Source organism: Chiloscyllium plagiosum, unplaced genomic scaffold (genome assembly GCF_037043375.1).
Source record: "Chiloscyllium plagiosum isolate Xiang-an unplaced genomic scaffold, Cpla_swu_hap1 HiC_scaffold_28, whole genome shotgun sequence".
NCBI lineage: Eukaryota > Metazoa > Chordata > Chondrichthyes > Orectolobiformes > Hemiscylliidae > Chiloscyllium > Chiloscyllium plagiosum.
This window is the reverse complement of record NW_028270166.1, coordinates 41,026,432-41,603,147: the sequence shown is the minus strand read 5'-3', so window position 1 is coordinate 41,603,147 and position 576,716 is coordinate 41,026,432. Positions and strand designations below refer to the sequence as shown.

The window sequence follows — 576,716 nt, the reverse complement described above, 5'->3', positions numbered from 1 at the left end:
GGATGGCAACTGGTGACTAATGGTGTTCCTCAAGGCTCAGTGTTGGGACTACAACTTTCTACTTTATACATTAATAATCTAGATGAAGGAACTGAAGGCATTCTGACTACATTGGCAGATTAAACAAAGATAAGTGGAGGGACAAGTAGTATTGGCGAAGTAGGGAGGCTGCAGAAAGATTTAGACAGGTTAGGAGAGTGGGCAAAGAAGTGGCAGATGAAATGCAATGTGGGGAAGTGTGAAGCCATGCACTTTGGTAGGAAGAATAGAGGGACAACTATTTTCTAAATGGGGATAAAATTCTGAAATCTGAAGTGGGAAGCGACTTGGGAGTCCTAGTCCAGGATTCTCTTAAGATTAACTTGCATGTTGCGATGGTAGTTAGGAAGGCAAATACAATGTTGACATTTATTTCGAGAAGACTTGAATATAAAAGCAGGGATGTACTTCTGAGGCTTTCTCAGGCACTGGTCAGACCACCTTTAGAATATTGTGATCAATTTTGGGCCACATATCTCAATCAGGATGTACTGGTCCTGGAGCAGGTCCAGAGGAGGTTCATGAGAATGATACCAGGAAGGAAAAGCTTATCATATGAGAAACATTTGAGGACTCTGGGTTTATACTTGATGGAGGATAGAAGAATGAGGGGGAGATCTAATTGAAACTTACAGAATACTGAAAGGCCTGGATAGAATGGACATTGGGAAGATGCTTCCATTAGTAGGAGAGACTAGGACCCTAGGGTACATCCCATATAGTAAAGAGAAAACTCTTTGGAACAGAGATGAGGAGAAACTTCTTCAGCCAGAGAGTGGTGAATCTAAGGAATTCATTGCCACAGAAGGCTGTGGAGGCCCGGTGATTGAGTATATCTAAGACAGAGATAGATAGGTTCTTGACTGTTAAAGGTTAAGGGGAGAAAGGGCAAGAATGGGGTTGAGAAATCTATCAGCCATGATTGAACGGTGAAGCAGTCTCACTGGGCCGAATGCCCTAATTTCTGCTCCTATGATTTATGGTCTTATCGTCTTATGACTAGCAGCAAGGCTAAAGGTCAAAGAAAGACAGAAGTACTATGAGTCTTTAAGTTATGAATGAGGGGAAAATGGATGTTGTGAAACTTGAAAGTGTTTAGAAAAGATTTACGAGGATTTTTCCAGAACTCGAGGGACCAGAACTAGAGGCCATAGGTTTATGGTGAGAGGGGACAGATTTAAAAGAGACCTAAGGGGCAACTTTTCAACGCATAGGGTGGTGCGTGTACGGAATGAGCTGCCAGAGAAAGCAATGGAGGCTGGTACAATTACATTTAAAAGCATCTGCATGGGTTTAGAGGGATATAGGCCAAGTGCTGGCAAATGGGACTAGATTAGGTTAGGATATCTGGTCAGCATGAACACGTTGGATCAAACAGTCTGTTTCCGTGCTGTACATCTTTATGACTCTATAACAGGGCAAAGCAAGGCAGAGATGCTGTGATCATCCAAATAGATGCAAAGTTAGTGAGTGCTAAGAGATGAAGTGAGAAGTCTTGAGATACACCCTGGCCCAATCCATGAGATGGCTGCCTGACTATGCATGCAAAGTGTCCCAGCAGCAGCATTCCAATGATGGGGGTCAACACACTTCAAAGTGTAGCATTGAGCTACAGAACCATTTGATAACTGGGTTGGAGGTGTACCAAGAGGGTTTGATGCCAAAGAATGCAAATACACCTCTCACTGCTCACTATGAGAGTTCCAATTCATAATTTTGCACTTGGTTAGTCAACATTGAGAATCTCCTGAAAGCTGGTCTACTCTATTTTCCCACTTTCTCACCAAATCGCACATTGTTCAGTGGCTGTGAAGATTCTGTCCTTTGTCTCTTTCCATTATCGAGAGGGTCAGCTAATATGGTATCATTTTTGCCTTCTAGAGTTAACAAAGTCGTTTTGCTGAGACATGCATCAGTTCATTGGAACTAGAATCCACCAGATGATTGGGTTGTCTTTTTGTGGAAAATAGAATGAAATCATTTAAGCAATTATTCTTTGTTCGGTTTGATTAGAACTAAGAATCTGATGTTATGTGCCACTGCTTTGAAGAGCTAAATGATAATTGTCTCTCTCGATAGGACTATGACAGCTGGCATCCTGTTACTGTCTCTGCTTTGGGATTCTGTGATGCTACTAATTTGCTGATGAGTACATCTGTTATGGAACGCAACTGAGTTGTTGTCCTCTTGCTGTACACCTCTTTGATCAGCTTAGCAATACTACCATTATTCTTTCACAGTGCTGGGACTTGGCAGGGCTTGCTTTGCGAATATGTGTTGAGCCTCAACATATTCCCTATCCTGCTGCTGCACAGGTCTGTTGTATGTTGCTTGTTCAGAATAGCTATTCACTAACTTGTCTTGTTTGGTGGAGTTTTCTTTGGCAACGATCAAACCCAGAAGAGATGTAACAAATGTGTAATTGAAAATATTCACCGATTAGGAATGTGTGGGAATAAGAGACCGCAGACAGAAAATGGGTTTGGGTTTCCTGTTCTCAAATTGTTTAGTGGAAACATTCACTTATCAGGTATTCACTTGAGTGGAATCAGCCGTAAGTGACCTCCCCGAAGGCAAAAACACACACACAGACAGTGCTGGCTGTATATAAGCACAGCATGCTCCCAGATCCCATATGTTCCTCAATGATTGACTAAATGCCATTGTAAGATGTGATGTGTGCAAATCGTGTTAGCCTTTAAGTTCATTGTGCTCTCTTGGATCACATCCCATGTTCCTTCTCTGAAAAAAGATAAGCGCTTAGTGAAGGGAGCCTCTGTAATTTGCACAGTGAAATGCAAGTCTCTTTATTAGTTCCACACTGGTCTCACTATTCCACAAAGTCTTGATTATGTTTCATATTTCTCATTGCAACTGACAGACTCCTTTCTGAGATGCCTGGGATTCTGAACAATCATTTGTGCCAGTAATATATAGTTTAGCAGGGTTCTAATTGCTGGGAAAATAGAATTGTAAATTTTCATTGAAAACTGAAACCACACACAGGCAAATCTCAACAATACAAATCCATTCAGGTTCAGTAAAGCGTGGTTTACACATTTTAGTCTCTGTACTGGACTTGTTGCCACACTGGCAAAGGAAGTGAAACAGAGAAGATAATTCTAAAACAGTCAGGATAGGCCTTTGTTATTATGTAAAGACCTTAACATCGAAACCTAATAAAATTAGATAAACATCACTGTCAGATTTAAAAAGAAAGTAGTACAATAACTGTGAATGCGTGGGGAAGGGCAAGGAATTGCAATTATTCTTCCCTCATCAGGCCCATTATCTCTTCTGAGGGGTACTGTGCATTGCTGTGATATTAGATTTTTGGCATCTTGCCCAAATGTGTCTTTCTGTGTGAGACTAATAGTCCACAAGACACTGGAAAAGTATTCTAGTCTGTGGTCATGATCATGCCTGTGGTGTATTTTCAGAGAAACATTTTCTGGGGATGATGGCTACCCAACTTCCATTGGTGGTTAACCAAGTGTCAAACAAACTGAGAATGCTGGAATAACTCAGCAGGTCTGGCAGCATCGAAAGCAAGAGAAATAGAATTAACATTTTAAGTCCGGTGTGACTTTGCTTCAGAATTGAATGGTGTTGGCAAGTTTTAAAATATATTTTTGAGATATGAGGAGGAGTAAGGAGCAGATTGTGGAGAGGCCAAATGCAATAGACAAAGGTGTTGTTAATGGTGGTGAAAGAGAAAATGGTGTAAAATGGGTCTAGATTAAAGTGTCAAAAGGGAGAGAATGGGCCCACTCAGCTAAGAGCAAAGTAAAAAAGACACAAACAAGATAAGAATGAGGGAGTGGTGGGGGGGGGGGGGCGCGGGGGGAGGGGAAGCAGTTGTAAGATAAATGGAGAACAGACACAATGCAGTCAGTTTCTGAAGTTATTCAATTCAATGTTGAGGCCTCGAGTATGTAAAGTGCCTCACCAAAAATAAGATGTTCCATGAGCTTGTGTTGTACTTCGCATCAGAACATTGCTGCAGGACAGTAAAGTTAACATGACAGCATGATACTTTATTGGAATGGCAAGAAACTGGGAGGTCAGGGTTATTCCTACGGACAGAGTGGAGATGTTCCCCAAAGCAGTCACCGAGTCTACAAATAACCTCACCAGGAGACTGCATTGTGAGCAACAATTGAGGGCACGCTACTGTCATCTTAAAAAGGCTCTCCAGATGTTGCTGCAGCCTATTGTTCCAATGCTGGCTGCCTTCTGGAGACGTCTCACTGCAATAATGACCTGGCAGCTGTGCCCACTGTTTATTTTACTGAATTCTTCCTAGGATTGCTTATGAAGCCTCTTTCGAAAGTTGATTGGAGGCAGATGTTCGCAGGCAAAGGGAGGGCTGGAAACTGGGAAGCCTTCAGAAATGAGATAACAAGAATCCAGAGAAAGTATATTCCTGTCAGGGTGAAAGGGAAGGCTGGTAGGTATAGGGAATGCTGGATGACTAAAGAAATTGAGGGTTTGGTTAAGAAAAAGAAGGAAGCATATGTCAGGTATAGACAGGATAGATCGAGTGAATCTTTAGAAGAGTATAAAGGAAGTAGGACTATACTTAAGAGGGAAATCAGGAGGGCAAAATGGGGAGATAGCTTTGGCAAATAGAAGTAAGGAGAATCCAAAGGGTTTTTACAAATATATTAAGGACAAAAGGGTAACTAGGGAGAGAATAGGGCCCCTCAAAGACGAGCAAGGCGGTCTTTGTGTGGAGCCACAGAAAATGGGGGAGATACTAAATGAATATATTGCATCAGTATTTACTGTGGAAAAGGATATGGAAGACGTAAACTGTAGGGAAATAGATGGTGACATCTTGCAAAATGTCCAGATTACAGAGGAGGAAGTGTTGGATGTCTTGAAATGGTTAAAGGTGGATAAATCCCCAGGACCTGATCAGGTGTACCCAAGAACTCTGTGGGAAGCTAGAGAAGTGATTGCTGGGCCACTTGCTGAGATATTTGTATCATCGATCGTCACAGGTGAGGTGCCGGAAGACTGGAGGTTGGCTAACGTGGTGCCACTGTTTAAGAAGGGCGGTAAAGACAAGCCAGGGAACTATAGACCAGTGAGCCTGACCTCGGTGGTGGGCAAGTTGTTGGAGGGAATCCTGAGGGACAGGATGTACATGTATTTGGAAAGGCAAGGACTGATTCGGGATAGTCAACATGGCTTTGTGCGTGGGAAATCATGCTTCACAGACTTGACCAAGTTTTTTGAAGAAGTAACAAAGAAGATTGATGAGAGCAGAGCAGTAGATGTGATCTATATGGACTTCAGTAAGGCTTTCGTCAAGGTTCCCCATGGGAAACTGATTAGCAAGGTTAGGTCTCATGGAATACAGGGAGAACTAGCCATTTGGATACAGAACTGGCTCAAAGGTAGAAGACAGAGGGTGGTGGTGGAGAGTTGTTTTTCAGACTGGAGGCCTGTGACCAGTGGAGTGCCACAATGATCAGTGCTCGGCCCTCTACTTTTTGTCATTAACAGAAATGATTTGGATGCGAACATAAGAGGTACAGTTAGTAAGTTTGCAGATGACACCAAAATTGGAGGTGTAGTGGACAGCAAAGAGGGTTACTTCAGATTACAACACGATCTGGACCAGATGGGCCAATGGGCTGAGAAGTGGCAGATGCAGTTTAATTTAGATAAATGCGAGGCGCTGCATTTTGGGAAAGCAAATCTTAGCCGGACTTATACACTTAATGGTAAGGTTCTTGGGACTGTTGCTGAACAAAGAGACCTTGGAGTGCAGGTCCAAAGTCCTTGAAAGTGGAGTCGCAGGTAGATAGGATAGTGAAAAAGGTGTTTGGTATGCTTTCCTTTATTGGTCAGAGTATTGAGTACAGGAGTTGGGAGGTCATGTTGCGGCTGTACAGGACATTGGTTAGGCCACTGTTGGAATATTGCGTGCAATTCTTGTCTCCTTCCTATCGGAAAGATGTTGTGAAACTTGAAAGGGTTCAGAAAAGACTTACAAGGATGTTGCCAGGGTTGGAGGATTTGAGATATCAGGAGAGGTTGAATAGGCTGGGGCTGTTTTCCCTGGAGCCTTGAAAAGGCTGAGGGGTGACCTTATAGAAGTTTATAAAATCGTGAGGGTTATGGATAGGATAAATAGACAAAGTCTTTTCCCTGGGGGAGTCCAGAACTAGAGGGCATAGGTTTAGGGTGAGAGAGAAGAGATATAAATGAGACCTAAGGGACAACATTTTCACGCAGAGGGTGGTATGTGTATGGAATGAGCTGCCAGAGGAAGAGGTGGAGGCTGGGACAATTGTAAAAGGCATTTGGATGGGTATATGAATAGGAAGGGTTTGGAGGGATATGGGCCGGATGCTGGCAGGTGATTCTAGATTGGGTTGGGCTATCTGGTCGGCATGGACAGGTTGGACCGAAGGGTCTGTTTTCGTGCTGTACATCTCTATGACTCTATAACCACCTGGTGAAGGAGCAGTGCTTCCAAATATACCTGTTGGACTATTAGATTAGATTACTTACAGTGTGGAAACAGGCCCTTCAGCCCAACAAGTCCACACTGACCCTCCGAAGAACAACCCACCCAGACCCATTCCCTACATTTACCCCTTCACCTAACACTACAGGCAATTTAGTATGGCCAATTCACCTAACCTGCACATTTTTGGACTGTGGGAGGAAACCGGAGCACCCAGAGGGTACCCATGCAGACACAGGGAGAATGTGCAAACTCCACACAGACAATTGCCTGAGGCAGGAATTGAACCCAGGTTTCTGGCGCTGTGAGGCAGCAGTGCTAACCACTGTGCCACCATGCTGACTATAACCTGGTGTTGTGTGATTTTTAACCTTGCAGTGAAATGTTAGCCATGTCGTCAATGTGCCCTGAGAAGCCGATCTTTTTGGTTCCTCTCTCACTCCATGAAGGGCAACAAATGTCTGCCAATGCATGGCTGGGCTTCAAAAATGGAGCCAGCTTCAGAAATCCAGGAGTTCCCAGCAGGTGCAAGTACTGTATTTTCATCTCTGGCAAGATTAGATTCCCTACAGTGTGGAAACAGGCCCTTCGGCCCAACCAGTCCACACCAAGAGGGGCACAGGATGAGTGGGGCACCAGAGACATGTGTATAGCTAAAGAGACGAATGTGGAGAATACAATAAGAAATCTCACTTGGGCTCATGGATAGAAACCTCAATGAAGCTCATAATATTGACACTGAGGTGCTTTGTTAGAAACTTCAGCCCAGTGAATTTAAGAGTCAAAATACGTTTGGTTTTTAAAGGCACCTTTCCATTTGGTGGTCAAAATATTTTCCTTTGTGGTCAAATACATTTTAATCAAAGTGAATAAGTAGTGGACTGAAGCTTTCTAATCATCTACAGTCTGTTCTATTAACTTCAATTGAGAGAAAAAACACACTTAATGGATATATCAACATTCCTGGCTATCCAATTCAGTGTAATGTAATTAGTTTCAGCTCTGATATAGTGTTCAACAATTTCAGATCTTAATCACCACTCCCATTTTTCTCAATTAGCAGACGCTGGCACCGGTTCGAATGTTGCTATTTACACCTCCTCTAGCTCTATTATCTTGCTTTATATTGTTCCATTAGATTCTGTATTGTTCCATTTGCTGTGCACTGTCATCCCTTTTGTAATTTAACTAGTCCTGGGCTCCACCCTCACAGACATTGCCTTTTGTTCATTCCCTTCATCATCTTGTCACCTCTCCTGCCTTTTGTACTTACTGATAAGTGACTAAATATTTTGCTTCTTCCAGTCTAATGGAAGGTCATCAATATTAAATGTTAGCTCTGTTTCTCTCCTGAAAGTTGTTGCCTGCCAAGGTGCAGTGAGGAAAGGCAGTGGTCTGAGGTTTTCCTGCTGAAGGTAAATGGGTCCTCCGTCCAGTTATCTGACCCTTTTAGTGCCTCAAATATTAGTATTATTTGTGTAAGAGAGGTCTTTGATTTTTTTTTGGATAGAGACAAAATCCAAAGTTTTGTTTATTTACTTGATATGCAACTACAGAGCCAAACTGCTTTTGCAACAATGTACACATAAAAGACTTTAAAAAGAAGTTGCCTGGCCTGCTAAGTGCCTGCACCCTTTTCTCTTTTTATTTTAGATTTCAGACGTCTGCAATATTTCACTTTTGCTTAATTAGTATTTGAATATAAGAAATTGCTACTTTCTCCTGCACAAACTCCCTGCCATGCTCCAATTTGAACCCCAGTAAGAAAAAGACAGATTTATTGTTATCTTGGTACAAAACAGCAATTTTGTGGATGCTGGAAGCCCAAAATAAAACTTATTGATACTGGAAATGCTGAGCAGGTCATTTTAAGAATAGCCCTTGAGTGAGGCAATGACACAGGAACAAATTGCTACGTGGACTAGCCTGACATTTATGTACCTTTTCACATGAAAGATGCCTGCTTGAGTGAGGCAACTATGAAAATGTATATCCCAGTGTTACTCAGCACATCCAGCAAGAATTGGGGGTTAGGGACAGGGAAAGAAAGAGGGAAAAGCTTCTGAGGCACATTGTTCCATTTCCAAAGTAACATAAGAGCTGCGTTCACATCTCACTTTCTCATTGCAGGGTAGGAGAGCCTTCGGGGAATAAACAGCTGTAGAGAAATAAAACCAAAAGATGCTGTAAATCAGAAACAAAAACAGAAGTTGATGGGAAAGCAACTCAGCAGGTCTTGTTGCAACTTGTGAAGAGAAATCAAAGTTAACATTTCAGATCCAGTGAATCTTCCTCAGAACTGATGGTAGCTAGGAAAATGTTGGTTTATATGCAGGAGATAGGATGGGGGAGGGGGTAAGGAGTAAACAATGGGTGGGAATACAGCCCAAAGAGACAGAAAAGTTGGACTGCTGTTTACTTTCCTAGTCAGGGTAACAATCTGGCTAGGAAAGTGAGTGGATGTTAATGGAAACTGTGAGTGGCTAACAAAATGTACTGTGTAATGGCTGACTAAGTATGTGATAACAAGGCCTGCTGTATGGGGTAGGGGGGTTCAGACATGGGAGAGTTCAGGCCCTAAAATTATTGAACTCAATATTGAGCCCGGGGGGCTGCAGGGTCCCCAAACGGAAAATGAGGTGCTGTTCTTCCAGATTGTGCTCTGCTTCACTGGAACACTGCAACAAGCCTGAGTCAGAGATATTGGCCGGGGAACAAGGGGGTCTGTTAATGTGGCAGGCAATTGGATGCTCAGGGTCTTTTGTGCAGGCAGAGCATAGATGTTCTGCAAAGCGGTCAAGCAGTCCATGCTTCATTTCCCCAATGCCATTTCCACCACCACCAGTGAGATGCCACCACCAAGCATAATTCCCTCCCTTCCCTCCCTTGTCTGCCTTCCATAGGGACAGTTCCCTCCTGGACACCATGATCCATTGTTCCTTCACTCCCAATACCCTTGAACAGCCCCACAGCACCTTCCCGTGCCACTGCCAAAGGTGTAACACCTACCTGTTTAACTCCTACCTTCTCAGTATCCAAGGACCCAAACATGCTTCCCAGGTGAAGCAGCACTTTACCTGCACTTCTCACATTCCTGATAAAGAGCTTATGCTCGAAACATCGTCTCTCCTGCTCCTCAGATGCTGCCTGACCGGCAGTACTTTTCCAGCACCATACCTTTTCACTCTGACCTCCAGCATCTGCAGTCCTCACTTTGTCCTTCTCACAATCTAATCTACTGCTTTTGCTATAATGTGGTCTCGTCTACTCGGGGGAAATGAAGCGTAGACTGGGTGACCGCTTTGAAGAACATCTACATTTTGCCTGCAAAAGAGACCCTGACCTTCCAGCTGCCTGCCACTTTAACACACCACCGTGTTCCCTGGTCAACATCTCTGTTAGGTTTGTTGCAGTCTTCCAGTAAAGCACAATGCAGTCTGGTAGAACAGCACCTCATTTTCTGCTTAGGGACCGTGTAGCCCTCCAGACTCAATATTGAATTCAATAGTTTTAGGGCCTGAACCCCCATATATCTTAGCCCCCTACCACACACACCAGACCTTGTTACCACATAGTCTGCCATTACACACTACCTATTGTTAGCCACTAACAGTCTCCATTAACAAGTATTCACCCACCCAGCCAAATTGTTATCGACTCCTTTGTCTGTCAAACTATTCTTCTAGGAGTTAATGAAAACTGCAAATGCCAGAGAATCAGAGTAGACAGGGTGCGGCGCCGGAAAAAGCAGAGCAGGTCAGGCAGCATTTGAGGAGCAGGAGAGTCGACATTTTGGACAGGACTCTTCATCAACTGTTCTCTCTCTTTGGGCAATATCCCTTCCTAACGTTTGCTCCTTGCCCCCTCCCCCTATCTTCTGCATATAAACCAACATTTTCTGAGCTACCATCAGTTCTGAGGAAGGATCACTGGATCTGAAATGTTAACTTTGTTTTCTGTACACAGATGCTGCCAGAGCTGCTGAGCTTTTCTGGCAACTTCTGTTTTTGTAGAGAAGTGAGGTTATACTGTTAAAATTCAAAACATTTTAGACGGCCTATTGTATATGAAATAAAACAAAACCATCGACTATACTCAAGTACAGAGACACCTTCAAAATATTCTAAGAAGGCAGCCTTGACCCTAACTGTTTATTTTAAAGGCAGATGTGAAGTGGATATTCCAGATATGATACAGCTGGTCAAATCACTCAGCTTTAAGCAAGACAGAATTTATTTAAACACTACAGTTGAAACAAAAACAAAAGACAATGGAATTTAGAAAAACTTAACTATTGGAAAACATTGGGGCTAGATTAGAGTAGTGCTGGAAAAGCACAGCTGGTCAGGCAGCATCCAAGGAGCAGGAAAATCGACATTTTGGGCAAAAGCCCTTATTCCTGATGAAGGGCTTTTGCCTGAAACGTTGATTTTTCTGTTCCTCGGATGCTGCCTGACCTGCTGTGCTTTTCCAGCACCACTCTAATCTAGAGTCTGGTTTCCAGCATCTGCACTCCTTGTTTTTACTTATTGGAAAACATAACTGACCTGATACAGACACTTAACGAAAAATTTGTTCCAAACCAGTAACATTCCATAATCACACCCCTTGGCAAAAAGATAAATTGAAAAGCTGATTCTTAGAGGCAGGAGGGAACAACATCCAAAGAAATTTCAGAGAGAAAGTCAGTCAGGAATCATCTGCTGAAGCTCAACCTTACATGGACTCCAGCACTTTGTGACTTCCCTTAAATCAAACTAGAAAAAACCTGAACTGGGAGAACTGTCTGCTCCCCTGCCATTGTTAAACTAGGTTCTTTCTCGACCCCTGGGCACCTCTGCCCTTACGACCTCTCTTAAAAACAACCCCAAGGACAAAATAACCTTGTTAAAGTGACAGCATCATCACAACAGTAAGTTTAAGATTAGATAGAAGCATGCTTGATGTACATAAATTAACCAGATTACTGCTTTCCTTGAAACATCAGGTTGAACAAGAATCCATGTATTTTGGGGGAAACTATTGTAATCATGTGTGCTATTAAATATTTTTCACTCCCAACTAAGGACAGACCTGGAACATTAGGCTTTACAAAGGCACTATTTACAGGATTTAGCTGTCATTTCTTGCAGTGCAGCTGGCTCAAATAAATTACCAAGCAATGTTTTAACCATAACAATAAGAAACAGATGATAAAGGTTAGTATATTTAAGAAGAGCATTATTTGTCTAATAATAAAAAAATGACGTAATTGTGGGAGTTTAGTTTCTCTATGAGATGCTGAGATCAGGATTTCTATAAAATGGAAGCAAATGGTGAACGATTTGACGTGAACCTGAAAATGTGAGGAATTTTAAAGTTGCGATTATTCTCTGGTGTTGATAACAAACATGCTAGCATGCCTGTTATTATTTTCTTCTGTATTCTGGGTTAACTAATTCATCATTAATTTAAATCAAACCCTTAACAACTGTTTTGAAATTGTGGAGAAAGAAATAATAAAAATATCTCGATGTCCTGTTCCATCAGCAATGTCACTGCTATATTCCAAAGGCTCAATATGAGGATCATTGAACAAATATTAGTATCTTTTGTGAAGCCAATTCACAAGCTTTCGGCCAAAACTCATGCAAATTTGATAGATCGGACACTCATCTGGATGGCTGCAAACAATCTTCCCTTACCAGGACCTATTCTCTCAACTTTCAAATGATAAATGTTCTAGGGGAGAATGCAGAAAATGCTTCAAAGACACTTTGAAATGTATCTTGAGTAACACTAATCTTAATGACGGGGAGAACCATAATACCAACCAATCACAATGTGATAACTTGTTCATCAAGCTGCACAATGCTTGAGCTCAGAAGTTTTAATAATGAGCAGAGCAGCAGTAGAGAAGGAAAGAAAAAGAAGCACATCCTTCAGTCTGGATCCCTTACCTTGCTATATGTCCCATCCAACGTAGGTCAGAAATTGCCACTATTCAGTTGCCTGATGGGCCAAAGGGCCTCTGCATTGTATGATGTGCCATTACAGAATCATGGGATGCTGAGTCGCGGTCATCCACAAATTGAGGGATAGCCACTACCACTAAGATTTTTTTAACAGTAATTTCAAAGTCTTTGGGAAGTTTAATTCTTATTTTAATTAAACTCCTTGTGTTTATAACTTGTACTTTTGTGCTTTGAAATTTCCCATTCAGTGACTACCATCAGATGGGAAACAAATTCACTTCATTCAGTTCGCATGAATAGAAATTGATAGTAGAAAAAAATGGATAGGTACTATTCATCTGAATGCAGATTTCTCCACCTTCCTCATTTCCCCTCCCCCCATCTTTTCTCAGTCCCAAGCCTCGGACTCAGCACCACCTTCTTGACCTGCAATCTTCTTCCTGATCTCTCCGCCCCCACCCCCTCTTCCAGCCTATCACCCTCACCTTAACCTCCTTCCACCTATCGCATTCCCAACGCCCCTCCCCCAAGTCCCTCCTCCCTACCTTTTATCTTAGCCTGCTTGGCACTCCCTCCTCATTCCTGAAGAAGGGCTTATGCCCGAAATGTCGATTCTCCTGCTCCTTGGATGCTGCCTGACCTGCTATGCTTTTCCAGCAACACATTTTTCAGCTCGGATCTCCAGCATCTGCAGTCCTCACTTTCTCCCACTATTCAAACTTAAGCTGTTATTAAAATTTTATATCATTTTAAATGTAAAACATGTTTTAACAAGAGAAAATAAAGCTGCATGTTACATGCGTACCCTTGACTGTTTGGGAATTAAAAGTCCTTTACCTTTCTGTACAAGGATAAACTTTAATGTGTTTGCAAATGGTGAACACTGTTCTTACATAACAAATCTATTGGAATGTTTGGAAAGTAAGTAAATGTTTGAAAGTTGGTGTGGATGTGTGGTTAGAGAATGGGTTAGCTGGTGGCCATGACACTAAAGGATGAGAGATGTGAGGACAGATTTTGGCTCAGAAAATTAAGAAATAGATTCTGTTATGGGTGGAGATAAGACATAATCACGGGCAATGAAAAATATTGGAAGTAGTTTAAAGCCCTGCGGCATTGCAAGATAGAAAATGATTTGGAGATGCCGGTGTTGGACTGGGGTGTACAAAGTTAAAAATCACACATCACCAGGTTATAGTCCAACAGGTTTAATTGGAAGCACAGTAGCTTTCGGAGCGACGCTCCTTCATCAGGTGATTGTGGAGGGCTTGATTGTAATACAGAATTTATAGCAAAAATTTGCAGTGTGATGTAACTGAAATTATACATTGAAAAGATAGAAAAGATATTTTAGCTTTATCATGGATGAAAGGTTTTTATTGATCTTACAGGAAAAGCATATAAAATTGGAAGCTTTGTTTCTGAGAAAAGATTAGTTTAAATATCATTTGTTTTGTTTTTATCATTTGCTTTATTGCTATAATGAAGCAATCAAAGTGATATTGGGCAACAATTGGAAGACACAGTAAGGAGTTATGAAACAGGATTTCTTTGGTGTTGTGTAAGGTCAATAGAATTAGACGTATATCAGATGTGATCTAATTGAATATCTGCACAGGATTGAGGGACTGAATGGCTAACAATAACAGAGGAAAAGTAATTTGCTGCCAGGATTGGTGTTGGAAATAAGTTTGGGAAATGATAATGAAAGGCAGAAATCAAATCCCACTGTTATTCAAATTCACCACAGGGTTGTTGTTCCTGTAACACGTTGAGCTGAGACACCTGTGAAGCAAAGTGAATCAGGATAAAAATAACTCAGGCATCTGCTTACTGTATGAGGCATGAAACAAGAATAAGTTTCATATGCGATGCTTTTAAAGAGATCATGAAAGCGTTATCACTTCTGCGATTAGCATTATATTATGTATGAAAGAGTTTGCACATTCTCCCCATGTCTAAATGTGTTTCGTCCAGGTGCTCCGGTTTCTTCTCACTGTCCAAAGATGTGCAGATTATGTGAATTAGCCATGCTCAATTGCCCATAGTGTCCAGGGATGTATAGGTTAGGTGTATTACTCAGGGGAAATGTAGAGTATTAGTGTACGGGAATGGGTCTGGTTGGCTTAATCTTCAGAGGGTCGTTTTCAGACTGTAGGGATTCTATGATCAATAACCTGCTGGAAATAATGTATGCATTTTTTTTCTGAATGTGTTTTGCTCACTAAAATTCAAAAATAAATGTTACATTTGCTTTCGCACTTCCATAAGACTGATGGGATGTGTTAGGGAATATAAATAAAATGTTAATGAGATATAAAACAGATATGCAAACTCTATACAAATTAGATCACTTACACCTGATTTGATGCCACGAGGATAGATAGAAAGCATAGGTGGAAAAGAGGCCACAAATAAAATACTGAGGAATTACAACTGTTTTCAGCAAAACCCACTTTACAAAATGACACTATAGGATCATGAACTCCTAATCACAACAAAGTAGATACTATTGGTCTTCTTCCAGCATTCTCCCTTTACTAAACTGTTCTAGTCCTGCTCCTCCAGCAGACTGGATGAGTGCTGAAAATGTGTTGCTGGAACAGCGCAGCAGGTCAGGCAGCATCCAGGGATCAGGAGAATCCACGTTTCGGGCATAAGCCTTTCTTCAGTTTGAGGATGAGTGGCTTGCTGCCAGAAAACACTTGGGTACATATTTCTCTAATCAGCCTGTTCAGTGATGTATTCACGTAAGTTCTCTCTTTTTAACTTTTCTTGACTTCTATTTGGACAAGACATGCAAATTAATGGCACAAGTAAAGATAAGTTGGGTTAGTCTCGTAGCCAGTTTGGAGGCACAATAGCATGGTGACCAAAATTAGGAACTAAATACGCAAGGTTATTTGACACTTTGAAACAACAGAAAATATGAAAGATGGAGTCGATGTGTGAGTAGGGAGTGGGGTAGTTGTTGGCCATGACACTAAAGGATGATAAAGGACTGTTGTAAGGGGAGATTCTGGCTCAGAAAATCAGGAAATGGATTCGTTATGGGTGAAGACAAGAAATAATATGGTGCAATGAAAAATATAGGAAGTAGTTTATAGTCCCACAACTGTGACTTTGTTGCTGGACAGAATATTAGTCAAAAGGAGGAGCTTATATCAAAGATAATATAATAATTATGGCCTATATTCTTCATAGAGTGGATAAATCAGTTTACAAGTATATAAAAAGAATACCAGCTACAAAAGTACACACTGGGTCCCCTACCACCCAGTGGCCCTAACTTCAGTGGTCATGAAGTGCTTTGAAATGCTGGTCATGGCATTAATCAACTCCAGCTTCCCCACTACTCTTGACCGACTTCAATTTGCCTATCGGACCAACAGATCCATGTCAGATGCCATATCACTTGCCCTCACCCCTCCCTAGAACACGTTGACACCAAGAACTGCTACGTAAGAATCCTACTCATTGACTACAGTTCAGCCTTTAACATTATTATCCCCTCGAGACTGATTACTAAACTTAGTGATCTCGTACCAAGCGCCACTCTCTGCAACTGGATCCTGTTTCCTGATCCACAGGCAACAATCAGAGAAGTTTGAGGACAATATTTCATCCTCATTAACACTCAACACTGGGACCGCCCAGGGGTGTGTACTCAGCCCCGTCCTGTTCTCACTGTATACCCATGACTGCATCACCAAATACCAGACTAATGCCATTTGCAAGTTCGCTGATGACACCACCATAGTTGGTTGAATCTCAGATGGCGATAAAACAGACTACAGACAGGAGGTGCAAGACCAGGAAAAATGGTGCACTGAGAACAACCTAGCTCTCAATGCTGGCAAAACCAAGGAACTCATTATTGACTTTCGGTGGGATGTTACTCATGCCCCCCTACACATTAACAGCAGAGGTGGAACACATGGAGAGTGTCAAGCTCCTGGGAGTGGTCATCCACAACAAGCTTTCTTGGACTGTTCATGTGGACGCACTGGTTACAAAGGCCCAACAACACCTCTTCTTCCTCAGGCAGCTGCGGAAAATTGGCATGACAGTGAATACCCTTGCAACTTTTATAGGTGCTCCATCAAGAGCATTCTGTCTGGATGTATCACTACGTGGTATGGCAACTGTACCATTCAAGATCGCAGACGGATACAGAGAGTGGTGAACTCGGCCCGGACAATCACAAAGGCCAACCTCCCATCTATAGAATCCACCCACCAGGCCTGCTGTCAAGGAAAGGCTGCCAGCATTCTCAAAGATCCATCCCACCCTGTCAATGGTTTTCTACGGCTTCTACCGTTGGGGAGAAGGTACAGAGGCCTGAACACATGCACCAGCCAGTTTCAAAATAGTGTGTACCCTACTGTTGTTAGAATACTGAATGGACTCACAAACTCTCAACATTCGCCTGTACCTGTGTTTTGTTTTTGCCACTGTTTACCTATTATTTACTTATCTATGCTACTTAACTCTGTGATCTGCCTGCATTGCTCGCAAGACAAAGCTTTTCACTGTGCCTCGCTACACATGACAATAAATTCAATTCAATTCTAAAGGGCAAATGATAATGAGATAAAGAAAATGGTAGTGATATTAAACAAATCATTAAATCAAATCACTGGGGCTTCACAGTGGAAGACCCACGAAACATACTATGGAAGAACTTTGAACCAAGCTTGAAGGGTAGGCTGAAAGGTTGTTGATGGTCAAATAAAGCAGGCCCCTCCGAGAGACTAATCTGCCAATGAGTCTCAGTTTATACCACATGTTCTTACTTTTGGAGAAAAAATGCAACAGGCAAAGCAAACATCTACCATCAAGCATTATAACTTTATTTATTTTATGGACATGCAGTGAACTATTAATTAATTACAAATATAGATAAGGAAGAAACAGTAATAGTTTGCAGCAGATTTTTAATCCACAAGACTGCTGGATACGCTTAGTATCCACTAATACAATGGCCAACACCCATGCAACTACAGTTCAGGAAATGTCAACAATCTTAGGAGAGGAAGATAGCAACATGGTGGTAGCAAAAAAAAATGCAAAGACCATATGAAATACAACAGTACGGAGTGGGATTTTCATCAACTGAAAATGTGTAATTGTTACATGTTTCTTGTAGCCCTAATCTTTACATTTATTTTCAATCATGATTAACATTAAGTAAACTCATCACATTGCAGGTTAATTATTTTTAGTTATGTTTAATTATTTGTAGGGAGAGAGGATTTTCACTTTTCACTTGAACACATATAATGAGAAACTTTCTGTAATTATATATGTTGCAAAAAGGTATCGGTTTGTCAAATTGCTAGACACTAACAATATTTGTGCAAAAATGTGTGGGATTGTACCATATCAATTTGTAAATGAATGTATCTGAGTTAAGATCAGTTCAATATGATTCTTCATTAACTGGACTTCCAAGCAAAACAGTTGTTACAATAATGAGATTTGGATGATCATTATATTTTGGAACTTTTAATTTAAGGGTGTCAAGTACTTATTCTGAAGTCTGTCAGACAGAACGTGGTTTGATTTCTAGAAATTAAGGGGAGTCCAAATTATTTTCCTAGGAAGGAAGTCCAAGTGCAGAATGTCTACAACACCTGCAAACAATAGCAGCCTGTGTCTTAAAAGTACATTGACTGTGTCCCCAAAGTTGAAAAAAATTATTAGGTTGAAAACAATTGTTCTTCTATTTAGTTCCAAAATGAAAGCGAGCTGAAGTTTCAAGCATGACTAATTAGCATCACTACCTGGATACAAGGCTCATTTGATTCACATTGTCATTGTGATGGCCTTTGAAATGGGAAGGGTACAGAGGAAGCCTTTGTGAAATTGGGTGACAGGCTTTCCTAAAATATCGCTGAGCATCTCAGACAGTTTTGAATGTCAAGGTCTGGGAGAGAGAGAGAGCAGTTAGAGGCTAGATGGTTCACTATAGTGTAATGCTCATAGAATCATAGAATCCCTACAGTGTGGAAACAGGCCATTTGGCCCAACAAGTCCACATCGACCCTCTGAAGAGAACCTACCCAGACCCATACCCCTACCCTATTACTCTACATTTCCCCTAACTAATGCATCTAAACTACATATCCCAGTAGCCACACACGCAGATGACAAACAACATGAGTTTGACTGGGACAACACTACTATTATAGGACAAGCCAAACAGAGAACAGCCAGGGAATTCCTAGAGGCATGGCACTCATCCACTGATTCAATCAACAAGCACATTGACCTGGACCCAATAAACCGGCAACTGCAGCAGACAGCTGGAACTGACAACCGGAAGTGGCAGATTCAAACCACTACAAATGCCGGAGGAAAGATCACAGAAGCGCTTCACAGGTGGGTCCCAAGCACTGAAGATGTCACCTAGACAGAGGACGAAACATCTGCAACACAAGTTCCCAGCTCGGCGAACAGAACCACAACAACGTGCACCTGAGCTACAAATCTTCGCACAAACTTTGAATATCCCTGAACACTGTGGGCGACTGAGCATGGCCAATTCACCTATCCTGCACATCTGTGGATTGTGGAAGGAAACCTGGAGCACCCAGAGGAAACCCACACAGACACTGGGAGAATCTGCAAACTTCACACAGACAGTTGCCTGAGGCTGGAATCAAACCCGGGTCCCTGATGCTGTGAGCCAACAATGCTAACCACTGAGCCACCATCCCAGTACTGGGATTGGAAAAAGTTTTATGAGAATTAAAATGGTGCTGGAAGATTTGTCTAGCTTGAACTAGGGAAACTACTTTCACCGTAAAGGACAATTCTATGTTAAGAAGTTACCAGGTTGATAAAAGAAAACAAAACAAGTGAACCTTCAGAAGCTAAGAATAACTAACTGATTTTGGGACAATTGATTGTAACTGAAAGAACAATAACATATACTTGCAAACAGTGATTTTAGTTGCGTTAAGAATAAGGAAGGAGTACTATGTTCTATGCTTTAAAGTATAAATTGCCAAGAAGTCAAGCTTCAGTGCTTATAGTCTTTTGTTAAGGTAAATGTCTTGTCGTGCCATTTTTTCAATTGTAAACTGGAAGTCTGAATTTCTTTTCAGAAGTTGTCAGTCTTTATAGAGATCTTAATATACTTAACTGTGATTTCCATTTATATATTACTTTTAGAATTAAAAAGAGTCCCCATGGGACTTAAAGAGTTGTCTGGATAATGGATGCCACACCAATAAAATTGAGGTGAGAAATATGGAGAATTTAATTTTATGGTGTCTTTTATAGAAAAAAAGATGTGTCAAAGAAGAGGATTTTAGGAAAGAAAGTTGAGAGAAAAGGACCCAGACAACTGAAAACTCCCACTATTCGTGTAGTACAGAGGAGAATACACAAGAGGGTGAATCAAAGGAATGGAGAGTTTTGGAAGGAGAATGGGTTATTTGTGTGAGGAACTAGAGGAGATTGTGGAGTTAGAGTGGAGCTGAAACAAAGGTAGCATTTTAAAATTGAATTAATTGGAGTTAAGATAGCAAGAACGTGGGAGCTGGGAAAATTTGGTAAGGATTCTATTATGTGCAAAAGAGATTTGAAACAAAGAATGTCGGGAAAATAAATGATCAGTATGAAATACAATTGATTGGTTGAGCTTGGAGATGACAAAGCCATATAAATGATTTTTAGCTGTAGAATGACATAGTTAGGACCAGAGACATACTACAGTGGCATCTAAAACAAACAAAACCAGAAATTGCTGGAGAAACTCAGCAGCTCTGGCAGCATCTTTGCAGAGAAAACAGTGTTAACATTTTGAGTCCACTGACTTTCTTCAGAACTGATTGCACCTTGGAAAAAGTGGTATTTATCTTGATGACAGTGGGAGGGAGGTCATGAAGGAGTGAGTAGGTAGCTAGTGATGGAACTCAAAGAGACAGAGGGCAGAAAGTTAGGCAGACAAAAGGATTTTGCACTGGACTGGAGGGATGAAGATAAACTATATAGGTGATAAAATGGGCTATGAGTACAAGGAAAATTGACAGGGCACTGAAAGCAACATATTTTATAAAGTCATAGAGTTGTCCAGCATGGAAACAGACCCTTTGGTCCAACACGTCCATGCCAACCAGATATCTCAAACCAAATCTAGTCCCAGCTGCCAGCACCCAGCCCATATCTCTGCAAAACTTTCCTATTCATATACCCATCCAGATGCCTTTTAAATGTTGCAATTGTACCAGCCTCCACTACTTTCTCTGGCAGCTCATTTCATACTTGCACCACCCCCATGTGTGAAAAAGTTGCCCCTTAAGTCTCTTTTATATCTTTCCCCTCTCACCCTAAATCTATGCTCTTTAGTTGTGGACTCCCCCATCGCAGGGAAAAAACCTTGTCTATTTACCCAATACGTGTCTCTCGTGATTTTATAAACCTCTATAAGGTCACTCCTCAGCCTCCGATGCTCCAGGGAAAACAACCTTAATCTATTCAACCTCTCCCGATACCTCAAATCCTCCAACCCTGGTAACATCCTTGTAAATCTTTTCTGAACCCTTTCAAGTTTCACGACATCCTTCTGATTGGAAGGAGACCAGAATTGCCCACAATATTCCAAAACTGGGCGAACAAATGTCTTGTACAGCCGCAACATTAACCTCCCAACTTCTTTACTCAATGCTCTGACCAATAAAGGAAAGTTTACCAAACACCTTCTTCACTATCCTATCTACCTGAGACTCAACTTTCAAGGAGCTATGAACCTGCACTCAAAGTCTCATTGTTCAGCAACACTCCCTTGAACCTTACCATTAAGTGTATAAGCCCTGCTAAGATTTGCTTTCCCAAACTGCAGCATCTTGCATTTATCTAAATTACACTCCATCTGCCACTCCTCAGCCCATTGGGCCATCTGATCAAGATCTGATTATAAACTGAGATAACCTTCTTTGCTGTCTACTACACCTCCAATTTTGGTGTCACCAGCAAACTTACTAGCTATACCTCTTATGCTCACATCCAAATCATTTATATAAATGACGAAAAGTAGTGGACCCAGCACCAATCCTTGTGGCACTCCACTGGTCACAGGCATCCATTCTGAAAAACAACCCTCCACTACCACTTTCTGTCTCCTACCATTCAGCCAGTTCTGTATCCAAATGGCTAGTTCTCCTTGCATTCCATGAGATCTAATCTTGCTAACCAGTCTCCCAGGGGGAATCTTGTCGAATGCCTTACTGAAGTCCATATAGATCATGTCCACCACTCTGCCCTCATCAATCCTGTTTGATACTTTTTCAAAAATCTCAATCAAGTTTGTGAGACATGATTTCCCATGCACAAAGCCATTTGACTATCCCTAATCAGTCCTTGCCTTTCCAAATACATGTACATCCTGTCCCTCAGGATTCCCTCCAACAACTTGTCCACCACTGACATCAGGCTCACTGGTCTATAGTTCCCTGGCTTGTCCTTACCACCTTTCTTAAATAGTGGCACCACATTAGGCAACCTCCAGTCTTTTGGCATCTCACCTGTGACTATTAATGATACAAATATCTCAGCAAGGGGCCCAGCAATCACTTCTCTAGCCTCCCACAGAATTCTAGGGTACACCTGATCAGGTCCTGGGAATTATCCACTTTTATGTGTTTCAAGACATCCAGAACTTCCTCCTCTTTAATATGGACATTTTTCAAGATGTCACCATCTATTTCCTCACATTCTATATCTTCCATGATCTTTTCCACAGTAAGCACTGCTGCAAAATACTCATTAGTATCTCCCCCATCTCCTATGGCTTCACACAAAGGCCACCTTGCTGATCTTTGAGGGGCCCTATTCTTTCCATGGTTACCCTTTTGTTCTTAATGTATTTCTAAAAACCCTTTAAATTCTCCTTAACTCTATTTGCCAAAGCTATATCGTGTCCTGTTTTTGCCCTCCCGATTTCCTTCTTAAGAATACTCCTACTGCTTTTATACTCTTCTCAGGATTCACTCAATCTATCCTATCTATACCTGACATATGCTTCCTTCTTTTTCTTAACCAAACCCTCAATTTCTTTATTCAGCCAGCATTTCCTATACCTATTAGCCTTTCTTTTCACCCTAACAGGAATGTACTGTTGCTCAGTACTTATCTCATTTCTGAAGGCTTCCCATTTTCCCTCTGTCCCTTTACTTGTGAACATCTGCCTCCTGTCAGCTTTTGAAAGTTCCTGCCTAATACCATCAAAATTGGCCTTTCTCCAATTTTGAACTTCAACTTTTATATCTGGTCTATCCTTTCCATCACTAAGGTAGCTGGCCCCAAAGTGCTCCCACACTGACAGTCACCTGCCCAGCCTCATTTCCCAAGAGTAGGTCAAGTTTTGCACCTTCTCGAGCAGGTACATCCACATATTGAATCAGAACATTTTCTTGTACACTCTGTCCATATAAACCCTTAACGCTACGGCAGTCCTAGTCTATGTTTGGAAAGTTAAAATCTCTACCATAACCACCCTAATATAACAGATAACTGAGATCTCCTTACAAATTTGTTTCTCAATTTCCTGTTGACTGTTAGGGGGTCTATAATACAATCCCAACAAGGTGATCATCCATTTCTTATTTGTCAGTTCCATCCAAATAATTCCCTGATGTATTTCTGGGAATATCCTCCCTCAGTACAGCTGTAATGCTGTCCCTAATCAAAAATGCCACTCCCCCTCCTCTCTTGCCTCCCTTTCTGTCCTTCCTGTAGCATTTATATCCTGGAACATTAAGCTGCCAGTCCTGTCCATCTCTGAGCCACGTTTCTGTAATTGCTATGATATCCCAGTCCTTTGTTCCTAACCATGCCCTGAGTTCATCTGCCTTCCCTTTTAGGCCTCTTGCATTGAAATTAATTTATCAGTCCTACCTTGTTCTCTGCTTTGTCCCTGCTTGTCCTGACAGTTTGACTCACTTCTTTTCTCACCTATACCAGTCTCAGATTCATCTCTTTCCTTAGCATCTCCCTGGATCCCACCCCCGCTCCTTACTAGTTTAAATCTTGTTGTGGTTCTGTTCGCCGAGCTGGGAATTTATGTTGCAAACGTTTCGTCCCCTGTCTAGGTGACATCCTCAGTGCTTGGGAGCTTCCTGTGAAGCGCTTCTGTGATGTTTCCTCCAGCATTTATAGTGATTTGTATCTGCCGCTTCCGGTTGTGAGTTCCTGCTGTCCGCTGCAGTGGTCGGTATATTGGGTCCATGTCAATGTGCTTATTGATTGAATCAGTGGATGAATGCCATGCCTCTAGGAATTCCCTGGCTGTTCTCTGTTTGGCTTGTCCTATAATAGTAGTGTTGTCCCAGTCGAACTCATGTTACTTGACATCTGAGTGTGTGGCTACTAAGGATAGCTGGTCATGTCGTTTCGTGGCTAGTTGGTGTTCATGGATGCGGATCGTTAGCTGTCTTCTTGTTTGTCCTATGTAGTGTTTTGTGCAGTCCTTGCATGGGATTTTGTACACTACATGTAGTGTGCACTACATGTACACTACATGCAAGGACTGCACAGGGGACGAAACAGGGGACGAAACGTCTGCAACACAAATTCCCAGCTCAGTGAACAGAACCACAACAACGACCACCCGAGCTACAAATCTTCTCACAAACTTTGAAGTTTAAATCTTCCTGAGCAGCTCGAGCAAATCTCCCTGCCAGAATATTCGTCCCCTTCCAATTCAGGTTCAATCCGTCCTTCCTGTACAGGTCACTTTTACACCAGAAGAGATTCCAAAGATCCAAAAATGTGAATCCTTCGCCCATGCGCCAGCTCCTCAGCCAAGCATTTATCTGCCCTATCCTCTTATTCCTACCCTCACTAGCTCGCAACATTGGGAGTAATCCAGATATTACTACCCTCAAGGACTGCCTTTTAAAATTCCTCCCTAACTCTATATATTGTCCATTTAGAATCTCATCCTTTTCCCTTCCTGTGTCATTGGTTCCAATGTGTACAATGACTTCCTGCTGAGCCCTCTCCCCCTGAGAACATTCTGCACCCTCTTTGAGACATATTTTATCCTGGCACCAGGGAGGCAACACACCAATCTGATTTTTCGCTGCTGGGCACAGAAATGTCTGACTGTGCCTTGGACCACAGAGTCTCCTAACACAATTGATCTCTTGGAAACCGACGTACCCCTCATTACATTAGAGCCAGTCTCGATACCAGACACTTGGCTGTTCATGCAACATTCCTCTGAGAATCCATCGCCCCCTACATTTTCCAAAACAGCATACTTGTTTGAAATGGGGATAGCCACAGAAGACTACTGCACTACTTGCCTACCTCTCTTACCTTTCCTGGAGTTAACCCATCTATGTGACTGTATCTGCAACTTTTCTCCCTTCCTATAACTGCCATCCATCACACCCCCTTGCTCTTGTAAATTCCTCATTGCCTCTAACTGTCTCTCCAACCAATCCATTTGATCTGATAGGATTCGCAACTAACGGCATGTGCTGCCTTTGTCTGTTCCTCTCCCTTTTAACAGAGTGTGGGGGTGAATAATAGACATGGAAGGGGGTGGTCATGCTCTAAAATTGTTAAACTCAATATTGAGTCTTGAGTGCTGTAATGTCCCCAAGCAGAAGTTGACGTGTTGTTTTTCCAGCTTATGTTGAGCTTCACTGGACCACTGCATTAGGCCAGAGACAAAAATATTGGCCAAGTAACATGGTGGCTGTTGAAGTGACAAGCAACTGGAACTTGAGGTCACCTTTTTAAGGTTCAGAATGTAGTTGTTCTACAAAGCGGTCATACAGTCTGTGTTTTGTCTCCCCAGTGTTGAGATCACATTGTGAGCAGTGAATATAGTAGACTTATGCCTGAAACATTAACTCTTATGCTCCTCAGATGCTGCCTGACCTGCTGTACCTTTCCAGTGCCACCTTTGTTGACCTAGTTTGAATGAAGTTTGGATAAATTGCTGCTTCACCTGGAAGGTGTGTCTGGGCCTTGGGTAGTGAGGAGGTAAACAGGCAAGTATTGCAACTTCTGCAGTTGCAATGGGGAAGGTGCCATGGGGGTGTGGAATAGTGTTGTGAGTGGAGGAGGAGAGGACTAGGATGTCCCACATAGAATGGCCTTGTGGAATGCTGACAAGGGTAGAGAGGGGAATACATGTTGGTGATGGCATCCTGTTAGAGGTGGTGTAACTAGAGGCTTATGATCTGAAGTGGAGTCTAAAACTTAGCTCAGAATCAATAAAGGAGAAAGTGAGGACTGCAGATGCTGGAGATCAGAGTTGACAGTGTGCTGCTGGAAAAGCACAGCAGGTCAGGCAGAATCTGAGGAGCAGGAGAATCGACAATTCGGGCAAAAACCCTTCATGAGAAACGTCAATTCTTCTGCTCCTCAGATGCTGCCTGACTTGCTGTGCTTTTCCAGCACCACACTCTTGACTAAGAATCAATACATCTGAGGGGATAGAATTAGTGACAATATATTGTAGTTTTTGGTCAGAGTGAAATGTAGATAATGGCATCTTTCCAATGTTGAACTTAAGGGACATCATGCAATCACTCAAGGCTGGATGTATGACCAGTAGTTAATTGAGGAATTCTGAGGTGATGGAGACACAGTACTAGATGTCGTTAGTGTATATGTGCAAGTGACCCCATATCTACACATGATAGCAACCGTACATATGTTCACATAAGTTGTGAAACAGTTAACAGACAGTGGAACAAAAAGAGCCTTAAATCTTTTACTGAAATGAAACAGTTAAAGGAAATAAAACATCATGCTAAATGATCTCAGTTTGAAACATATACACCTTCATGGATAAATTAAATATCCTTCCACTAAAGAAAACCCCTTGTTTCTCTGCACTCAGTATGCAGTTCTAATCCCGTGTGAAGCTATGTTCCTAAACAATATTATCACACAATATGATATCTATTACTATGTTTACTGGTACAGATCAGTAGCCCTTTACGAAAAAGGATGTAATCATACTGGCAGTGAGTCACTTGGAAGCTGATACTGGATACCTTCATGAAGAATGAATCTGTAAAAGTGAGAAAATCAGCCATGTTTTCCCAATTGACTGAGTCAGAGCATTAGTTGTAAATAAGTCATGTTACCTTTGTGCGAAGATTCGGATAAAATCATTCTTTTTCAACAATAAAGTTTTATTTCAAACAGGGATATAAAAGGCATAAATGAAAGGAATTAGATGACTGCAAATTAGTCATCTGGGAAGTCTGAAGTCCAAGAATATCTTCAAAAGGAAATGTAAGCTACTCATTAGTCCTAAGCTACATACATAAAATAGAGGTGCAGAGAAAGGCTTCAAAACTTCCTGCTTTTTTTGTAATGACTCTTCACGCACTTTTCTCCTTCAATAGTCTGCCAGTGCTGTATACCATCTGGTCTGAGACACCATGTGGGCTAATGTGCCTTGCAGTGACCACCAGTGCCACCCTACTGGAAAATGGCCATTAGAAAATATACCATTGGAGGTACAGTTACTCTTTTTTCCCCCTCTTTGTGCTTTCCCAATGCAAAGTGTCTGTTGTCTACCAATTGCAGAGATGAGATCCCAAATTCAGCTTGTGGGTAATCATAGATGTAAACTCATGCCTTAGCCTTTCCAAGACACTGTTAAGTAAACTTATAGCCACTGCAGTGTGTATGTACTTACGGATCCTCCTTATTCTTACAATGTGCAATTTAAATTTCTACCATTGTGATTGTAATCTTTGGTAATAATACTCATATTGAATTTATACAGTTATGACCAGGCAAAGTGGGGGAGACTTGGGGGAGGTGGGGGGGGGGGGGGTGGAAATCTGCTCTCCTCTTTTTAACTTCCTCAGTTGGTTGCAATAAATACTTTAAATTCTTTTAGCATGTTGCCATTCCATGCTTCAATTAAAACAATGTACTGGTCAAACTTAAGGAGCCAATTACAATGTTTTCTTGGGTTATACTTTAATTATTAACTCGGTTAAATTCGGTTCTTGATAAATTAATGTTTCTCTGATTTGTTGTGTCATTGGTGCAGACTTTCAAGATGCTAAGAAGAAAATAATGAGGAAGGGAATTTTTCAGTGACTGCTATTACCAATCCATGTTCATTCTCTCACCTGCCAAAAGCTGTATTTTTTAAAAATACATTGTCCACTTGTGTATTCTCATATCTGGTGTGATTGGTTCTTCCTAAACTGGATAACCTACAGGCAACCTTTATTCCAGTATATGAAACCTTCAGAAAGATGTAAATCAAAAATAGGAAACAAGGGTTTGTTCGTACCTGAATGAGTTTTTGTGCCTTTTCATAAAATGTTAATTTTGGCTAGGCTGTCTTGTTTATCTCATATTGGCTTCATGAAGTTGACTCAATCTGTTCATGAGACTTATATGGCCATCACAAATCCATCTTTCATGTTTCTTAAAACAATTTTAGTGTACAAAGGTGGCAGGCATTAAAATTAGATGGAGAAAGTGCGGACTGCAGATGCTGGAGATGAATGTGGTGCTGGAAAAGCACAGAAGGTCAGGCAACATCTGAGGAGCAGGAGAATTGATGTTTAAAGCATTAGCCTTCATCAGGAATGAAGTTTGTGGGCCATGGGACTGAGAGATAAATGGGAGGGGAGTGGGGCTGGGGGGAAGGTAACTGAGAATGCAATGGGTAGGCGAAGGTGGGGGAGAAAGTCAGACAGGAGAGGAGGGTGGAGTGGATAAATGGGAAAGATGATGGACAGGTCAATAGAGCGATGCTGTGTTTGAGGCTTGGGACTGGGGTAAGGTGGTGGGAGGGGAAATGAGGAAACTGGTGAAATCCACATTACTCCCATGTGGTTGCAGGGTCCCAAGGCAGAAGATGAGGTGTTCTTTCTCCAGGCATCAGGTGGTTAGGGTTTGGTGATGGAGGACGCCCAGGACCTGCATGTCCTTGGTGGACGGGGAGGAGAGTTGAAGTGTTCAGCCATGGGGTGGTGGGGCTGGTTGGTGCGGGTGTCCCAGAGATGTTCTTTGAAATGATCTGCAAGTTGGTGTCCTGTATCCCTGATGTAGAGGAGACCACATCGGGTGCAACGGATACAGTAGATGACATTTGTGGAAGTACAGGTAAATTTCTGTCAGATATGGAAGTTTCCTTTAGGGTCTTGGATGGAGGTGAGGGGGGAGGTGTGGGTGCAGGGTTTGCACTTCCTGTGGTGGCAGAGGAAGGTGCCGGGCATGGGGTCAGTTCTGGTGGGGGGCATGAATCTGACAAGGGAGTCGCAGATGTAATGGTCTCTCTGGAATGCTGATGGGGTGAGATGGGGAATATATCCCCTAGTGGTAGGGTCTGTTTGTAGTTGGTAGAAGCGGCAGAGGATAATGTGATGTATACAGAGGTTGGTGAGGTGGAAGGTGTGGATCTTGTCAGATCCATGCCTCCCCGAACAGCCCTCACCCCACGCCCAGCACCTTCCCTTGCCACTGCAGGAAGTGCAAAAGCTGCACCCACACCTCCCCCTCACCTCCATCCAAGACCCCAAAGGAAACTTCCACATCTGACAGAAATTTACCTGTACCTCAACAAACATCATCTACGGCATCTATTGCACCGATATGGTCTCCTCTGCACCAGGGAGATAGGACGCCAACTTGCAGATCGTTTCAGAGAACATCTCTGAGATACATGCACCAACTATTCCCACTGCCCTGTGGCTGAACACTTCAACTCCCCCTCCCACTCCACCAAGGACATGCAGGTCTTGGGCCTCTACCATCACCAAAACCTAACCACCTGATGTCTGGAGGAAGAATGCCTCATCTTCTGCCTTGGGACCCTGCAACTACACGGGATTAATGTGGATATCACCATTTTCCTCATTTCCCCTCCCCCTTTCTTATCCCAGACCCAAGCCTTCAACTTGACACTGCTGTATTGAACTGTCCATCATCTTTTCCATTTATCCGCTCCACCCTCCTCTCTGATTTACCACCTTCTTCCCCACCTTCACCTTTCTATTGCATTCTCAATTACCTTTCCCGAGCACCACACCCCTCCCATTTATCTCTCAGCTCCCCCTGCCCACAAGCTTCATTCCTGATGAAGGACTTATGCGTGAAATATTGATTCTCCTGCTCCTCAGATGCCACCTGATCTGCTGTGCTTTTTCAGCACCACACTCTTAATTATAATTAGATGCTAGACATTGAAAATTAATAGTCCATACTTTATCACTATTGTGACATTATCCATTTGTAATGCAATGACTATCATGCAATTTACTACATTTAAGTTTGTTGTCCAATGTCATCACATGTCAAACTGCTATGTTGTCATCAATCTACAATACCTGTGCTCTGTTGTCATATGCCTATTATGATAGTGTTGTGTATCTGTCCTGTATGAGCTGTCCTTAATTTTTTGAAGAAAGTAGATGAGGATAGTACAGTAGATGTTGTCTACATGGACTTTAGCAAGGCCTTTGACAAGGTACCTTATGGTATGTTGTTGAGTAAAGTTAAATCTGGCAGGATTCAGGTAGATCTAGCCAATTGGATACCAACTTTGGCTTGAAAGTAAAGGACAGAGCATGGTGGCAGAGGGTTGTTTTTCAAACTGGATGCCCATGACCAGCAGTGTGTCACAGGGATTGGTACTGGGTTCACTGTTATTCATCATTTATATAAATTATTTGGATGATTATTTAGGAGGTATTATTAGTAAGTTTGCGAAGGACATTAAGATTGGTGGGAAAGTGGACAGTGAAGAAGGTTATCTTGGAAAACAGTGAGATCTTGATCAACTGGGCCAGTGGGCTGAGGAATCGCAGATGGAGTGTAATTTAGATAAATGCGAGGTGTTGCATTTTGGTAGGACAGTCAATGGTAGGGCCCTGGTGAATGTCATAAAACAAAGAGATCTAGGGGTACAGGTTCATAGATGCTTGAAAGTGGAGTTACAGGTAGATAGGGTGGTGAAAAGGTTTTTTGCATGCTTGGTTTCATTGGTCAGAGCACAGCATACTATAGAAAGGATACTGTTTAATTAGAAAGAGTTACTAAGATACTACCTGAACTGGAAGGTTTGAGTTATAATGAGAGGTTGGATAAGCTGGAAACTTTTTTCCCTGGAGAGTAGGAGACTGAGGGGTGACCTTATAGAGGTTGATAAAACTATGAGAAGCATAGATAGATCGTAGACAGCTTTTCCCCACAATAGGGGCATTAAAAACTAGGTGGCATAGGTTCAAGGTGAGAGGGGAGAGATACAAAAGGGTCCAGGTGGCAATGTTTTCACACAGAGGGTGATGGGTATCTGGAATGGGCTGCCAGAGGTAGTGGTGGAGGCAAGTACAATTTCGTTATTTAAGAAAACATTTGGACAAGTACATGGATAGGATAGGTATGCAAAGATGTGGACCAAACACAGGCAATGGTACTAGTTTAATTGTGAAAAGTGGGCAGCATAAATAAGTTGGACTGAAGGGCCTTTTTCCATTCCGTAAACCTTTATGACTCTATGATCTTGTAATCTGTGTTATCACAGTGGGATCTTTCGTGAAATTTCCTCCCTTTCAATAAATAAATACTTAAACCTTTCTCTTTATAAACTGTTTATTTGTTACCTTCAATATTCACCAATGATATACTCAAAATCCTTATCTCCAATTATAGTAACTGTCAAACATATAGATTTTAAAAGGAAGAAAGACAGACAAAGGCAGCAAGCACATGGTCTGTAAGGGAGAGAGAGAAAGAAACACATACTGCTAACTGACATAACAGTGAATCTGCGCAGTTACTGCCCTTGCCGTTTGAATCCATGTATCGCGTGACATCAGAGTGTATCTAGGAAAACTTAACAAATAGTGAAATTCACAACTGATCTTGGAGGAACCTGTTTGGGACAGGTCACAGCACAGAAACAGATAAGTGAATAGTTTTAATTATAGCCTTGCTGTAAATCTACAATAGTGAGTAGAGTGTATTCTTTCTTGATTATATGTTTTTATTGGGATTTGTCTCTTGATTACATTTTAAAAATATAAGCCATAAGTATTAAGTTAACCAGGAGCAATGTTTTGTAGAGGAATAAGGCAGTGCTATTTTCTGAGTCTGTAGATTAAAAAAAAACAAAAATAGCCTTTAGTAGAGAGATATGCTCTTTTTGGATATGGGAGTTTAGGGAGAGTTTACATGTTACTGAGGATTATATCTGTAATAAATGCCGTAGGTTGCGAATCCTATCAGATCGAATGGATTGGTTGGCGAGACAGTTAGAGGCAATGAGGAATTTACAAGAGCAAGGGGGTGTGATGGATGGTAGTAATATGAAGGGAGAAAAGCCGTATATATAGTCAGGTAGATGGGTTAACTCCAAGAAAGGTAGGAAAGGTAGTACAGGAGTCTTCTGTGGCTATCCCCATTTCAAAAAAGTATGCTGTTTTGGAAAATATAGGGGATGATGGACTTTCAGAGGAATGTAGCATGAACAGCCAAGTTTCTGGTATCAGGACTGGCTCTAATATAATGAGGGGTACATCGGATTCCAAGTAATCAATTGTGTTGGGGGACTCTCTAGTTGGGATCCAGCAGCGAAAAATCAGAATGGTGTGTTGCCTCCCTGGTGGCAGGATCAGGGATGTCTCAGAGAGGGTGCAGAATGTTCTCAAAGGGGAGAGGGACCAGCAGGAGGTCATTGTACACATTGGCACCAACGACATAGGAAGGGAAAAAGATGAGATTCTGAAGGGAGAATATAGAAAGCTAGGCAGGAATTTAAAAAGGAGGTCCTCAAAGTTGGTAATATTTGGACACATCATCGTGAATGATTATGATGTTGTAGGCATCACAAAGACATAATCGCTGGTGGTTCAGGACTGGCAGTTAAACATCCAACGATTTATGACTTATTGAAAAGACAGGGAGGTGGGCAGAGGGGGCGGGGTTGCCTTGTTAGTTAAGAATGAAATTAAATCTATGGCACTGAATGACATAGAGTCAGATGATGTGGGGTCTGTGTGGGTGGAGTTGAGGGACCACAAAGGCAAAAAACCATAATGGGAGTTATGTACAGACCCCCTAACAGTGGTCAGGACCAGAGGCGCAAGATGTACCGGGAAGTAGAATAGGGCATGTCAGAAAGGCAAGGTCATGGTGAACATGGGGGACTTCAATATCCATGTGGACTGGGTGAATAATGTTGCTGGTGGATCCAAAGAAAGGGAATTCATGGAATGCTTACAGGATGGCTTTTTGGAACAGCTTGTGATGGAGCCCACAAGAGAGCAGGCTATTCTGAACTTAGTACTATGAAATGAGCCCGACTTTATAAAAGATCATAAAGTAAGGGAACACTTTGGAGGCAGCAATCATAATAGGATAGAGTTCAGTCTGCAGTTTGAAAGAGAGAAGGCAAAATTGGATGTAATGGTGTTATAGTTAAGTAAAGGTAATTACAGGGGCATGAGAGAGGAACTGATGAAAATCGACCGGAAGCAGAGTCTGGTGGGGAAGACAGTAGAGAAACAATAGCAGGAGTTTCTCGCTGTAATTAAGGATACAGAACAGAGGTTCATCCCAAAGAAAAGAAAGATAATTCAGGTGGAGTTGGGGGGGGGGGGGGGGGGGGGGTAGGGGGATTAGACAGCCATAGCTGACAAAGGAAGTCAGGAAATGTCTCAAAATAAAAGAGAGAGCCTATAAATTGGCTAAGAGTACTGGGAAATCAGAAGATTGGGAAGACTACAAAAACAAACAGAGGATAACAAAGAGAGAGATAAGGAAGGAGAGGATCAAATATGAAGGTAAGCTAGCTAGTAATATTAGAAATGATAGTAAAAGTTTCTTTCAATACATAAAAAAACAAATAAGAGACGAAAGTAAACATTGGGCCACTCCAAACTGATGCTGGAAGGCTAGTGCTGGGAGATAAAGAAATAGCTGAAGAACTTAATAAGTACTTTGCGTTAGTCTTCACAGTGGAAGACATGAGTAATAGCCCAACAATTAAGGAGAGTCAGGCGGCAGAGTTGAGTCTGGTAGCCATTACAAAAAAGAAAGTGCTAGAAAAGCTAAAAGGTTTAAAAATTGATAAATCTCCTGGCCCCAATGGGCTACATCCTAGAGTTCTTTGGGAGGAGGCTGAGGAAATAGCAGAGGTATTGGTTGTGATCTTTCAAAAATCACTGGAGTCAGGCAAAGTCCCAGATGATTGGAAAATTGCTGTTGTAACTCCCTTGTATTAAGAAAGGATCAAGACAAAAGATGGAAGATTATAGCCTAGACTCGGTTATTGGTAAAATTCTAGAATCCATCATTAAGGATGAGACTTCTAAATTCTTGGAAGCGCAGGGTCAGATTAGAACAAGTTGGCATGGATTTAGTAAGGGGAGGTCATGCCTGACAAACATGTTAGAACCCTTTGAAGTGGTAACAAGTAGGTTAGACCAGGGAAAGCCAATGGATGTTACCTATCTACACTTCTAAAAGGCCTTCGATAAGGTGCTGAGTAAGGAGAGGGCCCATGGTGTACTAGGTGAGCTACTGGCATGGATTGAGGATTGGCTGTCTGACAGAAAGCAGAGAGTTGGGATAAAAGGTTCTTTTTCAGAATGGTAGCTAGTGACAAGTGGTGTCCTGCAAGGTTCAGTGTTGAGGCCGCAGATGTCGTTTTATATATTAATGATCTGGATGAAGGGACTGGGGGCATTCTGGCAAAGTTTGCCAATGATGCAAAGTTAGTTGGACAGGCAGGTAGTACTGAGGAGGTGGGGAGGCTGCAGAAAGATTTAGACAGTTTCGGAGCGTGGTCCAGGACATAGCTGATGAAATTCAGTGTAAGGAAATACGAGGTCTTGCACTTTGCATAGACTATTCTCTAAACGGTGAGAAAGTTCATAAAGCCAAAGTACAAAGGGATCTGGGAGTGCTAGTCCAGGATTCTCTAAAGGTTAACTTGCAGGTTGAGTCCGTGACTAAGAAAGCAAATGTAGTCATTTATCTCAAGAGCATTGGAATATAAAAGCAGCGATGTGCTTCTGAGACTTTATAAAGCTCTAGTTAGGCTTCATTTAGAATATTGTGTCCAATTTTGGGCCCCACACCTCAGGAAGGACAAACTGGCACTGGAGCATGTCCAGTGGAGATTCACACGGATGATCCCTGGAATGGAAGGCCTCACATACGATGAAAGGCTAAGGATCCTGAAATTGTATTAATTAGAGTTTAGAAGGTTGAGGGGAGAACTAATAGAAACTTACCAGATAACGCATGGCTTAGAAAGGGTGGATGCTGGGCTTTAGGCGGGGAGACTAGGACCTGTGGGCACAGCCTTAGTATTAGAGGGGGTGAATTTTGAATGGAAATGAGAAGATATTTGTTCAGCCAGAGAGTGGTGGGCCTATGGAATTCATTGCCACTTAACACAGTGGAGGTCAGGACGTTAAATGTTTTCAAGGCAGAGATTTATAAATTCTTGATCTTACAAGGCGGCAAGAGCCACGGGCAGAGTGCGGGTAAGCGGAGTTGAAATGTCCATCAGCTATGATTCCTGAAGAAGGGCTTATGCCCGAAACGTCGATTCTCCTGTTCCCTGGATGCTGCCTGACCTGCTGCGCTTTTCCAGCAACACATTTCCAGCTCTGATCTTCAGCATCTGCAGACCTCACTTTCTCCTCAATGATTAAATGGTGGACTACACTCGATGGGCCAAATGGCCTTATTTCCACTCCTATGTCTTGTGGTCTTACTCCCGGTGCTACGAGCTAGTGAGGGTAGGAATAGGAGGATAGAGCAGGTGAATGTGTGGATGAAGAGCTGGTGTATGTGAAAGGGATTCAAATTTCTGGATCATTGAAATTTCTTCCGGGGTAGAGTGACCTGTATAAGAAGGACGGATTGCACCGAAATTGGAAGTGGACTAACATACTGGCAGGGAGATGCCCGAGAGCTGCTCAGGAGGATTTAAACTAATAAGAGGGGGTGGGGAGGGTGGGGGGCCCAGGGAGATGGGGAGCGTGGGGGACCCAGGGAGATACTGAGGAAAGAGATCAATCTGAGACTGGTACAGTTGAGAAAAGAAGGAAGTCAAACAGTTAGGGCAGACAGGAACAAAACAGAACAAGGTAGGACTGATAAATTAAACAGCATTTATTTCAATGCAAGAGACCTAACAGGGAAGGCAGATGAAATCAGGGCATGGTTAGAAACATGGGACTGGGATATCATTGCAATTACAGAAACATGGCTCAGGGATGGACAGGACTGGCAGCTTAAAGTTCCAGAATACAAATATTATTGGAAGGATAGAAAGGGAGGCAAGAGAGGAGGGGGAGTGGCATTTTTGATTTGGGACAGCATTACAGCTGTACTGAGGGATGATATTCCCGGAAATACATCCATGGATGTTATTTGGGTGGAACTGAGAAATAAGAAAGGGATGATCACCCGATTGGGATTGTACTGTAAAACCCCTAAAAACCAGCAGGAAATTGAGAAACAAATTTGTAAGGAGGTCTCAGTTATCCGTTATAATAGGGTGGTTATGGTAGAGATTTTAACTTTCCAAACATAGACTGGGACTGCCGTAGCGTTAAGGGTTTATATGGACAGAGTGTACAAGAACATTTTCTGACTCAATATGTGGGTGCACCTGCTCGAGAGTGTGCAAAACTTGACCTACTCTTGGGAAATAAGGCAGGACAGGTGACTGAGGTGTCAGTGGGGGAGCACTTTGGGGCTGGCGACCATAATTCTATTAATTTTAAAATAGTAATGGAAAAGGCGAGACCAGATATAAAAGTTGAAGTTCTAAATTGGAGGAAGGCTAATTTTCATGGTATTAAGCAAGAACTTTCAAAAACTAATTGGGTGCAGATGATCGCAGGTAAAGGGATGGCTGGAAAATGGGAAGCCTTCAGAAATGAGATAACGAGAGTCCAGAGACAGTATATTCCTATTAGGGTGAAAAGGAAGGCTGGTAGGTGTTGGGAATGCTAGAGACATTGAAGGTTTGGTTAAGAAAGAGAAGGAAGCATATGTTAGCAGAGATCGAGTGAATCGTTTGATGAGTGTAAAGGCAGTTGGAGCATACTTAACCAGGAAATCAGGAGGGCAAAAAGGGGACATGAGATATTTTGGCAAATAGAGTTAAGAAGAATCCAAAAGGATTTTACAAATACATTAAGGACAAAAGGTGAACTCGGGAGAGAATAGGGCCCCTTAAAGATCAGCAAGGCAGCCTCCGTGTGGAGCTGCAGGAGATACTAAATGAATATTTTGCATCAGTGTTTACTGTGGAGATGGACATGGAAGATATAGAATGTGGGGAAATAGATGGTGACATCTTGAAAAATGTCCATATTACAGAGGAGGAATTGCTGGATGTCTTGAAACGCATGAAGGTGGATAAATTCCCAGGCTGGATGTCTAAAGAAATTGAGGGTTTGGTAAGAAAAAGAAGGAAGTATATGTCAGGTATAGACAGGATAGATTGAGTAAATTCTTAGAAGACTATAAAGGCAGTAGGAGTATACTTAAGAGAGAAATCAGGAGGGCAAAAAGGGGACATGAGATAGCTTTGGCAAATAGAATTAAGGAGAATCCAAAGGGTTTTTACAAATACATTAAGGACAAAAGGGTAACAAGGGAGAGAATAGGGCCCCTCAAAGATCAACGAGGTAAAAACAATGACTGCAGATGCTGGAAACCAGATTCTGGATCAGTGGTGCTGGAAGAGCACAGCAGTTCAGGCAGCATCCAACGAGCAGCGAAATCGACGTTTCGGACAAAAAGCCCTTCATCAGGAATAAAGGCAGTGAGCCTGAAGCGTGGAGAGATAAGCTAGGGGAGGGTGGGGTTGGGGAGAGAGTAGCATAGAGTACAATGGGTGAGTGGGGGAGGAGATGAAGATGATAGGTCAAGGAGGAGAGGATGGAGTGGATAGGTGGAAAAGGAGCTAGGCAGGTCGGACAAGTCTGGACAAGTCATGGGGACAGTGCTGAGCTGGAAGTTTGAAACTAGGATGAGGTGGGGGAAGGGGAAATGAGGAAGCTGTTGAAGTCCACATTGATGCCCTGGGGTTGAAGTGTTCCGAGGCGGAAGATGAGGTGTTCTTCCTCCAGGCGTCTGGTGGTGAGGGAGCGGCGGTGAAGGAGGCCCAGGACCTCCATGTCCTCGGCAGAGTGGGAGGAGGAATTGAAATGTTGTGCCATGGGGCGGTTTGGTTGATTGGTGCGGGTGTCTCGGAGATGTTCCCTAAAGCGCTCTGCTAGGAGGAGCCCAGTCTCCCCAATGTAGAGGAGACCTCATCGGGAGCAACGGATACAATAAATGATATTAGTGGATGTGCAGGTAAAACTTTGATGGATGTGGAAGGCTCCTTTAGGGCCTTGGATAGAGGTGAGGGAGGAGGTGTGGGCGCAGGTTTTACAGTTCCTGCGGTGGCAGGGGAAAGTGCCAGGATGGGAGGGTGGGTCGTAGGGGGGCGTGGACCTGACCAGGTAGTCACGGAGGGAACGGTCTTTGCGGAAGGCGGAAAGGGGTGGGGAGGGAAATATATCCCTGGTGGTGGGGTCTTTTTGGAGGTAGCGGAAATGTCGGTGGATGATTTGGTTTATGCGAAGGTTTGTAGGGTGGAAGGTGAGCTGGGCCCCTTGCTGAGATATTTGTATCATCGATAGTCACAGGTGAGATGCCAAAAGACTGGAGGTTGGCTAACGTGGTGCCACTGTTTAAGAAAGGTGGTAAGGACAAGTCAGGGAACCATAGACCAGTGAGCCTGATGTCGGTGGTGGGCAAGGTGTTGGAGGGAATCCTGAGGACAGGATGTACATGTATTTGGAAAGGCAAGGACTGATTAGGAATAGACAACATGGCTTTATGCGTGGGAAATCATGTCTCATAAACTTGATTGAGTTTTTTGAAGAAGTAACAAAGAGGATTGATGAGGACAGAGCAGTAGATGTGATCTATATGGACTTCAGTAAGGCATTTTGACAAGGTTCCCCATGGCAGAATGGTGAGCAAGGTTAGATTTCATGGAATACAAGAAGAATTCGCCATTTGGATACAGAACTGGCTCAAAGAGTGAAGACAGAAGGTGGTGGTGGAAAGTTGTTTTTCAGAGTGGAGCATTGTGACCAGTGTAATGCCACAAGGGTTGGTGCTGGGTCCACTACATTTCATCATTTATATAAATGATTTGGATGTGAGCATAAGAGGTATAGTTAGTAAGTTTGCTGATGACACCAACATTGGAGGTGTAGTGGAGAGCGAACAGGGTGACCTCAGATTACAACAGGATCTTGATCAGATGGGCCAATGGGCTGAGAAGTGGCAGATGGAGTTTAATTTAGATAAATGTGAGGTTCTGCATTTTGGGAAAGCAAATCTTAGCAGGACTTATACACTTAATGGTAAGGTTCAAGGGAGTGTTGCTGAACAAAGAGACCTTGGAGTGCTGGTTCATAGCTCCTTGAAGGTGGAGTCAAAGGTATATAGGATAGTGAAGGCAGCGTTTGGCATGCTTTCTTTTATTGGAGTATTGAGTACAGGAATTGGGAGATCATGTTGCGGCTGTACAGGGTACTGGTTAGGCCACTGTTGGAATATTGCGTGCAATTCTGGTCTCCTTCCTATTGGAAATGTGTTGTGAAATTTGAAAGGGTTCAGAAAAGATTTACAAGGATGTTGCCAGAGTTGGAGGATTTATGCTATAGGGAGAGGTTGAATAGGCTCGGGCTGTTTTCTCTGGAGCGTTGGAGGCTGAGGGGTGACCTTATAGAATCATGAGGGGCATGGATAGGATAAATAGACAAAGTTTTTTCCCTGGGGTGGGGAAGTCCAGAACTAGAGGGCATAGGTTTAGGGTGAGAGGAGAAAGATATAAAAGGTACCTAAGCGGCAACGGTTTCATACAGAGGGTGGTGCGTGTATGGAATGAGCTGCCAGAGGAAGTGGCAGAGGCTGGTACAATTGCAACATTTAAACGGCATCTGGATGGGTATGTGAACAGGAAGGGTTTAGTGGGAAATGCGCCAAGTGCTGGCAAATGGGACTAGATTAGGTTGGGATATCTGGTCGGCATGGACAAGTTGGACCGAAGGGTCTGTTTCCATGTTGAACATCTCTATGACTCTATTAGAACCACTAAGATTTACCATACATACTCGTGTATAGGTCGAATTTTGAAGACTTTTTTAAACTGAAATTAGGAGGTCGATTTGTACACAAGATATTGTTTTTAAGGGGATGAAATTCAAAAAACGGACAAACAAGGGCCAGATCTCTATATAAAATAATAAACAACAAATGGAAAAAGAATTATGGCCATTATTGAATATTTATCTACTAAATAATTGTCTCCATTCTGCCTGCTACGGTAGAACAGTACTGTCGTACTGTATTCCAGTTACCAATAAAATGCATGTAGGTCTACACGTATGTATAAAAGTTAATAGGCATACCAGCAGGTGGTCAGGCCAGTTAGTAGGGGTATTTGTACAACACACAATTCATGAAATAAAAACAGAGGAGCAATAAAAACAAATAAAAAAGACTGATAGTATTTTATTAAAACCGACCGCATGAAACTGTTAATATACGATAACCACTTTATATCAAAAAACTGATATTCACAGCAAAAACACCCTTCTCATCATTTATCACAAATGTTATGGGATAGCTGCTTAAAATGAAAATTACTCATACATGAAAAAGTCCATTAGAATCCTTCAATTCCACTGTCCTCATCAATTGCACCACTGAATAATTAATTCCAGTTGTCTGGGTCAAGCATATCATTGTATGGATCATCTTCATCTGCAGTCTCAAGGGGATCATCAATTGATTTGTCATCACTTCCATCTGACTATAAATAGTCATTTTCTGTACCATCTAAAGCATTAGAAATTCCACATTTTATGAAGGCTTTCACAATAATTTCAACTTTTATCTCCTTCCAGGTCTCAACAATTCACTCACATACAGCTGCAAGTAATGGAGCACGTTTGTTGTCACCCTTTGTGAAGCTTTTTTCCCCTTCTTGCATCCAATCTCTGATTTCTTCTGTCCTAAGTCCTTAAAAGGTTTATTGATGCTGCCATCCAATGGCTGCACCATGTTCGTAAGGCCTCCAGGAATTATTGCAATGTTAGTACTGTTAGCTCAAAGTTCACTGATAACTCTTCACTCTGTATGATGTGAACATATCCCAAACCAGTAAGCCTTTTCCCTTTCTAAATCCTCCTGTTCGCATTTTCCAGACCTCCTTAATCCAAGCCTTGCAGCCACCTTCATCCATTCACCCTTTATTTGTGGATGAGAAGGACAACAATGCCTTTTGGAAATTTCTGTTTGGGCAGAGTTTTCCACTTAAAATTAACACAGGCTTTAACTTTGGTCCATCTGCCATACAAGCAAGTATCACAGTGAATCGACTCATTTCATGGCCAGTAGTCTTAACCAAAACTGTTAACCTTGTCCACTGTTCTGTTCCATGGCATATCAAAGTTCATTCAGGTGTCGTCCATATTGCCAATGCATGAGAGCCTGTACCCATTTTTCGTTCGACTTCTGATTATAAAACGAGGATGGAACCCAATTAACTTGTCATTAAGTTTTGCCAGCAGTCGTTGAACAATCTTGGTTTTCTGTCTAAGCACTAAATCATACCTTTTCATAAACCCACTGCACCATCCAGCACTGGCTTTGGAATCACTGAGTCCATCTTTTTTTGCTTCGTTTTTGGGATGTATTCTTATAAATTGTCGAGTCACTATGCTTCCATTCTGACGACACTGTATTACCCAGTCAGCAATCTTTTCTTCTAGTTGTGGCCACTTGTTCAGCTTTCCTCAGTTGACATACTTCTGTTTTGGCATAGCTTTTAACTGTGTGGCTTTTTTTCTCAAATCTCAAATAGGTTTTTCAGAGACACAGAACTCCCTTGCAGCTATGCTATTGTTGTTCTTCACTCCACCTTCAATAACTTTGAGTTTAAACTGTGCTGCATATGTGTTTCTTCGTGATGCCATTTTGTCAGAAAAATGTGGGGGTGTTTTACAATAAGTTCAGAGCACAACTGTACACGACACCTTCTTCTAAGAAACTTAGGTAAGAGTGGGAAGATAAGGTCGAGGGCCATAAGGCACCGCAGTTATTTGCATGCATTGTAATATATGCATGTAAGCATTACATAAATAAATTATTATATATATGGTTACCAACATTCAATTTAACGATTTAAAAATTGCATTGCGTAATTATATACTGGTGTGCGTGACATATGATGAAGCAGGTATTGCATTTGAATCAAAAATGCACACCCTTTAAGGTTGCATTTATGATCAGGAAAAGACACCTGAAAAATTAGGATCGATAATACACGAGATACATGGAAAATACCAGGTTTCTTGGCCAAAAAATAAGGGGTCAACATATACATGAGAATGACTTATACACAAGTATACGTGGTAACTTGTTGAAAGAAGCAATTTGGCCAAAGGTGTGACTAGTGATGTGCTAGAAGGATCGGTGCTGGGTCCATGATTTTAGTCATTTATATAAATGACTTGGATGTGAACATAGAAGGTATGGTTAGTAACTTTACAGATAACACCAAAATTGGAGGTGTAGTGGACAGTGCAGGTTATCTCAGAGTACAACAGGACTGTGATCAGATGGACCTTTGGGCTGAGGAGGGGCAGACGGGGTTTGATAGAAATAAATGTGCGGTGCTGCATTTTAGAAAGGCAAATTAGGGCAGGGTCTATACACTTAATGGTAAGATCCTGGTGAGTGCCGCTGAACAAAGAGACCTTGGAGTGCAGGTTCATGGTTCCTTGAAATTGGAGTAGCAGGTAGATAGGATTGTAAGGCGTTTGGTACGCTTTCCTTTATTGGTCAGAGCATTGAGTATAGGAGTTGGGAGGTCATGTTGTGGCTCTAAAGGATATTGGTGAGACCACTTTTGGAATGTTGTGTGCAATTCTGATCTTCCTTGTACAGGATGTTGTGAAACTTGAAAGGGTTCAGAAAAGATTTACAAGAGTGTTACCAGCGTTGATGGGTTTGAGGTAGAGGGAGAGGCTTAATAGGTTGGGCCCGTTTTCCCTGGAGCGTCAGAGGCTGAGGGGTGACCTTATAGAGGTTTTATAAAATCATGAGGGGCATGGAGAGGTGAAATAGACTTCCTGAAGAAGGGCCTGTGCCCGAAACGTCGAATCTCCTGTTCCCTGGATGCTGCCTGACCTGCTGTGCTGTTCCACCAATAAAGTTTCAACTTTGATCTCCAGCATCTGCAGACCTCACTTTCTCCTTTTCCCTGAGGTGGCAAGTCCAGAACTAGAAGGCATAAGTTTAGGGTGAGAGGGGAAATATTTAAAAAGGGACCTAAGGGGTAACTTTTTCACGTACAGGGGAGTGCGTGTATGGAATGAACTTCCAGATGTGGTGGAGGCTGGTACAATTGCAATATTTAAAAGGAATCTGGATGGATATATGTATTGGAAGGGTTTAGAAGGATATGGGCCAAATGCTGGCAAATGGGACTAGATTAATTTGACATCAATTTAGATTAAATCTGGTAGGCATGGATAAGTTCGACCGAAGTGTCTGTTTCTGTGCTGTACATCTCTATGACCGTCTTCTTACAATGCTTAGCATTCCTCCCGACTGCTGAGAATGCTTTGACCAGGCTGGCAACCTCAGATTATGCTTGTATTGTCTTGTGTGCTGGTCCTTGAGGAGGAATAAGTCTCACATTGAAACTACCCTGGATTGATACCCTCTATCATGTCTGGGGCAAATTTCAGCTTTGGTGCAGGGCAGCTTCAGATTGACAGTACTTATGTGGGTGAAGGGATGGCACTGAATATCCACTCTGCCGAGTTGTCCATGGAACAGTAAGTGGTAACTGAGGCAGTACCTGGACATGACAGACACCATGGAAGTGTGATAGCTCATTAAAAAGGCAAGATTAGAGTGGTCCTGGAAAAGCACAGCAGAACAGGCAGCATCTGAGGAGCAGGAAAATTGACGTTTCGGGCAAAAGCCCTTCATCAGGAATCTGATTGTAAGAAGATGGTCTTCCTGATGAAGGGCTTTTGCCCGAAACATCAATTTTCCTGCTCCTTGGATGCTGCCTGCTCTGCTGTGCTTTTCCAGCACCACTCTCATCTTGACTCTGATCTCCAGCATCTGCAGTCCTCACTTTCATCATTAATGAGGCAAGTTTGGTAAGTTTTGACAAGAGAACTTGTTGGGCCTTGCAAAAAAAATCCTTCAAATTCAGACTTAGCCAGAATAGCTCAACATTGTCAATAAGTTTTAAAAAAAATTAATTTAAAAACACTACTTGATTTATACAACTGGGAAGAAGCTTATTGCTGTCGACATTGTCCTCTACTACCTAGAAAGGCAGCAGATTCATGGGAACATTAAGTTCTCCAGACACCCAGCTTCCCAAGTCACACAGCACACCAACTTGGAATATATTGCCATTCTGTTGCTGTGCTGGTCAAAATCCTGCAACTCCCTGTCTAATAGCAGAGGATATGCCGACAACACACTCACCTTCTAAAGGGAAAATATAGAAATGGACAATACATGCTAGCTACACAATAAATATTATTTGAGTGTCATAGATATAAGAGATGTGAAGGATCTATGAGAAATAAGTAACTATAGATCAAAATTGCATAGAAACATCTGAGTTGTACAACTCAATACTTTTGAAGTTCAATGTGACTATTGTCTACACTAACCACCTGACATTTCAGAATATTCCTCAGTGAATCTCAAGTCTGAAATCACAGCTTACAAGTGAGGCATGGTGAAAAGTAGCCACATTCTTGCATTGCATTGCTTTTCATGCTTAAGTCCAGGCTCACTTACTAACCTTGGTAGTTGCCTCATGTTTGCATGAATTTCCTTTGTCTCTCTATTGTGGGTGTGAACAGCCCTCTGCTATTCCTGCATATCCTACTGCCTCATTTCACCTTTTCAAAGATTTTTCCTACAATTAATCTTAGAGTCATAGAAATGTACAGCACAGAAACAAACCATTTGGCCCAAGTCGTCCATGCCGACCAGATATCCGAAATTAATCTAGTCCCATTTGCCAGCACTTGACCCATATCCCACTAAACACTTCCTATTCATGAACCTAAAAAGATGCTTTTCCAATTTAGAAAGTTGTAGCTTAAAAATATGCTCTGATCTTGTGAGGATGTTGATCTTTGCTGGGTTAATAAGCTACTTCGACGGTATAAAATGCGTTTATGCCAAAATTGCATTTTCTATTTATTGTAACTTCAGGGTACGTAGATCCCATAATCTGAGAGGAATATATGCACGACTGCAAACTGAAAATCTTGAGCTCAAAATCGGATACAAAACCACTAGCAGAAGAGCGAGAAAATAAGAAAAATAAGTTTGGACATGATAATTTGTGTAACTAAATTGTCGTGAGTCAATGGAGCGGAATTACGACCGCTTGCCAGAGGCATGTCGCCAAAGTTAACGGTGAGGATCGTTGCTGTGCTGTTTTCTCAATGACACATACTGTACAATGTTCCGCAATAGAATATTTGTGGTTTATGTTAGAGGAGTGGCTCCATTTCTGACTCACTGGGATCAGGCATTTCCCGCCAAGCAAACAAAAACCACCTGAGATTTTGGCGCCAAAGCGTGTGCTGATAAAGAATGGGGGCATCTACTTTTTTTTTCCCTCTGACATGTTTCACGCGTGGCGTTGTTTTGTGAAGGTTTTCGTCCTTCCTTCACCACCTTTCGGCCTCCCTCTCTTGGCCACCTTTTTTTTGCCTCTCAGACAGCTCAGCGCTTCTCCTCAGGTGGCCAACCCAACACGATCCTCATAACCTCGCGCGATTTGCTTCGCGCCGCCGAGTTGCCCCTCAAAGGGCGAGGCAACAGCGGGGACCGCCCGACGCAGTGAGGTCATTGGTCGGGCGCGCTGACGTTCTTGGAGTGGGCGGTGCGGCGCCCGGGCTCGCAGTCCAATCGGAGCAGGGCGGCTATGCGCGCGCTGCAATAGGCGGGAGAGCGCGGGTTTGAATTGGATGCTGCGCGCGCGGAGCAGATCCGTTGGGTTCAAGGAGAAGGGGGGGAAGATTTAAAAAAAAACAATTGAATTCGCGGGAAAGCTTCCCATCCCCCTGTCACTGAGAAGGAGATTGGGGGTAGTAAAAAAAAAAGGCATCAGCGCGTCCGAAGTGATTATCATTCTTCGCTTTTGTTGAAGTGAGTGTGATTGAAGATGTGGATCCAGGTGCGAACCATGGACGGCAGGGAGACGCGGCACATTGACGGGCTCTCCAAACTGACCCCGGTGCAGGAGCTGAGGGAAAAGATCCGGGAAGCGTTCGGGGTGGAGGCGGATCGGCAGCGACTCTTCTATCGGGGAAAGCAGGTATTCTACATAAGAGGGTTGTACGTAGGAAGTTAACAGGAGGGCGCCCAATTTGAATGGGATGACTGAAGAGGGAACAAAAGGCTGTCCACATAAGCAAGTATTTAGCAACGAGCAACTCAAGCTGGCACTAGAGGGTTAAAAATATCCACCGCTACGCGCGGGAGAAGAGGATTCGCCTCCCCCGTTAAGTAATCGACAGAGCGGGGCTTCCCTGAGGATACCACTGTCAAAATAACATTCGTCCGTGAATAGATCTATAAAGATCTACTCTTATCTCTTTGGACTTTGACCATCCGCTCCCTGCTATTCTAATTCCGTGTTAAATCTACTTTTAAATGGTTTAAAAACTTCATGGCTTTCCAACTGCACCCAGAGGCGGGCTGTTTACACAGCAACCTAGCCTAATGACTGTCGCGCTACTATTGGCCCTGTCTCCTGCTCCGCTGTATCTGATTGGCCCGTTCACCTGTCAGTCAGCGGTTGGCCCACCTTCCTCCCCCAGTGTTTGGTTGCGCGGGAGGTCTGAGGTGCTAAAAAGGCGCTAAATGCCCGATCACCCGTTTGTCGATTTATTCTCAATAATTCACCGGGATAAAATTTCACCGCAATGGGGGCGAAATGTGCCCTCTCCTGCACGTTTTGCCGAACTTTTCATCATAATCATTTTATCCTGGTTGAAATAGTGATAAAAAAAATTTCATTCAAATACACAGGTACCGGGAAAACTAAGTATTAGTTGGCGCCACTCAGGCAATTTCTTATTTACGTACAGGATCGAATTGAACTAGTGTATTTCTTCAGAGTAACATTGCTGCAGACAGCATTTTCACCATTACAGCAACTGATGCACTGACAGGGAAGTATGCTGTTAATATGTATTGCGGTTGGGGCAGACTAGTGATAGTTTTTTTTATTGCTCCAGGCTTTTAACTGTAGAAAGCATCTTTGAGCGCCACCTATGGAGTCCTGCTTTAAAATGTGACGTTCGTCCTCAGGAGCAAAGTTAAAAATTACACAACAACAGGTTATAGCCCAACAGGACTAATTGGAAGCACTAGCTTTCTGAGCACTGCTCCTCCATCAGGTGGTTGTGATGAGGCAACCACCTGATGAAGGAGCTGTGCTCCGAAAGCTAGTGCTTCCAATTAATCCTGTTGGACTATAACCTGTTGTTGTGATTTTTAACTTTGTACACCCCAGTCCAACACCTGCAACTCCAAATCGTGTCTTCAGGAACAGCTGGTGCTTCATGACAGTGGGTCACATATTTGCATGTGTGCCGGATCTCTCCAAACCAGTTTCTTGATTGTTAAAGTGTTCATCTTAGAATTGAGAAGTAGATTCCATCTCTTTAGCATTTTGTTTCACGCAAGTTGGTGTCCACATTTCCTACATTACAATCATGAGTACACTTAAATTATTTTGGTTTTAAAACTCTTTGGAACAACCTGATATGTTTTGTTGACAGCATGGAAAAATGTTTTGATTTGTTACGTCAGCCATAGAACTTCTCAGATGGCACCAAATTTGGCGAACCTTCTTGACATCGGCAATGGGCTGCGTTATTTATTAAGGGGAGGTGGTGGCCTAGTGCTATTATCGCTGGACTATTAATCCAGAAACCGAGAACGATGTTCTGGGGACCTGGGTTCGAATCCTGCCACTGCAGTTTGGTGGACTTTGAATTTGATTTACAATAAATCTTGGGTTAAGAGTTGAATGAAGAAGCCATTGTCAATCGTCAGGAAAAACCCATCTGGTTCACTCATTATCCTTTATCTGCAAACCATAGCTGGTCTCGCCTACGTGCCACTCTAGAGCCACAGCAATGTGGTTGACTGAACTGCCCTCTGAAATGGCCGAGCAAGCCACTCAGTTATTTCAATTGCTAGAAAGTCACAACAAGGAAATGAGGCTGGATGGACCACTTGGCATTGAACTTGGAACCAGAAAAGACAACGGCAAAAACACAAACAGCCCTGCTGACCATGCAAAGTCTTCCTTACCAGCATCTGAGGGCTAGAGCCAAAATTTGGAGAGCTGTCTCACCGTCAAGCAATAGATTGACATAGTCATTCTTATGCAATCATACCTTACATATAACACCACCATTACCATCCCTGGATATATCCTGTTCCACCGGCAGGACCGACCCAACAAATGTGGTGGCATAGTGGTTTATAGTCGGGAGGGAGTTATCCTGGGAATCTAGATTAAAGTGGTCTTAGAAAAGCACAGTAGGTCAGGCAGCATCCGAGGAGCAGGAAGATCGACATTTCGGGCAAAACCCCTTCGTCAGGAATGAGGTAGGGAGCCTCCGGGGTGGGGTTGGGGAGAAGGTACCCTAGAGTACGATAGGTGGTTGGAGGTGGGGATGAAGGTGAGAGCTTAGAAAGGAAGGTTGGCAGGTTCCCACCTATCCGCTCCACCTTCCTCTCTAATCTTCAGCTGCTTCATCAATGACCTTCCCTCTATCATAAGATCAGAAATGGGGATGTTTGACAATGATTGCACAGCATTCAGCACCATTTGCGACTTCTCAGATATTGAAGCAGTCTGTGGTCAAATGCAACAAGATCGGGACAATATCTAGTCTTGGGCCGACAAGTGGTAACATTTGCGCCCCACAAATGCCAGACAATGACCATCACCAATAAGAGACACACTAACCACCGCCCCTTGACATTCAGCAGTATTACTGTCACTGTTGACATCCTTGGGGTTACCAATGACCAGAAACTCAACTGGGCTCACCACATAAACACAGTGGCTGCAACAGCAGGCCAGAGACTAGGGATACCGTGGCGTGTAATTCACTTCCTGACATCCCAAAGTCTATCCACCATCTACAAGGTACAAGTCAGGAGTGTGATGGAACACTTCCCACTTACCTGGATGGGTGCAGCTCCAACAATGCTCAAGAAACTTGACACCATCCTGGACAAACCAGCCTGCTTGATTGGCACCACATCTACAAACATTCTGCAGTGTACCTTGTGGATAGTATACACTGCTGCTTCATTCGATCCCACTACCATTGGCACTCAGTAGTAGTCTTCGAGGAGAAAGTGGGGGCTGCAGATGCTGGAGATCAGAGCTGAAAATGTATTGCTGGAAAAGCGCAGCAGGTCAGGCAGCATTCAAGGAACTGGAGAATCGACGTTTTGGGCTAAAGCCTGAGCATTCCTGAAGAAGGGCTTATGCCCGAAACGTTGATTCTCCTGCTCAGTAGGAGTGTCTGCAATCTACAAGATGTATGACAGAAATTCACCAAAGATCCTTAGACAGCACATTCCAAACCCATGACCACTTCCACCTAGAAGGACAAGGGCAGCAGGCACTTGGAAATGCCACCACCTGCAAGTTACCCTCCAGGCCACTCACCTCTCTCCTTGAATTCCCTCCCTACCGGCATTGTGGGTCAAATCACAGCAAGTGGTTTGATTCAAGAAGACAGCTCATCACCACTTGAAGGGCAAATAAGGATGGATTATCAATGCTGGCCAACCAGCGATGTCCAAGTCCTACAAAGTGAATTTTAAAAAATTTACAACTGATAGAGCTAATAATCATTCGATAAGCTTGACTTCTGAGGTATTTTCATTTCTTTTGAAGTTTGTTCTCTTTAAATAAGAATGGATGGTTTCAAATAATGGTAATGGTAGTTCTTACAGCTTTGAGGAAAGTTTTAAATCTTTGTGATAACGTAAAAAGAAATTTTGAGCAGTTGCTTTCTTCCAATCATACTTCAATGGTCATGTATTGAATTGTTGGATCTACGGTGTAATCTATCCTTTAAATTTCAAGTAGGTCGAGGATGCCATATTTATTGTTGGCCAGTTCTGTGTACAGCTGCAGTAGAATGGATGTTTATGTTTATACACGTGGTTCCTCATTTCGGTTATTTTATTTTTAATAAATCTAACTCCACGAGCTCTGTTCAGCTCAAATCATTGCTGTTGTTTTCTTCCTCATGGATATGTGTTCCAAATTTAATCTTAAAACTTCTAGTGAGAGAGCCAAGTTGACATAAGTAATTGTTGCTAATGCATCCTTGTGCACGATGTGCCTCAACAATCTCACATTGACTTGGCATAGCACCTAACTCATTGCTCTCCCATGTTTTGCTGATGTGTATTATATAAAAAAATCACTTTCAATGTCATAGAGTCATCGAGATGTACAGCATGGAAACAGACCCTTTGGTCCAACCCGTCCATGCCGACCAGATATCCCAACCCAAACTAGTCCCACCTGCCAGCACCCGACCCATAACCCTCCAAACCCCTCCTATTCATATACCCATCCAAATGCCTCTTAAATGTTCCAATTGTACCAGCCTCCACCACATCCTCTGGTAGCTCATTCCATACACGTACCACCCTCTGCGTGAAAAAGTTGCCTCTTAGGTCTCTTTTATATCTTTCCCCTCTCACTCTAAACCAATGCCCTCTAGTTTTGGACTCCCTGACCCCACGGGAAAGACTTTGTCTATTTATCCTATCCATGCCCCTCATAATTTTGTAAACCTCTATAAGGTCACCCCTCAGCATTCGACGCTCCAGGGAAAACAGCCCCAGCCTGTTCAGCCTCTCCCTGTAGCTCAGATCCTCCAACCCTGGCAACATCCTTGTAAATCTTTTCTGAACCCTGTCAAGTTTCACAACATCTTTCCAATAGGAAGGAGACCAGAATTGCACGCAATATTCCAACAGTGGCCTAACCAATGTCCTGTACAGCCGCAACATGACCTCCCAACTCCTGTACTCAATACTCTGACCAATAAAGGAAAACATACCAATCGCCTTCTTCACTATCCTATCTACCTGCGACTCCACTTTCAAGGAGCTATGAACCTGCACTCCAAGATCTCTTTGTTCAGCAACACTCTCTAGGACCTTACCATTAAGTGTACAAGTCCTGCTAAGATTTGCTTTCCCAAAATGCAGCACCTTGCGTTTATTTGAATTAAACTCCATCTGCCACTTCTCAACCCATTGGCCCATCTGGTCCAGATCCTGTTGTAATCTGAGGTAACCCTCTTCGCTGTCCACTACACCTCCAATTTTGGTGTCATCTGCAAACTTACTAACTGTACCTCTTATGCTTGCATCCAAATCATTTATGTAAATGACAAAAAGTAGAGGGCCCGATCCTTGTGGCACTCCACTGGTCACAGGCCTCCACTCTGAAAAACAACCCGCCACCACCACCCTCTGTCTTCTACCTTTGGGCCAGTTCTGTATCCAAATGGCTAGTTCTACCTGTGTTCTTTGAGATGTAACCTTGATAACCAGTCTCCCATGGGGAACCTTGTCGAACGCCTTGCTGAAGTCCATAAAAACTTACTGCTCTGCCCTCATCAATCCTCTTTGTTACTTCTTCAAACAACTCAATCAATGTGTTCTGACATTTTCAATGTTCAATATCTGTTTCAACAACTGGTAAGTAGTGACATGCTGATTCACTTGTGGATTGTAGATAGTGCTCAAAATCTGGGTAAATGTTTAATTTGACTTAATTTCAACATTTAAGTTTAAATTTGCACCTTTATAGATTATTTAAAATAATGGTGAAAGATTGCAGGGTGTTTGCTTGTTTTTTTTCTTGGCTTTCTCACTCATGCAAACAATTTGACTACCCATATGGCTATTGCTTCTCCGATTTCAGCATTGTCTGACAAGTGACCATTTAGTTGGGCATAGTGAAGCAACCTAATTGTGATAAGATGTAAAAAGAAAATTTGAACTGTGGCTTAGCAGCATTACTTCCTATCATACTTCAACAGTCATGTATCGAATTGTTGGATCTACGGTGTAATCAACTCTTTACTATTGCTTCAGTGCAGCACTTGTGCTTTTTTTCTCTCCTGAGAGAACAGAACTGTGGCGTATTGATGATCTGTGCTTGCAGCTTCTGTTTGTAATTCATTGGAATTGGTGAAAGCTTGAGAATGAATTAGCTGCCCTTTATGTGGACAGAGCATAGATATGAAGAGTTAAATAATTGCACTTGTAGCACCCATTTGTTTAATGTTTCATATACCAGAACGAAGAGTGAGAGGCTAGATTCTTGCCACAGGATGGTGCTGTCATAAATTAAATTTCTTTCCTACAATAGTGGAATCTGCTTTTGAATTGATGATGACTGCAATCATAAGAATATTAGTATATTTAAACAACTTATATTCATTTTCTATTGGCTGTAATGATAGTGTTAATGCCGGAGATATGCTGATTCTTTTTTTACTTACCCCAAAGTCTCAGTTCACTAATTTCAAAGCCAGATCAGAGGATGACAGTCCTGTCTTTCATGATTGTTGGAAGTAGTATTCTGCACATAATGCCGTTCAAAGAAGATATTTTTAAAATTAGCTGGCAAGAGCTCTGGCTTCTCTGATGTACTTGACATTGTCAATCCATCAACCAACATCAGATCGCTGTTTGTGGGATCATGCTATTCAGAAATTATCTGCCATGTGCCCTCCTTTACAACAGTGATGGCACTTCAAATGTCCTTTTGTTGGTTGTGAAATGCTTTGGGACATACCAAGGTTATACATGGTACAGAAGGAGACGGAAGGCATCAGTTATGAAGAGAAGAACTAGGAACAGGAATAGGCAATTCAGACCCTTAAGCCTGCTCCACCATTTGATGAGCTCATGGTTGATCTCCTCTTAACCTCAACTCCACATTTTTGCCTAGTCTCCATAACGTTTCAACTTGTTACTAATTAAAAATTATCCACATCTCAAACTTTGTGTCCAAAAATCCATTGTACTCTAGGAATGAATGCCAGGGATTCATGAGACTTTGAGAGAAATAACTTCTCCTTGTCTTTATCTTAAATCTGCTACCACAACCTTAAAACTTGACCACTATAGGAAGTGGGGCAGCTGCTAACAACCAGGAGGTCCTTCAATTATAAAGCCTCCACTTCAGAGCTGAACTGATTACAGATGTTGGAATGCCAGTGGATGATTTTGAATTAATAAAGATCAATTGTTTTGAATGGCACAAAGATTAGTAATCAGCCAACACAGATTTTGAGTGATTGTCAAAAAGAGATGACAAGAGGAACCTTTTATCTTAAAGATAATGGACGGTGAGTTGTGAGCTGACATCAGTTTTCTGAAAGGTGGCAGAACAGGATCCAAAATAATTTTCGGAAGACAATTGAACAAATAGAAAAGAAAAGGTTATATTTAAATAGTGCCCACTGGATATCTTGAAGCACTTTGCAACAAATGAAGAATTATTTTTAAAAATGTAGTCATTGTATAGTTTAAAGGAGGTGCAACACAAATAGTCATAATGAGCAGGTAATTTGTTTTTGTGATGTTGATTGAGGGATAAGTATAGGCCAGGATGTCAGGGAGCACGTCTGTGTTCTTCTTCAAAATAGTGGCATGAGGTCTTTTATGCCCACTAGAGGGGGAAAATAAGGCTTCGTCTCATCTTAATTAAGTATGGCACTTCTGAAAATACTGCATCCCCAGAGTGCTGCACTGTCATGCCAGCCTTTTCCTTGAGTCTTAGAATAGGACCCAATCCAGATCTTTGTAACTCAGCAGTCAGAGCTGGTGATGGGCAAAATGATCTCCTGTGGTGTATTCCCCAACGATTTTAAAAGGCACAAAAGCAAAATGTGTCTGATTTTGGAAATCTGGTGTTAAAGCCGAAAATTAAGGCAATACTCGGCACAGTAGGTAGCACCACTGGAGGGAGGAACCCAGTCAGTGTTTCAGGCTGATCTTTTAGCAACACAAGATAGGAGTGATAAACAACCTTTTTAAGTAAATACATCCTCCACCATTTAAAACATGCATGTTTAAGGTAAAGACTAGATTACAAAACCATACAACTCTGGAATAGACATTTCAGCCCATTGTGTCTAACCTGTCTCTTTGAACGATTTGTATCGATCAACATAATTTACCTTTGTGCATTAATGTTGATTTTAAAGCTGCTATTTGTTTTATTTCATGCCATGCTGTGATATGACTGACAAGGGCAGAATTTACTGCCAATGCCAAATTGTCCTTGAACTGAATGACTTGTTCGGTCATTTCAGAGGGCAGTTAAGAGTCAGCCAGACCAGGGGAGGCTGGCAGTTTCCTTTCCTAAAGAGTAAGTGAAGTCTCCTCATGAGTGAATAGAATGGTTGTTAATAGTTTGAGATTACCTTCATTTCCAGGTCTACTAATTAACATGGTGAGATGTTGTCCTGTATCTCTAGAGCATTGGCCATAACCTCTGGATTCTGGATCAGTGGTGCTGGAAGAGCACAGCAGTTCAGGCATCATCCAACGAGCAGCGAAGTTGACATTTCGGGCAAAAGCCCTTCATCAGGAATAAAGCTCTGGATACTAATCCAGTATTATTACCACTCCACCATTGTGTCCCTCAGCTGTTTTCAGTATTTTGTTCATTGTTCCCAAAGTAGCTGTGTTTCCTTTCCTTTCATATTTTAGAGATGTATCTAAATTCAAGAATAAACATCTAAATAAAACAAAAGTGAAGTACCAAAGGAATTGGAGATCTGAAATAAAATGGAAATGCTGGAAATACTCAGCAGGTCTGGTAACATCTGTGAAGAAACAACAAGAGTTTTCATTTCAGATTGTTAACCTTTCATCAGGATGAGAAAAAAAAACTCATTTAAAATTAAATTGTGGGGTTACAATCCAGTTCTGAAGAAAATTTTTAATGGACTTAAACCACCACAGATACTGCCAGAACTGCTCAGTTTCTCCAGCACTTCCTGTGTTTGTGTGGGTTTACAGTTTGTTCCCAATAACATGACTAGAAACAGGAAAGTAATGTCATTCAAAGCCATATTGACATCCTGAACAAAGTCACTGAAGTACTGATGATGAACCAGTGTGACAGTAGCTTGTCTGTGCTTGTGACTCACTGCAAGGTATTTAAAAGTGACCTGAGGGGCAACTTTATCACACAGAGGTGGCTCATGTGTGGAATGAACTGTCAGAGGAAGAGGTCGAGACAAGTACAATTACAAGATTTAAAAGACATTTGGATGGTGTTACAAAGTCAAAAGCATGTATGTTCACTTTAAAATAGAAAGTGTTTTCTGAGTTTTGAAGTAAGCTTAAAGTGCAGGTTCAGCTGCCCGAACGGAAAGGCTGGGAGATGAGCTGTATGAAAATAGATATGTGTAGCAGATGGCTGGTAAATGGATACCTGAATTTTGGTTGCTGTTTTGACAACAATTCGAATATAACCAATTAGTTTACATCAGGTCGAGGATACTAAAACTCAATCGAATTTGAATTTATTGTGTTGACAACTTTGGACCAATGAGCCGGTACAATCTTGGAGGATATTAAACCAAAAAGTGGGCATTTTGAAAATTGGTCAGAGAGCAACTGCCAACGATCAGGCGAGCAACTGCTGTAGAGCCGGAGAGCTAACTGCCCATTTAAAATCTTTCTCTAAAAGGAATTAGAAGACACTATCAATCAAAGGTACCTTTTCATGTAAAACATACTTCATTAAAAAGGAAGGAAAAAAAACCCAAGGAGATCAGCAGATGGAAGATTGAAGACAGCGGAGAAAACAGTGGCTTGAGATTAAGTTAATGTAATGTTAATAATTGTATTGGAACAGCATTTTTGATAGAGTTGGGGTCAGATAGTAAGTACTTAAGAAAAGTGGGGCTTGGATTTTGTGAATAGTTTTTGTTTAATGTTCACTATTGGAGTTAGGAAAAATTAATTTTTTTTCTTTAAATAGTGGAAATTGGGAGACCTCTGTCACTCTCCTAACAGATTACGAGGTGAACTTTTCTGGGCGTTTGGTTTTAATTAACAGGGATTTGACTTCCATGTCATAACAGGCTGGTACACGAATAGGAAAGGTTTAGAGGGATATGAGTCAAGCGCAGGCAAATGGGGCTAATTTAGTATGGAAAACACGGTTGGCAAGTGCTGTTCAAAGGTTTCTTGGTTGCATTGTTTTTAACCCATCCTTCATCTTGGTAGTAGAAGAGTTGGTAATGTGGATAAAATCATAATATTTTTGAGGTACTTATGACCTGCTTTATTAAAAACAATTCTGGATTTTCCTCTTAAAAAAGCAGGGGCATTGTTCTGCAATGTAAATTATTTTCACATAATAACTGCCTTTTCTACTAACGACAGTAATACTTGTTTTGGTAGCTAAGAAAATTACATCTTTTTCCTTACCCTCCCTTTTTAAAAAATTTCTGGCTGTAATTTGATGAAATTGAACACAAAATTTCCATGGGATGTCGCTATTACATATGAAAAATGATTAGAGAGCCTCAATTCAGAAAGTTTCTTAGTAATGTCTAACTTTTTTTCCTTTATCTCTTTAGATGGAGGATGCTCATTCGCTTTTTGACTACAATGTGGGACTTAATGACATTATCCAGCTGCTAATTCGTCAGGTTGATCAAGTTGTATCGAAAGGCACCGCGAGAAAAGAAAAAGATGCAGAGCTCTCTGACACAGACTCTGGATGTGGTTCTGCACAAAGTGAATCAGATAAGAACTCTAATAGTGGTGAAGCTGCTATGGACTTGGATGGACAAGCAGGAACGTCCAGTCAGTCAGATCTCATTGACCCAGGGTTTGGTTTATATAAGGTAAGCAAACTGTACATATCAATGTACAGTTCTACTAAGTAATTTTATATCTTTTTAAAGAAACTGAATTTTCTATTTTAAGATGCTAACTGGGAAAACTGATGGTATTGCAATAAATAAAGCGTTTTTTTTTCGGTTCTTGGAGTCTGATGTTTCCCCATCTCAAACTACTATAACTGCAGATTTAATCTTGCATTTGTCATGTTAATGCTTTAATATACAAGAGTATTGTCTTTAATATTTTAGAGATCGATACAAATATATTAACATGCCAAGGAGTGTTCTGAAGACCTATCTCCAGAGTTAGCTATATCTGTAGTCAAGTTGATATGTTCAACTGCAACAGTGATATCTGCCCAACTTCCTTTAAGTATGACTCATGCAAATCAAATCTGATGAAGGGCTTTTGCCTGAAATATCAATTTTCCTGCTCCTTGGATGCTGCCTGAGCTGCTGTGCTTTTCCAGCAACAATCTAATCTAGACTCTGATCTCCAGCATCTGCCAAATCAAATCTGGTCAATTATAGCTCCATTAGATTACACCCTCATTAGCATTTAAGTGACAATGTCATTGATGCTGTCAAATGGAATTTATAATGTGCGTGAGCCTGGATGTTGACTTGTTATGCATTCAGGACCAAGATGTTTCATGAGTTGTGAATTGAACTAAACACTGCAATCAAAGAACATCTCCATTTCCAGTTTTATAGTTGAGGAAAGTCATTGTCAAAGCAACTGAAAAATACTGGTCTGAGCAGGACACTGCCCTTAGAACTCCAGCTGAGATGATTGGCCCCTGGATAACTGCTAATTTCTTACTCTGTTCTCACGAAACGTCCAAGAGCAGCAATATTACTACCGTTTTCCTCACCACAAATGTTGCCGGATTGTCGAGAATTTCCAACATTTTCTGATTTCCCTCTTCCTTTATGTATTGTTATAATAAGTGCCCAAGCTCCCCCCCACACACACACACACCCATCACCACCACCACCACTGTCGCCGCCACCACCACCACCACCATCAATGCTTTACTGCCACGATAGTCAAATGTTGCCTCGACCTGCCCTAATCTCACCTCTGATATTCAAGTCTTTTGATTACTTTTATGTCGATGCAATAAGATCTCGAGTTATGTGGTTCTGGCAGAAATCAATAGTGTGGGTCTTCGACTAAACAGAATTCAATAAATTATTGACATACTTGGATGTTCGCATGTAGCTTCTGGAGGAAAAAGCATTAGTGAATGCCGGGGAAAGCTTTGTGTTCGTCTAGTGAATTTGCAGTTTTACTGAGTGGTAAAGTCATGAACCAGAATATAGGGCATTTTGGTGTTTAGACCCAGAGCTCCACATTAGTCATAAATATGATTTTACAACAACTGGTATCGTATGTAAATTATTCTTCTAGCCTTCACCTCTGAACCTTGTCTGTACTTTGGATGTTTATGTTTTGGCAAAGTTAGGATTCACAGTTCGTGATATCTTCTGAAGTAATATAATGCTGCAAAACATTTTTCTGATTGGTCTATGGAAATGATTAGGAGCAAACTCAGTTGCAGAAACCTATACAAACCAGACAGCACTAACTTGGAAATTATTTATTCTTGTATAGAATATGCAGACTTCATGGTTTAAATGTAAGATTTGGCAGTGTAGGTATGTTAGGTGGTTTTAGTAATGGCAAGTGTGCCCTTTTGCTTTATGTTGTTGCCTTAAAAGTTTTGTCTTACGTAGTGGGTTAAGTAATTTCTCCTTACAGGGAACCTAGTAATGTGCGATTGCAGAGCAATTTGAGATTTTGAATTTGTGCTTTTTTTTTTTAGATAAATGAATTGATCGATGCTCGAGACATGCACATGGGTGCTTGGTTTGAAGCTGTTGTCATTAATGTGACACAGGATGAAATTGCAACTAAAACCAGTAATGGAGAGTCTGCACATTCAAGCAAAACTACAGAATCAAAGATTGCTGCTGAAGATGTGATTTATCACATTAAATATGAAGAGTATGTTAAAATGACATAATAAAATGAACACTTTTAATTGCTTCTATTGCTTTTTTCATAATTGCTGGGAATAGGACAACTTTCTCCAATTTCTCCCATCTATTTTTCTAGCTCCGATTCATATTCCCTATCTGATGAAGATGTTTAACTTATAAACGTGATTTCATGTGAGGTATTAAAAATAATGCAAATAGCATTAGTAGGGTGGACTTTAGTGCTGAGGTTGGTTTGGAGGCAGGAGATATTTAATCAGGCAATGGTTGCTGAGTAAAGATGCAAATACTTTCTAGTTTCTGCTCTGTCTAAATCCTGATGATTGATGGCATTAATCAGGCAATTAATGCTTCAATTGTTGGATTTGGAACAATAGTAGGCAGGTTAATTGTCGTATGGGAAGCTTGAAAAGCAAACCCTGGTGGAGCTGCTTGAATGCTCCTCGAAACGGGTCTCTGTCCCTCATTCATAAAATCCTGACAGTGCAGATAGCAGCCATTCAGTCTATAGAATCTGCACCAATTCTGAAGAGCACCACCCCCCCCATATGCCTCTAACCCCACATTTACCACATAGTCCACCTAACCTACACATATTTTGACTATGGAAGGAAACCGGAATATTTGGGAGAAACGCACACAGACACGGTGAGGACATGCAAACTCCCCACAGTCACCCAAGCCTGGAAACTAACCTGGGTCCCTGACGGAGGCAGTGATGCTAACCATTGTGCCACCAGCAGCGGCAGTGCTTGTTGATGGGACTGGTATTGGGAAGTATTGGAACTTGACTGCTGAGAAACATCCGGCACTTTGTTTTTTCTGTCTACCCTAAAAAAAAACAAAAAACAAGTCCTGCTGTTGCTTATCTGTATTTTGCATATATTGCTGGCAGATGCCACTGTTCCAGTGACGCCCCTACAACAGAGAGGTACTGTCCTTTGGCTGGCAGTTTTCGGGGATAGATTTTTCACTCTCTCTTGTCATCCTTAATCCTGAGAAGGCCCACTGCTGACCACTGGAAGCCTGAGTGGCAATTTCTAATGTTGGGCCTTCTCTGAGTGAACTGACTCCAGGCTGTTTCTGCTCCCCAAATAACTGCTGAAATCCCCACTGCATTAAATACTACCCAACTTGTTCATCTATGATGATACCATTTTATTTTTGTCTTGACGATTGAGTATCATCTTCAAGAATTAAGATTGACTCAAAATCTCATTAATACTTTTGCTGCACTCTACATGGTTATGTATATCAACATAATATGAAAGTTCTGAAGCTAAAATTATTTATTTACATCTATGAAGTTACCCAGAAAATGGAATTGTGCAGCTGAGATTGAAAGATATTCGACCGCGAGCGAGGGTGGTCTTGCAGTGGCACCAACTTCATGTTGGACATGTGGTGATGGTGAACTACAACCCAGATGAACCTAAAGAGCGAGGATACTGGTATGATGCAGAAATTCTACGGAAGAGGGAGACTAGGACTACAAAAGAGATCTATGCAAAAATTCTTCTAGGGTAAGGATGTTAAATGTTTTACTCTTAAGCTTTTGGACTTTTGTTTCTGCAGTACTTGTATTAAGCTGTTGATGAATTATGAATTATTTAGTTTCTTAAATGGAGTGGGTTGTCTCACTCAGTGGTCTGATTTGAATAGATTTTTGTGTGTGTTTTTAAGAACTGTTAGAGGCTTCAACAACTTTATTACGTCAAACATTGGGAAGTCCACCACCTTTATCTTTAGTTTGCAAACTCCATGTCTTTGCCCATGTTCATTCAACTTCTTTTTGGAATAGTCTGTTGTGACAGTATTTTAAACTCTTACTCATTTGTTTCACAAAGCAGACAAAGTAGCAGTTATTGAGGTAGCCTGCGAATTATTGAATAGTCTTCATGAAAGACAAATTGGAATTGAGAAACATATGAAAGACGTGTACCATTGCACTATCCAATCTCAATACCATCTGTGTTGGGTCTGTTTGTTTCTGACCTTTAAATTCTGCAGTATGTTCCATTAGGGGATACACACATGCAAATCGGTAACCTGTTTGGTCTAGCCCACAACTGACACAGTATATCCTTATTATAAAGCACTGTACATTCTAATGTGACTTGAGGAAAATCACTAAACATTTCTAAATATTGACTAAAATCTTTTAGAATGCTATGATTTGCTATAACTTTTGCAGAAAAAAATTGCATTGTTGTAATGTCAAAGTTTTATTTCTCCCATCTATGTGTCCCACGAATGTGTACTGGAATCCAGCTGAAAGCAGGTAATAGCCAGACATATTGCCTTTAGGCATTTTGTGTACATAATCTTTTTTGATTTTTGACACAGAGATGCTGGTGATTCTTTGAATGATTGTAGAATCTCACTGGTGGATGAAATCTACAAGATTGAGGAGCCAGGAAGCATTGGAATCAATGGATCTGAAAGTCCTGTGAAAAGTAAGGTTGCTGAGGATTGTTGGCATGTCACATACAAATTCCTTGCGACTTTGGACTGAATGGGTATTCTTCTCACACATCTTAATTTGAATTTGGCACCAGAGTTTGTATCGGTGAAAGTTTGTTGCTTTGGTTTATTACATAAAACTTGGATCTAAGAGAAAGCACAAATGAATCACATTTGTGGGGTGTTGGAGATCAATGTCACTTCTTTTAACAAAGACAAAAATGTCACTATGCCTGGTTGTAGAAATTATTCTTTTAATGTATAGTGTGTGTACATCTGCATTTTGTTTTGAAGATGTATTCTCACAGTATTGATATTACTGTCAGTAGTGCGTTGACAGTTAAGACTGTCAAATCACTGATACCAGATTAAATAGGGATAGCAAGAACATGAAACAGTTTGATTTCAATGAAAACCTGAATTTTTTTTGTGTGATGCTCTTCCTAAATTGCTACTTTTAAAAATTCACATTTTAATTTGGTGCGATTTGAATTTGAGTTCTGAATTTCTAGTCCTGCAGGTGGGTATGGTTGGGTATATGAATAGGAAGGGTTTAGAGGGATATGGGTCAAATGCTGGCAAATGAGACTAGACTAATTTTGGATATCTGGTTGGCATGGACGAGTTGGATGGAAGGGTCTGTTTCCATGCTAGACATCTCTGACACTGTGACGACTGCCCTGCCCCTAATTGGAATAGCTGATGGATGTATTAAGTCTTCAGCACATAATTGGGTCCTTTGATTGAAGTTATAACTTGAATTGTTCAATTTACTTGTTTTGTTTAGTGAATATTAGGCTGGATTTTTGTACTGGGACCAGATGTTCTTGTTTCTCCAAGCAGCCATGTAATATAATAGCTTTCTGAACTCAGCTGACTGCCTTTGTGGAGTTTGTACGTTTTCCCCATGCCTGTGTGGGTTTCTACTGAGTGCTCTGGTTTCCTCCCATAGTCAAAGAATGTGCAGGTTAGGTGAATTGGCCATACTTGAACTATAATATTATAGTTGGGGAAATTCCAGAAGGTCAAGCAAATGGAACATTTGATGGATGCCTATTGTACTTTGCTGACTTGTTTCCTTCCCAAGAAATTGAAAGGTATGTAGTATCTCAGTACTTTTTTCTGTTTTATACCTTTTTGCCTGTAGGGCAGAATGGACCTGAATGCAAGCATTGCAAAGATAACCCTAACAAGGACTGCAAACAATGTGCCTGTCACATATGTGGTGGAAAGGGTGACCCAGGGAAGCAATTGTTGTGTGATGAGTGTGATATGGCCTATCATACCTACTGCCTCAATCCTCCTCTCACTAGTATTCCAGAAGTTGAAGACTGGTATGTTGGCCTCAGCTCTTGCATTTGTTTTGCTTTGGTTGAGGAAAGAAAAGAACATGAGTAATGTCTGAACTTTTTCTAGTATGTTGAATAAGCTTTAATGCTGCTTGCATTGTTAGTTCCTCAGGTAGCTCACATTCCACTGAGAACATGTGTGAGAGTATTGCTGATAATTTGTTTTATTAGCCTGGATCTTTTGCATGCAGTTGAAGTGCGTACCTGACTATGCCTGAACATGATTATAAAGCTATCTTGTCTTTGTGAAATATCCTACCTGTGGGAATAGCAATAGAGAACAGAACTGACCTGACCCTTTAAATGACATTTCTGCTATAGCTGAAGAACTGAGTTATCTCTGTACAACCCCATAAGATTTTAGACAAGAGCCAAAGTACTTGGTAGGATGCAGTCATAATTATATGAACAAATTTGATGGATTCATTTACAGATTACAAAAGTTCCATAATCAGTGCTCCCAAGAGTACATGGTGGAACCAATTTGCAGTTTTTTTTCTAATTGTAAGCATTAGAAGCCCTTGGACTACTTTGTCGCCATGATCAAGGCTGTTGATCAGTCAGCCCTTCCACTTTCTTTCCTTCCCTCCCATTTGCTGTTCCAGCCAAACTTTTTCTAAAGCTGCCCTTCCCTAGCTCAGAAACCACAGCTTTCTCCAAATTACTTTCTATTTCTTCTCATATAAACACATAGCTCATCTTGCCCACGAGACGCATTGTTTGCTTCCTCAATCTGCTAACCCACCAACTTCCCTTCCAGATCCAGATATTGTTGATCACGCCTTTAAATCTGCCATCTCTGCTCCTTTACTGATGAGACCGACTCTCCCACCATTCTTACTATCTTTTCTTTTCAAAACGCCTTGTTGCTGGCTGTTTTCAAATCTGTGCCCAGCTTTCCTCGAACTCCATAATTGAATCCTTCCAATCAGGTTTCAGTCCTTTCTTCAGTTCCAAAGTAGACCTCTGGTAGGAACTTCAAATCATGTCTTTTCACCTCCAGACTTGATTATTGCGCTGTACTCCTGTTTGGTTCTTTGTGCAATCTTCCTTTTAAATTCTGTTGTCCATTTCTTCGGTTAATTGGATTTAGTCCCAAGCTATCACCCTTCTGTTCCCTGTCTTACATTCACCATCTCAACTTTAAAATTCTCATGTTTGTTTTTAATTCTCTTCATGACTTGTACCTTACCATCCCATCCCTGTAATATCTTACAGCAACCCTCCCCACCCCACCATATCCCTTAATTGTCTTAATTCTGGCTGTTTCCATTTTTCATTGCTACAGTATTAGTGTGTATCTTAAGATATCTACATTCTAAGTTCTAGGAACACCTCTGTGCTCTCTACATCTTTCCTCCTTCAAGTCTGGCCTAGTGGTATTATTGCTGGACTGTTAATCCAGACACTCATGTAATGTTCTGAGGTACTGGATTCAAATCCCATCATTGCTAGATAGTGGAATTTGAGTTGAATAAAAATCTGGAGTTAAGAGTCTAATGATGACCATGGATCCATTATTGACTGTCAGAAAAACCCATCCGGTTCACTCGTGTCCTTTAGAGAAGTGACTCCAGACCCCTAGCAATGTGGTTGTCTCTTTACTGCCCTCTGGTATGGGCGATAAATGCTGGTCTAGTCAGTGATGCCTTCATCCTGTGAATTTTGAAAAACGCTCTTAAAACCCACATCTTTGGCTGATTCATTTCTTTTGAAATAGCCTGCTGGTCTACGGACATTCCTTAGGCAATGGAAAGTGTCAGTCAAAGAAAAGCATTTAATTGTGACGTTCAAAAAATGCACATATACACCTTCTACTGATGTTGAGGATTTTAGCCGACTGAAAGATTTTCTTTTGCCACGTTTGTGAAGCTTTGTTGCAGATTGTAACTAACCTCGTTAGCCAACTCAAAGTGTGCCTGATCACAGGTATTGCCCTCTATGCAAGAATGATGCTAATGAAGTGGTGCTTGCTGGTGAGAAGTTGAAAGAAAGCAAAAAGAAGGCTAAGATGGCTTCTGCTAACTCTGCCTGCCAGAGAGACTGGGGCAAGGTGAGTAAAATTTAAAGTGAGGTGTGATGGTGCCAGAAGTTTGAAGCAGCTATATTTCAAACATAGATTGAAGCTTTAATGAAGGCAGAAATTAAATAAAAGCAATCCACTCCTAGGATATTTAAAGTGAGATTTTGATAATATAGCTAACTGAAGAATTTACCTTAAATAATCCATAATCATTTTCATTCCTAAACCTGTGACTTTCTCCAGGATTAAGTAATTTTAATGAACACTTAACTGTAAACTACCTGAAGTTGACAATGCTTCAAATTAGCCTCTATAGTAAAACTTAAAAAGTGTGAGCAGCATGAATAGTTATAATAATGTACATAGAGTTATGCTTATTACCCTGATTTTCTGTTATAATGTATCACTTTCATCTACACCTAACAATAAATCTGCAGTCAGGACCTTGCTATGCGCTCAGACGTTTTTTGTAAGTAATTAATATGGTTTATTCCAGGGTATGGCCTGTGTGGGCCGCACAAAAGAATGTACAATTGTTCCTTCTAACCACTATGGGCCTATTCCTGGTGTTCCAGTAGGCACCCAATGGAAATTCAGAGTCCAGGTATGCTTGCTTTTCGTGTGAGGTTTTGGATACATGAAGTAAGCTGGAGATATTTCATTAAATGATATTTTAGTCAATCTATTTAACTTCAGTCAATTTATTTCAACAGCTCTACTTTATATAAATCAAAAGATAAAGGTTAAAAATGTGCTTCAGTGACTGAGAGCAGTGGTTGTTTATACCAATATGGAGAGATCATTGACAATCTTAATCGATTTTAAATTTACATTATATGAGGGGTGATAAATTATGTGAAATGTACCTTTTCAAAAAAAAATCATTCATGCAATGTGAGCATCGCTATCCATTAATTGGTCATTCCTAATCACCCTGAGGGCATTTGAGAGTCAATGACATTGCTGTGGATCTGGAATCATGTATTGGTCAGATATCGCAACTTTCTTCCCTAAAGGACATCAGCTAACCAGATTTTATTTCCCTTAAAATGATTTCATTGTCGTCATTGGACACTTAATTCAAGTGTTTTGAAAAATTGAATTCAAATTCGATCATCTGCCATGCTCTGATTCAAACCAGTGTCCCTGCAACTGGGTCTCTGATTAATCATTTTGCAATAATGTCAGAAGGCCATCACTTCTGAAGCCTCAGTATGTACTTGATCTCTAAAGTCAACCTAATGAGAGAGGTTAGATTCCTTGGGTTTTATACCCACGTTGCTATCCAGCAATATTTACAGAAGTCCTTGAATGTTGATGCTACACAGGAATAGGATTGGAGCTCAGTTCTTAGTCCCACTACCTCTTCGCAGTAGTCAAAAAATGTACCATTGCAAACTGTGAATAGCACATACCTTTGTGCAATGATCTCAAGGTGAGTATAAAAAGTGATACCTGAAATGATTTCTAGTCTGCTTAGATTACACTGCTATGAACATGAAGGATTAGATTGTTTTCTTCTATTCTAAATTTTCTTTTGATAACTGTGAATTAGGCTGGTAAGTAATCCATTACAAATCCAAATCCCCATGAATGACACTGAATTAGAATTAGGTTTCATTATCATGCTTACTCAAATATAGTGTTATAAAGCCGAAGTTGACCCTTCTCTGGGGACTAAAAGCGAAACACTAATGAGGAGCACCTCGCCCTTTAATCTGTAAAAGGAGTGTGAAAAGTGGTGTAACCTGCTTTTCAGTAACACCTTGTGGTTAAATAAAATTAATTCCTGACACTCACTTTAAAATCAACAAGTAATAATTTATTTATCTAACAGTGAATAAATTAACTAAACTATTAACAAACTGAATAAATCTCTTTTAACTCCTAACTACAAAGAAAAATTCTAATGGTATGCTGTTCCAATAAATCTAAATCCCACTCATTTTTAAAAAAGAAAATTAGAATTTAGTCTCTCGAAGTTACAACTGGGTTATGTGTTTTCCGGAATACTCGTCCCTTCCCTGTTGATTTTTCTGTCAGGAATATTAACTAGTTGAGCCATTGGTACCACTGTTATTTAGATGGTGCTTTCTGTAAGACATAGAGGAGACTTTGAGACCCTGCAATTCTCTCTCGAGTGCCAAGGGCCGTTAACTCTGGCAGATTGCAGGTAGCTCCAGGTTCTTTGTCCAACTGCCCCTTCTTTTTATACCCTTGCAGACTTATCAATATTTCTTGCAATAGGATTGGCCCTATGTTGTCAAAGCCATCATACTTATATTTAATAGATTTTTGGTATCTAAGTGCCTGGTTGTAATTGGTTGGCTAAATTCAAAAGTCTGTTGTCTTGGTTTAAAAAAAAACTGCTGCTTGGCCTGCTAACTGTACGAGCTTTTGATACAAATGTTTCAATTTGGGTGTACTTGCCAACTTTCAAGCTGCTGCTCATAGATGTCCATTTTAACTCTCTAAGCACAGAAAAATCATGTGATCTTTTAAAGGGACCAAGCAATGCTTTCACCCCAGCACTTTGCAAGTACCAAATTCTAACTTTCTGCCTCCCAATCTATAAGTACTGTACTCAACTTGGCAACAATATGAATACATGAGTAAAGTGAAAAGTGTATAAAGTCGCCATTTTCTGCTGCTGGCTTGGTTACAAAACCAGAATTTAGAAAAACAACAATAGCAGAAATAAAAGAAAGCCAAAAGTTAAGAAAAATATCCAGATTTTAAAGTCTGAGTCTTATCTCCATAACAAGTGGGCAAAGAAGTGGCAGATGGAAAACAATGTGGACAAGTGTGATGTTATGCACTTTGACAAGAAGAATAGAGGCACAGACTGTGTTTTTTTTTAAATGAGAAAAGGCTTTGGAAACCAAAAAGTACATTCTGTTCTGATATAACGTGATAGTTCAGTTTTTGTGCGATCTCTCATGTTTTACGGTGATCACGCGATAGCCGTGTCATTTAAACTAATGGGGCCTGAAATCGTGTTATAGCCAATACAGATAATGAAAATTTATGTTATACAAATAACAGTTTAAATTCTTCAATTGCCTTAAAGCCAATTTGCATTGAAGAAACAAATGTTATAGCAGAACTGACTGTACAAAAGATTTTGGGTACAAGTCTTAGTTCAAGATTCTCTTGGGGGAGGCAATAGTGTAGTGGTATTACTGCTAGACTATTAATCCAGAAACTCAGCTAATGTTCTGAAGACCTGAGTTCGAATACAACAATGGCAGATGGTGGAATTTGAATTCAGTAAACAATCTGGCTTTAAGACTCTAATGATGACCCCGACGCCATTGTCGATTGTCAGAAAAACCCAATGGGTTCAGTAACACTCAGTAGGGAAGGAAATCTGTCATCCTCACCTGGTCTGGCCTACATATGACTCCAGACCCACAGCAATGTGGTTGACTCTTAACTGCCCTCTACAATTAGGGTTGGACAATAAATGGTGGCCCATCCAGACGCGCCCATATCCCTGAGTGAATTTTAAAAGAATGGCAGTTAGGAAGGCAAATTCAGTGTTAGCATTCAATTCAAGAGCAGAGATGTACTGCTGAGGCTGTATAAGGCTATGGTCAGATCACATTTGTGATATTATGACAGTTTCATGGCCTTTATCTGGCATTGGAGGCATCCACAGGAGGTTTACAAGAATGATTCAGGAGATGAAGTGCTTGTCATATGAGGAGCATTTGAGAACGCTGAGTCTAATGGAGTTTGGAAGGATGATGGAGGATCTGATTGAAACTTATAGAATAATGTGAGGCCTGGATAGAGCAGATAAGGAGAAGATTTCTACTAGTAGGAGAGACGAGGACCCAAGGGCAGAGCCTAAGAGTGAAGACGTGACCCTTTAGAAATGTGATGAGGAGGAATTTCTTCAGCCAAAGAGTGGTTCACATCTGGCACTCATTGCCCACAGGAGGCAATGGAGGCCAAGACATTGAAAGTATTTAAGAGAGAGAGAGGAAAAAAAAAGAAAAAATTGGTATATTCTCTTACCATAATGTGTTGTATGAGATGATATAAGAATTAAACTTAGGGTTCTGCAGTATGTAAAGAATCCAATTTTAACAGAACTTCTCGGCAGAGGTTGACACTTGTGCTATAGAATGGTTTTAGTAAAGCTCAGGTGCAGGTTGTTAGCCCACCTGCCCTCTTGGCAGACTTGCTGTGTTACATTGTGGGGAAGGAATTTGGTTAAGCTTGTTTTGTTTTATTGTTTGCACTATGGTTATCTTGTTGTTAATCTTTTCACTTGTTTTCTCAACTTGAAGGTGAGTGAATCTGGGGTTCACCGACCACATGTGGCAGGAATTCATGGTCGAAGTAATGATGGAGCATATTCCCTTGTGCTTGCAGGTGGCTATGAAGATGATGTGGTGAGTGAAATGCATTATTGTTTAAGCTAGTGATCTGAATTTTCTTATTTTCCAAATTGTGCTAATATTTTTCTGTCAAAATATCCACTTGGAACCTTAGGAATGGCAACAGGCCATTTGGTCCATTGTGCTTTTGCTGACGTTTTGGTATTCCCGGTGGTTGGGAGCCTCAGCATTTGCAATTGTCCAACTGATTTGAGGTTCTTTCAGCTTGATTGGAGAGAGTGAGTATTGTAGGCTGGTTGAACGAACTAACCATGACACCATTGTCATGGCGGGATGGTGGAAATTATTCAGTTAAAAAGAATGTAGTGGTAAAAGGAGACAATGTAGCGTGGGGGATTAACTCTATTTTCTATACCAAAGAGTAAGAGTTCAGAAGTCAGCGTAGCTTGTCTGGTGGTAGAGTTCTAGCTATCTGCTCAGGGTTGCAGAGGACCTTACAGGGGGAGATGTAGGATCTAGTCATCATGATTCATGGTCTATTGGTACCAGAGATGGGCAGGACCAGGCAAGTTATTCTGTGTAGCCAGCATGAGTAGCTGGGCAGTAAAAGCTAAAACCGTACTATGTGCAAATTGACGTAGACCCAGTGAGATTAGAAAAATTAATATCTCAGACTGCCACTAATACAGTGGAAAGTGGATCTGTACTGTTGGGATGGACTACATCTGAAGAAGGGCTCATGCCTGAAACGTCAATTCTACTGCTCCTTCGATGCTGCCTGACCTGCACTTTTCCAGCAACACACTTTCAGCTTACACCTGAAATGTGTTTGGGTCAGTGTGTTTCAAGCCACATAACTTGGGGGGGTGTCTCTCAGCTCTGCACTCGGTCAATAAACACTGGCACAGTGAGGAAATTAAAAGTGCTATTAAATGGACAGTGAAGTTGGATTCAACAAATGGAAAATGGTGCTGTAAAGTGAAACATGTAGATCACAAAGAAGTGGGAGATTCCACCTTCAAATCTTAACAACTATCCTGAAAAACAATGCAAACATCTTAGAACACTTTGACAAATTGGCATTCCCCCCATCAAGGATGAAACTGAGAATGATTGATTGTCTATTCTGGCATCTAATAAGCTCTGCCAAAGAGGTTTACGGCAGCTCAACTAGTGAATGTTCCTATCTCTCGTCCTGTGCTGCAGGAATGGGGTGTTATCCTAGGGAAAAGAAATGGGCCACCATGCATTTTCTTGTGAAGGATGCCTAAACTTAGCTATTCAAGATGGAACAAGGCATTGTCTTCCTTGCAAGCAATGAGAACCAGGAAGAGGCCTACTAATCAGATGACTTGGCTCTTTCTGCTTGCCTGGAAAGGCTAGCAGAGAAATTCCTGCAAATTTCCCCACAGTTCAACTGATTGTGATTTGACAGTAATAGATATCCAGGCCTTGCGTGATAGATGATCACCATGACTTTTGGTTATAATTTTTGGTGTCAATCTAATCAGTAGAAAATCGCAAATACATTCAGCACATTCAGAACTTTGCTGCAAAGGTGGAGATGATTGTTGAACCCTTTCTTTCTCAGGATCATGGCAGTGACTTCACCTATACAGGAAGTGGCGGACGTGATCTTTCTGGAAACAAACGTACAGCAGAACAGTCTTGTGATCAGAAACTGACCAATATGAACAGGTTGGTTCTTCTTTATAATATCTAATTAGTTTTAATCTTGCCTTTGTTTAGTAAAGAAAATGCTGAACAGAGCTTTTTTTTGGTTATATATTTGTGCGCTTATGTTGCTAGTTTGCTGATTGTTGATTTTAAAACAGAATATCAGATTTTAATCTAATTCTGGTGGATGGGTCAGACTATCAATCTGATTTACATCATCGTGTATACATAGGAGTTGGTTCAGAGATAAATGCCTATTACTAGAGAATATGGTTTGCTTTCTTTTTAAGTGATAATATTCACTTGTGACTTTTTGACATTGAAGCCTTTTTTCTTTTTCTTAAAATCACATTTAGTTTAGTACATGCCTTGATATTCATTTTCCATCCCAACTTCTCACAAATTGCAGATCGATTTAAAAGGTAAAATAGTGAATTTCCCCATCAGAAACTATGGTCTTTTTACCAAATATCTAATAGATATCATGTATCTTGCAATTACACATTATGGTCAAACACTGTCTTGTGTGTAAATGTACACTTTGCTTTAATACATAATTGAGATAAACTTTTTATTTTGAAGGGCTCTAGCTCTTAACTGTAATGCTCCCATTAATGATAAGGTGGGAGCCGATGCTAAAGATTGGAGAGCTGGAAAATCAGTCAGGGTTGTGAGAAGTGCCAAAGGCCGTAAACACAGCAAGTATGCACCAGAAGAAGGGAACCGTTATGATGGTATTTATAAGGTGTGTATCAGTTAATTTAAAAGATTTTAATTTGTGAACTTCCTTTATCTTTTGTAACCCCTTGGGTTTTAATATCACTAATGCTCGGAATTTCATTTTTTGTCAAGAATGGTAGGTCATGGAAAGTGTTTTCTTGAATCAATGAACTTAACTTCTCTATTCATTGGTACTAAGTCAAACTGATGTTTGTTGCTTGCATTTTAATTTCGACATTTACTTTTACAAATTTATTTATTCATAGGTAGGCCTGTAGTATCAATCTATTAACACAAATAATAGAATCAGACAATTCCTACACTATGGAAACAGGCCCTTTGGCCCAACAAGTCCATGCTGACCTGCTGAAGAGTAACCCACCCAGATTTATTCCCCATCTCTAATATCCTATTATAGGATAATAAATCCTATTTTTGCCCCTGACCAATGCACCTAACCTACACTCCCTGAACACTATGGGCAATTTAGGATGGCCGATTCAACCTAACCTGAATATCTTTAGACTGTGGGAGGAAACCTACGCAGACACAGGGAGAATGTGCAAACTCCACACAGACAGTTGCTCGAGGCTAGAATCGAACCCAGGTCCCTGGCGCTGTGAGGCAGCAGTGTTAACCACTGAGTCACTGTGCTGTCCCACTGTAGGACTGACTACTTATCAGTTACGTCTAAATAATTTCTGAGTGGAAGTTGTAATCTATAACTGGTTTATGTTACAATGAAGATCAATAAACCAAAGGAGTCAGATTTACTGAGTGACATCAATGAAAATCCAACAGATAACATTTCACCACTTGATAATCTTCAAAAATAAAGCAAAATTAAACTCTCATTAACAAGCAATATTATGATAAATATAAATTGCAAGAAAAATGCAGATACACTAAAGATAGATCTCTCTGATTTCTTTGAGATACAGGCTTTGCCTGTGTGACACCAATTTTATTTGGAGTGCTTCAGAACTGACTTTCCTTATAATTAGCTAGTAACATTCGAGCCGACAAGTGCTAAGCAATGACCATCATTGTGGAAAGAGAATCTGACCATCTCATGATGATGGTTAATGGCTCTAACATCACATCATTCTCTATTATCAATAAATTGGGGTCAGAATTGACCAGAAATCCAACTGGACTAACCATATAAATATTGTAGCTACAAGAGCAGAGTGAAGACTAGGAATTCTGAGTCAATTAACTCACTTTGGGGATTCATGAGAAGAGCAGAGTGAAGACTAGGAATTCTGAGTCAATTAACTCACCTCATGAATCCCCAAAGCCTCTCCATCATCTGGAAGACACTAGTCAGGAGTGTGATAAGATGACGTCCTCTTCTCTGGATGAATGCAGCTGCAACACCGCTCTGGAGACTATTTATTTTTTTCCTTTTTTTTCTAATCAGCCTGTTTAGAGATTAGATTAGATTCCCTACAGTGTAGAAACAGGCCCTTCGGCCCAACAAGTCCACACCAACCCTCCAGAGAGTAACCCACCTCCATCTGACTAATGCTCCTAACAACTATGGACAATTTAGCATGGCCAATTCAACTGACCTGCACGTCTTTGGACTGTGGGAGGAAATCGGAGCACCCAGAGGAAACCTACGCAGACACTGGGAGAATGTGCAAACTCCACACAGACAGTTGCCCGAGGGTGGAATCGAACCTGGGACCCTGGCGCTGTGAGGCAGCAGTGCTAACCACTCAGCCATCGTGCTGCCCCTACATATCTCTGGAACAGGCGGGAGTTGAACCTGGGCCTCCTGGTCCAGGGGTATGGACATTACCACTGCATTACAAGATGGTCCATTAGGTGACTTGAGTGTAAATCCACCACCTGGCATCCCAATGACAGCCAGGACTAAGCAGTCCTCTTGTTATCAATAATCCATCACCTTCAACAGTCACTTTCTCCACCACGGACACACAGTGGCAGCATTGTATACTTTTTAACAGATCATCGCAGCACCTCACCATGGTTCCTTTGACAAGACCTTCCAACCCATGATTTCTAATATGTATGTGAAGGGCGGTAGACACATGGGAACAAGTTTCTCTCTAAGTGGCACACTAATGTGATCTGCAAACATTTGCCAGTCCTCTGTCATTGGGTCAATATCCTTGAACTTTCTTCCTAACAGCATAGTATCTAGCGAGTTTTGAAAAGATTTGTAGCTCAGGTTGAGTTTCTGGATGTGAGGTTTGCTTGCTGAGCTGGAAGGTATGGTTTCAGATGTTTCATTACCATACTAGGTGACATCATCAGTGAACCTCTGGTGAAGTGCCGGTATCATGCCCCGCTTCATGTGTTTTAGGTTTTTTTTGGGTTGGTAATGTCACTTCTGGTTCTTGTTTTCAGAGTATGGTAGGTGGGGTCCAAATTGATGCGATGGTTGATAGAGTTTCGGTTGGAATGCCATTCTTCTACGAATTCTCATGCGTGCGTGTCTGTTTGGCTTGTCCTAGTCAAAGTGGTATCCTTCCTCATCTGTATGGAAGGATACTAGTGATAGTGCGTCATATCTTTTTGTGGCTAGTTGATGTTCATGTATACTGGTGGCTAGTTTTCTGCCTGTTTGTCAGATGTAATGTTTATTACAGCCCTTGCAAGATATTTTGTAAATGACGTTTGTTTTGGTTGTTGCCTGGATAGGGTCTTTAAAGTTCATTAGCTGCTGTTTAAGTGTGTTGGTTGGTTTGTGGGCTACCATGATGCCAAGATGTCTGAGTAGTCTGGCAGCCATTTCAGAGATGTTGTTGATGTAGGATAAAGTGGCTAAGGTTTCTGGGCACATTTTGTCTGCTTGTTTGGGTTTGTTGCTGAGAAATCGATGGACTGTTTTTTGGGTACCTGTTCTTCTTGATGACGCAGCATAGGTAATTTTCTTCTGCTCTTCGTAGTTACTTGGTGTTGCAGTGAAATACTGTCCTAATGCAGATTTGTTTGTGGGTGTTGGGATGATTTGCTTCTGTAGTTAAGTATTTGGTCCATATGTATTGTTTTCTTGTAGACATTGGTTTGAAGTTGCCCGTTGACTGTTAGCTCTACTGTGACATCTGGGAATGGTAGTTTGTTGTTGTTTTCCTTCTCTTTAGTGAATTTTGTGCCAATACAGGTATTATTGATGGTCTTGAAGGTTTCCTCTAATTTGTTTCATTTAGTGATGACAAAGGTGTTATCCATGTAGCAGATCCAAAGTTTGGGTTGGGTGGTTGGGAGTGCTGTTTGTTTGAGTTTCTGCATTTCTACTTCTGCTAGGAGTCCTGATATCAGCGATCCAATGGGTGTTTCGTTGATTTGCTTGTAGGTTTTCTGAAGTGAAGTGGGTGGTGAGGCATAGGTTCACTAGCTTGTACCTACTCCTTACAAACTACAGTTGTTTAAGAAGAAAGCTTGCTATCACCTCATCAAGTACAATTGGGCTTTGGGGAAAACAAATGCTGGCTGAGTCAGTCTCTGTTCTGTGAACATATAAGATGAGGCAGCATTCTGGTTCCTTTTCTTAGAGTATTTAGTTACTGACTATGGTATTAGCCCATAGTGTAGATGGTGATAGAACTTAAATAAAGGGGATTCCATGTGAAGTGACTTTTGTTAAGTGGAGATCATAATTCTGGCATGCCTATCCTTGTGTTTCTGAAATAGGTGGTGAAATACTGGCCTGAGAAGGGAAAGTCTGGATTTTTGGTGTGGAGATACCTGTTGAAAAGGGATGATGAAGAACCAGCTCCGTGGACCAAAGATGGGAAGGAGAGGATGAAAAAGCTAGGTTTAACTATGCAGGTTGTCCAATATTTTTTCACTTCGACAGCAAATTGTGATTTAGAGTAGTTTTGGTTGTGGAATGTGTTGCATTAATAAGTTTTATCTGACAGTACCCTGAAGGTTACCTTGATTCACTTGCCAATAAAGAAAAAGAGAACAAAAAGCGAGATGATGATCCTGAGCCAACACCGAGCAAAAGGAAAAGAAAATCTGATACAGGTTTGTAGCTTTGATTTCTAAAGTTGGAGTACTCCAAGCTGTTGCTGTGTTTTCACTTGGCAAATATCCTACTGTTCAGCCTGGTGGAGCACTTCTGTTAATATATGTCCACAAAATGTAGACTTTGTTTTGCGTAGATTCTGACCTTAATTAAGGTGCTCTTGACCACCCTAGACCAAGTGTAATTGCAATGGCTCTGCATATTTAACTGCCTGTGGTTATTTATAATCATTTAGCAAATCTTGCTAAAATTGAAGGACTGTATTGAGAAAACCTTTTTCTAAAGTTGAAGTTGGGGATGTCTTCAATGTTCGGTTTTATAAGTTTTTTAATGCAATAATAGAATGACACCTGAAATTTCAGATCACTGTTTTGGCACTTAAAGAAAAGTCGCTCAATTTTAAATTCACACTTTATAAAAAGGTATTTCTATGGAAGATTCGTTTTCAGACGTTTCGTCACCATACTAGGCAACATCGTCAGTGAGCTCCGTGAAAGGACTGTTACAATGACCCGCTTTCTATTTCTCTGTTACGGATTTCAATTAAATTGCTCTGCTGGCTCCAGAGGAATTACGACTTCAGATTGAGAAGGACAAGAAGGAAAAGTGCATTTATTATGCACTGTCCCTCATTGCATTTTCAAGAATTATTTTCCATTGAAGGGATAGTAAATGAAAGCTGCAGTGGTGTTTAAATTTCTTGATTCATAATCCAGATGCCTAAACTAATCATTTTGATTGCATAGGTGGCAACTGTTACCACCTTGTTTTTACATGAACATACACAATTAGCCTAAATGGTTGATAGTGCAGAAAAATATTCCAGAATCAATGCTTTTATATACCTCCATCCGTAATATTCTGGATGAGCATGCTGCATACACATGACATTTGTAGTCTCCCAATGGCATTCTGAATAGTACAGGGATTTTAAATCCATACTAACCCCTGGAGGAATACAATTCTGAGAAATAACCATGTGTTGCAAAGGATTTAGAATGAAAATTAATAAGATTTTATTACATAATAAAGATTGATACTTAAAACATTTCACTAGTTAAGGTATGACAGGTTAAACCTGTTAAAACTGTCTTTCCCATGGATTCCAGAACTTATGAAGTCTTATTTTCTAGGTTCCTTGAACAGTCACAATTCACCACATCCTTGCACTTTGTTTAACCATCTTAACTCACTAACTATAACCTACATATAAATTCATTTGCAGTTTTAAGATTTTATTCATTTGCAGTTTTAACATCCCTTTATGTCATGTCTATAGTGGATCAACTGATCTCTAATTGCATCTTGTATTGGCTTCTTACTGCAACTCCTCAACTCATGACAACTGACTGGCAATACCTTATGCAAATGCTAACTTACTAGCAAGTGTTTTAGATTAATCTAAAACACTTGCTAGTAAGTTAGCATTTGCATAAGGTATTGCCAGTCAGTTGTCATGAGTTGAGGAGTTGCAGTAAGAAGCCAATACAAGATGCAATTAGAGATCAGTTGATCCACTATAGACATGACATAAAGGGATGTTAAAACTGCAAATGAATAAAATCTTAAAACTGCAAATGAATTTATATGTAGGTTATAGTTAGTGAGTTAAGATGGTTAAACAAAGTGCAAGGATGTGGTGAATTGTGACTGTTCAAGGAACCTAGAAAATAAGACTTCGTAAGTTCTGGAATCCATGGGCAAATGCTAACTTACTAGCAAGTGTTTTGTTCATCTAATTCTATTGATAGGTGCATCTCAGCAAATGTCACAAGACAAATGCAAAAACTTCATTTTTGCGTTCTTTTTATACACGCTTTGCAGGTAGCTTTAAAATATTTAGCTCAATTTGTGTAACCTTGTCAACACAGCAGACTTCTAGTCACATGTTTGTTACTCTTCACCAATTGAAGAGTGCTCCTTCTTCTGTAAACAATCTGAGCTTAATATGTATTTCCTATTAGGAGATCCTAAACACATCTGCTTCCTCATAACTAGACCTAAGGCTATTCTTATACCCAGTTCGATTTGCTGCATCTGCATCCCCTCCAACTATTAGCTATATTCTAATTAATATGTTCAGATGTTATTACACATCTCTGAAGCAGGTGGGACTTGAACCAAGGTTTTGGTCCTATTGCTGTGCCACAACAGTCCATCTCTTCTAACTACTGAGATTTTCCTAATCAACCTGTTCAAAGATGATGTTGCATACTGTTGGTGCAGATGGAACCTGACCTTGGGCGTCCTGGCTCGGAGGTAGAGATATTACCACTGCGCCACAAAACCCCATCCTTCCAACTGATAATTTTTAAAATCTAGCTTTTTTTTCTAATCAATCTGTTGAGATATTTTATTACACACCTGGAACAAATGGGAATTGAACCTGGGTCTCCTGGTCCAGGGCTTGGGTCATAATCAATATGCCATGAGTCGGTCTTTAACTGCTTGTTTAAAATTTAACTTTATTTTTCTAACCAATCCGTTTAGAGATGTTATTATGCACCTTTGTATCAGATAGGACTTTCGGTTCTGGGGTAGGGACACCACCAATTCACCACAATTCACCTAACCGTTAAAATTATAAACTTGTATCATTGACAGGTGTTCCTAGTACATCAAGTTATCAGGTCCCCTTCACCAATCAGCATTTAGCTTGTATTCTCCTTTCAGTTAAATAAAACACGGTGGAGCTAAAGTGTGCAAATATGTTTCTGCCTTCATTTCAAGTGTCATTATTGAAACTACATAATAGTATTTGGTAATTAAAAATATACCAGACTTCTCATCACCTTATTCACCTTATTAATTAGACAAATATGCTAATGAGGTAAAAACTGCCTGCAGGTAATCACTCCAAGAACTACTTTTGTTTATACTTGAAAACAAACTCACTAAGATGGGTAGTTTGTGTTAACAGAATCCAAGCTGGGTGGTGATATAGAAACAGAAGCACATAGACTTTCTTTGTGGAGAGAGTTTATTAAATCTCCTCAGTCTTGCAAATCTCATAACTTCCCCAGTACTACAGCTATTTCCTAATTATGTATGTTCAAAGTCAATTGCTATCCACCCCTTATTTCATTTAGCCTTAACAATATTACCAAACCATATCAATGTGATTGACAAGACCTTAACAATTGAACATGAATAATCATGAGTATGAATTTGATTTACACCTTGTAGAATGTTGGAATTGTAATGTTCCTCATTGCTATTGTAGTTCTCTGTTTGGTTTGTTTCACAACCCTCCCTAATTTCAGCATGATAGTAAATCATTTAAAATAATTAGGGTAGCACGGTGGCTCAGTGGTTAGCACTGCTGTCTCACAGCACCAGAGTCCCAGGTTCAATTCCAGCTTTGGGGGACTGTCTGTGTGAGGTTTGCACATAGTTCCAGTGTCTGCATGGGTTTTCTCTGGGTGCTCTGGTTTCCTCCCACAGTCCAAAGATGTGCGGGTCAGGTGAATTGGCCACGGTAAATTGCCCACAGTGTTAGGTGCATTAGTCAGAGGGAAATGGGTCTGGGTGGGTTACTCTTCGGAGGGTCGGTGTGGACTGGTTGGGCTGAAGGGCCTGTTTGGGAATCTAATCTAAATTACACAAATTCAGATTGATAAATTAGTAAGAGTGCCACAAGGATAAGTAATATGAATTTTGAGAAACGGTTTTTCAGTTGCAAGTTTTTGCCTACAAACAAAGTTTTAAAAGATTGGTGTAATTACTTATCTAAGAGTTGTGGTGAGGTTTATAGAATTTTTAGACTGAGAATTAACTTCCATGTTAGCATTGGATATATAGGTGAAAAATTGCAAGTTACTCAGCTGCTAAAACCCAAGTGAAAGCAAAGAATAGGAACTCCCAACAACCCCAATACCCTCTGCATGTGAGTGCACATGCCACCAAATTCTTTCTGGAAACATGACACATTTGGATGACCTTTTTTATTATCAAAATCCATGCAATGTCTTCTGGTCTGATTCTTATATTTTTATATCTATCTTGGGAAATGCTTTTTCAGATGTGGACAGGTTTTCGTCAACCCCGTCACCAAAAGGCACTCCCAAGAAGCTGAAGGTGGAAGCATTCAAGTTGACAGCAGAGCAGAAAAAACTCATAAAAGATGATCAAGTTAACAAGAAAGTGTGGGATGAAGCACTGCTATCCCTTAAGGATGGCCCAGTAAGGATTGCATTCTGTTTCAAATTTTGTAATATAAGACTGGAATAATAGTGCAAACTTTCCCTTGACCTGGGGTCTTTTGATTACTGAATGTTTATCTTAAAGGTGCTTTTTACAGTGTTCCAGATGAAATGGTCATAAGCAAGTGAAAGTAAATTTAACTTGTTTAAATTGCACCAGAGTTCATATACATTTTAAGGAGCTGTAGGAGAAAATACTGAACAATTAACTTCATGAATATGTGATATTTGTGAGACAATGTGGATACGATCTGTCAATATTCCATGACAGTTAATCATTTGAAATGTGTTTTTTTTCCAGAAATTTCTATCAAAATTGGAAGAAACATTCTTGTGCATTTGTTGCCAGGAGGTAGTATTCCAGCCAATTACAACAGACTGTCAACACAATGTCTGTAAAGTAAGTACTCTAATTATTAAATGAAGGTCACTTAACAAAACTAATTTCAGATCATTTTGACTGCTGAATTAGGTTTAGTCAACAGAGACCTGTAAAACATTTGATCAAATTGGTATCTTTTAGTGCAGCAGTACTATTTTCAATTCAAAATTTATAGCTATTCATTCACAAAGGGCTTTTAATAAAACTAAAACTACTCACATAAAGAAAGCTATGATAAGCTGTCCCAAGAATAATATTAGACCCAGGAATTGAATGCAAGTTTTGTCAAGTATTTTGTTTTGTGACTATATGAAAGTTGAATTGGATACTGTTGTACAATTCTTGAGTTGAAAAGACAGACATTTGTCATTGAATGTGTCAGTATTATTTGAGGAATAAACATATACTTTCTTTTCTATTTTTCTAAAACTGCAGATTATAATTTTAGCATCTGAAATGATTTCCAAATGACCAATTTTCGTAGAGTCATGGAAGGGATAGATTTTAGCTTGGTCTTCTGCTTCCAGCTTAGTCCTAATCTCCGTATTTTCCTAAAAGCCTTGAATTGCTTTTTTTTCCTTCATGAAATTTTTATTTAAAAATTCATACTCGAAATGAGGGCGACACTGGCTGGTTCCTAATTGCTCAGCGCAAATAAGAGCCAACATTACTGTGGGTCTGGATGAAATGTAAGCCAGACCAGATAAGGATGGCAATTCCTTAGACTCGTAATTGCATCTGTCATCGTGGGATATGAACCCAGGTCCCCAGAATATTACCTCAGTCTCTGGATTAATAGTCTATTGATAATGCCACTAGGTCATTATCTCCCTGGCTTTATGTTTTGTAGCAATATTATAATTGATCTTTACTTGAGTCTACGTTTGAACAGTGACATCCCCATTGTAGATGTAGATTTTGTAGAAACTTTGTGGAGGGTATAGATCATTATCATCATTGTTTTGAGTGGAAGCTGAAAATCTTTCATTAGTGTTGACTGTATCTTTCATTTGCTTTCATAAACACTAGTTTTTTGAAAAATTAGTTGGAACAAGTAATTCCCACCATTTTGCTGCATCTGAGTAATTTTGCCATCATTTCACACTTCCCTACAACATGCCACCTTTTTCCTCCATTATTAGCTACAATTCATTCTTCCATTTGTCCCAAGGAAGCCGTATCTCAAGTCAACGTATGGGAGTTGGACTCCCTTATCTTTTGCAGTTTATTTTCTTCCATCTTCCCAGTGACCCCACTGTCAACTATTGACAGCAACACATACATCACTTGCTGCAGTCCTCCACATTCACAGTGTGCTTTTATATACACCAAGAATTGCCCAGAAGATAAATTTGTCAACAGACTCTCCCTTGAACTGACTGATCAAAGCAGTCCAGATAACCAAAAGCTTGCGTGTAATAAATTTGGGTTCTGCAGAGCTGAAACTTGAACATATCCATTTATTGCCTTGTCACAAGTGACATTCTGGTTGTGCATTGCTTTTTTGTGAAACCTGTTCTCCAAAACTGGGGTGCTGGGAGCAGTCTGCGAACATTGACTCAAGCAGGATACTTTATGAAATCAATTCATACAAACAGGAGCATTTAGAGTGTAAATGTAGGAATAATTATTGGTAAAAGAGTACAGTTGACCAATACTGCACAAGGAAGGCCCAAGTCTGATCCAGCTTGTTAATAGAGAGTTGAAATCAAGATAGAAACATAGGAGTAACAATAAAAGTGGGATAAGAAACTGCTGATGGCGATAATGCGTGGACACTTGTGTCATTCAGCTCAAACTCACCAACCTCTCTCAACCACCTCTACTTTTTCTATTATCTTGTCAATCTTTCAGCATCCAGTAGTGGCTGAGCAAAACTTTCTAGCTCTGCTTGGAAATACTGAAAACGTTGCTTCCCAGATTAGCATCACAATTAGTTTTGAGTTGTATTTTTAGGATTGAAATTGTCTTTTATCCAGCCCTCCTGACCTAAGTAATTCCTCCGAAACCTTAAAAGTGTATGAAATCTGATCATTATGTGCTTTGAAAGGACTTCTGTTGAAGTGCATTGGTGATTTGGTTGACAATGATTTGCGAATTTGTTTATGGAATCTTACTTTTCCCTTAGAGCTGCTTACAACGTTCCTTCAAGGCTGATGTGTACACCTGTCCTGCTTGCCGCTATGACATTGGCAAAAATTGCAACATGTCAGTGAACAAATGTCTGCAGACTCTTCTTACCCAACTATTTCCAGGATATGGTAATGGACGGTGATGCCTTTGTTTTCAGATTATTTCTTGCCTTTTTGTTGCTGATTATTTTTTACAAGCATGGGTATTCTGGCCTGTGTAATTTGACTGGAGGAAAGATTGACTAATGAATCCAGGGTAACTGACTTTCTATTCTGCAATCTTTCTGTAAAGCACATATGAACTTCAAAATCTTTGTGCTTTTTTTGTTTTTAGTCTAGGAGCTTGTCTAGATGTGCAGACCGATATTATTGGTGTAACAAAAAAAACTTTTAAAAATTACTACCTCAAAGTGGTGATAATTTTCTGGGATTTTCTTTGGCCAGTGTAGGTTCAGCTGAACATTGCCTATCTAGTCAGCCTTGATTCTCTTTGCTTAATACATTAAGCCATCACTTAAGTGCCTTAGGCCTGTTGAAGGCTGGGCTGTGATTGACTTCCTAGCACTGATTTTGTTTTAAACTGCAAATAGCACATTTGTTGACAAACTTAGTTGTGCAAGTCAAAATTATTTTAACAGGGAACATACAGGTTTTTTGCTGTTTTTTTTTATATAGAACAGTAACCTCTTATTTGTGGTCTTCATCATTTATTGATACTTTTTGAATTGTTAATGGTCTTTTTTACACCCTGGTTAACTGTGAAAAGCAATCCTTTATTAATTGAAATTTGTGAAAGGGGGATGTAACCTGGGCAAAAGAGGACCTGCAACATATATGTTTGTACTTGTAAATTTATTTTTCATACAGGCACCCTCTTTCTCCAATGGCAATACCAAAGGATGCAGTATGGTACCTCAACATTGCATAGACATCATTGCATATGTGATTTAGGCTTTTATGGAGTTAGACCATACATAATCGAATTTGTTAATTCTTTTTATAAAATGTTGTTTAAGGGTGCTAAATCAATACTAAAAGGCTGTGGAACCTTGTGAATTTTCACAGATTTTTTTTTCACTTGGTATATACTGTGTCTATATGCTGCCTTAAAATAAAGTTTCTTGCTTTTCACTCATGGTTTTATTTGTGTGAATCTCTGAAGTGCCAGCCTTGTGGATACTAGTATCAAATATATCCTAGCCTGCACTGAAAATTGGATGAGTTTTGTGATCTTGACCTTATTTTGTTTTGGATATTTAAGGTTTAATTATCCTCTTCTGACTCTGGATAAAGAATTTATGCAATATAAAGATGGCCATTACTTTGAAGCCATCTAGGAGGGCATGTTGTTTTTTGAGCTATCATTGGGTAATGCACAAATCTTGCCAGGGTAATATGTGCTTTGCTGCAATTGTAGTACCTATCATCTACTTCTCATTGCACCAGAGCTGGAACATGCTGGGATATAGTTCCTGCATTGTCCCACAATATATAAGGTTAGTGCACAATGTGCACTATTTCTTATAAGATATCAAGTAGTCCTCCATTTTCATTTCTTTTTTTAAAAGTTTCGAAGCAAGTATTACAGTACTTATTTCACCTCTCCCTATAGCTCAAATCCTCCAACCCTGGTAGTAGAAGCTTGCCTTCTACTTCCTTTCTAAAATCCACAAGCAGGACTGCCTTGGGCAGACCTGTTGTTTCTCTTGGTTCCAGCCCCACACAACTCACCTCTTCCTACCTTGACTCGATCTTTTCTCCTCGGTGCAGTCCTGCCCAGTTACAACTGCAATTCCTCTGACACTTTATGCCAATTTCAGAATTTCCAGTTTGTGGGCTCCGGCCACCTACTCTTTACCATGGATGTGCAATCGCTTTATACATCCATCACCCACCAGGATAATTTCAGGGCTCTCTGCTTCTTCCTGGAACAAAGCCCTGAATCGTCCCCATCCACCACCAACTTCCTCTACCTGGCCAAGCTTGTCCTCACCCTGAGCAACGTTTCTTTGAATTCCTCTCATTTCCTTCGTGTTAGAGGGGTGGTGAAGGGTACCTGTATGGATGCCAGTTATGCTGGTCTCTGTGGGGTATGTGGAACGTTTCTTCTAGTCCTACTTCAGCTCCCACTCATTCTTTCTCCAGTGTGTTGATAATATCATTCAGTGCTGCTTCCTTTTCCCGTTTTAAGTTGGAAATGTTTATTTATTTTTGCTTCCAATTTCCACCCTGCTCTCACCTTCATCTGGTCTGTTTCTGACTCCACCTTACCTTCCTGTTTCCACTTCAGGGATAGGCTGGCCACCTATATCCACTATAAACTTACCGACTCCCACAGTTACCTTGAGTACACTTTCTCACACCCTCCTTCTTATAAAGACTCTATTCCATTCTTTATGTTTCTCCATCCCCCTTGCATCTGTTCCAATGATGCCAACTTCAACAATGGAGCCTTCAAAATGCCCACCTTCTTCCTCAACCAAAGATTCCTCAGCATCATTGTTGGCAGGGCCCTCAGTTGGGTCTGACCCTTTTCTCACACTTCAGCTCCCATGCCCTCTCCCTCCTGCAACAGCGATAAAGTCCCCTTTGTCCTTACCTACCATACCTCCAGCATCTACATCCAGAAGATTATTAGCCGCCATTTCCACCACCACTGGCGAGATGCTTCCACCAGACATGCATTCTCCTCCTCTCCCTTGTCAGGCTCCTGCAGGGACCATTCCATCTGGGACCCTTTTCCTCTACCTAATGCATACCCTTGACCCTCACAGCCTCATAGTACCTTCCCTTGCAACCATAGAATGTGTAACACCTTCTGTTTATTTCATCCCTCCTACATTCTCATAAAATCATTTATATGAGTGAAAAACAAAAGTGGACCCAGCACCAATCTCTGGAAAACTGCTGGTCACAGCTTCCAATCCAATTAACAACCCTCTACCACCTACCTGTCTCCTACCATCAAGCTAATTTTGTATCCAGTTGGCAAGCTCTCCCTGAATCATTTCTTCAGCCAGAGAAGTGGTGTTGAATTCATTGCCACGGAGCGCAGTGGAGGCCAGGATGTTAAATGTCTTCAAGGCAGAGATTGATAAATTCTTAATCTCAACAAGGAAGTAAGGGATACGGGTAAGTGGCGTTGAAATGTCCATTAGCCATGATTGAATGGCGGAGTGAACTTGATGGGACGAATGGCCTTACTTCCACTCCTATGCCTTGTGGTCTTACTAATCAGTCTAACATGCAGAACCTCGTCAAAGGCTTTACTAAAGTTCATGTAGATAACATCAACTGCTTTGCTCTTGTCAATCCTTCTGGTTACTTCCTCAAAAAACTTGGATTGGTGTGTGAGATACTATTTCCCTCACACAAAGCCATTTGGGAAATTATGTTTCTAACCTTAATTCGAATGTTTGACAAACATTAGAAGCAACTAATAAGTGGAAACTGATGTTATAGGATTGGGTTTCCAAAAAATGTTTGGGGGACAAAAAAATTTCAGATTCTCAACTGCAACATGCAGAGTGCCACAAAGATCAGTCCTGGGGTTTCAACATTCTAAAATAATGACTTTGATGAATGGACTTGGTACATGTAGCCAAGTTTGCTGATAACAAGTGGAGATGAAAGTTTAAGACACAGAATCTGCAAGGGGATTGTAGGCTAAGTGGGAAATATAATGTGGGAAAATGAGTGATTATTCACTTTGTAGGAAAAATGGAAAAGCAGAATAGTGAAAGGCTATAAGGGGGATCTGGGTGTTCTCACGTGAATCAAGTTAATATCAAGGTATAGCAAGTAATTTGAAAGACAAGTCGAAGGTTGGTATTTGCAAGGGAATTGAAATATAATACATGATAGTCTCACAGCTATAGGAGGGATTGGTGAGATTGCATTTGAGTGTTGTGGACAAAGTGAGGACTGCAAATGCTGGAAATCAGAGTCTAGAGTATAGTGCTGGAAAAGCACAGCATGTCAGGTAGCATTCGAGGAGCAGGAGAATCGACGTTTCGGCATAAGCCCTTCCTGATGAAGGGATTATGCCTGAAACATCGATTCTCCCTATCCTCATGCTGCCTGGCCTGCTGCACTTTTCCAGCACTATACTCAACTTTAAGAGTATTCTGCATGGTTTTATTCTTGGTGAACTGTATACTTATATTGGTTTAGAGAAAACGTACTAAGCTCATTGATAGAATAAAGGGGTTATCTTATGAGGCAGGATTGAGTAATTTGTACCTATTCTCATTGGAGTTTAGAAGAACAAGAAATGATCTTATTGAAGCATAAGATTCTTTTGCCTATAGATGGCAACAAGTGGCCATGAGTATAAAAAAATGTGCACAAAGAAGTCTACATCCTGGATGGCTCAAGGGAAGCTGCCTCCAGTGTCAAAACGACTAAAGATATTCTACACTCAGTTTACTCAGTGCTTCATGCCATGATGAGTGTGAGTATTGTAAGATTGCTGCCACTAAATTGGATTGCAGTGGTTGGGAAGTCAGCTGCTAGGCATCTCTATCACATATACATTAGAGTCATAGAGATGTACAGCAAGGAAACAGACCCTTCGATCCAACCTGTCCATGCCGACTAGATATCCCAACCCAATCTAGTCCCACCTGCCAGCACCCGGCCCATATCCCTCCAAACCCTTCCTATTCATATACCCATCCAGATGCCTCTTAAATGTTGCAATTGTACCAGCCTCCACCACATCCTCTGGCAGCTCATTCAGCTCAACTGAAAAAGTTGCCCTTTAGGTCCCTTTTATATCTTTACCCTCTCACCCTAAACCTATGCTCTCTAGTTCTGGACTCCCCCATCCCAGGGAAAAGACTTTGCCTATTTATCCTATCCATGCCCCTCATAATTTTGTAAACCTCTATAAGGTCACTTCTCCGCTCCAGGGAAAACAGCCCCAGCCTGTTCAGCCTCTCCCCATAGCTCAAATCCTCCAACCCTGGCAACATCCTTGTAAATCTTTTCTGAACCCTTTCAAGTTTCACAACATCTTTCTGATAGGAAGGAGACCAGAATTGCACGCAATATTCCAACAGTGGCCTAACCAATGCCCTGTACAGCTGCAACATGACCTCCCAACTCCTGTACTCAATACTCTGACCAATAAAAGAAAACATACCAAACGCTGCCTTCACTATCCTATCTACCTGCGACTCCACTTCCAAGGAGCTATGAACCTGCACTCCAAAGTCTCATTGTTCAGCAACACTCTCTAGGACCTTACCGTAAAGTATACAAGTCCTGCTAAGATTTGCTTTCCCAAAATGCAGCACCTTGCATTTATCTGAATTAAACTCCATCTGCCACTTCTCGGCCCATTGGCCCATCTGATCAAGATCCTGTTGTAATCTGAGGTAACCTTCTTCGTTTTCCACTACATCTCTAATTTTGGTGTCATCTGCAAACTTACTAACTGTACCTCTTATGCTCGCATCCAAATCATATATGTTGCAAAACTGACACCACAGCTTTCAGACATCTGCCAAGGTTCACACTTGAACATAAAAGGAACTATAACAGTCAGTTGCTTGGCCAGCATAAGTCACTGACCTTTCATCACAACTTTTCACCAAGGTTTGTATAGGACAAGGTCACAAATGTAAAATATCACCTTTTGAGTCCAGCCTGTGTGATATACTTGCTTGGCAGGTTTGTTGGCCCAATCAGGTTTCAACATTAACATTCCTTGTGCTTGATTATGAAGGGGCTTAGTAACGAAAGAAGTTTGCATTCACTTGAGATTGAAGGAAGAAATGTGCCATGCCAGGTTTACACTTGGGGAGGGACTGTCACTTAGCTCAATTGGCTGGATGGCTGGTTTATGATGCAGAGTGACTCTAATAGTGTGGGTTCATCTCCTTCATTGGCTGAAGTTATCATTAAGGACTGTCCTTCTCAACTTTCCTGATGTGAGATGATCAGGTTAAACCACCACTAGTTATCTCTCTCTAATGGGGGAGTACCCGATGGTTTGGTAGGACTGCAGTAACTTTATCTATACATTTTTACACTTCATATGTACAGGGAAACCTCTATTATCCGAACTAGATGGGCTGGCACTTTTTCGTTTGGATAATTGATTATTTGGTTAATCGATTAAATGACTTTCCACTGGGGCTTGGAGTTTTAAAAATCTGCTCCCCGTTCAGAAGATTGCAGCAGCACACAGCGAGTGAGCCCCCGCCCCTGAAGCCCCCTACACTGCACCCCCACCCCCAACCCCATGCAACACCTCCCCCCACCCCCAATACCTCCTTCTGCCCCCAACCCCTGTGCAACACCTCCCCCCGCCCCCAACCCTGTGCAACACCTCTTCCCCACCTCCCCCCCCACCCCCAACACCTCCCCCCACACTGCCTTTTTGGGGTGAGTTGCCAAATAGCACGCACAGCCACACACAAATTTTTACTGCAACTTTTTGACAGGTTCCACATTGCCCTGTATAGGATAATGTTGGAGAGATTATGTGGGGAAGGGGGCTTTAGGGTATACCCCCCTGTAGAATTCCAGGGAAAGTGTGGGGAGAGAGAGAGGGTGGGAGATCAGTCATTTGGAGATGGTACCTGTTTAATCACTGTAAATAAAAGTCGCGATCACTGTTGGAAACACCTCTTTGATGTAATGTTTCTATTGGGACTTCGAGATCTTCGGATTATCCGATTTTCGGATGATTGAGGTTCCTCTGTATTCATGACATGCTAATACATCACAGATCTACTTGACAAGTTTTGAGAACTTTTAAGTTTAACCAGATGCTTCCAGTCCAATTAAGTTTGTTTGCCCATCCTGATAAAAGTCCTGAGCAGGCCTAAAAAATTCCACCCCAGTTTATGTTTGAACAGTGTTTAGATGCAGTGGATGTTGGAATCCCTTAAGATTTCAGTGGAACTTGAGAACTTGTTGCCCATAAAATTTGATGTTTTATAACCACATGCATATGTTGGCTGTAAGTACTGGGATGGGAAAGGAATTAGTACAGGGACCTGAACTATTTAGTGTTGAATGGAGGGTCGTATGTATCCAAATTAGCTGATGCTACAAAGCAAATTGTAGAAGGATCTAAAAAGGTTTGCAAAGGGATACCATGTACATAGGCTGAGTGAAAAGGTTAATAGCAATTGGTAAATGAATTACATTGTGAAAAAATGAAGTCCACATGGTTGGAAGAACAGATTATTTATAAGGAAAGATACTACAGAATGTTATTGTACAGAGGAACCCAGTTTGCATGCGAGGGCTGTGAGAATGTTGGAATATTGGCTTTTATTTCAAGAGGATGGAATATAAAATAGGCAAGTCTTGCTATTGTACATGGCAAGGACTTTCTAAATAAAATACATGCAGAAGTTCTATACTAATGATCTTAATCTTTAGGATTCTCTAACCCACAGATTGGTGGAGTGATTATTATGTACATTGAAAGCAGAAATTAGGCAGAATTTTGATCTATGAAGGAGTCAAAGGATTATGGGAATAGATGGAGCAGACGCTGGCTGAATAGTGTATTTCTACTCCTATTGTATTCCTATTGTTTCTCAGAATAAGACCATAATCTGTAGGAGCAAAGTTAAGCCATTTGGCTCTTGAGTCTGTTCTGCCATTTGAACATGACTGACATGTTTCTTAACACCGTTCTCCTGTCTTCTCTCTGTATCCCCTAATCAAGAACCTAGCTTGGCCTCCAAGCCCTTTGTGGCAAGGGGTTTCATAGATTCATCACCCTCTGGCTGCAGAAATTCCTTATCTCAGTTCTAAAGGATTGTTCCTTCACTCTGAGGCTGTGCCCTCAGGTTCTAGTCTCTCCTAGAGTCACAGAGTCTGAGTCATACTGCACAGAAATAGTCTAACCTATCCATGTTGTACTAGTGGAAACATCTCCATGTCCACTCTATCCAGGCCTGTCAGTATCCTTCTAAAGTTAATCAAGTACAGACTAAGAGCTTAGTCGTTCCTCACAACAAGCTGGTGTCATTCTTGTGAACGTCCATTGGACCCCCTTCAAGGCCAGTGCATTCTTCCTTTAGAGTCAAAAGAAAGTGTGGTGCTGGAAAAGCATAGCCAGTCAGGCAGTATCTGAGGTGCAGAAGAATCGACATTCTGAGCATAAGCTCTTCATCAGAAACATTCTGACTGCCTGCACCAGACCCCAGTTCTGCTTCAAACCTCCAGTCCCAGCTGCTTCAAGTTTTGTATCCTTTGATACAGGACCCAAAACTGCTCACAATATTCCAAATGTGGTCTGACCAAAGTCTTACACAGCTTCAGCAGTACATCCTTGCTTTTGTACTCTAGCCCTCTTAAAATGAATGCTAACATTGCATTTGATTTTTTAAATTGCCAACTTAATGTAAATCTTGGAGGAGAAAGTGAGGGCTGCAGATGCTGGAGATCAGAGCTGAAAATGTGTTGCTGGAAAAGCGCAACAGATCAGGCAGCATCCAAGGAACAGGAGAATCGACGTTTCGGGCATAAACCCTTCTTCAGTAATGAGGAAAGTGTGTCCAGCAGGCTAAGATAAAAGGTAGGGAGGAGGGACTTGGGGGAGGGGTGTTGGAATTGCGATAGGTGGAGGGAGGTCAAGGTGAGGGTGATAGGCCGGTGTGGGGTGGGGGCGGAGAGGTCAAGAAGAAGATTGCAGGTTAGGAAGGCGGTGCTGAGTTCGAGGGATTTGACTGAGACAAGGTGGGGGGAGGGGAAATGAGGAAATTGGAGAAATCTGAGTTCATCCTTTGTGGTTGGAGGGTTCCCAGACAGAAGATGAGGCACTCTTCCTCCAACCGTCGTGTAAATGTTAACCTTGAGAGAATCCTGAACTGGGACTCCTAAGTCCCTTTGTTCTTTGATTTCTGAAGCTTTTTCACATTTAGAAAATCGTCTATGCCTCTATCCTTCCTTCCAAAGTGCACTTTCCCATATTGTATTCTATCTATCATTTTGCCCACTCTCCTGGCCTGTCCAAATCCTTCTGCAGCCTCTTTCTGCTTCCTCAACACTACTTGTCCTTTCATCTATCCTTGTATCATAGGCAAACTTGGCAACAATGCCTTCAGTTCTTTCGTCTAGATAGTTAATGTACAACATGAATAGATGTAGTCCAACACTGACCCCTGCAGAACTCCAGTAGTTACCGGCTGCCATCCCGATAAAGACGCCTTTACCTAGTCAACAAATCGTCTATTCCTGCCAGTGCCTAACACCATGCAATTTTAACCTATTCAGCAGCCTCCTGTGCGAGACCTTGTTGAAGACGTTCTGGAAATCCTAATGAATCACGTTCACTGGCTCTCCCTTGTCTAACTTATTCATTACATACTTAAAGAATACAAACAGATTTATCAGGCATGATCTCTCCTTAACAAAGCAGTGCTGACTCAGCCCTATTTTAAGTACTTCAATCTCATCCTTCATAATGGACTCTAAAACCGTACCAATGTCTAAGGTCAGGTCAGCTGGCCGATCATTTCCTGTCTCCTGCCTCGCTCCCTTCTTAAATAGGGGTATTACATTAGCCATTTTCTGGGACCCTTCCTGACTCCAGCGATTCTTGAAAGATCACCAGTAATGCCTCCACAACCTCCTCAGCTATCTCCTTCAGAAACCTAGCTATTGCCTATTTGGTACAGATGATTTATCATCTTTAGACTTTGCCAGTATCGTCTGCTTAATGATGGCATTACACTCCTCTCTGACCTCTAACTTTGTTGAAATTCTGGTATGTTGCTGGTGTACTCCACTGTGAAGACTGATGCAATGGATTTCTCAGTTCCTCTGCCTTTTTTTTTTGTTTAATTTTCCATCCTTATTTTTCCAGAGGTCCAATGTCCATGCTAGCCCCTCTTAATTTTTATTTATCTTTTTAAAAAAATCTTGCAAACTTGTTATATAACTAGCTAGCTTACTCTCATGTTTCATCTTCTCCTCCTTATTGCTTTTGATATTTGTCCTCTGTTGTTTTTTAAAGGCTTCTCCGTCTTCTGGCTTCCCACTAATCTTCACCATATTGTATGCTTTTTCTTTTGCTTTTGCTTTTATGTTGTTCCTGACTTCCCTTTGTCAGATCCACCTTGTCTTCCCCTTACTGTGTTTCTTCTTCCTTGTGATGAATTTCTGCTGTTCCTCCTGAAACCCCTGCCATTGCTGCTCCAAAGTCTTCCCTGCTAGGCTGCTCTTCAAATCAACTCTGGCTAGTTCCTCCCTCATGTCTTTATAGTTAGTTACCTTTACTCAATTGTCATACCATTACATCTGACTCCAGTTTCTTGTTCTCAAACAGCAGGGTAAATTCTATAATAAATTGGTCCCCCTCCCCATACCCATGGGGGATACATTCCTAAACCTACCGCAGAACCTGAAACCACGGATAGGAGTAAACGCATTTGTGGATTAGATTAGATTAGATTACTAACAGTGTGGAAACAGGCCCTTTGGCCCAACAAGTCCACACCGACCCGCCGAAGCGCAACCCACCCAGACCCGTTCCCCTACATTTACTCCTTCACCTAACACTACGGGCAATTTAGCATAGCCAATTCACCTAACCTGTACATTTGTGGACTGTGGGAGGAAACCAGAGCACCCAGAGGAAACCCACGCAGACATGGGGAGAATGTGCAAACTCCACACAGTCAGTCGCCTGAGGCGGGAATTGAACCCGGGTCTCTGGCGCTGTGAGGCAGCAGTGCTAACCACTGAGCCACTGTGCCGGGAAATTTACCTTCCCGGCAGCCCCTGTCTCCTGGTTCCGGAATGTACCCTATAATCATAGAATAGAATCCCTACAGTGTGGAAACAGACCCTTTGGCCTAACAAGTCCATACTGACCCTCTTGAAGAGTAACCACTCAGACCCATTCCCCTACTATCCTATATTTATCCATGACTAATGCCCCAAATCTACAAATCCCTGAACACCATGGGTAATTTAGATGGGCAATTCACCTAACCTGCACATCTTTGGACTATACGACAATAACCCACGCAGACATGGGGTGAATGTGCAAACTTCACACAGACAGTCGCCCAAAACTAGGATCGAACCAAGGTCGCTGGTGCTGTAAGGCAGCAGTGCTAACCACTGGGCCAGCGTGCTGCCTGTGGGTAACTGAAACCGCGGAAAACGATTACGCGGATACGGGGGTCGCCCTGTATTATGGTCACTGTCCTCTAGAGGTTCTTTCATCCTCAGTTTCCTAATCTCATCTGCCTTCTACATCACCAAATACAGAATTGCCTGTTCCTTTGTGGCCTCTACCACAAGCTGATCCAAAAAAGCCATCATCTTTACCTTCCATAAATTTCATTTCTTGGGATCAATTATCAACTTGATTTTCTAAGTCAACCTGCATTTTGAAGTCTTTCATAATTATTATAATAGTATCTTTCTTACATGCCTTTTGTATACGATTTATTTTCTGCCACAAATCTTGACGACTGCTCAGAGGCCTGTACACACTCCCAAAAGGAGGTTTTTCCCTTTAAAAACCGAGACACCTGATGAAGGAGCGTCGCTCCGAAAGCTAGTGTGCTTCCAATTAAACCTGTTTGACTATAACCTGGTGTTGTGTGATTTTTAACCTTGAGACAACTGCGGACACCGTAAATCAGAAACAAAAACAGAACTCAGAACCTCAGAGGCCTAACGGCCACGAGACCCCAAACATTAACTATGATTTCTCTCCACAGATGCTGCCAGACCTGCTGAGCTTTTCCAGTAATTTGTTTTTGTGTCTTCCCTGTGCTGGACTTCAATTTTCCCCACACAAATGCTCTGCCTTATACCCTATATCATTTCTTGCTATCCATTAAATTCACTTCTTACGTGTATCCTTGGATATTTAGTTCCCAGCCACAATTTTTGCTGCCACATCTCTGTGATGCCCACAATACCGTATCTGCCAATTTTAGGCTTGAGTACTGCAGTATTTAAGTATATACTCCAGTCTTGTATTGACTACTCCTTGTCTTAGTTGCCCCCTTATCTCCTGTGCCTAAGTTAGACTTTTAACCCTTTCCATAGTCTGTGCTATTATTTGTTCCGGAAACTTGAATAATCTCACGAGCCTGACTGCAAAACATTTGTAAGATATGGGTAATTTTCATACAGAAACTTTTTATTTATCCAGTTGTCGCTGCAGAAAGAACGTTTTGCATAGGAATACCGTCGACTTTAAAGCAAGAGATAGTGATGCACATTTGCGAAGCATACGCAAATAACACGCCAGGGTTAATGATGGAGGTTGCATGTGTGTCTTCCTCCAAGCTGCCTCCCACTGGCTCCCTTAACCAATCAAGAGCAGAAGGTGGTTTACACGGTGGGTGGTGGAAAGAGCCGATTACCTTCCGCTCGCCAGCAAACTACCTTCCTCAATGTTGCCAAGGTCTCCCCTCCACCAATGGCAGCAGCCGGGAGGCGGGGCTTTACTCATATCGGCGAAATAATATTTTGCCGTAATGTAGGTGGTGCTCCTTTACTCTGTGTGACAAGACGAGGCATTTCCCAGGAAAGCAAACAAGGACACTTGGAAAATTCCGTAATTAGATAAAGGTTCCGCGCTTGTGGTTTTTGCAGGTGTTTGAACGCACCTATCGGGGGGTGGTAAATTGCGGCACTACTTTCACAGGGCGCACTGGTTTGTCAGCCGCGCAGGGACCGCTTTTATCACGTAGGCGCCGCGCTTCGCAACCAAGCCTGATAAGCGGAAGCGCCTCCGCAGGGGGCGGGTACGCCCTGTTTATGGTTGACGTGACGCCTACCCAATCGTCAGCGGTCACTCTCCACCAATCACTCAACACAACCAATAGGAGAAGGCGACATGGCGGGTGTTTGTCATTAGGTTAGGTTGTCTCTGAGTTTTTTTTCCCCTTCCCCCGTTTATTATCTTTTGCGCTTCAGTGAATCTATTCCTTACCCCGACCTCCAACCCCCCCCCCCCCACCTACTCGTTGTTCCCTAAAATCTTTATCTTTCAGCCGGGTGAGCAGTTTGCTGTCGGAGTGAGTGGTCAGCTGGCCCCCTTTTGCTGGTGAGTAACGGCCGGGAGCGGCCTTTCGAGTTGTGGGCACCCGGTTAGTTGTCGGGGCGGCGAAGGGTCAAGGCCCAGGCCCAGGCCCAGGCCCAGGCCCAGGCCCAGGCCCAGGCCGAGGGGGAGTCACTCAGAGGCAGTGTCACTGACTGTCAGGGGGATGGGGGTATGCTGCTTTTATTTTGTACACCCCGCATTATGTCTTTTAATCATCAGCGTCTTATTTAATAGAGGAAATGGGGGTAGGTTTGATGAAGGGTGTCTCTCTGCCTCCCTCACTATCCTCTCCACAAGAGGAGGTGCTATATCAAATAGGAATCTGGGGCAACAAACAGAAAACGCGGATTAGTTGGCATGGCCAGTCCATTGAGGGTCTGTGCTTAACCAAAAGGATAAGCTTCCCTCAGCCTTTCAGATTTTTTTTATATCTCCACCCTGGAGGCTCCCTTCCTCCATTCCTGATGAAGGGCTTTTGCCCGAAACGTCGATTTTCCTGCTTCTCGGATGCTGCCTGACTTACTGTGCTTTTCCAGCACCACTCTGATCTAAACTTTCAGATTGTGGGCGAAGGGTGCACATCAAACACTCTAAATGGTCCTTTTTTTCAAATTTTAGCCATCAGTTTGTTTTTTGAATGTTTTTTGATCGTGTAAGTTTCCCAGTTAAATCTTTTGTCTTTTAACTTCTCTGGTGTAATTGGCTGTCATGCTCCCAGCGAGGAAGGGTGATCAGAAAGAATCATCCAGGTTTTATATCATTATCGCTTGCATAAGCCAAAGCTGTTACACCCCAAATTGTTGTTTTTTTCTGTCTTATGTTATTTGATGAAGCTGATGGCAGTCCAACATTGGCTCCTGCCTGAAATACTAATCAGAGTGAAATAAAGACAAGTGGGTAGGAGAGAGATTGTGGTGGCATGGTAACCCGAATTTAGGAAGATCTTTGAATAAAGATAACAAACTGAGAAATGGAAGTCCCAAGTGCCTATATTTGTTAACTGAACAGCTTACATAAAATGAGAGGTATGGATGCGTAATACATGTAAATGTCAGTTCTAAACTTGTGAAATTGGTATGCATGTAAATTGCATGTCTCTTATTCCTACTGATAAGTTTATTCCTGATCAAAGATCCAAGTGCAGATGTGCTCTGCTAGAGTTCTGAGAATTTGTAGATGTGATGTTGGATTGTAATTGTTTGAAATGGGACGTGGGTTAGTTTCTGCATAAAATGTGAGCTGAATATGGTTAGGAGCAAATTGCAGCTTTCACAATTTTATAGTTTAAATTGCATCTGCTGTAATGTGGAAATTAGTGTTAAATGTGAAAGTTAGTGCAAATTGTCACTAACTGTTGCTAAAAGATTATAGTACAGAGAAGGAGAAAGTGAGGTCTGCAGATGCTGGAGATCAGAGATGGAAATGTGTTGCTGGAAAAGCGCAGCAGGTCAGGCAGCATCTAGGGAACAGGAGAATCGACGTTTCGGGCATTAGCCCTTCTTCAGGAATGAGCATTCCTGAAGAAGGGCTAATGCCCGAAACGTCGATTCTCCTGTTCCCTAGATGCTGCCTGACCTGCTGCGCTTTTCCAGCAACACATTTCCATCTATAGTACAGAGAAGGCCATTCAGTGTATATGCTGGCTCCCTGCGAGAGCTCGTCCGACTCTTCTGCCTTTTCTCCAAAGCTGTGCAAACATTCCCATTTTTGTTTGAAAGGCTACCATTGAAATTGATTCCTGTGCATTAATGACAGATTTTAGTCACCTGTATAAAGTTATTTTTTCCTTTGTGTTATCTTTAATTCTTTTGCCATTTAACTTAAATTGGTGTCCTTCAGCCATCTGCTAGTGGGAACAGTTTTCCCTATTTACTGTCTAGAAACATATTGATGTGGTGTCTGTTAAATGCATCCTTTCTTGTCTGTTTTGCTTTACTCTCTCCCTTTTGTCTTATGGGAAGCTCTGGCTTTGTTTGTCCTATCTTTGCCCCTCATGGGAATGTAACTCAACTGTTCCTGAACCAACTCTTCAGAAACAACCTTAACAGTTCTGTCCCCTAATCTTTGCTGAACATTTTTTGTTTGGGAATATTTAATAGTCTTACTCTTTTTTTCTGAACTAGGATTCCATTATTGCCACAACATATTCCCACCTGACTATGCATAGTTGGAACTCAGCAGCCTTATTCACTACACTCTTTATTCACATACGTGCACTGTTAACCTAATTAAACTATTTTGCACTTGCTTTTCTCCTAGCAATCTTAGTATTACTTACTCTAGTGTTATTTGTCTCTTCCAATTCATTGTAAACATTGAGGAAAGCAAGGTCAAGTTCTCATCCCCCTTCCCCAATTAAGTTAGTTTAAACCCTTACTATTAATACTGCCCGAAAAGCCTTTGGTTCTGACTGTGTTCTGGTTGAATCTGTCTAGCCTCAACCAGCTTCAGCACCCTTTGAAATGGTTCCAATGTCCCAGGAATTGAAAAGCTCTCCTAGCATGTTGTCTTAAAACGTGCAGTAATTTGCTCTGTCGTCCTGTCTTTCTGCTTCTGACCGTGCAGTACCAAGAGTCATTCAGACATAAACGTAGTATATACTGCTTATGGTGCTACTTAAAATCTGCGTGCAGGATCCCATGCTTCACTCCATCTATGCTGTTGGTTTTTTGAGCACTCCTGTTCACCACTTTTTCCCTTCCTCCTTAAGACTTGAATGCTCTGCAATCTAGTTATGTCCTTGACCCTGGCACCCGTGAGTCGACAGTGTGGTGCTGGAAAAGCACAGCAGGTCAGGCAGCATCCAAGAGGCAGGAGTATCAATGTTTCTGGTGTAAGCCCTTCATCGGGAACCTGGCACCAGTGAACCAATGTACCATCCTGAATTTGCTGCAGAAATGCCTTTAGTTCCCCTAATTGTAGATTTTGCAATTGCTGTTGCTTTTCCAATCTTCCTGCTGTTTCCCTGTACGGTTGAGCGATTTGGGATCGTTGTTGTCACTGGGGTTTCTGTTCAGTGTAATTATGACCTTTTGAGACATTTTATGCTGTGAAATTTGAGCTGTGAGCAAATGCCCGACAATGCAATTATACATTTTATCTTCATGTGCTTCGAACCTTTTTAGTGCTGAGTTGGGTAGTGACGAGAGCAACATATGCAATGACTTGTGCAATAAAAGGTGGGTGTTATCACATTAATGTACATTTGACTAAACTTAGATTTTATTCCCCATGCAATATTAGTGGTAATATGTTCAATATGTATGGCATGAACACTTGAGCTAATACCCCTGTGAATAGTGTGCCAGTGGGATTTAAAACTCAGATTTACAAACAGTAGTGGGATTCTAAATTTGTAATCTCTCCCTAATCTGTTATTAGGAAATTGCCATGCAGCAGCCAATGAAAGGCAATTGGGTTATTCCAGTGTTGCATTGATGTTAAAAATGCTAACCAGTGTCAAAGTGCCTATTTTTCCTCTCTGAATATTATTAGAAACTCTATGGAAGGAAAGTTCGTTGTAGGGCTATTAGTGGTGATGTGGGTGGGCACTGCTTGTGCCAAAGCATTTTTATATGGCCACTTATTCAGGTAATTGCTATATTTTGTTGCCCTTTTCCATCCTAGCATCTGAGCAGCTGTTATGAACATGCTGGTAATTGGGTAGATTTCCAAGTATTACGAGTTGAAAACAGAAAATGCTTGAAGTCACAGCAGGTCAGACAGCATGCATAGAAAGAGACCAAGCTAACCTTTTGAGGCTAATGACTCTTTCAGAGCTGACATGATGTGTGTATGGGGGGGGTGACATTTATGCAATAATGGGGGGGAAATTGTGGTTGGAATTCCATTCCTTCAGCCTTTCAGCTTTACCTTGTGTTCTCTGTCACCATGTCCTATTCTGCCCTCTTCACACCCCCAATTCCTCTCTGGCTGTCTGTCTGATCTTTCCAGTTTAGAGATGAAAAGTACTGCAGATGCTGGAATCCAAAATAGACAGACAGGAGGTTGGAAGAACACAGCAAGCCAGGCAGCATCAGGAGGTGGCGAAGTCTAAGTTTCAGGCGTAACCCTTCTTCAGGGCTCGGTAGGTGTAGAGGGAGTTGCAGATAAACGGGGTGATAGCAGCAGGGTGGTGGATAGGTGAAGACAGAGGATATGACCTGGCTGGTTAATGGAAGGAATCTTCTGCTTGGGCAGCCTACAGCTGGAGGACTCAACATTGAGTTCTCCAATTTCTAATAACCTCCCTTCCACTCCTCCTTGCCATCAACCGGATTCATTCCTCCCCTTGACCAACCTTGCTGTATCCTCTACCTGTCTTCACTTATCCCCACTTCACCACCCTGCTTCCACCACCCCCTTTATCTGCAGGTCCTCCTACCCCCCCCCCCCCCCCCCCAGGTCCTGAAGAAGGGTTACACCCAAATGTCCACTTCTCCACTTTCTGATGCTGCCTTGCTTGCTGTGTTCTTCCAGCCTCCTGCCTGATCTTTCCAGTTTGGCAGTTAGACGTGCCATTGTTCTGCCATTCTCACATTATGATTAGTTAATTGCACTATCAACACCCTTTCTCCACCATCAATCTGCTTCCTCCACCATAAATGTTGTTCCACACTTCACTCCAGCTCTGAAGACTCATCTAAACTCAATGCTTGCTCTTTCCTTGGATGCTGCCTGACCCACTGATTTCCAGCATTTTCAATTTTTAGTACGGATTCCGGCATCTGCAGAAATATGCTCCTTTGATTTTAGCTGGAAATGTGTTGCTGGAAAAGCGCAGCAGGTCAGGCAGCATCCAGGGAACAGGAGAATCGACGTTTCGGGCATAAGCCCTTCTTCAGGAAGAAGGCTTTTCCTGAAGAAGGGCTTATGCCCGAAATGTCGATTCTCCTGTTCCCTGGATGCTGCCTGACCTGCGCTTTTCCAGCAACACATTTGCAGCTCTGATCTCCAGCATCTGCAGACCTCACTTTCTCCTTTGATTTTAGTTTGGCTGATTAACAATTTTTTTGAGAACGTTTTATAATGGAAACAGGCCGATCGGCCCAACAAGTCAGCACCGACCCTTTGAAGAGCAACCCACCCAGACCCGTTTTCCCCACCCCTATATTTACCCCGACTAATGCATCTAATACTATAGGCAATTTAGCATGGCCAATTCACTTAACCTGCACATCTTTTGGATTATGGGAAGAAACCAGAGCACCCAGAGGAAACCCACGTAGACAGGGGGAGAATGTGCAAACTCCACATAGACAGTCGCCTGAGGCTGAAATTGAACTCGGGTCCCCGATGCTGTGAGGCAGCAGTGCTAACCACTGAGCTACTGTGCCACCCCTTTAAATTTATCTAGAGACTATCAGAAATTATAAATTAATCTGAAAATGTGACTTATAATGTGAGATAAGGTCTGTACTCCATTAACACTTCACAATGAAAGCGAATCATTGGACGGCTGGCACTCGGGCACAGTGGGAAAGGATAACGTTAAGCTGGACCTTAGTGATAAGAGGCTTGATAGGGGGACAGACAGGAGATTCTGGGCCATAAATGGGAATCCAAAATGGTGCATTGCCTCCCGGATGCCAGGTTCCAGGATGTCTCGGAGTGGCTGCAGAACGTTCTCGAGGGGAAGTCAAAGAGTGTTGTGCTGGAAAAGCCCAGTCAGGTAACATCAGAGTTGACATTTCAGATGTAAGCCCTTAGGAATGAGGAATTTCCCTTTATTCCTGGTGAACGGTTTCATCAGCACGACACGCTTCGATTATGATCTCCAGCATCTGTAGTCCTCACTTTCTCCTAGTTTTTAAGGGGGAGGGTGAGCAGCCAGAAGTCATTGTGTGTTGGCACAAATGACATAGGGGTGGGGACCTGTGGAGTGGTGATAGAGAGCTACAAAAGATGTTTAAAGTCCAGGACCCCCACAGTGGTAATTTCCATATACTTCCAGTGCCATGTGCAAGTGACGGTAAGAACAGTAGGATATGGTAGATGAATGTGCAGCTAAAGAATTGGCACAGGGGACAGTTATTCGGATTTTTAGAACATTTGGATCTTTTCTGGGGCAGAGCTGACCTGTACAAGAGGGACGGATTACATCTGAGTTGGAGGGAGTCCAATATCTTGGTGGCCAGGCTTGCTAATGCTAATTAATCGGAAAATGTGACTTATAATGTGAGATAAGTTGCTGTACTCCAGAGACGGTTTAATCTAATTACAGGGTGGTGGGTCGATCGTCAGCATGGAGGCAAGTGCGATGTTGGAAGGAGATGCCGTAATCAGAAATAGTAAAGTGAAGGTCAGGCTGGAACGTGACAGGGAGCAAGGAATGCCTGTTGGATTAAATTGCATCTATTTTAATGCAAGAGGTCTGACAGGTAAGGCTGATGAGCTCAGGCTATGGATAGGTATGCAGGACTGGGATATTATAGCTGGAAATGTGTTGCTGGAAAAGCGCAGCAGGTCAGGCAGCATCCAGGGAACAGGAGAATCGACATTTCGGGCATAAGCTATCACATTTCCGACACCCCTCCCCCAAGTCCCTCCTCCCTACATTTTATATTAGCCTGCTGGACAAACCTTCCTCATTCCTGAAGAAGGGCTTATGCCCGAAACGTCGATTCTCCTGTTCCCTGGATGTTGCCTGACCTGCTGCGCTTTTCCAGCAACACATTTCCAGCTCTGATCTCCAGCATCTGCAGACCTCACTTTCTCCACTGGGATATTATAGCCAATACAGAAACCTGGCTAAGGGAGGTACAGGTGCTTTAGGCAGGACAGAGTTGGTCGAAAGAAGGAAGAGGGAGTAAGTTTTTGATTAAGATGACTATTACAGTAATAATCAAATGAAGTAACTGTAGAATTATCTAGTGAGACTTTGTAGGTGGAGCTAACAAATAAGGGGATGGGGTTGTACAATAGGCCCCCAAATAGTCAACGGGAGTTAGTGAAACAAATATGCACGGAGTTTGGGGAGAGTTGTAGGATCAATGGGGTTGTCGTAGTAGGGGTTTTTAATTTTTCTAACATAGACTGGGACTACCAAAGCATTAAAGACTTGGATGGGGTGGAATTTAAGTGTGTTCAGGAAAGTTTCCTCAAGCAGTATGTAGAGGGTCTTGCTTGAAGAGGGGCAAAACTCTAACTACTCTTGGGAAATAGGGCAGGACAAGTGACTGAGGTGACAGTGGGGAAGCACTTTGGCACCAATGACCATAGTTCTATTAATTTTAAAATAGTTATGGAAAGGGACAAAATTGGGCCACAGGTTCGCGTTCTAAACTGGAGCAAGACAAATTTTGATGGAATAAGACAGGACCTTGCAGGGTTGATTAGAGTAGTTTGTTGGCAAAGGTATATCTGACAAGTTGAAGGTCTTTAAAAGGGAGATAGCTAAAGTTTAAGGTTTATATGTTCCTGTGAGGGTGAAAGGCAAGATTGACAGAAATAGGAACCATGATTGAGAGATATTGAGGCTTTAACCAGAAAAAAGGAGATATGGCTCAAATACAGGCAGCTGGGATCAAATTAATCCCTGGAGGTATGTAGGTATACAGGAGTTTACTGAAGAAACCCTGTACCATGCTGTACTGTTCTATGTTTGAAGGAAATCAGGAGGATGGAAAGGGGGCATGAGATAGCCTTGCCTGAGAAGATTAGGGTGAATCCAAAGAGGTATTTTAAAAGGAAAAAGAATAACTAGAGAGAGAACAGGAGCTGAGAATGTGCTTGCTTCGGCAACACATATGCTAAAATTGGAACGATACAGAGAAGATTAGCATGGCCCCTGTGCAAGGATGTCATGCAAATTTGTGAAGCGTTCCATATTGGGGGGGCACGGTGGCTCAGTGATTAGCACTGCTGCCTCACAGCGCCAGGGACCTGGGTTCAATTCCCGCCTCGGGCAACCGTCTGTGTGGAGTTTGCACATTCTCCCCGTGTCTGCGTAGGTTTCCTCTGGGTGCTCCGGTTTCCTCCCACAGTCCAAAAATGTGCAGGTTAGGTGAATTGGCCATGCTAAATTGCCCGTAGTGTTAGGCGCATTGGTCAAGGGTAAATGTAGGGGAATGGGTCTGGGTGGGTTGTTCTTTGGAAGGTTGGTGTGGATTTGTTGGGCCAAAGGGCCTGTTTCCACACTATAGTGAATCTAATCTAATTTTAAAAAAAAGTGCTGGAAAAGCACAGCAAATCAGGCAGCATCCAAGGAGAAGAAGAATCAATGTTTCTGGCAACTTATGCCAGAAATGTCGATTTTCCTACTCCTCGGATGCTGCCTGACCGGCTGTGCTTTTCCAGCACCACACTTGTGACTCTACCTCCAGCTTCTGCAATCCTCACTTTCTCCTAGAGAATAGGACCTCTCAAGGACTGAGGTGGGTATGTATGTGTCGAACCAAAGGAGGTGGGCAAGGTTCTCGATGAATATTTCTCCTGTGTTTTCTGTGGAAAAAGACATGAAGTCTTAAGAACTTGGGGGAAGTTAGTGGTCGTATCTTGGGGACAGTCTATCTCATAGTAGAAATGGTGTTGGATTTATTAGAATATATGAAGGTGGGTTAACTTCCTGGTCCTGGCCAGATATATCCAAGAGGCTAGGGAAGAAATTGTGGGGGCCCTGGCTGATATGTTTGCATCATTGTCACCCATGGGTGAGGTCCCAGAAGACTGAAGGGTAGTGAATCTTTCAAGCCCTTATTCAAGAAGGGCTGCAAAGAAAAAGCAGGGAACTAAATACCGGGAAGCCAAACATCCTGATACGTATGTTATCCCTACAGTGTGGAAACAAGCCATTTGGCCCAACATGTCCACACCGACCCTCCAGAGTAACCCACCCAGACCCATTCCCCTACCCTATTATCCTATATTTACCCCTGACTAATGCACCTACACATCCCTGAACACTGTGGGCATCTGATAGTCATAGAGGAATACAGCACGGAATAGACCCGTCGGTCTATCCCGTCCAGATATTCTAACCTAATCGAGTCCCATTTGCCAGCACTTAGCCCATAACCTTCTAACCCTTTTGTATGCGTATACCCTTCCAGATGTCTTTTAAATGCTGCAATTGTACCATCCTCCTCCACTTCCTCTGGCAGCTCATTCTGTACAAGCACCACCCTCGGTGTGCACAGTTGCCCCTTAGGTCCCTTTTGTAACTTTCCCCTGTCACCCTTAACCTATACCCTCTAATTCTCGACGACGATTCCTCCCTCCATCCCATGGAAAAGACCTTGTCTATTTACCTATCCATGCCCCTCATGATTTTATAAACCTCCATAAGGTCACCCCCTCCGCCTCTAACGCTCCAGGGAAAACAGTCCCAGCCTATTCAGGTTCTCTCTTTGTCTCAAATCCTCCAACTGGCAACATTCTTGTAAATCTTTTCAAGTTTCACAACATCCTTCTGATAGGAAGGAGACCAGAATTGTGCACAATATTCCAGAAGCGGCCTAACCAATGTCCTGTACAGCTGCACTGGGCATGGCCAATTCATCTAACCTGCACGTCTTTGAATTGTGGGAGCACCTGGCGGAAATCCACGCAGACATTGGGAGAATCTGCAACCTTCGCACAGACAGCCACCTGAGACTGGAATTGAATCTGGGTCCCTGGTGCTGGAATGTAGCAGTGCCAGTCACAGCCATCATGCTGCCCCAAGTTACTTGAGAAGATTCTGAGAGATAAGATATACTTGCTGTTGTGGTTCTATACGCTGAGCTGGGAATTTGTGTTGCAGACATTTCATCCCCTGTCTAGGTGACATCCTCAGTGCTTGGGAGCCTCCTGTGAAGCGCTTCTGTGATGTTTCCTCCGGCGTTGATAGTGGTTTGTCTCTGCCGCTTCCGGTTGTCAGTTCTAGCTGTCTGCTGCAGTGGCCGGTATATTGGGTCCAGGTCGATGTGTTTGTTGATTGAATCTGTGGATGAGTGCCATGCCTCTAGGAATTCCCTGACTGTTCTGTTTGGCTTGTCCTATAATAGTAATGTTGTCCCAGTCGAATTCGTGTTGCTTGTCATCTGCGTGTGTGGCTACTAAGGGTAACTGGTCTTGTCGTTTCGTGGCTAGTTGGCATTCGTGGATACGGATCGTTAGCTGTCTTCCTGTTTGTCCTATGTAGTGTTTTGTGCAGCCCTTGCATGGGATTTTGTACACTACGTTGGTTTTGCTCATGCTGGTTAACGGGTCCTTTGTCCTGGTGAGTTGTCTGAGAGTCGCTGTTGGTTTGTGTGCTGTTGAGTCCTAGTGGTGGTCGTAGTCTGGCTGTCAGTTCAGAAATGTTCTTGATGTATGGTAACGTGGCTAGTCCTTTGGGTTGTGGCATGTCCTCATTCCGTTGTCTTTCTCTTAGGCATCTGTTGATGAGATTGCGGGGGTATCCGTTTTTGGCGAATACATTGTAGAGGAGGTGTTCTTCCTCTTTTTGCAGTTCTGGTGTGCTGCAGTGTGTTGTGGCCCTTTTTGAACTGTGTCTTGATGCAACTTCTTTTGTGTGTGTTGGGATGGTTGCTTTCGTAGTTTAGGACTTGGTCTGTGTGTGTGGCTTTCCTGTATACCTTTGTGGTGAATTCTCCGTTCAGTGTTCTCTGTACCATCACGTCTAGGAATGGGAGTTGGTTGTCCTTTTCTTCCTCTCTAGTGAATCTGATTCCTGTGAGTGTGGCGTTGATGATCTGGTATGTGTTTTCTATTTGTGTTTTTAATGATTACAAAGGTGTCATCTACATATCTGACCCAGAGTTTGGGTTGAATAAACCACTATAAATACTGGAGGAAACATCACAGAAGCGCTTCACAGGAGGCTCCCAAACACTGAGGATGTCACCTAGACGGGGGAACGAAACGTCTGCAACACAAATTCCCAGCTCGGCGAACAGAACCACAACAGCGAGCACCCGAGCTACAAATCTTCTCACAAACTTTGAAGATATACTTCCATTTGGGAAGACAGCATTTGATTAGGAATAGTCAGCATCATTTTGTGTGTGGATGATCATGCCTCACAAGTTTGGTAGAGTTCTTTTGAAGTGACCAAGAAGGTTGATGAGGGCACGGCAGTTGATTTAGTCTACATAGATATCAGTAAGGCTTTTGATTAAGTTCCACATGATAGGCTGCTCTGGAAGGTTAGATTGCATGGCATCCAGGGGGAATTGGAAACACAATTGGCTTGATGGTAGGAAAGAGATGGTAATAGTGGAAGGATAATTGTTGGACTGGAGACCTGTGACTAGTGGTTCAGTGCTTCAGGGATCAGTGCTGGCCCATTACTGTTCGTTACGTATATCTGTGATTTGGATGAGAATGTACAAGGCATGATTAGGATGTTTGCTGATGGCACTAAAATAGGCAGTGTCGTAAACTGTGAGGAAGGTTATCAGAAATTGCAGCAGGACCTTGATCAGTTGGGGAGGTGGGCTGGAAAATGCAAATGGAGTTTAATATAGACAAGTGTGAGGTCTTGCATTTTGGAAAGTCAAATCAAGGTTGGAATTTCATGGTGAATGGTAGGGCCTTAAGGAGTGTAGTGGAACAGAGGGACCTTTGTGTTCAAGTGCAAGTGGAGTCACAGACAGGGCATTGAAGAAGCCCTTTGGCACACTGACCACCTTCAGTCAGGGCTTGGAGTATAGAAGTTGGGAAGTTATATTGCAGTTGTACTGGATGTTGGAGAGGCCACACTTGGAGTGTGGGTTTGGTTTTTGGTCACCTTGCTACAGGAAGGACATTATTAAATTGGAAGTAATTTACAAGGATGTTTCCAGGACTCAAGGGTCTGAGTTATAGGAAGAGGTTGGATAAGCGAGAACTTTTTTTCCTTTAGAACATAGGAGACTGGGGGAGGGATCTTGTAGAAGATCATGAAAGGTGTGGATAGGGTAAATGCACTCAGTCTTTTTCCCCCAGGGTTAGGGAAATGCAGTCTAGAGGACTTCAGTTTAAGGTTAGATGGAAAGAATAAAAGAGAACCGGAGGGGCAACTTTTTATTTTTAGAGGGCGGTACACAAATGAAATGAGTTGGGTACATTAACAACATTTTTGAAAGGCATTTGGATAAACACATGGATAGAAAAGGTTTAGGAGGATAATGGGCCAAGTGCAGGGAAATGGAGTTAGCGTTGATGGACATCTTGGTAGGCATGGACCAGTTTGGGCCAAAGGGTCTGTCTCTCTGCTGTAGGACTTTGTGTCTCTGGAACTTTTGTTCAGCTCTGGTTTTGAGTTTGCACAGGAGATGAAAATGATAACTATAGAAATATTTTACACAATATGGTAAAATTCTATACAATACAACTCTGTTCTTGTTCATGGCAGGTGTCCTTTATTCTTTGCTCTTTGTACAATAACACTATCACTTTGAATGAAAGATTTTATTGAAGCTCAGCCTTGATTCCTATTTGAAACTGCTGCTAACACAATATGTGGCTATGTAACATGTGGTACACCATCATACAGACCTGAAAGGTGACAGGTTTAACCCTTTTCAGTTAGTGGTAGGGCTGATTTTACATCTAAGGGCTAGTGAAAAGAAAAATCAACAGGTCTTATTTCTGATTGACAGATCCAAAGCTTCAGCAAGTGTCATTGGTTAACAATGTTAGGGGAAGGCCTGTGCTTAATTTAGGGTAGCATTATGCTTTATAAATTACTTAGTTTTACAGCACCTTTTAAATGTGGGAAATCATTGTAGGGTACACCATCACTGTAATTAGACTAACATTGACCTTCCCGTAGTGGTCTGAGGAGAGAAGATAAATTTGCTTGGTGATCCGTTTTAAGCTGTACTTGGGGGGGGGGTGGGGGAGAAGAGAGCAGCTAGTTTTAGGCTCAAAGCTCTGGAATTCTCTCCCTATGTGCTTGAAAGCCCAATTGGCTGTAGGGTGGGCAACAGGGGAAGCTGAACTTTTGGAAGGTTGTAGAGCTTGAAGTTGAAGTTTGGGAAGGGAGAGACAATAAAAATGTTTGAACTCAGGCAATAGAACTTTAAAATAAAATGTTCAAGGAGCAGGGGCCAATGTAAGACCACAAACACAAGAATGATTGGTGAACAGAAGTTTGTACAAGGATATAAAAATGCATTCAGAATGAGCTTAAGTTTATGGAGGCTGACCAGGAAAGCATTAGGATAGTTGAGTAGAGAGTGATAGTTGAACGTTTCATCAGAAATTGACTTAAGGCAGACTGTGTATCTTGGTGGAAGCAGACAGTCCTTGAGATAAAGAAGTTATTTTGAAAGCTCAGCTGAGGTTGAGAATGATTGATTGATTAATTCTTGTTGCAACAGTACCATCAAACCCATCCCATTCTCTGTTCAAAGGAACTCAGTTGTGACGGGGGAGGGGGTGGTAAATAGTAAAGTCGCCATAGGTTTATCAGATCAGAGGACTTGAGTCACCCGAGCCATCTTCCATTTCATCTGGAAGCCTAAGATGGATTGGGTCTGCAGGGACTTCATGTCCAAAACTCTGGTTATGTTGTTCCTTCACTTATCCAATGTTGCCCTCATCCTGATGGCCACCTTTCTGTGTGGCTACAACAAGCTGTGTGCAGACCCTCCATGTGCAAACACCAAGTGTCACTACGTGCTGAGGTTCTACCTGTCCCTGGTGTTTGGAAGGATGGGACTGTCCTCGCTGCCACAGAACACTCCCAGTGGTTCGACAGTTCCGTTTCACCTGGCCTTCACTGAAATTTGCAAAGAGAAATACCTTTTGGTCACCAGTCCATCAGGAAGTGGTCAGTGCACAGTGTTGTTGAGACCCTGAGGGAATAGGCGAGGGTGGATCCTGTTGAGTGGTTTCCTGAGCAGACTGTCTGTCATTTGACAGAAAATGACTGGGGGTTGGTGAGGTTGTTGAGACTGTCACACATCTCCCTTTTGGAATGTGCCTCAGCAAAGGAATTCTGGAGTAAGATGCAATGTTTTGTCAAAGTTCATCACCAGCAGCACTGTGACGTAGGTCTCTGTGCTCTACAGTCAATGCGCATCCTGGGGAACAGAGACAAAAATCAGCTGTGCCAAGAGGGCCATCAAGCTAGTGAATGATGGTCTTTGGTTTGTCTGAAACATGTTGGTCTTCCAGAACAAGGAGTTGACCCTGATTGCTGCACATTGCAAGGTCCAGGATTACGTGGTGAGGGATGTACTAAAACTTGGGGCAGTTGCTGTCAAGGCACAGTAGAGAAAAGACCACTGTCTCAGGTCTCCCTACTGAAGGTAATGAGTCAGGTCAGTTCTCAGACCAAAAATTCCTGATGAAGATCTTATGCTCGAAATGTTGACTCTCCTGCTCCTCGGATGCTGCCTAACCGGCTGTGCTTTTCCAGTGCCACACTTTTTGACTCTGATCTCCAGCATCTGCAGACATCACTTTCTCTGTTATTGGACTCTCTAGCATCTCAAATATATGTAAATATTTGTAGGAGAGGTTTTTGGTTTTCTTGGGTACAGTCAATGCTTTGTTTATTCACTTGACGTGCAATTGTACATAACCAAACTATGGTATTAGTCTTTCAATTACAAAATTGGAATAAGTTATAACTGCTGCTGTTCATGTTAATCAGCTTTCTTACAAATTGGATATCTTTGTTTTAATTCCTTGGCAGAGGCTGGGGAGAAGATATTTTAAACGTTGACACAACATTCGAGGGACCTTAGCCATGTGGCTAGATTGGAGAAGTTTGGATTGATCTCTTCAGAGAAGGTTGAAGAGATCAATCCAAACTTCTCCAATCTAGCCACGTAGCTAAGGTCCCTTGTCCCTGACCGTGCTCACACAGCCATTCCTGTAAATCTTTTCTGCCTCTTTTTCTGCCATCTCGATTTCTCCTTATGTAACTTGGTATTTTACACTTACTTTCAGAACCCTGCTGTGAAAGGCCTTGGAATGTTGCATTATGTTCATTCATAAAGTCAGGAAGTATGGGATACAGGGAGATTTGGCTATCTGGATTCAGAATTGGCTGGCTGACAGAAGGCAGAGAGTGGTTGTAGATGGAAAGTATTCTGCCTGGAGGACAGTGTTGAGTGGGGTCACGCAGGGCTCTGTTCTTGGGCCTCTGCTCTTTGTTGTTTGTATAAATGACTTGGATGAGGAGGTTGAGTGGTGGGTTAGTAAATTTGCAGATGACACAAAAGTTGGAGGTGTCGTCTATAATATAGAGGACTGCTGCAGCGCGACATAGGGTGCAAAGCTGGGCTGAGAAATGGCAAATGGAGTTCAACCTGGATAAATGCGAAGTGATGCATTTTGGAAGATTGAACTCGAATGCTGAATACAGGATTAAAGGCAGGATTCTTGGCAGTGTGGAGGAACAGAGGGATCTTGGTGTTCAAGTACATAGATCGCTCAAAGTTGCCACCCAAGTGGACAGGGTTGTTAAGAACGCATATGGTGTTTTGGCTTTCATTAACAGGGGCATCGAGTTTAAGAGCTGCGAGGTTTTGCTCCAGGGCTATATTTCCCTTTTGAAACCACATTTGGAATATTGTGTTCAGTTCTGGTATCTGGAAAGATACAGGGGCTTTGGAGAGGGTGCAAAGAAGGTTTACCAGGATGCTGCCTGGACTGGAGGGCTTGCCTTATAAAGAAAGGTTGAATAAGCTCTGACTTTTCTCTCTGGAGAGAAGGAGGGAGAGAAGACCTGATCGAGGTGTACAAAATAATGAGAGGAATAGATATTCAGTAGCCAGAGATTTTTCCCCAGGGCGAAATTAGTTAAGTTTTTCACTCTGTTCTCTTTGATCCTTTGTCTAGCAGTAGCCTTGCGCTGTATGTTAGTGATCTGTTTGTAGAAGAAGATGGGTCTGCTTAAGGAAAATGTGAAATTTTTTGCATTGATAGAGTTTAATGACTATCAATGCTTTAAGCGTGCGTCAGTGCTACCAAGTCAAAATTGTGGAGCCCCTCCCTAATGGATTGCAGCAATTCAAGAAGGTGGCTTGCCACCACCACCTTGAGTGCAATTAGGTATGGGCAATAAACACTAACCAAGCCAGTGACTTCCGCCTCCCATGAATGAAATAAAAAATGAGTTGGTGAGGAACAATAATCTTTTCAAGATGGTCATTAAAAAATATTGTCACAGGTGGCTTAGAACTAAAGCCCTCACTCAGGATCCTTGCTGAATTAGTGATCCAAGTGTGAGTAGCAGTTGGGATGGAGTTGCTAGCTGCAATATCCTCTTGTTTTTACAAGCTACTGTTTCATCTCCAATCTCCCTCTTATCTATCAATTCCTTGAATGAGTTGTTGCCTTACAAATCTTTGCTCAACTTCCTGGAACTCCATGTTTGAATCGCTGCAAACAGGTTTCCCACTTTTGAGACCATACCAAAACAACAGTTCTTAATGTTTAAAAACAACATTCCAGTTGATTGTGACACAAGTAAACTCCTTGTCCTTCCTGACTTGTCAGGAGCATTGGATACGATTATTCACATCTCCCTTCTCCAGTATTCTTTATTCACTGTCTACCTGGGTTAGACATTCACTTGCCAGTTCCATTCTTAGCCAGAGAACGACCAAACTATAATTGCTGTCTTCCCACTTGTGTGTCATCACTACCTCTACATGCTGTCCCTTAGTGGTATCATCTAAGAATCCAGCATTACTTTCCACAATTGGACTGGCAGCACTCCGCTCTAGATCACATCCATCAGTTTGCTTGCTTCTAATTTGTCATACTGCACATTTAACATAGGATTCTGGATAAATAGCTATTTCTTCGGTTTGAAAGACCAAAGCCAGCATCTTTTGTCCCTGCTGCTAACTCCATTCTGTAGCCACTGTTCTCTCTGGCAATTGGCATAAGTGGAACCCAACAGCTTGAAACCTTTGTGTTCATTTGAACCAAGTGTCTAGGGTGGTAATGGTAGGGGATTTTAACTTTCCAAACACAGACTGGGACTGCCATAGTGTTGAGGGTTTAGATGGAGAGGAATTTGTTAAAATTTTCTCATTCAGTATGTGGATGTACCTACTAGGGAGGGTGCAAAACTTGACCTACTCTTGGGAAATAAGGCAGGGCAGGTGACTGAGGTGTCAGTGGGGGACACTTTTGGCCCCAGCAACCATAATTCTATTAGTTTTAAAATAGTGATGGAAAAGGATAGACCAGATCTAAAAGTTGAAGTTCTAAATTGGAGAAAGGCCAATTTTGATGGTGTTAGGCAAGAACTTTCAAAAGCTGATTGGGGACAGATGCTTGCAGGTAAAGGGACAGCTGGAAAATGTGAAGCCTTCAGAAATGAGATAATGAGAGTTCAGAGTATATTCTTGTTAGGGTGTAAGGAAAGGCTGGTGGGTGTAGGGAAAGCTGGATGACTGGAGAAATTGAGGTTTTGTTTAAGAAAAAGAAGGAAGCATACGTCAGATGTAGACAGCAGAGATCGAGAGAATTATTAAAGTATAAAGGCAGTAGGAGTATACTTAGGAGAGAAATCAGGAGGGCAAAAAAGGGGACATTAACCCTATTTGCCAATGCTGTCTAAGGAGAATCCAAAGGGATTTTATAAACACGTTAAGGACAAAAGGGTAACCCTCGAGAGAACAGGGCCCCTCAAAGGTCAGCGAGGCAGCCTATGTGGGGAGCTGCAAAAGATGGGAGCGATACTAAATGAGTACTTTGCATCAGTTTACACTGTGGAGCAGGACGTGGAGGATATAGAATGTAGGGAAATAGGTGGTGACATCTTGAAAAATGCCCAGAGGCGGAAGTGCTGGATATCTTGAAATTCATTAAAGTGGGTCTATCCCCAGGACCTGATAGGTCTGCCCTGGAACACTCTGGGAAGCTAGGGCAGTGATTGCTGGGCCCCTTGCTGAGATATTTGTATCATCAGTAGTCACAGGTGAGGAGCTGGAAATCTGGAGGCTGACTAATGTCGTGCCACTAAGAAAGGTAGTAAGGGAAAGCTAGAGAACTATAGGCCAGCGAGCCTGACGTCGCTGTGGGCAATTTGTTGGCGGGAATACTGAGGGACAGGATTTGTGCGTATTTGGAAAGGCAAGGGCTGATTAGGGATAGTCAGCATGGCTTTGTGTGTGGGTAATCAAGAAGTAACAAAGAGGATTGATGTAGGCAGAGTGGTGGATGTGATCTACATGGATCTCAGTAAGGTGTTTGACCAGGTTCCCCATTGGAGACTGATTAGCAAGGTTAGATCTCATGGAATACAGGGAGAACTAGCCATTTGGATACAGAACTGGCTCAAAGGTAGAAGACAGAAGGTGGGTGGAGGGTTGTTTTTCAGACTGGAGGCCTGTGACCAGTGGAGTGCCACAAGGGTCGGTGCTAGGTCTATGGCTTTTTGTCACTTTTATATAAATGATTTGTGCATGAATGTGGGAGGTATAGTTAGTATGTTTGCAGGTGATACCAAAATTGGACAGCGAAGAGGGTTACCTCAGATTACAACAGGATCTGGACCAGATGGGCCAATGGACTGAGAAGTGGCAGATGGAGTTTAATTCAGATAAATGAGAGGTGCTACATTTTGGAAAAGCAAATCGGAGCAGGACTTTTATACACTTAATGGTAAGATCCTAGGGAGTGTAGCTGAACAAGGAGACCTTGGAGTGCAGGCTCATAGCTCCTTGAAAGTAGAGTCGCAGGTAGATAGGATAGTGAAGAAGGCGTTTGGTACGCTTTCCTTTATCAGTTAGAGCATTGAGTACAGGAGTTGGGCGATCATGTTGTGGCTGTACAGGACATTGGTTAGGCCACTTTTGGAATATTGCATGTAGTTCTGGTCTCCTTCCTTTTGGAAGGATGTTGTGAAACTTGAAAGGGTTCAGAAAAGATTTACAAGGATGTTGCCAAGATTGGACGATTTGAGCTATAGGGAGAGGCTGAATAGGCTGGGGCTGTTTTCTCTGGAGTGTTGGAGGCTGAGGCTGACCTTTTATAGAGGTTTATAAAATCATGAGAGGCATGGTTAGAGTAAATAGACAAGGTCTTTTCCCTGGGGTCGGGGAGTCCAGAACGAGGGGGCATAGGTTTGAGGTGAGCGGGGAAAGATTTAGAAGACAACTAAGGGGCAGCATATTTAAACAGAGGGTGGTGTGTGTGTGTATATAGAATAGTTGCCAGAGGATGTGGTGGAGGCTAGTACAATTGCAGCATTTAAGAGGCATTTGGAAGGGTATATGAATAGGAATGGTTTGGAGGGATATGGACCAAATGCTGACAAATAGGACAAGATTAAGTGAAGTTATCTGGTTGGAATGGACAAGTTGGACCAGAGAGTCTCTTTCTGTGCTGTACATCTCTAATTCTATTTGACTCTCTTCTCCACTGTGTAGAACTTCACAACAAGCACCACCCTTAACCTCTATTCAATAGCCACAGGTTTGTTCTTGCACATTTGTAAGAACTTTACTAGAACTGGTCATTAGAAAGTGACTCACAAACGTAAGAATATTTGCATTTTTGAATAAGATCTTTGCAACATAATTAAACTGAAGACGGCTGAAATACTTTCAGAAATATTGTATGATCCATCCGATTAGTACATATACTTGTGTATAACCCATAATATATATCTGAGGTGACTTCTTTTTTCCATGTTTTTATACCTGCGAATGTGAATTCAAAGTTTTGAAGGATCAAACCACATTGTAGTTTATTAATTACTGACATTGCTGTGATTCATTCATTTAGAGGCATCTGTGAGAATGTTGACATTTACCTCTGCCACTTCTGACCAATTGACAAGATTATGTGCCATGTGATCTAACGGGATGCTTTTAAGAGAGAATAAAACCAATATGTATTTCAATGTAGACTTGCTTAAACATGGCAGAAAAGATTAATGAACATTAGCAAAATTGCTGTATTATTATCCATGTAGCCATCCAATTGAATGGCAACCAAAGTCAATAAAGAGGGTATTTCAAAACTTTCAAAGCAAGATTGAAGTCTCATTTAGGAAAAATTCACACTGCCACCTGAACTCAATGATAAAGCCATGAAAGTCCACTTTCTTCACCTGACATAGAGGGAAGAATGTGTATCAATTGGCATACATTGGAAGTATGAATGGAACTCAGTTTGACATGCCAGCCAACATGATGATACCAATATTGGGGAAATAACCATGCATGTGAAGAAGACTGATCGTGTGATCTGATTCTGTCTGTATGGTAGATGATTCAGAATTAAGTGGTGATATTCGAACACAAGGCTGTCTCCAAAAGGGAATTTCAGAAGTTGTTGCGAGTAGTGTATCTAAGATGTTGGCATGAAATGAATCCAAAAAAAGTGTTGTATTTGAGACTAGAAGATTACTTGATGGAAAATGTTTACTCATCTGGAGCATGCTTGATCCCCAGTTTGTTTATGATGTGGTCTGTGTGTAATGAACCAGTAATGTGGCAGTTATTCTTGGCCATCTTAGTGCTGTTCAAGTGTAGAATGTGTATAAATAAACCTGTAAGTTTTTATTTTAAAAATTTGATATACAACTTGCCTCTTGGGACAAATTGATTCAGGATTTCACTGTGGAGTGCTGTGATTTAATTCCCATGTTGGATAAAATGCATGTTTTATTTTCAATCTACTGGTTTTGTCCCCTTTTTTATTTTGTGAACTGTCGTCTTTGGACTCAAGCATGCATATTAATCCCTCAAAAATATTACCTTTGTGTGACTCGATGTCCATGCTTTGTGAAGTGCTTTGGGGTATTTTGTTAAATTAAGAGGTACTGCTGTATATAAATCTAAGGTGTTAATCACATGAATAGGAGGAGGAGGCCTGACTTTAATGCCTTGCCTAAAAGACTGCACTCCAGAGAATTTGGCACTAATTGGATTGTATGTCTGTCACTTGAATGGGCCTTAAATCCAGAGTCGGGGGCTGAGAGGTCTAACACTAAACCAACAGTGGCATGTGATTTGGAAACCAAAGCTCTTTTGTGTTAAAATTGGAAAAATACCCAAGTATTTAACCAAATGGGAAGATTAGTTTTTATTTTGCAACAACAATTTATCCATGGGTTTCAGGAGGCAGGCATGGCTTTCGTGCACGCTTTTATATAGTTTGGGCTGCGTGGTCAGGAAGGAGTGCTAAATTATGATTAAAAATGCACTAATCTAAATTGTCACAACTTAGATCTGTGATGTTATGCATTCCTAGTTCAATAGTGGAAAGTAAATTTTCAACAATAGATTTGTTAGTTTACAAAGTTTAGAAAGCACACAACACCAGGTTATAGTCCAACAGGTTTATTTGGAAGCACTAGCTTTTGGAGTTCTGCAAAAGCTAGTGCTTCCAAATAAACCTGTTGGTCTGTAAGCTGGTGTTGCGAGATTTTTAACTTTTGTACACTCCAGTCCAACACGGGCACCTCCAAATCATTTATTTGTTTTGTGATGCTGAGGTTGGGAGGGGGTACCACATTTAATGACCAGAAGACTTTAAAGGCTGGCTCCAGCAAGAGGAAAACCTTTTATTAAAGAATGGTTTGTCTGTCCGTCCGTCCACCCATCTTGGCTAATAGGCAGACAGTCTTCTCTGAAATCTGGCATACTTGATAATACAGGGACATTGCATTGAATAGGCTGGCTAAATTACATGTTCCCTCCTTGTTTGCTAAGTAGTGCTATCGATTAAACTTAACTATTAAGTAATCACTTCAGCTTTAAGAATCTAATCAGATTATGTACAAAATTGTCTTCCATGTTTCTTGTAGACTGAAATTGTTGCTCACTTTCACTGAGGGTTCATCAAATGCATATTATCCATTTTATCTAAGGTTAGCATAATTTGATTCTGTAAGACAGACATCTTACAGAATCAAAGATGTTCATTTTAAAGAATGAATTCTAGGCTCCCCGATGATTCAGTGTCATCCATGAGAAAGCAATACCGTTACTCATCAAACACATTCATTGATTGGCATACTTGGTGTTTGAGAGGGGGAAGCACTTCAGTCGATGAACTGTACTTTAATTTGCCTGCAGTTGTTTAGAAAGCATTTAATCTTTCTCCACCAGTGAAATATAAGCATGTACTGTATGGCTCCAAAGTCCTTAGTTTTAATTACTTACCATTTGAAAATGTAGTCACATTCTGCGTCACATTCTACATGGCTCACGGCAAAGCTTCTCAAATTTCCACTGCAGTGCTGCTTTCTTTAGGCAAACAAGCATCAGATCGCATGCAATCTCAGTGGGATAATTTTGCCTAGAGAGAATGATTCTTTGCCATGACACTGAATTCCATTCATATTCTGATTTGTCATATTGTATAAGTTGAGATTTTGTTGTGACTACACAAGGCATCTCCATAACATACTTGAGAAGAATGAATTACTTGAAGGTTTTGCCCAGGCACAATAATGCTGTGCAAAGCAAAATGAACATGAATTATTTTCAGAAGCTTAATATATCTTAGATTTATGATGAGCAAACTTCTAATTACTACACATTCTAACTTTTTTGGCAGCTGCATATAATGATGCTGTAATATGTAGTCAGAATGGAGATGCAAATTTTGCATAGGGCTGTTGTGAATGACTAGGTTTGTTCTTGCACATTTGTAATATATTGTGTCGCTATCCTTCTTTCACTGCATTTTGTTGCAGAAGTCAACTCGTTTGGAATTAGGGAGGTGGTACGGGAATGAGCTGAATTCTGTTTACTGCACAAGTTTCAAGAGTTTTTCAAATTTTAAAACGGTTACTGTAGATTGGAAAATAACAAACCCATAGTGCTAACATGCAGTAAAGGAACTATATAGCAATCCACCTAATGTCAGTTATGGACAAATGTTAGAATCTATTGTTAGCAACAAGGTAAAAGGACACTTGAAATTTGATAATGGCACAGGTCTTCAGGACATTAAGATTTCTGTGACAAGCCTTTGTACAATTTTTTTTAAGCTGATCTCCACAAAGGGAGTGGTGAATTTCTAAGCCAGGTTGATGTTAAAAAGAAATGGGTGTTGTGCATCTTAAAGTATTATGGTAGATAAATCCATGGGTCCTGACGGCATCTGTTCCAGAATATTGAGGGAGGCAAAAGAAGATTGCTGGAGCATTAACAAACATTTTTGTACTCTTTGGCCACAGGTGAAGTCCCAGAGGACTGGAGAATAGCCAATGCTGTCCCACTGTTTAAGAAGGGTAGCAGAGATAATCCAGGAAATTACAGGCCTGTGAGCCTAATGTTAGTGGTAGGGAAATTATTGGAAAAGATTCTCGGGGACAAGCTGTATATGCATTTAGAAGCAAATGGACTCATTAGCAATACCATTTGTGTGGCGGAGGTTGTGCATCACCAACTTGATCAAGGTTTTTGAGGAAGTGACGAAGTTGATTGAGGGAAAACAGGTTGATGTCTATTTTTCTATGCGATTTATGCTGCCCTGTGTATGGCTGTGTACTGTCATGTATGTGTTCATATAGCACCTTGGTCCTGGAGGAACGCTGTCTTGTTTTTATTGTACCAGCTGTATGTGGTAGAAATGACAAAGTTACTCCACTCTATATGGACTTCAGTAAAGTTTTTGACAAGGTCCCTCATGGCAGACTGGTACAAAAGGTGAGGTCACATGATATCGAGTGATCTGGCAAGTTGGATATAGAACTGACTTAGTCATAGAAACAGAGGGTAGTGGTGGAAGGATGCTTTTTGGAATGGAGGGTTGGGACTAGTGTTCACAGGGATCAGTGCTGAGCCCTCTACTGTTTGTGGTTGACGTAAACAATTTGGAGGAAAACATTGTTTGTCAAATTAGTACGTTTGTGGACGAAACAAAGTTTGGAGTTGCGGACAATAAGGATTGTCTGAGGATACAGCAGAATATAGATCAGTTAGAGGCATGGGCAGAATATTGGCTGGCGGAGTTTAATCCAGACAAATGTAAGGTGATGCATTTTGCAAGGTCAAGTACAGGTGGAAATTATACAGTAAATGGCAAACCTTTGGGAGTATTGATATGCAGAGGGATCAGGTGTGCAGGTCCACAGATCACTGAAGGTGACAGTGTGGGTAGATAAGGCAGTAAAAAAACTCCTATGGCATGCTCCCCTTCATTGGAAGGGGCATTGCGTAGAAGGATAGACAAGTTATGCTACAGCTTTATAGAACTTCAGTTAGGCCACACGTGAAATATTGGGACAGTTCTGGTCACCACATTAACAGAAGGATGTGGATGTTTTGGAGAGGGTACAGAAAAAGTTTACCAGGATGTTGCCTGGTATGGGGTATTTTAGCGATTAAAGAAAGATCGGATAGAGTGGGTCTGTTTTCATGAGAACGCAGGAGGCTGAGAAGTGACCTGATAGCAGTTTATAAGATTGTGAATGGCATGAATAGAGTGGAAAATGAGGCTTTTTTCCAGAGTAGTGGGGTCAATTACTAGGGGGTATAGGTTCATGATGCTGGGGGGGGGGGGCAGGAAGTGAACAGGAAATTGAAGCACACAAAATATCAACATTCAACACTACTGCAGTTAGGTGGTAGTGTGGGGGTAATTTTAAAAAAAATAAACAAGTGTCAGCCATCCTGTTCACTGAGAGCTGGCTCTGAGGGACCTGGACCAGTGTGCGTGTGTAGAAGAAAAAAAACACCTGAGCCATAAGTTACATCCATATGAAGGCAATAGAGTGATACGGGTTCTGCAAGTGAAGACAGTTTTAGTAACGAAAGGCAAAATGTCTGTTCAATCTTGGAGGGCCGAAGGGCCTGTTTCTGTGCTATTGTCCAACTCCAGCTGCTGCATCATTGGGTTGGTACAGCTTTGCCTGAGACCATTAGGCTCCAAAGAAGAGATGGAATGGAGGACATCCTGTTTTCATGAGTGTCTACTATATTCTGGTAAACTGTAAGAGAGCAGGTTATTGAATCGATGAAATGAGTGGTATGGATTGTCACAATGACTTAAATGTGGACTTGTTGATTATTGAATGTGTTTGTCCAAGTTAATAACTGGTATTTCCATGGGTTGAAATGGTTTTTATTAAGGGACCAAAAAGAGACTTGAATGGTCAAATTGATCATCTGACTAGGTTTGGCCAAGTATAAGAAAATCAACTTGGATTACATGAGATTGCCCTACGGAAATTTTCATTTCAGCTCAGCTATGCAACAACCCAACAAGTTTCTGAGAAGGTGTAAAAAGACCCTCTTCTATTTAGATTTAGATCTTTAGGAATGTTCACATGTTGGCAATAAAACTTGTCTACAATTAATAAGCTTAATAACACCTTCCACAGACATGGAATGTATAAAACATCTACTATCTCGAACAGCTGACAGAAACATGAATTGAAACTAAGGATGTGTTCAGCGTACAAGCTGAGGATTTTTTTTTACTTGCAAGTAGCAAAAATGCCTGATGACAATCTTGATTGGGAAGAATCATCAGAACATCAAGAATTCAAAGGAAAATTGGAATTTTTATTACAGGTTCACGACACCAACTAATGAACCTTGGTCTCGGGTTAAAACATGCCTCAAGGATGCCCTCAGGACTCTAAACTGTATGTTCCTTCTCATGTGAAGCTAACCCCCTCTAGCTTTATAAGTGTGTATGTTTGTGAGGGAAGGACATGATTTCATAAAGACCATATGTTTGACATTCTCTTTTAATCAAATTTGACTTATCAAGTAGTAAAATCCCTGTTCACTTGGGGAAATCCTTTAAAAGGCTCCTTTATTTATCCTCGGGATATATATACACTGATTTTAATTGGGGAAAGGTGTAACCCCTTGTGGAAAAACAAACCAGTTTCCCCCCTTGCCAGATCATACCAGGATGTGTGGATAATTGGGTGGGGAGGAGTGGTGGTGTGTAGGTTTTGAGTTGGTCATTTGTCAGGTGTGTTTGATTGAGTTATGCTGGCTAAAATAGATCAGATATTAATGAGTGGTTATATGTCCCAAGTTTAGGGCATTGAGCTCTGTGTCCTGGATAGTAAAAAATCAATCCATGAAAGATTTAATCTTCAGAGGCAACTTCAACGTATGTGTTTTGAGACTTCATGCATGGTTGCAATGCACAACTTCCAATCTCTCATCTGGGTACCAAAATGTTTGGGCCAGTATTGTTAGAAACAAAATCGGTATGATCATCAATAGAAATCATAGTTTAAAAAATCTGTTAGTTTGAAGTTATAACTGAAAGGTTAGATAAGGAAACCAACTGTTATAATATATTTAAAAGATGTAGGAACTTGGTGAACAAAATTGGAACTTGTGGGGTGGAGATTATATTTGCCCAGAATGAGAATTAATCCATGGATTATAATAAGAATTAGTGCTTGGGCCTCAGCCACCTACATAACCATTGGAGGAGAGAGGTATTTTTGTTTGTTCGTTCATATGCTTGCAAGGCCAGCATTTATTGTCCATTCTTGATTCCCCTTAACTGCATATCTTGTTAAATGTTTCAGAAGGCAATTAAGAGTTGACCACCTAGCTTGGGTCTGAATTTACAGGTAGGTCAAAGGAAGTAAGATTGGCAGATTCCTTTCCTTGAAGAACATTAGTGAACCTGATGAGTATTTATGACCATCTACAATGGTTACAAAGTCACTGATAGATGAGCATTTAACTCCAGATTTTTATTGAATTCAGATTTGGATTAGATTAGATTAGATTAGATTAGATTACATTACAGTGTGGAACAGGCCCTTCGGCCCAACAAGTCCACACCGACCCGCCGAAGCGCAACCCACCCATACGTTTACCTCTCACCTAACACTACGGGGAATTTAGCATGGCCAATTCACCTGACCTGCACATCTTTGGACTGTGGGAGGAAACCGGAGCACTCGGAGGAAACCCACACAGACACGGGGAGAACGTGCAAACTCCACACAGTCAGTCACCTGAGGCAGGAATTGGGGCGGCACGGTGGCACAGTGGTTAGCACTGCTGCCTCACAGCGCCAGAGACCCGGGTTCAATTCCCGCCTCAGGCGACTGACTGTGTGGAGTTTGCACGTTCTCCCCGTGTCTGCGTGGGTTTCCTCCGGGTGCTCCGGTTTCCTCCCACAGTCCAAAGATGTGCAGGGTCAGGTGAATTGGCCATACTAAATTGCCTGTAGTGTTGGGTAAGGGGTAAATGTAGGGGTATGGGTGGGTTTCACTTCGGCGGGTCGGTGTGGACTTGTTGGGCTGAAGGGCCTGTTTCCACACTGTAATCTAATCTAATCTTTACTTGTGAATCCGGGTCTACTGGCGCTGTGAGGCAGCAGTGCTAACCACCGTGCCGCTGATTTAATCATCTATCATGGTGGGTTTTGAGCCATGTCACCAGAACATTGGTCTGGGATTCTGGATTGTCACTCCAAAGTGATTTACCTCCAATGCTTGCTGAAGATATAAACCTACATGGGAAAGTAAGTTGTGAGAAGGATGTAAAGAGGCTGCCGAGTTGTATAGTATGGTTAATTTATTGGACAAAATGTGACAGAAGAAGTGAGTGGTGAGAAATTGGAAAAAATGGTGAATATACATTTTTATCCAAAAGTAAGGTGATTGATTGATTATTGTTCTGAAGGATTTGGGTGTCCTTTTGTGTGTGAATCACAAAATTAGTATGCAATTACAGAAAACAATTAAAAGTAAGTTTGCAAGCAGTTTGGAGTGTAAAAGTAAAGAATTACTGCTGAAATCCGGTTTGGTGAGACCACAAAGTTGGGATACTTTATACCTAATACTAGAGATACACTTGAGGTTGTGCCACAGGAATTATTAATTTGGTAATTTTGCTGCCAAGTAGAGGTTCTCACCACCTCCATATTAGGCTACTATCTGAGACATCGGTTTTGCCTAGAATTTTGGGAAAGTTCACGATTTACTGGAAATGTGGCTATTTTTGTATTTTTCAGTTTTTGTTTTCATAAATTGAGACAATCAACCTTCTTTCATTGGTGTGTGACTGCAGCTTGTGTTGAAATCCTCCAATAAGATGTACAAAACAAAGTAGAACTAAAATGCTTTCATGCTCTCTCACTACTCAAGGGCAATTAATTAATGCATTCCAAACTTAATTTGGGTTTCAAGGAAGGCTTACTAATAATTTGGCTTCAATTTAATGTTAAACTGCAATTCAGCATCTTGATTCAGCAGTTGATTTCTTCACAATTGAAAGCCCATTTTCAGTGTCTAATCAGCTGGAGAAATCGGTGTACAAGGATAATTAGGAGATCGAGAGAATTCAAAGGCTAGATAAACTGGTTGGTTAACATTTGCACTTCAGTAATTTTTAAAATATTTGATCATTGAGGATGTTATTGGCTAGGCCATCATCCATTGTTCATCGGAAGGTGATGAGTGCTATCTTGAATTGCTGCAGCCCTTAGGATATTGGTGAGCTCGCAGAAGGACTTTGACCCACTAATAATGAAGGAACAGTGGTAGAGTTTCAAGTCAGGATGGCATATGGTTGGAGGGGAACATGCAGGTAGTGGTATTCCCATGCATTTGTTGCTCCTATCCTTCTGTGTGGTAGATGTTGTCGCAACCATAACAATGTGGTTGACACTCAGATTCTCTCTGAAATCGGTGGAGATGGGTACTGCAGATGCTGAAGATTAGAGTCAAGATTAGAGTAGTGCTGGAAAAGCACAGCAGGTCAGGCAGCATCCGAGGAGCAGGAAAATCGACATTTCAGGCAAAAGCCCTTCATCAAGAATGATCAAGGGCTTTTGCCTGAAATGTCAATTTTCCTGCTCCTCGGATGTTGCCTGACCTGTGCTTTTCCAGCACCACTCTAATCTTGAGACTGCCCTCTGAAATAGCAATTAATACTACTGAATGACTTGCTAGGCTGTGAAGCCAGACACAACGCTGTCATTGATCTAGGCATCAGAAATGACAGGCAAAAAGCAGCCTTGTTGACCCTACAAAATGCTCCTTTTTAAAATCTGGGGACTCGTACCAAATTTGGGACCTATCTCAATATTTAAACAGCAGTCTGAAATAGTCCTACTCACAGAATTATGCTTATAGACAATGCCCCAGACATCACCATCCCCGTCCCTGGATATGTCCTGTCCTGCCGGTAGGACACACCCAGCAAAGGTGGTGGAACAATGGTATGTAGTTGGGAGGGAGTTATCCAGATAGTCCTTAACATTGACTTTGGATCCCATGATGTCTCATGGTAGCAGGTCAAATGTGGGCAAGGAAGCCTCCTGATTACCAGGTGCCATCCTCCCTCACCTCATGAATCAATACTTCACTGTGTTGAACAACACTTGGAGGATGCACTGAGCATGGCAAGGCCATTCTGGGTGGGCACTTCATTGTTCACCACCAAGAATGGCTTGGCAGCAGCACTACAAGTTGGTCAGGTCCTAAAGGGGACACCTGCTCGACTGCGTCTGTGGCAACTCGTGGGAGAACCAACAAGGGGGAAATTCTATACTTGACCTCATCCTCAACAATCTACCTGTGGCAGATGCATTTGATTTATTGTTGACATAAGTACAGTGACAAGCTTTTTGTTTTGCAAACAGTACAGGCAGATCATAAAGTGTTTGGACAGAGTGAGGCATACGAGGTTATGGCTGTCACAGGTGGTACAAGAGCAAGATCAACGTTAGATTTGAAATTGGAGAAGTCCATTCAGCAGTCTAATAACAGTACGGGAGAAGTTGTTCTTGAACCCGATGGTACTTATGTTCAAGCTTCTGTATTTTTTGCCTGATGGAAGAAGTCAGAAGAGTGTGTTACAGGGGTAGGAGGAGTGTTTGGCAGCCTTTTCTCAGCAACGAGAAGTGTAAATGGAGTCCATGGCTGGGAGGTTGGCTTTCGTGATTGTTTGGGCTGTGTACACAACTTGCTGCAGTTTCTAATGGTCCTGGGCAGAGCAATTGGTATATCAAGCCGTTACGCACCCTGATAGAATGCTTTCTATAATGCATCTGTAAAAGTTGGTGAGACTATTGCACAATCCTCACAGACAAAATCCTGCCTTCATATTGAGAATGTCCTCAATCATGTTGTGTGGCACTATCACTGTGTGAAATGGGACACATTTTGCAGCAATGTCTGTTTCTGTTCAGAAACTCAGCAGGTCTGCCAGCACCTCCGGACAGAAATAAGACTTAACATTTTGAGACTGGTAACTCTTCAGAAGTGGATAACAGACTGTCAATTTTACTTTCTCTCTATAGATGCTGCTTGCTGAGTTCCTCCAGCAATTTCTGTTTTAGTTTCAGATTTCTAGCATCTGCGGTTTTAGATTGGACTTCCAACTGATCTAGCAACTCCAGATTGGGCATTTATGAGCTGCAGTGTGCCATCCACAACAGCAGAATCCTACTCCAATACAATCTACGATCTCCTAGCCGAGCACATCCCTGACTTGACTATAACCATCAAAGCTCGGGGATCAACCTTTCTTCAATGAAGAATGGAGGAGGGCATACCTGGAGCAGCACCAGGCATACCTAAAAATGACATGTCAACTTGGTGAACTACCAAACAGGACTATTATTTATGCCAAGCAGCATGTGATTGACAGAGCTAAGTCATCCTGCAACCAACGGATAAGATGTTAAGCTCGGCAATCATGCCACATCCAGTTGTGAATGGAGTGGACAATTTTAAACAGCTCACTGGAGGAAGAGGCTCTACAAATATCTCCATCCTCATTGACAGAACTGAGCACATCATAGCAAAAGATGAGACTGAAGTGTTCGCAGCAGAGTGAATGCTCCATCTCAGCCTCCTTCAGTGGTTCCCAGCATCACAGATGCCAGATTTTAGTCAATTTGGTTCACTGATTTCAAGAAACAGTTGGAGACCTTGAATAATGCAAAGGATATAGGCCCTGACAACATTCCAGCGATAGTTCTGAAGACCTGTGCTGCTGGATTTTCTGCACCCCAGCCAAACTGTTCCAGTACAGCTACAATAGTGACATCTACCCAACAAGGTGGAAAATTGCTGAGGTATGCCCTGTACACAACAGGACAAGTCCAATCCAGCCAATTACTCTTGATTATCAATAAAGTGATTGAAGGTGTCATCAATACTGCTGTCAAGCAGCACCTGCTTGCTGATATCCAGTTTGGGTTCTGCCAGAGCCACATTGCTCCTGATCTCCATTACAGCCTTGTTTCAAAAAAATGAATAAAAGAAAATTCAAGAAGTGAAGTGAGAGTGACAGCCTTTGACATCAAAGCATTTGATCTAGGAATCATAGAAAAACTGGAATCAATGAGAATTGGGAAAAACCCTCTGGTTGGAGTCATAACCTGGCACACCAGATGCTCATGTGGTTGTTGGAGGTCAGTCATCTTGGCTCCAGGGCATCTCTGCACAGTTCCCCAGGATAGGGCACAGGCTTGACCACCTTCAGCTGCTTCATCAGTGACCTTCCCTCCAAAGTTCAGACATTTGTGCATGATTACAGAACAGTGGTAACTCCTCAGGTACCAAAGCAGTCAATGTTCAAATGCAACAAGACCTGGATAATATCCAGTCTTGGGTTGACACGTGTCAAATAATGCTCATAATCCACTAATGCCAGACAATGACAATTTCCAATAGGAATCAATCTAATCACCATCTCTTGACATTGTGGCATTGCCAGCACCTGAGTACCCCACTATCCATATTCTAGGTGTTACTTTTGATCAGAAACTCAACAGGACTTGCCACATAAACACGGTGACTGCTTAGTCAGGTTAGAGGCTGGGGTTATTGCAGTGATTAGCTCATCACTGTGAGTAGTCCCCAGGCTGTGTACCATCCGCAAGCCAAAGAGAGTGCGATGGAACATTCCCAACTTGCAGTTCCAATAACATTCAAGATGCTTCACGCTATCCAGGACACATCAGCTTGATTTAGTACTCTATCCACAAACATTCACTCTCTCCATCGCTGCTCAGTAGCAGCAGTGTTTACTATTTACAAGATGCAATTTTGAAATTCAATGAAGATCCTTCGACAACACCTTCTGACCACTACCATTTCCATGTAGTTGCTCAAGGACAGCATATACATGGGGACATCGCCATTGTAACTCCCTCTACAAGCCATTTACCATTGTGACTTGGAAATATGTTGTCATTCCTTCAGTGCTGCTGGGTCAGAGTCCTGGAATTTCCCCCTCTGGCATTGTGGATATACCTGTAGCACTTGGACTTCAGTGATTCAAGAAGTCAGCTCGCTAGCACTTTCTGAAGGACAACTAGGGACAAGCAATAAATACTAGCCTGATTGGTGATGCCCACATTCTATGAGAGAGTAAAAAAAAAAGGCAGATGCTATTGAAGCGTTGGTAAGTTGCTGTAGTGTATCCAGTAGTTGGTGCACTGTACTGTCTCAGTCCATTGGTGGAGGAAATAGAAGTTGAAGTTGATAGATGGAATGCCAGTTAAGTGGGTTGCTTTATTCTGATATCGAGCCGGAGTTTGGTTGAAGCATTTCAATTTGAGAATATTCCACCATTAGCCAATGTTTTCATCTCCAGCCACTTTTTTTAAGACTCTCTAGCATGTAGATCATTGGACATATGGGATTTGTTGGCTATTAGTTCTCAATATATTCACCAATACTGATTTTGTTTTGTTACTCACTATCATTAGACGCATGATTCTCCACTAATTTTTAGTATATTTTTGTGCCTTCTTGTAAGATAGATCCAAAATATTAGCACTTTCTTTTGATTTAATTAATCACTATCATTTTGTTTAGTCTCTTGCCTTTTAAGGAACTCCTGTTTACTTTCCCAATCTCTTCCTTTGTTTTACCGCATACTTGTGGCAACTTCTTCCTCTTTTTTTGTAGTTTTAATGCAAAGTCTTTTTAAAAAATCAGCTATCTTCAGGTTTACTATTTTTGGCAATATTTTTAGCACCGTCATCTAGTCTCATCCTTATTTCTCCAGCTAGCCATGTAACTTTTTGCATGTAACATTTATTTCTCAATGGGACACAGTGATCATGAAGATTAAAATTCCAAGTGATTACCCTTATTGCATGCTTCACCAAAATGCAAACTACTAGTTGTGTTGTCATTATTGGCCTGTGAAATAGGTTTAATCAAATGGTAGATGTAGAAAGTGCTTAGGGTGTTGATACTAAGAAAATTTAAGCAATTTAAAAATGAGAAACAAAGTTGGCTATGGCTAGTATGTGGCTCAGTAATGTCAACAGCATAATTTTGATTCTTTTCCAACTGAAATCTTGGGACTTGTTTCCTGTGCCTTTTCTTAAGAGTGGAAGACTAAAACAAGCCACCTAACAATAAGTGAGGGGGACACCTATCTCTGGCTGATACTTTGCCAACATTGTGATACAACTTCAATCTCCTGTCCTATTGGATTTAAATTGGTTTTTGCATTTGTGTAGCAAGTATTGTTGTACTGTAATCTTCACAAAGAATCTAGTGATGCAGTGGGTAGCACCCCTCCCTCAGAAACAGCAGTTCTAGTTAAAGCCCACTCCATTCCTTGATGGCCAAGGAAGGGGCATTCATTATCCACTGAAGAAGAGCTTATGCCTGAAACGTCGATTTTCCTGCTCCCTTGATGCTGCCTGACATCTGCGTTTTTCTAGCAACACATTTTTCACCTCTGATCTCCATCATCTGCAGTCCTCACTTTCTCCTAGCATTCATCATCCAGCCAAACAACTTGAGTGTCAACTTCTAAATCCTTGCAACATATGTCAATGGTAGGCTCAGGCATGTAATTTGAAAAAATATTGAAGTCGCAACCATTAGTTTCCACAGGTCTAGACTAAACATTCACGTAAAAATGTATGTCGCAACAGCAACTTTGACTCCTTGGGTGATCAGCATTGTTGGCTGGCTGGTATGAAGCAAATCAGTACCCTCAGCAAGGGATTTAATTCCGGATCTGTGGTGGAGATTGTAGTGTTGTCAGACCTGTGGGTGGCACAGTGGTTAGCACTGCTGCCAGAGGGTTCAATTCCTGCCTCAGGCGACTATGCAAACTCCACACAGATATTCTCCCGTGTCTGCGTGGGTTTACTCTGGGTGCTCCGGTTTCCTCTCGCAATCCAAAAATGTGCAGGTTAGGAGAATTGGCCATGCTAAATTGCCCGTAGTGTTAGATGAAGGGCTAAATGTAGGGGAATGGGTCTGGGTGGGTTGCTCTTCGGTGGGTCGGTGTGGACTTGTTGGGCCGAAGGTCCTGTTTCCACACTAAGTAATCTAATCTACCTTCAGGTAAGGCTGGAAAAGAGCCTCATAAAATTCCAAGAGACTGCCTGGGGAAATGAAATAGTTCAGTGCAAAGTTACCTTCCCTTGAATTATTTTTAGAAGAAATGCACTTTGAAGAAGTAACTTCAGCTTAGTAATTTTGAGACAACAAATGAGTTCTACTACATAACTTTCTAATCTGTCAATGCTAATTTGAATATCCAGCTTATTAAATAGATGATCAGTGGTCCCTAAATGAATTCAATTGAAGATTCCCAATTGCCTGCATTTAGTATTACAGTAATAGATTATACCTGACATTTTAAATGGATTTCTCTATTGCTTTCATGAAACATTTGCAACATTTATCACGTTAAGGTTTTCATTTTGATGTGTTATCGTGATGAGAATGCTCTGCTCTGTTTTGCCTCAATCCAGTCAGCTGGTTCCATCAGATCACTGTCAAAGAAGAATGAACAATTGGCTTGGTTCAGAAGATGAGGAATATTGAATCTGTGGACCATTGCCCCTTTGTTTTGTCTCTTTACTAGCTACTAAAACTAAGCATGTGGTAAAACTTGAATGATGGAACTGGCAAGTTATTTTTCATACTTTACCTGAATGCTTGGAGAGATTTTTGGAACTTCTTCAATGCCTCAGTTGGTTAATTCAGTGTGGAAAAATAAACCTGAGCATAGACTTAAAGGATCCCAATTTTGATCTTTAATTAGTCCTGAATTAGCAAATCTTAATTGAGGTTTTGCTTGATTGTCGTGTCTCACTGAACCCCACTGGGCTGTGGCAATGACACATCAACTAATTTTTGCTGGGGCATAAGTATGCGTGAACGTTCGCTGATAGCGTGCAAAACATTTTCATTGCTTAACATATTAAGACTAGATTATTGAGCGGGGCATTAGAGGGAAAGATGCTGAGACTTGTGAACTTACGTTTGTGCATTTTGAGAGGCAAGTACAGAGGAACCTCGATTATCCAAAGGACACAGGCAGGTGTATTTCGTTCAGATAATCGAATGCTGGATGACAAAGTCGGCCAAGCATTGTGACCGTGCGATCTTGTTCAGATAATCTGAAATTCGGTTAATCAAATGCCAGATAATCGAGGTTTCTCTGTATCGGAGGGGTTTTGTGAAGAAGTAATCCAAAACAACATGACTAGAAGCAGTTTTGAACAGATATTAGTTTGACAATTTAGCATTTGAAAAAGAGGAAGACTACTTGTTCATGTGAAAGATGTTCAGGAAGATGGTTTAAAAAGTTGATGTTAAAAATCTGTGCAGCTGTATGAGAGCTCATGAGAGGTTAAGATAAAATTAAGAAAGTGACGCCTGGGTGAATAACTTGGGTCAGAACCCATTTGAAGCAACTACAATTTGCTGATAAGTAAAATTTAAATGCAAAACAAATGAGATTGTCCACTACTACAAAAGGAAGTGTGAAAGTGTGCAACGGAAAGGTTATGACAGTTTGCTTCCTTCTGCTTACCAACTGAATCGCTCAAGTTGCTTTTCATTAGGTGTTAGAATCTGAAACAGCTGATTTCACTGAAGCCAGCCATGTGTTCCAACAGCCAGTTAAACAAATGAATAGGCCTCTCTTTCTAATGATTCATTTTTGAATGTGAAGGGAATTTACTGAAATAGGAACTGAAACCCTGTTTAATTCATAGTTTGTATTAATTGCGATTTATGTTGGAACAAAAAGCTTTTTCAATGAAAAGGAGAAAGTGAGGACTGCAGATGCTGGAGATCCGAGCTGAAAAATGTGTTGCTGACAAAGCACAGCAGGTCAGGCAGCATCCAAGGAGCAGGAGAATCGACGTTTCGGGCATAAGCCTTTCAGGAATGAGGAAGGTGTGCCGAGCAGGTTAAGATAAAAGGTAGGGAGTCCCCCCACCCTACCTTTTATCTTAGCCTGCTTGGCACACCTTCCTTTCTGAAGAAGGGCTTATGCCTGAAATGTCGATTCTCCTGCTTGGATGCTGCCTGACCTGCTGTGCTTTTCCAGCAACACATTATTCAATGAATAGGAATAAAATATACCTATGTGTCCTTTGGAATGGATGAAAAATTAATTTGTTTCTTTGTTGAAGTGGTAATCTAGTTTTAAAGTGGTATGATTATAACTACTTATTTGCAAAGAGGATCTCTTGAAATTCAGTGGGTAATGTTTTGGCCATTCCTTGTGTCGTCTTACCCAATATTCCCTGTAATGTATTTGGAAACCCAGCTCTGCAGTAACCTTGTGCATTAGTGTAAGAAGGTTGCCTACAGCACAAAGTGATAGTCTGAGGTGAACATTGTCTCCTGTTTTTGCCTTTAGAATTCAAATGAGGTAAGGGGATTGGGGTAGGAGTTATATTAAGCTATTTTCGGCTTGGACTGGGCAGGCAAATTACCAGGATCTGTGTGGAAGGGGTGAGGAGTATGGCAACAGTATCATTCAGTGTGAGATGAGATGTCATAGCATGGTTTAGAGGATTGACAATGAGTACAGAGGGCGTCCCAAATCAGCATCAGGTAGACCTAAAAATTAGATGGCAAAATACAACAACAGAATTATGAATAGACTAAGCAATAGAAACTGTATACAATGTCAGACAAAGCTCTGGATCCAAGCTCTACAATCTGACTACGGGGCAGCATGGTGACTCAGTGTTAGCACTGCTGCCTCACCGCACCAGGGACCCAAGTTCGATTCCACCCACAGGCGACTGTGTGGAGTTTGCACATTCTACTGTGTGTCTATGTGGGTTTCCTCTGGGTGTTCTGTTTTCCTCCCATAGTCCAAAGGTGTGCTGGTTAGATGAATTGGCCTTGCTAAATTGCCCTGAGGTGTACAGGGATGTGCTGGCTACTTGGTTTAGCCATGGTATATGGAAGGTTATAGAGGTGGGTCTGGGTGTACTGCTCTTCTATAGGCTCAGAATGGACTCTATGGGCTGAATGGCCTGCTTCTAACTGTAGGGATTTTATTCTATCAGGTTGTCAGTAGTCTTTGGTTGCTCTTTAATTTTGGATGATACCTACGTGGTTGCAAGCTTCTGCCTTTGGGTTTTTGTGGCTTAACCGGTCGATTCATGACTCACTGGTTAAGTGGCACAAGGTAGTGGGATCGGGTGTGGTGAATTTCTTTAACTCTGTGGCCGCTTTACGTAGTCATTCAGGAGTTTGGCCTTGGCCTGGTGCCCCCTAACAGACAAGTCTCCATTTTGAACAATTGCTGACAAGCTGCACCTGGTCACTAAAGTCAAAGCTGCCATATTTGAAGGGGAGGTTGTGTCTTGAAAGCAATTTGCTCCAGCGTCCCTCTCACCCCCTCCTCAAAATGCTGTCTGTTTGAGAGTTTAGAAAGCATGACCTAATGGAGGAATCTTTTAGAGACATTTGGAGACAAGTCTGTCAGAGCTGATTTTTCAGGGGTTTTGTCTGAATGCTTGTGGAGCTGACTCCTAGAAAGACACACCGATTTGTTTGTTTGATGGCTCATTCATTAAATACAGCTGGTGAAAAAGGGATTAACCCATGGAATTTCTCCAATTTTGTATGCAGTCTTATACAGTGCAGGTCTCAGTACAAGAACATGATGATGACAGCAGGTCTAGTTGCAAGTCAACAAAAGTTCTAGTGGAGGTCTTTTTTTTGACTAATGTCAATAACTGCTTGCCAAAGAATCCTAGCAAAATTGAAGAAATTGGGGTCAGGAAAACTCTCCTAGCACACAGCAAATGTTTTATGGTTTTTAAGAGGTCGGTTCACCTCAGCCTAAGGGTGTCACTGCAGGAGTTTCTTGAGATAATGTCCTAGGTTCATCCACAGTCAGCTACTTAATCAACAGCTGTACCATCACACTTCATACAGCCAGAAGTGTGGATGCATTTGATTGCACTGTACTTAGTATACCGAAATAGTCCAATTCTGCATGTAGAAAACTTGAAAAGTTTTCAGGTTTGAACTAAGTGATCTGCAATGTTTACATTATGTAATTACTAAGCAATGATCCTGTGTGAACAATAGAAAATATAACTTTTTTTTCCCCTTTTGATGTTCAATGCCTTTACCATTGCTGAATAGAGCGCCATTAAAATCTGGAGGTTGTCATTGACCAGAAATTTTACCAGACTGGACAGATAGCTGCTCTGGTATGATAGCAGGTTGGGATTTTTTTGTAAGAAGTAACTCCTGGCATATTTTATGACTCCCTAAAGCTCGTCCATATCTATTAGACACAGATCAGGGGATGGATTTCTCTACTTGCCTGGACAACTCTTAACAGCACTTAAGCTTGACACCACCTGGCAAAGGCAATCCATTTGATCAGTACCCTATCCACCATCTTATACTTTTAGTGGCAATAACTGATGTTAAAGTAACAGCAGTGTGTCCCATATACAAGATCCACTGCAACATTAACAAAAAGGCTGTTTCGACAGCATCTTTCAAACCTGTGACTTCCACTAACTAGAGAACAAGTCAGCAGAAGCATGGGAACATAAGCTGTAAGTTCCTCTCCAAGCCACAGACCATCCTTGCAACTGTATTGCCACTCTTTACTATTGTTCAGTTAAAATCTTGGAACATTATTCCTAATAGCACTGTAGATGTACCGTATGCCTTATGGATAGCAGTGGATCACAAAGATTGCTCATCACCACTTTAAAGGGGGAAAAAAAGCATGGGCAACAAATTATGGCTTTGCCAACAATGCATAAATCTTGTGAAAGAATAAGAAGTGCAAGGGAAAGACTGACACTTATCCACGAGTCAATTACAAGATGCCAAACTCAACATGAACATCAATAGCTTTATTTAACATGTCCATACATCATAAAGGACTTCAGCAATGTTAGCAAACAAAATTTGGCAGATAGTAAAAGGGAAGTTGTGCCAAAATTGAGTGTGTCCCACACACAAGTCAAACAACAGCATGAAACACTCACATACTAAATCATACAAATTTCAACATCCTAGATTCTTCCGTCTTTCCATTTGTCCAATTGCACCAGAGATGGTAGCACTGCAACATATATTTGGGAGGCATTGCTTCTGTTAGTGGTTCATAGCATTGACTCTAGACCCCTGTGAAGTTTGATGACATCAAGTCAAATATAGGAAGGTAACCTGCTGCTTGCAGCCCTGTTTTAGCTGATAAGTTTGTGCTCTTTTATGTTAAATGCAACTTAGAAGTACTGAGGTTAGCAAGAACAGTGTGTAATCTGAGCAGTGGACTTAATTGGCCTTCAGAAGAATGACTTGATACTACCGCTACTGATCAAGCTGGCTACGTATTTTCCACATTGAGCATGTGGCAGGGAGTGCTATAAATGAGGAGGACTTTACAGTTGGACAGCATGTGCTATTATCCTGTCTAGTACCTAGCTTGATGTGGGTAGTATCTCTAGGTTTTAGTTTTTTAAAAAACTTTTCTGTAGCAGTTTGATTAATTTGCGTGAGCATCACCCCATATTGCTATAGATCCAGAGTCAGACTGGATGGGTTTGACAGATTTCCCTCCCTAAAGGACATTAGTGAGGCAGATAGGTTTTTTTCGACAATGCAGTTCAGTACTTGAGTTAATTAAATAACTCTAAAGTAAATTAGCTGCTGTGGTAATTTTGAACCTTTGTTGCCAGCGCATTAATCTGAGACATCATAAAATCCAAAATGCTGGAAATGCTCAATAGGTTGGGCAGCATCTATGGAGAGAAGCACCTGAAATATTAACTTCTGGTTCTCTCCACGGTTGCTGCCTGACCTGAGTATTTTCAGCAGTTTTGGTTTTTATTTCTGAATTCGAGCAACACATTTTTGTTTTTGCATTAATCTGAGCTTCTGGGTTACAAGTCCAACAGCATAGCTTCGCACTTATATTTACAGTCACTAAAATACAGGTAATTAAACTTTTAAGTCTTCATTCATTGGCTTTTTACCCAAACTAAACCAAATGTGGAAAGAATCTCTGCCCATCTCTCTCATAGTTGTTAATTAGAGTATCCATCTTTTTCCAAATGCCAGTGTGACAGGAGTTAGAGACTGCTTGTTTGAAAGCAGAATGACATTGCAATGAGAAGATGATTTTCTCTCATGTAAACCCTTAACCCAACCCTGTGTGTTTCTCTTGTCCCTTTCTCAACTTAATACGTTTCTGAAAGTTATGACACAGACTAGATTTAAAGTGCTGTCAGCTTTTTTTGACGTGTGCAACCTCTGCATTTAATAAATTACAACTTTTGTCAGATTTGAAATTTTAGCTACTGTTTTCTGAGCAGAAACAAATAAAAAAATCTTACTTGTATTAGATTATGTAATTTTTTTCTTAATTCTTTCATGGGCTGTCATTGCTGGTTAGGCTAATTGGAAGCAAGTCTGTGCAGGATAGTATCATGGAGCTGCACAGCACAGAAACAGACTGTTCGGTCGAACTCTTCCATGCCGACTAGATATCCTAGCCTAATCCAGTCCCATTTGCCAGTACTTGGCCCATATCCCTCGTAAACCCTTCCTATTCGTGTATCCATCCAGATGCCCTTTAAATGTTGTAATTGTACCAGCCTCCACCACTTCCTATGGCAAATTTGGTTTGATTTTTTTTTCAAAGACTTCATTCAAACCCATGTTTTGAATGTTGATTTTAAAATAAATTCTTATAAGAAGATAATTGTACAGTGAAGTGATTTGTTGAAATTTAGTGGCCAGATAATATTTCATTTAAAAGTATTAAACCTCATGCTAGCTCACCTGCTGGTGTAAATTAACTACTCCTGATCCTCATCCTTTCCTTTTGACTCTCCAAATATTTGTATTCTGGTGCTCATCAATCGACTTCTTGGAACCCGATATACCCCTCATTGCATTAGAGTCTGGCTCGATACCAGAAACTTGACTGTTTGTGCTAGATTCCCCAAAGAATCCATCTCCCCTACATTTTCCAAAACAGCATACAGTACTTGTTCGAAATGGGGATAGCCATAGAAGACTCCTACACTACCTGATTGCCCCTCTTACCTTTCCTGGAGTTAACCCAGCTATGTGACTGTATCTGCGACTTTTCTCCCTTCCTATAACTGCCGTCCAGCATATCTCCTTGCTCTTGTAAATTCCTCATTGCCTCTAACTGTCACTCCAACTGTTCCATTTGATAATTGTTGCTGAAATAGTTCCCCTGCAGTTCAGGATAATTGGAAGAAGTCAAACCATGTCCCTTTTGCAGCTGTCGATGTGCCATGTTCTGAGATTTAAATGTCCAGCAGCAAAACCAGACACACTGACAACGTTGGGTATATCTGCATTGCAAATATGGGGCTGAGGTGGCAGATGGTTAAAGCGTGAGAATGTAGGTTGGCAGGGTTCAAAGCAAGTGATTACCTACTTAAGGTAGGTCCGCAACATGGGTGACGTGATGTGGGGGCCAATGTTGGGGTCTGGATGTATGTCTAGGCAGAAGTAGGAGGTCATGTAGGGTCTAATGGCATGTGCAGTGGGCTTCAGGTCAGCTGCTAGGAATTGGTTTAAATTGGGGGCGGGGATAGAGCGGATCTGTTTGGGATAGAGGTGGCTGTCAGGGCTCCTGGGATGTGTAAGGGGTTAGGGGAGATGTAGTTAACTCTGCTTGATGATCGTGAACTCTCTGAAATCTCCAAAAAAGTAGGTGTTTTTTGGATGGCTGTAGATGTAAGAGAATTGCCCAGTGTAATCTCTAGGTCCATGGAGTCTGCTGTTTTTGGCATTACACATCTATAGTCTATGCTGCTCCAAAGAACGTTTAGCCATCAGGATAGCTGGGCCAGGTTTCTTAAACATGTTATCTGTTAAGGAAAACCCAGATTTGTGAATGAATTAATTCTGTCAGATTATTGTTTTCTAAAACTTTTTTTTCCACTGCTGTACTTGCCTATTTGTTATGACTTCATGCTTTTTTTTAACGAAACTGGCGTTTGCAGGGTCCTCTGTCATCTCCCCTGTATTTATTGAGGATTGGAAGATTTCATTCGCTATTTGTCCTGGGATGCAGCCATTCGGTCTAGATGACTTTTAAAAGGCAGGCAGCCTTTCTACTAATTCTTCCTTTTATCAATTTGTAGCTCATCCACTGTCTTGTCTCCTTTTTCACTTAGGTAGCGTCTCCTTCCTTAGTCGACAGATATCATGTTTGATTAGTATTTTAGCTGTGACCTCTGCTTGTATGTGTAGATTCCCCCTTTTTTTTTTGTTCCTAATTGGTCCCATCCTATATACCCTTATTATTTAAATGCCCTTATTATTTAAATGCCTCAAAGATTTTGTCACAAATGTTTGCTGCTAAACTTTCCCTTTCCTTGCCTCTGTTATTTGCTTTTCACTTCTTCTGTAAACTTTTAATGTTTAGTGTGATGCTTACCTGTATTATCATCCAGAAGTCTGCCATGATACTTTTTTTTGCATCATCTTATTCCAGGGAAGCTCTAGCTTCACTTGTCCTACTCTTTCCCTTGAAAACATACCTCAACAGTCCTTTAAATCCTTTTCAATGGTAGTTCATTGACAGGTAGAATACAGTGGAACAGTCTGTGAGTTCTGTTTACTGGATGGGTGTTCTCCTTACTGCCATTGGCCCTCCAATTAAGTATTATGACTTCAGATTATTGTTTGCCTTTTTCAATAGCTAATCTAAACATTTATGATAGGATGATCGCTATTCTCTCAATCTTCCCCCACTAATGCATCCACATTGAGCTGGGAGCATACTGATCAATAAAATTATTTTGAACACCCCACAAAAACTCTTCTGCCTCTTATGTTTAAATTCCAACTCCCTGTGAACTGGTTCTAATGCCCCAGGAATCTAAAGCCCTCCCCTCCTGCACTACCTGTTTGTTCAGTCATTGTCAGTACTAAATTTATTCTTAACTACAAAGACAGATATAATCTTCCAGTTATAGAAATAGAGAAATACAGTTGGTATGTACACAGGTTTCTTTGCAGTGCTGGCTGAGGATGTAACGTATGCAAAGTTGAGGGATTGTAACATCACTGGTAGGAAGGTGTAATTACAGTTACAAATTTACATGATAAACTTTTATTTAGACCTAACAAGGGAAATGTTTTCATTATATTTAGTGTTAAAACACTGAGGGCAGTTTTTTGAAAATTTCCAGTGATGCAAAATGCTGGGTTGCTGTAATAAAGTAAGCCTTTTACTTCTCTTCATAATGTATATTGTTGTGTTTCACCTACGTAGAGTTTATTTTGCTAACAAAGTAGGCAAAATGCAGTAAATAATTACGTGACCTGATGTGTTGCCATAGCCCAATGTTAAGGTGTTTGAATCAGAAATCCATTGGTGACACCCCCTGCAGCTTTGAATCCTGCTGACTTTAGTCAAAGTGTCTTGTGGCGCTGTGGTGATGTCCCTAACTTTTCAGGTCACAAAGTCCAAATCCTACCAAGAATAGATAGGATAGTGAAGAAGGCATTTGGAATGCTTTGCTTTATTGGTCAGAGCATTGAGTGTAAGAGTTGGGAGATCGAGTTGTGGCTGTACAGGACATTGGTTAGGGCACTTTTGGAATATTGTGTGCAATTCTAGTCTCCCTCCTATACGAAGATTGTTGTAAAACTTGAAAGGGTTCAGCAAACCTTGCTGAGGATGTTGCCAGGGTTGGACGGTTTGAGCTGCAGGGAGAGGCTGAATAGTCTGGGAATGTTTCCTGTGGATTGTTGGAGGCTGAGGGGTGACCTTATAGAGGTTTATAAAATCACGAGGGGCATAAATAGACAAAGTATTTTCCCCGGGGTGGGGAGGTCCAGAGCTAGAAGACACCTGTTTAGGGTAAGAGGGGACAGATTTAGAAGGGACCTAAGGGGCAATGTTTTCACATAGGTATGGTGTATGGAATGAGCTGCCATGGGAAGTGGTGGAGGCTGCTGCAATTACGTTATTGGATGGGGATATAAACAAGAAGGGCTTAGAAGAATATGGGTCAGCTGCTGGCAAATGGGACTAGACTAATTTAGGTTATCTGGTTGGTATGGATGAGTTGGACAAAAGGATCTGTTTCTTTGCTGTCCACCTCTAAGATACTGACTCTCTCAACATGTCCAAGCATGCTGGTTCAAAGAAAAAGGCCACAATCTGTTCCTTCGATAACAAAGAGGGTGAAGACCAGAGTAGGTGGAGGAGTGCTTCCGTTCAGTATCTGCAACACTTGAGAGCTTTCTCCTAAGAGATTTGCTTGCAAAACAACCTTTTCCCTGTTGGCTTTTTGTGTATCACGTTGATTACAGTATGTTAGTCAATATTTTCCACTTGTTGGTATGTTGATTAGTAATTTGTGATTGTGAATTTATGCTGAACACAGTGAATGTAATTTTGACTATTCCCTTTCAGATCCTGATGTACAAAGCAAGACTGTTTACCTTTGAGGTTTCACCTGCCATCTCAATAGGCATGTTATGTGCACTAATTACTCATTTGCTTGCCAGTTTAGGATATAAATGGTATCACAAAGGTCTTACACAATACTTCACATGCAAGGTTACCTGGACTAATTGAGAACTGGTTTGCTTCAACCTAGTATGCAATAAACACAAACCATGCCTGATTATGCACTACTTTGCAAAATATCAATAAAATTGGGATGTCATGCTGTCTTTGTGGCTGGAATTACAACAATGACCACAGGAAAGGTCCACATGGACAAAGCGGGGGCTATGAAAATGTAGTGACTTGAGTGAGATACCTGTAAGTTTTTGCAAGGTGTATGTATGGTTTAGGGAAAGGTGACATTTGAGTAATGGACCAATTAGAGCTTTGGAAACCAGCAAATTAGTGCAAAAACAACTTTTGAAAGGACCAATACTTTAGTTTCCAACTTGTTAAACGTGAACTAATGCAAAGAGGGTTCCAAATGATTGATTGTGATACGGGACTCTCTCTCTAGTCAGAGGCACAGACGTTTCTGTGGCCAGCGGTGAAAAATGAGAATGGTGTTGCTTTCCTCCTACCAGGATCAAGGAGGTCTCAGAAGGTGCAGAATGTTCTCAAAGGGGAGAGAGACCAGCAGGAGATCATTGTACACATTGGAACCAATGACATAGGAAGGGGAAAGGATGAGATTCTGAGGAGAGAATATGGAAAGTCAGGAATTTAAAAAGGAGGTCCTCGAGGTTAATAATATTTGGATTATTTCTGGTGCTATGCGCTAGTGAGGGTAGGAATAGGAAGCTGGAGCAGATGGAATGCATGGCTGAGGAGCTAGTGCAGGGGAGAATGGTTCACTCCTCTTTTTTTGGATCATTGGAATCTCTTCTGGGGTAGAAGTGACCTGTACAAGGAGGACAGATTGTACCTGAATTGGAATGGGACTAATATACTGATGGTCAGATTTGCTAGAACCTACTCTGAGCGCTTTAGAGAACATCTCTGGGACACCCGCACAAATCAACCTCGCTGCCCTGTGGCTGAATTTTCAACTCCCTCCTACTCTGCCGAGGACATGCAGGTTCTGGGCCGCCTCCATCGCCACTCCTTCACCACCTGACATCTGGAGGAAGAACATCTCATCTTCTGCCTCGGAACCTTTCAACTCCATGGCATCAGTGTGGACTTCACCAGTTTCCTCCTTTCCCCTTCCCCTACCTTTTTATTCCAGTTCCAATCATCTTCCAGCTCAGCACCATCCTCATGACCTGTCCCATCTGTCAATCTTCCTTCCCCACCCATCTGCTCCACCCTCCTCCCCAACCTATTACCTTCACCCCCACCTCCATCCACCTATTGTGCTCCCACCTACCTCCCACCCTCCTCCCATTTATCTGTCCATCACCGAGGCTCCCAGCCTCATTCCTGATGAAGGGCTTTTGCCAGAAACGTTTCCTGCTGCTCGGGTGCTGCCTGACCTGCTGTGCTCTTCCAGGGTGACTCTAATCTTGACCTAATCTCCAGCATCTGCAGTATCCACTTTTGCCATAGGAGTTGGGCGGTCATGTTACGGCAGTACAGGTCATTGATTCGGCCACTTTTGGAGTAACGCGTGCACTTCTAAGCTCTTTCCAATCGGAAGGATGTTGTGAAACTTGAAAGGGTTCAGAAAAGATTTTACAAAGATGTTGCCAGGGTTGGAGAATTTGAGATACAGGGAGAAGCTGAATAGGCTGGAGCTACTTTCCCTGGAGGGTCGAAGGCTGAGAGGCGACCTTAGAGGCATATAAAATCATAAGACATGGATAGAATAAATAGACAAGGTTTTTTCCTGGGGGTGAGGAAATCCAGAGCTAGAGGGCATTGGTTTAGGGTGAGAGGGGAAAGATATATAAAATGGGCAACATTTTCAGAGGGTGGTGCATGTATGGAATGAGCTGCCAGAGGAAGCGGTGGAGGCTGGTACAGTTGCAACATTTAAAAGACATTTGGATGGGAATATGAATAGGAAGGGTTTAGAGGGATATGGGCCAAGTGCTGGCAAATGGGACTAAATTAGTTTAGGATATCTGGTTGGCATGGATGAGTTGGGCCGAAGGGTCTGTTTCCGTGCTGTACGTATGTGTCTCTAAGTCTCTGTTATGTAAATTTGAGCACAAGCCTCTAAAGTGACATTCCATGCTGTGCTGAGAGAAAGCTGTACTACTCAGAGGTGTGTGGTCTGTTGAATGTGATGTTAAAGAGAAGCCATATTTGTTTTCTCAAATGGATGTAACACATTCTGTGCCAATATTTGGAAAAGGAGGGAATTATCCCAGTCATCTAGGCTAATGTTTAACTATGTCAACAGATCATCTCCATTTATGTTCCGAAAAAAGCTTGTTTAGTTACTATCATATTGTTTGTGGGAGTTTGCGAATTGGCTGCTTTATTTTCTGCATTACAAAAATTATACTTTAGAATCAATTGGCTGACTGTTATAAAAGAAAATCCATCTGGTTCAGTAATGTCTCAGAAAATCTACTGTCCATTCTTGCCTGCATGTGATTGCTGATCCATAGCAATGTATTGGCTCTCAAATGTCTTCTGAAATCGTCTAACACGTTACCCAGCATGAACTAAATATTGTTCACTTGTGTTACATCATGATGGTAAACCCTTCTGCTAATTAAACCAAACACCCAAAAACTCACCTCGCCTTGTAATCTGATAAAGTATGAACGACAGAGAGCTACCCAAATTCCAGTATTTATCAAAAATATCAGTTTTGTTCTTTATCGCTAAAAGTGAGTTAAACATCAACTATTTGCAACTCTCAGCCTCCTTTCTACCTTTTTATCTACCTCCTACTCTATAACAATATACTGGATCCAATGAAGCCCGTATTCAGTTTAGAGCAATTTAATTTTCAAAGCCCAGCAGCAGCTGTTGTCTCTGGTGTTGATCTTTCTCTGGTAGATCTCCCTGAGTCATCTTCTGTCTTCTGCTGCAAAGATGTTTCATATGAGGAAAGGTACCTTTGACAGAGTATGATGAATAGCTGTCTTTCAATGGTAGTTGATGCTCTTTATGGCTAACTGTCAAAAATGTCTGCTTTTTTTAATACTCCAAACATTGGATCGTCTCATTGGTTTGATGTTGTCAAAACAGTAAAATTTCAATTTTGATTGGGTTTTAGAATCTTGGGGCATAATTTAAACTGGTTAAATTTGAACAGCTGTGAAAACAACTGAGGTATCTAGGTTACAACTAAATGATTATTTATTGTCAGTATTCACACTGGAAAAAGACAATGTTGTCGAGGAGAGTACTGAAAAACAGGCTGAGACGAGATGGAATTGAGGTTCCCAAAGAGGTGGTGTTAGAAATTTTGGAAAGTGTAAAAATAGATAAATCTCCTGGGCCGAATGGGATTTATCTTGGGATTCTGTGGGAAGCCAGGGAGGAGATTGACGAGCCTTTGGCTTTGACCTTTGTGTCATCATTGTCTACAGGAATAGTACCAGATGACTCGAGGATAGCAAATGTTGTTCCCTTGTTCAAGAAAGCGAGTAGAGACAACCCTGGAAATTATAGACCTGTGAGCCTTACTTTGGTTGTGGGTGAAGTGATGGAAAGGGTTATACGAGAGAGGATTTATCATCTAGAGAGGAATGAGTTGATTAGGAATAGTCAGCATGGTTTTGTGAAGGGCAGGTTGTGCCTCCAACCTTTGGTCACCTTCTCAAAGAACTAACAGGTAGATGAGGGTACAGCCATTGAGGTGTATGTGGATTTCAGTAAGGTGTTTTGATAAGGTTTCCCATGTTAGGCTACTGCGCAAAATATGGAGACATGGGATTGAGGGTGATTTAGCAGTTTGGATCAGAAATTGGCTAGTTGAAAAAAGACAGAGGGTGGTGGTTGATAGGAAATGTTCATCCTGGAATTCAGTTACTAGTGTACTGCAAGGATCTGTTTTGGGTCCACTGCTGTTTGTCATTTTTATAAACTACGCAGATGAAGACATAGAAGGATGGGTTAGTAAATTTGCAGACAACATCAAGATCGGTGCCATGATGGATAATGCTGAAGGATGTTGTAGGTTACAGAGGGACGTAGATAAGTTGCAGAGTTGGGCTGAGAGGTGACAAATGGAGTTGAATGCGGAAAAGTGAGAGGTGATTCACTTTGGAAGGAGTAACAGGGATGTAGAGTATTGGGCTAATGGCAAGATTCTTGGTAGTGTAGATGAGCAGAGAGATCTCTGACCATGTACATAGATCCCTGAAAGTTGCCACCCAGGTTAATAGCGCTGTTGAGAAGACATACGGTGTGTTAGCTTTTATTGGTAGAGTGATTGAGTTTCTGAACCATGAGGTCATACTGCATCTGTACAAAGCTCTGGTGCGGCCGCACTTGGTCCATTACATGCAGTTCTGGTCACTGCATTATAGAAAGCATGTGGAAGCTTTGGATAGGGTTCCGAGGAGATTTACTAGGATGTTGCCTGGTATGGAGGAAAAGTCTTACAAGGAAAGATTGAGAAACTCTAGGCTGTTTTCATTAGAGAAGGAGGTTGAGAGGTGGCCTAATTGAGACTCATTAAGATAATAGGGTTAGATTGGGTGGACAATGAAAGCATTTTTCCTTGGGTGGTGATGGTTAGCATGAGGGGGCATAGCTTCAAATTGAGGGTGATAGATGTAGGACAGATATCAGGTAGTTTCTTTACTCAGTAGTAGGGGCGTGGAATGCACTACTTGCAACAGTTGTAGACTCGCCAACTTTACAGGCATTTTAAGTTGTCATTGGATAGGCATCTGGGCGAAAATGGAATGGTGTAGGTTAGATGGGCTTTGGATTGGTGTTGCAGGTCAGTGCAACATTGAGGGCCAAAGGGCCTGTACTGCTCTGTTATGTTCTAGCTTTCCATTTTCCAGTGCATTTTCCAGTGCACTCTGTGATTGCTCGTCAGTCACATAACAGGTGCTTGCCAGCTTTCAGCTTTCATTCTCTGTTCAAGGTACTGTGCACACCTTCAACTTCATAACACTTGGGCTCTTTTGAGAATATATTTTAAACAGAACAACTTGTACAATACCTGGAGTGAATAAAACACACTAGATTCTTCGCAGGGTAACTGTAAAATAAAGTTTAATATTGAGCCACACAAGGAAATATTAGACCAGATCTTCAAAAGCTTGTTCAAACATTTAAGGTTTTAAATATAAAAACATTTTTAAAAGTGGGGATTAACTAACCTAGGATCATTTAATGGTCAATCAGGAGGTGAAAAGTAAGTTTATTTCAAAGTAAATTATTTGCTAATAGTAGAATGTATTCAAAAGAAGTACTAAAGGTAATGTCCATTTCATCATAAAAGAAATGTCTTGACTGAGTTTGGAACAGTGTACTGCCTTTCTTTAATTCCACTATTCCATGGGTCATAACACAAATTTTACCAAGTTCTCAATGGTGTTTTCTCAATATTAAACTTAAGATTTATTACCCTGGTTTCTTTAAGAAGTACAACTATTTTATTACAAAGAAAGCTCAATAACGATGTAGAACTGGTTGCCACACTTAATTTATATTTTCATGTTGCAAACGTTTTTTTCCCTTGCTCATTTTTAGCTTTTATGGGAAAAGAAAAAGCATACTTGACCAGTAAGCCTTGGTTCTTGAAAGCAAAAACGATCAGGTTTGATCTCTTCCAGATTGTTAGCTTGTCATTTTGGCACATATAGATGGGTATTACCAAATGTGTGGACTGTTGTCTCCAGGACCTTGGCAGATGCAGTTTGTTCAAGAAGCACAGTATCAAGAAGTCTTCAAGTCACTCATAAAAAAAAAATCAATCAATTTCTACACTGAATTTTCCCTAAAGGTGCTTTACAAACAGGAGATAAGCTGAGCAGCTTGTTCTCTTGCAGACATTTCCCACCTACCTCCCCGCCTCAAATCCAAGGCTATCTTCAACCCTGGAAAAGATTGTTCACACATTGGCCATCAAACCCAGTAATGTGTTTTCCCTAAAATGGGTTCAAGACAACCAAGATCAGCAATTATTTGGGACCATGTGCTTTCCAAGAAATGTCTTGTTTACAGAATATTCCAATCTGTCTTTGCATTGACTTTATTTTTGAAAAGATATAAGCCATGTTTCTCCATAATCCATCAAACTCCAGTCCACAAAAGTATGAAGCCATCATAACAAGCGGGTAAACAAGCCTAAGATGTAATTTTAGATTCTGCTTTACAAGAGTAAGATAAACTGGCTGATATGTTATCTCTATTTCTAAACACAGAAACTACTAAGAGGAGAGAGCAGATTTGCAAGATTTTCATTACAATAAGATTAGATCAAGGCTCCCTGATTAGGGGTTGAGATCCTGAAGTGGGGTCACAAGCTGAAAATTCGGGATCAAGAATTCTGGTTGCTGGGTTATTACAGTGGTGTACTCACTTCAATTCCTGCTCTTCAAATTTTGTATTTAATGCTACTTTCTTTTTAATTCTGGTGAAGGCACATAAAAGCTGAGATTAGTGCAAAACCTCAGATTTCATGGTCCAAGTCTGTCTTCAATAAGTTAGTTTTCTGTTGAACTGTGCTTAACTACGTACGCTGTACATTAAAAGGAATTAATGTCCACAGGTCAAGAAGAGGGTATTCCTAAATTGTTTTGTTTACAACTATATTTTCTTACTTAAATTTTCTTAATAATGAACACCTTCCTGGACTGATTGTATGGGTGACACTGATGAAATGATGCCAGTTGACCAGACTTCATGCAAGGTTCTAATCAGTAACATGAAGACAGATACTTGCATCATTTCCTTGGAGTGAAATGCTGCATGCATATGAACAATCTTGCCAGCCTGCTCAAAGGATTAGTAGATGAGATGTCTAGATCAGTCAGTCTCGACATGGGGGGCCATCAGATCCTGTTTGTTGACTTGTTGCTCATCTTGAAGCTGATGGTCACCTGGTACAAACCATTGGTTTCTGACAAGGAAACGTCAGAAGCATTTTGTTAACTGCGTATGTACACAAGAAATCCAGCCACATAATTAAAATTTGTTTGAATCATATTTGATTTATAAAGTTTTGTTCATCAGTCTGTTTGTAATGCCAGAAGAGAACACATTATTGATAAGCCTGAAGAGGTTTCTAATTTCAATATATCTCACACCTCTATTCTACAAAGAACCTATATATATCACCTGCAAAGTGAACCAACTCCCAGATTGTACCTGCTGCACTTTCATCAGCAATTTGATTATGTCAGAGTTCCTGTGAAAGGCATTACTATTCACAACTAAGAGAACCTCACTAGGTTATTGATTACTGGACTCTCTTTCATTTAAATAAACTAGCTTTGATGTATTTTGCTTTGAAGTAACCTAACTTTTCACCTTTCCTTTCCCTTTTGTTTTCTGGGTTAGGTGCGGGGAAAGATGTTGTGAAACTTGAAAGGGTTCAGAAAAGATTTACAAGGATGTTGCCAGGGTTAGAGGGTTTGAGCTATAGGGAGAGGTTGAACAGGCTGTGGCTGTTTTTCCCTGGAGCGTTGGAGGCTGAGGAGTAACCTTACAGAAGTTTATAAAATCATGACGGGCATGGATGGGATAAATAAACAAAGTCTTTACCCTGGTGTAGGGGAATCCAGAACTGGCGGACATAGGTTTAGGGTGAGAGGGGAAAGATGTAAAAGAGATCAAAGGGGCAAATTTTTAACGCAGAGGGTGGTACGTGTATGGAATGAGCTGCCAGAGGAAGTGGTGGAGGCTGGTACAATTGCAACATTTAAGAGGCATTTGGATGGGTTTATAAATAGGAAGAGTTTGGAGGGATATGGGCCAGGTGCTGGCAGGTGGGACTAGATTGGGTTGGGGTATCTGGTCGGCATGGACAGGTTGGACTGAATGGTCTGTTTCCATGCTTTCCATCTAAATGACTGTGTCATGAACCATTTTGTTGGGTGACATAAAGAATTTTTTGAGTCATTTTAAATTGGACTTCACAAACCTGTTTAGGGCAAAACACCACTCTCTATTTTTAAAAGAGAATAAGAAAATAATTAAATATAAACTTCTCTTACAGGCAGGAGAGGAGAACAGTAAAAAATGTACTTCACCACTTTCTCTTTGATGCAACTCCTGTTTTGTGCACTGTCATGACCATTTTGTGATTTTAATCACATTGTTCTGGGGAATTTCTGTACTGAGACAGTGATTTCAGTTCCCTTAGTTTCTCTTGTGTGACTGTTACCAAGTATCATTAGTGTAACTGAGCAGAATGCCATTCCATCCTCTTGGCTAAGATGTATGACATGTGAAATAGATTAAAAGCAAAGCTCACTACACCTTATCCTGATAGACAATAGGTGCAGGAGTAGGCCATTCTGCCCTTTGAACCTGCACCACCATTCAATATGATCATGGCTGATGGTATAGCTTCTGGGGAAATGATGGCTTACTCCTGCCTTATTCTTGAGAAAGAATGATTGTAGCTAGGAAATGTACTGGAAATCACTTTAATTTGATCAGTAAAGCTGTGTGTGCTGCATTTAAATGTTAGAAGCTGTGTTTTCCTCCTATGTATTTTTAATAGGGCCCAGTTTATAAAGACAAAAGGGATTCAAATGCACATTGCCATATTTTACATTGAGGGATGAGAGGGGTTGTGGCAGCTGTCGATCTCTGCGTTCTTTCCAATAGCCTGATCAACCAACATTGACCAGCTTAATCTGAGAACAGAGGTTGACAGTTAACTGTTCCTTCTGTATCTCCAAGCCAATTGACCCAACCAATCAGTAATCCCTTCTCATGCTCTATAAATTGGTGCCACTTTTTTTCAAGTCAATTTTTCTGTGTCTTAAGGCCCAATGAGTCCAGGATGAAAAGTTTTGATTCCTTTTCTCCTTTTAGCAGTGGTTATATTCTGGACTATAAAGTGAAAAACTTTCATTGACTTAGCAGGAAATGATGTTCGTAGTGCTATCAACAGGGGTTAGGGACCCTTCCTGCAAATAACCAAAGGAAAAGTGACTACCCCTTGTACTATGCACTCAAACTGGACAAATTGATGAGAGAAACAATGGAGTCTGGGGCTGACTTTTCAAGTAGGCAAACTGAAAGGTAGTGAATAGCCATAACAAGGAGTGATTGTACAATCAGGGATGTGTATGAGGTCAAAGAACACATGGGCTTGAGGTTTATAGTGGTGGAAAAGGCAAGAGTTTGGGAGTATTGAAATGGTTTAAGCAAATTGGAACTAAGAATTTTAAAACTAGGAGCTGCCAATCAGAGTGATGAGTGAACTGGGCTTTGTTTTAGAACATGGAAAGAGCATTTCTGATCACCTGTTTACGGACCATGAAATATGGGCGATTGGTGAGGAGAGCTAATAGGAAGTTGAGGTTGGAGGTAATAGAGGCAAGTGTGAAGATGTCAACAGTGGGGATTGTGTGTGGATGTATTGGGGTTGGTGTGCTCTGCACCGAGTCCAATGGTGCATTGCTTCAGTTGTCTTAGTATTTGGAAGATATTTATGAACTCCGCTAGGTTACTTCTCTGTTACTAACTTTATAAAAATAATAGAATACAAATTAGTCGATGCATTGTGACCTTTGTAATTTAACTTTGATTAGCTGAGCTATTCTCTTCTCTTCTGAATTTGTGCTCTCTACACCACCACCTGTGACAACAGGGGTTTGGTGTCCAAAACTGAGACTGCACACCAGATCAGTTCTGACCAAACTCTGTGACCTTGAGATAAAAGCCAACATTTTATTGCCTTTTTTTTTGTTCCAGAAATTTTGTGCAGTATCTCTCTTGCATGGTTTTTGATTATTTTTCTGCAAATTGCAAATTGCATTAACAGAAAATGTTCATGCAGCTTTACAAAGACAGTTAGGAATTAACAAATAAACAAATTCAGAAAAACTCTGTTTAAAATGTTAATTTCTCTTTGTGAAATAGTTGCTGCTATTTCTAACTTAAACTATTATTTTGCATGGTATTAACAAAACAAGGTGACGTTGTAATGAAGGACACACCTATAATGTGTTTTTGCAATTTATGTCACAGTGCTGAGAGGAATATTGATCATATAGCTGCATTGATTCTAATACTTCCCAGGTGTTTGTGTGGTTTTCTCTTGTATCATTCGCTATCATGTATTTTTTTCTTTATAGGCCATTTGCCAGGTGTACAAAGGCAGTGTCAAGGCGTCTTGCTGAAATTCTTCACAGAATGGCATGCGTCCTGGCCACTGTTCTTTCTGTTTAGATATGTTCTGCTAAGTGTGGTGCATTTGACATTTAGCGTGTTGTGGTTGTTTGGTTTCACTGTAGATGAGAACGCAAGTTTCCTTTAACTGCAGCTGCTGAAGGTATTGTCATAACTTGGCAATAGAAATATTACTACCTTGGCATAGTAATTTAGGAAGGAGTGTGATCAAGCAATAGTTCTTCATGAAGTAAGTTATGAAATCCACTCCATATAATACTAATGATTCTGTGCATCAAGGTATTAGCTCAATTTTTAGACAGTAGCTAATATGGCTGCTAGACTATTGGATTATATTTCCTTCAAGGACTTTGACTATATTCATAGGGTACGCTCATAAACCTACAAAAATTCTAACTGGACTCGACAATGAAAACACAGGATGTTCCCATTGACTGGGGAGTCCAGATTCATAGTTTTGGGCATTGAAAATGAATACTGTTATTTTTACTGTCATACAAATTGAGACATGGAATTGAACTCTGCTCTTCTAATTGTGTAACTCAATTTGCCAAGTGAGCTATCCAAGGGAGTGAAAAAGGGTAGGTTTCAACTCCAGGCTAATTGTGTGTTTGGGTGAGTACGTCAGCAGTAGAAACTGGTGTGAAGCTGCTGGACCTGGTCTGGGGTGAACAAGGTCAGAAGTCAAACAACACCAGGTGATTCTGATGAGCTTTTGCCCGAAACATCGATTTTGCTGAAGCTCCTCGATGCTGCCTGAAATGCTGTGCTCTTCCAGCACCATTGATCCAGAACACCAGGTTATAGTCCAACAGGTTTATTTGAAATTACAAGTTTTCAGAGTGCTGCTCCTCCTTAAGGTGAAATGAAGCTAAGTGCACATAATTTATAAGCAGGGAAATCAAAATATCGTACAAATAGTGAGTAAAGTGTCAACAGCTGAATAGCAAGTGAAGGAATGACCTATGATCTGATTAATTGAGACATATTTGTTTTAATTTTTTGTAATTATATATGATGCTGGAGGCAAACTAAATGTCTGGAATAACCTGATAGGTAAAAGAGTTGAATGCTGAGGGTTGAGCCAAAGTAACAAGTAATCCAAAACTCTGTACATGGAGGTAGAGGTCATAAATTATCAAGGTGATGGTGTCGAAACAGGACAGTAGGAAGATATTACAGAAACAGAACAGTATGGTGGGGTCATATGTATTGCAGTCTGAGCCCAAGGTCCTGGTTGAAGCCATTTTCATAGGTGTGGAGCCTGGCTATCAGCTAGGTGATTTCTGCATTGTTGTGTATCTCCAAGGCCACCTTGGAAGACGCTTACCTGAAAATCGGAGGCTGAATGTCCTTGACTGCTGAAGTGTTCCCCAACTGGGAGGGAATATTCCTGTCTAGTGATTTGTTGCGCGGTGTCAATTCATCTGTTCAAGACTAGAGCAGTGCTGGAAAAGCGCAGTAGCTCAGGCAGCATCCGAGGAGCAGGAAAATCAACGCTTTGGGCAAAAGCCCTTCTGGTGAAGGGCTTTTGCCCAAAGTGTCGATTTTCCTGCTCCTTGGATATTGCCTGAGCTGCTGTGCTTTTCCAGCACTGCTCTAGTCTAGAATCTGGTTTCTAGCATCTGCAGTCCTTTGTTTTTTACCTCAATTTATCCGTTGTCATAATGTGTGCTGGATGTTCCCAAGTGTGATGGTAGTATCCATGTTGATGATCTGGCATGTCTTGCAGAGATTGTCAGGGTTTTGTGGTATTGCGGTCAATATCCTGAAGGCTGGGTAGTTTGCTGCAAATGTTGGTGTGCTTAAGGTTTGGCGGTTGTTTTAAGGAGAGAAGTGGGCCATAGGGGATGATCTTGGTGGGATGTTCATCATTGACATTGGAAGAACATGATGTTGTTTCTCTGCTCTGGGGAAGCACTGGATAGTGAAGGGTGCTCTATCGGTCATGTCCTGTATCTGTTTTCTGAGGAGGCTGTTGCAGTTTCTCACTGGGATGTCTGAATTTGTGATCAATGAATTGAGCATCCTATCCTGTTCTGATGGAATCTTTCAGCAATTTTAGGTGTCCATCGAGTTTCTCCTCATCTGAACAGATGTGTATAAGCAGGATTTGTCCATAGGGGTTAACTGCTTTTCCATGTTTGGGATGGAAGCTAGAGCAGTGCAGCAACGTGAGGGTATCGTTGGGCTTGTGGTAGAATGAGGTACTGAGATGCCTGTACTTGATGCAGTAGAAACTAGTAACTCTGAGTAAGTGCCTCGTTAATGTAAAATGGATATCTGAAAAAAGTTAGCTGTTAGTTGTAAGCTGTTTGTAGGATAGAAATTAGAGAAAGGAATAAATTTATTTGTTGTTTTCCTCCTGTTTATTGGTTTGGAAACAAAAAATCCGGTTGACCAAAAGACACATTTGCCATGGGGATATCTATATGCCTCAGAATATGTGCAGTGTTTGTGTCCAGAATTTGTTGTTGAGACACACTAGTATTACCTAAACAGTGGTCCAGAAAAGCAAGTTGTTAGAGGGAGTCCTGAGGGACAGGATTTGTATTTGGAAAGGCAAGGCCTGATTAGAAATAATCAGCATGGCTTTGTGTGTGGGAAGTCATGTCTCGCAAACTTGATTTGAGTTTCTGAAGAAGTAACAAAGAGGATTGATGAGGGCAGAGCGGTAGGTGTGATCTATATGGACTTCAGTAAGGCATTTGACAAGGTTCCCCATGGAAGATTGGTTAGCAAGGTGAGATCTCACTGAATACAGGGAGAACTAGCCGTTTGGATACAGAACTGGCTCCGAGGTAGATGACAGAGGGTGGTGATAGAGCGTTGCTTTTCAGACTGGAGGCCTGTGACCCGTGGAGTGCCACAAGGATCGTTGCTGGATGTGAATATAGGAGGTATAGTTAGTAAGTTGGCAGATGGCATTAAAGTTGGCGAAGGTTGTCTCAGATTACAACAGGATCTTGCTTGGATGGGCCAATGGGCTGAGGAGTGGCAGATGGAGTTTAATTTTAGGTAATTGTGAGGCGCAGCATTTTGGGAAAGCAAATCTTAACAGGACCTATCCACCTTAATGGTAAGGTCCTAGGGAGTGTGGCTGAACAGAGACCTTGGAACACCAGTTCATAGTTCCTTGAAAGTAGAGTCACAGGTAGATAGGATGGTGAAAAAGGTGTTTGGTATGCTTTCCTTTATCGGTCAGAGCATTGAGTTCTAGGAGTTGGGAGATCATGTTGTGGCTGTAACAGGACATTGGTTTGGCCACTTTTGGAATATTGCGTGCAGTCCTGGTCTCCTTCCCATCAGAAGAAAGTTGAGAGACTTGAAAGGGTTCAGAAAAGATTGGCAAAGATGTTGTCATGGTTGGACGATTTGAGGTATAGGGAGAGGCTGAATAGGCTAGGGCTGTTTTCCCTGGAGCGTCTGATGCTGAGAGGTGACCTTGTAGAGCTTTTTAAAATCCTGAGGGGTGTGGATAGGATAAATAGACAGATCTTTTCCCGCGGGTGGATGGAGTCCAGAACTCGAGGGAAAAGATAGAAGTGGGATCTAAGGGGCAACGTTTTCGTACAGAGGGTGATGCGTGTATGGAATAAGCTGCTGGGGGGGACGGGGGGGGAGATGGGGACTGGTGGAGGCTGGTACAATTGCAACATTTAAAAGGCTTCTGAATGCATATATGAATAGGAAGGGTTGAGTTATATGGGCCAAATGCTGGCAAATGAGACTAGATTAGGTTAGGAAAGGCATGAGGGATTAAGTAACCTATTCCTTTTCATATATTTTCTATTCTCCTTTAATTTTCCATCCTCACCATTGTGCTACGATTGCCTGTCTGGTTTTGGGCTCTTGTACCTTTTTACCAACTCTGATAAATTAAAGGCAGTTGACTCTTGAGGTGCAATGTGTGAAATAAACTGGAGTGTGCCTTCAGGAGCAGAATATGCAGTTAATAGATTGTCATTACCTTTTAAGTGTGCATACAGCAGACTTGGTTTGCAGAACAAGTTGGATTGCAAAATGTTTTGCAGCTGGTTCATTAGCTGCTAGAGCAAGGAAATTGAGCTTCATTGCTGAAGATTTACGGCATAAGATCGGTTTAAAAAAGTTTACACGGTTTTTTAAAAAATGTATATATTTTGATTCATGGGCAGAATATGGTGACGTGATTGCCACTGTTTGGCAAAAAATCAACATTTCTTTTAGACAATAATAGTGTGGAAAGATGATGGACCACAATCCATATTTAAGCCAAACAATGTTAATGTTTTGCAGGTAATGCACTCCTACGTAATTGTGCCTTTGTGCAGCCTTTGCACTATTTGACTTCTTTAAATCTTTGAGGTATTCTGTTAAGTTTCTTCTTTTGTAGACTTGTACTGGGTATAGTTTTGACTGAGTCAGCAAGTGGTAGCTATGTTTTTGTTTCCTTAGCCTAAAGGTGTTGAATTTAAATAACCTATAAATGTGTATGTTATGTAAATGGTTTGTTGATTTCAGTGTTCAATTTCTTTCATTGTATTTTAGGGTTAGGTATCTGGGTTATAACTCTACCGTCCCCTTGAATTTCACTTGTGAATTATAATAAGTAGAAAATTTTACTCTCTGCCATAATGTTCAGTTTTAGTCTTTTTGATCTGTGACTTCACAGTATTAACAAAGAGCGACTATCAGGAGATAATGTGATAGTAGAAATGTAATTATGCAGCTGAACCTCGTTTAAGAGCAGTTTTAGAAGTGGACAATACTGTGACACTCATTACATGCGAGAAAAAGATAACATCAACTGTGGCAGTTGTGCATCTTCATACATTTGTGAAATATGTGCTGCTTTTTAGGTTTTTGTGGGCTAAAAGCACCTTGCATTTCTAACACGTACCTAGCTCTCTGGCACTGACCTCAGTCATTTTATTTGCAGATGCTGTCTTTTGTATTTGGCTCAGTGGTTTGCTTGATAGCAAGTGAGTGTTAACTGGTGTGACTAGAGAAAGATAAAATAACAAGGCAATGAAGCTTGGGCACAAAATGTCAGAGCTGTTAAGCTTAATTCATCCTTTGTTTGTATCCCCCTTAAAACTCCAATGTGTTTTCTGGAATAAGTCTTGAGTGGACCATTTACATTTTTTGAAAGAAAACTGTCATCAGAGTTAAAAATTTTCAGGTGCTATTCTCAATTTGAATTTCAGTCTTGACTGACCCTTAAACATTTGGTTTTGTGTTTTGGCCTCTTTCTTATTTTCCGTGGGCATTAATGCATTTCTAAAATATGAAGCAAATGTCTCCATACACTTGCTTGTCTGCTAGTATCTTTGACTCTATAACAATTTTTTTATTCGTTCAATTATCAGACATCAAGTAAAGTGAAAGCTCCCTGTAATCAAAGGTTTGTTGGAGTAAGCCATTCTAATGCATTTCCTGACAGAAACACTCTGCCTTGTTTCTGATTTCATTGTTTTTCCTACCTTGTTGGAGACTGAAATCAAAATTTCTGCAATCTTCAATACTATTTGATATTCAGCTGAGTGTCAAACTCCTATATTGCCTGCCATCAGAACATGTTAGCTGCCACTAATGTCATATCAATAGTCCTTGTTCTTACTCATCACCTTTCAAACTATTATTTCATTCTTTTCAGTTTGATTCTCATTAACAGTTTGGTTAGCATGTTCCTTTGCAGCCTCCTGTGTTCCGTTTTTGTAAGGAATCCAACTCTGTCTATGCTATTCATAAGGTGTTTTGTTCTTCATCTCTGTTGCAAGGTTCCCTTAGTTTTCTGTCCCCAATATGTTGATTCCAAACTGTTAGGAAATTTCTCCCCAGTTTCACTGTTATCTTTTATAGCTCCCCAGCTGTGTTCCACAGTTGTTTGACTAGAATTATTTTCATTCCTTGCTCCATTTATTATTGATAGTCTTGATAGTTTTACTGAAAGAGCCAAGACAACTATCTTTTTCACTACTTGTCAACTCCTGTATTTCACAGCTTGGTGTCTTCTACTCTTTGGAGTATTAAGGGATGATTACCACAGAAGTGTCGTGTTAAGACAAAGTATTGTTACTCTTGGGATTTGTAAATGTAGTCTACCAGTTTCCCTGTAAGGGGAGGAATTGTTTGATATGGGGATAGGCCCTTTGAGGGAGATGCCTCTGCTTCCTGACTGGGCATCATGATCTGCTGGGTTTCCCCCATTGCGCTTGAACTCCAGCCAGTCTCCCCCAAAAATGGAGACAAGCTCAACCACCCCCATTCTCGCCCAGCTCCATAAAGTTAAGCACACTGGGAAGGCACTCAGTGAATCTGATGGACCTCCCTGCCTCCAAACCTGTGAACAAGCGATTGTAATATTTGTCCTATGCCTTTTGAAAAGGTATTCTTCCCAGTCAGTCATAGGAAAAAGGTCAGAATCTATTATACTGTAATGGATACAATCTGCAATATTGAGGAACAGAATTAATCTGTGTTTGGAGAGGCAGTGATTAATCAAGAACAGTCAGCATAGTTTTGCTAAGGGGAGGTCATGTTTGTCCAACTTAATTGAAAAATTCAGAAATGAGCAGGTGTGTCGATGAAGGCAATTCTTTGTGTATTCTGCTCAGACTTCGGGAAGGCTTTTGATAAAGTCCCTCATTAGAATCTGATAGCAAATGCCAGAACTCAGGATCCAAGGAAACTTGGTAAATTGGATCCACAGTTGAGTGAGTGGGAAGAAACAGAGGGTGAGGTATGAGGGGTGTTTTTCTAACTCTGTTGTGTTCAGTAGGGTTCACCAGGGTTAGTGTTGGGGCCCTTGCTGTTTGCCATTTATATAAATACTTTGGACTTGAATGTAGGAGAGTTGATCAGATAATACAAAAGTTGGTAAGGTGGTAAATAATGAGAAGGGTGCGTGCAGATGGAGTTTAATTTAGATAGATATGAATTGCTGCATTTTAGAAAGGCAAATCAGGGCAGGAATTATACACTTAATGGTAAGGTCCTGGGGAGTGTTGTTGGACAAAGATCTTGGAGTGCAGGTTAAAGTTCCTTGATAGTGAAGGAAGGCGTTTAGAATGCTTACCTGTTTTGGTCAGTGCATTGAGTATAAGAGGTCATGTTGCAGCTGTACAGGACATTGGTTAGGCCACTTTTGGAATATTGTATGCAATTCTGGTCTCCCTCCTATAGGAAGGATGTTGTGAAACTTGAAAAGGTTCAGAAAAGATTGACAAGGATGTTGCCAGGGTTGGGGGATTTAAGCTATAGGGAGAGATTGAATAGGCTGGGGCTGTTTTCTCTGGAGTGTTGGAGGTTGAGGGGTGACCGTATAGAGGTTTACAAAATTGAGGGGCATGGGTAGGATAAATAGACAGTCTTTTCACTGGGGTGGGGGAGTCCAGAACTAGAGGGCATAGGTTTAGGGTGAGAGGGGAACGATATAGAAGAGACCTAAGGGGCAACCTTTTCACGCAGAGGGTGGTACGTGTATGGAATGAGCTGCCAGAGGATGTGGTGGAGGCTAGTACAATTGCAACATTTTAAGAGGCATTTGGATGGGTATATGAATAGGAAGGGCTTGGAGGAATATGTAGGAAATACCGGCAGGTGGGACTAGATTGTGTTGGGATAACTGGTCGGCATGGAAGGGTTGGACTGAAGGGTCTGTTTTCATGCTGTGCATATCTGACTCTGACTCTAAAGGTGACATATTGCACTTGAGCAGGGGAGCAAGGCAAGGAAATGCACAATGGTAGGACCCTTGGAAGCACCAAGAATCGAGGGACCTTGGCCCTTAAGCTATTAAGACAGGTGGATAAGTGGTTAAGATAGCATGTAGGATGCTTACCCTTTATTAGGTGAGGCATAAAGTTTAAAAGCAGAGGTTTTGTTTGAAAACTATAATATATTGTTTAGGCTGCAATTGATGACTTGTGTTCAGGTCTGGAATGTTCTAAGGAGGATGTAACCGCATTCCATACAGCGCAGAGGAGATTTACCAGGATGTTCCCTGGTTTGGAGAGTATTTGGGGAGACAATAAGAAATACTTCCGTTTGAAAGGATAAATGACCAGCGGATATAGATTTACAAGAAGTGGCAGAAGGCTTGGAGTTGTTGTGATGAATGACACTTTTACCCAGAGGCTGGTGGGAATTGGGCTCAATTCCCCAACTGGCTGAAGTTACTGTGAAGAATTCTCCTCCTTGACTACTCCCCTTGCTGAGGCATGGTGACCCTCGGGATAAACCACAACCAGATGTGTATCTACTGAGAGAGTAGCCGTATGATCCTGTCAGAGTATTGTGACTTTACTGATGGGAATTTGGAGCTCACTGTGATAATATTTAAGTATTTAGATGTATATTTGCAATGTATAGATATGCAAGGTTGTGGGGCAAGTGCTGAAAAATGGCATTAGAATCAAAGCGTCAAAGGTCCTTTTTTCTGTACTGCAGACCTCTGATTAAGATTCTATAACTGGACACTGAGAAATAATAATTTGATTGGGCAGAGTCAACAGCCGTTTCTGGAAAGGAAGGTTTGTTTAACAAACCTTTTTGACCAGTATATATCGCACTTCCCGTCTCTACTGTGATACTTGCCTGGTCCGGGATACTGAGACCTTAGAATCTGGGGGCTACCTGTATCTTGGCTTTTGCTGGGGCTACAAAGTTGCCAGCCAAACAGATTGGCCAACAGTTCTGTCAGGTGGGATTTTTGCCTGAGGAATGGAAGTCCCATCATCAACCACCCAACACTGTAAATGCATGGATGCAATCTCTACTGTCGCTTCTGGTGGCTCGTCACAACTGTTATTAGAACAATCCTACCCATTGTTAACTTCCTGCTGCATTAATATTGGTGTGACATACATGCTGAGAGCTTTATAAAAGATATTCAAGACATAAATATCCCTCTCCTTTGTATAATACAGAACTGTTGTTTCCACTCATTCTTACTGAGATATTCCTGAAAGGCCTGCCAGAAGTATTAAAAAAAAACCATTCTGAGTTTGTGTAGTTTACAAGGTGTAGCAGAGGTTTGGGTGACCAGTAATTGGAGTTGTTTGTTTGTGTAGTTATTAACACAAATCTTGTTCTAGCTCATCACTCATTAGCTTGACTATGCTTTTCAATAGCATTCTTCAAACAGAGAACAGGACTAAAATCAGCTGTAAATTAGGAAAGGTATTAGGAAATACATTTGTGAACAGTTTGTTTTACTAGCAATGATTTAAGTGACCTTCTGAAGTTGGAGTGCAAAAACATATTTTAGCTGTTTTGTGTTCGACCATGTTGTTTGTGATAGAGCAATGATCTGCTTTGTTTTACAACCAATAAATGTCCTGCATTCACTACTATATTTCATTGATTACCAAAGCAGAACCAAGACTCAACTGAGGTGACCCTGTTAAGAAGAGCCATGCAGCTGATATCCATGAACAAATAAAATATTTCCAGTGTTCTCCTTTTCTTAATTGTAAAGCCTTAATCTGAATTGTTGTATGTGGGTGTAGATGAATAAATATTTAATATAACAAAATGGTACATTTTGGGGAACATAATAAAGTTCTTATCTAAGTGTGATAAGAGGAAAAGTGTATTAGATTAGGATCTCAAACGCACGACAAAGGTCATAGATGTGGGGTTCCACAAGGCTCTGCTGGCATCCTTATTATTTGTGATGGATTTGTTTAATTATTTGGACTTAAATGTAAGGAGTATGATCAAAACATGCACGGATGACACGAAAATTGGAAGAATGGTAAGTAGTGAGGATAGCCGTAAACAGTAGGAGGATATCAACAAACTGTTTTTCCCATCTGAGCAGTAGCAAATGGAATTCAGCTAAGAAAGTGTGAGGTAATGGACTTGCAGAAGATAATGGATAAGATAATGGATAGTAGTATCTTGGAAAGTACTGAAGATCAGAAGGACCTTGGTGTGTGTATCCACAGATCCCTGAAGATAATTGGGCAGAAGGATAAGGTGGTTAAGAAGTTATATTGGATATTTGCCTTTATTAGCCAAGGAATACAATAGAAGAGCAAGAGCATTATGCTGGAACACTATGAAATGCTGGTTAGGCTTTTCAGAGTGCTGTGCTCCATTCTGGTCACCATGTTATTGGAATGATGTGGTTGCACTAAAAAGAGTACAGCGGAGAGTTATCAGGATACTGCCGGGGTTGGAGGATGTGAGTTATGATGAGAGAATGGATCGGCTAGGCTTGCTTTCCTTGGAGCAACAAAGATTGAGAGGGGATCTGACGTAAGTGTATGAGTTTAAGGGGATAGATTGGATGGATAGGAGTGCACTCTCTCCTCTCTCTCTCTGATCTTAAATCAGAATTATTGACCAATCTGCTGGTGGAGAGTTGAAGATAAATTTTTTCCACGAAGTGTGGTGGGAGCCTGGACATTTCTTTAATGGCTGGTTGAGTCAGAGATGCTCATAATATTTAGAGTTTAAGCATTCACTTATGTTGCCATGGAATGCCCTGCCAGTAGCAGTGGTGGACTCTCCCTCTTTATGGGCATTTAAGCGGGCTTTGGATAGCATATGGAGGATGGTGGGCTTGGATCGGCGCAACATCGAGGGCCAAAGGGCCTGTACTGTGCTGTATTCTTCTATGTTCTAACCTCCAGCAATATGGGCCTCCTGCTGGAAAATGTAATTAGTGTAGTGAGATCCTTGACCAGTATGCATGTGATGGGGCAGGAGGCCACCTCCTGTACTGCAGTAACCATCAATGAGTTTTGTATGCAACTGTGAGTAGCACATCGATATGCGTCTATACTTGGACAGCCTACAGCAGGCACCTCTGAGCACTTGAGAAGCACCAGCTTACCTTCTCCAAGACTCTCCAGATTTCATCATAAGAAAGCATCTGATCCAAAAGCAGCAAAAAAACTGTCAACTGTACCAAGAATTAGCTCTGCTGTGAAAGATGTACATGATATCAGCCTCCTGAAATATCTGTTGTACATAGTCTCCTGCTGCAACAGTAGTACTTTCAGGAAGACCGTATTTAGGGATGTCCTGAAAGCATCCTGGAAGAGTTCATATATACCCTTGATTTATGGAGGTCCTTTGCTTGTGACCGACCAAATAGAGAAGATTCATTTTGGCAAGACATTTTATCAGGAATATGCAGAGGTGAAGTTGAAGCACTGAGAGAAAGTGCATGAATTTGCAAACAATTAATTTGCCTGATCATTGTCTGATTCATATATGGCAGAGTCTGCAGTTGTACATTTCGCTTGTCATTGAACTATCAAGCTGCAGTGGAAGCAGATCAAACAACAGACAATTACATGATCCACTCAATCGCCTTCTCAATTTAAAAGATCACCACTGAACTTGGGCTGCAGTTTCCCTGAGACTAAGAATCTGTCTATCCCAGCATCAAATGATGAAGCATCCATAACAATCTAGAGAATTCCAAAGGTGTACAACTCTTTACTTAAGTAATTTTTCTTCATCTTAGAACTAAATGACTGTTCCCTTGTTTTGAGACACTACCATCCCCAATCCCAAAGACCTTCCCCGTAAGGGAGAAGATTACATCTGTGAATAGACTTCAAAACATTTATTGGCTATAAAGCACTTTGAACAGGTGGTGATTGTGTCAACTTCATAATTAGAAATTATTTCTTTTCATTGTTTTGAATCTTGCCTTTTATTAAATTTTGTACTTATGATACCAGTTCATGTTATTGCTGAACAAGTCCAATCTTGAATTTTGTATTTCACAAAATGTCTTTCAGTGAAAGACAAGCATGTAGAGCACAGATCAGATTTTAACAAATAAACAAGTGTATTGTGCAGAGAAGACAGTAAAATAGATTAAACCAAACCATTTATATGTACAATTTGAAAGATTTAGAAATGCTAGTAAAAAGACAATATTCTGTCTATCCCAATAGCATTCCTTTAAAACCACTCAAATGCCAGAGAGAATTCCTTTCTTTATCATGTCTATAGATTTGACTTAACTATTGCTTTCAATTCCCTGTCTAGAGAGTTTGATAGCCAGTTCTTTGAATTTTCACACAACTGCATTTAAGATTATTTGAAACTGAGAAAACCTTTTCAGGTTTCTAACCAAGCACTTCCTGGTCTGGAATTTTAAACTAAGGTAACCTATCTCCTAATGAACTAATTGAATTGAATTAGCTTTACTGTCATACACTCGCATGATGACGGTGAAAAGTTTACAAGTCGCCACTTTCAGTGCCATCTTAGATAACAACAAGGTACTGAGGACAGATTCTGGAGTGCACATTCTTAGGGGAAAATATTTTAAAAACTCAAATTAAATATCTAGTATTGCAGACCTTAAAACATACAAAGTAATCTTAAATTAGAAAAATAAAGAAATAAAAAGTTCAAAACTGTCAGAGTCATAGAGATGTACAGCAAGGAAACAGACCCTTTGGTCCAGGCCGTCCAGATATCCCAACCCAATCTCGTCCCACCTACCAGCACCCGGACCATATCCCTCCGAACCCTTCCTATTCATATACCCATCCAAATGCCTCTTAAATGTTGCAATTGTACCAGCCTCCACCGCATCTTCTGGCAAGTCATTCCATACACGTATCACCCTCTGCGTGAAAAAGTTGCCCCTTTAGGTCTCTTTTATATCTTTCCCCTCTCACCCTAAACCTATGCCCTCTAGTTCTGGGCTCCCCGATCCCAGGGAAAAGACTTTGTCTATTTATCCTACCCGTGCCCCTCATAATTTTGTTAGCCTCTATAAGGTCACCCCTCAGCCTCTATAAGGTCACCCCTCAGCCTCCGACACTCCAGGGAAAACAGCCCCAGCCTGTTCAGCGCCCGTCTATAGCTCAAATCCTTCAACCCTGGCAACATCTTTGTAAATCTTTTCTGAACCTTTTCAAGTTTCACAACATCTTTCCAATAGGAGACCAGAATTGCACACGATATTCCAACAGTAGCCTAACCAATGTCCTGTACAGTCCCAACTCCTGTACTCAATACTCTGACCGATAAAGGAAAGCATACCAAATGCCTTCTGTCCTAACATGATATAATAAAGGAATAAGAAGATATTTTTAATTAAAAAAGAGAATTTTTAAGACAAAGTCCTCCTACTTGAGGACCCAACCCCCTTTTGGAATCCCAGGCCGGACCCCCATGATGCTGAAGAGAATGCCGTGTAGGGTCATGGACTGACTGAAGCCTCCGGAAGGACACCCATATTGATGCTGACACAAACAGCCACTGAAGCAGCAGAAAGGAGTCCAAGGCTGGGCCAGACCAACCATGTCAGCATGATGATGCTGCAGAAGCCTTGAGGAAAACTCAGACCATTGGAATTCCAGGCCCAGGCCCACCTTTTTCTTCAGCTGCCATCAAAGGCAGTCTAGTCAAAGGACCCACCAGGACGCAGCCATGAGGAATGGCCAGATCCACATTGCGTTCTCTACTGCAGCAGCCTCTCATAACCTCGTTCCTCACCTAAAGATGAACTTGATGTTAGGAAAAAAATGTAAACAATGAAAAAGAAAGAAGGGTGTGGCAGTCCGAGTGATAAGAAACAGATGGGCCAGGAGCCTGAAAACTTTCTCAACTACTACCAAAATCTTTCCAAGCTATGGATTTCTTAAGCAAAAAAAACTCCTGTTATTTACAGATGAAAGCAGACTAATGCTCTTCAATATTTATTCTGTCCATAAAGCACTCAATACAAAAAGAACCCCATTACTATGTAGGTGGGGGAGGAAAAACCAATTAAGATAAATTAGAAGCCAAGAGTGTATTATCTGATGTATGTTTGTGTAACTTCAGTGATAGTTAGATTTTAGATTACTTACTGAAACAGGCCCTGCGGCCCAACAAGTCCACACCAACCCGCCGAAGCGCAACCCATCCAGACCCATTCCCCTGCACCTAACACTACGGGCAATTTAGCATGGCCAATTCACCTAACCTGCACATTTTTGGACTCTGGGAGGAAACCGGAGCACCTGGAGGACACCCACGTAGACACTGGGAGAATGTGCAAACTCCACACAGTTAGTCGCCTGAGGTGGGAATTGAACCCGTGTCTCTAGCGCTGAGAGGCAGCAGTGCTAACCACTGTGCCACCGTGCTGCCCATTCCATTCTGATCATTCCAGTATTGTGTCAAAAGGTATAAAAGCAACATGAGTGAAATCTCCTCCAGAATTTCTTGGCATTTCTCTTCTGCCTTAGCTCCCTGTTTTCATGAAGGCTTTGATGGGGTATAGCAATTCTCCCCGATCATTCTATACATTTGAGTCCACAGAATGCCGATAGGGATTTGCAGAGAGCATTATATCCCATACTTACCTTGGTCTCATCTGACGTTCACATTCTACCAGTAAAGTAATTTTAATAGGAAGACTTGGCTACTTTCTTTAACTCAGCAGTAATTCTAGGAGCAATGAGGTAAATTGTAGTTAAGTTGCAGCTCTGTGATGAATCCATGTGGTGAATCAGGAGAAAATGGAGACACAATCCAACACTAAAAATGATATTTTAGTATCACGTGAGAATTGTGTAGTTGTGGTGTTATTCTCTGTTCCAGTTTGATCTGTTACTGACTCATTTGATTGGTGCAGTATGATCAGTTAAGACCAAGGGAACATAATTATGTGGGATGTGGATCTTTGAACAACTAGTTTAACCATCTATTACCAGACTAATACCATTAAACCATCTCCTTGTGCATTTTCTTGTGGTAAAACAAATCCGTTGATGAATTGTAACGGCCAATCTAATTTTTGAGATTCCCTTTCTCCTTTCTGCACCCCTTTGATTGCAAATCATGTAACTGCATGTAATTTTCAAATGGATATCACAAATGTTCTCTCCCTCCCCCCCCCCCCCCCCACAACAGCTTGTGTTGGAGTGGCCATCTGTTGTAACAGTAAACAAAACGTCCAAAACCTTTTGCCGAGTAAGTTGCTATCAGTGAGACCATAAATTGGATTGTCAAAGTTGGTCCCAGGGGCCTGCTAAGGAACATCAACTCAACCAGGGTTTTTGCACTTGATCTCTGTCCAATGGCCTTTTACTCAAAAGGTTGAGATTGGGAAACAGTTGAGGTCGTTTATTAGTGATGCAGTTGAAAGTCTGCCGAGATGTGTTGTTCAAGAACTAATGTGAAGAATATCTGAAGTACAGGAGTGCTGCCCAATGAAGGTCAAAGAGTTTAGAAGAAGTAATCAGTAAGTTGGAAAAAATATGGTCTTTCAAAGCCAGTGCGCTGAGTTGATTTTTTAAAATGATGGGAAAACCTGTCCTGCAGTTTATCCAATTTAACAGTCTGATAATACCCTGTAATTTACACCTCTATTCTTAATTGCAGGTGCAAACAACCAGTTTATCTGCTTTGTCTTGTATGAGAATACCAAACATCATCTAATTATAAGGTAAGTAAACTACAACCTATTGCAGAACTCTGAAAGAAACAGATGGTCAGGGATGCACTTTAGAGCTCCTTAGAGATTTTGATATCCACCTGCTGTCCCTCAATCTGTTTGTTATATTCAATGTGTTTTGAATGTTTATTGACTTTTATGTAGTCTTGCAATATTTAAGTTGTCATAGTCTGCATGAAGGAACCAAATAAGTGTGTTATCTGGCAGGTTAGGCTGTTTGTGATTCATTAGGTAAAAACAATGACTGCAGATGCTGGAAACCAGATTCTGGATTAGTGGTGCTGGAAGAGCACAGTAGTTCAGGCAGCTTTTGCCCGAAACGTCGATTTCAAAGCTCCTTGGATGCTGCCTGAACTGCTATGCTCTTCCAGCACCACTAATCCAGAAAATGTTTGTGATTCATACGAAGGCCAGATGAACACCACTAATTCCCAAATTACACAGTTATTTATGCATAGCCATTCAATATGTCCACTTACACACGCATCTCCATCCCTTTCGGAAGCATTTCAAGTTGTGCTCCTGCATGTAAAATCGTGAAATCAGAATGGCTAATCTGTTAACCACTTTGACAGTTGTCAGTGCATCTTGTGGCTTCAACTATCAGAACTACTATAAAACTACTGAAAAATGCTGCCACTGATCATGCCTGTGCATCATCTACTTAAAGCTAATGGAAAACTCTGTTTTTGGCACAATATGCTTTGTGCGCATGTGTGGTGAATGTAACATTATATAATTCCTGAATGAAGAAAAGAAAAAATATTTGCAATCTCCATTGTTAAGCCCTAATTTGCATTGATTCCTAGTCCAAGTGCTGATGTTGCTTTGCCTGGTAAAGCCTCACTCTGGTGTCAAGCAGGGACATGAGAGTCAGGGACAGCTTGTAAAGATTGGCAGTTTACTGCTTGTGGACTAGGTATGGTTGTTATTTGATAGACTGCTGGATAGGATTAAATTTACCTCAGGAGAGCTTTGATGGGGCAATACATTTTGGAGCCAATTGTTTTAGGAAACTGTGAACTTGAGAATATCAACTGACGTCTTTGCACCTTTTGAAATTTTAATATGTTGCAGTTGAAGTTATCAAACTTCAATATTTTAACTTGGGAATTCAATATTTACAATGTAGATTGAGGAAATGTATTCACCTCTGGTTCAAATGTGTTTAGCAACTGTTCTATTTCATTGTGTGCTCTCACTTTGACAAGCTCTTACTTCATAACTGTTGCTCAGTTGAAAATTAGTCTGAAATGTTGATATTTTGTTAATTCTGTGGGATAGTCTTGACAGTATTTTAGCTCTTCTATTGCCACCTAGTGGTCATCTACTCTTCAACCAGCTTGCATTATATTTTAATGAATGCATTATTCTGGGAAGGAAGACGACTAATTTTATCATACAGTACGTGCTGTAAAACATCCTAACACCATGTAATCCTATTACACCTTCTAAGGGGATTTTATATTCATGGAGGTCACAAGTCCTGAGGTACAGTGCATTGAGTGTCTTAACATAAGGACACTCGCATTACATTTCTTTTAGATCTTTGTGTTGTGCAGTTAAGCATAGTATTTGAGACTCTTTGCTACTAACTAATCGGTCTAAATGTAATTTTACTCAGAGGAGAGAGCGTGATCACTTTTATTCTTTGCTTATGAATGTACTTCGCTGTTCACCTTGATGAGAAAAGTATTCTTATTCGAGAGTTGAGCTGTTTCTTGTTTCAGGCATTCAAGTGTTGGCATTAAGATCTCCAAGTCAACATTTAGATGGATTAGATCTAGTGTAGGGTTCCTGTTACTATTTAAAAAAAAACATGCAGGACCCCTCGCTAAGTTGTGCAGCGCAAACACAAAACTAGCTATGTGGAAAATTGCCCTGTATGCAAAAGATGACAAATCAAATCTAGCCAGTTATCCTTGCATTTGTCTGCTCTTGGTTATCACTGAAGTAATGGAAGGGCTCATTGACAGTGCTATCAAGCAGCACTTTCTTTATATCAACCTGCTCACTGATGCACCCCTGCAGGACCACTGACCTCATCACAGCCTTGGTTCAAGCCTTGGAGCAAATGGCTGAACTCCAGATGGGAGGTGAGAGTAACTGTCCTTCCTATAATGACATAAGATAAAACAAAAGATCAGGAGTAGGGCCTTCAGCCCTTCAAACCTGGTTTGTAATTTCACAAGATCATGGCTGATTTGTCCCAGGCCTCAACTTGTCTTTTGTGCCAGCTCCTCATAGGCCTCACTTGTCAATCTTTCAAAAATCTATCCAATGCTTCTTAAATACTTTGTAATCTAGCCTCTACAACTCTATGGGCTAGAGAATAACAGGCATTGCATATAGGAGAAGAAATTCCTTAACATCTCAGATTTAAATGCATGTCCCTTATTTAGTAACAATGTGCCCCAGTTTGAGGCCCCTGTCAGTAGTTGGTACTCACTACTACTGCTTTGATTTAGTGAGTGAGTTTCACAGTTATTGAAAGGTTATCAGTCAAGTGGGCTCCTTCGTCCAGCTGGTGTCAAACTTCTTCAGCTGCACCACTCCAAGAAATGGAGAGTAGTCCATTACACTAGTGACTTATCTTGTAGGTGGAAGAGAGGTTTTAGGAAGCTAGTGAGTGAGTTATTTGCCATTGAATTCCAAGCAACTGACCTATAGTAGCCACAATATTTTTGATTGACCTGGTCAATGGTAATCTCCAGGATGTTAATGGGAGATTCAGCAATGGTAATGCCATTGAATATTGAGAGTTAATCACCTGTCTTGTTTAATTCTCTCATTGGAGATGCTTATTGCTGGACACATGTGGAGCAAGAATGTTATTTGCCACTTCTCACCCTAAACTTGGATGCTATTCATGTCTTTCTGTGTATGGACATGGCTTTTTTTCACCCTTTTGAGGTGAATGTTGTGCAATCACCAGCAAACATACCCACTTCTGACCTCATGTTGGAGTGAAGATCATTGATGAAGCCGCTGATGAAGCCAAGGACACTATCAAGAGGAACTTTCACGGAGATGTGCTGGCAAATTGGACTAGATTGGTTTCGGATATCTGGTCGGCATGGACAGGTTGGACCGAAGGGTCTGTTTCCGTGCTTACATCTTTATGACGGAAATGATTGACCTCCAACAATGGCAGTTATTTTCCTTTTTGTGCTAGTTGTGATTCTAACATGCAGAACTTTTACCCTTATCCTGCCGTGATTCCAGTTTTGCTTGATTATTTAAAATATCCTTGATATCTTAATTTTGAGGGCAGTGCCTCTTGCCTCCCTTCTGGGCTTCAGCTCTTTTGCCAATGCTTAACCCAAGGCTAAAAGGGCTGTGGTGCACACTGGGTTAATGAGTACTGCTTGAGAGCAATCTCAATGACCCCTTCTATTGATTTGCTGATGATAGAGAAACATTTGATAGGTCTGTAAATGGTTGCATTGGATTTGTCCTGCTTTTTTTTTTTGCAGATAGGACATATTTGGATGATCATCTACATTGCTAGATAGATGCCATCATCTGCAAGTTCCCCTCCAAGTGATATATAAATATATTGTCATTCCTTCAGTGTTTCTGGGTCAAAATCCTTGATTCCCTCCCTCCCTAATGACATTTGTGGGTGTATCTGCAACACATGACTGCAGCCATGGGGAGAATATGCAAACTCCACACAGTCGCCCGAGGCAGGAATTGAACCGGGGTCCCTAGTGCTGTGAGGCAGCAGTGCTAACCCATGGTGGGGCTATCCTGGTGTAATATTAATAAAGTTAGTGTGCAGGCACTTCAACAGGCTTAATTTGTTCTTTACACTTAGTAAAAACAAAATCAGAAGTTTGCAGACAATATAATCAGTTCTATCTAAGCTTATCACTGAACTAGTTATTTACAAACGAGCAGTTAACCCGTTGCCAAAATCCCATGTTGACTATAATGCCTTGGTCACCACCCCTATGTTTGCTGACTTGTATTGGCTCCTGGTTAGCAACGTCATGACTTTGAAATTTTTGTTTTAGTTTTCAAATCTGTCTGTGGGAACAGTCTGCCTACTTTGTAATTTCCTTCAGTGTGGTGAATCACGGTGGTATGTCCTATCAGTACTGTCAAGCAGCATTTGGACAGTCATAACCTGCTCACTGCTAATTTTGGGATCCACCAGGGCTGCTTGGTTTCTGATTTCATTCCTGTCTTACTCCAAGCATTGGCTACCAAATAAGCAGCAAGATCTGGACATCTTTTAGACTTGCTCTGACAGGTGACAAATACCATTTGTACACATTGGTAACCATCTGCAAAAGATGATACTCGAACCACTGTCCTTGCCATTCAGTGGTTTTACCATTAGTGAATTCCCTATTATGAATATTTTGGGGTTACTGTTGACCAGAAGTTGATTTGAAGTCTTTAGATGAGCATTTGAAACCTCATAGTGCACAAGGCTATGGGCCAAGTACTAGAAATTAAGATTAGGATAGATAGAGCACAGAACATTACAGAGCAATACCGGCCCTTCAGCCCTTGATGTTGCGGCGACCAGTGAAAATAATCTGATGCCCATGTAACCTATGCCGTTCCATTATTATTCATATGTATGTCCAAGGCCCATTTAATTGCCCTTAAAGTTAGTGAGTCTACTACTGTTGCAGGCAGGCCGTGCCATACCCCTACTACTCTCTCTGAGTAAGGAAACTACCCCTAATATCTGTCCTAAATCTCTCCCCCCTTAATTTAAAGCTATGTCCTGTCATGTTAGCTTTCACCATTCGAGGTAAAAGACTGTCACCGTCCACCCGATCTAACCCTCTGATTATCTTATGTCTCGATTAAGTTACCTCTCAATCTTCTTCTTCTCCAACGAAAACAGACTTTATTGGTAAGACCTTCCTTCCATACTAGGCAACATCCTAGTAAATATCCTCTGACCCCTTCAAAGCTTCCACATCCTTCCTATAATGTGGTGACCAGAGCTGCATGCAATATTCCAGGTGCAGCCTTACCAGTGTCTTGTACAGCTGAAGCATGTCCTCGTGGCTCCGAAAATCAATCCCCCTATCAATAAATGCCAAACACCATGTGCCTGTCAACCTGGGCGGCAACTTTCAGGGATTTATGCACCTGGACACACATCTCTTTGTTCATCCACACTACCAAGAAGTTTACCATGAGCTTAGTACTCCGCATTCCTGTTACGACTTCTGAAGTGAAGTACCTCACACTTTTCGCATTAAACTCCATTTGTCACTTCTCCACCAGCTCTGCAGCTTATCTATGTCCCTCTGTAACCCACAACATCCTTTGGCACTATCCACAACTCTCCCTACCTTAGTGTTATCTGCAAATTTCCTAACCCATCCTTCTATGCCCACCTCCAGATCGTTTATAAAAATGACAAACCATGATTAGAAAGTATAGATGCTTGTTGACCAGTGTGTACAAGATGGAGCCAAAGGGCTTTTTTCTATGCTGTTAAAAACTGAATCTGTGGACCAGCTGTGTACATTCTGTGCTAATAAAAGCAAGTTAATAAGCGGTTGGAAATTCAATAGCGAGTAACTTGCTTCCTGACTCCGATCCATTGTTGCAAAAGATGGGACTGAACATTTACCAAAATTTTCAGAAGCGTTGAGTGGATTATGTGTCTTGCTCATTCCACATGTCCCCAGCATCACACATGTCAGTTTTCATCCAATTTGTGGGATAAAACTCCCTTTCCAGTCATACTGTTGGTGTGTTGGACACCACTCATTTAAAAGAGGATCACTGCTATCTTCAAGGCAGTTGTGTGGATAGCAACAAATGCTGGCCTTGCCAGCAATACCCGTGTCCCATGAAAGGATAAAAAAATTGCAGAATGCATTCTCTGGTCATCGGGAGATTGATCTAACATCATTTAAAGGGACCATGCTTGTTAATTTGAACTATTATTCTGGAAATTGAAGGGAATTGATCTTATTGTCAGAATTCCATTGTTGCAGAACAGTTGAAAATTATCGGCACTTTTGCCCAGAGATGGTGTCATCAACTGAAGCCACACTGTTCTCCCACTTTCTTTCTAAATATAAAGGGAGTAGCTATTTAGTTGTTTTTCTGGTCTCCAATCCCATTGTTTGCCTCCACATCTGGGCCTAATAAACGTGCTGTATACCTGTGGTATGGTGCAATATTTGTTTTGTTACCTGAGCACTAACAGCAACATGCAAAAACAACTTCAATCATTATTCCATTTTTCTTTACAGGGACTCTGGATTGTTTTATTCATTTTTATAATGTAGTGAGTAACTCCTATGTAGTTGACACTTTCTTTTATTTGGACTATTAAAGCTGGAAATCAAATGTAATCAAGAATGCTCTAGAACTATAAACTGTTTTTGTTGGTAGAGTACAGTTATGTTGCCTTGTTGATTTGCATAACTGCAAAATGACTTCTGCTTTCTGACACACAAATGGCTATAATTGACTTTGAAGTGTAGCAGTGCGAGACACCTATGGGAAGCCATCTCACTCCACTCAGGCTTGTTTCCAATGCGGCATCAAACCAGATTTTAAATGTTTTCATGTGGCCCACTTGCTCTACTTTGTATTTTGTAAATTATTTTAAAATATGAAAAGAAAATTCGCAAGGGAGCAGAGTTGCAGCCATGTTTATCAACATGCTTGTACAGTTATCTGGTTATTGCACTCTACACCTACTGTTTTCAGCTACAAAGTACAATGTGTGGCACAGATCAACAATTAAAGGTCTAGAGTCAGTGAGCGTTGGGCAGTACTGCATAGTAAGTTAAAGGGTAAGGCCAGCAGAAATAGAGAAAGACCACTACCTGAAAGTTCCGCTCCAAAATTGTACTTTTCTGATTTAGAAACATTATAATTCCTTTATGTATCAAACTCTGGGATTCTCTTGTGTAATATGCAATGTGGGAATACTTTCTCCACATGATTACAATTTGTGACAGCTGGGGGATGCAAATTTTATGGATTTGGAGGGTTTCCACTGCTCTTTGATTTTATTCTCCAGAGATCATTCAATATGTTTGCCTACTTCGTAATGTTTTCAAGTCTTTTTAGAATGGATGTTAGATTGATCTAAAATTATCAGTAGTTGAATGACCTTCCCCCTAATGACACAACCTGCTCTGACACTTCACTGATCACAGTCTAGCAAAGAATACATGCTCTCTGGAAAAACTGGGTTGGTTGATGATGGAATTGAGACTTGATTTTAAGTATGCAGATCAGTGTGTTCGCAATTGTAGTAACAGATGGGTTACATGTCTACATTTCTTCAGAATAAGGGATGTTCTCAGCAGTAGGTTTGAATTAGATTGTGATAGGAATTAGGAGCAGGAGTATGTCATTCAGTCCCTTGAATCTAACCTGCCAGTCTAAATAATGACTGATGATCCATGTCATCAACATATTCTGTACCATCTCCATATTGTGAGAGTTTAGTAACGAGAAAATTGGTTTGATTTATTGTTATCACGCATACTGAAATGCAGTGAAAAGTATTGTTTTGCGTGCTCTACAGGCAGATCATACCATAAAAAGTGCATCAGGTTGCAGAACAGAGTGCAGTATTATAGCCACGTAGGGTGCAGAGAGAGAGATCAATATGAATATTTGAGAGGTTCGTTCAAAAGGAGAAAGTGATGCTGGAGAGTTAGAATTAATAAGTGTGGTGCTGGAAAAGCACAGCTGGCTAGGCAGCAGGAGAGTCTGTGTTTTGGGCATAAGCCCACGTTCCTGTTGAAGGATTTACACCTGAAATGTTGACACTCCTTGTCTGATGTTGCCTGACCTGCTGTGCTTTTCCAGCTGCACAATTTTCGACTCCGGTCTGTTCAAAGGTCTGATAACAGTTGGGAAGAAACGGCTTTTGAATCTGTTTGTATGCATATTCGAACTTTTATCTTCTGCCTAAATGAAGAGAGGTTGGAAGAGATTCTAACCACGGTGGGGAGGGTCTTTGATTATATTGGCTGCTTTCCCAAGGCAGCAGGAAGTTTATATGGAGTTAATAGTTGGAACACTGATTTGTGTGATGGATTGGGCTGTATTCACAACTTTCTCTAATTTCTTGTGGTATTGGGAAGAGCAGTTGTCTTCCCACAGCCTGATGCATCCAGATAGGATATTTTCTATGATACGTCTGTAAAAGTTGGTAAGAGGCTTTGTGGACATGCTGAATGTCCTTAGCCTTTTGAGGAAGTAGGGGTGTGTTGTGCTTGCTTGACTGTCACTTTGAGGGTGGATCAGGGCAGTTTGTGGGAAACCATCACTCCTACGGACTTAATGCTGTCGACCATCTCCACCTCAGCCCCATTGATGCAGAAGGAGGGTGTGCTGTCCACTCCGCTTCCTGAAGTCAATAATCACCTTCCCTTGTCATCGCAAGAAGTGTAAACCCTGCACCCACACCTCCCCCTCAACTCCATCCAAGGCCCCAAAGGATCCTTTCACATCTGGCAGAGATTTTCCTGCACATCCAAACACCATCTCTCCTTTGTCTGTTGCTCTCGATGTGGTCTCCTCTGCATCAGGGTGATGGGACGCCAATTTATAGAACGCTTCAGAGAACATCTCTGGGACACATGCACTAAACAACCCTGCCACCCTGTGGCCGAATACTTCAACTTCCCCTCCCATTCCACCAAGGACCTACAAGTCTTGGGCCACCTGCCAACGGAGGAAGAACACCTCATCTTCTGCCTTGGGACGCTGCAACCACACAGCGTCAATATCTATTTCACCAATTGCCACCTCTCCACTCCCCTCACCTTATCCCAGATCCAACTCTCTAACTTGGCACTGCCCTTTTGAACTGTCCAACTTGTCCATCTTCGTTCCCACCTATCCGCTCTGACCTATGACCACCACACCCCACTTCCATCTACCTGTTGCATTCCTAGCTACCTTCTCCCACAGCCCCTACCTATTTATCACTCAGCCCTCTTATGCACGCACATGTGTGCACGCACACATTTGTGATGAAAGGCTTATGCTGGAAATGTCGACTTTCCTATTGCCTGACCGGCTGTGCATTTTCCAGCTCCACACTTTGACTCTGATCTCCAGCATCTGCAGTCCTCCCTCTCCTAGCTCCTTTGTTTTGCTGACTGGTGGAGTGATTATTACTATTACACCATACCGCTAGCCACTCAATCTCTTTCTTGTATTCTGTCTCATCGTTGTTTGAGATCCAACCTACAACAGTAGTGCTGTCAGCAAACTTGCCAATAGAGTTGGAGTGGAATTTGACCATGCAATTGAATGTCTAAAGAGGATAGTTCTCCAAGAATGCCATGGTTGTGTTCCCATGTGGTGCTGTGTTATTGCATGATTTTCTATAGAAATAGTGAAGCCTATGTGTGGGCCACCAAGAACGCCAGTAAAAATAGAAACAAAAATAGTAGTTAGACTGTGGTATTGTTTGTGTTAGGCTCAGTAAAGTTTGCATGGTACTGTATAGTGCAAGTCATCAGAATCTTCAATTGATTACTCGTGATTGACATCTATACCAGCTAGTTGCGCTATATTCTAGCCAGTCTTCAAGGGCTGAATCTTAATTTTTTTCGCTAAGTGTCAGTTTTGTCAAGCTTTTTGGAGGATTTCACATTGTGATGCTTTGGGACATGTATCACCTTATTTTACAAAATCTGCCTGATTTATTACCTACCCCACCCCCGGCCCACATTCCAGCACCATTTTACCTTGTGCCATTTCCAAAACCACTCACCACTTCCCAGATATCCCAGAATTGACCAACATCCTTGGTGCAGCACCATCTTTTAAAAAGATAGTGTACTAGACTGGAACTGTCAGTCTGGAGCTGCCCTGCATGGTTCCTGACATTGACCCTAGATGTGGCAGACAATGGAAATCTGGTGCCTCTCTTTGTGGACAGGGACGTGGAGATGCTACTGATGGGGACGGGGTGGTGCTCCCAAGCCAACAATGGACACCATTGTACTGGGACCGTGCCAACCTGGACCAGCGTTGCCATCCAGGCCTGTGCAGTCTCAACCATCTGAAGCAATGCACACTGTAGGAGGAAGATCAACAACTTTCTCCACTCTGCCAGTGAACATGCCACCATCTTCATCTTGCCTTACACTCATTGTACCTCTGCTACTGTACCCATCATTTCCTGCAACATCTTCCCCACGCTCATTCATTCTCACTAACATCTGACCCTGACTAACCCTGAATCTCTTCTGCACAGCTCATTAGTTTCCTCAGGGCACCTACACATGCACCAAAATTAATGTGCCATCACCTTTCTCTCTGTCACCCACTTATATGCAGAGTTTCCTCACTCTGACCCCCTGAGCAGCTAAATTCCTGTCCCTGGACTAGTATTTTTTTCAGATACCATAATGATTAGTCACTGAAACAGATTCAGGGTCTGAAGATATTTTTTAACATCCGCACATTTTTTAACAAAATGAGAGAGACAAAAAGCTCTTAATACGTAATAAAACCAAGTTTTAAACTGCTCCTCAACACTGTCCTTTTACTGTTAGTCAATTCCAGTGAAATTTCACTCTTATCTCAATTCTTTAAACTTTTTAACTAACAGATTGCACTCAGCTTCTTGTCCTCAGACTGTAAAAACATTTTCACAGTGCTTTTCCAAGTCCACTAGCACAACCATTTCACAATCTTTCCTGAAGCTCTTCTCGAGAAAGTATATGAACTGACTGATCACATGGTCCAATCCTCTGCTCACCCTTTGCTGGGGGGATGAGAATTGTGTAACAGTGAATGGGAGTTAGCTTTATTAAAAAAGTTGCTAATTCAAATCGAATTACAGATAAATCAAGTTTAATAAGTGAGCATTATAGGATAACTGCCTGTAGGGGGCTGAGTATGCAGACTTGGGGGCTTCCAGTGTTGAGGATTATGGTGGAGGAGGTGTTACCGCCTATTCTCCCTGACTTGGACCACAATCAGGGTGAAGATCCAGTTATGGAGGGGGTGCCGAGACCTCGGCCTCTATGTTTGAGCATGAGTTTATTTGAAATTATAGTGGTGAAGGTGGAGATATAATCAACAGGTAGGAGTTTGATGTTCTAGGGATGAGTGTAAGGTGAGGGAGATAGTGTCTGGTTGGTGAACTGCAAAGGATCAAGGTTGGATAGCTGGAGTTGAAGTGAGTCATAACTAACCTCTTGAAGCACTTCATAATTATGGAGGTCAGAGCCACTGGGCGGTAGTCGTTGAGGCACACTGCATGATTTTTCTTTGGCAGTGGGGTGGTGTTCATCTTTTTGAAGCAGGTTGGAACTTCAGATTGAAATAAGGAGCGGTTAAAGATGCCGGTGAATACTGTTGCCAGCTGGTCTGCACAGGATGCGAGTGCATGACCGGGAACTCTGTCTGGGCCAGTTGCTTTCCGTGGGTTTGCTCTTAACAAAGCCGATTTAATGTCTGCAGCGGTGACCATAGGTAGACGTCTATGTGAGGCTGTTGGGATCGGTGACGTTGTTTTACTAACCTCCCTATTCCAAGTGAGTGCAGAATGCATTGAGCTCATCAGGTTGCCCACAATTGTGTTCGACTTCACTTTATAGTCCGTTATGTCATGTAAGACTTGCCACAAATGATGGGGGTGCGTGTGGTTAGTCTGGGTGTCGAGCTTAGTTTGGTGTTGCCGTTTGGAATCATTGATGAGGGCAGAGTGGTGGACGTGATCCATATGGGCTTCAGTAAGGCGTTAGACAAGGTTACTCATGATAGACTGGTCAGCAAGGTTAGATCTCATGGAATGCAGGGAGAACTAGCCATTTGGATACAGAACTGGCTCGTAGATAGGGTGGTGGTGGAGGGTTACCTTTCAGACTAGAGGCCTGTGACCAATGTGTGCCACAAGGATTGGTGCTGGGTTCACTGCTTTTCTTCATTTATATAAATGATTTGGATGTGTACATAGGAGGTATAGTCAGTAAGTTTGCAGATGACACCAAAATTGGAGGTGTAGTGGACAGCAAAGAAAGTTACCTCTATGTGCAACAGGATCTTGATTAGATGGGCCAATGGGCCGAGGAGTGACAGATGGAGTTTAATTTAGATTAATGTGAGGTGCTGCATTTTGGAAAGACCAACCAGGGCAGGGCTGAAACACTTAAGATCCTGGGGAATGTTGCTGAACAAAGAGACCTTGGAGTGCAAGTTCATGGTTCCTTGAAAGTGGAGTCGTGGGTAGATAGAAGGCATTAGTATGCTTTCCTTTATTGGTCAGAGTATTGAATATAGGAGTTGGGAGGTCATGTTGCGGCTATACAGGACATTGGTTAAGCCACTTTTGGAATACTGTGTGCAATTATGGTTGGAAGGAACCTAAAGGAAGGGTGTTGTGAAACTTGAAAGGTTTCAGAAAAGATTTTAAAGGATGTTGCTGCGGTTGGAGAGTTTAATGCTAAAGGGAGAGGCTGAATAGGCTGGGGCTGTTTTCCATGGACCATCTGAGGCTGAGATGACTTTTATAGAGGCTTATAAAATCTTGAGCGGCATGCATAGGGTAAATAGACAAGGTCTTATCCCTGGAGTGGGGGACTCCAGAGTCAGAGGGCAAAGATTTAGGGTGAGAAGGGAAATATTTAAAATTGACCTCTGGGGCAACTTTTTCCATGCAAAGGATGGTGCACTTATGGAGTGAGTTGCCAGAGGAAGTGATGAGGCTGGTACAATTACAACAGTTAAAAGGCAATCTAGATAGGTAAATGAATAGGAATTGTTTAGAGGTATATGGGCCAAGTGCTGACAAATGGGACAAGATTAATTCAGGATATCTGGTCAGCATGGACAAGTTGGACCAAAGGGTCTGTTTCTGTGCTACACATCTTTGACTCTCTGGCCTTGTGCAATGTCGTTCCTGGATTTCCTGTATCGGTCAGGGTTGCCCAATCTGAATGCTTCAGACCTGGACTTAAGTAAAGAGTGGATCTCCCAGTTCACCCATGGTTTTGATTTGGGGAGCATTTCGGTTAATGTCTTCGGCATGCAGTCTGTTCTCCTCTTACTAATGCAGTCTGTTTTGAACTTCCTTAATGATTGAATTTCAACAGCCCCGGGAATAGAGAATTCCAAAGATTGACTGACTCTAATAAAGAGGTTACTCCTCATCTCAAACTTTAACTGACTTCTGAATGAGGATGCTGAAAATGTGTTGCTGGAAAAGCGCAGCAGGTTAGGCAGCATCCAAGGAACAGGAGAATCGATGTTTCGGGCATTAGCCCTTCAGGAATCTGAATGAGGATCCCAAGGTTTCTTTTGGATATTGATGCTTTCTGTTCTCTCTCCCCATTTCAAGAACAACAACTCTTATCAAACCTCACCTATCTGCATTTTATTCTAGCTGTTGCCTACTTACTCACTTGCCCGCCCATTCAGCCTGTCCAACTTTCCTTGCAGCCTCTTTGCATCCTCCCAATTTTTATATCATCTGCAAATGTAGAACTTTTACAATTGGCCATCATTCAAATTTTTGAAGCAAATTGTAGTCTGGGGCCCAAGCACTGATCTTTGGGCACATCTGAAAATAGCCTATTAATTCCCACACTCTGCTTGCTTTCTGTTAATGAATCCATAATCCATACCAGTGAATTACCCACAATCCTATTCACTTGAATGTTGTTTATTAAACTTCTGTGTGGGATTTTATGAAAGTCTTTGAAAATCCAAATTCATCGCATCACAGGTTCCCCCTTATGAACTCTGCTTATAACATCAAAAAGCTCTATAAAGTTTATGAAACATGAATTCCCCTCATAAATCCACGTTGTCTCTGGATCTTAATTGTTTCAGGGAGATGTGTTGTGTATTGCTCTTAGAAGACATGTCATTGTTATTTAGCTGCTTGCCTTTTTTCTACATCTTGTTAAAAAATTTTCCAGTCACTGCTTGTAATGGGCCCACGTTTGTCTTGTTTGTTATATAGAAGTTTCTATAGACCATTTTTATCTTTCCTGCCATTTTTCATTCTATTCTATTCTATTCCATTCACTCTTGGCCCTCCTCGGCAGAATTCTGGTTCTGTACTCTGAGTTTAGAAGGATGATTTGAGATACTGAATGGCTTGGACAATGTAGGTATTGGGAAGATGCCTCCATTGGTAGGAGAGACTCGGACCCAAGGGCTCGGCCTTAGAGCAAAGGGAAGACCTTTTTAGAACTAATTCAGCCAGTGAGTGATGAATCTTTGGACCTCTTTTGCCACAGAAGGCTGTGGAGGCCAGATTCTTGGGTATCAAGGGAGAAAGAGGAAAAATAGTGTTGAGAAACTATCAGCCATGATTGAATGACAGAATAGACTCGATGGGCTGAATGACCTAATTTCTGCTGTAGTGTCTTATGGCCTTTCTAATCCTCAGACTCGGAGCTTTGTTTTTGGAAACTCTAAAAGCTGCATCTTTGATTTAATGCTATCTTTAACTTTCCTTGTTGGCACTTTTCGTATTGCATGTTTTTGCCTTAAAGGAATGTCTTTTGAAAACCAAGCATTAATTCTTTAAATACTAGCCGTTGATTCGCCATCCAAACCTCTAATGCATTTTTCCAATCTGCCATAGACAAATGCCTGTTCATGCTTTTATAGTTGTCCTTTTTTTGATTTAAGAATCTTGTTTCAGATCGAAGTACATTTTATCAACTTCCTTGGAAAATTCTATTCTCCTACGGTCACGAAAGATACGTTTACAACATTATTGATTAGCCCATTATCATTGCATTATACGGAATTTAAAATAGTTTATACCTTTAGAAGTTCTGAGACAGCTCACAAATGTCACAGAAGAGCAATCGTTCTGAAGGGCCACAGGACCTGGAATGTTGCCTCTATTTTCTGTTTACAGATGCTGCCAGACCTGCTGAGTTTCTTTAATTTCTTTTTCTGTACTTTAGTTGGTTCAGCTATAATTCTCTTTTGAAAAGAAAGTGGGGGAAATGGAGGAGAACATCCAAATGTCTCTTAAATGTTGTAACTGTGCCCACATTCACCACTTTCACGTGAGCCTCCCTTTGTGTTTTTTAAAAAAATTGTCTTTTTTTTAAATCTCTCTCCTCTCGCTTCTCACCTCCATTGGTGGAAACTTGCCAAGCTTATAAATTTGAGATGGCGTCGTGGTCACTTATTTTGATTGGGGCCAGGCAGCATTCAGCACAATTTTGTTTTGAAATAAGCATGAAAGATTTCAGTAACACTGCTGGATATTTGTGCTTGAAACTTCTGAATATTTTGCACTAATTGGACCAATTGTAAGCGAATTGTGCTGTCTGGTTTTACAAATGCAATTTAGCACTAATTACTGTCATCAACACCCCTCCCAACCCATCCCCCAAGTTTCCAAACACTGCCAGTCTTTGACTGAAACAAACAACTAAAAGATGCATGTGAATTAATCAGATTCCTCTGTCTTTCCACATTGAGGTGTTTATTGTTGTGGGTTGGACAACTTATAGCCAAATGTTCAAGCTCAACCCAGTGTTCTTCAGTTCATGTTAAAAGTTGCAAATTGATTTTCCTTTCTATATCTTGGAGGAGAATGCTGCCTGACCTGCTGTGCTGTTCCAGCAATAAAGTTTCAACTTTCTATATCTTGCCCAGCTATCATAAATTATTTATCCATTCATCTGAGGGCAATATAAGATGCAGTTCGAGTTCCAGTGTTTAGCACAATTTTGTCTGAACCCGAACCATCGGGGAGTGTTGGATATCTCTGTATTGATAACTTTTGTTACATTTCATGGCTGATGAAATGTGTGATCTAGTCAATTTTGAACTCCTGTTATACGTAACATTTATTTATGATTTGTGTCAGGAAGATTGAAAAGTATTTTTGTTCAGGTTAAAGAAAACCAAATCTATTTAAAATTAATTCTGTTGGATGAAGACACCTGGAATTTGATCATTTTTACATTTCTCGTATAAAGCAGATTACATTTTCAAAAGTTCTGTCTGAGACTGAAGATGACAACTTTCCTTTATTAAGAAAGGGAACAAGATGGCATTCTTATGTTCCTATTTCTTTATGGTCTTTTATCCTGGTGATTTGCGATCCGACTGGGTGGATAGCTGCCTTTATGTGGAAGGCTCTTCAATCTGTTTACCAAGGCATTTCACTGACCTCTAGTGGTAATAAGACACAATAGCTTTTTGGGAACTTGGGTTGTTCTTGGATTTTGGATGAACAAGCACAACTGAAGTGGAGGTTCACAAGTAATGATTGTAGCTTTTCTGGAAATGCTCAGAATCCGTTTACTTGGCTGCATTCTTGGAATTTGACAGGGATAGATAGAGGAAAAAATAAAATTTAGTTATAACACAGGGAACATATTTTCTTTCAAGAGACAACGAAAGGCATATTCAACTCCTTTGTTGCATTCATTTAAGACCTAATCTTTATTAAATTTCCACTGTACCGTATGATGTTAAACTCCACCCAATCTAATGACTTAGATGGGGAAAGGCAGAAAGGTAGGATCTCAAAGAGCAATGACCTATTATCCTAGTTTTCCCATACCCTAGTTTTCCCTTCCTGAAGAAGGGCTTATGCCCAAAACGTCGATTCTCCTGTTCCCTGGATGCTGCCTGACCTGTGCTTTTCCAGCAACACTTTTTCAGCTCTGATCTCCAGCATCTGCAGACCTCACTTTCTCCTCATAGTTTTCCCATACTCTTATTAACAATTTCTACCTTATTAATGTACCTTGTACCTGATTGCTGTCATGCAATAACTATACTTTTTAAGACAAGAGCCTTTTCTTGTTGGACTGCTTTGTGGTTTTTCATCAATACTTCAGATCACATAGGTGGTTTGGATGCTATCAGAAAATGAGGATGGTGGCAGCTATCTATACAGTCAGTGATTTTCAGTGGTTAGCATACCAGATTCATATGGCAATCGTCATAAAGAAGGTCTGGATGTAGGTTTGCTTGCTGAGCTGGAAGGTTCATCTCCACAGCACAGATGATGCAATGTAGTTCCTAACTATGAGCTGTTTCTTTTTTTAAAAAAAAACTTTTCCTCATGTTACCATTACTTTGTTTCTGTCAATTAGCCTAAATTTTTGTTGTCTGGTTCTTTCCATAACTACTACGTAGAAACTCATGATGATTTTTTAACACTTGCGTGAAATTTGTTTTTAACTTTTTCGCTCCCACTCAGAGTTGAAGCTCTTCAACTCTGGTACCATTTTAAAGTGCAGTGCCCAGAATTGCACACAATGAACCACTGTTTTACACCAGTTCAACAGAAGTTCCTTATTGATATAGCGGTATGCTTATCAACCATGCTGTCAAATTGTTCTGCCCCTTTCTGTGATTGTTGTGTGCAGGTCCATCTGCTCCTATTAATATTTGGAAACTTTGGTTCCAAAGTGGACAGAACCATGTATAGCTTTGTTAGGTTTTTATTTCTCTATTGTATCCGTAAACAAGAACGTTATGGTTGCAGTTTGAATTCTGAGTGTGGTGCTGGCTTGTCTGGAGTTTGTGATATGCATTTAGGTGAGACCTTTAAGAAACCTTTGTATATAGTTTGGTGCTTCTGAAACAAGAGTCCAAGAAAGAAAAGGCAATTTGATTGTTGTCTAACAGCAAGGTGTCCTGTGACACCGAGGCAAAACAAACAATTTCCCTTTAGAGATAGAGAACCATCCAGAAAAAAGTGAGCGTGGAGAATTCTTCGAGAGAAAAGACCAATATTAATGTCCAGAACAATCAGGGTATGAACAAGAAATTCTGAGAGACTCTCTCAACAGAAAGATCTGAAAGACTAATTTAAGGAACTTGTGTTAAAAAATGTGAGCTGTGTTAGCAGTTTAAGAGTCTCATGAAGAGACATTAACTACTGGCAGCCTGTGAATGCAGAAGCTTGTGAGAAGGAAACCAAGTACTGCCATGCCAACTGAACTAGTAACTTTAAAGTAGAAACAAGGTGACCTTTTGATGTTTGAGCATTTGTAAAGTAGTTAGATTAGATTCCCTACAGTGTGGAAACAGGCCCTTCGGCCCAACTAGTCCACACCGACCCTTCGAACAGCAACCCACCCAACCCATTCCCCTACATTTTACCCCTTCACCTAACACTACGGGCAATTTAGCATAACCTGCACATTTTTGGACTGTGGGAGGAAACCGGAGCACCCGGAGGAAACCCACGCAGACACTGGGAGAATGTGCAAACCACACAGACAGTTGCCTGAGGCGGGAATTGAACCCAGGTCTCTGGCACTGAGGGGCAACAGTGCTAACCACTGTGCCACCGTGCCGTGTTGAGAGGAAAAGGGTTAAATGTTTAGGGTTAAATGTAAAGCAAGGTTTTCAAATAATAGTTAGTGACTTTTTTTTTTGGTTAAAAGTATATTGGTGGTCTCTTGTGAACACGTTCAGTGATGGACCATAATTGTAACCAAATTGTAAAGAGAAAACTTAACTTATCAAGCCAAATATCATTCTGCTACATAATTTTGTCTCCGTACTGTCATCAACTCCAAATGATAACTCCAACTCCAGTGTGGGCGGCACGATGGCATAGTGGTTAGCACTGTTGCCTCACAGCGCCAGGGACCCGGGTTCAATTCCCGCCTCAGGCAACTGACTGTGTGGAGTTTGCACGTTCTCCCCGTGTCTGCGTGGGTTTCCTCCGGGTGCTCCGGTTTCCTCCCACAGTCCAAAGATGTGCAGGGTCAGGTGAATTGGCCATACTAAATTGCCCGTAGTGTTAGGTAAGGGGTAAATGTGGGGTATGGGTGGTTTCGCTTCGGCGGGTCGGTGTGGACTTGTTGGGCCGAAGGGCCTGTTTCTACACTGTAATGTAATCTGTAAAAATAAAAAATCTATAACATCATTGTTTATTTTGTATAGTCTGTGTTCTTTCTACTGGAAGAAATCACTTCACTTCAGTGCACAAAACTTAGCCTCCCAATTGTCTGCTCATTCCATCATCCCATTTACTTCTTACAATTCACAATACTTTAAAATTTTGCTTTGTCTGCCAATTTTGAAATTGTGCTCTCCATGTAAAGTCTAGGTCATTGATACATAGGAAAATCAAGCACTGACTTTTATGGAACTTGAGTATAAATCTTCCTCCAGTCCAAAGAAGTTACTGCTAACTGCAACCCCCTGATACCAGTGGGTTGGCTGATTTCTTATCCATGTCGTGACTGTCCTTTTTAGTCCATGAGCTCAAACTTTATTCAGTAGTGTGTTGTGAAGCTTTTTATCAAATCACGCATGTTTCCTTTGTTCATAAGTTTTATTGTTGGTCGATTCAGGATTATTTAATTAATTTCCTCTTGTTACAGAAATTAGCTTAACCATGGCAACGGAAAATCCAGGTCCTCCTAATCCAAACTGCAAGATCATGACGTTCCGTCCAACGCTGGAAGAGTTCAAAGATTTCGGGAAGTATATTGTGTACATTGAATCCCAGGGAGCCCATAGAGCAGGACTGGCGAAGGTAACACACTATAAAAGTTTTGGAATGACCATTTAAGTACTTGGTCCAATGCATAATTTATCTGGTAATTGGTGATTTTGGAGCCACCAAGTAATATATTGAAATTATCCTTCCCTTTCCTGAAATGTACAATTAGCATGAAAGACATTTGCAGCATGATTTATCAACAGTAGATGACCTCAAATGATTTCAACGGAGTTTCTAATTTGAAAGTCCACTGCGATTTCTAAATGACATTTCTTTGTGTGCCTGCAGTAATTCATGATAACATTATAGCTGACATTTACATTGCCAGTCCCTCCTTGGCCCTTTTACTGTTTGTTCTTTCACTGTTTTCAAATCTTGGGAAAATCTGCAACTTGAGATTTATGTTGGTCTTAAAATAAATTCCTTCTTTGTATGGCAAAGAGCAAAGTGGAAATCATCATCAGCTATCTTTCCAGTCTGGTTAGTTCACAGGAGGTGTTGTCTGAGCTAACATTTGTCTCAGAAGACAATTCCCTTTTCACTATGGGGCATGTGTATGGTAATCCGGAATAATCGCAAAATTACCTGGGGGATAAAATGACTTTACAGCCCTTCATGTGCATCACTGTACTCTAATATATGTATAAAATGAATTTACTTGTTTGCAAATTTATACAATTTTTAAAAATGGTAATGTCAGTTAGTATTTAAATTAATGGCAAGACAATAATTTATCAGTGAGTGTATGTAAGAGGTAATATGATTTGACTGTGAGAAATGGATGGTGCCTGTGTGTTGGTTACCCCCTCTGGTGGCTGTCAGAGTTGTAGAGTCATAGCACAGAAATCTTTCTATCCTTTTGGTTCAATTCGTCCATGCTCACCATGTTTTCAAACTAAACTAGTCTCAATTATCTGTTTGGCTTATATCCTTCCAAACCCTTCCTATTCATGTACTTATCTAAAATGTCTTTTAAATGTTGTAACTGTATCTGCACGTGCTGCTTGGCAGTTCATTAGCTCATAATGTGGAAACTGTTTATAAAAAATTGGCTCTCCTGTTCTTTTTACATGTTTTTTGTTTCACCTTAAAAATGTGGCTCCTAGTTTTCAGCTCCCCAGCCTAGAGATAAGATCCTTGCTACTCACCTTATCGATGCCCCTCATGATTTTCTAAAAGGTCACCCCTCAACCTTCTATGTTCCAGTAACTCAAGCCCTCCACTCCTGGCAACGTCCTGGTAAATTTTTTCTGAACCCTTTCCAATTTAATAATATTGTTTCGATATCAGGGCGACCAGACTATATATAATACTCCAGCAGAGGCCTCGCCAAAGTAGTCCTCAAAGTACAACCAAAACTTGATGTCCCAACTCCGATACTCAGATCTGAGCAATGAAGGCAAGTGTGCGAAACACCTTAACCACCCTGTTTTCATGTGACATAAATTTCAAATTAGTTAGGAAAACCATTGAAAATATATTGAAATGTTTTGTTGCTATGGCAACAGATATTAGAAAATTTAGTTTTTGGTTTGAGGAAGAAAATACAAATAGCAGGAAAATTCAGATTAAGATGTATGAACTCTGATACATGATGCTTGTGAAGGTAGTTAGTCCAATTTTAGGTTGTGCAAAAGAAGTTTTTGTTATATTGCCAGTAGATGTGCACATGTTGTTTCATTTTCTGTTTCTTTGTTGTTCGAGACTGAATAACTTTTAAAATTATGAAATCTTCCATTGACCAAAGAAACGAAAATGTGGCAACATTTCACAAACCAAGAACTTTAACAAACTAAAATCAGTATCAATTGAACTTGACTTAATGGTAACTCGCAAACAAAGATGTGCACAGGAATTCCTCAAGGTCTGGCACTCAACCCAAAACTCCGTTAACATGTCGAGTTAGACCCCAAATATCAACCACTGAGAAACAAAACCAGAAATGATGCCAGCCACTTCAACAAACCGGGACAGAACACCAACACTTCGCTGGAGGCACACTGATGTTATCTAGTGTGGTGACAACGTGTCTGCAAACAAACTTAATGGACACCCGCATCAACCAACCCAACCGCCCTGTGGCTGAACACTTCAACTCCCCCAAGGACACGCAGGTCCTTGGCCGCCTCCATCGCCAGACCATGGCAACACGACGCCTGGAGGAAGAGCGCCTCATCATCCGCCTAGGAACCCTCCAACCACAAGGGATGAATGCAGATTTCTCCAACTTCCTCATTTCCCCTTCCCCCACCTTTTCTCAATCCCAACCCTCGGACTCAGCATCGCCTTCTTGACCTGCAATCTTCTTCCCGACCTCTCAGCCCCCACACCCTCTCCGGCCTATCACCCTCACCTTAACCTCCTTCCACCCATCGCATTCCCAACGCCCCTCCCCCAAGTCCCTCCTCCCTACCTTTTATCATAGCCTGCTTGGCACACCCTTCTCATTTCTGACGAAGGGCTTATGCCCGAAACATCGATTCTCCTGCTCCTTGGATGCTGCCTGACCTGCTGCGCTTTTCCAGCATGACATTTTTCAGCTCTGATCTCTAGCATCTGCAGTCCTCACTTTCTCCTCCTCAATGGTAACTCAATGTCTTCGATTCAAGTTGTATCTGAAAATCACAACTTGTATGTGAAAAGACTTTTAGTGAAACATTAATTTCCAATCAGTAGGGATCGCATTTAAAACTGGCCTTAGGTTCCATAGGGCCTTAACAGTGAAAAATTGAAACAGTACAACTGTACCCTGTAAGCTGAAATACAGCAAGACCTGTATTTTAAATAGCTAATCTCCTATGCACTTAAATGAAAATTTGTTTTGAAATACATTTTATATTTTGAAATATGAGGTGGTTGACTTGCTGAGCTGGTAAGTTTGTTTGCAGACACGTTGTCACCACACTAGATAACAACATCAGTGTGCCTCCAGCGAAGTGTTGGTGTTCTGTCCCGGTTTGTTGAAGTGGCTGGCATCATTTCTGGTTTTGTTTCTCAGTGGTTGATATTTGGGGTCTAACTCTACATGTTAACGGAGTTTTGGGTTGAGTGCCAGACCTTGAGGAATTCCTATGCATATCTTTGTTTGACTTGTTTTCGGATGGAAACGTTGTCCCACTTGGTGAATTGGTGTCCTCCTGTGTCTGTGTGTATGGACACAAGTGATAGTCGATGTCTCTTGTTGGCTACTTAGTGTTAGTGTACCCTGATGGCTAGTTTTCTGCTGGTTTGCCCTATGTAATGTTTGTGGCAGTCTTTACATAGTATTTTGTACATAATGTTGGTTGTGTTAGTTGTGGGTTTGGAATCCTTTATGCTTGTCAGTAGTTGTCTTAGTGTAGTTGTTGGTTTGTGGGGCTTTGACATTCCTGTCCCTCCAACAGACCAGAAAGGTGTCACTGAAATTTTCTTCAGCCTCTTTTCCCTGTTTTAGTGGCCAGCGTTGCATAATTTCTGTGGAGAATCATGGGTTTCGACTGGTTGGTAAACATGGGGGAGCTGTCTGATAATATCCTCTCCCTCATGGACTGCTGAGGGGGCCTTGAAATTTGAGACATAACCTTGAGGGAGAAAGGGGTGTGCCAAGATTGATGGTCTCATAGGGTCATGGAGATATACAGCATGGAAACAGACCCTTCAGTCCAGCTCGTCCAAGCCAACCAGATATCCTAACCTAATCTAGTCTCATTTTCCAGCTTGGCTCATATCCCTCTAAACCTTTCCTATTCATTATACCCATCCAGATGCCTTTTAAATTATGTAATTGTACCAGCCTCCACCACTTCCTCTGGCAGCTTTCTCCAGACATCCAACACCCTCTTTGAAAAAGTTGCCCCTTCGGTCCCTTTTATATCTTGCCCCCCTCACCCTAAACCTATGCCCACTAGTACTGGGCTCTCCCACCCCAGGGAAAAGTCTTTGTCTATTTATCCTCATAATTTTATAAACCTCTAAGGTTGGCCCTTAGCTTCTGGCTGGGATGCAAGTTGTATTGCTAGGAGAGACCTCCAGTCTGAGAAGAGAGAAATGGTGCCAATTGGATTAAAGTACTGTATTAAACAGTGTTAAATGAATCTTTCAATGCTCAGATTTCCAGTCTTAATTACTGAACAACGTTAAAAGGAAATGGTGCTAAAAGGGGAAATGTAAACGTGGACCCCATTTGCACTAAACAGCAGAAAATATACCTATTAAATTATTAATACAATTGAAAGCTCCACCTCACCACATGCCATGTTTACACATCACGTCATATTCTCCACAGAAATGTAGTCCTGCGTTTAAACTGCCAAATTCCTCTCAGCTTTAACAAGAACTTTTCTCCCAGCCTCCTCCGGGTGAATCTTCAAGTATCCTTTTAAGCAAAGACCCTTCACGCAAATGACCTTTCATCTAGTAAGATCATCTAGTGGTGACTCTCTTTTGATTTTTAAATTCCTCACCACAAGTATTTTTTCTCCTTGGGTAAGGGAGCCAATCTCACCAGAACTCTGAAATAAACCAGAAAGTTATTTCCTCCTGCTTGACTTGGCACCACTTGTTCTGAGTTGTCTTCCCCTTAACTGTTTGGCTGACTTTGCGAGACTGTGAATCTGAATGCAACAAGAACAGTTGCCTCACCTTTTAAGTCAAGGTAATAAAATTCTCACCCTTTTTCAGTAAGTTTTGACCTGGATCTCTTGCCCCCATGACTGCTAAGTCATATGGATTTCTCTCTTGATACATATTAGTATTAAGTTTTATGGATTTATGCCCAGGCTGGTTTTTTTACGTATTGAAAAGTATGGCACTGGAGTCCTCATTTTCTCCTAGATTCTTTAAATGCTCACATTCACTCTCCCAACTGCTGCTTTTATTTTGAATCAAAAGAGACGGTTTAAAACCTGCCATTTGTTAAAATCCAGTGGTCTTAATGCAATAATACAGAAATGTTCTTTCAACTGAGGGTATTACCTTTGAATTTGTGTCTCCTGCCTGAGTTTTGAGATTCTGCTTCACTCTTCGCCCACAGATCATTGATAGATGTTCTAGGTATGAAATAACTTTAACTTTTTTCTGCTAAATGATTGCACTATGCTTTCAGGTTATTCCCCCCAAGGAGTGGAAACCAAGAAAGTCCTATGACGATATTGATGATATGACCATCCCAGCTCCAATTCAACAGGTAGTGACTGGCCAATCTGGGCTTTTCACACAGTACAACATTCAGAAGAAATCCATGACTGTTGGAGAGTACAGGAAGCTGGCCAACAGTGAAAAGTATGAAAACTTTTTAAACCTTGTTCATAAAGGAAAGTGCTAATAAACCTGAGAAATTTTGAATTGAGATTTTATTTTTTGATAAGTACTGAATTAGTTAAAGTAGTAGAATGTTGAAGGCTCATTAGTCACAATAAGATTTAAAGATCCAGACCAAAATAATAATTTGGAAAAGGCAACATAGGAAGGAGTACATAGGAAATAAATCGGCTGTATTGCTTAAACCTCATTTAATGGAATGCTTCAAAATAATTATGCAGAATATACTGTGTGTGTGTTGTGTGTGTGTGTGTAATTTTAGCTGCCTATGAGGGTGAAGACCAGAGGTGAACAAGCCTTCGGTAACCTGTCACTGGCTGGTGTTCTGTTTTGTGGTGTATTCATGCTTCTGGGCAGTTTTTAGACATGCTGCTTGGAGATGCTGAAGGATAGTGATGGCTAGCTGACTGTAGTGATACTGCCAATGGCACCTCAGAATTCCACGATTTGCTTTGTGCCTCTTCCTTTTCATTTTTCGTAGCACTTTGCGGAAGAGGTAGTTGGCTTACTGATGAGAAAGGGTTAAGGTCTTTCGTTTCACTGAGAGTTTGTCCCCTCACAGTCTTTGAGGGTGTTTTATTCCTCCTTTTTTAAGAGGGGATTTGAAGAGCAAAGTGAGTTCAGACAGCTAGACACGTTCTGGTACCTAAGCATTCGAGAGACCCACTTTTTTGATGCTGTTTCATCGCAGGATAGTTGATTTTCTGCAGTACTAACCTGACACAAGCCATGGTCACCTGATCAGGCGTCATGCAGAATGTTGTTGTCAAGCTGTATCCCTCAGTTCAGAACCTATTAGCTCTATGGTATCATATAAGACCGTAAGACTTGGGATCACAAATAGGCCATTCAGCTCATTGGGTCTGCTCTACCATTCTGGTCATGGCTGATCGGATTCTCAGTTCCACTTTATTGGCTTTCCCTGACTATCTCTGATTCCCTGATTCATTTTAGAAAAAAATGTCTATCTCTGGCTTGAATGTACTTAATATTCCAGTGTCTGTAACCCTCTGTGGTAAAGAGAGCCACAGATTCACAAGCTTCTGAGAGAAGAAATTCCTCCTCATTTTTGTCTTTGTGACGTCTTAATCTGAAATTTGTCATTTGGTCCTAGACTCACCCACACGAGGGAGAAAACCTTTCTGTATTCACAACAGCAACAAAAACAGAAGTTGCTGGCAAAGCTCAGTAGGTCGGGCAGGATTAAATAATAGGAGAGGGGTAGAGCCCAAAGAAAGAGAAAACAGTTGGACAGACCAAGGAGGTGATAACTATTTGGCTGGGAGGTTGAGTAGGTGTAAACAGAGACTGTTAGTGGCTGACAATAGGTTGTGTGTAATGGCAGGCTGTGTGGTAGGGGCCAGGACATATGGGGTTTAGACCCTAAAATTATTGAACTTGATATGGAGTCCAGAGGGCTGCAGGGTCTCCAAGTGGAAAATGAGGTGTTGTTCTTCCACCTTGCGCTGAGCTATATTGGAACACTGCAGCAAAGAGACAGACGGCGGCACCTCCAGCAGTGGCATGGTGGCTCAGTGGTTAGCACAGTTGCCTCACAACGCCAGGGTACCTGTTTCAATTCCAGACTCTGGCGACTGTCTGTGTTAGTTTGTGTGTTCTCCCCTTGTCTATGTGGAGATGCTTTTCCTGTTTCCTCCACAATCCAAAGATGTGCAGGTTAGGTGAATTGGTTGTGCTAAGTTACCCATAGTGTTCATGGATGTGTAGGCTAGTTGCAATGGTCAGAGATAAATGTCGAGTAATAAGCAAGGGGAATGAGTGTGGGTGGGTTGTTGTTCTTTCAAATAAGAAGGGTTGGTATGGTTTCTCAGTAGTTATCACAGTTGCCTCTCAGCACCAGGGACCCTGGTTTGATTCCAGCCTCTGGCGACTGTCTGTGTAGTTTGCACATTCTCCCCATGTTTGCATGGGTTTCCTGAGTGTTCTGGTTTCCCCCCCCTCAGTCCAAAGATGTGCAGGTTAGGTGAATTAGCTGTGCTAAAATGTCCATCATGCTCAGGAGTGAATGTAGAGTATTGGGGTGGGGGAGTTGGTCTGGGTGCGTTGCTCTTTGGTGTGGACGTTGGGCTGAAGGGCCTGTATCCACACTGTAAGGATTCTGTGATTCTCTGTTGGCCAGGGAGTAGGGTGGTGTGTTAAAGTGGCAGGCAACTGGAAACTCAGGGTCTTTTTTTTTTGTGTGGGCAGAATGAGGATGTTCTGCAAAGTGGTCACCCAGTCTCTGCTTCATTCCCCCATTGTAGAAGAGACCGCATTAATGTAGAACATTACAGTACAGTGCAGTGCAAGCCCTTTTGCTCTTAATGTTGCATTGATCTGTGAAATTGATCTGAAGCCCATCTAACCTTTGCTATTCCATTTTCATCTATATGTTTATCCAATGACCATTTAACGTTGCATGGTGAGGAGTGAGTGAGTGAGAGAGAGGAAAAAAAAACCAGTTACTTTCTTTGTTGTTTGAATTCGTGTATCGTTGGACATCTGAGTGCATCTGGGAAAATTAACAAACCGTGAAATTCACAACTAATCTTGGAGGAACTGTTGGGTGAAGTTCACAGCACAGAATCAGATAAGTTAATTGTTTTAAGTCTGTCCAAGAGAGAGGCTGCAGTAGTGAGTATAGTGGATTCTTTTTTGATTATGTTTTTGGAGATAAGTCTCTTGAGTAAACTTAAAATATAAGCCATAACTATTAATTTAACCTGGGGCAGTGTTTTTAGAGGAATAAGATGATGTTATTTGTGAAGGAGCAAAAATGGCCTTTGCAGTGATATGTATTTCTTGTCAGATGTGGGAGTTTAAAGAGAGTTTAAGGGTTACTGCGGATTATATCTGCCACAAATGCTGTCAGATGTGAATCTTATCAGATAGAGTGGATCAGTTGGAGAGACCAATAAAAGCGATGAGGAATTTGCAACAGTATGTGATGGATGGCAGGTATAGGAAGGGGGGTGGGGGGGGTGGGGGGGGTCTCAGATGCAGTCACATAGATGGGTTAACTCCAGGAAGGGTAAAAGAGGTAGGCAGCTAGTGCAGGAGTCTTTTGTGGGTATACCCATTTTAAACAGGTATGCTGTTTTGAAAAACGTAGGGGGTGATGGATTCTCAGGGGAACGTAGCACGAACAGCCAAGTTTCTGGTATTGAGACTGGCTCTAATGCAATGAGGGGTACGTCAGCTTCCAAGAGATCAATTGTGTTCGGGGATTCCTGTAGTCAGAGGTACAGACAGGCGTTTCTGTGGCCAGCAGAGAAAAAGCAGAATGGTGTTGTTTCCCTGGTGCCAGGATCAAGGACGTCTGAGGGTGCAGAATGTTCTCACGGGGGAGAGGGGCCAGCAGGAGGTCATTGTCCACATTGGAAGGGAAAAGGTTGAGATTCTGAACAGATATGAGAGTTAGGCAGAAATTTAAAAAGGAGGTCCTCAAGGGTAGTAATGTCTGGATTACTCCCAGTGCTACAAGCTATTGAGGGCAGGAATAGGAGGATAGAGCAGATGAATGCATGGCTGAGGAGCTGGTGTATGGGAGAAGGATTCACATTTTTGGATCATTGGAATCTCTTTTGGGGTAGAAGTGACCTGTACAAGAAGGACTGATTGCACCTAAATTGGAAGGGGACTAATATACTGGCAGGGAGATTTGCTAGAGCTGCTCGGGAGGATTTAAACTAGGTAAGGTGGGAGGGTGGGACCCAGGGAGATAGTGAGGAAAGAGATCAATCTGAGATGGGTACAGCTGTGAACAGAAGTGAGTCAAACAGTCAGGACAGGCAGGGACAAGGTAGGACTAATAAATTAAACTACATTTATTTCAATGCAAGGGGCCTAACAGGGAAGGCAGATGAACTCAGGGCATGGTTAGGAACATGGGACTGGGATATCATAGCAATTACAGAAACATGGCTCAGGGATGGGCAGGACTGGCAGCTTTAATATTCCAGGATACAAATGCTACAGGAAGGATAGAAAGGGAGGCAAGAGAGGAGGGAGAGTGGCCATTTTGATAAGGGATAGCACTACAGCTGTGCTGAGGAAGGATATTCCCGGAAATACATCCAGGGAAGTTATTTGGGTAGAACTGAGAAATAAGAAAGGGATGATCACCACCGTGGCATTGTATTATAGACCCCCCCCCCCAATAGTCAGAGGGAAATTGAGAAACAAACTTGTAAGGAGATCTCGGCTATCTGTAAGAATAATAGGGTAGTTATGGTAGGGGATTTTAACTTTCCAAATGTCGACGGGGACTGCCATAGTGTTAAGGGTTTAGATGGGGAGGAATTTACGTGTGTACAAGACAATTTTCGGATTCAGTATTTCAGGATGTACCTACTAGAGAAGGTGCAAAACTTGATCTACTCTTGGGAAATAAGGCAGGGCAGGTGACTGAGGTGTCAGTGGGGGACAGCAACCATAATTCTATTAGTTTTAAAATAGTGATGGAAAAGGATAGACCAGATCTAAAAGTTGAAGTTCTAATGTGGAGAAAGGTGAATTTTGACAGTATTAGGTATGAACTTTTGAAAGCTGATTGGAGGCAGATGTTCGTAGGTAAAGGGAGGGCTGGAAAATGGGAAGCTTTCAGAAATGAGATAACAAGAATCCAGAGAAAGTATATTCCTGTCAGGGTGAAAGGGAAGGCTGGTAGGTATAGGGAATGCTGGATGACTAAAGAAATTGAGGGTTTGGTTAAGAAAAAGAAGGAAGCATATGTCAGGTATAGACAGGATAGATCGAGTGAATCCTTCGAGTTTAAAGGGAGTAGGAGTATACTTAAGAGGGAAATCAGGAGGGCAAAACGGGGACATGAGATAGCTTTGGAAAATAGAATTAAGGAGAGTCCAAAGAGTTTTTACAAATATGTTAAAGACAAAAAGGTAACTGGGGGGAGAATAGGGCCCCTCAAAGATCAGCAAAGGCGGCCTTTGTGTGGAGCCACAGAAAATGGGGGAGACACTAAATGAATATCTTGCATCAGTATTTACTGTGGAAAAGGATATGTAAGACATAGACTGGAGGGTAATAGGTGGTGAGATCTTGCAAAATGTCCAGATTACAGAGGAGGAAGTGCTGGATGTCTTGAAAAGGTTAAAGGTGGATAAATCCGCAGGACCTGATCAGGTGTACCCGAGAACTCTTTGTGGGCCTCTTGCTGAGATATTTGTATCATCGATCGTCCGGCACCTCACCTGTGAAGACCTGTGGAGGTTGGCAAACGTGGTGCCACTGTTTAAGAAGGGTGGTAAAGACGAGCCAGGGAAACTATGGACTGGTGAGCCTGACCTCGGTGGTGGGCAAGTTGTTGGAGGGAATCCTGAGGGACAGGATGTACATGTATTTGGAAAGGCAAGGACTGATTCGGAACAGTCAACGTGGCTTTGTGCGTGGGAAAACATGTCTCACAAACTTGATTGAGTTTTGAAGAAATAACAAAAGATTGAGGGCAGAGCAATAGATGTGATCTATATGGACTTCAGAAAGGCATTCGACAAGGTTCCCCATGGGAGACTGATTAGCAAGATTAGATCTCATGGAATAAAGGGAGAACTAGCCATTTGGATATAGCACTGGCTCAAAGATAGAAGACAGAGGGTGGTGGTGGAGGGTTGTTTTTCAGACTGGAGGCCTGTGACCAATGGAGTACCACAAGGATCGGTGCTGGGTCCTCTACTTTTTGTCATTTATATAAATGATTTGGATGCGAGCATAAGAGGTTCGGTTAGTAAGTTTGCAGATGACACCAAAATTGGAGGTGTAGTGGACAGCAAAGAGGGTTACCTCAGATTACAACAGGATCTGGACCAGATGAGCCAATGGGCTGAGATGTGGCAGATGGAGTTTAATTTAGATAAATATGAGGTGCTGCATTTTGGGAAAGCAAATTTTAGGAGGACTTATACACTTAATGGTCAGGTCCTAGGGAGTGTTGCTGAACAAAGAGACCTTGGAGTGCAGGTTCATAGCTCCTTGAAAGTGGAGTCGCAGGTAGATAGGATAGTGAAGAAGGTGTTTGGTATGCTTTCCTTTATTGGTCAGAGTATTGAGTACAGGAGTTGGGAGGTCATGTTGTGGCTGTACAGGACATTGGTTAGGCCACTGTTGGAATGTTGCGTGCAATTCTGGTCTCCTTCCTGTCGGAAAGATGTTGTGAAACTTGAAAGGGTTTCGAAAAGGTTTACAAGGATGTTGCCAGGGTTGGAGATTCTGAGCTACAGGGAGAGGCTGAACAAGCTGGGGCTGTTTTCCCTGGAGCGTTGGAGGCTGAGGGGTGACCTTATAGAGGTTTACAAAATTGAAAGGCATGGATAGGATAAATAGGCAAAGTCTTTTCCCTGAGGTCGGGGAGTCTGGAACTAGAGGGCATAGGTTTAGGGTGAGAGAAGAAAGATATAAAAGAGACCTAAGGGGCTACCTTTTCACGCAGAGGGTGGTACGTGTATGGAATGAGCTGCCAGAGGATGTGGTGGAGGCTGGTACTGAACACAACTACTGTTATAACAGTGCAGTGTGTATTTGGCTTCTATATTCATCCTACTAAAGTGCATAACCTCCTATTTGCCTGTGTTATATTAAATCAGCCAAGTTTTTGCCCACTCACTTTACCTGTGCTTTTTGTCATTCGTATCACTTGCCTTTCTGTGCCGTCCATAAACCTGGCCATAGTACATGCACTTTCTTCATTCAGGTCATTAATATATATTGTAAATAATTGTGACCCCAGCACTGATCTCTCTGACACATCACTAGTTACAGGTTGCCATCCTGAAAATGCACTGCTCATCCCAATTCTGTCTTCTCTTAGTTACCCAATCCTCTCTCCATGTTTGTATATTACCTCTAACAACATAGGCTCGTATCTTCAGGAGCCTGATGTCAAATGCTTTCTGAAAAACATTACATATTACATCCACTACTTTCCCTTTATCCTGCTTGTTACCACCTCAAAGAATTCCTAGTAAGTTTGTCAGGCACGATTTCCCCTTTGTGACGCCATGCTGATACTGATTTACCATATTATGCATTTCTGAATCCTCTGCTACTGTGTCCTTTTATAATACTCTAATAGTTTCTCAATAGCAGATATTGACCCCAACTGGCTTATAGTTAGCTCTTTTTTTTTTTTGTCTGCTTTTTAATAAATGCATTATGTTGGCATTTGTCCAATCCTCTGGGACTTGCCTGAAATCTAAGAAACACCTAGAAGATTGCGACTGGTGTTTCCATTCTCTCTGTAGCTACCTACTTCGATGTCATAAGATGCGTCCCATCAGGTCCATGTAACCCATTCGTCTTTAGCCCCATTAGTTTCCCAAGAATGTGTTCATTTCGTGATGTTTGTTTCCTCTTCTCCTTTTGTCCCCTTGAATGTTTAGTAATTTTGGAATGTTATTAGTGTCCTCTACTGTAAAGGCTGATGCAAAGCATTTAGTCAACTCATCTTCCATTTCCTGGTTTGCCATTATTATTTCCCCAGCATCATTCTTCAAGAAGTCTATATTCTCTTTAGCTTCGCTCTTCATTTTTATATATTTAAAGAAGCTCTTGCTGTCCTCCTTGATATTATTTGCTCGTTAACCGTCAAAGGTTGTCTTCTGTCTTTATTATTTTTTGGTCCCAGCCACAGAGCAAAAATTCATCCCCAGGATTTTGGTTTTCACTTGGCAGCTCGTCCTGATGAGCTTAGTGGGAAATTTGATTAACACACAACCTGGGCCAAACAATGTCCTATTTTAGCTGAAGAAGCAGTTATGGAAATATGTGGAATATTGGCTGGCTTTATTGTAATCACTGGCTGCTCTGAGATGTTGATTTGAATGCATCAACCTGGCTAATATCCTGCAATCAGCAATGAGATTAACTGAAAAATGATTTATTTTGATCTGAATTAGTTTACTGAGTGATGTTGCCCACATGTGGTAAAAACATTGTCTCAACTTCAGTATGCTGTCTTATCTGAAGGATATACATATGGCAGTATATCTGTCATTATTGAATGTGTTTCAGCCTAGATTATGCATTTCGCTTGGCTGCAAGACTTAAACCATAGCCATTTGAACCAGAGTAAGAATTAACACTGGAAGTTCACAGAGAATGCATTTGTTAGACTCATGATCCACTGTTGTACTAGATTTTTAAAATATTACAACAAAGAAAATACTTTTTGCAGTTCTAGCTGGATGTAGAATCAACATCAGCCATCACCCTTTGCTGAATTTGCAATCTTCAGCTTTACGTGTAATTAATTTCTATGTGTAATTAGTAATTGACCACCAAGTATTTAGTAATGGAAGGTTAAAGCTTAACCGTACCCTTTGTCTTGAGAACATTTCAATTAAAAGTACTGAAACTGTGTTCACAAGGTTGATACCAGGTATAGAAGGGACCCTGTTATGAGCAGATATTGAACAGTTTGGGCTTGTACTAGTTGGTGTATTGAATGAGAAATGATCTCATTGAACTATACAAGATTCTTGGTGGATTTGATGGGGTAATTGCAAGAGGTTGCTACCCCTTTGTTGGAAAGTCTAGAACCAAATGTTTGAATAAGAGGTTGCACATTTTAAGATAGCAATGAAAGGGTTGTGAATCTGTGGAATATTTGATCAGAGGGTTATTAAATATCTTCAAGGCTGAGATGGGCAGACTTTTAATCACTCATGGAATGGGTCTTAAGGGGCAAAGGCAGGAAAGTGGAGCTGAGGGTTATCAGATCAGTGTGATCTCACTCAGTGATAGAGAAGACTCACTGGGCTGAATGGCCAACTTATGCTCTTTATGGTCTCTCTACATGTTTGTTCATTTTTATTTCCTCACTGAGTATTTCAACACCGCAGCTTTCATTGAAAAAAGTGTAAACTTAGTCTCTGACTCTTCCCTTTCAGATACTGTACGCCACGGCATATGGATTTTGATGACCTTGAGCGCAAATACTGGAAGAATCTGACGTTTGTCTCTCCCATCTATGGAGCTGATATCAGTGGTTCTCTGTATGATAATGTAAGTAATAAAGCTGTTTTGAAGAAGCGCACTAATCTTTTTAAACAAAATATTGATTTAATTTTGTCTGTAGAAGATTGTGAGCTACAGATGCACCTTACTTGGGTCAGTAATTCCTTTTATGCTACTAGGGCTTTCATTCCCCTCTTTCCCCTTGTATACGGTGGCAATGTACCTTGTGAATTGAACTTCGCATTTGTGCTGTGTAACTTTTCAGTGAATGTATTAAATGCCCTGGTTTGGAACTGTTCTGAGAAATATTGTCTGGTAAGGTGTAGTTATATGTTCCATTATGGTAAAGAGAAATAGTGCCTACATTGCCAATAGAAGCATATGTTAACTCCCAGGTAAATAGTGCCGTGAAGAAGGCATATGGCGTACTGGCTTTTATTGGTAGAGGAATTGAGTTCCGGAGCCCTGAGATCATGTTGCAGTTGTATAAGACTCTGGTGCGGCCGCACCTGGAGTATTGTGTGCAGTTTTGGTCGCCATACTATAGGAAGGATGTGGAGGCACTGGAATGGGTGCATAGGAGGTTTACCAGGATGTTGCCTGGTATGGTAGGAGGATCGTATGAGGAAAGTCTGAGGCACCTGGGGTTGTTTTTATTGGAGAAAAGAAGGTTTAGGGATGACTTGATAGAGGTGTACAAGATGATTAGGGGTTTAGATAGGGTTGACCATGAGAATCTTTTTCCACGTATGGAGTCAGCTATTATGAGGGGGCATAGCTTTAAATTAAGGGGTGGTAGATATAGGACAGATGTTAGGGGTAGATTATTTACTCAGCGAGTCGTGAGTTCATGGAATGCCCTGCCAGTAGCAGTGGTGGACTCTCCCTCATTATGGGCATTTAAGCGGGCATTGAATAGGCATATGGAGGATAGTGGGCTAGTGTAGGTTAGGTGGGCTTGGATTGGCGAAACATCGAGAGCCAAAGGGCCTGTACTGCACTGTATTTTTCTATGTTCTATCTTAACTGTGTCTGCTCTGGATATGTTCGCTGACTATGGTTGTACAAATTAGATGGGGAAGGAAAGAAAAATCAACGAATGAAGCACTGCGAGTTTTTTTGAGACCTGAGAAGAGTTATGCAAATGAATAAATGGACAACCACCTGATGAAGGAACAGTGCTCCGAAAGCTAGTGCTTCCAAATAAACCTGTTGGACTAAAACCTGGTGGTGTTTGATTTTTAACTTTGAGCGAATACAGGGTAATATGTGTAGTTTATTGTGGCAGGATAGATTTGGACTTAGGTATGGCATGAAACTGTGTTCTAACTTTTTTCTTCATGTGCGTAGTCATTGCCTTGTCAGTGGGTAAATCGAATTCTTTAAGTCTGCCGTGTTTAATCAGGAACAGTCCTCAATAATGTGAGTCCTTGATTTTACTGCACCACAGCTGCAGCCTAGGCTCTGTACAGAGGTCTTGGCCAGACTGGAACTGGGTTAAATGGCCCTATTGTCACTGTGACATCAAATCCAGTCTCCATTTCAGTCAGCAAAGCAATCTCTTTCTACCAACTACCAAATTAAAGAAAAATTAGACTGTAACAGCATTAAATGTGGCGACAAAGTAAACCGATTCAAATGGTTGACCGTGCCATTCAGTTATATCATGGCTAATCCTCAATGCCATTTCCATGCCTTACCTCCATAAGCCCTATTCCCTTAACCTAAGTCATGAGTTCTTGCTGACTCTTTATTGTTCATGGTTCTCTATTACAATCTAGATCTTGTAAGCACAGCTTACATTCATATCTATTATTATCATGCAGAAATTTTAGTGCTGTTTTTCTTTCTCTCCGCATTTTCCATATATATTGGCCTTGGCCTCTGGACTACTTATCTAGTGCCATTGCCACTATGCCACCAACTCCAATGAGCTTTATTCCACCTTCACTGGTGCTCACCTATCTGTTCCTCAGTGAGGTCACTGGACAGACGTCATGACTGGAAATCCTTTCTGCTTTGAGGCCATTTGTAAACTCTGTTTGCACCTGGCTTGTGATAGGGAACAGAGCAATTAGGGTTCACAAATTGCGTGGCCAAATCTATATTATATGAAGATTGCTTATATTTATTAGCTTATAGCCTACCTGTGTTCCTGAATGTCATTTTCAACCTTTATTTGAAATGGTATTTTGGATAGAATCTAGGTGTTTTTCTGAGGTGACATAGGTCCTTTGAATGTCAAGTCATTGATTTTTAATCTTGTTCAAAAAGTCAATTTTAATTGATTATTGTAAAGTAGACCTGGGTGAAAATAGTTAACGCGTGAAGGTGTGTTGGTGTAGATTTGGATTCCCTTTTGTTTCTTGTTTCAAGAGCAGATGATGCGCTATGAAGATTTGATAGATCTCCTTCATGACTATCCGTTTAGGATAGTTTGAATTATTTCTTGTTCAATCTTTAAAGGATTTAGGCACACACAGACTCTCACATGTGAGTCTTGCATGTATCATTACAGTTCTTTTCAGCCGTTTATTTCTTCAAAATATGATGTAAGTAATTTGTTTTAATTATTACTTTGACCACTTTGTTAGCCTGTAAAAACCCTTGACAAAGGGTCAGTTAGACTCAAAATGTCAGCTCTTTTCTCTCCTTACAGATACTGCCAGACCTGCTGAGATTTTCCAGCATTTCTCTTTTGGTTGTTAGCCTGTAATATTCTTTAAGTTGAAAAATGTCGTGCTGGAAAAACACAGCATGTCAGGCAGCATCCGAGGAGCAGGAAAATCGACGTTTTGGGCATAAGCCCTTCAGGAATGAGGCTGGTGTGCCAAGCGGGCTGAGATAAAAGGTAGGGGAGGAGGGAATTTGAGGGAGGGGCGCTGGGAGTACGATATGTGGAAGGAGGTGAGGGTGATAGGCCGGAGAGGTCGGGAAGAAGATTGCAGATCAAGACGGCAGTGCTGAATCCGGGGATTGGGTCTGAGATAAGGTGGGGGGAGGGGAAATGAGGAAGCTGGAGAAATCTACATCCCTCCCATGTGGTTGGAGGGTTCCTCGGCGGAAGATGAGGCACTCTTCCTCCAGGCATCGTGTGGCCAGGGTCTGGCGATGGAGGAGGCCAAGGACCTGCATGTCATTGGCGGAGTGGGAGGGGGAGTTAGTGTTCAGTCATGGGGTGGTTGGGTTGGTTGCTATCCTTCATCCTCTCCCAGACCTGTAATATTCTTTAAGCCAGTGAAGATTGTATTACTTATAAATCGATTGTAATCTTGATAGTCATCTTGCATGAGATCTTGGCGTTAAGTATTACGGCAACCGAATACTAGGCTTACCATTGGGATACTTAGAAGTTAGTAGTTGCTTTTTTATAAGCACATAGATGAGGACAAATATATTTATGTAAGGTTGTATGTATTGGTTGAGTATTAGAGGTTTGAATGTATATAGTACATTTTCTATGACTTGCTGCTATTTTTTTCTCTCATCCTTTGTTGTAGAATATTGAAGAGTGGAACATTGGAAACCTCAATACGTTACTGGATATGGTGGAACAGGAGTGTGGAATTGTGATTGAAGGTGTGAATACTCCATACTTGTACTTTGGAATGTGGAAAACCACATTTGCCTGGCACACTGAAGATATGGACCTCTACAGCATCAACTACTTGCACTTTGGGGAGCCCAAATCCTGGTATGTAGAGACTGTATTATTAAGTTGAATTGGCAAACAACGATTTTTGTTTTGGTCTATTTAGAATTTTTGAGGACTTCACAAGATATTGAGGTCTAGATTAATTCCTTTGGTTAATGCAGAGTAATATGAAGCATTCTGCAGTCAATGCTTTCTTTGAATCATTTTGTGTGTTCTTTTGGTCCTGTGTGTATACAATGATTTCTGAATCACATCGGTTGTCACCAAACGTTTTCAGGCTGCCTGGTACCTCTAAGTTTGATTAGAGGAAGATTTGTGTTTTGCTACTGTAGGAGCTGCTGCTTCATTTTGAATGAGTTGTGATTGCTGTACTAGATTGTTCTGCAGTTGGGGGTTCTTCTATAGGCTGCTGCTGCAAACATGAGCCTGACTATGCAGGGATCGAGAGAGCTCTTAGCCAAGGTTTCCTGAGCAGTTTTCTGGAATGTTGAATGTGGGATGTACAAGAATTGTACCCTGCTTATCTCATTACTTGTGCAGTAATCAAGCCAAAGGAGTCTATTCCCTCTGTGGGGAATTCCCTCTGTGGGGACTCCTTGAACTGATGGTCATGCATTTTCCTCGTAGGATGAACTCTGCATTTTGTATTGATGTTACTTGTCACTCCAGGTGGCAGTCTGGAAGTTATTGAATGTAGTTAATGTGTGAATTCTGAGTTTTGACTTAATCACGACTGTAAAATCTCTTGATACGTAGAGAAGAGTTGGAAGCTCAATCCCTTGAGACGAGACCAGAATCTGTCTGCTCAGAAATAAAATGAGAAAATACTGTAAATACACAGTTGAGATATTAGCAGGTGAAAAGATAAATCAGCATTTGGATGAAATGCCTTTCTTTGGAGCCCCTCAACGACTGGATGAATTAATATTGGAGTTCATCTCTTGCTGACTTGCATATAATGGATGTTTGCATGTTATAGCAAGGAACACCTGGAATTTAAAAAACCTGTGCAGTGTTGTCTGATAGCCCGGCATCTGGGAAAGTTATTGTTCTCTGAGAACTATTTATACTCCCATCAGACCTTTTACTATTTGCCTATCAAGATTACCAACCTCTGGAAACTCTATTGCAAATCTTCAGCCAGTCTGAAAAGCATCTACTCCCCAGTGTCAAAGAACAAAGAACATGACAGTGCAGTACAGGCCCTTCGATATTGCGCCAACCTGTGGAACCAATCTGAAGTCCATCTAACCTGCACGATTCCATTCTTGTCCATATGTCTATCCAATGAACATTTAAATGCCTTAAACTTGGCGAGTTTAATACTGTAGCAGGCAGTGTGTTTCACGCCCTTGCTACTGAGTAAAGAAACTGCCTCTGACATCTGTCTTATATCTATCACCCCTCAATTTAAAGCTATGTCCCCTCGTGCTAGCCATTGCCATCCAAGGAACAAGGATCTCACGGTCCAACCTACCTAACCCTCTGATTATCTTAGTTCTCCATTAAGTCACCTCTCAACCACCTTCTCTCTAATAAAAACAGCCTCAAGTCCCTCAGCCTTTCCTCATAAGACCTTCCCTCCAGACCAGAATGCGGTGACCAGAACTGTATGCAATACTCCAAATGTGGCCGCATCAGAGTTTTGTACAGCTGCAGCATGATTGCACGATTCCGAAGCTCAATCCCTTGACCAATAAAAGCTAACACTCTGTATGCCTTCCTTGCAATCCTATCAACCTGGGTGGCAACTTTCAAGGATCTATGTACCTGGACCCTGAGATGTCTCTGCTCATTTATACTATAAAGAATGTTACCATTAGTCCAGTACTCTATTCCTGTTACTCCTTCCAAAGTGAATCATCTCTCACTTTTCTGCCTTAAACTCCATTTGTTACCCCTCAGACCAGCTCTGCAACTTATCTATGTCTGCAACTTACCTATAATGTCCTAATAATTACTAACCCATCCTTCTATGCCCTTATCCAGGTGACTTATAAAAATGACAAACAACAGTGGACCCAAAACAGATATTTGCTTTACCCCACTAGTAATTGAACTCCAGTATGAATATATCCCATCAACCACTACCCTCTGTCTTCTTTCAGCTAGCCAACTTCTGATCCAAACCATTAAATCCCAGACCTCTGTATTTTGTGCAATAGCCTACCGTGGGGAACCTTATCAAATGACTTACTGAAATCTATATACACCACATCAATTGCTTTACCCTTATCCACTTATTTGGTCACCATCTCAAAGAACTCAGTAAGGTTTGTGAGGCACGACCTACCCTTCACAAACCATATTGACTATCCCTAATCAACTTGTTCCCCTCTAGATGATAAATCCTATCTCTTATAACCTTTTTCAATACTTTACTCACAACTGAAGTAAGGTTCACTTGTCTATTTTGAAACACTCACAGGTGTTTTTTTTGAGTCTTTACATCGCTCGTCGATGTTTTGGACTCTCTAGCATCTCCTCAAACCAAGGGCTGGGTGGTAACTGGTGTTATGAGACTCTGGTGTTTTTCGTCAGCGGGGGTCTCCAACCTGCCTTGGTGTTAGTGGATTGGCGCCCCTTCTTAAAATTTTATTTTTATATCATCTTTTTGGTGGGGGTTAGCCGATCCTTCTCTCGGTGCTATCACCGTCTTGCAGTTGTTTGCTCACTTGTCACTGAAGAGTTGTAATAATTTGAGTGTCAGTGAGTCTTGATGTCTTTTGGGCGAAGGTCTCAAATATCTCGATGCCGAGGAATTTCATGAGGCAGTTATTCATGCCCAGCCACTTGCCTCGTGTGCCCATTACGAAGCCAAATTGCTTGGGTTCCAAGCCGCCTGTCAATTCCGTGATCTCGGCAATCAGGTGTTTATATTTGTCACTTTTTCATGCCATGCCATTTCCAGTACTTTACTGTCATTCTTGTACCGCACTGCGACATCTACTGCGATCTTCCTCTTTCCTAAATATGAGATCAGGTTTCCATAGGGAGCCATCTTTTGCGAACAATCTGGGCTCCACATATGATGTCCAGCCGTACTTGCTGACATGATTTTGCAACTGGTCAGCGATCTTGTTATGGTGTTTTATGCGAGCGTTTTTTTACAAATGGACAGCATCCTGAGATATGTGAGATTGTCTCGATTGCCGTTTCTCACCTTTGGCACAGTTTATTTCGATTTGGTCTTCCTCTGGATAGTGTAACTCTTGTTGGGTATAGATTACTCCGCAAGAGCAAGCTGTTTATAAACCTAGAGGATTTTTGCTGGTTCGCTGCTTTTAACCACGAATTAGAGATCTTGTCATCTCTAAAGTACTGGATGCCTGCCCCTTGACATCCAGTTTTTGCCACTTTTCGAATTCCCATTCCCTCCAGCCTGTATACCTGTTGGGTGGTTTCTGCGCCTGGACTGCTGGCATGATGTTTTGGATGTCGGTTATTGGGTCCATTTCCTCCTCGCTGCGGTTACGGCTGCTGGGTAGGAAATTTTTAATTTCTTTAAGGACTTTGAGCTCTTGCAGTCCCACAACGGTGTCTATGTTGCACTCTCCTTTATACTGAAAGGAGACCCGAATGACCACACCACTGGACATCTCAAGTGCCTCGTGTTTGCGAACAATCGCAGATGGAATGTGCACTTCCAGTTTTGAGGTGCCTAGACCCCCGTTCCTGTTCCTGGTAGACAGGACTCTGTCAGCGGTATGAGGTGGTAGGTGTAGGAATTCTTTGGTGGCGTTACGGATTATTTGGTCCAGTTTTGTAAGGGTAGTCTGAGATGCTTCTGCTAGGATCAAGTGGAAATACAGTCTGGGGATGACATGTTTTCAGGATTTCCAATGTTGTCGTGGTCGGAGTGGTGCTGCCTGTATTCCTTTAACCCAGGTCTTAAACTTCTCCTCGCACGCTCCTTCTGCCACAGCTGTCCACGGATCAATACGGGCACCCAGGTACTTCTGTGTCACCTGCGGGTATATAAGCTATGGATTCATCTCAGCTTCCAGTTTGTGAAGTGATTGTATAAGAAGGTCTTCCTTTTTAAAGGTAAAGTGGAATCCCTTTGTCTTCGCTATGTTAATACGGAGGCCTGTATGGTCACAGTATGCCTGGAGCAGCTTCAAATTCCTTGCCATTCCGGTGTGGGAGTCGCTCAGAAAGGCAATGTCATCCGCAAAGGCCAAAGTCGAGCAGTTAACTCTTCTGCCGCCCAGGGGCATGGTCACCCCTGAGTTGGCCTTCTCCAGACAGCATACCAATGGATCCAAAGCAATGTTAAATAAGATTCAGTAAGGCGTTCGACAAGGTTCCCCATGGGAGACTGATTTGCAAGGTAAGACCTTATGGAATACAGAGAGAACTAGCCACTTGGATACAGAACTGGCTCAAAGGTAGAAGATAGAGGGTGGTGGTGGAGGGTTGTTTTTCAGACAGTTGGCCTGTGACCAGTGGAGTGCCACAAGGATCGGTGCTGGGTCCTTTACTTTTTGTCATTTACATAAATGATTTGGATGCGAGCATAAGAGGTATAGTTAGTAGGTTTGCAGTCGACACCAAAATTGGAGGTGTCGTGGACAGTGAAGAGGGTTACCTCAGATTACAATAGGATCTTGACCAGACGGGCCAATGGACTGAGAAGTGGCAGATGGAGTTTAATTTAGATAAATGCGAGGTGCTGCATTTTGTGAAAGCTAATCTTAGTAGTACTTATACACTTAATGGTCAGGTCTTAGGGAGTGTTGCTGAACATGGAGACCTTGGAGTGCAGGTTCATAGCTCCTTGAAAGTGGAGTCGCAGGTAGATAGGATAGTGAAGAAGGCGTTTGGTATGCTTTCCTTTATTGGTCAAAGTATTGAGTACAGGAGTTGGGAGGTCATGTTGCGGCTGTACAGGACATTGGTTAGGCCACTGTTGGAATATTGCGTGCAATTCTGGTCTCCTTCCTGTCGGAAAGATGTTGTGAAACTTGAAAGGGTTCAGAAAAGATTTACAAGAATGTTGCCAGGGTTGGAGGATCTGAGCTACAGGGAGAGGCTGAACAAGCTGGGGCTGTTTTCCCTGGAGCGTTGAAGGCTGAGGGGTGTCTCATAGAGGTTTACAAAATTGAGGGACATGGATAGGGTAAATAGACAAAGTCTTTTTGCTCGGATCGGGGAGTCCAGAACTAGAGGGCATAGGTTTAGGGTGAGAGGGGAAAGATATAAAAGAGACCTAAGGGGCTACCTTTTCACGCAGAGGGTGGTACGTATATGGAATGAGCTGCCAGCGGATTGGTGGAGGCTGGTACAATTGCATCATTTAAAAGGCATTTGGATGGGTTTATGAATAGGAAGGGTTTGGAGGGATATGGGCTGGGTGTTGGCAGGTGGGACTAGATAGGGTTGGGATATCTGGTTGGCATGGACGGGTTGGACTGAAGGGTCTGTTTCCATGCTGTACATCTCTATGACTCTTAAGATTGGTGAGAGCAGGTCGCCTTGTTTTACGCCCCTCTCGATGTTTATTGGGGTGGTAAAGTTTCTGTTCCCTTCCACCACTGTTGTGTTGCCAGTGTGGAGGTCTTTGATAAGACCTACAAAGGCTTTGGGGCGTTGTACTCAAGGCTTTGATTAATAGTTTGTGCTCAACCGAGTCGAATGCTTTTGCATAATCGACAAAGACAACTGCGAGGTCCTTGCGGTTGTGTTTTGCTCCCTTAGTGTTTTCGAGGATGACAATGTTTTCATTGCATCCAGGAATGGCTGCTAGGAACTCCTTTTGCCTGGGGTTTATTTCAACTGTTTCACTAAGGCGTTTTGCTGTTTATTTTTGTGAACAGTTGCAGCAGCGTTGGACCTATAGTTATTGGTTACCAGTTGTCAATGCTTTTCGGGACGTCCTTATCCTCGCACTTAGAAATCAAGACTGTTTGACTTTTTTTAGTGAATTGGGTATCGTGCTTGACTTTAGCCATAGGGAGAAGAGGCAGGGTAGACGAGTTTCCTCTTGTTCATGGATTGCTCTTATGTCCTGCAGTTTCAGGCCATCTGGTCCAGCAGCTCTGTTCTCATCTATCCCCTTGATGGCTGCGTTGTCTCTACTCTCCTCCTTGAACAAGGGGACAATATTTGCTACTCCAGTCTACTGGCACTGTTCCTGTAAACAATGACCACATAAAGGTCAAAGCCAGAGAATCCTATGATAAATCCCATCTGGCCCAGGGGACTTATATATTTTTATACATTCCAGAATTGCGAACACCTGCTCCTTGTGAACCTCAATCCTATCTAGTCTAGTAGCCTGTATCTCAGTATTCTCCTCGACCGCATTGTCTTTTTCTAGTGTGAATACTGATGAAAAGTATTTATTTAGAGCTCCCCCATCTCCTCTGACTCCACACACAACTTCCCACTACTATGCATGATTGGTCCTAATCTTACTCTAGTCTTTCTTGACAGCCCTCTGCAATAAAAGAATATCACAGATTGACTACCCTCGAAGAAATTCACCCTCATTTCTCATTGATCCCTTTCTCAAGATTATGCCCACTAGTTCTATGTTATCTCATAAGGAGAAACTACCTCTCAGCTTCTACCCTGACAAACCCTCTAAAAACTCTATATATGCTTCAATAAAGTCTCCTTTCCTCCTTCTGGACTCAATACAGGCCCAATCATCTCAACCTTTCCTCATTTTAAAAAAAAAAAATCCCTCCATATGCAGGATCAATCTAGTGAACATTCTCTGATTGCTTCCTAGTTTTTTTTAAAAACTAAATACATAAACATTATGGGAGCAAAGCTGTTCACAGTACTGACAGGTATAGTTCCATTAGCATTTTGTATAGTTTTCGCAAGACCTCCCTATATTTATACCTTTGTCATTTCTTGCCAATCAGCCAAATCTGTACTTGTGCTGTTACTCTCCCTTTTATTATGGGCTTCGGCTTTGCTAGCAAGGGTATTGAAAGACATATTTAAACATGTATGGAGTTTAGATGAAAGCTTCAAAATGAAAGTTTCAAAATTCCACTTGTTCACTTTTTGAGAGAATGATTCAATCAAGAAGAAGGATATCACAACCTCAGAGTATGTCTGAGCTCAGTTTTTTTTTGTATTTCATAAATTATTATGGTAAATTCATACCAAATTTGGCATCCTTCAACTGTTGAATGAACTCTTGAAGAGTATTCTGTGAAATTGGACAGTGGAGTATGACAAACCATTTAATTTGTAAATGTAAATTGGAAGATGGCATCATGCTTGTACATTTCGGTGCATCCAAAAAAATTAAGTTGGCATATAATGTCTCTTCATTCAGAGCAAGTGCTCTGATTTCTTGTGCTGGTGGCTGACGAGGAGAAATTGATTGGTTGCTTTACATTTGTTTCTTGCATCCTCAGTGCCTCTGAACAAACCTTTATGCTCAAACGTGAAGCGTGATCCTTGATTTTGATTAAGATGAGTTCATAAGTGTTTGTAAGATCAAAGGTTCACGATTGAAATAATACCCACTTAGGCTGAATACAAATATAAACTTAAATTTTTATCTGCTTACAATGCAAATAATTAAACACTGACAATGAGAAGACCATTGTTCTGCTGATGTGATCCTTTGTGGGCAGCACGGTGGCACAATGGTTAGCACTGCTGCCTCATAGCACCAGAGACCCGGGTTCAATTCTCACCTCAGGTGTGGAGTTTGCACATTCTCCCTGTATCTGTGTGGGTTTCCTCCAGGTGCTCTGGTTTCCTCCCACAGTCCAAAAATGTGCAGGTTAGATGAATTGGCCATGCTAAATTGCCCGTAGTGTTAGGTGAAGGGGTAAATATAGGGAAATGGGTTGCGCTTCGACGGGTTGGTGTGGACTTGTTGGGCCGAAGGGCCTGTTTCCCCACACTTTTTTTTTAGATTACTTAATCTCCATCAAAGGAGGTGGAACCGGGTGGCACAATGACTCGGTGGTTAGCATGCTGCCCCAGGAAGGCAAGGATTCCATATGTCTTGCCCATATGTTTACCTCCTCGCTCCTCACTATCCAAGGCTCCAGCCGCACCTTTCAGCTGAAGCAATAACTTACCTGCACTTCTCTGTCTAGTCTCATAATGTGATTCCCTGTACTGGGGAGACATGCAAACGGGTGTTCCACAAAGTGATCAGCCAATGTTCTGAACATAAAAATGACCGAGTTTCAACAGCCACCGTGTTCCCGGTCAATATTGTCTTGGGCTTGCAGCTGTGCTCCAGTGAGGCTCAATTTTAGCTGGAGGAATGATGCCCTATCTCCCACTTGGGCAGCCCACACGACTCGATATTGAGTTCAATAATTTTAGTGCCCGAGCACCGCCTGCCATGTCTTTTACTCATTCCACACTCCATGTACAGTCGTGACATGGATTGTTTTCAGCACAGGTCACTAATTTTCACCCTCTTGTTGTCCTCATTGTCACCTATCTGGCTTTCCTTCATTGATTTAATATCACCAATTCCTTTTGTCAGCCTAACTCTCATTCTCACTGTATGCTCCACCTCTACCTATCTGCTCACTGCTTTCCCTATGACACAGTCATCAAGATAAATATCTTTTTTTAAATCATAGCTTTCAGTTCTGAAGAACCACCACTGGATTCGATGTTACCTCTGTTTTTGTCTCCACAGATGATACCAGACCTGCTGCATTTTTGCAGCAATTTTTGTTTTTGTTTGAGATTTCTAGCATCTGTTCTTTGCTTTATCAAATTTGGTCATTAATGCTCAGATTCCATTTTGTTCAACCAAGTATTTCCTCCTCCCACCATGATCGACAGAGCCCTGAACCGTATTTGACTCATTTCCTGCACTTCTGCCTTCCCCCCACTTCCCCTCTCTCCCTGGACAATGATGCTGTTCCCTTATCCTTGCTTTCTACCCTACCAATCTCCTTATTCATCTTCCTCTATTACTGCCACCTCCAGTATTATCCAACCACCAAATGCATCTTCCTCTCCCTTCCACTGTTTGCATTCTGCAGGGACCAGTTTCTGCCTGACATTCTGGTCTGCTCTTTCATTATTGCTAATACTTGCATCCCCTGCTGTACCTTCCCATGCAATTGCAAAAGGTATGAACCTTGTCTGTCCACCTACTCCTCCCTCACTGTCCAGGCCCCAAACAAGGAAGGGGTATTTTACTTGTACTTTTCAATCTAGTTTGCAGTCAATGACTGGATTGTGAGCTGGTTCTGTTTGCAGGCCAATGTGCTCCAACTTGTGTACAAAATGTAGGACAATGTAAAGCAGCTGTTAGCAAGTAGAAGAAATGTTCATATGTCAGGTCTTTAAAATTACACCCCTGTTTGGGATTGTGTCTGTAAGTACGAGCATTCGTAAATTGGAGGTTGATTAAATCTGTATTCTCTGCTAACCATGTGTTGTCCTTTATTTTGGCGAGATCAAGAGCTGACTTGGTCTTGTTGCCTGTGCTCTCACTCTTCTTTCACACCTTGATTTACAGCCACTTAATACCTCTAACACTCCCTTTTCACCACGAGCACTTCCTTTGTCTTTTCCTCCTTGTCCTCTCAGACTAATTCACACACTCTCCCCTTCTCTCCATCAGTAGCATAAAATTCACAATTTTTCCAGTCTTTTTCAATTCTGAAGGTTTAGCATCAGAATGCAATGGTAATTCTGTTCCCTATCAAGATTGAAGTGCTTTGTTTTTATTCACATTGTACCCCTCTTTGTTTTGTTATAATGTAACATTTCTCAAATGCCTTTTGGAAATCAAGGTACACATGTCAATTTCATTCTATTCATCAGGCTTCTCTTATTTCATTAAAAAAAACTGAATCAATGTTTTTGAGATCTGTAACTAAAACCAGTGATCTCACTTTGTTTAGCTAAAGATGCTCCAAGCTTCACAACACCTGTAATAATAAATCTTATTTACAGTTCTTGATTATTTCAGTGAGGTATCATTTTATATATTATTGCTTTCACCTAACTGTTCAATTCCTGATCGAAGTTTTCTTTGCATGCATCCTCTACACGCTTGTACATCTAAATAGATGTGTATGTTGGAGCTGATCAAAGGAGTCCCATGTTCATGTTGAAATATAATACTCTAATGTATGTCATTGTCAGGAATGATTCCTTGTAGGAATTAATTTGCTTAGTCCTTCAAATTAGAGAACCACAAATGCACAGAAATCCTCAATGTAAAATCTACAAATATGTCATGTCTATCTTCTGTTGGCATTGCTTTTAAAAAAAAAAACCCTACATATTCACCATACGTTGTGACAAGTCTGGGAGAACTGTGAAGTCAGGTCCTCTTCATTGACTGAAATGTAGTTGAATGCTCCACTGAAATAACAGGCATGTTTTGCCTTGTTCTGTTTCTTGGGATTAAAACACCATCAATGTTTCCTCACACTAAAATGGAAGATATTCCAGTTTATTCCACAAGGTGATGCTATTGTGTAAATAATTCTGAAAACCCTTATGTTTGAAGCAGTATTTATTTCACTTTGCCCCCTCCCTCCCCCATGGGACTGCACTGCAGTGAATTACTAGAGCTGTAACCATGGAGAGCGATCGCTCAGTATGCTGAGCAACCATGGGTTTCTTTTATTTGTGGCTTCACTTGAAGTGGTGGTAAAAACACTAATTTTTAAAAAAAAAGATATTCTATTATTATAGAATCCCTACAGTGTGGAGGCAGGCTATTTGTACTGTACCAACCCTCTGAAGAGCATCCCACTCCATAACCCTGCATTTCTATGGACACTATGGGTAATTTTGCATAACCAATCCACCCAACCTGTGGATCTGTGAACTGAGTGAGTAAACTGGAGCACCCGGAGGAAGCCCAGGCAGACATGGGAAGAATGTGCAAACTCCACAGTCGCCTAAGACTGGAATCAAACCTGGGTCCAGCTGCTATGAGGCAGTGCTAACCACTGAGCCGGTGTTCCACCCCTTGCATTGCTGATGTTAGTTTTGCTGATCTAGTGCATGAGTGTCCCCAACTCATTTCTGGAAGTTTATTTTTAGGCTTGTGCTATTTATACCATTACAGCATTAGACCAGATAAAAGCAAGGCTATGATTTAAAAAAAACCCAATGAACTACATTTGAATATGTGGTCGGTCCCACATAATTTCCAGAACTGTTTGAGGTATAGCAGGATATAATTGAGGCAGATTTCTTTGTTCATATGCGATCCTTTTAGTATTACTTCAGATTACATTTAATTCTAGATTGCACATTTAAAAGCATGTCATAGACATCTTAAATGCTTTATAGTCAGGTAGTCACAAATGCACATTTTTTTCTGTCTAGTCATTAGATTGAAAATTAAAAATGTTTTCAAAGTTAGTCATACTTGCAGATTTTGAAGTATTTTGTTGCAGGTGTCATCTGTGTCATTTTCCATTGTTCAAGTTTAAAGTATGTGACAGTGGGCAGTCTTTTAATGGGGGGGGGGGCGCGGTGGGTGGAGGAATTAGAAGAGTTTTATTGCTATGTCCTACCGTTTTGACACCATACGTTCCAAATTCTTCAGCCTAGATTTGTTTTGGTGTTGGAAAACTGGTTAACGTATCTCAGCCGCTTGAAATACTCTGGGTGTGCAACTAAATGGCTGAAAAATGCCAAGGTATCTGTAGGAGTGCAATTATCTGCTTGGCTGCTGTCTGCTTGCTGCACACCATTCCCACTGCAAAAAAATCCATATGTTTAATAAAGTGGCCGTTCAGTATCCATTCAGGCAGATTGTCTTTCAGTGCAGTAAATACAATCCTTTGCAGAATATGGATTGTTATCTCCCTGTTGAGTACAAGTGTGAGCACAAGGAAAGTTTCAAGCATCCTTGTTTCAACTCATTGCCCACACACTTTGCAATACAGGCACATGTTTGTTTCGCCTGTAAAGTGCTATTGTTTCATTAGTTTAATGTCATTATTAGGAGAAAGTGAGGACTGCAGATGCTGGAGATCAGAGCTGAAAATGTGTTGCTGGAAAAGTGCAGCAGGTCAGGCAGCATCCAAGCAGCAGGAGAATCGACGTTTCGGGCATGAGCCCTTCTTCAGGAATCCTGAAGGTTCCTGAAGAAGGGCTCATGCCCGAAACGTCGATTCTCCTGCTCCTTGGATGCTGCCTGACCTGCTGCACTTTTCCAGCAACACATTTTCAGCTAATGTCATTATTAGTCTGGTTTTCATCAGAATGAAGAAAGGTGGAATATTCATGGCACTGCTAAGGCAGTGGATTATGATGTGATTGCTGGGATTGAGAGGGATAAAATAGGTACTTGTAGATTGCCTAACATGTATGTTTATTAGCTGTTTTTCTTAACCAACCAGTCCTTTATTAATCAATTGTTTGTAGTATCCTAGAGATGTGAGGTTGGATCAGATACTTATTTCCAAGAACTGGATATGTTTAGAATCTGTTACAGAACTCTCTTTGCATTCATGCTGACTAACTTCATCTCAATTTTTGTTTTCTGCTGTGGGAAAACTGATATGCTGTGATGGAAGTTATTACACAAACTATGTTGTATAGTTTTGGGTTTTCATTTGTTTGTTTAATTTTACTGTGATGACAAATGTCATTCATTTTGCAAACATTTTGAATGTCCTTGGTTGGGGCAAATTCCCGTTTGGGGAGTGTGTGTTTTCCCATATGTTTCAATAAAGCCTTGCATCTCGCCCTCGCCCTGATGAAGGAGCATCGCTCCGAAAGCTAGTGTGCTTCCAATTAAACCTGTTGGACTATAACCTGGTGTTGTGTGATTTTTAACTTTGTACACCCCAGTCCAACACCGGCATCTCCAAATCATGACTACATTTTTAGTAGCTTTTTCCCTCGATCATTTTGTTGATAATTATACAAGTATTGATTGCAGTGCAAAGTTGGGCTGTTTTAGGTAATCCTACAGGTCATTGAAGCATCTGAACATGTGAAAAATGCTCAAGCTTTTAGTTTCCCCACTGTATTGCTTTGGTTGCATGTTCATTTATGGATACTTTGGAATGACTTCTGGTTGGGGAATGCATTCAGCTATTTTGGAAACTTGCTTAAGTTTTGCTGCTATCACTGCACTGGCAGGAAAGCTGGCTTTCATTTTATACTGGTAATGACTCCTTGAAAAGCCACTAGCTTACCAGTAAAGTTGTTTTTGTTCAGTTAAATAGTTGAAATGAGGGACGGTTGGGCTGTGTATGGAATATTTTGATTGCACTCCAGAATTGTGCCAAATATTTTTGGGTCAGGTGAAGCATAGATCAAATATATTAGCTGAGATTTCTGCAGATGTCATTTGGCCATTCATGCTGAAACCTATTTCAGGGTGAGCAATTAGCTGTGCCTTCCCCATTTTAACATGCACACTTTCTTAGCTGTTAAACTTGAGGCAGCCCATATCTGAATCTCCGCAGACTGTCAGCATGTGTGCATTGATAACATAAAGCAGGTTGCAGTTTCTTAAAACAATTTCATTTACACTAATTGAAGAGTAGGATTCTTTGCATCTAGTTTGGCATCACAAAATTGTAAGAAAATGTTAGATTTTTAATTTATTGTCACTCAGTCTGGCGGAGTATATTGTTTTGTAAAAGTCAAACATCGGGGAGAAAATACTTGTGCTTTACAGAATGATGCTGTCTTCCCAAAAAAAAGCAAAAGAAGCTTTTGAGATGATTTTAGAAATAAATGGGTTGTGCTTAAATTTCAACTTTGTTCTGAGCAAGTAATTAATTCACGGGTGAAAAATAGTTAGTGAATGCAGTTTATTTATTCAATTTGAGGATTTTGAAGGGAGTTGTGACTCTTGCAGTTAGTAGTCAACTAATTAGCTGGATTGAAAATTGGTTTGGTAATTGGAAGTGCCATTGATGACAAATAGACTAGATCATTGTAATAGTAGTTTGCGAGAAGATTGCCTTTTGATTCATCCAGTTATCCATAGTGTTCCCATGTTATATTTTTAATAACGCTAAGTCATGTTTCTCAATGATACCTTTCCGGTCATTTCTTGAAACTTTTCATTGTTTCTTTTTCCACCAAGTACTGCTATTTTGATGAGTTATTCAATGTACTTAGCATGGTGTGTTTGCCCAGGGTCAGTGGCATTGAAAGCCAATGAGCCCCTTGCACCTGAAGACCTGCATCTCAGTTTCTGAAAGGGAGTGGTTTCCAAGATATAAGGTGCACAGGCAAATGTTCCAGTGGATTGGGAAGGGGCAAATGTAATTTCACTATTCAAATAAAACAGGAGACAGAAGGCAGGAAGTTATGGACCATTTCAGCATATGTCATTAGGAACATGCAGGAATCCTTACTAAGGAGGTCGTAACAACATGACATTTAGGAAATCATCCTACTTTCAAACAGTCAATTTCCTTTTATGAAAGGAAGTTTGTATTTGAAAAAATTGAGAATCTTTTGCGCATGTAGCAAGCAGGTAGAATAAAGATAGTCTACTTACTAAATGTCATTCAATAAGATGCCACAGAAAAGGTTACCATGCAAGAGCTAGTTGAATTGGCTGATACATTGGTAGAGATAGTGGTACAGGAATCTGGTAGTACAGTGGTCATCTCCCTTCCTCTGAGTCAGAATACCTGGGTTCAAATCCTACCTGCTCCAAAGTTATATCATGATCCAACAGAACAGGTTGATTAAAAGTATAGCAAATTTTTTATTAGGTTGAACCTATGGGACCAGGAATATACCAGTTTAACAAATCATCTTGCTTGATCAAGAGGTCTGTATTAGAAATTTTTGAGAAGCTCAGGTTGATAAGTATGTAAGTTAGCTCGCCGAGCTGGAAGATATGGTGACAAAGCGTCTGAAAACATACTAGGTAACATAATTGACTGGGACAACACACACACCCTAGGACAGGTGAAACAAAGACATGCGCAAGAATTCTTAAAGGCATGGTATTCTAACCAGAACTCTTATCAATAAACACATGGATGTAGATCCTATCTGCCTTCCCTTTTTCTTAAAAAAACTGGAAATGACATCAACCACCTCAAGAAGCCAAGACTTATAAATAGAGAGGCAGGACATATCACCAGCGCTTCACCGGAGATGTGCTCTGATGTTACCTAGGATGGTGACTAATTGTCTGAAAAGAAATCTTCCAGCTTAGCAAGCTAACTTACATAATGTAAAAAACACAAACTAAGTAATGTGCACCATTGGTAAACTTTATTTGCAGCACTTAAACAATAACTTAGAGGCAGAGAGCCTTCTCACTTACCCTCAACTGACCATTTAATACAGTAAACTTGTAGTATTTCAGGTATGTAATTTTTTTCTGGTTTATCAAGACCGCCACTTCATAAGGTGCCGGTGTAAATAAAGTTCGCCATATCTAGATTGTGATTGATTAGCTGATATATATTTGGGGAAATGGATCATTTCCAGGTTGGCAAACTCTTAACAAATGGATCCTTAACTATTTTCAATCTGTAGCCTTGATTTAAATGAAGGAGCTCAGTATATTGGAGCCAGATTTATTGATGATATAAAGAGAGATAGGAATGCAAGTTGTGAAGAAGAGTCTGCAAAGAGAGAGGTTGAGAGTTGACAAGAATTTGGCAGAAGGAACAAAATGTGAGAGAATGTCAAATCGTTCTTCCTACTAATGTAGACAGAAAAGCAGAATATTATTGAAAGGAAAAGTCACTGTAGTATAGAGGGATCTCCGTCTCCTTGTACATGAAACAGACATGGTTATCTTTCAGGAAGGCAAATGAATGTTTGCCTCTGTTGCACATGTCTGGAGTGTGAAAGTAGGGAGGTCTTACTATGATTGTACAGTTCATCAGTGAAATAACACCAGAAGTGCAGTGTGCATTCTTCATCTCTTTACCTAAAGAATAATATGAATGCATTGGAAGTGATTCCAGTTGATTCATTTGGCTCAGTTTAGGGATGAAGGGGTTGCTTTTTGATTAAAGGTTGAGTAAATTGGATCTGTATATATTGAGGTATCCTTATTGAAATGTGACATTCTGAGGATGTTGATGGAGTAGAAACTGAAATGACATTTCTCTTTGTGGATGAATCTCAAACCAGGAAACTCATTTTAAAAAATGAGTTCTCCCTTTTGAAGTGACTGTGAGGTTAAATTCTCTTAAGAGTTGTAATGTTTGAAGTTCTCTTTCAAGTGAGCAGTGAAGCTGGGTCTTGGAATAAATTTAAGGTTGAGTTGATTGACAAGGGAACCTTGAGAGGCTGTAAAAGAGATTCACCAAGATGTTGACTAGGCTGGAACAATTCAGCTTTGAAGAGAGAACCATAGACTGAGATTGTTTTCCTTAAAGCAGGGAATGTTGGGATGGACCCTTTTTACTGAGTTCTACAACAAGTTGAGGGGCATAGGTAGGGTAGATGGCGAGAAACTTTTTCTTCTTAGTAGCGGGGTCTACCCAAGGTGCATAGATTTAAGATAAAGAGCAGATGGTTTAGAGTCGCCTTAAAACTTTCTATCATCCATAAGGTGCTAGATATCTGAACCTCACTGCTGAAATGCATGATAGAGGTAGAAACCATCGAGGCATTTTAAAAACAATTTAGATGAGCACTTGAGGCACCATAGCACACAAGGCTATGGGCCATATGCTGTATTAGAGTAATTAGATGCTTAATGAGCATGATGAGTCAATGGGCTTTCTTTTGTGCTGTAAAAACTGTTTGTCTATAAGGTCCTGTGGTACTTTTTCAAAGAAGAACAGGAATTGTCGTCTTGTCCTTGCCAATGTTTTACCCTTTATCAATATCACAGAGGATTTTCTGATTATTATCATAACAATGCTTGTGGGAGTTTGTTGAGTGCAAAGTTTCCAGTATTATAATGATCACTTTATATTTTGGACATTTCAAAGACTTAACAGCCAATGATTTACTTTCTAAAATGTACTAAAGAAGTTCTTCCTGTATGTTTTTTAGCCCTTGGCTCATAATTATGAGCCATCATAAGTCTTGTCAAACATTGAAAAGCATGGTAACATGCTTACCTGGATCCAATTTGCCTAAAATTTCCATAATTTTCATCAATTTCATCCTAGCCTTTTATTTTGAGGAGAGAAAAGATTGTTTGTTTCAGAGACTATTGCCATTTGAATTATTGGGGCTTTCAGAATTCAAGAACTGTTGGGTAGGGTTTGTAACAGTATGGACTGATGACAATCTTACTGTGGTTGCAAAGGAAACTATTTTGCTGCTGAATGCCTTAATACTATTTAATGTATATTTAATATTTAAATGCATATGCATGATTTTTAATTCAACTTCATCCACTTACTACACGTATCTTAACCTTCAACAAAGAAATTATCCTAAAACACAGAATTATTGATGAAACCAGTTTGAGAGAGAGAGTTCTTGAAGTGATAACATTTATTTGCAATGCGAAAGTTTTATAGTTGGACAGTAAACATTGAAAAGTGTTAGCTTGATTTTAGATTAAAAGAATAAGGAACCGATTTTCTCATGCTGTGGGGAGAAACCTTTTGGCTTCAGTTTGCAGAAGTCTGGATGGCAGTTAGATACAGTATATGAAATGGCTTCTCTGAGAGATAGGAGTTAGTTTTGAACAGTTGGGAAATAGGTACCTCAGTGAAATAGTTCAGTTTGAAAGACCAATAATCATTGGGTGGCATCCTTAAGGAGTTTTTTGTAGCTAAAAAAGTTTAAGCTTGGTTGAGGGACTAATCAAGAAATAGGCTATCAAGCTCTCAACACTGGAAATTGTAAGAAATGGTTAAGGCAAACTTATAGATATAATAGAGAATATCTTGTGTTTGAGTACTATAAAGTAGTTTTGGGATAGTTGGAATTGTATTTTTACTGTTTCTCAAATTGTGTTTTATGTAAATAGCTTGATTTTGTATTTTGTTATGTTATGTAATATACTCCTTGTTTTATTAAAACCATATCTGCAGCATTAGATGTGTTTCAGTGAAAGACCACCCCATAAAAACAAAACAAAAAAAATCTGTCAAGCTAGATTTCTGTCTGGGACCTGACTTGTCCAGTAATATCAGCTGGAATCATAACCTTGTCCAAGGAAGTGATGATATATTTCCAAATCAGGATGATATGTAACTTGGTGGAGAATTTTGTCCTATATGTTGCTGATTTGAAAGGTGTTATCAAATTTTTATTCATCCTTAACTACAACTGCAGATCTGAGGGCATGAGTTTAAAACTGAGAGTTTCAGACTATATATTCAACCTTACCCTATAATCTGTATCAAATCATTAATCAGTTGGCATCTTGGTTGGGAAAAGAAATGAATGTCTGAACTCTTGTGTTGCTTTAGAGTACGATGGTGATTATACTTGTTTGTTGACAGTAAGACTTTGTTTCAACATTTAAAAATGCTTTAAAGATTCGCCCTGTCCTGTTTCCATTACAACCAGTTAATCATCACGATTCTCTGACTAGTTATGCATGACCTTCAAATATTCATTTAATTCTGCAAAAACTGATTTTAAAATAATTGTTTCCAACTACACACCAGACAGTAAGAGGCATGAAAAGAAAGATGATGATAAATGATTGATTTGGAAAATGTTTACACTAAGTAGAAAATTACATTTATTAGAAGTTTGAAAATGAGACCTGTGCAGACAAGCAAATAGGAAATTGGAGATGTGAAGATTAAAGAATTGAACAGTTAAGATTACAAATTGTGATCTTTTTGTAGTTTAGGTTGCTATTAAATCAGTAGATATTACTTTAATAATGAGTAGCTTCTGATATGGTGTTGTACTGTGAACTGAACAATTACAAATTCATTCCTACAGATGAAGCTGATGAAGTAGAGATGTTTGGTATAGAAATTGTCAACTAATTTTTTTTTGGGGGGAGGTGGAAGGAGATATTTTTCAGGACTTTATCATCATCAGAATTTTACCTGTAGTTATGTCCTTCCCTCCGGAGATTAATTAACCACCAATGAGAGAGCTCATTTCTGCTGTGCCTGCTCCACTGGGCTGCAGTTATCACATTGAGCAGCTGGAATTCCCAATATCATGCTCAGAAAAAGGGTCAGGGATATTGCCTTTATTACTTCTTTGACAGAACCAACTCTATACTTGATGTCCCAAAGTTTAGCTCCTTCAAAACGAGGTCTTGGTTTTAGCACTGAGTAGATTTTTATCAGTATGGGTCCTGACTTGGAATGGAGATTAGGTCAGTGTAGTCAGAGGAGAAAAGGTAAAACTAACGTGGCTAAATATAAAATACAGCAGAATTATATTCCAAAGTACACAATAAGAATTTCTATGAAAGCTAACTGAATAGCTGCTAAAAGTACCATATGGATTCCAAATTAAATCTCTGTTCTTATGTTGATTTAGCTCATCTTGGCTAAGGAAGTGTGAACAATTTGTGAATGGGAATATTGATCGGGAGCCATGCTATTGAATTTTAGTTATTGATCCCTGTTGGAAATAGACCGATGTGAATATTGGGTAAAAATGAGTTTGATTTGGAGATGCCGGTGTTTGACTGGGGTGTACAAAGTAAAAATCTCTCAACGCCAGGTTATAACCCAACAAGTTTATTTGGAAGCACTAGCTTTCAGAGCGCTGCTTCTCCATCAGGTGATTGTGAGATTGATTGGCTCTGATGACTTGGTATAGTCAGCTGACTTGATGCCAGTTAGTGTAGAGGTGCTATTAAAGAAATGGTTGATTAGAGACTTGTAAACGGGTGGGGTATCACTGGCTTATATGCCAACATGGAGTATAAAATGATAATATTAAAGTGGAGTAAATGACTGGCCTGGGGTTGGCATAGTTCCATGGAGCTATGGCTTCCTACAGCTAATTATATATGTTGTCAGTTTTTGGTGTGCAGGATTCACAAACTAACCGTAACATTATCAAAGTACGACTGATGGCTAAGAAGAATATCTTTTTTCTGGTTTAAAGGCCTTCATGAAACAGCCATGATTTATTTAGGATGACTGTGAGAAGAGATGAATACTAGTGACTCTGATTTTTATCCAAGTTGGAAAGCTTCGATTTTGTTTCTCCTTTTTAGTTTAAGTTCTATATTGCGCAATTATTTGAGTTGAGTAACTAAATTTCATTTAATGTAGATGAATTATGTCTCATAAGTAGTCTAAGAACAAATTCCTTGAAATGGAAAATGGTTTATGATTATTGAATGGAGACTTTTGGGACCCATTGTTTGAATTTTGTTTACTAAAGATCTAAGATCAGTGTATTATTGATACAATTAGCACATTGCATATGTGTAAAATGCTCCAAATTGTAAATTAGTTATTTGATAAAGTACTTCAATTCAGTGTGCATTAGAATAATGAATGGCTGCTTCAGATGTATAGAGTCTGCCGTTTTCACATCTGATTACAATGATTGCATACATAAGGATGGAAAGGAGAGACTTGGAACATTAGTTGGGTTGTTGAGGCCAAGATGCGATGCACAGTGTAAGTCCGTCACACTTTTTTTGTGACATTGCCTAGAGACATTTTGTGACATTGTCATTGGGTGGTTCAAATTCCTCGAGAGTATTACTCATTGTTTGGAGAATTGTGCAATATGAAAGCTGTTCAGAATATTAACAATTAAAGCCAAAATATTAAGCTACAGATCTCTTTCCAACAACAGTCTAGCAATTTTTTTTGAATGATAAAGACCAGACTATTTGGGCTAATTGCTTTCTTGCGACCCCACCATGTAAGCAATTAACTGTTGTCTGCAGTAGTTTGCAATAAATGTCAAAGACTGTAAATGGCGGGCAAATAGATTACATACATTCAGTACTCAGGGTGTTTCAGAGCTGAGTTGCCTATGTCTTTTGGGGCCTGTTTACTCTCTTTTTGCGCTGGAAGCAATTGGAGTTGCATCAAGCTGTGTACATGCACAGAAAAGGTCAGATTCCTCAGTGAGTAATGTATTGATTTGTCCCTCCGACTGATAAAACTGTGGCATGACATTGCTATTTTGGTATGCATTTCCGCTGGTATTTTTTATTTATGAAGTTGATGTAGACCCTCCCTTGATTCTGATATTTATCACTTGTGGCTTAATGAAATTAACTGTGAAATATGGCTGTAATAACCGTCCTGTACAGTAAAGATGGTTGTCTTTGGTGTACAATATAGTCTTCAATGCATTTTCAAATTTCAACACTAATTTACATGAGCTATCATTTGTTTCTTTACAAATGAGATTTTGTGTAATTTTCTGCTATTACAGCATGCTTTGGATAACTAATGTTTTCCTGGAGATGATTGGGTAGTGCCATATTTTAAGATTTATACATTTCATGACTATAGTACTATAATACCATATTGTAAGTTTTAAATTGGTATCAGTTTGATTCTTAATGGCAACTCCTGTTTTAACAGGATTCTGAACTGCAATACAGTCCTGTAATACAAGAACTGTAGTTTCTTTTTGTACAATTGTCTATCAATTCACTCCATCTTCTTTCTGACCTGAAAGCATTGAATCATTTTACATCAAGGAGTCATATGTAAAATGTATTTTGTTCAATCACACAGTTAACCTTTTCAGGGAGGTTTGGAGGGTGAGGACTATATACTTAGTTAGCTATGTGCATTATTGTTGAGACTGCTTGCAGTGCCTGTGCAAAGACTTCTGAACTTTGCAGAGGCTGTGAATGGCTCAGGCCTCTGTGGCTTACTGGCTAAACCTATTGAACTGTTGAAAAATGTTTTTTGTCTTGGCAAACCTGTGTCCACTATTAGTAATTTGTTGAATGTCTCTCTGAGGGATATTAAAAATGTAACTAAAAACGTATACAGGGGAATCTCGATTATCCGAGAATCAGATTATCAGAAGGCGATCTCTAGGTTCCAGCAGAAACATTTCATTAGTGTCCAACACTGATCGCGTCTTTTGTTTACAGTGATTAAGTGCTGCCGAGAACAGTCCTGGACTGATGGGGAGCGATGTTGGAGGGAGTTGGGGGTGGGGCCTTGCGCGCACTGTGCTGCTACTAGTCTCCTGAATGGGGAGCAGACTTAATAGAAAATTCCAACCCCCAGAGGAAAGGCATTGAATTGATAAATGGAATAATCGATTATCTGAACGAAATAGTGCCTGCCCATCTTGCTCGGATAATCGAGGTTCCTCTGTAGTATTCAGTAAAGTAAATGAAGAGAACTAACTTTGATAGAATTGAGTTTGATATACAGTGCAAAAACTGTATAAACCAAACGTCCATGTTGATTTTATGCTTTGCTTGAGTCACCTACCATCCAAGTCCTCTGAACCTATTAGCAAATACCTGAGAAAAGCAAAATACTATGATGCTGGAGATGTGAAATAATTACTCAGATGAGCACTCAGATCTCTGCACATTGCTAGTCACCTCTCTGGCAGACTTTCCAATGTCAAGTATCATTAAGTCTGTAGAATCCACTTGGCATAGGGCTGTGCGCAGTGTTTTGGAGCTGATCCTTTCCAACATGGAAGTAAAAGCTAACTCGATCAGAATGCTTCCTGACCTCCCCATGACTCGGTATGTGATGGTCAGTATCTCGGTTTCTGTTGCTATACAAGCAACTTTCACCAGAAGTTGGAGTTTTGCACTGCAAATTCAGGCTGCTACCATTACAGCTAAGGATTGTAGTTAGTAAATAACTTGTAGGATATCATACTTGTCCTGAATCTGTCATGTGATAGATTATTAGCATTGCTGAGGCACCACCTCATCTCCCCCCACGCGCACAACTTTTGCTATTCCCCTGGTTCCCTTGCTGTTTGTCTGTCTGTCTGTGTCAGTCAGCCAGCCCAGACTGCTCTGAACCATGTCGAGATGGTGCAGTGTGCACCTAGGCTTTCCAGACTTAGAGCTATCTCATTGACTTTCAAGAGCATCTGTATTCTCTTTCATTAAATATTTTCAGCTTTTTACCTGATGTGGTGCATCAAGTGCCATCCTTATCTGGTTTGGCCTACATGTGATTCTTGACCGACAGCAACGTAGTTCGCTTTTAACTGTCCTCTGGGCAATTTAGAGATGTGCAACAAAAGCCCTTATCCTGTAAATGAATATTTTAAAGCAGGCCACAGAAGGCTGGCACTTGGGGATTGTATAAGAATTATTTAATTCAAAATTTGTATGCAAAATGGAATGAATTTATCTATAAATCTGATTTGGAATGTTTATTTTGGGGTTGTGTTTTTATTGGCACTGTGACCGAGTGATCAGTGAGTGATAGAAAGAAAAGGAGGAGAGTGAGATATGGGATTTACAATGAATAGGAAGTTGAGTTTCAATAACTGATTTTGCTCTAACTCTCCTTTTGAGTAGATTGTATTAGTGACCTCTCTGATTTGATATGGAACTGCAAGGGATGGCCGTACCTTCCAGGCAAGAATTGGATGTATCGGGCATGTAAAAGTTCATTCCCATGATCATATTTACATGCCCTGGCAATATGTTTTTTGCTCTGCTTTGAGGTTGTCCTGGTAGATGTGCAGCTTTGGTATATTTCAACCTGGATGTTCTTATTGAAGCACAAGTTGTTTCCTGCTGGGTTTGAGGCGGAAAAATTTGCTTTCTAAACACCCTTAGTGTATATGAACTCCCCAGATTCCATTTTTCCCCTTCCTGTCTCTTTCAGCAGTCCTTTTCTATATTGTCTCTGTTCATTTTCTAAATCATGATGTATTCTAAGGTAATGTCATCGTATGCACCTAGCTCTGGGAACAGCTTGTTTGAGCAGAATCCTTGAATTCAGCAAAAGCTCCTTTGTCAGCTGTCACATCATTTTCTTTAAATTTGTGCAACTTGGACCAACTTAGTCCACAGTGAGCACTAAACACAGGTAGAATCACAGCAGCATCAGAAGAAACTAACTTGTGATGTTGAGTATGGGATCAGCACTTTGTGTGTACTATTGTAGTGTGAACACTAAGACAGTATTTTGTGGGGCATACACTGTTGTAGGAAAGGCTGAGATAATTACATTTTTCTGAAGGTTACTTAATGGAACACTGTTGAAGGTGGCAGATTTATGACCAGCTTGCCAGTACTTAGATATTTGTGCAATGAATTGGCTCAGAATCTGCTGCTTCATATCCTTTCCTTTATAGCTTAGTCTTTTGTTAGGGCTTAATAAACTTGAGCATTTTGACTATTATCAAATATGGTTATAAATGGAAATCTCTACTCATTATTAGCTGGCCATCCACCTGAGTCTGAATTTCGTACTGAACCGATTTCTGTTTAGTAAAATTATTACTTGCACTTGATTGTGGTGTGATTCATTTAAGGAAATGATGTATCGACAAAGTAGTTGTGTTCTCTCAGCTTGATAAATGACAGAATGGGAAAGCTATTAATAAGATGTTGCAGCTTCATATACTAGAGTCATTTGTTAATCAATATTCTAACCATTAAGCCAGTCCTTCAAGGACTATTGGAGATGGCAGAATTACAAAAAAAAATGACAGTGCTTGCTGGAAAACATACTGGCTGATTAGAGAGAGCATGTGCATGAGTGTGTGGTTCAGCCTTTGGTTGGGTAAGGCATTGTGCATGTACTACAAAAATCTGACAATTGAGACAACAAAATGACAGTGAAAGTCATGCTCTGAAAGAGCCTCTCTGCAGGTTCTTGGTCTTTCTTAGTCATTCACATGCTGGATAGGATTACAAGGTGACTTTTAAAATTGTAGTTGCCTATTTGAAGCACATAGGAAAGCATCGTATTGCAACTAAACATTTTAGAATTGTTTTGTGTCTCGCGAGGAGCACAAGGATGTTGCCTGGGGTGAAGCACACAGAGAAGTTTGAGGTCAGACCTGATAGAGGTGTGTAAGATTGAAGGGCATGAACAGGAAGAATAGAAACAATGTTTCCATAGTTACAGGGTCATTAACAAGGGAACATAATTCTAAGGTGAAAAGCAAGAGGTTTAGAGGGTATTTGTGGAAATTCTTTTCACTGAGGGTGGTAGAGATCTGGAATGCACGACCTGGAAGGGTAGTTGAGGTGGGTCACCTTACAGTCGTCTTAAAAAAAGCACATGGGTGAGTGCTTGAAACGTCACAGCATTCAAGGCTATATGTTGAATGCTGGAAGGTGGGACTAGTGTCGACTTAGTGTAGCTTTGGCAGTACAGACTTATTGGTCCAAAGGTCCTCTTCTATACTGTTATGATACTAGGAGTACATTTTGGATTGTATTACAGAAGTGAAGTACTGCTATTGATAAAGATTAGATAATAAGCTTTAATTGCCTGTATCATAAGAACAGTTTTACATGATGTTCAGGTTTACCAGATTTTCTCAATTAGTATTGGCAGTAATCTTTTCGGTTAGTTTTCTAATAACTGAAGTTCTGATGCAAGGAGGGGTTTGTTAAGTATGCTGCTTCACTCTCTGCATTGTATAAAACCATTATGATGAAGTCGGCCATTCAGCCCAGTGAGTGTGCTCTACCATTCATTGAGTTCATGGCTGATGTAACTATCTTCAACTCCACTGTCCCGCCTTTTTCCCCATAACCCTTGATTGTCTTCCCGATTTAAAAATCTGTTGATGTCAGCCTTGAGTATACTACTTGTGTCAGCCTTGACAGCCCTCTGTGGGAAAGAATTCCATAGACTTGCTACTCAGAGAAGAAATTCTCATCAGCTCTGTCTTAAATGTGTAACTCTTTTTTTTTCTGAAATTATGTCCTCTGGTTCTCGGCCACAAGGAAAAATCGCCTTTCAGCATCTACCCTGTCGAACCTCCTGGTAATCTTGTATATTTCAATAAGGTCGCCTCCCAGTTTTTGAAACTTCAATAAGTACAGGCCCAATTTACTCAGCCTCTCATCATTAGGCAGATCCATCATACACCAGAATCAACCTCGTAAACCATTTTTTAATCATTCGTGAGATGAGGGCATCTCTGGCCAGGCCAGCATGCTCATCCTTAATTGCCCAGAGAACAGTTAAGAGTCAACCACATGCTGTGGGTCTGGAGTCACATGTAGGCTAGACCAAGTAAGGTTGGCAATGGGCTTCTCTGGACTTCCTTTAATGCTAATATATTTATGGTATTGTAGCTGTGGCCTAACTAGTGCTTTGTATAATTTTAGCAAGGCATCCCTATGTTTATACTCCATTTGTTTTGAGATGGAGGGCAGTATTTTGTTTGCTTGCCTTATTACCTGCTGAACTTAAATCCTAGCTTTTTGTGATTTAAGCACTGGGACACCCTAATCCCACTAATATTTACCTCAACCTCTTTGTGCTAAAATATGTAATCTCATTTTCATACAATATATTCCAGCTGGCAAGTTTTTGCCTACTCGCATAACCTGTCATATCCGTCTGCTGCAGGCTTTGTGTCAGCGTAAGCATTTGCCTTCCCACTTATTTTTATGTCAATAGCACACTTACTTTGCTCATCCAAGTCATTTACTATATATTCCAAAAAATTGTGGGTCCAACACTGATCCCTGTGACACCCCACGCGATAGAGGTTACCATTCTGAAAATGCTCCCCTTATCTCAACTCTGTCTTGTCTTTGTTCATTGATCTCCTATCCATGTTAATACACTATCTGCTGACACCAAACTTAAAACCCCATAAGTTTTGTAAAACTAAATGTAGCCGACATCAATGTTCTCTGTCAGTTGTTCACTGAAAATTTTGACAACATGACTCGAGTCATGCATAATTCTGATTCTTTAAATTATCGTATGTGTATGACTGCATGATAAAAGGCGCTAAATACTATTCTACATACTTGGGGACACAAAATTTAGAATATCGGAGAGTGTGTTTTGTGTAAGCACTGTACCAAGTGCTCAGTTAAGTTACAAGCAGATAAAATTAATCTCTCATGTAGTTAATTCCTGTAACACTCCGATTAAATGAAAGACATGTCGTGTGCCTGTGCAAGAGACCGTAAAAGCAAATCATCCTGAGTTCACAGGCCAGAGCATTTGTTCAGCAATGTGGAAGGCTATAATGCTGAGTACGTTATCTGGTGATTGACTTCATAACTGTTTATGCCTCTATCAAAAGCATGGGAAATAATGGTTTTATGCAAGGAGAAAACAGTAATTCGATTTGTTGGACGTTTTGGTGTCCTGACCTCATGAGATTGGATTCTGGTCTTGAATGAATTCATCTATTGCCTACATTGTGTGAGCTTATGCGTTTTTTAAGTTAAATATTTTTATGGAGTGGATGCTTTGAGGACAGCAAAATATATTAGTGTGCAGAGTCTACTGTCTGTCCTGACTTGCTGAAAGTCCCATTCGCCCAACATGCTGAATGGTCATTGACCTGGAATGTGACCCTCTTTCTCTTTTTGCAGCTACTGCCTGTCCTGCTGCTGCTTCCAGTATTTTCGTGGTTTTATAATGACTCCTAGTATGCCAATGCCTCAAATATAAAACTCGATTACTGAGTTTAAAATTGCTCAATGGTCTCCCTTCTATCTCCATAACCACCTCCAGCCCTACCAACTTTAGAAATCTTGGCACCCTCTTGTTATGACACAGGGTAAACCCCTCTACTAATTTAAACCAGCAACACAGAAAAAAAATCATTCAGTACTGCAATCTGTTAAAATTTGAGAAGCAATATCCCAGAGGTAAATATTTAAAGTAAAAATGAACAACTTTTATTCTTTTAGTCCAACAGAGAATATTAACCAAAAATTATTTACAACTCCGTTCTTTAAATCGATCTTTTACCTCCCACTCTACAACACTAGTCTGATTTTTAAAAAAAATCCCAATTAAGATTTACAAAAAGTGTTTCAAAACCAGTCAACTTTGCCGAGTTTCCTCTGTAGATTTTCCTCTGTAGATGTTATGTGGCGCAGACTCCCCACAAACTGGTACCTCTCAGAGAGCTCTTGAGCTAGCGGCAGCCTACGTGTGTTGATCTTTTGGCAGTTCTTCCTCAACTGTTTCATTTTTTTTCCCGGTTTTATACCCCCAGAACATCAGATCATTTCAATGGTTTTAATGTTATCAAAATTAGAGTTTTGGACTTGATTGGAGTTTGGTATCTTGGGGCATAATTTAAACTGGCTAAATTTGAATTTGCTTTTGTCTCATCGCAACCCTGTTACTGCTAGCTGTTTGACCAAATGTTACATTTTTAAATTTTCCAATATTTTATGTGCTTGTTAAGTCCTTGCCAGCCTTTCAACTCTCTTAAAGGTACAGGACCGCTACACCTTCATAACACACTTCAATTACTGTAGCACATTCCAGATTTTTCTTCCCACCCATGAGCACCCTCTCCTTAAGTTGTCTAGATCCTATGCTCTGGAATTCTTCTTTTAATTGGAGCAGACACAATAATCCATTCCTTGAACAAAACAGATACCAGAGGTTTCACTTGTCTAACTAGCTCTGAGAGTTGAGGTCATAATTACATTGGTAATTCCTTTCATAAGATATCATAGGATGGTTTGCTTACACTTGCTAGAGCTACAAGTTAGTAGTCCTGGTATTATGGAAATATTTTCAAAACAAAGCATTTAATATTGCACGGTGGGAGAATCAAATGTTGCCTTTGTTGATTTGGAACCTTAGGTCTGAAATGGAGTGTTCAAAGCTGCATGAGTAAACTGTATCTTAACAGGAAACATTTGAATCCGGATCTGATGAGGTCTTGTGGCATCGGGTCAAAAATGGGCAAGGAAACCTTCTGATTACAATGGTACTTATACTTACACAATGACCTTCCAGCTGGTACTCAGTAGTTTGGTTTCTTTCAAAACTATTCTGCTGCTTGCCTCATTTCATCCTTGATACAAACAGGGACAAAAGAGCTCAACTTGAGGAGGAGTGCAAGGGTGACTATTCTTGACATGGAGGCATCAGTTGACCAAATGTGGCATCTTCGGGCTCTGGCAAGATTGAATTTAATGGGAATTATGGGTATATGTCCACTGGAATCATAGTATGTTGAAATATGGTTGTGGTTGTAGAAATCAATTATTATTCATTGTAGGACATTGCCGCCAGTGTTATTCAGGATTGTGTCTTAGGCTCCTTGTAATGAACTGTTTAATCAATGACCTTTCTTCCATCGAAATTGGAAGATATGACATGGCTGCAAGGGAATCCGGTTTGGGAGCTGAATATTCAAGGATACATTTCCTATTGAAAAGATAGGCTGCTGTGCAGAGGGGATGGGGTTGCCCTCTTAGTAAGAAATGAAATAAAATCAATAGTAAAAAAATGAAGTCGGGTCAGATGGTGTAGAATTGAGGAACCGCAAAGGTTAAAACTCCATAGTTGGAGTCTTGTATTGGCCTCCAAACAGTAGTCAGGAGTTGGGTGGAAGATATACCAGGAGATAGAAACGATCTGTAGGAATGGCAAAGCTACAGTGATCATGGGGATTTCAATATGCAGGTTAGTAGTGGTTTGCAAGAAACAGAATTTGTAGAATTTCCAAGAGATGGTTTTTTTTTGGAGCAGCTTGTGATGGAATCCACTAGGGAACAGGCAATACTGGATTTAGTGTTGTGCAATGAGGCAGATTCATTAGGGAACTGAAGGGGACGGAACCCTTAGGAGGCAACGATCATAACATAGAATTTACTCTGCAATTTGAGAGAGAGAAGATAGATTCAGAGGTAATGGTATTTCAGCTGCATAAAGGCAACTGCAGAGGCATAAGGGAGGAGCTGGCCAAAATTGACTAGGAGAGGTGCCTGGCAGGAAAGACCGTGGAACAGCAATGGCAGGAGTTTCTGGGAGTAATTCAGGAGACACAGCAGAGATTGATCCTGAGGAAAAAGAAGCATGGTGCAGGGAGGATGAGGCAACTTTAGCTGACTAGGGACGTCAGGCATAGTGTGAAAGTTAGAGAAAGCAGATAATGTGGTGAAGGGCAGTGGGAAGCCAGAGGATTGAGAAGCTTACAAAGGTCAATAAGGGGCAACAAAAAAAGTTAAAAGAAGCGAAAAGATTAAATATGATGGTAAGCTAATCAGTAATACAAAGGAAGACTAAGAGTTTCTTTAGGATATATAAAGGGCAAAAAGTAGGCAAAAATGGTCATTGGGCTGCTGGAAAATGGCGCAGGAAAGGTGGTAGCGAGGAACAAAGAAATGGCTGAAGAACTGAATAATTACTTTGCATCAGTCTTCATAGTGGAAGACACGAATAATAATCTACAAATTCAAGAGAGTGAGGGTGAAAGGTGAGTATGGTGGCCATCAGTGAGGAGAAGATGCTAGAAAAACTGAATGCCAGAAGGTGGACGCATAACTAGGACCAGATGGACTAGATCCCAGCATTCTAAGGGAGGTAGCTGAAGTGATATTGGCGGTGCAAGTGCTAACCTTTTGGGAATCACTAGAATCTGCGAGAGTCCCAGAGAACTGGAAAATCACTAATGTAACCCCCTGTTTAAAAAAGAGAGTAAGGCAGAAGATGGAAAATTACAGATCAGTTAGCCTAACTTCAGGCATGGGTAAAATTCTGGAATTCATTGTAAAGGATGAGATTTCTGAATACTAGGAAATGTATGGTAAAATTGGGCAGACTCAGCTTGGTTTCATCAAGGGGCGGTCATTTCTGATAAATTTGCTAGAATTCTTTGAGGAAGTAATGAACAGATTACACCAAGGAGAACCAATGGATGGTATCTACCTGGATTTCAAAAGACCTTTGATAAGGTGCCACACAGGAGGCTACAGATAAGGGCTCATGGTGTTAGAGGCAAGGTTAGAGGCATGGATAGAAGCATGGCTATCTGGCAGAAAGCAAAGAGTGGGGGATAAAATGGTTTTTCTCAGGATGGCTCCTGGTGACAAGTGGTGTTCCACAAGGCTAAGTGTTGGGACCCCAGCTTTTCACTTCATACGTTAATGATCTCGATGCAGGAACTGAGGGCATTCTGGTGAAGTTTGCAGACGCTACAAAGGTAGGTAGAGGGACAGGTGGCATTGAGTAGGCAGGGAGGCTGAAGAAGGATTTGGACAGGTTAGGAGAGTGGGCAAAGAAGTGGTAGATGGATTACAATGAGGAAAAGTGCAAGGTCATGCACTTTGGTAGGAAGAATAGAGGGATGGACTATTTTCTAAATGGGGAGAAAATTTGAAGTCTGAATTGCCAAGAGACTTGGGAGTTCTAGTCCAGGATTCTGTCAAGGTAAACTTGCAGGTTGAGTCAGTAGTTCCTTGGCATTTATTTGGCGAGAACTTGAATACAAAATCAGCAATGTACTTCTGAAGCTCTATAAGGCTGTGGACAGGCCACGTTTGGAGCATCGTGTGCTGTTTTGGGTCCTGTATCTCAGGAAGGATGTACTAGCCCTGGAGTGTGTTCAGAGGCGATTCATGAGAATGGCCCCAGGAATGAACAGCTTAACATGTGAGGAACATTTGAGGACTGAGTCTTGATGGAGTTCAGAAGGATGAGAAGGGATCTAACTGAAACTTACAGAATACTGAATGGCCTGCACAAGTGGATTTTTGGAAGATGTTTCCATTGGTACGAGAGACTTGGACCTCAGGTACAGCCTGAGAGTAAAGGGAAGACCTTTTAGAATGAAAATAAGGAGAAACTTCTTCAGCCAAGAGAATGATGAACCTATGGAATTCACTGCCACAGAAGGGTGTAGAGACCAGGTCATTGAGTATATTTAAGACAGAGATAGATAGGTTCTTTATTGTAAAGGGAATCAACTGTTATGGGGAGAAAGCGGGAGAATGGGGTTGAGAAACTTATTAGCCGTGATTGAATGACTGAGCAGATGCGATGGGCTGAATGGCCTAATTTGTGCTCTTATGTCTTATGGTCTTATAAGTTCAGCCGTGGGGATGGTCGGCATAATTTGCAATTCCTCGTTTACATTCTTTCAGTATGTTCACATGGAGTAAGACCTAAGCTATGTTGTCTCTTGTATTGACAAGTGACACGCATCTCTCTCAATCGCCAGAAAATGGCCATCTCCGATATAATGGAACAGAACCATCACCCTTAGACATTGCATTGTATTATGATCATTGAATCGCTCATCCTTTGACATTTTAGGGATTGCCTTTCACCAGAAACTGAACCAAACCAGCATTGTAGGTATGATGGCCTCGAGCAGGTCAGAGGCTAGGTGTTCTGCAGCCTGTCACCTTTCTCCCCTAAACTAATCCCTTACCAATGTGACACATGTCAAGACTGTCTGCCTATTGGGATGAATATGGTCACAACAGTACTGCATCTGCTGAATACTATCCAAGCCAAAGATGTCAATTCATCGGCGCCCATGAGCTACCATATTCTTTCGCTGCACAAAACATAGCGGAATAAAAACTACTGAAGTGGTAAACAGAAGGTGCCTTTGTTGGTTTGAAGTGATGCTGGTAGTCAAGATTAGAGAGTCATAGACTCCTACAGCATGGAGGCGGGGTCTTTGGCCCAAACTGGTTCATGCTGACCAAAATGTCCATCCGTGCTAACTGCATTTCCCTGCACTTGGCCCATCTCCTCCTAATCCTTTCCTATCCATGTATTTGTCGAACTGTCTTTTAAATGTTGTTAATGTACCCCCCCTCAATTGCTTCAGCTGGCAGCTCATTCTATATGTGTACCACTCTTTGTTTAAAAAGAAAGGTTGCCCTCAAGTTCCCTTTTATTCTGTAACCTTAAACTGATGCCTTCTCGACCTCTACTTCCCCCATCCTGGGAAAAAGACTGAGTGCGCTTATGATCTTTATACACTTGTATAAGATCCCCCACCACCCCCGTAAGTCTCCTAGTATTAAAGCAAAACTTCCTAGCTTGTCCAACCTCTCCCTATAACTCAGACCATTGAGTCCTGGCAACATCCTTCTAAATTTCTTCTGCACTCTGTCCAGTTTAATAACATCCTTCCTATAGCAAGGTGACCAAAATTGAACATTATACTCCCAAGTGCAGCTTCACCAATATCCTGTACAACTGCAATGTAACTTTCCAATTTCTATTCTCATTGCTCTGAATGACAAAGGCCAGTGTGCCAAAAGCCTGCCTTGCTGCCCTGTTTACCTGTGATTTCACTTTCAGGGCCCGAACTCCAAGGTCCCTCTGCTCACTGCAGTCCATAAGACCCTACCATTCACCACAAAACTCCTATCTTGATGACTTACCACAACACAAGACTTATCAATATTAAACTCCATTTGCCATTTTTTTGGCTCAATTCCCCAGCTGAAAAAGGTCCTGCTGCAATTTCTGATAACTCTCCATGGCTCAGTGCGGGTGGCATGGTGGCTCTGTGATTAGCATTGCTGCCTTACAGTGCCAGGGACCTGGGTTCCGTTTGAACCTCTGGCCACTGTCTGTATAGAGTTTGCACGTTATCCCAGTGCCTGCGTGGGTTTCCTCCCACATTTCAAAAGATATGCAGGTGAGGTGAATTGGCCATGCTAAATTGCCCATAGTGTTCAGGGATGTGTAGATTAGGTGCATTAGTCAGGGGTAAATGTAGAGTAATAGGGTAGGGAAATTGGTCTGGGTGGGTTACTCTTCGGAGGCACAGTGTGGACTTGTTGGGCCAAATTACCTCTTTCCACACTAGGGATTCTATGATTCTTCCGTGTCCACGATACTGCCTCTTTTAATGTCATCTGCAAACTTACTAATCGTGCCCTGTACATTCTCATCCAAATGATTGATATCGATAACAAATAGTAATGAGCCCAGCATTGATCCCTGAGGCCCACTAGTCACAAGCTTCCAGTCCAATTGTCCTGAGGATTTAGTAAAATGGTATGAGGGGAGGCACCATGAATGTTTGTATTATCATCTTGGGCTGAGAGATGTCTTGTATATTGTGGTTTTCAGTTTGGACTCGGAGCAAAGGCAGATGGATGAGAGTCAGATGTATGAAGATTTTTAAATATCAAAAAGCCAATTTGGAGTGGTGTCATTTTCATCAGTTTGAAGAAAGCATGTGACTATAGTTGAATACCTGGGAGAACCCTATAGTGTTAATTAATAAAATGTTTGTGCTGCTGCTTTTGACAGCCAAAGTAAACACATTAAGGCACAGATATTTTAGTTTTGACTGCAGAACAGAAAGTTCAAAATGTTGGTTCAGGAGAACTCTGATTACAGTTTAGAATGTGATGAGGAGCTGGTGTTGGACTGGGGTTGACAAAGTTAAAAATCTCTCAACACCAGGTTATAGTCCAACAGGTTTATTTGGAAGCACGAGTCTTTGGAATGCTGTTCCTTCAGGTGATTGTGGAATATAAGGTCATAAGACACGGAATTTATAGCAAAAGATTACAATATCATGCAACTGAAAATCAGTTTCCGTATAAACCTGTTGGACTGTAAACTAGTGTGTGATTTTTAACTTTGTTTAGAATGTAGAACAGTTTCCCCGTCACAGAAGAATCACGTCAGCTCATGGGAGTTAGTTACCTTAAGCAGAAAATCTGTGAAGCTTCCAAGCTGGGAGTTTTGGATTTAAGTTTTCAGGTTGTTAAAACTTAGAAATATTAGAAACTCATGACAGTGGATTCTGATAAGTGGACAACCTCATCCAGTCCATCGGAATGAATTTGGAAAATGTCAATTAAGTAAAGATATTTTTCAGAAAGCTGAGGGAGGACGAATGTCCCTCTGGGATGAATCTCTGAAATGTATGGATGGTGTTGAGAAATCAGTTGAAACTTCATTTTTGATTGTGCTTAAGAGCTTTAAGTATTTTTCTGTCATAAAATTTTGTTGTTCAAGAATGTTTGCAGCCTTATACAAATATTTTAGTTAATTGGCACCATGTTAATCCACTGTAAAAATATTGAACTATCAGGGTCTGATTTGTCCAGTATTAATGTTAACTGGACATAACGATATGCTACTGCATTCTGAATTACAGAGCAGCAAAACAGCCAGAAGGTTTCAGCTTATAGGCAACATCACTCAGAATCTGTTTAAAGTTCTTTGCAAGTACAATGAACATGCATAACTGGGCGATAGGAAATAACAATGATTGAAGCAGTTAGTAGGCTAGTGCATAGGATGTCAGCTCTTGACAGCTTCAAGCTCCTAGAGTAATACAGCTGCAATATTCTAGGCACATAACGTGTATTCTGTCAGGTTCCTTGTGTCTTGTAAATGGTGGACAGGCTTTGTGGAGTTTGGAGGTGAGTTACTTGCCACAGAATTTTCAGGCTTTGATGTTATAGTCACAAACTTTACATGGCTGGTGCAAGTTAGTTTCTTGTCAATGGCAACCAAGAGATTGATACAGAAAAATTCATCGATGGTTATGCCACTAAACATTATGGGGAGGTGGTTAGATTTGATTCTGACTTTTACCTTGTAGATGGTGAACAGGCTATAGGAGAGTCGGCAGAGGGTGAGAAGGCAGTCACACTGGAGTCAGAATAGACAGAGCTTATGAAATTGAATGTTTGTGCAGTTTCTGTGCTTGTTAAGCTGTAGTTTAGTTAGTAGCATCCTTCTGATTGAGTCAGAAGTTTGTAGGTTCAAATTCAATTCTCAGACTCGGACAGAACAATCTATGCTGACTCTCCAAAGCTGATATTGATGAAATGTTAAACCAGGGCTATGTTTGCCCCCTCCTATGGATGTAAAAAGATCACATATCACACTGTGGTAGAAGAACAGGGGATTTTTCATCTGTCACCAGAGCAATATTTATTCCCCCTCCCATCACAAAATCAGGTTATCTGATCATTGTTATGCTGCTGTGAATTACCAATGAATTAGTCTGGGGTAGATATGAAATGGTGAGATTTGTTGAATCACTGACTGATGAAGATATTCGTAATGAAAAAGGGGGAAGAAACACTTGCAGTCTGGATCTCCAAAGGAAATTAACATTGATTTAGGAATAGGGATTCATTAAAACTATTATAACGAAAATAACAGTAATGAAGATACTAATGGAGATAAATAAAAGACTGAAAATTCCCAGGGTGTTTTCTGGTATGTGTTTAAAGCAAGTAAGTTAGAGCATTGGTGAGCAACCAGAAACAGTAGAGCAAAAGTGCAATTATTTAGGTTTGCTGAATGTGGCTGCCTCCATTTATTTGTTTGGAGTCTTTGATATTTGTTGTAGTTTTTTGATGACTTAGATGGTGGGTTAAAGTTCATGACTCAAGTTTGTTGAATGGCGGAATGGATATATAACATTAAGTAAGATAGATTGTAGCACGAAATCAAAACATTTAACAAATTAAGAAAAATTATGGCAGGTGAAGTTAAATGTCAGCAAATGTGAGCATATGCATTTGGATCTAAAAGGGATAGATTAGGGTGCTTTTTAATGATGGAATTCACAGTACAGAAGGAGGCTATTGGACCCATCATATCTGTACCAACTCCTGAAAGAACTACCCAGTTAGGGCTGGAAAATGGATTGTCTCCATAACCTTCTGAATTCATGTAATTCTATATTTTCCATCTCTTGCCATTTAAGAAATACTCACTTATTTGTTTCGCTTATCAAAGTGGATTACTTTACATTTTTTCACATTATATTCCATCTGCCATTTTCTTGACCATTCATAAGCGCCGAAATTGCTTTGTCTTCCTCATAACATATTTTAACTTCATACTAGCCACAAATTTGGAAATATTCCATTTTGACCCCACATCCAGGTTATTGACGGATATTGTGGGTGGGTGGGGCCCAAAGACTGATCCTGTTGTTCCCCACTAACCTACCAACTCCATAATGGCCCATTTAATCCTGCTTGGTTTTCTATCTGTTAACCAATGATTAATCCTTCACACATCTTCCAGTCTTCCTTCATTATGGGGAGGAGAATGTTTTTGATAGTGGGGTTTGACTGTAGGTGGCAAAAGTGGTGGTGGATGGTGTGCTGGATTTGGAGATTGGTGGGGTGTAATGTGAGAACCGGGATATTCCATCCTTTTTTGGGGTGGGATTTGAGAGTGGAGGTGCAGGAAATGGAGGAGGGCACTGTTGATCACCAGAGGGAAAATTGGGGTCCTTGAAATAGGAAGCCATGCAGTTTCAACCACTTGCAGTGTGATGTCTTGTGTTCAGTGGAGTCAGGATAATTTATACAATTAGCTTGGTGTGTGTTTACTGACTTCTGTTACCCAGATGGACACTGTGTTACAGCACAGATTACAAATCCTGGCTTCAGGATACCTATGGAAATGTCTGGTGTCATACATTTCTGATGGTGCACTGAACTTCATGGAATGTTGCTTCTTTGTGAAAACTCATCTTGAATGTGTCTGAATGGATATAATGCAACCAAACTGAAATTCAGTAACTCCATTATGAAGTTTTCATGATGAATTTCAGCTGTGACAGATGTGTGCCTGCCAGCTAAACTGTAATCTAGCAGATTCTTCAATTCTAGTTAACAAAATACATCATAGTTGTCTGTTTCCAATTTTTGAAATTGTTCCTACCCAACAATTAGTTTGTTATATCCGCTTGGCAGACTTTACTGCTTTAATTTGATTTCACGTTTTTACATTTTAAGGAAGATGCGTTTGGTAAATCTTCATTTCAAAATACTTGGTCAACTTAGCCTACATACATGTAAAGTAGGAATGTACAGGAACAGGGATAGTTATTTGAACTTGTTAAAAATTATTGTTTTGTTAGTATTTCTAATTTTGTATCTTCAAGCACCTTCTATTCATGTAGAGGAAGAATAATTGTTGTGTTTGATCACTTAGTATAAGGCTGGTAAGCTCATACCTAAATAATTTGTTCAAGACCAAGCATCATTTACCTATATTTTGCTAGATTGAAATGAAAGATCAACCATTTCGAAAGGATTACTTATTCACATCCATGTTATCATAAGCCTTTGTATTTTAACCCAGAATGGAACCCATTTTACAAAATGAAATACTTTTTATCCATGTGCAGAGGAAGAACTTGTACTTCATGCTTTCTGGTCCTTGTTCAAGTTTAATTAAACTGCATTTTTGTTCTGTTAAAACAAATTCTGTACCTCCTTTCCTTACTCATTAACCTACCCAGAGGCAAACTGTTTACAACTATGGATACCTCGTTGACCCCATGCAGAGCTTCTGATTCCATGACCACCGCCACTTCAAAAGCCACCCACGTGTGCCTTGATAATCACATTTCTCTCAACCTCGGCCTATCTTCTATTGCATTCGGTCTTTTATGATCTCTGAAGAACTAGTGATGTTTTCTAATTACAGGCACAATATAAACATGGTCTTTGAAATGTAACGCCTTACGAATCAAGCTGTTCTAAAGTGCCTTCCAGCCAACTTTATTTTTAAAATTAGAGGTTATTTTTGATGTTTAGGCAAAAATAACCAGGTGATGCTGCAGTAATCATGTGCTTAATTTCAAAGTGGTGTCAGCTGATCTAAGTTGACACTTATCGGTCTTATTTATTATTTAATGGGATGTGGCTGTTGCAGACAAAGTTCGGATTTCTTACCTATCCGTAATAGCCCTTGAACTGAATTGTTCGTGAGGCCATTTCAGAGGGCAGTAAAAAGTCAAGCACATTATTGTGGAGCTGAAAGCAGCTGGGAAATGGTGGTATTTATGCTGATGATTGGGGTGAGCATGAAGAGAAATACTAACAGGAGTCTGCATAGATGGAGATGGTGCCTAGAGAGAAAGATGTAGCAGTCCAAGGGATGGCTGCTGATAAGTAGAGAGAGAGAGAGAGAGAGAAAAATGTTGAGTAGGTGTTAACAGGAAGTATGAATAATTGAAAGTGGGTTGGCTGTACTGAGAGCAACGCATATGGAACAAAGGGTGGGTAACTAGCATTTATGTCACCAATAAATGCATTGAATAACAGGCAGACTCATTGAGCCATTTGGTGTACTTCTGCTCTTTGTGTCCTCTTGATTTTTACTTTGAGGATTTTGGTGCACACAGTGAAGCTACGTCTTCTAGCTGCTGTTGCTATTAATGACAGATTGAGTATATATCACAATTTTCACATTTTGTCAAGTGCTATTATAGTGGAATGGAAGTAAAAAAATATTTTTAAAATGAGTGATTAACAAGAGTGCCTGCAAAAATCAGTTAGTGAATATTTACCTTCAGCATTATCATTTTAATTAATCTAATTAGTTTTATAAGATATGGGGTTTGTCAGCTGGTTCACAATTCCAAGTGGTACCAACAACATGGATTCAATACCTACACCAGCTGAGGTTACTATGAAGGACACTCCTTCTCAACCATTACCATCACCTGATACCGCCACCAGTGGCGGTGAGCGAGCAATCCTATCAACTGCTAGGACATGTGGTGACTTTACCTTTACTTAGGTTAGATGAATATGTGATGAGCAGGTGTGCCATACAATCTGCTTGTCTCTATGATCTGTTTGTCACTTCAACTGACCATAACATGCTCAGTGGTTAGCACTGTTGCCTCACAGCTCCAGAGACCCGGCTTTGGTTCCATCCCCTGGCGACTGTGCAAACTCCACACAGACATTCTCCCCATGTCTGCATGGATTTCCAAAGGGTGCTCAGTCTTCTCCCATAGTCCAAGATGTGCAGTTTAGGTGGATTAGCTATGCTAAATTGACCATAGCATGCAGGCGAGTTGGGTTATCCATGGGGAATGTAGGATTACAGGGCGGGGGTGGGTCTGAATGGGATGCTGTTTGGAGGGTTGTGCGGACTCTGTTCGAATGGCCTGCTTCCAAGCTGTAGCGATTCTGTGCTTGTGAATGTGTTATGAGTTGCTTGCTCAGCCCTCTAGCCTGTATTGAAAACAAAAATGGTCGAAATTACAGTGGGTCAGGGAGTGTCAATGGAGAGAGAGCTGATTAATGTTTTGAGTGTAGATGACTCTTCACTAGAGCTCCTGTAGGTTGTATTTTTGGCTTGTGCTTGTCGTATTGATGTTTTTGATTATGTACAAAACATAAGGAATCTTCTCTCAATACTCTTTCCAAAGTTACATTTTTCATTTCTCTAATGGACTGATAAATTGAAAGAGCTAAATATTTTTAGTTTCGTGCCATTGATTTGGGAACTTGTTGAAACTATGTGCTGGATTCCAAATGCTCTTCCACTCTGAATGTAAGTAATTGCATTGCTGTTTCAGTCAGCTTCTTTCATTCCAGCCACTATGCACTTGACCTAAACCAAAGCTCTATCTGTATCCTAACTTGCAATAAAGTGCATTTGCCCAAAAGCCTCTGACATGCTGACAGATGTTGGCACCCAGCCATCAAAATTTCACTTGTGAAATTCATTGTTGTATTTGATTCTCTCCAAGGTCTCATGCCCCTCTGCCTCTGTAATCTTTTCTAGATTGTCTGTGCTGCTCTAGTTTTGGATATGTACAAGTTCTTAAAGTCTTTTGCTCAGTAGTTGGCAGTTGTACTGTCAACTGTTCAGGCCAACAAGTTCTGCAGTTCCTTCCCCTAATCCTTTAACTTTACTGTCCCTTTTAATTTAGAGCTTAAAAATGTGTTGCTGGAAAAGCGCAGCAGGTCAGGCAGCATCAAAGGAACAGGAGAATCGACGTTTCGGACATAAGCCCTTCTTCTCCATTCCTGAAGAAGGGCTTATGCCCGAAACGTCGATTCTCCTGTTCCTTTGATGCTGCCTGACCTGCTGCGCTTTTCCAGCAACACATTTTTAAGCTCTGATCTCCAGCATCTGCAGTCCTCATTTTCTCCTGTCCCTTTTAATTCACTCCTTTAAACCTTTCCTCTTTGACCAAGCTTTTGGTTACCTGTTACAAATAGCTCCTTGTGTGAGTCAGCATCGCGTTTTAGGAGATAACACACCTGCAAATTACTGTGGGCCATTTCTCCAAGATTAAAGGTGTTATATGCAAGTTAAACTGATGTCCTATGGCAATATTTCTGAAGGTTTGTAATTGGGCACCATAGTATTACATTGAGAACATGTACTTTCTCAGCAGTTCAAATGTAAACTTACACTGAAATTTTAATTGGTGTTTGAATTGGATGCAGGATTTAATTCTAATTTCTGATTCTTTACTCTCAGCCACTGAAATTTCTGATGCTGTAGCTAATCGAAGGTCAGGAGCAGTCCCTGCATCCAATCAGGGACAGTGTTCAAGCTGTCAAATCTAGAGTGTCAGTTGGAGACCCTCCAACATTCAGATCAGCAATCTATCAGAAGAGATAGGAACAGTTAGTTTGTTTAACATGCCACAACTGTCTCGCTATGATCCAGGGGGTTGCCAGTGACTGCACCAGTCACATAGCCATTATGAATTTGGGGGTTGGGGAGAAGATGATGGAGAGTCCCTCATGTAATTTGTCCTACCTACTGTGGCCTGGATGTTGAAATTTCAGTTGATATGTGAACTGGTGAGTCTTAAGAGGCTTCTTAATTAATTCTAAAGAGTCTATAGTGGCCACCACTGGTTGCGTGTCCGAGCATCGGTGCTGAACCAGTGGCAGCAAATTGAAGGTGAGCGTAACCTGTTTTAAAAATCCAAACCTTAGAAAGGCCTTAAGCATACACAAGACCATTACTGGGCTATTTGAGGACAGGTTGTATAAATTAGATATATACTGCCTTGCTGGAATGCACACTGCAGCTAGTGATCTTAGGCTATTTTGATGATTTAGAGTTTGTTTTTTATTTTTGTAGAAAAAGACTGAAGTGGACACTATTCTTACTGTTACTTCCGTTACAGTATGTAGCACCAAGGTTGTGGCTCTTGACTGAATATGCTATTCAGTGATTGACTGCTTTTATTGTAAGATGATTGATCAACACTTTGGGAAGCTCAGGCAGTGTACGTTTGTCACAAAAAAAATCCTAAAGTTATCATTACTGGAATATGCCCTTGCATTTGCAATGATGACATTTTATGCATGTCAGCAGTCATCAGGACGAGTTTATTCACATGGGTGAACTTTCAGTATGAGCAAGAAATTATGCATTTTAAATTTCTTGTCTTTGCTTTTGGGTAATTATAGCATGTTAAAATACACATCGGCTGTTTGTACAACCTCTGTGCAGCCACTGTGAAATTGGCTTCTTCTGATGTACATGACTTGGTTAGAAATAGCACTTCAAAGGACTCTTATCAAATACAAGATTGAAACTTTTGACTAACAGCTGAAGTTCAGTACCTTAAGATCTGTTTGTGCATCTGTGTCTGTTCAACGTGAATTGACTCATTAAAATCACCACCTTTTGAATTTTCTGCTGTTTAGTTGTGAGGTGTTTAGTTAAAGCAGCAATGTAAGTACAATGGAATTGTTGGAATGGAGGCTCGCTCAGTGTATTCTCCCTTAAAATTCAATTAATCTTTGGAAAAAATTGGATGCAAGTTAATTAAAAGTATTGAAACAAAAAAGGACTCCTAGTGTCACATACAGCAAACAGCTATAATTTAACTTTGAAGGATAAAAGTTTTTAGTTACAGAATAAGAAACAGACCATTTTTTGAGAAACATTGGAAGTGGTGAAAAAAAAATTTCAATTTAAAAGCGCGAATTGGAGATTGGTCCCAAAAATGAAATTGAATCAAAATGCATCTTTCAGCCTATGATAGATGAAAATGGAACAGTATGAATGCTTTCCCACGTAGTTGGATTGCAGTGGCAAGTGTTCGAGGAGGATGATGTGGCCAAATCTGGAAAAAATATTGGAAGTAGAAGAGACATGGTGTGCACCTGTGATTTTGATAAGAGAGGCAGGTTAGGAAACTTGATTGGAGGAATTCAAATAGAGATGCCTCGTCAGTCAGCATTGGTTTAAAATAAAAGACCTTCATTTTTAAGTCAATGTCTGTCTTCTGAACTAAAAAATAAGTGCATTAGCTGAATCAAGAAGAACTAGGAAGCAAAACAAATTGCAATACTCTAATTATGGAAAGGAAAGCAGAAGATTGGTAAATAACAAAGGCCCTTTTCATCAGGAAAATATTAAAGAAACAAATAGATTTGCAAATAACTGAAATAACAGAATCCCTACCCAGAGTGGGAGTAAGAAAAGATAGACAAAGGAAATTACCTGCTGAATTTTTAGTTTTTTATTTGTACTATTTGATAGTGAATCAAAAAGGCTTTTTGCATGAAGAACAGTAAATAATTTAACAATTAAATTATTTGACTGGTTTCCACTTTTTGGGTCCTTATTTGACTGCTGTGTTAGTAGAAGTTTCTCTTCTCCTTGCAATAATTTGTCATAATTGATCCAGAAGCAATTTGGGACTTAAACCACATTGTATTTTGTCTATAGTAGTATAGGTCTTCAGTGGCATAATAATTTGTTTTCATCTAGTGGCCAACTTCCTTTTTCCATCCAGTTACTTGAAATAAGTTAAATTTAAGCCATAACATTCGGGTGACAATGTTCTCTTTGAACGAAGCCAAAGATATATTGAGTTAAAACTATTTATTTTCCCTTCATTCTCTTGTGAGCATTCTCAGGCTAACTATACAGATAGTTAGTGTTTCAAGAGTTGAAGACAATAGAAAAACAAAGCCAAGGTGGCTAAGCCGATCATACTCTGTCCATCTTGTTTGTTGGAAATGCCTGCATATGAGCAGTTTGCACTATGATCTGAGTACAGTACAAAGTGCACCAAAAATAGGTAATCCAGAATTCTATACCAGGGATTAGTTTTAATCCTTAACACATTGGAAAGATGGGAAGGGAAAACACAATAATCAGTGTTTGCATTTTGTTTTAATTTTTTAATATAGAGCTTGTACCACAGAAACTCTAAAAAAACAATAATATGAAATAGTCTAACTGTACAAGAAATGCTTGTTCTATGAAAATGCTTTAATGTATTCAACTTGGTACTTGTGGAGAAAATAATATTGTGTAGAGCATGTAGGAACCTATTTGCTCCTGGAGGTCAATAATTCTTCTTTTATTCCCTCAACCTGACCCTCTGTCTTGCAACACACTGGAATTTCAGTTCATTTGAATGCAAATTCTTCATCTATGAATGTTTGCTTTCTTCATAACCTTATTTTTAAAGAAAAATGTTAACTTCAGTTAGCAGAAAAAAAAACCTTCAACTTGACCGCAAGTTTATGAATCTTTAAGTGAAGGGGGGAAGAGAAGGAAGTACTTTCGATATACTGCTGCAGGCAAATTGCCTCAGAACAGATAAAAGTAGACCTTGACACAGAGTGGCCTTGGTAAGTCTGAATGGAACTAAATAATGAGAAACCCCTCCTCCCCGTTTCTTTACTAATGCTGACCACACGCATATACTTATTGCCATAAAACATGTGTGAAGACTTGAGGGCAAAATTTATATCTCGTCTTTGATCAGATATTGTAAATTATAAGCTTGTGCTGTGACCTGCACTAAATCCTTTTTTCATGGAATGCTCCAGTTCTTAATTCTGTATGTTTAGCTTGTGGGGAAAAAATCAGCTACTTCATTGTGCAAAATAGGAAAGAGTGCAGCAAGTGAAAGCACGTCTGGGCGGTTATGCCCGGTTAAGCGTGCATAGATTTGACAAAGTTAAAGCTGATTTACCTTGCAAGGGTTTAGTAAAAATCACTTTAAGAATGAAAGTGTTTTTTTGTTTTCCTGGAAGCCTGTAGAATTTCTTCATTTTAGGCAATATTAATATTAAGTAGCAGAAAGGACTGTTACGATTTCATTTCAGAAACTCTTTCAATGTTGGTGCCATTTCATTTTCGGGTATTTTGTGGATAATTAGTATGTTTGAGAAAATCTGTAGAGTATTGTCTCAATTTAATAGGGCCATGAAAACTGCAAACAAAGAACTGGGTTCTTTTCTGGAGCAATAAATGTGGAAAACAGGGAGGGTATGCTAAGTTTGTATGAAGCTGGGTAGACCATTGTCTCAATTCTAGAAAGTATGAACCTGAGAATTAGCAAGAATCCATTGCACTTTCTCTGCCAGTCATTATGATCATGATTGATCTTCTATCCAAACTAATTTTCTGCCCACTTTTCATATCCCAGACCAAAAATCTATCTAAGCCTTGAATATACCTAATAACTGAGCATCTGGAGTCTTCTGGATTCCAGGAATTCCAAAGAATCACAGCCCTTTGAATGATGGAATAGGCTCTTTTCTCAAAAAAAAATTGATCAACCTCTTGTCCAGATGCACTGACCCCTGGCCCTACCCCAGGGAAATGCAGTGCCCACCTTTCAGTAAGATCACTTACTTCGGTAAAGATTAATATAATGAGCTTTGCTGTACCATCACTAACTGAAATTTATCCTTCCATCGATATAGAGACCAAAGTAACAGACCGTGCTCAAAATGTAGTGTCATTAAAATGCTTAAAAATAGTTATGGCAAGACTTTCTTTTTTTTATATACTGTTGATTGTATCAAAAAGGGTAATGCTGGAAAAGGACAGCAGGCCAGGTAGCATCTGAGGAGCAGGAGAATCAATGTTTCGGGCATAAGCTCTTCAGGATGAAGGGCTGATGCCTGAAACGTCGAGACTCCTGCTCCTTGGATGCTGCCTGAGCTGCTGTGCTTTTCCAGTATTACCCTTTTTGACTCTGATTCTCCAGTAACTGCAGTCCTCACTTTCTCCGTTTGCTGTTGATTCTCTAACCTTAAAAGCCAAAATGCTGTTTGCCTTCTCAATTACATGCCAGCTTTCCTTATTCCTTATTCCTTATACTAGTCTGCACAAACCTGTCTAAATGTTAATGTTTTATATTTCACACCATTTAAAAAAAAATTGATTTTTTTTGTTCTTACTCCTGAAATGTATAACTTTACAAATACTGCAGTATACTATTTGCTAACTTCGGACCCAGGTGCTTAACCCTTCTATATCAATTTGTAGTCTTTGTGCCCTTCTTGCAGCTTACATTCCCATCACCTTGGCATTTAATTTTCATATCAGTGGAAAGGGACCTTAAGGAAGATATTAAAATAATTTTAGAAGGATGTTACTGAACTGGGTACGTTTTATAATGTTTAAGACAAGAGTGATGTTCTTTTCTCTGGAGGGGAGAAGACTAAGGAATGACCTAAAAAAGGTCTTTAAAATTATGAAGAGCTTTATTAAACAGTTTCCACTTTGGGGAAATCCAAAGCTCGAGTCCATAAATATGAAGGTCACTATTAAATCCAATTAGAAAAAAATTCAAGAAAAATGCATTTATCCATAGTGGTGAGAATGTTGAACTTGAGGTGGAATTCATGCTGTTAAAGAGAAACCGATAAGCAGGAGAGAGGAAGGAGTGGAACTACAGTGCGTACAGGTAGATATCGATGAAGTAGGGTGGAATAAGGAATGCATTGAGGGTAAGTGGCACAGATGTGTTGACCTAACTTACTTGTTTCTATGTTGAAAATTAAATGTAATTGTGTGTATTATGCTGAGACTTGATTGAATCTTTTTGAATCTTTCTCTGAGATGTAGTTGCTTTCCTTGAGCTGGTAACTGATGCTAGAATACATTTCCACCAGTGACCGGAGCTCTGAGTAATGTTGCTACTCTTCTTGTGAGAGCCTTGTTGGAGAATGTTTGACAAGCGGCAGACAAATATTGGTCATCTTTAGGCAGGTTAGCATTTCATATAAAATCACTGCTCTCAGTGGTACAAAAATTACAGATGAATATAATGAAGAACAGCTGAACAGAAGGAAGCACAAACATGCATTGTCTCCCTGCACACTGGATGGCACCATTTGTGCATATCATGTCTGTTCTTAAACTGTTTCCTGATCTACAGTTTATACTTCATTCAGGGAGGTTTCCTGTGTTTTGAAGTTTTGGAGTTTACATTTCATTTATTTCCTCCTGACTCCTTCCTTTCTCTTATTAGTGAGTCATAAGAAAAACTGTTGGTTGCAGCTTTATACAGAATGACCAAGGTAATCTTTCAATAATGAATGTTCTAAGCCCTTACTAACAAAGGAAGGGGAAATAATGTTGCTTGTATTTTTGTGATTAAGATATTAAAAAATGGGTTAAAGGTGGCTATTATAAAATCTGAAACACACAGAGCTTCTCTGGATTAATAGGGCTTAATGATATTAGAAATGAAATAAGGTATGTTTGACTTGAAAGAATTTGAGTTAGAATGAAAACTAATTTCTTGTTCCATGGCTTTTGTGATTGATATAATAATCTATTTCAACAATACAGCATTACCTTATTTACAATTGGTAATTGCTAGTTGTAACCATAAGATTAACGCAGTCAGTGAGACTATTAAATTGCATGGGTCTGAACATCGTTGTCTGTTATCTCAGCTTCCAGACTGTTGAAGTGTTGCCTGATCACCATTAGACAGTCCCAAGCAGTCCAGTGCCAGCTTATTGTATGTATTCAAGTGGGAGGGGCTACTACTTGATCCTGCATAATGAAGTGCTCCTGCTGGAGGTTTACGTTAAAGTTTGTCAACATATTCATGAAGTTAGTGAAGGAAGTGTTGTAGCTTGTGTCTGCACAAAACTGACTTCCCAGAAAAGTTGTTATTTCCTGTCAGGCTGTGCTTGAGAGTTTTTGGCGTAATATGATGGAGAGCAATTTAATGGAGCTACCTGTTATCTCATGAATGAGGAGTAATTTAATTTATTGTTTTATTTCACCAAATGCTAGTCAATTTCAGGTCAAGTTCATTATTCATGAAAGACCGAATGATCATCGAATATTCCCAGAGCTAAGTGAAATTATCTAGCAAAAAGATTGCCAAATTTGTGGATGTTTACCCGTTTGTTGCAAAACTAAAACATACTGCAGTTTGACCTAAACCAAGGCCAAGAAATAAAAAAAAGATTTAAAATCTGTTAAATTATTTGCTTTATGTTTACAAGGTGAATTAAATATAAAAATTGTAGTTTAAGAAAAAGCCAGATGCTCCATTCTAAGACAATACAATGTCAGAGTTTTAAAAGTTTCAGCAAGGCATTGTTAAAACTGATAAATTGGAGCCAGTTTTTGTTAAAATTGAAACTATTTGTGAGATTGGAAATTTAGATTTTTTTCCTGCTGTGTATGCAGTTGAAGAGAGAAGATTTGAATAGTTGAAAATGACTGAGCAGCTTGCTGGCACTTATCGCCTGCACTTGCCTTGTTACATTCAAAATCTAGCTCAGGTTCAATTCACTTTATTCCAAAATGGTGAGTAGGCCGAGGTCAGTATTCTGGAGCTGCCTTAACATCCTGTGGGTGTTCCAGAGGGGAAAGATATAAAAGGGACCTTAGGGGCAACCTTTTCATGCAGAGGGTGGTGCTTGAATGGAATGAGCTGCCAGAGGAAGTGGTGGAGGCTGGTAAAATTACATCATTCAAAAGACAGCTGGATGGGTATATGAATAGGAAGGGTTTAGAGGGATATGGGCCAAGTGCTGGCAAATGGGACTAAATTAGGTTATGATATCTGGTCGGCATGGGTGAGTTGGACCAAAAGGTCTGTTTTCATGCTGTACTCGAGTTACAGTGGTTCATGAAAGCAGGTAGCTTCCATCTTCTCAAGGGTAACTAGGGATGGGCAATAAAAGCTGGCCCAGCCAGCACCCCACATCCCAAGAATGAATAAAACAAAGGTTCTATTTGTGGTCCTAAATAACAATAGCATTTCTGATAAATACTTTAATTGTCCTTTTCTTGTCAGTTGATTGTTTTTCTAATCACGCACAACCCATTGAAGAATTTTTAAAAATTTGCATATCAATATTTTTCCATCTGTTCAGCAATTGTACTTATTTTACAATAATTAACTATTACAAATGCACTGCTGCCTTATTAACAATAACTTTAAAGATGAGCATTTGTGTTACAAGTGGATCTATGAGTAAAAGTGTGGAATTTTTCTGTGCTTGATTAATTTGTAAGCATAACTCCTAATTAGGATTAATGTTAATGATTTTCCCTCTCTCGGGATTTATCAGCAAAGGTGTCCCTTTGTTTTGCTCAGTATTACAAAAAGTGTTTTTCTGAATGAGTGTATTCAACAAATTATTGTCTTCCATTCCCATCAGCTACTAGAATTTTCAATATTCTTTAGCAGTGAGCCCGTTCATATCAAAGTTTGTAGTAAGCCTACATGTTCATATCGAGTAAGATCCCCACAGTGTAGAAACAGGCCAGTCGGCCCAATAGGTCCACACCAACCCTCTGAAGAGCATCCCATCCAGACCTGTCTCCGTAACCCTGCATTTCCCATGGCTAATGTCCCTAACGTATGCATCCCTGGACACTTTAGGCAATTTAGCATGGCTAATCCACCTAACCTTTACATCTTCAGACAATGGGAGGAAACTGGAGTACATGGCAAAAACCCAAGTAGACATGGGGACAATGTGCAAACTCCATGCAGACAGTCACTCGAGTCTGGAATCGAACCTGGGTTCCTGGTGGTGTGAAGTAGCATTTGTGACCACTGAGTCACCATGTTGTTCCTCCTCTCTTGGTTTTTATTACAGGTAGATTTGAGTGCAGAAGTAAGAATGTCTTGCTGCAATTCCATAGCAATTTTGCGCACTTGAAGTATTGTCTAGTTTTGGTATTACCAAAAGAATGACATGCATGATGTAGAAGACGTGCATCAAATATACAATAGTTTAGATTCCTGGGCTGACTGTATGATCCTAAGAGGAAAGATTGAGGGGACAGAGCCTGCATTCTCTAGCACTGTATCTCTTTGTGCTGAAACCAAAAGTTAATAATGCTCATGTCCTTGTGTATTGCTGTTTCTGCTTATCCATCACTACCACATTTTCTGCTTTTTCACTGTTCCTCTTCATTGCTGCACACTCACTGTCTCTTATCACTGCTGCACATTCATATTCTCTCATCACTACTTCATACTCACTTGCTGTCCCACTTCTGCGTAAAGTTCAAACAGTGAATGCTGCTTCTGAAAAGTCTCCTGGGTTTGTGTGCACTCTATAAATTGAGTATTAAAACCAAATAATTGAGAGGTAAATTTATTAAACTCAGTGCAGAGTCTGACATGGGAACAGAATTTCTCTGGAAACTGAGGAAATGCAAGGAATTTCTTTCTGGTGCTGGCAATTGCAGACTCCCTTGCAGTGATGTTGAATCATTGCATGGATCCGATGTGGAAGCAGGCTATACAGCTCATCTAATCCACACTGACCCTCGGAAGAGCATTGCATTCAGACCCATCCTCCAATCCTACCCCTGTAATTATCCTGACTAATCCATGTGGCCTGCACATCTCTGGACAGTATGGGCAATTTAGCATGGCCAATCCACCTAAATAACGCAGGTGGACGGGGAAACCCAGGTGGACGGGGAAAATGGCAACTGCCTGTGTGGAGTTTGCACAGAGGGTGGAATCGAACCTGCTTCTCTGTTGCTGTAAGGCAGCAGTGCTAACCACTGCTATCATGCTGCCCACATCTGTGCGTGTGTGTGCCTCTGTCTGTGTCTGTCTGTCTGCAGTTGTAGAATAGCAAATGCATCTGTTCCCATAGAGTTTGAAGAATGAGGGGTGATTTTCATTGAAACATACAAAATACTTAAGAGGATCTGGTAGCGTTAATGCAGAAAAGAATGTTTTCCCTAAATGAGTAGGGACTAGAACCAGCAGATGCAGTGTTAGATCTTTGGAATTCTCCAACCAGAGGGCAGTGAATGCTCACTGTTTGAGTATGTTCATATCAGAAATTTGATAAATCGTTAGCTATTAAAATTCTGAAGGCAGCAAGAGAAAATGGCAATCAAGTTGAGGACCACCCATGTTCTGATTTAAGTGGCAGAGCAGGCTCAATAAGCTGAATGTACCCCTCATATTTTGTATAATTTTACATTCCTTCTTTTGATATATTGGTTACTTGCTATGATTAAGCATTCCTTCTTTTGATATATTGCTCACTTGCTATGATTAAGCATTTTCCAGGAAAACTGGTTGTACTTTTTATAAAACTGCATCTACATAGTATGTCGCATTTGTCTGATTAAATGCCATTTTGATTCTTTGAAAATATGTTGAAAAACATGAACTCAGGTGAGTTAGGTTGGTTACACTTTGTCCAGGCTAAGAGGAACCTCAACTTATCCATTTATTCCATGCCATGGGCCTTGTGGCCTGGCTTTAAGGTAACATATCATGCATCTGTGACAGGTAGACAAGATGGCATGTTGTAGACTTTGGTTCAAATCTGGCAATAGTAGAGAAGCTTGTCAAACTTGTTTGATTTTGTATCTGCAGAGGAAACAATTAAAAGATCAGCAGTGATACTGGTTGCTGAAATAACTATTGACATTGTTGGTCCATTCTGTCTAAATTTCATGAACCTCTAGTGTAGCTTAAAGCTTGCAAGGCAGTCATTTTGCTTTCAGAAATTTAGGAGTTTAGGTCGGGGTTCATGATATGTTTCATTAAATATCATGTTTTTCTGTGAACTAGTTCAGTACCAGATATCTCTACAAAGTTGCATTGTGATTTGTATGGAAAGAAATTCTTTGACAGTGAGCAGAAGTTAAATATCTTGAATGAAATCTGCAAGTGTGCAATTTTCCCTTGACAATAGCCATTCAAGAGGAATTGAGAAATATTCTAGTGAAGAGTAACTGGATACTTTTTATTACAGCAACTCTTTAAGCTAACAATCTGATTTTGTTTTAGACAGGAGTTTCTTTTCTATTCACTTATTTTTTTCGTGCTCATTTTCAGAATTCAGTTATGTAAAATGACTAAAATACTATAGCTCTTTCAACAGACTATTTCAGCTTTGCCTGAAAGGGGTATTCTATTTTTTTGATGCAAGCAAGTCATTTATTTGTATTCAGAGCAGCCTGGCTCTTGAGAGGATCAGCTTGATGTATTCGGGATTATTGCAATCTGTATTTGGAAGTCTTCAGCTGCTTTTATACTGACAATTGTTTTAGGTCAGAGATTGGTGCCTGGTAGCTGCTCCTGACATTAACACTGCAAAATCCAGTTCTCTTGTCTGCTTCTGGATAAGTAGACCTGTTCTTTTTTGAAGTGATAAAGGATTAGCTTTTCACAGTGCAATGACAGAAACCAGCTCTGAAATCCACTAGGATATAAGCAACTTTACATAATTTCCCAGGAGGCATCTTAATCAGTCTACGGTAACAAATGTTAGGAGCTCGAGGAGAACCAAGTAAAGGAACTGGTTATCGCTGACAGTCTGACCTTTGGACCTTAAACCTAATTCAAGCAGAATGACTATTTCACCTTGGGATGCGATGTGTTAATTATATCAGTTTCTCAAAGGAACTTGGATTCTCTGTTTTCAGAGAATGCCTGTTATATTGTTTGAACTTTACCAGGTAGCATTTAGTTCTCCATATTTGTAATCCATATTATTATTTGACATTATTTTCATTAGAATGGATAGCTGATTGTAAGATATGACCAGCCTATAAAAGATGTTCAGGTATAATCACTTTAGTTTTAGTTAAGAAAAATAGATTTTTAAATATTACAACAAATACAAAACAATTCAAAGCAGTACAAAAATAGTACAAAACTAAACCCAAATAATAAAAAAAGCTTCCCCCAACCCACCCTCCTATACGAATGTATAAACCTATATGAGAAGTATAAAATAAAAAAAACCCTAAACTAGCTATTTAACTAACTAAATAAATACCTAACAACAAACAAATAAATAGTAATAACTCAGCCCAGCCAAACAAAACACTCATACATTCACAGTTCCTCCTCCCACAGTCTCCAGCCCTAACGCAAGAGCCTTAGAGAGGATCTTTCAGTCCACATTTAAGAGCGAGATGGGCCTGTATGAAGCACAGTCTTCCGGATCTTTTCCTTTTTTAAGGATAAGTGAAATATTGACCTCTCTCCGAGATGGTGGGAGACAAACATGACTGTATGAATCATTAAACATATTCAGCATCGGGCCTGACCGTATACTTATAAATTCCTTATAGAATTCACTGGGAAGTCCATCAGGACCGGGCGCCTTTCCACTCTGAAGCTGCCTCACAGCTTCCTGCACTTCTTGCTCTGATAATGGGGCATTGAGAAAGGTCTGTTGTTCGGGAGTCACACCCGGGAGCTTCACATTTCTAAAAAAGGATTCCATTTTGGCCTGCCCCTCACAATTCTCGGACTGATATAATTTAGAGTAGAATCTCTGGAACGCCACGTTAATCTTTTTAGAATCACATGTTAGGTTTCCAGACCCTTCCCTAATCGCTGTAATGGTTTATGGGGCACTTCTCTTTCTGGCAAGGTATGCAAAGTATTTGCCTAGCTTGTCACCATGCTCGTATAATCTTTGCTTTGCAAAAGTCAGCTCCTTCTTTGCCGTCTGCGTGAGCATGGAATTTAGTGCAGACTGCAGTGCCGTAATCCTCTGTAGTTTGCCCAAGAGGACCTGTCAAAATAGGCCTTCTCGGCTGCCTTCAGCTGTGCTTCAAGGAGACGTTGCTGCTCACCCTTCTGCTTCCTACTTGTGGAATATGAAATAACTAACCCTCTGGCGTAAGCTTTGGCAGTTTCCCAGAGAACAGAGGCTCGGTTGATAGCTCATATGTTGATGTCTAGGAATGCCTGAAATTCCCTAGAGAAATACTCCACAAACTTGCTGTCCATGAGAATAAAGGGGTCCATTCGCCAGTACCTTGAATCCACTGTAACATCCTTAATTTTAACCATGAGGTACACTGGAGCATGATCAGAGATGGCAATATTACCAATCATACAGGGTGCCACCAGATCCAGGGTTACCGCAGGGGTCAGAAACAAATCAATCCTCGTGTGACATCTGTGCGGATTGGAGAAAAACGTGAAATCCCTACCTGTAGGGTGGAGACACCTCCAGACGTCCACCAACCCTAATTCCCCACACAAACCCAATAACAGTTTAGTTTGTGCAGAGGGTATCGAGGGACCTTTAGGCAACCTGTCTACTGTGGGGTCCATGAGGCAGTTAAAATCTCCCCCTATAATGATGTGTCGAGACTTGAGACTTATCAGTTTAAAAAAAGCATCTACCAAGAATATAAGAGAATGAGCTGGGGGACAATAAACATTCAAAATGCCATATTCTTCCCCATTTATCAAGGCTTTAAAAATTACAAACCCTCCCGTACATGTCTTTATCACATTCCAATAATTTAAATGAGAGATTTTTCCTTACCAATATAGGCACTCCCCTACTTCTGGTATTAAATGATGAAAAATAAACTCAGTCAAAACCATTCTGCTGTAATTTCAGATGCTCCTTGTCCTCCAAATGTATCTCGTGTAACAAAGCAATATCCACCTTCTCCTTTCTAAGATTCAAGAGTACCTTCCTCTTAATTGGTGAGTGACTTCCCTTGATATTCCAGGTACACCATTTAATCAAATCATTAGCCATAATCTTCTGCAATTACATTTAAATTCCAGGGAGGAGGAACCCGAACCACAAATTGCTGAGTCTTAGTGTTGCATGGTCCACCCAAATATAAAAACTACATAAACTAAAACCACTAGATTTAACAAACATACAAAATTATTAAAAATAAAAAACAACAAAAACCAGAAAACAAACCAACATATAAAGCGCCAATAGTGCTGAGTAGGAAAACTCACCCCCTACCCGGAGGGGGCAACTACCCGTCCCGAACTGCCTATAAATAGGTATCTAACCATCTCAACCACCTTCACTTCTCCCAGCTGGAGCCACATTGCCAGCACAAGCTAAAAAGAATAAACACCCCATAGAATATCAATATGAATAAAAAATTTTTTTTTTATTTTAAAAAAAAAAGGGGAATAAATACCCCACCCATCCTTTGGTATGTCCTAACTTAGAAATTTAAAATGGACATCTTAACCACCACCAGACATAGTTTGAACCAAATTATTAACAATAGAGGAAAAAAAAGGGAAAAACAAAGCTCCAACCGGATTTCCTCCATTTCTTTTACAGAATGATAAACACATATCCAAGCAACAATATTTATACATACTACAATTGTTTAAATTAGGTTAGTTTGTCCACAAAGTCTCTTGCCTTCTCCGATGTGTCAGAGATGCATGGGTCCATCTAAGGTGATCCGAAGCACTGCCGGATATCTCAGGAAGTACTGAATCCCAAGCTCCTTCAATCTTTTCTTGACACCATCATACGATTTTCGTTTCTGGATCACCGCGCTGAAAAGTCCTGAAAAAACATGATCTTAGACCCCTCGTAAATTAGGGCCTTTGGATCCTTCCCCTGGAGTCTGGAAGCCTCCATGACACACTCCTTATCCCAGTAATGATGGAACTGCACCAGGAAAGGACGAGGGCGTTGACCCAGACCCGACCTCCGTGCTGCAACCCGGCGAGTCCTCTCTATCTCCAATCCTCTCATGCCAGTCTCCAAGTCAAGGAATTTTGGAAGCCAATCTTCAACAAATTCTGCAGGCCGCTCACCTTCCTTACCCTCAGACAGACCGATGAGCCAAATGTTTTTTCTCCTGCCCCTGTTTTCAAGATCACCCACTTGGTCATGCAAATTATGAACCTGCGTCTTCAGGGCTTGGATCTCTTCCTTGAATGAACTGGCATCAGCTTCCACCACCGTGACCCTGTGCTCCACCTCATCCGTCTTCTTCTCCAGGTCTCCCAGCTGCTGCTCATGCTTCTGCAGCATGAGAGAGACTGGAGCCAGCTTCTCTTCAATCTGTTTCCCCAACATCTTGCGAGATTTTGAGAGCTGGTTCACCGGGTTCTGGAGAGTAACCGGCTCAGAGGCTGCTGCAGGCCTGGCCTCAGATGCTCCTCCTCCCTTTTTAGGCATTTCTGGACAGCTGAAAATACAGGTAAGTCAATTTTTAAATGTTTCTTGGGGCTCCACAATCTTTCCAACGCCCCAAGAAATCCTGATGACCTGGGTTGGGTGGGTTGAAGGACCATCCTGCTCCTGCTGCGATGTGAAGCTCTGCAGTGTGATCTTCTCAGATCGCCGCCATCTTAGATCCCTGGGAATTTAATGTAGCCAAAGTTCAGAATTTGAAAGTGATTGTCTATTCCTTTTGAATTTTTCTATTGTGTAACTTTTCTTTGCAATTGTGAAACTAATACATTATGTAACAAAATATGTGACAGTTTCAAGCAAGCAGTAATCAGTATCTTGAGATCTGAAGTTCATTGAATAACTTGAGTGAGTTGTGCCATATAATTAAATTTTGCAGTGAGATATTTATCATAAATGAAGAACTGGAGGTTTGAAATTCAAACAGAATCTGTAAAGAGAAAGCAGAGTTAACATTTTGAGTCTGGTGACCTTTCTCCCCAGGTGTTGCCAGACTTGCTGACTTGCTCCAGTCATCTCTGATTTTGTTTCAGATCGTCAGCATCTGCAGTTCTTTGTTTTATTTTAATTATTAATATTCTCCCAGATATGGATAATTTGGAAGATTTGTGCCTGTTTTCGGAGGTCAGTGTTATAATGCACATTCTGTTTATCATAAGATTGGAAGAACTACCTACTCACAGTGGTGTATCATATAATCAAAAACTCTTGTAATTTCCAACTCTCACCATATTTCTAGCAAATTATTAAGACATTTACTGAGTGATCTTTATCTGTTTTCTCTACGTACTGCAGCTGGCATTAAATAGGAGGCTGCTTCTTTCTATCTCAAAAGCTGGTAGTGTGCAATATGAATTACGACAGTATACAGCATATGGTAGTCTCTGCTTTGCTTCACCATTCTTTTCATTGTATTAACTCTGTTAATGTAGTTAAAGTGTGAAGTTGCAAAAAGCACAGTAGGTCAAGCAGAATCTGAGGACCAAGGGAATCGACGTTTCAGGTCAGATCCTTTCATCAGATGTTGCTCGATCTGTGCTGCTTCCAGCTCCACACTTTCTGCGATTCTCACTATCTCCAACTAACTCTATTAATGTTAAACCTGGTTAATGTGGGCTTAATGATGGAGCTCAGCCTGATTGTAAGGCACAGTTTTCTCTATTTAATATCGAAGGGGCAAAAATAAACTTAAGTCACTTGTGGTCAAATCTGCATATTTATAGTTTCCCAAACCACACATACAACAGGTCATTTGAGGATCTGTGTTTGTGCATCAATCTGGTCAATAATTGTTTGGTTTGCTGAAAAAAAACTCATTTAGGACTACAGTCAAACCCAATCCAGTGTTTGAAACCTTCTGGTTCGTTCAGCAGAAATTTTAAACACTTTTTAAAATTTTTAAAAAATGTGCTATAATTTAAATAGACTAATTTGATCTGTTTCCATTTATTTTAGGTATGCAATACCTCCAGAGCATGGTAAGAGGCTGGAGCGACTGGCAAAAGGTAAGCAGACAAAAAAATGACAACAATCATTTAATGCTAAATGTAATAGCTTTGAAATAATTTTGCAGTTTATATATTTTTTTTGCAGTAATAAGACTTGTATCCTTCAGAATGTTCGTAGAGCCAAACAAAATCAACTTAACAGACAAAGCACACCATTAAGAGGAACAAGAAATAATAACAGCTAGATCAGAAAATGATATATGTTAGAAATTACCAGTGCTATTGCTTAAACCTGCAGGGTGTCTCAGAATTTGTAGTTATTTAAGACCTTGCTTAAGCATTAAGGTTTGCATTTACAAGTTGTTGAAGTCCATGCACAATGTTATATTAATAATAGTCTATAATTAGTGGGTATTCAACAATACACATAGATGACAGATGATGCTGCCTATCACATGGATGTCAGGCCAGTATTTTATGACTCTTCGAGTGTGTACTACATAACAAATTGGTGAATGCCTCAATATTGAACTGATGATTACTTTTAATGACAAAAGAGCAAATATTTCACAGGATCATTAGTGTCAAATACTTATTATTCAATCTGAATTGTACACTGTGCTACTTTTACTATTGTCTGCACATAATCTCTCACTTGCTATCACCCAGCCTCTGACGGCATTAAGTAAAAATAGAAAAAAAATCTGAGGATGTTGTAAATTAGAAACAAAAATAGAAATTCTGAGGAATGGTCACTAGACCCGAAATGTTGATTCTGATTTCTCTGCACAATTGCTGCCAGATCTCCTGAGCTTTTCAAGCAATTTCTGTTTTTGTCTCTGACAGCACTAACCCTGCATGCCTTCTGCGCTGCCTATTCCCCACCTGCATTGACAGTAATACTTGTATCGCAACTTTCATCTCTGATACCTGCATCTGTAATATTCCAGAAGGAAAAGAGTCCACAATAGGATGGAAAGAGTCAAGATGGGTGTTGGGATATCCCAACATTCAGTCCTCAACCTTTATGAAGAGATGATCTTGATTCTGTCTGCCATGAGCAGCTGACCTTTTTGTTTGGTTGGTGAGGCTGGCATATGTCAAATGGCAATGTCTGTGAACGTGTTTGTGTGTTGGTGCCTATGGACCGTGCCTTGAGATGTTGGTGCCTGTTGTCCATGTGAAGGTCCTTTTGGAGCAAGCAGTGAGCTGAATTCACCAAATATTTGACCTCTGAACATTTTGGCTTGGTTGGCACGTTTGGTAAGATGGCAAGCTGAATATTAATGCAAATTGTAGTATTATTAAAGTGTTAAGCAAGCTATTACCCTGCCACCTTTAATTGGCAATTTGCCGCAGTCCAACAGGAAATTTGCCTAGCTGCTCAACAAAAGCATAAAAGTTGCTTCCAATGGTGAGTTAGACTTCAAAAAAGCACTGTAGATTCTGGAAATCACACACATAATCAGAAATTGTTGGAAAATTCAGCAGGTCTGGCAGTGTCTGTGGAGAAAAATTAGTTAATGTTTCAGATCCAAAGACCCTTCAGTAACCCTTCTGACCTTTCAAGCAATTTCTATTTCAGTTAGACATCCTTGGACTACTTGCATGATTCTACAACAAATCTCTCCAATGGCTCACACAATTCAGGTCCTGCAAGGTTCCACCCATGGTCAGAGAGGTCAAAGAGTGTAATGGGAAGAGATTACAGAAATTTTTCTTGAACAAGACTGCTACATATCTGGAACAATCTATCTCTGAATCACCAACTTTTCTTTTGTTGAAGTAGATAGTGTGAGATCCCATGGGTCTTACTAGAAAATAAAGTCACACAATATCATCATTTTGAAAAACGGCAATAAACGTTTACTGTATAAATATACAGCAGTAATATAATTGCACTGTGTACAACTTGTGTCTCTCTCAATTAATATACAGTAAATATAGCTAATAGACCATGACTGAACACCTCATAATGCACATCACATAAGCAATATGTTAAGCAAATGGTGAGTTATCAAATCTCATTTAAACTTCACGAGGGATCGCAGCTCTTCATTTTTGGCAGTCTGACTTTGACTTTGAAACACACACAACTTTGAATTTCTCTTCAGTGTTCTTTGATACCTTTGCAAGAGGCTCTGCCCCATTACTGAGCAGACTGATATAGCCACATAGCAACTCTTGAAACCACCTGCTCTATGAATGTTATCATTCATGGATTTCTGGTTTGCAGAGTGCAAAAGAGGCTTGTAAAGGACAGGATTTGTCATAACATGGTAGTAATGGAGAGTTGGAACATTAAAAATCACTACTATTTGAATTGAAAACTTTTAATTTTTATCAGTGTGTTTCCTGGATATCAAGTGGAGAAGTCCTTCCATGTACTTCAATACTGCAACTCTTGGGAAGGACTAATGTGGTGGAGAGCAAAGCAACTTGGGCAGGACTTGTACATTGCCAAATTTTGCTGGGTGTGTGTGAATGCAGTGGTGGGTGTTCCTTGTTCTTTAATATTAGCAAGTGTTTACCATCCACATCACACAAAAAATCCTACTCCATACTCTTCAAATAAATGCCAATGGACTCTTCCTCTTAGAAGTTGGAGGCTTACAAAATGAAATGCACTCCCTGACTGCATTGTAGATGCAGATTCAGTGATGATCTTTGAAAGAGAATTTAAAAAGATTATTGAAAGAGAAAAGAATTGCAGGGGTATGGGAAAGGAACCGGACGTGAAACTGACTGAACTTTTGTTTTGAAAGAGTCAATGCAAGTTCCACATGTTGAATTATCCTCTAACAAAATGAGGATTGCATTACAGGAACTCGTGTCATTTCCAAGAAACGTGGACTACTTTTGATAAGTTTTAGACGAAGAAACCCCAGCAAATCATTCTTCAAAATAAATGTTTTGATGGAGTAACTTTTAGTATTTGTGTTATGGGCCTACTAATCTTTGATTCATACAGCTGTTATTTAGATACTTAGCTGTGTTTCCATTGCTTTGTATCTCTCCATAACATTTTTGTCATTGTTTTAGCAACAAAATGCATTTCTGCTTATTTTGTATATTTATGATCTAGCTGGCTGCAAGGTGGAGAAGCTTTTGAATACACACAGGGCAATATACAGCATAGTAGACTAGCAGCCCAATAAGCAGGTTGTGGCAGGTAAAAATAGCTGGGTTTGCTTCATGGATTCTTAGTCAATAACTGAACTAAAAATAGAGTAAGTTTCTTGTAAAGGACATATGCAGTTCCTGAAATGCATTCCTCATTTTGTTATAGAATAATATAGCACAGGAAGAAGTCTACAACAAGTATTTTGTAGCTGTTGATGTTGAAGACCCATTATCACTAGTAATTGTGCAAAACTAGGTTATGTATCCAGTTTCGACTGTAATAAAAGTCTCCAGCTGGAAGGATGTTTGAAGAAAGTTTTGATCAAAATCTGCGCAGCAACGTCCAAATCTTCCCAAAATTGTGTACAGTTGGCAGTAACATGGGAGCCTTGCTCAGTGCGACCATCAGAATGGCTGACGTGAACAATTAATTTCTCATTAGAGCAAAAGGGAGCATTGGAACTTGAAGTTGAAACTTTTTCTTGAACCAGTATTTCCTGGCTTAAAAGTATGGAAGTTTTCCATTACCCACCAGTTTCAGCTCTGATCATGCACATTTTTCAGAAATGAAAAATTATTCGTTGATATTAGATGACTTTTGTTATGGAAAATGTTATCCAGTATCATAGAAAAATGCATCCTTGCATATATAATAGTTTACAGTGACGAATAAAGAGCATAGTTAATACTTTCTTCTTTAACACCAAGTATCTGCTGACCATGGATATTTTGTAAAATATGTGATATGTCCTTCTCTGCTCTCTTGCTGCTGGTGTTAATGAATTTAAAATAAATGGGCTAATTGCTGCATTAAAGAACGGTGGAATGTCACAAATGCTATCTTATCAACAACACAGAGGTGCTTGTTGCAAAGTGCATAACCCAACATATTTTTGCATGTGAATTAAGAAATATTTTCCTATATCGGAACAAGTAGTTGTGAAAATCATAGGATCATAGAATCCCTTCAGTATGGAAGCAGCTCCACACGAACTCTCTGAAGACTAACCCGCCCAGACCCATTCCCCTACTACTCTGTTTGCCCCAGAGTAATGCGTCTAACCTGCACATTCCTGAACAATATATGGGCAATTTTAATATGGCCAATTCACCTGACCTGCACATCTTTGGATTGTGGGAGGAAACCGGAGCATCTGGAGGAAACCCCACGTAGGCCCAGTGAGAATGTGCAAACTCCACATAAACAGTCGCCTGAGGAGGGTATTGAACCCGGGTCCCTGGTGCTGTGAGGCAACTGTGCTTACCACTGAGCCATCATTCTCTTCTTTGGATAGTTTCTAGGGTGGGAGAGCTCAAAACTAAAGGACATAGTTTTAAACTGAGGGGTAACGTTTTCACACAGGTTGGTGTGTATAGAACGACCTGCCAGTGGAAGTTGTTACAACGCGAAGGTTGAACCCCTCTGCTAATTAAATTCCAGAAAAGCTTGCCTTGCCATCTGCTAAAAGTGTAAGTGAGTGGAAAAAAAAACCCTGACTTCCACTGTTTAAAGAAAAAATAACAATTTATTTCCCTAACCCAACAGTGAACACTAAACAAAAACTATTAAAAATCCAATCCATGTTTTGTTTAACTAATCACTATCTGATTCAAAATGTGGCGCTGGAAGGGCACAGCAGGTCAGTCAGCATTCAAGGAGCAGGCAAGTGAACATTTAGAGTATAAGTCCTGATGAAGGGTTTTTTCAGCACCATGCTTTTTGCCTCTGGTGTCCAGCATCTGCAGTCCTCATTTTCTACTAATCACTATCTGATTCCAACCATATAAAATAACATAATTATTAAGCGTTACATTAACTTGATCCCTAAGTCCGTACAGTCTCTTATGCTGTCTTCCTTCCAGGTCATTGTCTTACCTTTCCTGTAAAAGCAGTAAAAGGTATCTTTTGATAGTGCCTTCTGAGACATTTGTTTTAAAAGAGCAAGGTGTTTATTTCTACAGATGGCAGTTGCTGTCCGGTTCAATGGCAATTGCTCTGCCTAATTTTCAAAATGCCCCCCCCTTTATACCACCAACATCGTACCTTCTCATTAGTCCGATGTTGTCAATACAGTAAATGCAAACTCAGTTTGCGTTTGGTATCCTGGGCATAAATTTAAATTAATTGTTTAAATTTGAATTGTTGTCAGAAACTCTGGTATCCATTTTAGTATGCACTTGTCACATGTATCTATTTTGGCACAGCCAACCTCTTAGTAGTTTTGTATACTGGCTGTACTTTAAATTCAGAAAACACTTTGTATATTAAAGTGACCATACACTCTTTGGACATTGTTACAAAGTGGTGGAAGTTGCTACAATTACAACATTTAAAAGACGTTTGGTTGGGTTTATGAGTAGGAAAGGTTGAGAGGGATATGGGCCAAATATGGGCAAATGGGACTAGATCAGATTGGGATGTCTAGTTGACATAGACGAGTTGCACCGAAGGGTGTGTTTCTGTGCTGTATGACTCTGATGGTATGGTTCTAAAACACTTCAGAACATCTTGAGGTCCTGAAATGTGCTATCTAAATGCAAGTTCTGTTTGACGTGTTTATTTGAGAGTCGTGGAAAAAAAGCTGATGTTCACTGGTAATCTGACCCAGCATTATTATGAACAACCTGGCACTGTCTGGATAGTACTCAGTTATGCCTCTGGACTGCTTCGTTGAATTTGTCCTTAATGCAAAATTTTTCATGCAGAGACAAGCCCAAGGGAGCTGTATTGAATTAATTAGATAACACAGTTGACAGCTTATTTTATTCACTTTCATTCTTTTAAATACATCTGGCACTGTTTTATTAGGTACAAGTTCAAGGTTTTCTGAGTTTCTCATTCACTGATGAGTGCAGAATGTTAATAATGAAGTTTTTAGTGTTTGGAAAGTGATTTTTAAAAAAAAACTTTGCAGCACGGAGAATGATTACATTATCTCTGCTAATCATTCATAATAGTGAGTTGCATTGTTGAGGACATTTAAACTGACTGTTAATAACATTAAGAGCATCCTCGGATGCTGCCTGAACTGTTGTGCTCTTCCAGCACCACTAATCCAGACAAGGGGTAGCCATTGTGACAGATGCAATTGAAAAGTTGCTAACACAATAGGAGGGAGAAAGCTATATAAAATTAACCAGGTAATGCAGAATTAACACCATTTTAGTTTCAAATAATTAGGTAATCGCTGAAAATATATTCTTTACACACTTTTTAAAATGGATCCCAAAATAATCTCAGTGAGTTTGTGTTTTGGCTGTGTGGTGGTACATAATAGATGCTACATTTGTATTGTCCTCTATCATGCTGTTAATTATATCTCCAGTGTTTTAAACAAAATGTTTCAAATTGATTTGTAGTGTTTGTCTGTACCATCAACATTCCACAAAGCACATTGAGCTTGACCAGCCAGACTGCACTTGATAGGGTTGTTTTCTGGAGGAATGTTAAGCAAGAAGACCGAAATCCACAATTTCTTCTCTGTTAATGGAAAGGTAAATTTTTTTTTAAAACAGGCAGATTTTTTTCAAATTAAAATTTCACTTGAAAGGATTTGAGACCATCCTTTTCTGAAAACCAGGAGTGACAACTTGTATGTGCACATACCCTGATATGGGGTAGATGCTACCAGATGAGCCAAGCTGCCACCTTGACTATCAATGATTTATTTGGAAGCCTTTGTCAGTTTTCACCAACTGGAGGAGCTCTATGTTCTTTGTTTGTGATGAAGCAAGGGTATTATGTAAGTTATGTTACTCAATGCATTAACTTATCAACATTGGAAAGAATCTGGAGAACTCGGGGAGCTGTGGCCTTATGACCTAACAGTTGGTTAGGTGTCCTAAAATGGTGTTGTCTGGGATTGGAATACCAGGAATATTAGAGAGATTTTGAGAATGTTGGAACATCTAGGAGAACTATGCAGGGAGACCATAGAAATTGGGAATATTACAGATTGTGCTCCTGTTGACAGGTATTGACTTTGTATAGTTCATATAGAAATTAACATTTAGTAATCTTTCAGAATATAAATCTTTTGAGAATTCAAACTGCAGTTTATTTAGTTTATCGTGGTAAAAGTAAAGCTTTCGCATCTTTGGAGGAGAGGAACTTGCTCTTCCATCCATCAACTCTTAATGGTGCACTGATCCCACAAGGGGAAAATATGCAAATTACACATGCTCAGGACATGCAAGATATTCTCTGCAATTATTTAGCTAAAGATATCTGCTCAAGCTGTGTCAGGGTAAGATCTTGAAACAAAAAACGAAAAAAAATGTTAAAAGTGAATGGAAAGTGTTGACCTAATGGTGTTATCACTGAATTGCTAATCCAGAGATACTGGTAATAACCAGGAGACTTGGGCTCGCATCTCACCACAGCAGATCATGGAATTGGAATTCAGTATATCCGTAAAAGTCTCAAGTGCAGGGAGTGCTGGCTGATTTATTGTACACTAGCTCCCTGGTTCTGTCACTGGGCTTACATAGTGAGGTGTGGTGAAAAACACAAGAGGCAGATGCTTCTGAGGCAAAGGAAACTCTGATTTTTATTGAAAATCAGTTCAATTTTGTTTGTTTTAATGTTACAGATCATAGGAAGTGAGACATATCTGCCAGCTCACTTCTACCCCAATTAATCCTTACAGTTCTGACTTGGTACTGTGGGTTTAAAACTATAGAGAGCTGTTGATTTCTGGGTGACGGGGCAAGGGGGAACAGAGAGAAGTTGCTAATCCCTTGGTCTTTTCCTGCTTCCCTTCCTTGGGAGTGTCCTGCACCGTCAATCCTGAAGCTCACCCTAACCTATCTATCTGAGCTGGGACAGAGGGTCTCGATGACCTTATGCTGATCCCTGTCGGTTTGGACGGTGGTGGATGTTGCTGGTGCTGGCACTGCCCTGGTCGGTATCTCTGATCTCCAATCAGAAATATGGAATAAATACTGGTCTAGCCAGCAATTCTCTTGGCCGGTGAATGAATAATTAAATGTTACTTAAAGAATTTAAGATTTACTTTGCTTCATTGAAAACATTGGTAATTTGATTGCAGAACAAAGGGCAATTCTTTTCAAAGTATTTTATGATTTGATTCTATTATTGTCAAACTAACAAGACTGCCTATGCAATAGCTTTTATATCATAAATGTTTTCATGGTTTTTCTATGATAAATATAGACATTGAACATAAACTTTGTGTCATATAAGCAATAATATATGTAATGTATTTTTAAACATATCTAAGACATGATGGCTCTGATTTAAAATGTGTTGCTGGAAAAGCGCAGCAGGTCAGGCAGCATCCAAGGAGCAGGAGAATCGACGTTTCAGGCATGAGCCCTTCAGGAATGAGGAAAGTGTGCCGAGCAGGCTAAGATAAAAGGTAGGGAGGAGGGACTTGGGGGAGGGGTGTTGGAAATGAGATAGGTGGAAGGAGGTTAAGGTGAGGGTGATAGGCCGGAGTGGGGGTGGGGGGCAGAGAGGTCAGGAAGAAGATTGCAGGTTAGGAAGGTGGTGCTGAGTTCGAGGGTTGGGACTGAGACAAGGTGGGGGGAGGGGAAATGAGGAAATTGGAGAAATCGGAGTTCATCCCTTGTGGTTGGAAGGTTCCTAGGCGGAAGATGAGGCGCTCTTCCTCCAGCGGTCATGTTGCTATGGTCTGGCGATGGAGTCGTCCAAGGACCTGCATGTCCTTGGTGGAGGGGGAGTTGAAGTGTTGAGCCACGGGGTGGTTGGGTTGGTTGGTCCAGGTGTCCCAGAGGTGTTCTCTGAAATGTTCCGCAAGTAGGCGGCCTGTCTCCCCAATATAGAGGAGGCCACATCGGGTGCAGCGGATGCAGTAAATGGTGTGTGTGGCAGGTGAATTTGTGGCGGATATGGAAGGATCCCTTAGGGCCTTGGAGGGAAGTAAGGGGGGAGGTGTGGGCGCAAATTTTGCATTTCTTGCGGTTGCAGGGGAAGGTGCCGGGAGTGGAGGTTGGAGTCACGGAGGGAGCGGTCTTTTCGGAACGCTGATGGGGGAGGGGAGGGAAATTATATCCCTGGTGGTGGGGTCCATTTGGAGGTGGCGACGGATAATGCGATGAATTTGGAGGTTGGTGGGGTGGTAGGTGAGTACCAGTGGGGTTCTGACTTGGTGTCGATTGTAGGGGCGGGGCTCAAGGCCGGACGAGCGGGAAGTGGTGGAGATGCGGTGGAGAACATCGTCAATCACGTCTGGGGGGAAGTTGCGGTCTTTGAAGGAGGAGGCCATCTGGGTTGTTCGGTATTGGAACTGGTTCCCCTGGGAGCAGATGCGGCGGAGACGAAGGAATTGGGAATATGGGATGGCGTTTTTACAGGGGCAGGGTGGGAGGAGGTGTAGTCTAGGTAGCTGTGGGAGTCGGTCGGTTTATAGTAAATGTCAGTGTTGATTCGGTCGCCTGAGATAGAAATGGAGAGGTCTAGGAAGGGGAGGGAGGAGTCTGAGACGGTCCAGGTAAATTTGACGTCGGGGTGGAAGGTGGATGAACTGTTCAACCTCCTCGTGGGAGCACAAGGCAGCGCCGATACAGTCATCGATGTAGCGGAGGAAAAGGTGGGGAGTGGTGCCAGTGTAGCTGCGGAAGATGTACTGTTCCACATATCTTACGAAGAGGCAGGCATAGCTGGGGCCCATGCGGGTGCCCATGGCGACTCCTTTGGTTTGGAAGATCAGAGCTGAAAATGTGTTGCTGGAAAAGCGCAGCAGGTCAGGCAGCATCCAAGGAGCAGGAGAATCGACGTTTCAAGCATGAGCCCTTCAAGCCCCCTCCCCCCTTACTTCCCTCCAAAGCCCCAAGGGATCCTTCCATATCCGCCACAAATTCACCTGCATCTCCACACACATCATTTACTGCACCCGATGTGGTCTCCTCTATATTGGGGAGACAGGCCACCTACTTGTGGAACGTTTAAGAGAACACCTTTGGGACACCTGGACCAACCAACCCAACCACCCCGTGGCTCAACACTTCAACTCCCCCTCCCACTCCACCAAGGACATGCAGGTCCTTGGACGACTCCATCGCCAGACCATAGCAACACGACGGCTGGAGGAAGAGCGCCTCATCTTCTGCCTAGGAACCCTCCAACCACAAGGGATGAACTCCGATTTCTCCAGTTTCCTCATTTCCCCCCCCCACCTTGTCTCAGTCCCAACCCTCGAACTCAGCACCACCTTCCTAACCTGCAATCTTCTTCCTGACCTCTCTGCCCCCCACCCCCACTCCGGCCTATCACCCTCACCTTAACCTCCTTCCACCTATCTCATTTCCAACACCCCTCCCCCAAGTCCCTCCTCACCTTTTATCTTAGCCTGCTGGACACACTTTCCTCATTCTTGAAGGGCTCATGCCTGAAACGTCGATTCTCCTGCTCCTTGGATGCTGCCTGACCTGCTGCGCTTTTCCAGCAACACATTTTCAGCTCTGATCTCCAGCATCTGCGGTCCTCACTTTCTCCTCGATGGCTCTGATCATCCATAATTTTGAGCCTGTGATATTGATGTGTGGATCTAATTCGCATAAAACTGTGGGAAGAGGGAATATATTCAAATTGACGTAGTTAACGATCAAAACTTTGTCATTCACTCATGGTGCCATTCTGTTTTTGATGCAGTGATTTCTCCAGAAAGATTGCTTTCTGTCATGTGTTAATTTAGAAATGGAATAGCTCAAGTGTCTTTGCTTGTTTTAAGTTGGATGCTTTTGTCAAGTAGTTTTACCATGCGCTGACCTTTAAATGTTGAAGAGGATCTGAAAATTGTAAGAAAAAAAGTTTGTCTTGGGATGAGGCCTTGAGGATGTAATAGTAGCTCCGAGGTACTAAGATGTTAGAGAATTGAGAGTTTGAGCCCCAGGAACATGGGTGTCAAAGGTGACTTGTGTGGGTCCCTGGCTTTTCACTGACCAAAATGGGAAAGGCACCAAACATAGTGAGAGACTTGTCAAGAAAATGCTGAGGGAAGCTTAGATTGCACAAACTTCCAAATAACCTGTCTGCAAGCAATTCACCAAGCAAAACTGTCCTATGTGGCAGATTCCTCCGATTGAAACGTGCAATGCAGTCATTTTAGAATTCGTTGACTGGAATGGGAGAAAGTCATCCTTGGTCCTGAGGAACTGCTCAAGAAAAAGAATCCAAACAAAAAGTTTTGTATACTTTGCTTTTCGAGGAGCCAACCCTAGTTTCACAAGTTGTCTCTGCTATCTGCTGTAGGTGATGGAAGATAGAATTAACGGAACAAATACTGGGAGCTTGGCAGTCTGACTCCTAGAATTCAAATAATATTTTACAAAGGGCAATAGTATGCTTCAACACTACATCTGTGTTGTAGTGTAATCCATGCCCACCTTACAACTATGGTTGATGCAGTAGTGATGCCAATGTACTAATCACTCCAGTCAAGCTTAGGTTTCTGTAGTCACTGGATTGATATAGACAAACAAATTTATTGATTGCATCTCTCAAAACGCTCTTGTTACATTTAGATGTCATTGCAATTCAGTAACTGAACTATTCATAATATTCTGCAAGGTATTTGCTGAACTTACAGGCAATTATCCTTTTTAGACAGCCTCTTTGTCTCATGAGCCAATCTTGATCTCATTTTCATCCAGTACCATTATTCACACCCAGTCAACGTTTGAAAGTTCTTGCCTAATACTGTCAAAATTAGCCTTCCTCACATTTAGATCTTCAACTTTAATATCTGGTCTATCCATTTCCATAAATATTTTAAAACTAATAGAATTTTGATCATTTGCCCCCAAGATTCTCCCTCACTGACACCTCAGTCACTTACACGGCCTTATTTCCCAAGGCGTGGTCAAGTTTTCCTCCTCTAATAGGTGCATTCACATATTGAATAAGATGTTTCTTTTTTCAGAACGCTTAACAAATTCTTCTCTGTCCAAGCCCTTCACGCTATGGTAGTCCCAGTCTTTGGAAAGTTAAAATCCCCCACCATTACTCCCCTATTATTCTTGCAGATAACTGAGATCTCCTTACAAACTTGATTCTCAATTTCCTGCTGACCGTTTAGGTTCTATAATGCAATCCCAATAAGGTGATCATCCCTTTCGTATTTCTCAATTCCACCCCAATAAATTCACTATGTACTCTCTGAAATATCCTACCCAGGTACAGCCGTAATGTTCGCACCAACCCCCCCCCCCCCCCCCCCCCCCCCCCCCCAAGTCCTTCCTTTCGCATCTATACCCTGGGGCATTAAGCTGTCAGTCCTGTCCATCCCTGAGCCATGTCTACATAATAACTGTCATATCCCAGATTCTTGGTTCCAGCCAAGCCCAGAGTTCATTTACCTAACCTGTCAGGCCTCTTACATTGGAAATAAATATATTTCAATTAATTAGTCCTACTTTGTTTTCTGCTTTGCTCCTGCTTGCCTTGACTGAGCTTGAAAACGACCTTTCCCGACTGCTTCCTCTTAGTTAGCTAATGCTTGATCCATGCCAATTGATTACCCAATATCTCTGCAAATGAAGCTACTTGCGCATGGCAAAAGCCTGTCTGTAGAGTCTTTTAACAGAGAAGGCTGTTGTGCTTCATCTGTATATAATTCTGGCTGACCAGGAAGCTGTCCTGCTCTTACCATATGCCATGGTTCACTCGAGCTTTTAGTTTGTATGGTAATGTTTTGTGTGACACTTCGTTGAATGTGTTTTGAAACTCCAAATTCCATATTAATTGAATCTCTTTATACGCTCACCCTGCTTGTTGCAACCCTAAAGAAGTTTAATAAATTTGTCAATGGCATCTTTTTCAGAAAATGGTGTTGACTTTGCTGGATTGTGTTGTGACTTTTAAAAAGTCCTGTTTGCTTTTGCCAAAATTGTGTGGTATTTGTCTCTGTAATGGCTGTTAATGCACTTTGCAAATCATAACATTTAAATACTGATGTGATAAAGTACTTGTATAAATTGAACCATTTCAGCAATATCTGTGTACAATGAAAACCAATATTTTTGGACTTCTGTATACTGTTCTGCAAAAGCTGTACACCTTGGCTGTTCTCCTTTTTTAAAAGACCTGTGTTTGTTCTTATTTTTACTGTTTACTGAATGATTTTAACTACCATGCATCTTGTATCTTCCCACAAATACTTTGCGGGGTGGTGGAGAAATGTTTCTGTTTCCCATCCTGTAGAAACTTGTTTTGAATTTGTTCCTTACCTACAGGGAGCCACATCAGTGTCACAAGGGTTAACAGCCCTATGGGGAATGTGGCAAGTCAGCTGCAGTAGCTAGTTGGGAATATTTAACTGAGGCAGTCATCACCAGCTGAGTATACAGGGCAAGGGAATATTTGTGAATTTTTTTTTAAAAATGCTAATATGGTGTGTGTGATTCATTTATTTGAAACTAACTTACCAGTCTGTCTAAAGAGTAGCCTTTTTTTTTAAGCTGATAAATATTTTTAACCTGATCCTAAATTTGAAGATTTTATATTTCTTTAATTAAATTGCAGTTCAGCTATATAACATTTTATCATTCCTGTCTTCAGGAAGCTCACCTGTTACAGCTGCATGTTTTTGAATTATTGCTTTATTTCTATCTTTGTACGGTTGTCTTAAATACTTAGCACTTCTCCATCACGCATTATTGGCAATCCTTTGATCTGTTTCTGTCTCACCCAGAACACTAATAACGGTCACTAATTATATATTACATGATCTTGATTTTCTGCTATTCTTCATTCTCCTAAATGTTTCAGTATCCTCCCAGCATCATTTACTATTTCATTCTTCTCCACATCTTTCTTCAATGTACCACCTGAGAGGCATTTCTATCCTAATTCTGGTCGTACCTACTGGAGTGTACGTACATGCTTTCTTTAGTGGCATATCTGTGAGATTTATCATTCAACTAAATAAGGATGTAGCTTGGAACTTTATACGTTCAAACGTTCAACTGCACACTGTGCTTTTGTCACACTTGTTCCATCATCAGGATCTCAATTTCTTCTCTCACAAACATGGTTCATCTTTGCCCACCACCACCTTCATATGAACCTCACCCTTACTTTCATGCACCCTCTACTATCTTCACTTATCAGAAGTTGTAACCCCTGTTACCTTTATTTTGACATTTGAGTTCTTCAATCCACATAAGACACAACTTGGCGGCAAGGTGACGCAGTGGTTAGCACTGCTGCCTCTCATCACCAGGGACCTGGGTTCGATTCGCTCTTGCTAATTTAATTTCCACGACATGGAGTTTGCACATTCTCCCTGTGTCTGTGTGGGTTTCCTCTGGGTGCTCTGGTTTCCTCCCACAGTCCAAAGATGTGCAGGTTGGGTGAATTGGCCAAGCTAAATTGCCCAGTGTTCAGAGATGTGTAGGTTAAGTGCATTAGTCTGGGGTAAATAGGGTAGCGGGATGAGTCTTGGTGGGTTACTTTTTGGAAGGTTGGTGTGGACTTGTTGGGCCGAAGGGCCTGTTTCCATACTGCAGGGATTCTAAGTTCTATTCTAAAATGCAACAACATTTATTAGCTGCTGAATTCCTCTGATCTCAGAATTTGCACGCTTTATACTTCCACACTGTCCTTGGTCTTTAAGCCAATAGCATGAATGACATTGGATATTCAAGTTACTTTGTTTTTTTGCTTTACTGCCCATCAGCATTTTCCCCCTCAATCCAAGACCATATACAGTTTTTGACCTAGTTTTTGAAAAGTATGATTATTAAGCCTTTTTTATGTAATCGACCCCTGCACTCCGCACAAAAGTCACTCCATTGTAATCTCTTACTTTCACAATATGTTTTCTCATCATCAATTCATTAACCAGAGGAAGTGATCTTTCACTCATTTCCTACTCGACCTCTGGTAGAATCTCCTTTAGTATTTTTTTTGCTTGAGTAATTGCTGTTCTTTGCAGTACTTTTTAAACATTTTGACCAAATCAAATAACTTTTTTAATAAAAACTGAATCTTTGCTGTTTAGTGTATCTATGCCCCAAATGATTTTAAAAAGCTCCATCATCTCTCAACCTCCGATGGACCAGTGAAAAAAGTCCCAGTTTCTCTAGCTTCTCATCATAAGTCAAACCCTCCAGTACAGGCAGCATTCTTATAAATCTTTTCTATACCCTCTCCTATTTTGCAATTTCCTTCCTATAGCAGAGTGACTAGAATTGTATACAGTATTCTAGGTTTGGCCTCATTGACTTGTCGTGTACAACCTCAACATGATGTCCCAACTCCTATACTCAAATATCTGACCAATAAAGGCAAAACTCGATCAAGTTCATGAGACATGATTTCCCACGAATAAAGTCATGTTGACTATTGCTAATCAGTCCTTGTCTTTCCAAATACATGTAAATCCTGTCCCTCCGAGTTCCCTCCAGCAACTTGCCCACTCCACCCATGTCAGGCTCACCAGTCTATAGTTCTCTCGTGTTTCTTTACCACCTTAAATAGTGACACCACTTTAACCAACCTCCTGTCTTCTGGTATCTGGCCTGTTACTATCAGTGGACCCAGCAATGACTTCCAATAGCTTCCCACAGAATTCTGGGATACACCTGATCAGGTCCTGGGGATTTATCCACCTTTACGTGTTTTAAAACATCCAGCACCACCATCTCTGTAATATGGACATTTTTCAAGATGTCACCATCTATTTCCACGCATTCCGCATCTTCCATCGCCACCTCCATGGTAAAGACTGATGCAAAACACTTATTTTGAATCTTCCTCATCTAATGAAGAGGATTGATCAGGGAAGAGTAGTTGATGTGATCTATATTGACTTAAGTAAAACGTTCAAGGTTTGTCGTGGTAGACTGGTTAGCAAAGTTAGATCACATTGGAATACTGGGAGAACGAGCCGATTGGATACAGAACTGATTCGAAGATAGAGGATGGTGGTAGAGGGTAGCTTTTCAGACTAGAGGTCTGTGATTAGTTGTGTGCCACAAGGATCAGTGCTGTGTTCACTGCTTTTTGTCATTTATGTAAATGTTTTGGATGTGAGCATAGGAGGTATGGTTAGAAAGTTTGTTGATAACACCAAAGTTAGAGATGTGGTAGACAGTGAAGGGCACTTCAGTGCAGCAGGATCTTGAACAGATGAACCAATGGGATGAGGAGTGGCAGATGGAGTTTAATTTAGATAAATTTGAGGTACTGCATTTTGGAAAGGCAAATGAGGGCAGGACTTAGACTTCATGGTACGTTCCTAGGGAGTGTTGCTGAACAAAGAAACCTTGGAATGCAGGTTCATTGTTCCTTGAAAATGGAGTACAGGTAGAAAGGGTAGTTAAGGTGGTGTTTGGTATGTTTCCTTTATTGGTCAGAGCATTGAGTATTGGAGTTGGGAGGTCATGTTGCGGTTGAACAGGACATTGGTTAGGCCACTTTTGGAATATTGTGTGCAATTCTGGTTTCCCTTCTATAGGAAGGATGTTGTGAAACTTGAAAGGATTCAGAAAAGATTTACAAAGATATTACCAGCGTTGGAGGGTTTGAGATGTAGGGAGAGGCTGAATAGGTCCGGGTTATTTTCCCTGGAGCACCGAAGGCTGACAGATAACCTTGTAGAGGTTTGTAAAATCATGAGGGACATGGATAGGGGAAATAGACAAGGCCTTTTCCCTGGGGTGGGAGAGTCCAGAACTAGAGGGCATAGATTTAAGGTGAGAGGAATGATTTTTTTCACGCAAAGGGTGGTATGCATATGGAATGAATTGCTAGAGGAAGTGGTGGAGGCTGGTACAATTACAGCACTTAAAAGGCATCTGGATGGGTACATGAATAGGAAGGGTTGAGAGGGATATGTGCCAAGTGCTGGCAAATGGGACTATATTAATTCAGGATATCTGGTTGGCATGGGCTATTTCCCTGCTGTACATCTGTCTCTTAAGTGTGCTAAATGCCGCATTAACAATTCTGTCTCCCTGTATTGCAACTATGTACCTGAACCTGTAGGTCTGTTAGTTTGACAACACTCCCCAGGGCCCTACTATTAACTGTTAACTGTGCAAGTTCTGCCTTTTTTTCTGTCTTACTAAAATGTAACACCTCTTATTTATATAAATTAAATTCCACCTGCCACTCCTTGGCGTATTGGCCCATCTGATCAAGGTCCAGTTGTACTCCTGAGATAACCTTCACTGTCCAGTGCATCATCACCTATGTCTGTCATTCTAAAAACTTACTAACCATGTTTACTGTATTTTCATCCAAATCATTTATATAAATGTCAAACAACAGTGAGCCCAGCACCAATCCCTGCAGAATACTGTTGGTCACGGACCTCCAGTCTGAAAAAATGTCTATTAACTGTTAAAGTACCCCTAACCAAATAAACATTTGTACTGGTTCTATTACTTCTTTTGAGCATTTCCCCATTCAATTCTCATTTAAACATCAAGTATGCTTTTTTTAAACTAAAATAACACAGTTAAGTCAGATCTTTTACTTGCCCTTTTCCCTGGCATTTTGTTTCTGTTGTCTGTATGGTCTGGCTGTAAATTACACCCAAATACTGCGTTCTTACAATTGAATCTATATTGATGCACTGAGCTAAAGGTTAGATGTCGAGTAGTGTGACCTTTTTTAAAAGTGGTTCAATTTGATAACTTTTTTTAGACCATTTGACAATAAAACACAAATGTTGTTTAAAATATTCTTATTATGTATCTTATTTCTTCAAAGTTTATTAAATTCTACACCATATGGATCAATTAATCATGGGATCAATTCCAGGCTTCATTTGGTTATTTTTTTTGGAAGCTTGATTCTATCGGGCCAGAATGTACAAATTGAATGAAAATGGCACCTCACTGCCTGGCTCCTCATTCAAATAGTGTACGTTGAAGAGCATGACTTTCGTGTGCTTTGCATACTCATTACAGATTTGGTTATACCACGGCAAGTTATTGTTTCTGCAATTTAGTGAAAAAACCTTTTTAAACAGCTTGATAAATTTGATTTGTTGTTCTCACAGGTTCCATATGTTCAGTAGCAGTCAGTGCACTGTTTTGTATCTCAAGTTACAGCAAGTCCCCGTAACCAAAATGGGCGATGTTAAGTCTAATGAATTGCAGTTACTGTTTATTCACCAGATTATGACAGATTTATTTTTCCTAACATTATTTTAAATTTGATCAATTTCTTATCATGAAATAGACAAACTACATTCTAGATTTTGAAAGTTAGGATTTCTGAGCCAAATAGGTTATTCACCATGTAAAACAGAGCATCATGTTAAAAATTCCGAGAGCCCCAAGTTTAATGGTTTTTAACAGTGTGAATGGGATGTTAAAATGTTCAATTTTATGTCAAATGTTTATTGTACCATGTAAGTTGTATCTGCAAAGACTGCAGCAGACTGTACACTCTGGATGCACAAGCTATCTGTGGCAGTAACTTCTTGATTTCTGCTTTTAGCTGCGTGTGAATGCCCAAAGTTGCTGTCAGCTTTGCACAGCCATGCTGATCAATGCTAAACTTTGCTGTCAGTGGAACCACAAATTCCTTTTCATAGTGTTGATGCGATAAGTTGAAAATTTTTCTTAGTTGACAATTTTGCGCAACCTCTATTTGTGATTTAAAATAAAAACATCCTTTCTGGGCTTAATAAATTAACTCCAGATATGTGGTACTGAAGCTTTGAATTCCAGCTCCATTCTGACTGATGCAGTAGAAAACATGATTCAAATTAAAAATTTAGTTCAGGTCAGCAGTGGTGCATTTTTCTGTTAGCTGTAATATCTGCCACCAACTCACGTTCCTTTCCAGTAATGGAATCGATCGGGATTTTAAATGTGATTGAATGTTACGATTATGTGGCATTAAGTTGAAAGCCAACATTTTCTGTTGTTACTATGAGGGACATTGATGAACCAGATGTGAATGTTATTGTACAAAAACCGAAAGAACTGATGCTGTAAATCACAAACAAAACAAAAATTGCTGGAAAAGATCAGCATCTGTGGAGAGAAATCAGAGTTAACATTTCGGGTCAAGTGATCCTTCCTCAGAATTCCCCCTTCCTGAGTTCTGAGGAAGGGTCTCGTGCCACAAAATGCTAACTCTGAGCTTTTCTAGCAAATTCTGCCTGTCTGTGAAAATTATTGTGTTTGATAATCTAGCATTTTAACTGAACAGATAACTGTTATAAAACATGAGACAGGAGCAGGAGTACACAGTGTAGCCTGACATGCCTTTTTCCTCTTGTGAATGAGTGAGTACACATTGAGAAAACAAAGAATGATTCTTAGCTGGTGTTGGTAGAGAAGATAGTGAATGGTGCCCCACCCCCCCACCAGTTAGAGTGATAAATATTGTCTTGGTAACAGTACTCACCTGGGGTAGTGTGTACAATCTTAGCCTCCTTATCTAAGGAAGTACATGTAAACCATCGAGGGAATGCAATAGAGATTCACCAACCTGGATTGGTTGGATTGTGTTCTGAGGAAAGATTGAGGAGACTGTCTGTATTCACTAGTCATGATTCGGAGATGCCGGTGTTGGACTGGGGTGTACCAAGTTTAAAAATCACACAACACCAGGTTATAGTCCAACAGGTATAATTGGAAGCACACTAGCTTTCGGAGCGACGCTCCTTCATCATGTGATTGTGGAGGGCTCGATCGTAACAGAATTTATAGCAAAAATTTGCAGTGTGATGTAACTGAAATTATACATTGAAGAAATTATACAATCAATTCTTCAGTGTATAATTTCAGTTACATCACACTGCAAATTTTTGCTATAAATTCTGTGTTACGATCGAGCCCTCCACAATCACCTGATGAAGGAGCGTCGCTCCGAAAGCTAGTGTGCTTCCAATTAAACCTGTTGGACTATAACCTGGTGTTGTGATTTTTAACTCTGTATTCACTAGAGTCTCAAAGAATGAAGGGTGATGTCATTGATGCTGAAAACATATTTGCAGGGAGTGAAACAGTTGACGTAGAGGAGATATTTTCCCTGCTTCAAACTAAGAAAACATGTCAAGGCAAGTAGACCATTTAAGATTCTGATGAAGGTATGGTGTATCTTTGGAGTTCTCTCTACCCCAGAGACCTGTCAACAATCAATCATTAAGCATGTTCAAGATGCACATCTATAGATTTGTGGAGACTACTGATACCATTGGATGTAGCAATAGTGTGGGAGAGTGGCACTGAGGTTGATGATCAACCATGATGTAACTTAAGGGTAGAATAAGCTTGATAGGATGAATGGCCTACTCATGTTCTTCTGTTTCTAATAACGTCAGGAGGAGGGGGAAAAACATTTGAGAGAAAGGAAGGAACATTGGCATTGTTGTATATTATTGCATCTGAGATGAAATAGCAGAATGCAAATGACTAGCCTTCAGAAAGAAAACTGATTATACTGGAGCTATGTAGTTAGATATTATAGTGTAATGAATTGGCAAAAATATGATCCATTCTTTTGTTTTTGTTTTTCTTTTTTGCAGGCTTCTTCCCAGGCAGTTCTCAAGGATGTGATGCATTTCTTCGGCACAAAATGACTCTTATATCGCCTTCCATACTGAAGAAGTACAGCATTCCCTTTGATAGGGTAGGTTATTTGTGGTGTTAGGCGAGACTTAGCATCCCAGGCAACTGTTGTTACTTCGATTATATCAGTATGCAGATACTGATGTATAACATATATGTTATATATGTAATATATAAGCAGAAAACAAATGCCATATTAATGTTTTTGTGAGATGTAGCACAATTGATGTCATTTAATATGGTTGAGTTACTGTATAAGAGAAGTACTTTGTTTCTGTGAAAGTTTGATTCGTAACATATTTAATAGATTTTTGTAAGTAGAACAATGTAATGAAGAAAATGATTCAGTTGTCAGAGACATTTCAATTTATAACCTTAAAATATATCAGGAAAGTGGATATATTTAGCTCCATTGTTAAAGTTAACAAGACAATATCCAAATATTTCTGCCATAGAAGCATCAGGCGACTAGGGGCTTGTTCATAAAAGACACATTAGCACAACCAGCAACGTAAATTCTGGTAAACCAAGGATCCCCAAATTGAATTTAGTCAATCTTTCATAGAATGTACGAAAGCTCATGATGTATTATTTTGTAGAATGTCTGTCTGTTTTCTGAAAGTTGTCCAATTCAGTTAGGTCTCAAGTAATTAAAATATTTTGTTTTGTTAATTCCATCCAAGAACTCTAATAGAAGGCCTGAAGCTTTGTCATTGATGGCATTTAGCTCACAAATTACTTTCCTTATGAATTTACTTCTAGCAGGACACATCAACACCAAGGCCATATCTTGTTTTTTTTTATTCATTCATTCATGAGATGGGTTTTATGGCTGGGCCAGCATTTACTGCCATTCCAGATTGACTTTGAGACAGTGCTGGTGAGCTGCCTCCTTGAGCTACTGCAGTCTATCTGTGTAGATAGAGCCACCATGCAGTTTCAGGAGAAGTTCCAGAATTTTGCAGCACTGAAAAAGGTGATATCTTTCCAAATCAGGATGGTTTGTGGCTTTGAGGGGAGCTTGCAGATGCTGGTTGTTCCCATGTATCTGCTGCCCTTGTTCTTCTAGATGGCAATGGTCATGGGTTTGGAAGCTGCTGTCTAAGGAGCAGTGTTTTGCCATTTTCCTCCCACTTTCTGACCTTACGATGCAAGAAAGCTCGTTGATGAAGCAGCTGAAGGTGTTTGGGCCTGAGGAACCCCTGCAGAGATGTCCCGGAGCTGAGATGACTGACCTCCAACAAATACAACCATCTTCCTTTGTGCCAGATATGACTCCATTCCACCTGCCCTGAATTCACATTGACTCTCTTTTGGCAGGGGCTCATTGAGCATTTGGTCAAGTCAAATGTGGCATTGATATCAAGGGCAGGCGCACGAACCCCTCCTTCAGCTTTTTTTTTTACTCATTCTTGGGATCGAGGGCGTTGTTGGATAACCAGCGTTTATTGCACATCCCAGCAGCGAGTTAAGAGTCTGCAATATTGCTGTGGAGTCACATGTAGGCCAGACCAGGTAAGGAAGGACATTAGTGAACCAGATGGGTCTTCCAACAATCGACAATGGATTCTTGGTCATCACAGACTCTTGATTCAAGATATTTATTGAATTCAAATTCCACCATCTGCAGAAGCAGGATTCGAACCCAGGTCCCCAGAACATTACTTGGGTCTCTGGGTTAAGAGGCCAGCAAGAAAACCACTAAACCATTGCCTCCCCCTAAGCTTCTTTTGAGGTCAGCAGTTGAATGGCCTGATGGAATCCAAACTGAACATCCTGAGCAGATAATTGCTGAGCAAGTACCATTGATAGTTCTGCTAATGACATTTTTCGCCGTTTTACTGATGATTGAGTATAGACTGATAGGGCTGTAATCGACCAGATTATATTTATACTGCATTTTATGCACAGGATTATTAGACAATTTTCCATGTCAAGTAGATGCTAATATTGCAGCTGAACTGGAGCATCTTGGCTTGGCGTACAGCAGATTCTGGAGCACAAGTGTTCAATACCAATACTGGAATCTTGTCAGTGTCCATGGCCTTGTCAGTGTCCATGGCCTTGTCAGTGTCCATGGCCTTGTCAGTGTCCATGGCCTTGTCAGTGTCCATGGCCTTGTCAGTGTCCATGGCCTTGTCAGTGTCCATGGCCTTGTCAGTGTCCATGGCCTTGTCAGTGTCCATGGCCTTGTCAGTGTCCATGGCCTTGTCAGTGTCCATGGCCTTGTCAGTGTCCATGGCCTTGTCAGTGTCCATGGCCTTGTCAGTGTCCATGGCCTTGTCAGTGTCCATGGCCTTGTCAGTGTCCATGGCCTTGTCAGTGTCCATGGCCTTGTCAGTGTCCATGGCCTTGTCAGTGTCCATGGCCTTGTCAGTGTCCATGGCCTTGTCAGTGTCCATGGCCTTGTCAGTGTCCATGGCCTTGTCAGTGTCCATGGCCTTGTCAGTGTCCATGGCCTTGTCAGTGTCCATGGCCTTGTCAGTGTCCATGGCCTTGTCAGTGTCCATGGCCTTGTCAGTGTCCATGGCCTTGTCAGTGTCCATGGCCTTGTCAGTGTCCATGGCCTTGTCAGTGTCCATGGCCTTGTCAGTGTCCATGGCCTTGTCAGTGTCCATGGCCTTGTCAGTGTCCATGGCCTTGTCAGTGTCCATGGCCTTGTCAGTGTCCATGGCCTTGTCAGTGTCCATGGCCTTGTCAGTGTCCATGGCCTTGTCAGTGTCCATGGCCTTGTCAGTGTCCATGGCCTTGTCAGTGTCCATGGCCTTGTCAGTGTCCATGGCCTTGTCAGTGTCCATGGCCTTGTCAGTGTCCATGGCCTTGTCAGTGTCCATGGCCTTGTCAGTGTCCATGGCCTTGTCAGTGTCCATGGCCTTGTCAGTGTCCATGGCCTTGTCAGTGTCCATGGCCTTGTCAGTGTCCATGGCCTTGTCAGTGTCCATGGCCTTGTCAGTGTCCATGGCCTTGTCAGTGTCCATGGCCTTGTCAGTGTCCATGGCCTTGTCAGTGTCCATGGCCTTGTCAGTGTCCATGGCCTTGTCAGTGTCCATGGCCTTGTCAGTGTCCATGGCCTTGTCAGTGTCCATGGCCTTGTCAGTGTCCATGGCCTTGTCAGTGTCCATGGCCTTGTCAGTGTCCATGGCCTTGTCAGTGTCCATGGCCTTGTCAGTGTCCATGGCCTTGTCAGTGTCCATGGCCTTGTCAGTGTCCATGGCCTTGTCAGTGTCCATGGCCTTGTCAGTGTCCATGGCCTTGTCAGTGTCCATGGCCTTGTCAGTGTCCATGGCCTTGTCAGTGTCCATGGCCTTGTCAGTGTCCATGGCCTTGTCAGTGTCCATGGCCTTGTCAGTGTCCATGGCCTTGTCAGTGTCCATGGCCTTGTCAGTGTCCATGGCCTTGTCAGTGTCCATGGCCTTGTCAGTGTCCATGGCCTTGTCAGTGTCCATGGCCTTGTCAGTGTCCATGGCCTTGTCAGTGTCCATGGCCTTGTCAGTGTCCATGGCCTTGTCAGTGTCCATGGCCTTGTCAGTGTCCATGGCCTTGTCAGTGTCCATGGCCTTGTCAGTGTCCATGGCCTTGTCAGTGTCCATGGCCTTGTCAGTGTCCATGGCCTTGTCAGTGTCCATGGCCTTGTCAGTGTCAGTGTCCATGGCCTCCAAATGGTTTTTGGTAATGTATGGAGTGGTCTGAATTGGCTGAGGACTGGTATCTGTGATGCTGGGGATCGCTGGAGGACTCCAAGATGGATCATGTACTGGGCACTTCTAGCTGAAAACTGTTGCAAATACTTCATTAATGGAGAAATTTTTGTCTTTTGACCATGTCACTAAGCACTCAATCTCTTTCCTGTACTCTGTCTCATTGTTGTTTGAGACCAGACCTACAACGGTGGTGGTGTTAGCAAACTTGAAGTTGGGCTGGAATTTGGCCATCGCCGCGTGTGTATAAGGAATACAGTAGGGGGTTCAGCGTGCTATCTTGCAGGACACTGGTTTTTGAGGATTATGTGGAGGAGATGTTCTCGCCTTTTCTTACCAATAGTGGTCTGTGGGTCAAAATGATGAGGATCCATTTAGAGAAGGAGGAGAGAGACCTAGATCTGAGTTTGGAGATGAGTTTGTTTGGAAATATGATGTTGGTGGGGGTATCTATAATTAATAAGTAGGAACTTGATGTAGGTATCCTTCTTATCCAGATGTTTCAGAGATTAGTTACGGCCAGGGAGATGGCAGCTGCCGTGAACCTTTTGCATCATAAGACAAATTGCAAAGGAGTAAGGCAACCTAGATAGCTGGAGTTGATGTGAGCCATGACTAACCTCTCGAATCACTCCATAATAATGGAAGTCAGAGCCATGGGGCAGTAGTCACTGAGGCATGCTGCATGTTTTTTCCTTTGCACTGGGATAATGGTGGCCATCTTGAAGCAGGTGGGGACTTCAGATTGAAGTGTGGAGAGATTAAAGATGTCAGTGAATATTGTTGCCAGCTGATCCGTACAGAATCTGAGTGCACGGCTGGGTACTGAATCCAGGACAGAAGCTTTCTGTGGGTTCGCTTTCAAGTAGGCTGATCTGATGTCTGCAGCAGTGACTGTGGTTAGAAGTACATCTGAGAATTTTGGGACAGGTGATATCGTTTCACTGACTTTTTGTTTCATGCTAGTGTAGAATGCATTGAGCTCATTGAGTAGGGATGTATTGTTGCCTGTAATTCTGTTTGACTTCATGTTGTAGCTGTTCTGTCATGTATGCTTTACCACAAGTGACAGGTGTCCGTGTGGTTAGTCTGGGTCTGAAACTTAGTTTGATATTGCCTTTTGGCACATCTGATGGCTGTGTGAAGGTTGTACCTGGATTTCCTGTGTAGGTCAGGGTTGCCTGACTTGAATGCCTCAGAGCTGGAAATGTGTTGCTGGAAAAGCGCAGCAGGTCAGGCAGCATCCAGGGAACAGGAGAATCAACGTTTCGGGCATAAGCCCTTCTTCAGGAATGAGGAAAGTTTGTCCAGCAGGCTAAGATAAAAGGTAGGGAGGAGGGACTTGGGGGAGGGGCGTCGGAAATGTGATAGGTGGAAAGAGGTCAAGGTGAGGGTGATAGGTCAGACTGGGGTGGGGGCGGAGAGTTCGGGAAGAAGATTGCAGGTTAGGAAGGCGGTGCTGAATTCGATGGATTTGACTGAGACAGGGTGGGGGGAGGGGAAATGAGGAAACTGGTGAAATCTGAGTTCATCCCTTGTGGTTGGAGGGTTCCTAGGCGGAAGATGAGGCGTTCTTCCTCCAACCGTCATTTTGTTGTGGTCTGACGATGGAGGAGTCCAAAGACCTGCATATCTCTTGGTGGAGTGGGAGGGGGAATTGAAATGTTGAGCCACAGGGTGGTTGGGTTGTTTGGTTCGGGTGTCCCAGAGGTGTTCTCTGAAACGCTCCGCAAGTAGCCGGCCTGTCTCCCCAATATAGAGGAGGCCACATCGGGTGCAGAGGATGCAATAGATGATGTGTGTGGAGGTGCAGGTGAATCTGTGGCGGATATGGAAGTTTCCTTTGGGGCCTTGGAGGGAGGTGAGGGGGGAGGTGTGGGCACAAGTCTTGCACCTCCTGCGGTTGCAGGGGAAGGTGCCGGGAGTGGAGGTTGGGTTGGTGGGGGGTGTGGATCTGACGAGGGAGTCACGGAGGGAGTGGTCTTTACGGAATGCTGATAGGGGAGGGGAGGGAAATATATCCTTGGTGGTGGGGTCCGTTTGGATGTAGCGGAAATGACGGCGGATGATGTGCTGTACATGGAGATTGGTGGGGTGGTAGGTGAGGACCAGTGGGGTTCTGTCCTGGTGGCGGTTGGAGGGGCGGGGCCGACTCCCACAGCTACCTGGACTACACCACCTCCCATCCTGCCCCCTGTAAAAACGCCATCCCATTCCCCCAATTCCTTCGACTCCGCCGCATCTGCTCCCAGGAGGACCAGTTCCAAAAACGCACAACCCAGATGGCCTCCTTCTTCAAGGACCGCAATTTCCCCCCCGATGTGGTCGACGATGCCCTCCACCGCATCTCTTCCACTTCCCGCTCCTCCGCCCTTGAGCCCCGCCCCTCCAACCGCCACCAGGACAGAACCCCACTGGTCCTCACCTACCACCCCACCAATCTCCATGTACAGCACATCATCCGCCGTCATTTCCGCTACCTCCAAATGGACCCCACCACCAAGAATATATTTCCCTCCCCTCCCCTATCAGCATTCCGTAAAGACCACTCCCTCCGTGACTCCCTCGTCAGATCCACACCCCCCCACCAACCCAACCTCCACTCCCGGCACCTTCCCCTGCAACCGCAGGAGGTGCAAGACTTGCGCCCACACCTCCCCCCTCACCTCCCTCCAAGGCCCCAAAGGAAACTTCCATATCCGCCACAGATATTACCTGGACCTCCACACACACCATCTATTGCATCCTCTGCACCCGATGTGGCCTCCTCTATATTGGGGAGACAGGCCGGCCACTTGCGGAGCGTTTCAGAGAACACCTCTGGGACACCCGGACCAACCAACCCAACCACCCTGTAGCTCAACATTTCCATTCCCCCTCCCACTCCACCAAGGATATGCAGGTCTTTGGACTCCTCCATCGTCAGACCACAACAAAACGACGGTTGGAGGAAGAACGCCTCATCTTCCGCCTAGGAACCCTCCAACCACAAGGGATGAACTCGGATTTCACCAGTTTCCTCACTTCTTCCCCTCCCCCCACCCTGTCTCAGTCAAATCCATCGAATTCAGCACCGCCTTCCTAACCTGCAATCTTCTTCCCGACCTCTCCGCCCCCACCCCAGTCTGACCTATCACCCTCACCTTGACCTCTTTCCACCTATCACATTTCCGACACCCTTCCCCCAAGTCCCTCCTCCCTACCTTTTATCTTAGCCTGCTGGACAAACTTTCCTCATTCCTGAAGAAGGGCTTATGCCCGAAACGTCGATTCTCCTGTTCCCTGGATGCTGCCCGACCTGCTGCGCTTTTCCAGCAACACATTTTCAGCTTTGATCTCCAGCATCTGCAGACCTCACTTTATCCTTGAATGCCTCAGACCTGGACTTCAGTAAGGATAAGATCTCAGTTAATCCATGGTTTCCAGGGAACATTTGGATTAACTACTTTGGCGCCCAGTCTTCCACACATTTACTAATGAAGTCTGTAACAGTGGTGGCATACATTTTTAGGCTGTTTGCTAAGTTTTTGAATATTGACCAGTCAACTCACTCTAAGCAGTCCCATTGAAGCCCTTCCATTGAATCAGGCCAACACTGCACTACTTTCCGTATTGGGTCCTCACACTTCAATTTCTGTTTGTAAATAAGAAGGAGCAGTACAGCGTTGTGATCTGATTTTCAAAAATGTAGATAGGGGATGGAGCCAGAGGGTTCTTTGAACTTTGTAGCCTCATCTTTTGCTCTGATGTGTTGGGTTTCCCCAAAATTGAGGATTGGGATGTTTGTGAAGCTGCCACCTCCAGTGAGTTGTTTCATTGTCCTCCACTGTTTGTGATAAGATGTGGCAGGACTGCAGAACTTAGAACTGATCTATTAGTGGTGGAAATGTTTACCTCTATCTTTCACTGCTTACTTTGGCAGACAAGTAATCCTGTATTGTGGCTTCATCTGGATATCCCTCATATTTAGATCATGCCTGATGCTACCCCTGGCATGCCAGCCTGCACTCTTCATTGAACCACGATTGATTTCCTGCCTTGATGGTCATGGTAGAGTGGGGCATATGCTACACCATGCGATTTGCATATTTTGCTGCTGATGACCCACATTATCTCATGGGTGCCTATTCTTGTTAGATCTTTTCAAAGTCTGGCTCAGTTGCTGTGGCGATAGTGCCATACAGCATAATGGGGGACATTCTCAATGTGAAGATGGGACTTTGCCTTTATAAGAACTGGGCGATGCAGTCTCACCAATACTGTAATTGACACATCTACCGTTGGCAGGCATATTGATGAAGATGAAGTCTAGTATGCCTTTCACTCTTTTTGGTTCTCTCAGGACCTGCCATATGCTCAGTCTAGCAGCAATGACCTTAAGAACTCAACCAGTTCTGAAGAATCACAATATCACACTTGAAACGTTAACCCTTGTTTCTCTCTCCACAGATGCTGTCAGATCTGCTGAGTTTTCCTTCCACTTTGTTTTTATTTCAGATTTCCAGTATCTGCAATTTTTCCCATTTATTGTTTAAATGCCTATAGATTACCATTAACCCTTTGTACCATGGACTGCATCAGAATAACTGTGGTGAGTGCAATGCAGTTCAAGGGATTGTTTCCCAGAAATCCTTTTCAGAAAATCTAGGAGCGAAAGATGTTGAAGATATTCTATGTCAAATTAACAATAAAACAGCCATCTTTTAAAAAGTGCCACAGCATGTTGCGCACAAAACTAGAGAATTCTCTAGCATTGTTTGAATCTCAAGAAGTAGTCAGAGAATATTTATTCACAGTTCATCATTATTGCAATCTTTCTGGATAGAATAACAATTATGGATCTGCACTCAAGAAACATTCTTGTGTTAAACCACAAGAGAAACAAATTAGAAATGCATATTAGTACCACTGGTACCCCAGGCTGTTGTGCATCATCACCACAGGTGGAGGAATCACCCAACAGTACGGTATTTTCGGTTCATTTTTGGGACAATTGTATTGTTAGCAGAGCTTGCATTTACCATCCATCCTCTTGAATCCAGTTCAGATTCCACCATCTTCAGTAATTTGCTTCTATTTATTTATCTTTGCTGGCGTTCACTGCCTATTCCTCAAAAAGGCACTTTTATATATCTTTGAGAAATAGAATTGGTAGCTTCAAAACGGTTAGATTTCTAACTTCTCCCAGATGAGATGACATTTGAAAATCAGTTTCTCCGTGATCAGTTGACACCTGAATCGATACTGCACTTTTTGTTTTTATTTCAGACTTCCATATGTTTTGTATATTCCTTAAATGTGTTTGATGTGGTAGGCATGATGGGCCAAGTGATCTCCTTTTGCACCAAACAATTTTGTGACCCTGATCTTGAATTCAGGCATGAAATGATGCAACATAGAAAGAGGCCTTGAGGTCCACTTTTTTCTAATTCTTGAAAGAGCTGTCCTTTGTTGATTAATTCCTGTGCACCCCAATTGTTCTGCTTCTGCTCAATACTTCTGGGAATCCTTCTGAAAATTAGTGTTGCATCTGCTTCCATTGCCCTTTCCATTAGTGCTTTACAGTTAAAAACTGATTGCAAAGGGTCATTGTCATCCCAACTCCATTATTTTGCCAAAGTATGTATCTTGCGGTTTCATCACTTGTTTTGGGTATAGTCCTTGTCATCTAGAAGTTCATTCACATTTTTTGTCCATTTGGTGCAAATCTTGGTGACCATCAGTCTCTCTCTGTCAGCTTCCCTCAACCATCTCCTGTGGGTCCCAGAACCCCATTTGTTCTTGATTTGTTTCAGCTCAGTGATGCATTCCTGCTGGAATTCCTTTGTTAGACGTCAGCGCTGGTCCAGGAATGAATAACATCACAGTTCATTTTGATAGCCTGTGCGCGGGGATGCTGTTGGAAGGGATGTTTGTGTAGTTGCTAAGTGTAAAATTTGGGGCATTCCCCACTTAGAGTCATAGAGATGTAGACTGTGGAAACAAACCCTTCGGTCCAACCCCTCCATGCCGATAAGATATCCCAACCCAATCTAGTCCCACCTGCCAGCACCCAGCCCATATCCCTCCAAACCCTTCCTATTCATATCCCCATCCAAATGCCTTTTAAATGTTGCAATTGTACCAGCCTTCACCCATCCTCTGGCAGCTCATTCCATATACGTACCACCCTCTGTGTGGAAAAAGTTGCCCTTTAGATCTCTTTTATATCTTTCCCCTCTCACCCTAACCTATGCCCTCTAGTTTTAGACTCCCTGACTCCAGGGAAAAGACTTTGTCTATTTACCCTATCCATGCCCTTCATAATTTTGTAAATCTCTATAAGGTCAGCCTCCGACACTCCAGGGAAAACAGTCCCAGCCTGTTCAGCCCCTCCCTGTAGCTCAGATCCTCCAACCCTGGCAACATCCTTGTAAATCTTTTCTGAGCCCTTTCAAATTTCACAACATCTTTCCGATAGGAAGGAGACCAGAATTGCACACAATCTTCCAAAAGTGGCCTAACCAATGTCCTGTACAACAACATGACCTTCCAACTCCTATACTCAATACTCTGACCAATAAAAGAACGCATACCAAACGCCGCCTTCACTATCCTATCTACCTGCGACTCCACTTTAAAGGAGCTATGAACCTGCACTCCAAGGTCTCTTGTTAAGGACATTGTTGATGTGGGAACCTCTTGGAGTCCTGGTGATGTTCCAATTTTAGTAAGCTACCATGCTACAGTCAGTGCTGTGATGACTGTCTTTGCACCATTCCCTTCAATCAGCTCGATTTGGGGTAATTCATTGGTTTTGTTTCATGTTTCCACCAATGTCCTTTATTCACTGGACCATCTTTGGTACTTTTCTCCTGAATTCAATTTCTTTGATTCTATTTCAGGTGATCACCTCCCTACTAATATCTCTCTGGCACCTATCATGTTTTTCACCCAATGTCCATTCCTTTGTCCTGTTGACTCTACCTCCATGCCAGTGCTTCAGAAATATTCTCAGCCCTGTCCTTGCACCCATCTCTTTGTTGGTAGAGTCGACAAAGTGAAGAAGGTTATCTAAGATTACAAAACTAACTTGATCAAATGGGCTGAGGAGTGGCAGGTGGAGTTTTACATCTTAGTAAAATAAAGCAGGGTAGGACTTATACTGTTAATGATAGGGCTCTGGTTGGTGTTGCTGAACAAAGACACCTAGGGATTCAGGTGCATAGTTCTTTGAAAGTTGTGTCACAGGTAGACAGGATGGTTAAGAAGGTGTTTAGTATGCTTGCTTTCATTGCTGAGACCATCGAGTAGAAGAGTTGAGAGGTCATGTTGTGCAGGATGTTGGTGAGGCCACTTTTTGAGTACTGTGTACAGTTCTTGTTGCCCTCCTGTGGGAAGAGTGTTATTAAATTGGAGAGGGTTCAGAAAAGATTAACTAGGGTGTTGCTGGAGTGAAAGTTATAAAAATAGACAGGATAGGCTGGGACCTTTTTTGGAGTGTAGGAGGTTGAGAGCTGACTTTATAGAGGTTTATAAAATCATGAGCGGCATCGATAAGGTGAATAACCAAGGTGTTTTCCCTATGGTGGTGGAGTTCCAAACTAGTAAGCATATTTTTAAGGTGGGAAGAGAAAGATTTAAAAGGAAGCTGAGGGGTAGCTTTTTCACAAAGAGGGTAGTTTGTATGTAGAATGAACTGCCAAAGGAAGTGGTAGATGCAGGTACAGTTATAACACTTGAAGGACATTTGGACAGGTACATGAATCTGAAAAGTTCAAAGGGATTTTGGATTAGTTTAGTTTGGGAAATCTGGTCGGCATGGACGAGTTGGACTGAAGGGTCTGATTGCATGCTGTATGACGCTATGACTTTATTTGTTTTAAGATCATGGAGTGGAGTTTTACTGTGAACTAGGGCTGCTTCCAAAGATTGCTTTTCTTGCCCTCACTTACTGATTTCTGTATAAAAGTCCAAGTTCATTCAACACTTGAATTCCAGTCCCAATATGAGGCTATTAACAGTTCATCAACTCATATGTGCCTGTTTCTCGTCAGCAACAGGTTTAACAAGGTCTTTGCTCAAAATAAAAGATGCTTCAGTGATTGACTAGTTGATTTTACTGTTGCTAAAGCCAGAAATCTGGGAACACTTCCTGCTTAATTTATAGTGTCCTGGAATCTTCAAAATCCACTTGGAACAAAAGCAATCAGGGTTCTGAATGGACATAATCACTTCTTTAAAATGGTATTTCTTGTAATGCAGTGCTCTGGAATACAAACCTGGATTTATAAATGTAGGGCTTGGATTGGAGGTTCAATCCAGAACTGCCTAGTGAGTGAGCTACCAACTCAGCCAAACTGACAGGTGAGGAGCAGAAAATGTTGCCGTTTTAAATATCACTCTCTCGCGAGTATTTTAGAAATGTAGATCTGAAAGAGTTTGTTGTTGAGTGCCATAAGCACCACCCACTAAAATGGACATAAGGGCAGAACAGTTTAGGATTTTGGAGTGATACCTGCCATCTGGTACTCCTTTAGAGTCTCTGTAATAATGTCTGTCATTATCAATATAACATGTAGATGAGCAGTGAATTACAATAAACTGTATCTTCTTAAAGATAAGAGGCTCTTCTGTTAGACCTGGATGTAGTTTTCATTTACCGCACCAGACCAAACAAGCCCTATAGGTTCCTATGCTGAAAGACAATACTTAGAGCAACCTTCACCATGAGCAGCAACTCACAACTCACCAGCCTGTAGAACAATGGACCAGAGCAGTAGCTAATAAAATTTTGTGTGGTATTGCTGCTGTGATGTCATCTTGGATGTAATTGCTTCTTTAGCCAGAGATCTGACAAAGGATGACACATGCATTCCTTTGCTAACATCCAAGTAAATATATTTTAAGTATTCTGTAATGACTTTGTTTTCTTTTAAAAGACCATATGTAATCTAAAATATTCCGGTCTACATTGTTCGTGAAAGTACTTCTGTAACAAGGAAGGTCTTTCAAACATTCTACTGACTGTTCACAGAGGATTTTGGTTGGTTTTGTGGCTGGCAAATCTTGATGAATAAGTCACAAATGCAATTTTATAAGCTAGCAGAAGAGGGCAAAGGAAGTTTAACTCCTTTCTTTTTGCTTAAATGTTGTCTTGCTGCACTTGAATGATTCACACAAATTTGTGAACAATTAAGTTGATTCTGTCATAATAAATTTATTTTGACATTGATGAGGCAAAGGAGGTGGGCTGCAGAATTCAGTGACATGTAACAGAAATTCAAGGACTCTTTGACACTAAAGTGTGACTTCCAGTTTGTCCAAATGGAATCAACTGTGCAGCAGCGGAGCATTGGATCTCCCAGGGGCGCATAGGCAATAATTGGCTTTGAGTGTAACATTTTGTTTTAATTTAAAACAATGGCACTTTTTGGCGAAGTCATTAAGATTTGGAAGCTGTATCCATTCAGATGGAAAAAAACACATGAAGCAGCATTTATGAATTGAGAAGTGATCTTGTAATAAATTTGCTTTAGACCAAGAGTTTGCAGAGGGTTTTAATACAGTAGGTGGAGGTGTATCCCCTGCAATAATTCATGTGAGAAAAAGATTATTTCTAATTCCAGCAAACTGAGATAATTACCTTTTCTTAAAAATGTCATTTATTAATACAATTTTTTTGTTTTGCTAGGGCTGGTATTGGCTGCCTGATAATTATGATAGTAATACACAGTGAACAATCTGTATTGATTGAATAAAACAAGAAACCCTGAGTCCAGAGGTGGGGAACCTTTTTCATGTTGGACGGCCGCATTATGTTTGTTGTAATCTAATAAGGCCGCATCCAAGAAACTTCAATTGTATATTCTTCAAAATTCACATTTTTTTTCAAATTGTGGCGGTCAGTCTGTGAGGATTATTTTGTTGAATTTTCTTTTGTTCTCAGGTATTTTGAATACATTCATTTTAAGATTAAAATAAAAACAATAAAGGACGAAAACAACATATTAATAATAAATAAAAGATTTGTTCTGCAAAATTTGGATTCATTCAAAAGGCCACACACAATGGCCTAGAAGGCCGCAGGTTCCCCACCCCTGCCTTAGTCTATTTTAGGAAAGAATTGTGTAGGTGAGGGCAAGTTACTTTTGCCAGGACTGTGTGAAACTATAACCAGTAACCCAGCGATTAACTGCCAAGGTTGCAGTGCATCAAGTCTTGTTTTTTATCCAAGATTCTCATTGCAAAAATGTTATTGATAATCACTATATGTTAGAAACTATATAATGGATGAGACACTACGGTGAGCATATAAGACTTTGGATGATGGTAATGTTATGATGTATGGTTGCATTTCCCAACAAACAGGTTGTATTGGATATTATCCAATTGTCTCTTTGCGAGCTGAAATCTCTTTGGAGGCTATTTTGTTTTCTTTCTTTCCCTTTCTACACATTTTTGTGTTACATGTTATTGTTAAACATGGAAATAAGTATATCAACTGCTTCCTGGGATTGTGCAAAATAGGCATCTTATACTAGCTGCTTCAGTTTTTAAAGTTATCACCTCAATGGTAGAATGCTGTGCAGTTGTGATGAGGGATTTTGTTTTTAGTAAGGTAAATAAAGTAACTGACAGAAGGGTTTTCTTTCCCAAAAGCTCAGTAACAAATGTAAAAGAACGGCTTCAAAATTGTCTACTTGTACTTTTTCCTGGTCATTTTCCACCTTCGTTTTCTTCTGGTAAGTATGCTTGGTTGTTGCGTCGCACTTCCCATACTACTACAGCTGTAATTGGAGATAAGAAGTAGAAAAGTTTGTGAGAGCTATTATTTCTTCACTGTGGGCAAGTGAGACCCAATCTCTTTCATGTGACACAATTTACATTGCTGAATTAATACAGATGACTTGCCATTGTTCTATAAAATGCAAGACTTATTGGCTATTGATGAACCAAATCTTCCTTCATTGTATTTGGGAGTGTGCCTCATTGTAAACGTGCTCTTGAAGTTCATTGCCTTAGATCTATTACTAGCTTATTTTGCATCACTGTGATTGTAATTCTTATGTTTTTTTTCCTGCTGTGGTCTAATTGAGAGCTCTGAAGAACCATAATTGCTGAACAACACCAGACCATAAAGTACCAGGACTTTAGAAGGAAATATTTAGGAAAATAAAATCATAACCCATAGACTAACATGTAGGACATTCGGCCCATCAAGTACATTTCACCAGCTAGATTATGACAGATCTGATAATCCTCAACTCCATTTTCATACTTTATCCTCATAACTCTTGATTCCCTTATTGACTGTCTATCTTGGCCTTGAATATAGTTGATGACTGAGCCTTGTGTCAGCCCTTTCTGGTAACATATTCTACTGAATCACCACCCGCTGAAAGAAAACAAAGCCTCCTCGCTTGTATCTTAAATGGACAACTGCTTACTCCTGAGATTACGTCTTCTGATTGTAGATTCTCCCACAAAGGGAAGCAACCTCTCTGCATTGACGCTGTCAAGCTACTTAAGAATCATTTATATGTTTCCGTAATGTGTCCTCTCATTCACCTAAACGCTGATGAATACAAGCTCAACCTGCTCACCTCATAAGAAAAGTCCTCCGTGCCTCAGGCCAACCTAATGAACCTTATGTGGACTGTCTCTAATACAGGCAGCCTTTGGACCAAGAGATGCAAGAAAATTCCTAGTAACATTTCTTTCTCCACTAAAAAAGACCCTGCTCTGACAAATAGGAAATCTAAATCCGACTTGAGTTGGTCGTGTTACATAACTATCTTCTACACTCTTTCTTGGACTGTTGATTCGCCAAGGTGAAATTTCAACCTAATTGGCCTATTGGTAAATTCACAGGATTAGTGAACCATTAGTTTTGCACTCTGCCTTCAATCGAGAGTAATATTGGACAATAGAGAGAGATTTTGGATGTGAAACCGACAATCACCCCAATCCTGTATGATTCATGGCCAGTCAGTGAAGTTGAAATTGCCCTTTGTGATATCCAACGCTGATGCTGTTCTCCGAGGATTGGAGTTAATTATAGCACCTCAATTGTTGCTATGGCAAAAGAGCAACTGAAGGCAGATCTGGGAACTGGAACCTTCACAGCAATTCTGAAAGTTCCCTTCTCATACCATCAAAATTGGCCTTGCCCCAATTTAAAAATTTTAACGTGTGGACCAGACCTATCTTTTTCCTAATTATTTTAAATAGTTACGGCATGGTGGCTCAGTGGTTAGCACTGCTGCCTCACAGTACCAGGGATCCGGATTCAGTTCCCACCTCGGGCAACTGTCTGTGTGGAGTTTGCACATTCTCCCTGTGTCTGCGGGATGCTCTGGTTTCCTCCCATAGTCCAAAGATGTACAGGTTAGGTGAATTGGCCATGCTAAATCGCCTGTAGTGGCGATTAGGTGGATTAGTCAGAGGCAAATATAGTGGGGTGGGTTTCTCTTCAGAGGGTCGGTGTGGACTTGTTGGGCTGTCGGGCCTGTTTCCAAACTGTAGGTAATCTAATCTAAATCTAAGTATATGGAAGTAATAACCCCTGATCCCAAAGTGCTCTTCCACTCACACCTCATTATATCCTAAGACTATGATCTCTCATCTTAGAATGCCCCACAAGATGAGCCCATTTCTGATTAAGGGCTTACGCCTGAAATATCGTTTCTCTTGCTCCTCGGTTGCTGCCTGACCTGCTGTGCTTTTCCAGCACCACACTCTCTACTCTGATCTCCAGCATTTGCAGTCCTCACTTTCTCTCTTTCTGGTATCAATCAAGTGAACCTTCTAGCGTTGCATTTTGATAAGGCAAACTGGGGCAGGATGTGCACACTTGATGGTAGGGCCCTGGGGAAAGTTGTCTGAGAGAGAGAGACCTAGGGGTACAGATCCATAGTTCCTTGAAAGAGTGTTGCAGGTAGACAGGGTGAAGAAATTATTTGGCAAGCTTGCCTGCATCAATCAGAGCCTTGAGTACAGGAAGTGGCCTATCATGTTATGGCTCTACAAGACATTGGTAAGGCCACATTTGAAGTACTGAATATAGTCCTGTTCACCATGCTATAGGAAGGATATTATTAATTTGCAAAGGGTGCAAAAATGTTTTCCAAGGATGTTACTAAGACTGGAAGATTTGAGTCATCAGGAGAGGGTGGTTAGACTCAGAAGTTTTTTACCCGAGCGTAGGAGGCTGAGGGGTGATCTTATGGAGGTTAATAAAATCAAAGGGGTGTTGAGGATGGGAAAAGGCGAGGTCTTTTCCCCATAGTAGGGGAGCCCAAAATTAGACCGCGTAGGTTTAAGGTAAGAGGGGAAACATTTAAAAAGGAACCTGAGGGTCACCTTTTTCATATAGTGGGTGGTGCATGTATTGAATGGGCTGCCAGACTAAGTGATAGAGATGTGTTCAGTTAGAACCTTCAAAAGACATTTGGACAGGTACGTGGATAGGAAAGGTTTACATAAATGTGGGCCAAGCACCAGCAAAGGAGGCTAATTCAGTCTAGGAAACCTAGTTAGCTTGAATGAATTGGACCAAAGGGTCTGTTTGACTCCATGACTCTCTAATCTCAAACCATGCAACTTGGATGCAGTTCATGGTGATTACTGACAAAAAAAAGGTGATTGGTGTGTGTGTAAGTGTGTACTATATTTGTGGATTAGAAGAATTGGAAAATGGAAGACTTGGGCATTTTTTGGGGTACAAAAGATTTACCATGTGACTTTTTCTATTGAAAACATCAGTAGAACTGGGGATTAACTGCTACTTAGAAAAAGTCAAGTTATTTGGGAGAAAAACTTTTAATAGGTTAGAAAATGATGAATGGAATGTAATTGCTAGACAAGCGGACGGTTTTGGAAGGGTTCTAGTGCTGAAGGTTGCCTAATAATAACAGGATCCAGATTTTTGGGTTCTGATTTAGCACAGCTGTTAGAGTTGTTTGGTTGTGGAGAGCCTTGTAAGGCGGGGATATGTGTGTGTGTTTCTGTCTCTGGATTGATGATGAAGAAGAGGCTTCCGCCTCTGTGAGTGATGATATGGAGCAGCCCAAGAGTCATTTTTACGTTTTTACTGAAATTACCCATTTCTAAAAGTGTTTTTTTTTTTGCAACTTAATGTTGCATTAAATTGGCAATCCTGCTCAGAGGTTAGCTAGTGTTGTAATATAGATGCCATTTTGGTATAGTATGGTGTTGTGAGCTTTTGATTGAAGCATGTCATTGAGCATTGAGTAAGTGGAGTGAAGTTGGTCTGCCTCAATGGAATTCAATTGTCTCATGGAGAAGCAACAGCCTTCAAAATACTGCGTCATATTTCTTTCCATTAACTTGTAAAATGTTAAGATTTATCATTTCTCACCAAATGTGTAACTTACTACATAATACATAACAAATATCTTAGAATCATAGAATTCGTAAAGTGTGGAAATAGGCCATTTGGCCCCACAAGTCCACACCGACTCTCTGAACAGTAACCCAGCCAGACCCATTCCCCTACCCTATTACTCTACATTTCCCCTGACTAATGCAACTAATCTACACATCCCTGATGTTATGACACAGTGGTGAACCCTTCTGTTAATTAAACCAAACCCACAGAAAAGCTGACCTCGCCTGGTAATCTGTTAAAATAAGTGACAGAGAACTCCCAACTTCCACTATTTAAAGAAAATAACATCAATTTTTTAAAAACTCTAACAGTGAATATTAAACAACAAGTATTCACAACTCTAAGCCCCCCCCCTTTCTCTTAACTGCTTATTATCTGCCTCCAACTCTATAACAATATGTTGTTCCAATAAAACACTCCTTAAAATTACAGCAACTTAATTTCAAAACCACACAGCTGCTGTTGACTTTGGCTTTTTTCTTCCAGTTGAAGATCCCCCAGGTCGTATATTACTGCAAATATGTTTCATGTGAAAAGGTACCTTTTTAGTAGAGTGTGTTTACTAATTTCTTGGGTCTGTCTTGATGGCAGTTGCTCTCTTTGCAATTTTCAAAATGTTCACAATTTTATATCCCCAATATTGGGTTGTCTCATTGGTTCGATGTTGGCAAAACAATAAATTCAAACTCTATTGGGTTTTGTTATCCTGGGGCATAACTTAAACTCATTAAATTCGAGTTGTTGTCAAAACAGTAACCAACTCAGGTATCCATTTCACAGCCAAATGTTACATATTTTCAATTTTCCACTACACTCTGGGACTGCCATCTAGTCAAAAATACAGGTGTTTGTAAGCTCTCAGTTCAGAATAGCGTTCATTCTCTCTCAAAGGTACTTGCCTTCAACTTCATAACACTGAACACTGTGTGGGCAATTTAGCATGGCCAATTCACCTAACCTGCACATCTTTGGACTGTGGGAGGAAACCAGAGCACCCAGAGGAAACCCATGCAGATACAGGGAGAATGTGCAAACTCCACACACAGTTTGGAAGCTGGAACGAACCCGGGTCCCTGTCGCTGTGAGGTTGCAGTGTTAATCAGTGCCACCACAAATATATGTGAAACAAATCTCCAACAATAGTTTTAACTGTCATTCCATGAACTACAGTGGAATAAAAGTACTCTGGTATGGAAGAACCAGCTGCCAGTTCAATATGAGCCCAGTTTTGCATCATTAATTTAGATTTGTTGTGTTCCCTAGCACCAAGACTGAAATTCTTTTGGACATCATGGTTATATCTATTCAGCAGATAATCTTAGCCATAGATAACAGCAAGGTCCGCTAAACATTTAAAATCCTGAGCCAAACATTTCTTTTTAGAGCTTGCCGATTAAACTCTTGAAAATAAAACTAACGCTAAGGTGACAGTTGAGAGAAACTAATGCCACAAAACACACATGCAAAGCTAACAGTTTCAGCATCTTGAGTATAACCTGTCTTCAATTTGCGTTTGCACATATTTTTTGCTTTCTGTCCATCCTTATCCTTTTTCTGGCTCTTTGCATTCACTCAGTACCCCTAGTGATTCACTGGCTCTCCCTTTCACTGACCTACCTTGTTTTCTGGTGACATCTTTCACTCCTCTTTCGCACGCACCAACTCTGGCTACAAATACCCCCTCTAATCCCCTCCCTCATATGCCCTTTCTCCTGTTGTTTGTGCTCTGCCTGTCCTTTTATCTCCCCCTCCCACCCCCCTCCTCCCATCCACTCAGTAGTGGTAGATCTTTGCTGTCTCTTCATTATAGATCACTTTGCTATGGCAGCAACTTGGCAAAGTGTGACCTTTGGGGCAAAATACTAATGTAAGCCTTTCGGACAATGCTGGGCCAAACTAGAGTCCTAGACTAACCATGTGAGCACACATATCTACTGTGGCAAGGCTTGCATTATATAATGAGCTACAAAGTGAAGTCGACCAGAATTGCTGACGACAATGCATCTCTTGCTGATGAGTTCTTTTTGCTCATAGTGAGTCTTATGCTCGTTTTGAATAGAAGGTTAGTGAAATGATGCCACTTGGCCCGTTGGCCTTGAGTGCACCTGTGCCCACAGTCACTATTGCAGATGTTAGATGGACATTCTTGTGGGTGCACCCATAAAAATTGGCTCAGATGGGGTTCCCGGCCATACGCTCACATCCTGTATGGACCAGCTGGTAGGAGTATTCACAGGTGTCTTTAACCTCTCTTTACACTGATATGAGGTTCCCACCTGTTTCAAGAAGACCACTATCATCCCAGTGGGAAAGAAAAATCAACCAACGTGTTGTTCTGACATCCATTATTATGAAATGCTTTAAGAGATTAGTAATGCCATACAGCAGCTCCAGCTCTCAGATTGCCTTGATCATTACAATTTCCCTACCATTGCAATAAGTCCATGGCAAATGCCCATCTCCCTGGTTCTATACTTATCCCAGGAATCTCTGGATAACAAGGACACCTATTAACTCCCGTAAACTCCTGTTTATTGGTTTTAGCTCCACCGTAAACACCATAATCCCCAACCTAATTCCGAGCTAGTACTCTGCTTCTTCCCCCTTCCCAACAACTGGATTCTTGACTTCCTGAACCACAGGCATCAATCAGTAAGGGTAAGTGACAACACCTACTCCACAATAATTCTCAACACTGATGCCTGCAAGGCTGCGAACGCAGCCCTTTACTATACTTATGATTGTGTGGCCAAATTCCACCTTAATGGGTTGGATCTCAAACAGCGATAAGACAGAGTACAGGAAGGAGATAGAGAGCTTAGCAGTATGGTGTAAAGACAACAATTGCTCCTCCATTATCCGCAAAAGGAAGGAGCTGGTCATTGACTTCAGGAAGCAGAGGGGAGAACACACCCTTTTGTGTATCAATGGTGTTGAAATGGAGGTGTTCAAGAGCTTCCAGTTCCTAGGAGTAAATATCAACAACTGTCTATCCTGGTCCATCTACCTTGATGCTACAGTGAAGAAAGCTCACAGAGGCCTCTCCTTCCTCCAGTAGGCTTAAAAAAAAAAATTGGCTTGTCCACAATGACACTTACCCATTTTTATAGATGCACCATAGAGTACATTCTTCCCAGATGAATCACAGCTTGATATGGCAACTGCTCTTCCCCAGACAGCAAGAAATTAGACTTGTGAACGCAGTCCAATCCATTACGAAAACCAGCCTTCCTTCCATTTACTGCATCTGCACCTCCTGCTCTCTTACGAAAGCCACCAACATAATCAAAGACCCCTGGGTAGAAGATATAAAAGTTTGAAATCACATAACAAAAGATTCCCCCTCCATTATCAGACATGTGAATAGACCTCTCATATTAGAGTTGATCTTTATGTGCATCTTCTCTATAGCTGTAACACTACATTTTGCATTCTGTTCTATTCCTTTGATGTACTCTGTAAAGAATCATTTGTCTGTTGTTGTGGTTCTGTTCGCCGAGCTGGGAATTTGTGTTGCAGACATTTCGTCCCCTGTCTAGGTGACATCCTCAGTGCTTGGGAGCCTCCTGTGAAGCGCTTCTGTGATGTTTCCTCCGGCATTTATAGTGGTTTGTCTCTGCCGCTTCCGGTTGTCAGTTCCAGCTGTCCGTTGCAGTGGTCGGTATATTGGGTCCAGGTCGATGTGATTATTGATAGAATCTGTGGATGAGTGCCATGCCTCTAGGAATTCCCTGGCTGTTTTCAGCAAAACTAATGTAGTGTACAAAATCCCATGCAAGGACTGCACAAAACACTACATAGGACAAACAGGAAGACAGCTAACGATCCGAATCCATGAACACCAACTAGCCACGAAACGACATGACCAGCTATCCTTAGTCGCCACACACGCAGATGACAAGCAACATGAATTCGACTGGGGCAACGCTACTGTTATAGGAGAAGCCAAGCAGAGAACAGCCAGGGAATTCCTAGAGGCATAGCATTCATCCACAGATTCAATCAATAAGCACATCGACCTGGACCCAATATACCGACCACTGCAACGGACAGCTAGAACTGACAACCGGAAGCGGCAGGTACACATCACTTATAAATGTCGGAGGAAACATCACAGAAGCACTTCACAGGAGGCTCCCAAGCACTGAGGATGTCACCTAGACGGGACGAAACGTCTGCAACACAAATTCCCGGTTTGGCGAACAGAACCAGAACCACGAGCATCCGAGCTACAAATCTTCTCACAAACTTTGAATCATTTTGTCTGGTTAGCATGGAAAGCAATACTTTTCACTGTCTCTTGGTACATGGGATGAATCAAATCAGCTAACTGATTAAGTTATGACTAACATCATATCAGTGGCACTCAAAATTACTACAAGGAAATCTACTATACTGTAATTAGAAAATCCTGGAACAACTAGGGTCAGGTGGCCTGTGGAGGGAGAAACAATGTTGAATACCTTTCGTCAGAATTGGAAGAAACTAGAGAGAGAAGATTAACATCTGCAGAGATAAGAAAAGCGTGGATAAGTCTGAGATAGAGTTGAAGGAGGGAGATTAAAAACGAAGTGAATATTAGTGCAAGGTAAAAGATACTGGGACAAGTAGAGAAATAAAATATCTGCAGATTTTAAGGTACAATAGCACCTCTTCTACCTCAGGAGGCTAAGGAATTTTAGCATGCCCATAAGGATCCTCACCAACGTTTACAGATATGACAGTGAAAGCATTCTTTCTGGGTGCATCATGGCTTGGTACAGCAACTGCTCTGCCCAAGACTGTAAGAAATCACAAAGTTGTGAACACAGGCCAGACCATCACACATGCTAATCTTCCATCTTTGACTCCATCTACATTTCTTGTGGAAATGTAGCCAACGTTGTCACAGATCCCTCCCACCCTGATCCAACCTCTCAGGCAGAAGATGCAAAAACTTAAACACACACACACCAACCGATTCAAGAACCGCTTTCTCCCCTATGTTAGACTACTGAATGGACTCCTCAAATTTCAAATCTAATGTTAATCTTGCGTTTGTACACCTCCTGTGCAACTGTAACTTTATATGTCTCATTCTGTTCTATCACCCTGTGATCTGTATGCCTTCATATTTTATGATTTGCCTGTAATGCATACAAAACAAAACTGTTCACTGTATTTGGGTGCACGTCACAATAATAAACCAAATCACGACTGAAATACCTTTTCAGCCTGCTTAATGTAGGCTTAACATTTGGCTGAAGACAAAAGTTTTATGACAATCATTTATAATAGTTTTAGTATCGAATTACCACGGAAAGATTTAATCTCCTACTCCTTTGGGTGACATGTAGCTATAATGCATGAATTGAATAAAAAAAATTCCAAAGTTCCAAACAAGAAGCATACTGGAATTGAAATGTTAACACTGTTTCTCTCTCTTCATGGATGCTGCCAGACCTGCTGAGCCCAGCACTTTTTAAAAAGTGTTGGCTGTGTTGGTGAATTTAGTTTAAACCCTCTGATTTCTTAAAGACTGAAACTTCATGGCCAGAGTTTCTTTGTAATTTAAACCTGACTGGTTTGGCTGGTGGAAAGAGAAGGAATTATGGCAGTGCATGTATTTTAATGCCTCCAGATTTAGCTGCAAACTAAAGTTATAGTTTGGGTTTGTAAATCGATTAAATTTTGATTTGTTAGTATAAAGGATAAAAACAAATTTATGGACAGACAAATCAAGTGAAACCAGTGTTGCATATTTGATCCATGAGGACTGTACAGATTCACATCTTAAAACACTAGCTTCTATCAATCTAAGAGGTAATAATATTGGTCCTGGCTCCCTATAATGTTCCATAAAAGCAGTTTTTATTTCTAATGAACAGACTAGACCTGTAATGTGGCGGAATCATTCTATTTGAATGATGGTAGTTCACCTTTAATTTAAGTTCGATGCAGTCTTAAAATGGGGGGGGTGTGGTGGTTTATATTAATAAATCTCTCATAGTATTTACTTTTTGCTGGAATTGAATCAATACCAGGCATTTAATTATTAAAACATGTATTTCTGTAATTCAGTTATTGATTTGCTCTCTCATTTGTAGGAAACAGCCTAAGTTAGTAAATTCTAAGCTCTCTGCTTAGTTCTACTTGGCAGTCATTGCTTTTCAGTTTATTATCCATCACACACAGAATTTCCTCACTCAATATTTGTGCCCATTGGCAGTGACAGCATACAAGATATATACTTGAGGCAAAAGCAAACCGCATAGAAACCTGGAGTTGCTGATGCAGAATAATTCATTGACTTTCTAAGTACTGCATTAAAGATGAGTGCAATGATGTTAAAGTTTTGTTAACAACAACAGTTTATATTTATGTAGTGCCCTTAATGTAACAAAATTTCCCAAAGTGCTTCGCAATGACATTGTTAGCAAAATATGAAGCTAAGCCGGTTAAGGTCAGATGAGCAAAACCTTGGTCAAAGATGTTTGCTTTAAATGGGGAAAAGGATCTTAATAGGGGAAAAGCAAAGTAGGGACATGGAGAGGAATAATGACCTGAATTCCAGAGCTTGGGACTTGGGCACCTAAAGAAATGGGCACTCCGTAGAACAGTTATAATTGGGATTCACAAAAAGTCAGAACTAAAGGAGTGCAAATATCTGAAGGTGTGTCAACTTAGAAGAGACTGCAGAGACACCATTTACACTTCCTTTGATGGAATTTGAGAATAAGGATGAAAATTTGAAAATTAATGTTATTTTGCTCTCCAAATATGGATGATGTTCCCAAGGTCATATTCATTGCCAAATGTTTTTTGGAACCATATAGGATTCTTAAGGAGCTTGACAGGATAAATTTGGAGCTTGACAGGATAAATTTGGAGTGGAGAGGGCATAGTTTTAGAATAACCAGGTGCCAATTTAAGACAGACGTGGAGGAATTTCTTGAGGGTTGAGTATCTTTGGAGCTGCTTCGGAGTACGGTGTGGGTCGAGTCCTTATGTACAGAGGAACCTTGATTATCTGACTAATGCGGGTGGGGAGTATTTTGTGGGATAATCGAATGCCAGATAATAGTTTAGCCAAGCATGGGGACTTTGCGATTTTGCCGGATAATCTGAAATTTGGATAATCAAATGCGCTGGATAATCCAGGTTCCTCTGTATATAGCAAGGCTGAGATAGGTTCTTGATCAGTCGAGAAGTTGAGGTTTACAGGGAAAAGGGCAGGAATGCCAGAGCAGCCATGATCCTGTTTAGTGACTGAGCAGGGTTGAGAGGCCAAGTGGTCTACTCCTGTTCCAATTCCTCATGTTCTTGAAAGGGCAGGACTTGATATTAAATATTTCAGTATACAGTATGTTCAAGAAAGATGAGAGAGGAATGAAAGGAGAGAGGATGGTCTAGAGAGGTGAATGACAGCATTTATTTGATTTAGAACTAAGAACTAATAAAAACATAATTGTACTCCTGGTTATATTCTATATGTTAACTCGTAGACAAACTATAGAGGAATACATGGAAATTTGAGTGTGATTTAGAAACCTGCGATCACAGCATCATTAGGTATATTTTGGCCATGGGAAAAGAGTAATCCACAGTTTTCAAATAAAAGAAATTCAACTTCAATAATGTGAGAACCGATCTGGCTTAGGTAAATTGGAATCAAAGATTAGAAGGCAAAGTAGAATTGAAGGTAGTCAGGTATGTTGTCACCACAGGAAAAATAATATGGCAAGCAATCCCAGCCTGCCTAGGTAATATAAGTAATAGAGAGCAAGATCAAGCAGATGCACTAAAAACAAAATACTTGGATGCTGGCCAGAACAGAATGAAATGCATCCAAAGATACAGAGAGTAGAAGTATGGAGACTCTAGTCATAATGATGCCACCCTTCTTCGATGTGAGGCTGGTGCGAGGAGACTGAAGCATTGCAAGCTCTTGTTCAAAACATACAAGATTAAACCCAGCAACTACAAGTTGGTCAGTTTAACCTCTGTGAGGGAAAGCTCTTAAAAATGATCATCAAGTGGACAAATGTGAATTAATGAAGGAAAGTCGACATGGATTTGTTAACTGCATATCACATTTGACTTGTTTGAGTCTTTAGTTAAGTTAACATTTGGGTTGATAAGTGTAATTGGTTGTCGCTTGCATGGAGTTACAGCAGGCTTGACAGCAGAGTTAAATATGTGGAATAGGGCTAGTAAGTGGATATGTAATTTGCTGAGTTCCATGAAACAGTGATGAACAGTTATTTTCACAACTGGAGGAAGGTATGTAGCAGGGTTCCCAGAGGCTAGGGTTCAGCCACCAGCCTTTCCCAAATAACCTTAGCTTGGTTGTACCGTTACAATTTAAAAATTTGCAGATGAGACAAATCTTAGAATTATTATGAACTGCAATAAATTTTCAATGAACATCCAGGTTTGTGGAATGGATGGGCAAACAGCTGATTAAAGTTAATATAGGGAGGTATAAAATGATCATCTTGGTCCAAAGAACAAAATAAAACGTGCAAGACTGAAGGCTCTGCCAGAACTGAGGTATCTGGGGTTATCTACACACAAATCACTGAAGAACTGATTGAGAAAATAGTTAATCCTTCATAAATAGGTGTGTAAAGTAGAAAAGTGTGGTAGTTATGATAGGCCTGTATAAAACATTGCCATCTCATCTCGAGTATTATTTTGAGTGCTGGGCAGCACACTTTAGAAATAATGTAAAGACATTAAAGTGACAGAAAAGGTTTTCAAGAATGACTCCAGGGCTGCGTTACCTGGATAACACACTGGAGAAGAAAAGATTGAGACATGTAGGAATATTGAGGAATGCTAATGGGGTAGATAGAGAAACGTTTCCCTTTGGCAGAAAAATTGGGAAACACAGGCCACAGATTTAAAATAATGGCAAAAGAAGCAGTGGTGACATTTATTATAATCTCAGCCAATGGTAATATTGGACAAGTCAGCATGACATTGGCTTGATTGATCCTCTATTTTTTATTTGGTTACTGTGGTAGGGTTCGTCACTGAAGCATTCAAATGAGGCTGCATTTGAACAGTAGAAAGTAAGGTTAATATACAAGAGAAAAAAAAACAAAGTTACATATCAAAAGATCTTAACACAAGCTGCAAAATACATTTTTAACCAGGTCTTCAATGTTATCATTTTACAGATACTCTATTTCAAATAAATCCTAAAATAGAACATATAATACACTTTTACATTACACAAGGAGAAAATCATCTATGTAGCGACTGGTAAGGATCTGAAAAACACTGTCTAAGGAGTATGGTGGTAGCAAGGATAACTTGAACCTTCAAAACCGATTTGAATAATTTTTTGAGATGGAAAGGTTTGCAGGTCTTCAGAGAAAAAGGAGGGATGGTGGGCCGAAGTGTCTTTTCACTGGAGATATTAGAGTGGATGACCATACAGAATGTAACCATTTGTGAGGGGCCTAAGCCTGTAAAGAGGAACCTTGATTATCCAAAGGACACGGGCGGGGAGTATTTTGTTCTGTTGAATCAAATGCCGGATAACATAGTTAGCCAAGCATCGGGAACTTGCGAGCTTGTTCGGATAATCTGAAATTCGGTTAATCAGATGCTGGATATTCGTGGTTCCTCTGTTCTACTTGTTATAGAATGCCCAAGCCTGACCTAGCCACTGTATATTAGGTCCGGGTCTGTTTCTGATGGGTGTCACTGTCAAGATGTTAGATCATCTTGGAAGGTCAAGAAAAGGTGGCTGAATATTTGGTGTTTCAGATAATCATGATTTGATTATTTATTTGCTGTGTATTGCCCTAAGGCTTCATGTCTACAAGGTCCCTTTATTTCTCTGACTTCGAAACTGTCAAGCTAATTGTTAATAGAGCTGCACAATAGAATTGTTTGTGAATAGCTCCACTTCTAGGTGCATGACAGAGAAGGTCATTGATGAAGCTGCTGCACGTGGTAAAGATATCTTTTCTAAGGAACGTCTGCAGTGAAGATCCATCTAAGAACATCAGCCGTTGCTCTTTACACCAGGAATCACTTCAGGCACTGGAGGATTTTGTTTGATCCCAGTTAACCTAATTTGCTAATGATCCTTTGCAGCTGTATAAGCTGAATGCTGATTCTTAATATTAGTAATATCAACCTGTATTGAGGAGCTCTTGTGCAGTGGTAGTGTCCCTACCTCTGGACCATGAGACCTGGGTTCAAATCCCAGATGCTCCAGCAGTGAACCATAACATCTCTGAACAGGAGGTTTTAGGTTTATTTTTATTAACTTGTATTGAGGAGCTCTTGTGAGGTGTTGGTAGTGTTCTTCCTTCTAAGCCAGGAGTCCTGGGTTCAAGTCTTATCACCCTATGGTGTGTCATGACATCTCTGAACAGTTTGATTAGAAAATATCTCTATTTGTATTGAGCTCATGTGGTGCGGTAGTAGTAGTCTGCCAACCTCTGAACCAGGAGACTCCGCTTCAAGTCCTGCCTACAGCAGAGCTGTGTCATAACCAGGCCTGGACGGGTTGAGTTTTTTAAAAAAAAAAGCAAAGTTATTGTATAAATGCAAGTTGACATGTTCCATTTGTGTAGTAATTTTATTAAGATAAAATCTCTGAAGGTACGTCATGGATGTGTTATAAAACAATAGTCACATGAGATAATAGAGTGGATGACTATACATTTGGTCAAAGTAGTAGATTTTAATTTGCATCTTAAAGAAGGAAAAGGATGCAAAGAGATTTGGGAGGGAATTTTGGAGTTTGGAGCTAGGGAAATGCAAGCAATTCTTTAATTAGTAAAATAATTAAAATTGGGAGCCAAGAGCTCAAAATTACAGGAGCATAGAGACTAATGTGCTGTAGTGTGGAGGGCAGTGTAGAGGTTAGGAAGGGCCCGGGCTTTACAGGAATCTGAATACAGAATGCAAATGTTAAAAGGTGCAGTATTGTATAACTGCACACAGGTGTTTGTCAGTGATCATGAGAAGAGCAGTAAGAATTATGGACTATAATAGATCAGTCTGAGGGTAATGGCTCAGTGGTATTTGTTCAGCAATAGCCTGCGAACTGATACTCCGTTTAATTTCCTCCAGGATCATTTATCTCGTAGCCTTATAACCATGTTCCAAAATTGGTAAAAAAGCTGAACTTAAGAGGTGAGGTGAGAGTGACTGCCTTTGACATTAAGGCAGTATTTGAATGAGTGTGGCATCAAGGACCCCATACAAAGTCATTGGGGATCAATTTGGAAAACACAGATTGGAGTCTCACCTAGTTGTTGGAATCCATTACAACTACAATATGCAGCATATGCTGGAAACCAGCATTCAGAAAATGTAACTTTCTGAATACGATCTGTTCAAAGGGAGCTACATTTGAGTATTGGTTATGTGCAGTCTGTCCAGCACCGAGAGGGATTGATGCCAGACTTTGGGCACTCAGGATAATTTGGGGGTCACTGAAGAGGTGTTCAAATCAGTGTGTGTGTGAGTGTGTGTAAGATGTAGGTAGACTGACATGACTTTTTGTGATCTATAACTTGTGGTGTAATACCTGTGTTAGCTGCTGTAGCATATGAATGAGACATGGGTCAGATATTATTGAAAAGCTCGATTAATTTTAAACATGGCTTCTAAAATGGAAACTACAATCACAGGCACTTATTAAGCAGTTCTGACGTTCTGTAGCAAGCTTCCTTCAGTGTGCCATGCTGCAAAAGGATTCAGTAAGATGGAGTGTGAGATCATTTTATCATAAGGCCACATGCCATAATATGCTAATGACATCATTGGCATGTCCCTTGAAGGTATAACGGACATCTGTCTTGAAACATAACAAAAACAGTTAAGATGTATCAAATAAAATTGACATTGAGCTTGGATATATGATAGAGAACTAATATTTTAAATGAGAATCCATAGATGTGAAAACAGTTGAAATGCGAAAAAGAGAATTCTCCAAATTAACAGTCTTTTAGTTGAAAAGCACACCAGCTCCAGTTTGGGTAGTACATGAAGTTACAACTCAGTGAAGATTGGGGAAGATGTTGTCACCCCTAACAGGTTTCTGTCAAGATCTTGATATTGTCTACATTAAACTCTTGAATTTCACTGACTTTGCTTACAAATAAATCTTTCTTTAATGTGGCCCATTTTTAAACAGAGATGTGATTTCCCTGAGATATGGTATTGCCTGTAACTCAAATTTCCAAGATCACCTGATTTGTAGCATCTGTTTTAAAAGCCTATGCGTCTAGTTTTTAAAAATATCGACTGAAAATTCAAAATATGACTCTGTACTGGGGAATGACACAAGAATTTCACAGAAACTCAAACCTAAGCTGCAGTCAACCTTGAGGCTGGTTTGGTTGAGGTGAATGTGTAATTTTAAAATCCTCCTTTCACTCACTTCCCATACCTACTGGAGAATATAGACAAAGAAGCCAAATGATGACAGTATCAGCTGTAATGACCCAAGGCCAATAGCTATAAGATGTTTTGTGATGTTTTATTATATTATAGCTATAAAGATAACTTACTAAATGGAAAGTGTATTATGGTGACCTGGACATTTATTTGAAAAACGGTAAAGTAGCTTGCTTACCTTGTGGGCAAGTAGTTTGTCATACAGCCTTCCTGACTGGTTACTACATTGCTTTCCAATTTGATATCCTCTTTTATTTATAGTCATTCAGAACCTCCTTGAGGTTCATTGCTGGATCCAGTTCTAGACATACCAACTTACTTTATATTGTGTAACAACTATAGGTAATGTATTACAATGAAATCTATGTAAAGCTAATTCAAGGTGTGTAGGCATTCCAGCACACACAGCACTTCAAAGTTTGAGAGAAGATTTGTAGCTCAGGTGCTCGTTGTTGTGGTTCTGTTCGCCAAACTGGGAATTTGTGTTGCAGATGTTTCGTCCCCTGTCTAGGCGACATCCTCAGTGCTTGGGAGCCTCATGTGAAGCGCTTCTGTGATGTTTCCTCCGGCATTTATAGTGGTTTGTCTCTGCCGCTTCCGGTTGTCAGTTCCAGCTGTCCGTTGCAGTGGTCGGTATATTGGGTCCAGGTTGATGTGCTTATTGATAGAATCTGTGGATGAGTGCCATGCCTCTAGGAATTCCCTGGCTGTTCTGTTTGGCTTCTCCTATAATAGTAGTGTTGTTGACAAGCAACATGAGTTTGACTGGGACAACACTATTATTATAGGACAAGCCAAACAGAGAACAGCCAGGGAATTCCTAGAGGCATGACACTCATCCACAGATTCAATCAATAAGCACATCAACCTGGACCCAATATACCGACCACTGCAGCGGACAGCTGGAACTGACAACCGGAAGCGGCAGAGACAAACCACTATAAATGCTGGAGGAAACATCATAGAAGCGCTTCACAGGAGGCTCCCAAGCACTGAGGATGTCACCTAGACAGGGGATGAAACGTCTGCAACACAAATTCCCAGCTTGGCGAACAGGACCACAACATATACCACTGTTTTTTTTTACAAAAATGGAATCAATAGTTTTAAGAAATAAATTGTTCCCGTTGGTGGAAAAAAACCCCATTATAATTTAAATCAGTTTTTTGTGATTAGAATGAATAGTTTTCTGTCTGTGCATCAAAAGATGGTTACACATAGTTGGATCATTTGGCCTGATCTGTTTGTACTGGCTCTTTGCAAAAGCAAATCACCTGATATCACTGCCTTGCCCTTTCCTAATGTCTGAAAATATTTCTCTGTCAATAATTATCCTTTTTTTTCAAAGGTTTCAGTTGAACTTGCTTTCACCACACTCACTCTCGGGCAGTATTTTATAGGTCCGAACCCTTCACTATGTAAAGAGTCTTCTTTCACTAATTACCTTAAATTGACACCCTCTGATTCTCAATCCTTCTGAGAATGACTCAGGGAACAATGACTCTTTATCTACTTTGTTCACAGCACTCATGATTTTGAATGCCTTTAACAAATCTCCTCATGATCTTTTCTTAGGAGGCAAGCCCCAACTTTTTCAGTGCATTGATGTAACTGAATTTCCTAATCCCTAGGATGATTCTAATGAATCCTCGTTGCACCCTTCACACCCTTCCTAAAGTGTGTTGCCCAGAACTAGACTTGATGCTCCAAATGAGCCTGACTCAATTTTTCATACAGATTTATTTTTATTTCCTGACTGTTTTTACTTCATTTGCTTGCTTATGAAGTCCATGATCTTGTAGTCTTTATTGACCACTTTGTTAAATTGTTCTGATGTCATCAACTAGAATTTATACTTTGTTTTTTCTGCTCTGTACAGCATTCTGCTAATATAATGTAATATGATTGTTTTGCGCATTGTTACATGTCACTTGGGTAGTGTGCTAAAAATCAAAGTCAAATGTTCCCAGAGTTGATGTACTAGCTTAGAGCTCTCAGCCAACCAACCTCCTTCCCTCCCGCTGCAAAAAAAAACCCCAGTCTTGTGCATGCATACACTTGCACATGCGCACACATACCAAAAGAACAAGGGTGATACGGGCAAAGCGATTCCTGTTTTGAGAGCCACAGCTTACAGCAATAGCTGAGGAAATAAAAACTGTCTTTCTTCAGGCTTGAGATACTTCGTATTATAGAGCAAAACTAGTTGTTTCTGTAATAACAAAGTGAATGGGTAAGGCAGTAGTGAGTAGCATGGTGGTTAGGGCTGATGAGTATGTTGGGGAAACATGTTAAAAGTGTATTGATGGAGTAAAGATTTGGCAACCAGTTCATGCAGGATTATTAAGAGTGGAGGGTGGGGGAATTTCGAGAGCGAGTGAAGGAAGGTATTGCATACAACAGGAGTGTTGATGCATGAGCTTTGTGGGAGGTGGCTGTGAAAGGAATAGAGTAAATGGAGGTAGCAGAGAACAGAGTATGACGCTTAGTCTTGCAAATATAGTCTGGTGGCATGTCCTCTGCTGTTGCTTCATTGGGAAGAGGATTCCCCTCCTCTCTGAAGGGTCTTGAAGTCCATCTCTGAAAAGTGTGGTGCCAGTCTCCCCTTCTCTGACATAATTTCTAACTCCTCCTATTTCTGAACAGAACAGTTGCCTAATGCTAGTTTCCTGCAGCTGTGTAGTAGATTTGGAAAGATGGTATAGATATAAAAAGTACTGGACATAGGATGGATACTTGGTTGGTTCACGAAGGTGCATCGTGGGAAATTGGACACGTTGCTTGCCATAACAGTAATAACTAATGCGACATGTTTGGCAAGGTACAGTGAGGAAATGTGCTTAACCTCAGTGACCATCTCTCCACTAAAATTTGGTCCAACTTGGCTCTTAGCTAAAAAGGATGTAAGATTCAGCCCATAGTTTCTATGTTTGGTCTTGCACACTAGACAGACAGTGTTGATGGGATTTAATGGCAATGTGTTTTCAAAATTTCAATTCACCCACAATGGAGAAATTAGCTATCTTCTCCCTTTTTAAAGAGTATCTTTCGTGCTTGAAATGTACAAATGACAAGCTGTAGTGACATGTCCTTGCTTTCAATGCTGTGAAGAAAGACAGCTGTACTCAAATTTAATTAAATGATAATAGAATTTAATTATATCATTGTCCATGTTTTGCTGAAGGCAGCATGTTAAGTAATCTGAATCCCTTGGGTAACTGGATATAACTACACATCATTTGGTGCTACTTTCAGTCGAATAATTAGATTGCATCGATGGTACAACTATCTGTATGAGCACAGGGCTCAGTGCTAAGTTTGGTGCTGGAATTGGTGTGGTTTAGGTGTGTATCTTTAGTTCACTGAGAAACAGTTGTACTGAAGTTGTAATTTAAATTCAGAGTTGGGCCTGACCTAGCTCTGGATTGCAGTCTTGATTGGAGCAGACTTTTTTAACACCAAAAAAAAAATTTGCAATTTGGACAAACCATTTAGTTTGATTAACTGAGGGGAGGGGAAGTTGGAAGTGGAGATTCCTCCCTGAATGGAAAATGTTAAAATGAGAGTATGAACAAAGAAACCTGGGACTATGGAACATAATTTTCTGAAATTGAATGGAGAATATCTTTCTTTAAAATAAGACGAGCTGTTGTATGAGAGATATTTTGATCAATTGTGCAGATGTGTATCTTTGGAACAGTGGGATTTGGACTGGACTTCTGGGTCAGTCTGCCGTAGGTCATCTACAGATGAATACAATATGGCCACAAGAGTCCTTTTTCAAAACATTTGACTGTGAATTGAAAGCTTTACTTGGACTGAAGGAAAGTTTTGGATGAAAGATTAAAGCTCAGGATTTCCTGTTTATGGGTGGGCAGTATAACCTACTTAGCCACAATACCATGTAGTTTTTAAAGAGAAGTTCTGTTGCTCAGTTTATCAGCCTGATCGCTCAAGTTATTATTGTCGTACACCTCTGGCCCAGAAGTAAGAATATTATCATTTTACCTTTTCTGTTTTGTGTGATTTATCTCCTTTTCTGCATTTGCTACATAAGGAAAAGAAGACCAATCAGCCCATCGACGCTGTTAATTGACAGCAGGACTGATTTACACCTTAATACCATTTATCCTTTGCACTATATCCGTTGACACTGTTGCTGAACAAAGATTTAATCATCTCAGTCTTGATACTTGTAATTGATCTTCAACATCCAGGGCCTTTAGGGGAGCAAGATCCTAGCTTTCCATTATCTTTTGTATTGGGAAAAAGTTCTAAAACACTCCAGAACAACCTAGCTCTAATTTTGATTGTATCCATTTGTTCTGCTACCTTCAAAAAATTAACTTCTCTTTATCTGTTCAGTCAAATCTTTAATTATTTTAAAGATCTCTTTGTCCCTTTCTAGAAATAATGGGCAGCCTCGGAAACCCTTATTCCTTTGTATCTCTGAACCTAATCTAATACTTTCTTTGCCAGCCTCGGTTATTCTACACTGCTTGAGCTCATCCAAAGTTCTGCTGATATCCTAACTCTCATTAAGTCTCATTCACCCATCACTACATTGCTGAGCAGATTTCATTGGCTAACCAATGTCTCAATTTTTAAAAATCCTTATTTTCAAATTGCTTCCTGATTTCACTCCTCCTGTCTCTTTCACTCTCTTATTTTACAAACATCAGACCTTTTTATTCTTCAATATTGCCTCTTGTGAATCCTGATTTTAATCACTTCAGCAGGTAGCTTTGCTCCCTTATTCTATCTTCCTCTTAACTTGTTTCTTTCTCCTCTTGTAATATACTGCTTAAAGCCTCCTTTGACTAAGCCTTTGGTCACCTATCCTTTCTGGCTTTGTAAGATTTAGCTTGACAATGCTCATGTGAAGATGATTGACTGCTTACTACATGAAAGGTGCTATTTAAATGTAGTTTCTTGTGATCACTGAAAATCAATCTGATTGCCATCAACCTTACCAAGATCTCCCTTTTTTGAACATGTATACTATTGGCCAGCTGAATCAGATGGATTCTGGGTGTATTTCAGAGATGTTTGAAAATTCAAACTGTTTCCATGTCTTTGTGCTGAGTTCAACTCCGATTTAAAAGAGGACTTGAAAACTTTTGATACAACAAGTAAGGATGGCATGGCGAAACGACAAGCTATATTAAGAAGCCAAAGAAGTGAAATAAGAATGAAATTAAGTCTTTACGTTGTGTGGTCTTCATTATCAGGCCCTATTTTTAGTGTCTGTGGCATGTGCTATAACTCAAGAATTGAACTTTTACAATTTTGCAGCATAGCACAGTAGCTAAATTGCTTTGTTTTGAGATGGGCGGCAAATTTTGAGAAGATAAGGCTGATAAAAGATGCATTATATTGCACGTAATATGAAGATGTCTTATCTAAGATATGTCACACAACTATCTGATGAAGGAGCAGCGCTCCGAAAGCTCGTGCTTCCAAATAAACCTGTTGGACTTTAACCTGGTGGTGTGTGATTTTTAACTTTATCTAAAATATTAACTCATAGTATCATCAACTGGACACATGTCTTGGGAAAGAATAATTTTCAAGCCGAAGCACACTGGTCAGAGCAGCAGCAACATTGCATTTGAGGATAATGCAAATTGTTTAGATGGAGTCCCTGAGCTTGCAACTCTTTTTGCAAAGACCATTTGGCCCAGTTTGTGGATTTAAAAAAAAAAATGATTTGTATACCAGGAACTTGCCACAGGGCCTTTGCCTCCTCTTTCTCTAAAACACCCTTCAATCTTTGACATTTGAAGGCACTCAAGAAGACCTCATTGCCCCAACTGGAATTTTGTTAAAGGAAATGTCTGAATTGACCCTGCTGTCTCCAGAAAAGAACATTCAACCAGCTATAACTGGGAGAAATCGGAGTACTAATCACTAGTGGAATAATGACTTAGGCAGCAGACCAGCATTTGGACAACATGTGAATAATTTTTCTGAACTTAACATTTTATTCAGAAATTCATTTTAAATAATACTCTACAGAATTTAGTTTATTTTTCCTGGCTTAAATAGATTATTTGATGAAGGTTACAGCAAAGAAGTCATCCTATGCCAGGTGTTTGAGCAATCTAAAATGAAATCCATTGGATCTTTCCATAATATGGTAATTTCTTCCAGTTTCAAGAGTTGCTCTACTCAATTCCCTTCATCTTCACTTGGGTTAGAACATCCTTATGTACTGCTTGCAGTTCAGGTTACCATATTATAAAAAGGATGCAGAGCCCTGGAGAGGGTGAAGGTAGGATTTGCAAGATGAAATCAGAAATATGTAGATATACAATTCAGAAGGAATTAGCAGCCATTTGGAGTAGAAGGAATTTGGGATTACAATGATGGATTTAGATGATGGAAGAAGGCTGAAGTGGAGCATTGGTGTGGACTGGTTTTGTTAAATGGCCTGTTTCTGCTGCAGATGTGCGGGTTAGGTGAATTGGCCATGCTAAATTACCTGTAGTGTTAGGTTCATTAGTCAGGGGTAAATGTAGGGGAATGGGTCTTGTTGGGTTGCTCTTCAGAGGGTTGGTGTGGACTTGTTGGGCTGAAGGGCCTGTTTCCACACTGCAGGGAATCTGATCTAATCATATGCTATGCAAATGCCTATATTGATAGGTATGGGAGTGCTAATTTATCTGTACATGTTCAATAGGACCTGATTCCTATGCTGGTGAGGTAGAAGGATACAATTAAACAACAATAGCATGCAACAATTAATTTTAATAAAATAATGTCAAAATTCCACACATTGTTTATTGGTTTTAGACTACTGGAATACAATATTGACTTTCTTGAACATCAGTAGCTTCAATATAACACACAAAGAAGTGAGAGCTGATATGTGCTTAGAACTTATGTTTGTTCTTTTACACAGTGGCTGTCAATTCTGCAGTTGTCAGCCAACTCCCAGGTGCTGACACCATTTCTCTGTGTAGTTTTTGCTAATTTTAATTGCATTTCATGGGAATTTCACTCCTCTTCAGAGGCCCATCCTTGAGCTGGCTTGCAGACTAGATTTTATGAAGGAAATAATTTTAAAATTGAAATAATTTGTGGATACAGCTTGTTTATTTTGAAGACTTCTGAATAAAAATGTTGTTTTGCTGTCTGGTATTCATGCAGCACGAGACTTGCTTGAGAATGCTATCTTTATGAATGTCTGAGTTAAAACAGTAGATGTTGATGAATGCCAGTATTATTATATCATATGAGCAAATAAATTTTGTTTGATTCACCAATCCAGGGCTATCCAAAGTCTATTTTATCAGCAGCTTCTTTAGCTGCCCCTATTTTCTTCACTAACATAATTTGTACAATCTAAATTGGGAATTTTGTTCTGCATGAGATTAATATTTCAAAGTAGGTGCTAGCATAATGGAAATACAGTTAATTGTTCTTAGTTTCTCTGTCATTTGATAGAGGAAGCAGATAAAGCCATTCTGAGCAGCATTGGAAATTGTTGCTGATCATTTATTTTAAGGAATGGGAATGAGGTTATTAGCTTTTATTTTCTTCGTTTCAGATTACGCAGGAGGCTGGAGAGTTCATGATCACGTTTCCTTATGGCTATCATGCTGGTTTCAACCATGGATTCAATTGTGCAGAATCTACTAACTTCGCCACGCTTCGCTGGATTGATTATGGCAAAATGGCTACCCAGGTAAGGAGTCAGCAGACTCTGATCTGGTTGCAATCCTAAATTATTTGGATTGCCTTCTGGGCATTTAAAATTATTTTATAGCGTCCAGTTATTAAAATGTATCACATGGCAATGGAATGCAGGTGAGATGTTCAAATACATTCACTATTTGTTCTCCCAATTGTTTTACTTGGTTATCAATGACACTTCCCTCCACAAGATTTCTCCTCTGTTGGTCTAGAGAAATAAAACTTCTCCATCTATCCCATGCAATCAATGGGTGATTCTTATTATGTAAGCAACTGATGTTACAACTAGACAAGCCATATCTCTGACAGAACCCTGGCTTGATAGATCATATTATGATTTGTTTTTGTTTTCATGAAGTGGTTCACCACTGAAACATAAGGACATGATGCTGCAGATTTTACTTTAACGATGAGAAGAAGTTAATTAACAAAATAAATGATATTATAGAATAAACTAAACCACCTGTTGTAATGCCAATTCACAGATTTTTAAACGTAGAGTACAAGTGATAGGGGTAGATACAAATAATGGACATTCCTAGGGTTTGAACTAGTCTCCATTTACCTGCATTTTGGAGCAAATCATCAACTTGCCCGGGTGTGGAAACAACTTCCACAAAACCTTCCTGCTTCCAGGAGATTAACATCAAGTGTGATACTAATTCCAATTCCAGTGTTCAGTTTAATCTGCTGTGCTGGATGGTGGACTCAGAGTAGCATGGATCTTGCAAGTGTCCCTGAGATTGCAGACTGACTTTGACACCCACTCATTCACTTAGAGGCATAGAGCATGGTAACAGACCCTTCAGTCCAACCCGTCCATGCTGACCAGATATCCCAAACCGATCTAGTCCCACCTGCCAGCACCCGGCCCATATCCCTCCAAACCCTTCCTATTCATATACCCATCCAATTGCCTTTTAAATGTTGCAATTGTACCAGCCTCCACACTTCCTCTGGCAGCTCATTCCATACACGTACCATCCTCTGTGTGAAAAAGTTGCCCCTTAGGTCTCTTTTATGTCTTTCCCTATATCTAAATCTATGCCCTCTAGTTCTGGACTCCCACCCCAGGGATAAGACTTAGGATTTTGTAAATCTCTATAAGGTCAGCCCTCAACCTTCGATGCTCCAAGGAAAACAGCCCCAGCCTGTTTAACCTCTCTCTATAGCTCAGATCCTCCAACCCTGGCAACATCCTTGTAAATCTTTTCTGAACCCTTTCAAGTTTCACAACATCTTTCTGATAGAAGGAGACCAGAATTGCACAGAATATTCCAATAGTGTCCGAACCAATGTCCTGTACAGCCGCAACATGACCTCCCAACTCCTGTACTCAATACTCTGACCAATAAAGGAAAGCATACCAAATGCCACCTTCACTATCCTATCCACCCGCGACGTCACTTTCAAGGAGCTATGAACCTGCACTCCAAGGTTTCTTTGTTCAGCAACACTCCCTAGGACCTTACCATTAAGTGGCTAAGTCCTGCTAAAACACAGAACCTGGCATTTACCTGAATTAAACTCCATCTGCCATTTCTGAGCCCATTGGCTCATCTGATCAAGATCCTGTTGTAATCTGAGGTAACCCTCTTCGCTGTCCACTACCCCTCCAATTTTGGTGTTATCTGCAAACTTACTAACTGTACCTCTTATGCTCACATCCAAATCATTTATATAAATGACAAAAATAAAGGACCCAGCACTGATCCTTGTGGCACTCCACTGGTCACAGGCCTCCAGTCTGAAAAACAACCCTCCACCACCACCCTCTGTCTTCTACCTTTGGGCCAGTTCTGTATCCAAATGGCTAGCTCTCCCTTTATTCCATGAGATCTAACCTTGCTAACCAGTTTCCCATGGGGAACCTTGTTGAATGCCTTACTGAAGTCCATCTACTGCTCTGACCTCATCAATCCTCTTTGTTACTTCTTCAAAAAACTCAATCAAGTTTGTGAGACATGATTTCCCACACACAAAGCCATGTTGACTATTCCGAATCAGTCCTTGCCTTTCCAAATGCATGTACATCCTGTCCCTCGGATATCCCTCCAAAAACTTGCCCACCACCGATGTCAGGCTCACTGGTCTATAGTTCCCTGGCTTGTCCTTACACCTTCTTAAACAGTGGCACCACGTTAGCCAACCGCCAGTCTTCCGGCACCTCACCTGTGACTATCGACGATACAAATGCCTCAGCAAGAGGCCCAGCAATCACTTCTCTAGCTTCCCACAGAGGTCTGGGGTACACCTGATTAGGTCCTGGGGAATTATCCACCTTTATGCGTTTCAAGACATCCAGCACTTCCTCTTCTGTAATATGGACATTTTGCAAGGTATCACCATCTATTTCCCTGCATTCTATATCTTCCATATCCTTTCCCACAGTAAATACTGATGCAAAATACTCATTTAGTATCTCCCCCATTTTCTGCAGCTCCGCACAAAGGCCGTCTTGCTGATCTTTGAGGGGTCCTATTCTCTCCCTAGTTACCCTTTTGTCCTTAATGTATTTGTAAAAAACCTTTTGGATTCTCCTTAATTCTATTTGCCAAAGCTATCTCATGTCCCCTTTTTGCCCTCCTGATTTCCCTCTTACGTATACTCCTACTGCCTTTATACTCTTCTAAGGATTCACTCGATCTATCCTGTCTATACCTTACATATGCTTCCTTCTTTTTCTTAACCATTTCTTTAATCATCCAGCATTCCCTATACCTACCAGCCTTTCCTTTCACCCTCTCAGGAATATACTTTCTCTGGATTCTCATTAACTTATTCCTGAAGGCTTCCCATTTTCCAGCCATCCTTTTACCTGCGAACATCTGCCCCCAATCACCTTTTGAAAATTCTTACCTAATACTGTCAAAATTGGCCTTTCTCCAATTTAGAACTTCAACTTTTAGATCTGGTCTATCCTTTTCCATCACTATTTTAAATCTAATGGAATTATGGTTGTGGCCCCAAAGTGCTCCCCCACTGACACCTCAGTCACCTGCCCTGCCTTACTTCCCAAGAGTAAGTCAAGTTTTGCACCTTCTCTAGTAGGTACATCCACATACTTGATCAGAAAATTTTCTTGTACAAAACTTAACAAATTCCTCTCCATCTAAACTCTTTACACTATGGCAGTCCCAGTCTATGTTTGGAAAATTAAAATCCCCTACCATAGTATTATTCTTACAGATAGCTGAGATCTCCTTCCAAGTTTGTTTCTCTCTTTCCCTCTGACTATTAGGGGGTCTATAATACAATCCCAATAAGGTGATCATGCCTTTCTTATTTCTCAGTTCTACCCAAATAACTTCCCTGGATGTATTTCCGGGAATATCCTCCCTCAGCACAGCTGTAATGGTATCCCTTATCAAAATGGCCACTCCCCCTCCTCTCTTGCCTCCCTTTCTACCCTTCTGTAGCATTTGTATCCTGGAACATTAAGCTGCCAGTCCTGCCCATCCCTGAGCCATGTTTCTGTAATTGCTATGATATCCCAATCCCATGTTCCTAACCATGCCCTGAGTTCATCTGTCTTCCCTGTTAGGCCCCTTGCATTGAAATAAATGCAGTTTAATTTATTAGTCCTACCTTGTCCCTGCCTATCTGACTCTCTTCTGTTCTCAACTGTACAATCTGATTGATCTCTTTCCTCAGTATTTCCCTGGGTCCTCTACAAACACTGCCCCAGGTTAGATTAATAGTTATAGCTGATGTTTTAAGTTTAATCAAGTGACATATCTCAAAAAACATATAATCAAGAAAGAACCCACTCTACTCACTACTGCAGACGTTCTGCAGGCCACTTAAAATGATTAACTTATCTGATTGTGTGCTGTGAACTTCACCCAAACAGTTCCTCCAAGATCAGTTGTGAATTTCGCTGTTTGTTAATTTTCCCAGATGGACTGATGTCCAGTGGTACATGAATTCAAACAACAAAGGCAGTACTGTGCAGTTCACTCTGGTTTCTTTCTCGCGCTCTCTCCCTCTCTCGCGCTCTCTCGCGCTCTCCCGCCCTCTCTCTCCCGCCCTCTCTCTCCCGCCCTCTCTCTCCCGCCCTCTCTCTCCCGCCCCCCCCCCCCCTCTCCCGCCCAAGGTATGGGCCAAGGCAGGTGGGTCTAGTTTAGTTTGGGGTTATGATTAGCATGGACCAGTTGGACCAAAAGTTCTGTTTCTATGCTGTATGACTTTATGCTGGAAGATAAAAGAGCACCAGCTGCAGTAGCATGAGTAGGTAATGGACAAGTTTGCTGCCTGGCAGTTTACCCACAGAAATCCTTTGCTGATGTGAGGATGCAAATGTATGAGTAGAACTAGGGACGTTACCATATATCTGATGATAAAACTGAAGGATTGTTTATGCTTTATATCACAAAAATATTCAGTGATCCCCTATGATTTTTAGCTTTTGCTATTTGATACTGAAATAAAACAATTCTGAAATTAAAACCTGCAAGTTTTAATGTTGCAGGTAATCTTATTTCAGGACAAATCACAGAACACTTCATTGTACTGTGTAGTAAATCACACAGCAATCTTTAATTTATCCAAAATTTAGGATTTAACTTGCTGCATTAATGTGTGTTTCTTTTAAATTGAGACTAACTGCAAATAATTAATTCATGTGATAAAATGCAAGACCAACTGAAATGTGTCTTGCCACCAAATAAAGCACTAAGAACAGGGAATGTGGATTTGCCAATTCAGAGATGTTCTGGATATAAGGGGTTCCACGAAGCATTTAATGCATGATTAAAGAACATCATGAAAATTCACTTTATTGGTATTAGAACTGACTGACTGATCTAGCATTGCATTTGCTAACTCCTGAAAAACAAGATTGCAGTGAAAAATATCTAAAAGGCTTGCATAGAATAATTTTATGATGTTGTGACTTGTGTATATATAGGAAGGTAAATGCAGAGTAATGTCAAATCTCCAAGCAATGTTACTTTGCTAAACTGTTCAATAGCATGTGTTCAATCTCTGTTCAAGTTGAGGAGACTGTTTCTTCTACATGCCTGTTGTGATCTAATGGTGTTATTGAGCTATAATGTGTGTGTGTGCGCGCGTGTGTGTGCGCGCGTGTGTGTGCGCGCGCGTGTGTTTGTGTGTGTTTAAGTGAGTGTACAAATGGATTTTACTTCTAAAGCTGCAGATTCTATATACACAGACTTAAATTAGTTAAGCCACGAAACTAATTTAAGCTGGAGAATTGGGTAATTCAAGGTCTGGTCAAATTTTGAGTGTCAGGGCAGCATCAAACTAGATGAGTCGGGCCATTTTCTGATAGTGCAATAACTGAGACAAGTTATCTGTGATTTGATTTTAACTCATGGGTAGATTTCAAATTGATCTTCCAGAAAAGAGAGCATGTATTTTATAAGTACATCTTAGGGATGGCAATAAATGCTGGTCTTGCCAGCAATGCCCACATTCTCTAGAATAAATAATAACAAAAATTACTGTCATTTTCAGAATTCACTCCCACCACCACTAGTGCAGTGTCAGTAGTCTGTACCATTTTAAAATATACTGCCGCAACTTACCAAGGCTCTTTTGACAGCACCTTTCTAACCTATAACCTCTGCTGCCGTTGTCCTTCAAGATAGTAGATCTATGGGAGCATCACTGACTGAAAGTTCCCTTCCAAACAACTCAGCATTCTGATTTGGCAATATATCACTACAGTTTCTTCATTGTCACTGGGCCAATGTCCAGGAACTACCTTCTGAATAACACTTTGGATGTCCCTATACCCCAAGGACTGGAGCAGGTGTAAGAAAACAGCTCGCTACCATCTCCTGTAAGGTAATTAGAGTTGGTCTTGGTAGTGATGCCCAAATCCAAGGAAGGAGTGTTTTTTCAAAAAAAAGCTGTCATTTCTGTAAACTGCTCTGACTCCCAGATACAAAATTTGCTGGACAAAGAATTGACATCTATTTTGTGTCCTACATTCAGTAGTTGCACAGTATGATGTGACTAATCATAGCAATCAATTTCTAGAGTTAGTGTACAACAGACCCAGTCACCCCTTCCTTCCAAGAGTTCTACCATTGCTATTGCCCTCTCATGTTGCAAATTACACCGGTATAGTATTGCAAAATTTTACTTTCTGGAAGAAATCGATTTAGTATTGTCTCCATTAATCAGAAAGTAACAAGAGTGTGTTGTCTGTGCATCCTGTTGTGCATTCTGAATGCTCTGTCCTGTATTAATAGAACCTGATAGCTCTTGTTGTAAACAGTGGTAGAAAAGTCATTGAATGTGGAATGGGCCAGTCTAGTTTAGTTTTGGATTTGTGACACATGTATTAACTGAATGTAAAATAATTCAATTAAATAAAAACATCTCTCTCTTCCCTTCTTGGATTATTTCTCATCTTTGGCATTTCCCTTCCCTTTAGTGACTGTACAGTCTTCATTTTTGAGTAAATGCTATTCACCAATATAACTGTTGACTCCTATACCTACCTAAAAATTGCCTGCTGCCACACTAAACATACTATACCATTTCAGTTTCAGTTGCAACTGTTCTGGCGATACCACCTTCCATTACAGTGTCTTTAGTATTTCATTCTTTCTCTCAATCAGTGACTCACCTCCATCGTGGTTGACTGGTGTCTGGTCATTTCCCACGATTCTCTCATCCCTTCTGCTCCTGCCCAGATCCATAATAGGATTCTGTTGGTCTTCACCTTTCATCCTGCCAGATTCTGTACTTAACTGATCAACTTCTGCCACTTCCACTGGCTCCATCATGATGCTACCATGAAGTATGTCTTCCCCTTGCCTTTTCGCATTCCAGAAGGGCTAATCCACAGCACTTGGAGCACTCCTCAATGAACCACAAATCCCACTTGCTTCCCATGACATCTTTCCATACAACACTTCTGCCTTTTCTGTTCCATTGTTTTAGGTACCAAACATTCCTTCCATTTAAAATAGTAATTTACTCCATACTTCAGTATAATATACTGGATTGATTACTCAAACTGTGGCCCCCCCCAACATTATGGAAGCCTGTGTAGACTAGTCCATTGCCTTGTATAACATCTTTATCAGTCACATGTATGACTTAAACTTCTGGTTGTCTGTGATTTCAGTTTTGCTGCCATTCAGACATCTGTGTCCTTGGTTCCTGCATTATTCCAATTAAATGCTGTGTTAATTCAAAGTAAAGAACCTTGTCTTTCTATCGGGCATTTGGTAACTTTTGGCAGTTGACATGGAGTTCAACAATTTCACTACTCTGCAAGATGATAATACGAAAACATAGGGTAGATAAATAAAAAATGCTTCAACTGTTAGGGGATCTTAGAACCAGAGGACATAATCTGAGAATAATAGCCAGACCATTCAGGACAGTTCTGATGAACGGTCACTAGACCTGGAATGGTAACCCTACTTTCTCTCCACCGATGCTGCCAAACCTGGCAAGTTTCTCTAGCAGTTTCTGTTTTTGTTTCAGATTTCCGGCATCAGCAGCTCTTGGCTTTATTTATGTTTGGAAGACTTCTACGCACAAAGGGTGGTAGATGTTTAGAACTCTCTTTTCATAAATATCAGTGAATACTGGATCAGTTGTTGCTTTTAAACCTGAGATAGACATATTTTTGTTAAGCAAAGAGCTATTAAGAAATATGGACAAACGGTTGCTATATAGAATTAGGACACAGATCAGTCATGATCTAATTGAGTAGTGAAATCAGCTGAAGAAGCTGAATGACCTACTCTTGTTCCAAAGACTCATTTGTTTGGATGCTAGTTTTGATGCTTCTGTTATTCTCATTTAACTCAATCCTTTTATTTCTGTGAAGTGGCTGTTTCAAAATGGTGGCTATAGTTGTCTGCAATCTGCAAATGACTTATGTGCTAAAAGGAAAGCAGGAGTGAATTTGTTTGCTATTAGTTTAGGTCAGTTTAGATGCAATACTTCTGATGATACAATAGTTTTGAGGTGTATATTGTCCTTTTTATTTTGAGAGCTTTTAAGACATGTACAGAGCTGCCTATTTGAATCCAATAAAATAAACCATGTGAGGCCTTGGGGTTTTGTTTTAAAGTTGGAACAATAGAAGCAGACTGAACTGGTGGAGTCGAGCTCCCCAGAGCCAGGATGTTTAGGTTTAGTTTTTCAATAGCAGTTGCTGGCGCCTTGAAGCTGAGTTTGGAAGCTTCAGTGCATCTCACTGCTACACACTTTCTGTTTTGTTAATGTTTTTCTTCCTGGACTAGAGAATTACCTGAAACAGTTTATTTTACTAAATTTGTCTTTGCCAAGGGTTTGTTTATGGGATGTTTCTATATTGGAACAGTTGCTGTTTAATAATTAAATAATCTATTAAATTTTCCAGTACAATTAAACTATTCCAATTTCTTTTTCCTTTTGTTGTTTTTTTAAATGTAGTTTAATAATAAAGTGCACTTTGTTTCAAGACTGGTAGTTTGACCAATTGAATTGCATCCAGAACACAACGCCTTTGAAATGAGAAGTTATGGTCTAGGCTGTCTCCGTAATATATTTTGAGGGGGTTTGGTCTGGTCCAGAACGTACTATATAGGGTTTGTATTTGTGTTTCACCAACATTGCTGCCCATTCCAGGCAAATGTGCATCTGACTTGGATATATCCCTGGGAGAAAGTGAGGACTGCAGATGCTGGAGATCAGAGTCGAGTGTGTGGTGCTGGAAAAGCACAGTCGGTCAGGCAGCATCCGAACAGCAGGAGAATCAATGTTTTGAGCATAACAGCATATCCCTGTTTGCCTGTTATAATGCACTTATGTCACTTTAAACCAAAGAATGGGTGGTGGATATGTGTTGTCGTCTTTCATTTTAACGCTTGTGAGCAGGGGTAAACAATTGGATTAATCTAGGCAGACTGTCTATTCCATTTTCATTGTCGTGATATTTGTGTGTGTGTGCGCGTGCGTTTGTGTGTGTGGTGTTCCACCTAGCAGTGATGCTGGCCACAAATGCAGCCTTATTTCTAATCTCCCTCCTTTTGTCTTGCACCATCATCCCTTTAGTCATTTAATTGCTCCTCCTTCCCACCCTAAAACCTGATGCCTCTAACTTTTTACCTATTCTGAACAAAAGCTATTGACCTGAAGTATTAACATTATTTCTGTCTTCACAGATGCTACATTTCCCATATTTTTTGTTTCCATTTTAGCTTAATGCTGCTTCTCCAATTCTTCATTGTCAACAAATTGCAAGCAAAACAGGATTTTGAAGCTACTCTCAGCCTCATCAGCTAAAGTTTCTTCCTTTTGGAAAGTGAAACTTTAACTCGTGTGAGCGCAAAGAAGATATTTAGCTCACTGCACTTCATTCATTCCTTATGAGGTGGTCTATGAATTCAGTCCTTTAACAGCAGTGAGCTTTCCTCTTTATTGATGAATTCTCAGTCTTGATTTCCATTGTCACCGAAGTACACTTGGGGTGGTTTTTAACACTTACACTGAAAAGACTTGCAAATGACTAATATCTTGGAGCAGATGCGTACATTGTGCACTGTTTCAAATATATGTGAAGTTTAGCATTTTGTCAACTCTCAATAGAGCACTAATGGCCACTGCTGAATCTGTACAGGGTATGACATTAGTTGTGATTGTAATTTTAGCTGTCAGTGTTGCAAACAAATGTATAATCTGGGTTGAGTATTAGTCCCTGTTCACTAAAAAGAAGTTTCTCGTTTGGAGTGTTTGTTTGCGGAGGCATTGCTGTGCATGCTTTGCATTCTTTTCCATGCCAGAAATCTCATTTGTATTCTGTTGCTTTCTGTCCTTTTTCTCGCATTACAATGCTCGAGATGAAACTCTTATCTCGAAGAAAAGCACTTACAGACCCAATAAAGTTTTATTCAAGCAATTTGATGATGGGGCAGAGTATTTCTCTAAATTGCTTAGGGACTTGCAAGAATATATGATTAATTGTGTAGGAGTAGCGCTGAACAGAATGAGAGCCAGCTGGCATCTCAATGATGATCAACTGTGCTGACCCCTGCATGTTAAATTTGCTTTAGGAAGTGAGTGATTCAGTGATTTTCAAAATTTTTCTTCGATGTACGCAATTTCAATGTGGGCACTTTGGAGCTGAGTGAAAAATCTTGCTCAAGCCTCTGATTTTAACTGACAAATTTAAGTTAGTGTTGTCAGTTGGTACAGATGACCTGATCGTGATCTATTGGTGCTGTAAGAGTTCCTCCTCTCTTTTCCACCCCCCCCCCCCACCAGGGTAGCAATGAGCATGTTGGAGACTTCCTTTTCAAGGTAGTACTAATACAGTATATTGGTTTCCCCAGGCACAAGGTGACTTCTATTTGGTGCATAGTTTCATATATGAAACCTCGGATTTTAAAGCTTCACTATTATTTCTCAAATCTTTTAAGGTTCCAACCTGTACAGTTCTACAGCTGCTTGCCCTCCAACTTTAAATTTGTTGAATAATTATCAGCTTTTTAACTGTCATTATTTAAAGTGTGGGTCATTGTTTTTTTCAGGTTACAATCATGAGCCTTGAATAGCATTTCAGAACATTGCAACAGGTATATGTCAGTAAAATTGGACCACTTGACTGTATAGAGATTGAATGCATTACACAATGTTTTGATAACCTGGTCCTTTTTATTTCGTAATCATTTTAACCTCTTAAAAATCAAGAAAGGTGGCTTTCAAACATCAGTGACATATTAAATGTGATATCAGAGCTTTCATATTTGAGAAATCTCCTCAATATAGTTATCAAATCTTCCTGCTGCCTTACTGTTCATGTAAGGGAATTTTGCTCAAAGATCCACTTGGTTTCCTTGCACCAATTTACTCAATATGAGCTTTTATTTTCAATGGTTGATGTCTGATATTTAGAGAATGAATTTGTTTTAAAAGTTTAGTTGGTTTCTTATCTGGAATTTCAGAATTTTCTGAAGTTTCCAGCAGTTTTCATAGACTTTTATTTGTGGTTTTTGATACACTGTATATTTTCAGTAGGTTGACAAAGGTAAGGCCAAAGTAAGCTGGATATCCTTTTATGCAATTTATTTACACTTTATCCTTTTACAAGGATCAAGTCACCTTGTGAAACACAATAATTGTACCTTGGAAAATTCACTGTTTGTGTTGTAAAATCCCTTGTGATTTGAAATAGCATTCAATACAAGGGCATTTACATGAATAATTACTTAAAGATGGTGAAGGAGGTATTTGGTATGCTTTCCTTTATTGGTCGAGTATTGAGTACAGGAGTTGGGAGGTCATGTTGCGGCTGTACAGGACATTGGTTAGGCCACTGTTGGAATATTGCATGCAATTCTGGTCTCCTTCCTATCTGAAAGATGTTGTGAAACTTGAAAGGGTTCAGAAAAGATTTACAAGGATGTTGCAAGGGTTGGAGGATTTGAGCTACAGGGAGAGGCTGAACAGGCTGGGGCTGTTTTCCCTGGAGCGTCAGAGGCTGAGGGGTGACCTTATAAAGGTTTACAAAATTATGAGGGGCATGGATAGGATAAATAGACAAAGTCTTTTCCCTGGGGTCGGGGAGTCCAGAACTAGAGGGCGTAGGTTTAGGGTGAGAGGGGAAAGATATAAAAGAGACCAAAGGGGCAACCTTTTCACGCAGAGGGTGGTACGTGTATGGAATGAGCTGCCAGAGGATGTGGTGGAGGCTGGTACAATTGCAACATTTAAGAGGCATTTGGATGGGTATATGAATAGGAAGGATTTGGAAGGATATGGTCCGGGTGCTGGCAGGTGGGACTAGATTGGGTTGGGATATCTGGACGGCATGGACAGGTTGGACCAAAGGGTCTGTTTCCATGCTGTACATCTCTCTGACTCTGTGATTCCTGACTTAATTGAACAGATACACATGCTTTATTAATTTACTATATTGCAATTCCAAAGTGTGGATTCATAAAAATAGTAAAAACATCATGAGCATATTGGGTGACTGGGTTGTGTGCATAACTTGTTGTCACTGGATGGCCAGTCATCTTTCACTGTCCTTCCCCAGAGAGGTTCTGGTAACCATTGTGCTAACTTTTCTCTGATAATTCATCTCCGAAAGTTTAATGTATTTTTATTTTAAGGCAAAGCGTAGGTTTCTGCTTTTGATGGATATTTGCATGTGTTTTAGGCCCATTGTTTCCAACATGGCAGATAAATTGGGACTTCTGTTAGAAAGCAATGTGGTATTTTTGGTGATATAGACAGATTGTTTTGAAATTGAAAACAGATTTATTTGGTCTCCCTATGGCTGATAAGTTAAATGCAGTGTGATGCTCAGTTGCACAGAGCAGGAACACTGTCAGTGTGTTGACTGAACTGATCTCAGTTGGGTAATTGCCCGAGGAAAAGGAAGGGAAAACTGTCGAATGTCAGGTTCTGCTGATCACTGTCAAGTATGTCCTGCTGAAACATAGATGGCATGGGCTTCAGGTGACAACAGGATTAGATCTGGTAGACATTTCAACTGTGGAGGAGCATCATCACAGGCAATAGTTTCTGTTCATATTAATGATAATGAGTAACCATTCAGAGTTGCATCTGGTTGCAGCTACCCAAGGGAGCATGTTTTACCATGAATCAGCGTTCAGTTTGAGGAGGGAGGAGGTGGAAAAAGAGAAATAGACATTTTGTTGAGAGAATAATTAAATACCTGAAATTTTGAGGCCATATTTTTCAGTTTTTTGTGTCTGAAAATTAACATGTAAAAAATAAGTAAATTCAAAACAGGACCTATTGGTATTGAACATGAGTTGTTTGATATAACAGACTTGCTGTAGTTTTATCAATACAACTCAATGGTTTTATCAGGAAGTTTAAACTCTATACATTTTTAATAATTTTCTAGGCCACTTCCTGTAAGTAATCCAATTTTAAATATCTGGAAATGACTTTTTAATATCTTATATAGGTACATTTGCTAGTTTGTATTGAGGTACATTATTCTGTTTCTTAGTGAGTTGAAAGATTTTTAATGTGTCCATGTTTCCTTGCTTCCCAAAAAAAGTTTAATTTTGAGTCTCCTTCAAGGCCTGCAAATGACAAAGTTAGTTTTTTAAAAAAAGTCCATAGTAATTAATTCTGGGAACGTACTTCGTTTGTTGTCTAGTGTCTGCTTCTAGTGTGATGCTTTGTTTTTAAAAAGTAGAGCAAAAAGAAAATCGCAGAAGCTCAGTTCATGCTCGGCACAATTTTAGCTTGAAGTTCCACAATTGTTTAATCCACAATTCTTATTAACTTTGAACAGTGCCTCTTCTGTAGATTCTCTATGGTGGTATTGCCTTGACCACGAATTATTAGGTTCAAGACAAAAGAAGTTTGGTGCGACTAAATTCCTCAAGCAATTGTTACCCATATCATATACTGGTAGAGGTGTTAAATGCCCACAGGGTACCAAGAGTAGCCTGGGAAAATACAATAGTAATTTTGCCTCCAAGGGATCTCCTTTTCTCTTAGAAATCTGAAAAAATGTATGATGGTTCTTCCAGTGATTTAAAAGGCTCTGTAATTACTGACTTGCATCTGTTTTTTGACCAGCTTTCCACAGATTGTAAGAATAGTTTATTTCATTTGAAGTTTCTAGATATGGAATTATATAATATGATATCTAATATGCATTCTTGAAGTAATAGTTCACACGTGAATTGCCTATTCCATGAGCAGTGAAATTACAAGTCAGGACTTCCCTTTTCAGCAGTTAGCATGTTTCACTTTGTACTTGACTTTCCTTCATTGATCAGCTTATGACTGATTCCATTTTTTTTTTCCCCAGACTTTGAGGTATTTTCAAAATTTGCGACTTGTGTCTTAGGATTTAGTGGTTGTCTCTTTCGTGTTTAAAGCAAGCTAGCAGAGCATAAAAAGCAGAAAAATATTTTTATCTTTAACTTGTACTGTTTCATTAGAGTTGTTGAAATATGAAAAAGACAAATTCCTTCTTTCTGCTCATCACTCCTCAAACATTTTCATTTCCATGAGAATTTTCTTTACAAAATCACAATACTTGGCTGGAAATTTTAAGTAACAAGGGTAGAGCCTAAAACTAACAGCACCTAGAAAAACAAGTTAATTTATCATAGTTGTGCGTGAAAATGACTTCTGCCTTAAAATATTGGCCGGTGAAGACAGATGGTGTGTGGCTCCACGAGTATTTCTTGCCAAAGTATGGGGCTGGGAGGGTGAACTTTAGAGCTCTACATGTGCAATATCCACTTTACGGATTGCTCGTCTGTGGGCTGTCTGACTGCTGGTGTTGCATTTTATATTATCATCCCCCATGTTCTGGTTTTCATTATTGACCAAGTTGTTTCTTCAGTTGTCTCGATTGAGTAATGTTGGAAAAGTTGTATTAATTGTCCAATAGATCTTCTGCGCAATGCACTTCCGCTGGTGTTAGGAAATTCCAAGTTCATTCTGAACACTGAAGGAATGGCAATGTGCAACTTAGAAATGAGGTTGCTACACCTCTCTCTTGTTGATAAATAGTCCCAAGTTGATGAAAAACTTTTTGCAGTTCATCTCATAGATCCTACAAAGTTGTGGCAGCACCTGTCCAGGTGAGTAGAAGATATTAAGTAAGGTTGAACAGGTGGCAAAAGTTTGAGCTATATCAAGTAATTATAGTTGATCTAGACATGGAATTTTTTTTAGCAAGTTTACATTGTAGGCTCATATTCTTATTTTTCTTGATACACTAACTAAATTTGGGGTAAACGTCTACAGGTTATGTTGAAGGCACATAAGCTTCATGAATGAACTTTGACAGGAGAGATGAGGGCAGAAAAAGACCAGGTCAGACTGTTAAACCACAAGTGAACATGTAAATTTCAAGGACCCTGATGAATGACAAAACCTTTTATGCTATTAAATCTTGCTGGTGTTAAAACCTGGACAATAATCAAATAATAATGGAGCATTTTGACCAGTTTTACCAGTACTTGAAATCTCTAAACACTATTGTTTCCTCTAAGAATAAGATTTGTACTAATTGATAAAGAGATGTTAATTACTATTGATTGAAGAATGCTGCTCATGGAAGTCAAGCAATATCTTTATTGTCTATTTCCCCTTTCCTGATTTCCTTAATTTTGAATCTTACATCAAATTGAGGAGTTTGTCAAGTGTCCAGCAACAGTCCAATAATATTCAAGCAAAGTTAGCAGTCAGTAACATTGAAGTATTCTCTCAGGCAGTAAATCAGGAAGCAAAGTGAGCTCAATTTAATTTGTTCTGCTTTTTTAATTTTTAAATTATTGGAATGTGCACATGGAATTAAAGCTGAAACTGAAATGCCAAAAATGTTAAACAAAACAGTAAAATGTAACTTGTTTTCATAGAGATATGTGACATTCCATACGTGTGAAGAGTTGCCTTTTTTAGGGTGAGGGAGGCTGTTTAATAATTGTGAACTTAAAATACCATTAAAACCCAGTTGTATCTCATCCAACAAGACCATTCAACAGCAGCAAGGCTTAATAGCATAAAAGTGCATTTTTTTGTCAGATCGATGATTTCTAGTCTGGAGGGACTTCAATAATGCATCCATAGGTAACACTAGATTACCATGAGGAACTTCAAGATTTCTTTGTTTTAAATGTATGCATGCACAGTCCATGTGTTGCTCTCTGGTTTAGAAAAATAATGCTGGTACATGCTAGCACTTATATTGCTAACATGCTAGCATTGTTACTGCTGCAAAACTAGGCCAATATTTTCAGGAAAAAAATCAACCTGTTTGCTGTCTCTAATAGGTATTTTCATGTGGTTTCTCGTTTCAATCAAATTAGTTGAATGTGGCAGTAATGTTATATTGAGCAGTGGTCATTACTGGTCCTGAGGAAGCAATAACCTGAACAAAATGATACTGTTATTGTTGTTATCCATTTGGTTGATGTTTTTCCAAGTTATACAAACTGCCCTGTAATTGCTTTTTACATTCTCTCCTCATTTGTTTGAGATTGTGTTTCTGATTGCCTGTGCTCTGATGTTGATGGTTTGTTGCTGATCTGAGCAGTTACATCACTGGGAATTGCATATTGATTGAATTATTGCCTAATGTCATGGTTGTATGATTTATTGCTCCTCGAATCAAAAAACATTTTTGTTTTGCTACCAAATATACTGACAGTGCTATAGGCAGCTTTGCCACTTGTAATATTAAATGTATACCACTGTATCAAATGGTCAGTTTAATGACAACAACAAAAAGAAAATCTTACAATGGAAGTTAAATGGGTAAGAAGCCATTAAATGCACTGTAAACAGTTCCAGCAAAAAATCTTCAGAATGAGTATTGGCTGTGAAGGTTTACAACATGAGTGGAAATCATACACACTAGCCTTGGATAAAATTCCAGCATCTTGTTTTACTTATGTATGGCATATTCTGTTGAGGAACCTTTCCTTTTTTTTCTCTTATTTAAATATATTATGGAAATTTCTGATTTTGACAACTCCACAGCAGTGTTGGGAATGGTGTTTATGATGGACAAGATTGTAAATCCATTTTAAGTATATGTAGTTGTTTGTTTTCATTTATTGTGACCTTGTGAAGAAACATGGTTTGGAATATTAGGTTTAAAATGTAATTTTCAGTAAAACCTAAGGCAAGCTGCATTTTTAGCAAATGACAAAACTAGTTAGCAAGCACATGGTCAGCTTCCTTCACAGTGCTGCAAAGTTACAGATAAGCGTTGCATACATCTTTTAAAAATGTAATGTCCTGGGATTGTTTTGATGTTGGCCCTAAATATACAATGCCAGCTCTGATATGCAGGACCTCCACTGGATAAAGGATATGTTTGGCTCCAGTCTTATTTTCTTGCTGGACTTGCTATCTTAACTGAACAGATTGACCAACATGACTGTTACTGAACTCTAAACTTTGAGAATAATTTCAAAATCGCATTTTGTAGAAATTGAGTTATGAACCTTGTTAGAGTAAGTGCCTATTCTCACTTGATAGAGTATTACTATGGCTGATTATTATTGATAAAATGACCATTTTCCATGCCAACTTTCAATTTTACCATTGCAGCCATTCATTACAAATATTTCAAACACAACTGAAATATTCAAATCTGCACCACCGTTCAATAAGATCATGGATGATCTGGTTGTAGTCTCAGTTCCCATTTCCTGGACGTATCCCATATCCCTTAACTCCCTTGTCTCTCAAAAATTTATCTAACTTGACCTTGAATAAATGTGAAGCCTTCTGTACCTTCTGGGGAAGAGAATTCCACACTCTGCATTATGAATAAACTTAAAATATTTCAAAGAATGCAACAGCAAATATTTTACATGAGTATTTTAACTGGTGAAGAGAAATGAATCTCAAAGACCAGTAATGACACAAGTCTGTACCTCCCTTTAGCTACATTCGTCTACGTGCATTACTTAAAATATTGGTTAAGACTTAATAAATACTGATGGTTATTAGCAGTTGTTGCAAGGTTATGAAGTTAACAAATTGAGTGCATCTGTTTGTGCTGTTATGTGGAAGAGTTGAACTCGACAGGAAAACTCATTCTACCCACACTGGGCATTTCTGTGGCCACCTGCAGAGTGTCTTTTTGATCCATCTGTGGTATAGATTAGAGCAGTGCACATACTTATTTGATTTAATGGATTCCAATGGTAATTGCATTTATGTTGCTTTGTTTCAAACTTGTCTGATTCCATCCATTGCTTTTTCTCCTTTTTAAATAGTTCGTTTATGAATATATCCATCATATGCACTTCAGCTATATGAAGATAATTTGGTGTTCGTATGCTAGTACCGTCTCTAAATCAAAAACTAAAGAAATAGTTTTTGGAAGCTCTAGAAGGTAGTGGGGACTGCAGATGCTGGAGAGTCAGATTTGATAAAGTGTGGTGCTGGAAAAAACATAGCTAATCAGGCAGCATCTGAGGAGCAAGAGTGTCGAAGTTTCGGGCATAACCCTTCTTCAGGACTGGGGAGGGGGAAGTGGGCTGAGAAATAAATAGGGGGAGGGTATAGGGTTAGCTTGGTAAACAATAGAAAGGGGAATGATCATAAGCATATGGGTTAGGAGCAGGGCAAAGATTTTGGTTCCTTAGGCATTGTCCACCTTCGATAAGATGGGCTAATCTGATGGTGATCTCCAATCTATGTCCCTGCATTAACCCCTGCCACCCATGCTTGATATCCTCTGTTAGTCAGGAACGTTTTCACTTTGCCCTTGGTTCTAATCTCTCCCAAAAAGGGTGGGTGCTGAAATAAGTTCCCCATCATTGTTAATCCTGCAAGAAATTCAATTATTGAAGCAACAATACTTTGGAAATTTTGGCAGCATCCTCATGGACATGTAGTTGTTTAAAAGGAGAGTATTTGGCCCATTGTGTCCACACTGGTCAACATCAGTAAAATATTGTTGCACTAGGTTTTGGCCCATGTCCCTGAAAGCAATAGCAATGCAAATGAATGTCTAATTACTGTTGCTGACTCAACCATCCTTTCAAGCAATCAGTTCCAGACTCCCATCACTCTGAGTGAAAGAAATTCTCAACTGCCCTCTTAGCCTTCTACCTCTTCCCTTAAATCTATGCCGCCTAGTTATTTCCCCCTCTATTAAGGAAAAATGTGCTTTCTTATTTACCCTATCTATGCCCCCTCATACACCTCTGTTTCAGTTCCTCTTAACTTTTGCTGCTCAGAGGAATCCCAGCCTATCCAATTTTTTTCTCCACAGCTTAGACCATCCAGCCTAGGCAGCATACTATTATATATTTTCTGCACCCTCTAATGTGTTTTGCAAGTGCAGTGACCAGAACTTCATGCAGTATTAATTGTAAGTGAAGATTGAAACTCTTTCAAAGAATGAGGGAAGATATTGCACCAGTAGGCAGTTCACAAGATAATATTGCTGGCTGGTCTGTCCTTTAATAGACCATAGATTTAAGTTTTCATTATGATGAATTTATGGGCAAATGACTCTGATCAAATAGTCACCTTATTAAACATTCTGTCTTCTCCAAATGACCCTGTTGTAATGGACTTGCTTTAGGAACATGAGAGCAAAATTAATGGAATTTACAGTAATAGTTTATTTTTCAGCCAGTAGTTTCTTTTTATACTTAAAAATTGTGTATGCAGAGAAAACAAAATACATTGCAAATACTGTTAACTGGAAAAAACATTTAGGAATACATGCCAGACTCATTAGCACCTGTAAAGGAAAAAGCCACTTTAAAGTTTTCGAGTATATCTACTTTATCAGAATAATGTGACATGTTAACCCGTCTTGCTGTTTTTTTGTGTATGAAATATACCTACTGTGTATTTCTTGCATTTTTCTTGGTATTCCTTACTCATTTTCCCAGAACATACTGAAATCTCCTACCCCTACTATTTAGTTCTGGTAGGGATGCAAATCCTGCTATGATACTTCAACATCCAGCAATTTTCTTCCTATATTTTGGAGTCTTTCATGGTTTTCCCTCTTGATCCCTGCATGAACAGCTTTACTTTCTCTGAAATTTTTTAACGTTTTGTTGCAATTAAGGAAACCTATATTGAACATAATTTTTAGTTCAGTGATGTGTTCACAAGCAGTGACATATAGAAAGGAGGACTTGATTGAGCAGCCTTTCTTACACTGTTATGCAGTGTAGCATGAAATTACAGTACAAGCACTACCAAGAGGCTTAATCCACAGACACATAGAGACAGGCAAGCACAGGTAAGACACACACACACAACTATACCCATTTCTCTCCCTTTATTTCCTATTTAATCTGCATTTCTTGACATTTTCTCTCTCATTTTTTCCTTGTCTTTTTTCCCCCCTTTTGTTCACCTTTCCCCCTCGCGTTTCATTAATTGGTTGAACTGGAATTTTGGATTGGGATTTTATTATTGTTTTTAAAAATTCCATTATGTAAATATTGTACATGAACAATTATGCATACCTTGCGTGGGTGGGTGAAAGAGGAGGTTGAGAAATTTGCATAGGAGCCCAAAATTTTATTTCCTCATAAAGGATTCAAACAACGAGCAGACACCTTTTCTCCTTTCTGTATTATCTATTTACCTTTTTCCTTTCCTTAATTCGTGACACAGTATACTGTAGATGATCAGCTAATGCATATAGTCAATCACATGAGACTAAGTTTCTAGCTCTTCTGCTATATGATCTTCAGACTCATTGATAATTTGTATACCTTATAATGCGTCATTGCCTATGGATTTAAATCACAAAGTGTTCTTTACCATGGTAGGTAAAGTTGCCATATTCCTACTGGACTGTGGGGCTGCCCTGTCATTGGAGAGAGGCAGCTGATGGTGGTTTCACCTGAAGATCACCGTGTTGAGGTGACTAGCAAGGTAAGAAATAGAATCCTTCATGGCAACCTCACCAGTTGTGGGAATTGACCACATGCATTTGGTGTCACTCTGCATTACAAATCTGCAAACTATCCTGTGCAGCTGACTGAGTTAAACCAATTCCTACCCATGATAGAACAGATCACCAGGTTGATGATTAAAATATGGCAGTAATTGACTTTCCAAATTTCATTTCACTTTCAATGAAGATGAGTACAATAGAAATTTTTTAAAAAACTAATGTTGGCAGCCTAGGTTTTCTTATGGAACTCGACTCAACTTTTCAATGTTTAATAGGTTACTGGTGGCATTGCAGACAGAAAATCTTGGCCATGGTTTCAGCAGCCCTTGCAAGATTTTGTCTAGTAAAAACCTCTGAAGAAAATCTGGCTGTTACAATAGAATTTAATAACATAAAATAGAATGAGGCGCATGCAGGGACATACCTCTAGCTCTCTGTCATTGTCTTTCATTATACTTTAATGTATTTTACAGTGGAGTTGCTCTATTAGGAAATCATGCATCAATGTCACTGCATGTAATTCAGGGCTCTGCATAACAGACATGCACACATAGTTCACTTTGATATCAAGGGAGCAATATATAGATCTATCTATCTCCTGGCTTCTACTCTTTTCTCCCTTTTCTCTATCTCCTACTTAAGCTTTTTTTAAATCATTCTGTCCTTAGATTATATTTGCATAGTTCCTTGCCCTAAAATGTTAGGTCTGTATTTATCGATTTCCTCTTTATTTAGGAGAACAAAGTACAGTACTAAATGGTAACAGGTCCTTTGGCCCACCAAGCCTATGCCAACACATGATGCCTTTCTAAAGTAAAAACCCCTTGCCTCTACACACTCCTTATCCCTCTATGCCATGCCTATTCATATATCTGTCAAGATACCTGTTTAAATGTTGCTATTGTGTCTGCTTCTGTCACCACCTCTGGCAGTGCATCCCAGATGCTAACCAATTTTAAAAAAACTTGCCTCTTACATCTTCATTGAACTTTCCCCCTTTTTTCTTTAAACCAATGTCCTAGAGCAATTGAGTTTTCTACCTTGTGAAAAAGACTCCAAGTATCTGGTCTAACCATACCTGTCATAACTTTGTAAACTTCTATCAGGTCACCCCATAGCTTCCAACATTCAACTGAAAACCAAGCAAGTTTGTAGCGAATATTCCAAACCAGGCAACATCTGACTAAACATTTTCTGTACCTTTGGCAAAGCCTCTACATCTTTCTGGTAATATGGTGAGCAGTACTGTACGTAATATTCCAAATGTGGCCTAACTAATGTTCTGTACAGCTGCAATATGATTTGAAAATTTTTATACTCTGTTCCCTGAACGATGAAGGCAAGCATGCTATGAGCCTTGTTGACCAACCTATTCGCTTGTGTTGCTACTTTCAGGCAATTGTAAACCTGTATACCTAGGTTCACAATGTATGTTCATGCTTCTAAGGGTTCTGTCCAAAGATGTGTAAGTTAGGTGGATTGGCCATGCTAAATTGCCAATAGTGTCCATGGACTAGAAATGGGAAGTGCAGGTAACAGGGATAGAGTAAGGGCGTGGGTCAGGATGGGACGGTTGTCAGAAGATCTATGTGGACTCGATGGTCCAAATGGCCTCCTTCTGCACTGTAAGGGATTCTATGATTTACTATATTCTTCCCTTCTGCTTCAGACTTTTCCAAAATGCATTATCTCGCAGTTGTCCAGCTTAAATTCCACCTGTCAGTTCTCCACCTAAGTCTCGATTTTGCTGTATCCTCTGGCAATCCTACTCACTATATGCAGCTCCCTCAATTTGTGTCATCCACAAACCTACAAATCAGGCCACCTACATTCTCCTCCAAATCATTTATACATGTTACAAATAATCCCTGCAGAACACCACTGTTCACAGAGCTCCAGTCAGACAAAAACCTTTCCACTGCTACTCTGTCTTCTGTGACCAAGCCAGTTCTGTATCCATCTTACCAGCTCACTTCTGATCGGATGTGAATTCATCATCTCTGCCAACCTGCCATGATGGACCCTGTCAAAGACTTTGCTAAAGTCCATGTACTGCCCTTTTATATCATGTACAGTTTCTTTATAAAATTAAGCTGATATGATCTGATCTATTCCAATTTAGATTAATGCATAATTTAATCTGTGATTTAGAACTATTTATGCTATCGATGTGTTAAAGTGGTCCTGCTATTTAGATGAGCATTTTAACTTACAGAAACTTCTTTTAGAAATTCTGTAAATTGGAAATTATTGTGCATTTCCAGAAAGTTCCATTGTGTACCCTATAATTCCCAACCCATTGTATGGAACAAACATGGCATTTGTTATTTTATACACGTTTGGACAATAAAATGGGATAGAAATAGAAAGCATTTCCCAAATGTATTGCTGAATACCTTGACCTTAAAATGGAAATTGTTTTGAGTAGTCAAATGAAAATTTGATTTTTCAGTAACTGTACTGAAAATAAGCTGCCAGAGTAATATGAGGCAATTACATTTGTGTATTATCAACAGCTGAATAAAGAGACAACATGAATTGAAGTAAAATGTTTTCCTGATTTAATAATCTGAATATGTTTAAACATTGAATTTTGGAGTATGAAGACTTTTTATTTAAAAAAAAATTAAAATAGAAACTAAAAGTGGGGCAAGTTAGCTGTGATCTGAATTTGTGTGCATTTGCACCTAAAATTTAAATCCTATGTAGTGTTTCCTCAACTGAGGTTGTTAAAGCTTACCCCAGAGATAAACTGAAAGTGCTGGAAGCAATCAATGGACCATATTAGCTTGTTTGTATATTTGTTGAATGATGTGGTTTGTATATTTGAAAAGTAACTTCATGTGCTTCGGATCTGAAAGGAACATTGTGCTGGCAGTATAGTTTGAATTCCATCTCCTGAGAAGGAATTTTGAATTGGGTCACTTTTCTGGACAACTGGAATCAATAGATAACCAAACTCATATTTTAAGTTGCAAACAATATTATCTACTACTTTTGAAATACACTTGCGACAAACAAGAGACTACCTTGTCAATTTGCTTTATGTTCTTAGCATCAGGCAGAACATTGGTAAAGATCTTGAAGTTTTCTAGAATATATTGTAAACCCCCTTTATTTCTTAATTCTCTGTTAATAGTTGTAACCCTTTCTGCCCGGTTAATGTTCCGGTGAGACTGTTCCAATTTTCCATTTATTTTATTTTATGCCAGTTATTTCATGAATTCCCAGAACTGTACACAATTAGCTGTGCGTACTCTGACATTCTTCTGTGATTTCAGCATTGCAACCATGCCATTGTACCTTTAGAGCTGATGTGAAAGTTTTCTTTGTTACTGATGGCTTTGTTAGGCTTATGTGGTGCAAATGTTATTTGCCATTTGAAGCCTAAACCTAGGTATTATTCAGGCTTTGCTGCATTTGGACGTGGACTGCTTCAATATCAGAGAGGTAATGAATGGTGCTGAACATTTCACAGTCATCAATGAATATTTGCATTTCTGATTTATGATGGAAGGAAGATTATTGATTATTCATGAAGCAGCTGAAGATAGCTGGGTCGAGGATGCTTCCCTGAGGAGCTCTTGCAGAGATATCTTGGAGCTGAGATGACTGACCTCCAGTAACCACAGCCAATTTTCTTTGTGCCAGTTATAGAACATAGAACAGTACAGCACAGTACTATACAGGCCCTTCGGCCCATGATGTTGTGCTGAGCATTTATCTTAATCTAAAATGAACTTAACCTGCATGCCCCTCAATTTGTTGCTGTCCACATGCTTATCCAGCAGTTGTTTAAATCCCCCTAATGTCTCTGACTCTACTGCCACCGCTGGCAGTACATTCCATGCACCCACGACTCTGTGTAAAGAACCTATCTCTGACGTCTCTATACGTTCCTCCAATCACCTTAAAATTATGGCCCCTCGTGACAGCTATTTCTGCCCGGGGGAAAATCTCTGGCTATCTACTGTATCTGTGCTTCTCACTACTTTGTACACCTTTATCAAGTCACTTCTTTCTTCTCTCCAGCATGAAAAGCCTGAGCTCGCTGAACCTCTCTTCAGAAGACCAGCCCGCCAATCCAGGCAGAGTTCTGGTAAATCTCCTCTGCACCCTCTCTAAAGTATCAACATCCTTGCTATAATGAGTCAACCAGAACTGGACACACTATTCCAGGTGTGGTCTAACCAAGGTTTTATAGAGCTGCAACAAAACCTTACGGCTCTTAAACTCAATCCCCGTGTTAATGAAAACCAAAACACCATATGTCATTTTTTATAACCCTATCAGATTAGGTGGCAACTTGGAGGGATCTATGTATGTGGACCCAAAGATCCCACTGTTCCTCCAGTCTGCCAAGAATCTCAACCCTGTGTCCAACATTCAAGATTGACTGTCTGAAATGAATCACTTTACATTTATCCAGGTAGAACTCCATCTGCCACTTCCCAGCCCAGCTCTGCTTCCTGCCAATGTCTTGTTGTAACCTGTGACAGCCCTCGAGACTTTGTGTCACCGCCAAACTTACTAACCCACCCTTCCACTTCTTCATCCAAGTCATTGATAAAAACTACAAAGAATAGAGGCCAAGAACAGATCCCTGCAGGACACCACTGGTCACCGATCTCCAGGCAGAATACTTTCCATCCATTATCACGCGCCTTCTTTTGGCCAGCCAATTCTGTAGCCAGACAGCCAAATTTCCCTGTAAACCAAACCTCCTAAGTTTCTGAATGAGCCTACCGTGGGGAACCTGATCAAATACCTTCCTACATCCACTGCTTAACCTTTGTCAGCTTGTCTTGTCACATCCTCAAAGAATTCAGTCAGGCTTGTGAGGCATGACCTGCCCCTCACAAACCCATGCTGACTATCTTTAGTCAAACTGTTTTTCCAAATAGTCATAAATCCTATCTCTCAGAATCCTTTCCAATACCTTGCTTACCACCGATGTAAGACTCCAACCAACAGAAAAATTTCCTTTCATTCTTGTTGACTCCACTTTTGCTAGGTCTCCTGGAAGCTACACATGGCCACATGCAGCTTGTTGTCCAGTCGCTCTCACCTTGCCTCTGGAATTCAGCACCTTTTGTTTGTTTGAACCAAGGCTGTAATGAGATTAGGACCTAAATAACCCTGGCAGAATCCAAACAGGGTATTGGTGAGCATGTGCTGCTTGATAGTACAGTCGGAACCCCTTCCATCATTTTACAAATGATAGAGAGTAGACTAATGGAGTGGTAATTGATCATGTTGGGCTTGTCCTATCCTTTGTCGCATTGTCGAGTAAATGCTGGTATTGCAGCTGTACGGGAACAACTTGATTAAGGTCTTGGAAAATTCTGGAGCCTATTGCCAGAATATCTTCGAGCCTATTGCCAGAATATTGTCAGGGCACGTGGCCTATCCAGTACCTCCACCCGTTTCTTGATATCATGTGAGATGAACTAAATTATTTAAAAACTGGCTTCTGTGATGCTGGTAACCTCCAGGCAAGGTTGAGATGGATCATCTACTCAGCACTTCTGGCTGAAGATTTTTGCAAATGCTTCAGCCTTGTCTCTGTTGTGACATGTTCCTCCATCACCAAGGATGGGAATACTTTGCACCTTCCCCCAACTGTGGTGAATTGTTTAATAGTTCACTAACACCCTGGGCTTGATGTGGTAGCACTGCAAAGGTTGGGTATGGTTTTAGTTGTATTTCACTTAGCACATCTGTCACTTGCTGCCTAAGCTATTTGGTACCTAAGTAATCCTGTTTTGTAGCTTCACCAGGTTGCCTGGGTGTGGTCTCATGTGTAGGCCAGACCTGGTAAGGATAGCAATTCCCCACTTGAAGGACATTAGTGAGCTAAGTGAGATTTTGCAACAATTGACAATGGTTTTGTGGTCTTCATGAGACTTTTAATTCCAGATTTTGATTGGACTTGAATTCCACCATCTGTTTTTGATGGGATTTGAATCTCAAGTCCCCAGAACATTACCTGGGTTTTTGGGTTACTAGTCTGTCGATAACAATGGTACATCAAGTACAATGTGTATAGTAATTAAAGTTTTGTTCAGAATGGTGAAATATTATGGCTTAGTAAGTACCTGGGATCTCATCTCATCTATTTTTAACATAAAAAGTTGCAACTTTCTCTAGCCAGAGCATAACATAGCGGTCTCATCCATGATTGTAAGAGTAGTAATGATTGCAATATAGGAACTGTGGCAACTAATTTGAGATAATCAAAATCACACAAGCAGGGCGGTAAATGACCAGAGATAAATATTGGATAGGATGTCATGAATAACTCTGCACTGAAACAATGTAATTGAATATTTTACATCCACCTGAGCAGACAAATGGCACCTCAGTTTAATGGTTAATTCAGAACATGACCCTTCCAACAAAAGACATTTGAAGAAACAAAAACAGAACTTGCTGGAAAAGGTCAGGTCTGGAGAACATTTGTGGTCCAGTGTTTTCTCCACAGATGCTGCCAGACCTGCTGAGTTTTTCCAGCAATTTCTGTTTTTGTTTCTGATTTCCAGCATCCGCAGTTCTTTTGTTTTTGTTTTATTTAGACATTTGAAGAAAATGTAAATCAGCTATATAAACCAGGAAGGTTAATTTCTTCTAAAAGTTATTTGCAGCAGGTGATAGATATATAGGCAAAGCAGCACCTATTTGACATACACAAAGTAACTTGAATGACGATGAGATTTAATGGCCGTTTAGTATTTTGATAGTGATTTTGGCTGAAGGATGGATGCCAAATAAAATAAAATATTGTCCTTTATTTCAATTGGCTACAAATGTGCTTGAGTTACTTAAAATTCAGTCAGAATTAAATTGACTCCTGAATTGTACAGTTTCATGTAAGACTTGAATATTATAGCCTATCTCATAGTCATTCTTTGTTTATACCTTTTAATAAATAGTAGTACGGGATCAGTATTAAAATATAACTGTTACCCTTAATGCCTTCATATCATCACAAAATAACAATTCATTTAAACATTACATCACATTTATGCCAGACAATGGGAAATGTAAACATTTTTGCAGTGTGTAAGAAGTAAGCTCATTTTAAAGAATGTATTTATTGCTTTTGATCTTTTCTCATAGCCATGTACCTGAATGAAAGTTGTATACAATTCAGGATGAAGAAAAAACTTTTTCAGTTATGGAGCTATTCATAAGGACACAACTAAAAACGTTGCTTCATCAGAGCTTTGCAGTTGAAATACAACCACAAGTTATCAACCATTCATAATTTGGCTCCAATACTCTCTTTGCAGGTTTTCTGGAATATTAATGTGGTACTGAAAATTTTATTTATAATACATTCTGTTTACACTATAACTGCACCACTACATTTCTACACTGTTGAAACCAGGCACCAACTCACTGACATCTCCGCCGACTGCCCCCTTGACCACCACCTCACTTCCCATCACCAAACCATCATCTCCCAGACCATCTACAACTTCAATCTCAGGGGATCTCCCATCCACAGCCTCCAATTTCATTGTCCCAGAACCTCACACTGACCAGTCGACCCATCGTCTCCGCCTGCTCCTGTCCCAGTGAACCTATCTCCTCATAACTTAACACTGTCCTGTACTTCTTAGTCCAGGAATTCCCCAAATACATTTGGAACTCCACCCACGCCCCCTTCCTCCTCCATGACTTTCGTTTCCCCAGCCCCAACACCACCTCTTCACCATGGATAACCAGACCCTGTATACAGTCATCCACCAAGATGAAGGTCTCCAAGCCCTGGGTTTCTTCCTCTCATGCCAACCCAACGAGTCCCCCTCTACTGACTCACTCATTCAATTGGCCTAACTGGTCCTGACCCTCAATGTCATCATCAAATCCTTCCACTTTCTTCAGACCAAAGGGGTAGCCATGGGCACCCACATGGGTCCCAGCTATGCCTGTCTCTTCATTTGGATACGTGGAACAGTCCATCTTCTGTAGTTACACTGGCACTATTCCCCACCTTTTCTTCCACTATATTGATGACACTATCAGCGCTACCTCGTGCTCCGACACAGAGGTTGAACAGTTCATCAACTTGACATCAAAGTGGAAGGTGTTTGTTATGTTCACCTGGACCATCTCTGACACCTCATCCCCTTCTTGGTCCTCTGTCTTCATTTCTGGCTACAGACTCAACACTGACATCTACTTCAAACCCACTAACCCCCACTGCTACCTGGGCTACCACCCCATGTAAAAGCACCATCTCTTATTCCTATTTCTCCTCCTCCATCATATCTGCTCCCAGGGGGAGCAATTCCACTCCACAACATTCCAGATGGCCGCTTACTTCAAGGACCGCAATTTCTCCCCATACGTGGTCAACAATGCCCTCCAGTGCATCTCCTCCATTTTCCTTGAAACTTGGCCACTCCAGCCTTGAACCTTGGCCACCTGACAGCTGGAGGAAGAACGCCTCATTTTCCACATTGGGACCCTCCAACCACACTGCATCAACGTCAATTTCTCCAGCTTCTTTATCTCTCCCCCCTCCCCCCCTCCCCCTTCTCATCTCAGATCCAACCCTCCTACTTGGCACCGTCCTCTTGAACTGTCCCACCAGCCATCTTGCTTCCCACCTATCTGTTCCACCCTCCACTCTGACCTATTACTATCACCCCCATTTGTGTCTACCTATCGCCTTCCAAGCTACCTTCCCCCCAGCCCCACCCCTCCTATTTATCCCTCGATTTTCCGGCTCCTCTGATGCTGCCTGACCTCCTGCGCTTTTCCAGCGCCACACCTTTCGACTCTGATCTCCAGCATCTGCAGATCCTCACTTTCATTAACTCCCATGAGTGTTCTACTGAAAGGAAAAGTTAAGATTAGATTCCCTGCAGTGTGGAAACAAGTCCTTTGGCCCAACCAGTCCACACTCCCTCCAAAGAGTAACCCACCCAGACCCATTTCCCTCTGACTAATGCACCTAGCACTATGGACAATTTAACATGGCCAATTCACCTGACCTGTACAACTTTGGACTGGGGAGAAATCTGAGCACCCAGAGGAAACCCACACAGACACTGGGAGACTCTGCAGACTTTACACAATCGCCCAAGGCGGGAATCTAACCTGGGACCCTGGTGCTATGAGGCAGCAGTGCTAACCACTGAGCCACCATACCGCCCCTCTCGCTCTCATTTGGTTTATCAACTTACCTCCCAATCAACCAGCCCAAGAAAGTTCAATTCTTACATGAAGGAGGGAGAGAGATTATAAGGAGAAGCTGTTCCTGGTCATAAAAGGAGCAAGAAGTAGAGGATGTTGGTTTAAAGTGCCATGCAAAAGAAGCAAAGGCCTGGAAATTGAATCAAGGTAGGTTTAGTTGAAGCACTTGAGGGCAGTGGATGATTGTTTAGATAGACATAGTATGCAGGGGTATGGGGAGAGAAAGCAAGTGATTGGCAGTATGGAATACTGCTTGTTTGCAAAGTCGATGCAGGCATGAAGAGCCGAATGGCCGCCATACTGTGCTGTGGCAATGCTGTGAGAAGCATCAGCAGCTACTGTTGCCTACCCTGTCATGGAAGGATATTTTGAGTTAGTGAGTTTACCAGGACATTGAGGAAATGACTGAGTGTTGGAATTGAAAAAGAAACACTCAACCAGTAATTAAACATTGGTATGCTGTATGTCACCACCCTCTGTGCTTGGAATTTTTCTCTGCCTTTCAAATGGAAATTGGGATTAAGCTACATTCTAACGTGTGTAGCACAGTGGGCAAACAATCAGGAACCATTAAATGATAGTGTTGGAAATCTGCAAATTCAAATAGCGTATTTCTTTTATCTGCTTCAGTATAATTTGTGCATTATTCTATTGACTTTTTTTCCCATAATTCATGAAATGTGAGCATTGCCAACAAGGTAAGCATTCATTGTCCATCCCTAATTGCCTTTGAGAAGATGCTGGTAAAATGCCACCTTAAATGCAACTGACTTACTATGCAATTTCAGAGGGCACTTTCATTGCTGTAGATCTGGAGGCCAGGCCAGAGAAAGATGACAGATTTCTTTTCCTAATGGGCATTAAAGACATTGGTTTTTACAACAACCCAATAGCTTTATGGTCACCATTACATTTGTTTAATTTCTATTTCTATTTAATTGAATTCAAATTCCCATGGACTTGGTGCAGTTTGAACCCATGTCTCTGGCGCAGCTGACCAGACTGGTCCAAAAGCATAACTAGAATGTTATGACACATTCGGTCACATTTTAACTGAGGTTGGAGAAATGAGGTTACAGTGAAGTTTTGACAGTTCTGTTTATTCCTAGATCAATGAGACATCCAAATCTGTGGTGCTTAAATCTTGCTCATTTTCAGGGAGGAGTGGTGCTGTGAACACAGAGTATTTTCTGTCTGTTCCATTCATAATAGATCTAAATTAAGAAAGTAAAAGAGGGATTCTGCTCCCAGGTTCCAAAATGAAGTCTTCAGTCAGTAATCTTTTGAAACTTGGAATCTGTTCTTTAAAACAGTGTGTGAAATTCTGAGCTGTGCCTGACAGTTCTGTAACTTCTACATGTAGCCTGCAGAATGGTCTTTCCTTGCTTCAGTAGCCTTCTGATTTATGATGTTTAAGTGCCTTGTTTATTTGTTGTTTTTAACATGCCTAATGGGTAAAAGCTTCCAGCTTGTATTTGCTATTCCCTCTTCTTCAGTCAGAAGGGCATTGAGCACCTTGTTGTTTTAAGCTGATTTTGATGGATTGGTTTTTGCTCTGATTTGCTGCCATCACATCACGGAGCTGACAGACTGTTTAATGAAACTTTTGGCTCGGGTTTTCAGCTTTATTGTTTGTGAAATATAGTCTAGTATTTGATGTGGTGTGTTCTCATCCTCCAATGACCACCATTTCCTTGGAGAGCTGGGAATAGAAGGGTTATTCAGTATTTCTTTTCCTACTGAAACTCAGTGCAATTATAAAAATAGAATTTTACCATATGGGACAGTGCAAATGGGAGGACGGTTAAAGTAAACCTAGCTGGTGTAGCAAGTTTTTATTTGTGTGAAGATCCAAAGGTGCAGTTGCTTATTTTCTGATTTAATCATTTGGTTTCAATTGTTTCCACCTGAAGTGTTTTCACTGTTGTGTGGAAAATGTAGGCGTAGGTGGAGATAATTAATGAATGACAGGCCTACCTGCTGTTGCATTGTTAATACTTCCCTCCAGTCTTGAGGTGGGGCATGAATAATGCCAAATAATGCTTCAGAATACAGAAACCCCAACATTGGATAAGTTCCAGATCCAATTTTTTTTTGTCAAGAGCTGTGTAAAGGGGCAATGTTGAATTTAGTCGAAAGCATGCAAAATGGTAGCAAGTGAAGACTGCCAGTGAAGAAAAGAATCACTTGTACCTTTAGTGACCTCAAGATGTTTCAAAGCTTTGCAACGTAGTGTCGCAAATCACCTGAGTTAGTGGACTAACACTCGAGCCCCACTATTCCCATAATCATGGCAAAGATGTAACCATTTAGTTATCCACAATCCCCAATTTACCTGACTTGAGCTCCAGTTAAAAGAAAACACTCATTAGGTTACTGTACTTAAGAAGAAATTGTCTTCAAGTAATGGCAGTTATAAAATATGATTTTCTAACTTATCACTTTCTCTCTTCTTAAATTCCATTCTTCCACAAACAGGCAGACATCTAGTTTCTTCCAATTCCTCTCAGTTCTTTGCTATTGACACATGTTGCAGTTCCATTCATTGAGAGTTTGTCCTTTCATTGTCTTCAAAATGTTTTGTTGTTTCTTCAGTCGGAGATTTGTAGAGAAAATGAGTGAAAGACCGTTAGCTGCTATTGGAAACTTTCTGGTAACTCCACGTAAGAGAAGCTAAGATACAAATTGTGGTCAGGAGCCAATCAAGACATTGTCAAGCAGCTTTCTCTTTGTTCCGAACGTTTCACTTCATGGTGTCTGCTTTAGCGCTCACTGTTCCAGAAACATGCAAGGTTGTATAACACACACCATGTGCTCTCCTTGACCAGAGCCACCAAAGAAATTCCCTGCTTCAAAGCCTAAACACTTTGGGGAAATATTGATAAAGAGAGAATATTCATGCAAATCCCACGCAGGCTCTAGTTTTGCTAAGGGACGTTTCTTAATGTAAATATTTGCTGGCAAAACCACACTTCCTTGTCATTCTCCAAAGAGTGAAAAAGTGAAATACAAAGAATTGCTATTGAATCAGACTACAGATCTTCTATGAGTAAAATTGCAATTCTGCAGCTAGAGTTGAGGGCATTGCATCTCGCGATTCTCCTGCAAGATGCATGAAGGTAACAGGCTTGCTGAAGCATAGAACAGGAATAATTTGAGCTCTTTGTTCTTTTGTGAAAATCTGCACTCACTCAGGATACCCTTTGTATTAAAAACATTTTCCCCGTCAATGCGTTAGTGCATTTAATTGTGCTTACAAGAGATTAGTGTGTGGGTCAGTTATACAAATCTGAGACTTGAGCTTTGTACTATACTACTTTTACATAGAATATATAGCACAGAAATCAACCAATTGATGCCACAAGTTTATATAAGCAGCGTTTATGCTCCACTTGAACCTCCTTCAAGCAGACCTTGAACCTTTTCTCATCTGAATCTATCATAACCCTTTAGTTCGTTCTCCCTGAAAGGCTTAGTTTAAATTCCTTTCACTCATTCCTTGCAGTAGTGATCACTCTGGGTGAAAAAGTTTCTTCTGAATTCCGCATAGAATTTCTTGGTGACTAACGTTTATGTTAATGATGTCTAATTGTACTGTTCCCCTCAAGTGGAAATATTCTCTCTGTATCCACTTTTAACCAAAGAACTTATAATTTAAAAAATCTCAAGTTACACTTCAATCTTTTATCAGGCAGGGAGGAAGATATAGAACACGTGAGCCGTGTTTTACTAAGGAAATGGAATCCCTGGTCAAGTAGAAGAAGAAGGCTTATGTTAGGACAAAATGTGAAAACTCAGGGCGCTTGAGGGTTACCAGGAAGTCAGAAGGAGACATGAGAAATTGTTGGCGAATAGGATCAGGGTTAACCCTAAGGCTTTCCATAGGTATGTCAGGAATAAAAGAATGACGAGAGTTAAATTAGGGCCAATCAAGGATAATAGTGGGAAGTTGTGTGTGGAGTCAGAGGAGATAGGGGAAGCACAAAATAAATATTTTTCGACAGTGTTCACTATAGAAAATAAATGTTGGCGAGGAAGATACAGAGATACTTGCATCTAGACTAGAAGAGATTGAGGTTCACAAGGAAGAGGTTTTAGAAATCCTGCAGAGTGTGAAAATAGGCAAGTCTCCTGGGCTGGATAGGATCTATCCTAGGATCCTCTGGGAAGCCAGGGAAGAGATTGCCGAGCCTTTGGCATTGATCTTCATAATCATCATTGTCCACAGGAATAGTGCCTGAGGACTGGAGGATAGCAAATGTGGCTCTCTTGTTCAAAAAGGGTAGTAGAGACAACCCTGGTAATTACAGACCAGTGAGTCTCACTTCAATTGTTGGTAAAGTGTTGGAAAAGGTTATAAGAGATAGGATTTATAACCATCTAGAAAAGAATAATTTTATCAGGGACACTCAGTACGGTTTTGTGAAGGGTAGGTCGTGCCTAATGAATCTTAGAGTTTTTTGACAAAGTGACCAAACAGGTAGATGAGAGTAAATCGGTTGATGTGGTGTTTATGGATTTCAGCAAGGCGTTCGATAAGGTTCCCCACAGTAGGTTATTATACAAAATGCGGAGGAATGGCACTGTGGGAGACATAGCAGTGTGGATAAGTAATTGGTTTGCTGAAAGAAAACAGAGGGTTGTAGTTGATGGAACATGTTCATCTTGGTGTCCAGTTACTAGTGGCGTACCGCAAGGGTTGGTGTTGGGTCCACTGCTGTTGGTCATTTTTATAAATGACCTGGATGAGGGCATAGAAGGGTGAGTTAGTAAATTTGCGGATGACAGCAAGGTCGGTGGAGTTGTGGATAGTGACAAAGGATGTAGTAGGTTGCAGAGAGACATAGGATGCAGAGCTGGGCTGAGGGGTGGCAAATGGAGTTTAATTTGGACAAGTGTGAGGTGATACACTTTGGACGGAGTAATCGGAATGCGAAGTACTGGCTAATGGTAAGATTCTTGGGAGTGCAGATGTGCAGAGAGATCTGTGTCCATGTACACAGATCCCTGAAAGTTGTCACCCAGATTGACAGGGTTGTTAAGAAAGAATAGTGTGTTTTGGCCTTTATTAATAGAGGGATTGAGTTCCGGAACCAGGAGGTTATGCTGCAGCTGTACAAAGCTCTGGTACGGCCGCACTTGGAGTATTGTGTACAGTCTGGTCACCGCATTATAAGAAGGATGTAGAGGCTTTGGAAAGGGTGCAGAGGAGATTTACTAGGATGTTGCCTGGAATGGAGGGAAGGTCTTACGAGGAAAGGCTGAGGGTCTTGAGGCTGTTCTCGTTTGAGAGAAGAAGGTTGAGAGGTGACTTAATAGAGACATACAAGATAATCAGAGGGTTAGATAGGGTGGACAGTGAGAGCCTTTTTCCAAGTATGGGGACAGCAAACACAAGGGGACACAACTTTAAAGTGAGTGGGAGATAGATATAAGACAGATGTCAGAGGTAGTTTCTTTACTCGGAGAGTAGTAAGGGTATGGAATGCTTTGCCTGCAAAGATAGTAGATTCGCCAAGTTTAAGTGCATTTAAGTCATCATTGGACAGGCAAATGGACATACATGGAATAGTGTAGGTGGGGTGGGCTTCAGATTAGTATGACAGGGCGGCGCAACATCGAGGGCCGAAGGGCCTGTACTGCGCTGTAATGTTCTATGACACTCTTCAAATGATTTTTTTGACTAAGTTTTAGGCAATATTCGAGTGAATGCCCTATATTGCTCAGTTTAACTTTGCTTTACAGTGTCCATTTTTGTTACATTAATGGTGCTATATAGACATGTTGTTTAAGTTATCAGTGAAACATGTGAAAAGTCCACAGCTGTCAAATCCTGGTACATTGTGTTTGTTCTCACAATGTAGTAGTTTTGGCTTTTTGAGATACTCTGTTAGTAGTTCCCTAAACATAAATCAATTTGTTTGTATAAATTTAAAACATAGTCGGTGTAAAGGTTATCAGTCATATCCTCATTGGCTTTGTCAGGTGCAAAACTGAGGATGTGTATGATTAATGTACACTAGCGTAGCCATTACATTAATTAGATTTAACTTCAGCAACTTTCTCTCATATTAGATGTTATTTTGCTCTGTAAGAGCGATTGCTAAGAAACGTGTGCACCTGCTCCATAGTTTCTGTTAATGTAACTTAAAAGTAATTGAGTTTTGTAATGATTATTCAGGAATGAGAAGTTTCTCCTATTTGTACAATTTCTACATCTTGGAAATCTGCTATTTTAAATACCTATTCCAACCACCTTGGGTTATGAGAAGTCTCAGCCCTACTGTCACTGATAGCAGGAACTGATTGTAGAATTGTGATTATTGGAGTGACTAGTATTCTCAGATCATCGATCTCCCATCTGGTAAATTGGCTGCTCTCGTCCCTTCCTTCACAAGTTCTCCTTCACCAGATCTTGATGCTTCTCCAAAATCCTAGATTGGAGGAGCAGTCACATGTGGGAGAGGGGGAACCCATGATTGGAGGAGTTGAATGATAATGAGATTTAGGGAAGGTGATCAGCATTATTTTTATATTTGAGAAAGAGTAGGAAGACTAAACATGCCTGTGAATAATTTTTTGAACGAAAGGCTGTGGAAGGAGGAATTGGAAAATTAAAACCCATTCTCTCCCCAGGGTGTTAAACATGACCAAGTGGGATTTGCTCTGGGGATTATTTGTTTGTTATGGCGATTGAATGGCAGAAAGCTGTGGCTGACTTTCCCTCCCGGATGCTGGGCAATAGCCAGTGGAAACACCTCCACCCCCGACTCTCCGCAGAAGGGGAGGGGGGTGGTTCCTGCCAACTGAACTTTAGCCAAGCACCTTTGGTCAGACTTCAGCCATTGATTGCCAGCTGCAAAGATGGGCTTGGTACTGTGGAGCTTTATCCAAGTTGTAACAAAAAAAAGCACGTAGCCCTCATCCTTCATATTCCCTTACCTTCACCATTCACCATCCTCACCCAATCAAACCCAACTTCTGTCCCAATCTGTAGTACCTCACATTTCACCTTCCATATCCTGTCATACCTGCTAGGCCACATTATGCTGCTTGTCCTGCCCCTAGATGTCCTACATGGCCTATCATGTTCCCTGACCAAAGTAAGCTTTCTGCCTAGCCTGTGTTCCCAAATCCCCTCATGCTCCGACGCCAAGGTATCACTTTCACCCACGGTACACTCTATGTAATCGTAATGATCCCTGTAGTGATCGTTGGCGGTTAAATAATGAGTATTGAGAGAAAAGATTAATTGATGTTGTTTGACTCTTAAGACTGTTGTATTTAAAAATACAACTCCATTAACAGCAACCTGCAAAGGTTTCAGTCATCCAGACTCTCTCAGGACACCAGGTTATAGCCCAACAGGTCTATTTGGAAGCACGTGCTTTGAGCGCTGCTCCTTCACCACCTGATGAAGGCATGGCGCTCCAAAAGCTACTGCTTCCAAATAAACCTGTTGGGCTATAACCTGGTGTTGTGATTTTTAACTTTGTACACCCCAGTCCAACACCGGCTTCTCCAAATCAAGAGACTCTCTCATAGTATCTGAAAGCGCAAGGTAGTTGAGCCACTTAAGTCTGTAATAACAAACATTGTGGAAGTGATGAAGATCTGACACCCAGAGCAATCAATAAAGCTGGGGCTCAAATGTTTCAAGAAAGATACACATCTCTGTCTGTCACTTGCTCTTTCCCTCCTGGCTCCCAAAGCACGCCCACACCTTTCTTCCCAACCCAGGATCGTATTCTGTTCCTTTATGTTGATGTTGTTTGAGATTCAGCACTTGGTTTTCAGGTTCATTTGCAAATTCTAAATTAATCTCTCAACTTTTACAATTCCACCTTTTGTATGTTTGTATACAAGCATTTGTATATCACATAGATCACAGAAAGTGTTCAGTTTTCTGACACCTTGCCCTGCGGTCTTTTTGCTGCCTTGCATTACAATGGGTATGTAATTCTTGTTGCAAAATCATTTCTGGCCTTTTATCTTTGACCATCTCCTTTAAGATCACACGAATGAGTATGCTGGGATGTTCAGAAGACTGAATAAAGTGAAAATTAGTTTAAACCTTATCCACCCATGTTAGTTATTCCCATGTAGGTAAAGTTGTTTGCATTAAACAAAGATTTCCCCTCCATCCCCCTGCCCCCCCCCTTCCTCCATTATGTATTAGCTTTTTAGAACTTTGTATCAGCTGAACTTTTCAAATGATCTCTTATATTTCTAAGACATGGGATTTTAAGGTGAACCTCAAGTTTTAAGTATTCGACTATCTTGTTATTGGGTAATACTTTTTGAATAAATGGTGATGGAAAGTCATATTACTGCATTGAAACCATCCAATAATAAATGCAGTAAATAGTTATTTGCTTGCTTATAGCCCAGTATTGGATCTTGTTGTTCCTTTTACATCATAGTTTTGTGCAGCAGTATCTGTGTACTGTCAATTCTGTTGATTCTGAAAGAGCCTCATTGCAATATCTCTTTCATTCCTCAAGATGGAGCTCTTACTATTGCACACTCAACAGTGTTGGTGTACATTTGTGAAATGTGGCATGTCTTGAACCAGAAGAAAGAACCATTCATTCTTTAATATACTTAAATTTAGGGCACCCAACCTTATTGAATAAGTGTAGGGCATTGGAACTTGTGCTGTCTTTCTAATTTTTTTATAGATTTCTAAATTTGTTTACATTCATTTTGGAAGCTTTTAAAAAGCAAATTGCAGTTTAGCTGTTATAGGATCAATGCAATGAAGGAGCTTGCTAACTTTGAACTCTGAACCTACCTCTGTTCAGATTATGTTGGGAGGTATCATGAATGCTAAACGTTACAAGATGGCTGTGTTTTGAGATGTGCCTTTTAACTTGAAATAAAGATTTCCAGGAGAACACCACCTTGAGTCATGCCCATGGAATCTGGTTGCCATAATGAAAGAAATTTGAACAGGAACCCATTAAATTATGAGGACCTTTTGGTTTAAAAGCAATGAGGAAATTTGTGAATCTGTAATTGTTTTAAGTACTCTACAAGTATTTTAAAAATTGCTGTTTGTTAAGGGAGCAATTGTAATTTGCTTGGGTAAACTGTGGCCAAAATAGGGATCATACAGGTGGAATGGGCTGCCCACTAACTCTGTGAGTGTGTCTTTATCTTCCATTTATATTCTACCAGTTATTGTTCTAGTTCATAGCCACATTGATTTACCCCTTCATTCCATGTCTAATTCATATTGATTCTGAATCATGTAAAATTATATTTACAAAAAGTGAAATTTTGTTCAGTAATTTAATTGTTTAGGGGTCTTTTGCTAAATTGAGTAATATTGGTTAATAATTCTCAGAAGGGTTCGCTCTCTACAGCTTGGCATTTTTTTTGAAACTGTGACTACCTTTCAAAGTAATTTATAGGATTATTTTTAAAAACTGAGCTACTTGCTTTGAGGCTGAATGGCAGGGTGTCTTCAACTTCCATGGAAGTGGTTCTTCATTCTGCAGCCTGCATTTATTATTGGATGGTTTCAATGCAGTAATATGACTTTCCATCACCATTTATTCAAAAAGTATTACCCAATAACAAGATAGTTGAATACTTAAAAGGCTGATTTGGCAGGATTTGAGGAAACCATCTGCAGGACACGTACTTATAGGGTTTTAACAACATTTTTAAGTAGTCAGTATTATTGTAAGTTTTTCTTATATCTTAGTTCCTGAGATGCACAGTTACAGCTTTCTTTTTTTTGATTTCTCCTTGAATACAATCCGTTACATGCAATGTTTGAAATAGAATGCAACATTTATGCAATAATAAATTTGAATATACAGAGCATAAAACAGTATTAGTTTAGCTGGCATATCTGGGCATTTGTTTCTTTTTCAGGCTTTCACAAAGTCTGTCAGTGTCAGGCATCTCTGTGTGATGAACCATCAGGAAACATTATGCTAGACTCCCTTTTTGCAGAAGACAGATCCTTCACTAATAGCAATGCTGTTTGCAATGCAATTACTTTGTTGGAGGGTGCTGACCATTTTAGCAGTTGGCATTACAAAATTCTTGGAGAATATTAAAAGATATCTTTCATTCAACTAAATTCAAAAGCAGTAATAATCACTTGTCAATCTATATATAGTTTAAACTGACTCAAATTTTATTTTAGATTTAATTATCTGTTATTCTGAATGGATGTGGGAAATACTGTACATTTTGCAAGCCAAGACTTGCTGTGTAATAAAGGTAAACAAAAGTGTCCTGTACAGATTCCATGGGTACTGTTGGTGACTCAGCTAATCTTTTCCAAAGGGCTGTGTCAGAAAGAAAATGAAGCAAGCAAAGACAAATAGCAGGGTTAACCTACAAGGGAAAGAGTTGCAAATTGCATTTTCTCATTTATCACATTGTACAGCTGACTTGTGCTCATAAGGAAAGCCCTCCAATATTGACCAATCAAATACATTACCTGTTTTAAAACAAACCTTATCTTTGTAGTAGGGTCAGGATGCTGCACCAACTTCTTGCAATGGCATTAAATACTGTGAAAGATTGTCCAATTATGATCATAGCTTCTCATGATTGTTGAAGAAATTTGGTGATACAAATACCGTACAGGACATAAGATACTTGGACAGCTTGCAGGAGTGACCAGTACTATGTTACCAAGAAAATATCTGTGGCAGACGTAAGAGTCAATGAAGACCTCTCTGGTTATTCAGTAGAAGTAAAACATTTTAGCGGAAGAATAATATTCATTGATATAGTCCCTTTAATATTGAAGAACAGTTCAGGTGATTCACAAAGGGGTAATAGGAGGAAAAAATACGAAACCTACTAGGAGAGTAAACAAAATGTTGGACAAAAAGGTGAGGTTTAAGGAAACCCTTAAATGAGAACAAGCTAGCAAAGGTGAAAATGGAACAAAAGAGTTGAATACATACCCACCACTAGTGAATTGAAATTGGAGTGGAGAGTCAGAGCAACAAAGCATTTGGATGCACATAGAGGACGGCGAGGATGTTGTTTACGGTGGAGGATGCCAAAGTTAAACAAATAGAGAATGGTTATATCATACAGGTGGAAGGCATTGGAGGACAAGGAGCCAATATAGGTCAGCAAGGAAAGCGAAAAGGGTTGATTCCAATATCTCTAATGATAAGAATGTTAGCATTAAGGCACTTTACCTGAATGCTCGTAGCATTCGTAACAAAGTAGATGAACTAATGGCACAGATCATCGTGAATGATTATGATGTGGTAGGCATCACAGAGATATTGTTGCAGGGGGTTCAGGACTGGCAGTTAAACATCTAAGGACTTAAACTTATCGAAAAGACGGAGGTGGACAGAGGGGGCGGGGTTGCCTTGTTAATTAAGAACAAAATTAAATCTATGGCACTGAATGACATGGGGTCGGATGATGTGGAGTCTGTGTGGGTGGAATTGAGGAACCACAACAGCAAAAAAACCATAGTGGGAGATATGTACAGACCCCCTAACAGTGGTCAGGACCAGAGGTGCAACATGTACCGGGAAATAAAAAAGGCATGTCAGAAAGGCAAGGTCACGGTGATCATGGGAGACTTCAATATGCAGGTGGACTGGGTAAATAATGTTGCCAGTGGATCCAAAGAAAGGGAATTCTTGGAATGCTTACAGGATGGCTTTTTGGCTCAGATTGTCATGGAGCCCACAAGGGAGCAGGCTATTTTGGACCTAGTGCTATGTAATGAACCAAGACTGTATAAAAGATCTTAAAGTAAGGGAACATTTAGGAAGCAGTGATCATAATATGGTAGAGTTCAGTCTGCAGTTTGAATGCGAGAAGGCAAAATCGGATGTAATGGTGTTGCAGTTAAACAAAGGTAATTATGAGGGCATGAGAGAGGAACTGACGAAAATCGACTGGAAGCAGAGCCTAGCGGGGAAGACAGGGGTTTGTGGGTATAATTGAGGACACAGTTCAGAGGTTCATCCCCAAGAAGAGAAAGATTATCCAGGGAGGGATTAGACAGCCATGGCTGACAAAGGAAGTCAGGAAATGTATCAAAGAAAAAGAGAGATCCTATAAAGTGGCCAAGAGCACTGGGAAATCAGAAGATTGGGAAGGCTACAAAAACAAACAGAGGATAACAAAGAGAGAAATAAGGAAGGAGGATCCAATATGAAGGTAGGCTAGCCAGTAATATTAGAAATGATAGTAAAAGCTTCTTTCAATACATAAGAAACAAACGACCGGCAAAAATAGACATTGGGCCACTTCAAACTGATGCTGGAAGCCTAGTGATGGGAGATAAGGAAATAGCTGGAGAACTTAATAAGTACTTTGCGTCAGTCTTCACAGTGGAAGACATGAGTAATATCCCAACAATTAAAGGGAGTCGGGGGCTGAGTTGAGTATGGTTGTCATTACAAAAGAGAGAGTGCTGGAAAAGCTAAAAGATCTTAAAATTGACAAATCTCCTGGCCCCGATGGGCTACATCCTAGAGTTCTGAGGGAGGTGGCTGAGGAAATAGCGGAGGCGTTGGTTGAGATGTTTCAAAAGTCACTGGAGTCAGGGAAAGTCCCGGATGATTGGAAGATCGCTGTTGTAACCCCATTGTTCAAGAAAGGATCAAGACAAAAGATGGAAAATTATAGGCCAATTAGCCTAACCTCGGTTGTTGGTAAAATTCTAGAATCCATCGTTAAAGATGAGGTTTCTAAATTCTTGGAAGAGCAGGGTCGGGTTAGAACAAGTCAACATGGATTTAGTAAGGGGAGGTCGTGCCTGACAAACCTGTTAGAATTCTTTGAAGAAGTGACAAGTAGGTTAGACCAGGGAAACCCAGTGAATGTGGTCTATCTAGACTTCCAAAAGGCCTTTAATAAGGTGCCATGCGGGAGGCTGCTGAGTAAGGTGAGGGCCCATGGTGTTCGAGATGAGCTACTGGCATGGATTGAGGATTGGCCGTCTGACAGAAGGCAGAGAGTTGGGATAAGAGGTTCTTTTTCGGAATGGCAGCCGGTGACAAGCGGTGTCCCACAGGGTTCAGTGTTGGGGCCGCAGCTGTTCATGTTATATATTAATGATCTGGATGAAGGGACTGGGGGCATTCTAGCGAAGTTTGCCGATGATACGAAGATAGGTGGACAGGCAGGTAGTACTGAGGAAGTGGGGAGGCTGCAGAAGGATCTAGACAGTTTGGGAGAGTGGTCCAGGAAATGGCTGAAGTTCAATGTGAGCAAATGCGAGGTCTTGCACATTGGAAAAAAGAATAGAAGCATGGACTACTTTCTAAACGGTGAGAAAATTCATAAAGCCAAAGTACAAAGGGATCTGGGAGTGCTCGTCGAGGATTCTCTAAAGGTAAACATGCAGATTGAATCCATGATTAAGAAAGCGAATGCAATGTTGTCATTTATCTCGAGGGTTGGAATATAAAAGCAGCGATGTGCTACTGAGACTTTATAAAGCTCTGGTTAGGCCCCATTTGGAGTACTGTGTCCAGTTTTGGGCCCCACACCTCAGGAGGGACATACTAGCACTGGAGCGTGTCCAGCAGAGATTCACACGGATGATCCCTGGAATGGTAGGTCTAACATACGAGGAACGGCTGAGGATCCTGGGATTGTACTCATTGGAGTTTAGAAGATTAAGGGGAGATCTAATAGAAACTTACAAGATAATACATGGCTTGGAAAGGGTGGACGCCAAGAAATTGTTTCCGTCAGGCAAGGAGACTAAGACCCATGGGCACAGCCTTAGAATTAGAGGGGGTCAATTCAGAACAGAAATGCGGAGACATTTCTTCAGCCAGAGAGTGGTGAGCCTGTGGAATTCATTGCCGCGGAGTGCAGTGGAGGCCGGGACGCTAAATGTCTTCAAGGCAGAGATTGATAAATTCTTGATGTCACAAGGAATTAAGAGCTACGGGGAGAATGCGGGTAAGTGGAACATCAGCCATGATTGAATGATGGAGTGGACTCGATGGGCCGAATGGCCTTACTTCCACTCCTATGTCTTAAGACTTTGAGGATCAGAATGATGAGCACCATCGGAGGTTTGTTTGACTGGAGATTTAAGGAAGGTTATAATTGGAAGGAGATCATTGTCATAGTTTTTTTGTTCATTCTCAGGCAATGGGCATCACTGGCTGGGTCAGCATTAATTGCCCATCCATTGCTCTTGAGACGGTAATGGTGATGAGCTGCTTGAGTCTAGAGGTGACAAAAGCAAAGATGAGTGTTCAATATCAGACCACTGAAGTAAACTCAGAAGTTAAAAATAATGTAGAAATGCACTCTTTATAATGGAAAATACATTGGCCAGAAACTCATCCTGAAAAGGGAATACAGTATGATGATATGGTTAAGAAAAGTTATTTCGGTTTGAGATAGTGTCCAGGGAGGGAGGTTGAAACTGTGGGCAGGATGCAGAGTTAGTGGTGAGGGACCAATGATAATGGCTTCAGTTTTTCTAATGTGTAACTGGAGAACAGTAACTCAACTAAGATTGATTGTCACACAAGCGCAGTAAGGTCAAGAGATGGTGGAGAAATAGAATTAGGAATCATTAATATACAGTTAAAAGTTAAATTTTCAGATGATGCCTCCAAGCACATAGATGAGGAAATGGAAGGTACCAAAGGTATGTCCCTAGGGGTATTGTAGGTAATGGTGTGAGGGCTGGAAAAGAACCCAGGGTTGGAGTGCCTGTGTTTAGAATTGGATAGGTAAGAAAGAAAGAAGAGTAGTTCCAATGAATTAGATAGCTACGTAGAGGTATTGAAGAGGGATTTTATTGTCAGTTTTTGTCAGAGACTAGAAGGAGATCATGAAAGGTTTAATTTACCAAATTCAAACCACAAGAGATGTAATTTGGATATTCACTACTTAATATTTGTGGAAACCTGATTGAAAGATTCAAGGGTGCACCTTCAGGAAAGCTGCAAAGAAGTTTGCGAGGTAATGCTTCGTTTATAGATTTTGCACAGGGATTGCAGATTGGAGATAGGACAGCTTCAGTGTACTTTTTAATCAAACTAATCAAACTGCACCTCTGGTGCAGCTGAGACTTGAACTAAGAAGTTTTGAGATTTTTCTTGTGGTGTAATAATGACAATGCTGAAAGAGAGTTCATTACCTCAGGTGAAGGACCACTTGCAATGGCATTTTATCATTGGATATGGGAGAGAAGTTGGTTGAAAGCACCTTGGAAGGATTGGAACAATGAGAAGAGGAAGTTGGTTTCATAAGAGATGATGATTTTGAGGTTGTGTCATGAGGGTTAACAGAAATAAGTGATCAAAACCCAGGTTCAGGATAGGAGGGTAATGGTGAGCATGGGAAGAAGCATCACTTAACTGGGGAAGAGGAAAGGGAAAATGACCATCCATTCAGCTGCTGAATCTTAGTGACAAAGATGATATCAGCTTGTTGTGCTTATTGGAAGGGCAAAGGGCTACAGCATTTTGTTGGTCCTGGAGAAAATAAACCAGGATTATCTTTGCTTTCCAGTATGATACAAAGTAGTGGGCAGTTTTGCAAGTGGAGTGAGGTATAAAATGCACTTGATGTGGCTCAGCCAAACCCAGTGGTTGATGGATGAGAGATCTTCAAATACAAGAACTGAAACAGTTCAAGTTAAGGGACCAGCATAAAGATAGTAATGGATTAAGTCGGAACAGCGCAATGATGATGCACTGTATTTGAGCAGTTACATAGCTGTAGAGGTATTCTCAATACGTGAGGATTAGAATTAGAATCCCTACAGTGTGGAAATCGGCCTTTCGACCCAACTAGTCCACATTGACCTTCCGAAGAGTAACCCATCCAGACTCACTCCTCCATCCTATACCTGCCCCTGACTAATGCGCCTAATGTACACATCCCTATGGGCAATTTAGCATGGCCAATTAACCTAACCTGCACATCTTTGAGCTGTGGGAGAAAACTGGAGCACCCTGAGGAAACCCAAGCGAACACTGGGAGAATGTGCAAACTCCATGCAGTCGCCTTGAAGCTGGAATCGAACCCGTGTCCCTGGCACTGTGAGGCAGCAGAGCTAACCACTGAGCCATTGTGCCGCCCCAAGCTGGAAGAAGACAGTGGGTAATTGAAAGTGCCATTCTGAGTGAGAAGAGTTGTTTTGTGGGATGAATGCAGAAGCAACTGGAATAATTATTATGAGAGATACAGGAAAACATGAGATGATTTCTTTGCTATGATGGAGGCAGTGCGGGTAGAGGAGGCACATGAGATGAAAACTTCAGTTGGTGACCATGAATGGAGTGAGAGATTTAATATGGATATTTGAATGCTGATGAATGTGTTACACTCCTGCACAAAATCCAGTTGGCTGGGCAAAGTGCGACATGGTGCCAGCACACAGCTTCTGTACTGCCAGTTCTGCATTATTCTAAGTAGATACTGGTCTTATGCCAGTACTGCAGTATAGCTGTATCATAAGAAATATTAACATTCTGACAAAATTAACAGAATTTGATGTTGAATCGTTTGATTGAAGCAGTGTTGGCAAGACACCACAGCCACATTTTGAAATAAAACGTGTATTTAACCAAGTAAAATATCTATTTTCTTTTAGTAGAACCGTTATTAACTTTGCAATAGTGTGTTAGGATTGCCAACTGTGAATAAATCTATTCCTGGAGGCTTCTTCACATGACCTTCAACCATGTTTCGACTGTGACTCGGCCAACACACGTCTCTGTGACGCATTGCCTCCTAGCACCAAAAGCAGGAAGCTTAATTAACCAATTTGATGATGCTTGACTGTGAGTCAGCCTTTTCTCTCCCAAATTTTTAACGTGTTTAAGAGATCTGGTAAAGAGAAATAATCGAAGAAAATAATCTTTTTTAATGTCCGAGTGATGTTTCTTCAGCTTTGCATGCAGTGTGTCCTGGATATTGATCTTCAATTCCTGAACACTCTGGGCCAATTCTGGAAGATTTGCAACTCGAAGTACAGACTCTAGAACTGATGCAAACTTGCAAAAATAAATTAATTTCTCGTACAAGTATTGTCATGTAATTTGAGATTATGAAAAGCAAAATTAAATAACAACTTTGGCATTTTTTTATTCACTCTTTGTTAGGTATATCTATTGTTAATTTGTAAATGATGGAGAAGGGCTCCAAGTGAGATAAATTGGAGATAGATCTTGTGGACCTTTTTTAGATCAGTATTCTCATTTGTTGTCTGTATATGTCCACTTACCTAACATTTTCTGTAATGATCTGTATTTGCCCGACCTTGGGTGTGCCCTGCCTTCCCTATGTAATAATTATAACACCATAAGACATAGGAGTGGAAGTAAGGCCATTCGGCCCATCGAGTCCACTCCACCATTCAATCATGGCTGATGGGCATTTCAACTCCACTTACCCGCATTCTCCCCGTAGCCCTTAATTCCTTGTGACATCAAGAATTTATCAATCTCTGCCTTGAAGACGTTTAGCGTCCCGGCCTCCCCTGCACTCCGCGGCAATGAATTCCACAGGCCCACCACTCTCTGGCTGAAGAAATGTCTCCGCATTTCTGTTCTGAATTTACCCCCTCTAATTCTAAGGCTGTGCCACGGGTCCTAGTCTCCTATATTGAAGTTGTATGAGTAAAATCTTTGCAGATGCCATCAAGTAAGAAGGCAGCCTGAATATTAGAGAAAGATTCAAGCATGTCTATGGGCTGTGTGCTGAAAGATGAAATTAGGAAGGGCATCTGGGTGTCTTTGGGTCAGCATGGACTAGATAGGTTGAACAGCCCCAACTGTCTTGTTTTTATGGTTCTGTGTAAGAGGAATTAAATCCAATCTTTCCTTTCTCTTTGGTACTTTCCTGTAAAAGAACGATTTGCACAATTTAATCTGGTCATTGTGAAATAAATTGTTTGGAACCAAGGAAATGGAATACATGTAAAATGGAATCACAGTACAACATACTGATCAAGAAAATAACCTGCGAATTACAGAAGATAAATTAATTTACTTAAGAAAAGTAGTAAATAAGTATCGGATTTCATTATTAGCGGGATTTTTTCAATGAATTAATTAGGTCAGACATTAATTTGACCCAATCGATGTTCACTTCTGGGAAGGAAAGAAAATCTGGCTGGAAGGAAATATTAGAAAAATTGAGCTTATTTGCTTTGGCAAAATGAGGAAACAGAAGATTTAACAAGTTTGAAGATGGCTAATTGTTTTATTGATAAAGGGTAAAGTTATGAGGAACATTTAGTAGATAAGAAGGTAAGAATAGGAACAGAAGCCAGGTACAATCATACAGTCGCATCCTCCGAAAATCTTCAGCTGTTCAATTACATCAGACTGTTTCTATCTTGAAACTGGCTCTTTCAACTTTTTTTTGTCATTTTCTGTATACATTCAAAAGAAGAAAAAAATTTCAATGTAACAGTAAGAAAACGATAGTACTTCTGTCGCATCACATTCCATTCACAGATGATTCTAAACACTTCACAAACAATGGTTTATTTTTTGCAAGTGCAGTCACTGTTTTGAAGGGAGATGCAGCAACCAAATGTACAAATCAACCTATCACATTAAAATTTGGCAGTAAAATTGTGGCTGTAAGCACTGCTTTTTGAGGTATCTTGGCTATTGGAGAGGTGATTTCCTCAAATTCCAGGAGCAGTAATTACTGTTTTATATGCTGTTGCATTGTTTTGGAACTGTGGGGGAGAAAGATCAAAACAGCGTCCTTTAAAAGGGAGGAAGAGAGACAAATGGAGAGAACACAAGGTCAGAAAGAAACCCACGCTGCTGGCTCTCTCAGCAGTGGGTCTGCACAGCTACTGCCTTTGCTGTTGTGAGTTTAAGTATCTTTGGATATTGGAGTGCGTCTAAAAAAAAAATGAACAGTGAATATTTCTGCGGCCATCAGCGAAAAATCAGAATGGTGTGTTGCCTCCCTAGTGCCAGGATCAAAGATATTTTGGAGAGTGCGCAGAATATTTTCAAAGAGGAGAGGGACCAGCAGGAGGACGTTGTACACATTGGAACGAATGACATAGGAAGGCAGAAGGATGAGATTCTGTCTGGTAATATAGAAAGTTAAGAATTTAAAAAGGAGCTCCTCGAGTGGTAATATCTGGATAATATCCAGTGTTACGAGCTAGTGAGGGTAGGAATAGAAGAATAGTACTGTAGACCCTCAATAGTCAGTGGGAAATTGAGAAACCAATTTTAAAGGAGATTTCAGTTATCTGTAAGAATAATAGGGTGGTTATGATAGGGAATTTTAACTTCCCAAACATACTCTGGGACTACCATCGTAGTCAAAGTTTAGATGGAGAGGAATTTGTTAAGTGTACACAAGAAAACTTTCTGCTTCAGTATGTGGATATACCTACGAGAGTGTGCAAAACTTGACCTACCTTTGGCAAATAAGGCAGGGCAAGTGATTGAGGTATCAGTGGGGGAGCGCTTTGGGGCCAGTGACCATAATTCTATTAGATATAAAATAGTAATGCAAAAGGATAGACCAAATCTAAAAGCTGAAGTTCTAAATGGGAGGAAGGCCAATTTTGATGGTACAGAGGAACCTCGATTATCCGAATACCAATTATCCGAAAATTGGATTATCCAAAGGAGATCTCCAGGTCCTGCAGAAACATTACATCAACAGTGATCATGCCTTTTGTTTACAGCAATTAAACAGGCACTGTCTCCAAATGACTGACCTCCTGCCCTCTCTTCCCGCAGGAGTGTACCCTAAACCCCCTTCACCAGATCATCTCTCTAACATTGTCCTGTACAGGGCAAAGGTGCAACCTGTCAAAATGTTGCAGTAAAAAGTTTGTGTGCGCGCACGCGCTATTTGGAGACTTAGCCCACAAAGATGGTAGCAGCAGCAGTCTGGCTGGTATACAGTCTGGCTGGTATACAGTCTGGCTGCCCCAGGGAGGGGGTGGGTGTTCAATGGGGATAGTGGGGGGGAGGGGGGGGCACGGTGTTGGATGGGGTGAGGACGTTGTTGATTGGGGCAGGTGGGGGTGGTGTTGGACGGTGTTGGGGGCAGGGCGGTGTTGGACAGGGCTGGGCGGGCAAGGATGGTGTTGGACGGTATAGGGTGTCGGTGGCGGTATTGGACAGGGTTGTGGTGCTGGATGGGGTTGGGGCAGGTGGGGGTGGTGTTGGCTTGGGGCGGCGTTGGGGGCCGGGCCTATCATGCTGCTGCTGCAGTCTCCTTAACGGGAAGCAGACTTCTAAAAACTCCAAATCCAAAAGGAAAGGCATTTAATCGATTAACCGAATAGTAGTTTATCCAAACAAAATAGTGCCCGCCCAGCTTGTTTGGATAATCAAGGTTCCCCATTATTAGGCAAGAACTTTTAAAAGTGGATTGCGGGCAGAGGTTCGCAGGTAAAGGGACAGCTGGAAAATGGGAAGCCTTGAAAAATGAGATAACACAAATCCAGAGACCGTATATTCCTGTTAGGGTGAAAGGAAATGTTGGTAGGTGTAAGTAATGCTGGATGACGAGAGAAATTGAGGTTTTGGTCCAGCAAAAGAAGGAAGCATACGTTCAGTATAGACAGCAGAGATTGAGTGAAATGAATCCTTAGAAGAGTATAAACGCAGTTGGAGTATACTTAGTGAGGGAAATCAGGAGGGGAAAAAAGGGACATGAGATAACGTTAGCAAATAGGGTTAAGGTGAATCCAAAGGAATTCTGTAAATACATTTAAGAACAAAAGAGTACCTTGGGAGAGAATAGGACCCCTTAAAGATCAGCAAGGCATCTTATGTGTGGAATCGCAGGAGATGGGGGAGTTACTAAGTATTTTGCATCAGTATTTACTGTGGAGAAGGACATGGGAGATAGAAAATATGGGGAAATAAATAGCAACGTCTTGAAAAGTGTCCATATTACATAGGCGGTGTGCTGGATACCTTAAATCGCATAAAGGTGGATAAATCCCCAGGCCTGATCAGGTATACCTAGAACTCTGTGAGAAGCTGGGGAAATGATTGCTGGGCCCCTTGCTGAAATATTTGTATCACCCGTGGTAACAATTAAGGTGTCAGAAGACTGAGGTTGGCTAATGTGGTGCCACTATTTAAGAAAGATGGTAAAGAAAAACCAGACAACTATAGACTGACATCAGTAGTGGGCAATTGTTGGAGGGAATCCGGAGGGACAGGATTTACATGTATTCTGAAAGGTAAAAATTGATTAGGGATGGTCAACATGGCTTTGTGTGGGGGAAATCATGTCTCATGAACTTGATTGAGTTTTTTGAAGAAGTAACAAAGATGATTGAGGGCAGAGCGGTGGACGTGATCTATATGGACTTCAGTAAGGCATTTGACAAGGTTCCTCATGGTAGACTGGTTAGCAAGTTTAGATCACATGGAATACAGGGAGAACTAGCCATTTGGATACAGGACTGGCTCGAAGGTAGAAGACAGTGGTGGTGGTGGAGGGTTGCTTTTCAGATTGGAGGCTTGTGACCAATAGTGTGTCATGTGGTTTGGTGCTGGGTTCACTGCTTTTCCTCATTTATATAAATGATTTGGCTGTGTACCTAAGAGGTATAGTTAGTAAGTTTGTAGTTGACATCAAAATTGGAGGCGTAGTGCACAGCGAAGAAGGTTACCTCACATTACAACGGGATCTTGATCAGATGGGCCAATGGGCTGAGGAGTGGCAAATGGAGTTTAATTTAGATAAATGTGAGGTGCTGCGTTTTGGAAAGGCAAATCAGAGCAGGACTTATACACTTGATGGTAAGGTCCTGGGGAGTGTTGTTGAACAAAGAGACCTTGGAGTGCAGGTTCATAGCTCCTTGAAAGTGGAGTAGCAGGTTGACAGGATAGTAAAGAAGGCATTTGGTATGCTTTCCTTTATTGGTCAGAGCATTGAGTACAGGAGTTGGGAGGTCATGATGCGGCTGTAGAGGACATTGGTTTGGACACTTTTGGAATACTGCATGCAATTCTGGTTTCCCTTCTATTGGCAGGATGTTGTGAAACTTGAAAGGGTTCAGAAAAGATCTACAAGCATGTTGCCAGGGTTGGAGAGTTTGAGCTGGAGCATCGGAGGCTGAGGGGTTACCTTATAGAGGTTCTTGAATCATGAGGAGCAGGTTATAGTCCAACAGGTTTAATTGGAAGCACACTAGCTTTCGGAGTGACACTCCTTCATCAGGTGGTAGCCCTGTTGGACTATAACACCGGCATCTCCAAATCATGGATAGACAAAGTCTTTTCCCTGGGGTGGGGGAGTTCAGAATTAGAGGGCATAGTTTCAGGGTGAAAGGGGACAAATTGAAAAGCAACCTAAGGGGCAACGTTTTCACATAGAGAGTGATATCTGTATGGACTGAGCTTCACGAGGAAGTAGTGGAGGCTGGTATAATTATATAATTTAAAAGACATCTGGATGGGTATATGAATAGGGAGAGTTTAGAGGGATATGGGACAAGTGCTGGCAAATGGGACTAGATTCATTCCGGATATCTGGTTGGCAGAGACAAGTTGGACCAAAGGCTCTCTTTCCATGCTGTACATCTTTGTGACTCTGATACTAGGAGAAAGTGAGGACTGCAGATGCTGGAGACCAGAGTTGAAAAGTGTGGTGCTGGAAAAACACAGAGAGGGCCAGGTAGCATCCGAGGAGCAGGAGAATCACGTTTCGGGCATAAGCCCTTCTTCAGGAATGAGGCTGGTGTGCCAAGCGGGCTGAGCTAAAAGGTGGGGGGGAGGGAATTTGGGGGAGGAGCGCTGGGAATACGATAGGTGGAAGGAGGTGAGGGTGATAGGCCAGGAAGAAGATTGCAGGTCAAGAGGGCGGTGCTGAATCCGGGGGTTGGGACTGAGATAAGGTTGGGGGAGGGTAAATGAGGAAGCTGGAGAAATCTACATTAATTTTAGGAACCCTCCAACTACACTGGGTGAATGTAGATTTCTCCAGCAGTATTATACCAGTTCGCTCAATGCTGTGAGGTGATTTATTTCAGAGAATCATATGATTCATCTATGGTATGTATGTGAAACAACTATAATAAATAAAAATGAAGACTCATAACTTCAGCTAACTTTGTATAAATGAGTATTTTTTGATAGTGTTATTTGTCTCAAAACATGTCATTCTAATCTTGGCAAATTTAACGTCCGAGATGATCTGACCATGCAGAAGGTCCTGCAGGTAACTGGTAATGACATCTCACCATTTTGATTTTCTAATATTTTGTGCAAGTGACACCAATGTTATTGAGTATCCTATCCAGTTAACTCTACTGAAGAAACTTGCATGTAGATCTGCATGTATTAATAATCGACAAATTTGTTTCAGTTGTTCCTTTTTGTACTGTGGGTGACCTTCTTGAACACAGTGATCTCTTCCTTTTGTTCTCAGATTAACTGTAAAGGTTATAAATGCACAAACAGAAAATGTAATCATTCAGTATTGGTATCTCAGACCTTAAATTAAATATAACCTTGTTGACTCAAAAAATTCAAATGGTTACTAATTGGTACCTGAATAGTGGTCTCACATGCAAAGATCATAGGATTGCAGATGTAAGAAGAAATTCCATTCTTATTTTAAGCATGGTATACATCAGCTGAAATTGCTTGAAATTCACTCTTGATCCATGTATTTTGGGCTCTCTTATGGCACAGCGTATGCAACAACAAGTCTGAGCAGACTGAATAGAAAAATAAGACAATTTTACAAAAAACAGTTGGAGAATAACATAATTTACAACATGAAGCCAGGCTCTTTGATCTATTCTGTCCATATATATTCCTCATATAATAGTTCTAATCACATATAGCCACTCTCAATCCATTCCCCTTTCCTTCAACTAATTTGTAAATTGACTGAATCACAGCTCCAATTGCTATTTCTGATGGTGCATTTGTAGACTTGTGGCCTTTTAACCAAACTTAGCAAACAGCAATCATGAAAAAGAAACTTGAACAGCTGGTCTCTGAGACAGGAACCTCAGTTATGCATTTTCATGTTTGTGCTTTGCAATCATTGTTGGAATATTGCGTGCAATTCTGGTCTCCTTCCTATCGGAAAGATGTTGAGAAACTTGAAAGGGTTCAGAAAAGATTCACAAGGAAGTTGCCAGGGTTGGAGGATTTGAGCTATAGGGAGAGTCTGTCAAGGTTGGGGCTGTTTTCCCTGGAGCGTTAGGGGCATGGATAGAGATTTACAGAGATTTACAAAATTGAGGGGCATGGATAGGACAAATGGACAAAGTCTTTTCCCTGGGGTGGGGGGAGTCCAGGACTAGAGAGCATAGGTTTAGGGTGAGAGGGGAAAGATATAAAAGAGACCTAAAGGGCAACTTTTTCACGCAGAGGGTGGTACGTGTATGGAATGAGCTGCTCGAGGATGTGGTGAAGGCTGGTACAAGTGCAACATTTAAGAGGCATATGGATGGGTATACGAATAGGAAGGGTTTGGAGGGATATGGGTCAGGTGCTGGCAGGTGGGACTAGATAGGGTTGGGATATCTGGTCGACATGGACAGGTTGGACCGAAGGGTCTGTTTCCATGCTGTACATCTCTATGACTCTATAAGAATTAATGAAATTGAGGTTTTGGCTAACTCATATTGTATCCTGTAGGAAACCGTAAGGAAATCTTGTAATGGTAGTGATGTGTATTTCAGTTCAAATAGAAGTTTGACAAGAATTCCTATATAATCTAAGAAATTGTAGGAATAAGCTACAAGAACACGGTTTCTGCTTTTCCTGCATCTGTTTGAGATGCTCTGAAATTACAGATCACTGAATCCTAAAGTCTGTCATGATGTGATTTTTCATTATTCAATGGAATCTAGTAGAGTCTAGTTGTGAATGTATTTTGTTTTCCAACCAACATCTTATTTCATGTTAGGGTATAAAATATTTTGACGCATTTACATTTCAATAATGCCCTCAGCCCATGCATGATAAATGGAGGAATCAAAATGGTACTTTGTTGCTCAGGCAGGACAAAAGAGGAAGTGTCAGTGCTTCTAAATACTCTGAAAGTGTCAACCCTCCAACACATATCACCTTAATCTATAGCAATTCGGATCAGATATATACTGGTCTGTGAATAACAACCAAATGATCACCCAGTATGTTTCCCAAGTAAAGATGAATATTTGGGAGGAAGCAAATCTAGTTTTACAAATTAAACTGCAGAAGATATTAAGATTAACACTGGCTATAAATACAATGAGGTAACCATAAATTTAAGGACTCTGTTTTAAACTGTTGATAGCACCTTGTTGTTTGGTCAGGAGTAGTTTGTCCTGGACAGAGATCCTTGGGCACCTTCCCTGTCTGTTAAGGCTATGCAGGCCCAAAGTCATCGATCCAATGTGTGGCAACAATAAAGTTTATGCTGTTCATAAACTGTAGAAGAAATAACATTTGTCTTTTTAGTGCAACAATATGGTAAAATTTAAATTTGTAGCTATATATTGGCTAGTTAATGAATGAAAACAATTCCAGAACTTCATAATTAGAGTACTTTTCAGACATATGTGTTCATAGCTTTGGCATCAAAGGTAAGTCACTTCTGAGAAGTGTGATAAACTACTCATTTCTTTTTCCCTAACCAATCCCTCTACATTAACGGTGACTTGTTTCCCCTTTGGTTTGATGGGTTCTCAGATGGCTGATGACTAATTGGGAATTAGATGCTGATGGACTATAAAGAGTTGCCATGGAGAAGGCAACATCAAACAATTGGCTCCCCAAGCTCTTAAGCCTTTCAAAAAATGATCAAGGCTTGAACATGTTCCCTTTGTCTGTAGAGAACAAGTCACCTTTATAAATGTGTGTCATTTCTAGCAAGCACAAATGATTGAAATTATGAGTTCATCTATTTATCTTAAATTGATTTAGTGTAGCTATTAATGCGGTTGGATTGTTCACTATGTGCTGTTCAAGTGTGCAGACACAGAATACTGTAAAGGTTTGTTTGTATTATTTAAGTGAAGGCTGATTGAGTGCTGTCTGTGTGCTTTTCCTTGTTTTAGCAGTTTGTCATCCAGTATTTTAATTGTTTCACATTCATTAAGAGTAATTGAAAAGTTCCATGATTCAGAAAAAAATGGTGAAGTTTGAAAATTTCCTTCTGCCTTTCCAAATTGAGGAAGAAAATTAAGTGAATTAATTTTTATTTAATATGCATTGCTTTCTGTTTTAGAAAGCATTAAATATATTGCTACTATAAAGCAAATGTTTCCTTCATTCTTCAGACTGGAGTATTTTTTTGTAACCATTGAAAAATGTTGATATGGGCTAAACATTTTCCCCACTCCCCACTCCCCACAACCCTAAAATAATTCTCTTGGTTTCTCTTTCCCCTTCCAGTCATTCATACCAACAATTTTTAATGGATTTTCTTGCTTGTGCTCATCATTCATTTGCAGAAGTCAAATCGTGAATTTACAGATTTCTATGTAGTTTCAGTGCTACTGGACGTATGTTCTGGATGTCGTAGCATTTATCAAATATACCCAGTTATAAATGAATTTTGAATATTTAATTATTTGATGTGTATTGTTAATTTTTTTTTAACTTTTCTCATCCTTTGTTATTCACTGTAAACTGTCACTCTTGATCTGTCCTAAAACTACCTGAAAGAATGGCAGTGCAGCCTATTGGGCAAGAATAATGACAGCATGAGTCACTTTCTCACCACTTCATGAAGGACAGGTTAAAATTTCCATTCCTCAAACACAACATTCATTCTGTGGGTCAGCAGTTCTCACTAAGATCTGCTAGAGTCCCTTTTAAGAAGATTCTTTCACATTCTGCAAACTGTCACAGAGCAGCCTTAATAAACAAAAATGTGAATTCATCCACCACCAGGGTGGATAATAAATTAGAAACAAAAACAGAAATTGCTGGAAAATCTGAACCTGACAGCATCTGTTGAGAGAAATCAGAAGATAAGGTGGTGGGAGTGTGTAAGGAGTAAACGATAGGTGGAGAAATCAAAAGATGGGCTGGTAGGAGGGGTCTAAGAAATAAGTGAGAGGGTGTTGGGAGGGGATAAATGAGAGGGTGGTGGGAGGGGGTAAGGAGTGAATGAGGGGGTGGTGGGAGGGGGTGAGGGAGTGAGTGGGGGGATGGGGAGTGAGTGGGGGGTTTGGGGGGAGGGGGATGGGGAGTGAGTGGGGGGGTGGGGGGAGGGGGTGGGGAGTGAGTGGGGGGGTGGGGGGAGGGGGTGGGGAGTGAGTGGGGGGGGTGGGGGGAGGGGGGTGGGGAATGAATGAGAGAGTGGCAGAAGGGAGGTAAGGTGTGAATAAGAGCGTGGTGGAGGGGTAAAGAGTGAGTGAGAGGGTGGTGGAGGGAGTCAAGGAGTAAATGAGAGGTAGAAGAGTCATTAGGCATCATTTTCAACACCTCCAGTGGGATGCCACCACCGTCCATTCCCCTCCATTCCTTTGTCAGTCTTCCAGAAGGATTGTTTGCTCAGGGACATCCTGGTATACTCCATCATTCCCAAGACCTCCCCACTGCCCCATGGCACCTTCTCCTGCAACTGCAGAAGGTGTAACACCTGCCCACTTACTTCCTACCTCCATGGGCTCAAAGAAACACAGCTTCAAGAAAGCAGCGCTTTACCTGCACTTCACTCAATGTAGTCTACTGTATTTGCTACTCGAATGTGGTCTTCTCTACATTGGGGAGGGGGAGGAAATAAGAGCAGTCGGTGTGACTGCTTTGTAGAATATCAACATTTTATCTGCAAGAAAAACCCTGAGCTTCCAGTTGTCAAATTTAGTGCAAGCTAGAAGACCAGCACCTCGTTTACCACTTGGGAACTGCACAGCCTTCTGGACTCAATATCGAGTTCAACAGTTTTAGGGCTTGTGGCACCTTCTCCCATGTCCTTACCCCTAACCCCAAACACCAGGCCTTGTTATTACATGGTCTCCCATTACACACTACCCATTGTTATCCACTAATAGTCCCCATTAACAGCATTCATTCTCCTCAGCTGACCATTATCCTCTCCCTTCTCTGTCCAATTGTACTCTCTCTTTGGGCTCTAGCTCCCCTCCCCTACACTATCTTCTATATAATATACAACCTTTTTCTCACTACCATCAGTTCTGAGGAAACTTCACTGGACCCGAAACTTTAACTCTTGATTCCTCTCTATGGATGCTACAAGGCCTGCTGAAGATTTTCGACAGTTTTATTTTTCTGATTTCCAGCATCTGCTAGTTCTTTTGGTTTTCTTTTTGGGATAAATTAAGATAACTTTGAACAATGTAAACATTAAGGCTGTAAAAGAACATTTGAGTCACCAGAATTTTTTTAACCATCAGTCTTCAGTTGTTTGTGGCACAGCCATCAACCCCTGAGTCGGATAGCTTCGTCTTTTGTTTTTTTTTCTTTTGCTATGGCCCGTGATGAATGTACGTATTTACTTAATGTTGCCACAACTGATGTAGCATGTTATGCTTTGGAGTGGTGTCTGTCTGTCTCAATGAGATTCTCTATTTGTTGAGCTTACTTCAGCATCCATCTTCCCAGTACTGGTGTAAAACATTATTTTTTCATGTCTACTTCTCAGCGGTCTGTAGAAAGTAATTCTAACTCGACTGGAGTTCATCTTTTCTAATGTTGTATTATTACTCTCACAGAGCAAGCAAATTAGGGCCTCTCTCCTGTGTGCCTTGTTATGCTAATACCATTGGAATTCTGCTGGGCAACCGCACATCATTGTTTCTTCCCATTGACCCCTGTAGGTTTCTTCATCTCTGGTATGGGCTGCGCAGAAAGGTGACTATTAGTTTTATAGTGAATCCTGCTGCTGCTAAGTACTGTAGTGCTTCCTCAAACACAACGTTCATTAACCTCCTGCTGCCATTTAAAATGTTTTTCTTGAAGTTCTTTAAAGTCCCATAAAGCAGATACAATAAAAGCTAAAATGGAGACTTGAGATCGTAACAGCTTTTTGCCCTGACAACGTGTCCCAAGGATAATCAGTATTATAGGTTTAACCCGTTCACTGATAATAGTAGAATTTGGTGAGTTTGGTGATGGAGGAGCATCTAATTGAGTGGCAGGGTGCTGAATGGAGACCTCACTGAGTTTCCACCTCGACCCTAATTAAGTTCATGCCAGGAAGGACACTGAGGATGGCAGTTTACTTCGAGATGAGGATCTTCAGTGTCCTGTAGCAAGTGTGATCAGTAGCACCATGACTGACTGACTGAACTTGCCAAGTCCTGAAGGATAAAACAGTAAGAATGGATCTGTGACAGTTGGTGATGGAGCCATTGTGCGGGTAAAACTTGTCTTCACCAAACTGTCTGTTAGGGACAGGGTCATAGAGCTGTACAGCATGGAAACAGACCCTTCAGTCCAACTCATCCATACTGATCAGTTAGCATAAATATATCTAGTCCCATTTGCCAGCATTTGGCCATATTTCTAAACCCCGCCTATTCATATGCCTTTTAAATATTGTAATTGTACCAGCCTCCACCACTTCCTCTGGCAGCTTATTCCATACATGCAGCACCCTCTATCTGAAAAAGTTGCCCCTTAGGTCTCTTAAATCTTGCGCCTCTCACCTTAAACCTGTGCCCTTATAAACTTCAAGGTCACCCCTCCATCCTGGAGACTCCAAGGAAAATAACCCCAGCCTATTCAGCTCTCTCTCTTTGGCTCAAATCCTCCAACCCTGACCACATCCTTGCGGATTTTTTCTGAACCCTTTTAAGTTTCACAACTCCTTTCCTATAGCAGGGAGAAAGTAAGGACTGCAGATGCTGGAGATCAGAGCTGAAAATGTGTTGCTGGAAAAGCGCAGCAGGTCAGGCAGCATCCAAGGAACAGGAGAATCAACGTTTCGGGCATGAGCCCTTCTTCAGGAATGAGGAAAGTGTGTCCAGCAGGCTAAGATAAAAGGTAGGGAGGAGGGACTTGGGGGAGGGGTGTTGGAAATGTGATAGGTGGGAGGGGGTTAAGGTGAGGGTGATAGGCCAGAGTGGGGATGGGGGCGGAGAGGTCAGGAAGAAGATTGCAGGTTAGGAAGGTGGTGCTGAGTTTGGGGGTTGGGACTGAGACAAGGTGGGGGGAGGGGAAATGAGGAAACTGGAGAAATCTGAGTTCAAATAGCAGGGAGACCAGAATTGCAAGTGGTATTCCAAAAACTGCCTAACCAGTGTCCTATACAGCTGCAACATAACCTCACAACTCTTGTATTCAATGCATTGACCAATAAAGGAAAGCATACCAAATACCACCTTTACTATCGTGTCTACCTCTGACTCCACTTTCAAGGAACCATGAACCTGCACTCCAAGGTGTTTTTGTTCGGTAACACTCCCCACTTACCATTAAGTGTATAAGTCCTGCCCTGTTTTGCCTTTCCAAAATGCAGCATCTCACGTTTACCTAAATTAAACTCCATCTGCCACTCCTTGGCCCAATGACCCATCTGATCAAGATCCTGTTGTACTCTGAGGTGACCTTTTTCGCTGTCTGCTACACCTCCAATTTTGGTGATCACCTGCAAACTTACTAACCATACATCCTGTGATCGCATCCAAATCATTTATTTAAATGACGAAAAGCAGTGGACCCAGCAACCATCCTTGTGCACAGGCCTCCAGTCTGAAAAGCAACTGTCCCAACACCACTCTCTTCTATCTTCGAGCCAGTTCAATAGCTAGTTCTTCTTGTATTCCGTGTGATTTAACCTTGCTACCAGGCTACCATGAGGAACCTTGTCGAATGCCTTACTGAAATCCATAAAGATCATGTCCACTTCTCTGCCCTCATTAATCCTCTCTCAGTTGTTTCTTCAAAAAAATCTCAGTCAAGTTCATGAGACATGATGTCCCATGCACAAAGCCATGTTGACCGTCCCTAATCAGACCTCTCCTTTCCAAAAACATGTAAATCCTGTCCCTCGGGATTCCCTCCAACAACTTGCCCACCACTGATGTCAGGCTCATTGGTGTACAGTTCCATGGCTTTTGATTACTACCTTTCTTAAATAGTGGCACCACATTAGCCAACCTCCAGTCTTCTGGCACATGACCTGTGGCTATCAATGAAACAAATATCTCGGCAAGCAATCACTTCCCTAGCTTCCCACAGAGTTCTGGGGTACACCTGATTATGTCCCAGGGATTTATCCACCTTTGTGCATTTTAAGACGTCCAGCACCACAACCTCTGTGGTTGTGGTGTAATATGGACGTTTTTCAAGATGTTGCTATTATTTCCCCACATTCTCTCTATCTTCTATATCCTTCTCCTCAGTAACACTGATGCAAAATACTAATTTAGCATCTCCTCCATCTCCTGCAGTTTCACACATTGGCGTCCTTGCTGATCTTTAAGGGGCCTTGTTTTCTCTCTAGTTACTCTTTTGTCCTTTAATGTATTTGTGGAATCAGTTTGGATTCTCCTTAACCCTATTTGCTAAAACTATCACGTCATGTTTTTGCCCTCTTGATTTCCCTTGTTAGGTATACTCCTACTGCCTTTATTTTCCTTCTAAGGATTCACTCAATCTCTTCTGTCTATAACTGACAAATGCTTCCTTATTTTTCTTGACCGAAACCTCAAATTCTCTAGCCATCCAGCATTCCCTATACCTACCAGCCTTTCCTTTGACCCTAACGGGAATATACTGTCTCTGGCCTCTCGTTATCTCATTTTTGAAGTCTTCCCATTTTCCAGCAGTCCTTTTACCTGTGAACTATCGCCCCCAATTACATTTGAAAATTCTTGCCTAACACACACAAAATTGGCCTTCCTCCCATTCAGAACTTCAACTTTTAGATCCTGTCTATCCTTTCCATCACTATTTTAAAACTAATAGAGTTATGGTCGCTGGCCCCAAAGTGCTCCCCCACTGACACCTCAGTCACCTGCCCTGCCTTATTTCCCAAGAGGAGGTCAAGTTTTGCACATTCTTTCATAGGTACATCCACATACTGAATGTACTTGTACACACTTAACAAATTCCTCTCCATCTAAACGCTTTACACTATGGCAGTCCCAGTCTATGTTTGGAAAGTTAAAACCCCCTAACATAGTCACCTTATTATTCTACTCCTTTACAAATTTGTTTCTCAAAGTGTGAAAGTCCCTTATAGGTCTGTCAATAATAATATTAATAGGATCAAAACCCCAGTTGCTGGAAAGACTCAGCAGGTCTGGCAGCATCTTCGAGGAGAAATCAAAGTTAATGTTTCAGGACTGCTCTAAGGAAGGGTGACCAGACCCGAAACGTTAGCATTGACTTTATTTATTTATGATTCACAGCATCCGCAGTTCTTTCACTCTTTATATAATATTAACCATTGCACTGACCTTGTTGAGGCAAAGCCCATCTTGACAATGAGGATACTGCTAAATGGGATAGATTTCATGTAGGGAACACACATCAGGACTGGGCACCTGAAAGCATGGCTATCAGCAACAGCTGAATTGTATTCACTAACCTTGTGGCCTGGTATATTCCCCAGTCTACCAGTATAATTGAACTGGGAGATCAAATGTGGTTTAATGAAGAGTGCATAAGAGTATGCTAGGAGAAGCATTAAGCAAACCCAAAAAGGTGCCATAAGATCACAAGAAATACCAACAAGCACAGGACTTTCTCCCCTTCTCCAATGCACTTTGGATAAATAGTCAATCATATAATTTATAATTGTTTGCTGCAGTTAGCTTAAAGGAGCACTTAGTCCTTTTAGTATTTGGTGACCTTTAGAGATAAATAACATTTCAAAATAGTGATCCTTCATTTTTAATTTTCCCATATGAGGAAATTCCTTTCCACATTCACCTTGTCAACAGCCCTCAGGATCTTTACATTTTTCAATGAAGTTACTACTTACTCTTCTAAACAACAGTCGATACAAACCTAGGCAGTCTAACCTTTCCTGATAGGATATCCCAGGTATTAATCTGATAAAGCTTCTCTGCACTGTTTCCAATACATTTACTTCTGTTGATAAAGTGACTAATACTGTACATAGTACTCCCAATATCATCTCTCCTGTGCTCTTTTTAATTGAAGTATAATTTCCCTTGCAATAAATGATAACATTCTGTTAGCTTTCCTAATTAATTGTTGTAGCTGTATATTAATATTTTGTGATTCATGCATAATGTCCCTATCATCTGAGCTCTGCGATTCTCACTATTTTTAAATAACCTTCTTGTTTTCTTCCTGACAAAATGGAAAATTTCATATTTTCTCACACAATATTCTGTTTGCATGATCTGTACATACACGCCTAATCTATCTACCTTTTGTGGCTTTCTATGTCCTCTTCAAAAGAAATCTGTTTACCCATTTATGCCTACTCTCTGCTTCCTATTAGCCAGCCAAAGTATACTAACCCCTACACTATGAACTTTCTACTTTGTGGGCACTTTATCAAATGCCTTCTGGAAACCCAAGAATAATATATCCATTCCCTTTAGCCATAGCTTTAGCCATTTCACTTGTTTAGCGAACTCCCAATAGATTTGTCCAATATGACTTTCCTTTCACAAGACCATGTTGGCTCTGCATAGTTACTTTGAACTTAGCTAAGTGCCCTGGTATGTCAACATTTAATAACAGTTTCTAACACTTTCCTGTTGACAGATGTCAAGCTAACTGGCTTGTACTTTCCTATTTTCTGTATCCTTTGCTTTTTGAATAAAGGAGTTGCATTTGCTATTTTCCAATCTAAATGGATCTTCCTAAAGTAAAGAAAGTTTGGAAAACTAAAGCAATCTATCAGCTGTTTTGCTATTTAGTTCTTTTAAGGTGCTAGGATGTAGCACATCAGGACCAAGACTCCTGTCAGCTTGAAGCTCCCACAATTTTTACTCAGGATCACTTCTGAGGTGATCATATTTTTTCTACGTTCACCCCTACTTTTGATATCTTGATTCTGGAATGTTACTTGTCTTCTCTATAGTGAAGATCAATAAGAAATACCTGTTCAATTAATCTATCATTTCCTTTCTATTATTAATTCTCCAGAGTCACTTTCTGTAGGACCAGTGCTCACTTTGTTAACTTTTTTAGAAAATATTTTGAGAAATTCTTCCTGAAGCCTGACGCAGGGCAGAAAGCCTAGCCAACTGAACACATGCATTTTGCTGCACAGAACAGTGTCGGTCCCTTTTGAATATACTGTCACTGAGTGTACACTCCTTTTCTTTCTGATACCCACTTGAATGGCTTCCTGTACTGCAGTACAATATTTAGTTAGCTCATCCAGCCTGCAACCTGCACCGTCATCTAGACAAAACAAAGGAACTTCAAATTTGTTGAAAGTTTTCATGTCCATGAACCTGTATTGGAGCTCTGAGACCTCATTCTTACATAATTGGATGTCCCTTTCTAACTCCATAATTAGAGGCACCTCAGATATTGTGGTCACTTTATAAGCTGTTTTCATTTTAAATTAAACTAATACAAGATCACCTTCCTACTTCCTTGTAGTTGTCTAGCATTAAACATGGGACAAAATCACTTCCACTAATTGTGATTATAGTTGTTGTGGCATGAAGCTGGTGGGTTTTGTTAATAAGTAAGTAACTTTACCTCTGTTATCTCAGAGTATAGGTAAGGATGGTCTGAGGCTTCCACCTTCTCTAAAAGAGAAACATGAATTGGGGTTCCTTCTCTGTCTCTCTATCCTGTAAAAGCAAATCAAAGTCGAGAATACCGTCTTGTGGATGGCTACCTTGGTCTTGGGCATCTTTCTTCTTGCTTGTCTAGTTTCTCATTTTGAGAAAAATGAACAGTCTGCAATTGTGCAGTCGAGGACCGGAGCCTCTAGTGGAGTGATTCCTAATAACTTGAATCAATTACTTTGTCTTTGGTGACTGCTATCTTAGGATGCTATGCAAGCAGTTCTGTTTTTAAAAAAAAATACAATGATTAGGAATTTCTATGGTCTCACTTCCATTGTAGCAAAATGAAGCATGCATTTTGCCCCTTGGTAATGTTAGTACCTCCTGTGCCCTAGAGTTGAATGGAGGACTAGCCAATAATTTTTGGCCTCAACCATGGTGGAGAATCTAACATTAGTTCTTGTTATTAACACTGTTTTCTCCTCATTTAATGTTTTACTTAACCCAATAATTTCTCTCATTGCTTGCTGCATTCCAGGCTGTGGGCTTTCTCCAGTGCTTTATCAGCCTCTGCACAGGCTTTCTCTCTCTACAGTTTAGTTTCTAGATGGGCCTTGAGATCCTGTTCCCTGTTACTGCTGATTTTTTTTTTCAGATTTGTCCTTGTATCAAAGGATGAATTGCTGGGCTGGCGTCATCTTTTATCTGAAACTGTCTCTAGGTATTACAAGCACATACTGCTTGCTGCGGTTCTGTAGGTCTGGTCACCAACTGCCACTATGTCGTAATATGAGATCCACACTCTTGGTGAACTTTAATGGGTTTTAGATATTTTTAGATATTTTCAGTTTTTACACACTTCTGGAGCAGGTGGGTCTTGAACCTGGACCCCCACTATCAACTTTGTTAGGCTTTGTTGAGCTTTATTGAACAGCTATTTTATTTGACCTTTTCTAATCAACATGTTCAGAGATGTTATTACACACCTCTGGAGTAGGTAAGACTTGAACCCAGGCTTCTCAGTCTAGGGGCAGGAATACTAACACTGCACCACAAGAAGGCCCCTTATCAAACATTACTATGTTCAAGAGACAATTGGTTAATATGGCAAGTGGTTAAGCAGGTGATTAGGGTTAATTGATTAATTTATTGACTGAGTGGAGTAGGCCTTTTTGTGCCACAATGCTGGTGTCCATACCCCTGGACAAAGAAATCCTATCTGCTCCAGATTTGTGTTGTAATATCTCTGAACAGGTTGATTAGAAAAATAGGTTAACAGTATTGACTGAATATAATAGAGAAACATGTAGAAAGAGCCATAAGATAGTTTGCTTTTAAAAAAACTTATTAAATTCTGTGCATGTGGAAAGGTGTCATGGTTTTTGTCTCACCGATTTGCTTGGATCCAGATTAACAAAAGCAATCTTCTGGAGCCCTGCAAACTTGGGCTTTGGTTGCATGTGATCTCACGTTGCAATGACATTGCTTATTATTGTTAAGTAGCTGTTCTTAGGAGTAAAAGTACAGTTAACCCTTTACTCAACAGTGCCTGTATTGTCTGTGTCTCTCACTAAAATATATCACCTAACACTTCTCTACATTGAATTCCATCAACCACATGTCCATCAATTTCACCAACCTGTTTGTTATTCCATTACATTTAGTATAAGCAGAAGTTAATCCACGTATCATTTGTGCACCAATGATCTAGGTTATCACACAGATTTAGATGGAAAAATTTCCTTGATTTCTTTGAGGAAATAACAATCTGAGTAATCCAAGGTAAAGAAGTTGCTTATAACACATTCCAAACAAAATTCTTGATGATGGCAAATTAGAACACAACAGTATCAATTTGCAAATAGCAATGGCTTCATCTATGTGGATAAGTGTCTACAGCTTGCATCATTGTCAGCTACAGACTTATTCACATACACTACTTAACAAATGAGAACTGTTGGAGTTAGTGGGCCTAGAACCCACAACTCCAACCTCACAGATGTTCAGTATAATTTAAATGCCTGGTTGGTAATTGGTTCATGTATCCATTTCTTTTGGAACAGTTTTTTTAATAAAGCAACATTTAAAGAAGTGGAGTGTCAGGGGATGGCTGTGTGTTAGTGGCTGCTGAGGATGGTCGAAGCCCATCTTCTCTAAGAAACACTAACCTGATGGATTCAAGCTGTTTTATACCACTAATGCTTAATGGTTCATAAGATCCTAATCCAGGTCTGTCTCACAAAGTAATAATGTGGAAACTAGCTGTGACAGTCAAATGATTATGTCGCTGATACACAGATTCCTGCTGAGCTGGGTCATTCTACAAGCTGCCCTCCAGCATCAGTCAGCCGCAAGTCTGCAATTAACAACCCACAGTACAGATGAAATATTCCCTGATGCACAGAAATAATAGCAGCCCTCACACTGAAATAGGCATTTAAGTATACATTAGGGTTAAGAAATGAAAATGGTGAATTAACAGTCAATTGGCTAATTTATAGTATTTTTTTGCTAAAATGCTGATGCCATCAAGGAATAGGGAGAACCAAACATTCTTTGCTGTCAGTTGTTAATGAAGCTGGTACTGTATTTAGAATACACAGTTCAGTCAAGGTTATGGCACTGCCAAAATATATTTTTATATTTGAACAATGTATCTAATTTTGTTCATTTCTGTCTGTTTTGTTCACTTTCCTTCCATCATAAGTAGAGATATAATGTGTGCAGCTGAAAAAGGACAGATTATGTTACTGTGGCTTCTTGGCATAGTGATTAGATTAGATTAGATTCCCTACAGTGTGTAAACAGGCCCTTCGGCCCACCAGTCCACGCCGACCCTCCGAAGAGTAACCCACCCAGACCCATTCCCCCTAACTAATGCACCTAACTCTATGGGCAAGTTTAGCATGACCAGTTCACCTAACCTGCACATCTTTGGACTGTGGAAGGAAACTGGAGCACCCAGAGGAAACCCACGCAGACACAGGGAGAATGTGCAAACTCCATATAGATAGTCACCCGAGGCTGGAATCGAAACTGGGTCCTTGGCATTGTGAGGCAGCAGTGCTAACCGCTGAACCATGGTGCTTCAAGGTTTTTTATAAATATTGTCAGAATTCTTAAGCCCTATTCCATTACTTACACTGCATCATCTCAGAGTGGGGTGTTGAAGAATTTTATGGTTCATTGCCAACAAATTATTTTTGTAAAGAAAAAGCTCCTAGTTGTTGATTTCCATCTTTTAAGAATGTATAAAGAACTCCGCAGCAAGTTTTGAGACAATACGTGTTGAATAGCTGAGTGCAAGGAGAAATTAACGTTTTGTAACTTTGCCTTTCAACAGTATTGCAGCAGTGAATGCTGACCTTCCGGGGCACTGCTCAGAACTGAAGTAAAAAAAAATGAAGCTTACATTGCTTTATGTAACTGCATTCTGCCTACTTTTCATTCACATGTAATTTCAGTTTTGTTGAGTATCCTTGACAGATATTCTTTCCCTCTCACTCATTGCGTCAAACCTCTTCTGCATTTATTTCAGTCTAGTGATTAGCAAAGTTGGAATTGTTCGTATAACAAAGAGGAAACATAACAACAAAATGCCAGACCTGTTGTGATTCTGCAGCGCAATCTATGGAGAGAGAAATTATCATTTTGGGTCTGATATGACTTAAGAGTTACTTTCTTCAGAGATGCTGCCAGATCTGCTGAGTTTCTCCAGCACATGGCTTTTATTTCCAATTTCCATTATCTGCCGTATTTTACTTCTGTTTAAAGGCAAGATGAGATTTGATAGAACTGTTCAACATCAGGAACGGTTTTGGTTTAGTGAATAAGGGGAAACAACATCTAGTGGTAGAAGAGTCAGTCATGAGTGTTCACAGTTTGAAGGTATTTAGCAAAATACCAGGGATGACCAGAGGAAAGAAGAAATTATGCATTGAGTTGTCTTCTCTGAAATGCACTGTCGTGCGTTGAAAGCAGATTCAATAATGGCTCTCAAAAGGAAAATGGATATACATTTAAAAATATTATTTTAAAAAAGGTGCAGAGCTGTGGGGAAAGAACAGAGTTGCAGCACTAGTTATATATCCCTTTCAAAGAGTCAGCATGTACACAATGGCCTGAATGACTTTCTGCAGTGCTGTATCATCCTGTGATTCTCTTCTCTCTCTCCATGTCTCTTAGGTGTGCATTCTCTTTTTCCTACTATTCTCTCCATGATCAGAGACCCAAACCTCCGAATGTAAAAAGTTTTAAATCTCTTTCTTGGTCCAAAGATGTACTTTTCTCTTGGACATAATTAGAATTAGAATTGCTACAGTGTGGAAACAGGCCCTTCGGGCCAACAAGTCCACACTGACTCTCTGAAGAATAACCCACCCAGACCCATTCCCCTACTTTTACCCCAACTAATAACCGGCACTATGGGCAACTTAGCATTGTCAATGCACACCTTTGGACTGTGGGTGGAAACCGGAGCACCCGAGGAAACCCACACAGACACAAAGAGAATGTGCAAACTCCACACACAGTTGCTCAAGGCTGGAATCAAACATGGGTCCCTGGTGCTGTGCGGCAGCAGTGCTAACCACTGAGCCACCGTGCCGCAAATTCTAAAACTTGTTTCTGAAAATACCAACTACTGCAGTAACACTCAGTCCTTTTTTAGAGAAAGGAAGTTATTGGTCATGGAGTCACTTGCATCGCCATCCAGAATGGCATCTCGCATTTAGCCTTCAACACCATAGTTTTGAATGTTTTTCTCAAAGTTGGGGGCAGGAATGCTTTCAAGAGACCGTGGAATAGTTGGTCCTGTCTGATCCAGTTCTTCTATCTCTCACTAAATTTGTCCAAGAAACTTATTAAAGTGTTTTGCAGTGCGATGCTTAGCATCTCTAATTGAACTCTTGTAACTGTAGGTGAAGGAAACTGGAGGCAGTGGCCTTTGGAAGTGGTTGTCAGGGTCTGGGAAGTTAAGTCACGAAGAAAAAATGAACAGTCTTAGAATTAGATGGGAAGTCCGTGGAGTTGAACATCAGACTATAATCAAGATTATAGTTGATGGTTACTAAATCTCCTGATCAGGGTACGCTGAAGGGTACCTGTGTTCAACCAAGTGTTTGATTAAGTCGTCATCTGATCATAAGTGAACTTTAAACAAATAGGAAGTTGTGTGCATCATTTTTATACAGGTAATATGTACACACATTTTCAGGAAACAAAAGTCCTTGCTCAAGTTAAGGATAGTCGTACTGTTTAAGGATAGGAATAACTAGTAGAAAGAAGCTGTCGTATGCTTTGCAGAGAATAAGATGTGTTGCTCCACATGTTACATCCTGCATTGAGATTCACTTGTGTATAAAGCAAGATTACTGTTGCCTTTCACTTGGAGATTGTACGTGATGTGGAGGAAAATGTGGAGAAGTAAGACAATTGCACTGTACCTTATTACATTATGCCTGAAGGAATGTTGCTTAGCTCCTGGGGTTAGTGGGATCTTGTGATGTACAGACTCTAATACCCTCCCAGTGAAAGATGTTAGGGTAATTGGATTATTGTTACTTGATATTTGTGTTCCTCCCTTTTTGTATAACGTCACATTCTGTTTCTGATTTGTCTACCAAGCCAACTACTGAGCACTCCTCTCTCTGCAATATTTTTCGTGATCACTTGAAATTTGGCTGTCTTGCATTTTGTCCTGATGTATGCAAGGTGAAAATACCTCTCTTTTCAGTAATATTCAAGCAGGAGTTTCAGGACTTGTTGATGGGAATAGCTGAACATGGATAAGAGAAGGCTTGTGTAGAGCTTTGATATATTTTGCTGAGCTGGCCTTTTTTTATGTTGTACAAGGTATATGTAATTGTGCTAAATGTTTCTGTATGAAGATAGTAATATTTCTTGATGCATTAATGCACGTTTACAGATTGTTGCCAGCTTTGGTAGCACTATATAGGTAGTTTGTTGTCTTGAACTAAATTGAAAGTTGGCTTATGCTAACCGGAGTACAATCTTTGGATGTATTAACTGAGAATAGAAACAGCACAGGTCATGGCCATTTGTTCTGGCCACATGGTATTGCTGCAGGAATTTGAACCTGTAGATTACCTTTATCTAAACCAGTTATTAAATGAACAATCTCAGGGTTATAGTAACTTCTGGTTTTCAAGGTAAATAGTAATTTCCTCAAATTGTCTCCTAATGCTTTTTCCCATTATCATTATCATAACCACAATTTAACCTTTCATAACACAGCACTGCAATCAGTAGGGCAGAGATTCTTTAATGTCTTAGTTTGACTGATTTTCATGTTTTAAGGGGTACAATGTATGGTCCATTTACTAGCTAAAATAGGAAATTATTCATTGTGTTCCAAACCATGCTGAAATGACTATCATTTGGTCAGTAAAAGCACCAGCAGAATGCTAAGATAGTAAGAATGGAAGGGTGTGTGTTAGTGGTACGGGCAAGGAAAGAAGGTTTAAAAGTAAGCTTTGTCCTTACCTTTAAAATCTCATGTGACTCCTTTTTTTCCAGGTGCTGCCTCACTTTGTGTCTGTCTTTCAGAAACACACTGGTGTTTTGACCTTAAGATGATAAAGTATTGAAGTTGATGACAATAATTGAAGTTGAGAATTTGTGAATGTTGACACTTTTATTGACAGAGTTTACATAGCTACGTTCAGTTGTATAGATCACTGTTTTGTAGTGCACACTTCTCTTGGGGTGCTATGATTTAGTGCTCCATGTACATGCAGCTTTAAATTCATTGTAAAAAATATATGTAAAAGTTAAATTAGATTGAGATATATCGACAAGTGCAGAATGGTTTGAATAAAGTCCTTTTGATAACTTTAGTTCCTGCTTATATTAGCAAGCCTGGCAATAGCTATTTGCAGCAGTAATTTGTGCAGTTCAGTAATCTTTTGGGTTTTTTTAAGTACTGAGGGAGATTGTCAATGATGGAATTAACGTTACTTTTTGCTCACTTGGCTGAATGGTGAATTTGTGATGCAGACAGCCTACAGTATGGGATAAATTCCCATTCCAACTACGGTCACTGTGAAAGTCCCAACTTCTCATCCTCACCTGAGGTGTGGAGACCCTCTGGTTAAATTGCTATCAGTCGTGTTTCTTTAATGAGAGAACAGCCTTTTGATCCTCTGGACAACAGCAGCTTTACCTTTATAGATGTCTAGTAGCACTTAGTTACATGAAGGCTTTTCAAACTTGCATGCTGAGTTGCATGTGCCTCACTGACCTACTGTTTACAATAGGATTAAATACTGACTAGAACACTGGGGAAAGCTCTTCTGGAAATAAAGGCTTGGAATTTTTATTTTCAACTGATGAAGCAGAGGGATCTCAGTTTAACATCTCATTAGTACTGCAATTTCAGCCAAGATGCTTCAGCACAAGTCTGTGGAAAGGGACTTGGTTCCACAATCTTAACACTATGCAACCTAATGAAAGCTTTACTCTCAATTCTGTCTTTGAACCTTTCTAATTTAATTGATATTAATTTTCACTAGCAATCAACATATTACTTAAGAGGCTACAAAATGTTGATTCAACAGGAGCCAGTTTCCGAGAGCAAATTCTCACAACCTAAAGGCAGCTTCACTGACCAAGTAGGCCTTACTTGGCACTGATTAAAAGAGCAGTTCTGACAGCAGATCCTTAAGTGTGGAAAGAAGACATTGGGATATACAGGTTTACTAAATCTTCAATTCTACTTTTCCATGGGTAGTACTGATAATGAATGAATCAAGGAAAACTCATTAAATCCAGAAATCCAAAGAGAGATCCATCCAAGTGGATAGATTCCTTGTGCCGTCCATAGCACAGGTACCTCCACCATGGTTGGGGCAAATCCACCCAATGAGGATCAAACCCATTGTTGTTGACACCAACTAATCTACAATAGGCATCCAACCAACAGAGCCAACTGGCCTCCCAAAGAGTTAGAGGTACTGTGGCAATAATCGATTTACATGCATGCTATTGTCCAGATTGACTATGTGATGGTAGAAGCTTCAAATTTCTTTGTCTCTTGGTTAAGCAGGCATCTTTCTTGCTCTTACCACCTGCCTGTAGTGTATGCTTTGAAGTATTTGAAGTCTGATACCATTGAAAGTCAAAGTATACTGTGTTCGATGGTATGATTAACAAATCCACAGTTTCCTGCATTACACAAAAAGTAGAAATTAACTTTAGAAAGAAATGCTTTTAACAATGTTATGGAACAGACCAAATCCCCTCAAAATATGAGATGATACCTTGGATCCAACCTTTTCATATTTTAAAGGCAAGTGCCAGGCATTATGTTCCAGATGTAATTCAATTGGTCTAACTACCAGTCTTAAAGCAAAACACACTTTATTCATATGCTATAGTTAAAATACAACTAGGGAAGAAGAAATTGGAATAGCTTAACTCTTGAAAATCTTAACAGAATAATAGATTATTTGACTACTAAACAGGAACAGTTCCAATATAGTAACATCCCATAAATAAATACATACTTGACAAAGGCAAATTCAGTAAATTAGATTGGCTCCCATGCAATTCTAGCAGCAGGAAGAGAACCCCAGCTTTTAGCTGTAACTGAGAGAGAAAAGACAGCTTCCACATCCAGCTTTAAGACCCCAGCAGTAACTGCAACTGATAAACTAAAACTAAAAAATCTTGGCCTGGAGGAGATTTGACCCACCAATTCAAGCTGCTTCTATTGTTCCCAGCTTTATTTAAGAAAAAACACCAAGGCCTCTCAAGCTGTTTACTATTTTGGATTCAAGTAGACAGCTCAGCGCATCTGTCTTAAATCCTCTGTTTTAAAACAAACACCAGGACAAAATACACCGCTTAAAGCCATAGTATCGTCATAACAGTTATAAGGCAGAAAATAGGATTGAGAATCAACAGAAAGGCCAAAGGTTTGGGGGAGGTGAAAAAGCAACTGAGAGAAGCAAAGAGAAACTCTTGGGGGAAAAAAGTATTGTTAACATACAGGAAAAGCCCAACGTTGTCATTGTACATCTTAAAACAGTAAGAGAATGGTTAGAGGGGGAGCAGGGAATTTACCCTTGGAGGCAGGAGGATAGCTGAGGTGCAAAATGAATACATCTGTCTTACGAAAGAAGACGATGCCATGCCGGCCCAGGGAAGTGATGTTGAATTTGGGACAAAATACTTGTTGGATCTCAGCTGGAATATTGTTTACAATTGTGGGCACCACATAGGAATGATGTAAATGTATTATAGAAGTCATTTGCAAGTATGGCTCGAGGAATGAGGAAGATTAGTTATGAGGATAGATTGAAGATGCTAGGCGGCGAAGAAGGTTGAGAGGAGATTTAGAGAGTTTCAAAATCATAAGCGGGCTGCATAGAGTAGATAGGGAGAAGCTATTCACACTCGTGAAAGAAAATATAACAAGAAGACATAGATTTAAAGTGATGTGCTAATGAAGCAAGCTTAATGTGGGGAAAACATTACACTCAGAGCAACTAGTTAGGGTATATAGGAGTCAATTGGCTTAGGCTGGATGGCTGGTTTGCAATGCACAGTGCTGCCAGCAGCATGGTAATTCCCACGCTGGCTCAGAGATTGGCAAGAAGGGCCCGTTTTCTTAGTCTCATCCCTCACCTGAGGCATGGTGACCCTCAGAATGGGTTTATGAATAGGGAGAGTTTAGAGGGATATGGACCAAATGTTGGCAAATGAGACATCATCATTTTAGATACGTGATCAGCTTGGATGAGTTGGACTGAAAGGTCTGTTTCTATGGTATATAACTCTGACTCCATGACTTGGGTTAAACTCACCATCTTCAATGGGAGAGACTTGTGGAACTGTGGCAATTTTACTTTTATATTTTAATTTAGGCTATGGAACGCACTGCCTGGAAAAGTGGTGGAGACAGGTTCAGTTGAGGCATTTAAGGCAACTTTGATGATTACTCAGGCAGATGGAATGTGTAGGATAGGTTATTCTAAAACATGAGCTGAAAATGTGTTGCTGGAAAAGCGCAGCAGGTCAGGCAGCATCCAGGGAACAGGAGAATCAACGTTTCGGGCATAAGCCCTTCAGGAATGAGGAAAGTGTGTCCAGCAGGCTAAGATAAAAGGTAGGGAGGAGGGACTTGGGGGAGGGGTGTCGGAAATGCGATAGGTGGAGGGAGGTCAAGGTGAGGGTGATAGGTCAGACTGGGGTGGGGGCGGAGAGGTCAGGAAGAAGATTGCAGGTTAGGAAGGCGGTGCTGAGTTCGATGGATTTGACTGAGACAAGGTGGGGGGAGGGGAAATGAGGAAACTGGTGAAATCCGAGTTCATCCCTTGTGGTTGGAGGGAGTCGAGGGAGTCACGGAGGGAGTGGTCTTTACCAGGACAGAACCCCACTGGTCCTCACCTACCACCCACCAATCTCCATGTACAGCGCATCATCCGCCGTCATTTCCGCCACCTCCAAACTGACCCCACCACCAAGGATATATTTCCCTCCCTTCCCCTATCAGCATTCCGTAAAGACCACTCCCTCTGTGACTCCCTCATCAGATCCACACCCCACACCAACCCAACCTCCACTCCCGGCACCTTCCCCTGCAACCGTAGGAGGTGCAAGACTTGCGCCCACACATCCCCCCCCCCCTCACCTCCGTCCAAGGCCCCAAAGGAAACTTCCATATCCGCCACAGATTCACCTGCACCTCCACACACATCATCTATTGCATCCTCTGCACCCGATGTGGCCTCCTCTATATTGGGGAGACAGGCCGCCTACTTGCGGAGCGTTTCAGAGAACACATCTGGGACACCCGGACCAACCAACCCAACCACCCTGTGGCTCAACACTTCAACTCCCCCTCCACCAAGGAGATGCAGGTCTTTGGACTCCTCCATCGCCAGACCACAACAACACGACGGTTGGAGGAAGAATGCCTCATCTTCCGCCGAGGAACCCTCCAACCAAAAGGGATGAACTCGGATTTCACCAGTTTCCTCATTTCCCCTCCCCCCACCTTGTCTCAGTCAAATCCATCGAACTCAGCACCGCCTTCCTAACCTGCAATCTTCTTCCTGACCTCTCCGCCCCCACCCCAGTCTGACCTATCACCCTCACCTTGACCTCCCTCCACCTATCGCATTTCCGACACCCCTCCCCCAAGTCCCTCCTCCCTACCTTTTATCTTAGCCTGCTGGACAAACTTTCCTCATTCCTGAAGAAGGGCTTATGCCCAAAACGTCGATTCTCCTGTTCCCTGGATGCTGCCTGACCTGCTGCGCTTTTCCAGCAACACATTTTCAGCTCTGATCTCCAGCATCTGCAGACCTCACTTTCTCCTATTCTAAAACATGAAAGACTTGACAAACAATCCGAGTTTATTTCAATATATAATTTCAGTTACATCACATTGTAAACTTTTGCTATAAATTGTATCTTACAATCTTATTCTCCGCAATCACCTGATGAAGGAGCAGCACTCCAAAAGCTAGTGCTTCCAAATAAACCTGATGTGTGATTTTTAACTTTGTACACCCCAGTCCAACACTGGCGTCTCCAAATCATTCTACCTAACCCATCTCTGTTTTTTTCAATAAAACTTGCTATTCATTCTTTTACATGCTCATTTTGTTTTATTTTATTTTGATAACATCTGAGCTATTTAGAATCATAGAACTGTACAGTATGGAAACCCTAACTTAATTTAGTCCCATTTGCCAGCATTTGGTCGAAATGCCTCTAAACGTTTCCTATTCATGTACCCATCCTGATGTGTTTCAAATGTTATGATTGTACTAGCCTCCACCATTTCCTCTGGCAGCTCGTTCCATACACTCACCACCCTCTGCATGAAAAAGTTGCCCTTAGGTTTCTTTTAAATCTTTCCCCTCTCATCCTCTAGCTTTGGACTCCCCTCCTCTGGGGAAAATACCTTGGCTATTCACCCTTTCCATATCCCTTATGATTTTATAAACTTCTATAAGGTGACACCTCCACCTCCGATGCTCCAGGGAAAATAGCCTCAGCCTCTCCCTATCGCTTGAACCCTCAACTCTTGCTACATCGGCGTAAGTCTTTTCTGAACTCTTCCATGTTTCACAACACCCTTCCTATAGCAGGGAGACCAGAATGCAGTGTTCCGAAAGGGACCTAACTAATGTTCTGTGCAGCCACAACATGATCTCCCAACTTCTGTCCTCGGTGCACTGACCAATAATGGCAAGTGTACCAAATGCTGCTTTTAGTATGCACTGTTTGCCTTATCCATTTTTTGTGTTAGCTGGTTCCAAATTCTAGCTAGTCTGAGTAGAGAAATTTTTGCTTTCTCTTTTTGCATTTATTAGTAACTGTTTTACATTTATGGATCTTAATTTTGGATTCTGTCACATGTAGTAATATTATTTTCTACATCTACCCTGTCCAATCCAGTTAGAATTTTGTCGATTGTTACCAGGACATCACAAAGCCATTTTTTAACAGGACAAGCCACAATCTGTTCAGTCTTTCCTGATAGCTGTAATTCCTTGAAATTTCTTCTTCTATCATTGTTTGCTAAGTTCTTTTTATAGTACATTCTGCAGGGCTTATGTTTTAAATGTGTGGTGACTAGAAATGTCCATACTATTTGAGATATCCTGAACAGGACCTGAAACTAAATGAACATAATTTCACTAATTTTGAATTCAATACCCTTTCCAAATAAATATCAATACTTTATTAATATATCTAAGTGCTTCACTAATCTGCAAAGCTATTTTTGTTCACCTGTATCCCTGGATCCATTTGCTCTTGTGTTCCATTCCATTTATTTTCTGAGATGTAGGTGAAGTTTCTTGTTTTTCTGTCGAAGAGCATCACTTCTCATTTATTTTCATCAAACTGACATTTCTGCTGGTTTTCTATCGTCTTGTTTACATTATTAGATATACTCTCCAGTTTGGTATCATTTGCAAAGTTTTACTTATTCCTGAATCCAAATCATTTATGTAGACGATCAGTAACAATGGTCTCACCACTAATCCTTACCTTTCTACCTTCTCCTGTCCTGAATAATTACAGTATGCCTCTGCTTTCTACTTTGTAGTTGAACAGTTGGCAAGCATATTATTTTTCCTGGATTCCACATGTTAAGCTCAGACTTTCCTTTCTGGAGAGGAGGAGGAATAGAGGTGACCTGATCGAGGTATACAGGGTAATGAGAGGCATGAATAGAGTCAATAGCCAGAGACTTTTCCCCAGGGCAGGAGTGACTGGCACGAGGGGTCATAGTTATAAGATATTAGGAGGAAGGTATAGAGGAGACGTCAAAGGTAGGTTCTTTACGCAGAGAGTTGTGAATGCATGGAATGCGTTGCCAGCGGTGGTGATGAAGCAGAGTCATTAGGGACATTTAAGTGACTGCTGGATATACACATAGCTAGCAGTGAATTGAGGGATGCGAAGGTTAGGTTTTTTAGATTAGGAATAATCCTCGGCACAACATCGTGCTGTACTTTTCTTTGTTCTATGTCTATGTTCTATCGTGAATCTAAGGTGTTGCACTACATTGAAGAACTTGATGTTCAGATGATATTGATTAATCTTAGTTCTAAATTCATAGTATTTGTGAGTCAATTTTTTTTCCTGTTTTTTTCCTAGATATCTGTAGATTTAAACATATATTTTCATAGACCATGAGCATGGGTATGGTTCCACTTGTACTGTTACTGGCTGCAAGTGGCCTACGGTTCAAGTCGTTGTCCTTCAGAAAGCCTATATATAACAAATAGTAAATGTATGAACCTGTAGATAGTTTAAAAGGAAGTCACAAAACCTGTGAGGAAGGTCTAGGTTGTAAAGAGTGACCCACTCCTAAATTGTGCACATGTAGGATATTGGATTGTTTTATTGCATTTAGGTATTTGACATGGACAGAATTTGTCTTGTCTTTTTTTTGTGTGTGAGGTGACTATATTTTTTCATCTCGAGTGGTTTTCCCAATTTAAATAATTCTAAGAACAGACTTTTTGAGAAACTTAAAATAAGAAAGATTATTTGTTACCTCACATGGTTAGGATGTTTTAAAAATATGCTACTTCATTCGCACATACTGTAACTCTCACAAGGATTAGCCTCAGATGAAAAAAAACCTGTCTGATTGCAAAATGTAAATATCTCAATCTGTTTCCTCGCAAGCCTGTAGTTTCTTGGCTGAATTGAGTTTTGAAAGCCTTGAAAAGAAGAGGAGTCTGTGATTTGTGAGGCTTTTTGTAGTTAAATTTTTAGGAGGTTAGTTCTCAAGTTAACTTGAAGTTGAACTTTTGCAGTGCATCTTCTCTCCACTTTCAAGGTATTGGTATTTCTCACTTTGCAGGGTAATTGACTGCAGTTGCTTTCTGATGATATCTGTGTATGTGCAGAATGGTCTCGTGCTCTTCCAAAAGGCAACAAGTTTGTTTGTCTCACCCCTGTGATCTTTTGCAAGTCTAAAGTCATTTTCTAAATAAGGTGGTGTGTTAGGTTGATTTTACACTCCATTTTTGTGTTACAATTGGAAATTTAATCAGTGTGCGTCAGAATAAGGGGCCATCGTAACGCAGTGGGCCATTTGGGGACACATTCGTATTCATTGCATGAGTTCTGAACTGTTTTGTTTATGGTGAAACAGAAAAATGAGTGGTTTGAAAGCTTCTGTTTATATTAATTTCTTAAACAAATTCTCTGGAGCCAAAGGTTACCTGTTTGCAGTAGCTATTTTATCAGTCTGTTTATATTTAAAATTTTAAAAATAATGTTTAAAGCAGATGGATGATGATGGGATAGTGTAGGGGGACAAACTGAGAATAGTTCACAGATTGGCGCAGCATCGAGGGCTGAAGGGCCAGTTCTGCGCTGTATAGTTCTGTGTTCTATGTTTGAAAGATCATCAATACAGCAACATGAAACATTTGTGAATATAAGTTGTATTAGCACTTGGAGTCAGTAATTTCTGTGTTATGCATTGGAATCGCTCTGGAATACAGCTTTCATTTGGAGACCCAGAAAACTGATTTTTATTCATTGTAGGTGAGAGAGGAGGAAATAAACTTTGGGCACCTGGTGGAATATCTATGCAGTAAGCTTGGTCTCCCAACTTTCCGTTATAGTCTTCAGTCTTGAATTGGTTAGTATAACCATTTTATGATATATTTTGTTGGGAAGATTTAGCACACAACAATACAGATAATTTGTGCTACAAGTGAGACTGCACAATTGTAAGTGGGAGGTGTTTAAAGTTGAGTAGTTTGAAAATCCATTTCATTAATATGATCTTGTACTTTAACATTCACAAACATCAATCCTATTAACAGGTAATAGGATTCTTCAAATCATGCAGCAGCTTCTTATGAATTGTTAGTGTATTATGAATAAGTATAATTTTAGGTGAAAATGCTTTTCGCACAGCTGGACTTGAATCTAATATGCCAAAGTGATTGGATCTATCACCACACGTTGCCACTTGGGTAACCATTAACTGAACCTCTAGTCTAGAAATGTGGACTATTTCAGGTTCTAGAATTTGGGTAGTTTGTGTAATAGCCAAGGATTAGATTAGATTCCTTACAGTGCAGAAACAGGCACTCCTTCCAACAAATGCACACCGACTCTCCGAAGAGTAACCCATCCAGACCCATTCACCTACTCCCTAAAATGCACTTATCACTATGGGCAATTTAGCATGGCTACATCACCTGATCCGCACACCTTTGGACTGTGGGAAGACACCAGAGCACCTGGAGGAAACCCACGCAGACACAGGGAGAATGTGCAAACTCCACACAGTCACCCGAGGCTGGAATCGAACCCGGGTTCCTGGTGCTGCGAGGCAGCAGTGTTAGCCACTGTGCCGCCCCAATTGCATTGTATCAGCTGGGGCGACAAGTACGCATTTGGTTGGTGCCCCAGATTTTAATAGAAGTGTTGAATTTGTACTTAGATGAAATATTTGTGTCAGTCCAGAGACAAATGTCTTTGCTAATTTCAAAGCAGTTGTGAAGTAACAAATTTTCTGCAAATAATAAGCTCTTCCATGCCTGGCTTGTTGCATGCATCTATCTTATCTAATTGTTCACAAAGTACTTACACTCAGCATGCAGATTTGTGTAATTTTTTAAAACCTAAATATGCAGAAGCTTAAATAACAACACGTTCAGGGTGCTCATGCCCGAAACATCGATTCTCCTGCTCCTTGAATGCTGCCTGACCTGCTGCGCTTTTCCAGCAACACATTTTCAGCTCTGATCTCCAGCACCTGGAGTCCTCACTTTCTCCTTCAAAATAAAAGCCCCAACTTAATAGTTACATTTCTTGAAAAAGTTTCATTGTATTGCGTCTTTAAGTCTGTAATATGGTTTTGATGTGTACTGTTCTTAGGATTTCTTCTCTCTCTCTTTGTCTTTTCTCTCCCCCCCCCCCCCCCCATTGTTTGTTGTAACCCAAAAGGGAAGCTGTATTCCAAAGTTCTGCACGCCATAAGAACCTTAAATAAATGTGAACAAACCAGTGAACCTGGCTTGTGACTCACCACTTCTCACCTGTTGAAGAGTCACTGTTCCAACATAACATACTCTGACAATAATACATAAAATAGTCCCTAGGGAATTCTTTATGAATATTCTTATATCTTATCTGTCACTTCTCCTGGCAATGACCGTTTGGCATTTGAGAGCAATCCCAAGTCACTTACGTTACTGGCATAGGGAATGTGATTGAACTGAATCCCACCGTGCATAAATTTGGATGATCATTTCCATAACTGTCAGTGCTGTGGCAGCTGTATACCAGTGTTGCATCAGTAGTTCTAAATATCAGCTATTGGCATGTTTTTTGAACAATGTGAAAACCGTTTAAGAGTTTAATGATTTTTCTTATCACCAATATGTCTAGATAAGTAGGCGAGCAAGAAAACCGTTTTTTTAAATTTCATCTGATTAGATCAAATGTTTGGGCATGTGATAAGCTCATGAATATTGTTGAAAGGTGCAAAGGATAGTATGATGGAAATCAACTTAATCTGCAAGTCAACAATAATGCACATAGAGAGAAATTGTGTCATGGAAAGCAATAACTTTGAGTCAAATTCTGATCAACATTGGAGAGAAAAGTTGTGCTCATAAGGTCAATAAATACAATCCTTAAAACTGGATTCTTTACTAACTTGGAGTCAAAGTGATGAGATGGTTTCATTACTATATCTTGTGGATGTCATTGCTTGCTTGATCCAAACAAACTTCACCTTGATTAATTGGTGCTTGTTCAGTTTTAAATAGTATTGTGATTTCTGCCAGATTTGTTCTTGTAATCACGGCAGAAGAAAGGTAGATAACCCAAAGGATAATAGTGTACAGCCAAATAAATAAACTTTTTGGCTTACAGGTGTTTGTTTAAAAAACACAGTCGAGGGATGTTTATTGGGGTTTTCCTAAAGAGTTCTTGTACTGTCACTTGAACTTAAAAGCTCTGTTCACAAAAGACTGATGCTTTCAAAAGATGCTACCACCTGTTTAGTTCAACATTGTCACTGGTCATCCCAAAAGGTGCTGGCCTTTCCTTCATTCCATCATCTCCAGTTATAATGGACAAATAGATTTTGTCAACTCTGACCAATTTGTCTGAGACCAATTATTATCCGACTTTGTAGTCTCAATGCATGCATGTTAACATTCTTTCATTAAGATACAATGACAGCCAGACTACTGAGACCCTGGGATCCTGGTAGCACACAAACCCACCAACACTCTCTAACAAAAACTAACAAACTTAAAAGACCCAGTACAACCCATGGACAGAACCAATGTCATCTATAAAATTCCATGCAAGGACTGCCACAAACACTACGTAGGACAAACAGGAAGAAAGTTATCCACCAGGATACATGAACACCAGCTAGCCACAAAAAGACAAGACCCCCTCTCCCTCGTAGCCCTACACACGGATGAAAAAAAACACCATTTCGACTGGGACAACACATCTATCCTGAGACAGGCTAAGCAAAGATATGCCAGAGAATTCCTAGAGGCCTGGCACTCCAACCACAATACCATAAACAAACACATAGATCTAGATGCCATCTATCAACCCCTCAGAAAACGAACAGGAAATGACATCACCACAAACCCCAGGAACCCCATCCAGGAGAAAGATACAAGTAGAAAGCAGGAGACAACAGCTTCGCTTCACTTGGAGGTCGCCACTGATGTTACCTAGCCAGATAATGAATGTCTACAGCTCAGCGAGCAAACCTACATCCTATTACTCATGAAGCCTGACACCACCCAGGCATGAGCAGCTTATCCACAAAAATTCATTTCCTGCACCACCGATGTTCAGAAGCAGCAGTATATACAAACTACATGACACACGATTGAATTCACTAAAGCTTCTAAGATAGCACATTCCAGACTCTCCTCCATTGCCATCTTAGAGAGACAATGGGTGCTGATACGTAGTCACACAACCAAGTTTCCTTCCAGATTACCCAACATTCTGACTTGGAAATATATTGCCATTCCCTCCATGTCACTTGATCAAAATTCTGGAGCTCTTTCCTGAATAGCGTTGTGGGTGTAAGTACATCAAATAGACTGCAGCAGTTCAAGAGCTAGCTCACTGTCATTTTCACCAGGAATGGGCAATAAGTGTTGGTCGACCAGAAACACCACATTTCATGAATGAATTTAAAAACCAAACTTTCTCAGATGGTGTATTTCAGACCTTAGCTACTCACTGCACAAAAAAAAATTGTCACCCTGTTAATTGAGGGATATTATTAAGTTTATAGAGGGTTCAGAAGAGATTTACGAGGATGTTGCCAAGTATGGAAGGTTGGAGTTATAAAGAAAGAGTGGGACTTTGTCCACTGGAGCATAGGTGTTTGAGAGGTAACCTTTATAGAGGTTTATAAAATCATGAGGGGTATATATAGGGTGAATGGTAAGTGTCTTTTCCCTAGGCTCAGGAATTTCAAGACTGTGGAGGACATTTTTAAGGCAAGAGGAGAGAGATTTAAAGATATGAGGGGTAAATGTTTTCTGCACAGATGGTTCGCATGTGGAATGAACTTCCTGAGGAAGTGGTGTGCATAGTAACATTTAAAAGATGCTCTGATAAGGACATGAATAGGAAAGGTTTCGAGGGATATGGGCCAAGCGCTGGCAGGTGGGAATAGTTTAGTTTCGGATAATGTTCAGCCTAGTCTGGTTGGATCGAAAGGTCTGTTTCCATATGACTCTATGACTGTATGATGCTTTCGCTCCTTTAACCACTTACTTTAAATCTATTCCCTCTCATTGTCTAACCTTGACAAATGGGCACAGTCTGTCCCTATCTGCGCTGATCATGATTATGAATAACACAATTAAATCTTTTTTTGACATCCCTTTCTCTGAGCAAAATAGTCTCAAGTGACCATGCTTGGCACCTTAAGTGCACATATACACTTAAGAGCCTGTGCACACCTTGCAACACCTTTAGAATTGTACCCTTTATTTTAAACTGGTTCTCCGTCCTATTCCTACCAAAACGAATCATTTCATATTTCTCCATGTTAAAATTGATCTACCGCTTGTCTGCCCCATTTTGCTGCCCTGTCCACTAAAAGCAGATATCCAAGATTCTTCTTGCTAAGAGAGAAGGAAATCGAACCTCAGAGGATAGCTGATTCAATGGCACTGAAATGATCTCACTCATCGAATTTACAAGAAAACAAAGAACCGCAAATGCTGGAAATTAGAAACAAAAGTAGAAATTGTTGGCAAAACTCAGTAGGTCTGGCAGCATCCATGGAGAAAAAGCAGAGTTGATGTTTTAGGTCCAGTCACCCTTCTTCAGAATGGTCAGAATAGGCCACAATGGTCACAAGTCAGATTAGACTTTCTTAAATTCCAAATTATTCATTCTACCTGCATTACTTTAATTATGGCTTCTGCTTCAGTTCTGTGATTTTAATTGTTTCACTATTGATAATCATGCCTTCATTACATGGGTCCTGTAAACTCTGAAATTGTCCCCAAATGTTTTCACCCCTCTGCCTCAACTTCCTCTTTTTTAAAGCGTTTCTTTTACCAAACTTTTGATTATTTGTTGTCTTCTCATGGGACTGTTTAATTTGTTTTACAACTTTCTTTGAAGCACTTTCGGATGTTATTACATTAAACTTGCTTTTGTATAATAATACAAGTTACTATCTGAAAATAATGTGTAACTGATAATGAACCGAAAGCCATCCTGAATAAGGTGACATATGTTAAATATCTAATGCCTCGGCACAGCATCCTCTGGTTTACATGGTGCACAATGGCTCGTGTGAGGCATTGCTGTTTTTCTGTTATTAGCTCATGATGCCCAGGTGCTTTCGTGTAATGCTTACAAGAATTCTTCAAGTGCATCTTTGGGATTCCTACAATTATCTGCTTCTGGCTACTTCACCTTGCAGGAAATTCTTCATTGTGGAACTATCTTCAATACTACAAATGTGCCTGAGTCTGCAAAGCTACTTCTGTTTGAAGAGTGTTGACAAAACCTGGGACATTGCCTTTGAGAGGGCTGCTTCATTCATGATTATGTTCAGGCAGGATCTATTTGCCATATGCTGCAAACAGCAAAAATAGAAACTGTTGAGTTACTTCTGATATTTGTAAGATAGCGATATTTCACAGCCATACAGTAGGGCACCCAGAACTTTCTCTTAGTTGCTGCTCATGCTATTATAATCACTTTTAAGATAAGGAGACAAAGCTACATACAATACTTCAGATATAGTCTCATAAAAGCTCTGTGGAGATGCAGGGAAGCTCCCATATTTTTATATTCCATTTCCCTTGCAATAAGCAGGAACATTTCATTTACCTTCCAAATCGGGCAGCGTGGTGGCACAGTGGTTGGCACTGCTGCCTCAAAGCGCCAGAGACCCGGGTTCAATTCCCGCCTCAGGTGACTGACTGACTGTGTGGAGTTTGCACATTCTCCCCATGTCTGCGTGGGTTTCCTCCGGGTGCTCCGGTTTCCTCCCACAGTCCAAAGATGTGCAGGTCAGGTGAATTGGCCATGCTAAATTGCCAGTAGTGTTAGGTGAAGGGGTAAATGTAGGGGTATGGGTGGGTTGCGCTTCGGCGGGTCGGTGTGGACTTGTTGGGCCGAAGGGTCTGTTTCCACACTGTAAGTAATCTAACCTAATCAATTGCTGCATACTGACATTTTTGTGAATTTATGTACGAGGACATATACATCTGTCTGTACCACAGAGTCCAGCTATCACTCAAGTTATATAATATATCTGTTTTCTATTCTTCTTTCCAAAGTGGACAAGTTAATGTTTTCCCACATTTTACGTCCTCTGCCAATTCTGTATCCTCTTGGTGTCATCAGCACATAAAGCTATTATGTGCTTGTTTCCTTCATCCAAGTCATCGATATAGGTTTAATTGTTGGGATACTGCACTGAACCCTGTTTCTTTTCACTGTGAAGAAATGACCCATCCTGACTTTCTGCTGAACAACAAAAACTGAAATAACTGGAAAAACTCAGTCTGGCAGTATCTGTTGAACGAAAGCAGAGTTAACATTTTGGTCCATTGTTTCGAACTGAAAATGATTGGTATAGATGCTCGTGGTGGGGGCAAGTGGGAAAGGCATAGAAAATGACTAAATGATAAATGGAGTATATAGGGGGAGACAAAAAAATGGATAATCGTGAGTCAGGAGGAAAGTGTTAATAGAAAACATTATTGGTTGAAAATGGCTTGGCTGTGGTGAAAGCAGCCCATGTGATGACATGGCTGTGCGTGTTTTTGGGAGGGTGGGGTGGTGGTGCAGTGGTAGGGGGATGACATAAGCATATGGGCGAAGGTGTTCAGGCCCTAAAATTATTGAACTCGATATTGAGTCCTGGATACTGCAGAGTCCCCAAACAGAAAATGAGATGCTTTTGTTCCAGTTTGTGCTGAGTTTTGTGGGAGCACTGCAACAAGCTTGAGACAGGGATGTTGGCCAAGGAGCATCGTGATGTGTTGAAGTGATAGGCAACAGGAAGCTGAGGGAAAAACAATCGAAAGAACTGTGGATGCTGGAAATCAGAAACGAAAACAGGAATTGCTGGAAAAACTCTGCAATTCTTGCAGTATCTGTGGAGAGAAATCTCTCCACGGATGTTGCCAGACCTGCTGAATTTTTCCAGCCATTTCTGTTTTTGTTTGAGGTTTAGGGTCATTTTTGATGACCGAATGTAGGTGTTCTCCAAAGCAGTTGCTCATCTGTGTTCCATCTCCTCAGTGTAGAGGAAACCTACTCTCTGTTCATTGTCTAACCAACAATTTGTTTGTAATATATATATGTGATTTGTAGGTGGTCTAATTTAGTTTGATTATGGATGATACAAAGATTGGGGAGCTGCACATAGCTGAAGGACTTCGATAGGCTGGGGACTTGGGGAGAGCAATGGCAGATGGAGTTTAATCCATCCAACTTTGAGGTGATAAATTTTGGAAATATACAGTAAATGCCAGAACCCTGAACAGCATTTATATAGAGGAATCTAGGCATACAGGTCCACAGTTCCCTGTAAGTGGCAGCACAAGTGAACAAGGTCTAGTTCAGTTTTGGTAACTGTGGTACCAGAAGAATGAGCTGGCTTTGGAGCGGGTTTAGGAACAATTTTCCCTCGGATGTTGTCTGGTTAGGAGGGTGCTAGCTAGGAGGAGAGATTGGACAAACTTGGTTTGTTTTCTCATGAAAGCTAAAGGATGAGAGATGACTTGATAGAAGTTTCCAAACTTGTGACAGGCATGGACAGAATAGATAGTTGGAGTCTTTTTCCCCAGGATAGTATTGTGAATTACTAGGGGCTGTCGGTTTCAGGTAAAAGAGGGTAAGTTTTTTTTACATAGAGCGTGGTACGTTCCTGGAATGCACTGCCAAAAGTGGTGGAGGAAGCGAATTCAATAGCAATGTTAAGAAGCATCTTGATAGACCATATGAATACGCCGGGAATAGAAGGATATGGACCACCTAAAGGCAAAAGGTTTTCAGTTTAGAAGGGCATCATGTGTTGGCTCTCTTGATGGGCTGAAGGGACTGTTCCTGTGCTGTACTGTTCTTTATTCTTTTGCTTGTGTAATCAGTTCTTTGTCCCTGCTGATATGTTACCTCTACATGATGTGCTATTTATGCAGTATGTCCTATCTTTTGCACAGCTCTCTTGGCGTGTAGTGTTTTAGGTGCTGGATTTATGTTCATCCATGTAAGCTTTGTTTATATATATCAATGACAGACATCCTCTCAGCTGAGTACATCTTAAATCAGTCTTTGCTATGATTTCAGCCTGCACAAAATGATGTTTCAGCTGTTTCACAGATGACTGGGCTTGGTGACTCAAGGCTTCATTGATACCAGCATTGATGTTTCTTTGTAAAGTGGTAGCCATCATTCTAGCAACAGTGCAAAATGTTGGCATTTGGCATCACAAATAGAACAAAGAATTTTTTTTGTGTGTCAAGTCATTGTGTTTGCAACTGGAAAAGTGAGAGAGTGGAGCAGGTTATCATATCAGAACTTGCTGAAGAAGTTGATAAAATACTTTTTCTATTAATGTATTCAGAATAAATCACAACTTTGCGATTTAAAGTGTGATACTGTACACAACACTTGTCAGCCAGAACATATATCAATTTTTAATCCTTTTTAAGAAACAGGATTGCACCTACTATTTCCAAATAAACTGGGGAATGTGACAAGTGAAATTCCACACCCAACTCCTAATGTGCAACTTGAGAGCAGCATTACTCCATAGCCAATCTCCATAGGTTTTTGTCTCCCAATGGGACGTAAATGACTGCAAAATTTAGTAGCAGCGCTATTAATTAAACTAATAACTAGCAAAATGGAAAGTTTGTTCACTGTATATATCTAATTTTGAAATGAATATGAATGTGTGCGCTGTTTCATGAAAAGATATGTAATGAGCTTTTATATTATTTGGTAGATAAATCACGACATCAATTAAACAACAGGATCCAGCTATCAAGTAAAAGGAAAAGCTCAACTTTACTGTACTTGAGATCTTGTATGTATAATCTGAGGGGCAACATTATCTTGAACAACCTGGTTTGTTTTGTCATATTTTCTTGTTCCCCTTTAGAAGGTAACATCACATTGCCTTGTAAGGTAGGCAGGAATGTGGTGTAATCCAATCAACCATGATTTTATTGAATGGTGGAACATGCTCCAGGTGCCAAGTGGCCTATTCCTGCTCCTAATTCATGTGTGATCTTTCAGGGTACATTTTTCTGATACCAACAAGTAAATAGTACATATTGCAATTTGTGCTGTGGTAAATTTGGGTCTGAAGAATGCGGGGCTGATCACATCTTCTCATGATAACCAGATCTAATTGCTGGCAATGTCTAGACTTTGCATGATGCCATGATGTTTGATTGTGATATCTGTACTGAAGGAACGTTTTGAAGGCATGGGGCACAAAACTCAGGAAGATATTGTCCATTGACATTGATCTTGCCCAGCTCATGCTGTCCATGGCACATTGGCCACAAATCTCTGTCTGCCCCAACATTTGCATTGGACTTAGCTAGGTTAAATGGCATTTTATCTTAAAAATGTTTCTCAATGTCACATACAGAATGTGGAAATGCTCCTTGTTTGAGATGCTGTCATACAAAATTGGCATATAAGCCCAAATGATGCTGACTATAGAACAATTTCAATTACCTGAACGAGACAGGCAGGGAGTATTTTGTTTGGATAATGGGTTGTTTGGATAATGGATAGCATTTTTACGGGACCTTGACATATTTTGTTTGGATAATCCAAAATTTGGATAATTGATGTTTGGATAATCAAGGTTGTTTTGTATACCTCCTATGTTAGGTTCTTTTCCTGAGGTTTCACACGTGAGATGCAATTCACACACACCAACTTCTGCAAACAGGTAAAGTTCATTAAAGCTTGTACAAACTAGGTGACCCTCTTTGCAGGCATGCAAAGTCAAGTCAAAGTGAGGCACAGAACAAGGAAAACCCATCCCCTTTATACAGGTCAGTTGGTCATAGATACTCTGGCCACTCCCCCACAGTTACATGCAACTCAAGACAACTCCCAGCCATTCCCCCACAGTCACATGTTACCCAGGTACAATAGTAGCATGAGATCATCCTCTGAGATAATGTAAATGCTCTAATCCTAGGGAATTGTTATGCAGACAATTTCCTGACTCAGTAATTCCCCAATACATGCAGTGCAACATATCTAGCTTCAGGAGATGGCGAGAAAGCATTTCTGAATGGAAGAGATTGAATGATAGTCTAATTTAATAACAGTAGAGGGAGTAGTAGCAAATGACTTTGTCTAATTGGAGTGGGAGTTATTCACATTCTTGCATGACTGTCATCCCCACCCACTTCCAGATGTTCACTCAGTGCAGTTTAACCCTTTAATATTACCTTAATATCCAGAGAGAGATTCCCACTTTAATCTTGTAACATTACACCACCAGATGATAGTCACAGGGTGTTGAGATATTCTTAGCTCGCTACTGGAGATTTATTTGATTGCCAGTCAGAAGCTTGTGGTCCATTAATATTTATAGAAGGGAAATGTCTGCTGATGAGTGTGTATAGGGTATAAGCAGGCAGGGAAAGAGTTAAGTTCTGAGTTTTGTGAAACGAGATTCAACTGAGGATGACTCAGGTCAGATAACTTATTGTTAACAAAGGGCGGCTGCAGGCAAGGGTAATGGGTTAACAAGGTGGAAAAGCATTTATTACGTAGAACCTTTAACAAGATGAGGTAGCCTTCAGTAAGTGAGGTCAGTTTAACAAGGTGAAAAATATTCATTATGCGAAGCTTCTTATTCATTGTGTGACAGCAGATGACTTAATCTTTACTATTGATACTTGTTGATTGTAACAGTCACCCAATCAATATGTATGTTGCCTTATCTGGATGCTCTTCCCTGTAAAATGACTATATAGTGCATTGAGAAACTGCTGTTTTAGGGAAGACGGTGAACGCATGTCTCTGTGCACATGGGCGATCATTCTCTCTCTCCCTCCAGGGCCCGGAATAAAGATGGAGGTAAAACTACTATGTATCTGAGTTTTTTGTTTCGACTAAGGGAGGAAACAGGATGGCACTGACACCCCTGAGACTTTCAGTGTACACATGCAGTATGTGATGTGGCAATAGTGCAACAATGTCATTCTGATCAGATGAAGGAGCAGCACTTAGAAAGCTAGTGTCTCCAAATAAACCTGTTGGACTAAAACCCGGTGTTGTGATTTTTTTTTAACTTTGTCCACCCCAGTCCAACACCTGCTCCTCCAAACCAGTGACAATGAATATATATTGAGATTCTTTTGGGGTGTCAGGAGAGACAGTCCATAAAGCAAAAAAATCAGTGCAGAATTCTGTGAAATTCATTAAACTGCTGCTGAAAAATGTATTTGTGGGAACACAACGATTGTTGTAGATTTAAAGGAAGATTTTATGTAAGGTGGGGCAACAATGGCTTAGATTACTGAAGCACTGGAACTCGATTAACAAGAATTTGGCATTGAATTTTAAAGAAGTATTTTGAAATCTGAAAGAAAATCCAATGCAGGGAGCTCTAAAGCAAATGGTTTCTATCTATTTGTGACTAATGTCCTGGCTGAAGAGAAATAACTTGCCTTCAAGCTGATTCTTGTCTTTGTAAAATAATGCACATATTTGGCAAGAAGTTTTATATCGCATAAGATTAGATTAGATTACTTACAATGTGGAAACAGGCCCTTTGGCCCAACAAGTCCACACCGACCCGCTGAAGCGCAACCCACCCAGACCCATTCCCCTACATTTACCACTTCACCTAACACTACGGGCAATTTAGCGTGGCCATCAAAATTTACGAGCAAATACTTGGAAAAGGGTAGTTACATTTAATTTCTACATGTGACTCCAGACCCTCAGCAATGTGGTTGATGCTCAACTTTGCTCTGAAATGGCCAAGCAAGCCCCTCAATTCAAGGACAGCTAGGGACAGGCAATAAATAGTGGCCAGCCTGCCACACCTACATCTCAAGTGCAAATGAAAACACACTGTTCCTACGTATTACTGAAGTTATACAGAGCAGGACGACAGTGATGCCCCACTCAGTGAGTTTTGAATTTAAAGTGACCATGGTAAATTTTGAGTGCTATGTGCACCAATACTGAAACAAAAGTAGCAGTACCTGTGATGAGTATAACTATAGGTTCTTGCCACTGATTAAACCAAAGCATCAGTATTGTAAAGTTGGAACTGCAGTAAACTGGTGACTTGGACATACTTTTGCTGGTGTAGTTCTACATATAGATCAATGTTGTCCATGTCTTTTGGCTATTGGACTGAACCCTGCCCTAGTTAGGACTTGATAATTTTGTTCGTGTTTGATCAATTGGCGATACAGTCATAAAGTTGTTCTGTATTGAGTGTATATTATTTTCCCTAAACAACAAACAGTCATTCTGGTATAGTTGGTGCAAAGCAAATGGGGAAGGATGAAATTAATTTGTTAATGTTAATAATTGAAAATATCTATATAAACATTTTATTTGTACTGATATGGCTACTATAATCATGAGACAGGACTTAGTGGTAGCCTTCCAAAAAATTCTCTGAGCACAATATCAGCTTCTCAATGAATCTGGAATGGTAGTTATTCAATTATAATCTGCTAGAGAGAGAGCTGATCATTTCCAGGAAAAACCCTTACATAATGGAATTAGACCCTTCCTATAAAATGTGTCAAGTACTTTCTATTTTACCACTGGTCTTGACTCTTTCATTTTTGAGCCCAACTGCCTTTTTAAATGTTCAATTTTGAAACTGTTCTCTATGACATCCATTGGCAAAATCAACGGTCCTGTGTGTTGGCTACAAATGAAAAGCCTCTTGCTTGTAAAAAGCAGCCATCAACATGTATTTGTGCACTCAGTAAGTTTTAAAAACAAAATCTCCTTTTGTCAAAACAGTGAAGCAGAACTTACATTTCAACAAAACTTCCTTAGAAAATTTTCAAAAAAATTTCTAAAGAGAAGAAATTGTTTGCAACTCAACTGCTGGCAGTCTGTCCCCACAAACGAATTTTCAATTGTTAACTCCAACTTTGGACTGTCAGACTGCTCCTTCTGAAAATCAAGGACAGTGATAAAACTAGTATCTTTCAGTTGTTTTATATCTTAGTCATTATAATTGAATAATCTTTTTATCCATTCTGATTCTATTTCACCTCATCATAAAATCCCGACAGCGTGGAAACAGGCCTTGAGGCCCAACAAGTCCACACTGACCCTCCGAAGAGTAACCCATTCTCTTAACCTACACATCCCTGAACATTATGGGCAATTTAACATGGCCAATTCACCTAAACTGCATATCTTTGACTATGGGAGGAAATCACAGCGTCTGCAGGAAACCCATGCAGACGCGGGGTGAATGTGCAGACTGTACACAGGCAGTTGCCCAAGACTGGAATCAAACCTGGGTCCCTGGTGCTGTGAGGCAGTGGTGCCAACCACTGAGCCACCATGCTGCCATGTTTGTAAGCGTGCTTGTGTTTCAAGATTCCCCCTGAATCTGAATGTATGTAGTAAACCATGGTTCTGGTTTAACTTCACCACAGTGTTGTTGAGGTCCTTGAAAAGCAGCAACCACAAACAGTGGACTGCATCATCTTTTTAATTTAAAAAGAGGGGAAAACTAAATCTCTTATGGACATTGTATCCTTGAGGCACTTCCATGCAACATCCATGCCTTCTAACAAGTCATTTCAAACACTGATTGCTTCAAATCCATTCTGCATGGTGGAAAAAGGCCAGCCAAGCCTTTTTGGTTTGAAGCTGGATCTAAAAGCTAAAACAGAAGTTTTCCAATTGACTGTACCACCAAAAGCCATGTGGATGATGCTGTTGACCAGTAAATAGATCTTTACTGCAACAATCACTGAGACTTGCAGCAACCAAATATTCTAGTAAATAAATTGCTTATATTCCAAAATAAGGAAGAAACTATTTAGAATCTCATTCTTTTTCAATGACATTGCTTTATTGATTTGTGTTCCTCAGGGAATGCTATTTACCTTTAAGAAAAAAGACCTTCAAGAAAAGAAACCCTTCATGCTTTGACTGTCTTTATCTGCATTTGATGATGGTAGAAATACTGTTATGGTTTTGTGAGTAATTTTATGGTTTTGTTTCTGCAAAACAAATTGGAAATCGTGTTATTTTTGACCCTTTGTATTTGTAAGATATTTGAAACAGTCTGTTGTTAAAGAGATGTAGTTACAGCTGAGTCTGTGCATCCTAGTATTGAAATTCCATAAATGCTGTTTCTTTCTGGGGTAAATTTTATATGTCTGTGATGCTCTTGAAGTGTGATTTCTCTGAAGTATGCCTATTTTGTTTCTGTTTTAATACTGACTGAGTTACATATTGTAGATATTCTACTCCATTACACGCAGGTGGATTCACACAGGCAGGGTAATTATAATGAGTCTTCAATACATGCCTCATTAAAACAAAATGAATACTAATTTCTCAGCAATCCATTCAGGTGTGAATGTACTCTGCAGAGGTTTGAATAATTGTGACTGTTTCTTTGAAGTTCTGCAGCCAAATCCAAAGCATTTCTTTCTAGTTGTGGAAATGTAAAATTCATTACAAAAGTGAGTTAATTGGAAACTGTATTGCCACTCTGTTCTCACCTGCCCTACCAAGATAGCTGCATATTGTGTGTACCACGTTATCTTTCCCCTCTCTTATCCGTATGTTTTTAAACTAGTTTTCTAGCCATTGACTACGAAGCAACCCTAACCCTTAGACGTGGAGCAAGTCGTTATCCCAGTTACCATGGAAAATATTTGAAGGGTGATAAGGAGAAAAACCTGTGCACTGCAGTTACCAGTCTGACGCCAGAAGTTACTGAACCAATGTCAGACTATCAACCACACATTTTTCTGCACGTGCTTTTATCCCAAGATATCGCAGTATTAAACTCGAGTAGAGAGAGGGGGAAAGAGCCATAAGTTGGTGTCTATCTCCTGTCTGCTCACCAGATTCTGGGCTACATTCTCACTAAATTCTGGGCTACATTGTTACTATTTTATCCCTCCAAACTGGAAACTAATTTGCAAAAATGCAATAGAAGCAGAATAAATGTATGCCAAGTATTTTTTTTGGGGCTTGGCATTGAGCTATAAAAGTAAATGTAAATAGTTCTTAGTTTTTGACAACTATTTGTTTTCAAGTTGCATTTTAGCAGCTTAATTTATTTATGGTAATGACCTCATTCTTAAATTGATTATTTTTCAGGTTATGACAGTTGACTTGAAATATTGCAGTGTGCTATTTCTCTAATCTCCTCTAGGAGAAAGTACCTTACCAATTTAGTGTGACATTACTCCCCACCCCCCACCACCCAACCAGCCCAGTTTGGTGACTCTGGACATATTGTCACTTGAAAATGAACCAGACATGTCCTTCAATTTTATATTCAACGATGTCACCCTGTGAAGAAGTGTGCAATCACAGGCAGACACTTCTGCATTTAATTGTGCATGTGCAGACTGTAAGTTTCTATCCGTTTTAGAGCAGTAAAGATTGTGACTGTGTTTTTCTGTCCTTATTTTTGTAAAAATTAGATCTTATAAAGGTTGGAGAGTTTTTTTCAAGGGTGCATTAAAGATTTAACATAAAGTTAGGAATTCAGTGTTTTGCTAACTATTGTGAAGATACCTCTTTTAGTAGATGTATTTTTGTGGGTATGTTTCCTCCCTCAAAGAACGTTTTTCACTTAGACACACAATCTATGAATGTGAGAAGCTGCAGATGTTCCAGACCATTCTTGTCATGTCTACTGGCTCAGATTGGAGAACTCCCATTACTCCAGTAACTTCCACATTTCCATGCTTTACCGTGGTGTATCAGGCACACTTCAGTGAAGGAACAAATCTGCTTAGATTACTGCAAACACCATCTTAACCAAATGTTTGGGTTGTCCAAAGAGTGTCAAAATGTTGAAATTTTTATCTTTGTTTTGATTCATCCTTAGCCTCTAACCCGCCATAACTCTGTAACTGATCAGATCAGATGGGCCAATGGGCTAAGTGGCAGATGGAGTTTAATTTAGATAAATGTGAGGTGATGCATTTTGGAAAAGCAAATCTTAGCAGGACTTATGCACTTAATGGTAAGGTCCTCGGGATTGTTGCTGAACAAAGAGACCTTGGAGTGCAGGTTCATAGCTCCTTGAAAGTGGAGTCGCAGGTAGATAGGATAGTGAAGGCAGCGTTTGGTATGCTTTCCTTTATTGGTCAGAGTATTGAGTACAGGAGTTGGGAGGTCATGTTGCGGCTGTACAGGACATTGGTTAGGCCACTGTTGGAATATTGCGTGCAATTCTGGTCTCCTTCCTATTGGAAAGATGTTGTGAAATTTGAAAGGGCTCAGAAAAGATTTACAAGGATGTTGCCAGGTTTGGAGGAATTGAGCAAGAGGGAGAGGTTGAATAGGCTGGGGCTGTTTTCCCTGGAGCATCGGAGACTGAGGGGTGACCTCATAGAAGTTTATAAAATTATGAGGGACATGGGTAGGATAAATAGACAAAGTCTTTTCCCTGCGGTGGGGGAGTCTGGAACTAGAGGGCATAGGTTTAGGGTGAGAGGGGAAAGATAAAAAAGAAACCTAAGAGGTAACTTTTTCATGCAGAAGGTGGTACAAGTATGGAATGAGCTACCAGAGGAAGCGGTGGAGGCTGGTACAATTACGACAGTTAAAAGGCATTTGGATGGGTATATGAATAGGAAGGGTTTGGATGGATATGGGCCGGGTGCTGACAGGTGGGACTAGATTGGGTTGGGATATCTGGTTGGTATGGACAGGTTGGACCGAAGGGTGTCTTTCCGAGCTGTACATCTCTAGGACTCCATAACCGCTTCCAGTCCCACAGCCCTTTCAAGATATCAATGCAACTCTTCCTAATTTATAATTTTAATTGTTTTTCCATCAGATGGAATGCCTTCCGCTGCTGAGGTTGTTAACTTTGGAATTCTCATCCTAAACCTTGTGCTGCTCTACTTCCCTTTCTGCAGCCATGAGTTGTTTCTTAAAACTTTTTCCATCAAACCATTGGTCATTGTCCTGATGCAGCTCTATTAACAAATTTTGTTTGATAACCCTCTCCTAAAGCAACAGTACATTTTACTATATAAAAAGCATCATAAAAATGTAGTTTGATGTTGAAATTATTTAAATTGTTTAGGGGGTCGTAACATGGCTAGATGATTGGCTGGCTGGTAGAAACCAGCGAGTAGGCATAAGTGGGTCTTTGTCCAGTTGGCAGGACGTGAAAATGGAGTCAGCAGTGTTCTGAGCTTAGGCCTCAACGTTTTACATTTTATATTAATGAATTAGCTGTGGGAAGTGAAGGCTAAGCAGCCAGATTTGCAGGTGACACCAACATATATAGGAAAGCATATTGTGAAGTAGTTATAAATTACAGATGGATATAGATAGGTTGAGAGTTGGCAAGTGGAGTATAATGTGGGAAATGTGAATCTGTTCAGTTTGGCAGGAAGATTGAAAAAAACGCAGTATTAATTAAATGGAGAGTAATGACAGAATTCTGAGGTGTAGAATGATTAAAGCAATCTGGTGTTTGAGTCACAAACTGTTAGTGTGCAGGTACAGCGCATCATCAAGAAGGGCAAAAGAATGCTATCCTTATACTTCAGTTATGTAGGGCATTGACGAGCCTACATCTTGAATACCAAGTGCAGTTTTAGTCTCCTTGGGGAACGATATAAATGCATTTGCTGGCAGTTCAGAGGTGGTATTGTCAGATGGATTTCTGGAATTGGCAGGATGCCTTATGAGGATTGGTTGTAAAGGCTGGGCTTCTTTCCACCGGAGTTTAGAAGAGTGAAAGTGACTTGATTGAAGAATATCAGATCCTGAAAGAACATGATCTTAGAGCCCTCATAACTTAGGGCCTTTGGATCCTTCTCCTGGACTCTGGAAGCCTCCATGACACACTCCTTATCCCAGTAATGATGAAACCACACCAGGAGAGGAGGAGGAGGACGTTGACCCAGACCCAATCTCCATGCTCATCTCCAGTGAGCCCTCTCTATCTTCAGTCCCCTCAATCCTCCAAGGAATTTCGACAACCAGTCCTCAACAGGCAAACCGATGATCCGAATGTTTTTTCTTCTGCCCCTGTTCTCAAGATCATCCACTTGGTTCTGCAAGCTACAGACCTCCGTCCCCAGGGCTTGGATCTCTTCCTTGGATGAACTGGCATCAGCTTCCACCAATGTGACCCTGTGCTCCACCTCATCTGTCCTTTTCTCCAGGTCTCCCAGCTATTGCTCATGCTTCTGCGACATGAGAGAGATTGAAGCCAGCTTCTCCAATCTGTTTCCCCAACATCTTGCGAGATTTCGAGAGCTCATTCACCAGGGCCTGGAAAGTAATCTGCTCCAAGGATCCTGCAGGCTGAACTGCAGACTCAGCCTCTGATGCTTGTCATCCCTATTTCAGCATCTCTGGATGGATGGAAACACAGGTAAGTTAATGTTTAGAAGTTTCTTGGGACTCCACGATCTTTCTGGAGTCCCAAGATATCACGATGGTCTGGGTTGGGCAGGTTAAAGGGTCGTCCTGCTTGTGGTGCAATGCGGAGCTCTGCAGTGCGATCTTCTCAGATCGCCGCCATCTTGGATCCCCAGCATATTAGATCCTGAATTATCTTGACAAGGAGGACCTGGAAAGGACATTTCTTCTTGTGAGTCAGCCCAGAACAAAGAGGCATTGTATTAAAATTAACCGTCACTCATTTACAACAGAAAAGAGAAATATTTGTTGAGACATTGTGCACTTTTGGAGCTCTGCCTCTGAAGGTGGAGGTGATTGAATATATTTAATTATTTTTGAGAAGATTTATAGCTCAGATTGATGAAAGCTATGTACGCTTGCTCGCTGAGCTGAAAGGTTTATTTTCAGACGTTTTGTCACCATGACAAGGTAATATCATCAGAGAGAGTTTCCGGTGAAGTGCTGGTGGTATGTCCCGGCTCTCTATTTATAGGTCTTAGTTTCTTCAGGTGGGCGATGTCATTTCCAATTATTTTTTTCAAGGGAAGGTCGATGGGATCTAAGTCGATGTATTTATTGATGGAATTCAGAACTGTGTATCTCTGAGGTAACTCCACTGAATGTAGTCAGGTTCAGAGACCACTCTAATTCCGCAATATCTTTCATGATAAATGGGATGTTTTGAGGATAGATTGGTAGAACAGCATGTTCTGGGGCTGATGAGAGAGTAGAATACATTAGACATGCTATTCTGAAACAAGATAGGATTAATTAATGTATTAGTTTGCATAATGTGATTAGATTTTAGATTTAGTTTGAGGGGGGAGGAATGGATAGGATGAATACCAGGTTTGTTTCTCCCATGATAAGGGAGACCAAAACTAGAAGGCATAGGTTTAAGGTGAGAGCAGAAAGATTGAAAAGGGACCTGTGCTGCACTTTGATTTCCAGAAGGCATTTTATAAAGTGCCATGTCAGTATTGGGGAAAACTGAAGCTCAAGGTGTATGACATGGATAGAAGTTTGGCTAACAGGAACCAGAGAACAGACAGAAATGAATCTTTTTGAGGTTGGTAAGATGTAACAATTAGTGAGCCACAGAGTTCAGTGCTCGGATCTCTGTAATTTACAATTTATGAATGGCTTGGATAAGGTGTCCCAAATCTGCTGACAATGCAATGTGAGCCAGGAAAACAAGTTGTAAATAAATATAAGGATGTTGAAGAAGGAAATGAGTAGATTAAATGGTTGGGGATAGATGTGGCAGATGGAAGATAATGTGAAATGGTCAATGTTGGCAAGGCAGTTTTAAAAAAAAATGATCAAAGTGGTGAGTGATTGCAGAGTCATAGAATCCATAGACCATTCAGCCCCCACTGATCCAAGTCCAGCTCCCCACCCTATCCCCATAACTCCACATTTACCATGGTTAACCCACCTAGCCTATGCATCCCTGGACACTACATGCAATTTCAGCTTGGCCAATCCAGCTAATCTGCACATTTTTGTACTGTGGGGGGAAACCAGAACTCCTGGAGGAAACCCACACAGACATGGAGAACATGCAAACTCCACAGGTGTGGTCACCTAAGGTGGAATCAGAGACAGCAGCGTGAACCACTAAGCCACCATGCAGCTCAGAGGTCTGAGATGCAAAGGGATTTGAGTGACCTAATGCATGAAATACAAAAGGTTAGCATGCAGTCTTAGCAATTAATTAGGAAAGTTAATAATTTATCAGTTATTGTGAAGAAAACTGAATACAATAATTGTAAAGTGACATTTCAGTTATATAGGGCCTTGTACATCTGGAGAATTGTACGTAGTACTGGTTGCATTATTTAAGCAAGGCTGTAAATACATTTGAAACAGTGCAGTGAAAGTTTACCAGATTAATTCCTGGAATGAGTAAGTTGCTTTGTGGGGAAAGGTTGGACAAGTGGGGCTTATAGCCGTGGGAGCTTAGAAGCATAAGAGTTTACTTGATTGAAACACAAAATCCTGAGAGGTCTTGATCAGCTAAATGTCGAGAGGATTCTCTTAAAGGAAAGTCTAAAATTAGAGTCACTGATTAAAAATCAGTCATCTCCTTCTAAGACCATAAAAACAAAAGAAATAGAAGCCAGAATAGGACATCTGTTCCATCACGGAATCCAACCTTCCATCCATGGGCATAATTTACATGGGTCGTTGCTCCGGAAAGACTGCCAACATAATCAAAGACCCATTGCACCCTGGTAATGATCTCCAACGTCTTCCATCGTGCAGGTGATACTGAAGCTTGAACACATGCAACAGCAGGTTCAGGAACTGATTTTTCCCAACTATTATTAGATTGATGAATGGACTGTTTGAGCTCAAATAATGCTGATCTGCTCATGTTGATCTCACCTAACACATTCCCTTTGCAGCAAAACCTGTACGCCTCTAAGTTTTTTACAACATTTGATCTATACATCCCTGTTTTCTATCATGTACCTGTAAAGCTCATAAACAAAGCTTTTCTCTGTACCTCGTTACACATGACAAAAAATTAATCAAATCAAATCAATCCTGCCCTGCCAATTTGTATATTCAAGACTAATCTGCCTCAACTCATTTTGTGTCAGCTCCTTCTGCAGGACATCCCACTGTCCTACATTAAACTCTCATTTGTCAAGTTTTGCCAACTCACTCAAATGATCTATATTCCATTCTTGTGTCCTCCACATAACATGTCCTCTTACCTATTATTGTATTATCAGCAAATTGGGATGCATTACACTCTGTCCCCTCTTACAAGTCATTATCATAGTAAATAGTTGAGGCTCAAGGATTGGTTGATCCTTGTGGAACTCAGTTTTGGTTTTCCAACCTGCAAAAGACCCATTCGTCCCCACTATGTATTAACCAATCCTCAACCCATGCATTACCCAATGTCTTAAGCTCCTATCTTGTGCAATAACTTTTGATGTAGCACCTCATCACCTACCTTCCAGTCAACATGAAGACAAGATTCACCGATGAAGCTGAAAAACACAGCAGGTCAGGCAGCATCAAAGGAGCAGGAGAATCGACGTTTCGGGCATAAGCCCTTCTTCAGGAATGGCAATTGTAGCGCCCTTTCCTACATCCCTCCATTATTTCCTGATATATTCACTTTGCTCAACATTGAAAACTCTTCTGGGCCCTTGGAGGCCCAAGCAGCCAGAAAAATATCAGAGGGAATGCTATTGTCATGTTTCTCTGAGATATTACAGTTGGCTCTGCCATTTCCTTTCTCTCTTTTTGCCTATTTTTGTAGGACATTAATATGCTTGAATATCGAAAGGCCAGATTTTAATCTTTTGCAATCGTTGCCCTACTGGTGTGGGTCTGCTGTCCCAGTTTGTTTCACAGTGATGCTGATCTCCATCACACTCCTCCCGGTATCAGTTTTTAAAAGTTATATGAGCATTTCTTTTTTCAGAGGCTCATGAATCTTCAAAAGTTATTGAAAGCAGTGTCCTTGAAAATTTTTAAGATTGAATATAATCTTGTTCAGTAAGTGGGAATGTGAAGTTGAGGTTTCAGCCATGATCTTATTGTGTGGCTGAGTGGGCTTAGGAATCAAAAGAGACTTCTCCTCCTGCTCCTTGTTCATTGTTTTATCTGTTGAGCACAATTAAGAAATTGGCTTTTTAGTAAGTGTGAAAATAATGGATTGCTTTAAAAGCATCTGATGAACATTTATGCCCATTAAGTGTCTTTTGATATATTTAATAATCTAATACGTGACAATTTTTAAATTATTTTTATCTATAGGCTAAAAATGTTTTCAACACGTGGTGAGATTGCCATGATTAAATATACCTCAGTATATTCAACAGCATGACCACCTGTAGATTTTTGATCTCCAGAGGCAGAAATTGGCAGAGTCCACTTTATTGTTCCCTTCATCCTTCAGCTCTCCCCCTCATACATAAATTTGTTTTGGAAAGTGAAGTGTGTGACGTGATAGACTGGTGAAAGAGGAGAGTCATACATTACAAGCAATACATAAGGGCAGATGGTGATCCATCGAATCTGCTTTCTGAAAACCACTTTGCATAGATTCCTTTGTGATAGAAAATAAAAATGAATGTTTCTTTTAATAATTAAGAAAGCAGATATCAATCAGAAAATACTTTGTATAATTCCCTTAAGCTGCCAGCATGAGCTTGTTATGAACACTTTATTTTTCATACGTTCATTTGTGAGCTCGATAATGTATGTTGTTGAAATTATTACGTTTCAGTGCTTTTAACTTTTTTTTATTAAAGGCATTATGTTTGCTCAGTGTGATTGAACACAAACACTTGTATGTGTTTGTGTGTGTACTGGGGTTTTGATTTGCTTGTCGAGTAATTTCCAAATCCTGTTCTTGGTAATTGAACATAAGGCCGACAATGCACTTCATAAAAAAAAGAATGATGTTACATGCACCTCAGCAGCACATATACAATGGAGCTTTACAGACTGTGATCACACAGCATAAATATTTTAGATAGTCTGAAGCAAATAAGATGAGGCCTTTATAGTGTGTGTTGTGTTATTGGATTCCTCTCCTAAGAGGTGTCAAGTTTGATTGAAAAATAATTCGGGTTTTGGAGGTCCTGTTTCTGGTATTAATGAAAAGGGCAAGAGGTTTGAGACTCTCATTACTGGATTTTTATGTTGTGTTTTCTGTGCTTTCCATTTACAGACTATCCACTGTTTTCTAGCCAGCAGCTGGCTGTTGTCTTGATATCCAGCCTTGCTTTAAGAAAAAAAATGATGATTTCCATGGTATTTCTAACAGTTCTTCTTCAACAATGACCATTTGATGTTACATTCTTAGCTAGTCACCGGGGCAGCACTGTGGCTCAGTGATTAGCAGTGCTGCTTCTCAGTGCCAGTGACCCAGGTTCGTCCCTGGGCTGTCTGTGTGGAGTTTGCAGGTTGTCCCCACGTCTACATGGGTTTCCTTGGGGTGCTCCGCTTTCTAACTACAGTCCAAAGATGTGCACGTTATGTGGGTTGACCATGCTAAATTTCCCTGTAGTGTCCAGGGATTTGCAGGCCAGTGGATTAGTCATGGTAAATGAGGAGTTTGTCAGTTTGGGTCTGATGCTGTTGGGAGGGTCAGTGTGGACTCGATGAGCTGAATGGCCTCTTATTGCATTGTAGGGATTCCATGATTCTAAAAGTGTTTTTGGATCATTCTTATCTCTTTTACTTGTAGCTTTGTGTAAATGATATTGGTATTCAACATTTTTTATGGCTTGTTCCTTTTTGAATCTATCACCATGTTTAAGAGTTTAATTCGAGCTACTGAAACTGTTTGCATCAATCTGTAAGATTTATGTTTGTGCTATAAAGAGAAATCTGGGTGGAACTGAGAAATAAAAAAGGGATGATCACCTTATAGGGATTGTATTATAGAAAATTGAGAAAGAGATCTGTAAGAATAATAGGGTGGTTATATGAGGGGATTTTAACTTTCCAAACATAGACTAGGACTGCCATAGTGTTAAGAGTTTAGATGGAGAGGACTTTAAGTGTGTACAAGAAAATTTTCTGATTCAGTATGTGGATATACTTGCTAGAGAAGGTGCAAAATTTAAGGCAGGGCAGGTGACTGAGGTGTCATGGGAGAGCACTTTGGGGCTGGCGCCCATAATTCTATTAGTTTTAAAATAGTGATGGAAAAGCATAGACCAGATCTAAAAGTTGAAGTTCTAAATTGGAGCAAGGCAAGTTTTGACGATATTAGGCAAGAACATTGAAAAGCTGATTGGGGGCAGATGTTCACCGGTAAAGGGAAGTCTGGAAAATGGGAAGCCTTCAGAAATAAGGTAATGTGAGTCCAGAGAAAGTATATCCCTGTTAGGGTGAAAGGAAAAGCTGGTAGGTATAGGGAATGCTGGATGACTAAAGAAGTTGAGGGTTTGGTTAAGAAAAAGAAGGAAGCGTATGTCAGGTATGGACAGGATAGATCGAGTGAATCCTTGGAAGGGTATAAAGGCAGTAGGAGTATACTTAAGAAGGAAATCAGGGCAAAAAGGGGACATGAGATAGCTCTGGCAAATAGAGTTAAGGAGAATCCAAAGGGTTTTTACAAATATATTAAGGACATAAGGGTAACTTGGGAGAGAATGGGGCCCCTCAAAGATTAGCAAGGCAGCTTTTGTGTGGAGTCACAGAAAATGTGGGAGGTAATAAATGAGTATTTTGCATAGATATTTACAATGGAAATGGACATGAAAGATATAGAATTGGGGAAATAAATGGTGATATCTTGCAAAATGTCCGGATTACAGAGGAGGAAGTGCTGGATGTCAAGAAATGCATAAAGGTGGATAAATCCCCAGAACCTGATGAGGTGTACCCTAGAATTCTGTGGGAAGCTAGGGATGTAATTGCTGGGCATCCTACTGAGATATTTGTATCATCAATAGTCACAGGTGAGGTGCCGGAGGACTGGAGGTTGGCAAACGCGGTGCCACTGTTTAAGAAAGGTGGTAAGGACAGCCAGGGAACTATAGACCAGTGAGCCAGACCTCAGTGGTGGGCAAGTTGTTGGAGGGAATCCTGAGGGACAGGATGAACATGTATTTGGAAAAGCAAGGACTGATTAGGGATAGTCAACATGGTTTTGTGCGTGGGAAATCATGTCTCTCAAACTTGATTGAGTTTTTTGAAGAAGTAACAAAGAAGATTAATGGGGGGTAGAGCAGTAGATGTGATCTGTATGGACTTCAGTAAGGCATTTGACAGGGTTCCCCATGGGAGACTGGTTAGCAAGGTTAGATCTCACGGAATACAGGGAGAACTAGCCATTAGGATACAGAACTGGCTCAAAGGTAGAAGACAGAAGGTAGTGGTGGAGGGTTGTTTTCAGACTGGAGGCCTGTGACCAGTGGAGTGCCACAAGAATTGTGCTACTTTGTGTCATTTATATAAATGATTTGGTTATGAGCATAACAGGTATGGTTAGTAAGTTTGCAGATGACGCCAAAATTGGAGGTGTAGTGGACAGCAAAGAAGGTTACCTCCGAATACAACAGGACCTTGATCAGATTGGCCAATGGGCTGAGAAGTGGCAGATGGAGTTTAATTCAGATAAATGCGAGGTGCTGCATTTTGGGAAAGCAAATCTTAGCAGGAGTTATACAGTTAATGGTAAGGTCCTAGGGAGTGTTGCTGAACAAAGAGACCTTGGAGTGCAGGTTCATAGCTGCTTGAAAGTGGAGTCGCAGGTAGATAGGATAGTGAAGGCGGCATTTGGTATGTTTTTCTTTATTGGTCAGAGTATTGAGTACAGGAGTTGGGAGGTCATGTTGTGGCTGTACAGGACATTGGTTAGGCCACTGTTGGAATATTTCGTGCAATTCTGGTCTCCTTCCTATTGGAAAGATGTTGTGAAACTTGAAAGGGTTCAGAAAATATTTACAAGGATGTTGCCAGGGTTGGAGGATCTGAGCTACAGGGAGAGGCTGAACAGGCTGGGGCTGTTTTCCCTGGAGTGTCTGAGGCTGAGGGGTGACCTTATCGAGGTTTACAAAATCATGAGGGTCATGGATAAGATAAATAGACAAAGTTTTTTCCCTGGGGTGGGGGAGTCTGGAACTAGAGGGCATAGGTTTAGGGTGAGAGGGGAAAGATATAAAAGAGACCTAAGGAGCAACTTTTTCACGCAGAGGGTGGTGTGTGTATGGAATGAGCTGCCAGAGGAAGTGGTGGAGGCTGGTACAATTGCAACATTTAAAAGGCATCTGGATGGGTATATGAACAGGTGCCTTTTCCATGCTGTACACCTTTATGACACTATTTAAATTAATGGGGCTGGAATTGCATTATAACCAATACATGCTTTCGAAGCCGTGTCCCCAGTTCATCTATTACGTTATAGTGAATTTGCATGAACAAAATGTGTGTTATCGCAGAATAATCTGTAGTTGTATTTATATGGTACCTTTTAACATAATAAAACATCCCAAGATGCTGGAGGTACATTGACCCGTAACTGAACCATATTTGTATCATACAAACCAAGGCTTTGGTGAAAATTGGTAGAAGTAGATTGTAAAATAATACCTTATGGAATAAAGTGAGGTCGACAGGTGGAGAAGTTTAGGGATGTTGTTTTACAACTTAATGTTAAGATAAATAAAATCTTTGATTGATTCAAGTTGAATATGCTCATGGTGAGAACTAAGAGTCTTGAACAGGCCTGCCAAGAATGAAAATGTTTAAAATTTTGATGTTGCTTAACCAGAAGCCAATGAGCACAGGGATAATGGAGCAAAATGCCTGGGGGGGACAAAACACACCACAAATGATAACAATTGCACAATGCTCCTCGCAGTACTTGGGAAGTAAAAATGAATAAATTGCCATCAGTTGATTCTCGTTTCTCTATTCCTGAGATTTTCTTTTGGAGCTGGTCTAGATTTCATTCCTCATTTTTGGTACAGTCACTGCTTTTATTCAGATTTGGCAGTTTGTTTCATGAACATAAGGTGCTCACATTCTCTAATGCTGTAAACCCTGTCTCACTCCAGGATTACAATCTAGTTTCTTAATGTTTTAAACTTGCCTGATGTTGTAATTATGTGGAAATAATCTTGTGTGGCACTTAACAATTTATTAGACTTTCGTGAAGTTTGCATTATTAAAGATATCCAGCAAACTTTGTTATTGATTTGTTATTACGCTATGTGTGTTTAATTCCTTTTTTCTCTTTGTTCTTCCTGTTTATAGTGTACTTGTAGAAAGGATATGGTGAAGATATCAATGGATGTGTTTGTGCAGTTCCTTCAGCCTGATCGCTATGAGCTATGGAAAAACGGCAAAGACATTGTCACTATTGATCACAACAAGCCAACCGCTCTATCAAGTCCTGAAATGGAGGACTGGCTGGAACGGAAAGCGTCATTAAAGGCAAAAAGTATTAGAAGGTAACAGTGATATTTTTTATGAATTTAGAATTTGACGTGGTAAAGTGATAATTTTGCTCATTTTGTTTACTGCAAATCACTTTAATTTGAACTTCTTCATACCTCTAAGTTCATCCAAATACTTTGGGCTCTGAAGTAATATGCCAGTAACTGTCGACTGCTCTTAAGTTCCTTAGCATCAACAATCATGAGGACTGATGTTGGATTGAACTGTTCTCTGTGGTTTCACTGTCACGTCTTTAACATTTCTTTTTTTAAAAAAAATTAAACTCCAATTCTTCTGCCCAACTTTAATCCTGCCTTATAGAGTAAAATGTGGCTTGGTCTTCCCAAATGAATCTTATGCATTTTCATTACTTATGAGTGAGGGACATGAATCCATGCTTGAAATCTGCAGGAATGCTTTAGGGAAATGTCTAAAGCCTTTCTGCTGTTATCCTGTAAGGCTCCTGCCACAACCAGGTTCTTAGCAGAGCAGTTGTTTTGAAAATCTGATGTCAGGCATACAATTGACATGATTAGAGTGGTGCTGGAAAAGCATAGCAGGTCAGGCAGCATCCGAGGAGAAGGAAGGGCTTTCTTGATGAAAGGCTTTTGCCCAATATATCAATTTTCCTGCTCCTCGGCGAAGGAAGGGCTTTCTTGATGAAAGGCTTTTGCCCAATATATCAATTTTCCTGCTCCTCGGATGCTGCCTGATCTGCTGTGTTTTTCTAGCACCATTTTAATCTTGACTCTTAATCTCCAGCACCTGCAGTACCTACTTTCACCTATAAAAATGACATGACTTTGGCTAGTTGCCCTGGTTTTATGATTATTGCCTCGATGCAGGATTTGTTGGCTTGCGAGAGGACATGAAAATGTTGGAGGGCTTTTCTTGACGTTAGCTAAGAAGATCTTGGTAAAGTGAATTGGCAAATTAGGTTAAAGGATAAGTCAGTGGACATGCAATGGCACGCATTAAGGTGGATATTTCATAGCACACGAATTACATACATTCCAAAAAGTAAGAAGAATTGCAGGGAACAGACCGACTTTGCCTGGTTAAATAGAAATGTTAAACTTTTCAAACTTAAATAGAACCACATACAACCTGCAAAGACAGATGGAAGTTCAGAAGATGAGACCGTATAAATGACCAAAAACAAGTAATGGAGGAAATGTTACAGTGCATTACAGGAGAAAGCTAGCCAGCAATATGAAAAGCGAAAGAATTTCCATACATATTTAAAAGAGGAGGTGGTAACACAATGGTTGTTCAATAGCAACTGAGTCTGGAGAATTACTAATGAATTACTACTAAAATAGGGAGATGGCAGATGAACTGAGCAGATATTTAATGGTTTTTACTATAGAGAATACAAGTAATATCTCAGAAATAGCAATGAATCACAAAATGTAAGGGAAGGAGAAATTCAGGAAAATTGCAGTAATCAGTGATGTGGTACAGGTAGTTCTCTGAAACCACCATTGTTGTGTTCCTGTGTTATGGAAAATTGTGCAGTAGGAATAATGGCACCTATAGGAAAAACGGGGTTGGGGCTAACCGCCAAAATTACCAGTAAAAATGGAAACAAAAAGTAGTTAGCCTGTTGGCATGGAAAGATGATCGGCTGGCTAACAGAAAGCAGAGAGTAGGTACAAATGGTTCATTTTCAGGTTGTCAAGATGTAATGAGTGGTGACCCACAGGAATGGTTACCTTCAACTTAACTGTTTATAACCTGTATAATTAACTTGGATGAAGATGTGGTTGTCAAGATGATCCAATGATCTTAGGAAAATAAGTAGAGGACATAATGAAGCTATAAAAAAGATATTTTAAAAAGCTGGAGAATCTCAGCAGGTCTAGCAGCATCTGTGAAGAGTGAAACAGGGTTAAAGTTGGTTTCTTCCGAACTGAATTGGTGGAAGTCTGAGCCAGCACATTAGAAGCCTAATGCAACTGAGATAGTGACAGCAAATGTATGTTAATTCATGTCCAGTGTATAATACATTGGCCAAAAGGAGCAAGATTGCTGTACTGCCAATACCTGCTAACCTAACATTTGAATCCATCAACAGGTGCACACAAACAACCTCTACCATCAAATATATTTGCTTTGGTTGTTTTGTTTCCTTTACAACTTAAAAAGTTGATTTCATTTCAGATTGAGAATTTTTCAGTAAGTGTGAACTATCATTGCTGTTTTTGAAAAAAATACATAAATACCTGCTCTATCTTTCTGTGGCAGTGTGGTCTATATCTGCCATACAGATATATGAACTTGACATTTCTCAAATACATTTGAATGAGGCGCAAGAGAATGAGGTGCTGTTATTATGCATCTTTCTGATCAGTGGTGTAGCGACTGCATTTTTATGGTCAACTATGCATTTGCAATCTAATCTGTGCATAATAACAACTAGTGGAATTAATGTAATCACTTTTACAATAAAGTTTGGCCCAATATCATTAGTAAAAGTTATTCGGTAATTATTTAAAGCAGTGGAACATCTGATAGAAATAAAGACTTCTAAATATTGGTTATTGTACTCATACATTTTTGGACTTCGTATCTTTTGTGTAACATTGACAATATCCGAATTTCGTATCTGTATTATTCAGTGAAAGAAATCTGTCAATAATATCTTCAATAGGAAAGAGCTTACAGAGAATGGTAGTTGCCATATTGTTGCAATTACATATTTGGAACATTTCAACTATCACATGGTTAGGCCGAGTCCAAAAGGTTACCGGGTAGTTGTGGCTATAATAATAGTCTGGGCTGAATAGAGTTGAACCCATGGAACAATTACTTTATGAAAAAATAATATTGAGGTGCAAGAGTAGAATATAAATATGAATGTTCCTTGCAGTGATGGACAGGTAATGAATTCCTTATCTAGCTGTACATCCTTAGTGCAATGCAGCTTTACAGTAGCATTGTAGAGTGTAGCTTGCACTTGCTGATCAGTTGTTTAAAATGAGTGCTGCATGTGAGGGAAGTGAAATGACTATAAGTAGAGCTATAGATGCATTTTGTTCAGCAACTTGTCATCAGAACAGACATGGACTGTTACACCATCAAATTAAGCTGCTACTTGTCATGACCTGATTAATTTGGTCAACCCCACTTTTCACTCCACTTTAATTGCTTGGAAGAGAGGAAGGCTATAGAATTAATTTGAAATGACTTACTTTAACAAGTTGATTTACTAGTGCATTTAATGAGAGTTTGTGACAATACTCTTCACAGTGATTCCCCCATCTTGTGAAGAATCTTTTCCTTGTCTCGCCTTAAGTTCTTTTCAAGATTACTTTAACTTTGTATCTCATTAAGCTCTCATGAACCAGTGAAAATGTATTTTTTGCTATCTTTTGCCTTCACGATCCTTTTAAACCTTGAAGATATTCAGTAAGTTACTCTTCCATTGTATGAACTATATTGAAGAGAGGCTTAACTTCTCAAATATCTTTTTAGTAAACTCAAAATTGTAATTTGCACTATTATATAAATGCTTAATTCAGGTGTTCCAGCTGTACTGTTGAGAGACTTTCTTAATTTTGCTTTTCAATTTACCTCCCTATCCTCATCCTTCCCTAAAAATGTACTGCAGATCCCATCGGCGAAGAACACAGACCAGGAGACAGAAAACTGATGACCAAAGAATACTGAGTGAACCAGCAGCTGAAGAAACTTCTGGAAAAGATGTGACAGAAGATGACACCAAAATCAAGGATGAACACAAAAGAACAATGGACGCAGAAGAACACAGCAAACCCAGCAAGGTTACAATCTTGGAGCTAGACCAAGGTGACTTCACAGATGATTTATTTAATCACCATTTTTCAGGTATGTGTATGAGTCTGCTATTAAATGCTTGTATGTTAGTGAATTCAAATGTTTTTCTCAGCAATGTTGTATGGAATGGAAAAAAAGACAGAGGTATATCTACCTGTAGAAAGGGTACACAGATGATTTCAAAGTGCATGTGTGCACATTTTGGTTCAACTTCCCCGCTATCCGTTTTCCCTTACAGAAAAGATTTTGCACTATTTCAACTCTGCTACACTGAATCCTGAAGTACACCTCCCAGAGGAATTAATACACATTATAACTTCAAATCTAATAATGCCAAAACATTGCATTGTTGGTTTTCCCTTCTTCAGGAAAGCTTTTAGCCTGTCAACATGAAGAATGTCAATGCTGTGAATCGAAATATTTTTCTATTTTGTAAGCCACATGTCAGCATCTACATTCTCATGTTGAGTACACCACAGATTAACCGCAAAGATACTTTCCTGTTCGTCAGCAAAGCCCTATCATTCTACTCAAGATCATTTTTACTAGGCCGGTACACCTTAAATTTTTTTCTTAATTTCCAAGAAATTTAAATTAGCAGTAACTCCGAGGTAGTTTGTGTTGTCTCTGGCATTATTAAATCTAGGTATTGGATTTGTATACCAACTCATTTCACTTGGTACCTTATGATGATAGTCTTCAACAAGACAGAATCTAATCACTTCCCATCACATTTAAAGAATTGCAATCACTGAATCACATGCTATCAATATCCTGCAGGCTGCCATTGACCTCAAATTGAGATGGACCAGCCATAGAAATACTGTAGCAACAAGATCAGGCAACAGGCTGGGAAATCTGTGGCAAGTAACTTCCCTCCTAACTGCTCAGAGCTTGTATATCCCCTATCAAGCACAAGTAAGGAGTGGAATAAAATACACTTCACTTGCCCAGATGAGTATAGCTCCACAATGCTCAAGGTTATCCAGGAAAAAAGGCAGTCTGATAGATTGGTGCCCCATATTTTGAATATTCTCTCCTTCCATCATTGAACCTCCGTGGTAGTTCTGTGAAGCATTAATGCTAAACACCACAGCAACACATCAAGGTTTCTTTGATAGTACTGGAATGATAAAGGCAGTTGATGCTTGGGCTGAGCACCAACTGCAAGTTTCCTTCCGGTAGCATCTTGATTTATAATTATTGTCAGTGTGTTAAAATGCTGGAACTCCTTCCCTAATAACACTGTGGGTGCAGCTATAGCAGTACGAACCATACCTTCCCAAGACCAATTAGGAATGGGCAATATCTGCTGGTTTAGCCAGTCATGCCCACATTTCCTAATTAATAAATATTTTAAAAACATTTTTAAAAAGAGGTTTACACATTTTTATTCATCAGTTTGAGTTAAACTTAACCCGATCTCAACTATTCAGGCATTGAAGGACATATCATTCATTGTTCCTTTCAATGTAAATTTTAAGCTTTGGCAAGTTTAACTCTTTCAAAATTTGAAAGCATGTGGAATAAAGTAGAAAGTCTGCAATGATGTCCGTATTGGTGCATCAGAGAATTGTCAGGTGATATTTAAATCCACCCACCATTCCCACCTCCTTGTTTCTCCTCAAAGCAAAGATTAAAGCAAAAAAAAAACCCTCAAATCAATTATGTTTATTGTGGTTAGTGAGAAATCTCAAAGCATAGCTTTAGACTCCAAATTATACTGTTAACATATTTTCCAGCTTGGAATTTTATTAACATTTTTGTTTGTAGGTGAAATATAATTTGCACTTGGGCGTCTGATATAATGTCGTTCCAGTACTTTGTCAGATGTCCCAGACTCATTGCGTCTGGAAAGTTGAATTCAGGGACTTGAGACAGAATTTATACCACCCTATTTATGGACATTGTTGCCACTAAGTAGAATTGTTTACTTCTTTCCTCAAAAAAAACTATTTTAAGTTGAGTGAGCTCTTAAGAGAACCATTTATAAGTTGTAATATTCCAGTTATTAAATATGGTCTTCACTACAATGATTGAAGTTTTTTATCTGTTTATTTGATTGGATGTGGTGAGATGTAATGAATTACAATGGACCTAAATAACCTTACCCTTAATCAAAAGGATATTCTTATTAAAATACAGTGGAGCCTTTATTACCCTACACTTCAGTGCTAGAATTTCTTGGGACAAAGATCAATGACAATTTTTTCTCCTTTCATTTTTTAAATAAATAGTCAGAGTCATACAGCATGGAAACAGACCCTTTGGTCCAACCAGTCCCCGGAAAACATAATCTCAAACTAAACTCGTCCCACTTGACCTGCCTGTGCCTGGTTTATTTCCCTCTAAACCTTTCCTATTCATGTATCTATCCAAATGCCTTTTAAACATTGTTATTGTAGCTGCGTTCACCTCTTCCTCAGGAAGTTCATTCCACACGCGAACCACCTTCTGTGTAAAACATTTATCTCTCATGTCTTTTTAAAATCTCTCTCCTCTCACCTTACAAATTTGTCCCCTAGTTTTAAAATCCCCCATCCTAGGAAAAAGACAACTAGCATTAACTCTATATATACCCCTCCATTATTTTATAAACTTCTATCAAGTCTCCTCTCAACCTAGTTTGCTCCAGTGAATAAGTCCAATCCTATCCAGCCTTTCTTTATACCTCAAACCTTCTATAACTAGCAACGTTCTGGTAGATCTCTTCTGAAGTTTCTCTAGCTTAACAATATCCTTCCTATAAGTGGGTGACCAGAACTAGACTCAGTATTCCAAAGAGGCCTCACCAATATGTGGTGTAACTTCAACATAATGTCCTAACTCCTATACTCAAAAGACTGAGCAACGAAGGCAAGCATGCCAAATCCCATTTTAACTACTCTGTCTATACAGGACGTAAATGTCAAAAAATTATGTGCCTGCATCCCAAGTCCCTCTTTTCTACAACAGGCCCCCCTCCTTAATTGTGTAGGCCCCCCCTTGTTTGTTGTACTAAAGCTAATACTTTGCACTTATCCAGATTGAACTTCATCTCATGTTTTTCAGCCTATTGACCCAATTGATCAAGATCATTTGTAATCTTAAAAAATCCTCTTCACTGTCTATTGTGCCACCAGTTTTGGTGTTGTCCGCACTATAATTCATGAAAATTGATATCTGCTTTCTTTTTCTGTATGTTACTTCAGCCTCATTGTTTGAGGTTTCATCAATATGATTTAACTGTGCACCTGTAACTTCCTGAATATAGAACCTGGAATATTTTACTCCATTGCACACCTGCATGAATTGTGTGTGTTCTGTGGAGTTGAAGGACAGAGGAAGTGCACCATTGTAGTAATCCCTCGGTTGATAAACTTGCATTGAGTCTGCTGGGAGTGAAAGAATTTTAAAGAAGAATCATTGAGTTGTTATACCAGAAAGAATGTACATGCATTAATATACATATAAACAAAGTTTGCGGATGTATAAGTTAGATTCATTAGTCAAGGAAAATGCAGGATTACAGGATAGGGTGGTGGGATGTTTTTGAGAGGGCTGAATGGCCTGTTTCCATTGCTGTAGGGATTCTATATTGATGAATAGAAGGTTTGCTGTCACGAATTATTTGGGAAACCACCTTTGAATGCACTTGTATTGGCGAATGTTTTACTGCAGTTTAGCAGAAAATTGTCAGACGTTATAAATTCTCCTTTGAAGTTGGATCATTTCTGTAGATTTCTTGTTCTGCATTTTTAGTATCTCAATTGATATTTTTGGAAAATTCGCATAGCTCAGCCTTTTTCTCCACATCTAGAATTTCTTACATGATTCAATTTCCCACAAATATAAGTGAAAGACTTTGTCCACTATATACTCATACATACCAAACACTCCCATAGCTATCTGGAATTGGATGATTAGAGAGACTCAGAGATATTCCAGCAGGGATTGAAATATTAGATTGGTCTGGTAGAAAGGCTCCTTATTAATACAAGAATAGTTACCTTACTTAAAATCTCCTTATGCTATAAGGTTTCTTTAAACCTTCTAATGCTATAAGTCAAGGAAAATCTTAAATTTGTACACTACCTTTCATAACCTGAGAACATCTCAAGATACTTTTTTGCCAGTGTAAAACTGCAGTCTTAGCCTGCTTGGCACACCCTCCTCATTCCTGAAGAAGGGCTTATGCCCGAAACGTCGATTCTCCTGCTCCTTGGATGCTGCCTGACCTGCGCTTTTCCAGCAACACAATTTTCAGCTCTAATCTCCAGCATCTGCAGACCTCACTTTCTCCTAAAAACTGCAGTTGCCAATTTACAGATTGATAATGACTAAACACTCAGTGACTGGCCGTAGTTCTGGCTGTCTTGTTCTCTTCATGAAATATTGGTTAAGCTCTTTCCTGTAAGACTGAGGACAAAGATACTTTTAACAGCTCCTTTAAAGAACAGAAGGTCTGACAGCGCAGTATTCTTTCAATAAAACACTGGAATGTTAGACTATAGATTTAGGTACCTAGTTCTCTAAAGTGTGACTTAAACCCATGATCTTCTGGTTGTGTAATTGAGCTCTGCCACTAAAATACAGCTAACATCGCTTAACACATAAATTGCTTGATTTTTCTTTCTCTGGAGAGAGACTTCTGCGTCAGTATGTTTCTATTGTGTGTATAATGATGTACAACCTTACCAAAGATCTTAGAGGGTCTTGTGTTTTTTCTCTTTCTGTGAACAGCTAATGGCAAGCCACTGAAAACATATTCACGTTCCTCAAAATCCAAAAATGAAAAGAAAAAGAAACGTGTGGAAACAGACACCGTAGCAGCTATCTCAGCTGATGGCATTGAACCTACTGAACCATCCAAAGCAGAATTATCCCAGGCAGATTCTCCATCTGCATCAGCAAGTATGCTTTCAGATAGTTTTACTGCTGAAGATGAATTTAAACCCAGAGCTAAAGCTACCATGATGTACGTGCTACCTAAATCAAAGAAGGTGGTGTTCGACAAGGAGCACATGTCCTGTCAGCAGGCTTTTGAGCAGTTTGCCACCAGGAACAAACTACCAATGTGGAAGGAAGCAGAGATGAACAATGATGGAATAACAATGGAGGAGGAGGCGAGTGACCATGAAAGCGTGGATGTCAGTTTTGAAACTACTGAAGTGCAGGTATAACAATGACAATGATTTTCTTTCATGGATTTATGCTCAATTATTTTCCTATAATAAGAAACATCTTTCATGCCCACAATAATAGCATGTATCCAGACATTGTCGACCATAAAGATGGCAAAGGTCAGTTTAATACCCTTCCAGCTATGAAAAACAGACAAAGTTCCTAAGAATTTAAGAGAATGACTGACCACTGTTTTTATTTGTAGAGGTGTGATACCAGCTGCCACTGTTTTAATTTTCAGAGCTGTTGTGACTATGGTCTATTGTTACACTGTTGTTTTTAGGGTTGGAAATCTTCATTATATCAAGCTAGAAATAATTAATCCTATCAATACCAAAGTTTCTATAACAATTGATACACTGCAAAGCTATCAAGGTGTCTCAGTAAACGAATGTGAATGGTTGGTTTTTGAAAAGTAATAAACTACATGATTCTGGATAATTTGATAAGATCTTGGATTGGTCACGGACAGAAGAGACAATATAATCTTGAACAAAAGTGTTTGAATGTGGGATTTTCTTTCTTAACGTTTTTTTTTAGCTGGACCAGACTATTGTGGTTTGGGTTTAGGACTGAGGGATGTACTGCAGTTTTTAACTGTTTCTCCAGTTGTAGGTTTGAACTGAAACCTGTCTGCTGTGCTGGTTTGGATGGGCATTGGTTAATCCTGTGGTACTATATGCAAAATCTGGGAAACATTTTATGTCTCTAAACCAGCAAAGCAAGGATGCAAATCTGTGTTTCTTCCCTTGTCTGAAGGAATCCAAAACTAACAGAGTAGCAGTCCCTCAACTCTTAATCCTTTACTTCAAAATCATGACATCTACCTACTGGGCTAAACTAATTAGAATGGAGCTTGCTGTTTATTCATTTTCATCTGCCCTCAAAACATTGCCAAAAGGATGACATAATTTGTCCCTTTACATTATTTTCTCCCTTTGATACACTGTTGCTGGCAAATCTATTTTCTAAATAAGTCATCTTCCTTTAATCTTGCACATTGTGCCTTTCCTTTTTAAAAAAAAGTCAAAACTTTTAAAACTCCTTTGTCTGAACTTTGTTTTTCCTTTATTTTGGTGTTTTGACATACACATGCACAGACAAGCATCCGTGCATCTATTTCCTGTTTAAATGAAGGTTATCTTCTACATTCCTCGTTTACAAAGCAAACTGAAGCTATCTTGATGTATGATTTATATACAACTTTTGAGTATAGTTTCAAAACCATGAGCAGTAATTTTAGGGCTAATATGTGGAGACACTCTTTCTTGCTCAGTGTGATCATTGTAAGGAGTAAATTTCAGGACAAACCACTGAAAAAACAATTACTAGCTAGAATCAGTCAAGAAACACTTGAGTCTTGCAATGGAGGTGTTTTAACTCATCAGGATGATTTTATGTAGCTGAATTGCCTTCCTCATTCATAATTACCTTGCCATTTTTCTGAAACCTGATTTATCAAAACATGCCTAAAGTTCTGGATGTTTCAGAATAAAACTTCAATGTAGGTATGTGAACTCTTTAAAATTAAGATGTTAATTTGGTCATGTTTCCTGAATAAAGTTAGCATTATTTTCAATTAGAGGAGAAACAGTTGGGTGCAAGATTTGTTCCGTGACAAGTAGCAAAGGGTGATAGCGCACACATTTCTGTTACTGAAAAGGTATTTCCAGAGGAATTCTACACGGCTCAGCATTAGATCCCTTGCTATTCACATATCTCATAAACTCTAAATTAAATATACGAGGGATTGATTAAGAAGCTTACAGATGGTGCAGAAATTGGCTATGTGCTGAACAGAAAGGAAAATGCCTGTAGACTGAGGGAAGATATGAGTGATTGCTCAGGTGAGAAGAAAAGTAGCAAATGGAATTCAGGTTGAAGAAGTGTGTAATTCATTCGGAAAGGGAATGCACAATAAACGAGAGAGTATTGCAATGGTATGTTGTAAAAAAGCCTGTTTTTTTTTATTATTTGGAATGTTCCTGTAAGACAAAAATAGGAATATTCTGAAAGAAGGTTCGCTGGTTTTCCAATTATGACATCTCTCGGTTTCAGGAGGTGCTCATGTGACCTGAAGTTGCCATGGGGATGAACAGGCAAAAAGCAAAGGATAAAAAGAAAGCGAATGTTATTTTCAGCCTGTTTCTGTAGCAGTTGGTTCACAGCACGTTCAAAATTTAATATAAATGGTTCTCTCTGAATGGAACAATTTTCTGGTTGACAGTCTTTAAACAGATGCTGATGTTGAAGCAGATCTATGAAAATAAAGAATCTGTTATAGGTCTCATACAGTTGAAAGAGCAGAGATCTGAAGACTGGAAGAACAAAGGATTGAGGATTGGATAAGACTCATTGCAACTGTTTATGTTGCCATAACCTACCAGAGTATTTAAAGAGGTTTGAAAAGGAGCCTCTGAAGATTCTGTGCTATCAGAACTATTGTGGAGTGAAAGAGGATTTGCACCTTGTCAATAGTAACCATACCTGAGACTTTGATAGGCTGCTGTGTTTGAATTGTATAGATTTCAGTTTATTTGCTGCAACAACATTTTTTAAAAGCGAAATGCTATCCAGCAGTTTTCATGGGTCATGGATGTTCCTTTTTTTTTTGAAGGAAATTACCTTAGGTGGTATTGTCCTAACAACAAGAAAAAGTGTGATGAAGAACACTGTCCTTTGTTAGATGAAGCATGAAGTATAACAACCAGGGAACCAACATGGTTACAGTGTAGGAGTCCAACCTTGCCAACAAAGTTTGACCAAATTGACCAGAGTCAGCCAGCTTGGTTTAAAATTGAAACAAAACTTGGCAGTTAACTGATAATCATCTAAATGATTGTACAATCGTAATGCCATTACCAATCAGTCCACTTGACATTCAATCAGCACTTTTGCCCAACCCCCAAATACAGTCATTTTCCTCTTACGTTGGTATTTTTTGTGAATTGTCCTGATGAGTGCAAAATGAAGTGTCCTTTTTTAGCAATCTCTTTTGTTCCCAGGATGTGGTCATCATTGGCTAGGCCAGTTCCTGTTGCTCAGCCCCTTGAGAAGTTGTTAGTGAGCCTTGAATCACAACCTTATCGTATATTTACACCTATTGTGCTGTTATGGAACCTATTCTATCATTCTGTACTAACTACAGTGAAGGGATGGTGATATCGTTCAACTCCGAGGAAAAGCTGCACATTGTGGTTCTTTTTCTACCAAGTAATAGGAATCGCGGGTTTTGAAATGTAGCATCAAAGGAATTTCTGGTCAATTATAAGTTCCCCAGATAGTAAGGCTGATTTAAATATCGAGGGGTGAATGTTAAATTCTCTTCTGTTGGTAATGGTCATTGCCTGGCATATATGTGGCACATATTGCTTGCCATTTATCAGCCCAACCTGAAAGTTGGCCACATCACTGAAGGACATTTGTGATTTAGGAGGCGCTTTATGACCAGTTTCGTGGTCACCATGACTGAAACGAACATTCAATTCAAGACTTATTGATTGATTCCAAATTCCATCCCCTGTGTTGGTGGGATTTGAACCCATGTCGCCAGGACATGGCTGGACAGGTATTTGGCATCCCACTTCATTACAGGGTAGCATGTAACATCCCAGAAGCAGCGATAAATTGTGAAATGAAAGAGAAGAAGGAACTCAGGAAAACTTTAATCACAGAATAGTGGTGTAAGACATAAGATATCCCCTTCATCCTTCTAAACTCCAAGTATAAACCCAGAGCCCTCAAACGTTCCTCATATGTTAAGCTTTTCATTCCTGAGACCAGTCTTGCAAATCTCTCTGAACACATTCCAGGGCCAGTATATCCTTCCTGAGATACAAGGCCCGAAACTTGTGCACAATACTCCAAATGTGGCCTGACCAGAGTGTTATAGAGCCTCAGAAGTACATCCCTGCTTTTATATTCAAATCCATAGTTGCATTTGCTTTTCTAACTACTGACTCAACCTGCAAGTTTGCCTTGAGAGAATCCTGGACGAGAACGCTGAAGTCTGTTTGCACTTTAGACTTCTAAATTTTCTCCTCATGTAGAAAATAGTCTGTCACTCTATTCTTCTGACCAAGGTGCATGACCTCGTACTTTCCCACGTTGTATTCCATCTGTCACTTCTTTGCTCTCTGTCTTATCCTGTCCAAATATTTCTGCAGCCTCCCTGCCTTCTCCATGCCACTTACCCCTTTACCTATCTTTGTACCATCTGCAAACTTAGCCAGAATGCCCTCAGTTCCTTCATCTAGATCCCAGTGGAACGTTGTGATCCCAACACTGTGCTTTGTGGAACACCACTTGTCACTGGCTGCCATTCTGAGAAAGACCATTTTATCACCACACTCTGCTTTCTACCAGACAGCCAAGCTTCTATCCATGCTAGCACCTTGCCTCTAGCACCATGGGCCTACATCTTACGCAGTAGCCTCCAGTGTGGCACCTTTTCCAAAGCCTTCTTGAAGTCCAGTTAGATAATATCCTTTGGCTGTTCTTGGTCTGACCTGCTCATTACTTCCTCAAAGAATTGTAGCAGGTTTGTCAGGCATGGCCTCCCCTTGATGAAACCAGGCAGACTTGGCCCTTTTTTTGTTAGATTCCCTACAGTATGTAAACAGACCCTTCGGCCTAACAAGTGCACACTGACCCTCCAGGGAGTAGCCCATCCAGACCCATTCCCCTACCCTATATTTACCCCTGACTAATGCACCCAACACTATAGGCAATTTAGCCTGGTCAATTCACCTAACCTGCACATCTTTGGACTGTGGGAGGAAACCCACGCAGTCACGTGGAGAATGTGCAAACTCCACACAGACAGTTGCCTAAGGCTGGAATCGAACCCTGGTCCCTGGCGCTGTGAGGCAGCAGTGCTAACCACTGCTTTTCTCAAACACGTCTGAGGTTAGGCAAATCGGTCTGTATTTTTCCATCTTTTGCCTTACTCCCTTTTTAACAGGGGTGTCACATTAACAAATTTCCAGTCCTCTGGGACCCTCCCTGATTCTAGTGATTCCTGAAAGTTCACCACTAATGCCTCCACTATCTCTTCAGCTACCTTCCTTAGAACACTGGGATGTAGTCCAACTAGTCCAGTGATTTATCTGCCTTCAAGCTATTCAGTTTTTCTAGTACTTTCTCCTTGGTGATGGCAACATTACTCAGCTCTGCCCCTCACTCTCTTGAATGTTTGGGATATCACTCGTGTTGTGCACCATGAAGACTGATGCAAAGTAAGTATTCAGTTTCTCAGCCATTTCCTTGTTCCCCACTACTATCTTTCCAGCTGAGTAAATTGTTGGAGCTCCAGACTGTCAAATGCCTATGCACTGACAAGCTTCATGGTAATATGTTGAAGGTTTAATTTTCCAAGACTACTATGATTTGGGGATGGTTCCATTAGATGGGAAAATAGTGAATGTAATTCCTTTATTCAAAAAGGGAGGTGGACAGAAAGCGGGAAACTACAGGCTGTTTGGCTTAACAACTATCACAGCTTTTATGAGGCATTATTGAAAATATTTTAGCAAGGTACTTCAATGAGCTCAAAGTAATCAGGTGGGATCAGCATTGTTTTGTGAAAGGGAAATCATGCTTGGAGATTTTTGAGATGGTAACATGCGTTGTAGCTAAAGGGCGTTTTCCCAATTCCTTCGTCTCCGCCGCATCTGCTCCCAGGAGGACCAGTTCCAAAAACGTACAACCCAGATGGCCTCCTTCTTCAAGGACCGCAATTTCCCCCCCGACGTGGTCGACGATGCCCTCCACCGCATCTCTTCCACTTCCCGCTCCTCCGCCCTTGAGCTCCGCCCCTCCAACCGCCACCAGGACAGAACCCTTCTGGTCCTCACCTACCACCCCACCAATCTCCATGTACAGCGCATCATCCGCCGTCATTTCCGCCACCTCCAAACGGACCCCACCACCAAGGATATATTTCCCTCCCCTCCCCTATCAGCATTCCGTAAAGACCACTCCCTCCGTGACTCCCTCGTCAGATCCACACCCCCCACCAACCCAACCTCCACTCCCGTCACCTTCCCCTGCAACTGCAGGAGGTGCAAGACTTGCGCCCACACCTCCCCCCTCACCTCCCTCGAAGGCCCCAAAGGAAACTTCCATATTTGCCACAGATTCACCTGCACCTCCACACATCATCTATTGCATCCTCTACACCCGATGTGGCCTCCTCTATATTGGGGAGACAGGCCGCCTACTTGCGGAGCGTTTCAGAGAACACCTCTGGGACACCCGGACCAACCAACCCAACCACCCTGTGGCTCAACACTTCAACTCCCCCTCCCACTCCACCAAGGATATGCAGGTCTTTGGACTCCTCCATCGCCAGACCACAACAACACGACGGTTGGAGGAAGAGCGCCTCATCTTCCGCCTAGGAACCCTCCAACCACAGGGGATGAACTCTGATTTCACCAGTTTCCTCATTTCCCCTCCCCCCACCTTGTCTCAGTCAAATCCATCGAATTCAGCACCGCCTTCCTAACCTGCAATCTTCTTCCTGACCTCTCCGCCCCCACCCTAGTCTGACCTATCACCCTCACCTTGACCTCTTTCCACCTATCACATTTCCGACGTCCCTCCCCCAAGTCCCTCCTCCCTACCTTTTATCTTAGCCTGCTGGACAAACTTTCCTCATTCCTGAAGAAGGGCTTATGCCCGAAACGTCGATTCTCCTGTTCCCTGGATGCTGCCCGACCTGCTGCGCTTTTCCAGCAGCACATTTTCAGCTCTGATCTCCAGCATCTGCAGACCTCACTTTCTCCTTAGGAATAAGATTGGCTGGTTAATAAGACACAGGGAGCAGATGTAAAAGCAATTTCAGGTTTGCAAGCTGAAACGAGTAGTGTGCTACAGGGATGTATGCTCGGACATCAACTGGTTATAATTTATATAATGACTTGGATGACTGAACGGAGGGGGTTATCAATTGTTCTGATGATGCAAAGATAGGTAGGAAGATAAGTTGTGAAGAGGATACAAAATTATAAACTTTTATTGATAGATTTAGTGAGTAGGTAAAGATGTACTTTGGACCTGTGAAATTGCCCATTTTTGCAGGACTACCTTAAATAATGAGAGACTGCAGAGCTCTGAGATGCAGCAGGATCTGGGTAACCTTATGCATAAATTGCAAAAGGTTAGTATGCAGGTACGGCAAGTAATGAGGGAAGCTAATGGTATACCTTTTATCACCATGGGAATTGAATATAAAAGTGTGAAGGCCATGCTTCGGTTATACAGGATACTGCAGAAACCACATCTGGAGTATTGTACACAATATTGATTACCTTATTTAAGGAAAGATGTAAATTATTTGGAGGCAGTTCGGAGAAGGTTCACGAGACTTAAACAATGAATGGACAGATTTTCTTATGAGGAAAGGTTGGATAGCCTAGGTTTACATTCACTTGGCATTTAGATGAGGAAGAGATTACTTTATTGAAACATAAAATCTTGAAAGATCTTGATTGGGTAGATGTAGAGATATGGGATATATGAGAATCTAGACCCAGGCCATTGTTAAAATCAGGGTTTGTCCAGTTAAAACGGTAGTTAAGCAAAATCCTTTGAGTGTAATGAGCCTTTGGAACTCTTGTCCTGTAAAAGTGGTGAAAACTGAATCCGCTAATTCTTTTTAACACTGGTGGATAGGTGCTTAATAAGCAAAAGCTTGGAAGTTTATCAGCAGTGGGTGGCAATTGAGGTGGTAATCAGATCAGCAATGATGGGATAGGCTCAAGGGATTTCTGACTCATATGTCCATATGTCGAGCATTAGCTTGAGCATTTGGATTACCTTGCTCACTGATGTTTCTGCTTTGCTACCTTATAATAATGAATGTTATCTAGGTAATTTAAGTTCCTCATCCCTGGAATTGTTCTTGTCTGTCTTATTTGCACCTCTCTGATGCTTTCATATTCTTCAGAAAATGTGCCCTGCTAAGACTAATGCTCTAAGTTATTGTTTTATGTAAGTTTAGCATAATCTCAAGGTTTTTGTGCCTTATACCTCTATTGATTAAACTCAGGATACTATATACTATATTAACTTCTCTCCCAATCTGATTTGTCACCTTTAATGATCTTTGCACATGTGCACCCAAGCCCTTCTGTTCCTTCAAGTCCTTTCAAACTTTTAAAAACATTTTGTGTTGGCTTTCTGCATTCTATCAAAATGGATCACTTCACACTTCTCTGACTTGTCCATCCATTCTGTCACCCTTCAGGAAGCAGACTAAGAGTTGAAAAGTAGGACTACACTGGATAGAATTTTTCAGTTGGCAGAGGATGAACCTAATTGTGTCTTTTTTATTTTCAAATTTGTTCACAAGGCATTGTGACATAGAACATAAAACATTACAGCACAGTACAAGCCCTTTGGCCCTCTAAAGCCCATCTAACCTACACTCTTCCATTTTCATCTGTATATTTATCCAATGACCAATTAAATGCACTTAAAGTTGGCGAGTCTACGACTGTTGCAGGTAGGGCATTCCATGCCCTTTACTACTGAGTAAAGAACCTACATCTGACATCTGTCCTTTATCTATCACCCTTCAGTTTAAAGTCATGTCCCTTTGTGTTAGCCATAACTATCTGAGGAAAAAGGCTCTGACTATCAATCCTATCTAATCCTCTGATCACCTTGTATGTCTCTAATAAGTCATCTCTTAACCTTTGTCTCTCTAACGAAAACAGCCTTAAGGACCTCAGCCTTTCCTCAAGACCTTGTCTCCATACCAGGCAACATCCTGGTAAATTTCCTCTGCACCCTTTCCAATACTTCCCTGCCCTTCCTATAATGTGGCGACCGAACTGTAGGCAATACTCCAATTGTGGCTGCACCAGAGTTGTGTACTTCCTCTTGCTCGGAGTCAGTGACTTTGCTGTGGGTCTGGAATTATAAGTAGGTGAGATCAGGCAAGAACAGCAGCTATTTGTTCCTAAAAGGCATTTGTGAACTAGTTGGGTTTGATTGAAGATAGTCATTCTTGCCATTAGGCAAGTTTTATATTTCTATTCCTATCTTCATGAATTCCAAATTCCATTAGCTGCCTGGTAGGTCTCAAACCCATGATATAGGAATATTAATATGGAGTTCTAAATTGCAAATCAAGTGATATTGCCTCTAGATCACCATAAAACGGCCTTTCATCTCCCTCCCCCACCCCCCAACACTTGTACTGTTGTAGATATTTGTCTCTTTCTGAAAGATTCAAAAGTATGATAAAGTTACAACCCTAGACTCTCACTGTTCTTTCTAATATATATATGTTGCGCTCAATGCACATTCTTATTGTAAAATGTGGTACAAATTCAATGGTGAATATCTGCATAGACATAATAAAAGTGGGAAGTTCTCTAGCCTGGCAATATATGTGGAGAGAGAAACAAGTGCAATGTTTTAGATTGATAAAGCATTCATCAGAACTATCCTTATGAAATAAAAATGTATGGTCGGAACCTTTTGGGATGAACTGAAGCTGGTGCATTCTAGTGACATCTGTAATCCGATTTGACTTCCAGTTTATAGTGACTGGTTTATGGTACAGAATAATCTAATATTCTCTGGGACTGCATATCACTACAATGACTGCGCTCTGCATTGTCATCTAATTTTAACTTCTGTTTATAAGTTGTATCTCCTGTGCAGTTCACATCAGATTTATAATAACCCATGTCTTCGCCCTGTTTGGAAGCCTAAAACTGCAGTACTACTTTCAGATGTGTTCGTATTAGAAATGTAGTTGAATCAATCTTTCTGACTTGGCTAAGTATGGCCTTGGGTAAAAGCAAGAACTGCATACAAAATCTGTGCCTGTTTCTATTTTAACAGTAGTTTAAGACTTTTTGCATTAATACCAGTTAATAAAGGCCTTTTATAAGTATCAGTGGATGTTTTAAATCAATCAACTTTAAAAGTGATGATATTTTTATGAAAGAAAAACATTGAAGGGCATCAGATCATTAAACTGCTAGTTAATGTAGCTGCCAGAGTAACTCGATGACTAAATACAATGCTTACTATGGCAGTGACTAGGACGGTGCCAGAATAAAGTTAAAGATTTAAGCCAATTGGTATCCAGTCAGGTAGATGTTGGTGCACAACATTTGGCTTTGGATTCCCATCCCAACTTTTTGTTCATATTGGAAAATATGAAATTATTGGAAAATGAATGTGTGAACACTAAGTTAAGGTAGGACATTCATTGTCATAATACCATGTCTAGGTTCACATGAGAACACCTACCTCAACCATATCTGTCTTGATACAGAAGAGACAGAGAACCATACGGCCTTCTTTTACAATGTGGCTCTGTGCGTTGTTACTTAGCTAACCATTGGGCAGATATCTAGGCATCTTCATTGCTTCATGTTCCATGATTTTTTTTTGCCTGATTTTGATTGTGTTTCACAGGTGCCACCAGATTATCCAAAGTTGAAGAAGGAGATCACAAAGAGTCGGCGCCATCCCTTCAGCAAGCCCCCAGCTCGATCTCCATTGTCCGTTGTCAAACTGGAAGCATCCAGCGATGAAGGTAGGTGAATTGCTTCTGGTTCTTTCCCAAGGGATTTAGAGTTCAACACACACTTCTTAACATGCTGTTCCCAATTAAAAAGTGTTGCCCTGAAATCAACGCTTGGGTACTGTTTTATCTTAAAAATCCAGAGTAAATTGCCATGGACCATAGTGCAAAGCAATAGTAAAGCAAGTTCAGTAAAAGAAAATCAAGGTCATTTAGGGAGTGATTAAAAGATTGATAAAGGTTGAGGTATAGGAGGTGACTGTGTGAAGAGACTCGATAATATTTGATACATCTTCAGGGGATTTAAATTTTTTTCACAACCATTTAATTACAATACACATGCTGCTGTTTTTTTAGATAAATGCAACTGCTAATTTGGGCACAGCCATGTCCCAAAGCAATAAATGAATGAAACAATTAATCTTTTATTGATGAAGATGCTTGAGGAAAGTATACAGTGTTCTGACTGAGAGGTGATGGGAGGCAAGTGTGCAGTAAATCAGATTACTAGTGAAGCTGACTGGGAGAGCAGACTGGTTTAGAAGGGCAGTGGCAGTGAACGATTAAAATCTGTCAGCAGAGCACCCCTTGAGTGTGTTTCAACCTGTCAGAACCAAAGTGCAACATCTCAGGAAGACAAGACAGTGATTGGTGGGTATTTCTTCCGTGCTTTTCTTGATTGGCCAAGTGGCTTAAATCAGACAATATTACAATTGAAGTCTGCATTTGGAATTTTTAAACTACTTAAAACAATTAACTAATCAAATAGAATTGCGATAGCTAAACAGGTGATGTGTAGTAGCTGGTGGATGCCAGTACATTCCAAGACGACCACATCTGCAGCAAGTGTTATCTACTTGAGGAACTTCGACTTAAGAGTTGATGAACAGGAATCTGAGCTCTACATCCTCTGACCCATTAAAGAGGAGAACAGCTACCTGGTCGTGGTTTCAGGACACAACCACGCACTTAGATTAATTAAATCAAATTTGATCATGGCCAAGGATAAGATTTGTTTACAAATTAGGCAAATATTGCAATCCTGAGTGTAGCTTTGGGGGAGGTTAAGCCTTGCCCAAGAAACATGAAGTTCTTGCTCCTGATGTTGATGAGGATGCAAGGTGCAGGGATGATGAGCAAACTGACCAAAACACTGTGGATCAGAGAAAATAACAATGTAGAAGTAATAGAGGACAGCAGACTGAGGGAATAGATTCTGTCTCTGCAACAAAGAGAGTTGAAAGTGATATTTCCTGTCTGGTGCCAAGATTAAGAACATTTCTTCTAGGCTGGAGAGGAACTTGAAGGGGAAGGATCCATTGTTGTGGTTCAAGTAGTTATCAATGATCTCGGTAGCCCGAATTACAGTGGTGGTATTCTCAGAATTTCTACTTCAAATTGGTGTGGGCTAAATAAAATTTAAAAAAACTAAATACATGGCTCAGAGATTGATGTGAAGGAAATAGGTCCCAAGTCATGGTTGACTAGTACAAGGGAAGGAGAGCTGTCCTGTTGGGGTGGACTTCATTTGAAACATGCTGGAACCTGTGTCCTAATAATTCGGGACTGGGGTTGTAAGCACTTTAAATTGATTAATTGGTATTGGAGAGTTCAATTGAAGGTAGCTTTTAAAAACAATCAAAAAAGCATGAGAGTCTAATGAAGGGCAAAAAAGTTTGACAAGAATGGGGCAGGAAATATAAGCAAAAGTGTACAGTAGATGTTAGAACTACAATAATAAGTAGTAATGGTAAAATGTCAAAACTTAAGGCTGAAAACAAAAAAATGTTGGAAATCACAGCGGGTCAGGCAGCATCTGTGAAGAGAGAACAAGCTAACGTTTCGAGTCCAGTTGACTCAATGTGAGCTTGCTGTCTCTCCACAGATACTGCCTGACCCGCTGTGATTTCCAGCATTTTTTTGTTTGCAGTACAGATTCCAGCATCTCAGTAATTTGCTCCTAAAACTGAAGGCTATTTATCTGAATGCCTGCAGTGTTTATAACAAGATAGATGAGTCGACAGCGCAGGTAGAAATAAATTACTTGATAGCTGTTATAGAGACATGATTGCAGGACAATGAAGACTGCAAACTCAATATTAAAGAGTATTTAATGTTCTGGAAAAATAGACAAAAGGAAACAAAGCTGGTGTAGTATTGTCACTAAAAGAAATTTCAGTGTAGTGGTGAGTAATGAAATAGCTTGCAATGTGATATTCATTTGGGTGAAAGAAGCCATGACTGGAAGTTGTTTATCGATCCCCAAAGAGTTGCCTCACTGTAGGACAAAAGTATAAATTGGAAAATAATGGATGCATGTAATAAGGACACTATAATTGTCATTGGTGATGTAGTCTACATATTGACTGGCAAAGTCAGATGGGGAAGAGTAGCTGGAACGTAAATTTTTAGTGCATCTGGGATTGTTTCATAGAACAGTAAGTGGCAAAACACAACTTTGGAGAGGCTATTCTAGATCTAGTAAAGTGTAATAAAATAGGATGAGTCAGAGATCTCATAGTTAAAGATCCTTTTGGGGATAGTACTCTGTGTGGTGAGACATCAGTTTGAGTGTGCAACTCAAGCCAGTGTCCTCAAAAAAAGACATTTACAAGAAATGAGGAATGCTCTGTCTTAGGGTATGAATGCTGGGAAAATTGACTCTGGAGAAGGTTAGTAGTTGATTAGTAGCAGACATTTAAGCAGATGTATCATAAACTCAGCAAAAGTGTATCCTCTGAGAAGGATGAACAACCTGTGTTTAACACAGGTGCTTAAGGACAGTATCCAATCAAAGTCTAAGCCACAGTAGCAGTTGAAAAATAATGATAGGCTAAAGATTTGGGAAATATTAGGAACCAGCAGTGGATGACTGAAAAACTAATAAAAAAGAACAAAATTGATTGTGAAAGTAAATTGACAAGAAATGCAAAAACAAACAGCAAAAAATCCTATCAGAATATAGGGTACTAAAGTGAGTTTGGGACCCATGGAGGATGTGACTGGCAAAATGGCAGATAATTTAAAGTGCTAATGGGAAGGCAATTCTTAAAGCCATCTCAGGAGACTAAGTATATGACAAGTTAATGAGACTGACGAGCGACAAGTCATCAAGATCTGATGACCTGCATCCTAGGGTTTTAAAGCAACTGGTTGAAATGATAATGGCAATATTGGTCCAAATATTGCAGAATTTACTGGATTCCAGGAAAGTTCCATTAGATTGGTTAACTGCCAATGTGATGCCTGTATTCCATCAGGGAATTATAGGCCAGTTAGCTTGACATCTGTCAATAAGAAATTACTTGAGTCCGTTATTAAGGAAGAAATAGCAGGACATTTGGAAAAGATTAATGCAGTCAAAGAGGGTTTGTGAAAAGGAAGTTATGTTTGACAAGTTTGCTTAGAGTTCTTTGAGGGTGTTAGCAGAACTGGTGAAAATGAGGTGATAGACACAGTGCTTCTGAATTTCTAGAAGGCATACAGAAAGATGCCACATAAAAGATAGAAATGTAATGTATTAGCATGGATTGAGGATTGGTTAACACGTTGGGACAGAGGCAGGATTAATGGATCTTTATAAGTTTGGAAAGATCAAGTGCCACAATGATCAATCTTAGGTTATTTACTAGTTATACCAATGACTTGGAGGACAGGGCAGAGTGTGATGCATCCAAATTTGCTGATGATATAAAATTAGTGAGAAGGCTTATGTTGAGGATATAAGGAATCTGCAAGGGGATATAGATGGGTTATGTAAGTGCACAGAAATCTGGCAGACGGAATTTAATGTAGGAAAGCGTGATGACCTGCACTTTGGTCAGAACTTAAAAGATGGACTATTATTTAACTGGAGACAGACTCCAAACAAATGCAGCCCAGTAGGATTTGGGTGTTCTTGAATGAACCACTGTGTTAGCATGCATGTGCAATAAATAACTAAAAAGGCAAATGGCAACTTAGCCTTCATTGTTGGAGGGTTGGTGTTTAAAAATAGGGAAGTCTTGTTACGACTGCATAGACTGTTGATGAGGCCATACTTAGAGTACTATGTGCGGTCTTTGTCCCTCTAATAAGGGAAGGTACATTTGCTTTGGAGGCAGTTCAAAAGAGATTCACAGGTTGGTTCCTGGTTTGAGGGGTTAGACTTATCAAGAACGGTTGAAGAGGTTTGGTTTTATTCATTAGAGTTAAGAAAAATGAGGTGAGATCTTCTTGAAAAGTACACAATTCTACAAGGGCTTGAGAGATGGATGTTGATGATATACTAGTGGGCAATCTCAAACTAAGATATAATTACAAATAAGTGGGCATTCATTAAAACTGAGATGCAAATGAATTTCTTCTGAGGTAAGTGAAGGTCTGGAATTCTGTACTTCAGAGTTCTATAGAATCATAGAATCCCTTCAGTGTGGATGCAGGCCATTCAGCCCATCAAATGCACACTGACCCTCCAAAGAGTATCCCACCCAGACACATCTCCCTACCCTATCCCTGTAACCCTGCATTTCCTATGACTAATTCACCTAACCTACACACCGCTAGTCATTATGGATAATTTAACATGGCCAATCTGCGCATCATTGGACTGAGAGAGGAAACCCATGCAGACATAGGAAGAATGCACAAATTCCAAACAGATAGACAGTCCAAGGATGGAATGAAGTACGGGTCCCTGGTGTTGTGAGGCAGCAATGCTAACCACTGAATCATCGGGACGTTCTAAGGAGGGTAGATTACTGAAAATATTTAAAGATGAGGCAGATGGAAATATCAAGGAGTTGAGGACTATGAGGAGCTGGCACAAATGAATAGTTGAGGCCGAGAGCAGATCAGCCATAATATTATGGAATGGCAAGGCAGGCTTGAGAGGTTGAATCGCCTACTCCTATTTCATATACCTCATGTTAGAATGACTCCAATTGAGCCAAAATAGCTTAAAAAGAGAATTGAATGGGAGAGGTAAATCCACGAAAGCAAATGGTTTAAGAATTGAAATATTCAAAGCACCAGGTAGAAGAGATACATGGGGAAGCATTGAAATAGAATTGTTGTCAAGGATAGGAATTTTAAGTTTTATTAATTGAAGGACAAAGGATCAGTCAAAATGAGTGGGAACATGTCTTGCAAATGAGTGGGACTTCCCATTGCTGTAATCCAGGCAGCTAAGATTTGGCAAGCTAATATTAGTGGAAAATGGAAGATTGGTAAAGAAGCCATTGCAGTCAAAGAATAATAGAGATATGGTCAGTGGATTTGACATCAGCGGCAGCATAATGAGCCAGTGAGTAAATAATCTGTTGGCATGGAATAAGTAAAAAGGAGAAGCTATAGCGATAGATCTGGTTCAGTGCATAGAAGGAAGAAAAAAATAAATGGTTTAGAAGCAACAAGAGGAAATAAAAAATCATGATTTCACTTGTATCAGTAAATAAAGTAAAATAAGAAAACATTTGATGGAGTGAGAATTAATTAAGGAATGAAGGTTGCAATTTGGTCCTTCATTTTATTTGCAATCTGTTGGAGAAGTGGCAGAGACTCCTCACACATTGGGTAATATTGAAGTTTGGGTAGACAAGTGTTAGAATTCTGCTTGGAAAATAAATGTTTCATGCATTAGAAAGCTGAGATTCTTGATTTTAAAGCAATAGGAGTGATGTAGGAATTCTGTTTCAAACCAATGACGGTAATGGTATGAAGTATTTTAATCAATGAAGGATGTCTAAAGCTGAAAGTGTCAAAGGCAAGAGATAGTTGTTAAACTCATAAAAATTCAGACGAAATTATGGTAAAGATATGATCTCAGCTGCTTTACTACTGGGCAAGTCCAATCCCAGAATTAAATCTGGCTTGTAGATTTTTTAAAAAGGTGGCACTTGTTCAAGGAAGCACACAAAGCTGCCGACTTGGTTTTAACAATAAAGAAGTTGTTAACAACATGGAAAAATACAATAAAATAAAACAAAACAAGGGCTACGCACTCATTGAAAGATTTAAAAACTCAGAACAAAACAAAATCCCATCTATTCCCCAATTTGTAGATTTAAGTTTTTTGCTTCTTGGTTCCTGTTCTGAGAGCTATAAAGATCTTTCTCTTGAACACATACACAGTTAAGATCTCAAACCTTCTCAGTTTTGAATGATCTGCAGTTCCTATCCAAACACACCAGACCTGGAAGTTTTCACAAACTGTAATCAATACACTGAGCTAACTTATTCTCTTAACTAAACAGTCTTTTCTATGAGACACTATACTTGCATCTGACTTCAGTCAGGTCTCTTTCAGTCTGAATCAAAAAGCCTTTTAACTGAATTATTTTTTAAAAATTTTCTCATCCTAGATCCTGCCATATTAATAGCATTTTTTTTTTCTCTCCTTTTGTAACATAAACAATATGAACAAACTTCTGGCAACGCTCCTGTGGCCCTTGCAGTCACTTGTTCTCTTTGACATGAGTTTTAAAGTTGCAATTCCAGAAAGACTGAAGTAACTAATTGTCAAACCCCTTAATGAAAATAGACCAACACCCATCTGCCACTGGTTTTAAATACACTTTTTTTAAAAAAGAAGAACATGTAGGGCGGCACGGTGGTTAGCAGTGGTTAGCACTGCTGCTTCCCAGCACCAGGGTCCCAGGTTCAATTCCAGCCTCGGGTGACTGTCTGTGTGGAGTTTGCACATTCTCCCCGTATCTGCGTGGGTTTCCTCCGGGTACTCCGGTTTCCTCCCAAATTCCAAAGATGTGCAGGTCAGGTGAATTGGCCATGCTAAATTGTCCATAGTTGTTAGATGTATTAGTCAGACGGGAGGGTGGGTTACTGTTCAGAGGGTCGGTGTGGACTTGTTGGGCCGAAGGGCCTGTTTCCACACCATAGGGAATCTAATCTACATGTATAAATCTCATGTTTTATCTCACTATCAACTGGAATGAATGCAATTATATGCCTTGCCTGACTTCATTCGACTTTAGGGAAAACAAAATTGAGCTATCTACCATCAGTTTTATGTTCCTGCCAAAGTTGGATTTCACCCCTTATGTCTTGATGTAGTTAAAACTTTCAGTGGTCCAGTGAAAGATAGGCTTTCAAGTGGACTGAAATATGGGCACTATGTAGAAACTGAAATTTGAATCTGAAGGAAACATTTAATCTGTAGCAAAAAAAAGGTGAATGACAAATTGCATCTATGCAACTGCACAATTCGAATTTCCGTACTATTGCCATTCACAAACTGCCAGTGTGTTAATGCTATTCCCAGTATTCTGTTCAAATCTCTGCCCAGTGTACTGGCTCCCTTATTATTTCTGGTGCTGCACTTTGTGCAGTTAGGAATAGTGTAGAAGTAAGTTATCATGAAAATTGATGTAAAGCATGTGCTAATTTCATCACAGATGAACTGTTTCAAATAATAAGCTATTTAGGTACTATGGAAAAAATTGAAAATCCCAGTGTTGTTCTTGGGAAACATGAATACTTGAACTAATGAGCCACAAAAGCATAAATTAAAATGAATGTGTCAGAACAGTATTGTTCCATTATAACATTAAAGTGTGCTTGATAGACTGTCTTTTATTTACAAAGTAATTAACATTTGAGATCCTTTATCCTTATAAACCCCAAAGTTGACATTGCAATACAGGAATTTGAAAGTATAAAGATCTGTAGGTGAGTGATTGACTAATGAGTACTTTATGCACACGTCAAATTCTCTGGAGTGCATCCTCAGGTATGATGTTATTACAAAGGAATTGGACACAACACTCAGGTGAATGGTAATGAGCTATATTTAGCTGAGTGCAATTAAACAAATTAATTTCCTAACTGCAAATATATCACTAATACCATTTTCTTTTTTAAAGAGCAATGTTTGTCAAAAATCAGGTTTATTGCCTCAATATTTGTCAGGTTATGGGCATCCCAGAAGATTTGTACAGCAGGTATAGGACCCTTGAACTACAGGTCATTATACTATATCACATATTGGGGACAATGTTTCTAAAGTGCAGATTTTTAACATGAGTTATCAGTAACACAATATCACCACCTACACATAAAGCGCTGTTTCTAAAGTGCGATTTTTCTATAATGTGGGGTTGCATAAGAATGCAACCGTCGCGTTATAGAAGAACTACCTGTAATTTCTTCTGACAGCAACTGAATCATGAAGTATATCAAGTCAATAAAACATTTCCCCAGATAATCGCAGCACGCTTACCAACTTTAGACATGATGCAGTTTGTAACTCAATGGCATGTGTGGTGGAAATGTCAGCTTTCTCGTTGTCTTCATTTGTAATTTACTGATGCAGTGGAGAGGTTTTTCAACACAGACCTTTTTTCCTTCTCAGTCAACAGATTGGTAACCTTTTGCTTTAAAGCTTCCCTATTGCCGTGTTAAAGTTGACCTTTAGAAGAGGAGCATAGCTATCGCAGTGTGTGTGTGTACATTGGGGCAGTACTGGCTGTTCATGTAGGAACTCCTCTTTCTTTTCTTTATCTTAATTTTGTCTTGCCTCATGTTTTCTTTTTCTTCCAATTTATGGTTAGAATAGTTTATATGTACCTTCCATTTGTTCTGTTGCCGAGCTTTCATTTTTCTTTTTAATTATTATTTAACTTGGTTATTTTTGAAGGATGTCAGCTTGCCACACTGCTGTCACCATGGTGGCCTTGTAATGTTTTTATGCAATGAAGATAGACATCAGCAATTTTCAAAAATCCTTTTGAAATAGATGGAGGGTCATTCATTAAAAACTCCAGCACTGAAGGAGCCATTTCTATCATACCCATGACAAATTTTGAAAAAAAGTTATTCAATTAATCCTACTCTTTCCTCCTACATTTAAATATTTCCTTTCAAATTATTGATAATTGTACACTTACACTATGGAAACATTTGATATTTACTTTTGCATTCTTCCAATGTTCTGCCTCAATCTTGATGAGAAACTTGCCCCCAAATCTCTGGCATTCAAAGCAGATAATTGTTCAACAGTTGCTGTGGTGGGACATTTTGCAGTATGCACTGTTAGGTCACCTCCTTCCAGCAACTACCTCTCAAACATAATCATTCTGCAAATTGCAAAAAATACAAACTGATCATAGCGCAATGAGGATAGTTGATCATTTAGGATCTGTTTGATAGATAGAATTAACATTGTCTCCAGCGATTAGGATTGAGAATGAAACTTAGATAATGAGGATAAAATAGAATCAAATCACTTATAAAAAGAGTAAGGGAAAAAAAGTTTAGATTGAGAGAAATAAAAGGATAAAAAGTAAAAATAAGAACAATGTATTTAAAATCAATGTTTTAGAATCTTTATTGCATTTTAATTAAACAGTTTAAGTTATCTCCTGGGTTGGAGACATTGATTGGCTTTGCGTTAATGATTGTCACATTGATTTATAAATTTGTTAATTGTGTGTTCTGAAGTTCTGTAGCAAATTTATTAGATAAATCCAGTAAGTTCTTCAAAAGAATGGGAAAGCTAAGGTAAGGTGACTTTTGTGCAAGGCAAAGGGCAGAGATTTGCAACTCGTGGAGCTGACTTTTATGGGCTGCTTTTGGGTAGGAAAGAGCTGGGTGGATCCATATGTTTGGGCAAGTGGTGTTGGCACTCTCCCTGCTGCCAGTCCACCCATCCCCATCTTAATTTTACAGATACACTCTTATTGCCTGCCCATTGTCCAGTCAAGGTCTTAAGTGATAAGGATTTTTTCCTATTGCTGCTTTAATTTACAAGGTGGTGGGAGGGGACATTGTCCAACCTGCAGCCTCGGGTCTGCTGGCCTGTTGTAAGGGGTGTGCTTTTTTCGGGTCATGATCCCAGTTGAAGAGCCCTACTCAAGGTTTTTCTTCCTCACATCTACTTTCACCACCTCATTCTCTTCCTCTATGGGTCCATCCCAAATCCCTCCTCATCCCTTCACTGTTGCCCTTCAGCCTGGCCTCAGTCAGTTTTTAGATGTACACCGTTTCCTTGGCCTACCAGCAGCACTGGCAGAGACCATCTCTCTTGTTGGCATTGAGTAGGCTCTTCAACCAGGACCATGACCTGAAAAAAAAACACACACCCTACAATAGCCCAGCAGACCAGAGGCTGAATCAGGAAATATATTATATTTTTAAAAAAGTTAAAAACAAATTTTAACGTTCCCAGGTAATCACAGTGTAATTATTCACTTTAAACGTCATGCAGTTTGCACATACGCTGGCATATACGGTGGAAAGGTCAACTTTTCCTTTATCTTCATGTGTAATTTACCAATGCAAAGGTGAGAACTTTCAGCACAGGCTCTTTTTTCTTCTCACTCTGATGATGTATATGTCACTTGGTTCCACGATCAGTCAGTTAACACACCTGTAAATGACACTTTGTCCAACATGCAAGCAATTGTTTATTGTATGTTACACGGCTGGGTTGGCAGGCTCTGATTTGCTCAGAAGTATGAAAACTTCTTGGCAATCAAAAGAATCCAACAGCCTTACAGAGTTTACATAAGGTTTATATACATTAATTGTCATCAGACATGGAGCATGATCCCATAGTAACAACCAATCAATAAATTATAATCACTTCATGGGTAGTAACTTGAACCAATGGTATTGATTAAGTTGTAATGGCTTATGTTACTTTTACAAAGATTCACAGCTTGCAAAATGTGGTTTAGTATTTCCTCTGAGGACTTGCAGCTTGCAAATGTGGTCAGTGTTTTCTCTTCTCATCCGTCTACTTCTTCATAGCTTTAACTATAGGTAGTCACATAAGCATGGGGAAACATCAGTCTGTGGTTTCTTGTTTCTGTCTGGTCCTGCAATCTAATTTAGCAGTGCAGAAGACATTTTGTGCAGCTTCTTTATCCATTTTATCCTACCTCCTATCTTCAACTGTACAGAAACCACTGATTTTCCAGTGCATGCTAATTAGAGTTGATGCATGAAAAATCAAAATGGCTGAATGGAGGCAGGCTTACCGTCAAGAATGGGATACCATCTTCAGAATGTAAATCCAACGATGATATTTTTCTACCTCCGAACGTGTTGGTCAATATGCTTATAATTAATGGCATGTAGCATGCAGCCACCATTAATTTGTGGGAAATTAGCCCAGTGCATTTTATTTATGCACTGCTAAGGATAAAAGGTTGTGCTTCCAGCTAATATTATTACTGGACAAGTCAGATCTCAGATAGGAACCTGGCTTGACAGATCATAGTTTGCTTTGTTTTGGTTTGAATGAAGTGGTCTCTTGCTGAAAGAAAACCCAAATTGACAGTGAATGATTTTAAAATATATATATTATCACAGTTTATAATAGCAAGATCCGAACCTTATTTCCTTGGCGTGATGTTTTAAGATCCATTACATGGCCAGTCTTTACTTTTAAACTATTTGTTTACTTCACATCAAATCAAAGTTTGAACAGGTGAAAAAGCAAAGTATAAGTGAGGCCATTCAGTCTTGGTGTGAATGTTTAAAAAGAAACTTAGTAACTTTGTAGTTTCTTAATTCTCTGCTCTTCATCAAAATTGTCAGGTCGTGTTCCAGAGCCATGCAATCAGGCTTGTGTGAAGTAAAATGACTTGCATAACGAATTTGAGGAATGGGAAGAAAATTGAAAAGAGCAGCCCATCCTTTCTCTCCCTAATTTTGAGAAGTCTGTCCTTGGGTTCAGTACACCCCACTCTGCAATTGAGGAATCATTTTGCAAGTGATAGCCTTTGAAATGGTTAAAATTGAAACCCAAATAAATGACAAGTAACAAATAAGTAAATTTCACTGCTTAAAACAGAATAAATCTTAGCTTCAACCTTTTGTGTTGCACTTTCTTTATGTATTCTAACAGGAACAATAAAGGTCTTGCTGACATCTAAAAAGGTTTTAATGCAATGAACAGTAACAAAAAAAGTTTAATTTGAATTTAATGCATTCTGTTGTGACTGCTCTCCTCCTAATGCAATAACAGTTCAGTTCTGTTTGCTTCACTTACTTGTCAGATAATGGAGCTGTCCTTGCAGCTCCCTTGTGGTGTTTGTCAGTAATCTTGATGGATTTTTATACATGAACTAAAGAGATGATAGATGCCTTGAGGGAGCAATGGGTTCATTAAAGCAGGAGTGTCAACTGCATACTCCTGGCTGGAATCTGGTATACAGTGTCATTCTCTTTATTTGAGGTTTATTTGTTACAGTAAAAAAGAGTATTACTTGTGAAAAGCCACCTGTTTACTTCATTATTTTTTGAAGCACACAAGATTGGAGAAATGTCAATGAGTGTGTCACACATTTCGAGCTTTAATCCTCTCCCATACTGAGCTTTACCAACATACCCTTCCAATATTCTCAGACTTGTGATTCTTGGGATAGCAGGACTGACATGCAAAGAGAGATTGCATTGGTGAGGACAGTGTCCACTCACTGGAATTCAGAAGAATGATGGGGGCAGTCTCAAAAATCTATAAGCTTCTGACTAACTAGACATAGTACATGCAGGAAAGATGTCCAGGGAGTCGGAACCAGCGATTGCAGTCTAAGGATACGGCGAAATCCATTTAGGGTCTGAGATGAGAAATTTCTTCACCCAGAGAGTGGTGATCCTGTGGGCCTCTCTGCTATAGAAAGCAGCTAAGGCCAAAGTGTTGAATATTTTCAATAAGGAGCTAAGTGTAGTCCTTTGGGATCAAGGGATCAAAGGGCAGAGGGCAAAATTGTGACAGGATACTGTGTTGGATGATCAGCCATGATAATATTGAATGGTGAAGCTTGAAAGGCCAACTTGTGCACCTTTTTTTTAATGTTTCTATCTAATACCGAATATTCCAGTTACATGGTGGTGATCATACCTAGGTTTCAAATCATCTTGGCAAGCCACCCAAGCCATTCTTCTGCACCAGTTGTGTCAGAGCAAAACTACTTGTGTTTAAAACTTTCTTTCATGTCCTCATGATGACCTAAAATGTCTTAAAGTCGTAGAGCTGTACAGTATGGAAACAGACCGTTTGGTCCATATTGTCCATACTGACCAGCTATCCAAAATAAACCAGCTTTTAGCCCATATCCCTCTAAACCCTCTAAACTGATGTATTTGAACCACTCTGAGCAGATCAGTAGATGTGTCTGCCTACTGCCATCGTTACCTGATCAATCACAATTTTCTTTGTGGGAGCTATTGAGCACACACTCCCTGCCTCCCCTATATTAGAAAAGTTCAGTATAATGCCAAACATGTAGAATGTGACATGACCTAAAGCTCCTTCACAAGATGGTGTCACATAAGTGATAGTACTTGATAGCAAAGAGTATTTAGTCCACAGTGAGATGATTGACACCAAATATTTTGCATGAAGAATTGAGGTTTGATCTGAGTGACTTTGAGTAGTTTCATGTAGGAATGGTCACAAGATGCAGTTCTCCTTTCAATATCTTTTCAGTCAGTTGAACAGTCAGAGCAGCGAAGTCAATCTTCCCATACTTCAGAGAGGCATTATGATTGGCTGAAGTATGTGCCAGAAATATGCAGTAAACTCTATAATTGGAATGTTAGAGTTTGAAATTTTATAAAAAAAGAAAAAAAATTACCTTAAAGATATAAAATTTACTGGGGTAATAAATGACCGATTTGTTGTCTGAATATGAAACTTAATGTGACAACTGAAGAGTAGACTGTTTAATGTATTTATCTAAAGCTGGGTTGAGTTGAATGGTTCGATCAGGCAGTGCAAGCAGAAGATGAACTTTACTGAAAATGACTGCACATCTCAGATTTACTGTATGAATAAACTAGTCTTTCAAGTGGGAATACTATTAGGAATTAACTGTATGACAACCTGCTGCAGTAATCAGAGCAATCTGTGTACCATCATTACTCGTTACTGTGATACAGCATGTGGATCACAAGCTTCAATACATCATTAAAGTAATTTGTGAAAAAGAAAGGCCAAAAACAGATTGCAATTTCTGGCTGTATGATTTGCTGTAGACTTTAAAGTATTCTCATAACTACCTGATAGACAGGGCCACCTAAGCATTCCAGTGTTTTGTTGAACACATGAATATTTGTCTTTTTTATTTATAGCTAAGTGTTTATTTTCTGTTTGAGATATGAATGGTTTTTAACTTTAATTTAATTTGACAAACCAATTTATTTGCATTACTGTCCCTATTATTGCATCATGTTGCTAATTCTAAGCAGTCTGCTCAAATGATTTTTTTTTTCATCTGTCCCCTGTCTTCTCTCCATTCCTCCCCAATGTAGCTAGCCTTTTCTCCAATCAAAAGAGGGAATTTGTCCTCTCAATTTTATGTGGCTCAGTTGCAGTGGTAAAACTGAAGGTATAGAAGCAGTGGATTCAGCTTGGAATGTGGGATGAGGGATTCGGAGGAAGAAAAACATTATCATTGTTGATAATTTGTGAAACATAGTACTTTCATCCCTGAAAAGTATGACGAATGATCACTTTATTTTTCTCGCTATGAATCCAGAAGTGATGGGCTAATTATACAACATGATTGACAAAGCACCTCTGTGCATTGCAACATTGGGCCAATCAGTTACAGAAATATACCTTATCTATTGAGTATCCAGCATATTGAGTATGACTGAACTAGTGTTTAAACAGTATATCCATCCAATCCTCTGAACAGTAATATTTATCGAATAGAGCGATAGCCGACAAACTGTCATGTTTGCGCTCATCAATGCATTAAAGTTTTTGTCTTGTCAGTTAGAATCCAGTATCACACTGCTGGTGTAAACAAATCCCAATTACTGTCCTTTTTATTTGTTGCCCTTTCCTTGTCAGTGTTTTCACTGGTTTCAATGGTGCTTGTCTGTTGTCTGCACGAAACTTCTTGAAAGAAGCATAAACTGTGTTGCAAAATAAATATCGAATAGTGTTCCTTCTATGCTACTAAATCTCAGTGATTGCAGAATGTGTTTTTCACATTCTTGTTTGAGTAACTCCTAAAGGGAGCAATAGATCATTTGAAATATAAGCAAAAAATGAGCGCCAGCAGGTCAGGCACAGTTAGTGGAGAGAGTTAACATTTTCGGGTCAATGAATTTGCATCAGGACCATGTGCCATCGGTCTTATTGAAATCACTTGAATCTCTAGTGGGCAGGAAGTTAGGGAGCTACGATTGCTCTATTAATTTGACATTAAAAATTTGTGTGGAAGAGTCTCCTACTGGATGTCTGGCTTGAAATTTAGAATAATGAAGTACACCCAAGAGATGGATTCACAATTTGATGATCACCATAAAGACTACGCTGTTATTTTTTTTATTGGTCCCTTTTGTTGATTTAATTCCAGTTGAGGCGAAAGCTCCAGGGTCACCCACTCCAATTCTTTATCATTGGGCCCAACCTATGTCTAGTCCTCATTAAAATCAAAATAACAATGTAATTTCTAAATATCCTTTGCTGTAAGTGATTTGAGGAGCTAGTTTGAATCCTAAAGATAATGATACTATGGTCAGAATTTTCTCAGGTCCTTAATGATGTGGGCTGTGGTGAAACAATTTCAGGAAATCTGATGAGAAGAGTGAGACCTTTCTCGATTATTGAGAGCAACATGGCACAAATTCCAACAACATTCCAGGCACCAAGACAGGATCCTCTCGTGAGCAGTAAATGGTCTGTTAACAGAAATTATTGTTCATTATCACCTTCGTTGCTACCTAATTTTTCCTCACTGATATGCAGGTTCCTACTCTAGCGTGTTCCAGATAAAACTAGATACACAGAATTCTGAATGTGAATGTCGGTGCGAGCCTGATGACTCCCTCGTTCAGACTTCCACCTTGGGCACTCAGCAGCAACATTTCCAAGGCCAGTGACCTCATTCACTCCATGAATATGTTACATTTCCAAACCACTTACAGAATGTTCCTGCACTTCAGTGTTATATCTCGGGCTGCACTGGCAGCTGTCACTGTAATACTGTAGCAAGGATGTAGTGCATTTAGAATCAGGAACCCAGCTCATGGAATAGATCAGACTGCCTCTCAGGGCTGCTCACTTACTGACCTCCCACTATCCCTACCGTGCCTTTTTTATGTTTTGTTCTTTCAGCCAAAGCTATCAAACTCTCAGTATTCTGTCTTGCCTTGCCTTGCCTTTTAGAGCACGCACAAAGCCAGTTAAATTCTCATGTTTGTGTGCAGTGATCAGCGTAGAGGGTGGAAATGTTTGCTGGACATTATGCTGCCTCAGTTTTTCATCAGATACACCGCATGTGCTTCAGCCAGTTGGCTGTGTCTCAAAGTTGGAGGAGAGTAGTGCTCAGTCAAGGCAGGCCTCTGATATTGTGCAGGATTTTGGGCACCGTGTCAGGGTCCTCCTGTCTCGGGTTGAAGAGCCAAATATCAGGCACTTCAGTTATGGCTACTCCTGCCCGATGATGGGCTGTTTTCTTCTGGATTGAAAGAAAGGGAGATATTGAGTGAAATGAAAATGGCTGACATAGCTGTTAATGCTGGTGCAGTTGAGGAGAGGTGTTTCAAATGAGTAGGCAGCACAGAGTCCATGTAGGGTTAGTTGGATTGTAGGTTTGAAGCTGCCACTAATATGATAAGAGTCTAGATTAGAGTGGTGCTGGAAAAGCACAGTAGGTCAGGCAGCATCTGAGGAGCAGGAAAATAGACGTTTCGGGCAAAAGCCCTTCATCAGGAACGTCGATTTTGCTGCTCCTCAGATGTTGCCTGACCTGCTGTGCTTTTCCAGCACCACTCTAATGTAGACTCTGGTTTCCAGCATCTGCGGTCCTTGCTTTTACATAATATGATAAGACTCAGCCCAGTGTTTCTGTTGAGGCAACTCTTAGCTTCTTGACCAAATGCAAGTAGAGACAAATGTTGCAAGTTGCTGAGGAACTCCATTGGCAATCAAAGGAATTTAAGGTTAATTTGGAAATGCATTGTCAGTGTTGTACTCGGGCTCCTTGTGGTTTCGCTTTCAAAGGCAGTTATTGATTTAAGGATCATGAGTTTCAATTACCTACCTTCAAAGTCATTTTGAGCAGATCAGCAGGAACTGTCATTTACAGCTTCTCAAGGATACTAAAACTCTAACCTATCTCTATTAGGTGATAACCACCATGTGGGAGAGAGAGCTTCACATCAACAGCCTTTCTCTGAATTCAACTGGCAAATTGTTCAAAAATAGCCAGGAAAATAACCATTCCAAGACTGCAGTTGGCAGCTGTTTCATCATTAAAATATTGGACATGATGTGTATTCACTTAAAAATCTTTCACCATAATATTTCTATCTATTTACATCTTGATTCATGATAATTTCCCCTGTTCAGTTCATTTGTAAGTGTACGAAGAAAGCTGTCAGTATATTTCATACTGAGTAACAGACAGTTATCAGTGAGTTTAAGGTTGTAAATTAGTTTCTAGGTCAGTGCATGCAAAGCAAAAGCAATTCAGTGCCAGAAGTTTTGGATTATAGCCTTATAATGTGACTGCCAAATGTCATTATAGAGAAAACTCAATAACTCACATGCAAATAGATGCTTGAATATTTGGAAGGATTTTTTCTGATCTAGTGAGCTCAGGCTGATCCTTATGCTGAGTCACATTCATGCACAGATCTTTCAAAAGAGTTTGGATCGTGACCAGGGTGAATGCCATACTTGGTGTTAAAATATTTGTGATTTCTTGCTTTTCCTTTCTGTCTTGTCTGCAGCTGCAACCTTTCTCTTTCTTAAACGTCTCTCTCTTCCCCCATTACAGAGTGTCTTTCACCTCTCTTCTTTGCTTCCCCACTAACACTCTTCCCCCCCGCCCTCCTTCCATGCCTTTGTCTTTTGTCACTTCCTTTCCTTGTGTCTCTCATACTTTGCTGTCAACATCTTGCCCCAGCTGTGCTCTTGGACCAACCTTTCATACATTTTTGCTGTCAGCCTCTCCTTATGTTCCTTCTTTTCCCCATGGTCTATTGTCCCAAACACACACTATCTCGTGTGTACTCTCTTTTTCACACTATCCTGTCCCAGGTGCTTCCAGTGTTCATTTGCTTATATTTTGCATTAGCTGACCCAGAAACTAAATAACAACCTTAAACTCACTGATAACTCGATGTTACTCTGCATAAAATATATTGACAGCTTTTTTCCTTACTCATATAAATTAGCTTGTTATCTCTCTCCGTGTACATGCTCAGTCTTTCACTTTATACACTCTGTATCTCTCTTTTGTCCTGCCAGTCTGATGTGTGCTCTGATCCTGTGTGTGTGTGCTTGCTCTTTCTCGCACATGCTTTCTCCAGCACCCCCTGGCCCCACTGTGCTCAATCACCCTCTTTAGCCTGCACTCCCCCTCTCTCAGATCTGACCGTCAATGAGGCACTTCTGAAATGTAATCATTGTTATAATTTAGGGAACACAACTAATTTGCATTCATCAAGGTCCCACAAACACTAATACAAATATAGTCTCCAAAAAAACTGTAAATATTCAAAATAAGAAATAAAAGCCGTAAAAGCTGCAAATACTGAGCAGGTCTAGCTGCATCTTTGGAGACAGAAACAAAGTTGACATTTCAGGTTTTTAAACCAAATCTGTTTATTGGTTGAGGACAAGCACTGTTTATAACATAATGGAGAACTACCTCACTGTTTTTCAAAATTGTGTCATTTGATCGTTTATATCTGCCTGAGAGAACAAACTCCGTTTAGTGTTTCATTCAAGGATGGCAGCAATGTGGTGTAGCCCTCATGTAGTATGTCACTGAAGCATCAACCTAGATTTTGAGTTGGAGTCTCTTGGGCAGGCTTGAACTCTGAATCAGCTGAGTCTTGGGGGGATACCACAGATGATGATGTGGCAATGGGTTCAAATTCTGCCTTTTCTTCTTTAGTCTTGTTTCATACTCGTAGAAAAACTGCATTTGTGCTTTTTATTAATGGCCATCAAGCACATGATGTGAAATGAGCTTAATCTGACACCTGTGGCAAAAAGCTGACTATAATGCAGAATTAATTCTCAATGTTGTTAATGTCCTGCCACAATATATGCATACCACCCTCTGTGTAAAAAAAAAGAATGTTGTCCCTCAGGTTCCCTTTTATTCTTTTCCCTCTAACCTTAAACTGATGCCCTCTAGTCCTCGATTCCCCAACCCTGGGAAGAAGACGAAGTGCATTCACCCTATCCATGCATCTCATGATCTTATACACTTCTACAAAATCCCACCTCAGTCTCCTACACTCTAAAGAAAGAAGTCCTAACTTGTCCAACCTCTCCAGATAACTGACTGTTGAGTCCTGGCAATAGCCTTGTAAATTTCTTCTGCGCTGTTCCAATTTAATAACATCCTTTCAAGCAAGATGACCAAAAGTGAACACAGTACTCCAAGTCCGGCCTCACCAATGGTAAAAACAATGACTGCAGATGCTGGAAACTAGATTCTGGATTAGAGTGGTGCTGGAAAAGCACAGCAGTTCAGGCAGCATCTGAGGAGCAGGAAAATCGGCGTTTCGGGCAAAAGCCCTACATCCTGTATTCCTGATGAAGGGTTTTTGTCAGAAACGTTGATTTTCCTGCTCCTCGCTGCCTGAACTGCTGTGCTCCAGCACCACTCTAATCCAGAATCCGGCCTCATCAATGTCCTGTACAACAGCAACGTAACTTCCCAACTTCTATACTCAGTGCCTTGACTGATGAAGGCCAGTGTGCCAAAAGCTGCCTTCATTGCCCAGTCTATGTATGACTCCACTTTCAGAACTGTGCACCTGAACTTCAAAGTCCCTCTGTTCTACTACACTCCTTAAGGTGCTACCATTCACCATGAAACTCCTACCTTGATTTGACTTTCCAAAATGCCAGACCTTACATTTGTCTATATTAAACTCCATTTGCCATTTTTCAACCATTTCCCCCAGCTGATCAAGGTCCTGCTGCAAGTTTTGATAACTTCCTCATTGTTCACAATACTGCTTATTTTAGTGTCATTTGCAAACTTACTAATCATGCCTTGTACATTCTCATCCAAGTCATTGATATAGGTAACAAACAGCAATGGGCCTAGCACTGACCCCTGAGGCACTCCACTAATCACAGGCCTCCAGTCCGACAAGCATCCTTCCACTATTACCCTCTGCTTCCTACCATCAAGCCAATTGTATATCCAATTTGCCAGCTCCCCCTGGATTCCAAGCAATCTAACCTTCCAGAGCAGCTTACCATATGGAACCTTATCAAAGGCTTTACTGAAATCCATATAGACTACATCTACCACCCTGCCCTCATCAACCTTCCTGGTCACTACTTCATGGAAAAGTTTTTCTAATTGCAAATATTAATTTCATTTTTGGAGGGCTTTAGTAGTTTGTTTTGGTGGAAGTTCTTTTTAAAGTAATAACATCCACTAATAAAAGTCATTCTCTGAATGCTCAGTCTCATCTGTTAAATAGTTAAGAGATTTGACCCTCTTCAGTCCCAAAACCACCCACCTCTAACATGTTACCCATTACATTTCAGTTTACCCTGACCAATCCAGAAAACAAAATCCATTCTTTTATCACATGCAGGCCCACCATCACCTAATCATTTCTGTAGCTGCACTGCAAATAAAGCCTAACTCATCCAGAACTCTGACCCTCAGATCCTGCTTGTCTATCACTTCAGCGATGTGAATGTTGATAATGGGATGCTAAACAAAAGGTCTGCTTTGTCTTAAATGACATCCAGGAGACTGGATAGAAAGTCCGGGAAGGGAGAGGCAGTTTTGGATATGATATTCAGAAATGTGCCCAAACTGGTAGAAGACAAATTGATAGGAGAGCACTGTGAAGATGGTGACCGTGACTGTTAAATTAGGAGTAGAAAAGTGTGGCGCTGAAAGAACACAGCAGGTCAGGCAGCATTTGAGAAGCACGAAAGTCAACATTTCAGTTTCCTGATGAAGGGTTTACGCCCGAAACGTCGATTCTCCTGCTCATTGGATGCTTCTTGACCTTCGCTCTTCCAGCACTATACTTTTCAACTTTCTGACTCTCTGGCATCTGCAGTCCTCACTTTCTCCTAGATTAAGAGTAGTCATGTAAAGGATGAAGTTGGGCTGAAAATAAATGTTATAAATTGGGGAAAGGCCAATTTAGTCAAAACTGTGATACGATATTTTCCAAGTAGACAGAGAGCAACTATTTGCGGATAAAACTGTCAGAACAGTGGGAACATAAGAGAATATAGCAAGAATATTGGGCAGATATATTCCTGTAAAGGCAAAGGATGAGGTGAAGAATAGGAACACTGGGCATCGAAGTATCTAAAGGTTGGAATTAAGCCAAAAATGAGAACTCAGCTTAGATACTCTGGGTTCAATACAGCAGAGTCCTTCAGAGTATAAAACGTGCCAGGGTTGAAATAAGGGAAGCTGAGAAAGTGCATGAGAGAGTATTCTTGGGTAGAACAAAGAGCAAGAAAATTACAAGTGGGGCCCTTCAGGGGTGATAGAGGTAATCTGTGCGTGGATCTGGAATACAGGTACACAGTCCTCTGTGAATACTTTACATTGGTTTTCACAATGGCAAAGAATGACATTGATATGGAGATCAGGGCAGAGGAATGTACAATATTAAGAGAAGTGTACATAGAGAGTTGAGGTTCTAGCATGTTTAGCAGTCTTGAAAGTGGATAAATCTACAGGCAAGGATGAAATGTATCCCAGGCTCTTGAGGGAGCCAGAAGTGGAGGTGTGAGTGCCCTGCCATAATTTTAAAATCCTTTCTGATCACAGGTGTCATGACAAAGGACTGGGTGATTGCTAACATTGTCCCATTATTAAAAAAGGGTGGAAGTGATTGATCAAGAAATTTCAAGCCAATCAGTGCAAGTTCGGTGGTGGTGAAGTTATTAGAAAGATTTCTGAGCAACTAAATATATTTGCACCTGGAAAGACTCTGATTAATTAGGGATAGCAGTATGTATTTGTTAACAGAAGGTCATGTTTGACAAATTATATAAAATCATTTTTGAGGAGGAAACCAGAAATGTTGATGAAGGTAGCATGTAGTCTCCCTGGGCTGTAACAAGATTTTTGATGATAGTCCTCTTATCAGACTGGCCAAGAAACGAAGATTCCGTTCCCATGCATGGCCAATGTGTCACACTGAATCAAAATTGGCTGAGAGGAAGTGAAAAGTGATGATAGAGGTCTGTTTCCAGTGGGGTTCTGTAGTGCTTGGTGCTGGATCCTGTGCTGTTTGTGGTGTAAGTTAATGATTTGAACTTCAGTGTAAGGGGAATGACATGAAATTTGATCGTGTAAATAGTGACTATGGGAGCTACAGACCATACGTGGATATCAATGAACTGATCAGGTGGGCAATGCAGTGGCAAACGGAATTAACTGAGAGAAGTGCAAGATACTCCACTTGGGAAAGGCTAACGAGGCAAAGAATTACGTTATGAATGATGGGAACCTGGAAGGTACTGAAGATCAGTACTTGGGGATCCTGCAGCCTTCAGAACTCAATATTGAGTTCAATCATTTTAGGCCATGAGCAGTAGCTCCCATGTTCTTTATCCACCCTCACAGCACTGGCCCTGTTGTAATGTAGACTGCTTTCAGCACAGTCACACAATTTTTACCTACTGATGGTCCCTTTTATCAGCTTGTGACTTCCTCCTTGGCTCACCCATTGTCCATATCTTTGTCTCTCAGGGCTCCATCTCCACTTATCCTGTACTCTTGTTTTTACCCCAATCTCTGTCTTCAGCATATATAATTACCTTTTTCTAGCTACTGTTGGTTCTGAAGAAGGGTTGCTGGACCAGATGTTAACTGTGCTTTCACCCAGATGCTGGCACACCTGCAGCATTTCTCCAGTAATTACTGTTTCTGTTGAACATCGGAGGGATTTGGATCTGAAAATCCTCAAGTCCCTGAATACAATAGGGCAGGTAGATATAGGATATATTTCTTTATTACCTGTGGCACAGATTGCAAGAGCAGAGGAACAATGCTGGAATTATATAAAATACTGAACAGGCTGCCACTGGAGCACTACAAGCAGTTTTTATCACCACATGACGAAGTAATGTGATAATAAATATTGTAACATTAAAACAGTATTTAGATATTCACTTGTGCTGCCACAGCTCCCAAGGCTTTAAGCCAAGACCTGGAAAATGGCATTAGTGTTCTCATATCTGTGTTTTCTGGAATATTGTGTCCAGTTCTGGTCACCCAGTTATAACAAGGATATTGTTAAACTAAAGAGGCTTCAGAAGAGATTTATCAGGATCTTGCTGAGTTATAAAGACTCTTTTCACTGGAGCATTAGAGGTTGAGAGGTGATCTTTATGCAAGTTTATAAAATAATGAGGGGTATAGGTAGAGTTAATTGTAGTTGTCTTTTCCCTAGGATGGGGGATTTTAAGACTAGGGGGCACATTTCTATGGTGAGAGGAGAAGCATTTAAAAAAGGCACAAAGGGCACTTTCTTTTTAAATAAGGTGGCTCACATGTGGAATGAATTTCCTGAGGAAGTGGTGGGTGTGGGTACAATTGCAATGTTTAAAAGACATTTGGACAAGTACATGGATAGGAAAGGTTTAAAGGGATATGGGTCAGGAGCAGGCAGGTGGGACTAGTTTAGTTTGGGATTATGGTCAGCATGGACTGGTTGGACTAAAAGGTTTGTTTCCATGCTGTATGACTCTGACTGACGCGGTCACGATGGGCTAAATAGCTTCCTTCTGTGCAGTAAGCATCCATGAGTTTGTATGTTAGGAAGGGATGTAAATGTGTTGGAGGCAGTTCAGAGCTTGTTTATTAGATTGAGATCTGGAATAAGCAGTTTGCCTTATGAGGATAGGTTGGACAGGCTGACCTTGTTTCCACTGAAGTTTGGAAGAGTGAGGGGTAACTGAGTTCAAGTTAGGGTGTTACTTGCTGCAGAATTCATAGTCTCTGACCCACATAGTAATTCCAAAAGGCTGGTTTGGTTCAATTTCTGGCAATTGCAACTCTCCAGATGTTGTCGGTGGGCGTTTTAGCAATGATAATGCCATTGAACATCAACGTCACATTGAGTAAGAAAACATCATGTGAATCAAATTAATGATTGATGATCAAGGTGACAAATGTGTGTGTTGGAGGCAGAAAAATATAAAGGGATTATATGATGCTTCCTTGGAAGGTAAAAGAGGTGTAAGAGATCAAGATCTTATGTATATTTGCAGAAGTGTGATATGACAAAGAGGTGATTAGTTAAACATCCCTGAGAAAGATTAAAGAAAAGCTGAGTTTCTTTTATATATGGTATTATCTCCTGGATTGCTGCTGAGCAGAGCCGAAAGGTTTATTAACATATTGATAGGATTAATGTTGCATTTAAATCTGTATCTGACCTGGGCTCACTTGGTCATTTCTTAGAAGGATGAAAAGTATTTACGACTCCAACAAAAAGTCAAATCAGACAGATATGATTGTAGCTACCTACATTATGACAGTTATGCTGGCAGTACACACAGATAGTTTTCTAAGATCTAACAAGCGTAATGGAAGAAATCTACAACATTTTAAAATTATTTCTTCACACCATTTCTTGTTGGATGTGTACAATAAGCTCCAGAGTGTCCATATTTGTTTTGGCTTTGAGTTATTTCTAAAACACCGTCATACTCTATCACTGTTTTCTTACAGCAACTGAGAATGTTGCTTTCAAATGTTGATGAACTATCATTGTCATTATCAAATTGGAACTGGGTGCTAACAAAATGATGCACAAAACTGGTGTAGTTTGTGTGTTGGTGCTAATTTTGATGCATTCTTTTCCTCATAGAAATACCCTTTTTCTCCGGTGAAGAAGATCAGAGTGAACCAGAGGCCTGGAAGTCACCACTCACCCACTTGTGGCAAAGTCGGTCATACAATTTTTTAGCCGAAAGGAAATTTAATGCATCTGCTGCATTAACTGAGCCCTACTGTGCAATCTGTACACTCTTTTATCCCTACTACCAGGTAAAGAAAATCTTCTCTCATGCCTCCTGTTACTTATAAAATAAATTGTGCCGATCTGAATTCTGGTGATACCAACAATTTGTCACCATGTGAAAGTTGTAACATCTTAATCCAGCAAAGAAGTGTGTTGCCAGTTAGCACCTAACTCCCTAACAAATGTTGTTTGCCATAACATGCAATTCCCAAACATGAAACGTGGTTTAGCCCATGTTCAGTATCCAACTCCTTAGAGAAATCATGCATCTATATTTTAACGTGAAACAAAAAAGCTCCAGTCTGAGTAGAGAAATTCAGTGCCAACAGAGAGGTTTATCCCGTGTGATGAGCCGCATAATGCATGCTGCTCCATCAAAATGACTGTCCTCTGTTTCCTTTAAAAGGTCACATACAGAGATATGGGACTTTAGCTTAGAATGAGAGTAAAGATGAAAAGTTGCATTTACTGAATTTCTGTTTGAAAGGTAAAACTTTAATAGTGACGCAAAGCATTTATTCACTCAAAATTGACATTTCTAAATGCTGTTCCAAGAATGGAGTTAAATTATGCAAATTTAAAGTCTGTCTAAAATTAGGGTTTGAATTAACTTAATGTGAGATGAATAAAAAGCAACCATGTGGAAATCATCCTGGCTATTGGCCACAAGAAGGTATTTGTGCAGCTCAGTGATGTAGATGCACAGAAGCTTGATTAGAGAAATGCAGTGCATTAAAGAGATTGTATTTTAATTGTTGTAATTAACCAATTATCCACATCTGTGAAAACTGTCTATGTTTTATAAAGATTGGCACCAAAGGCTTGTCATTGCGTGGACAAAACAACGACCATAGAGTAACGATAAGATAAAATGTAATTCAGCTTCGCAAACAGGCAATAATCCTTAATGTGATTCTGATTTATAACAAACAAGATAATTTGATTCACTGCTATTATTCATTTGTCATTCTCCTGACACCAGTAAAATGTGAGGCACAGTATTTTGGACTCAGTAGTTTCAGGAACAGTTGAACAAGGCACTCAGTTGCTGTTGTTCATCACCATGTGGAAGCATGACTAAGACAGTACGAGTTGGAGATCTATTATTAGCAAGAGATGTACAAATAGAAGTGGCTTTGATGGAAAAAGAGCAGATGGAATCAAGATGTGGATGGTGACTAAATTCTTGCATTTGGCTAATAAGTCATTATAGCTATATACGTTGATATTTGTAATGTGGACAGCATGATTTCAATGAATGTCACCCATTCATCAATTGTGGTGATTAGAGAGATTTTCAAGATTAATTTTTTGCAAGTATGTTTAGTGGCAGTATAGTCCTAAACTAGTAGAGGAAGGGCACTTAAACAACAAATATCAATTCACATTTAACATAAGACTGTGATGTTACACTTGATATTTGAATGTGACTGGCTAGTTAATAGACCTATTGAAGATACTTGAATAGGAGCAATCAGGTCCCCCTGACCCCCTCATTTTTTTCTCCAATCCAATTTGTAGAACTTCTCTCTCAGCACACTAAAAGTCTCTGTCATCCCTTAGTAGTTGGGTACAGACACTCGGATAAAAGGAAATAAAACTGCAGGTGCTGAAAATCTGAAACAAAAACAAAGTGCTGGAGAAGCTCAGCAGGTTTTTCAGCATCTGCGGAGAGAAAAACAGTTAACTGTTCAAAATCTGTGATCCTTCATCAGAGATGAAAGCAGCTGGGAAATGCTGATGGTGAAATTTCCCTTTTAAGTGAAGGCGAGCATTCCATTTGCCTTCCCTATTACCCTTTGGACATGGATACTAGCTTTTTGAGATTCATGTGCTAGGACTCTCAAATCACCCTGTGTTGCAGTTGTTCTCCATTTAAATAGTATTCGACTCTTGTCGTCTTCTTCCTGCTAAAGTAATAATCTCACATTTTTTCCATATTATATTCTATCTGCCAAGTTTTTGCCCACTCACTTAACCTGTCTAGATCCCTCTATAAAGTCTTTGTGATGTCCTCACTACTTGCCTACCCATCTGTGTTTGTATGATCTGCAGAATTGGCTATAGTACACTTAGTTCCATCATCCAAATGATCAAAATGTGCTTTAAATAGTTGGAACCCCAGCATTGGTCCCTGTGCCTCTTGATTATGGGTTGCTATCCTAATAATTCCACCTATATCCCAAAGCGCTCTCTTCTATTTGTGAGCAATCCTTTATGCATGCTAACATATTACCCTCAACATCAGGGGCTCTTACCTTCAATAGCCTTTTGTGTGGTGCCTTATTAAATGCATTCTGAAAAATCAAATATGCAACATCTGCTGGTTCCCTTTTACCCACCATACCTATTACATCCTCAAACAATGGTAATAAAGCTTTCACTTGCAGTTTCACTTTGCTGACTCTGCTTGATTGTATTATGTGTTTTGAAATGCCCTGACAATACATCCTTCATAACCACTAACATTTTCCTTATGACAGATGTTAAGTTAATTGATGTACAGGGGTGAGGACACGAGTGGGAGATGGGTTGGACAAGGTTGATGGTCCAGTCATGGAGATCTACAACACAAAAAAAGGCCTTTTGGCCTATTATAACTGTACTGGTGAGGTCACCCATGCTGGAAGGCAAACCTCAGTTGAGGAAACAAAAGGAGAACATGTCAGAGATACCCTAATGGAAGGTGGCATCGTCGGAAGAAATGTAAGAGAGATAGGAATACTGGTAAAACTGAATCTTTGCAGGAAGCAGGGTGAGAGGAACTGTAATTGAGATAATAGCAGGAGTCTTCTATTCTGGGGGATATTTGTTTTGATAAACTAGTGAATTGGTCACAAGTATTTGGACTTGCATATCTTTGCTATAAAGATGACAGGCATTGATACTGCCAGTTGTGAGGTAGTTGTTGATGATTGTGACCTCTGGAAGGGCTTTGGAAGAATCCACTCAAACAAAAGGCTCAGCAGACTAAAATAGGGTCCCTGAGAAAATAGAGGCCAGAGCACTGTGTACCTTAACAGGAAATGTAGCAGAGATTGCCAGAGTGGTGTGCCTCATCAGGAGTCGTTTAACTCACAGGCTAACATCACCACGCAAACCATCATCTTGCAAGATAGAAGGTTGCCACATTACTAGTTGCCCTAAATAAAAGCAAGTTGGGGAAAATGAAATTTGTGGTGAGAAGTTGGGATTTTAAAAGTGGTGAGGGTAGGGGCACGTTTTTCCACTTCTATCACTACAGGTTTGTCACATGGTTAGATTCCGAATAAAGTTCTGAATATCCTCTTTTATTAATATACCCCGAATCTTGGTATACTGCACCATTTTGTGTATTTACGTTTCCATTACATGCAATCCTTCCAGTGTGAATGAGATTTCCAATTTAATGCTAAATTGCAGGAAGGTTTTTCTGCAGACCTGGGCTTAATGGCAATATGTTGAGACTGCATAAACTCATTCTTATAATTTGACACAATATGAGTGTGTGCTTGTAGTGCAGAAAGAAAGCTTTTTTTTAAATGGGCTGCAAATATTTTCAACCTAAAACTGCAAGTGCACTGAGGGATGATAATATATGGGGTTCTGTCGGTTTTGTCAAATATAAGCTGGGAATTATCTTTCTAAAAAAAAACTCATATTTGCTTGAAAAAGAACATTAAAAGTTATGAGGATCGATGGATTAAACTGTGACTCTTGGTGGGATTCTTGATAGACTGAACACTTCGTTTCTGAGCTTTAGCAATTTATGAAAAGTTGAATCAATAGATTTGTTGTGGTTGCTGCTTCCACGCCTTTGTACATTTCCTTTTTTAGTGATTTCTACTTTTTCTCTTAAAAGCAGAGTTTGGATGTTTGGTCAATTCCTTGCCACCTAGTAGCTCATAAATAGCCATAGACAACAAATGTCAGTATTTGTGCCTACCTCTTGTCAATGCAAAGTGCACATTCCATCAAAAATCACTGCATCATGATTAGGAGTGGGAACCCTGGCGCCTTTGTGTGCTTAATGCAAGGAAACAGAGGTTAGTTGGGACAGCACAAATGTTGGCCTTGGTTGAGATCAAGTAACTATGTAAATATAGAGCAGGGAAGGCAAATTCAAATCTGTGTGCTAAGCAAAAATGCATTTATCCACTGAGCTATCAATTTTTTTATAAAAGGTTTCCACAATTTCTTGGCTATCAATTAGTGGGAAGGTTAGATTGTTGTGCTGCAGCAATTTGCAAGATGTACAGGACCAATGACAGTAATTTAAATGAAACTAGTTGTCAACCTAACAATGGAAAATAATTATTTATAATATTCAAGTGTATGTTGGTAGTGAATTCTGTATAAATATGCTGCAACCCAATACAGGAATTATCTTCAGTACCTACCTGAATAACTACTTATGCATTGTCTTTAAGAGAGCACCAAAGTGCTAATTTAAAATAGCTAATTCAGCAGGGTTATGGGAACTTAAATTGTAATTCGAGTATAGAACCTGTAGGCGAGTATAGAATTGTAGCTCGAAATAAGGTTTCAGGTCGCAAGAGGGCACCGGCAAACAAGAAGTTAGTTTGAAGTGTGTCTGTTTCAATGCCAGGAGCATCCGGAATAAGATGGGTGAACTTGCAGCAAGGGTCGGTACCTGGGGTTTTGATGTTGTGGCATGGGTGGAGCAGGGACAGGAATGGCTATTGCAGGTTCCAGGATTTAGCTGTTTCAGTAATAACCGAGAAGGTGGTAAAAGAGGAGGTGGTGAAGCATTATTAGTCAAGGATAGTATTACGGAGATCCTAGATGGCGGCGACTCAGCAAGTCTGAGTCTATAGTGCTCCTCCCAAGACCTAGGCAAAGTGGGCCACCCGCCTCCACCACACTCACCAAATCATTTAAAATAGTTTTACTTAATGTAATTAGTGGTTCAGTACTAAATTTAAACAGTTCAGTTTCCTGTAAAAATGACTAGGGGAAAAGGAGCCCGCAGCTCTCAGCAGGCAGGAGCCCCTCCCCCACCCTCCCCAGCTGCAGCAGAGGCATCCGAAGCCACCTCGGGGGACTTACCTTCGGTGGCGAGCCTCGCGGAAGTAATCTCTAAACTCGACGCGAAGATCGATGCTTTCATTGAAGAATCCCGAAGTCAGTGGAATTCATTCTCAGCCGCGCTAGAAAAGCACGGCTGAGACATCGATGAAATTGAATGCCGAGTCGGAGGGGCGGAGCTAAAGGCCGCGACCTCCGAGGCCATTGCAGAATCGGCCGTGGATCAGGTCCGGACTCTCGAGCAACAAGTCCGGACCTTAGAGAATCACATTGACGACCTCAAGAATCGAGATCGTCGAAAAAATATTTGTTTGTTGGGCCTTCCCGAACGGGAAGAAGAAGGACAGCTTGCAATGTTCCTTGAACAGTGGCTTCCACAGCTTTTAAATCTGGAAGCTGGATCAGGCCAGGTAAGGGTGGAACGGGCCTACCGGGCCGCAATACACGGGCCCGGCTCGAACCAGCATCCCCGCCCGGTCCTGTTCCGGCTGCAGAGCTATAAGATGAGGCAGATGCTCTTGGAAGCCTCCAGAAATCTTGGGAAAGATCCCCAAGCCATGACTTATAAAGGATCCAAGATTGTTATTTCAGGACTTTTCCCCAGCTCTGGTCCGAAAGAGGAAGGCGTTTGATGAAGCGAAGAAGTGTTTAAGGGAATTAAACATTCAATACTCCTTGCGCTACCCAGCTATACTACGCCTTAGCCATGAAGGATCCGTGTATAACTTCGGATCACTGGAGAAGGCCAAGGAGCTTTTGGACACACTCAGATAAATTATAAGAGTTAATTGATGTTGTTTTGCCCAACCCCCACCCCGGTTTACGCCCCTTTTCTTTGTTTCTTTTCATTACTTTACTGTTTAATATTACCTCCGGGGGGGGGGGGTGGGAAGAAGGGTTTATTTATTCGTTCTTTACTTAACGATTTTCTTTTCCTTATATATATAGGCCAGGGGGTTGATGGGGGGAAGTTGGCTACCTTATCCTATTTTATCTTTGTCCTTGGGAGCGGGGTTGTTTTCCCCTGTTATTTTGTATTACTATATTTAATAATATAGGGGTCTCGGACTTGCCCGGTGATAATGGATGATCGGTCGATTAAATGGTGCACCTGGAATGTCACTGGGAGTAATTCACCAATCAAAAGGAGGAGAATATTATCAAACCTCAGAGATTATTTTCCACTCTCCCTTTCTGTGCAAGGAAAAACATTTTGGTAAACTGGGTGGCTGAGGGCCTTCATGGATTTTCGAGTTGGCACAGAATAATTATGGAATATACTACCCCTGGCTTCATTCTAAATAGGGTGCACCAGGAGAAAAACCAAATTACTCCATAAAATATGGCAGCCCTTCTTGAATTACACAAATACAGATATCTTGGTCATCCTACAAGGGCCTTTATTTAATTGAGAGGGTGAACCTGGCTGGTCCGGGGCCCCCGGAAGAGGAATCCCGCATGAATTCAGGTTTTGTTGTGATCTGATGTTAACACATTCCGAGCATGTATATCACTGCTCAATTTGTGTTATCTGTTGGGTTTTTTTTTCTCTTGAATAATGTAAGAATTTTAATCATATACTATGGTTAGTTGTAAGTTAGATGAGTAGTTAGTTGAGTTTTGTTTTTCTCTTGGTATTTCTGTTTTCTTGTTTGATAGATTTTGGTTATCATTTATTTAAGATTTAACTGTATATCAATGTTTATAGTTGGGTTTTTTTTTAGTTTTCTTTTGTAACCGTGTAAAAACATGTTAAATTTTCAATAAAAATATCTACTAAAAAAAAGGATAGTATTACAGCTGCAGAAAGGACGTTTGAGGACTCATCAACTGAGGTAGTATGGGCTGAGATTAGAAACAGGTAAGGAGAGAGGTCTCCCTGTTGGGAGTTTCTAAGAGGCCTGCAAATAGTTCCAGAGATGTAGAGAATAGGCCAGCAAAGATAATTCTTGATAGGAGCGAGAGTGACAGAGTAGTTGTTATGGGGGACTTCAACTCCCCAAATATTGGCTGGGAATATATAATTCAAGTACTTTAGATGGGTCAGGGTTTTGCCCAATGTGTGCAGGAGGGTTTCTTGACACAGTATGTAGACAAGCCAAAAAGGGGCGAGGTCACATTAGATTTGGTGCTGGGTAATTAACCTGGCGAGGTGTTAGATTTGGAGGTGAGTGAGCACTTTGGAAATAGTGACCACAATTCAGTTACGTTGACTTTAGCGATGGAAAGACATAGGTATGCACCGGAGGGCAAGAGCTACAGCTGGGGAAAAGGCAATTACGATGCGATTAGACAAGATTTAGGATGCAAAGGATGGGGAAGGAAACTGCAGGGGATGGGCATAATAGAAATGTGGAGTTTATTCAAGAAACAGCTACTGTGTTTCCTTGATAAGTATGTACCTGTCAGACAGGGAGGATGTTGTGGAGCGCAGGAGCTGTGGTTTACTAAGGAAGTTGAATCTCTCTTGTCAAGAGGAAGAAGAAGGCTTATGTTAGGATGAGATGTGATGGTTCAGTTAGGGTGATTGAGAGTTACAAGGTAGCCAGGAAATACCTAAAGAGAGAGCTAAGATGAGCGAGGAGGGGGTGTGAGAAGTTGTTGGCAGATAGGATCAGGGAAAATCCTAAAGCTTTCTGTAGGTATCTGAGGGATAAAAGAATAACTGGAGAAAGGTTAAGTCCAATCAAGGATAGTAATGGGAAGTTGTGCGTGGAGTCAGAGAAGATGGGGGAAGCGCTAAATGAATATTTTTTGTCAATATTCACACTGGAAAAAGACAGTGTTGTTGAGGAGAATACTGAGGAAGGCTACTAGGCTAGATGGGATTGAAGTTCACAAGGAAGTGGTGTTAGAAATTCTGGAAAGTGTGAAAATAGATAAATTCCCTGGGCTGGTTGGGATTTATCAAAGTATTCGCTGGGAAGCCAGGGAGGAGATTGCCGAGCCTTTGACGTTGATCTTTGTCGTCATTGTCTACAGCAATAGAATAGCAAATATTGTTCCCTTGTTCAAGAAGGGGAATAGACACAACTCTGGTAATTATAGACCAGTGAGCCTTCCTTCAGTTGTGGGTAACGTGTTGGAAAAGGTTACAAAAGAGAGGATTTATAATCATCTGGAAAGGAATAAGTTGATTAGGGATAATCAACATTGTTTCATAAAGGGTAGGTTGTTCCTCTCAAACCTTAAGTTCTTTGAGAAGGTGACCAAACAGGTGGATGAGGGTAAAGAGGTCGATGTGTATTTGAATTTCAGTAAGGCATTTGATAAGGTTCCCCACGGTAGTCTACTGCACAAAATACGGAGGCATGGGATTGAGGGTGATTTAGCGGTTTGGATCAGAAATTGGCTAGCTGAAAGAAGACAGAGGGTGGTGATTGATGAGAAGTGTTCATCCAGGAGTTCAGTTACTAGTGGTGTACTGCAAGGATCTGTTTTGGGTCCACTGCTGTTTGTCATTTTTATAAACTACCTGGATGAGAGCATAGAAGGATGGGTTAGTAAATTTCCAGATGATGCTAAGGTTGGTAGAGTTGTGGATAGCGCTGAAGGATGTTGTAGGTTACAGAGGGACGTAGACAAGCTGCAGAGCTGGGCTGAGAGGTAGCAAATGGAGTTTAATGTGGAAAAGTGTGAGGTGATTCACTTTGGAAGGAGTATTAGGAATGCAGAGTACTGGTTGAATGGTAAGGTTCTTAATAGTGTAGATGAGCGGAGAGATCTTGGTGACCATGTACATACACTCCTCAAAGTTGTCACCCAGGTTGATAGGGTTGTTAAGAAGGCATATGGAGTGTTAGCTTTTATTAGTAGAGGGATTGAGTTTCAGAACCATGAGGTCACACTGCAGCTGTACAAAACTCTGTTGTGGCCACACCTGGAGTATTGTGTACAGTTCTGGTCATTTGGAAGGATGTGGAAGCTTTGGAAAGGGTTCAGAGGGGATTTACTCGGATGTTGCCTGGTGTGGAGGGATGGCCTTACGAGGAAAGGTTGAGGGACCTGAGGCTGTTTTTGTTGCAAGTTTGAGAAGTGACTTAATTGAGATATATAAAATAACTAAAGAAAACTAAATGTATTGATTTTACTACAATAATGCTTTGGTAGTATCTACTAACAGTACAGTTTATAAGAGTAAATGAAACATACAACAATTTTTATTCTTTTGCCTAATACTGATTTGTCTCTGGCAGTGAGTTAACAATTGCAACCCAAAGATGCTTCCGCTCATGAAATTCTTGGCTCATGTTAAAGTAAGCAGCAAACTGTGTCTGATTATACAATGTGCTGTGAATTAACTTTGTCATTTGAAAGATGACTTGATTTGATTTATTATTTTATGTACCAAAATGGGCAGCACGGTGGCACAGTGGTTAGCACTGCTGCCTCACAGCGCCAGAGACCCGGGTTCAATTCCCACCTCAGGCAACTGTGTGGAGTTTGCACATTCTCCCCGTGTCTGCGTGGGTTTCCTCCGGGTGCTCCAGTTTCCTCCCACAGTCCAAAAATGTGCAGGTTAGGTGAATAGGCCGTGCTAAATTGCCCGTAGTGTTAGGTGAAGGGATAAATGTAGGGGAATGGGTCTGGGTGGGTTGCGCTTCGGCGGGTCGGTGTGGACTTGTTGGGCCGAAGGGCCTGTTTCCACACTGTAAGTAATCTAATCTAATCTATAATGAAAATTGTTTTGTATGCTATCCAGGCAAATGCTACGTAACATAACTACACCAGTTAAATGGAATAGAATGCAGAATATAGTATTACAGCTACAGTGAAGGTGCAGAGAAGGATCAATTCTAATATGAGAGGTCCGTTTAAAAGTATGATAACAGGCAGAAAGAAGCTTTTCTTGAATCTGTTGGTTTTGTATCGTCTGCCTGACGCAAGAGGGTGGAAGGAATATAACTGGGCTGGGAGGGGTCTTTGATTATAATGTATCTGCTTTCCTGAGGCACCATGCAGTATAAATAGAATCAATGGATGGAAGGCTGGCTTGCTTAATAGATTGGTGCTGAGGTGGAGATGGTCAAGGGCTTCAAGTTCCTCAGAGTAAATAAGACCAACAATCTGTCTTGGTTCATTTATGTCCATGCTACAGTTAAGAAAGCAGATTAAGGTCTCTACTGCCTAAGAAGGCTCAGGAAATTTGGCATGTCCATGTTGAAATTTACCAATTTTTATCAATGCATCATAGGAAGCATCCTAACTTGATGCATCAAAGCTTGATATGGTAGCTACTGTGTCCAAGCCTGCAAGAAATCACAGAGAGCTGTAAATCCAACTTTCAGTGACTTATTGTATCAAATACTTGGAACACAAGTTCCTCAATTAATTTGGAGAGATTTTCTTAGATCAATGTGTATATGTCAACACTGTATTTAAGACTTTCCCTGTTTTACATGCCACAGTGCATGTTTAGGCTGTTACTTGGCAGATAGGTTGACTCCACACAGTTAATAAATGCATGGTTGTACACGAATTAGGAGTTGGCTTCACTTTTTTTGGGTACAGAAATACAGGGCTATATTTGCCTTCTGATTCAAGCCATGGTATTGAATGGGTGATCAGGACCATGTTGCTAAAAAGATGAGCAGGAGTTTGAGGCAAGAGCAGTCTGCATGTGGTGACTGACAAACAAAACATTTTAATATATCAAAATAGTTAGCAGCAGCAACATTTCACATTTTATCTAGTTTTTATAAGTTGATCCCCGTTCCTTAAAGGGATTTTAAAAGCTTCAAAAACCAACTTGTAAGTCATAATCTATGGTAAATGCACATGGATTTCTTTTCAGAAAGTAGGAATATTGTAAAATCTTTAAACTTCCATAATTTAATAAGTGTTTCTTGATTAGTCTTTGTTATGCTTTCATACTAAATGTGATCTTTATATCTTCAACATTTCTTGGAAGGAAAGGGATGTGCATCTGTACAATTCATTTGTTGTCTCTTTTTATTAATGCCTTTTTATTTAACTGTATGTTTTGCTGTTTGTGGAATTTCAATTGTTTTTTTTATGGTGGTACAATTAAAATTTTAATTTGCAATACAGGGGAATCTCTATTATTGGAACGAGATGGGCGGGCACTATTTCGTTTGGATAATTGATTAATCGATTCAGTGCCTTTCCTCTGGGGCTCGGAGTTTTCTATGAAATCTGCTCCCTGTTCAAACTAGGCAGTAGCACACCGGAGAGAGAGAAAAGAGTCATTTAGAGACAGTGCCTGTGCTCCCATCAGTCCAGGATTGTTCTGGGCAACAGTTTTAGTGACTGGACCAGTGTTGCTCACACATCATTGATGTAATGTTTCTGAGTGGACCTCAAGATCTCCTTCAGATAATCCGATTTTTGGATAATTGGTATTTGGATAATCGAGGTTCCTCTGTATGTTTCTGACTAGGTGTGAGGAGTATGAATCCTTAATAGGTTTTACTTTTCTTTTGGGGAAAGTGAATTTCTCTTGAATTCCAGAAAAGCTGAGTCAATGCTGACTACCTGTGAAATTCCTTGGCAAGGTTGACTTTGTTATTTTGAGAAGTATCCTCCATTCTGTGTGCGCACCTCAATAGACACATTCAGGCTCTAATTGGGATTTGGTTTGCATTTCCAATAAGAATTGGTGTGCAAATAATGAGTGGAAACCTGTGGGAGTGCGCCTTGCGCACCATAGTTTAAATAGTCAATGTATGCAAATGTAGAATCTTGGTTTATGTAGCTTAGAAATGAATAGTTCACCTTTTCAGTTGTAGACAGCAGAAAACAGCTGCTATGTTGAAAGAATAAAGTATTGTTTCCAAGATGTTGCATTCTTGTAAACAAAGAAAAGTATCAAATAGCATCTTTAAGGAAGATGGTGCCCTTTGACTTTTTTGAAATGTTGGAACTGGCAGATCTGCCTCATCCAGTGATCTATCTTGTGGAGATGTTAGATTTAGTGGACAAGCTTCACTTTCTTAGCAGCTTACCTGGGTCGTTGCTAATAAGTGTTTCAGGGATTTCCAATGACATAAAATTGAAATGTTACTTAAAGGTGAATGTACAAAACTCGGCAGGAACAAAACATTAACTCACCCATCTCTGGCAAACATGTACTTTCAATACCAACCTGATCCACATCACCTGCTACTGGGCATATCAGGGGCTTTCTGAGAACTAGGAGTCAGTAGCCACTCTCAATCAGCAAAATGTAACAGTGATCGTCTCAAGTAATTTACTTTGTATTTCTAAGATTTCTAGTTTTACCTTTTGTTACCTATGGATATGGTTAGTTTTAAGCTATTACTGATCGTAGCAAAGAATTAGCAATTAGCCAAAGAATTAGCAATTGACAATATTTTTAACCTACACTTCAGGTGGATAAATGCCAAGGGAGTATGTGCAAGTGGATATGTGATTAGTGCACGTTCATCCATTTGGATTGTTGAAAAGCACCTGTCAGTAGAACTGCAGGTTTACCTTTCATCTTATAGAATTTCAGACAAGGCTGGTTTACAATTAATTATTGCTCAGTGTTTGGTGTTACAAACAGGTGTTAGATTGAGTATCTTAGAAAATGCTGGAAACCCTCAGTGGTTTGAGAGGTCTTCATGCCAAAAGCTAAACTCTCTTGTGTCTTTTTAGATGCTGATGAGCCAGCTGTTAATTTCTAACATATACAGTCCTTATTTTTAACTTTGTAGTATATTCACTACAATCTAATTTTGTTTACAAACTGCAACATTAGGACCACTATGTCAAAGTCCTGCTCAAATCCAGTATCTTTTGAAACTAAGCTGGGTTTTTAAGGGGTCCTTATTCAACTTATTAGAGTTCTATTTTGTAACCACAGAAAACAATACAAAGGTTATGAAGTTTTTTTAATCAGCAAATATCATCAACTTAGATCTGCTTTGGAAGAATTCCTCATCCCAGTTGTGAGGGAACTGAATTAATAAACACAGTTGACAGTACAAGAAAAAAATCACTTGAGCACTTCATGTTAATGACTCGAGATAATTTAGTCTTATTTAATAATTCCTCTAAACTAGTTTCCCGATGTTATGAGTATTCAATGCTCAAACAAATGACTTTTAAATCGAGAAATTAAAATTAACTGTTAATTTATTTGTAGCTTTTAAATATTTACTGTTCATTATTCACAATGAAACGGATGTTGTACATTCTGTCTCTGACCTTGAAAGGTTTTCTTGCTGTAGCTATACATTGAGTGAGAGAATTAATGGCAAATTAAAGTGAAGAGCACAAACGTTGTCATTGTAAACTATTCAGTTCATCTCCAATTCATCTCCAACCTCCATTTTCAAGACCTGTATGCTTGCACCTTTTGTAAAGACCACCTTCATCCAAGCTCTGGTACAGTGCCCAACTCTCCCTCTACCACAGTCTGTTCTCTGCTACTGAAACCGTTTAGTGGCTCTAAACTCACCTATTTGAATGCTCTCCTGCTTAGTCTCCTATCCAACCCCATTAAATCTCAGCCCACCCAAAACTCTGCTTCCATATTATTATCTGCACCAAATTCATTCCTCTTCACTGACCACATTAGCTTCTGTTTCACTGGTACCTTGGATTTAATATTCTGCATTTAGGACACGCTATGGCCTTGACTCTTGCTGTCTCTGAACTCTTATTCATCCTGACTTCACAGTTTCTCTTGTTCATACTATGTGCATATCATTCCCTTCCTTTTTGACCTAGCCTGATGAGAACTTTCAACTAGCTATGCTTCACATTCTAGAATTTACCCTCCAAAGCCTGTTCTCTCTCCATATCCTCTATTCCTTTCGAAATTTCCCTTTAAACCCATCCCAAGCAAATATTTGATCATCTGTCTAATTGTCACCTTTATCCTTGTGCTTCTGCAAAGTGCCTTTGTAAATAGTCTTACCAGAAAAAAAATCATTGAGCCAAAAGCCAATGCAATCAGCGATCAGTTGCCAACAAGTACATGATGGAAGATAAATACATTTTGAGTTAAAAATAAAGTCTTGAGGATGTAGTGGTACTTGAAAGGAAAATATAGGAAAAATTAATAATCTGACTTCCCAATATTTGCTTATTTTCTGAAGTTTAAGGCTATCTCCATTTTGACTTGTTTAAGTTGGAAGTAGTAATGTCTAAGAACGAGCCTTTCTATAATTGATGGAAGAACATTTGATGTGTGCATGTAACACTCAACAAACTTTGATTAAAGTGAGATTGGTTTTGAATTGAATTTTGTTCAACATTACCCAAAGACACAGAGTTTGACACCATCAAGTAATTGAAAATGATCCTTAAATCTCTTTGTATAACGCTGGCATGATAAAATCTTGGAGTGGAGAGAGGCTAGACAAATGAAATATTTGCAGAGCAATCTACGCGATAGCATTAAGTACATGGAAATGCAGTTTATCTGAGTTTACAGCAATCCCATTAAATCACTTGAACTGATGCAGGGGAAACAAAAATGGCTGCTAGGTGTTTTTTCTTATCTTTGCAATGAAAAGCCAACCCAGTAATCATATCGAGAAGGATTGACTCCCTTGTGGCTCGTTCGCCCCCTCGCTCTTATTAAAAAATCTACTGTTCCAAAATATTTAATTTTTTTGGCTTGACTACTGCATCAGCAATGCTGGAATAAACAAGTGCCAGAGCTTGTTGGATTGGATCTGTGCAATTCCAGCTTTTACCACCAGCAACACTGGAGCCCCTTAGCTGGCTGGCCTGTATGATAGCAGAAGTAGTACTGAATTACTTGCATTTAAGCTTGACGACTGTGTAAGACCTGCTTGGCTGCTTGTAAAATTGCACATCCTTCTAAAGAAGGTGCAAACAATATAAAGAGACCAATCTAATATGCTGCTTTTCCTGTCTCTCTGGCTATTTCTCCTTGACAGAACATTTTGTCAGATGTAACATTGTCATTTGTGCACACATCATTTGTCAGACTAAGCAAGTTTTAGACAATGGAAACATCCACTTTTTTTTAATGCTCATACTGAGTTCACACTTCTGTGTGTTCTTTGGGTACAGCCAGTTTTATTTTCTAATGTATTTTTGTTGCATACAATCCAGTATCCAACTCCCTTCAATGTCACCTATTTCACAAAGAAAGGAATTCTTTTATTTTCTTGATGTTGCTTATGGCTGCCATTTACTTTTGGAGTACTGTGGCTGTTGGTCTGTTATCCTTTCTGTGTCAGTAACATCACAGTCAGCCGCAGGATGGACAATTGGTTATTTGAAAAATATATGTTGAGGGAAAAACATCGGCCAGGACAGGAGAAGAACTCTCTGCTTCTCATGCATTCGTTACTTAGGATTGAAATGTGAAAGAGGGACCTTAATTTAACTCTTCTCCCTTCAGACAGTACTTTAATCGTGTAGTACTGTGCTAGAGTATCAGCCTAGATTAGGAGCACATTTGCTGAGTATTTGAGGAAATAAATATGTAAAATTGTGTAATCATGTTACTGTATCCTTTTATTTTGAAAAAAAGAGGCAAATGTAAAAAGCTCCTGTAATGGGCCATAATATTAAAAATTACCATTGGAAAAATGGTAAAAGGAGAAAATTGACTTGGTAGTTGTCCTCAGGATTTTTGGTGAAGCATTAATTTTTTTTTAACTGGCAGATAATATAAGTCTGATATAGTTGTGCAGATGAATTGTGTTCCATGTGTTTTATTATATCCCTGGGTAGCTGTCGCTTGCCCATTCCTGCCTGTCAGTTTGATGGGCACCCCTGAGAGCAACAACATAGGATGTGGACAATTTGTTCTGCACTACTGGCCTCTGACATCACTCACTTAATATTTTCCGCGCATGTAGAAAAATCTTAAATTTAGCTGCACGTCATCTGCAGATTCTAATTGTAAAATGATTCAAAATTGAATGCTTTTGATTTTATTGTTTTAAAAAAAACTCTCTCTTTTTCTTTTGAAGCCTGAAAGAGATACTGTACAGGACACTTTCACAGCTGATGGAAATCCCTGGAAAATGACTGCCAAGGTTGGGCAAAAGACAAAGCCAATCATCCCAGAAATGTGTTTCACATCAGGTGGAGAAAACACAGAGCCTTTACCAACAAATTCATATATTGGTGATGATGGGACCAGCTTGCTCATTTCCTGTTCAAAATGCTGTCTTCAGGTGCATGCTAGTAAGTAGTTCACAGCTCAAATAAATATATCTTCAAAATGAATGGGCTGTCAGTCCTGTCTTGAAAAATATGCAATTTGTATTAATCTGTGTCACAAAGGGCATGGTAATAATATATGTTTTGGAAGTGAATATTCTGTTTGAATATTAAAATTCTTGAATACATTAAAAATAAAAAATATGAATAGCAGAGTGATAAAATGCCATTGAAGCTGTGTCAGGGGTTCTATCCAATTCCACTCTAACAACAAGAAAAACTCATGAAAGTATCGAGAATAAACCAGGATAGAATGAGGTCATGGGAAATCGAGCATTCACCCTTTTAGTCCATGTCAAGCGTCATCGTCTTACAGTACAGAAGAGGTCCTTCAGCTCATCAAGTATACACCAACAAAAAAATTCCATCACCTACCTATGCTAATTCCATTTTCTAGCCCTTGGCCCACAGCTTTGAATGTTATGACATTTCAAGTGCTCATCCAAGTACTTGAGAAAGGATATGAGATTTCCCACCTATACCACCCTTGCAGGCAGTGCATTCCAAATTTCCATCACCCTCTGCGTGACAAGCAATTTTCCTCAAATCACCTCTAAAGCTCCTGCCCTTCACCTTAAAAGCTATGCCTTTTCATTATCGACCCTTTATCTAAGAGCAACCGCTGCTTCCTATCCATCTTGCCTATGCCCCTCATAATCTTGCACATCTCAGTCAGGTTCCCCCCTTCAGCCTTCTCTGCTCTAAAGAAAATAACTAAAGAAAATAGCTGAAGCTTATCCAGCCTCTCCTAATTGCTAAACTGCTTCAACCCAGACAGCATCATGGTGAATCACCTCTATACCCACTCCAGTAATAATCACATACTTCCTATAGTGTGGTGACCAGAACTTCACATAATACTCTAGTTGTAGCCTGACCAAAGTTTTGCACAGCTCCAACATATCCTGTCTATTCTTATAACGTATAAAGGGAACTATCCCATATGCCTCCTTAACCATTCTATTGACCTGTCCTGTCGCTTTCAGAGATTTGTGAACAAGCCCCCCAAGATCCTTCTGTTCCTCTAAGCTTCCAAGAGTCCTGGCATTGATTGCTGCTCCCTTGCCTTGTTAGTTCTTCCAAAGTGCATGACTTTTGAGGGTTAAATTCTATCTACTACTCATCTGCCCATCTGACCAACCCATCCATATCTTCGTGTAACCTAAGACTTTGTCCCTTGCTCTTAACCATCCGGTAATCTTTGTCATCCTTAAACTTGCATATCATCCCTCCACCCCCCCCCCCCGCCCCCCCCCCCGTTCTCATTTTATATATGATCTTTAGGAGAGCCAGTACCGATTCCTGTGGTACGCCACTGATGCCAGATTCCAGTCACACAGATGATCATCTATCATCACCCATCTGTCTCCAACTTTGGATCCATCTTTCCAAGTTACACTGGACCCCATGCACTTTTTCAGTCTTTATCAGTTTCCCTTATGAAAGCTTACCAAAGGCTCTGCTGAAATCCAGACAAACTATATCCACTGCACAATGTCATTGGGCTGAGACCCCACACATCCATTATGCAGAAACAGCTACACCTGCAAGGAAAAGATTTGTTAAGTGACACCTTTGCTCTGTGACCTGTTCTGTTCTTTGCATATACCTCATATTGAGTCACTTCAATCTTATAAGTGATATGGTGTCAAGAACTGTCTTATTCAACCTCTCCCTTTGCCTGAAGTGTGGTGACACTCAGGTTAAACCACCACAAATTGTCTGTGTCTCTCTCTAATGAGAGAGCAGTGGTCTGACAGGAATGTGGCAACTTTATCTTTTATATAGTTATGCTATGTTGTACGTAGTGTCCAGGAATGTGTAGGTTAGGTGGACTAGCCCTGGGACATGCAGGATTATAGGGTAGGTGCGTGGATCTGGATGGGATGCTCTTCAGAGGATTGCTGTGGACTCGATGGGACTGAATGGCCTGATTCGACACTATAGGGATTCTATATGCGTCAAATGTTGTTAGTGTCACTTTAATATCGTATGTTAAAGACTTCCTCTTGTGACCTGTACATGTGAATTTTCAATTTCTGTGCAAAGTTCGTGCACTCCCCAAATGCATATACTCAAAACTCCCCCCACCCCCAAACATGGATGCACACCCAAGCCCAAACCTTTGTTACCTGAAATTGCTCCCTGGACATCGTCAACAGTTGGGAGGGCAAGGAAACTGAGTGAGGTGCATGGGGAAAAATGGGAATGTGTAGAAAGTGAGAGAGGGGTGAGAGCTAGAGAGCAGAGTTTTTGATTTGCTGCCATTAGTACAACTGGATGAAGTGACAGAGCACCTCCATATCTGGTAGCCAGTGGTTGCCTCCAAACTATTTCTGAGGATGTTGGAACTGATTCCTATTAGCACCTTAATTCCCTGCAGTCATCCCCTGAAACAAAAGTCCTGTCGATGTTTGTGCTTGCTCCCAAGGCAGGAATGCTGAACTGTGATATTTCGTGAATTCCAGTACCTACCTCAGCTGAAAATCCAGTCCTTGATGCTCACCTTTTTTACCAATTAAAATAGCTCCAGTCTGAAATGAGTGTGTTTTAGCTTCTTCCCGCAGTTTTCTTCAACAGTGAAGTGTCAAACTGATACTCTGAAATTCCTGCTGGCTCTAATAATGCACTTTACTGACCACAAACACAACAGGGTGAGCAGGGATCAGGTCATGTGTCTGCCAGCTTAGGTAGAGATCTTTCAGAGAACATCAAAGAGGATTTGATATAATGAACAGATTTTAAAGTAAAGCACTTTTATACCTTTTGAACCAATTTCTCTACCATTGAAGTTAATTGTAACTTAAGTTCCTACTTGCTTAATTTTTCAGTGCAAATAGAACCACAAGCAAACGCCATCTTCCTTAAGAGATGTCTCAAAGTCAGAATACTAATAAAGAGGAAGCACATTAGCACATTTGGTTCAATCCCAACTCTGTCAGTTATTGAGTGTTAAAGTGTACTTGGTGCCTCTGTTCCCTCTTAATGTGTGTGGTCTGCTTGTTAGAGTACATGGTCCTTCCATAACTGACATGTAGCTGGGCATCTTAAAGGGAATGTTGCTTGTGAGGGAATGTTCCTTCCGTTCAATATCATAGAATCCCTTTAGTGTAGAAACAGGCCATTTTGCCCAACAGGTCCACACTGACCCTCCAAAGAGTAACCCTCAGAGACCCATTCCCCTTTTTCATTACTCTACATATACCCCTGACTACTACACCTAACCTACACATGCCTGAACACCATGGGCAATTTAACAGGGCCAATTCACCTAACCTGCACATTTTTTGGATTGTGGGAGGAAACTGGAGCACCTGGAGGAAACCCGTGCAGACACTGGGAGAATGTGCAAACTGCACAGTCACTTGAGGCTGGAATTGAACCTAGGTCCCTGGTACTGTGAGGCGGCAGTGCTAACCATAGCCACTGTGCCATGCCAAACTCTCCATCACTGGCTTACGAGACCAGTGCTCTAATCACTGAGCTACACACCCACAAGATGACGTGATCCTAACAAGTATACAGATTTGGTGGCATATACAAGAGCAGGACTCTGTACAGTGCAGTTCTCTTGAGTTGGTTTAACATAGTGGCTTTGTAACTGGACTAATTATCTGGAAATCTTGAGTACAACTCCTCACACTCATCAATTAAATCAATAGAATAAAAAATTTGTATTGGTAGTGATCACTGATAAAGATTAACACATTGACATAAAAATTCATCCGGTTCTCTAATCAGCTGAGTATTAACCATTTTCTGAAATGGCTTAGTCAGCCACTCAGTTGTATTTGGAAGGCACCTAACCAAAGCCGCCTTAAGGGCAATTCGGGATGGGAAGTAAACACTAGCCGTAATCCTGTGAATGAATCAGCAAAATTCTCTCAGTTCTGCACTAGCATCTACTTAGGTTGTCTATGGTAGCCTATTTGAATTCCCAATCAACTGACTCAGGGAAGAGTGCTCGCAATGAGCAAAGCTGACACTTGTACAAAGTGTAATGTACCCTGCTCTTGTTTGAGTGAGTGTGATGATGAAAATATCAAATATAATCCATTCTAACAACCAAGTTTCTAAATAAGTGATCTGGAAAACATTGAATTTAGATGCACAAATACAAAATTTTATGTACTGTTTGACTGAGAAAGGCCAGAAGTGAACTTATCTATTTCAAATCATTCTAACAAATGTCACTGTATAAATTGAATTTCTAGAATAGAAGAACTGGATATAAATTTGTACTCCTGTTTGCACTGATTCTTAGCAGCAGCAGCTGGTTATAACCCCACAGTTTGCCTGTTCCCCAAGAGGTCTATCAGACCATTGTTGATTACATATTTTCTCTCTATTTGTTGCTCTGGGGATTTTTCTTTTGTGTTATTGTTTTTTTTGTGTGCGTTCAAATTGAATTTAACTGTTTAGACCTTACATTCTAAATGCAACTTTGTGATTACAGTTTTCTAGGTTAATCACAGAAGCTGCTCTTCAAACCAATGAACAAAATGACTATGAAGTAGGATTGCAGAATGTTCCAGGCATCATAGCTCCTCATTTTTAAATTTAGATCCATTAGATTGTATATCCATTTTCATTGTAGTGACAAATCTTTAATGCTCTGGTATGTGGAAGAACCTGCTTTCAGTAGAAATGTGTAAGTCTGATCCTGAATTTATTATTTGAAGAAAGCTTTCAAATGCTTCCATAATGCAGTTATCTGGAGCTCATAAGATTCTTCATCTCCTTACCAAAATCTCCCAAAAGCAAAACTGATCTCTTTGGCACCTTCCTGCTTTCTCATTTCATAAGCAAGATCAAGCATGCATTGTGGTAAAATTATCATGTCTAGTGTTTGATTGCCAGCTCAGATTCATTGTAATATGACCACATGTGTGCCCATCCAACATCTGTGAAACACTTCCAGGGAGTTTCAAATTCTGGAGATGGTCAGGGTGGAAGTTCGTTTCTTCAGGATTGACATACTGCACCAAGTGGATCCCATCATGTCAACAGTGCAATTCAGTTAAAATTCTTTTTTGCTATAGAGAGGAAAACATTGACCTTAAAGTATTGGTTATCCAAGAAGCTGGTTATAAAGAAGAAGTTAATTATAATTGGTTTTTGTCCTATCTATTTGCCATAACCTTACAAGGTTCAGAGGTGTTTCCATTTACACTTGATGCACTTAAAATGCTCTAAGAATTTCTGGGTTGGGTATTTGGATCTAAGCTCATGATTTGGGATGAGTAGAAATGCTAGTATTCTAATTGTATTAAGATATTCTTACAGTTTTAAATGATTAAAGGATCTCCTATGCTTAATCCAGTGTTTTGTTTTAAAACCAGCATTTAGTGTGGCTATGCTCTGCAGGTTTGCAACTACCAATTGCAAAGTTGTACCAGGAATCGTTTGAGCCATGCTAAGCAGTGAAGACTAATCTTAAACTCAGCATGCTAGGGAGCTGAGGATTAATTAGTAACATGCTGGAACTGCTTTATTAAGATACTGATTTGAGGTTAAATAAACTCTTTGATTTCTAATCAGTTCTTTTGCTGTTGGCAGGTTGTTATGGCATTCGACCAGATTTGGTCAAACATGGTTGGACTTGCTCACGATGTACAGCCAATGCCTGGACAGCGGTAGGTGCTTCACATCACATACTGTACAACTGCTTTGAATGAATAGAGACCTAAGGTCTAAATTGCTGAGGTTAACTGGTTATTTTGACGGTGTCAGTGAAAGTTGGTGGAGGACTAAATGAGCTCATATCCACAATTCTGTCCCTTGTGGAATATTCAACCTGTTCTGCAAAGTAGGATTTTCAAAAGAGTGGGAGTAAAAGTGAGTGTGTTGTAAACATTCAAGCTTTCCTACCAGCCACCGACAGACCTAGTCAGTTGAAAAACAAAACGTTATAGAATGTCAGTTGATTCTGTCTAGTGTAATTTAACAATTTCTTCATGTGCAGACCATTTATTAATAATTGAAAAACTCCAATTTTTCAGTTGGATTGCATAGAAACTGCCATTATCCCTGTTAATAGAAAACAGTTGAAATTTTGCAGAAGCAGTGCTTCTGCAGGTACACCCAATATTTCCTTTCAGTGAATCTGTATGAAATATCTTAATACCATCTAGAGCCACTTCTAAGACTCTGGTTGAAATAGTAACTTGTCACCTTCACAGCAGATTATATCATGTTCAGTTTTCACTCATTCATTTAAAAGATGAGTGTATTGCTGATGTAGCCAGCACATAGCCCATTCATAATTATCTTCCAACTGACTGTTTCTGAACTGTTCAGAGTCATGTGCAGTTGCTGTGAACCTAGAATTACATCTCGCCAAAAACTCTTTAACATAACCACCATGCTATTGTTCCAATGTTTACAACTATGTAATAATTTTTGGGTTAAAATTTGAGATAGAGACTCTTTAGATGGCATTCAAATTCTAGTTCCACAAGTTAATTCATATTGTATGTTATTTAAAACAGAAAATGCTATAAAAATAACTCAGCAGATTAGGCTGCATATGTGTAGAAAGAGGAACAGAGTTAATGTTTCAGGCCTTTGACCTTTCATCAGAATTAGAATAGGTTAGGGATAATGTTAGGTTTTGAACAAAGAGTGATTGCGCCAAGTACAAAAGAAATTCTTGTGGGTATGGTGGAAGACAGATGGGAATGATAGAAAGATTAGTCCTCCAGTTCCGAAGGGAATAGAGTTTGGGCAAGAAAAGAAACCAAGGATGTGCATAATACAGGTGCGCTGTTAACTGAAAGGAAAAGAAACTAAAACAAGCAAAGGAATACAAAAACGAGGATAATGTGAAATTGTTAACCTCATCGTTGAGACTGTGAAGGGTCTAATTGAAAACTTAGAGGATGTGCTATTAATTTCAATAAATAGTATATCAAAAAGTAATGTATTAGTGGATTTGGTAATGCACAAAATTAAATTTTCTTCCAAGAATTCCCTTCATATCATTCTTTTCTTCAGGTGTTTGATGAAAAATGTTTAAAAATTGAAAATAGGTTTCAGTAAGGTGCATTTTATTAAGAATTATTCTATTAACCTTTGGTCTCTGTGATGTTTGTAAAATAATTGACAGATTATCCTGAGGCTTCAGGATGACAGTGTCTCGAATCTTCAAGAAGAAATCATTTTAAGTTAACGCTATATAAGTTGAGTGTTTTGCAAAACCTTGAACTGAGTGGTAAAAAGCACAAAAAACTTGTATTTAGTTAATATCTTTTAAAAACTTCGAATGTAACAGTGATGGAGCTAAATACAAATAATGGACATTCCGAGGGTTTGAACTATTGTCCATTTACCTGCATTTTGGAGCCAATCATCAACCTGCTCGGGTGTGGAAACAGCTTCCACAAAAATTCTCTGCTTCAACGAGATTTACATTGAGTGTGATACTAATTCCAATTCCAGTGTTCAGTTTAATCTGCTGTGCTGGATGATGGACTCAGAGTAGCATGGATCTTGCAGCTGTCCCTGAGATTACAGACTTGTTTCCAGATTTACTTTTAGATTTCTTGTTGTTACAAATATATGAATAAGAAATGTCTGGAGGGATATGGACCAAGTGCAGGCAGGTGGGTCTCGTTTCATTTGCGATTATGATTGGCATGGACTGGATGGACCGAAGGGTCTGTTTCTGTGCTCTATAACTCAATGCTGAAGACACAAAACACCTCACAGTGAAGAAATTCTGTTTGAAGTGTAATATTGTTGCATTTTCTGATAAGCATTTTGCACATATCAAGTTCCCACAAACAGCAATGATAATGATCAGATTTTTTTCATGGTGAATTAGGGGCAAATATTGACGAAGCCAAGTGCTAGCTGCAGTTGCCATTGCTTTGTTAGGTGGTAATTGTTATGGGTTTAAAAGCTACATTCTAATGAATGTTGGTAAATTTCTCCATTCTATGTGGAGTGGTGGTAGTGGAGGGTGATGGATGTATGCCAATTAAGCAAGCTGCTTTGTCCTGGATGGTGTCAAGCTTCTTACATGTTGATCAGATCAGATTCCCTACAGTGTGGAGACAGGCCCTTTGGCCCAGCAAGTCCACACTGACCCTCCAAAGAGTAACCCACCCAGACCCGTTCCCCTACCCTATATTTACCCCTGACTAACCCACCTAACACCATGGCCAATTCACCTGGCCAGCACATTTTTGGATTGTGGGAGGAAACCGGAGTACCCGGAGGAAACCCACACAGTCAAGGGGAGAATGTGCAAACTCCACACAGGCAGTCACCCGAGGTGGGACTTGAACCCGGGTCCCTGGTGCTATGAGGCAGCAGTGCGAGTCACTGAGTCACCATGCCACCCTTGTTGTTGGAGTTCCACTCATCCAGGCAAGTGAGGAGTATTCCATCACACTTTTGATTAGTTGCAGATGTTGGCCATGTTTTGGAGAGTCAAGAGCTGAGTTATTTGCTTCAGAATTTCCAATCTTGGGCTTGGTTTTATAGTCACTATGTACCATGAGGCTGGTCCAGTTAAGTTTCTGGTCAGAGCAACTCCCAAAATGCTCCTGGTGTGGGAGATTCAACAATTGTAATATCGTTGAATGAGAAAGGAGAATTCCTAGAAGCATGGCACTCCAACCAGAATTCTATCAACAAACACATTGACTTTTACCACCCCCTGAGAAAAAGAACAGGACATGACGTCACCAACCCAAGGAAGCCGAAACACACAAATGAAAAGCAGGCCTTACCACTAGTGCTTCACCGGAGGCTCACTGATGTTACCTAGCATGGTGACAAAACATCTGAAAATGAATCTTCCAGCTCAGCAAGCAAACTTACATCCAGAACCTCAACCTGAGCTACCGATCTTCTCAAAGCTCTCTCCTTTTTATATATTTATTCATGGGATGAGGAAATCTCTGGCTTGACCAGCATTTATTGTCCAGAGGGCGATTAAAAGTCAACCACACCACTGAGTGTCTGGAATCCTATGCACGCCAGACTAGTTAAGGATGGCAGTTTTCTTCCCAAATGACATTAGTGAACCAGGTGGATTATTCAACAATCAACAATGGGTTCACAGTCATCATTAGTCTCTTAATTCCAAATTTTTTTTAAAAATTGAATTCACATTCCGCCATCTGCCTTGGCAGGATTCAAGTCTGGGTCCCCACAACATCACGTGGGTCTCTGGATTAATAGTCCAGCGATAATACCACCAGGCTATTGCTTCCACTTTTGTGTGGCATGAATGTTACCTGGCACTTGTTATCCCAAATGTAAGTGCCGGTCAGAACCTACAGTCTTCATTTTCTGTGTTTTCAGTCCCATTCCCATTATTGAATAGTGAGCAATACCCACCATTGAGCTTATGATGGAGGGAAGGCCATTTGTGAAGCAAATAAAGATGTTTGCACCCAGAGGATTACCTTGAAAAGCTTCTGCGCTGTGATCCTCCTTTGTGCGAGGTATGACTCCTGCTGGTGGAAAGACTTTCCCCTTATTCACATTGATTTCAGTTTTAATAGGGCTTCTTGATGCTATACTGTGTCAAATGCTACCTTCCTGTCAATGGCAGTAACTTTCACCTCCGTTCTTGAGTTCATCTATTTTGTTTATATTTGGATCAAGCTGTGATGAGGTCTGGAGTTCAGTGGCCCTTGTCAGCATCAATGAATAAGTTAATGATGAGTAAGTGCCACTCCATAGCACTATTAAAAATTCCTCTGATTGAAGGTACATTGATGGAACAGATTGGATTTGCCCTGCTCTATAATGGATGAAACTTGGAGTTGATGAGTTATTGTGTTGAAACAGCTTGGCTGGGAAAATGGCTAGTTCTGGAACACAAACCTTCAGCTTTGCAACCAAAGTCTTTGCTGTGTTCATTATGCTAAGCAATTTTTTTTTCGAATGTGGAATGAATAGAATTGACTGTAGCCTGGATACTAGGGAACCTCAGGAGGAAACTGAAATGGAATGTCCACGTGACACTTCCAGATGAAGATGGTTGAAAACCCATCAACCAAGTCCTTTTGTATTGGCGTTGGTGTCTACTACAATCGATGAGTAAAATAAAATGAAGAACTGTGGATACTAGAGATCTGAAACCAGCAGAAACAAATTGCTGGAGAAACTCAACAGATCTGACAGCATCAGTTGAGAGGACAGTTAATGTTTTGAGTCCAGTGACCCTTCTTCAGAACTGGTGAGGATGTTTACGGAAACTTCATCAGTTTGTTTTTAATTGTACATCACCATTTACAGCTGGTCGAGGCAGGACCACAGACCTTTGGTCTCTTCTATTAGCTGTTCGGATCTGTTTCTGTCTGGTGCAAGTTGCATCTGTTGTTTGTTGTGCTGTGTTGCTTATTAAATGTCTGTTAGACTTCCTGTAGGGATTTCCTCCCAAAATCACATTGTAGCTTCAGAGTTAACCATGGGGCAGCCACGAAGTTGTTTGTAGTACTCATTTTCAAGAAAATTTCAGAGAGCAATATCAGCATCTTAACATGCTGTTCAGAGATGTAGCTAAAGCATTTGACAGTGTGATTCAGCCTGACCTGTGACAGTTGCCATCCATGTCAAAAATCCTACAACTTCTGCAAGGCTAGATATGTTTATGTCAATGGCGAGATGTCCAGTGCCTTTGCAGTAGCCAGCATCATAAGATGAGTATGTGCCTCTATTCATTTAATGAAGCCAGCAGAGACCAGCATGCTACTGTCAGTATTAAATTTAAGTCTGGAAGTTCTCTCCCCAGATTACATGCCTCCATGGCAATCACTGTATGCAGGTGACTTGTCCTAGCTACCATGACATAGAAGACATACAGACTGTGTCAAAAATATTCTTCAGTGCTGCAAAAAAAAATTCAGTCTCCAAAATCATGATTTTATTTCAGTCTGCACCAGGTGCATGCTTTGAAGCAACAAACATAACTTGATGCCATCAATATCAATATTGAGAATGATCTTTCTCGGAATTCTTCTGATGATAGTGCCTGTGCATACATCCAGAAAGCAAGTTCTGTCAATGACTGACTCCATGATCATGTCTGGAAGCAGTAAGGCATTAAACTAAAGATGAATATTAAACACTGCCAAACTTCCATCCTCACCACATACTGTATGGTACTATATTAGGGTCTGCTTTAGGCACCACAGCAAAGCTTTAGAATGCTTCCACCACAGATACCTGAGGCACAGCATAACAATTTGACAACAGGGTCAAATCACAATCAGCAAATCCCATTGTGTTTATGTCAACAGCATAGGACAGGGTTTAAATGTTTTAGTAGGGTCAGAGGGGGGGTAAAAGAGGGGGAGGTGTGGCATTGCTTGTCAAAGATCGTATTACAGCAGTGGAAAGGACGATGGATGAAGACTTGCCATCTGAGGTAGTTTGGGCTAAGGTTAGGAATAGGAAAGGTGAGGTCACCCTGTTAGGAGTTTTTTACAGGCCTCCTAATAGTCCTAGAGACGTAGAAGAAAGGATTGCGAGGATGATTCAGGAGAAGAGTGAAAGTAATAGGGTGGTTGTTATGGTGGACTTTAACTTTCCTGATATTGATTGGGAAAGCTATAGCTCTAGTTCGTTAGATGGGTCGGTGTTTGTCCAATGTGTGCAGGATGGTTTCCTGACACAATATGTAGATAGGCCAACAAGAGGTGAGGCCATACTGGATTTGGTTCTGGGTAACGAACCAGGCCAGGTGTTAGAATTAGAGGTAAGTGAGCACTTTGGGGACAGTGACCACAATTCGGTGACTTTTACTCTAGTGATGGAGAGGGATAAGTGTGCACTGCAGGGCAAGAGTTATAGCTGGGGGCAGGGAAATTATGATGCGGTGAGGCACGACTTAGGATGCGTGGCTTGGAAAAGTAGGCTTCAAGGCAAGGGCATAATTGATATGTGGAGCTTGTTCAAGGAGCAACTATTGAGTGTCCTTGATAAGTATGTACCTGTCAGGCAGGGAGGAAAGGGTCGTGTGAGGGAGCCGTGGTTTAATAAGGAATTGGAATGCCTTGTTAAATGGAAGAGGGCGGCCTATGTAAAGATGAGGCGTGAAGGTTCAATTGGGGCGATTGAGAGTTATAAGGTAGCCGGGAAGGACCTGAAGAGAGAGCTAAGAGCAGCAAGGAGGGGACATGAAAGGTCCTTAGTTGGTAGGATTAGGGAAAACCCTAAGGCTTTCTATAGGTATGTCAGGAATAAAAGAATGACTAGGGTAGGAATAGGTCCAGTCAAGGATAGTAGTGGGAAGTTGCGTGTGGAGGCTGAAGAGATTGGGGAGACACTGAATGAATACTTTTCGTCCGTATTCAATCAGGAACAGGACATTGTTGTCAATGTGAATACTGAGTTACAATTAAGTAGAATGAATGGCTTTGAGGTATGTAGGGAAGAGGTGTAGGAAATTCTGGAAAGGGTGAAAATAGATAAGTCCCCTGGGCCTGATGGCATTTATCCTAGGATTCTCTGGGAAGCAAGGGAGGAGATTGCAGAGCCATTGGCCTTGATTTTTATGTCCTCGTTGTCTACAGGAGTAGTGCCAGAAGATTGGAGGCTAGCAAATGTGGTTCCCTTGTTCAAGAAGGGGAGTAGGGATAACTCTAGTAACTATAGGCCGGTGAGTCTCACTTCTGTTGTGGGCAAAGTCTTAGAGAGAATAGTAAGAGATAGGATTTATGAACATCTGGGTAGGAATAATGTGATCAAGGATAGTCAGCATGGTTTTGTGAAGGGCAGGTTGTGCCTCACAAACCTCATTGAATTCTTTGAGAAGGTGACTAAGGAGGTGGATGAGGGGAAAGCGGTAGATGTGGTGTATATGGATTTTAGTAAGGCATTTGATAAGGTTCCCCATTGTAGGCTACTTCAAACAAGACGGAGGTATGGCATTGAGGGTGAGTTGGAGGTTTGGATTAGGAGGTGGCTGGCTGGAAGAAGACAGAGGGTAGTAGTTGATGGTAAAGGTTCATCTTGGAGTGCCGTCACTAGCGGTGTTCCGCAAGGATCTGTTTTGGGACCATTGCTGTTTGTCATTTTTATAAATGACCTGGAGGAGGGGCTAGAAGGTTGGGTGAGCAAGTTTGCGGATGATACGAAAGTCGGAGAAGTTGTTGACCGTGAGGAAGGATGTGGCAGGTTACAGCGGGATATAGATAAGCTGCAGAACTGAGCAGAAAGGTGGCAAATGGAGTTCAATGTAGGTAAGTGTGAGGTGATTCACTTTGGTAAGAGTAACAAAAAGATGGGGTACTGGGCTAATGGTCGGATACTTGGTAGTGTGGATGAGCAGAGGGATCTTGGTGTCCATGTACACAGATCTTTGAAAGTTGCCACCCAGGGAAATAGTGCGGTGAAGAAGGTATATGGTGTACTGGCTTTTATTGGTAGTGGAATTGAGTTCCAGAGTCCTGAGGTCATGTTGCAGTTGTATAAGACTCTGGTGCGGCTGCACCTGGAGTATTGTGTGCAGTTTTGGTCGCCATACTATAGGAAGGATGTGGAGGCACTGGAACGGGTGCAGAGGAGGTTTACCAGGATGTTGCCTGGTATGGTAGGAGGATCGTATGAGGAAAGGCTGAGGCATCTGGGGTTGTTTTCATTGGAGAAAAGAACGTTTAGGGGTGACTTGATAGAAGTGTACAAGATGATTAGGGGTTTAGATAGGGTTGACCGTGAGAACCTTTTTCCACGTATGGAGTCAGCTATTACGAGGGGGCATGGCTTTAAATTAAGGGGTGGTAGGTATAGGACAGATGTTAGGGGTAGGTTCTTTACTCAGAGTCGTGAGTTCATGGAATGCCCTGCCAGTAGCAGTGGTGGACTCTCCCTCTTTATGGGCATTTAAGCGGGCATTGGATAAGGCATATGGAGGATAGAGGGCTAGTGTAGGTTAGGTGGGCTTGGATCGGCGCAACATCGCGGGCCAAAGGGCCTGTACTGCGCTGTATTCTTCTATGTTCTATGTAACTGAAAGTTCAACTTAGATGGGCAGGGTGATTACTTAATCTCTAAGCAGATCTTCTGTGGGGAAGTGTCTCAGGACACGTGACATCAAGGTGATTAGTTCAAATGATACAAGGCCACATTTAAAAACTTTAAATAGTTCTGCATTGCAAACCATCTATGTTGGGAAGACACTTCACCAACCAGCCCGTAATATTGCAAGCACTTGCAGCTTGGATACACTTAAATAACTAAGCATCCACCATCAGTCCGATTGTTATAGCCTCACCTTATTTCTAATTATGCCTGATGCTGTAGGTGAGAATGAGGTTACAGATCGTGGTTGAACAAATCTGGACAAAAACCACAACCTGTCTAGGTGCATGCATTATGGGACATTCTTGGGCTATCCATGATGCCTGATCACTTTGGACCTGTAATTTTGCCAACATGTGGCGCAGGCTCAGTTGCAAATATGTTCTTCAGGAGTTGCCCAATTGGTCGCTAGTGATGCTACTGAGTCACTCTAGTTATATAATTACACTGCCTTTCCAGAATACATTTTGTGTCCTTGCTGCCTTAGCACCTCTTCCAAGTGGGTTTTGATGTGGAGCCATGATCAACTGAAGCAGAGCAGTAGCTAGTTTGGACTGCAGTTTTCCTTGTCCATGTTTTTGCCTGATGCATTGAGACTTATTGGGATCCAGGGTTACTGTACAGAACATCCGCGGCCACTGCATTCCCCTTGTACATTGCTGTGTCACCTCTGGAAGCTCTGCCGTCCCAGTGGAACAGGAAGACCAAGCATAGTGATAAAGAAGCAGAGGTCATTGGCTGTAAGACATGATTCTGCAACTTCTGCCTATGTCTGGCTGTTGCATGGTTAGTCTGTGGGATAGATGTCCCAGTATTGGCACCACCTCCCATGCATGAGTGCAATGCACTTCACAGGATCGGCAGAGCATGATGCAATTATGTCATATCTGGTGCCTGTGTTGATGCTGAGTGGTTCATCTGGTTTTATTCTTAATTGACTTTATGTAGTGGTTTGATACAACAAAGTGATTTTCTGAATCATTTCGGGGCGAACTAACAGTCAACTCCATTGCTGTTGGTCTGGAGTCACATGTAAACCAGACAATACAAGGATTATAGTTTTCTTTTCCCAAAGAACAATGTTAAAGTAAAGTATGTTCATCTTACAGCTTAGTTTTAATTTGAAGATTCTGACCTCTGGTTCTATAGTATTTTGGCTTATCAGAATGTTCATTCGCATCAGTGAATTTGTTGCAGTTGCAGTGATGAGCAGTCAAAAATGTCAGTACGAAAGATACAAAGAGTGTCTGAGTCATTGCCAAATTAAATACTATACTTGAATAACTGTGACTATAAGTTTAGTACATAGCAATAAGTCAAGAGAAAACATCTGTTCCGGATGTTTGTTTAATCCCCACTCACTGTATCCAGTCATTTGAGGAAAAAGAAAGTCCATAAATTCTGTTGGCTTGTTGTGGAATGCGGTGTAATTTTCCCCCTCTGAAAATTTCACATAAAGCCAGATGTTAATTTTTTTTTCTAATTGAAATAGTACTCCTCAGGTTTTACCCCAGGTAGCATCAAGATTGCCATTCGTTCGGCTGTGCTTTGCCCTCCATTTCAAAGAGCTAACTAAGCATTTAATCCAACTCCTTTGCTTTTTGCCAATAATTTTGAAAATGCTCCCACTTCAAATATTTATCCAATTCTCTTTTAAAAGTTATTATTGACCTGTTTCCACCAACCTTTCAACTAGTTCATTACAAGTCCTCGTAACTGGATATATGAAAATGTTGCTCCTTGGGCTACCTCTGGTATTTTTGACAAAAGAGATGTCCAAAAGGACTGGAGAGCAGCTAACGTGGTAACACTATTCGAGAATGGTAGCCAGGATAAACCAGGGAACGTTATGCTAGCATGTTTAACATCAATGGTAAGGAAAGTTTTGGAAAATGTACTAAGGAACTGAATTAATCTCCACTTGGAGAGACATGGGTCAATCATAATGGCTTTGACAGGGAGACATCATGTCTAATGAACTTGATTGAGTTTTCATGGAGGTGACAAAGTTCCTATGTGAAGGTGATGCAGTTGATTTAGTCTCCACAGACTTCGGTAAGCTTTTGACAAAATGTTGCATGCAGATTGGTCAAGATGAGTAAGATCAAAATGATTGGATCCAAAATTGACTTTGTGGCAAGAAGTCAAGGTACTGGTTTGTTTTTTTTGTGCCTGGAAGCCTATGTCCAACGGCATACTACATGCAGGGTTCAGTGCTCAGCTACTCACTGTTTGTACTTTACATTAATGATCTAGACATGAATGTAGGAGGTTTGATCAGTAAGTACACATATGGCATGAAAATTGGTGGTGTAATAAATAATCTGGAGGATGAGATGGGCCGATTAGATGGTCAGAACAGTGGTAAATTGAGTTTAATCCATAAAACTGAGAGGTGATGCATTTTGGTAGATCTAACAAGGCAGGGGAGTACACAATGAATGGTGGGACCTGAGAAAAACTGAGAATTAGGGGGACGTTGCTGCTTCTCTGCATAAACCCTTAAAGGCAACAGGGCAGATAAAGACAGTAATAAGAAAGTAGGTGGGATGCTTGCCTTTATTAGGTAAGGCGTTGAATACAAGAAGAGGGAATTGTAGAAAATCTCAGTTGGAGTACATTGTGCAGTTCTGGTCACCATACTATAGGCTAGATATGATTGCATTACAGAGGGTGTAGAGGAGATTCAACAAAATGTTGCCCGGGCTGATATGTTTCACCAGTGAAAGGAGACTACATAGGCTGGAGTTGTTTTCCTTGGCATAGAGAAATGTGAGGAGATGCCTGTCTGAAGTCTAAAAATAGGCAAAAGCGAGTAATGCAGATGTGGAGATTACAGTCAAGAGTATGGTGCTGGAAAAGCACAGCAGGTCAGGCAGCATCCGAGGAGCAGGAAAATCGACGTTTCAGGCATCCTTCCTGATGAAGGACTTTTGCCCGAAATATCGATTTTCCTGCTCCTTGAATGTTGCCTGATCTGCTTTTCTGGCACCACAATCTTGACTGAGGTCTAAAAATGATGAGCAGCATAGATAGGGTAGCTGTAAAGGAACCTTTCCCCTTTGTGGAGGGGTCAATATCCCAAAGGGCATTGATTAATGGTAGAGGGTTGGAAGTTTAGAAGGGATTTGAAGAAAACATTTCCTCCCAGAGGGTGATCACTGTCTGGAACTCATTGCGTGAAAGGATGGTTGAGGCATGAGTCCTCTCAGCATTGAAGAGAAGCACTGAAAAAGCACAGCATACAAGGCTAAGGGCCAAGCACTGGAAATGGGGTTAGAATAGATAGGTGCTCAGTGACCAGTGAGGACACAATGGGCTGCAGTTCCTCGATTTGTGCTGTGCTCTGACTGCGACTGTAATTCTAATAACTTTTTAAACTTGTTTCTTCTGGCTACTGATTCTCTTGGTGCTTTAAAACTGTTGTATTCATTTACTCTACCAAAATATATTTTTTTCACCCATTTTCTGCTGTGAGCTCTGCTTTTCTAATAACATGGTCTCAATTAAATCTTAATCAGCATTGAGAGCATTTCTGTTGAGGAAGGCGGTCAAAGATATTTTACAAGTTTCACTAATTGGAACCACATTCATTTTCCTTTCAGCGTGCTTCTGCTTTAGGTTTCTTATTTTTCCCTTACTCTATCACTTTCCTCCCATTCACTTCTGTTCTTCCAGTGATCTCTCCCAGTGATTAACTGGGAAATGCCATGCAGATCCGAGAGTGACACGTTTTTTGTAGAAGGGTCTCTTGCTAGCTCTTACTGTGACATTAGGAATCAGTTTTGTCCAAATGTCTATCTTATGAAAAATATAAATGCTATGTACATTCAGAGACAGAGCTTCTAATTTTGTCTTTTTGTTAATTTTGTAACATCTAGTCTTGACTGTGTAAGTGTTTATTCTATCTGCCCCAACATGCCATTCCCTGATTTCATTTCACCTATTATTATTTCGCTCTTCAGCCTTGTTTGTTAATAATCCCTCCTGCTTGACACTCTTCCTTGATTTGCTACATGTCTCCCCACCCAACCCCTATTGTGTGGTTTATAGTCCTCTTCTTCTCTAGATTTTTTAATTTGCTAGAATACTGGTCTCAAAATGTTTCACATGCAGACCATCTCGAAGACTCTGCTCCTATTTTCCCCAATGCTCATGCCAATGCCCCACACCAAAACCCACATCTTATACTACAGTCTTTCAGCCATATATAAATTTGCTAATCTCTTATTCCCTCTGCCTATTGGTACATGGCTGAAGAAATAATTTAGATTATTATCCTTGAGATTCTGCTCTTCAGTTTGCAATTTAGCACCTCGTACTGTCCAAGCAGAGCCTCTTTCCTAGCCATACCTATAACTGCCAACTGGATCCTTTCCCTCCCACTCCCAAAGTGCTGGCAACCCTGAGCAGATGTCCTGAATCCTGACACAAGATAGGCAATGTAACCTTCTGGACTCTCTCTCTTTGCTTTTTGGATCAGTGTCTAACCCCTTCACTATTATATCTCCATTAATTAATTTAACTCTCACTGTTTGAAAGGCATTCTGAGGCGAGGCATCCTGGTCAATCCACTTATCCTCCCTACAAACCTTGCTTTCGTCCACATAAGTAAACACTTCAAGCTTGTTAGATCATGGTCAAGGCTGAAGCTCCTGTACTGCAGTATTGCAATATGTCCCTTTACTCTTTCCCATTACTTGCCTTGCTCATGGTCACACCCTCCTGTCCCTTTCTACAAGTTTCTCCAGAAGCTACACATCCTTCAGCTGTAACCTATTGCCTGTCCCACTGTTGTCAGTGTGCTAATTCATGAAATGTAATTTTGTTAATTTAATCAGTTATCTGAAATGAGTTGCGTCTCTTAACCACAATGTTACTGCATTATTAAATATTGATGCCACTTACAATTGAATGTTATTTACTCCTTGATTAAACAAATAACTGTCTTGTGTAACTATATTAAAATGTTACTGCTTTCTATTTCCAGACCTTCCCTAAGTCTTAGCTAGGCTGTTTACATACTAAGTCCCACACTGAGCAGGGAACAGTGAATCAGCTTACCAGATTTCTGTGGTGTTTTTTTAATTTTTTCAAACGGAACACACACAGTCTCCTAGCAGCTGAGCTTGCCTGCTTCAATTACGTTAAGTAAAGCAAAGGTAAATTTTCTCTCCCACCTCACTGATCTCATACATTTCCCAAAGTCCCAAATTCCACTGTATACCAGCTGTGCTCAAGGTACACATAGTAAAAGCTAATTTATTTAAATTTCATTTCATTGTTTTAAATTCCGTTGTGTGAATTCAGATTGAAGTCTGCCTGTTAACATTTAATTTCCATTTCTTAAGCTTGAAATTTTATCTCTTATTTCAGGATTGCTGTTTGTGCAATTTGAGAGGTGGGGCACTGAAAAGCACCACGGATAAAAGGTAAAGTAATATTTGTGTTTTGAGACATACTTGAAATACTCCTAGAGTTTTAGATTGATTCATATATTGTTTAATCGATGATAAACAGGACTGTCACTTGATAGTAAAACTTCTGAATTGTATCTCCAGCATTCGATCGACCTTGACTAATTAGGTCATACTTTTCGCTCATGCATCTTTATTGTATCTTGTGCCCTTTGTGTGTTGGGTTTACGTTCACACTGCTTTTGTTAAATAGTATTTGCACAATTATTATTTTGATCAGGAACGGTACTTGTGTCATTTTTGCAAGTTAAAGTTAAATGGTTAGGATATGGTTTATGTAAGCTTAGTGTTTGTGAGTAGTCCAAAAGTATTTGCCAAACACTGACTTGCCCATCAGTGAACCGTAAGCTGAGTGAGGCCACTGGTTCAATGGACATGCTATGGTGCATTAATTTGCATTCAAGACCACAACTGTCTTCGGTACACCTGGGTTAAAGAGAGGAAAATTGGCCTGTGATCCTGTCGCTGATCTCTATCCAGTGGCTTTACTGTGCTATTTGCATGAAACCTGATGCTCCACATTAAAATATAATCTAAATATGTGTGTAGATTATTGAACCTTAACATTTGGATATTACATAGAAATGTCAAAGAACTGTGGGTGAAATCACTGTACAATATTTGTTGCCGCCAATTTTAATAAAATCATTTATTTTAAATTAAATACTGATTTCAAACAGCAAAGAAATTTCATAAATTTGTATTTTGATGTGATCAAACTCATTGTTACTTTTTGGTAGTACACTGTTATTTTCATGAAATTATAGAATGGCACAATGCAGAAGGAGACCATCCAGCCTAAGGCTTCTGTACCAGCTCTCTTCAAGAGCAATGTACCTGATCCCAATATCTAATTGTTAACACCCAAACACCCTGTCATTACTCCATTGAGCTGTCAGGCTGAGAATGAAATTGATCTGTCAGAATAATGGGATGCAGCCTTGGGGGGAGAGTCTTTCTTGCCCTGGACGCTGGCTCACCCAAAGATGACACTCTTGGATAAATTCATCTGCTAAATTGCAGTGAAACTATTCTTTACCTTGGTTCCATAATCCTTATTTCCTTGATGGCCTTATTAAATGGAAATCTATCAGTCTCAATTTCTCTGAGCAAGCATTTGTTTTCCATTTTGTTTGTGTGGTCTATTTTATGATGTTAAAGATCCTTTATAAATACAAATTGTCATTGTTGAAGTGTATCCTGACAATGTCCTTGAATGGCCAAGCTTTAATTTTAAGCTTATGCCCTCATATTCTGAACTCCCCAACAGAGGAAACAAGTTCTCTGTACCTACCTTACCAAACATATTTATCAAATTAAACATCTCAGCTAAATCACCCCTTAATGTTCAAGGGAATACGAGCCTTGCTTATGTAACCTTATGTAACTCTTTAGCTCTAGTAACGTTCTGGTGAATCTGTGCTACACCCTGTCTATGGCTGATTTATCTTTCCTTAGGTTTAAGAAGCCTCAACCTTTTGGGATCATTTTGTTTAGTGTCTAACAACAAGCCACAAGTCTAGCTTCTTATATTGTAATGCCATAATAACCTACATTTTTTTTAGTTCATTTGAGAGATGTGGCATTACTAGCAAAACCAACTTTTATTCCCCATTCTAATTGCCTTTGAGAATTACATTGGTGGTGAGCTACCTTTCTGGCTGCTGTTTGTGTAGTATAAAACAGGCCTTGCTACTTGATTGTTAAGTACTGATAGTTAAGCCATGCAGACTTCTGGGATCACTCCTGTAATTTCTAATTGACAGTTAACATTCAAGTTTTCAATTAACAGCTGCTAACTTGTTTTAAGTGATCTAACATCAAATATCAATGTAAATTATTCAAATAATTTGAATGGTGGGGGGTTATTTGTTATTAAATCCGATGCCTTTCTAATTTCATGCTTGCACTTGTCTGTCTGTTTAGGTGGGTCCATGTCATCTGCGCAATAGCAGTCCCTGAGGTGAAGTTTTTGAACGTGTTGGAACGGAATCCAGTTGATGTCTCTGGGATTCCAGAGCAGAGACAAAAGTTGGTAAGTGTTATAGGGATCATTACCAATTCTGTTATGTCAGTACTTTTGTATTGTTGTTTTTCCAGGTTCGTTTAAAGTAAGGGCAGTGAGGGGAATATGCAAGTCATTTAAAGAAGGGGACACTTTGAACTTTTAATTTCATTGGCTATATGGCCAAACTTTTCACACTTGGTTGTTTTTGCTGCTCATGTTTGTGTATCCCAATTATTATCTACTATTAGGGAAGAATAATTCCAACTTTTTCCCCACCTCAAAACAGCTCAAAACAAAAAAGCCTCCAGTATAAGACTTGGTATTTGCTGATCCCACTGAAGGTGGTGAAGACAATACAATTATTAGTGCTCTAATGACCAATCAGCATGATTCCTGCTCCTAACTCTAAAGGAGTGAACTCTGTTCATAAATGCTAACATTTGAAAGAAATGTGCCTCAGTGTGGTTTATTCAATGATTAAAAAATGTAACTAGAATGACTGATGTGAACAGTGACTATTTGGACCAGCACTTTTAGAAGGAAAATGGAATATTAAACAAGTGGTGTTTCATAAACTTAATGAGTTGTTTTCTCTTTTGTATGATTGACAAAGCTGGTTAGTTAAGCAGAGAGAATATGTGTGCGCTCTGTAACTGGATTCCTACTCTAGGCCTGGTCCCAATCAGGTACTAGTATACTTCCATCTCAGCATGAACTTGATAAAGAGTACTTTGGAGAGTTTTCTAATAAGATAACATTTATAAAATCAGACACAGTTTGGCATTTTCCAGCTTTTTCAGGCCCAGAGATCACGGGTGCTGATCTCTGTGGTAAACTTCAGGGTGTTTCAGCATTTACTGGGGTTTGTGAGTTAGCACCTCGTTTTGTGAAGATACCAAGAAGAATGACACAAACAAACAGTTAGGACCCTTTGGAAATGTGTCCAATACAGAAACTATTTCTCTGTAATGAAAAACTCAAAAAATTGTAACTATAAGTTTGCGTGCTATTATCAGCTTTGTACTTCATTGGCAAATTTGACAATTATTTTCTTTTACTAGCATCATCTTGTATAGCAAGGTGATAGTTTAGTAGTATTATCGCTAGACTACTTGTTCAAAGACCCAGGTAATGTTATGGGGACCTGGGTTTGAACCCTGCCATGGCAAATGGTAGAATTTGAATTTAATAAAAATCTGGAATTAAAAGTTAAATGGTAACCAATCAAGCATCGTTAATTGTTATGGAAACCCCATCTTGTTCACTAGTATCCTTGAGGGAAGGAAACTGCCATCCTTACCTGATCTGGCCTACTTGCGATTTCAGACCCATTGCACTGTGGTTGACTCCCAGCCAGTGATATCCACATCCTGTCAATGAATCTTTTAAAATTATGCCCTGTTATTTTAAAATTGGATAAAGTCATACACCACAGAAACAGACCTTTGGTTCAACTTGTTCATGTCAACCCAGGTTTCCTAAATTTGGCCCATTTTCCTCTCAAGCCTTCCTATCCATGTACCTGTCTTTTAAATGTTGTAATTGTACTGGCCTACACCACTTCTTCTGGCAGCTCGTGCCATATATGCACCACCCTCTATGTGGAAAAAGTTGCCCCTCGGGTCCCTCACCTTAAATCTATGCCCTCTAGTTTTGGACTCCCCTACCCTAGCAAAAAGGCCTTGGTTATTCACCTTACCTATGCCCCTCAAGATTATATCAATTTCTATAAGGTCACCCCTCAGCCTCCTATGCTCCAGGGGATAAAGAAAATCACAATCTATCTAGCCTCTCCTTGGATAACTCAAACCTTTCAGTCTTGGTAACACCCTTGTAAATCTTTTTTGCATCCTTTCCAGTTTAGTAACAGCCTTCCCGAAGGTAGGGCAGCCAGAATGGTATGCAGTAATCCAAATGTGGCTTTACTAATTCTTGTACAGCTGTAACATGATGTCTCAACTCCTGTTCTCAGTGTTCTGAGCGATCAAGGCAAGCGTGCCAAAAGCTGCCTTCGCCTCCCTGTCTACTTGTGATGCTATTTTCAAGGAACTATGTACTTGTATCCCGAGGTGTCTGTTCGACAACACTCCTCAGGGCCCTACAATTAAGTGTGTAAGTCTCACCTAGTTTGTCTTACCAAAGTGCAAAACCTTGCATTAATATTAATTATATTTCATCTGTCTTTCCTCGGTCCACTGGCCTAGTTGATCAAGATCTCCTTGTCCTGTTCGATAACCTTCTTCACTGTCTACTATACCACCAATTTTGGTGTCATCTGCAAATGTATTAACCATGCCTCCTATAACTCATCTAAATTGTTTATATAAATGATGAATAGCAGTAGAACTAGCACCAATCTTTATGGCACACTACTGGTCACAGGTCTCACAGTCTGAATAACAACCCTCTACTGCCACCCTGTGTCTCCAACTGTCAAGCCAATTTTTTATCCAGTAGGCTAGCTCTCCCTGGATCTCATGCAGTATATCCTTACAAGCCAGTCTACCATGCAGAACCTTGTTGAAGGCCTTGCTAATGTCCATGTAGACAACGTCTGCTGCTCTGCCTTTATTTATCCTCTTGGTCACCTCCCAAAAATCTCAGTCAAATTTGTGAGACATGATTTCTCATGCACAAAGCCTTGCCTTTCCAAAAGCATGGAGACCGTCTCTCAGAATCCCCTCCTGCAACTTACCCACTACTGACGTTAGGCTCACCAGTCTGTAGATGCCTGGCTTTTCCTTGCAGCCTTTCTTTAATAATGGCACAACATTTGCCACCCTCCAGTATTAGATTAGATTACTTACAGTGTGGAAACAGGCCCTTCGGCCCAACAAGTCCACACCGCCCTGCCGAAGCGCAACCCGCCCATACCCCTACATTTACCCCTTACCTAACACTACGGGTAATTTAGCATGGCCAATTCACCTGACCTGCACATCTTTGGACTGTGGGAGGAAACCGGAGCACCCGGAGGAAACCCACGCAGACACTGGGAGAACGTGCAAATTCCACACAGTTGCCTGAGGCGGGAATTGAACCCAGGTCTCTGGCGCTGTGAGGCAGCAGTACTAACCACTGCGCCACTCTGGCACCTCACCCTTGGTTGTCCATAATACAAATATTACCACTAGGGCCATGCTGTATCTGAACTCTCTTTAGCTCGCTTTTGAAAGCCTCCCACTTGCCAGGCATCCCTTTACCTGCAAAGAGCCACAGGAGATTCCTGCTTGCTTCCCCTGGCGATCACCCATCTTCCTGACTGAACCTGCGGTGCAACCACCTCCCTGAAGTTACTATCAATCTCACTGTCTGCCTCCTGTATGATTTTCAGTGCTTCCAACTCCTGCTCCAGTTGATCCATATAGCCTTGAGAGGAACTGCAGCCACTTCCTGCAGACATAGTTGCCAAGGACACTTGACTGCTCCCTGATCTCCCACATCTGACAGAGGGAGTATCGCAGTCCACTGACTGCTACGTCTGCACTTTTAACGACTAGCGGACTTAGAAGGAAAATAAAGATCTTACCATGACCATATGTTTGTTGCTGCTCACACTCCTCAATGAAACCTGGTATTTACTTAGGCCCACAGATGGAACTAACTAGCAGCAAGTCAACCCAAAGCAGCCCTCTGCAAAAATGCCCAGAACAAGACAGAACACAGCAATGCCTCCCTCCACCTCCGCTTGCCTAAATTCTCATACATAGCGCAACTCCGTGTTTTCGTTAGTTTCCAAAAACACTGCAATATTGTATTATCGTTACTGATTTACCATTCATTTCAACCTTTTGTTTTTACATAGGGTAAGCAACTTCAGGAAAAAAAAGTGAACAACTTGGTTAATGGTAACATTATTCCTTAAAGTGTTGTTGGCTTGGGGAGTTTTTTTAATTAAAGAAATGCTTTTTCTCAGTTATCATCTTTGTCTATGTAAATCTTAGTGTATATGTTAGATTTTAATTTTGCTAGTTCACTTGTTCATAATGATGAATTTATTACACAAAACATTAATCTCCGTAAAAAAAAAAATGCTTCTCAGGACTCAGCAAGCTTTCCTAACAATTTCTTGTAATTTTCTGACCAGGATAGATCAAAGATGTCCCAGATTAGATACCCAGACTGTATAGAATTTGCAGTGGTAAGATGCTCTGTGACAGCCTTTGGTCCTCTTCTTGACTTGAGAGAAGGAAATCAACCAGAGATCTCATTTACAATCTACAATTGATGGGGTAGGCTGGGTATTGTTATCACATTGTCACGTTTGCTAATAACGTGGGCGGCACGGTGGCACAGTGGTTAGCACTGCTGCCTCACAGCACTAGAGACCCGGGTTCAAATCCCGCCTCAGGCGACTGACTGTGTGGAGTTTGCACATTCTCCCCGTGTTTGCGTGGGTTTCCTCCGGGTGCTCCGGTTTCCTCCCACAGTCCAAAGATGTGCAGGTCAGGTGAATTGGCCATGCTAAATTGCCCGTAGTGTTAGGTGAAGGGGTAAGTGTAGGGGTATGGGTGAGTTGCGCTTCGGCGGGTCGGTGTGGACTTGTTGGACCGAAGGGCCTGTTTCCACACTGTAGGTAATCTAATCTAACCTATCCTGCTAACAATAGAAATCAAATCTCACAAGTACATAATTGTCACCAGGAGGAGGTTTGGCTAGCTTAATAGGCTGGTTTGTGATGTTGAGTGATGTTAACAGTGCTGGTTCAATTCACATATAGGCTGACGCGATCATGAAGATCCCACTTTCTAAAACTTGGCTTTCACCTGATGTTAACCTCACCTCGTCTCTCTCTAATGAAAGTGAATTATTTGGACCTCTGGCAGTATAACAACTTTCACTGTTACTATGTGACTGATCCACATGGAAACAGCAAAGAGCTGATGTCTTTAAGTGATGAAGGGAAAAGTTGACCAAATATGTACCCTGGTTGACTGCTTAATATTCATAATTTAAAGCACTTAAGGTTCAATATTCTCAATCAGTTTGGTTAAATGTGAGCACTTCAGATTCCAGCAAAGCAATCAAGTATGGCATTTGCATGTACAAAGTAAATTCATTGTTATGCACAATATATGTATCCGTGAGACTAACCTTGTTTACCAAAGGTGAAGTATGCAAAATGGATTAGTTATTTAATAGTCATTCAAAACTCATATGGTCATATTTCTATGCCAACTGTTGATTAAGGCCCTTCCATTTTCTGTCTGCAAATTTGCTTTCAATTCAATCTGTAAATATGGAAAAAAATGGGGCCCAATCTCAGTTTATGAATTGTATGGAAATTAGACATGATACTTTGTCAAATCAATACCTTGGAAGCTATTAATGGTTAATTTTCATGTTCAGTCCATGAAGCAATATTTTCCTGAAGGTTAATTGTTGAAAGTCTGATGTGGTTTTGAGGCATGCTTAGTGCCTGTATTGGCAGAATATAACAAATTAACCAAAGCCAACCAATATAACAGTCATGTGATAACCAATAAATTGTTCTCCCTTTGTGGGCAAAAAGTAGTTGTGTTAACATTGTAGGTATTTGAATCGCTTTTACTTGAAGTGTTATAATATTGTTGCAATGGTATATTCAATTCCCTTGTGTCACTCAAATTTTATTTGTAATTTGTGTTCAATTTGTACTTGCAGTCAAAGTTGGAAACTTGCTATAAAATGGTGCATAGAGTTTTTGCAAAGCATTTCATATTAACAGGGAATTATTTTGAAGTGCAGTAACTGATGTCTTGCAGCCATATATAACAACTATTTTGTTGCCACAAATTTGTAATATAATGAATCCTGTCTTGACTCTTCTAATACTGTCCTAACAAAAACCTCCAACTTCCCCTCCGCCCACAGAAAACCAAATCCTCAACTACACTTAACTTTACCTGGATTTCAACCGATATGAGTTAAGTTGAAAATAGAGGAGCGCAGCAACTAACTGTTGTGACCAATTGTATGTATGCTTGAAATAATGTCTCTATATAACATGTATCGGTAGGATGAGTATTAAATCGAAGGCACATTTGGAGTGTATTATGTGCATAACATCTGTCATCTTAGTCTGTGCTGACTCAGACATATTCATAGAACAACTACAAAGCACTGGCTCTATTAGATACGGGAGCCTTTATTTTTCTTTGAGCCAATCGCTTTGGTGTTAAAATTGTACTTTGCCTTCTCCTTGGATAATTGTAATCCCCTCGTCTCTCTCTTTATCTCTTTTCATGCATATGTTCCTCTCCTTCGCTTGAAATTAGATCATATTGATCATAACAGCAACATTTTGGACACTGGATTATAACCATTAACAGTGCCACAGGAGAATAACTTGTAATTGATTAATTATGGTTGATTAGGAACTTGATATAACCATGTGACCAAAGCTGAATAAAGATTCATTAGATGTAGCAGCATATTTGGAGAGAACAGCAGCTCTGGCCTTCTATCGTTGAAAACTATTCAGTTGGATTTCCCAGTGGCTTTCAAGACTCTAACAGCGAGATCATTCCGAGGTCCCAGTCTGCACATCAGTCATGTGACATGATTTCCAGTGAAGAAGGTCCTAATTAACCTGGAAGCCACATTGCTGCTCTTGAATGGGCAGGAGGTGAGAAAGAGTTATTGAGGGCATTTTTGTAAGTCAACCATCACTGGTCTTGCCCTGGCTTAGAGGAATGGAGAGGCAGGAGAGCAAAGGACCAGCAGCCTCCAAGTGCAGACAAGTGTCCAAAAGCTAACTCAAGCTGCTCCAATCAAGTGATGGTCACACTTCATTGGAGTAGCACACTAGAAATCAAGCCTTGCTATTCCCAGAGCCTTTGCAAAAGTTTAAGGTTTTCTAAAAGTATGCAGAATTTCCCAATTTACTTGGCTTTTAGACCCAGGTTGACAGAAAGCACGGACCGGGTTTCTGTACTTAAGAATTACTGTGTATTACAATTAAATACATTCTAGTTACATGTAAACAATTATAGACTGTCAGCATATACCACTACTAATTAAAATTCAAATCCCCATATAAACTCCCCTTTATACACTTACACAGACAGGAAGGAAAAAAAACACAAGGGTGGATGAAAAACTGAGAAAGCAGTTGAGTGGTCTCTGTTTGCAGGATCTGCTGAAATGATTCTTCTGCTGACCACTGAATTCTGCTTCAGTCTTCCTTCTGTAGATGCCTCGACTGGTTTCTAACATGACTGTTTCACACCTTTTCGGTCTCTGAATTATTAATTAAAAGTCGTAGCTTAAAGCAATTGCTGGAGGAGAAAGAAACCATTTTTTTTAGGCATAAATTTCAGCCTGAAAAAGTGCCTGAGCTGCTGGAAGTCTGAAAAGTTATCTGAGAGCTAATCACATTATTTGTAGACAGGCAGAAGATCTTTCTCATCAATAACTGATCAACCAGCCACATGGTGCGAACCAAAGTTCCATTTGTATGCAACCCTTTGGCTCCAGCTGCTTTACAAACCACATTGCAACATGTGCTAAAAGCAACAACTGTGTAAACAGTGTTTACAATGAGCGTTCAGTTGCTTGCTTTCAAAAATATGCAGCAGTCCTTGGTTTTACAGCTGTTCTTTTCTCATTTCAGTCCATAATTAAAAATGCAAAAGAAAGGACATAGTCTTTACAATGGCAACTTTGTATCACTCATTGGGTACATCTGTTTAACTTATCCATACGTTATATGTAAGGATCCTTAATTCATATTAAATTTTCACCAGCAGCCACAATGAGTAGAGGCTCCCCAATGTACTCCCAACAACTCTGCAATAACATGTCTCAGACAGTTTGTTCTTACCATTTTTTTAAAAAAATGTCATCTTCCCTTTGCCAACTTTTGAAAATTTGGATCTGTCTCTCTCCAACCAAGCTCTTGGTTAAAACAAGCTCTTCAAGGGGCTTAAGAGCAAATTAATTGGAGGCATGTGGGTTGCCACCTTCTCCACCTCTAACCTGTGCTTAAAAAAACTCCACATCATGGACACCTTAGGAGACTGATGCGTCATCTAACTTGCTCCTTTCTGACCATGTCTGCTCACAGAAGACTGTAAATTCTGTGTATTTTCTGTTTGTGGCCTGACCTGCCGAACAGGTGTTTTGTTTGTTTTAATGAGTCAGTCCTTATGTTCCTGCAATTAAAATTAGGTCTTTGTCTTCAAACATGTCAGGAGATTGGATAAACAATTCTAATGAATCTCTAAGAGTTCAGACATTGACATCTTGGGATTATTTTGTATTCTAGAGCCATCCTCTAGAACTTGGATTCAGACAGAAGTCAGATGCGGAAATTACCCTGATCCCCATTCAAGAATAAATGTTAACAGGGTTACAGTGGTGACCTTGACGATTAGTCTTTTCCCTGCAGTAGTTCAGTGATCAGCCACACTAACATCAGTTCTGTTAAAGATTCTGTAAATGATTCAGGCGATCAAAATCGAGTTGTTCGTGTGTGGAATGAACTTCCAGAAGGAGTGGTGGATGTGGGTATATTTGCAACATTTAAAAGATATTAGGATAAGAACATGAATAAAAAACATTTGGAAGGATATGGGCCAAATGCAGGCAGGTGGTACGTTTAATTTGAGATTATGGTTGCCATGGACTGGTTAGACCAAAGGGTCTGTTTCTGTGCTCCAAGACTCAATGATTCTATCTAGTTTCATTCAGTTGTTCAGATTCACCAAGATGTTGCAGGAAAGCTAGAGAAATATGCATGACTTATAAATGTTAATAACTATTGTAAATTGAGTTGAGGTGCATTGAGTGTAAATTTGATATACATCATCCTTCCTGCCCCTGAATCACTACCTGATTCTGGCTTTGGCTGCAAGAGAGACCACAAATTAAATATTAAGATCACAAATTAATTATTAAGCACATGAAAATATATGCTTTAATGCTAGGGATTTTTGAGAAGATTTGTAGCTCAAGTTGATGGTAAGTATGTAAGTTAGCTTGCTGAGCTGGAAAGTTTGTTTTCAGACATTTTGTCACCATCCCTAGGTGACATCATCAGTGAGAGTCGATGAAGCTTTAATGCTGTTTTCTAAAGAATAGTGTTGTTGAGGTTTGTGGAGATAATTTTGCTTATAAAAGCAAATGCAGTGCCAGGTTAGGCTGTATCACCAGCGATAAATGGCAATTATACACACAGTGAAAGACTTCTCTCACTGGGACCTTCATTACAGTTGCAGTTCACTTTCCTCCAGTCATTCCTGTGAGACAGAGAAAATCAGATATATTTTGGTTACACCATGTTCCTCTTCACAATCTAGTTTCATTTTTTCAGAATAGTATCCAGTCCAAGGAGGAAATTGCTTGTCATGCTAGAAATAGGGTAATATACAAAATGGGTGTAGGGGAAGAAGAGAAACTTGTACCAAACTTTGAAAATGTGATGATTCGGAGATGCCGGTGTTGGACTAGGGTGTACAAAGTTAAAAATCGCGCAACACCAGGTTATAGTCCAACAGGTTTAATTGGAAGCACACTAGCTTTCGGAGCGACGCTCCTTCATCAGGTGATTGTGGAGGGCTCGATCGTAACACAGAATTTATAGCAAAAATTTGCAGTGTGATGTAACTGAAATTATACATTGAAGAATTGATTGTCTGTTAAGCCTTTCATCTGTTAGAATACAGTGATAGTTTCACTTCTTTCATGTGTAAATCACAAAACCCTTTTTTTTAAAGTTGCATTCTCGGGTTAGCTGTTAACAATGGTGATAGCTAGACAATATGTTGAAGGTGTTAGCCCCCTGTGTTCTCTGTCTATGACCTGATGTTTAGACTGATTCCAATCTAAAAAGTGAGATAACAGAGTTTTACATAAATTCATGCAGTTTTTGAGCTCAGAGTTCTACATGAATGTATGTGGTTTTTGAGCAAAGTGCAATGTAACTCTCAAAGTACCAAAAGAATTCACCACACAAAATATATGTGTGCATGTGGGTCTTTGTCTGTCTGTGTGTGTGTCTGTCTGGGGTGGGGGTTGTGAGTGTGAGAATGTGTGTGTGGTGAGTGCAGAGTGCCTTAAGTCTGTGAGGGGGTGCATGTGTGGGAGTGTGTGTGTCTATAAGGGTGTCTGTGTGTATCTGTGTCCGTGTGTATGTGTGTGTGTGTAGGAGTGTGTGTGTGTGTGTAGTGCAATGGTGATCACCTGTAATGTGACATGAACCCAAGATCCCGGTTGAGGCCCTCCCTATGGGTACCGAACTTAGCTATCAGCCTCTGCTCGGCCACTTTCCTCTGCTGCCTGTCCCGAAGTCCACCTTGGAGGATGGTCACCTGAAGGTCCGAGGCTGAATGTCCTGGACCACTGAAGTGTTCCCCAACTGGGAGGGAACCCTCCTGTCTGTTGATTGTTGTGCGGTGCCCATTCATCAGTTGTCGTAGCCTTTGCTCAGTTTCCCCAATGTACCATGCCTCCGGGTATCCCTGCCTGCAACATATAAGATAGACAATGTTGGCTGAGTCACATGAGTACCTGCCATGTACATGGTGGGAGGTGTTCCCACGCGTAATAGTGGTATCTATGTCCACAATCTGACACGTCTTGCAGCGTCCATCGTGACAGGGTTGTATGGAGTTGTCCTGAGAGCCGGGCAATTTGCTACGAACATTGATCTGTTTGAGGTTTGGCGGTTGTTTAAAGGCAAGTAGTGGAGGTGTGGGGAAGGTCTTGGTGAGGTGCTCATCCTCATTGATAATGTGTTGCAGGTCACAAAGAACATGGCGTAATTTTTCAGCCCCTGGGAAGTACTGAACAACGAAGGGTACCCTGTCAGTTGCAGCCCGTGTCTGTCTCCTGAGGAGGTCATTACGGTTCCTTGCTGTGGCACGTCGGAACTGACGGTTGATGAGTTGAACATTGTACCCCGTTCTTGTGAGGGTATCCTTGAATACTTCCAGGTGTCCGTCACGTTCCTCCTCATCTGAGCAGATCCGGTGTATGCGTAGGGCTTGTCCATAGGGAACGGCTGTTTTAACATGTTTTGGGTGGAAGCTGGAGAAGTGTAGCATTGTGAGGTTGTCTGTGGATTTGCGGTAGAGTGTGGTGCTGAGGTGTCCATCCTTGATGGAGACGCACGTGTCCAAGAATGAGACAGATAGTCGAGAGTAGTCCATGGTGAGTTTGATGGTGGGATGAAACTTGTTGATGTCACTGTAGTTTTATCAGTGACTCCTCGCCATGGGTCCAGAGGAAGAAAATGTCATCAATGTACCTGGTGTACAATGTCGGTTGGAGATCCTGCATAGAGAAGAAATCTTGTTCGAACCTGTGCATAAAAATGCTGGCATATTGGGGTGCAAATTTGGTCCGTGTGTCTGGATGAAGAATTGGTTGTCAAAGGTGAAGATGTTATGATCGAGGATAAAGCGGATGAGTTGTAGGATGGTGTTTGGAGACTGGCAGTTGTTGGTGTTGAGTACTGAGGCTGTTGCCACGATGCCGTTATTGTGGGGGATGCTAGTGTAGAGTGCGGAAACATCCATTGTGACGAGGAATGTTCCCGGTTCAGCTGAGTTTCTGTAAGAAATCCGTAGTGTCGCGACAGAAGCTGGGGATTCCCTGTACAATAGGTTTCAAGATGCCTTCCACACAGCCAGAGAGATTCTCACATCGGGTCCCATTTCCCGACACGATGGGATGTCCCGGTGTGTTGGCTTTGTGTACCTTTGGAAGGCAGTAGAAGTTGCCTACACGAGAAGTACGTGGGATGAGGGCGCGTAGGGAGCTCTGAAGGACTGGATCCAAAGTTCTGATCAGTGTGTTTAATTCTCGGGTATGTTCTTTAGTCGGATCAGCTGGTAGTGGCCTGTAGTGTTCCTGGTTGTTCAGTTGTCGGTACACTTCCTTGTAGTAATCTGTTCTATTCTGAATGACAGTGGCTCCTCTTTTATCTGCTGGTTTGATGACAATGTTGTGATTGGTTTTGAGAGCCTGGATGGCATTGCGTTGGGAACAGGTGATGTTTTGCTCTACCTTATGGGTACGGCTGATGAATCTGGCATTTATATATTTCCTGACAGTTTGAGCATACATGTCAAGCCCCGGGCAGAGAACACAGGGGGCTAACACCTTCAACATATTGTCTAGCTATCACCATTGTTAACAGCTAACCCGAGAATGCAACTTTAAAACACATGATTTACACATGAAAGAAGTGAAACTATCACTGTATTCTAACAGATGAAAGGCTTAACAGACAATCAATTCAATGTATAATTTCAGTTACATCACACTGCAAATTTTTGCTATAAATTCTGTGTTACGATCGAGCCCTCCACAATCACCCGATGAAGGAGCGTCGCTCTGAAAGCTAGTGTGCTTCCAATTAAACCTGTTGGACTATAACCTGGTGTTGTGTGATTTTTAACTTTGAAAACGTGAAGTTGTCTGCAAGTTTAGAATCTGCGTTCTATTTGAGAACAAGAAATGTTTTACTTTGAAGAGCATTTGATTAGTAAATTTGACCAAAATTGATATTGTCAGAATTAATTATAGCTAAATGTAATTATTACTTTGATTGCTAGCTAATTTGCATAATGAACGATCTGTCACGTTACAGCTGTGAATCCTCCAAGAAGTTAATTACTGTCAGTTAGTAACATTCTGCGTGGTAGATTCTGCATTAGATGGGCATCTGATGAGCCACCGTGGCATCTGCCATTTTAACATTAGTTTTTAAGGATTCTAATTTTGTGTGTTTTGGAATCTAATTGAAACTTACAGTATACTGAGAGTCGTGGATAGGGTGGACGTGGAAAAGATATTTCCACTAGTAGGAGAGACTAGGAACTGAAGGCAGAGCATCAGAGTGCAGGGATGATCTTTTAGAACGGAGATTGGGAGGAACTCCTTCAGAGGATGGTGAATCTGTGAAACTCATTGTTGCAGAAGCTGTGGAGGTATTGAGTAGATTTAAGACAGTGAGTTAGTTTCCTGACTCTTCAGAGAATAAAGGTTTATGGAGAGAAGGCAGAAAAATGGGTATGAAAAACTTGTCAGGCATGATCAAACAGTGGAGCGTATTCGCTGAACTGAATGACTTAATTCTGCTCCCAAATCGTATGGTCATTTAAGGGAAACTAGAAAAGTGTGTGATTGAGAAGGGAATAACTTGTTAAGTTGTCAGGTAATGATAGAGGCATGAATTGAACATTGTAACACTGGATTAGGTGTTTAGTTATGCCAAATGGTCAATTTCTATGCTATTAAATGTTATGTCCTTCTACGTACTAGTTAAAGCCTCAAAATTTTATCTTTGTTGCTATTGATCACAGCATTGCCTGTTTACGTATTCCTTGCTTCATACAAGTCTGGATTGAAAGGTGTTTTGTTCAATGTGTGCTGCATTGCAGTGCAGTTACATCTGCCTATGAAACGGAGGAACTGGTGTTGGACTGGGCTGGACAAAGTTAAAAATCACACAACACCAGGTTATCGTCCAAAGGTATATTTGGACTCCAAATTTTTAACTAAGTCTGTGTGATTTTTAATGAAGTCTGCTTATGAACAGGTTTAATTCTCAAAAATCGCTAGGTTTAATACCTGTTTGTTCTGCTTTTCAAAGCGGAATTAGACTCAATGTTTAATATCCATCCTTCAGCTTGATGGGCCAGTGCCAATAAGTCCTCCTGTAAGCAAGTTATGTTCTCTAAACTGTGTGCATAACCCTACACCTACCCAAGTTACTGCTTGTGGCTCTGTTAATGCTGATTCACTCACCATATCGAAAATCTTTTACAACGCATGCACCGTTGGAGACTTTCCTCATAAGTAAATTTGATTCCACACTTACTACCATATATACTCGTGTAAAAGTTGATCTCATGTAAAAGTCAACACCTTATTTTTAGCCAAAAAATCTTGTAATTTTCATATGTCATGTAAAAATTGACCCTACTATATCACATTACAAAGGAAACTGCATGTTCCTATTAACCTACTTAAACGAAATTGCATTCACTCATTCACACCAGTAACTCTACTCATCGCTGTTTGTTTACTATGTTGTGTCTCCGTTCATTCGTTTGTTCATTCACTGAGTCTATCGGTAATTGTTGCACCTTGTTTACTATACATCCAAAAGTTAATATCGTTATAAAGTTACTAATTTTAACTATGCCATTTTATCTGAATTAAAGTGAGATATATTAGCTACATATATAGAGTCGATAGCCAGAGACTATTTCCCAGGGCAGAAATGGCTAACACGAGGGGTCATAGTTTTATGCTGGTTGGAGGAAAGTATAGAGGGGATGTCAGAGGCGGGTTCTTTACACAGAGTTGTGAGAGCATGGAATGCGTTGCCCGCAGCAGTTGTGGAAGCAGGGTCATTGGGGACATTTAAGAGATTGCTGGATATGCATATGGTCACAGAAATTTGAGGGTGCATACATGAGGATCAATGGTCGGCACAATATCATGGGCTAAGAGCCTGTTCTGTGCTGAACTGTTCTATGTTCTATCTTCAATTCTTTGACAAATTTGCTAATGTTGCTGAGGTTCACAACATACAAGAGTAAATGGGAAGGAAATGGAAGAATTTGGCGGGAAAGTTCAAGGCACATGTAGAATTTAATAAATGTTTCATTTTAAGTGTGCCATTATACCAGGCCATGACTATGTTGAGCAGTATGACTTTGCAGGATTCCAATTAATCTTTGACATGTTAAATTTTCATACCGGTATGTATAAATAAAATTTTATAAACAAAATTCACTCTTGTTTCTAATGTTTTTATGCAGTAACTAGCTTTACTGTAATTCATTGTGTTTCTCTCTTTACCCGGGATTAGTTGTGCAAACAAGTCGATTTCTGCTAATAATACAGTATTTTAAACTGCAGCATGAATTTCACCCCCTCAAAACAAGTATCGTGTAATAAATTGAACCTTTAAAAATAGTCTAAAAAAACTTGACTCTTACACGAGTATATATGGTTTTTGTAAATGCATTTTTTGAGGAACAGCAAAAACATTTGTCAGCCCTTAGTACCGAATAGACTGAAATGAGTGCTGTCTCCTTTCCTCCTTTGATAATTCTCAGGAATGAAATCTGACCACTCTATAACCAATCATAAGAAGATAAGAAACAAGATAAGAAACAAGATCAGGTGTAGGCCCAGTTCCCCTCAGTTCAAAATCATAGTTGAACTATTAGACCAACTACACTATTCCCATGGGATAAATCTTGCAATTTTGACTTAATCAACATAATACAATCCATCTATTTTTTTAGTAGGTTTTTTGTTGTAAGATCTGATGAATTTTCTTGCCCTATCTTACCAAGCTCACTAAATTAATTACCTACCCTGCCCCTTGCAATCAATTTCTGCCCCATCTTACCGCATGTCATTCTCACATCTTGCCATTTAATGGATATCCAGCAAAATACGAGCAACACTTGCACCTGTGCCACCTTTTAAAGCATGTTGTGCAGCCAGACCAGCACTGACATTCCAAAACTAAGAACTGTGCTCTGCTTGGTCAAGAATAAATTCTGAACATGTCAGAGAAGGGGAAGATGGCACTGTAATTTCCTGACATGTACTTATGGCAGAGGAGGGCTGTCCTCTTCTCAAGGGACTGGCAGAGGACACCATGTCACCAGATCCTGTCAGCCTGGTCTGAGGTGGTCATCTGGATCAGTACCATCTCCAGGTTATGGAGGAATGGCTAGCAATGCAGAAAGAAGATCAATGACTTCTGTGCCAGAGTAAGTAATACACTCTTCTCTCTGTCACCTCACACTTAGTCCATCTCTACTACTGCACACATTTCCCACCAACAGTCATACATTATCACTCTTACTATTACATATAACACCATCTCTCACTTACTTCCGTCCCACAGCCTCCCATTAGTCCTTTATGCCCAATACCAGGTCCAACGTCCTCCGAGAGGCACACATACCTGCAGTCCATCACCCCATCACCCTAGCCACTGTTTCCCCGGAGTGAAGGTATGACAACAGATGGGACAGGAAACCTTGACCCCAGACTAGGTGCCACCTCCTCACAAAGAGACAAGATAGTACTAGGAGGTATCTAGCTGGAAATGGAACCACACCCAGGCTCCTCAGCACTTTCTGTGACCGTGACATTGTGTATTGCATAAATGTTGTACTTTATTTCCCAGTTAGTAATGGGATAGAATGTTAAGTTTGAACGTTGTGTATGTAGCATTTATGTCAGCAAAAGTTTGACTTCTATTGCAATTTCTTTTCTCCAACAAGAGGAGACTGCAAATATTCGATGGGATTTTTAGGTCAGTGCGGATTCTTAATCGGAAAGGGTTTGAGACAAAACTTCCCTCCACTGGCCTGTTTGCCAGTTCACTACCAGTATCCTGATCCAAAGCTATTTATAATGGATATGGCTCATGTTGGTTTAGCTCCCTGTTGGAGAGTGACTATCAGCCAATTATTAGTAATTATGGAGCTATTAAGTTTCCAGCTCCACAAGGTCTTGGGTTTCCAGTTAGCACAGCAGATGGCACACGTTGGCGTGCATTAGGTCTAAGTGAGGGCAGTGGGCTCAGGATGAGAAGTATGTGTGTATTGAAGTGGGGAGTGGAATGAATCTCAAAAAGGACATGCGCATACACCTCTCCCCTTCCCCAATCTTGATGTATAATCCTGTGTCAGGTGTGGTCATTCAAGATAGTCTCTCTCGTGTGTGTATGTGTGCACACTGTCTCACCACATGCACGCATTCTCTTGCCTTGCACTGTCATGGACTAGGCCAGACCACTCTGGCAGACCAGACCATAACTTTGCAATTTGTTTCGGTAAGTGTACAGTGAAAATTACCCGGATTAAGTTAGCTAGGTTGACTACTAGGTTTTAATACAGACAAAAATTTATTCATGAAATTACACAATGAAATACAAAGAACAGAATAAAGAACCCCTACAGAACTGACTATCCAAACTAGACTTAATTATGCTGTTCTGAATATACACAACAGTCCCAATTAGCAAACCTCCTTTTTTAAAAAAAAGTTTAAAAATGGAACAAATGCATACAAGTTGAAGTTAGAAGGGCAAGAGAAGAGAGAGAGGGAGTTTGTTTCCACACAGCTCACTTTCAAACTTCTAAGTAGTTCTGGACTGATCTGCTCAGCTAGAGAGCTGACCACACCCCTTTCATTATACCCCTTTCGTAGGACTCCTCCATCGCCAGACCATAGCAACACAATGGCTGGAGGAAGAGCGCCTCATCTTCTGCCTAGGAACCCTCCAACCACAGGGATGAATTCAGATTTCTCCAGTTTCCTCATTTCCCCTCCCCCCACCTTGTCTCAGTCCCAACCCTCGAACTCAGCACCACCTTCTTAACCTGCAATCTTCTTCCTGACCTCTCCGCACCCACCCCCACTCCGGCCTATCACCCTCACCTTCACCTCCTTCCACCTATCGCATTTCCAACACCCGTCCCCCAAGTCCCTCCTCCCTACCTTTTATCTTGGCCTGCTTGGCACACTTTCCTCATTCCTGAAGAAGGGCTCATGCCCGAAACGTCGATTCTCCTGCTCCTTGGATGCTGCCTGACCTGCGCTTTTCCAGCAACACATTTTCAACTCTGATCTCTAGCATCTGCTGTCCTCACTTTCTCCCCTTTCATTATACAGGTCACTTCTAAAACGTGACCACTTTGGCCTGAAGTCTCATCTGTTTACATATAAACAAAAGGCCTCTCAAAATCCTTTTCCTCTCTGTACCAAACTAGTTTAATCGGAGTGAGGCCTGTTTACGACCCCTCTGAAAACGTTCAAGGACATAGTATCCTTTAGAAAGTGAACAGCTTTTAGAAAAAAGGGATCAACTTTGTGACAGCATTCTCTCTCTCTCCCTCTCTCTCTCTCTCTCTCTCTCTCTCTCTCTCTCTCGTCACATGCACACTCACTCACTCTCGCTGTGCATGTGCTCCCTCTCTTGTACATGCTGTCTCGCCACCTGCACACATTCTCCCTCTCTCTCTCTTGCCACGTGCGCACTCTCTCGCCGCGCACACATTCTCTCTCTCTTTCTCTCCATGTGAGTGCACAAACTCTCACTCTCTCGCAATGTGTGCACTCTCTCTTGCTCTCTCTTGCCACGTGCACACTCTCCCACTTTCTCTCACTGTGCACGAGTGCTCTGTGACACCGCTCTTGCGCTGTGTGGGCACTTTCTTGCCATGCACACACATTCTCTTTCACCATGCCCGCCCACTCTCGCCATGCACGCACATTCTTTCTCCACGCATTCTCTCTCTCTTGCCATGCACACACTCACTCTTGCCATGTGCACGTACTCTCTCCCTCCGTGCACACATGCACTGTCTCTCTTGCCACCCGTGCACGCTCTCTCGCCGTGCGCGCACCCTCTTTGTGTGTGTCTCTCTCTCTCACACATACACGCACACACTACCTCACCACACGTGCACACCTCCTAATGCCCCAATCACAATTATCCTTTCCCAGCACCTGTATCCCTGCCCCTCATGAGAATAGGAGCAGGAATGTACACTGTCACCCCATTAAGCCTGCATTGCCATTCATCAGGATCATGGGAGATATCCCTACTTCATGTCCTTACCCCATAACCATTGATTTCCCCTAATGATCTTACCCCCACCCCAAATACAATTGAGCCATTTAAAAAATAGTTCTGTATATTTTGGAAGCCCTGAGTTCTGAATGATTAATTCTCTGGAAGTAAGTTCACTCTGTTTGCATATTTCAAATAGGAATTTCACAATATTTATTGTAATGAGCCTGGAAATAAATTGTGTCCATATGCAAAGGAAATTCCTGTCATTAGAAACTCTCAAAAAACGTGACTGCAGAGGATAAGCAATCTTAATTTCAATTCAGATGAACTGCCAAGTAAAGCTCAGGATATAAGTGTGATCCTGGAAGGGTTAAGTAGTGAGCACATTCTGCAATGTGAAACAAGATTTCTGCCTGTTCATCTGATTTTGTACATTATTGTCACTTTAATGTGAAATTTTCAGAAAACATGGTTGTCAGGTTAAAATATTCAGGTTTTTTTGTACTTTGTTTTAAACATAAGGACTGAATATCAATTAGGAGTTTTCACTGTGAGGAGAAGTTGCCAACTAGAACATTACAGCTAATTATTATCCTACCAAACAGACAGACTGAATATGTTGTGACTGATCTTGCTTATTTCTAGCTTGATCTTTCTGAAACCATCTTGACACTTCTTCTCCATTCTGTCATCACAATAATGATTTTAAAAGCCTATTATCAGAGCCATAGCTAATAATCCTTAATGGCTTTGGTGCATAACATGGATGGGGAGTGGGGAGACATTTCAGTCCATAAATACCGGAATAACTTCATTGTCAATGGTTCAACGTTAGGTATTTCTTTTTCCGATGAAACGTTTTGAAATAACCTTGCACATTTTATGAAAAAGGATGTTTGGCTTAACTTCAGTCAATGCAAAGATTTTGAAGCTGAGGTTGATAAGTGGCCTGGATCAACTGATACAAAAGGGAACGTTTCCCCATTGGAGGAGTAATTTTCAGAGCCTATATGACAAATCAGTCCATTTTTATTTGACAGACCAAGGAGAGAAATTTTTTTTATTCTTAAGCAGTTGCTGATGAATATTATAATTCTAATTTCCCAGCTGGCTTGTGTATTGCATCGATGTTGTACTTTATTTCCCAATTAGTAATGGGATAGAATGTTGAGTTTGAACATTGACGTGTATGTAGCCTTCCTGTCAACAGAAGTTTGACTTCTATTGCAATTTCTTTTCTCCAACAAGAGAAGACTACAAATATTCACTGGGATCTTTAGGTCAGTGTGGATTCTTAATCTGAAGGGTTTTGAGACAAAACTTCCCTCCACTGGCCTGCTTGCCGGTTCACCACCATGATCATGATCTAAAGCTGTTTATAATGGATATGGCTCAGGTTGGTTTAGCTACCTGTTGGAGAGTGATTATGGGGCTATTACATCCCCAAGTCCACAAGGACTTGGGTTTCCAGTTGGCACAGCAGATGGCACACCTTGGCCTGCATTAGGTCCAAGTGAGGGTAGTAGGCTCAGGATGAGAAGTGTGTGTGTGTGTTGGTGGGGGGGGAATGGAATTAATTTCTAAAAGGACATGCGCACACACTTCTTCCCCTCTCAACCTTGATGCATTATTCTGTTGTGGTAACCAGGACATAACTGCTCATCCTATAGAAAGCTTACTCTTCCAGAATCTCAGCTGGATAGCTCTGGTTGCTTAATTTAAATAAAAGACTGATCTCTTCTTCATGGGGCATTTCCAGACAAAGGGCACCTCACTTACCCTCCTATCACAAATTTGCAACTCCCAAATTGGACAGTGGGATTGCCAATGTAGCGATGTTGGCTTCCCATTGACCCTCCACTCTTGGGAGAGTTGTCATTTTTAATTGGAAAATGTGCCCGCTTGGCCTGGTCCTTTAGAGATCACTGTGAGCAGTCTGGAGAGCACTGAGACTCAGGACTCAGAACTGACCGACTGGTCTGGTTGTCTAATTTTAATTTCTTTTGACATGAAATTCTTCTACCGAGCCGGTACCAGATGTGCCAAAAACGTACAGAACTAAATTAGGATGGTCAAATTCCAGCATCTATCATGTTCAATATTGTCCCTGTTAGCCTGTCTCAAACAGTGTACAGTTAAAACATGCTGAGCAGAATGTTCTGGGTTAGATATCTAATCTTAATTAGAGAATAATGACTGTCAGATTGTTCCATGAAGTGGAGAGGGAAAAATGGAGTGGATTCTTGTTTTCAACTTTTCCAGCGATCTTTAGGGGATAGTGCTTGGCGGGTGAAGATGGGAACTGTTAGGTATAATGCCTTATTATCAAATTAAAGTGTGAGGATTTTCATTTTAGAAGTGAGAATGAAAGAACAGTATTATTCAACTGGAGAGAAACTGCAGAAAGCTGCAATACAAAAGGACATGGGGATGTTTGTGCATGAAACACAAAGCTAGCACACAGGTGCAGCAGGTAATCAGGAAGGCCAATGGAATGCTGCACCTTGTTCCAAGGGGTTTGGATTTTACATAGATAAGTTTTACTGCAACTGTACAAGATGCTGGTCAGGCACATCTGGAGTACTGTGAGCAGTTTTAGTCCCCATATGTAACGGATACAAGTCCAATCTGTCCAAGCTTTACCAATAAGATTAACCCCTTTATCCCAGGAATCAATCAAATGAATCTTTTTTGAACTGTGTCTTGAGAAAAGATATGGTAGCACTGAGACAGTCCTGCAGCTGTGGTCTCAATAATGCCTGAGCAAAACTTCCCTCCTTTTATATTCCATTCCCTTTGTGATAAATCATAATAACTTGTTTACTATCCTAATTACTTGCTGAACCTGCATATTGACTCGTGATTTATGTACAAGAATGTCCCTAGATCCCTTTATCCCAGAATCTTGTAAATTGCCTCTATTTAAATAATGTACTTCTGCCAACATTCAGTTCGCATTTTCCTATGTTCCACTCCATCTGTTTTTTTTGGTCAGTCCCTTAACCTAACTAAATTCCTTTGTAGGTTCTTTGTGGGTTCCTCCTCCCAATTTACTTTTCTGCTGATCTTCGTGTCATCAAAAAAAAATTAACAACCTTACATTTTGTCCCTTCATCCGTCATTATATGCTGCTTGTAAATAGTTGAAGCTCCAGCATAAAACCTAGAGGCACTTCATTGTTTACAGCTTGCCAACCTGAAATGACATCACACGCTACGCTGAGATCTGTGCGCTGTATGTGACATCGACCTGCAGGGCCCCTAATCCCAGGCGATACAAATACATTGTTTCCATATATACTACGCAACTCCCTGACTCAGATATTGCTGACCATTTCTCTCGCACCAACATCTTTGGACACTGAAGCCAGACAATAATTAAGGATGTTTTAGGATGGAAAGCAAAGGTTTGGCTGAATGTCTTGCTGTATACATGCCTGGATCATCATGCTTTCGGAGGGTATGATGGGCGTTCAGCATACACATTGATCCATGGTGCAGCCAGTATGGACATATGTATATCAATATAAGTTGCATTAAAGGCTACATAGAGACTCAAATAAATAGATCTAATACAAATAAATAGACATAAAGCAAATTGATACAAACCTGAAATAGTGCTATGTCACTCATGCCAGCAAAATGGCCTGATAGTTTTTTCTGTTTTTCTCCTGTCCACTAATACAGGGAAAACTAGCCATTTGGATACAGAACTGGCTCAAAGGTAGAAGACAGAAGGTGGTGGTGGAGGGTTGTTTTTCAGACTGGAGGCCTGTGACCAGTGGAGTGTCACAAGGATCAGTGCTGGGTCCAATACTTTTCATCATTTATATAAATGGTTTGCATGTGAGCATAAGAGATCTAGTTAATAAGTTTGCAGATGACACCAAAATTGGAGCAAAGAAGGTTACCTCAGATTACAACGGATCTTGATCAGATGGGCCAAATGGCTGAGAACTGGCAGATGGGAGTTTAATTTAGATAAATGCGAGGTGCTGCATTTTGGGAAAGCAAATCTTAGCAGGACTTATACACTTAATGGTAAGGTCCTAGGGAGTGTTGCTGAATAAAGAGACTTTGGAGTGCAGGTTCATAGCTCCTTGAAAGTGGAGTCACAGGTCGATAGGATAGTGAAGAAAGTGTTTGGTATGCTTTCCTTTATTGGTCAGAGTATTGAGTATAGGAGTTGGGAGGTCATGTTGCGGCTGAAAAAAAAGCACCGAAATTTGTTGGAAGGAAACATTTGCAGTTGGACCAGCCTGAGCAAGAAGCCTTTGTGTAGAGATATTGGTGAATTTTTGCTGGGTTTGGTAGTTATAAGATATTGTTGGATAAAAAAGAATAGTGAGAATTTGAATTTTTTTACACATGTTTGTACTGAAATATTTCCAAACTTCTTGTCTTGTCTAATATAGTCTGTGTTCTTCTTGTCTAATAAACACTTTATTCTTTGTGTTAGAAATACACTTGTAGATTGTTCAGTAACTGAACTGCACCGTTAGGGTCAATCAAGTCAAGTTTTAATCTGAGATCTAACTTGTTCATTATTAACATCAGCTGAGTAGATATATGAATTTGCAGTGGTGGTATCTCTCTGATTTCACTAAGGAGTTGGATATAGTACTTAGAGCTGAAGGGATGAAAGGAAATGGGGGGAAAGCAGGAACAGGCTGTTGAGTTGGATGATCAGCCACGATTATAATGAATGATGGAGCATGTTCGAAGGGCTACTTGTGCTCCTATTTTCTATGTTCCTACAGGTGTCAAAAATTTGACAATGGACAGTAAGTTTTTTGAGATACGTGTAAATCTTGCAAGTTATTTTTTCAAATAAAGAATCATTCTACACAGAAGGAAGACAGTTGATTAGTTGTGACTGTGTTGGCTCTTAAAAAAGGAATTATTGATGGTGATGCAGCAATATTTTGATTGCTTCCTCATCAATAATGTCTTAAGGTGGACATCTTGTGGCTGCCAGTATTTTGCTTTTCTAATGGAACAATACTGTCCCCCTCACCCCCTTATCTCCCTGAACAACTTAATGGATAGTTAGAAGTAAAGGAGTGAGATGACATGCTGCTCTCCTCGTTGGATCTGACTGCTTCAAAGATGAATGTGAAATGAACCACAATTGTACATGTATTTTTTTCTGTAATGTGATGGTTGCATTCATGTATGACCCTGCGCTATATAAAAATGGCACTTGATATTGGTGATGCAATCACACTGTAACCAACACACATTTTAAAAGCTCACGCTTTAGGTGCAGCGTCCCCTTTTCATCAATCGCGTCGCAGCTAATTCACGTTATAGCTGAATGACCTGTATTCCAGTTAACTTTACCTAAGCTTCCCTAACAGCGTCAAAATTATTTCCAAGTATTTTAGTGCTTGCAGTTGTATCATTGGCACCTTTAGTAGATTGGGTTAGGATATCTAGTCGGCATGGATGAGTTGGACTGAAAGGATCTGTTTCTGTGCAATACATCTCTGATTCTATGACTCGAAGCGCTCAGGTTACACACTAAGCATCATCTTTTCATCTATTCCTGTGACACTGTTCATTCCTTGAAAAGGATGCTGTATAAGGTCTCGTTTATGTCCAATAAATAAAGATGAGTGGTGATGAAGCTCTCATTTCTCAATCAGATGGTCTTGAAGATCTTTGAATGCCTCAAGGTTCTTTCTATCCCCTGTAGTTAGGTGTCACCCCAAATAATGGCACAAATAAATTACCTTCAGAAGGATAAATCAATTCAACTCAGCTCCCCCGTCTTATTTCACATCATCTAATTATTTAGAATTAAGATGAGGTTGAACAGCCTCGAGTGTTCTTAATTTTATTGGAAGCTGCATTTCGTAGAAAGTGCCAGAAGTAAGGTTTAGTACAGAGAACATTCAAGAATCTTTAAAACAGCTTCACACAACTTTGATGACTTCCTACTCATGTCTACTTTTTCAGATTAGCGTTAGAATCTTTGAAACCTTCCAATCATGTTCAACAGTGCCTAATATTTGTTCCTTGCCTCTAAACTCTGAACTTATGTAGATGCTTAAGTGAACATTTTCTTCAAATGAAATACCTTCTGAGTTTTCCATTATTTTGTATGTATCCTCAAGTTACAGTTAAGTTCATTTTAAACAGCTCCTATTCGAAGTACATGATTGTTACCATAGTTGTATTATTAAAGGTCCATCTCAAAAGTCGTGAATGTTTATTCAAGTGAAATTGGTGTTCCACAAGCCTCTATTTTTGTTGACAAAGGAGACTATAATTATCCATTCCTTATCTGTTGATCTTACTTTCAAATATCTTGTTTTACCTGGACTCGGCTAATAGGATTTACAATGGTTTCTATCCTTAAGCTGACCCATGTTAGACAGTAGCTTTCCTCCTCCATCACACACTTAAATTTGCCAGTATTTAGATGTTCTTTGCTGAATTCACAAGCTTAAACCACACATCCATGTATGTTTAATGGAGAATGCCTGTCTCAATTGGCTTTAATCACAAAGTTCTTTGAGTTTTTGCTATTTCTGTCTTTGGTGCCAAGCTTTCAGCCACTATTTTCCTTGCACTCAAGAATTTTCTTCTAATTCCCTTGTTCCTGCTAGAGTTTTACTTTGTAAACCCATCCATTTTGCATCTGTCCCCACCCAACTTCAGCAGTATCTTCAAAAGTCAACCTCTTTGCACATCCTGCCAATTCCTTCCCACTTCTGCTGACCTGGAAAGAGTCTGCGGTCCACCTGATGCCTGCAAAACAAATAAAATTCAAGATAATGAAGCTGTATCTGCAGCAGTGCCCATTGCCAATTCTTGCTCTCCTGAGCTTGAAGAGTGATTCTATGTTTTTTAGAATTAGAATCCCTACAGTGTGGAAACAGACCCTTCAGCCCAATAAGTCCATACCGATCCTCTGAAGAGTAACTCACCCGAACCATTCCCCTATCCTGTATTTACCCCGACTAATAACCTACACTATGGGCAATTTAGTATGGCCAGCTTACTTAACCTGCACATCTTTTGGATTGCGGGAGGAAACCCACACAGACACGAGGAGAATGTGCAAACTCCACACAGACAGTTGCCCAAGGCTGGAATTGAACGTGGGTTGTTGGCGCTGTGAGGCAGCAGTGCTAACCACTGAGCCACCCCAGGGCACCTACATGATATGGCAAACAGAGTAAACTTGCTGTGTTCAGAGCCAACCTGGTCAAATTATGAGGGTGGAATAGGAGCATATATGTCAGATACTTAGTGATGAACATTGACAGTGAAGTAGATTTGTTTGTTTTTATTTTGAAAGATTTTGTTTGGAGAACACTCTTCAAGAACAACGCAACAAAATCTGATCATTCTTATTTCAACATATCACCGTCCTATATGATTGACAGAACACCTGATAGAAGGCAGATTTACTTGTGAAACATGCACAACTTGGGTGAAGTTTAATCATTCTACATTACTTCCTAAACATTATCTACAAGGACCCATCCAGTGACCCATAAAGGTGATCTGATCTTTATCTGTACCCCCGGAACATTAGGTATGCTGAAACTCAGTCCAGGTTCAAGCCGGAGTTGGCCTTGATTCAAATGTTCTGACATTCAGAAAGTTTCCAGAAGTTGCAGAAAAATGTGATTTCTTGCAACAGAATGTAAAGCTTTTGTTCTGTGGACTGATGATTCTTGGTGATCCTGTCGGAGCATCTGTTGTGCACTTCTGATTTACATTGCTGAAACTTCAATGAGTTCAGCTGCTAGGTGTATCTTATCCAGGTGACACAGCATTCTCTTAATAGTGCAACACTGCAGTTTGTATTCACCACTTTTTAATGAGGAGCTTTTATTTTACATGCACCTTTTAAAGTCGAGTGTGTGGTTTTTGGAAAAGCACAGCAAGATGGCAACATCCAAGGAGCAGAATTAACATATTGGGCATGAGCCCTTCATCAGGAACTGATGAAGTGCTTATGCCCAAAATGTCGATTCTCCTGCTCGGATGCTGCCTGACCTGCTATGCTTTTCCAGCACCACACTTTAAATTCTGATCTCCAGCATCTGCAGTACCCACTTCCTCCTACTTGATTTTATGTACCTTTTAAAGCCAATTTTCAATTCCTTTGGTTGTTTTGTTCCTCAATTCCAGGTGCGGATGGGTAAATCAAACTTAACTGATTTGAGGAACAGTAATAACAATTATGTCACGCTGTCTCTGAGAAGAAATTGAACAATAACACACCAGCCATTGTCATTCTGCTGGAGCTTTAATTTTAATGTTCCAATCATTTTGATGCACATTTTGGATGAAAATTTAAATGTTTGATCTTGTGATTTGCAATTTCTCTCCCTTCCTTTCTCCCTTATCTCTCCCCCAAAAACAACTAATATTGACACTACCGAAACTGACACCAAATTATGGGTTGTTCTATGCCATGCATTGATGAACATTTACCTTCAAATTTCTTGAACTCAGTGCATTCAATCCTGTCAGAAAAAGGAGATGCTATGAAGTCAAGACTTTGAGGCTCACCGTTGCCATTGGCCCTAGTTACGAAGATGATGGATGAGCAAGACAAGTGTCGAATGGCAGGAAATTCTTGCTAAATTGATCGTCTATGCCGATTGTCTGTAGACAGTCATTTGAAAATGTTGAGATCTCCATCTAATCTGGTGTCACACTGATAGAATTCCTTTCAAATGTGGTTTCAGTTTTTCAGTAAAACCTATATTAAAGAAGATAAACAGGTTTTAATGTCCTGTAGGAGGGGTAAACCACATACCCCCATTTTGTCAAAGTAACAATCACATCATGCATGAGATGTAGATTGCCATTTGGATTATCCTGTGTAGAGTGATGCTAAAGATTGTGTTTAAATGATCCTCTCCCTACACCATATTGCAGTATTCTAACTAGAATTTTTGTGGTCTATATTTTCCTAAATTTATCCAAGTGCTGATAAATCCTTTAACGAATAATATGCCTAAGCTTGCTATATGTCACTTTGATAGTGTCTTCCTATTCCTGCTGTCATGATTTAGTTTTGAAGTACACTCTGGATTTACCTTGTTGAAATTTGATGGAGATCAGCTGCCAGGCATTTTCCCTATAAAACATCACTGCTGTTTTTTTTAACTCAGTACTTTTTAATGATCAGCAGCAACATCTTATTTCTGAGCCAGAAACTTGTGTATTCATCTGAAATGCCATTAATGTTTGTAAGGAATTGAGCACTTAATCAAGGTTGACACTTAAGCATATTACTAAGGAAGAACAACATGTATTTGAATGAGACATAGAATCAAGGTGCTTTTGTGAGGGTGGAGAAAAAGTTTCAAAGGGGCCCTTGGGAGAACACCAGGACAACCCCAACATGAAAACAGATTAACGTTTCATTGACCTCCTAGTCATGAGCAATTTGACTAGAATGTTAATCGAATGAACATGTGACTTGACTTTGAGTGATTCGTGATTTATGTATTGGCAATGTCTTTGCAATTAAGTGGAGAGGACCAAAAAACAAATCACTTGATTTCTTTCTTTCTTGCTTTCAGTTTCACACCTTCACAATCTTGAAATGCTAAAACTCACTTCTTTTTTGCCCTTTTTAATGTTTTGTAAAAGTTACTCGAAGTTTTATATTAAGTAATATGAAATTGGGTTTTACATCAATCTTTTTATAGTTGTATCTTGTCGAAGCAGTCAATCCTGGGACCAATAATTCATTCTTCGTTAGAGGTGCAGCAATAAAATCATTGAGTTTTGAGGAACATGAGATTCAAAAATTACCTGATCTTTCTTTCTTTCCTTTTTCTTTTTTTTTCACCCCACCCATCTTCATGTCATTTGCTCACAGTCCTGCCTCAGTCTTGTTCAACCTGTACTTAAAGATTATTTAAGAGTCAAGTCATGGATTAATAGCACTTGTGTCAAAATCTGTGAACAACTCAGGATGGTGTAGGTCACTGAAACTTTGTTTAAGCTATTGGCCGTTTGGATTCTAGTTACACACATACATTCTGGACCTAAACATGTCTAACAGTTTGAGATATTTTAGGAGGAATGGAGGAAGAGGCGAGTACAGAATGTTGCATTCAATGATATTCTACAGGGAAATTACTGGGGAGTGACGCTTTGTGTTTCAAAGGGAAGCCCAGATCAATTTTGGTCGGCATGGACCAGTTTGGGCCAAAGGGCCCGTCTCTGTCCTGTAGGACTCTTTGACTCTATAAATGTTTTGAGGTTTCTGTCAGTGTTCAACTATTTAGAGCAATATTCTGTTCAGCTAATTTAAGTGATTTGCCATTAATGTGCATAACATTCATGATGGAAGTAAAGTTTTGAAATTTGTTCAGCAAATGATTATTTAAATGGAAAATTCAGATTACATCCAGACATTGGGTTTGATCTTTTGATCAGTCATGTCTTCCTGAGTACATGAATCTATTCGTAGCAGTTACAATGCAACTATAGGCATAACAATTTAAGAAACAGATGGGAACACCTTTTGTTTTCATTCCCAATATAGATATTAGGACTGACACACACTTAGAGTCATAAGCAGATGGTGCCTTTTGGTTCCTTATGTACAATAACAGTATTGAAACTTGACCAAAGTTATCCTCTTGAGACCTTACTCTATAGTTCATATTTTTCAATTTAAATTTGCTTCATGGTAATATTTATTCCTGTTAACATGTTCAGTTTGTCAAATTAATGAACCAATGAAATATTTTGCTGCTTACAAGCTGGTAAAAATAAAACTAAAAGGTATATTCTTGTTTTCTTCTCTTGTCTTTATCAGAAATGTGTGTACTGCAGAAAAAAGGTGAAGAGCTACTCAGGGGCCTGTATCCAGTGTTCATATGAACATTGTTCTACATCATTTCATGTGACATGTGCTCATGCTGCAGGGGTTGTAATGGAACCAGATGACTGGCCGTATGTTGTGTCTATCATCTGCTTCAAGCACAAAACAACCAATCAGAATGTAAGTATACGCATCAATTACATTGGGCCAGTCATGGCAGAGGATAATTTACAATTGAGCTGGTGACTTGCCAAGTCTATCATTACTTGCAATACTGTTATGATCTGCTCAGGAACTGTTAAATAAGCCGTAGTATCTAATTTTAACCGATTGAACCATGCTGTAGATTTACTTTTTTAAATAAAACAAATGTTATTGTATATTTTTTAAAAGCATAAAGAAAACAAGAACTATTATCTTATAAATAAGTTTGTTATGCATTCTGATTTACTTTTTAAATCTAAAGAGTTCTCTTGTACTACACAATTTGGAGATGCCGGTGTTGGACTGGGTTGGACAAAGTTAAAAATCACACAACACCAGGTTATAGTCCAACAGATTTAGTTGCAAGCACTAGCTTTCGGAGCGGGCTGCTTATCCACCTGATGAAGGAGCAGTGCTCCGAAAGCTAGTGCTTCCAAATAAACCTGTTGGACTATAACCTGGGGTTGAGAGATTTTTAAACTTGTGCTGCACAACAGTCTTAAAAGTTATTTACTTCTCTAGGGCCACCAATAAGTATGCCACAGTCCTCTGGTGAATTTTTCTAAGCTGCAGAAATTCTCAGAAGTAAACTTTCACTTACCTTCTCTTGACAATGGAGGTCTTCATCCCTTGTTCTGGTTGCTGTTCCAATACCTCCAAGCTGCTTCGCTACTTTTTTTTGCGCTAAGACACTGCGAGGCTGACTGTAGATTCTCCCACTGACTTTAGATTGAAATTTTTCAGTTTCTGTTGTTCATAAAATTCAAATTAAGATTAAGCCTCTTCCACTGTCCTCTTGGTCATTGATGGTGTTCTGCTCTGCCTGTAATTCTTTCTTAACTCTCACTTATTTTGGCTGACTTCACTCACTGCACACAAGTTTCAAACTGCAACTAAAAATTGTCCCAGCAAATATCCAGAGAAATTGCAGCTAGAGAGCCTTGCAAAGCTCCATCCATCTGCATGATTACATCACCAGCTTTTGGGCTGACCACAAGATTAATTATTCTAGATTAGAATGGTGCTGGAAAAGCACAGCAGTTCAGGCAGCATCCGAGGAGCAGTAAAATCGACGTTTTGGGCAAAAGCCCTTCATCAGGAATACAGGCAGAGAGCCTGAAGGGTGGAAAGATAAATGAGAGGAGGGTGGGGGTGGGGAGAAAGTAGCATAGAGTACAATGGGTGAGTGGGAGAGGGGATGAAGGTCATAGGTCAGGGAGGAGGGTGGAGTGGATAGGTGGAAAAGAAGATAGGCAGGTAGGACAAGTCATGGGGACAGTGCTGAGCTGGAAGTTTGGAACTGGGGTGAGGTGGGGGAAGGGGAAATGAGGAAACTGTTGAAGTCCACATGGATGCCCTGGGGTTGAAGTGTTCCGAGTCGGAAGATGAGGTATTCTTCCTCCAGGCGTCTGGTGGTGAGGGAGCGGCGGTGAAGGAGGCCCAGGACCTCCATGTCCTCGGTTGAGTGGGAGGGGGAGTTGAAATGTTGGTCCACAGGGCAGTGTGGTTGATTGGTGCGGGTGTCCCAGAGATGTTTACTAAAGCGCTCTGCTAGGAGGAGGCGTCCAGTCTCCCCAATGTAGAGGAGACTGCATCGGGAGCAACAGATACAATAAATGATATTGGTGCATGTGCAGGTAAAACTTTGGATGTGGAAGGCTCCTTTAGGGCCTTGGATGGAGGTGAGGGAGGAAGTGTGGGCGCAGGTTTGCAATTCCTGCGGTGGCAGGGGAAGGTGTCAGGATGGGAGGGTGGGTTGTAGGGGGGCGTGGACCTGACCAGGTAGACACGGAGGGAACGGTCTTTGCGAAAGGCGGAAAGAGGTAGGGAGGGAAATATATCTGGTGGTGGGGTCTGTTTTGGAGGTGGCGGAAATGTCGGTGGATGATTTGATTTATCTGAAGGTTGGTAGGGTGGAAGGTGAGCACCACGGGCGTTCTGTCCTTGTTACAGTTGGAGGGGTGGGATCTGAGGGCAGAGGTGCGGGATGTGGACGAGATGCATCGGAGGGCAACTTTAACTACGTGGGAAGTGAAATTGCGGTCTCGAAAGAAGGAGGCCATCTGGTGTGTTCAGTGGTGGAACTGGTCCTCCTGGGAGCAGATACGGCGGAGGTGGAGGAATTGGGAATACGGGATGGCATTTTTGCGGGAGGTAGGGTGGGAAGAGGTGTAATCCAGGTAGCTGTGGGAGTCGGTGGGTTTGTAAAAAAAAAATTGTCAGTGTCAAGTCGGTCGTCATTAATGGAGAGGTCCAGGAAGGGAAGGGAGGTGTCAGAGATGGTCCAGGAAAATTTAAGGTCAAGGTGGAATATGTTGGTGAAGTAGGTGAATTGCTCAACCTCCTCGCGGGAGCACGAGGTGGCGCCAATGCAGTCATCAATGTAGCGGAGGAAGAGGTGGGGAGTCGTGCCGGTGTAATTACGGAAGATCAACTGTTCTACGTAGCCAACAAAGAGAGAGGCATAGCTGGGGCCCATACGAGTGCTCATGGCTTCCCCTTTGGTCTGGAGGAAATGGGAGGATTCAAAGGAGAAATTGTTAAGGGTGAGTACCAGTTCGGCCAAACGAATGAGAGCGTCGGTGGAAGGGTACTGTTGGGGATGTCGGAAGAGGAAGAAATGGAGGGCTTGGAGGCCCTGGTCATGGCGGATGGAGGTGTAGAGGGATTGGATATCCATGGTGAAGATGAGGCATTGGGGGCCGGGGAAACGGAAGTCTTGGAGGAGGTGGAGGGCGTGGCTGGTGTCTCAAACGTATGTGGGGAGTTCCTCGACTAGGGGGGATAGGACAGTGTTGAGGTAGGTAGAGATGTGTTCAGTGGGGCAGGAGCATGCTGAGACAATGGGTCGGCCAGGGTGGTCAGGCTTGTGGATCTTGGGAAGGAGGTAGAACCGGGCATCCCTAATATAAAATTTATTCTTTGATCAGAAGAAATAACAAGTTTTAGTGTTTACTTGAATGCATTGAAAGTCATTTATCTCCAAATCGCAAAATAAAATCATCTCTCTGGACTGCACTTTTTGCAAGGATGGCAGACAACCAGCTGTTTGGCTGTGGGCGGCACGGTGGCACAGTGGTTAGCACTGCTGCCTCACAGCGCCTGAGACCCGGGTTCAATTCCCGCCTCAGACGACTGACTGTGTGGAGTTTGCACGTTCTCCCCGTGTCTGCGTGGGTTTCCTCCGGGTGCTCCGGTTTCCTACCACAGTCCAAAGATGTGCAGGTCAGGTGAATTGGCCATACTAAATTGCCCGTAGTGTTAGGTAAGGGGTAAATGTAGGGGTATGGGTGGGTTGCGCTTCGGCGGGTCGGTGTGGACTTGTTGGGCCGAAGGGCCTGTTTCCACGCTGTAATGTAATGTAATCTAATCTAATCTAATTTATTTCAATCTTTTCTTTTAATATTCTACATTTTAACCTCTAAAACAACATGGCTGAAATTATTTACATGTAATACACTTCATGCTGATTTAATTGCATTTATTCCATTTTGTACAGTTAATTTTTAATTTCTAAAAAGAAACATTACGTGCTGTGATATAATCCCCAATGATATTAATACTGGACAAATATGATCCAGGAGTGAAATCAGGCTCGATAGGCCATAAGTTTAATTTTTGCACTTGATTACTGTAATGCTCAGTCATTGAACATATTTACATGAGACTCAAATTGTTCTTTAACAAAATAAGCTAAGTTTATTACACCAAAACAAATATCGATATAATGTGACAATTCAAAAGTTTCATACAATCAAAAAATCCCTACAGCGTTGAAGCATGCCATTTGGCCCATCAATCCCACACTAACCCTCCAAAGATCATCCCACCTAATACCCCCCCCCCCGTCCCGTCCCGTCCACCAATTCTATCCCTATAATGCTGCATTTCCCATGACTAACTCACCTGGCCTGCACATCCCTGGACAACATGGGGCAATTTAGCGTGGCCAAATCCACTTAACCTGCACATTTCTGGATTGTTCCACACATAAATAGCAAAACAAAGTTTCAGACTGCTTTCCAGTAATATTCTTGTACAGATACTCAATCCTAGTTAAGTACCTGTTCTATCTCAACTTTAAAATTTATTTCTTAACTGACTCTTTCCAGTTGTTTTTGCACTGCTGAAACAGTTTTATGACTTTCCAGTTCTGCTGACCTGATCCTCCTTTCAGTTCTGCTAGTCTAAACATCTTATCAGCTCTGACAACTTGAAAACCACTGTACAAGCTCTTCCAGCTCAGAGCTTTCACAAACTAAAACTCTTCTGCTAAGGTGACTGAACTGAAAGCTTGTTTTTCTGCTACAAGGAAACTGTTCTCCAGATGTGACCTGCTGACTCTTCTCAACTGCATCGACAGCTTAACTAGTAACCCTAGTCTGTTTTCTCTGTCAGTCATAAACTCAGCTGTAAAAACATTTCTTCAAAGAACAGAACAGATGACTGGCCAGGCATTTAGAGTCAAACGGCACAGAAACAGACCGTTAGGTCCAAATCATCCATGCTGACAGTTTCCCAAACTAGACCCCATCTATCACCCCCTGAGAAAAAGAACAGGAAGTGACTTCACCACAGAAAATGACGTCACCAACCCAAAGAAACCCAAACATATAAATAGAAAGCAGGAATTATCAGCAGTGCTTTGTCTGAGGCCCACTGAAGATGTTACCTCTTAGGGAGATGAAACGTCTGGAAGTGAACCTTCCAGCTCAGTGAGCAAACCCACATCCAGAACCTCAACCTGAACTACAAATCTTCTCAAAACTTGCTACTAGTCCCACTTGCCTATGTTTGGCCCATATCCCTATAAACCTTTCCTATTCATGTACCTTAACAAATGTTGTTTAAATGTTGTAACTATACCTGCATCTACCACCCTCTTTGTGAAAATGTTGCCCCTCACGTCCCTTTTAAATCTCTATCTTCTCTCTTTAAAAACATGCTCTCTAGTTTTGAACACCCTCGGGAAAAGACCTTAGCTCTTTACCTTATCTCTGCCCCTCATGACTTTATAAACCTCCAAGGTCACCCCTCAACCTCCTACGCTCCAGTGAAAAATGTCCCAGCTTCTCCTTATACCTCAAACCCTCCAGCCCCAGCAACATCCTGGTAAATATTTTCTGAACCCCTTCCAATTTAATATTATCCTTCCTGTAGCAGGCCACAAGAACTGTGCACATTACTCAAAAAGTGGCCTCACCAATGTCCAATACAATCATGGTCCAACTCCGATACTCCTTGGTCTAACCAATAGAGACAAGCGTGCTAAATGCCGCCTTAACCACCCTGTCTACCTGTGGTGCAATTTTCAAAGAACTGTGTATCTGAACCCATAAGTCCCTCTGTCTGATAAAACTATCCAGGGCCCCACCATGAACTGGCCTTATTTGTTTTACCAAAATGCAATATCTTGCATTTGATCCAAATTAAACTCTATGTGCCACTCCTCCAGCCTATTTGTCCAATTGATCAATATTACTTTGTAATCTTAGATAACCTCCTTCACTGTCGACTATATGAACAATTTTGGTGGCATCCACAAACTTACTACCCTCCCTCTTTGTTGAGGCTTTAAGTTTAATTGAACAGTGATATGATTAGGAATATTGATGAATTCTAATTCTGCTATTGTGCGAGTCCAAAATGCCAATAGATCAGTACAAATACATAATATTGTCACTGAGTGTGTATGTCACATAATGAAGGTAGTAGTAAAACTGACAAAGAAGCCCCTAAAAATCATAAAGTAACCCTTGAGAAGTCTTAGGAGGAACACTTGAAAAAGAAATTGTTTTGAGCCCTGAACCAAATTGCAGGTATTTCAAAGCCTGCCATTCTAACTATTGTAGTTCAAAACCTGCTATTCGACAGGTGGGGGTTCTTGCAAGGGACTTGTTCGTAATGTTAACTCTGAATGAAAATCTTCATGACTTTCCTAAACTTACCTTCAAGTATTTTAAACAACTGTCACCTTATCCAAGGCAAAGTTAAGTTTGAATTTATTTTCACATTAACCTTTCTGCGCTACTTACTAACTTATGTCTTCTGAGATCGTCACTCAATATATACTAGTTTTTTTCTCTTCCTTCTGAAAGACATGTTAGAACATGTTCAAGTTTTGATGTTCAAACATCTGATCTATTCAGTTTATTGATCCAATTCAGGTAGTTCAGCCTCACTCTTGAGGTGATTAAGATGGGCAGACAGTGGGACTAACTGCAAGTGAGGGTTAAAAATAAAATCTCTTTATCCTACAAAAGAAAGCAAATGTAGCAAATTAGCCAAATCTCCTTTGCATGTATTGTATACATCATATCAAAGAGAGAGCTCATAATACTTAAGCAATATCAAATGGGTTGTTGAACTGTACTTGTATATACAAGCCTAAATTCACTTGTGCCAATGCATGTTTGTCTGCTCATTAGTTCTGTCAACTGAGTGTGAAAGGACCAACTGCCTTAGAGGTTCTGCACATTAATTTCTAACTCTTATTGAAGTCTTAAATTCTAATAACCAGATTATTGATATTTGATTTTCTGACAGTTTCATTGAGCATTAATATGTAGAATTGGTATTACTCTTGTCTAGTATTTAATCCATTGGTCCCTACTGTCTTAAATCAGGCTAATCACATCCGATTCTCACATTGATCATGTTTTCTTCTTCAAAAGTCACTCTGAAACCACAACATGAAGTGAGCAAAGCCTAAATAATTAATTCTTTTTATAAGGATTGATCGATCAAATATTTGTTCATTGTATCGTAATTCACTTGTCAGCCTACTGCAAATATGGGGAGCATGTGTTCCTATCCCTCGTGTGTAGTGAATCTATTTTGAGGAAAACAGTGGGTTTTACTGAATATGATGCATGAATAGATTAGCATATCAAATACTACCCAGGTGAACAAACAAAATGAAAGGTTGTGGAATTTAAAATGAGGGATGACTGATAATGCAGGATGAAAATTATAGGTTTATTACAGCTCATGTTGTGCTATCAGAATATGAAAATTTTTGAAATTTCCTTTCAAGTTCAGAAGTATTCAGTGTGCCATATGTAGAATATTGTGCTTAAATTTTAGAAAAGGGATCTTTTGGATGTAAACTGTACATAGAGCCAACTTGACATTTTGAGTCCAGTAATTGACTTTGGACTACTGGAAACTATGCAGTACGTTTTAGTCTCAGCTTTTGCTGTTTTTTGTGCTTGCTTTTGAATTTGTTCATTGGATATGGACATCACTGGCTGAGCCATTATTTATTGTCCTTCCCTAGTTGCTCTTGAGAAGGTAGAGGTGAGACACTGTCTTGAACTGCTTCAGTCCATAGGAAATAAAAACACATATTAGGAAGGGATCTGATTTGACTAATACTGCATTTGAGCAATCCTAGGAAATATGCACCAAACGTGTGAAGAGTCGTAGGGATGTTTGGCATGGACACAGACCCTTGGGTCCAACTCTTTCGTGCCAACCAGATATCCTAAATTAATCTAGTCCCATTTGCAGCTCTTGGCCAATATTTCTCCAAACCCTTCCTATTCATATACCCATCCAGATGCCTTTTAAATGTTGCAATTATACCAGCCTCCACCACTTTCTGTGGTAGCTTGTTTTCCACACATACCACTCTGTGTGAAAAAAATTGCCCTTTAGGTCCCTTTTAAGTCTTTCCCCTCTCACCTTTAAATGTGCTCTGTAGTTTTGGACTCCCCCATCCGGGGGGAAAGGTCTTGACTATTCACCCTAACCATGCCCCTCATGATTTGTATAAACTTCTGTCAGGTCAGCCCTCCGTCAACGACAGTGCAAAGTCATCTTCTCATCAACCTGTTCAGAGATTACACATCTCTGGAGCAGGTGGGACTTGAAGCCAGACCTCCTTGGTCCAGACATATGGACACTACCACTGCACCACAGGAGTGTTCCCAACTTGGAATTCAGTCTGGTGTCGAAATCAAGACTTGTAACTAACAGAAGTTCAGCCCATTAATTCTGTGTGTCTCACTACCAATGCAACTGTTCTGCTCGTATTTGAAGCATTCTGTGTTTATTTTGGGGAATTGGAATCATTAATTAAAATATAATTTCAGGAAGAACTGAGTTGAGATGAGGAATAGCACTGGCTCAGTCACGTAATAGGGAATATTTAACAAATTAAGCTGTGGAGTGAAAATTGAAGATGGGACTTTTAGTCAAATTAGAGGGACAGATTTAATTGTGGAAGATTTTAATAACAAGGTAGGGAAACAGTGTTAAGAGGAAGTTAATATTTCCAGTTATGTTCAGAATTTGATTGTTTTAACTTGTGAACAAAAAAAAATGTTTGGAGCCATGGTTTTGGATAATGAGGTGGAACATGAGGTGGAACATGCAGGGAAGCATTAGGGATGCAGTGACCACAGCATAATTCAATTTAGTTCAAAAATAGGGAGAGAAAAAAAGAACAAGAAAGAAAGCAAGAAAGCATGACTGGATAAAAGGAAATCATACTGAAATTGAAAGGAGCATAGTCTGCATTAAATGGAAGGAAGACTTTAGAACATAGAAAAGTACAGCACAGAGCAGGCCCTTTGGCTCACGCTGTTGTGCCGGGATTTAATACTAATGTAAAATATAGAAAGTTAACCTACGCACCCCTCAACTCACTGTTATCCATGTGCATGTCCAGCATTACTTAAATGTCCCCAATGACTCTGCTTCCACCACCACAGCTGACAACGCATTCCATGCATTCACAACTCTCTGCATAAAGAACCTACCTCTGACGTCTCCTTTATACCTTCCTCCTAATATCTTCAAACTATGACTGCTCGTACTAGTCAATCCTGCCCTGGGGAAAAGTCTCTGGCTATTGACTCTATCTATTTCACTCATTATTTTGTATACCTCGATCAGGTCTCCTCTCTTCCTCCTTTCCAGAGAGAAAAGTCCGAGCTTATTCAACCTTTCTTCATAAGGCAAGCCCTCCAGTCCAGGTAGCTTCCTGTTAAAACTTCTTTGCACCCTCTCCAAAGCCTCTGTATCTTTCCTATAGTAGGGCAACCAGAACTGGCCACAATATTCCAAGTGTGGTCTCACCAGGGACTTGTAGGGCTGCAGCAAAACCTCGCAATTCTTAAACTCGATCCCCCTGTTAATGAAAGGCAAAACACCATATGCTTTCTTAACAACCTGATCCACTTGGGTGGCAACTTTGAGGGATCTGTGTACTTGCACACCCAGATCCCTCTGTTCCTCCACATTGCCAAGAATCCTGTCTTTAATCCTGTATTCAGCATTCGAGTTCGATCTTCCAAAATGCATCACTTCGCATTTATCCAGGTTGAACTCCATCTGCCATTTCTCAGCCCAGCTCTGCATCCTGTCTATGTCATGTTGCAACCTGCAGTAGCCCTCTATACTATCGACGACACCTCTAACCTTTGTATCATCGTAAATTTACTAACCCACCCCTCAACCACCTCATCTAAGTCATTTATAAAAACTACAAAGAGCAGAGGCCCAAGAACAGAGCCCTGATTCAACACTGACCTCCAGGCAGAATACTTTCCATCTACAACCACACTCTGCCTTCTGTTAGCCAGCCAATTCTGAATCCAGATAGCCAAATCTCCCTATATCTCATACGACTTGATTTTATGAATGAGCCTACCGTGGGGAACCTTATCAAATGCCTTACTGAAGTTCATATACACCGCATCCACTGTTTGACCATTGTCGACCTGTCTTGATACCTCCTCAAAGAAATCAATAAGATTTGTGAGGTATGACCTGCCCCTCACAAAGCCATGCTGACTGCCTTTAATCGCACTATGCTTACCAGGTAGAACAATAGTGGGAAAGAATTAAACAGGATACTACTATCAACTACATGCTGGGCAGAAAAGAAGAGTTTGTTGAAGGTTTGTATTTCATTGAATTGAGCAATTAGATCAAAATTGAAACTAAAAAATCACACTTATTGGTTATGGTGCAAATAATAAAGCTGATCAAACAAGATAGATATATAGAATATGTATACAAAAGCTAACAAAAATTGAATTAGATAACTTTGGGCTTAAGGCAGGTTCGGAGTAGAGAATGAAGGATAGCAGAAGGTTATGGAAAATAACTTATTTCGTATTTCTAAGGTGGTTATTCAGGCTGCAAAACAACTAGAGAGAGAAATCAGACTGTTAGCAGAGAATACTGTTCGAAGAGAAATGATACTTTGATTCCCATGAGGAAAAAGTGAGGTCTGCAGATGCTGGAGATCAGAGCTGGAAATGTGTTGCTGGAAAAGCGCAGCAGGTCAGGCAGCATCCAGGGAACAGGAGAATCGACGTTTCGGGCATAAGCCCTTCTTCAGGAATGGGGAAAGTTTGTCCAGCAGGCTAAGATAAAAGGTAGGGAGGAGGGACTTGGGGGAGGGGCCCCCAAGTCCCCCCTTCCCATGAGGAAGCCATGGTCCAGAATAGCCAAATTCACCAACTAACCCCAAACACAGAAATTACCGACTAGATTTCACTTTTTGTAACTTTAACATGAATCAGAACTTATACAAATTAAATATGGTTTAAGAGGGGAATGGCAGTTCAGATTAAAAAACAACATTGTCTAAATAGTTGATTCACTAAATCACTCCCGCACAATATGCACTTGTTAAGTTCTGAGAGAATTCCATCTCCTTTTAGAATTTTGCCCATGTATTTAGTTATTCCCTACGTTGTATTCCCTGGCAGCTGTATTTAATCAAAGCTCATATGGCACAGTGGTAGTGTTTCTGCCTCTTAACCAGGAGACCTGGGTTCAAGTCCTACCTGCTTCAGTGTTGCATAATAACATTTCTGAACAGATTGATTGGAAAGTATCTATGAACCCTCTCATTCTGGTCATGTCAGCCCTGATGGCATAACTTACCAGAATTTCTTTTCAACTGACCAATTAACAACAGCCAGTTTCATGATCTGGTACTCTGATACAAAGACTTTTGCATAACTGAGCTCTTTGCATTTTTTTTTAGATTCAGTCCCTTTTTGATTGTTGGTGCACAACATCCCCAAGAGTTTCTGAATACTGCTTTTTCGTTTTACTGTTGAAACAGAACTTTTCTTTTCATCGAGACTTTTGTTGACTTCTCCACACACATTGTGTTCCTCTTCTGACTTTTCTTTACCTGCACTTTTGTGCCAATCGCTGTCACCTTCCAGCTTGTGTCTTGCAGCTCTGTGTCTCACCACACAGTTCCTGTCTCTTAGCCAGTTACTGCTTCCAGGTCAAGGGTAGCCAGTTCACATGAATCATGTATTTGTTCTTGTCCAAAATTTACAATGATCTCTTTGTGAGTTATAAACTCTTAGAAATCCTTTACAAACATTTTAAAAACAATTGCAGATTCTCCAAAATTTTCAGATCAAAGCGGGTCACGTATTAAAGAAATTGCTCAAAATCATCTTGTGAAAGAAGTCTGGGCCAAATGATTTTTTTCTGAGAGGATCTTAAGGGAAGAATTATTAAGGCACTATCTATAATTTTCAAAATTATTTAGTATAGAAACAACAATGAGGAGAAGACCTAGACTTTAAGTGGCAAGATTTGAACTGGAGGGAGGAAGTATTGGGCATGCAGATACATACACAAAAGATGACAATGCGCATACAGATATCCACATGAAAAGCAAAGCATTCTTTGCTTTTATATATTCTATGCCTATGTGTATTTTAAACAAAAGTTATTTTGAACTAATTCCGAGCTTGGTAAGCTGCTATTGGAATGTGTGCACAGTCTTGGGCAGCCAATTGCAGGAAGGATATAATATGATGTTAAAGACACAATGTGGATTTCTTAAATGTGTTTGTGATGACAGACTTAAGATGTCTGGTTGAAGCTGAAAAGGTTAAGCTGCTAAAGGTCTGAAAGATTACAAAGAGCAACAGTGAAGTAAATGGTGTTAACTCATTTTCCATTTCTACACAACATATCCAAGTTAAAATGATCACAAGATGTGAAAGGGAAAGTTAAAAGGAAGTTTATTACACAAAGGAAGATTACGTAGAACATAGAACAATACAGTGCAGAATTGGCCCTTGATGTTGCGCCAACCTGTGAAGAAATTAAGCCCATCACCTTATGCTAACCCATCATCTATCTGCTTATCCAAGGACTGTTTAAATGCCCCTAATGTGGCTGAGTTAAATACGTTGGCAGGCAGGGCATTCCACGCCCTTACCATTCTCTGTGTAAAGAACTTGCCTCTGACATCTGTCTTAAATCTATCGCTCCTCAATTTGTCCCTATGCCCCTTTCTACAAGCAGACGTCATCATCCTAGGATAAAAACTCTCACTGTCCACCCTATCTAATCCTCTGATCATCTTGTATGTGTCTATTAAATCCCCTCTTAGCCGCCTTCTCTGCAATGAGAACAGACCCAAGTCCCTCAGCCTTTCCTCATAAGACCTTCGCTCCAGACCAAGTGAGGCCGCACTAGCGTTTTGTATAGTTGCAGCACGTTATCACAGCTCCAGAACTCAATCCCTCGACCAGTAAAACCTAACACACCGTATACCTTCTTAATAGCACTATCAACCTAGGTGGCAACTTTCAGAGATCTATGTACATGGACACCAAGATCCCGCTGCACATCCACACCACCATGAATCTTTCCGTTGACCCAGTATTCTGCCTTCCTGTTATTCTTCCAAACTGATCTCCATTTGCCACCTCTCAGCCCAATTCTGCAGTTTATCCAAGTCTCCCTGCAACATTCTTCCACACTGTCCATCACGCCACTGACTTTAGTATCATCTGCAAACTTACTAATCCACCTACCTATGCCTGCGTCCAAGTCGTTTATAAAAATGACAAACGTCATTGCTCCCAAAACAGATCCTTGTGGCACACCACTAGTAACCGGACACCAGGCTGAATATTTTCCATCAAACACCACTCGTTGCCTTCTTAAAGAAAGTCAGTTTCTAATCCAAACTGCTAAATCACCTTCAATCCCATGCCTCTGCATCTTCTCCAATAACCTACCATGTGGAACCTTATCAAAGGCTTTACTGAAGTTCATGTACACCACATCAACTGCCCTAAAGTACCCTTGAAAGGTTAATGCAGAAGAGTCTAGAGTGTGTTGCTGGGAATACACAGCAGGTCAGGCAGCACCCGAGGAGCAGGAGAATCGACATAAGCCTGATGAAGGGCTGTTGCCTGAAATGTCGATTCTCCTGCCCCTCGGACGCTGCCTGACCTGCTGTACCTTTCTATCAACACACTCTCAACTCTGATCTCCAGCATCTGCAGCCTCGCTTTATCCTAGTTAATGCAGAAGAGCCATTTTTGCTTTCATCTTCCAACAACCTTTCATATGCCACCTATCTTGCTGTCCAAGTAACTGACATCCTGAGTTTTCACCATTTTAGATGCCTTCTTGAAAAGCAAGATTTTGAAATGTATTTTTCCATAGGATATGGCTGTTGATGGCTAGACCAGTATTTGTTGACAATCTCTAATTGCACCGAGTGGCTTGTTCAACCATTTCAGTGGGCATTATGGGGTGAACCACATTGTTATGGGTTTGGAGTTAGATATAGGCCATGCTGGGTGGTAAATTTGTTCCCTAAAGGAAATAACTATTCAGACAGATTTTTCCAATCGTCCATGATGGTTGTCATTACTGAGACAAGATTTCAGTTCAAGATTTATTAACTCAGCTGCTCAGCTGGTATTGCAGGGACATTAGCCTGAGATTCCTGATTACTAGTCAAGTGACATTACCTCTAGGCCACTATTTCCTCTATAATTGGTGACATGAGAGCTTTACAAAATCTGAATCTGTATGATGAGTGGTCCTGGACTCCAACTAAGATATTGTGCTTCTCTGTTCTCCATGAGGAATTCAATCCAAGAAAGATAACATCTGACACAATTTGCACTCGGGACATTGCAATAACTGTGATATATTGATACAAGTTAGCACATAATTCACAAATCATGATAAATGTAAGAGAAGAAGAGTAAGGGAAATGTCACTATAGTATACATTCTTCACATTGATAAAGGGAATTACACTGCAGGAAAAATTATGGTGTACATAGACTTTATTGGAAGGAAGGGTGAAGTAATTTTTTATCATAAAGAAAAGCATGGGTGGTCACCTGGGAGAGAATTGCTTTTATGCAATTTGAAAACGAGTGGTGCATGTCTTGGAGGTGTGATATTAGTTGTATAGTCAAGAAGGAGTGGTGTTTACCCTCATGTCGCATTTCCTGAAAAATATTCCCAGCATTTCAAGAAATTTCAATCTGAGACTATTACAGGCACAGTGGGATGCAAGACTGTATCATAAATGAATAAGTATTCATAGTCATACAGCATAGAGATGGGTTCTACAGCCCTCCATATCTATGTTGACCAACAGACACAAAACTACACTGGTCCCATATACATTCACTAGCTCCATAGCCGACTAATCCCCAGCATTTTAAATACTTATCACGATGCTTCTCAAATGTTGTGGGAGCATCTACCTCCATTGCTTTCTCAGGCATCATGTTGCATGCATTTGCTATTCTGTGGGTGAAAGAATTTTTCCCAGATTACCTGTAAACCACTTACTCATCTTAAATTTATTTCCTCTGGCCTTAGACATAGATCGCGGCACGAGTCTGTACTTCTCAATTTTGTTAGACCTCTCAAAATACAACACCTTGCCCTTATTGGGATTAAATTCCATTTATTAGTGCTCTGCCCAATTTCCCACCTGATCAATATCACACTGTAGACTGAGACCATCCTCTTCACTGTCAACAGCAGCCCAACTTTCATGTCATCTGCAAACTTTCTCATTAAACTGTCTATATTCACATCCAAGTTGTTAATGTACATAATGCATGATGGTTCAGTGGTTACCACTGCTGCTGCACAGTGCCAGGGACCCAGCTTTGATTCCAGCCTCGGGTGACTCTCTGTATGGAGTTTGCACATTCTCCTTATGTCTGCGTGGGTTTCCTTCCACAATCTAAAGATGTGCAGGTTAGGTAAATTAGCCATAGTGTTAAGGGGTATTAGTCAGGGGAAATGTTAAGCAATAGGGTAGGGGAATGAATCTGGGTGTGATACTCTTTGGAGGTTGGTGTGGACTTGTTGGGCCAAATAGCCTGTTTCCACACTGTCGAGGTTCTATGATTCTATGATAACAAGCAGCAAGAATTCCAGCACTGATCCCTATAGTACTCTGCTGGTCACAGGCTTCCAATTCCAAAAACAGCTCTCCACCATCACCTTTTGCCACCTCTTTGCAAGCCAATTTTGGATCCACTTTACCAAATTGCCTTGGATCCTGTAGATCCTTCCCTTTTGGACTAGCCCTCCATGTGCTCAATTAAAGGCCTTCTTGAAGTCCATGTAAACCACATCAACTGCACTACCCTCAATATTTTTAGTCACGTTTTCGAAAAACCTTAAGACAGGACCTCCCTGTAACAAATATATTCGGACTATCCCTGATTAACTCTGCCTTTCCAAATATTGATGAATCCTAACCTTCAGAATTTTTTCCAATAATTTTCCACCACATATGTCATTAGCTATCTTTCAGTCATTTGCCACTTTGCCTGTGCCCAGCAAAATATATCTGCCAGAATCTCAGCATCTCCTTCCTTGCCTCCCACAGCAGCCTGGGCTATACCTAATCAGGCCCTGGGGAGTTTTGCACCTGTATGCCTGTTAAAACATTTAATACTTTCTCCTTAACTTCATCATCACAACTAATACCCCCTGCTAAATGCCTTTGTCCTGTGTAGATAGATGAGAACTGTTCATTTAAGACTTCAACCATATCCACTGGCTCCATGGACAGGTTGACCCTTTGGTCTCGAATAGGCCCCACTTCTTCCATGGTAATCCCCTTACTCTTAATATACTTATAAAAAGTGTTGGGGTTTTCCTTGATTCCATCTGCCAAAGATATTTTGCAGTACATTTTTGCCCTCCTAATTTCCTTTATATGTAGCCTTCTACACACGCTATCCTTTTGAAGGGCCTCCTCCATTTTTAAGGAGAAAATGAGGTCTGCAGATGCTGGAGATCAGAGCTGAAAATGTGTTGCTGGAAAAGCGCAGCAGGTCAGGCAGTATCCAGGGAACAGGAGAATCGACGTTTCGGGCATAAGCCCTTCTTCAGGAATGAGGAAAGTTTGTCCAGCAGGCTAAGATAAAAGGTAGGGAGGAGGGACTTGGGGGAGGGGCGTCGGAAATGCGATAGGTGGAAAGAGGTCAAGGTGAGGGTGATAGGACAGATTGGGGTTGGGGCGGAGAGGTCAGGAAGACGATTGCAGGTTAGGAAGGCGGTGCTGAATTCGATGGATTTGACTGAGCCAAGGTGGGGGGAGGGGAAATGAGGAAACTGGTGAAATCCGAGTTCATCCCTTGTGGTTGGAGGGTTCCTAGGCGGAAGATAAGGCGCTCTTCCTCCAACCGTCGTGTTGTTGTGGTCTGGCGATGGAGGAGTCCAAAGACCTGCATATCCTTGGTGGAGTGGGAGGGGGAGTTGAAGTGTTGAGCCACAGGGTGGTTGGGTTGGTTGGTCCGGGTGTCCCAGAGGTGTTCTCTGAAACGCTCCGCAAGTAGGCGGCCTGTCTCCCCAATATAGAGGAGGCCACATCGGGTGCAGAGGATGCAATAGATGATATGTGTGGAGGTGCAGGTGAATCTGTGGCGGATATGCACTTTAAAAATTCCACCCCATCTAACCCTGTCATTATTAACGTGATCCCAGTTAATGTTAGCAAAATTGAGTCCGTGACAACTATAAACTGTGTTTCTCTCACAACTTTCCATGATTTGCAATTCATATCTGTCCCTGTATCCCCCTCTGACTGTTGGAAGGCCTGTAGTATAATCCCAGTAAGGTAATTGCCCCTTTTTAAAAAACTTCTAAGCCAATACCCACATGGCCTCATTTGAAGACCCTTGTCGATGTCCTCCCTCAATTTTTTCGCACCTCCCTTTCTTGTTCTCCCCCCCATCATGCCTGAAACTTCTATACCCTGCAATTTTGAGGTGCCAATCCTGTCCTTCCTCAACTATGTCTGAATGATTACAACAATGGCATATTCCTAATTGCTGATCAATGCTCTAAGATCACCTGCCTTTCTAGTCAAGCTCCTTGCATTAAAATAGAAACAATTTAGTTTCTTGGACCTTCCATGTGCATTATCTTGACCACATCATCTCTGCCTTCTGAACTGTCCTAGCGTTCCTTCTACATATATGATTAGACCTTGTCCCCAAGTTTACATCTACTCTGTGCCCCATCCCCTTGCCAAATCAGTTTTAAACGTCTCCAGAGCAAGACCAAACCTTCCAGAAAGAATATTGGACCCATTCCAGTTCAGATGTAACCTGTCCAGTTTGTACAGATCCCATCTATCCCAGAAGGTGTCCCAGTGACAGTCTGGTGATATCATATACTTCTCCTTCAATAACCTGTGAATCTTTGAATAAACAACCCTTGAATCATCCTATTAATCATGTGACCCAAGAGAATTGCTTCCTAATTATGTGAATCGCAGTTTATTTGAATGCATGCATGAATGTAAACAGTCTCTGAATATGAAGGAGTGCAACACGTGGACCACAAAAACATCTTCATGTGGACTGTTTGGAAATATTATCATAGAAATAGTAATGGAATACTGCCAAGTTGTCACTGTACAGTCTGTGACCCACTTGTGGTTGCTTTAAGGCTGGCAAATGGCTCTCAAGCAGCAGTTAATCAGCTCTGTGTTAGTTTGTTCTGTTTGAACTAGGTCAAAAGTCAGAGTCATAGTGATATACAGCACAGAAAAGAACCCTTTGATCCAATTCGTCCATACTGGCCAGATATCCTATATAAATCTAGCCCCATTTGCCAGCATTTAGCCCATATCCCTCTAAACTTTTCCTATTCAACCATGTGCTTTTTAAGTGTTATTGTACCAGCTTCCACCACTTCCTCTGTCAGCTCGTTCCATGTGCACACCACCTTCTACATGAAAATGTTGTCCCTTAAGTCCCTTTTAAATCATTCCCCTCTGATGCTAAACCTATGCCCTCTAGTTTTGGACTCCCCTACCCTGGGCAAAAGACTTTGCCTAATCACCCTATCCATGCCCCTCATGATTTTATGAACCTATGTAATGTCACCCCTCAGCCTCCAATGCGCCAGGGAAAATAGCCCCAGTCTATTCAGCCTCTCCCTATTGCTCAAACCCTCCAACCCTGACAACATCCTTGTAAATCTTTTCTGACCCCTTTCAAGTTTCGCAACATTCTTCCTATAGGAGGGAGACCAGAATTGCAAGCAGTATTCCAAAAGAGGCCTAACCAATGTTGTATACAGCCACAACATGACCTCCCAACTCCTATATTCAATGCACGGCCAATAAAGGCAAGCATACCAAATGCCACTCTGTCCACCTGCGACTCAACTTTCAAGGAACTATGAACCTGGGTTTCTTTTGCTCCTGCCCTATTTGCAAAGTTGCAGCTTTCATGTGGTTCCCATGACTGTTCAGAACTGCCTTTCCTACCCAAGCTTGGTATTTTACAGATCTGACCTCACATCACCCATACCTCTTACCTATTAAGGGCCACTCCAGTGATTCCTGTGCCAAACATCATCCCCTGAAGTAAACAACCTCTCTTGTTTAGAGGAGTCTTGTGTCCGGCATTAGTGTTCCTCATGCCGGTTCTGTGTCTCTCCTCACTCGTTCTCTCGCACAGACACACACATTCGGTTTAACCTGGTGTGGAGTGTTCTGCTCATCAGCAACTCTGCTGGAACTACCCCTGTAGTTGCATGAGGAGCCATCCTAAAATCAAACAGGAGTTGGATCAGTTTATCAACTGAAGCTGTGGGCTGTTTCTTTAAGCCTGTCTTCAAACGTTGGACTGCTTTTGCTGCCAGACAATTGGACAATGGATGGTATGGAGCTGTCCTTACTGCTGAATGACACTCTCGGAAATACTTGTTTCCGTGTACTTGCAACTTTGCAGTCATCGTCCGTGTTTGACAAATTAACTCTATGCACATCTAAACACTATGAAAGGGCATCCATGATGGTTAAAAACATACAGCCAATGAAAGGTTTGGCATATTCAACATGCAACCAAATCCAGGACATTTCCACGAATGTGGGAGGACCTGCTGGCTGCAACATGGATATGTCAGCATCCAATCATGGTCACCAGACATACATTCTCACAAATATCTTCATTTTCAAAAACTCTGGATGACTCTGGTGGAGTTCAACCAGTATCTGGTGGCGGCTTTTGCTTGGGAAGATCACATTTGTTTCCCATAATATACTGTCCTCTGCGATAATCTGATGTACCGCCTGATATTGTCAGTGGTGACCAGAAGGGTGTGCAGAATGTTTAAAACCAGAATAGACTGTACTAGTGGCAGCACCATTGGTGATACTTGGCTTCCAGGACTTTATTCCAACTTGTAACTGTAAGCACTCAGTATAAGAGCCCACTGCTGAATTCAACCTGAGGCCTTCCTCTTTGAGTACCCAGCAAGGGTTTGTAGTCCAATACTATTGCAAATTTACATCTGTAAAGGTATTGGTGGAACTTCCTTACACCAAAGATGACCGCCAACCTATCCTTCTCTATGTGGGAGTATTTTGTTTGGGATCAGCCAAAGTCCGGGAAGCATACACTATGAGGCATTCCTCCCCGCTTGGCCACCGGTGAGCCAACGATACCTCGATACCATAGAGGAGGCATCGTGTGTCAGCACCACATCTCGCTTGGGTTTGTAGTGTGCCACAACCTTAGACGACGATAGCTGCTTCTTCACTTAGAGTCAGAGAGGTACAGCATGGAAACAGAACCTTCGGTCCAAGTCGACCAGAATGCTGCATCTTAACTACGAGACCATTTCCAAGGCTGAAGTTTTGGAAAGGAAATAATCTCATCACATGACTGTAATTAAGAAAATGTAAGTGGCCTTATAGATTTAGACTTCAGATGTGACCCAAAACCCCTTTTGGTTTGTATCTTTAAACTCCATTTGGACGAAAAGCTTGAACACTTCTGGATTAAAGACCAATAGATGAGGGAGGATAGGGCCTCTGAGCACACACTGTCCAGGATGATCATACAAAGAAAAATTAAGAACTTAAAAGAGAGCAGCTCATTATAAAGTGAGCTGGAAAACTTCTGTTAGATTTGGTGTCTTTCACCTGTAATTCATGTATTACGTTTACTATCAATTACATTTTTTAAAAAGATTAAATATTTTATAACTTTTCATATTTACTGAATTGTTTCTCTTTTAACTCCTCACCACAACCTTTAGCAAAACCAAGATCATTGGCTCATCTCAGTAGGTCAGATGGTCATCGCAAAAAATCGAAATGGACTTTACTACAAATGCAAAGTGATTGGGACTTCTGCACAGACCTTTTATGAAATCAATTTTGAAGATGGATCTTACAGTGACAATGTGTACCCAGAAAATGTTGTTGTAAGTTGTCAGTCTTATATCTTTTGTACTGATTTGTTTTAATTGTTCAGCGTGTTTTTTCTGGTTAATGTAAAAGTCTCAACCACAGCCTTACAAGAATCCTTTGGCTAAGAGAGTATTTTTGTAGGAGAGGTCATAGATCTCCTAGATCTCAATTGATACTAATAAAAGTACTAAGTAATATGGTACATTGAAGTAAAAAAAAAATGGGATGGTCATATGAAAGTATAGATCATTGTCAAAGCTCTTAATGAGTAATAAATGGGTTAGTTTCAGGTAGTATATTGGAAATCAACGTAATCCTAGGCATTATAATGACAGGGAATGCATTTGTTTCTGTTGTTAATGGTGCCATCAGGTGCATTATGATAGGGCTGAAGAGAGTAAAATGATTCATGTTTGCTCCTGTGATTCCCTACCCGACAAATTGCCCCACGATAGTGATCAAGCATATTGATGCAGGTCAGTACAGATAGTTTATCTATAATTCGATGCTTGTGTTCTTGTGAAATTCCACATTATAGAAAAATCACGTTTCAGAAACAGTGCTTAAAGTTTTGGTGATGTTATCGTGTTACAGCCAATACACACTTTACAAGTTCGTGCTTTTGAAACAGTGTCCCCAATTCGTCAGTCGAATTACAACAAATTTGCATTAATGAAACACGTGTTATAGCAGAACGAATAGTATCAAAATACAATTGAAAAGAACATAATTCAAGATACTTCCATGTTGTGTCGGATGTTCCTTGTGGTACCATCAATTCATTTCTTCAAATTCGCCACACCTGTCATATATAGTCAACAAAATGCTTGCTTAGACCCCATTGTTATAGAATAAAACTGAAATCATTTTCTGGGCATTTTCCAAGCGTAAAATGGTCAGTAAAATAATTTCTAAGTCTGATCATTATGGAGACCAGACAGGAATCCGTTTCTTCAGTCAAATAAGCTACCCGTGAAGTTGTTGACGAACAGCTCCCAACATTTGGAGTTAGAATGCAGGATTGTATGCTCTCTGAGAGTAGTTAGTTGCATGTCCATGCAATCATAGTAAAGTACCATGACCATGTCGAAAAGCATACAATGTACAGGCAGCCTTGACTGTACTAGCTCTTTGAAACAACTGTTCATTTAATCCCACTTCTCTGCTCTTTCCCCATTGCCCAAAAATGTTGTTTCTTCAAGTATTTATCCAATTTGCTTTTGGGCAATACATTGCAGATCCTTTTTGTCATTTTTGTCTACTTTTTGTCATTTACATAAATGATTTGGGTGCGAGCATAAGAGCTACAGTTAGTAAGTTTGCAGATGACACCAAAATTGGAGGTGTAGTGGACAGTGAAGAGTACAACAGGATCTGGACCAGATGGGTCAATGGGCTGAGAAGTGGTGGATGGAGTTTAATTCAGATAAATGTGAGGTGCTGCATTTTGGGAAAGCATATCTGAGCAGGACTTATACACTTAATGGTAAGGTCCTAGGGAGTGTTGCTGAACAAAGAGACCTTGGAGTGAGGTTCATAGCTCCTTGAAAGTGGAGTCGCAGGTAGATAGGATAGTGAAGGCAGCGTTTGGTATGCTTTCCTTTATTGGTCAGAGTATTGAGTACAGGAGTTGGGAGGTCATGTTGCGGCTGTACAGGACATTGGTTAGGCCACTGTTGGAATATTGCGTGCAGTTCTGGTCTCCTTCCTATCAGAAAGATGTTGTGAAATTTGAAAGGGTTCAGAAAAGATTTACAAGGATGTTGCCAGGATTGGAGTTTCTGAGCTACAGGGAGAGGCTGAACAGGCTGGGGCTGTTTTCTCTGGAGCGTCGGAGGCTGAGGGGTGACCTTATAGAGGTTTACAAAATTATGAGGGGCCTGGATAGGATAAATAGACAAAGTATTTTCCCTGGGGTGGGGAAGTCCAGAACTAGAGGGCATAGGTTTAGGGTGAGAGGGGAAAGATATAAAAGAGACCTAAGGGGCAACTTTTTCACGCAGAAGGTGGTACGTGTATGGAATGAGGATGTGGTGGAGACTGGTACAATTGCAACATTTAAGAGGCATTTGGAAGGGTTTGGAGGGATATGGGCCGGGTGCTGGCAGGTGGGACTAGATTGGGTTGGGATATCTGGTCAGCATGGACGGGTTGGACCGAAGGGTCTGTTTCCATGCTGTACATCTCTATGACTCTATCCTACCATGTCAACTGCAACGATACTGTTCTCCAGTCTCGTCTCTAGTTTTTCTTTGCTAATTACCTTAAATCTGTGTCCTCTTCTGTCAGGAGAACAAAAACACTTTTTCTAGTGTTCCTACGTAGCTGCACCCCTCACTTCATTTTTGTATGATTTCCATGGAGACCAACAAGCCAGAATACTAAATTGATTAAAGGTCCCCACTTAGAACGATAGTGGATAAGATTTCACGTTATTTCATCAACCAATCAAAGTCATCATAAATTAACATGATTTAATAGGAAAATTATCAATTTAAACTATGTTGTTCATTAGAACATAGAACATTACAGCTCAGTAGAGGCCCTTCAGCCCTCGATGTTGCACCAACCTGTGGAACCAATCTGAAGCCAATCTAAGCTATACTATCTCATTTTCATCCATGCGTTTATCCAATGACTATTTAAATGCCCTTAACATGAGTCTACTACTGTTGCAAGCAGGATGTTCCACACCCCTACTACTCTGAGTAAAGTAGCCACCTCTGACATTTGTCCTATGTCTATTACCCCTCAATTTAAAGTATGTCTCCTCGTGCTAGCCATCACTATTCAAGGAAAAAGGTTGTCACTATTTACCCTATCTAACCCTCTGATTATCTTATATGTCTCAATTAAGTCATTTCTCAACTTCCTCCTCTCTAATGAAAACAACCTCAAGTTTCTCTGCCTTTACTTATAAGACCTTCCCATCATACCAGGCAGCATCCTAGTAAATCTCCTCTGAGCCCTCTCCAAGCTTCCACATTCTTGCTATAATGCAGTGACCAGAACTGTACGCAGTACTCCAAGTGCAGCTGCATCAGAGTTTTGTACAGCTGCAACATGACCTCGTGGCTCCAAAACTCAATCTCTCTACCAATAAAAGCTAGTACACCTTGTGCCTTCTTAATAGCCCTATCAACCTGGGTGGCAACTTTAAGGGATCTATGTACACGAACACCAAGATCCCTCGGCTCATCTACACTACCAAGAGTCTTTCTATTAGCTCTGTACTCTTTATTCCTGTTTCTCCTTCCAAAGTGAATCACCTCTCACTTTTCCATATTAAATTCCACTTGCCACCTCTCAGCTCAGCTCTGCAGTTTATCAATGTCCCACTGTAACCTGCAACATCCTTCAGCACTGTCCACACCTCCACTAACCTTAATGTCATTCGCAAATTTACTAAATCATCCTCCCCCCGCCCTCATCCAGGTCATTTATAAAAAATGACAAACAGCAGTGAACCCAAAACAGATCCTTGGGGTACACCGCTAGTAACTGTACTCCAGGATGAACATTTCCCATCAATCACCACCCTCTGTCTTTCAGCTAGCCAATTTCTGATCCAAACCACTAAATTACTCTCAATCCCATGCCTCCGTATTTTGTGCAGTAGCCTTCCATGGGGAACCTTATAAAATGCCTTATCAAAATCCATATACACCACATCAACCACTTTACCCTCATCCACCTGTTTGGTCACCTTCTCAAAGAACTTCTGGGTTTGTGAGGCGCAACCTACCCTTCATGAAACCATGTTGATTATCTTTAATCAACTTATTCCTTTCTTGATTATTATAAATCGTATGTCTTATAACTTTTCCAACACTTTACCCACAACCAAAGTAAGGCTCACTGGCCTATAATTATCAGGGTTGTCCCTACTTCCCTTCTTGAACAAGGAGACATTTGCTGTACTCCAGTCTTCTGGCACAAGACAATGGCAACATAAACATCAAAGCCAATTTGAATAAAGATTAAAGAGCAAATTCAGCCATCTGCTCAGTGTCCATAGCACAAGTTTGAGCCCAAATGTTTTTGAAAGCTCTAAACTTTCTCTGGTAGAGTTCTTGCTCCATTTTTGTTTTGAGGGTTTAGGCTGGTCCCCAGCTGACAGTGGCACCCCACCAATCCGAATTCCATAAGAATGCCACAAACCTGCAGAATCTCCTGCCCTCTACCCACAATGCTACTGGTGACATAGATCCACCAATGTTGTTTTCATATATAATAGAATCAGAAGATTACAGCACTAAAGGGACCCTTCAGCCCATCAAGTCTATGCTAGTCATCAATTGTCAATCGACTTGAACCTTATTTCCCCACAAAGGAATACTAATTATCCTTAGTTAAGCCTTGTCTGTCCAAGTGTGAGACTATTAGCTCCTTGGTTTTTTTTTGTAATAAAAAAATTTCCCTACCACTAATGTTCGACTCACTGGTCTATAGTTCCTGGTTTAACCCTACCACCGTTCTTAATAATGGTACCCACATAAGCTGTGTTCCAGTTGTCCGGCACCTCTCCCTGTGGCAGAGAAGATTTGGAAATTAATGTCAGCGCACTGGAATCCCCTCAAAGTTACAGCAAATAGGTGTTTCCTTCTCCCAGCTCCTGGAACCAGCCTCCATTGTCTTCATCCTGTTGGTACCTGTACTTTGTGGGCGGCACAGTGGTTAGCACTGCTGCCTCACAGTGCCAGAGACCCAGGTTCAATTCCCGCCTCAGGCGACTGACTGTGTGGAGTTTGCGCATTCTCCCTGTGTCTGCGTGGGTTTCCTCCGGGTGCTCCGGTTTCCTCCCACAGTCCAAAGATGTGCAGGTCAGGTGAATTGGCCATGCTAAATTGCCCGTAGTGTTAGGTAAGGGGTAAATGTAGGGGTATGGGTGGGTTGCGCTTCGGCGGGTCGGTGTGGACTTGTTGGGTCGAAGGGCCTGTTTCCACACTGTAAGTAATCTAATCTAATCTAATCTACTTCTGGGATCCAAGCTGAAACAGCTGTTTCTTTTAAAACTGCTTTCAGTCAATGTCAGTTTCTCCAGATTCCTGAAGCCATTGTTTCCATTTTAGTTTTACTAAAACCAGGGAGGCTCAATTTCCCTTTCAGTTTTATAATTGATGTTTCAGTCCGTGAAAATGCACTTCTGAAACAGTGGATTTCATCACATTCATAGAATCATAGAAACTTTTCAGTGCGGACTCAGGTCATTCAGCCCATTGAGTCAGCACTGACCCTCCAATGAGCATCCCACCCAGACCCACCCCCCCTACCCTAGCCTTGTAACCCTGCATTTCCCATGGCAAATCCACCTAGCCTGCAGATCTCTGGACACTATCGGCAATTTAGCATGGCCAATCCAGCTAACCTGAACATCTTTGGACTGTGGGAGGAAGCTGGAACACTCGGGTGAAACTGACACACGCATACGGGGCAATTGTCCAGACACCTCACAGACAGTCACCCAAGGCTGGAATCAAACCCAGGTCCCTGATGCTGTGAGGCAGCAGTGCTAACCACTGAGCCACCGTGCTGTCCATTGTCTAAATTAGTTTTCTGCCAAGTTTGTTTGAGGACTCTTGGGCATCAACTTTCTCCTTAAATGTGTAGTTTCTCCAGCAATTGCAGAGAATGTACGCACCCTACAGGCTGATTGCTGGAAGTATACGTGAGAAGCAATTTGCACTCTGGCAACATCGGTCATTGGACTGTCTTCCATTTTAACTAGCCGACTCAAAGTTCGCATGTTACAAATTGTACTCAGTCTTAGTGATTGTAACCAGCTGTATATTACTGTTTGTAGCAAGGTTTGTACTTGACTCAAAGATGGTTTGAGCTGTCAATGTCATTTCTTCTAAACTGAATCTCAGCATTAATCTAATACTGTGCACCATGCTGTTCTGTGATTGTATTATCTGTAATGTTTGCTTACTCTGTGTACAGAGCAGGGACTGTGTACAGCATGGTTCACCCGCTGAGGGTGAGGTCATCCAGGTGCGATGGACTGACAGTCTGGTGTACAGTGCGAAGTTTGTTGGTTCCCAGGTCAGGTACAACTACCAGGTAAGATTTAGGTTATATTTTCCTTGCTGCAACGGCAGTGTTGACCAGTTAGTAACCAGTTGCTTACCATATGTGGAATATTGCCTTTTCTTTGTTCAAATAATGATTGTCACAAAACAATGGAAAAAGATGACATTTCGAGTCATGAAACAAGGTTTTAGTGTACATTTAGTGGAGAGATAAGGCAGAAATTGTCCACAAAGATGAGTAGAACTACTAACTGATAAAATTGTGGATGAGCACCAGGAAGCATTTTAAAAAATTTAGTTGGCTGACCATAGAATTGGATGTACTCTGAAGGGTACATTGGTCAACAATGAACTAACAGCCCTAGTATAAAACTAACAAAGGGTTTATACCAAAACAAAATCTTGCAGCAGGATAAGAAGAACAGTGAAGGAGCACAAATGAGGTAGTAAGAGCCACAAAAAGAAATATAACTAAAACCTAATGAGAGCTGTCGAATACAACGCTAGAGCTGTGTTTGACAAATAAATTGAGAAGGAATAGTATGGGCCCCTTAAAGACAAATGGGAATGATACTGTAATTGGAAATCAGAACGTGAAAGACTTATTGAATTCATTGACCTTGACAATCAAGAATATGCATAATCTATCAGAGGTAGAGGGAAGGTAGACCAAGGGAAGCAACAAAATATTTAATATGTTTAAAATCAGTTGATGGAGAAACTAATGTGAATAAGGATGCCATTGATTGTTCCCACACCAATGTGTTAACAGAAGAAGCTAAAGAAGTTGTTGATGCGTTAATCGCAATCATCTTCAATTCAGAAATTGTCCCGTTGAATTGGAGAGCTGGCAATGTTACTCCATTATTTAAGGGTGAGGGAGATAAACTAGGCAATTAAAGATCTGTTAGTTTAACATCAGTCATGGGCAGGTTACCAGAATCTTTAACTGGGGACAGGGTGATTGAGCATTTTCACAAATATAAGCTGATCTTGGAAATGCATTTGAACGTTATTATATGAAATGCCAAGTATAAAATAAGCGAAAATAAGCCCATGGATTTGGAGGTGCCCAGAGGAGCAGGCAGCAAGTTCAAGCCACCAGGTATCTGCACTGACATTCACATCAGGAATTGCCAATATCTTGTTCCCTCGCAAAGAACAGGAAGCTGCCTATTAATTACACGAGGTTTGTTGTTAACATTAAGGTTTAAAAGCAATAATCCCCCAGTAATCTCGCCACTCCCGAATATGAATCTTGCCTCGATGCCCATCAGTCTGGTTTAAAATGCAACAAGTTGATCCTGACGTGGAGATATGCCATATTTCTCACCATGGTCCACAATGTTCAGCCTGCTACGAGACTCTGTTGAGTAACTAGAGACCAATCAGCCTAAGTGAAATGGTGGTAAAATTATTACAAAGAACTTTGAAGGACAGGATAAAGCCTCATTTACAACTGCCCAGATTAATCAAAGCATGAAATTGTTGAGGGAAGGTTACGCCTGACTACACGGTTCACCTCCTAATTCCCTATGTCAATCAAAGCATTCTTCCAAATCCATGTGCTTATTTTCGTGTAGAACATTATTTTATACTTGGCATTTGATTTGTTTGCTCTCAGTCCAGGGTCAATGCCTCTGCAGTTCAGGAAATGGCTGAGAGTCAGTCCTTAACTCACAGTAGCTCCTTAGTCTGAGATTAGCACTGACACTGCCAGAGAGATGTAAAGGTTTGAGCCTGGGCTGTTCCAATAGATTGCTCAAGAGGGGTGGGCCACAGTCGATCTGTCGTTTCGATCCAATAAAGGCAAGAAGTAAAGGTGTGGAGGGATGTCGTAGTAAGGGTGGACCCCTGCTGCAGGAGAGATGAGCAAACCTATTGATGGGAGTTGGGGACTGAAGACAGGTTGGGTTGGGACATGAGGTGGTGCAAAGCCTATAGGGCTCATGGGAAGGTCAACAGGAAGGGGATTTGGATGATTGGAGCCTCACCAACAGGTAAAAGTGGAACCTGGAAACTGGAACAGCCAATGGGAAAAAAAATGGCCACAGGCACTTCCAGAATAAATGGGAGGAGTTCAAAATCCAGTGACATGTGTCCTTTCAAGAGACAAAACACTACACATGCACCCAATCACTGCACAGGGCACATACCCATAGGTGCCCAATTCCTGCCAAAGCTTATTCATTGTCTAACTGTGAGCTACACATCTCCCTGTCTGAAACGCTGCTGAACATTTCATTGTCAATATCTCGTTCCCTTGCAAAGAACAGGAAGCTACCTGTTAATGAGGTGAGGTTTGTTATCAAATATAAGGTTTAAAAGCAATAATCCCCCAGTAATCTCACCACTCCCTAATAGGAATCTTGCCTCGATGCCCAGAACTCTGTTTGAAAATGCAACAAGTTGGTCCTGACGTAGAGAAATGCCACATTTCTCACCTTGGTCCACACCTTTGTCCACTGCAGCCAGTGGCACTGTGCCACTATCTGGATAAATAGTGTCTCGTCACCAGAGACCCTTCTAACTGCAATGGTCATATTGCCTGCGTGTGGTGCAGGGGATTCTCAAGTCAGGAATTGCTCCATGGGGACATGACACATGTGAGCTGATGTTTGACTTCTGGAGTTAAGGTAGGGGGCTACACTGAGACGCAAGTAAATTGATCTAGTGGCACTCTGAATATGTTTCAACAAACGTCAGATGCCCTTTGTCATGGAATTTCCCCCTGCCACCAATGTGCCCTTGAGGTTTCTTCTTTCTTTACCTCCCATTTGGAAGGGCAATCCCAGGTTCCAAAGCTGTGGCTGAAAGACATTGGTGTCTGGAGCACCGAGACATGCTGAATGTATCCTTTTCAGAGGCAAGTGCACTTCCCTCTGCTCCATCTCCCATGGGAGTGAGTTGAAGGTAAAAGGCCATGCCACCTTTGGAGTGTCCTGACAGGGACCACCGAATGGCTGTGTTCAGTTCCTGTTCTGGCTGATTACCTACTGGTACCGCCTTGCCTCTTTTAGAGGCCAAGGTGACCTGCCCTAGCCTTGCCACATTGCTTAGAGACTAGGGTGATGGATTGTGTGTACATCCAACAGGCCCTTACATTGCTGGACCTGACTCTCCATGGCAGCTGCCTCTCTGTCTATGGAGGTTGCCAGTCGTTTGCATGTTTGCAGTACCTTCCCCTCATGACATGGCCACAATCCTGCAGCCTCTGGATTCTGAGTGCTATTGCTTTCCACCTCCCTCCCTAATGGCTGACACTGAAGTCTCCTCCTACCCTGAGGCTGACCTGGTCTCTAATAATGCCAGTGATCTCGAACATTTCAGCCAGCTGCAGAGACATGGCAGTGATGTGCTCACCAATTTGTGCTCCCACAAATATGTCAGTATGTGAGCTGTTTATTGGGGGGGGGGGTGGGTGTGGGGGCACTTGCCAGTAGTCCCTCTGAAGCCTTTGAACACCCTTCAGAGATGCTGGAGGCCCTTTCTTGTGGATGGGTCACTTGGCCACCAAGATAGTGGACACCTCATTCAGACCTGCAGAATACAAAAAGGAGGCAGAAAGCAGCCAGTGGTGTATAATTAATGACGTCAGCAGGATGATGGAGTGGTACCTACTCAGCTAATGTATGTCTCTGGATCCCTGCAGGAGCAGTCTCAGTCTTTTCCTATGAGAGCTAGGATTCTCTTCTCAGGGTGTGAGGGATATGGGGGGGGGGGGGGGGAAGGCAGGGAACTGACCTCGGTAATGGAAATGGTGCAGGCATGATGGGTCAAATGGTCATCATCTGCACCATAACAGTTCTGTGACAAGGAGAGGTGATGAGTTTTTGAACTTTATAATCCGTGGAGAGAATTGATTAAACTGGGGAAGGGTACAATTGTAATTACTCCAATATTGAGAAGGAATAAGTGCAAAAAGATGCAGAATTTTAACATTAATGTGTAATAATATTTAGAGCTGAATGTACTGATAAGACAGTAGAACAAAGGACTGTGGATGCCAGGGATCTGAAATAAACGAAAACCGAAATTGCTGGAGAAATTCAGAAGATCTGGGAGCATCTGTGAAGAGAGAAACACAGTGTATCAAATCCAGTGACTCCTTTTTTCAGATCTGCTTGAAGATTCATTGGACTCAAAACATTAACTCTCTTTTCTCTTCACAGATGCTACCAGACCTGTTGGATTTCTCCAGCAATTTCTGTTTGTGCCTGTGCTGTCAAGGCAGTGCATTTGTTGGTGGAAGGCTTCTTTGAAAGTAGATGGAAGCACAGACTTAGTAAGAGAGCTACCCAACTAATATCACTCTTCAGTAATAAGGTCAGGAGAATAGCCTGGATATCTTGTTAGTCAAGGCAATGACATAATCGTGAGGATTCTTTTTCTCTTGTAGCTGTTTTGGAAATTATCCTACCAGAAGAAATGTTCCACAGTTCCCTTCTGTCACTATTTTTCTTTAGCATTATTTACAAACACTTCAGGTTGTAGTGATCTACTACCACCTAGTGTCTGGAAATGGAATCTGTCAACAATAGCAGTGTGCATTCATGTAGTGCCTTTAATGTGGTATGTCATCCCACAGGAACAGTTTTTAAAACAGGAAATAACACTACCATATAATGACATATTAGACAAGTAACCAAAAGATTGATGGAAGAGGTAGAAGGAGCAAGAGATGAGATTATGTAGGGAATTGAAGAGGTTAGAGCCCAGATACAGCTGCCAGCAGTGGGCCAGTGAAACATATTGATGCTTAAAAGGCTACACTTGGAAGAGTGAAAAAATCTGAGTTGAAGGGCTAGAGAGAGCTACAGAAGTAGGAAGGGGTAAAGCATGGGGCGCTTTGAAATGATGTAATGATTTTGTTGCTTTAATTGGTCATTCCCTTGATGAACTTGCTTGTGATTCAGGTGGAGTTTGAGGGAGGCTCTCAGCTGACCTTGAAAAGAGAAGACCTTTACACACTGGATGAGGAGCTACCCAAGCGTGTGAAAGCACGGCTGGTGAGTTCAAAGCGTACATGACCTATCATATTACGATCAGCTTGATAATTACCATCCACTTATACACCTCTGATACATGTTGTGTCGTCAATGTTTAGGCTAACAGTTTTAAGTGATATAGTACTTTAAACATCCAGCTCAAACTGCAATGGTCTCTTATTCTTACCTCTGTATTGCTGATGAGATTCTACTGTTGATATATGGAAAAATATTATCTTGATATTGTGGCCCACTTGAGACTAGTACCAGCTTTAATTGAAATTGGTTAAAGACAAATATTGTCCATAACATCAAGAATGAATCCCTTTCTCCTCTTCAAAACTAGCATCTGATATTTTATGTTTATCTTCAGTTGTACCAGACACCCTCCTTATATTCATCTCTTCACTTTAAAATTGTCAACTTAGATTCTGGGCACAAGTTCACAGAGTAGAACTTCAACCTTCTAATTCAGAGAGGAAAGTGCTGACACTTGCCAAATAGGGTCTGACTGGAAATATAGCCCTTTATATAATCACAGTATAGTTCCCTCTATGGCCTACTGCACAATACTGATGTGGATTGCAACCTTGGACACCAGGTTTGATTAATGTTTGCTAAGTTGGATTATCTGGGACTGCAGAAAAGGCATTCCAAATGGGTTCAGTGCTGTGGCTGGGGAGAGGAATACTACAATTAAACATCTTCTGTTCAGTGCCCCGTGTTGGAAAGTGCCGTAACTCTGATGCATTCTCATAGGTTGCTGGTACGGTCCATCTGAGCCAGTAAGAACAGCCAGTTTAACCATGTTTAAGAAGGTATCCAGTACCTATGTACCCGCTGAGAGTCCACATTTGCAGGGAAAGAAAGCTGAAGAATTAAAATAGTAATTAGTTGTAACCATCAAATCATGAATCAACCAAAAAGCTAACTATTTCCAGTACTTCCCCAATAGCACTAGAGTTGAGTTACAGTGGAAGCAGTGTCTTTCTGCTTGTAAGTGGGGCATGTGGCAGAATGTAACCATTTATTTTATTTGAACATTCACAATCTAATGTGGATGACATCTATTTTTAGGGAAATGACAAAGCCGATACACGTGTTTGTAAGATATCCCAGGCAGTTAGCCTCTGCTGTCCTTTTCAGTTTTTTTAACTCATTACACATGGTATTGCTTCTGAGGATCGTTGCGACATACACACTACATTCTTACAGTTCATGCTGTGCTACATATTTTCATCAAAAACATCTTCACCTATAATAGTTGGAGTTAAGGACTTCCTCATTGATCTGACTCTGTACCAGTGTCTCACTGAAACAACATTTTCTTTTCCCCACCCTTCCCCAAATTGGGGAAGACTTTTCTTTCTCCCTACATCCAGTGAAATTGTGGAATAAATTTTGGAGTAAAATAATGTATTACTGCGAATAATATTGTTGTGCTGGATTTAGAAGGAGCCATCATCAGGCATGTAGAACGTAAAGAAACGTGCATACTCTTAAATGTGAGTAGGCTCATGTAATAATAAATATCTGGAATCCGATTCAGTGAAAAATGGTCCAAGTCCCAGGACTCACTTGCCCTGCAGGAAGAGCTAGAACTCCGTCTGGCTCTTATTAGAATTTAATCATTTTATCCCATCAGAACTATCTAATCTTAGTCTTTTTAGTTTAAAATTGTTCTATTCTGCCATATCTCATTCAGTACAGCTCCGTGTGCTTCACTGGTTTACCATCTGTTATCACTCTTTTTGATAAGTCTCAATCCATTTTGATTTGAGTTAAACCCAATATATTTACCATTTATGTAGTACTGAGATATGTAGAAACTACTAATTAGTCAGATACTGAGTGAAAGTGAGCAAACTGAACCAGTGAAATCATTCTGAAATGAAATTTGACCTTCAGAACAATATATTTTTACTGATCACAGTACATTTCATTCAAGCAGCTGCATGTTGGAATAAATCTTTAGTTTACAAGCATGGTGTCTTAACTGGCCTTAAGGTTAGATTTTCTGAAAGGAAATAACAGTAGCAGACAACTTGATAATTTTTTAGCTCACATTATTGGATTGGGAAAATATAAATCTGCCACTGTACAACAGATAAGATGGATGGGGCTGTTCAATTATTAAACTACTTTTATGAGCAGAGCATCAGGCATAGATGCTAAACTTTACAGCAGAGAATTCAATTTATCAGAATACTTGCTGAGTTTCCAAACAAACCATGGTCAGTGTAGCGGGGTTTAAAGAGTGAGATGCAGATTGGTTCCTATGACTTTAAAGAGACACTTTGTCAGTTTGAGGTTGAGCCTACGAGTTTCTGGAAAGATGCACACAAGGGGAAATGTGTTCTCAGATATTAAAAAATTTGGCACAGATCCCAAATCCTTATCTGCTGGAAGGAAGTGTAATTGTAAATATTTCAGTTTTGTCGTAAATGGGGGTAAGAGAGTAATTCACAATTGTGGCAAGATCTAAGTCAGAATCTTTACTGTCTACATTCCTTATTAATTGTTTATGCATTCACTAGAAAAATAAATGGGTTGGTTCAAATAAATCCATATTAATCAGCATTCCAGATAAAGATAAAATATCTCTATTAAACTGTAAAGTTATAAAATAAAAAACTAAAGAGAGATATACATTCATCTAGCACCTTTCACAATTTTGGGGCAACCCAGACAGCTTTACTGCCGAATCAAGTGCTTTTGAGTTTAATCTCTGTTGTAATGTAGATTAAGGTTAGTGATCCCTAATCTCAATCTGTTAATATTGGGAGCTGGGCAAAGTAAGCCTGGTTGTTTTAACGTTTGGTAAATTACAGTACTCATGTCATAGTGGGCTGAACTTGCTCTATCCTAAAGGAAAAAATTTACTGGCCCTCGTGAGCAAACAAATGGGTATTAAGTGCCAAGAAGGAATTCTGGCAGCACAGCTCCACCTCTCGTCATAGTTTTCCAGAGCAGAAGGGCATAGATTCAATCCTTTGCTCCGCTCAGCTGCTTTTCTGAGGCAGTAGAACACCAAACAAGCCAATGCAAATTGAGCAAGAGAGAAAATCTGGTTAGCAGGCCAGATTATGCTCTTTCTACAAATCCCTGCTTGGATTCCATGCAAACGCAAATGGCTGTGAAGCACCAACCTGAGGGAACTGACTGAAACAAGCAAAAACAGAAATTGTTGGAGAAACTCAGCAGGTCTACCAGCATCTGTGGAGAGAAAACAGTTAAACCGTTAACTTTTGACTCCGGTGACCCTTCATCAGAACTGAAAGCAGCTATGAAAAATTTGGATTTATATTGATGACTGAGGTAGGCCGGCGGGGAGAAGATGTGAGTAGGAAGGTGGACATGGAGCCCGGAGAGTGTGGAAATAAAGGTAAGCAAACAAAGGGATTGTTCATAATAAGCCAGGCAAGAGGAGAAGTTAGTTGGTGGTGCTGGGCACTCTGAGTGTATGAAAATTTGCCTTATGTTGCATTGAAAGCAAACCAAGTTATGACTGGACCTGTGGTGTGGGGGTGGGTAACAGATTTTAGAAGGTTCAAGCCCTGAAGTTATTGAACTCCGTGTTGAGTCCTGAGGGATGTAAGGTCCCCAAGTGGAAGAAGTGGTGTCGTTCTTCCAGACTGTGAAAGGAAGAAGAATGCCACATCAATTCAACAATACCGGACTTGAATGCATTTGCTGAGGCCTCCCATTGCTCTGATGCAGTGCCTGCACCCATGTACTGCTATCATGATAGCACTCCATCTGTCCCCTTGTTTGCCTGATGTACCCAACTCTCCAATGGCCATGTTCAATTCCTGCAAATAGAATACATTCTCAGTGAGGCTATAACCAGCAAGAAGGAATGCACTGGCCTCTGTTTGTTCAGCTTCCATGACTGGTCACAACAAATGTTTAATTCTTCTTTTATTGGCTCAAGGATATATCTCTCCCAACTTAAAAATATAGTTAACGAAAAGCCAATCAACCAGATTTTCTTGAGTCAAACATAAGGCAAATTTATTACCTGTTAAACCTGAGGAAAATCAAAAAGAAAGCAGTCATTTAGCCCTTAGCTATATGTACACACGCACAAAGTTAAAGGGGAATGGTGTCCATTGCAAATGAGGATTCAATTACGGCTGTGAATCCATTACTTATCTTTGAGGTCTAAGGTTTTTTTTTAAACCAAAGACCGATGTTATTTTTTGGTTTCAGTCAGTTAAGATGGTGTTGTAGTTTTTGAAATGCTATTGGTTTGTACTTAGTTTTCTCTTGGGACTGATCAGTTTTTGTAGAATTGGGCACTACTTCCAAAGATTGCAAGAACCCTTATTTGGATGTCATTCCATATGTTTTCATACATCCTTCATCAAAACCACATGCTCAGAAAGAAAATGAAATGCTGGAGCAATTCAGTCAGTCCGGTAGAATCTGTGTCGCAATAAAAGGGAAGTTAGCATTTCGAGTCTGGTATGACTTCTTCAGAACTCCCAAGGTTTGTGTTTGTGTCAAACCTGACTGTTGGCCCACAGTGAGACTGATCTAATTTTACTGCATGTTTTAATGGCACAATGTCAGAGTTTTCCTATCATCGATGGGTTTTGGGTTTCAGACCCTCTCTTTATGTAAAGAGTTTTGGTTTTGAGCCTTTGTTCCAGCAGTACTTGTCGAGAACCCCCATTTGCAGAGATGTTCGAAGGTCTTATTGTGAGCTGTAAGTTCCAGATGATGAATTTTTAAGTCCTGGTAATTACCTCATAGTCTTTTTAGAGTGAGAGTCTCAGCCATGCTGTTTCAAAATACCTTTGAAAATCCTGAGAGCTTGGCTGCTCACAGGTCAGATGATTTTGGTAGGCACCTTTAAAGTGAGCCAGTATATCTCTCAAATCTTTCAGGTAGTCAATGAGATTTCAGTGATTTACAGTCTTTTTATATCAGCATGAGTGGTTCTGCCTCCTGCCTCTATCATGTTTTCTGCATGGCTGCAGTCATAGTATTCAAAAACTCTGCATTGACAACATTCAGCTCAAAAGAGTTACATTCTTTTTTCCCATCACCATGTTTTAGATGTCTTTTAAAACTGATCTTCAGCATCTCAGTTATGGGTATGTGTAAATTATTATTTGTTAAACCAACCTGAATTTCAAAGCACGGGGAGGGATGCAGCTTCAAACCTGCTAATTCATTGTCTTGTCTTCATTTTGCTATCCACTCTTTGATTTACCTTGTCGACATGATCTACAATCATATTTGTTTTACAGTCACCACTGATGGGCTCCCAGCATGAAGATTACATCTCGGGAGAGGAAGCTAAGGATGCGAAGAAGGTTCAGCCATCTAACTCCAGGTTGTTAGAAGACTACAGCCAGAAAGATTACACTCAGAATCCTGAATACCTTACATTTATGGAAAACCTCTTTCATTCACCTTACCAGCAGGGATATATTAATTAGGAAGAAACAACTGTACACTTGGGCTTTTTTTGTTTGTTTGGGTTTTTCAATAGAAAAAAAATGCTTTTGTGCTTAGTAAACTGATTCAATTTTAAAATTGCTATTGAAAGACTCTGCAGTAAATACCTGTGAGCCATCTTCTGCGAAGGTGCTAAACATATTCAGAATGGAACTACTGAATCTGCCTTGAAGTTTCAACCATGTCTCTTGTATATAGGAAAAAAGAGTCTTGTATGAGGTCTTTTTTTTTTTTTAAAATCTTGGGTTTAAGAAAAGGAGAGAACAAAGTTCAACACTTTTCTAGCTTTTGTGTGCATTTTCCTGGCATATTTGAACCAAAGCAATATTTTCAATTGATATGGGGTGTGGTCATATCAATATGAAGGAAACCCATTGTTACTACTTTGACTTGTCTGCAGCAAGGCAATTCTTCCAATTATTAGATTAGATTACTTACATTAGATTAGATTAGATTAGATTAGATTTTTTTTTAAAATCTTGGGTTTAAGAAAAGGAGAGAACAAAGTTCAACACTTTTCTAGCTTTTGTGTGCATTTTCCTGGCATATTTGAACCAAAGCAATATTTTCAATTGATATGGGGTGTGGTCATATCAATATGAAGGAAACCCATTGTTACTACTTTGACTTGTCTGCAGCAAGGCAATTCTTCCAATTATCTTCAGGGATAGTACTTTTTGTTATTGTTGGGAGGCTTTGGTGGATTTTGAAGAAGTTTATTACACAGTTGTAAGGACCACACTCCTAAACTGGTTTAAATTTTTCTCTGAAGGCAAAATATAAATCCCCTTTCTTAAAACCTCAGATGTGATGTATTGAATCCCAGCCTAAAACTGGGATGCAATTCTGGCTGTTCCAGTATTGTTGATATACAGCTGCTGTGTTAACTTGTCGCTCTGTGGATTTTATAGTGTGTATGGCTTTCAGGTGGCCAAGCACAGAAGACAGCTTTATTTTTGCCCAAAATTGTTTTAAACTTTAATTTTTTTTGCTTTTAATTTGTGTGGTGAATCCTGATATAAAATGAGATTAAAGGTAGTAGTTGTGCAGGGAGCTGATGAACTCAAAAAGGAATTGGTTACACCTAAAATTCTGTGGAATCTGTAGGTCCCAAAACTAGCTGTCATGATATCTCTCCTATTGGCTTCTGGGTTTGGGAGAGGGGAGGAGGTCCACTTACGTTGTCTTAATTTTGTTTTTAACACTTGGACATTTGTCTTATTTAAGGCCCAGTCCACAATTCAGTTGCAATAAAATAACTAATAACTTGAACTCATTTGCATTGTAAAGTATTGCCGCAACATCTGATCAGTGCAAGGGCAGCCTCTGTGTCATTACTTTGATTTATCCCTTGATATAGTTTGAGTTATGAGAGTCTCAAAACTAAACATTTGTTTTGCATATCATTAACCAAAATAAAGCAAGTTTTTCACAGTTCAAAACCTTCAAGCCACTTTCTGTAAACCATTGATTTAATTGATAACCTCAAAAAGACACTAGTTTATTATAAATTAATGTGCTTATTTGTATATATTCTAAAGTTATCTTTGTATAGTTTTCTTTTGTTTCATCTCAATAAGCACGAAGCATGATGGAATTATAGAGCTATTATTGGTACCTCCTCATGGCCGAAGTGCTCAACTGTGTGGCTGCCATAAGAAATTGGAAACTGGCTGAAGTTGAGCTATCTCTGTTTCATTCATTTGTGAGTTTACTCCAACCTTTGCTGTGCCATCAAATAGAGGAGAGTGTCAGTAGCGAGTCCGGACCTTTGTATCTGAATTAGAAAAAAAGTCCAAAACCATGAGAGGAACAAAATGTTTCAGTAATTTTTCTTTTCTTTGTCATGTAGCAACAAGTGTTTGTATGACCGTAATCAGCATGTGTAGATGTTAAAGATTAGACCTGATTAGAATGCTGTGTGGAATCAATTCATCAGGTCACAGAATTAAGTCTTTAATTTTTGTTTAGAGGGATTGGACCCCTCAGAGTATTTGTGAGAGTGGGTAGGGAACAAGGGGCCTAGGGTGCAGGTGGGTGGGTTGAAAGGAGTTAGTTCCATGACAGTTTAAAATCTATTGAGAAGTTTTGGTTTGAGTAAAACTAGAAATTAAACTGTAGAAGATCATTGCCATCACCATCAATAAATCATGTACAAAAACAAAATGCATTACACCACTGTATTAAATACTTTACATTATTTCTGCTCTATAAAATATCAGAATACATAAAAACACTCACTCTTCAAATGTCCACTTTCAGCATTAACTATTAGAAATAAGATGTCCAGTTTAGAAGTGTGGTAGCTATGTGTTGACTGCAGTAGTAAATATGTAGTTTTTAAAGATAGGTGTATAGTGGAGGCTAAGTCTTGTAATTGTAAGTGACTAAACTGCAAACAGTTCTGTTGAAATGATCACAGCAGAATGTGACAACTTTTTTTCAGCGTCACAGGCCATGACTTTTACATTTTTTAAAAAGAAAGACCTGACGAAGTTTCACTTTGAGGGAAGAACGTTCAAAGTTGTGCCTCATTTGACTCCAGCAAAGAAGATTCAAAATCATAAAACTGCTGTAAACCTTAATTATTTGTCGATTTTGCAAACTAATGAGATGCAACTATTGAAATACTGGATTTCAAGATACTGGGTACCTTAACCACCTCAGCTTAGTGACGTTGGGTCCCATTCAAATATTGGAATAAATCACAGTCCATATTCTTTCAGTGCGGTTCTGTTTGTTTTAATACATTGATAAGATAAATGTTCAGTATTGCAGGCTTTGTAAAGATCAATGCTTGAAATGCTGTCACTTTGTTTATAAAAAGGCATAAGACTTTGCAGGTTTGGGGGACT

At 40.7% G+C, this 576,716-nt stretch overlaps 2 protein-coding genes, 1 non-coding gene and 1 pseudogene across 5 annotated transcripts; all 4 read left to right on the top strand.

Moving 5' to 3' along the window:
- The first annotated feature begins 45,560 nt into the window (after positions 1-45,560).
- On the top strand, positions 45,561-82,967 carry uhrf1 (ubiquitin-like with PHD and ring finger domains 1). The gene is made up of 16 exons (XM_043720915.2): positions 45,561-45,895; positions 56,259-56,528; positions 58,355-58,536; positions 59,837-60,052; positions 60,876-60,985; positions 62,140-62,326; positions 64,271-64,394; positions 64,861-64,968; positions 68,663-68,767; positions 70,305-70,411; positions 70,973-71,135; positions 74,777-74,914; positions 75,007-75,115; positions 79,138-79,298; positions 79,620-79,718; positions 81,829-82,967. Exons 1-16 carry the CDS (start codon positions 45,743-45,745, stop codon positions 81,973-81,975), a joined length of 2,379 nt encoding a protein of 792 aa, XP_043576850.1. The 5' UTR covers positions 45,561-45,742; the 3' UTR covers positions 81,976-82,967.
- Positions 82,968-94,723: 11,756 nt separating this feature from the next.
- Positions 94,724-574,109, top strand: kdm4b (lysine (K)-specific demethylase 4B). 3 transcript variants are annotated; one of them, XM_043720917.2, is made up of 23 exons: positions 94,724-94,880; positions 165,011-165,074; positions 184,394-184,548; positions 189,599-189,774; positions 198,717-198,831; positions 202,284-202,477; positions 259,542-259,591; positions 280,138-280,241; positions 318,234-318,371; positions 424,936-425,132; positions 428,732-428,967; positions 433,639-434,072; positions 444,523-444,643; positions 469,430-469,608; positions 485,536-485,752; positions 491,348-491,424; positions 505,208-505,263; positions 507,235-507,343; positions 536,670-536,855; positions 557,219-557,386; positions 563,316-563,435; positions 568,321-568,413; positions 573,651-574,109. In XM_043720917.2, the coding sequence occupies exons 3-23, from the start codon at positions 184,408-184,410 to the stop codon at positions 573,840-573,842; spliced, it is 3,303 nt and encodes a 1,100-aa protein (XP_043576852.2). In that variant the 5' UTR covers positions 94,724-94,880; positions 165,011-165,074; positions 184,394-184,407; the 3' UTR covers positions 573,843-574,109. The 3 variants fall into 3 exon arrangements, with proteins under 3 accessions (XP_043576852.2, XP_043576856.2, XP_043576855.2); XM_043720920.2 differs by lacking the exon at positions 94,724-94,880 and adding an exon at positions 164,846-164,870; XM_043720921.2 differs by lacking the exon at positions 165,011-165,074 and having other exon boundaries at positions 94,732-94,880.
- Positions 102,605-102,711, top strand: LOC122539226 (U6 spliceosomal RNA). The gene has a single exon (XR_006309005.1). It is a non-coding gene; the product is annotated as a U6 spliceosomal RNA (small nuclear RNA).
- On the top strand, positions 474,529-475,242 carry LOC148142530 (uncharacterized; annotated as a pseudogene).
- Positions 574,110-576,716: the final 2,607 nt, after the last annotated feature.

Coding starts and splice junctions, on each gene's coding strand:
- kdm4b (XM_043720917.2), top strand. CDS start 184,408: ATGGCAACGGAAAATCCAGGTCCTCCTAATCCAAACTGCAAGATCATG. Junction 202,478..259,541: donor TTTGGGGAGCCCAAATCCTG/GTATGTAGAGAC, acceptor CATTTATTTTAG/GTATGCAATACCTCCAGAGC. Junction 505,264..507,234: donor AAAAGCACCACGGATAAAAG/GTAAAGTAATAT, acceptor CTGTCTGTTTAG/GTGGGTCCATGTCATCTGCG.
- uhrf1 (XM_043720915.2), top strand. CDS start 45,743: ATGTGGATCCAGGTGCGAACCATGGACGGCAGGGAGACGCGGCACATT. Junction 62,327..64,270: donor ATTCCAGAAGTTGAAGACTG/GTATGTTGGCCT, acceptor GCCTGATCACAG/GTATTGCCCTCTATGCAAGA. Junction 64,395..64,860: donor GCCAGAGAGACTGGGGCAAG/GTGAGTAAAATT, acceptor GGTTTATTCCAG/GGTATGGCCTGTGTGGGCCG.